Genomic DNA, 413,690 nt, shown 5'->3' with positions numbered 1-413,690 from the left:
TTAGAGACTTGGGCTGCTATCTAGGGAAGCTGAATGGTGGAAGGATGTTTCAGAAGTGAAAAGTCAAGAGTAAATAGTGACAAACTTGATTCTAGTTGTGATCTTTCTCATAACTAAAATATTATAAATAATTATTGATGTTTTTGTTTTTATTATTTATTTCTCTTAAAATAAATTAGCCAGTTAACACTGATATTTATTTAAGCCAAGAAGTTCAGGAGTTTTGATATAGACAAAGAGAGGTGTGCAACTGTTCATGAAAATAAAAATTTTTCCAGTTTATGAAACAAATAATATTTCATAAACTGTTATATAACTCAGAAATAACTGAATAATTCATGAGAAAGAAGTTGTGATTTTATAATTAATCAATAAAGAAATATCCAAATCTACTCTTAGATCATCTCAGGACCCCAGAATGATGAGAAAGAATACCCCATGAATGAAGGAAACATATGAGTATATGTTCAATCATGTTTGCCGCTTCATCATTCCATCTGAGGTTTTCTTGGCCAAGAGACTGGAGTGGTTTGCCATTTATTTCTCCAACTTATTTTGCAGATGAGGAAAATGAGACAAAGTTAAATAAGTTCCCAGAGGCGCATAGCTAGTAAGGATCTCAGGCCAGATTTGGACTCAGGTTTTCCAGATTTCAGACTCATGCTCCATCTCCTGTACCTTCTAACTACCCATATATGGCTGAGTCCAAATCTGTTACATTACTGAATGACCAAGAAGGTCCATTAGATTTAGGGATTGGACAAATCTCTTAAAGATGAGTTTCTGTAGAGTGATGGGGATGAAAAGAAAGATTTCAAGGATTGAAGGATCCTCGGTACTTTAGCTCAGTGCTTGACACATAGTAGACAATTAATGTTTGTTGATTGAGAGCTGGGATTGAAGATGCTAACAAATGTATCAATGACAGGAGAACAGAATGGTAGTATGAAGAAGATGTAAAAGGGTCAAGAGAAGGATTTTTTGTCATTTGGTCTTGAACATACTTCTAGACAGCTGAGAAAAATCAGTGGTAAGGGAGAAGTTCAGATGTATGAGTGGGAAGAAAGACTATTGGGAACATGTTCTAAAGAAGGCAAGAGGGAGAGAAGATCACATTGAGAGGATTAGCTTCAAACTGCAGCAAGGAAAGCTCTTCTGAGATTGGAAGGAAGATGGATATGGAAGATGATGATGTTTTACAAGATTTGTTTGAAGAGGGAAAGCTCTTCATCAGATGATCTCAATATTTTCAGTGAAATAGAAGGCTGAGCCCTTGTCTATACAAATAAGTGCTGAAGGTATAACAAGAGAAGAACATCAGATGACAGTCAGCAATCTAATTTTTAACTGTACTTGTATTTAGCTGGCATTGTGTACCCAATGCTGTACTAATTGCTAGGAATACAAAGAAAGGCAAAAGTTTGGTCCCTTCCCCAGAGAGCTCCAATTCCAGGTGGGGAAACAACCTGCAAACAGCTGTGGACAAACGAGATCAGCAGAGAGTAAACTGGAATCAATCTTGGAGGGGAGGCAGCTTTGGATGTGATAAAGGAGGCAATAAAGGAAATATGTAGAGTCAGCATCTTCACTTGGGCCAAGAACAAGAAGAAAAGAGTACAGATTTAGTGACTTGAGAAAGCTATGACTTATTGACGTCAGATAATGACCATTCCCACTGTGCCCCATCCCAAAACTGTGATCCATTTTAGTTCTACAGTTTAAAAATCTTTTTCTTTGTATTTTTCAACAAACCTGTAAAGCACAACTGGAAGTCTTCAACCTTTTTAATGTGTATCAGATACTTATGCCAGATGGGGGAAACACCAGGTCCTCAGGAAGGGGCCAAAAAAAAAAGGTAAAACAAAAACATCAATGTATGAATGGAGATATGAAGGCCCACACTCAGCAGTACAGCACTGACGATCTCTGGGGGATAAGGTGAGTCTCTAAGGTAATGTCTTGCCCACTATAGCAGAGACTAAAAAAATAAGATGAAAAAGGCAGTAAGACCCTACTATAGATGCTAAAGCAGCAAATAAAGTGGGACACAGGTGGAAAGGGCATCTGTTGTGAAGTTTGAAGATCTGACTTGAAGTTCTTGTCTCTGATGCCTGCAACCTATGTGTGATCTCAGGAAAGCCTCTTAAACTCACTGTGCCTCAGTTTCCTTATTTATAAAAAGAGGAAGTTAAACTAGATGGCTTGAGTTCACCTCTGGCTTTAAGATCTAGGAAGATGAATTGTAAAAAAGCTCTTGGATGAGGCTTTAGGTTAGATTCAGTTTAACAACTGTTTGTTAAGCATCAATTGCACACAACTTAATGTATTCAGCCACTTGGGCTACAAAAATAAGAAATGGCACAGATTTTGTCATCAAGGAACTTAAAAATCTGACAGTCTGTATACAATATTTACAACCTGATGGTCATGACAAAATGCAGAGAAAGATAATTTGACAAGAAGAGAAAGAGGGAATCTTTAGGAAAGAGGAGAGAGATATCATTTTCTCCTATGGAAAGCAGAGAAGATTTTATAGAGGAGGTAACCCTGAGTTGGATCTTGGAAGAAGGGACAGACAAACTAATAGAACTAGGGATTTATAGAGTTTATTCCAAGTGTAGGGCTTAGTTTCTTAAACTGTGGTTTATGAGCCCCCCAAAGATCTCATAATATTGTGGGAGGTCATGAAATTATAACTTAATACCAGTAAATGTTTGATTTATACACATATTTATATCACTATATACATGATATAGCAAAACTTTTTGAGGCAAAAAAGGAGTTGCAAGTGGAAAAAGTTTGAATAAATGGTTTAAGCAATGGCACAGAGATGGAATAGGGCAAGAAAAGAATGGGGAGTGATAAACAGTTTGGAGAAAGGGAAGCGTTTCCAATGGAAATTTGTATGAGAGAAAGTTAGAAAGGCAGTGAAGACAGCTTTAGGAAGGCCTTAAATGCCAGCATCAGGAGTGTATACTTTATTTGAAAGGAAATGAGGAGAAATATTGAGGTAGTTTATAATTCTCTGCAATTACCTGATGACAGTTAACTACACAGAAAAGATGGAATGTAATGGGAAAGAAATGGAGGAAGAAATTATTTTTATCCTTCTCAATATTCAATATCATAAAACAGTTTTTATAAGAAAAAAACCTAATTATTGGGTTTGGAAATTTTTTTAAAACTCTGTCTGGATTAGAAGTAGTATGCTATTATAGAAATATGCTAGATTTGGAACATCTTTGTTCCAAAATTAAATTTAAATTAAAATTTTGTTTTAAATATTCATAGCTACTAAATACAACAGACATATTTTCTATTCTGACTTTTCAAACCTCTCATTAATTTTATTCAATAAATATAAAACAAATAAATAGCTAAGATGGTAGAGTAATGAAGGAGCTGCCCTGGGTTCCCAAATCCCTTTTCAAACAACATTGAAAAATGCCTCTGTACCAATGTAAGAATGGGGAAGCAGTTTGGCAGTACAGCAGAAAAGGTCTATCTCACTGGAGTGTCAGGGGAGTTCACTTTGGTTAGCAGCAGTATGGGGTGGGGGGGGGTCTGCAGCTCAGCTCTGAGTCCCAGGGTAATCCACTAATGAGGGCCCACTACTGTGCCACGCAGCAGCCCCAGAGGCAAGCCGGTAAGTCTCAAACCAGAAACATAGTGAGACTCCTGTCCCAGTGCAGACCACCAGCAAGGCCTCACCCCTATTACTCACCAATGGCAAGGTTCTGCCCTTGAAGTTGGCCTTAGGGAGACCCCAAATCCAAAGATAAGCTAACAGGGAGGCCCTAAGGCCCAATGAAAGTTACCCGCCAGACTCCAAGTCCTGGTATAAGAAGCTCAAGATAGTGCAGGAGCAGAGCCCAACTCTTGTATGAAATGACAAAGTCACAAAATAGGCAAAAAAATAAATGAAAAAAAAAGGATTTGACTATAGAAAATTACTTTGGTGACAGGGAGGATCAAGGCACAAACTTAGAAGAGGGCAACAGTGTCAAAATGACAGAGTCAAGATGGCGCAGAAAAGACAGGACATAATCTTTGATCTCAGAATCCCTCAGAATCAATGCTACATCAAGCCCCTGAAGGGCTTTTGGAGTGACAGAACCCACAAATATTTGGAATGTGACAATTTTCCAGAGCAAGATATCTATAAGGACTTCAAAAAAGGTCTGTCTTTATTGGCGGAAGGGGAGGAGAAGGGAACGTGACAAGCTTGGTATGGGGAAACCAGCTCCTGAAATCTAGCAGGAAGCACTTAGCCAAGATACAGCCACTTTCTATTTTGTCCTGATTCAGACAGCCAAGAGATCAGTAAACCAGCTTGTGAACCTCCAAATCCTACCATAATAGGTGGGACTTTGCTAAGCCCACCCAGTGCAGTTGGAAAGCCTGCAATACCACCAGTCAGTGAAAGGCCTCTGTCCCTTTGCAAATGAAGCTTGGGACAATCTCCCTTGTACCCTAGGAGTAAAGTTCAACTTTTAAAAATGACCAAAAAAGCAAAAAGAGCTCTGACTATAGAAAGCTACTGTGGAGACTGGGAAGATCAGATCACAAACCCAGAAGAAGAAAGCAAAGGGAAAATGTCTTCAGGTGAAGCCTTAAAGGGGGATATGAAATGGTCTCCAGCTCAAAAAGCTCTCTTGGAAGAGTTCAAAAGAATCTTAAAAGAAAGAGAGAAGAAAAATGGATAAAATAAGTGAAAACTATGCAAGAGAATTATGAAAGTTTGAGGAAATAAGCCAATAGCTTGCAAAAGAAAGCACAGAAATTGATGGAAGAAAACAACTCTTTAAAAATAAATTTGGAGAAATTGAAAAAAAAATACTGAAGAAGCAACTGCTTAAAAATAAATTTGATGAAATGAAAAAATATATTGAAGAAAACATTTTCTTAACAAATAAATTTGGTGGAATGGAAAAAGAAAACAACTGCTTAAAAATAGAATTGGCAAAATGGAAAAAGAAAACAACTCCTTAAAAACAGAGTTGGCAAAAAAATGGGGAAAAAATCCACTGAATAAAACAACTCTTTTAAAAGTATATTTAGCCAAATCCAAAAGGAGGTTAAGAAAAAGATAACTGAAGAAAATAATTCACTAAAAATCAGAACTGGACAAATGGAAGTGAATGACTCAATTAAAATACCTCATTGGAAAAACAGCTGACCTGGAAAATAGATCCATGACAGATAATCTAAGAATTGTTGGACTACCTGAAAACCATGATGAAGAAAAGAGCCTGGACAACATCTTTCAAGAAATCAACAAGAAAAACTGCCCTAATATCCTAGAACCAGAGGATAAAATAGCGATTGAAAGAATTCACTGATCACCTTCTGAAAGAGACCCCAAAATGAAAACTCCAAAGATATTATAGCTAAATTCTAGAATTATCAGATCTAGGAGAAAATGCTGCAAGCAGCCAGAAAGAAGCAAATCAAATATTGAGAAACCACCATAAGGATTGAAGGGCTTAGAATATGATATTCTGGAGGGCAACCAAAAATCAACTGCCCAGCAAAACTAAGCATTATTTTTCAGGGGAAAAGATAGACATTCAATAAAATATGGGATTTTCAATTATTTTTGATGAAGAGACAAAAACTGTACAGAAAATTTAATCTTCAAACACAAAATTCAAGAGCAGCATAAGAAAGTAAAAAGAGAAGATAAAAAACATTTTTTAAGTTTAAGATGTTTACATCCCTGCATGGAAAGATAATATGTGTAACTCTTGAGAATTATATCTTTGTTAGCAATATATTTAAAGGATGTAGGTTTAAGTTGAATTTAATGTAATGATATAAAAAAGAAGCTACAGGTACAAGGGATTATACTGGAAGAAGAGAGGAAAGGGAAGGTAAAATGGGGTAACGTATCACATGAAGAGGCAAAAAAGACCCATGACAATTAAGACAAAGAAGGGAAGGAGATGAGCATTGTTTGAACCTTAATTTTGTTGGATTTGGCTCAAAGAGGAAATATCATACATATTTATTTTGGTATAGAAACTTGTCTCACCCTATAGGGATGTAGAAGGGGAAAGAGGAAAAGAAAGAGAGAAACTAATAGAAGGAAGGGCATAAATAGAAGGGAAAGGAATAATAATAAAGGGGAAAGGGACTGAAAAAAAGGGAGGACAAATTGAGGAAGGGCAAAACATTGGTGAGGAGGGAAAGAGGGAAAGGTAAGAGAAAAGGATAACCGGAAAAATTAGTATGGGGGAAATAGAGTTAGTAATACTAAATGTGAATGTGAATGGGTTGGACTCTCCCAAAAAATGGAAGGGAATAACAGACTGGATTAAAAGCTAGAATTCTACAATATGTTGTTTACAAGATATATAAATGTAAAATGCTGGAGCAAAATTTATTATGTTTCAGCTGAAAGTTTAAAAAAAGCAGAGATAGCGATCCTGATCTCAAACTGAGCAAAAGCAAAAATAGATCTAATTAAGAGAAATAAGGAAATACTATATCTTGCTAAAGGTTACCATAGATAATAAAGTAATATCAATACCAAACATATATGCGCCAACTGGTATAGTAACCAAATCCCTAGAGAAGTTAAGAGTTACAAGAAGAAACAGACAGCAACATTATACTACTGGGAGAATCTCAATCTCTCTCTATAAAAACTAGATCATCAAACCACAGAATAAAAAAGAAAGAAATCAAGGAGGTGAATAGGATTTTAGAAAAGTTAAGTATGATAAACCTTTGGAGAAAATTGAATGGGGACAGAAAGGAATTTACTTTTTTTCCAGCAGTATGTGGAAACTACACAAAGATGGTATAAAAACCTCACAATCAAATGTAAAAAGGCAGAAATAGTACATGCATTCTTTTCAGATCATGACACAATAAGAATACATGTAATAAAGGGTCATGGAAAAATAGACCAAAAGCAGCACATCATAGAAACAAACAATAATTTCATCTTAGAGAATGACAATAATGAGGCACTATACCAAGATTTATGAGATATAGCCAAAGCAGTTTTTAAGGGAAAATTTAAGTCTCTAAGTGTAGATATGAATAAAATAGAGAAAGAGAAGATCAATGACTGAGCATGCAACCAAAAAAGCTAGAAAAAGAACAAATTAACCCATCCCAATTAGATACCAAATTTGAAATTCTGAAAATAATGGGAGAGGTTAATAAATTTGAAAGTAAAAAAAAAAAAACTATTGAACTAACAAACAAAACTAAGAGTTGGTTTTGTGAAAAAAAAAACAACAAAATAGGTAAACCTTTAATTAATTTGATTAGAAAAAGTACTTCAAATCCACTTGAGGAGGAAAGTGCCATCTGTATCCTGGGATAGAACTATGGAGATTGAGTATGAATCAAAGCATAGTATTTTCACTTTTTTTGTTGTTGTTTTTGTGTAATTTTTTTTTGTTTTTCCTCTTTTGATCTGATTTTTTATGCAGCATGCAAATATAGAAATATGTTTGGAAAAATTTGTGACTTGGGGAGAAGGCTGGGGAAAGGAGAGAGAGAGAGAGAGAGAAAACTTTGACATTCAAGGTTTGCAAAGGTGAATGTTGAAAACTATCTTTGCATGTATTTGGGAAAATAAGTAAAATACTATTTTAAAAAATAGCTACATGTGAAGCCTCAAAGAAATATATAAATTGGTCTCAGGCCCAAAAAGAACTCATGGAAGGGCTTTAAAGGGGTTTTAAAAAGCAAATAAAAGAAGTATAAATAGAAGAAAAACTTGGAAAAGCAATAGGAGTGAACCAGGAGAATCATGGGGGAAATGGAGTTAATAGCTTGGTAAAAGAAACACAGAAAATAGAAAAAGATATGCTAAAATTTTTACCAAAGAAAATGGCACCTTAAAAAAAGAATTGGCTGAATGGAAGAGGAAGTTTAAAAAAGCTCAGTGAAGAAAATAATTCCTTAAAAATTAGAATTGGTATATGAAAGTTAATTATTTCACAAGATATCAAGAAATGAAAAAACAAAATCAAAAGAATAAAAAAAAGAAGAAAATGTGAAATTTCTCATTGGAAAAACAAATGTCCTACAAAATTGATTGAAGAGAAATAATTTAAGAATTGTTGGATTAATTGAAAGTCATGATAAATATAAAAAAGCTGGGACATCATATTTCAAAAATAATCAAGAAAAACTGCCTTACTATCCTAGAACCAGAGGGCAAAATAGAAATTGAGAGAATCCCCTGATTACCTTCTGAAAGAGATCCCCAAATGAAAACTCCTGGAATATTATATATGACTCTCGTGTCAAGGAGAAAATGCTACAAGCAGCCAGAAAGAAAGAATTCAAGAGAACTTGTAAACACTTCAATTAAATAATTAACAAGAGCTAAATTCAAAAATTATCTTATGTTATGATTTGGGAGCCACCTGCCAGTGGCTGTTGGAGATCTAACTTAGACTTGAAGAATGGATCTTTTCATGTGAGAGGATGATGATGATACCAGGAGACTGAGAGGCAGTTGTATTGTCTGACCTCTCTCCTCTTTCCTCTGCCTCCAATTTATTTCATTCCCAGTCCACAAGCAACAACTGTGTCAGTAAAGGTTGCTTTGCAACTCCTTCAGATATGATGATTCACAGCTGTGGAGGCTCTCAGAGAATTGAACTGTCCCTTCCTAGGCATAGTCCTTAACAATTTTTTAAAATGTATATTCCCCCCTTTTTTTGTTTTATGTATATCTCCCCCCCCCCAAACACACACAGCATGGTCAGTAAGTTTGTGTATTTGCTATTGTTTGAGTCCGCACACTGAGGAATGCAAGCAGCACTTTCTGGATGGTTGTAGGGTGAAATACTATAGCAGGTGTTGATCTTGTGAGATGTTATTTCAAATGGAGAAGAGGAATATAGTCAGACTTTCCTTCCCCACAGGTTACTGAAGGAACTATCTTCAAATATAAGACTTAAAAGAAACATTAAAAGAAAAAAAGAAGAAAAAACATACATTCTAATATATAATATTTTTTCTCAGTTACATTTAAAAACAATTTTTACACTTGTTTTTAAAACTTTGAGTTCCAGAAAATCTCCCTTCTTCTCCACCCTCAACTCACATTAAGAAAGCACATGTGAAATTATGCAAAACATTTTCTTAAAAGTCATATTGTGAAAAAATATATAGATCTCTTCTCCCCCCCCCCCCACCCCAAAGAACCCTTCAAGAAAAATGCAACAAAAAAGAGATAGTATGTTTGATCTGTATTCAGACACAATATATTTTTTCTCTGGATATGGATAGCATTTTTCATCATAATTCTTCATAGTAGTATAGGATCACTGTATTGCTCTTTGTACACAGTACATTTCATTTTGCTTGAGTTAATGGAGGACTTTTCAGGTTTTTCTGGAAGCATCCTGCTTATCAGATAAGAGATCCTATTAGGTGTTATATTTCTACATGGCAAGATGATATTTGTAAGTCTTAGGAACTTTATCATTATAAGCATAATTACAAAAATATACATAGACATAGGGTTTGAGCTTGAAATGACTATGATGGGATAATAACCAAAAAACAAAACAAATTAAGATATTAGAAAAAAACTGCAACAGAAGAAGAAAGAAGAGGTAGAAGACTAACAATTTCACACAAAGAGGCTGTTATTTTACAGCAGAAGAAATAAGTGAGCAACTGAAAACTCACAACAGAATTGGCTCAAAAAGGGAATGACATACACACTCAGTTGGATGTAGAAATCCAACTTACTTTACAGAAAAATAAAAAGGAATAGGGATAAAAGAAGGAAGGAATCTGATAGAAGGGAGGATGAAGAGGTATATACAGTTATCACAACCATTGGAATGAATGAACTCATTCATAAAACAAGAAGCAGATAGAATGGATTAAAAAACCAAAATCCTACAACATGCTGTTTACAAGAAACACATTTGAAGCATAGGGACAAACTCAATTGACAGTCAAAATTCTACATGATTTTCCCCTCAGTTACCTTTCTGGTATAGTCTTCCCTTCACAAGCAGCTTTTCAGCCAAACCATATTTCACTATTATCCCCTCCCTCAATTCATTCCTTCTTTCCTTCTCTTTGAGCCTTTTCTTCTCCTATTACATTTATTTAAGTTATTTCCATCCTTAAGTTCCAGGTCAAACACTAGTTCCTCTGTGATGTCTTTGCAAATTTTTTCTTCAAGGGCAGAGTAGAACAAGCCTGACATCACTGCTGAGTAAGTGTGTGTGTGTGTGTGTGAGAGAGAGAAAGAGACAGACAGAGAAAGAGACAGAGACAGAGACAGAGACAGGAGAGAGAGAGAAAGAGACAGAGAGAGTGAGCTTGAGTGAAGAAGCCCATGAAACAGATCATCCTATGATTATTTGCTAGTGTCCCATTCTTAAGAATGCTTCCCTGATCTATATACTGATTTTGGCTTTTGCTGTGAACTTTCCAATTTGTGACTAACTTTAGTGAATTCCTGTGAACTCACTGAATTTGGTTCCAGGCTTTTCTGTTTACTCTTCCTCCTTGAACTAAGTCCTCTCTCCAGGAAAGTACTTCCTTTTAGGCTCTATTAATTACCCTCAATCACACTATACTCCAGAATCACCTTTTGCCTTAGTCTCTTCATCTGCAAAATGGGGATAATAACTACATCTACCTTCTACGGTTGTTGTGAGGATAAAATAAAAAGAGAATTGTAAAGCACTTGGTGCCTGGCACATAGGAGGTGCATTATAAATGTTAGCTGCTGTTATTATTTTTTAATAGTAATAATAGTCACAGAATATCAAAGTTGGAAGGGGCCATAGTGAGCTAGGAGAGAGCAATTTTAGTAAATGCCCTGTCCTGGGAGTGGATCAGAGTGGTGGGGAAGGAGAAGACTTGGTTTCCTCCTACCCTTGACCAGAGAACAATCCTGTGAATTTTGAAGGGTTGGATGATAGATACTTCTCATTGACATCCTAGTAGTGTCCAGGGAATACCAGTGACAACCAGCAAGGTATACAGGAAAGACCAAGGGCCTGTTAGACATACTGAGGAAAGGGAGCTCCAAGACTCTACAAGGAATATAGTAGAGAGCTACATCATACCTAAGAGGAACACCTTGAGGACTTTGGTAAAAGGATTTTGAGGAGTTAGGAGTTACCTTCTTTCTATTCCATGTGCTGGAAACTTAAGCTCAGTTTTCCTTCTTAACTGTAGTAAGCTCAGTTTTCCTTCTTAACTGTATGTGCCTACCAGAAAGTATGTTCCATTTTAGGGGGATGTTTGTACTATCTGTTCTAACAATATACCTTAATTCATTTTTCTAGGATTAACTAAGTCTGGTACTAAGTCTGGTATCAGACAGAGACACAGAGATAGAGAATGACAGAGAGAAAGAGACAGATAAAGAAACAGACAGAAAGACAAGAGAAAGAGAAAGAAACAGAGACAGAGAGATAGAAACAGAGAGGCAGTGAGACAGATAGGGACAGAGACAGAGACAAAGAGATAGAAAGAGCGTGAGGGAAATACACTAGTTGGGGCTTGTAAGCTATAGTCTTAGAAAGACATTTCTAATCTCTCAGTATTTCCTAGAACCTTGAAGGAAGGAATAGCAGTCCCTCTTGGGGTACCCAGAGAGGTAGTACAAATGGAGGTTGGGAAAGTATCTCTAGATCAGGACTTCTTAAATTTTTTTCATTCACAACCCCTTCTTACCTGAGAAATTTTTATATGACCCTGAAAATATAGGTATATAAAATAAGTATACAAATTAAACACTGATAATAAATCATAATTTTTGACTCCCACAGTCAGTTATGAGGACCACCTGTGGAGTGTAGTTTAGGAAGTTTACAGTTCCTGTTTAGGAACTACAGTTTAGGAAGCTGGGCTCTAGACCATGTGCTTGGCAAAGTATAAAATTAAAATAGTTTCTGCCCTCAAGGATCTGATAAACACATACATTTCCAAAAATCTACAGCTAATGAGAACATCACTACTCAATTCCTAATTTATTGAAATGTCTATCCTTTTTTGTCTATAAAGTAAGAGTAAACTGACATTGGGTAATGTCTAAGTGGGTTCTCCTATGAATTAAGTGCATGAATATTGGGACAATTATTTTGTCAACTTAGAGACTTTTCTTTAAGCTTCCTGCAGTTTGCTACCAATTTTAGACAACTTTTGCCAAGAAGAACAAAGTTGGTCGCAGCACTGGGATCTTGGGAGCTGATGGGAATTTACAAAAAGCTGGTGGTGGGTCTGGACCTGCTGGCCAGCTGTGAAAACACAGAAATCTGATCATTACAACTTACCTTCATGCTACTACAGTCTGTCTTCCCTCTGATTGAGTTTAGATCCTGATCTCAGGTCCCATTTTCATACCAGGTGGCTTCTGGCCACAAGCTCCATAGTTTGTCCTCACCTTGCTTGTGAGCAGTTCTATCTTGTTTGCTGAATGAGCTTCCTTAGACCAGGGGGAGGACTTAAGGATTAGCTGCAGCCTTCCTTTGCACCCAAAATGAGAAGTTGGAACCCCAGGATTGGGCTAAGGGGAACAGCCCATTTTCCTTTTTTGAGCATTTTCTAGCTGGGGAAAGTTGTCTGGTGTGGGTGGAATTGTGGATGGAATGGAGGACTTGAGGGTCAAGGAATAAGGACTGACCCTTTGATTTTTAACCCTTTGAGACAGTCTGTGTTCCAAGGCACTGTCTTCATTACAATTTATACCTTAGAGATTTGCCTACATTGCCACAGAGAGGTTAAATAACTAACCAAACGTCACAGCCAGTATGCATCATGTCAACTTGAATTCAAGAGAGAACAGTCAATATGGCAAAATGGAGGTCTTTAGGGCAAGTAAGTTGCAGCTTGGGGTGCTGCGTAGCAAGTGCTGGGGTATCTTAAGTAGGGGACAGGTTTTATATAGGAAACTAAGGCCGAGGGATTGGCTGTAGGTGGGAGATTTACAAAATAATTGGAAGCTGGGAGAGAAAAAATTCTTCTCAGCCTCTTGCTGTAATGTTCTGGCTAGCTTTCTGGGGGACCTTGGGACCAGCCTTGATCTTAGTGCAGGAGGCAGGACAGCCTTCATGAGGATGGTCAAAGATAGAATGTCTCTCTTCCAGTCCTTCTTAGTCCTTAGATACCTTATTGTAATTACATCATTACAGCACTGATTATGTGTGAACTAGAGAACCATTACATCGCCATACTAAGTCCTAAGTACATATGTGAACTAGAGAACCATCATCTCATCAATTCCACTGAGTTAACACCTTGTTTCAAGTACACTTCTCCAGAGTTCTGCCCTCTACACTATGCAATTCATGAATCTGCTTTAGTCAATTCGTAATCAACTGTGTTAGTCTGAAGCAAGATGTAGATTCAAATACTGCTTAAAATACTAGCTAACCAATCATGGACAAATCACTTAACTTCTTTAGGACTTAATTAGAATGCCAGCTTCCCTAACTGAATGTAAACTCCTTGTGAACAGAGATATTTTTATTATTTGTATCCCTGGAACCTACTACATACTCTGATACATAGTATAGTTCCTATTTGATAAATTCTACTTAAATTGTTCAGCTACAAAATGGACACAAAATAGCTGCACACTTGAAAATATGTTATAAAACTGTTAAACATCATAGAAAAGTTAGAGTATTTGCTGAGCATTATTACATTCAGCATATTAGTTTACTATTTGGAATTTAACCTGGATTTTAAATATTTTTAAATGTGGCATACATGGAAATAGTGGGTTTTCTGCTCTTTATTGATTAGAATTTGGTAGTATTATCAAAGCCTCATCTACCATGAAACTTCTGATACCCTTTGTACGCCAGGTTTCCTTCATATGATGATTTCTTATAAGCCTACAGCAATTAAGGTTAAAATATATATTTTCACAATTGTTAGCTGTGTTTTTTAAGTCAAACTAATATGGGTTATTTTAGGAAAGGAAGACTTTTCCTGTGGTTATTCAGTTATTATTTTAACTGCTGATTTGAGCGAAGATGACTCACTTAAAATTAAAGCTCTCCAAAGAGTAATTCTATAAGTAACCTCAAGATGGCAGGCTTTAATAAAGAATCATGACATTTTTAAATCCTTGGATCTTCAAACATTCAAATTTCTTGGCTTGCAAATCACTTTACTTTTGAATTTTCAGTCTTTATTATTATTATTATTATTTTTAGAACCCTCTTCTATTTCCTAGAGATCTTGTCATATATTCTGTTCTGGCTTTCTTTTTAGGGTACCAGTGCTACAAGCCAGTGACCAAGGGCCTAGACATTGAAACAACAGGTTTCTCTACCTTTGGAAGCCTTTGAACAGAGGCTAGACAAACTGCTTGTTTTTTAGGGTTGAGACTAATAAGACTCCCCACTCTGAGCTTCTCTACTAAGAAGCACAATTCTTAGACAAATTAGCAAGGTTGACAAAAGGTATGCATAAATTGATAGGTTTTCCAGGACTAGAAACATTTCAGGTACAATTACAGCAATACAATATATGTTAGTATCTAAAGGCTATTGCTACAAAGGCTAGCCAATTAATGGTGAATTCTTTGGCATTGGAAATCCATAAAAGAGGAAAAAATACAAAAGGACTCTTTGTCCTTTTACTATTGAAGTTATTGAAGCAGAACAACAGAAAAGATGTCAGAAGGTACTATGGATTATATAAATATATTGTTGGTTCTTTTTAAATTTTTTTCAACTAGGTCTTCCTTTCTCACCTTGATTGGAAAGTGCTATATAGCCACTCATGGGATCTCTCCCACTATTAAGTGGTACAGGAACTTTGACTTGTACTGTTTCTAACCTGGGATGTATCATTCTCCTTAGGATTCCTGGTGCTCCATCCCACCTTGCTGGGAGTATTCTTCATATCCATGCTACACTTATTGTGGATACCTCATTGACTTTAACCCTACTGAAGTTTAAACTCCCGAACTCAACTGATCTACCAGCATCAGGCTCTTTGGCAGCAAGGATTGGGAGTATTTGCCACTGTGCTCAGCAAGAATCCTACAGATTTTGGATTTTCTATAAACATGAACTTAGTTGGTAGTACTTTAAATATAGGATCATTTTCAAGGAGAGAATACCCATATTTCTCTCCAAAAATGAAACTCCCCAATAAAACAAAACAAAATGTAAAAACTGCCACAAAATGGAAAAATGGCACTTAGGTTTTCCTTGAAGAGTCACATAAAGATGTCTTAAGAACTGGTTATGTTATGTTTCCAAAAGCAACAAAAAATATCATTTTATGGAACACTTTCTTCAAATACTCATGAGAAATATTTGGGAAAAAATCCACTATGAAACTAATTTCTGCTTATACATCAAAATTGTTTGCAAAGAATGAAGAAGCAGAAAAACTCTATGAATAATTTAATTAGACCCCTCCATTCCCAATTAAATCAACATGCCCTTTAATATTTATGGCTTCAATGCATAATTAGGCATGTGGGAGGATGATCAAAAATGCCTTGGAAAATGTGGTTTGTGAGTAAGAATTAGGAGAAATCAAAGGCTTGTGGACTACACTGAAGATTCATGCTTCTAGATCATGAATAATTTATTTGAGAAAAGTATTAGGAGTTGCTGGACATGATGAACACCAAATAACATTTTAAAGAATGTCTCAAAGAATGAAGATTGTATTTGGTTGCACATACAGGCAGACTTTGACTTTTTAGTTTAGCTATTATGTTTGTCAAGATTTAAATTCATGGCATGACTCAAACAATTATTTGGATAAAAGAAGCCACAAAGTTTCTGATCCACAGAGACCTTTGAAGCTTATTGGAATATATCCTTCCAAGATGGGTTGAACAGGAATTCAATATGACAATTTGTTGCACTTAAAGGGGACTTTTAAACTCTTAAATCAGAGACTTGAGACAGAGATCTTGATCCTGTTGGCAAGAGAAAGCAAATTAGAACAATAAATTTAGTTGGGAACACCTTGGCTTGCTACTATGCTACATTCCTTGACTGGATAGTGACTCACAGTCTCTGTTTTGCCTAAAGAGCTATCAGCCTGCCCTTTTCAGGGAGAAGTATCTTATTATGGAACCCTCTAAAGAGGAGGCACACTGGAAAAGATAATGCCCAGAAAAGCTTATAGCAGAAGTTCAGTATCTATGACCACAGAGGAAATACCAATGAGCAGTGGAAATGCCAAACCCAGCATAAAGTGACCATGATTTGCTACCAAGAGGAAGTAGCTTCTGGCCAATACAGGAGGAAGAAACAGCCACAATAGTGAAATGAGACACCAGACATCCTATGTTGTCAAGTCTCGATAACTTCTTGAAATTACTTCCCTGTGGGCCTCTCAGGTTTTGTGTACAGTCTTATGGCACATGCATTTATGGGAGGAGTGTTCCATTGCTACTTTTATTATTCTGATATTTCAAGAAATACCCTTGTTTTGTACAAATTGTTTACAAATTTTGGTTAATTAGTAAAAAAAAAAAATAACCACCTCAATATAGTCTTGGGTGCATGTGGATCTATAGTACACCCATATAGGGGCACCTATATGTGAATGTGATGCTCTCAGATGCTCTTGATTTTGCTGTTTCTTATATTTTAATAGAAAGGAAATGACATTACTTTTGTGGTGTTACTTCTGAATCAGTTGTTTATGTGGAGTCAGGCTGCTGATTTGTTAGAGCAAAGAGCAAAATTAATATAAATCTAGAAGAAAGAATAAGAATGAGAAAACATAGGCCACAGGCCAATTCCTATTATAAAGAAACCAAAAAATCCTAGCAACTATGTCCTCCAGAAAATACTTGATTCCAAGCAGAGAGTGGTAATTGAGGACAGCACTGGTTGGGAATATAAATTAATTTGTAAAATCTTACTGAGAAGTATAATAGAAAATCATGCCTCATAGAACAATGAGAAACAGTGGTAAAAAAAAACCAAAATTGTTTATATAAAATATTGTGAGGCAGCCAACTGAACAGAGATATCCCAAGGACATTTAAGAATAAAACTAGGACAACAAATAAAAAATGGAAAATATTTATAAATATTTTTATGACAAACTTTTATGCCCCAGGAAGAGCAATGGAATTCCAGTAGCTCAGTCCTGGATATGTGCTGGAGAAAGTCTTAATAGTTTTGTAGAAAATAAGCAGTTAGACTAGATCACATACATATAGAAGAGATCTATGGAAAACTAATATAACTGAGGAATTAATCTGTATACAGCTCTTAAAGGGGAGATTATCAAATGTATGGAAACAATATTGGACTTTTATGTTTTTTACCAGATAAACTAGGATTCAAGTCAAACCTGAAGCATCTTGCGTGTTTTGTATGTATGTGACACTCCTAATTGGTAGAGAGAAGGCTATTGTAGTCATAGCATTGTCAGAATGTCAGCATGAGCATGTCAGCATGAGTGGAAGAAATTAGTGTGAATTTTGGAGATGGGAGACATTCTTCATTCCTTCTTGAAGAAGGACAGATATGGTTCTGATTCTAACCACAAAGAGACAGAAATGGAGAGAAATACACAGGCAGACACAGAGAAATACACAGACAGACACAGAGAGTCAGTCACAAAAAGACATAATTTGAAAGTGGCAGCATATTACTCCCAGAAGGAGAGCTCAGTCTATATTTTATGATATATACTATTCTGTGCAACTTCTCTAATTTTTATTTGCTTTTCCTTGAATAAAGATTCACTTTTTATTCACTATGGTAGTCTTTTATGTACCTAGAGATTTGTGGGAAAGAGGCATATGAGCTAAAAGATCTCGCCTTTCTTTAAGAGGTAGTGACTTAAGTAGGTAGAGGCTGTGTTCTGAATCTATAAATCATGCTCCTGGACTTTTAGGGGAAAACAGATATAATTCTAGTCTAGTTCTCTTTTCTAAGAGGAAAACAGAGTGATCACTTCATGGTTTATTATCCCACTTTCATCAAATGCAACAATCTCAGTCTTCTTGGAGAAGGGCAAGATTCTACAGATTTTTACCACTGTTTTCCTTATCTTTATATTTAGACATCTTATGTTGGTATGTATATGTGTATAGACACATACACACATATATATACATATACACACATACTCTACACCAAAAAAAAGAAGGCAACATCAATAACAGATTTCTATATATTTTCTGCTCTGTACTACATCTTTAAAAATTAAATTTTCTTTATTATAAATTTAACAACTATCTTCAAACAAAAACATTTCATTATATAGAAATGCATACATAATATTAGTTCAACAAGTGGGAAAATTGATCCCAAATGTACAATTCTATGAGAATGGTGGTGGAGGGGTTAGTTACTTGAAGGGAAAAGGATATTAAACATTCCTCCTTCTCAAACATAGCCCAGTTTGCACTTGTTTAGGAAGAACAATTAGTTTAGAAAATGACGTCCTTTTTCTTTGATATTTCTTCCTTTTCACAGACAGGTTTTCATTAAAAGCTCATCTCTACTTCCTCTTTCCCCATTTACTTCTCAATCCATTACAATTTGGTGCTTGACCTCACCACTCAATTGAAACTGCCCTCTGCAAGATTACCATGAACCTTTCAATTGATAAATCTGATTGTTTTTCTCAGCCCTCATTCTTCTTCACCTCTTCGCAATAGTTGACAGCTGAGTTCTTTCAGGGTATACTCTTTTCCTTCAACTTTTGTAATACTGCTTTTGGGGAGGGATTTTTCCACTTATTTAACCACTTTTTTTCATTCCCCTATTCTGTCATACTCTTTCCTCAAAAGAAGTGAGTATCCCTTAAGGCTTTGTCCAGGGTTCTCTTCCTTTTTCTTTTCCACATCCTTTTCTCAACAAGTTTCTCCACTTCTGTGAGATTCAACTATTATTTCTTTGAAGATTACTCAGAGCTCTAATTTTTCTATTAAGCCTAAGTTTTATATCACTAACTTTCTCCTGAATATCTCCATCTAGAGATTTCAAAGGTAAATCAAACTCATCATCTTTTCCCTTAAAACCATCTCACTTCCAAATATTACTATAGGTCACCATAATCCTTCCAGGTATCCTCAGTCTCCATATTCTGCTTGATGTTAAGTCTTTTCCGTACTTTGTCTACAATATTTGTGTCAAAACTCAAATAGAAATGGAGAAATGTACTGGAACATACAGATAGCTGTGGGTCACATATTGACTTAGAAAACCACTTATTAACATGATGTTTTATTGCATTATTATTTACTTTGTTAAATATTTTCTAATTATATTTTAATCTGGTTCAGGCAATATTCAGAATATTGCAGCATTTTGGACTCCTCCTCTCTACATACAGGACTTACACTTTGTGTCTTTACTCCTAGGGCCATCATCTTTGTTAAGGTTCTCATAATTTCTTTTTTGGACAATTACAAAACTCTTTTACTTGAATTTTTTGGGTTCCAATATCTCTTCTCTCCAATATAATTTCCACATAATTATTAAAACAATCTTCCTAAAGAACATTTGATCATTTCCTGCCCCTACTCAAAACTTTCAATGGTTCTGAAGCATCCTACTTATATCTAGAAGTATCAGAAGTATCTTAGTTGCTACTAGGATAAAATACAAAACATCCTTAGCTTTCAAAGCTCTTCACAATTTAGCTACAACTTACCTTTCCAGGTTTATGTCACATTATTTCTCTACATGTATTTTTCATTCCAACTACACTGGTCTGATCACTATTACTAGAATCTGACATTTTATCTCCTCTATCACTTACTAGTTATGTGGCTCTGAGCAAGTCAAAAAATCACCAGCCATTTATTAAGTACCTATGATGAGGTTCTGGGTTGTGTCTCCAAATGATGAGGTTCGGCGCAGGGCAGGGAGTTGTGGGAACCCCTTTTTGGCAGTGCAGGTCCTTTGTAAATGAATTTATGAACCCGAAAAGTAACTGGCAGAAGAGGAATTGGCATTGGGAAGTCAGCCTTTGCTAGAAAGACTGAATTCCTTGGTGGCAAAGTCCTGACAGAGGGATATAAAGTTTTTAGCAGAAAAATCCTATCCTATTCTAGCAGAGAAATCCTAGCAGGAAGGTAAAGAGGGTTGGGGAAGTCAGCCAGAGAAATCCAGGCAGGAAGATAAAGAGGGCATAGTCCTGTTAGGGAACTAGGAGGGAGAGATAAAGAGGGAGTAATGCTGAAAGAGAGTATCATTTCAGTGGGCAGAGGGTTGCAGCTTTTGCCAAGGGGAGAGAGAGGATTTGGCATGGCATGTGAGGTCCTCTGCAAGGAATGAATCTCAAGTTGCCTCTTTTTATAATTGAAACCTTGGCTAGAAGCTGGGGGCAGCTCTTGATGGGGGCTAGGAGCAGTTTGAGCTGGAATCAGAATAGAACATCTTGGAATTGAATGAGTGTCTGGGCTAATATCCAACTCAACAGGATTAGATAGAAATCTTAGCTCCGGCTAAGTAGGAGTGGTCCTGGACTCATCCAGTCCCACCTAGATAACAGAATGAAACCACTTTATCTTGATTCCCTGGAGCGGGTCTCTCAGGGGAGAGCTTAGCATTCCCTTCAAAGTCAGAGAGAGAGAAAGAGAAAGTTTTGGGGCTCCTTCATCATCTACTGAATGGCTTGTTTTCTAGATTAGTTTGTTTGTGCTAATTTTGGCCTGACAATTAACACCAAGAAAACGCAGGTACTTCATTAGCTAGCTTCACAACATCCATATACGGAGCCAACAGTTACGGCAAATAGTGAAGTTTTGAATGCTGTGACAAGTTCAGTATATTTTTCATTGATAATGAGATTGACACACACATTTCCAAAGCTAGCTCAGTGTTTGGAATTATCTGAAGGAAAGTGTGGGAGAGGACAGATATTAGACTGACCCACAAACTGAAGGTCGATGTTCTGATCTCATTGTTGTATGTCTGTGACACCTGGACAGTACACTAGTGCCGGGCCAGGAAACTGAATTTCTTCCATTGAATTGTCTTGGGAAGATTCTGAAGATCACTGGCACTGAGATTCTTTCTCCAGCCAAACTAGCAAGCGTTGCAACTTCCCTGCAGAGAACACAGCTCCTTTGGGCTGGCCACATTGTTTCAATGCCAATTGGACTCTTGCCAAAAAAGACTATTTTATGGAGAACTCACATATGGCAAATGCTCACAAGGTGGTCTGAAGAAGCAATACAAGAATGATCTCAATGTTTAGAATTTATTATATGAAATTTAGAATTTATTATATGATGTAGGAGACACTGGCATAAGATCACCCACCATGGCATACCCTCATCAGGGAAGGTGCTGTGTTCTATTAGCAAAGCAGAATTGGATTAGCTTATAAGAAATGTAAGATGTACAAGTTAGAGAATCCACCCCAAATGGTCATAGGGATCATTTATCCTGATCTGTGGCACAGCATCCCTAGCTGTTCTGATCAGCCATGTCAGACACACTGTAACCGGACTCTAACATCATGATGTTATTTTTGTTCCCTTCCAAAAGGAAGGACAAGCTCTGTGTCAATTCTGGGGGAAAAAAAGAAGACAAAAAATAAACCCTCCCTTTAGGGAGCTTACCGTCTAATAAAGGAGATAATATATAAACAGCTCTGGGCTAATAATAGACAACTGATAAATTAGAGATAACTAGCTGAAGGAAGGCAATACCAGTGGAGGTGAGTAAACAAGAGGAGGAGAAATGGGAAAGACTTTTAGAAGAAGGTGGGATTTTAGCTTTGACTTGAAGGAAGCCAGGAGGGAGAAATAGATAGGGAGAATATTCCAGGGATGGAAAACAAGCAGAGGAAATGTCCTGAGTTGGGAGACAGGATGTCCATGCAAATCACTTCCTCCTTCTTGAACCTCAATTAGCTATGCTATAAAATGGATATGCTCATACTTGGACATAATATCTAACATGGCACAAATAAAACTACTACTTTATTATTATTTTTCTCCTTCATCCTTCTCCCCCTCCAAAAAAAAGGGCTGGTTAGTTTAAGAACTAATATTTCATCCATTACTATTACTTCTAGCCACAAAAGATGCCTAGGAGTATGGAAATGCCTTGAAGACATGCAGCCAGATGGGTGAGGAAGAGAAGCAATTACCCAGATAATTTACAAATGGGATTGCAGCAAGGCTGTCCCTCACATGTAGAATGGAATTGTCCTGTGTGTCTGGCAGGGAGGTAGACATTTCTCACCTTCTCCAAGAGAGACTTTAATTCTTGCTAGGAAAGGAAGCAAAAGAATGGAACCAGAAATTTAGCCTCTGCTCTCCTCAGAGAGAGAAGGTATCAGGTGAGAATTATATATATTTGCCTCTCCCTTAAATATTGTTGGGCTAAGACAGGACTTTTTAAACTTTTCCCACTTACAACCCCTTTTCAGCAGAAAATTTTTGTGTATTCTGGGCATATAGTTCTATAAAATAGGTATACAAAACAATTATTTACCAATAACAAATCCCATTCACACATTCAGTTATAAGACCCATTTGAGGTTGTGAACCACAATTTGAGAAGCTGGGGTCTACGGAGTATGGATTTTCAGGTTCTATCGCAATTGAAGTTGAAGTGTGTGTGTATGAAGTTCCTGGGATTCTGTCAGGTCTCAGTTAAATTCCCATTGTCCACAAAAAGCCCTCCCTTCCTTATTAGCCACGTTGCTCTAAGGCAGCTAGAAATGTAATGCAGAGCTGTCAAGTTCCCATAGAGTCCTTTGGGGACAACAATCCCCAACTTCAAATAACTGACTGGGAAAAGAGGACCCAAAATTTATATTGAAAGTTTGATCCCTTTTCCACAAAATAGCACTTCCACAGTGAGTACTCATATAGCATATAGCAAAGAAATCCATTTGTCTTAGCAAAACAGAATTCAGAGGAAATATACAATGGAGAATACATTAAAATAGGGAGTAAAGGAGCTTTCTCTCTTTGGAACTAGGCCTGGAAGGCCTTAAAAGGCAATGAGTCCAAACTCCTTATTTTATAAATTAGCAAATTGAAGAAAAAAAGGCTAACCAACTTTTTTTCTTTCTTTTTGATGAAGTAATTGGAGTTGACTTGCCCAGGATCACACAACTAGGAAGTGTCATGTGTCTGAGACCAGATTTGAACTCAGGTCCTCCTGATTTCAGGGCTGGTATTCTATCCACTGCACCACCTAGCTGCCCCAGACTACTTATCTTTTTATCAGAAAGTCTAGCACACTGGTCAGCTAAGCATTGCTGAACTGAGGCCACGAGAGCTGCTGTCTTGTACCTGTCATCATGGTTTGTCTTGGATTCACTGCTCGGGAATTGCTTGACTCCCCAGAAATTAGGAATTAGGAATTAGAAATGAGAAACCCAGGAATTAGGCTTCCCTAGTCTCATATTCATTGGTCTTTACCCACATTCCAAATACTCCAAATAATTATGGTACTTATAGAGCTTCTAATTACAGAAATAATTATGGGCTTGAAGTCTAAGAGTTTTCCCTAGCAAAGGGAAAAGTAGAAAAGGTACTAAATGTACAAATAAGAATCAGGTATAGAACAGGTAGTTTATTCCCACACCAAAAAGAAAATGGCAAGCAATAATCATAGAATCATCATAAAAGAACCCAATAATGTATTATTACTAGGAAAATAGTTGGGAGATTAATATTTAATATTGGGAATAAACAGTATTTTTCAAAACTCCTAGCAATTCCACATTTTATCTTCTCTGAGCATAGTAGGGCCAAACACCACGCTGAGCTCTTTGTTTCAATCTCCTTCCTTTCTGATGGGGATACTTTTCTTGTACCAAACCTGATTTTGTTGTAACTACATCAACAATTTTTGGGTGTTCTAGGGCCTTTCAGTTTTACAAGGTTGATACTAGGTAGGTAACCTTAGGTACAAATCTGGCAAGATGAGTTTGAAGTGAGGGTTATTGGGAGGGGCCAGTCATTGCTTTTTCCTCCTTTTAGAACCACTTTTCACTTCAGGTATTGTCGTCATATTTCTTCTCCTCATTAAATTACAAAAGCCTTCCTCAGGCATATCTTGTCCTAGGCTAGTGTCTTTTCCCAAGCAGGTATATTTGACATTCTCACACTGGAGGGCACCAAAATCCAGCTTATGGAGATGAATCTCTAATTTTTCAAGCAATTATAAGCCTGCAGTTTTCTCCCAGAGAAGGAACAAATTATAAAAGTGAATGAATAAAAAAAAACTATTTTTACATATAATTGAAAAAACACTATTAAATGGGGGAAAAAAGAAAATGAATATGCTGCGAAAGCAAAAAAGATATTAATAAAAATGAGATTTAAAAAATCACTAGTCTGTTGTTCAAAGGATGCTATAATGGAAGTTATGATCAGGATAAGTTGTTTCCTTGCACTTTGTGAGTTTTTTTCTGAATTATTCTATTTCTAAATTTCAACTTTATCTTGTAAATTAAGGTACATTTACTAGTAGAAAAGGTTACTTCTATATTTCTGTTTCAAGACATATAGATACAAACATACATATATAAACATAAACTGACATTTACAAACATTTACAGTTACAAACGTATAACTGACATTTCTACATTAAAATTCAAAACTTCTTCCAAGTTTTTCAAGAGGAAAGAAGAAGTAAAGGAGTAAGAAAAGAAAGGAAAGGAGAAAATGAAGGACGGCAAAGAGATAGAAAAGGAAGAATAAAGAAAGATAAATTAAATATTTATTAAATGCTAAATGATGGTGATATACATAGAAAAGCAAAAAAAAAAAAGTCCTTGCTTTCAAGGAGCTCATGTATTCTAATGAGAGTCAGCTATAGGGAGAGAGAAAAGACCAGGTGGTCCTTTGGGTGAACTAATAGGGCAGTTGGCAATACTCTGGGGTCTGGAGAACTCTGCAAGGTCTTGTGGCATAGGGCATAGTAGTAATTAGTATAATTGTCAGAAGCCATTGGGGCAAATAACAAGGATAATGATAATGTTTTTTCATTTAAAGGAATGATTATAGTTGGAAATCCTTGATTATTGAGTAGTATATGTAAAAGGCAAACCGCTCCAGTATCTTTGCCAAGAAAATCCTAAAGCAGGTCACAAAGACTTGGACATGGCTGAAGAAGAAGAATAACAGCAACCTACAATACACTAAGCATTGAAAAAGAATGGTTGATTCAATTAGGAATGGATTCTTTTGTAGGCACTGAATTGGTTTGTTTGACCAGTAGAATCTTAGCCAATAATGAAGAATTGAAAATAGTTTTCTTGGGGATTGTTGTCCCCAAAGGACTCTATGGGAACTTGACAGCTCTGCATTACGTTTCTAGCTGCCTTAGAGCAACGTGGCTAATAAGGAAGGGAGGGCTTTTTGTGGACAATGGGAATTTAACTGAGACCTGACAGAATCCCAGGAAGGAGAAGTTGATGAAGAGATACAGATAGTTCCAAGCTCTGGGTGCATTCATTGAAAATGCCCAATGTCAGGAGATGGCCATTGTCACTAGGTGGCAGAGTACACGAGGCTTACTTAGGAAAGTGTAAAAAAGGTAGGAAGGATTTAAAAAAAAAAAAAAGCTAAACAGAACATTCTATGTTTCATACTGGAAGTTATAGGGAACCACTGGAGTTAACCGAATGGTGTGTGTGTGTGTGTGTGAGTGTGTGTGAGTGTGTGTGTGTGTGTGTGTGTGTGTGTGTGTGTGAGAGAGAGAGAGAGAGAGAGAGAGAGAGAGAGAGAGAAAGAGAAAGAGAGAGAGAGAGAGAGAGAGAGTGAGAGAGAGAGAGAGAGAGAGAGAGAGAGAGAGAGAGAGAGAGAGATGTGGTCAGCACTGAGCTTTTAGGAAGATCAATTTGACAGCTGAGTTGCCACATTCTATTTCTTGGAAATATCTCTTTAATTTGTACTGTCCTTCTCACTTATGTGACACAGTTGGCGTCCTCACTGCCTCTCACTTGTACTACTGCAATGCCTTTCAATTGTTCTCCTAGCATATGATCTCTTCTCCTTCCCATTCCATTATTCACTGCTACCCATCTTGATATGATCTTGTCATTCTCTACTCCAAAACTTTCCAAGTCTCTTTATCCCCTATTGATTAAGATATAACCTTCAATTTCTAGCATGCAAGACCCCTGTCAATTTAACTCCAAGCTGCTTGCCCAGTCTTGTTTGATGTTTATTTTTCATTCTCATGTTCCATCTTGAAAACAGAAACTATTCTCCATCCTCTTTATGTCTTTGTACATGACAGCTTTGTTACCATGACCCACCCTCTTTCCCCATCTCTCAAGTAAAATCTTTTATGTCTCCTCAAGTATCTTTTGATAAAAGATAGTGCTTTTTGAATTTAACGAACTCGATTGCTTCCATATTCAAAGAATATAAAAACAGGACTGCATGTGAAACTATGTTTCTACTACATACAACTTAGGTGGTTTAAAAATATTTCAAATGTAATATGGTAGTTCCAACATTTCCCTCTTTGTGTTCCTTTATGAAGTTCCTTCTGCTTTCTATTTCTATTTGCAATTATTAATTTATATACATTTTTCTTTTTTTTTTGTCTTCACTATCATTACTCCTTAACTACACTTTTACCTTTCCTCTCACCACACTCCACAAATCAGAACTCTCCTTTATAACCAATGGACAGAGTCAAAAGAAAGTCATATGTTTCCCCCTGTCAGAAGATGTATGTACTCATTCTGTACCTTGAGTTTATCCACTTTCTACTGAGATGAGAAGGATGATTTGTAATCAGACTTTTAGAACTGTAATTGGTCATTTTGCTGACCATAGTTCTTAACTCTTTCACAGTTATTTTCTTTTGATAGATTGTAGCCACATTAATTAGCTTTTGCTCATTTCATTCTTCATCGGGTCACACAAATACTTTTAGACTTCTTTAAATTTGACCCTTTCTCTTTTTTTAATGACACAATAATATTTTGCATTGCATTTATATAGTTAAATTTTCCAGCTAATCCTTGAATGATGGGCACTCAAAGCTCTTTTCTAAACCAAAAATCCCTGCTATAAATACAAGTCCTTTCCTATATCCATTGATCTCTTAGGAGTAAATGCCTAGTACTGAGTATCACTGGGGAAAAGTAATGCACAATTTAATGATTTGGGTGTGGGGAGGATATGGTTCCAAACTACTTTTTACAATGGTTAGATCTATTCACAGTTCCACTAGTGCATTTGCGTGCCTTTTCTCTCCCAGCCTCTCAAACCATTCTTATTTTCCTTTTTTGGTTAACTTGCTCATCAGATTCCCTCCTCAAATTTCTTATATCAGTTTTCCTGAGCTTCTCCTTTGCCATTATCTCATCCTCTCATATTCCACTTATTTTTTTGCATTGCATATCTTTCTACCCTATTATACTGAAATCTCTTTGAGAACAGGACCCAAACTAAATCTATCTTTATAGCCTGAGCACCTAACACAAAGGATCAGAGACAGAACTGAAAGGGTTTTAGATGTTATCTAATCCTCTGATTTTATGGGTGAGGAAATTGAGTCTCATAGCATTGGATGGATTTAATACAGATTATCTGACTGAATTCGGTATTATTTATATTGCTTTATTCTTCTTCCTCAAAAAAAGGTTAATGAATGACAGCTATAGAAGGAAAGGTATATTTTCCCTTCTAAGAAAAGCCTACTAAGAAGCATTTCAGATTTCTGGGATTCTGGCCCTCTTATTCACAAAAATTAGCTTTCTCTATCTCTGTCTTTTTCTCTCTTCCTGTTTTAAGTGCTTTTTCTCTCTCCCTCCCTCCCTCTCTATCTGTCTGTCTCACCTGCCCTCCTCCTCCTCCTCCTCTTCTTTCTTCTTCCTTTCTCTCTCTCTCTCTCTCTCTCTCTCTCTCTCTCTCTCTCTCTCTCTCTCTCTCTCTCTCTCTCATTAACTAAATGTTTTGCACATGGCTTTGTGGTCTTGAAAAGAGCATTGGATTTAAAGACTGCAGACCTGAGTTCAAATTCTTACTTAGCTACTTATTACCTTTGTGATCCTGAATTATAAATCAAAAAACATTTAGTAAGGACCTTCTATATATCAGAAACTGTGCTGAGTGTTGGGGGTCCAAGGAAGAAAAGTAAAACAGATCTTGCCCTCAAGGAGCTGACATTCTATCCAGGGAGAAAATATGTACATAAAAAGATATAGTCAGTGTCATTTTGAGGGAAGGGTACTTGCAAATGTGGGGAGAACATAATCAGAAAAAGGCTTCACATAGAGGGTGACATTTAACAAGTAAATCATTTAACTTCTAGTTTCTTTATCACAAAAGGAAAGCATGACATTAAGGATCTCTGGTGTCTTTGAGCCCTTGATCTGATGAAAAGAACTTAATAAATGTTTGCTGAAGGAATGAATGATATATTGTCATCAAAAGTATTTATTTTGACTGACAATCATATTAGAAATGGAACATATAAAACTCCTCTTAGAAAAAGTAGTTATAATGATGTTTTGCAGGCTTTTTGCAAAAGTAGAAATGTAATAATGGTTTACAAGATCTTTTTGCCATTGACAAATGCTCCTTCAAAAGCATTGAAAAATGCTTTAGTGCATTTCAGAGAATAGGCAGAACTAATGAAGATGTTATAAATACCTCATTTAGAATGCTCAAGCTTGATATAACCCTCTGTGCCCATCTAGTTATCACTGATTAACAGTGAAGTCAAATGGCCAAACAAATGTCCCAGGGTATACTGCCCATCAACATCAGCCATTTCTGCTGATCCATTCATTGCTCCTCAAGCTCTTCTCTAGACTATGTGACCTCAAAATATGACTCTAAAAGCACTGGCTTTGGAGGTAAAAGACCTGGGTTGGAATCTTAACTCTGACACTTTCTTAACTATTCAAATAATGACACTTCTCATAGCCTCAGTGGATTAATCTGTAAAATGATATAGATAATTATTTTATTACCCACTTTAGGTAAGAAATTATATAGTTTTAGTAGAGAAACATAGTCTTAGAGTCAGGAAATCCTGGGGTTTGAACTTGCTGTGTGGCTATGTGCAAACAACTTAATTTTCCCTTTTTTTTATATGTTACTAAATTGATAGACGAGGAAAATAGCCATAGATATAGTTTACTTAAAATTTCACAAAACATTCAGTAAAATATCTCATACTATTCTTGTGGAAACAATGGAAAGATGATGATTAGAAAGTAATGGAGGTAGCTGGATTAGAATGGGTAGAAGGGTCTTCTTGGAAGAGTAATTGTTAATGGTTTAAATTAGGAGGAGGTATCCAGTGAAGTGTCCCAAAGATCTGTTTGGGGCTTCAGAATTTGTAGATGATAAAATACACGTAAAGATATCCAACAAAGCAAAAGACAGAATCAGAATCCAAAAAGGTCTTGATAGGCCCAAGCAGTAAGTTGAGTTTAATAAGTTAAAATCTAACATAGATAAATGTAAAAGTCTCACATTGAGGTTCAAAAAATTAATTTCACTAGTGTACAAAATGGAAGACAGGGTTAAATAACAGTTTGTCTGAAAATACTGAAGCATTAAGTGGTCAAGGTGGTATTGTAGATAGAATGTCAGGAAAACTCATCTTTACCAGTTAAAACAAAGGGAACAACAAAAAAGGTAAAAAAAAATTATTGTGATCCACATTCAGTCTCATAGTCCTCTCTTTGGATGCAGATGGTTCTCTTCATCACATCTATTGGAATTGGCTTGAATCATCTCATTGTTGAAAAGATCTATGTCCATCAGAATTGATCATTGCATAATCTTGTTGTTGCTAAGTACAGTGTTATCCTGATTCTACTCACTTCACTTAGTATCAGTTCACCTAAATCCCTCCACGCCTGAGAAAAGAAATATTAAAGAGAGAACATAGTTGCTGTGTTAAGGGATTTGAGAGGCTGTCACAAGGAAAAGGGAATTACCTTGCTCTGTTTGGGACCAGACCATAGAACCAGGACTAGGAATGAAAGTTGAAAAGAAGAAAATTTCGACCTAATGTCAAGAAAAACTTCCTAATAAATAATAGCTAATGCTTCTACATTGCTGCACAGTTTGAAAAGTGCTTTACAAATATTATCCAAATTTATCATCACAACAATCCCAGGAATTGGGTGTTATTATTTATATTTTACAGATATGGAAATTGAAGCAGGAAGAGATTAAGTGATCTGCCCAGATACAGATATTAGTAAGTATCTGTAGGCCAGATTTAAACTCAGATCTTCCTATCCAGTTGTGTGCCTCTTAACTATTCATACATGTAACAAAATGTCTCAGCAGGTAGGGGGTTATGGAAGTCTTCATGCAGAGGCAGATGGCCACTTGATAGGATGTTGTAGTGCAGTTCACCAAGGACCCTCCCAGCACTAATATTCTGTGCTTGTGGACATACACACAAATATTTAGTACTCTTTAGACATTATTTACAAATTCAAAATTCATGTGGTACAATTTTTCTATGGATTCACAATGAAATTCTTCATGTATTAGTGTGTCAATACTAGAGGTTAGTCTGGCAATCTCTGTCTTATTTGTGTTTTCTGTTATCTGTGAAACTGCTCTTCTGGCTTATTTCTCAGAGCACCTAAAAGTAATCTCAAAGACCATCTAGTCTAACTCCCTCATTTGACAAAGGAGGAAATGGAGATCCAAGGTCTAAGGCACTTCTCCATCAGTAGTACAGACTGGGATGTGAAGCCTGGTCCTCTGACTCCAGCCTTCCAGACGTGGGAGGAATCTTGGAGGCTTGGGGCTCCCTGTGCCCACCACCTATCTCTGGCCATGGGGAGGGCACCAACATTCCCTTTGAAGCTTTTCTGTCTTGCTCTGCACCTCCACTGGGATTGCTGGATCTAGATGGACAAGGTCTTTTGCCTGAGTACTCATAACCTAGGCTGGGGAGACATCCTGTGAACTGATGAAAACTGGTTTGACATCTTTTTAATATATATATTTTATATATATATATATATATAATTTTATTATAACTTTATATTGACAGAATCCATGCCAGGGTAATTTTTTTTACAGCATTATCCCTTGCACTCGTTTCTATTCCGATTTTTCCCCTCCTTCCCTCCACTCTCTCCCCTAGATGGCAAGCAGTCCTGTCTATATATGTTAGATACGTTGCAATATATCCTAGATACAATATATGTTTGCAGAACCAAACAGTTCTCTTGTTGCACAGGGAGAATTGCATTCAGAATGTAAAAATAACCCGGAAAGAAAAACAAAAATGCAAATAGTTCACATTCATTTCCCAGTGTTCTTTCTTTGGATGTAGCTTCTTCTGTCCATCATTTATCAATTGAAACTGAGTTAGGTCTCTTTGTCAAAGAAATCCACTTCCATCAGAATACATCCTTATACAATATCGTTGTCGAAGTGTATAATGATCTCCTGGTTCTGCTCATTTCACTTAGCATCAGTTCATGTAAGTCTCTCCAAGCCTCTCTATATTCATCCTGCTGGTCATTCCTTACAGAACAATAATATTCCATAACATTCATATACCACAATTTACCCAGCCATTCTCCAATTGATGGGCATCCATTCAATTTCCAGTTTCTAGCCACTACAAACAGGGCTGCCACAAACATTTTGGCACATACAGGTCCCTTTCCCTTCTTTAGTATCTCTTTGGGACATAAGCCCAGTAGAAACACTGCTGGATCAAAGGGTATGCACAGTTTGATAACTTTTTGGGCATAATTCCAGATTGCTCTCCAGAATGGTTGGATTTGTTCACAACTCCACCAACAATGCATCAGTGTCCCAGTTTTCCCGCATCCCCTCCAACATTCATCATTATTTTTTCTTGTCATCTTAGCCAATCTGACTGGTGTGTAGTGATATCTCAGACTTGTCTTAATTTGCATTTCTCTGATCAATAATGATTTGGAACACTCTTTCATATGAGTGGTAATAGTTTCGATTTCATCCTCTGAAAATTGTCTGTTCATATCCTTTGACCATTTATCAATTGGAGAATGGCTTGATTTCTTATACATTTGAGTCAGTTCTCTATATATTTTGGAAATGAGTTCTTTATCAGAACCTTTAACTGTGAAGATGTTTTCCCAGTTTGTTGCTTACTGGTTTGACATCTTAACAACAATCACAAGTACCTACTTTGAGCTTCAACTCCTACCCCTCACCTCCTTTAAGAAGCTCTGAGAAGAAGAGATATTGCTTGGCTGTGCAGTGAGCTTGATATATTAGGTGATAAGATTGGTATTGATCTATGGATATTCTGCATTTAGACGGAATATGAGTTACATTTATTAGTTTCATCTTTTTTTAAAAAAAAGTTTTCTTGATGCCTTTTGTGTTTATATCATAGTCATTTCTGGAACTACTCCATTCCCTCTCCTCCCCAATTTGAAAGGAAACATCTGACACTGTACACGACTTTGTGCCCATTTATAGCATCATAAAAATGTAGGCACCTTGAGGGAAAGGACCATCATATCATTATAGACAGCTGGGGCTTTTTGGGTCACCTAATCCAACCTCCTTATTTTGTATTTGAGGGAACTGATGCCCATAGAGATGAATGACTTGTGCCAGGTCACATAGGTAGTTAAATGGTAGAGTCAAGATTTGGAAACAAGTCATACAATTCCCAGTCCAAAACTCTTTGCATTGCACTGTAGTCTCAGGCTTGGCATTTGTATTCCCTGCATAGCACATGACACATGGCAGACATTTAATTAATGCTTGTTGATTGATTCCCCCACCTCTCTTATAAGAAGAGCGATTTAGGTTTCATTCTTTGTTCTCTAAGATCATTAAAGATTTCCTAGTGACTCAGAGTTTGGTTTCTTTGCAGTGATTTTTCATTTGCATTTCTGTAATAATTTGTGGATATTGTTCTTCTGGTTCTGCTTATTTCATTTACTTTTAGTTGATGCAAATATTCTCTGAATTCCTCAAATTAATTTTTCTTATGGCAAATAATATGTGATACATTCACTGATCATAGTTTATTCAGACATTATCCACTCAATGGATAAATACTTTGTGCTAAAAATAAAAAAAAATTAAAAAAAGGATTATTGGGGCTATTTTGGGTTTCTGATCTTCTTTGGTTTATATAGCAAGTCACTTAACCCTGTGTATTTGTTTCCTCATTTGTAAAATGATCTAGAAAAAGAAATGGTAAACCACTCCAGTATAATTCTCAACACAACCTCAAATGGGGTAATAAAGAGTTGGATGTGTTTGAAATGACTGAACAATGAGCCCCTGATTTTTGAATTGGAGAACATCTAGGCTAAAAGCATAGATTTACAACTGGAAAAACCTAAAGCCCAGAAAGGCTTTAGAGAAAATAGAAGAATCAGGATTCTTGACAAGCCACTTGCCAACTCATCTAGATAGACACAAAAACTTTCATCAGTTTTGTTGAGACTGAGTTTGAAATACAGCCCTGAGAGAATTCTACTGGCAAGTAAATTAGTACTAATCATATTATAGGCATAAGACTTGGCAGGCAAGAGCTTGCCATTTATTCCAAGCAGGCAAAGAAATCAAGCCATTTTGGAAATCGTTAGAAAACAAATTAGTTCCTTTCCAAGTAGGTAATATCAGGCCTGAGGAGTGAAGGAAATAATTAGAAATAAAGGATTGAACTTATAGGGGACTAGGATAAAGCCAATGAAGAAAAAGGACTGACTTCATGATTGCTTTATTACCTAAATGTAAAATGGGAGATCTCCTTTTTCAAATAATCTCCTTTATTTAGGTTTCATTGATTGTCTCCTTAGCTCAGCTCTTAGGGCATTTCATTCATACTGCTGACTGAGGCAAGAATATTGAATAAAATTTCAATAAACATTCACAAGGGTATTACATGATTTTTTCAAGAGTTTTATGAGAAGAACTAAATAAAATTAGCAGATATAATTATAAGTGCTTTTTATATGGAAGATGACATACTTACATTTTCAAATTCCTAAAGAGACATTTTTTGGAATGGTTGCCATTTTGCTTTGATTTTTCCTTTGAGATGAATTTTGATGAATGGTGAATTATGTCACTGGAGGACAGGTTTTTATTTTCAAAAATTAATAAGTACCTATTATTCATTATGCACTGGGCTAAATACTTACTAATATAATTTCATTTAATCCTCAAAACAATCCTGGGAAATGGGGCATATTATAATCACCATTGAATAATTGAGGAAACTGAGACAAAAGGGTCACATAGCTAACCAGTGTCTGAGGCCAGATTGGAACTTGTCTTCCAACCCTAAGAACTAGTGCTTAGGTGGAGCTATCAAAGATAGTAAGATGGAGGTTAAATCAAAACATCAAGTATTTATTAAGCACCTACTAGGTCAAGGAACTGACTAATTGCTGGGGTAAAGAAAAGTTTTTAAAAAATCCAAAAGGCTCCAGTTTTAAGGGATAACAACATGCAAAGAACTTTATACACACAAGATAAACACATTATAAATTGGAGATCATCTAAAGGGAAAGGCACTAAGATTTAGTTGAGACATGAAGGAAATCAGGGAAAGTGGGAGGCAGAGAGAAAGAGAGAAAAAAATTCCAGAAATGGGAGTGTCTGCCAGTGGAAATTCTGAAAGAATGAAATTGAGTGTTGTTTGTAAGGGTCGGCCAGGAGGTCCTAATTATTGCAAGGTATGGGGAAAGGAAATTCTGCATTTGTGTTTGTGTTTATTCCTTGATTTCAGACTTTTTAAGATTGTAAAATCCCTATCATTAGCTTTTTGCTCTCTCTCCCTTCATTCTTATAGCCACTGGTTCTGGGAATTTGGAGCAATGTGAATGCTTCAAAAATAAGCTGTTTCCATTAATTTCGAAAACTGAGCAAACATTTATTAAATGCCTAGCTTGTCATATTCTTGGCACTGTAGGTACTAAATAAAAATATAAGGACAACCCTCAAAAACTTCTCTTCTTTGGAAGCAAATGTTCATATATAAATAAACACAAAATATGTATATAAAGGAAATACAAATTTCTTTCACATGTGGTGTGAGAAGGAAGGACAATGAAGACCTGGGGAAAACTTGGGTGACTGATGGGCAGAAAGTGGAATAGCATATGGGTAACATCGTTTGGGAAATAGCAAATAGGTTGGTTTGTCAAGAAGGGAAATAATATGAAATCATCTTGGAGGATAGCTATGGAACAAGTCTCTATTTCATCTTTGAGATGGAAGTAGCTACTGGGCTTATACCCCAAAGAGATACTAAAGAAGGGAAAGGGACCTGTATATGCCAAAATGTTTGTGGCAGCCCTGTTTGTAGTGGCTAGAAGCTGGAAAATGAATGGATGCCCATCAATTGGAGAATGGTTGGGTAAATTGTGGTATATGAATGTTATGGAATATTATTGTTCTGTAAGAAATGACCAGCAGGATGAATACAGAGAGGCTTGGAGAGACTTACAGGAACTGATTCTAAGTAAAATGAGCAGAACCAGGAGATCATTATATACTTCAACAATGATACTGTATGAGGATGTATTCTGATGGAAGAGGATTTCTTTGACACAGAGAAGATCTACCTCAGTTTCAATTGATCAATGATGGACAGAAGCAGCTACACCCAAAGAAAGAACACTGGGAAATGAATGTAAACTGTTTGCATTTTTGTTTTTCTTCCCAGGGTATTTCTACCTTCTGAATCCAATTCTCCCTGTGCAACAAAAGAACTGTTTGGTTCTACATACATATATTTTATCTATACTGTGGAATATTTAACATGTATAAGACTGCTTGCCATCTGAGGAGGGGGTGGAGGAGGGAGGGGAAAAATCGGAACAGAATTGAGTGCGAGGGATAATGTTGTAAAAAATTACCCTGGCATGGGTTCTGTCAACAAAAAGTTATTAATAAATAAATAAATAAACAAACAAACAAATAAATAAAAAAGAAGGAGTGAGGGGAGTGAGAAAGACTTTGGAAGTAAAAATTTCTTTAAAAAAAGAACATTAAAATTTTCCACATAATTGAGAAAATTAAATAAAATAAGAGGAAAACCTCAAAGTAATCAGATTGAAAAAATCTTGAAATATTTATTTTTCAATGTGAACAAACTAATATTAAAAATAAACCTCAGTAATGGAAAAAAAAGAGAGAGAGAGAGAGAGGGAAGTAGCTGCCGAATCTTCTCAAGCAGGGGAAATAGCATGAGCTGTGTTTTAGAAGGATGGATTAGAGAAAGGAGAGACTGGATGCATTGAGATCAATGAAGTTTAAAAGAGAGGAGATCAGAAAATGATGAGAACCTGAATCAGGGAAATGGTCATGAGTAGAATAAATATTAGTGTGAATGTTGGTTTTGTCAATGGGCCTGATGAGAATGGACAATTAGAGATGAGAGGCTAGAAAGAGAGGACTTGAGTTTGATGTTGAGAATTTGGTTAATGAAGAAACAGTGATATCCTCAGTGGAAGGAAAGGAGTTCAGAAAAGGGAGAGGTGTGTGGAGAATATCTTTAGATATGATCAGTTTGATATGTGTATGGGATGTACAGGTGGAGATATCCATGGAGCCATTAGTGATGTGCAAATGCCACGATTCCATCAAACAACACGAGGTCCTTACTGGTGCCTCCATCTCCTCCTTACCAAAGCTCAAGATATGAGCAGTCTATTCATTTAAAAATTACTTTATATTAATTTGGATAACCTTCCCATTAATTTATGTGTAGATTAATAAAGTAAATCTTGTATACAGCTTTCCCTCTTTAACTAGATTAGTAACCAAACTATTTGGTGCAATCTATTCTTGATGAAGTGAAATAGTTCTTTGTGGTCATTATTACTTTACTGGATGTTCATTATCTCTTTATTAATAACTGCTAGGATTTTGTCAGTTATCGAAGCTTAAGCCTACTGGTCTACACCATTTTTTCCTGTTTTTTGGAAAAGCAGGACATTTATTCTTCCTCAATTTTGTGTTGTTTTTACTATTTCCCCTAACCTTCCAAACATTAAGCTGTTTTTGCCAGTTATTTCTCTGAGAATATAGAACATCTGGACCTGGTGACTTGAATTGTTGAGGGTAATTAGGTTCTTATTCCGTTTCCCAGACAATCTCCTCACAGGAATACACTGGAAAAATAAAGACAGGAATACACTGGAAAAACAAAGAATATGAAAAACAAAAGTCAGGAAGAATCAATGTTATAGGAATTGTAGGAAGAAAAGTAAACTAATATTCTGTTAATGGAGTTGTAAATTGATTCAACCAGTGGAAGACAATTTAAATTATGCAAAAAACTAATAATTAGCAAGAATTTATTAAAGTTTTCGTAGGCCCTTAAAAGTCATCAAACTCCATATTCTTGACCAAGAAATACTACTGATAAGTCTATACTCCAAAGAAATCAAAGTCTCTGTATTTACCTATATCTTGTTCTCTCCTTATTTATCTTTGGTATCAAATCCATATTATTTATTTCTATTCAGTTGAGAAAATGAATTTTTTTTGTGAATTTGGATTCATCCAGACTATAGGTAAACCAATCAAAGCTATCTCTAAGGAACTTTCCCATTTGGTATGTAGTCAACTTGGAAAAGACTAAAAACAAAGTGTTGAAGAATTAGAACACAAAAAAATGTTCTTTGCAAAGACAAAAAATTTTATGTTTAAATTTTTTTTGCAGGGAAAAAAGAGGAATACAAATATAAGAGTCTACCAAAAATAATATGTGAGGGTACTAAATAAAGAAAAGTCTTTTTCTTTATTGTAGCCACTTTTATACCATTTCTGAACTATTGTTATAATCATCCCTTTAAAAATTGGATTGGGAGGGTACTGTTTACTAAAATGAAGTTGAGGATTTTTTTTTAAATAAAGTTCAGTAGCTTTTTTTTTCTTTCACTTGAGAGTTTATTTAAATATATCTCCAATATAATTCAGTCCTTGAGTTAATAGGTTCAATTGGCAAGAGTCAAAGCTTTGGTTTCTGAAGTGGATCTAAGTGCTTATTTATAGAAAAAACACAGTACTTCTTTATGCAATGCTTAAAATACTCCTGGTATAAATTATGTGGTTTTAGAACAATTTAACAGCTTAATCACTTGTGCTTTGTTGTATAAAAGCTTTAGTTTCCCAATATGTGCAGTTCAGTGTATTTAATCCTTTACAAATTACCTCATAATTAAGCTAGTTTATAACTGTATTATTTTTATGCTAATATTTTCACTTTTTGGAAGTTTTTTTTTAATGTGTTCTTCCCTAAATGATACCATGGAAGTATATTTACTAAGCTACTTTTTTTAAAAGTTCAATTTTATTTTATTTTCAGTTCCAAATTCTCTCACTTAAACCTCCTCCCTTCTTCTGCATATTGAAAAGGTAAGAAAAACATAATTACAAATATGTATAGTCAAGCAAAACATATACAGAGGTATTACCCATGTCCTGGAAGGAAGGAAGATGTTTCAGTTTTAAGTCTGAATTCTGAGGGTGAGTAATTTTTTTTAATGGATTCTTTGGAATTGTGTTGATTATTACATTGATTAGCATTACTAAGTTTTCCTGAGATCTTTATCTTTAAAAGCTTTTTATCACATAAATTGTTCTTCTGGTTTTGCTTATTTCACTCTGCATTAGTTCATAAATCCATTCTAGATTTTTCTGAAACAATCTCATTATTTCTTATAGCAAAATAACATTACAATATCTTCATATACCACAACTTGTTCAACTATTCCATAATTGGTGATTACTCTATTTCTATTTCTTTTCTACCTTGAAAGGAATTCTTATAAATATTTTTGGACATATGGGTCATTACCTCTGTCTTTGACTACTTTAGACTTTAGACCTAGTAGCAGTATTTTTGGATTAAAAAGTAAACACAGTATGAAAGCTTTGGGGAACCAACAGCATTGCTTTAAATTGCTTTTTATAATGATGGGACCAGTTCACAATTTTTTTTCAATTAAAGTTTTTTATTTACAAAACATATGCATGAGTAATTTTTCAACATTGACCCTTGTAAAACCTTGTGTTCCAAATTATCCCCTCTTTCCCCCTACCCCCTTCCCTAGATGGTAGCTAGTCCAATGCATGTTAAATATGTTAAAATATATGTTAAATCCAATATATGTATACATATTTATACAGTTATCTTGATGCACAAGAAAAAATTGGATCAAGAAGGAAATAAAAAACTGAGAAAGAAAACAAAATGCAAACAACAACAGAAAGAGCGAGAATGTTATGTTGTGATCCACACTCTGGTCCCACAGTTCTCTCTCTGGGTATAGATGGCTCTCTTCACTGCTGAACAATTGGAACTGGTTTGAATCATCTCATTGTTGAAGAGAGCCACATCCCATCAGAATTAATCATCCTATAGACCTGTTATTTTTGTGTATAATGATCTCCTGGTTCTGCTCATTTCACTCAGCATCAGGTCATGTAAGTCTCTCCAGCACTCTCTGAAATCATCCTACATGATCATTTCTTACAACAGTTCATAATTTCACCAGCATTAAAGGACCCAATAAATGATGTCCCCCTAATGTTGATTGTTTTCCATTTTTGTCAATTTTGCCAATTTAATGCATCTGAGGTGATATTTTAGAGTTGTTTTAGTTTGACATTTTTAAATTATTACCTATTTAGAGCATTTTTAATATGGATATTGATAGCTTGGATTTCTTCCTCTGAAAATTGTTCATATTCTTTGGCCATTTATCAATTAGGAAATGGTGCTTATTCTTAAAAATCTGAATCAATTCCCTTATGAAATGAGATCTTTATTATTTTTATTTTTTAAAAACTTGTGTTCCATTTTTTTCTCCCTTCCTCCCCCTATCCCTCTTCTCTAGAGGCAAATAATCCAATATACATTAAACATGTGCAATTATTTTATATATACTTCCACAATTATCTTGCTGCAAAAGAAAAATCAGATCAAAAAGAGGAAAAATGGAAAAGAAAACAAAATGCAAGCAATGTACAAGAAAAGAAAGGGAAAATACTATGTTGTGATCCATATTCAGTTCCCACAGTTCTCTATTTGGGTGTAGATGGCTCTCTTTATCACAAGACAATTGGAACTGGCCTGAATCACCTAACTCTTGAAAAGAACTATATTCAGCAAAATTAATTAATCTTTGTATAATCTTGCTGTTGTTGTGTACAATGTTCTCTTGTTCTACTCACTTTACTTAGCATCAGTTCATGTAAGTCTCTCCAGGCATCTCTGAAATCATCCTGATGATCATTTCTTATACAATAATAATATTCCATAACATTCATATACCATAATTTATTCACCCATTTCCCAAATGATGGACATCCACTAAGTTTCCAGTTCCTTGCCACTTCAAAAAGGATTACTACAAACATTTTTGCACATGTGGGTTCTTTTTCCCTTTTTTATGAAATCATAAAAATATGATGTTTGGGATATAGACCCAGGGGAGACATTGCTGGATCAAAGATTATGCACAATTTGATAGCCCTTTGGGCATAGTACCAGATTGCTCTCCAGAGTGGTTGGATCAGTTCACAACTCCACCAACAATATATTTTTCCACATCCTCTCCAACATTCATCATTATCTTTTCCTGTCATTTTAGGCAATCTGAGAAGTATGTAGTGGGAACTCAATTTGCATTTCTCAGACCAAAAATGATTTAGAGCATTTTTTCATATGACTAGAAACAGTTTTAATTTCTTCATCTGAAAATTGTCTGTTCATATCCTTTGACCATTTATCAATTGGAAAATGGCTTGTATTCTTATAAATTTGAGTCAATTCTCTATATATTTTAGAAATGAGGCCTTTATCAGAACACTTGTTTGTAATTCCCCCCCCCCCGATTTACTGCTTCCCTTCTAATTTTATCTGCATTGATTTTGTTTGTGCAAAAACCTTTTAATTTAATATAATCAAAATTATCCATTTTTTATCACATAATGTACTCTAGTTCTGCTTTATTCACAAATTCTTCCTTCTCCACAGATATGAGAGTAGATTATCCTTTATTCTTCTAATTTGCATATATTTAGCACTCTTTATGTATAAATCATGAATCCAATTAGACTTTATCTTGGTATAGGGTATTAGGTGTGGCTCAATACCTAGTTTATGCCATACTAATTTCTCATTTTCCTAGCAGATTTTGACATATAATGAGTTCTTATCCTAAAAGCTGGGGTTTTTGGGTTTATCAAACACTAGATTGCTATAGTTATTGCTTAGTCAATGGTTTTGATTACTGTTGCTTTATAACATAGTTTTAGGTCTGATACAGGTAGGTCACCTTCATTTTCACTTTTCATTAATTCTCTGGAAATTCTTAACCTTTTTTTTTTTTTTACAGATGAACTTTGTTATTATTTTTTCTAGCTCTGTAAAATAATTTCTTTGGAGTTTGATTGGCATGGCATTGAATAAGTAGATTAGGTAGGATTGTCATTTTTATTATTTTAGCTCAGCCAAACCATGAGCACTTGATATTCTTCCAGTTGATTAGATCTGACTTCATTTGTGTGGAAAGTGTTTTGTAACTGTGTTCATATAGTTCTGACTTTGTTTTGGCAAAGTCCCAAATATTTTATATTATGTACAATAATTTTATAAGTAAATTTCTTGTTGTATCTCTTGCTGTTGGACTTTGTTGGTAACACAGAAATGCTGATGATTTCTGTGGATTTATTTTATATCATGCAAATCTGGTAAAGTTGTGAATTGTTTCTAGTACTTTTTTAATTGATTCTCTAGGATTCTCTAAGTATACCATCATATCATTAGCAAAGGGTGATAATTTGGTTTCTTCATTACCTATTCTAATTCCTTTTCTCTTATTGCTAAAACTAATATTTCTAATACAACATTGAATAATAATGGTGATAGTGGGCAACCTTGTTTCATCTCTGATCTTATTGGGAATGGTTCTAGTTTATGATGCTTGTTGATGATTTTAAATAGATGCTACTTACCATTTTAAGGAAAACTTCATTTATTCCTATATTTCCTAGTGCATTTAATAGGAATGGGTGTTGGATTTTGCCAAATGTTTTTTCTGCATCTATTGAAATAATCATATCATTTCTGTCAGTTTGTTTATTGATATAGTTAATTATGCTAATAGTTTTCCTAATATTGAACTGCCCTTGCATTCCTAGTATAAATCCTAGTTGGTCATGGTGTGTTAGCCGGGTGCTATAGTGGCTTTGCTAATATTTTACTTAAAATTTTTACATCAATATTCATTGGGGAAATTGGCCTGTAATTTTCTTTCTCTTCTTTGACCCTATCTGCTTAAGGTATCAGCTCTATATCTGTGTTATACAAGGAATTTGTTAGAACTCCTTTCCCTATTTTTCCAAATCGATTACACAGGAATTCATTTTGAGAATTCACATGTAAATGCACTTGGCCCTGGAGATTTTTTCTTAGGGAGTTGATTAATATTTTGTTCAATTTCTTTTTCTAAAATGGGACTATTTAAGTAAATTTATTTCCTCTTCTATTAATATGGGCAATCTATATTTTTGTAGGTATTCATCCATTTCACTTAGATTGTCAGATTTACTGGCAAAAGTTGGACAAAATAACTTCTAATTATTGGTCTAATTTTCTCTTCATTGGTGGAAATTTCACCCTTTTCATTTTTGATACTAACAATTTGATTTTCTTCTTTCCTTTTTCTAATCAAATTAGTTAGTTTTATCTATTTTGTTATTTTTTCCATAAAATTAACTCATTTTTTATTAGCTCAATAATTTCCTTACTTTCAGGTTTATTAATTTCCCCTTTTGTTTTCAGATTTTCAAATTTGGTATTTAATTGAGAGGTTTTAATTTTTTCTAGCTTTTTTTAGTTGCATGCCCAATTCAGTGATCTTTTCTTTCTCTATTTTATGCAAACAAGCATCTAGAAACATAAAACTTCCCCATAAGAACTGCTCTGGCTACATCCTATAAATTTTGGTATTATTGTCTCCTTATTGTCATTCTCTTGGATGAAATTATATCATTTGTGTCTATGATTTGTTGTTTCCCATACACATTCTTTAGGATAAGATCATTTAGTTTCCAGTTAATATTTAGTCTATTTTTTCTGGCTCCTTGTTACAGGCAATTTTATTGTAACATAATTTGAAAAAGCTGCATTTACTATTCCTGCCTTTCTGCATTTGATTTTGAGGTTTTTATGTCCTAATACATGGTTAATTTTTGTTAGATTTTATGTACCACCAAATATATATATATATATATATATATATATTATATATATATATATAATATATATATATATATATATATATATATATATATATTCTTTTCTGTCTCCATTCAATTTTCTCCAAAGGTCTATCATACCTAACTTTTCTAAAATTCTACTTACCTCCTTAAATTCTTTCTTATTTATTTTGTGATTCAATTTATCTAGTTCTGAGAGATCAAGGTTGAGATCCCCATTATTATAGATTTGCTGTCTATTTCTTCTTGCAGCTCTCTTAACTTCTCCTTTAGGACTTTGAATCCTATACCACTTGGTGCATATGTGTTTAGTGTTAATATTACTTCATTATTTATGGTGCTATTTAGTGAAATGCAGTTTCCTTCCTTATCTCTTTTAATTAGATCTATTTTGCTTTTACTTTACCTGAAATCAGCATCACTATTCTTGCTTTTTTTTTTTTTAACATCAGCTGAAGCATAATAGATTCTGCTTTAGTCTTTTACATTTACTCTGTATGTATCACTCTGGTTTAAATGTGTTTCTTGTAAACAACATATTGTAAGATTCTGGCTTTTAATTCAGTCTGCTATCCACTTCCATTTTATGGGAGAGTTCATCCATTCACCTTCACAGATAAAATTGCTCTCTTTATTTCCTGCCATCTTATTTCCCTCAAGTTATATTTTTCTCTTCCTCCTTTTCACTTCCCACTAATGTTTTGCTTCTAATCACCACCTCTCTCAATCTGCTCTCCCCTTTTACAGCTTCTCCTCTCTTCTTATCCCTTTCCCTTTTTACTTCTGTTCTCCCTTCTATTACCTCCCCCTTTCTTTTCCTTTCCCCTTTTTCCTACTTCCCTATAGAATGATACAAATTTGTCTGTTAACTTAAATGTTTCTGGTATTCTCTTTTTGAGCCAAATGCAATGAGGTTAATGTTAACATAATGCTCATCCCCCGCCCCCTTCTTTCTCTCAACTTCAATAGTTCTTTTTTTTTTTTTTTTGCCTCTTCATGCGATATAATTTACCCCATTTTACCTCCCCTTTCCTCTAGTATTATTCCTTTTTGACCCATAGTTTCTTTTTTATATCATCATAGTAAAGTCAAATTATACCTATATCCTCTAGGTATAACCCTAACAAATATCAGTTCTCAAGAGTTAAATATGACATATTCCCAAATAGGCATGTTAACATTTTAATCTTTAAAAAACATAGTTTTTTTCTTTTTTATCTTTTTATGCTTCTCTTGAGTTTTATATTTTATTATCAAATTTTCTGTTCAGCTTTGGTCTTTTCATCTAAAATAAATGAAAACTCCCTTTTTATTGAATATTTGGATAATGCTTAATTTTGCTGAATAGTTGATTCTTGACTGCAATCCAGATTCCTTTGCCTTCTGGTATATCATTTTCCAGGCCCTTCAATCCTTTAAGGTGGAAGTTGCTAGCTCCTGAGTAATCCTAATTGTGGCTCCTTGATATGTGATAATATTCTGGCTGTTTATATAGTATTTTCTCCTTGATCTGATAATTCTAGAATTTAGTTACAATATTTCTTGGAGTTTTCTTTTCTTTTCTTTTTTTAGGAGGTGATGGGTAGATTCTTTCAATGGCTGTTTTACTCTCTAGAATATCAGAGGCAGTTTTCCTTGATGATTTCTTGAAAGATGGTGTTCAGCACTTTTTTTCATCATGGGTTTTCACATAGTCCAATAATTCTTAGATGATCTCTTCTGAATCTATTTTTCCTGATCAGTTGTTTTTCTGATGAGGTATTTTACATTTTTTTTTTCAATTTTTTAAATTTTTTTGGATTTTGTTTGACTGATTCTTGATGTCTCATTTGCTTCCATTTGTTTAATTCTAATTTTTAGTGAATTATTTTCTTCAGTTAGCTTTTGTAAATCTTCTTCACTTGAACTTTTAAATTAGTTGTTTTGTTCATTGGTCTTTTTTTCCATTTCAGAAATTCATTTTCCATTTCACCAAAACATTTCTTTAAGGAATGATTTTCTTCAGATAATTTCTGTGTTTCCTTTTTTAGAGCTCTCATTTCATTTCCCCATTTTTCTTCTCTCTTTTAAGATTCTTTTAGAATTTTTCCAAGAGAACCTTGTGAGATGGAGAACAACACACATCATCCTTTGAGGCTTATCTGGAGATGTTTTGTCTTTAGTGTCCTCAGGTTTTGAGGTTTGTTTTTCTCTGTCTAATAAAAGCTATCTAAACTTAGAGCTCTTTTTTTTTTTTCGCTTTTTTTGCTCTTTGAATGCAAGATGAAGGCAACAATGGCTTCAGGCTGCCCTGGGGTTTGTGCTACTGGCTTTCTTCCTATGTTTGGTGGGCATGGCCAAGTCATACATTATTCTGGGGTTCAGGGGCTCACTATTTTCCTTTTGTAGTTGTGTTGGATATCTTACAGCTAGTCTGCTGATCTCACTGACTTTTGAAGTAGGACAGAGTATCTAATGCTGCTGTATTTTGGCTAGGAGCCTCCTGGTATCTTTCCATGCCATTATAGACACCACTCCACCTTGGGTCCCTGTACTATGCCCGTGCTTGGCTGCTTCCCCCTCCCCATGCCCAATTGAAACAAACCTTTTCTGAAGTTTTTCTAAAGTATCTTCTTCTGGAAATTTGTTACACTCCAATTATTTGAAGTTCTGTCACTTCAAAACCCATTCAGAGGCTTGATCTGGTGTTGATCTGAGGGAAGCCAGGAAGACCTCAGACAAAGACCTGTTTGTTCTCCATCATTTTGGCTCTGCCACAGAAATGATATCTTTAGCGGAAACCCCCTCCCCCCACTACTTAAGAAAAATAATAAGAGACTTTTAATCCCTAAAATGACATATGATTTAGATAGGTCACTGGGTAAAATATAGAATCTGAATTATTTACAGTTCAAATAATGTTTAGTAGACTGAATGGAAGCTTCCCTCCCCCATCATTTTTCTTTCTAGAGAAAAAATAAATAAGGATTATTAGCCTTGCCTTCTTCTCAATATTAGTTACCACTAAACCATCCCTTTTGATAAAAGGTACTTGTCTTATTTGATCTTCCACTGTCCCCTCAATATAGTCTTAAATGTCCTTTTTTTATCCTTAGTTTTTGTCACCAGCCTCAGCTCATTTTGGGTTTTAGTATTCTTGATGATATTCTCAACAAGCTTGAACCATCTTTTATATATAAAGAAATATATATATATATGCATATATATACACAATACACATATGTATATATAACACACATATGTATATATACACATATTCATATATGCACACATATCTGCCTATAGACATATATATAAAACCAATGCATACATATATTCATAAACACATATGTATATATACCCACATATGTATAATGCATGTATCTACACACACACACATATATATATATACACACACATATGTATATATGGCTATATCTACCTATGATACCTATCTTTACCTCTATCTCTTTACATAACATGATCTTTTTAGGATTTAAAACCAGAAGTAGCATTGATGCAAGGTCTAAACACAAATAGACATATGAACACATCCACTTTGAATCTTGATTAGTGACTTCTTTTTACATAAACATTTGTCTTGTCAGGCAACTCCCTCTTTCCTCCTCCTCAGAATTATTTCTTTTTGTGTCTTCAGAATTTATTCCTGAGAGGTTCCTGTCTGTCTGCATTGGACCATGACATCCTACCTATACTTTTTCTGAACCCTCAGAAATCTGTCTCTCCAAAATCTAATGTATATGTCAGACTATGCCCAGTTTTCTCTTCTACCAAAATTCTAAGATGGAGTTTTCCTCCCCCTTCTTTTACAAGGGAGACACTAACATTTCTCATTAACTTCTGAATAGCCATAAGAAATTTAATAACTTAGTATCTAAAAACACCCACTAACATCTGTCTCTTTAGAGATACTGAAATATAACACTGTTTCAGACACATCACACAAGACAACTTTTGCTTCATCTTCTTTCCTATGAATGATAAGTGGCACCTAACATTTCCTTCAAAGCATCTACACATTGCTCCAAATTTTTCCAGTATGTTCATCATAAATATGACTGGATAACCCTTTTCATTCCTCTCCAAGCTGCACTCAGGACTTTGTCTACTAAGTCCCTGTGCTAGATAACTTTTGTTTCTCCCCCTCCACAACCCTCCTTTTCAGCTTACTTTTATAGTTTACATATTATTTTTTCTCACTAGAATATAAACTACTTGAAGGCAGATACTGTCTGCTTTGTATTTATTTGTATTTAGGGCACTCAGCAAAGTGCTTTGCTCCTAATAAACATTTAATAAATGCTAGTTGATTGACTTAAACCAATAATCCCTGATGTAGAGTAAGATCAATCACTGAGTACTACTTTTCTAATACCTGCACCCCCATAGTGGTTATTCACATAGTAACTGTGCAAAAGCAGTCATTACTGACCACAATAACATCAAAACAAACTTCACTGACAATTACACATCACTGCACAAAACTTCAGACACTCTGTTGCACAACAGTATGGTTATGGTCAAGCAGAGTTTGAGAGGAGGGTAAAACACTTTAAATTTAGAGCTAGAAGGTAGCTGGCAGGTTCTATAATCCAAAGCCTTCATTTTACAAGAGAGAAATGAGGTAGAAGGCTGATAGTGATTTGTTAGTTCACAAAAGTTTTAAATGGAAGAGCTTAAGATTTGAACTTACTTCCTCTAACTTGAGAGCCATAGTCTTTATTCCTGCATCATGATGTCTGTTATTAGAAAGGTATTATTATGGTCCAGAAGAAAAGGATGGATGCAGGGCATAGTCCAGGGTGATAGCTAGATGAATGGAAAGGAGGGAATAAATATGAGAGATGCTATGGAGGCAGAAATGACAACATGGGGCAAATGAAGAAAGAGATGAAAGGATAGTGGGGGCCTTGATAGAAATAAGGAAATGTGGAGGAAGAGTGGATTTAGGAGGCTTGGAACCTGGCAAGCTAAGGCCAAAGCTGGTTTATCATTCGATAATCTTACCTTGGAGAAAAGGGGGAGATAGTGGCAGGAGTGAGGAATGTGAGTGGCTGTTCTTTTATTCTTCCTATGAAGAATATTCATGTTAGGATTTAGACTTGGAAGATCAGATTGTCCAAACCTCTCATTTTGCAAACAAGGGATCTGAGACCCAGAGGGTTTAAAGGACTCCTCCCAAAATATACTGCTTGTAAGGACCAATCCTGGCAGTTGGACCCAGGTCTTTTTATTTCAACTTTAAAGCTTTTAATTTTGATTACATAGAAAACAGAGTTAAAGAAATGTTTTCAGGGTTCCAAAGAGTTATTAGACTAAAACACATGTGATTTGAGACTCAGAGAGAAAAGGAATATAGTTTTTGGTCCTCTGAAAGAGAAGCTAACAGATAGAGACAATATGATTGGGGTTTAAACAGTCCTTTGCCAACTCTCCTCCCCCTTCTTACTCTCCAGTAATCTTTTTAGAACAGGAAAGAATTGAGTCTGCTGCCCAGTCCTGTATGAAAAGCTTATTCTGTGTAAACAGGAATGTGTTCATGAAAAGGACAAGAGCTCAGCACTCTGCTTGCTAAGCTGTTTGTTGATTATAGAAATAAGACCTTTAGTTTTCAGAATCCTTTATCTGTGCATCAGCAAAAATGAAACTAAAGCCACAAATGTGACAGCAGGGGCTTACAGCTGGAGCTCTGAAGGTCAGCTGTGTTCAGTTTCTTCCTGGCCAATATCTGATCTGGTCTTTTCCCCTTAGCTCCCTTTCCTGCTCTTGGAGTTGCCGAAAGCAGTTCCATTTCAGGACTAAAACAGTGAGAGGTAGAGATCAGATCCCCGTTTTTTTTTTTTTTTTTTTTGGAAAGCTGCTGTCTGTCAGATGATTTGTTGAATAGCTCTCACATTAACATCTGCCTGGACCAAAAAGGTGAGTTGCTTGGGAGAACCCATCTTTCTCTCTTGGGACAAACTATCCTTGGTTAAAGGATCATTAGCAGAGAGCATCTGGTGTGTAGGAAAAAAAAAAAAAAAAACATCAGTCCTGGCTAGACAAGGAATATGTGTTCAAGTCCTATACTTGATACTCACTAGCTGTGTGACCTTAGTCAAACTGCATCCCCTTACTGAATATCAGTTATAAAATGACAATAATAATATTAGTACTCACAAGGCTATTGAGAGGAAAATATTCTGAAAAACTTAAGGTAAAATAGAAATGAGACTTAGATGATCATTTTTTTTTTAAAGAATTGGTTATCCACACAATCCAGGCAAGAGTTCATGTGGAGAGAGTAACACTTTAAGCTTGAGTTCAGGGACTATTTAATTTTTGTCTTTGTTTCCTTGGAGACTGGAAGAGTACTTGGCACATACTAAATGTTTAATACATGTTTGTGATGTTGAATTGAGCTACCAAATTATTTCTACCATCTATCTTCCTCCTTCCTCTTACCCCAAGAAAAAGGCTATACTTCTGTTCTTCCCTTTGACAAAGGAGAGAATGGTTCAGCTAGAGCAAAATAGCTGATGCTTTCATAAGGCTTTAAGATCTACAAAGCACATTTTCCACAAAAGCCCTGGGAGGAGGCTGGTGCCAGAAGTATTAGTAATCCTATTTTATAGAGAGAAAAAGTCAAAAGAATGGAATTGAAGGATGTTGTTGGAAAGAAGTGGCTTAATTTGGTGACAGATTGAATGTGGGATGAGAAAAGGAGCGAGATGAGCTGAACTTCTGGATTTTGCACTTAGTCGTGTACCTCCCACAGCTAGACGGAAACTGGGCATCAGGAAATGTTTTGAGGAAAAGTTACTTTTTTTTTTTCATGCCACAAGGATAATATTTATTCCCGACTCTGTACAAACTCTCTCTCTCCGCCCCCCTATCCAAAGGGCAATCAGCCCCCCACCTCATGTCTCTCGCAACCCACCTATTACAGCCAGTCCATAATGGTGATCAGTGTGCCTGGGAATGAGCCCCATTTCCTACAGGCTCAAGCATGGAGAGGGGAGGAAGGGGATTACAAGGGAGCAGATGGAAAGGAAATCGAGGCGAAGTTAAGTCCATCCTTCATGGTGGCTATGGAAGCCCCCCTGCCAGGCTTTGGGAGAAGGGTGGCAGGCTATGAGGTGGAAAGACCTCCCCTAAATTCATGCCCGGAAATAGGAGGCGGTGGCAGGGCACTTCGAGCCTAACCTTCCCAGGACTCCTCAGCTCCGGCAGTCCCCCATCTGCAGCCAGGTGCCAGCAGAAATAGCCAGGGAAGTTGAAGACCTGGAGGTGGCAGTGACGCAGCTCAGGGCCCTCTGGGGCCGCAGGGGCTGAGGACAGCTGCGGGGGCTCCCACAGCTTGGAGCTACGTGCTCCGCACCGCAGGGCGGGGCCACAGCTTGCAGGCCGCAGGCTCTGTCAGACTTGGGGACTGGCCAAAGCGCTCGGTGCCCGCGGCACACCCGCAGGCGCGCTCGCCCTGTGCACCCCACGCTGTTGCCGCGGGTTCCGGGAGCACTGGAAGCGATGCCCTGAGACGCCACAGCAGGGCCGCAGCCGCTGGCCGCAGCCGGGGGGCACATCACAGCGCTGGCTTCCGACACTCGGGCAGCTTGCAACAGAGTTTCTGGCTGTTTCTGCTGTGAGGCAAGAGCAGGTCGAGGTACCACTATGGCCTGGGTCACCAGGACGTACTTGGAGCTCTGGCCTCCCGTGGCACCGGAGCTCCTGCCCCGATCCCCTGCCTGCCTCATCTCCCCACAGAGTTGTGGGCCCCAACTCTGCTCCTTCTGCCCCAGCTGCCGGGGTGGGCCAGCCGGGGTTAATGGCGGCAGGAAGCGCTCAGGGGTGTTCGGTGGACCAGCTTGTCCTCCACGAGGTTCTCTGTGAAGGCGAAAGCTTTGCCACCGACATTGCGGCGATGAAACTTCTCGGCCACATGCGCTCGCGCGTGGCTCGATGTCCCCACAGCGGGAGAAGGTGAGACGGGTCTGTACCGGGCCAGTAACTTGGGCGAGGCGGATTGACGCAGCCAGAGCACAGGGAGGCTGCAGCTGGAACCCCTGGCGCTGCTTGTGAGGCTCTGCGTGCAGCCTTGCCCAGAGCTCCCACTTGTAGGGCCGTCCTGCGTGTGCCAAGCGATGCTGGCTCAAGTGGAAGTGCTTCCCACCCAGAGGCACTGATGGGGCTCCTCTCCCGTGTGGATTAATGCTGGCACTTTAGCATCGATTCCCCAGAGGCGGGCTTTCCCAGAGCTGATTCCCCCCTGCATCAGCCTCCTGTAAAGCCTCCTGCTCTGGTCTCAGCAGTCCCGGGTGGGCGTGCAGCTGCCACTGCAGCCTTCCTTCCACTGGTGCCTGCCACCTCTCACCTCCCGCTTCCCACCTCTGGGGTGAGACCCGGTGGGAAAGGTGAGCTGTAGGGATGGTCCTGATCCATCCTTGGGATCCCTACCCCATATCTAAAATTTATACAGCATTTTAAGACATGTAAAACATTCTTACAATAACTTTATGTGATAGGTCCTCTCAGTTTTATTATTCCCCATTTTACAGTTGTAGAAACAGGTTCTGAGATGCTAAGTGATTTGCTGAGGATCATGTGTCTTATAATTGACACAATGAAGAATGGAACCCAGAACAATCACTAGATTGACTACAAGCCTAATTTTCTTTCCACATTTATATCTGCTTCAGTTGTTCGCTGAAATGGTGGCTAGCCAAGATTCCTTGGGATGAGAAATGATTTTCTTTGACCTATTTGCCACTCTTTTTATAAAGGGACAATCGTTAGTCCATGCTAGTGAGCTGAGCTTCTTCTCACAAAATAAACACAATGATGATGAAGATAGATTGATGTCCTATTTAGGTAACCTTGCACAAAGGCACTCTGCTAAGTACTTTTACAAATTATTATCTCATTGATATTCCCAACAACTCTGTGAGATGGGTCCTGTTATCATCCCCATTTTACAGATGAGGAAACTGAGACAAGCAGATTAAGTGATCATACATCTAGTCTGAGATCAGATTTGACCTTAGACCTCTCAATCTAGAGTTCTGTCCACCAAGAAAAAGCCCAACAAATGTTGATTAGTTCTGCAGGCATGTCAACTTGGGTAGTTTCATGAAAGGGATGTTATTTTCTCTAACTTGCAGGCAAGGAGAACTGCAGCAGCAAAGTACATTGCCAGCCATAGAAGCAGCAAACAGCAGCAGTACAAGAGTGGAGAAGCTACAGAAGTGATTGAACAACAGCAAGCCCAAGTGGCTTGGAGACAGAGCTATGGGAGATGTAAGCACAGTTCTTCCTCAACTCAGAGTGTAAGTCTTCTGGCAGTGTTTCCTTCTCCATCATCCTGGGAGATTGGATCCTTTTACATATCACAACTGGAGGAGGCTGAGGAAGGATGCTTTCTATTGCTTGATTTTCCCTATTATTTAATTTTTCATTCTGTCTCAGGTTAATATTTTGGTCTTTAATTTATGGTTTTTTGTTTGATCTCTTGGTAGAAAAGGCACTGAACTTGCGATTTAGGGATATGTACATCATTATGGACCCTTCCCCTCTCCCCCCCCCCAAATCCCGCACTAAACCTGGAATAGCAGTGGATTACAGATTTGTGTAGTCTATGCATGGGGATAATAAATTGCTGTACTACTTACTTCATGGAGTTGTTGTGGGAAACTGAATAATATTAATAGCTGGTATTTACACAGCACATCAAGAGTTTGAGAAATACTCTCCTTTAACAATTCACAATAATCCTGTGAAGTATATGGCACTAGCATCCCCATTTACAGATGAGCATACTGAGATCAAGAGAGGTTAAGTGATTACTGTTTATTGCTAGCTATTAGCAGAGCAAGGATTTGAACTCAGTTCTTTGAGTTATCAAGGCCAGTCCTCTCCCCACTATGCCATCTGCCTGACGCTGCCATGATGTAAAGCTATACAAATGTAACCCATTCTTTCAAAGTTATAGAAGTATTATGAATATATTATAGCATTAGAGATCGTGTGGCTCATCTCCCTCAACCCTATTGTACAGATAAGAAAAAGAGGCTCAGGGTTGTAACATAATTGGTACAAAACTAATCTTAGAATGAACCAGGCTTTGTTATTCCTGGCCCAGAAGTCTTCACCTCTGCCATCATGCTCCTGCATTGTTTTGCATCATTATTCCTTCCCCAATCAGATTGAATGGGATATGAGCATTTGACACCCTTTACTGAAGAAAAAGACAAGAGAAAAACAGGAGATATTTATCCGAAAAAGAATATCCTCATTCATGAGACTCCTTAAAATGGGATATCCTTATGGCCCAGACCTGGTCCTGTTCCAGCAAGTCTTTTGGGGTATGGTTTTGTCTTTAAGCCCTCCTGTTAGTTTTTGAGGAACTTTCCCCACTATATTGATCACTGCTTGAAATAAGCTATCTTTTTACACCTATGATATTAGACCTCTGCATAATAGCAATTTTTATATTGTGAAAATGTGTAGTAATATTCAAGATTCAGTAATTGCTCTCCCTTTCCCTAAGATTCTATTTATCCAATGTAGCTATTCCTCATGTTGTTCATAATGATGATTTAAAGCCTCATTTTCATACCCATGGCACAGTAAAGGATTCAGGGATATTTTTCCTGTGAATTTCTATTCTCTTCCCAGTCAATGAAGGATGAGCAGTAGTCATCATGAAGCATCTGCCAGGGAGTCTTTTGGAATAATTTATTTGAAATTTAGTTTAACCAGCTCTGCTACACAGTATGACAATCAGAGTCTTCATGTTTGACTGTGAGATGTATTCATATAAAAATGACACAATTTTTAAAAAATATGAAGTGATAAAAATGTTTTCAAGTTTTGTTCAAAGTGAATTTATACCAAAGTAAGTTTCAAACAGGAACCCACAAATACATGGTGCTTCTTTGTATTAAGCTATTAAGTATTTGAAACTCAGATTGAGATGGCAGAGAAATGTGGGATTTTTTTAAAAGTATATGAGAGATCTGGATGTCTGGGAACCGCAGGGCTGGGGATGTAGATAAATGGAGATTAAAGATGAGAAAGAAGGGGAATGATAAAAGGGGCAAGCTCCCTAGAGTAGACAGGAGAGAACCGGGATCAAGAGCACAGATAGAAAAACTGGCTGGTCAGAAATGTGCCTCTGCATCAAAAAGTCAGGCAAAGAAGAAGAGAATGGGCAATGTGATATGTGTAGATTTTAAGGTATGGAATAGTGGGAAGGAAAGAAATAATAGATGGCTTCTGTTTTCTCAGTAAAATGGGAGACAAAGTCTCCCTATAATTAAAGGCTTGCTTGGAAGAACTTCAAGACTGGCTAATAAGTAATTAGATGATTAGATAATATTTATGCAGCACTTTAAAATTTACATATAGGATTTCATTTGATCTTCAAGGCAACACTGTAAAGTAGGTGTCCCATTTTACAGCTGAGGAAGCTAAGGCTTAGAGGTTTTGCATCAAAGCCACGGGATTTCAGCCTGAGAACTTCTGGCTCCCAGCTGAGGTCTCCCTCTACTGTCACTCTTGTTCATGTCCAACTCTTTGTGACCTTATTCACACCACTGGAGTAGTTTGCCATTTCCATTATAGATGAGGAACCCGAAGTGAACAGTGTTAAGTGGCTGCCTAAGGTCACACAGCTACTGTGCCCGAGGCAGGATTTGAATTCACAAAGCTTGGAATTCCTCTCCAGGTTCTATCCACCTGGCTTTACTGATAGCTCTTTTAGATGATGTCTAAAATCTTTCAAATTCTAATTCTATGATTTTATGATCCTAGAACTGGGGGCAGAGTAAAATTATCCTGTCAGTAGCATTCTTTCACTTTCCTCCTATTGCTTCCCCACCCCAGTTAAGTGGAGATGGTGGGGATAAAATTCAGACTCCTCTAAAGAGGGCTGTATTTGAGTATCACTCAATCAGGCAACAAATATTTTTAAAAAGTAAGTTTTCTTTTTTAAATCAGCGATTCAATAAGCATTTATTAAATATTTGCTGTATTTCAGGCACCTTACTAAGTATAGAATATATAAAGAAAGGGAAAATCCCACATCTGCCCTCAAGGGGTTCATTTATTTGCAAAAAAGAAAGTATTCTTTTTTTTTTTTAAAGTTTTTTAAAAGTATTTTTTAATCATCGTAGTTTCTCCTAGCCCCCACCTCCTCCAAACTCTCCCACAGAGCTGAATAGTTTTAAAGACAAAGAGAGAAAAAAGTCAACACAACACATTAGTCCATCATAAAAGTCTGAAAATATATGTAATGTACAACACCTGCTCTGTGCTAGGTACTGGGCACAAAAGTATAAAAAACTAAATAATACTTGCAAGGAGGAAGAGGAGGTGAGTACATACAAAAATATATACTGCATAAATACAAATATTTAACAAGTAGTTAAATAGAAGATAGTTTGAGAGAAAGGGTGCAAGTGGTTGAATGAAGCATTTTATACAAATTATTTTCTTTGATCCTTACAACAACCTTTCTAAGTAGATCCTGTTAAAAACAATTTATAGATGCAAAAACCAAAGCCAACAGAAATCAAATGAATTGTCGTAAGCCATATAACTAGTACATTTCGAAGGCTAACTTTGAGCTCGGGGATCTTCCTGATTCTAGGCACAGCTCTCCATCCACCAGTCACCTAGCACCTCATACTCTTCAGTCAGTGATACTCTTGCTGAGCAAGACCCTTCACATTTAGCTCCTGACATTTTCTCTGACCCCACCCCTCCTTCTGGAATACTCTCCCTTATTATCTCTGCCTCCTTTCTTCAAGACCTAGTTAAGACTCTACCTTCTCTAGTAAGCCTTTCCTGGTCCTCATTAATGCTTCTGCCTTCCCTCTGTTGATTTTTTCCCTATTTTTTCTGCTAGTCCTTCCTTAATACCCCATACCATCCACCTTTGATATCTCCCTGTAATTTGTAACTTGTAACTTCCAAAAAGCTGTAGCAGACATAGGGCCCAACCCCTGATAGAATGGTCAGCAGATCCGCTAAAGCAGACAGAGAGTGACCAACAGGCCTCAGGCCCATCAGTGAATCTGTCTACCCTAAGTGTGGAAAGATTTCCCCCAGTGAAATGGGCAGAGAAGAATAACTTGCTCCAGAGGCCGTGAGGTCATGTAGGCCATCCTCACCATCACCAGTCATTTTGGCTTTTGTCCTGCCCCTGGCTTTTTGCTGTTCTTTGTGTCACCTGTGCTCTGCACAATGCCTGGCAGGTAGTAGGCACTAATGAATGCTTATTATCGGTCTAATTATTCAGAGATTGGAAAGGATAGAAAGCTGCCCTGAAGTCCTAATACTCTCATATCAAAAACCCAGGATGATATTCAGATTCAAGAAGGCCTCTGCATACCTTGTATAACCTGAAATATAGGTCTTCTTTGATCTAAAAAGTAAAAGTCTCTACTTTGTCACAAGTCTGAGATCGTTGATTAGATTTTGGTGAATAAATAGCCTCTTTTGAAATTCCTTTGGGAGGAATAGGGACTGTGCTTATTCATAGTTTGTATGAATTAATTAAATTAGATGGCTTTTTTCCTGAATATCTGCCTGATATCAGAGTAAAAAGCTCATGCTAAATGCACTTCATTCTGGACCAAAAAAAAAACTATCATTTCTTTATTTTGATCTGTGGACTAGAAATCCAAATTCCATTTCCTTAGCCAGCTCTGCACAAATCTGCCTTCTGTTTGGAATCCCTTCTCTTTATCTGAGAGTCATGATGAGAAAATTACTTTTGCTCCCAAGATTTCAAGATCCCTATGAATTAGGGTATACCTGGTAATATCATTTGAACCCTCATCTAGAATCACAAGTCTATAGATAAATGGATATTTGTGGTTGTGGCTTGTTCAGTTATGCCCAGCTCTTCATGACCCCTTTTGGCGTTTTGTTGGCAAAGATAATGGAGTCGTTTGCCATTTTCTTCTCCAGCTCACAGAGGAAAAAACTCCAGCAAACATGGTTAAGTGACTTGTCCAGGATGATATAGCCCTGTCTGAGGGCAGTTTTGCACCCTAATCTTCTTGACTGTAGACCCAACCTTGTATTCATTGTGCCTCTCTAGTTGCCCTGAAAGTGGATATTATGTATGACAATTTGGCTCTCTTTCATTTCCCAGATATCTGACCCAATAAGGCAGCCAACTGCTCTCCTTTTCAATACGTCAGAAAATAGTTGCTGGTGAAACATTGTAGTGGCAAGTCCCCAGGCACCCTTACTCATCTTTTTTTTTTCTCTTTTCTCTACAATCATTATTGTTTTTTTCAGTAGCCCTCAGTAAGGGCACATCCTCTAGAGATGATCCAGCTCCCTCTTCCATGGGAAGTGCCTCAGATCTTCTACAAAGCTCCACGTGTTTACTGGTTCTTCTTGCCATCCTTCCTTCTGCCACCTGTCTCTAGCCTCCAAAATCTGAGAGAGCTGTGAACTTTATTCTGCCTCTTTACATCCCCAACCTCCCTTCCTTTGTTTCTTCCTCGAGCAATTTCTTTCATTTTCTCAATTCTCTTTAATTACCAGAATAGAAATATGTTTTTTAGTTTGTCTATGTTTCTCCAGGGTTCTCTGATACCCTGAAGAAGGTTTGGGAGAGTCTAGATTTTCTGTAAATGGCTCCAGCCCCACCTATGCTATTCCCGTATCCCAGTTCAGTTCAACCACTAACAGATTAGCTTTTACAAAGAAATATTTATTTCAGAGGGTGTAATCATAGCTGTACAAGCTCCCAGCACAAGGATGGCATAATCTGCCCCTTCATTCCCTCTCGACTCTCTGTTAGGGAAAGGGATCAGGTTCCGAGCTTTGCTCAGCTCCTGTAGAGCAGTCCCAAGTTTTTGGTCAGAGCCCCGTTTGGGTTCAGTTCCAAGCACCCTGGCTTCTCTGGCCTGGGCAGACTAGCATCCTGCCTGCAGTCCTGGCTCCGGTGGTGCCATAGCTTGGATTCCTGGGACTGATGGGCATCATGGCTGGCACTGGAAAACTGAGAAGGACAAATACCGCAGAATAGGCCCGTTTCTCAGAGCTGAGCTTCATGGTGGGGGGAAGGAATCCCCCTCCCCTTTAATTCAACTCACTCCCAGAGCTTAGCTAGGAGAGATATGTGATCTTTAGCCTCTGAAAGCAACAGGTAAAAGAGTGCTCACTTCAGGCCGTCACTTTTAAAGAGGCAGCTTGTTTCAGCTACACAGGGAATCACAGGAAGCTGCACCCACTCACTCAGGAGGTAATAGAGAATGCTTCTATGTTCGGCAATCTGGATATTCTCAGTAGGCCCTTACAAAGGTTTTGTTTTTCCCTTTTTTTTTTCTTCTTTTCACCAACTGTTCATGTCTGTTGTCAACTTTTACAGGGTTAACATTCCTAGAAAATTTTGTAAAAGTAAAAAACACGAATGATGAAACACTGAACCTATGGGAAATAGGGGTTTAGGTTCCTGGGACCACTAAAAACTAATCTTTCATTAGAAATTACTGAAAATATATTTTTCTGCATACAATTCCTTATAACAAAACTTTATTTCCAATTTCATTTATGTTATCAGAATAACATGTACTTTTCATAACACAGTAACCATGAAATAATCCATAAAATGCAATTTTTATTCACTCATTTTTCAATTGTGTTTTCTTGGAGAAGATACTAGAATGGTTTGCCATTTCCTTCTCCAACTTAATTTACAGATAAGGGAACTGAGGCAAACAGTGTTAAGTGACTTACTTAGGGTCGCACAGCTAGTAAGTATCTAGGCTGAATTTGAACTCGGGAAGATACCTTCTGGACTCCAGGCCCGGCACTCTACCCACTGTAGAACGTCTAGTCCATTATGAATAACAACTCAGTTAAAAACAGGGTTGTTAGAGTTCAATGAGCTAATATTTTTGAAGTACTAGAACCGTGTCTAGAGCTCAGTTATTTATTATAACAATATATAATATATATATATTATAACTAATATATATATGTGTTAGTTATCAGTACTGCTCACAGAATTTTATCTTCCTAATCTCCAAATTTTTCCTTCTGTTCCTGTACTCTAGGCTCTCTGTTCCTACCTTAGAGAAGTAGGATTGTGGTCGAGTTTATTTAAGAGACAGAGGCAGAAAACACAAGCATACAGGGATAGAACTTGAAATTCAGCTAAGTGCTACCCAGTTCCACTTTTCCACTGCCTCCTTCCAGTGATTTGTCTTTATTTCCCTGGCCACTAGGCTTTTTGTCCATTGGTAGAGAATTAGATAATAGCAAATTTAGGATTTGTTGTTGTTCCCAACCTCCAATTTCTTTGGTATAGAAAATTCTTGATGATAAGTTAATTTGTGGGGGAAAAAAGACTTACAAGGGGTCTGCAAAATATGACTACATTGTCTAGGGTGGAGGAACCCTAATGGGCCTCGTCCCTTCCCTGCTTTCAATACAGATCAGTGGCTTTTCTATTACTTATATTCTTAAAGAGTTCTCTAAAGCATTGAGGGGTACATCAGGAGTATGGAAGAAACAGGATTTGGGGCTTGGTTTATCTTTACTCCAAGGCCAGTTTGCTCTTCATGCTTGATTGTCATATGTTATATGTGTGTATTTTTCCCCCAAGGACAAACATGTGTGTGTGTGTTTCCTCTATATATTTAGAATGTGCTCCCTTATTCATCTGAATACTCAGTACTTTCACTTTTCCTTCCATACATTACCCAGTGAATTAATGGAATCATCACAACATCCAGAATTATATTTAATTTTGATAGGGTTTAATTTTTCTTTTAAAATTGCTATTAGTGTTATAATTTATAAAAACCTCATAATAATTACAAACAGAACAGGATACAGAAGGTTTTTTTTAAAAGTTGTTTTCTTTTATATCACTAAATTTTCTGACCTTTAGATTCTTTGTGAACTTAGTTCTTATCACATTCATGTATAATTCATTGTAAAAAAAAAAATAAATAAGAGAGCAACTGCTTAAATGAATGTAGGGATTTCCTAGAGTCTGGGAAATCAAATCATATCTCTAACATACACCCTGATTATGCTACTGTGTTGCTGAATTGGTAGAAAAAGTTTCCACCCTAGGAAAGAATTCTCTGGCCCTCAGGCATGATGATAGAGCACTGGGTCTAGATTCAGGAAGATATGTGTTCAGATCCAACTTCCGACACACACTAGCTGTGTGACCCTGGACAAAACACTAAACCTCTTTTTGCCTCAGTTTCTTCAACTGTAAAATGAGGAGAGTAATATATTGGTAAATATATTGCTAAAATATTAGCAATACTAGTAAAGTGCTTAGTATGGTATCTGGCACACATAGTATATATGTGTATTTATTATATATGTGTATTATACCTATGTGTATATATACACATACATACACATATATGCATATATAATGCATATGTGTGCATGTTTTTATATATGTGTGTGTGTGTGTGTATACATATTTGTGTATATGTGTATGCATATTTTTATCTCTTCCCTAACTCTTAAGAAAGCATACATCTGGACCAAATTTTTTTTTAATGACTTATATGGAAAGATTAGCTTAAATTCCTCTTTTATACTTTGTATCAACAAAGATTGTTTGTTGACTTAAATAGCATTCAAATTTTTTTGAAAGTAACTGAAAAGAATTGTCATCTGTGAGAAGCTAAAAGGGAATTTGTGTAATTCAAGTTCTTTTTTTGTCTTATGTACCATATAAGTGAAGATCTGGGTGAATGAGAGCAAACCTTTTTGTATTTCGGTCACAAATGTGAAGACCATTCTTTGAATATGACAACCTTCTAAATGTCTAACAGATCTTGTGCAGTTACCATGCAAAGGGAAAAAACCAGTTAGTTTGGATTAAATTTTTTCTTTAAGCAATTTAAATTTCATCATTGCATCTTATGCAAATAATTAGTCTTTATAGGGACACTATAGGTCTTGCTGTTCCTAATTGTCTTTAAAGTAGTTTATGATAAAATCTAGTACTGAACAATTTTGATCCTATTCTTGGAACATCATGAACCAATCAAGATATACATGATGGAATTTTAAATCAACTTCATTTTATGACTATGCATTAATATTTGTAGAAGAAACTACACATAACAGAATTCTTCCCTAACCCAAGCTACCAGGTGGGCTTTTAAAAAATACATTTTTTTCAATTGTCAAGCATTTATTTTTCCCACTTTGCCTCACCTATTAGAAAAAAAATAACAAAATAAAAATATAGAGAGTATATAGATATAGATATAAAGATGATATGCATATATATATGTGGAGGGGGAGAGAGAGAGAGAGAGAGAGAAATTGCATAGTTATGAGTTGAACATGAAGAAATAATATCTAAAAAAAACAAATTAAAGGATGAGAGAGGAATGTGCTGGGAGAAAGGGAAAGGGGCAGGGGAATGACATAAAGTATCCATGATAAAAAAAAAAAAGACAAAAAAAAAGCTTTTACAGGAAAGGAGAACTTTCCTCAGAAATGGCTCAAAGAGAAAATAACATACACACTTACTATGTATATAGGAACCTATCTTACCCTGCAGGAAAGTAGAAGAGAAAGGGGATACCACAGAAGGAGAGAACAAAGAGATAGAAGTGAGGGCATATTGGAGAAGAGGGTGGTTAGAAGCAAAACACTTTTGAGTAAGGAAGAGCGTAAAATCACAGCTATAAAATCACGCATAATCTTTGACTTAACAATACCACTAGTAGGTATGTATCCCAAAAGTAATTTTTTTTCATGTCTTGCTTTTTTTTTTAATTATAGTTTTTTATTTACAAGTTATATGCATGGGTAATTTTACAGCATTCACATTTGCCAAACTTTTTGTTCCAATTTTTCCCCTCCTTCCCTCCACCCTCTCCCCCAGATGGCAGGTTGATCAATACATGTTAAATATCTTAAAGTATAAATTAAATACAATATAATATACATGTCCAAACAGTTATTTTGCTATACAAAAAGAATCAGACTTTGAAATAATGTACTATTACCCTGTGAAGGAAATCAAAAATGCAGGTGGACAAAAATAGAGAGATTGGGAATTCTATGTAGTGGTTCATAGTCATCTCCCAGAGTTCTTTCGCTGGGTGTAGCTGGTTCAGTTCATTACTGCTCTATTGGAACTGATTTGGTTCATCTCATTGGTGAAGAGGGCCCATCCATCAGAATTGATCATCATATAGTATTGTTGCTGAAGTATATAATGATCTCCTGGTCCTGCTCATTTCACTCAGCATCAGTTCATGTAAGTCTCTCCAGGACTTTCTGAAATCATCCTGCTGGTCATTTCTTACAGAACAATAATATTCCATAATATTTATATATCACAATTTATTCAACCATTGTCCAATTGATGGGCATCCACTCAGTTTCCAACTTCTGGCCACTACAAAGAGGACTGCCACAAGCATTCTTGCACATAATGGTCCCTTTCCCTTCTTTAAAATCTCTTGGGGATATAAGCCTAGTAGTAACACTGCTGGATCAAAGGGTATGCACAGTTTGATAACGCCAAAAGAAATTTTTTTAAAAAGGAAAAGGACCTATATAATTCAAAAAATGTTTATAGCAGCTCATATTTCAGGGCAAAGTGGAAAATGAAGGGATGTCCATCAACTGGGGAATGGCTGAATGAATTATAGTATGTGATTATGATGGAATAATATTATTCTATAAGAAATGATGAGCAGGATGCTCTCCAAAAAACCTCAGAAGTCCTTCATGAGCTATGCAAAGTGAAAAGTACTGTGTACAAATTAACAGCAACATTGTGGGACTATCAGCTATGAATGACTGTTCTGTTTCAGCCATAGTGATCCAATACTACTCTGAAGGATCATGATAAAAAAATGATATCCATACCCAGAGAAAGAATTGTCTTGAGGTTTGTTTAATTTTTTTGGAGACGAGAAATCTATGTTTTCTTTTGCACTATGACTTTTTTGGAAATGTTTTGCATAAATTCACATGGGCCTTCTCAATGGTGGGAGGAGATGGGGAGAGGAAGGGAGAAAATCTGGAACTCAAAGTTTTAAAAACTAACGTAAAAATGAGTTTTACGTGTAACTGTAAAAAATAAAATATGCCATTCCTGATTTCTTTTTTATATCATTCCATTAATATCCACTTACACCTATGCCTTTTAATAATCTCTTTTTTAACTGTCCTGACAAAAATACAGTTCTTAAGAGTTACAAGTATCATCTTCCCATGTAGGGATGTAAAAAAAAGTTTTTTCTTCCCTGTTTACCTTTTAATACTTCTCTTGAGTTTTGTATTTGAAGACCAGATGTTCTGTTTAGCTATTGTTTTTTTCATCAGAAATGACTGAAAATCCCCAATTTCATTGAATGCCCATCTTTTCCCCTTGAAAGATAGTGTTTAATTTTGCCAGTAGTTGATTCTTGCTTGGTTTGATTTCTAGAATATCATATTCTAGAACTACCTACTCTTTAATGTGGAAGCTGCTAGGTCGCAGGTAATCCTGACATGTCACCTTGATATTTGAATTGTTTCTTTTTGGCGGCTTGTGATATTTTCTCCTTGATCTTACAATTCTGGAATTTAGCTACACTATTCCTTGGAGTTTTCATTTTGGAGAGTGTAGTCTTTCAATGACTATTTTATTCTCTAGATCTATGAAATTAGAACTATAATATTAGGGCAGTTTTCCTTGATGATTTCTTGAAAGATTTTGCCAGCCTCTTTTTTTTTTTTCATCATGGCTTTCAAGTAGTCCAATGATTCTTAGATTGTCTCTTGTGGATTTATGGAAAAATGAAATATTTTTTAAAAGGGGTAAGAATAAAAAAACCAACCAAATGCTTTCTAATGTACTTTCCATTTCTAGATTTTAGGTCTGAGAGAATAATTGCAACTTGATATGGTAAATAGGTAGATAAGAGAAATTGTTATATATACATATACACACACATACACATTTGATTTTAGATATATATCTCTATCTGGAGTTCTAGAGAATTCCATTTTACTGAAAAGGATATGGAATGATAACAGATCAAAGGACATGCTCCAAAGTTACAGGGCAAATCAAAGCGTACAGTTCTCTAAATTTGAACTCTGTCTTTAATCTGGTTACAGCATAATATGATCATAATATGATCTTGTGTTGGAACTTCCACCCAATTAATTTAAGTTGAGGGAATTATTATTACTTTTATAAAGCTTTTCATTAAAAAAAAAACATGTATAGTTTTCAACATTCACCCTTGCAAAACATTGTATTCCAAATTTTTTTCCCCTTTCTTCCCCTTCCCCCTTCCCTAGACAGCAAGTAATCCAATATATGCTGAACATGTACAATTCTTCTATACATATTTCTACAACTACCATGCTACACAAGAAAAACCAAATCAAAAAGGAAAAGAAAATTCAAGCAAACAACAGGAATAAAAAATGAAAATACTATGTTGTGATCCATATTCATTCCTCACAGTCTTCTTACTGGTGCAGATGGCTCTCTCCATCACAAGACTATTGGAACTGGCCTGAATTACCTATCTATTGAAAACAGTCACATCAATCAGAATTGATCATCATATAATCTTGTTATTGCTGTGTACAATGTTCTCCTGGTTCTGCTCATTTCATTCAGCATCAGTTCATGTAAATCTCTCCAGGCCTTTCTGAAATCATCCTGATGATCATTTCTTATAGAACAATAATATTCCATGACATTCATATACCATAACTAATCAGCCATTCTTCAACTGATGGATATCCACTCAGTTTCCAGTTACTTGCCATGTAGGTCCTTTTCCATTTTTTATGATCTTTTTTGGGATATAGGCCCAGTAGAAACACTGCTCATCAAAGGGTATGGAAAGTTTGACAATCCTTTGGGCATAATTCCAAATTGCTCTCCAGAATAGTTGGATCAGTTCACAACTCCACCTACAATGTATTAGTATCCCAGTTCTCAGTTGGGGGAATTATTAATGGAGTCCCATATAAAAGATCATTACTTTTAAATGGACACGATAGTAAACCATTACATTAATATATGAATGGGATAGACCAGATGACTTCTATAGAATAGGCTTTTCAATTCTACAGTTCTATGAATTTTACCATTATTCTGTAGTTAGTTTTATGTTTTATACAGCTAATGTTACAAAACGCATTGTCATTGCCAGGAGGATAGTGGATAATTTGTTTTTTTCTCTTAAATTTAGAATAATAGAAGGGCAATTAGGTGGTGTAGTGCAGGGCCTTCAAAATACAGCCCGCAGCCCTGGCAGCTGAGGACAATTATCCCCCTCACCCAAGGCTATGAAGTTTCTTTATTTAAAGTTTGTTTTTACTATAGTCCGGCCCTCCAAAAGTCAGAGGGACAGTGAACTTGCCCCCTATTTAAAAAGTTTGAGGACTCCTGGTGTAGTAGATAGAGCACCATCCCTGGAGTCAGGAGAACCTGAATTCAAATATGACCAGACATTTAACAGTTAGTAGTTGTGTGACTGAACAAGTCACTTAGCCCTTATTGCCTCACCAAAAAAAAAAAATAATAATAATAATAATAAATTCAGAATAACATATAGATACAGATTTAAATCATAGGAAGAATAGATCATACTTAAAGGTACCACCTCTGCAGTAGGGATGTGGAATCAGAAAACCTAAATTCAAATCTTAGGTTTTCCGCCTACTCCAGCCATTTTCTACTCAGCTGTCAAAGTACTTTCCTGGTCCATGTCAGTGCCTTATTCAATAAACTCCATGGCTCCCTATCACCTCCAAGATCAAGTAAAATCTCTATTATATATATAAAATATAAGGTCATCTGAAACCTGACTCTATCTTTCCAGTCTTTTTATTCCTTATTTTCCCTTTCCCTTTAACAGTGGTCTCCTTCTGTTCCTTGTACAAGATGCTCTTCCCCATTCAAGGCATTTTCCCTGGCTGTTCTTTCTCCCCACTCATGTCTTCCTCCTACATTTCCTGACTTCCTGGGAGTCCTGGCAGAAGCCCTTTTTTATAGATGCCTTCTCCATCTCCTTGAATTCTTTTCCCTTCTACCTGCTGATTATTTCTAATTCACCCTGTATCTACCTTGATTGCTCATAATTGTTTGCATGGTTTCTCATTAGGAGGACTGTCTTTCTTTGTCTCTCCCTAGTGGATAGCACAATTCCTAGCATATAGTTAGTATCTTATGGTTATTGGCTGATTCATTTTAAGCAAATCACTTAACTTTTTCATAAATAAAACGAGGTTGGTCTAAATGACCTAAGTCCTTTCCAACTCTGTTTCCTATAATCCTAAAAGTGTTTGCAAGTTTAGTATTATGTATAGGTCAGAAGTAATCTGTTCTAACTCACAGAGGACTCCTCTTTATTATATATCGTAAAATGGTCACCTAGCTACCATTTGAAGACTTCTTATAGTTTTTTTGGGACATATCTAATCCTAAGAAGAGAATTATTTGTGATTGCCTATTCATTTTCGTTTGATAGCTTTTCAAGTAAGAAATATTTCATTACTTATGTTTATGTTCATGATTTTAATGAGTGAAATCTTCTGGATGAAACATTGCTTAAACATATTATATTTTCCTATCTCCATACCTTTGCTCACAGTATCTTCCACCTGGAATGTTCTCTTTCATTTTTGTCTGTTGAAATCTTACCCATCTTTTTGGAACCTGGTATGCTTTAAAATCATAGGATTTCAGAATTGGAAGGGACATACTGTACCCTCCAATTCTTCTTACAGGCGACTAACTTTTAGAAAGTTTTTCTTTATGAAAATGAATTTGATTTTCTATTACCTCTAGGAATTTCCCCTAGTTCTGCCTTCTGATAGCAAATAGAGCAAGTTTTATTGATAGAATTCTTTACCTTCCTAAACCTGAGAAAATCTAGTTTGCTGATCTGACAATCAAATAAATTTGTAACTGGAGGACCAGGTTTTTAATCCTGGCTTTGTGCTACTTCCTAGCTGTATAATCTTGGGTAAATGACTTCATTTCTTTGACCTTCAGTTTTATAAATTGCAAAATGAAGTGTTTGGCTGTAAATTAGATATGGCAATAAGAGATGGAAATAGTTGGTGTTTGTATAGCTCAGAAAAAATAGACATTCTGATAATAATGATGTCAGTGGAACTGTGAATTCAACCATTCTAAAAACAATTTGGAATTATGCTAAAATATTACTGAGATAATGATATTCTTTTTTTTTCAGAGATCTCATATTTGCCATTTACATCATTTGATCAAGGAGTCAAAGACAAAAAGACACATCCTATGTGCAATAAAACATTATAGTGGTACTTTTTGTAGTGGCAAAGAACTGGAAACAAAGTAGAAGCCCAGTTGAGGTATAAGAATGTAATAGAATGCTGCTGCTGAATAATAAATACAGACCTACATGAACTGATTCAAAGTAAAATAAGAATTAAAAGAACAAGATAATATGGTATCTTGTTCTCTTAGTTCCTTGTAGAAGGGATGGCTTGTTGGCTTGGGAAGGGAACCACATATATTTAGAAAGGAAAGAGATGTAAAAACTCAGTGTCCCTTCCAATTTGAAATCTAGGATTTGAGTGTCTTCCCTGGTTTCTTTTCCTCTTCCCTTCCAAATCCTGGGGAATGATTACCTTCTCCTTCAGACCTTACTTAACACTTTGCACCTCTCTAGGCCACTTATAATAAAGTATTGTGTTGATGTCCTCCTCCAGGCTCTAATTTTTTAGAGGGCAAGAAATGGCTTATGTATCTCCACAGTACTCAGGAACCTGTTCTGAACATAGTCAGTGCTTAATAAATAGTAGTTTTACTAGATATGTTTATTTTTGTAGAAATTCAAAGATAAACCTCAAAACAAATAAACTTCTCTTACCTATTAAAAACTTATAAATGGGGGGCAGCTAGGTGGTGTAGTGCATAGAATACCAGCCCTGAAATCAGGAGAACCTGAGTTCAAATATGGTTCCAGATGCCTAACACTTCCTATCTGTGTGACCCTGGGCAAGTCACTTAACCCCAATTGCTTCAGTTAAAAAAAAAAAACATAAATGAAAACTAATACTCGCTACAAATTTGTTGTTACATTTTCTGATTCTTTGACTTACTAGTAAAATGCTTTTGTTCATATTAAAATGTACTTTATAACTTTTCCTTTAATTGTAAAAATTGGTTGACTTAGTTTTTAAATTTAAATTTCTAATTCTTTTTGCCTTGAAAATTGTGTTGTTTTTTCCTTTACTACTAATTAGTTCCTTAAGGTATGTCCATCTGCCTGCTGCTCTTACTCATTCTTGGATACTTAGAATGAAAGACTGCATGAACTGTGTTTATCTTAGAGATTTCTTTTTCTTTGCGATACTGTCATAGGTAAAATTATTTGGAAAATCAGTGTTGACAGCTCTCCAACTCAAATAAAATGGGACTCTATGGAAACCCATATCCAAGGAATTTCTTGTTTTTCTAAAGCTGGCAGAATTCAATTTGCTAATATGATCTTCAGAGATATTTAGTTTCAACATCAAGATGATGTTTTAAAGCTGATTTTTCAATTGTTGGTATTATAGTCTCAGATTTGTTATAATCTTTGTTTTATTTTGTGGGTGATTTAACTTAATTTTAATAAAGGTTTATTTTGGTCATATTTGTGAAATTATAATGAAAATAGAAAAAATAATGATTTAGATTCATAACTTGTTTGCTCTTTGGGTGTTTTTTTTTTTTTTTTTTTGATTGTTTTGGCTTGGTCTTCTAAACATTAAATCTATTTGCTGTTTTTAGCCACTAAATGATGCTATTAGCTATCCAGTTCAATTCCACAATCATTTATGTATTAAATGCCTCATCTATCCAAAGAATAAGCTTTGTCCATAAGGGTGATGTATTTAAGTAGAGCTACACTAACCCCCTCAATTAATCTTTGATCTTGTACTTTTGAAATGGCCAAGGTTAAAAGGGCAATCTGCCTGAGGAACAGAGTGCTTGCTTTAGGCAAAACTAAATGGCTTTACCCACCACTGAATAAATGAGCCTGAGGCTATAAGGTAGAATTATTTTAATCAGCTCAGACCTAGATAAACCTTATATTCAGTAGATAATTGATTTCATTGAATTCACAATACTAATAAACTTTTGAGAAGACAATAAATTACTGAGAACTTGAACCCCCAAATCTGTCATTCAGTTAATATTATTCTTGACCCTAACTTTTTCAAGGTACAGTTTTTCAGCATTTTGGGTGCAAGAACTAATCACTAGGAAAATGTAAGTTGGCTTTTGCCTAGGGCACTGAAGTTTAGAGGATGCTGATAACACATTTCCTTCTTCAGGGGGTAGAATTACTATTTAACAAGAATTAATCAAAATAGGAAGTTAAAAGATAGTTATTCCTCCTCTTTGTTGTGGCTCTCCAGGTGAGCTCTTTCCAGATTTGGGTTCCTTCCCATAGCAGCAGTCTTTCCCCCAAGTCCTAATCAAATTGGATCTTTGAAAACTGATGGAGCTGGAAGCATCAGGATTGATGGTTATGGATCAGCTATTTTACTATCCCTCTACCTTCCAATCCCATCCTCGCTGTCAAGAATTGCTAGGTGGTGGAATGGATAGATGAATAGATTGTGAGCTCCTTGTAGGCAAGAAGCATATTTTGCCTCTTCATATATACCTCAAGTTTGCACAGTGCCAGACAACAACATGCATTAAATAAATGTTTATTGACTGAGTTATTGATAGAGAGACTATTGAGCCCAGGCTCAAGAAGACCCAAATTCAAAGCTGACTTCAAACACTTAGAAACCATATGTCCTTGGCACTTCATCTCTGTCTGCCTCATTGTCTATCTTTGTCTTACTATAATATACCCATAATAGATCTACCTCCCAAGGTGATTGTGAAGATAGGAGAAAATATCTGTGCTAAGTACAGTGTCTGGCACATAGGCACTGATAAATGCTTCCCCCTTTCCTTTCTTCTTCCCCATTTGTATCTATCTATCTATCTATCTATCTATCTATCTATCTATCTATCTATCTATATGTGCATTTTGATAGTTTATTTTCTATGATAATCTCATGTATGCTAACAAAATAAACATGATTTGGTTTATAAACTAGAATGTCAATTTCTTTTATAATGAAAATGAGAGTTATGCAGAAATTGGTATTCATCAATTGATCCATTTTTCAGGAAGAAGGAAATACATTTTAGTAAATATTTTTATCAGTGACAGGGCTACTAGGAAACCAAATTTCAGATTAGAATGTTGCTTTGGTGAGTTTAGAATTTGAGAAGTAGTCTTTGGAAAATAGCGTTCTCTAGGAAAGGTTCGCATTGATTAGTAATTTACTTCTCTGAAGAATCAATAAACAAATACATAGTTCTTAGTAACAAGAAAACAATACATAATAATTAAATGACTAGTGAGTGACTGTGAGCCTCCTGGGATCTGACAGCTCCCAGCTAGAGGATAGCTATGACCCAAGAGTTTGAAAGAATGAACAATTTGAGTTTACGTAGTTTCCCACAGTTGCATGCTTTCAAACATACCAAGGAGTATAAACAACAGTTTCCACGGGAGGTACAATTTGTAATGCCAGGAGGACCAGTAAGGTGGAGACAGAAGTTCAGAAATTGGATTACTCTTTAGCCCCAAGTGTAGAACTTGAAATCTGATGCCAACTGGAACACAAGAGGTTGTTTGGTGCTTTTCTTGAACTTGTCTGTCTGGTTGTCTCAGCTAGTTCATCATGTGGTAGGGGGATGACTGCCATCATCGTTGACCTGGCATTCTTGTCTCTCTCTGACCTTGAGCAAAGGACCTTTCTGCTGCAGTGGCTTGGTGGAATGTTTGTGACCTGCTTCCTCTACTGCTCTTTTCCCTCAAACCCTCATTGCTCTTGGCAGCAGAGGACCGCACAGCAGGTGAGAGAAGTGTTATGTATATTTATAGAATATCTGGTATTGAAAAATTGCAAAGTAAGTTCTAGAAAGCAAATATGTCCAAAAATACAGGAAACTAGATAAAGCTGGTAAGGTGAACTGTTAAAGATTGGCTTCAAAGGTATCTGTTTTCCTAATTCTGCCAGTGAATAATGTTATGAGAATATCCTAAGTCTGGAAATAGAAACTTGGTAGTAGGTCTGAGGTTGAAGGAGACAACTTTAAAGTAGAAAAGAAAGTCAGACCTTTTTAAGTACTGGAAGAGGAATGCCCAGTGGAAGCCCAAAGCCTTAAAAGTGGAGAGGATTTAGTGTAAGCCTAGATATAAGTAGAAGAAAGGAAGAATAGAGTTTCCTAATCCGTAAAATGAGGTGGTTAAATGAGATCAATCTACAAGGTACCTAAATTGATGATTCTATAACTTACAGTTAGGAAGTGATGCCTTTTAGAACATATCCCTTCCTCCCAAATATGCCTCACCTCTCATATTTTTCTATGGGATGTCAGGAGTATAGTTTGAATTGCCACTCACTCGTGAGTATAGTATGAATCATCCCCTTGCAACCTCATTCTTCCCCAGCCACAGAATGGCACTTATTTCAGGCCAGCCTTCTTGCAAATGTATTACATTGATCATAACCCTGGCTGGATTATAAGACTGTAAATAGACTTTTAAAAATTTCATCACCATTGCTATTTTGTTGTTGTTGTTGTTTAAAGAAAAACAAAAATCTCCAAGCTTGGAAAAAGGGATAAATCCTAAATTTCTTATGTCTATATTAGAAAGGAATTTGCACATACTTTCCTGCCCCATGATTATATAAAAATAGGATAGCAACAATCTCAGTTCAGATTTACTCTTCTGAAAAACGTTTCAGGTAAAAGGTAATGATAAAGTGTCAAGATTGGGGGAAAAAAAGGACTCAAATGTCCCTCATAGAAAAGCCTTGGGTTACTTTCCCGAACAGAGCAAGAATTGTCCTCTGGGTCAGGTGCTGAAGATGCAAGATATCGCTAAAGAATGATATAATGGAAAGATGGTATGAATCAAACTTGGATTTGAATTCAGATGGGCTTCTTAGCAGCTATATGGAATTAGCTTTGGGCAAATAATCTTTTTAAATTCATGCTGCCTGTTAATTTAGTTGTCTCTGTAGAAAGCATCATCATTCTTCCAACCATTCAGTTCAACACTTAGGAATCATTCTTAGTCTGTTCACTGGAACTCACCCTGTCCAGTTGCTAAATTTCGTTGATTCCACATCTCTTATTCCACATTCTTGATCTGGATCTCTTCATTTATTTAGTTGCTCGCCTGGTACAGGTTAAAATCACCTCTTACCTGGACTGTTGCAATTGGTATTTCTGGACCTGGAACTTTCCCCTCTTTAATTTATCTTTCACAATGCTGCTAAATTGTTATTGGAAGAGTGAAGTTATAGCCTCTTCACTTCCTTGCTCAAGCATCTCCAACAGTACTTCCAGTAGCCCTTCCCAATGCAATTCCTCTCTAGAGTTCCCTCTCCCGAAATATTCTGGATTTATTTAGTGTATTTTTTGTATTTAATTATCTGTAAAAGCATTATTCCCCTGAAGTGGAATGCAAAGGCAGAAACTGTTTTTTGTTTTTGTTTTCAAGTATCTAGCATAGCCTTAACACAAAGGAGCTGCTTATCGATGCTTATTTAATTGAATCAAAACATGCTTCTACCCTGTAGGCCTAATTTTCGTACCTGTAAAATGATAATTTCTGACATTTCTTTCTAAGAAACAAGCATTACAATGTGTGGTGGTATTCAAACTTCCTTTCCCAGGATTCAGATTCAGGTTAGAACCTGATAGGGATTTCAGGGATCCTTTATTTCTCTCTCCTTATCACCAATGAGGAAGCCTACCTACTGTATACAAGATAGTATACTATGTTCTAGGGATGTAAAGACAAAAGAAACAGCTCCTTCCCTCAAAAAACTTCTTTTTTTTCCTGCTTGGAGGGACACAATATGAACGCAGATAAGTAAATATGAAATAAAGTGAGGGAGAGAGCATTAGTAACCCGTGGGACAAAAGATGGCTTTCCCTTAGGAGGGAGGTATTTTAGCTCAGCTTCTTTAAATAAAAAAAAAAAAAAAAAAAAAAAAAAAAAAAAGAGCCTTCAGAGGGGGAAGTTGAGTGGATGAGCATTCTAAGCATGCGAATACACAGAGACTAGAACATTAAAAACACCTGAGCGGAGCCTTGTGAAAGCACGCAGCTAAAATAGATTGGAGCCGGATTATGGAAGAAGGATTGGAAGTAAAAGTGAAAGTGAAAATAAGGAACTCAGGGTAGCTAAAGCCTTCTAGATCCAGGAGCAGCTCTTCTGAGTGCAAGGTGTTTGGACTCCAAGAACTCCAGCCTCCCCTAACCTCTGGCGAATCCTCCTACCCCGAGCGTAAGGATTCAAAAAACCAGAGGAGCAAAAAAAACACTTTAAAAAAATCAGCTGAAAGTGAACTTTGCCTTCGAACCCTAAAGTGCAGCTCCAAAATCTCCGCAAGAATGCGTTTACGTGTAGCGTCCGCGGTAGTCTGTACGCCTCTGTTTGCGCCAGTGTGTGAACTTGTGTACCTGCATGTATGTGTGTGCACCTATGCGCACGTCCATCTCTCACAAAGTAGCCCGGGGGTCCCAGCCAGAGCCGGAGCCCGCCCGCAAGCAGCACACCTGATCCTTCCTTCATCGGGGCTGGGGGCGGACCCGGGGGCCGCGGCTGGGGCTGGGCTTCCCGCTTCCCCTTTAAGAGGCCGGATTACCCTTCTCTTGACGTCAGGGTGTCTGTCTCTGCACCGCCAAGCAGAGCCTCGGATAACCTGCTCACGCCGAGGGAGGGAGGGAGGCAGGCAGGCAGAGCCGCTGGCTGCAACTCGCGGGGTGCCCGCCGAGAATACCCTCCTCCCCCTCCCTTCTTCCTCCCCCGCTTCGCTTCTCCTTCTCTCCCAGCAGCAGCCCCCCTCCCTCCGGCCTCCCTATCCTTCCTAGGGATCAGGCAGCGGCTGCCACCGCATTCCTGCAGCCGCCCCGCTCCGCTCCCGGAGCCCCCGCCGCCGCAGCCTCAGGCTACAGCATTAGCAGCCGCCTCTGTCACCGCAGCAGCAGCCCCAGGCAGTAGCAGCAGCAGCAGCAGCGCGCATCCCGGGCTACCCCCCTCACCATGTCTGTGGCCGGGCTGAAGAAACAGTTCCACAAGGCTACTCAGGTAAAGGGCACTGGAGCACAGGAGGATGGCGAGGACGGGCTCGAGGGGGAGCAGGCTCACTGCTGCTCCGACGGTCTGCGGGACTGTCTATTCCCTCCGCTCTGTTTGTCTCCTGACCTGGAGCTCTCCAGGAAGCTTGGTGGCGCCCCGGGGCTCCTGGAGAAGAGAAGTGATGTAGGAGGGGAAGGGGACAGCTGGGGATGAGGATGCGTCAGCTACCTGTGGGAGCAAGCGGGGGAAGAGGGTCGAGGGCGACCCTGGCTCAGAACGCTCTAAGCATTGCAGGACTGGCTAAGCTAAGCTAGAAGGAGGAGAAGCGGTGATTCACAGCGGGGGATAAAGCCCTGTGCTCCCTCTGCTGTCATACTTATGGGGTGGTCCTTCACCCTGTGTTAGCTCCCCTCACAGCCTAGACGTTGACTCTGAAGTGTGAAAGGTACTTCTTAGTTGACTCGAGAGCTCTTGAATAAAAGCCTTAGGGAAATTGACCCAGCCCGAGGGAAAGGAGGGCAATGCTGGCCTCTGCTCCCCGGGGATTACTGGAAGGAACGGATATATTTTCCCTTACCCCTTACTCGAATACAATCTACCTTATTTGACCATACTCATCCCTCCTTCATCGGTCTATCTCTCCTTCTAGCTGAGGAGTAGGGCGGGAGGATACAGAGCATCCTCTTCTGGAGATTTCAGGTGGAGAGGGGGCGCTGAGAGGTAGGGAATGAGTTCTTGGCTTCCCTCTGCTGGCTGTATCAGCAGCATCCTTTGCATTATTGAGCAGGTGGAGGGGGGGAGGAGGGGTGATGGTAGCTAAGCTGGGCTCTGCACTGCAGCCTGCAGCTCTCCCACCTTCCCCATCCATCCTTCTTCCCTTTTCAGTTTGCTACTGCTGACACCACTGCTGTGGTTTAGGGAGTCGTGATTTTTGGTCCCCACGCTTCCCGCCTTTTCCTTTCTCGGTGCTCTACACCAGGACGCCTACACTCTGGCGCAGCTGGAAAGGGTTTAGGGAGGGAGGGCAAGGAAAAAACAGGGCCCAGGCTTGGACCTTGTGAACCAACGGGCATTAAGAGAACCTTTTTTCCATGTGCCTGAAAAGAGCTGAAGAGATGATGTAAAGTCTCTTCTTCTTCAGTGACCTTGCAGTGTGATACACCTAAGTGATACTTTGTGTCCCAAGAGTGGTCTCCAATGAGCAGATGCCCTGGCTGTTACTCTTCTGACATCCCCAATGCCAAACTCTTTATGGATCCAGCAAAGAAAAAGTTAAGAGTCTGAGTCAAAACTTGACTTTGCATATTTTGAAGGGCAAAGAGGATTCAGTTCCAAGGGTTTGTGTGGGACAAAGATGTTATCACGAAATATTTCATGCCTGTTTTATTGTTTATCCCAAGTAATCACCTGGATCCAATGAGATATATTAATTTAAAAAATAGGGAGATCACAACTCAGAATTATGTTTTTGAGATTTGATATTCTTCTTTTTATTGAGATAGTAAAGGAAATAGTAGTTAATACTCTTAAAAAGTAGAAGGGTCTCTCTGGGAAAGTTTCATTCCACTTTGTTTATCAAGATTAGATTTGCTCAGACTAATGAGGCTTAACAGATATTCGTGTGTGGATGTATGTAAAATTTATTTATATATATGCATGTAGACACATAGATTTTATGTAATAAAGCACCTCTCCTTTTTGTGGCACAGAAGTATTCAAGAGACTCCACTTCTTTGTTTCCACATAAACATTTTGCCTTACATTCATACACATTTCCTCCATCTTTTTACCATTTCATATTGGAAGCCAAATCAACACTTGGACAAAATGAAGCTATGATTCCAATAAGAGAGGCCTTTTATTCTGAGTGCATGTTGAACAATGGCAAGGGGCTCCCTTTGCCATTTTAGTAGCAAAGAAAATGCAGTCCTACTTCTTTGGAGTAGACCACATCCACTTTCCAACTGGAGCAAATGGCAAGTGAGTGTAAATGTTAAACTTATACATCCTTCAAATGACATTTCTCTTGTCTTAAGTTTCATTTTAGCAACAATTCTTTCATTTCTAAATAGTTTAGGTTGGTTGCAACCCAGGTAAAAAATAGCATATTGATGCCAACTTTCACAGCCTCTTATTAGAGACTAGAATTTAGGTTTTGCTGTATCATGCTGGAGATAGAGTGGATTTTTAATCAAATAACAGTTATTCCATTCAATTAACCTACTATAAGTAAATCAATATATGAACATTTGGATTTAGAAAGATTAAATTCTTATGTATGTGTCCTATTGCTTTAAAAGCAGCATTTTTAAAAATGCTGAGCCAGACTGGTATACTTAAAATGTGATTCAAGTATTAAAAATTGATTTTTGCAGCTTTCTAGTAATAAATTAATTTTTCCAGAAAATAAAGTATACACACATATCATTCTAGTAAGTTTTTTGTTGTAGGAAAAATTCATTTTTTTTCTGTTTGAAGGCTCATATTTGGGTAAGTTAATCATTAGTCTATAGCTTCATACATAATTAATGTGTCATCACATTCTCAACTTTAAGAAAATTATTATCACTTTTTGGATTCACAATACCCCTTTTAATCTAAGTTTTTGATGCTTTCATCAAATCTTGTGTTCTGTATTATATCTTGGTACATCTAAAAAAAGTAGCTTTTTTAGATGTACCTTATTATGTAAATCTTAATGAATCTGATGTTGATTTGAAAAATCTCAGGTATTTGATTAAAGAAATAATAAAAGCTTATTCAGATAAATCAGCTTTCCTAAACTCAACCAAGTTCAAGATCCCTTATGGAAAATTTTGCTTTGTATTGGGCTCTCTTAAATAAGTATATCTAGTTAAGTAGTTATCTGGCTTTAACTCGCCTACAGTCTTTTGAGGGGGAGGAGGGATTGGAGAAAAATCTCTGCCTCTAGAGTAGAATATATTCATTCTTTTTGGAATTGATCTTCCTATCATTTGATTTTTGAAAACTTCTTTCTTCTCTCTCAAAGAGATGTTTGTTACTTTTAAACTTATTTTAAAGTATTAATATTGTTTGAGGAATGAAAAAACACCCTTCAAGGTCAATGGAGATATTTTTGGGAAAATCTGGATTTAGGAATGTCTGTCTTGCTTAGTCAGCAAGGATTTGTTAAGCACTTACTATATTCTAGATACTGTATTTAGCCCATGGAACTATAAAGACAGACCAAATAGTCTTTGCTTTCAAGAAGCTCACATTATATGGAAGAAGACAATAGTCATGCAATTATGTATAAACAAAATACATAAAGTGAGAGGTAATCTAGATAAGGGGGAGGAGAAAAATGAGATCACCATAGACATCTTGCAGAAGATGGAATTAGTCTCCATCTCGAAGGAAGATGGTAGGTACAGATGAAGAGAGAGAGAGCATTTGAGGCATGAAGTCCATTGAAACTTTAGAGGTTGTTTAGCAAGATTTTCTGACTACCACTGAACAGACTGGTAGATTTCCAAACATGCTAACTGGCAAAAGTTTTCATGGGAGACAGATTATATCTTCTCTTTCAGTTAGTCTGGATCTTCAGTTAAATGTGAAAGGGTCTTTTGGGAGTGCTCAACCCTAGAGGGATATATGTCTGTCTCTGTAAAGTTTAGAAGGTTGAAGAAGAGCAATTTTAGGGGGTGAAATCTAAAAATAATTTTTTTAGAGAAAGTAAATTCATTGAAAATGATTTTTATTTTCTATCTATCTCTAGTAGCAAGCATAGTGCTTACTAAATATTTGTTGAAATGAATATCAGATTCAGTAAGATAGTTGACTGGGATTGATTTTATCCTTTTTATCCCTAGTACTTAACACAATGCCTGGAACATAGTGAGTACTTAATAAATCTTTGGTTGTACTTTAGAAATAGAAACACTCTATCTAAAGGGACTATTGAGATAGAAGATGACCCTGAGGAGTGTGACTTGTGGGAGTGGAGAAGAAAATCAGCTTTTAGCTGTGGTTCTGGAGAAGAATAGAGCAGGAAGCCCAGGTGAGTCATTTGCCTAGTAGAGAGTCCAAGGGAGAGCAGTCTGTGAAGGAAAAGAGCACCTTTATCTTGGCTACTTTTGTTTCCTATATGTGTTCTTCTCTACTAGTGCCTTCTTTTATATTCACCAATTTTTCCTATTGACTTGGTGTGTATTTGTGATATTGTGTGCAGCAGGTTTGTGTGTGTTCTCTTAAGATATCATCTCCATAAAATGCCTTTGCTTTGTGCTAAATGTATTCTCTGGCTAACAGAGATAAATGTTGTGGTAGGGAATCATAGCTCTAGTTTATGCCACATATACAAATATACCACTAAACTTGGAGTAGTTGACTTTAAGGGATGACAATCTATGTGTTCATGGAGCAGGGCAGTTAAGAAGGGTACCAGGTAATTATCCAAAATGGGATGAGGAAAGGCTTTGTTAAATACCTTGCTGAAATCCAAGTCTACTATGTCTGTGGTGGGCCAGTGTATTAACTCTTTCACAAAAGGAAATGGGGTTAGTCTTTCATGACTTGTTTTCATTGAACCCATCCTAGTTTAGAGTAATTACCATTTCCACTCTAAGTATACACAAACCAATCCTTGAAAAATTTATTCTAGTGGTTTTGTTCTTCTCTCTCCCCTTCAATTAATGCTAAACCTCCTGGCTTGTGCATAATTTGAAGAATCTACCCCTTTCTTTTTGAAAATCAGAATTGTGTTTACCCATATTTGGGTCTCTTTTATTTGCCTCAAAGATGACAGATTGTGGTTAATAATCAAACAAAATTTTCAATTCTCTGGAATGTATAGTTTTTCCAAGGCACGTGATTTAGTTTCAAGGTAAGCTGTTATGTCTGAGTTCTCAGTTGTGCCCTTAGAATGATGGGGCAGAGCTTTACACCAACAGTTTCAGAGTGGCAGTTTTAGGTGGATCTGATAGTCTTATCAAGAACTCCTGTCATTAGAGATGATAGCAGCCTTTGCCACATATTCACAAGATGCCTGAAGAAGGGGCACACATACATCCTGTTCTCCCTTGGTTTCCTCTGCTGCTAGGTATAGCAGGGAAGAGATGTAGATTCGTAACATTGACAATAAGTCAATGTTACGCTTTGGCTATGTTTAAATCATTCTGTGTTCGATCCAAACTGCCTAAAGGCACCATTGACAGCCAATAACTATTTCCTCCTTAAATACACTTATTAATGCCATCCCTGATTTAGGCCCTCTATAATAATCTCTCATGCTTTTCATAACCATATCACTGATTTAGAGATGCATTAAATTTCACCATATTCTGGAGCCATGATGAAGCTAGATTCTTTAATGATGGAGTTAAATACAGTGTTACCTTCCCAACTGCTTACTTATATTAGGTTTTGGATCATCATTAATTTTTTTGTTTTAGACTTCCTAGTTCTTTCTTGGTAGAGAAAGTAGTAAGGGGAAATCTTCATGAAAAAGGTTGAATTTAAACAAAATAATGAAGACTAGGGGAATAAACATTACCAGATGTTGACAGTGGAATGAGCAAGTCAGGAAGATGAGAATGTCTAGGACATGTGTGAAGAATAGGAGCAATGTAGTTTAGTGGAACTTATGTTAAGCACTTATGTATGAAGTGAGGCTAGCCACACAGATTTAATAATATCCTGGAGAGCCTTTAATATGAGCTAAAGGGTTGAGTTTTTGCATTTGATCAGTGCTGGGGAGTGATGGCAAGTCTTTGAACAGTGGAATGAAGGATCAAAGGTATGTATTAGGAAGATAAATTTGACCATCTTTCAAGAATGACTTATAAAGGTGATAGACATTAGAGGCAGAAACATTTGTTAAGGAAGAAGTTATAATAATTCAGGGAAGAGATTTATGAAAGTCTGCAGTAGGGTAAGGACAGTGGGGACAGACAGGAGGGAAGTAATGTGAAAGCTGAACTGATAGGGCTTAGTGATTTATTATATGGAGAAAAATAGAAGAACTGATGATGACTCTTTCCACTTTGAGTACCAGAAAAGTGATACCATTAACAGAAATGAGAAATTAGGAAGAAAATCATATTTAGGTGAAATATTATGGGCTTAGTCTTGGCCATGCTGGGATTTTGACTTGCTGGTGGGAAATTCAGGTAGAGATATTTATTAGGCAGTTAAAGTTGTGGGTCTGGAACTTTAAAGAGTTCTAATTACAAATTATTCTTATTTATCAATTAAATTTGATTATTTTAGGCAACATATTAGCTTGGTTTGAGCTACTAAATATAGCTGGAAGTATATACAACTGCAGCTCTTTACTGAAAATCAGTTCTTTCCCCCTATAACAAAGCTTTTTTGATGTTAAATAAAGATGTATATCTATTTACATCTTTGGTTAGATATGTATTAGACAAACACATGCTTTTCAGATTAAAAAAATTTTTTAGCACAAATTGAACTCTCATGACTTTGAAAAGAAGCGAAATTAGTCTGTTCTAAAATAATGTTTTTATATAATTTCTTATACTTGTCATGAATAATAGTAATGTGCTCTTACCTAACTAGTTAGATTATTTGTAGAACATAGGATAAAATGAACAACTATAAATGCATTAAAAATAAAATGTTATATAGGAAGAATTATATTAAGCATGTCAAAAGAAATGTTATAGGGGAAATATGAGATGCTCATATAACAAAAATGAGGTATAATTAATGGATGATAGGCCCCACTGATTTACACTCAGTGTCAAGGGAATGAGAAAAGCTCCCCTCACATTGGTTGAATTATTCTCTCATCCCTCTGACAGATTTTGCAGGAGGATAAAATGGATAAAAGTTGAGGATGCAAAGGATGGATAGCCATGGATTGCAATTTGCATCTCATACTGCTATAACATCAGAGACCCATAGCAATATTAAAGGAGGGAATGATATGAGCAAAGGCAAAATAGGTTAGATGGATTTGTCTTTTCCCTTTGGAGGCAATTAGCCTTCACTGATTAGTGCGAATAATGTTTATTTCACATAGTTTATATTATGGATAGAACACTATAAATGGATGTTAAGACATCTACCTAAATGTATTAGCAAAGCAATTCTAATATGATGTACTTATCTCTGTTAATATTACTTTATGCTTACTGTATTAAAATGCTTTCCCCCTCTGCAGCTTTGCAGGCAATATTAATCATTTCTTCCTCCATGATATTCTTTTCTCTTAAGCTTTTCAGGACACCTGTTTGCTGGTTTTTCTCCTATCTATTTGACTACTCCTTTTCTGTCTGCTTTGAGTGGATCCTCCAGATCACACTCTCCAACTACAGATGTCTCTCAGGGTTTGGTCCTATGTTCTCTTCTTTTCCCTTCTATACTACTTTACTTGGTGATCTCATTAGTTTCCGTAGATTTAAGAATCATCTCTATGCTGCTGACTTGCAAACCTCTCTTTCCTGACCCAATTCCTTTATTGACCTCCAATTTCATATCTCCAACTTCTCAGACATCTTAAATTGGATGTCCAGTAGACATCTTAAACTCAGTTAAGTCCAAACCAGAAATCATCTTTTTCCCTACCCTCCTTCCTACTTTCCCTTTTATTATGGAAGCCAATGGAAGTCTTCTCAGTTTCTCAAGCTTCTGACCTAGGAGTCATTCTGGATTCCTCTTTATTTCTCACTCCCCATGTCCAACTTGTTGCCTAGACTTGATGATTTCATCTGTGCAATATGTGCAAAATTTCAAATACACTCCATTTTCTCCTTTGACACTGCTTTTAAACTTAGTGCAATCCCCAATTCCTTCACATTTTGACTATTGCAATAGCTTGTTGGTGAGTCTGCCTGCTTCTAATTTTTCCTCATTCCAATCCATCCTCCATTCTATTACTAAAATGATTTTCCTAAAATTCAGTTCTGATTATAATCATGAAACTCCAATGATCTCCTTTTGCCTTCAGGAGCAAATACAAAATGCTCTGTTTTTATTCAGAGTCTTTTCATAACCTTAGCCCTCTTCTACTTTTCTAGTCTTATTTCTTAACAAATACTCTTGATTCCAGAGATACTGGCTTCTTAGCTGTTTCACCAATAACACATTTCATCTCTTAGCTAAAGGCACTTTCTCTAGCTGTCCCCCATGCTTGGAATGCTCTCCCTCTTCCACTCTAGCTATTAGTCTTCCTGTCTTCCTCTAAGGCCCAAATAAAATCCCATCTCCTTTGGGAAACCTCTTCTAGACTCTCTTAATCTCAGTGCTTTCCCACTTTCCTTCTTTAATTATTTTTAATTTATCCTTTATATAATTTTCTTTGTATATATTTGTTTGGAAGTAATCTCCCCCATTAGATTGTAAGCTCCTTGAGTACATGGACTATATTTTGTCTCATTTGTATTTCCAGTGCTTAGAATAGTGTCTGGCACATGATAGGTGCTTATTTGATACTGATTGACAGAATCAGCCAGATATACTATACTAGACCAACACTTTCTCTGCTGTACTATTCACTTGAAAAGAAGAGGTTGCCTGAATTGCCATTCCAGGTATCATTTTCAGGAGCTCTCATTTGGGAGTGATCTCTTGGGACCTGTTTATACACATGATTTTTTGATTTCTGTTATTTTTGGCAATCAATAGGATTACTTTTACTGTTGCTCTGATTGGGTACATAAATATCATTATTCATTTTTTTTTAGTTGTGTATGACTTTTGATGACCTCACTTGGATCATTCTTGGCAAAAATACTGGAATGATATCGTTTCTTCTCCAGATCATCTTATAGATAAAGAAACTGAGGCAAACAGGGTTAAGTGACTTGCCCAGGATTATATATGATCATGATATATGATCACACACACATATGTGTATGTGTGTGTGTGTGTGTGTGTGTGTATGTGTATATATATATATAATACAAGATTCTAAAGAATATTTTGTTTTTCCAAATACAAGTAAAGATAGTTTTCAACACTTACCTTTGCAAAACCTTGTGTTCCAAATTCTTTTTCCTCTTTCTCTGCTCCCTCTCTCCTCCCTCCCCTAGAGAGCAAGCAATCTGACACAGATGGAACATGTGCAATTTTTCTAAACATATTTCCATATTTGTCATGTTACACAAGAAAAATTAGAACAAAAGGGGAAAAGAAAAAAAAAACCAAGCAAACAAACAACAACAAAAAAGTGAAAATACTGTGTTTTGACCCACGCTCAGTCTCCGTAGTTCTTTCTCTGGATGCAGATGGTTCTTTCCATCACAAGTGTGTTGGAATTAGGGCTTATATTTTAATGAAGAGATGAAGCACTTAGGGGAGTGTGGCCATGGAGAATATGGTGGGTGGCACAGTAGGACAGCTGATTGTTTCTGCCTGGATTATGTAAATAAGATATACCTATTGCTGTTATAAAGAAGTCTGGAGAGTGAGGAGTGAAGTAAAAGCTTGGAATGGAGCATTCTTGAAATGTTCATCATGGAAGGGCAGTCCCTAATCAGGAGGGAGCAGAAATTGCTCTGTGGTGCCAAGTGGGTCTGTGAAAGCATAATGCCTGTGTGTTTCCTAGACTTTGTCATCTTCCCTTGATGTCAAACATAGCACTTTGCTCAGTGTGGGTGTTTAATAGCTGTTTGGATGGCCTAGTAAGACTAGGCTCATATTTATATAGTGGAGAAGCATGGTAGGTGGGACATTTATCTTGCTTTCCACAGAGCTCTAATTATATCGTGGGGCTTGGTTTAAAATGTGTTATAATAGAGTATGGGTTTTTTTTGAGTATGGGTTGGGCAAGGTAGACTAGAATAGGATATGTTCCAACTCTGAAATTCTGCGATTCTGGCTAAGGTGCTTTTTTTCTCCCCTCCTCTTAATGCATAACATTTCCATATTCTCCCCAAATTTGAAAGAGCATTATAAATAAATTCTTAGCTAACTATTTTTAAAGGAACATTTTAAATGAAACTGTGTTGCTGTGTCCAATAACTTTGCCTGAAGAAAAGCTGTTACAGTCTTGACTTCTGAGTTGGAGGTGGAAAGAGAAGTCATACACTTCCCAATATGGAGTCTCCTCTCCCACAGAGTCATGTTGCCATTGATGACTTAGCACCAGCTGTCTGCTATTCTTCCTTAATACAGTGATCAGATGCCCAATGGGGGCAGGACACCCAAAGAGAGTGATGTCACTTGAGCAAAAGATTACTTAGATTGTGCCCCATTAGGAGTATAGAGAGCACCTGCCTATATTATTCTTTTGAAATGCTTTTATTTTTTCCTCAGTAATTTCTAGGTATAACTCCCTCCATCTCTCCTCTATAACAAAGAAAAAGAATTGATCAAAAACACCCAAATCATGACCACAACTGAAGAAGTGAATGCAATAGCCTACTCTTAGTTTCTCACCTGTCAAGTCAGAGGAGAAGGTTATATTTCATTTTATGTTCTCTGGGATCAAAATTGGTCATTATGATTGTAAAGAGTTCAACTTCCCTCTGTTTTCTTATGTTTACATTCTTGTAGTCATTGTGGATATTGTTTTCCTGGTTCTTGGGCCTCCCTCTTTAAATTTAAAAACTGGTCAGGCCATCAATCTCCTTTGCTGGTCTCTGGCTTTAAAGACAAAAAGGAGAATTATAAGAAATATTTGCTGGCATCGCTATCTAGAAAAGGTTTGGGTATATAAATCTTTTAAAACTATTTTTAAATGCAGGGTACATAAACTAGAGTACAGAGAGCTTATAAAAGGAAAACAAAATCACATATTCAATTGTGGCTTCACAGATTGCTCTTTGACAACTTTGGTGGGAGGATGAAAAGGATAAATCTGGGAAGATTCAATTCAGCAAACACATAAAAACAATATCTCAGGTATATGTTGTTCTAAAGCAGAAATTTTTAAACATTTTATATCCTGGACCCTTTTGGCAGTCAAGTAAAGCCTATGAACCACTACTCTGATTACTGTTCTCAAATGCATAAAATAAAATACGTATTACAAAGGAAACCAATGATAATAAAATAAAATTGTCAAAATGTTAATTCATGAACTCCATGGAATTTATTCACAGACCCCAGGTTATAAATTCCTGCTCCAAATTTTGTGAAGCCCTTTACAAACATGATTTCATTTGATTCTCAAAACAATCTTGTGAGGTGTTATTTTTGTCCCTATTTTATCAGTTAGAATACTGTGCTAGACACTAGAGATTAAAAGAAGAAAAAAAATGAAGTTCCTCTTTTTAGGGAACTTAAAATATAATAGGGGGAAGTGACATATGCTGATATAAGTATGATCCAAGGTAAAATGAGCTAAAGACAAAAGAATTAATAGTGTGCTCTTGGAAAGCAGGGATAGTTTCCTTTTTGTGTTTGTATGCCGAATACTCAACAACATGTCTTGCACGCAGTAAGAGCCTAATGAATGTTTATTGAATTGCATAGAAAAAATCATAAATACTTGAAAACGAAAAGAAACAAATTCTGCCTGTAACAGGTAGGGAGAGACAGGACAGAGAGCACAAAAAGGCCTTCATGGACGGGGAAATATCTGAACTGAACCTTGAAGGAAAAGAAAGATTTCAACAGGTACAGATGAGAAAAGATGAACTAAAATCCTGAGGAAGTGGTCAGCCATGCATGAATGAGCCTTTCTGAGGAGGCTGAGATTTCCCTAGAGAAATCTCTCTTTATTAGCATTTGATGAAAAGTCTGAGGAATCCCATACAAACAGACTCTGCATATGTTGCTAGAATCAAGTCAGTTTTACAGGCCTAGACCTGGGCAAGTATAGAACCAAATTTCTACAAAATACACATTTTTTGAAGACAAAGGTATAAAATATTTTCATTTGCTGCCAGAATTTAGAGAAATTCAGAATCTTCTGTAGGGATTAGATGGAGACAGGAAGAATCTTCCACCAGTATTATACATTTGATCTGAATGTGCAAAAAGTGACATCTCAATGAAAATATTTTCAATGAAAATGGAAAAAAAATGTAATTTGTTTAATTGTAGCCATATCAAAGCAATTTTGAATTTTTTTTTTGGTTGGGTCTGGGAGGTGGGGTAATGTCTTATCCTTTAAAGTACCCCACTCAGATAATCTCCTTTACAAAGCCTTCTATAACTTTTTTCCAATTTCTAACAACCTTTTCTCTCTTCAGACCTCACATAGTATTTTGTTGGCTCATCTCTTGTGCACTTAGATGAAATTCCTTATGTGTCATATCTTCCTCTTAGACTATAAGAGACTTTAGAACAGGGATTGCATCTTACCTAAAACTTGTAGTTCTCTCTGTAAAATTTGTAGGGCTTTATACTGAATGGATTCTTAAGGAATGTTGGATTAATTGAATGATGACCTCATCAAAATAGGGAAATCAAATCTATTCAAAGGGTGTGAATATCTAATTTTTTATCTAGAAATACCATTCTTTTTTGTATTGCCACATCTCAGATTTAGAACTACAAGAAACCCCAGAGTTCCTCTGTGCTAATCTCATTTTATTGATGAGGAAACTGAGGGCCACATAGGAAACACTCTTGCCCAGGGCCACAAAAGACTTAGGATTTAAAACCTAGATTTCTCTGACTCCAAATTCAGTCTTTTTTTCTACTTCATAGCACTCCCTTAATTTTCTCTCATTACATATACAATGACTATAGTCATTAAAGTCATTTTATATAGGCATTAGTAATTCAAATACCTTTTGCTTCTCCTTTGCCTTGCCCTTCATCAGTAGACTAGTGTGCCTGATGAAGGTGGTTTGCTGAGTACTATAAAACCAGTATCTGTGGCCACTCTACTTTGACTTCCTATTAGTTCTTGAATACTCCTGGATGCAATCTTAATGATACTCTAATCGAGCCAAAGAGCTTTTTGGACGCTTTGCAGGTAAAGAAATTAGTTTAACATCATGGTGCTGTCTTAATTGGTCTCCATCAAAGAACTTAATGTCTTTATCATGACTATCAAAAAGCAGTGAGTGTTGGCTCTTAGAAGTTAGAATACTCTTCACAGCAATGGAATAGACACTTCCCCTGTGCCCAGATGCAATTTTTCACTTAGCTTATCACAAGCACAATTATTTTTTCTTGGGCATAATAACCTGATTAGAATCAGCAAATAGATTATTAGTGTTTATGTGTGCTTTTGTGATTTTTAGATGACAATTTTCTGTAATCTTTATGTTCTCCAATTAATAGCATTTTAGATAGCCATCTTGGGGGTGATACCATCAGACAAGCACTTATTAAGCACCTACTATGATGGGTAATTATATATATTTCATTGTATTAGAAATTAGGGATGGGTGAGCATAAAAATGAAAAAAAAAGTCTATTTTGATTTTTTCAATGACATGATTCCAACTGGATTTTTGGAAGGTATGTGATGGTAGAGTAGGAAAAGATTGGCTCTGTAGTTTGAGGACCTGGGTTCAAATATCACATCTAATAATAATCATATGGACTTAGAAAAGAATTTAATCTTTTAGACCTTAGTTCCCTCATTCATAAAATGTCAGGAATGTGCTGTAGGGCAGTTTGAAGTCAGTCCCTGTTCTGTTTGTATGGTCAAGAGAAGCAAAATGACTTGTTTGTGGTCACACAGACAGAAAAGTAGCCAGAGGAGCACAATGGAAGAAGCAGCTAGATTTGGAGTCAAAGCCTGGACTTATCCCAGTGTCACCATGGGAGAGTCACTTCATTTCTTTGAGACCTAGTTTCCTTATTTACAGAATGAAAGAGTTGCACTTAAAGATCCTTCCCACCCCAGTATTTTATGATCTTCCCATAGAATGCCGTGTGTGTGTGTGTGTGTGTGTGTGTGTATTTTTTAACAGTGGGTGGGGAGGAGAGGAGGACTTTGCAAACCCTTAAGGATGCTTGTAGTTCTTGTTTTTTCATTACAATTAGGATAATTGGCCATGAAGCCCATCTGTGACTGTGGCATTTCTTTAAGTAGGGGCCTTCCTTTACATCCTATGATAGTGTAGAGTTAAAATGTTCGAGCTGGGTGGAGTCTTAGAGTTGATCACTTTCCCATTTTTCATCAATAAAAGGCCCACAGAGTCACCCACCACACACTAAACTACAACTTGAGGTGGAGATGAACATACTTTAAATACATGGATCCATACAAACTTTCTCTTTAATGAGCTGACTTGTTCTTGTTGTTATTCAATTCTGTTTGATTTTCTGTGACCTCCATTTAGGGTTTTCTTGGCAAAGATGCTGGAATGGTTTGCCATGTTCTTCTCCAGCTCATTTTTCAGATGGAAACTGAGGCAAATAGGGATAAGTGATTTAAGGATCACACATCTAGTAAGTATCTCATGCTGGATTTGAACTTAGATCCAGCATTCTATTCATTGTGCCACCAATGCTGCCAGCCAGCTAAATAAATTATCCTAAAGGCCATGTTTTTTTTTAAACCAACCACATAGAATAGTTAATCCTTAACTTTATCAATTATTGCTTAACCTAATTTTAATTTTATTCTCAAACTTGATGAGCATCCTTTAAAAACCATTATTCTAAGCAAGTCTTCATTTTTCCAATACCACCAGGCCAAATTGATCTAATGGGAGTGGTCACCAAAACTGCCTTACAAAGGGCCTGTCACTACCAATGAGAGTTCTCAGTTACTTTATGTATTGCTTCTAGAATTTCCTGCTCACCTTGGGATTATTCTTGACCTATTTCTCAAGGAGTCCTTCCTTGGACCTGCTCTATAACTTGGTGAAATTCAGAACTTGACTTTGGGCCTTGACGTCCCTAGACCTTGTGAAAGGTCTGTCATTGATGAACACATGTGATGATTTGTTCAGTCCTGCTAAGTGGTCCTTCCTTCTGCACATTACTAGAAACTAGAAAGCACCTCCAAGACGCTGCCCACCATTGGAAATCTGCTTTCTTAGAGCTCTCTACTCTCTATTTAGTGGACCCAAAGGCTCTCATGTTCTTTCTACAGTAAAAACAAGTATTTACTACTAATAATAGATAACATCAATTTAACTTTACATGTATTATCTCATTTGATTTTTACAGCACTGTAAGGTGCTATTATTATAGGTTTAAGTCATTTCCTTATGGTTACAAGATTAGTAAATATCTGAGACAGGATTTTAACTCAGGTTTTTTTGACTCTAAGTCCAGCAGTCTCTATGCTATATCACGTAGTTGTCCCATACTCACTGAGCAGTCTATATGAAAGGGACAATGCTAGAACTGAGCATACAAAGGCAAAAAACCCCAAAACAAACTCAACCCCCCAAACCAAAATAAACAAATTCTCCCCTTAAGGAGCTTTTACTTTATTGGGACAGTATATTGGAGCCCCACTAAGCCCTTCACATCTCAGGTTCTCTTACGTAGTTCTTAGAGAATTTCTATGATTCATTTTGATTTGACTATTCCTCATTAAGAAAGAAAAGGCTGGGGCAGTGAAGTGGCTCAGTGGATAGCGCACCAGTCTGAAGTTAGGAGGACCTGAGTTCAAATTTGGCCTCGGAAACTTAACACTTCTTAGCTGTGTGATCTTGGGCAAGTCATTTGACCCCAGTTGCCTCAGCCAAAAAAAAAAAAAATAATAAAGAAAAAAGAAAGAAAGAAAGAAAGAAAAAGACTTTTTTCTTTTGTATTTCTATCTCCTTTGCCTTCCTCATATCTCCATCTCATGTATACACCAGATAACAAAAGGGGGAAATTGTTACATCTACCTGTCCCCATACTGGCTGCACGTATCTCTGTGATTAGCATGTTGTGAATAAAATGTAGTAACTTTGTTTTCCTATTAAGACAGAAAGACTGTATCCTTTTCTTGATAGTTATAATCAGCTTCCAAGTGTTGGAAACGTGTATATAATAGTATTATTTTGGAGCTAAGATTGGCCTACCAAATAATTATCCTGCCAGCCTGGATGGTGTGCATTGCTAAGGAAGGGTAACTTATTGAAGCAGGTGCTCCATAAGAAACAATCAGGTCCATGTCCAGTCAATGAAAACCACACCCACCACAAGGCTATGGTCAAAGCCAGCTGTCAAACTTGTTCTACCACTGTCTTGGGATGGAAAAGATAGGGAGAAGAGCAGCTAGTTAGGCAGTACAGCTGGTAAGCATCCCCAAAAGCTAACACTCTTTATGAAAAGTAAAGAACTTAGTCAGCTTGAGGGATGTTATTAATAATAGTGACTGATATTTATGTGTACTTTGAAAATTAGTACAAGTATTAATATTAACATTTATCAGACAAGGAAACTGAGGCATTGAAGGTTTACATGACTTGCTCAGAATCATAAAGTAAGAAAAAGAATAGAATATCCTGATTCAAATCTAGAAATTTACCCCATTATGGAGCACTATATTTCCATGGCTCTGAACTGGAGTGAGGATTGAGAGTAGGGGAATCTTTCTACATTTGTCTTGTTCCTGAATGATGATAAGGAATCGGGAATCTGCACTGAGTTGGTCATATTGCTTAGAGGTGATGACCATAGATTAGAAGCAGGCCCATATTAAATGATTTTGGCTCTTGTCTTAGAATGTGACTCATCAGGAAATTGGGAAAAAATTTAACATCCAAGGGTTCTGATGAAGACCTCATTTCTAAAATATATACAGAATTGACTCAAATTTATAAGAAGAAAAGCCATTCTGCAATTGATAAATGGTCAAAGGATATGAACAATTTTCAGATGAAGAAATTAAAACTATTTCTAGTCATATAAAAAATACCCTAAATCAGTATTGATCAGAGAAATGCAAATTAAGACAACTCTAAGGTGTATACCTTTCAGATTGGCTAATATGACAGGAAAAGATAATGACTCATGTTGGAGGGCATATGGGAAAACTGGGACACTAATATGTTGTTGGTGGAGTTGTGAACTGATCCAACAAAGGGCTATCAAACTGCACATATCCTTTGCTCTAGCAGTGTTTCTACTGGGCCTGTATCCCTAAGAGATCATAACAAAGAGAAAAGGACTCACATGTGCAAAAATATTTATGGCAGCCCTTTTTGTAGTGTCAAGAAACTGGAAACTGGGTATTTATCAGTTGGAGAATGGTTGAATAAATTATGGTATATGAATGTTATGGAATATTATTGTTGTGTAAGAAATGACCAGCAGGATGATTTTAGAGAGGCCTGGAGAGACTTACATGAACTGATGCTGAGTGAAATGAGCAGAACCTGGAGATCATTATATACTTCAACAAGAAGATTATGTAAAGATCAACTCTGATGGACGTGGCTCTCTTCAGCAATGTGATGATTCAAACCAGTTCCAATTGTTCAGTGATGAAGAGAGAGTAGAGAGAGGAATGTGGGGATTGAGTGTGGACATAACATAGTATTTTCACTTTGTTTTTTGCTTAATTTTTGTTTTCTTTCTCATTTTTTCCTTTTTGATCTGATTTTTCTTGTGCAGCATAATTAATGTGGAAATATGTATAGAAGAATTGCATATATGTAACATATATTGTATTACCTGTTGTCTAGGGAAGGGAATGGGAGGGGGAGAGAAAAATTTGGAACACAAGGTTTTGCAAGGATGAATGTTGAAAACTATGCATATGTTTTGAAAATAAAGAGATTTTTAAAAATAGAATGTGGCTCTTTGATTCCCCTACTTCACTTCTATCAGATTGGAAAAAAAATAATTAAAAGTAATAAAACTCTGTTTTAATGAGGTTGGGCAAGAGGAAGTACTTGCAATCATTCTTAGTTGAATTCCCTACTTGTAAACCCTTTAAAAAATCTTGATGGATACAATCAGAATTATAGGAGTTATCATACCCTTTTCACTCAGTAATTCCATTTTTGGAAATATACCCTGAAAATGTTTTCAATTTTTTTAAAAAAAAGCTGTTTGTTTAAAGATTTTGAGTATCCAATAATGAGGGAATGGTTTAGTAATGGTTAAGTAAGTATATTAATGTAATAAAATAATATAATGCAATCAAGACTAACAAGAAGGGCAGTTTTTAGGGAGTGGCAGTTTGTTTGCTGGGACAAAGGGTTCAGCCAGAGAGTTCAGTGTGGGGATACTAAATCTAGTGCCAGTTCCGATTAGCAACTCATGGGCTAAAGAAAGAAAAATTCCCTGGTTCTGAAACATAGGGTTGAGATCCACAGGCCTTGCATTCCTGTTCTGATTCGCAGTGCCGTGCTCACCAGGATAGTGGTGCTGGGAGTCTCAGCCCTAGTCCTGGACAACACGTCCATAGAATAGGAGAATTTCCCTAATTTACTAGAAGAATCGCATGGACTCCTAAGCCATTCAAGGGCAGATTTATTAGCACGTTGATACCTGCCAGTAAACAAATGATGCAGGTCAGGGAGAGGGAAAGGGTCTGAGTTGGGGAGCAATACTGGAGGTAATGCCTATAGGGAAGGGAAGAGTTTTATTGAGCATATACCAACAGTGGAAAACATACTTATGGCCCTCAAGTAAGAGATGGCCCTCAAATGGAGTGAAATCACAAAGGTTTTTTAGGGCTTTACTAAGGTAGAAGTCATGTCTCGTCAGGGGTAACTGGCTAGCTGGTGGGGTCCCAATGACTGATTTCTAGATTGGACCTGGCTTTTCCCAAGAAGATGTGAGAGCATGGTGCTTTTTGTGCCCCTCTTCTTGGCCATTTTTATATTAATTGGGTGTCTTTGTCTTGCTGACCACCATAAAAGCTTATCACAGCTTATCACAGCCTACAAGAGATCATAGTAGAGAGCAGGGCATGTCTCACTACAGGAACGTTAGGCCAGAATGAATAAAAAGAGAATACAAGCAGGCCTGGGGGCTGGTACACACAATTCACAGCACACTAATATCAAAGGAACACACAAGTATTATGTGCTGTACAAAATTAATTGGTTTTGGGAGTCAGGAAATCTTGGATTCAAAGCCCACCTGTGACAAGTGGGCAAATCCCTTCACTTCTCTGCCTCCAAGCAATTGTTCAGGATTAGCTATGATATAACAGCTGCTGATTTTTGTTGGTGGAAGGACAGGACTGAACAAAAAAAGCATAAGGAACACTAAGAAATCTGGAAAGACCTTTATGAAATAAATCTTAGTGAACAAGGCTGAACCAGGAGAATGGAGAATGTTCTATGATCCTAAGGGAAAAGTAAATGAGAATGAATGGACAGAGACTTATGATGTAGATTTATAAGAAGCTACTAGAATTGTTTGATATTCTACATTTAAATTTATTAATTTAAATGTAAATAATTGTTTTTGAAATTTGAATATTTATGCTGAGGTTCAATGGTAATTTTTAACAAAATATTTAAAACTCATAGACAAAGCCATTTCATTTGATGCATCCTTGAGACTGCTTGTCTCCTTACCAGAATAAAGCAAAGATTCGGCAGAAAGCTCCAAATGTTTATAAATAATGATTTCGTATTTTTTAAAATAATAAATAATAATCATGAATGTATTTGGTTAACTTAAACTCATTAGCATTCAGGAATTATTTAAACTGGAAAAAAAAACACTTAGCATAGTGCTACCATGGAATAAGAAAATCTACATTTCTAAAATTTGTTTAAGTCGTTCTCTGTTGACCTCAATTTCCTCATCTATTCTAAATCTATGAGTCAGAGCTCTCCTTGAAGGAAACGATTTGTCTTCAAGTTTGTTTGAAGAAGGATCTCCGAATAGAAGACAGTCCAGTATCATATTCATTCTCTCCCCCTCTCCCCTTCTCCCTCTCCCTTTTTCCTCCCTCCTCCTTTCCCTCCTCCTCCCTCCCCCTCTTCCTCTCCTTTTCTTCTTCTCTCCCTCCCTCTTTCCTTTCCCTCCTTTTCCCCTCTCTTCCTCCCTTCCTCTCTTCTTATCTGCCTCCCTCTCTGAAATACCTGTACTATTGCCTATACAAAGTGTAGTGTGGTTGATAGTCAAGAAGACCTGGGTTCAGTCTGCTTTTTGACACATAAGGGCAAAGTCATAATTTCTTAGTGCTCTAGGCAATTTTCTGTGATTATAAGTGATGATTTTCATTGCTTAAAGAAATTTTCTCCTTGATAATTCCCTCTTCCAATGAACACATAGACAACAAAAAGCTCCCAGGCCCCTATTTGTGTTACCAATTTAAAGGAATAATTATGAGGGAAAATTCTTTGTAGATCTATAGACTTTTTAACACTATAGATATGTGAGGTCATTTCTGAGAATGTGTGATTTTGCAAATTCATTTCTGTTTATACTTAAAACAATCATATAAAGACTAGGCATTAATTTTACATTATTAGTGACCACTAATAAAGGCTATTGCTTTGACTTCACAGGTGTGCTTAAAATATGGTAAATTTTACATGAGATCCAAAATCAGTACATTGCTCTGATAAAAGCATAATATGGCATTTCAACACTTAGGGTTTAGAATTATCATATAAACGTGACAATAAAAAAGTAGTTACAATTATTATTTACGTTATATAATGTATAATAATTATTTATAATAGAAATAAGAATAGGAGATTAATTTACAGGATAAAAATATTATAAGAGTAGAGATAGAATGGATCTTAAAGATTATCTAGTCTAAACATCTCATGTTACCCATAAGGAAAATTAGTCTGGAGAGTCTGGAGTCTTATCCAGACTTATTATGTAGTCAGATTTATAAGCATTTACGTGTTTACAAAGTATTGCGCCTGGGTTTAGGCCTTAGTAAAAGCAAATAGAAATCTCTACTTTCGGGGAGCTTGCATTCTAATGGTGCTTTCACCATAGCACAAAATAAGCAGCTGAAAAGTGGGCCTGGTGAAAATACCTATGTAGGCCATTGTATCAGAGGTCTGAAGATTCAGGATCAGAATCCAAAAAGAAATAAGAGTAAGTTTAGTTAACTTGGGCTCTTGCTCAAAATGGAGGTTTCAGGAGGACCTCACTACTCATGATGAAGAGGTCCTGGCGGTAGAGGCATTTTCTAGGGAGAAAAGTCTAGAAGACAAGTTTGGAGAATCACAAGTGGAGATAGTAGGTAGCTAAACTGTGATTTGAGCCTAAAAATTTGATTCCTAATCCTGGATTTTTTCCTCCCTGTAACTGATTACAAATGTACTTCTTGGAGACTGCTGCTTATTCAAGGGCAAAATTTGGATACCTTTACTCCTGTCAGAATAATTGGGAGCTATTTATGCTTCTTCCTAAAGTAAAAATGCTAGAGTAGGCATTTCTTCTGCCCTATTTTAAGATGATGAATACAAAGCTGTACTATATTCTTTTTTCCCCTAAAATTGATCTTTCCTACTGCTCTCCAACCCAGATTGTTTTTTGTCTAACCTCCATTTTTATGAAAACCAATTAAAATGAAGGCATCATAACAGATATGTTTGGAGGTATAGAGCAGACTAATTTGTTGTTGAATATTTTAGGCAAGATAAAAGATTATAGTACTGGACATAGCTGTTTCAGTAGGGGACAAAGTTAGGAAGGGTAAGACCTATAATTTAGGGATGATCAAGGAAGAAAAATTAGCATTATTCTTCCAGTGATGTTATATGACTAGGAATCTTGGAAGAATCAAAATTGTCGATGACTCCACAGGTATTGAAGAGATGCTTGATGGGGTAAGTAGACTGAAGCTTATTAGCATACAAATGATTAATATAAGAAGTAGTTTAGAAGACTTCATGATGAACACATATGACCAAAATAGGAGATGGGATATTGGTCATGGTACTTCATATTTAGAAAGCTTTGTAAAACACTTTCCTCACAACAACCTCTTGGAGTAGGTAATATTTATTATCCCCATTTTCTCCCAGAGAAATAAATGGAAGTTCTGAGAGACTGACTTTCTAGTGATGTAGCTAGTAAGAATCTGAAGATAAATTTTGTACCCAGATGCTTTTTTTCCATATCTAAGAGCACAGTTACCCACTCTATCATATGGATGATGAACCAATTTACAAGAATTTATTAAGCACTTACTATGAGCCAGTCCTGTGCTAAGTGCTGGAAAGATAAAGAAAAAGTAAAAACTGATCCTGTCTTTGAAGAATTTACATTCTAATGGGGAGACAATATGTACAGACATCACAATACATGTATATACATGTATCTATAAATGTAATATACATATATGTACAGTGTACATAACATAATACACATGTACATTACACAGTATGAAAATATAATCATAAATACAAAGGAATATAAATAGAATGAATACCATCAAGAATGTATATTCAGTATTGTGGGCTTGATATTTAATGAATGTAAATGAAAATATAATTAGAAGATATAATTCACATATATGCATGCAAGTATATATGTACATGTTATATATGTATATATGTGTGTATGAAAGTATATATCAAAATATACATACAATACACGTAGAATAAATGGAAGGTAACCTCAGGGAAAAGGGCACTCAGATAATCAGCTGGGGCAGTTCAGAAAAGCTTTGTGCAGAAGTTGGTCTTTGAGCTGAATCTTGAAGGAAATCCCTTTTCCTTATGAGAAGCAACAGATGGATAGACCAAGAGTTAAGGGATTTTTTTTCTTTCAATGCAAACCAGTGATGAAATCACTGTATCTCCTATTATGAAAATTCTCTCCATTGATTCAGATCAACAACTTGCTATGTAGTCTTAGAAGGCTGTCTTGAGGTATGAGTGCTTTTGTCCATAGACACATAACTAATGTGAATCAGAGAAAAGGTTTAAACCTCTAGGTCTTCTTGACTCCAAGGCCCACCTTCTATAAACTGTATAAACTCTACTGACAAAAAGGTATATCAAGTAGATGATCATTAGCACATTTACAGAGCAATTAAAAATCATTTAAGTACCTGCTGTGTACTATGTGTCATGGGATAGGTGTTGGAATTACAGATACAAAGAATCAAACAATTGTCAAACCCAAGAAGCTTGCCAAGGTAAGAAAACATAGCAAGAAGAATTGTTGAAGGGGGCTGCAATTTGAATAGGTGGAAGAAATTGTTACACCAATAACATAATGGATCCATTGAAAATATTGCATTTCTTGTACTTTTAAATTCATACAAGGAAATATCATCGCAGGGCAAGCGTTATGGGAATAATGAAAAGGTTTTTTTTTTCACATTTGGAAAAAGAAATACTATCAAGTATTGTGTTTCTCTAGCCAACACATATGACTTTAAGTTTATTTTGTTTTTAGTAATTTTGTCCTACATAATTGCTAAGATAGTCAGTGTGTTTTATAATTTTTGAGCACCATGGTGATATCAGTCAACAAGCATTTATTAAGCCTACTATGTGCTAGACACTGTGCTAAGATCAGAATAGTAGATTAAAATATGACTTCCATGAATTCAGAGGCTTTTTATTATTTAAGCTTTGTATCTTCCTCTGTATCTGACAAAGAGCTCTGTATATAGTAGATGCTTAATAAATGTTTGTTGAATTAAGTTGAATTAAGCAATGCTGGAATGATCACAAATGTAGGATAGATTAAACAATGTGCTTTAATATCTGTTTTTGATCCTTCTGTTATTTTATTTACATTTTTAATGAGGTCATAGATTTAGACCTTGAAGGAATTTGGGGGAGCATCAAGCCAACCTCCTAATTTTACATTTGCTAAAACTGAGGACCAATAAGGTCACATGAGTGACTCTTAAATACACATTGGAGTTTCTTCACGACACCAGTAGTTATGTGATTTATTGTTTTTAAAGCTTGTGTCATCATAAGGTTCTTTTTTTTAAGTTGGAGTAATTAAACAGATTATAGATTGTTTAACAGTTCTTAAATGTTAAAATTACAAATCAACTTTTAAAATGGTCTCCATAAGTTATTTTAAGCAAATTGTCAACTTTTATGCCAGTATGACTTGCATTTAAGGAGATAAATTGCTAAATATTTACATTCATCTTAAATAGATAATCTTTACTATCAGCTTAATAGAGTAGACCAGATCAATAGATTCAGTTCAAGTGCTGCCTTGAACATTTACTATAGAGATAATACTTTGTGAACCTTGAATTAGATGATATGTAAAAAAGTGCTTTTTAATCCTTAAATCATGATAGAAATGTGAGCAATCATAGTAGTATTTGAATGATAGGTTTTCATGAAGTTTTTACTAGAAGAGCTTTGTTCCATCTCAGTCTTAATAGCTTGAGTGATCTGATAGTCATTTGTTCTTTAGTACATTAAGAATTCTTCTTTTAATTTACTTATATTTCATCTTGTTGGTACTGGGTTTACTTGATAAGATGGTGGTATATTATTTTCTACTTGGGTATCTGTGTTACTTGTCCAAGTACAGAACATGGAGATAGAGGTGAGGACTCAGATCTCCAAGCGGTAATGCACTTTTCCCTGTAATTCAGCCACCTCTAGGTACAAGGCACTGTGTTAAGCATTTTAAAATTATTATCATTTGATTTTCAGGCCTAGAGAATTATGTGCTATTATTGTCATTTTACATATGAGGAAACTGAGTTAAACGGAAGTTAAGTAATTTGCCCAGGGTAACTAACACAACTAGCAACCTTTATTGATTTCTGTTTGAATTTTTCAATAGATGACCATAATAATTTCTATACATACCTTATAACATTTAATTATAATTATAATGATAATTGTTACAGACAACATTATTGCAACTTAAAGAGGGATCTCTTAGACTAAAACTATAAGTTTTTAATTTATCACTGACCTTCACTGTAATAGAAAGTTTTCTCATTGAGAGCTCCCTATATCAATGAAATCCCAGGACTGGGTAAAACTGACAGGTATACAATGCACTACAAAAGCTGACTCATTGTATTGTCAGAATAGCTCTGTGAAGTAGCTCAGATAGATGCTATTATTACAATTTTTACAGATGAGGAAACTAGGGTTCCATACAGTGAGGTGACATCCCTGTGGTTTATACAATTAGGAAATATCAAAGGCAATATTCGAAGCCAATTTTTCCATGAGTCAAATTCCATCATTATTTACTATCTCATGTTGATGCTCATTTGACATTGATTCAGATAATTGCCACAGCTATACTTTTGCTTTGTGACCACTTTTTATAAGCATAGTGTCCAGCCATTGTATATTCTAGCAAGGTGTAAGTGCTTTGTGCTGTCTATGAGAGAATGTGAAATTTCACCCTCACTGCCAATACTGGTATATAACTCTTGCCATAGCAGTGAATCCAAAGAGCTAGACTTATATGTACATTTATAGGGTATTAGAGAGCTATTGAACTTGGAGGTTATCTAGTCTCATCAACTCATTTTATAAAAGAAAAAGGAAGAAAAAAAAAACTTTAGGCATGAGATTAAATGATTTGTCTGAGGTCTTAGAGATAGTTCAGTTGGTATGGTCCTTAGCTCTTTCATTTAAAATATTTAATAACAAGAAAGGATTAAATCATTTATATCTATTATTTCACAATGGTTCTTTGATATCTAGATGACATTAAAAATCAAAACATGTGTGCATTTGCTTGCTATGTTATAAATATTTATACATTTATAAATTCTATACATATTTTATACACATTTTCAGAACTTGTTATTTCAAATTGGTTTACATTTGCCTTTGTGTTTGAGAATTCATACTTTTTCTTTGTAAAATTCCAAATTCTTGTAATCTGCCTTAGTAGCTCCTGTCAATGTTCTTCCATTCATTGAGTTACAGTTCTCTGAAATATTCAGGGAACAGAATAACAGCTAGAGCAAATTAACTAGGGAATAGTGTTCTGACGCATATACATTAAAATTGCATGAACTCTGGCATGAGATCTGAGAGCAGAAAGCTCTGATAGATGGAAATAGATCGAATTTTCACAGAAACATGTTGTTTTAGGAATCATTGTAATTAAGGTCCATGCTATTTAGAATGAGCTAGGATATGTACTTGGAAGGTATACTTCCACTTTCCAACTATGTAGCTTTTATCATATGAGAAAGCCTTAGCAGTGGTTCTCAAAGTAGGGTCTAGAGAATCCTGGGGATCTCTGAAACCCTTTTAGAAAGTCTACAAATTCAAAAATAATTTTTATTTCCAATATGGTAAATGTCTATAAATATAATCCAGGTAAACAAAACCGCTTTGGAGAGATCCTCAATAATTTTTAATAGGATAAAGATACTGAAAACAAAAGTTTGAGAACCTTAGAGGTTAATTGACTTGTTCAAGGTTGAACAGGTAGGAAGTAGGATAGATAGGATAAGTTCCTCTGATAAGGAAACTATTTTTTTTTTTTTTTACTGTTACATTCTATCTCAGTCTCTTCTTTTATAAAATGGTGATAATAGTTCCACCATCTCTTTTTCTAACATGAAAATGAAATCATGTGTATGTAGATCTTTGTAACTATAAATATTATCTGAATTTAGGACATTGTTTCAAGTAAATGGTATAGTTTAAATATCTTATCAGAAAAGATAACAAATGAAAATGCTTAAGGGAAAAAATTTAAGCTACATCAAAAATTGGAGCCCAATACTGAAGATAACATTTCAGACAATCCACCCGTGGACAAATAACTCAAGAACATATGAAAACAGTGCAGCTGCAGCTGAATCTTTAGAGATCCATTTTATCAAGAATTAATCACCTTGCATTCCTGTTCACTGTCAGCAGAGAAAACATAGCTGTGTAATCAATCTAATGAGGTATATACAGAGGGAGGATAGGGAGCATATACATACTGCTGCAGTTCAGAGTGTGTACACTGAAATCATTAGTCTCAGTTCTCCAAGCTAGTGTCAAAGACAAAATTTGAATCCACATCTTTCTTAATTCAAAATCCTTTACCCTCATCATTGTATCATGCTGCTGCTGCTGCTGCTGCTGATGATGATTTGACATCGAGCCCAGCTTTCTGTTAGGGTCAAAGAATGTTGGGAGGCTTTTCTCTCTGTTTCTCAGGGAATGACTTGCTGTGCCTCTGATAATTGATAGCCAGGTGGGCTTTAGGGTATTCTGTTTCCATATTTGTGCAGGAAGGAAGTAGTCCTTCTCTCGATAGATGGTGCAACATGAAAAAGTCAAATATGAAACATACACTTTCCCTTTCTTTGTTTTTGTCTCAGGTCAAGTACAGAGATAAAAGTGTGTGTGTGTGTGTGTGTGTGTGTGTGTGTGTGTGTGTGTGTGTGTGTGTGTGTGTGTGGGACAGGGAATGAAGCAAAATCTTAAAAATAGGCCCCATGATGAAAGTAGTACTGAAGGCTTAGGCTCAGGTTCTAACTTATTGTATGACCATGGGCCAGTCAGTTCCCCCTTAGTCTCACTTTATTTATTTGTGTTTTGGGCCTATTTTAAGTTCTAATAGCTTAAAATTGCAGTTAGACTTTTGGCATACCATTTTTAACGAAAGGATTGAATTAGATGAACTCTAATCTAAGATTCTTTTCAGCTTTTAATCATCTACAAGTCTATGATTATCTTCACTTATTTAGGCAAAACTTGTCAACGGAATCTATAATTTTGAGTAACTGAGGATATAATGAGTGTCAAGGGATAGAGTAGGTGGTATCTATTTTATACATGAAATCTACTTTTAAAGTTTGTTTTTCTTTTCACTAGATTTATAAGTAATGACCTAGAACTCTGATCCATGTCTTGCTATGAAGTTAATTGGGTAGTACATTCTTAAACTGTGTGTGTGTGTGTGTGTGTGTGTGTGTGTGTGTGTGTGTGTGTGTAGGGGGAGTGGAGAGAAAGGAGGAGGAATGAAAGGGAGGAGAGAGAGAGGGTAGAAGGGGAAAGTAGAGAGAGGAAAAGGAGAGAGGGAGAGAAAGAGGAAGAGAGAGAAAGGGGAAGGAATGAAAGGGGAAGGAAGAGAGAGGGGGAGGGGGAAAGCAGAGAGGGAGAGAAGGAGAGAGAAGAAGAGAGAGAAAGGGGAAGGAATGAAAGAGAAGGAAGAGAGGGGGAGGGGGAAAGCAGAGAGGGAGAGAAGGAGAGAGAAGAAGAAAGAGAAAGGGGAAGGAATAAAAGAGAAGGAAGAGAGGGAGGGGGAAGCAGAGAAGGAGAGAGAGGAAGAGAGAGAAAGGGGAAGGAATGAAAGGGAAGGAAGAGAGAGGGGGAGGGGGAAAGCAGAGAGAGGCAGAGAGAACAGTGGAGAGGGGGAAGATTTTTAAAAAGCATATATTTCTGAAAATCAAAAACCTTAATTTGGTTTTTCTCATATGCCTAAATGATATTTGTTTTTTTGTTTAAAATCAGAGAGCAATGGACATATAAGCATATGGGTAAAACAGGGTGAGGGAGAATCAGTGTGAGGCTTAACAATTGATGTTCAGAGGATATTTTTAGACTGAGAAGCAGCTTTCTGCCTTCCATGGAGTCATCATGTGTAATTAACAGCCCACATTTCCTTCTCTGACCGGTCTTACTCTGGAAGTTGAGTTGCCATTTTGCTGGTTTGAAATATAGCTCTATTTTCCATACTGATTTTAGTATTTGTATATTTATGTGTGTGGATATATTTATGCATGTGCATATATAATATCTGTTAAGTATTATTTTTCTCATACCTTTCAAATAGCTATCTAGTGCTATCATGATTGATTTCCTCCTCTTTTCTGGAAATGTGATAAGCATGGGTATTGAACTTTTCATTCACATCACTGATTAAAACTGTGGAACAGGAGAAGAGTGAGAAAGGACAGACCTGTTTTACCCCATTAGACACATTTCAGATCATAGGATAATAGGATTTTAGAGTTGGAAGCTATTTGGAGATCTTCTGATCCAACTCCCTCATTTTACAGATTTAGAAACAGCAGTGGAAAGAGGCCAACCTTATAAACAGGTTTTGCTCTTTTATATTTTTATCTGCAGCCTGATAATGGGAGAGAATACAGTGACTTCTCTAATGGCTTGCCTAAAGATGCTACTTCTCCCGCTCCCCATTTTCATCTACTTAGCCACCTTTTTATTTACTATCCCCTTGAAAAATTGGCACACAAAACTTACTGACGAGTTATATAACCTTATTCACAACTTATTTACTTGATTTCCTTTTCTATAAAAGCATTATGATAATTGCACTTCTCTGTTGCTTCCCCAGAAGCATTTAGATAGCTCAGTGGATCAAGGGCAGGAGTCTAGCTGAATAAAGCCATTCTTTTATCCTTAGTTTCTTTATCTGCAAAGTGAGCATAATAATAGCACTTACATTGCAGGGTTAGTCTGAGGATCAAATGAAATATGTGCAAAATGCTTTGCAAACCTTTAAAGGTCATATATATGATCTGCAACTAGATTTCATCAAGGTTTTTGCCAGAATCTCTTGTAATATCCTTGGGGATAAGATGGAGGAATGTAGCATGGATGGATGATGTTATAATTGGGGGTGTTACAAGCATTGTCCAAGAGTGTTGCTTAATGGATTAATATCAAGTGCGGGTATCCACTCAGAGAGGAATCTTTCATTTGGGCTATTTAGTGGAAGTGTTTTCCTCTGTATAAATGATGACTTATTCAACTCCAGTGGTTAAAGTAGGGAAATAACATTAAAGTTGTCCTTTTATATAATATAAAAACTGAAGCAATGGAAAGACTATGATAAGGGAGGAAACATTGTAAAAATGGAAAAAAACCCACCAGATTTGGAGTCAGAGGAGTGGAGACTTTAATTGAAGATTTCTCTCTTTTTCAAGACTAATTTGGTGACGTTGCATTTTGGGGCCTCTTTTTAGTGAATAAAGGGGTTGATATTTGTAGAAGGCCGGAACTCTGAAGAGGTATACTTGAATCAAGGACAGCATGGTGCTTGCGGTGGAGCACCTACCCAGTGTGAGATAATGGTTCTCTATGGTGATGTAATGGATGCCCATGCTCAGTATGTTGTAGTGATGTAATTGTACTGAGGTATTTAAGGGAGTCTCAGACACAAAAGGTGACTTCAGGCTCCAGACTCCAGAGTCCAGACTCCATCTTTGACCAGCCACTTGGTAGCTCTCCTGCCTCCTTCACTTCTCCACCTAAAGACCAAGGACTTGGGCTGATCCCGTGCTCCTCCAGAGAGCTAGCAGGGACATTACAGATATTAGGCCTAGGAAAGTCATCCATAGGATCATAGATTTATAATTGAAAGAGACATTAGGGAATATAGATGAGAGAAATGAGTTTTAGGGAAATAAAATCACTAGCCTAAAATCTAGGAGAGCAGTGCTGTTTTGGCCCAAATCAATGTACAATATGCTCTTTTTCATGGGGAGGTTCATGAACTATAGCAGTTGCTGAAAGTGAGTTCCATTGATACTTTGCACCATGGTAGCTTCAGCATCACATAAATGCTCTCAAGGTGACTCCTTAAGAAGCAACATAATCCAGAGGAAAGGGGCCTGGATTTAGAGTCAGATAGATTGAGGTCAAATCTGACTCCATTTTTACCTGCATCAATCAATCAATGATTTACTAAGTGTTACTGAGAGCCTAGTGCTGTGCTCACCTGTGTAATATTGGTCTCAATAATTATTTGGATGACTAAGGACAAGTCCCTTATCTTCTTCTGGCCTCAGTTTCCCCATTTGTAAAATAAGTGTGGACTAGATGCTCTCTAAGACTCCTTTCAGAGTTAAATCTATGATCCTAAGAGGAAAGCATTGATTTTAATGCCCACAATATTGTTCTCACCACCAAAGGAATACTATTGTTGTTTTACCATCACCTATATTGAGATAAATCGGTGGGTTTTGACGATTTGTATAGTCAACCCCATCCAGCTGTTGCTACTGTTCCTCCCTATACAAAACTTTTGGGGAGGGGAGAATGTCTGGTTAGCAAAGCATAGAGAATGTCTTAATTAATGGTTAAGGGTCAATTGTACAAAGAGGCAGTGCTTTCTGTTATATTCCAGTGGCACAATGGAAAGAAACTTGCTCTGGAGACAGGGGACATAGATTAGCTACCTCCTATCTGTAACTCTTCAAATTTCTTTGTTTCCCTAGGCTTCTCCTTCCTCAGAATTAAGAGCCCTAGGAAATCAGTTTGGCAGAACAAAAAGGAAGAGATACACAACATCAAAGAATCATCTATAGTGGCACTTCTGCCAGTCTTAGAACTGAGGTTATTTGCCCTCTCTTTGCTCGTAATATTTGGGACAGATCCAAAGGCTCTGGCCCATAAGTGTTAATTGTATCTAGGTTGTTGAAACCCTGAAGATAAGTCTGACTGTGGAGAGAGGGACTAGCATTTTGTGTCACATTGCCATCTGACCAATTCAATTGGAAAGTTATTAAGATCCTCCTGTGTTGAGAAGAGTGCATAACAAATCTCTGGCCTAATAGGACATTGAGTTTAAGAGGAAGAAAAGATTCTATGTGGTAAATGTATTAGAGATAGAGATGATTGCTGATGACAGAATGTTGTGCAGTTGTGTTTGACACTTCATCATTTCCTTTTGGGGTTTTCTTAGCAAAGATGCTGGATGTTTTGTCTTTTCCTTCTCTAAATTATTTGGCAATTGAAATAACTGAGACAAACAATTGCCTAGGGTCACACAATTACTAAGTACCCAATTGAATTGAATTTGTATCTTCCTGTCTCCAGGTCTAATACTCTATCCACTGCACCACCTAGAAAAGCACATAAGGAGAGATTGGAGGAGACTTCAAGGAGGAGGCAATATTTACATTGGGTTTTAAAGGATGGAGAGTTATTCAGTAGGTAAAGAGAGCTCATGTTTATACAGCATTTTAAAGTTTGCCAAATGCTTTATATACATTGCCTCATCTGATGACTAAAAGTGCCTTGAATCACTACTCCATGACCTTCCTCTGTCAAGTTCAACATCCTCATCCTAGTCCATATACCAAGGGTTCCCACACTTCCAGAGTGCCTTAAGTTTAAAAAATGCTTCCATTATATGTCTCTCTGAGGTATGTAGAACACAGATGATCATCCTTATTTTATAGGAGGGAAGACTCAGGCTGAGAAAGTGAATTAAAGGACCTACCAGAGGTCATTTAACTAGTACATGTTGGAGCAGAGTACTGAATCCAGATCTTCTAACTACTAGAGTTTTCTGTACCAGGAAGGTCACATCTGCACTTTGTTTTTCTGCTTCTTCCATTAAGGCATTATCTCCCATTCAATGGCACAGTAAATAAGTCCTCCTATGGTTTTGCATGAACCTTCTAGTATTCTTGGCTTTGGAGAAAACAAAAGCCCCAGATTCCTTTGGTAGTCATCAGTTCCTTGAGATAACAAATAACAGTATGGCACCCTTTCCTATGGTACTTTATGGCTTATAAACACTTTTCTTAGGATGTCCTGTAATGTAGATGGTATAAGTCTTATGATTTCCATTTTATAGGTCCTACTGTGTGTTGTGGGGTAACTAAGTGGATAGAGCACTAGACCTTGAGTCAGGAAAACCAGACTTCAGTTTGGCCCCAGACACTGTGTGACCTTGAGTACCTTAATTAATCCACTGGAGAAGGAAATGGCAAACCACGCCGGTATCTTTTCCAAGAAAACCCCATGGACAGTATTGGTTAGCTATGGTCAGTGATGATGATATCACCAGGAACAACAACCAGTGTTGTGAACACAGCAAGTACCTAATAAAACTATTGGTGTTGCTCATTTGTTGAAGAGATGTGGAGATAACTTCTGAGTAGTGAAGATATGTGCAATTACAAAACCATTAAGAGTCTGAGCTGGGACTTGAACCCAGGTGTTACTATTTAAGGCCAGTTTTTTTAAAACTATAATACTGTGCATCTAATTAATGCATAAGTCATCCAGAAAAGATCACTGGTAGCTCTTTATAACACTGGACTATCAGGGATCAGCAAATTAGTGAATTATACCTGTGCCCATACCGCTCTGATCACTGCTTAATTTTTATTTAAATGATTTCATTAATGGGCTCTTAGCAGGTGAAATGATCTGGTTTTTGATTTTTGATTTTGTGTGTGTGTGTGTGTGTGTGTGTGTGTGTGTGTGTTTCTAAACACTTAATCTTGGAGAAAAAAGAATAAAACGGGCAGATTTTGTTAACCTGCCTGGCTTAAAAGTCCAACCTCACTTTGCTTACATTTTATTTAATGAGAGTAACAGTCATCAGATAAATCATAGAATTATGGGAGTTTAGGTGAGAGCTAAAAAGGAACTTGGACATCATTTGGTCCTCTCTCTTTATTTTGGCAGAGCAGAAAACTTCGGTTTGAAGGACAAAAGTCTCAAAGCTAATTATTGGTGGAGCTTGGGAATCCAGAATTTAACTTTAGTGCTCAAGCTAATATTTTGTTTCTATTTTAGTATCATTTGGGCTTAGGGAAACAGTATCACTTCTTTTCTCTTTTCCATAGTGGTGCTTATAGGGAAGATCTAATGTGCCACTGATTTCTAGTATCAGAGTATCACTGAAGGTAGTAGAGAAAAAAAGGGAGAAGTCATGATTGTCAACAGAATCCAGTATAGTCACTCTTGGGAAGAAAAAAATTCTAGTTGGATCACTCTGGAGGACTGTAGAAAAATACTGACCCTCAAGGGTTGTTCCCTAGGGGATCCAGTTATAGATAAGTGTCAGTCATCTCTCTCTCTGAGACATCCAATCCATTTACAAAGAAGACAGTTGTCACAAATGATTTATGAAACTTCAAGTAGACATTTGTTCATAATTTTCTCTTTTCTCCCCTATCCCTTTTAAAAACTTATTTTTTCCCTTTTTTTAACTCCTATTTCTCTTTTCTCTCTACCTCCTCTTTCTTCCCTTTCTCCTACTTTTATATATTTTTAATATTTCTGGCAGACTAGTCTATGAGGACTCTTGAAGAGAGTCAAAAAATGAGAGATTTTAGCAAATACACATAGATTCAAAGCAGAAATATTGCATCAGTAGTGTCAAAAAGTAATTTTAAGTGTACATTTCTCTTTTTTGATTGCTTCTTCACTCTTCTGGTGACTTCCTTATATATTTTTAAAAAATTATCCTGAACTAAAATATCAACTTTTTTTCTTTTATAAAAAAAATTTATATATACATAGCATAACACAAAACAAAACAGCATTATATATGAAAACCTGAGTTTCCATTTTGTACTATTTACTTAAAAAAAAAAAAGATAAAATGAATTCTATATTGTAATGTTCAAGCTAGCTTTCTGGAGCACTGTGGGACCAGCCTTGATCTTAGTTTAGGAGTGTAGGAGACAGGAGAATCACCAGGAGGATGGTCAAAAATGGAATGTCTCATTTCCAGTCCTTTCAGCCCTTAAATACCTTGGTATAATAACATGATTACAGCACACTATGCATATGTGAACTAGAGAACCATTACATCACCATGCTAAATACTAAGTATATGTATACTAAAGAACCATCATCTCATCAATTCCACTGAGTTAACACCTTGTTGTAGCTTTGTTTCAAGTATACTTTTCCAGAGTTCCGGCCCTCTAAGCTACATAATATTTTCACAATTATGCTGCTTCTCTGTGCTTCCTTCTGTGATCTCCTGTGCCTTTGCCTGATTTTCTGTATTTTAATGGTTCCTTTTCTTTGGGTAGGAGGGCATCATTTTTACTAACTTTTATCTTGTCCTGGGTCCCCTGGATTCTGCACTGATCTCCTTTTTTTGGGGTTAAGGTCCTTTGTAACTTCACATCTTTATGTTTTTTAGGACATTGTGGTAGGAAATTTAGAGCTTTGGGATATACCAGGGTCCACACTGATTTCTGCCACTATTTGGCAGCTTCCAAGGTCCAAGTTGTGAGGTTTTGAGTGCTATTGTCCATGATTCTCTCATAGGAACCCTTTGCTCTTGCTATTTCTGGACACAAAGCCTTGCAAGCTATTAGTGTGTTGGGATGCATAGGGAAGGCTTCCAGATTGCCTACACTAGTGCTGCTGATTTTTCTGGCAATTCTCTTTTATTTCCCATAGACTTGTGGCTGACTTTTTATGCCATTCTGGCTTGGAAGAAGTAGTCAATTACTATAGTTCTCATTTAATTTCATGATCATTACTTTATCACATTTAAAAAAAATCTTTTAAGTTTTTGTTGGAGTAGGCTCAAGTAGTCATCTTGACTACCTGTTTTAGGTGGTTTCCTTTAAATACTGCCCTTCTTCCTAGCAAGTTGCCAAAAAAGGCCAGGTGAAGCTTAAACTAGTTGAATTCACTGCAATTCAATATTCTTTGTATTGGAAGATGAGGCTTTTGGTAATGATTACTTTGTGTAAGTGTGCCCATCTATTCTTTGACTGCATGTACATACATATATTAAGGCAACTAGTTGGCACAATAGGTAGAGCATTAGGAAAACTTATCTTCATGAGTTCAAATATGACCTCAGACACTTACTGTGTAACCCTAGAAAAGTCACTTAACCCTGTTTGCCCTCAGTTTTTCATTTATAAAATGATCTAGAGAAGGAAATGGCAAACCACGGCAGTTATCTTTACAAGAAAACCCCAAAATGGGGTCATGAAGAATCAGACACAACTGAAAAAGTCATATATTCACTTACCACCTCCCTGTTTTCTGATTGTACTAATATTTGTAGACTCTGCTGCTTATGACTATTTATAATATTCATAGTCTAGTAAATTTGTTGGAAAAGAATCTTTTCCTTTCTGTTTTCTGTGAAGCCAGACTAATCTCTGTCATTGCTGTCTCCTCAGAGTTCACAAATCTGCTAGTCAGTTGATAACTTGTTAGTATTTCTGATGTGTATTTAAAAAGATAAAATGTTTGGGTAAGAAAGTAATTTTTAGAAGGCCATTAGGAATTCATTAAAAACAAATCATACCAACCTAACTTCAATTTATTTTTTGATAGAATTAATACATTAGTAGTTAATAAGAATGCAGTATGAAAAATAGACTTCTCTTTCAGTCAGACATTACATAAAGTTTTTTATGTAATCCTTGTTGACAAAATGGAGCGATAAGAGGCTGGGTAAAAATAAAGTTAGGTAGATATACAGATGTTCTGTTAACTAAAGAACAAATCTATGAACAGCCAAAATTTAAAAATTATATATAATATACAGAAGGATAATAAAGACTTTTTGTATCTTCTGAACTTTAATTTGAACAAGTCTCTATACAATGTTGTCTAATGTATTATTCAGTGTCAACCTAGACTAGGACTCTAGTGCTATTATTCAAAGATTTATCTTTTATCTTTTGTTCTGTTTTTTAAAAAATATTTTTGTCAAAAATGTGGTGATATTAAAGGCAAGTGCCAAGAAGCTGGATAGATTATATATTGGATAATAAAATTAACATTAAAAGATCTTGCATGTCAAAACTAAGAGAATATTAAGAAGAGATAAATTATCAGCAATGTGGCCATGGTCAAGTCTAGGCTTATTTTCTTATCTGTAAAATGGGATTAATAATACTATTAAAACCTTCTTCACATGGTTGTTGTGACTTCCAGGTCTAGATGATTCTATTCCTGTTTTTGGTGATTATTACTGAATAGACATTTTAGCACTAAACAGTTAAAAACCTTGGAAGCACAAAATAAAGCTTCACTGTGACTTTCTAAATAAAACAGTATATAGCTGTAAATCTCATAAACAAAAAGTAAAGTAGAGCAGTGGAGTAATTGGTTTAACCTCTGTTTCCAAGAAGGAATGATGCTAGGGAAAGGAGGAAGCACATGTAAAGAACCAGAAAAGGTGCTTCCATTTGGAGGTTTGACATGAGCCTTTTTAAAAAATTAAAGTTATTACCTATTCATTTCTTATATTTAAGCTGTGAGAGGTGACACAGTATAGGAGAAATGTCCTAGCCTTGGAATGAGATAGACTTGATATTATTGATGTATTGTGGTCCATGGGGTAATGAAGATTCAGATATGACTGAAAAACAATCGAACAACTACAGCTTTGTTCTAATTATCTCATTGCCAAATGGGTATTTGTTTGGTGAAGCTCCACTGTATAAGCTTAGTTTCTAAGCATTTGAACATCTTAGGAACAGCAGGATTTTTCGGTTTGGCTACTTTCTTCTCCATTTCAGTGACAGTTTGTTGAAAGATGAATAGGAACAAAGAGATATTTTAACCGGCTCTGATTTAAGCTGCTGGTTTTGTCAATCATTGAACTATGAAGTTTGACAGACTCCTAATATTTCCATGACTTTCCCCTTTATATGCACACACACACACACACACTCATTCTTCCCGAGTATCTCTAAGTAGAACAGGTCTAAGATAAATTTGAGACTGAAGTTACCTAATAGTGACAGCAGCAATATAGCAGAGTAGAGTTCAAAAGACCTTGATTCAAGTGTGACCTCTGACACATGCTGACCTTGTTATTATCAGAAAATCACTTAACTTGTCAGTCTAACAGAAAGATCACTAAGAGTTGCCAAACTATTGATTAGGGGAGTTTTGTGATGAATGGCATTTCCTTTACTGATGAAATCATCTGTCTATAACAAAAAAATAAAAATACCAATATTTGGAATATAAGATCACCCTTTGACTCTGGAAGCAATGGAGAAGACGACTCAGAATCTGAGAATTATTTTTAGCTGTATTTGTTATGCAGGTATACATGCTCAGCAAGCACAACTTTGTATTCCCCATTATACTTTGCAAACACTAGGTTTCAATTAATGATTGCTGGATGAATAGATGGAAGAATGAAATGTATGATCAACTATTTAAATCCCTCTGTATTGTAATCTATGTTTACCTCCCAAATCCTTATTTTTTTTCCCTGGTTGCTTCTGCACTAGACTTAATTTTGGTTGCTTTGGGTAATTCCATGAATGTCTAAGTTGCCCATCTGAAGTGGTTGAGACAGGTTGCTTATGTTTCCTGAAAAATTACAAGATTTCAGTGGTTTTCAGGTTCTTAATGTTTAATTATTTTTCAGTTGTGTTCCAACTCTTCATGCCCCTTTTGCAGTTTTGTTGGCAAAGATACTGGAGTGGTTTGCAATTTTCTTCTCCAGTTCATTGTATAATAAGGAAACTGAGACAAATGAGATAAAGTGACTTGTTTGACTTGTTCAGAATTACAAAGTGAGTTTCTGAAGCCCGATTTCAACCCAGATCTTCTTGATCACCCACCATCTAGTTTCCAGCACAGCCTACAGTTGAGGCCGACCAACACTTTACTTTTTGTTTGTGGGATTTACAGAGCCCAGTTCAACTGTAGGCATAAAGTGTACTTGATGGGAAGATATTTATTTCATAGAAAAGGTAGCTGAAGTACAGACAAGTTAAAATGTGAAGCTTTTTAATGCATAAATAGATAAAAGATAGTTGGTAGAAGAGAGAGTTTTTGCATGTTTCTCTTCCATTAGTCAGTAAGTTCCCTCAGAGAAGAGTCTTTCTTTCTTACTTTTCTTCACTCCCCCCATTTAATAGTATTTTTTCCAATTACATGTAAAGATGGTTTTCAACATTCATCTTTGTAAGATTTTTGAGTTTCAAATTTTTCTTCTTCCCTTCCCTTTTCTCTCTCTCTTTCCCAAGAAGCAAACAATCTGATATAGGTTACACTTGAACAATTGTATTAATTATATTACCACATTAGTCATGTGGTGAAAGAAGAATTAGAACAAAAGAGAAAAACCACCCCATTGAAAATAGTATGTTTTGATTTGCATTTAGACTCCAAAGTTCTGTCTCTCAATGTGGATAGCATTTTCCATTGTAAGTCTTTTGGAATTTTTTTGGATCATTGTATTGCTGAGAAGAGCTAAATCTATCGTTGTTGATCCTTGCAAAAATATTGCTGTTACTGTGTATAATGTATTAGAGCTGGCATTTGAACTTAGTTCTGAGTTTAGTTGATCTCATATTCTTTCTAATATATTAATTATATTCTAATATACCTCCTTAATGATGTGCATCCTGCCTAGTGTCAGTTATTTGACAAATACTATCTCCTTTATGGTACCAGTCTGCAATTGGGTGAAAAGGGCAGAACATAGTAAACCTCCTTTCTGTCTACATTGACATTCTTGCAGGTGGTTGGACCTGCTAGTCATACCCAGCAATAATCATGTTCTCCAAAGTCATGGCTGCAAAGAGCAGCCAAGAGAGAACAGTAGCAGTAGAATATATTAAAACTGAAAGAGGACTAGAAAACCTGGGACAGGTTGATTGGGAGATGAGTGAAAATAACACCCATTTCTAGAATAATTTGGTTTGCAAAGCACTTTCCTTGTGACTTCCCTGTGAGGTAGTTGGAGGATCCCACTTAAAATGGTGTTTAGACTGGTTCCTTGATTTACCCAGGATCACTCAATTGGAAAGTTTCCGAATTAGGGTTTGAGGATAGATTCAGATTCCAGAGATAGCCCTCGTTTCACTCTGAGCTTATTATTATTAGAATAAGAACATGGATAAGCATATGAATATGGAAAATGAGACAGTGTGTACCCAGAAATCTAATATGTCCCGAGTTCTAGCCTCTCATTAGGAAAATGGACTTCTGAGAGCCCATTTTCAGAAGGATATACTGAATGAGTTAATGATTAAGTGCTTTTTTTCTACCAGTATGTGCATTTCTCACCAACTTTCATCTGAGGATAAGTTCCTATATATAGTTTTTGCTTAACAGCAAACAGCAGGATTCTCACTCTGGCTGACACCCCATTAAAATGTTTGATGAAAGAGTGTGAGAGGAGAGATGTTTTTTACTTGTGACAAATTTTGTTTTGAATGCTAGGAGATGTAACTTTTTTTTCAAACTCAATAAGGGTAAAACAGTTTTTTGTTTTCTCATGATGACCAATTTTATCTGTAGAGTAAATACAAATAAATCTATCTTTTGCATCAAATAATGCAAATGTATATTTTAGGTGGTTACAATGGTGCTAATTTTAAAAATTTCCCTATTAAAATGTTCTTTCCTTTTATTTTTTTTTCATTATTTTTAAGTTGTTTCTCCCTTTTAAAATCATGGCCATTTTCTACCCCTCAACTTATCTACTTTCCACTGTAAAAAGTAGCTCTCAAGAAAAGCCAATGGACACAGTAACTATATTTGTCAGTGTTTGCAATACTTTTGGCATCCATTCTTCTTTCCCCTTCTACCAAAAAGACAGAGATGTATATCAGCATTGGTTCTCAGGGCTCAAGATTAGTCATTCCTTTTAATCTCAGTTCAGGTTGTTTTTCAAAATTATCATTTACACTGTCTATACTTTACTTGTGGTTATTTTTTTTAACTGCAGCAATTGAGATTTTTCTAAATTTCTTATATTTATTGTTTTTATGGCACTACTTGATTAACCCCTCCTTTTTCTTCCCAGTTTTAAATATCATTAAGACACTAATAAAAGCAAAAATTATGCTTTGAATATTTTTATATGAAATTTTTTTGTCTGACCTTTCCTTTTACTTTCCATGGTAGGATTAACTGCTTCATTTTCAACTATTCTGTCTTGAAAAGAAAACTGTGTCTCCCAGTAGCATTTACTCTACCTTGTCCAGAATGGGAAAATTATGCCTGCTTTCATAAAATATCTAGCTTGATGTTGCTGAAAATTAAAATGACAAAATATTTTGTTTCAGTAAACAAAAACAATAGCTTTATTTTTGGCAAGAAAACATACAGTTTCCCTCTTCCTCCCCCTCCCTGCAGCAGTCTGTTCTCTGAAGGTTTGATTATTCAATAATTTTAGATCCTAGATATGTTTTTCATTCCTTCCATATATTTTCCAAATCTATATATTTTTATCAGCAAAAAGTATTAGCCTCTAGATCATTTATGAAAATTCAAAATGGAAATAGTTCCCTGGTAGATCAGTGACTTAGAAAGGATCTTCATTTGATTCTGTGACTTTTGAAAGGAAAAACAATCAGTAGTAAAGTATGACCCCATAGATATGATGACTTTAATATTTCTAGGCATTTTTATAATGATACTAGAATTTCTTATTAATAGGGAATTTAATTTAATAGGGAAATTCCTAGGAGCTAGGAAAAAGCCCTACAATTTTTTTCCATTTCTGGTAAAATTAATACCAAATTCTTCATAGGATATAAAATAAACCCACACAAATCATTAGCCTTTCTATATATTACTGATAAAGCCCATCAGCAAGAGAGAAATTCCATTTAAAATAACTGCAGACAAAATAAAATACTTGGGAGTCTATCTGCAAAGACAAACCTAAGAACTGTATGAACACAATTACAAAATACTTCTCACACAAATAGAGATCTAAACAACTGGAAAAATGTCAATTGCTCATGGGTAGGTTGAACTAAGATAACAAAAAATAACAACTCTGACTAAATTGGTCTATTCATTTAGTGATATACCAATCAAACTGCTAAAAATTATTTTATAGAGCTAGAAAAAAATAACAGAATCCATCTGGAAGAACAAAAGCTCAAGAATATCAAGGGAATTAATGGGGAAAAAAAGGTAGCTTAGCAGTACCAAACTTAAAACTATATTATAAAGCAGCAGCCATCAAAACCATTTGGTACTGGCTAAGAGATAGTGTGGTAGATCAGTGGAAGAGATTAGATATATACAATACAATAATCATGGCTTATAGTAATCTAATATTTGATAAATCTCCAAACCCAGCTTCTGGAATAAGAACTCACTACTTAACAAAAAATTGCTGGGAAAACTGGAAAATAATATGTCAGAAACTTGGCATAGCCTTTTATCTCACACCCCATACTAAAATAAGGTCAAAATTGGTTCATGATTTGAGCTTGAAGAATGATAGCATAAACAAATTAGGAGAACAAGGGATAATTTACTTATCAGATCTGTGGAGAAGGGAGGAATTTATGCAAAAAACTAGAGAACATTATGAAAGTCAAAATGGACAACTTTGACTATATTAAGTAAAAAGTTTTTAACAAACAAAACCAACAGAAACAAGATTAAAAGGGAAATATAAAGTTGGGGAAAAATCATTATAGCCATTGTTTCTAATAAAAGTCTCATTTCTAAACTATATAAAGAACTGTGTCCAATTTATGAGATTGCAAATCATTTCCCAATTGATAAATAGTCAAAGGATAGGAAGACAATTTTCAGATTACTAAGATAAAGCTTTACATAGTTATTTGAAAAAATGTTCGTATTCACTATCGATTAGAGAAATGCAAATTAAGACAACTCTGAGGTACCACCTCGTACCTCTCATATTGGCTAAGATGACAGGAAAAGATAATGATTGTTGGAGGGGATATGGGAAAACTGGAACAATAATACATTGTTGGTGGAGTTGTGAAATGATCCATCCATTCTAGAGAGCAATATGGAACTATACCCAAAGAACTATAAAACTGTGCATACTTTTTGACCCAGCAGTGCCATTACTGGATCTGTATCCCAAGGAAATCATAAAGGAGATAATAGGACCCATATGTGCAAAAATGTTTGTAGTAGCTCTTTTTGTGGTAGCAAAGAATTGGAAAATGAGTAGATGTCCATCAATTGGATGTTGGCTGAATAGGTTGTGGTATATGAAGATCATGGAATGTTATTGTTCCAGAAAAAATGATGAATAAGCTGATTTCAGAAAGTCCTGGAAAGATTTACACTAACTGATGCTGAATGAAACCAGAGAACCAGAAATAAATTTTACACAATGACAGAAAGAATATTGATGATCAACTATGAAAGACTTGTTTTTTCTTAGTGATTCAGTGATCCAAAGCAATCCCAATAGACTTTGAAGAGAAAATGCTGTCTGTATTCAGAAAAAGAACTAAGGAAACTGAATGTGAATCAATACATGTTATGTTCACTTTCTTCTTTCTGTTTTTTTTCCCTTTCTTCCATGTTTTTTTCCCTTTTGCTCTGATTTTTCCCAACATGATTCATAAGCAATGTATATTAAAAATAAATATATTTACTAGAAAAAATACTAAATTTCTGCATTTAGTGAATAGTATTGTTACATTAAATGAATGATAACAAAATTGGAGACTGAGTCATAAAATTGCATAAAATTGGCAGAGCTTTGAAGATTATCCAGTTCAGCTATAGGTTAAGTAAGAATCTCAGTTTTAGTATCCCTGAGAAATGGTCTTTCAGTGTCTGCTTGATAACCTCTGGTGAAGGGGAGGGAATCCATGACCTCCAGAGTAGCCCTTTCCATTCTTGGACAGCTTAAATTGTTAAGTTTTTTTTTTTTCTCTATAGTTTTTAGTTCTTGCTTCTACTCTTGCTTTCTGGGGCCAAGAAGGACAAATCTAATCCCTTTTCCCCATCAATATATACTTCAAGATAGATACCATGTACTCTTCTGAAACTTAGGATCATAGATCTAGAACTAAAAGTGACCTCAGTGAGCATCTAATCCAATTTTCTTATTTATAGGAGGCAAGATGGTGACCCAGTAGATTGAGTGTTAGCATTGGAATCATGAAGACCTGAGTTCAAATTCAGTACTGTACATTTACTAGCTGTTTAACCCTAAAATAACCTCCATTTGCCTCAACTTTCTCAATTATAAAATGTGGATAATAATAGCACCTACTTCTTAGGTTCTTTTGAGTTTAAAATGAGATACTATTTGTATAGCATTTAGCATAAGAAAAGGTACATAGTAGCTTTTGAATGATTATTTCCTTTTTATTTCCCAACATCCTACTTCCCCTCTACCTTTGGAGTTTGGAGATAGAGGTTCAAGGCTTTATCTTTGCCATTGACTAGACATAGGCCCACAGGCAAAGTATTTCCTTTTTGAATCTCACTTTCCATTTTTATTCAGAAGTAAATTTGATGATCTTTAAGGATTCTTTTAGTATGTACATGTTAGATTTAGAAGCTTCTCTTCAGAGTAAACAGTTTTGCTTCATCTAATCCTTATATAACCTGGTCTCCCTTCTCTTTGCCATTTTGGATATATTATTTTAGATATGTGTGTCCCAAGTCCATGTCTTTCATCAAACATAGCCCTCAAACATATCCCAATAACTGGGTTTTTTCAGGGCAGAGCAGAGTGGGACTGTATCACCATTTATTCTGGACTTGTTGACCATTTTATGGCAGTCTTCCTAAATTATTTTATGTTGAAATTTTGCTATTTTAACTCTCACTTTGATGGGGGAAACTAACTTCAATTACCCTGCTTGAGGGAAATCCCTGGTAAAATGACATTTATTTTCATTTTCTACTTTAGGGATCTGGTTTCTCAATATATTTTTCTAGGACTAAGTGTTTCTTTTTCTTCTTTGGATGTTGTTCATCTAGTTGTAATAAAAATTTCTTGTAGGATGCTAGATGTAAATCTGAAAGGAAACATGGAGACAATTGGGTTCAATCTTTATTTTACAGATAAAGAAATTAAGACAGAGAGGTTAAACATTTTTCTCGGGGCACAAATGTAGAGAATGTTCGAGCTAAGATTTGAACTGTAATCTTCCTGATTCCATTGTACTGTACCATCTCTTGATAAATCAGAAATATTCTCCCTTCCCTAGCCATCCCTATTGCAAATTTTAAGTGTCATACTACAAATACATTAACTATTCTGTTCTCAAAAAAAAAAAAAAAAAAAGGCAGCAAAATCTGAGCTTCGGGAGCAGCAGGGATGTAATGAAAGTGTGTTAGGCAGCCTCTTCCCCCTCCCTCTCAAATCTCCCCTACCCACCTTAGAGGAAATACAAAATCAGATAAAGCCCTTATGTCAGGAAATTGTCTGGGTTGTTTCATGTTGTGCTGGTTTAAACTGGCTGAGTGGAAAGTGGAAATCTGTGTCAAAGCCTTCCGGTTTTGGGCAAAATTGGAACACAATGAAAACATTATTATTTGTGTGAGGAAAATGATTTTCTACGAAGAGTGCCCTGACCTTCTACAGAATTGTGACACTTGTCTGGTAATTTCTAACAACATCATTTTTTTTTTTTTTGGCCAGCCTTTTCTGTCCTTTATCTCCCTTTTGAAAAGTGTTCATATGCTGACCTCTAGGTTTTAGACCTTTTGCCCCTTCATCCTATCCAGCTTTATCCTGGTGACATTTTAATTCAGGACAATGGTGACTCACAGAATTTTAGAGTTGGGAAAGGTCTCATGGCCTTGTAGTACAAAATAAAACCTAAGAAAAGAATCTCCATGGTTGTTTTAAGTTATAAAGGGTTATCTCTTCTTTGCTTAAAAATCTGTAGTGATTTGGGGATCCCACTAGTTCCTGAACCAATGGCATATTCCACTTTTGCATAATTGATCATTGTGAAACTTTCCCTGACATCTAGTTTACTAGGACAGTGCTAGAGATGGAGTTCACCTTAATTTTCCTGAATGCCAGTTAAAGTAATCAACCTATTATCTGGCTTATTGTAAAATCACAAGGCTGCTACATGAGAGCAATGTGGATCAGAAGAAATGGGAAGAGGACCAAACCCATCTTTGCTACTTACTACTTCTGTGGGACCATGAGCAAATGATTTCTTCTCTTTTTATCTCAGTTTCCCCATGTATAAAAAGATGTTGTTATATAATTTCCAAGGTCCTTCCTGGAATCCTATGAAAACAGCAAATTTTTTATTATTTTGTTTGTCCATCAAACACAATGAAAACTCTCATTTTGGCTGTCTCTGTAAAAAAAAAAAAAAGGATGAAAATATTTAAAAGCTTAGTCATTGAATGCAACTTAGAAAAACATAATGATTTCATGATGTGAGAAATATACTATGTATGAGTGACCCATTTTTCCTGAAAGATGACAGCTGCCCTTCACTCCAGTAGGAAGGGAGAATTCAAGCCATTGGTGCTACTTCTGCTAATTGTTTGTTGTAGATATTTTTTAAACCTTGGCCAGAGAAAGATCCTGCCCAACTTAATTTCCATCTGTCCCATACCAAAGTCAGAATTTGTTTGTGATAGGTTTGTATTTTGAGGAATGCTGAGTTGCCAAAGGATACTGTTTCTCTGCGACATAATATGAAACTATTATTTCTTAACAGAAAAAAGAACAGTGCTTTTTTTTTTTTTTTTTTTGATGAAGCAATGGCAGGCAGCATGCTAGTTATATAGTCAATATCGCACTGAATTTAGAGTCAGAAATCCAAGTTCTCATCCTGTCCAGGAAATTGGAATTGCATGGTCCCTAAGATTCCTTTTGTTTCTGAGTCCCACAAATTTCTTAATTATTATTTTTCAGGTTTATTATGAATCATCCACACAAATAACCTCTTTCTTTCTTATGATTGTGGCACAGTGTTTTTTAAAATTTAAAAATTGTTAAAAAGTTAAATTAAATTATTTATTAATTTAATTAAAGTCTTTTATTTTCAAAACATATGCATGGATAATTTTTCCAATATTAACCCTTGTAAAATCTTGTGTTCCAATTTTTCCCCCTTGCCTCCACTCCCTCCCCTAGATATATGCATATATATTTACACAAATGTCTTGCTGTATAAGAAAAATCAAATAAAAAGGAAAAAAATGAGAAAGAAAATTAAATGCAAGCAAACAATAACAAAAAGAGTGAAAATATTGTAGTAATCCACACTCAGTTCCCAATAGTCCTCTTTCTTTGGGTGCAGATGGCACTCTTCATCACAAGATCATTGAAACTGGTCTGAATCATCTCATTGTTGAAAAGAGCCACATCCATCAGAATTGATCATCATATAGTCTTGTTGTTGCCGTGTATAATGATATGCTGATTATGCTCATTTCACTTAGCAACAGTTCATGAAAGTCTCTCCAGGCCTCTCTGAAATCATGCTGCTGATCATTTCTTACAGAACAATAATATTCCATAACATTCATATGCCATGATTTATTCAGCCATTCTCCAACTGATGGGCATCCACTCAATGTCCAGTTCCTTGCCACCACAAAAAGGGCTTCCACATGAGTCCTTTTCTCTTTGTTTGATTTCTTAGGAATACCTCCAGTGGAGACACTGCTGGATCAAAGGGTATACACAGTTTGATAGCCTTTTGGGCATAGTTCCAAATTGCTTTCCAGAATATTGGATCAGTTCACAATTTGTAGCACAGTCTTTAGACATTTACCAGTTCATTAAAAAGTGAAAGGAAAAATGATTTATTATTCAAATTTTGTCTGTCTTTTATTTGTATCTTTGTTATAGTATCTTTGATATAAGAAGTGGTGGTGGCAGGAAGGGAGTAGAAGGGAAGAGCTTAAAAACACTCAATATTTTGGGATTGGGTTTGTTTTCTTTATTCTTCTTTCCTATTCTCTATTAGCATAGACAATAGATAACTACCTAAGCTCATTACAATTAGTTTAAAAATCTTAGGCGTCAATGAAAGTAATTTTTTGATTTCTTTTAAAATTTTATTATAATAATTCTTATTTATATAGTGTTTTAAGGGTTACAAAGCTTTTTCTTTCTAACTTGGGCAAAAGAAGTCAGTTTTATCCCCTTCTATGAAGGGAACATATAATACATTAACTTGTATAAAAGAGCTCTGTAATGTCTAAACCACATCTTATATGGACATATTGGGCTATTAACTCAAACTTCAGTCCAGGAACAGCTTGTCAAGTAGGATCCATAGGTAATTAGAGGAAAAGGGGGCATAGAATATGCGTCTTTCCAATATGCTTTTTAAGCTTTCCATCACCAGACCCTTAGTTCAGGTCATGTGTTGTATCAGTTGCCATTAGGACCTCTTGAGTTTAGGAATTTAAAAATCAAGTGGAAATTTCCTCATTTTCTTCTATTTCATTTTTACCTTCATTTGATGAAAAATGCTTTCTAAATGAAGGATTATGTGGTAAACCAAGTATTCATTCAGGAAGGGTAAAGGAAATCCATGGAAAAGGCTTTCACATCCAAAAGAGACTGATGAAAGAGAAATTTTTTGTCTCCCCCCACAATCTGGTTGAAACCAGCAATGGGCCTCTGTCCAAATTTGTATTCAGATTGAATGATGATGTAACAGTTCTGGAAATAGTTTTCCTACTTTTATTTTTTCTTCTTTTTTGTATAGCTAAATTTCTACCTCTAATATGTGTTAGAAATGGTCCCTCCTTTTTAGGGATTCACTTGCAGTTACAAATTATAAGAAGCAAAAAAATATTCTTTTAAAATTTTTTATTAAAGGTTTTTATTTTCCAAATACATGCATAAATAATTTTCAACATTCACCATTGTAATGGTTCCAAAGTTTTTTCCTCCCTTTTCCCCACCCCCTCTTTTAGATAACAAATAATCCAATACATATTATACATGTGCATTTCTTCTATATATATTCCCACAATTATCCTGCACAAGAAAAATCAGATCAAAAAGGGAAAAAAATGAGAAAAAACAAAATGCAAGGAAACAACAACAAAAAATGAAAATATCACATTGTGATCCACAATCAGTCTCCCCAGTCCTCTCTCTAAGTGCAGATGCCTTTCTCCACCACAAGACCATTGGAACTGATTTGAATCTTCTCAGTATTGGAAAGAATTGATCATCTCATAATCTTGCTGTTGATATGTATAATGATCTCCTGGTTCTGCTCATTTCATTTAACATCAGTTCATGCAAGTCTTCCCAGGCCTTTCTGAAATCTTCCTGCAGGTCGTTTCTTATAGAATGATAATATTCCATAACAATTATATACCTCAATTTATTTAGCCATTCTCCAACTGATGGGCATTCAGTCAGTTTCCGGTTCCTTGATACTGCAAAAAGGGGTGCTACAAACAGCAACGATATACTTATAGACATAAGACAAGATTCAGAGAATTATAGAGATCAGACATTATACAAAGCATTGTAGCAATTCAAGTTTTACAGATTTCCCCATAGGCATTCTATGTTTAGTTTCCTAAACTAGTGAGAATAGAGTATTAATCACAAAGTGATTAGATATGGAACTAAGGAAAAGGAAACGAGAAACTAAAAAGAGAAGATGAGGTACTTTTTGGGATAATTTAGAGTACTGCTTCTTCAACTATGGGTCACAACCCTATATGGGGCTGTATAACTGAATAATGGGGTCTCAAAAAATTTGGCACCAGTTTAAGATATCAAGTATTCTGCTAAGATTTAATTCTTTATGTAAAAATAAACAAGTCTCATTAATATGCAAATTTGCTTTCATCTTTAATAAATGGTAAAATTATATGTATATCAAAAATGTTTTAAAATAAACTTCTCTATGATTTAATATTAGTAAATGTTTGATTTATGTACCTATTTTATATATATAACTATCTAAAGTCAGATGATAAATTCTCAGGCAAAAAGGAGTCGTGAGAGAAAAAAAAATTAAAGTCCTGGTGTAGGGACTGAGATTACTCAAGGTTAGGTATTGCATACACATTCTTTAAAAATTAAAGAACTCAAACTATTTTATGGGCAAACAGTTCAATCAGCAATAATTTATTAAATGTCTTTTACGTGCCAGATATTATGTTAAGTGCTAATGATATAAAGGCAAATGAAATGGTCTTCCCCTTCAAGAAGCTTGCATTGTATCAGGGAAGAAAAAAAATGTACATAAGTGAGGATATACAAATTAACATGATGAAGTTATCAGGAAAGACTTCATATGAAAAGTAGCATTTGAGCTAAATGAACTCTTAAAGAAACTGGGTATTCTAGGAGTCCTAGGTGAAAAGGGAGTACATGCACAATTCCAGCAAAGAAGACTATATGGGAGTCTGAGAGTATTTATACCATTGCCTCTAGTAGGGATGGTAATAGTACCAGTGACATTTATAAGGCATTCACTTTTACCAGATTCATTTCACATTTTGCTTCCATTGAAAGTCAAGTCAGACAAACAATACTATGGGAATTCCTGCAGGTATTAGTTCTTCCATTTTTACTGAGATGGATTTCAGGGAGCTGTAATGAATGGCTTGTCAAGGATGTTGTCATTCAACTAGGAAGAACTGTTAAAGATGATTTTTGAAGCCAGAACTTTTTGGCCTCCAAGACCAGCATTTTTTCCATTATACTACATTATCTTTGGGTCTTAGACTTAGAGCTGGGAAGAGACCCTCGGGATGAAACCTAGAGAAGATAAATGATTTGTACAAGTCCACAGTTGTAAAATGGGGACTTAAACTCAGCTCTTCTGGCCCCCAACTCAGATTCTTTGCACTGAAACATCTTGTCTCAAGGAGTATGGCACCGAACCTGGACTCAAGAAATCTTGAACCCACCTTCAAACACTTATTAGTTGTGTGACCCTGAGCATGTTACTTAATCCTTTTTGCCTCAGTTTTTCTCATTTGTAAAATGATTTGGAAAAGGAGATGGCAAATCACTCCAATATCTTTGCCAAGAAAATCTCAAATGGAATCACAGAGTCAGACACAATTGAAAATGACTGAACTACAATATACTGTTGCAGACTAAGCAGGACCAATATGTGTAGATCATACTTTTACCTTTCTGAGATTGTTAGTTTGTAATAGCTATATTATTTTTTGGCCCAGCATACTTTTTTAAAAAAACTATGTGGTTCATCTATTTCTGTGCCATATTTTAAATTCTAAGGCAATCCAGAAACACAGGTGGCTGACTTTGGCATTTGGTTTGGGTAGGGGACAATTTCAATGAGCCCACCTTTTTCTCAGAAAATTCTCAGCACACTAGCTCCAGAACCTCTCTGATGTCCAGACAAAACTGGAGTCTTTTGGGTACTGTGTTACTGCATAGGGTGCACTAGAGCCCTTTTCCCATTAGTTTTTTAAGACTTTCAGATCAGAAGCACTCCAGAGTCTGAAAGAGAACCTTTATTGTCTAAAGCATCTGAAGGTTTTCCAAGTTTGCCTTTGTGATTCCAGAACTTGGGATCTTGTGGTATTTGGATCCCAAAGTGCAGAACACCAAGGACACTGAATTACTCTTTTACAGGGGTAATGGAAAGGGAAGTTTGAGCAGGATCTCAGTCCAAGTTCATGTGAGTGCTTTTCAAAATAACCTGGAATTTGGAACATCAATGTGGAATTCTCTTTTTTTTGTATGTCATTCTATGTGGCTAGTGGAGCAGATATAGGCTTGTTCCACCAACTACTGACTCAATGCGTCATGGCTGCTTTTTCCTCAATCCTCATTGTGCACAGGGGGAATGGACAAGTTTGTTTGATTCACAAGGCTCCCTTGCTGATAGTATTTGATTATCTTTACATCAGGTATAAGAATCATCAGTTTTCTCACTGGTAAATAAAAAAGGAACTTGTTATCTGTGTGATCTTAGTCAAATAATTTTTTGTTGTTAAAGTTTTTTATTTTCAAAACATATACATAGATAATTTTCAACATTCATTCTTGCAAAACCTTGAATTCCAAATTTTTCCCTCCCTTCCTTCCCCCTCCCCTAGATGGCAAGTAATCTAATATATGTTAAACATATTCAATTCTTCTGTACATATTTCCACAATTGATCAAATCATTAAGACCCTCTGCCTTGCTTTCTGCAACTGTAAAATGGGGGTAAAAATGTCTGCACTAACTATTTCATAGTTGGCAAACACATCATAAATAGTAAATGATTTATAAATGTCAGCTATAATTTTCCTCATTATTATTATCATAATTATCCTATTAATTGCTTTAATTTCTGCTTTCTGTCCTTTAAATGGCTAAGAAGTAGGTTTACATTCTGATGTAATATTTTGGTTATCTTGGCTGAGGCAACTAGGGCAGATGGCTAGGCATTCAACATGATTTTATAAGCTTGGCTAGAAACCAGAATTAAAAAAACAACACAAAAACTTAAAAAAAATCACCCAAACTCTGTGGTTTCATCACTTGCCTTTTAAATCCTAAATAAAAAAGATTATCTGAAGGAATTAGAACAGTATGTTTCATAAGCTAACTTGGCCCTGCATGATGAATAATCTGCTTCTGAGTGACCCCTAAAGTCCATTCATTCGCTCAAATCATTGTACTAAAACAACCTAATTACTGATACTGCATTAAAAATACAAATAATAAAACACATTGAAAATTCCTTCTAACTGCACAGAACCCTAGTCTACCAAGCATTTACAGGGTGCAATCTTTTTTTTAAAAATAACATGGCACCAAAGAAATATCAGTGTGCTTAAGCGAGTTTTTGATTTTACTGAGCTGGAAGAGCTTTCAGTATAATCCTGAGAAGCAGATGGTGAGTCTGCTGCTGTAGGACCCAGCTAGATAAATTTGCAGAGGCTCACCACTAGTGGGTTGGTCCCAAGGTGATGGATTTTCTGGCCTTGGCAAGAATTGAAGTAGATGAGACATGAATTAAAAGAGGGAGTACTACATTAATGATATCATGGACACAGTATCAATAAATTGTGTGAGGTTCAAAGTGATTATGTATAAAGTAACTCATGATATATACGATGTCTAGCCCAAAATACTGTTGGTACTTAATCAAGTAAAGTCCTGTGTCATATATCATATGTCCTTTCAGAACCTCCATGACATAAGGGTTGGTAAACTGACTCCCATAAATAAGAGACGTCTTCCAGTATGTGTGACTTGGATGTCCCCAACAAATTGCAACTCTTTGAAGGGGAAACTAGAGTGGATTTCAATTCTTTGTAAAAATTCCTTTGCTTGGCATTCAAGATCTTCTATGATCTAATACCAATTAAAATCTTCCAGTTAGTTCCATGTCACTCCTTTCCACATACTCTACATTCTAGTCCAACGGACCACTCTTTGCCCTGGTATACACACTACCTTCTGTAGTCTGTGTCTTGGTACATGCTATTTTTAAACCTGAAATACCTTCTCTCATCTGTTGAATTTCTTCTGGTCTTTTAAAATATAATTCACATGATACTTTTTCCATGAAGTACTCTTACCTGATTCATTCTTGTTGATGGTGCCTTTTCCCCTCAGGTGTCATAACATTTTTTATTTTGTGTCACTTTTTATACCAGTGGTTCTCAAAGTCTGGTCCAGAGCATCCTTGGAATCTCTGAAATCCTTTCAGACAGTCTTCAAATCCATAATTGGTTTTTATTTTTTAATGTGATCAATATCTATAACTATAACCCACATAAACAAAAACTCTTTGAACAGATTCTCAATCATTTTTAATAGGATATATTGAGAACAAAAGTTTGAGGACCACTGTTTTATACAGTAATGTGTGTCATCCACATTTGAAATGTATTTGAGAAACTGGATGTCACTTTCAGTGATCTCAAATGACTTTCTGACACAAATCCTATGTTTTAAATTGTAATATTCCTCTATTGATGTAATATGAATGAAGTCATGAAACATCCTCATATCTGAATAATAAAAATTATAGGTGACCCAAAAGACAACGAGGAGATGATCTAAGCATGACCCATTCATGAAGTGGGGTAAAACATTCATTCAGCAAATGTGTGATTAGAAGTAAATGTTGCCATTTGAGTACCAATAAGTGATAACAGCTGAGCAGCCTGGGGACAGTGCTGAGACCCATGGAAAGACCTTCTGTACATTGGATAGATTATCCATGGAAGATTCATGGAAGGATTTGGCCAAGAATCTCATAGGATGAGAAGTTGTGACTGAGTTTACAGCCTACACTAAGAAGGTTATATTCACATAATGCATCTATATATTGAGGTATTAGTATATGTATGTATCTTAGCTATTTGTAGATTATAAACTCTGTTAAGATATGACATACTTTATTCAGGTTTTGGAGTTTCCCCATTCTTCACCTGTAGTGCCCTGCACACAGTAAGTGCATTATGAATCTTGGTTATATGGATAAGGAAATTATGGTACTGAAAAGAGTTAAGTTAAAGAATTAGAGTAACTAAAAAAAGATGCATTTTATTTCAGTTTCTCCTTTCTCCCTTAAATGTGGATATTTACCAAGGAACAAATTCTTAGACTGAGTTACTCAGTCTATTACGCTCTTTTCATTGGAGATAATGATTTTATGACACAAAGGGACTTGTATCATCTAGTCCAATTTATTTTATGGATGAGGAAATTGAATCTTAATGAGATTCAATGACAGCTGAAGTCACAGTAACATTAGTAAATAAGATACAAGGGACATGAACCCAGCTCCTGTGAGTCAAATCCAGCAATCTTTCCCTTGTACCACAATGTTCACGGCTTCAGTTATTACTCTTTGTAGAAGGTAGATGTCCAAATCTACCTTTCAAGTCCAAATCTCTCTCCTTAACTTCAGGCTCACTTTTTCAATGGATTGATAAACTTTTCCATTTGAACAGCTCGCTTCCATTTAAACTTAATTTATCTAAAACAAGACTCCGTCTTCGTGTCACTGTCACCCAGTTCCAAATAACAAGACTGAACCAGGAAAGCAAAGAGGAATACTGCTAAAACACTGCCTGAAAAATAAACCTGCTGCTTCATTTCTATGGACATTTTCCTTGTTCTGCCAGCAGCTCCATTGTATGCTCACTCAAGGACCCTGACTTGATTTGATATAGTTACTCAATCATGACTTGAACAGTCATATTCTGTACAAGATTCGTCCTTTTTGGATGAATCCAATGTACCTTGATAGTAACATTTACTAGTTATTGGCAATATTAAATTCACTTAAGACAGCCAAGACTGAGTAATAATGGGAAAAACATCTGGAGGTCACATGCTTAAAAATTGCAAGCTATACAACACATATTTTGGCTGTGTCTTCACATTTTAAGTGAAATAGAATATTGAAATCATTATTTGGAAAACTCAGGGCAAAAATATTTTGGACTTGAATTATTAAGTTGCTTGAATGCTTTCAGGATATGTGACTTCATAGATGTAGGATCTCTCTCTATTTACGCAGATCAGTCCCTTTTCTACTTAAATGGTCTTAAAGTATTACTTTGGCCAAAAAAAGTGCTCACCCTGAAGCCAATTCAATTCAATTGAATTGAGCCCCTACTGTTAAGACCAACCTGGTGATGAGCAAAGCTTTCCAAGTTAAACTAGGTTGGTTCTTGGATGACAGGTATGCAGTCTGTTACTCAGAAAGCAGAGGCAAAGAAACAATGGACATTAAGGGCTAAACTGTACATGGAAGGCACTGTGCTAGTTGTTATGAATACAAAAACAGCCTAGCCTCTTCCTTCAATGAGCTTACTGTGTACTGGGGATACTTTGCAAGTAAATGGAAAGTAATTTTATGAGATTGGCAGTCCTAATTGAGGATATCAAGAAGGCCTCATTTTAGGAAGTGACACTGAATGTTTTGAAAGACGTTGGGGATTATCAGAAAAAGTAGTGAGTATATTTGGGATATGAATAACCATTTGTGCAAATGCACAAAAGCAAGAGATATAATGCTGTGCATGGGAAGCAGCTTACAGGCTGATTTCATTGTAAGAAAGAATGCATGAAGGGAATTAAAATGAAAAAAGAATGCAATAAATTGGCAAAAGAGTGACACTAAAGCACTGTCTGTGGTCATATAAATTGTTCCAACTATTCTCAAAAGTAAGTTAAGAAAGTTACTACATGGCAAGAAACTGGACATTGAGTGTATGCCCATCAGTTGGATAATGGCCGAGTAAGTTATGGTATATGAATGTTATGGAATATTATTGTTCTATAAGAAATGACCAGCAGGATGAATACAGAGAGGACTGGCGAGACTTACATGAACTGATGCTGAATGAAATGAGCAGAACCAGGAGATCATTGTACATGGCAACAGCAAGATTATATGATGATCAATTCTGATGGATGTGGCTCTTTTCAACAATGAATTGATTCGGACTGGTTCCAATGAACTTGTTATGAAGAGAGCCATCTACACCCAGAGAGAGGACAATGGGAACTAAGTATGGAACACAACATAGCATTTTCATTCTTTTTGTTGTGGTTTGCTTGCATTTTATTTCCTTTCTCACTTATTACCTTCTTGATCTGATTTTTCTTGTGCAGCAAGATAATTGTATAAATATGTATACATATATTGGATTTAACATAAACATTTTACCATATTTAACATAATATACTTGCCATCTAGGACAGGGGGTTGAGGAAAGCGGGGATAATTGGAACATAAGGTTTTGCAAGGGTTACTGTTAAAAAATTATTTGTATATGTTTGAAAATAAAAAGCTTTAATAAAAAAGGAAATAAAAGTTTAAAGACAATAAAACAAAAAAATAATAAAAATAAATTTAAAAAAAATAAGAAAAAAGAAAGTTACTACAATATCCATATCATTTGAACCCACTGATCCTGTAGCTTAGTATATACTCCAAAAAGTATATTGTCCAAAAAGAACAAAGAATCTCAAATAACACCAAAAAAAATTCATTAAAAAGTTGTTATCATAGCAAAGAGAAACAAAGTAGATGCTCTTTATTGGGGAGTCATTAAACAAAAACTTTTGGTTTATGAATATAATAGAATCTGATTATAACTTAAGAAATCATGAATATAGAGAATTAAGCATTTGCTATATGGCAATGGCAGCTAGCTGGTAAAATGGATAGAGTGATTAACCTGAAATCAGGAAGACTCATCATCAGTTCAAGTCTTACCTCAGACTCTTATTACCTATGTAACTTTGGAAAGTCACTTAACCCTGTTTGCCTTGGTATTTCATCTGTAAAATGAGCTAGAGTGGGAAATGGCAAGCCACTCCAGGATCTTTGCCAAGAAAACCCCAAAAGGGGTCAAAGAGTCTGACATGACTGAAATGAGCGATCAATAATATATGCCAAATATAAAGACTAGAAAGATAATAGGTGGTATTGGCAAAATTTGGAAACTGTGTGTGTGTATGAGTGACTCCAAGACTGGAAGATAGTGGAAGAGAGGAGAATAATGGATGGAAGGTGCCACCATCAATAGAAATGGGAAGTTTGAAGAAGGAATAGATTTGGGGAAAATGTGAATTTCCTTTATTAACTTATAAATTAAAAAAAAATTGATAGTGGGGAGAAAATTTGGGCATGGTTGAAGGTAATAGAGAATGAGGACATAGATAAGGAGAAAATACATATATATATATATTTTCAGATATTTAAGGCAAATTATCCAAATGGTTGTTTCAGTTTTCTATTTTACTTGGTGGATGTGTTCTCTTCAACCTCTGATTTTTATAAATCTCCTGTTTTATTTATTTTGTCTCATTGAACTTGTGATATTTGGATCACAAAAATAGCACAAAAGTGCTATAGATTATTTCTTATTCATGGATCATTTTGTTAGCTTGGTTGACTGCCAGAGTGAAATATTAAAAATAACAATAAGAGGTCTGTATATTCATCTGTTTCTGCCTGTTTTTAAAAAATTAATAGAATTGAAAAATGTAAATAAACTCTAATATAAAAAAGTAAGCCAGATAGTTGCCAGTTGTGACTAGGGACTATAGCAAAGGCAGAGTAATTGTATGATTACAAGAATTATAAGAAAGTAATTGAAGGTCCAATAATATTAACCTAAAACTGATGTAAAACAATGCTCATAATAATAGATGTACCTACAGTTGAGAGAAGCTTGTAGTAAATGAGTAAAAATCCCTTATTTGCTGCCCACAAACTGTCTTCTTTGCTCTACCCTAAATCTATTTTATTGAATTTACTCTGATTTGACAATGCACCTACTTTTGCCCCTCCTTCCAGTAAAAGGAAAGGATTGGCTAATTTACTAATAAAACAATAATATACAAATTACTAGCAAGAATGTTTATAGCTGATAGTACTTTGTGACACTTATATCATACCTGTTTTATTTATTAGCCACATCAGATGGTGAAAGATAAGGGTGAATTTGGTAAAGTTGAACAATTTTGAGCTTTGTTAAGAAGAAGATGAGAGGGAACTCCAGACTAAAGAATTTGAATTTCACCCCATGAGCAATGAAGAGCCACTGAAAATTTTTGATGACATGAGTGCTTGTGTTTCCTCATGTATAATGAGCTGGAGAAGGAATTGGCAAACTTCAATATCTTTGCCAAGAAAACTCCAAATCATGTCATAAAGAGTCAGACACAATTGGAAATAACATCAATAATTGCTATGACAACAATAAGAAATGAGGTGATCAGACTTGGGCATTGGAAAATAACTCAGCAACTGTATGAAGAACTGATTAGAGAAAGTATAGCTAGATATAGAAACCACGTAGAAAGTTATTATAGTAGTTTAAGGAGAGATCATAATTTGTAATAGAGTAGGCAATTAAGTGAAAAGGAGGGACTGGAAATAAATATTGTGGAGGTAGAATTGACAGGATTTGGTAAATGTTTGGTGTGAGAGGAATGGAAGTTGTCAAGATGATCCAAAATAAATCCTAATGCCTGGGAAGATAGTGAACAAAAATGAGGAGATTTGGAGGAGAAGGCAAGTTTTGAGGGGAAGATTCACCTTGAGCATTTGAATTTGAAGTGAGACAATAGACAAATGTGGGCTTCTTGTCTTCAGAGTTGTAATTTGTCTTTGATTCTTAGTACTAACTGCTCCGGAGCTCTAAGAAGCTTCTAAGTGGTTAAATGAATAGAGAGCTGATCTGGAATTCAGATTCTTCCTTAGATACTTGATTGCTGTGTGGCCCTAAGTAAACCATTTTTCTTTCTAATTTCAGCTTCTCATTTTTGAAGGAAGGAGAGGTGGAAGGGAATAAGCATTTATATAGTACCTCATGTGTTAGACACAATGCTAAGAGCTTGACAACTATTTTGTCACTTTTTCCCTCACAACAACCCTGAAAGGTATGTATTATTATTAATCCCATTTTACAATTGAGGAAATTGAGGCAAACAAGTGGCTTTCCTATGTTCACATGGCTAGTGAGTGTCTGAGGCTGGATTTGAACTTGAGTATCTAGGCTTAGTACTCTATCCATTGCTCTGTTTAGCTACCTCCATCTGTATGTGGAGGCAAATAATAGCAACTACATTACTGATGGTTGTGAGGCTCCAATGAGAAAAAATGCTTTGTAAATCTTAAAGCACTATAAAAATACTAGCTGCTGTTGTGATTATTATAATCTAGAAGCCAAAAGGCGAATTAAAAAGGTTCTTCACATCTATTATTATTTTCTTTCTCTTTGTCAATGTTCGTTTAATCTTCCTGTAAGACTTGTTGCCACCCCTTTCCCTTCTGGCCATACTTCCCTTTCAGGAAACTCATCTTGCATAAATATTGCCAGATTTGTATCCTTCCTTCTACTTTTCTACTTATATTTTTTGGCTGGATTGTTGTTGTCTCATACCCTCAATATATAATAGGTACTCAAGAAATCATTCCTTGATGTCAAAGCATGAATTATATGTCTGTTAATCTAATCTCTAATCACCTTTTGACTTTGGGAAAGGCACTTTCCTCATTTTGGAACTCTGGTTTCTCATCGGCAAAATGGTGGAAGGGTTAGATTAGATACATGATCTTGAGGTTCTTGTCTACCTTTATTGCTTTATAATCCTAAAGATATAGTTCTTATTTATATTGTCCTCTCCATATAATTTTTTTTTTACAAAGTGCTTTCCTCACAACTAGTGAAATGGGTAGGAATATTAAGGCATATTTCTCATGAGATAATCCTCATTAATATCATATTGCAGCAATGTCTTCTTAGTCCAGGGGTCCTCAAACTTTTTAAATGGAGGGCCAGTTCACTGTCCCTCACATTGTTGGAGGGCCGGACTATAGTAAAAATAAAAACTTTGTTTTGTGGGGTTTTTAAATAAAAAAACTTCATAGTCTTGGGTGAGGAGGATAATGGTCCTCAGCTGCCACATCTGGCCTGCAGGCTGTAGTTTGAGGACCCCTGCAAACTGTGAAATGACAGTGCCACATTGTCTTTCACTCATTTATAGTATCATTCCATGGAAATACCTGTCTTTTGTAAAGTTATGCTTTAAATAGATGGTAGATACAACCCTCCCCATTTGTTGATTAGGAAAGTAACCACATAGCTAACAAATGATAGCAGAGATTGAAACCAGTTGTCATTCATCTTTCAATTTTAAATCAATCTATATTTAATTTTTTTTTATTTTGTTCTACTATTTCTTGCTATCTTATGAAGTTTATTTCTATTTAGTATTTTGGTTTTAAGGAATTCTGTTTCTCTTTATTTTCTATTCTGCTTTTTGATCATGACTTCTGGAGCTTATAGAACTCCCTCTGGCCCTCTGGAGCTCTGGGTTGTGACTCATGGCAGCAATCTGCTTTGGGAGCAAGAATTCAAGTCCTGGGAACAGACCACGGAGGCCTTGAGGGCCAGTGTGTATGTGTGTGCCTCCAAGGACAAGAGTGCTCTGAGCTCTTTCTTTCACCTTTGCAACCTGTCAAAGGAACTGGGAATGCATAATATGTGATTAGATCTGGAAGGGAATGACATGAAATACAGAGGAGAAACAAAAGAAGCATGTGTGTGTGTGTGTGTGTGTGTGTGTGTGTGTGTGTGTGTGTGTGTGTGAATGATTGGGAAAGGAGGGTGAAGAGAGTAACTTAGGCTTATGGGGCTTACGAGAGTTTTCAACTTTCTCTTTTAGGCTACTTATTCTTCTAATTCTTTCCTTAAAAGCGTTTGTTTCATTATTATTTTTTTTATCTTTTGCTTCATTTCTTCCAGGATTTATGTATTTCTTGTGGAAAATTCATATTTTCCTTTGAGCCTATAGTTGTTATGGAGTTAGATTTATAATAATTTTAATATTAGATCATATTTTCTTTGGTTTATTCATCTTTCCAGATTTATTTCCTGAATTGTGGCTTTGTTCCAATAACTAAACCTCTCTGTCTCCCTGCTGAGCTTTTGGGTAAGCTGGTTAATCAGGGATAGACTTTTCTTAGCTCTCCTCAGTTTCTATGGTAATCTCTACCTTCTAGGATTTATATCTCCCCTCCATATCCTGGATCTTTGAGATTCAAAACTCTGGATCTTCAGAGCATTCTCTGATATCTTAGGATATGGTGTTAGGGGCCTCATAATTCCTTGATTTAAGCTAGAAAACATTCTAAGCACTGATGTACTGTGTCAATCGCTACCCACTGCAGCTTTCTGACTTACTGTCAGGATTCTTAGGAGAGTCCTCTCTCTTGCTGCCTCTTCTCACAAAGCCTTGCCAGTTACCCTTGTTCTTGGCCATCTCTGGTGCTAATGGGAATCTGTCTTGCATTGGCTTTGGCTTTGTTGGCATTTCCCACCCCCTGCCAGCTGACTTCTTGGAATGGAAGAACTCATTTGCTAAATTTTCTCAATGAATTTCTTGGTTATTTTTTAATCTGATGTGAACTTCGGGGTTTTTCTGGAGTAGGTAAATATAGAGCTGCGAAGTCTGCTTCCCCTTCAGGAGACCATGTTTGCAGGAAATCTCCCATGATCTTTCACAGATTATTGACTGTGGCTCAGCAGTTATATCTGCTAGATTTTAGTACTCCAGATGTAAATAATCTGAAAGAGGAACCTTGAGCTCATCAAAGATAGCTGGAGAGTCTTAATTTTTCCTTATCTTTGATATCAATTCTCTGTTAGTCATTTTTGTTTTCTCTTTCCCAAGTCCAAAGGCCATTTTCCTTGGAAAATAAAACCAAAACAAAATAAAGAATTTAACAATACTGTTCTTTTTTTCATCATTTATTATCATTGTTCATTTTTTGCTGAATAGTATTCCTATCCTTTCTTGGATCCTTTTCTTTTCCCCAATTTACCAAAACTTATCACCTATTCCACCCTCATCCCCCAAATCCAACTCAAATACACTTTTTAAAAATAATTTTTGGCTTTCTTTTCTAGCCTTAGCTCATTCTAATTTTATGTCTATCCTCCATTACCTTTATTTTCATCTTCTGTACTTATTTCAATTAACTGTCAATCTCTTTTGACAGTACTCTCATTTCTTCTTATAAGAATTAATTTTTTTGGTATCCAGACTTCATTGCTGAGAGTGTCCCATCTCCCAGACTGACTTCTCATGTAGAAAGTTAGTCCACTGATCCTATTCCTTCTTCCCCTGAATTTTTTGAAGTTAATTCTCCCTAATTTTAATACATTTTTCTGGAGGTTCTGAGCTTTCTAATTTTTTTTCATAACATCTAAGATAGAGTCAATAAATGATTAACTGCTTCTGTCTTGGAAGAGAGTCATCAGTTGTCTAGCAGGTGTCTGGAGAATAGAATCCTCTAGAGGTATTGCCCTAAAGTAATCACTTAAGTTACTTTTATGTTTGGTTCAGCTCTAACCAAGTCTAGAATTATTGTAAGCCTGTATATAAGGAACAGACTTACTGTACAAAATCCCACTTTTACTCATTATTGTAGACCTAGATGTTTTCCATTCTTATCATCCTGTGCAATGGGAAGAATAATGGCATTGAAATGTTTACTTTAAGATCACAATAGAAAAAATAAAGAGTTCTAGACTGTTAGTTCAAGCCTTAGTCCTCTCACTTTTCTTTGAATATCCATGCTCTTATTTGTTTAAAAACTGGAGTTGGAATCTATTAATACTTAGATCTCTTTTGGTCCTAAATATTCCAATCTGACCTTTGGCTTTCACAGATTGAAGGGAAAGCAAGGACCTCATATATAACAAAACTTTGTAATTATACAGATTTAGACAGAACATGACTTAAATTGTGTTCATACACCATGTTTTTGGTTTGTCTCTCTATATTTCTGTGTCTGTCTTCCTTTCATTTATATAGGAAGAGATGAAGGAAACAAATATTTATGAAGTGCCTACTCTATGCCAATAACTGTGCTAAGTGCTTTCTGAGTATTATCTTATTTGATTTTCAGAGCAACCTTGTGTGATAGGTGTTATTATCACCCCCATTTTGCAGTTGAGGAAATTGAGACAAAAAGAGATTGTGATTTGCTCAGGTTCACATAGTTAGTGTCTGTGGCCAAATTTGGATTCAAGATTCAGCATTCTATCCTCTGTAGTTCTTACTTTGGCTTTTAAAAACCACACAGCACACACACTTTTTAAAATTAATACTATGTAGACAAAAATGAAGAAAAATAATATGAAGAGAAATATGTCAAAAGCTTTTGATAGTTTATCTTTGAAACTTTAGAAGGGAAAAAGTCCTGGATTCTAAAAGGAGAAGAGCTATGTTCTGATTTGTATTCCGTTATGTCAAATGAGGGGGTAGGATTAGGTTTTCTTAAAGATTTTACCTTGGAGAAGCCCCTTACCTCTTTCTCTTTCTCAGTAACTAATTTGTAAAATGAAGGGATTGGCATCTATGACCTCAGGTATCTTTTCCAGCCCCAAAACTGTGATCCTATAATCTTTCTTGTGCCCACCAAGATTTGCTATAATTTATGGTGTTCTATTGGAGTCCTTCCAATTGCTTTCAAGTATTTTTAAGTCTCTCACTCTTCATTAGCCCAGGGTGTGTCTTACTTAAGCTATAGCTTAACATTTTATTTTGGGCAAAGTTTAAGTTTGGGTATGTGACTATAAAAGGAAATCGCTACACAGATTTTTTTATTACTTCTAGAAGGACTTTAGAGATCACCTATTTCATTTAATTGATATTTTTACATTTTAATATACAATAAAGTGATATATTCTTGGCTACTTCATGGTCAAGGCAGAAGTAGAACTCAGCTTTCCTCATTCCCAAAAAGAGGTCTTTCAAAAATAGATTTTTTCCCCCCTCAACAACCATTTTTCTGTGTGTGATGAAGCCTGAAAATGTGTGGGTGAATATAATTCAGCAAGGGGAAGCTGGAGATCAGTATGCAACTTTATGGGGAACCAGGCCCAGAAATTACTGTCCCCTGTATCCTCAGGCTCCTTTAGGACAAGGTATAAAATCTGCATCAAAGGCTGTCCATTCTAATGACTTTATGCCTGATCAAGCTGAGCAGTGAAGCTCTTCTGCTTCCCTATATGCTTTATTTTCTATTCTGCTTTTTGATCATGACTTCTGGAGCTATTAGAATTCCCTCTGGCCCTCTGGAGCTCTGGGTTGTGACTCATGGCAGCAGTCTGTTTTAGGAGCAAGAATTTAAGTTCTGGGAACAGACCACGGAGGCCTTGAGGGCCAGTGTATATGTGTGTGTGGATAAACTTTCCACCAATAAAAAGGAAATTAGAGCAGTAAGTAGGAGCTATTTTGCTCAACTGTATGCCAGTAGATATGATAGTCTGAGTGAAATGGATGTATACTTACAAAAATATAGATTGTCCAGATTAACAGAGAAGGAAATACATTATTTAATAGGGCTATTTTAGAAAAAGAAAATGAACAAGCTATTAATTCACTCCCTCAAAAAAAAAATCTCCAGGGCCAGATGGAATTACAAATGAATTCTACCAAATATTCAAAGAAAAATTAATTCCAGTACTATACAAACTATTTGGAAAAATAGGAGAAGAAGGTGTCCTACCAAATTCCTTTTATAATATGATGCTGATACCTAAACCAGGTAGGGTCAAAACACAGTAAATTATAAGCCAATTTCCCTAATGAATATTGATGCAAAAATCTTAAATAAAATATTAGCAAAAAGATTATAGCAATTTATTACCAGAATAATACACTATGACTAAGTAGGATTTATACCAGGAATGCAGGGAGAGCTGGTTCATTATCAGGAAAACTATTAGCATAATTGACTAAATCTATAATCTAGATAACTATATAACTAAATCTATAACTAACAGAAATCAATTGATTATCTTAATAGATGCAGAAAAAACATTTGACAAAATACAACACCGATTCCTATTATAAGAGAGCATAGGAATAAATGGAGTTTTCCTTAAAACAATAAGTAGCATTTATTTAAAAACAAATATCATATGTAATGGGGACAAACTAGAAGAATACCCAGTAAGATCAAAGTTGTCCACTGTCACCATTGCTATTCATTATTGTATTAAGTCCGTAGTCCTTCAATAATCTAGAAGTTACTTTTACATACTTTATTTTTAATTGATTCTTATAATAATCTTGTGAGATAGGTTTGGCAAGTATTAGTCAACTCCCTTTGAAAGATAAGGACATTGAAACTCAGAGAGATTGACTTCCTTGAAATCACATTAGGGACCCTGAATCCACTCAGTTTTTCTGACACAAATAAGTTAGTTCTTTCTAAACACCAGGTTTATTTTTTTATTAAAAGGAAATTGTATCTCATATTTGTTAGAACACTTTAGGATTTACAAAGTACTTTTCTCATAAAACTAATAGGTAAATAGTTTTGGTATTATTCCAATTTTGTAGATGAGCAAGCTGAGGCTCTGGGAGAAAAAGTACAATTTGGTCACCTCAGTAATAAAGTCAGAGCCAAACCTCAAACCTACCTCTTTTAAATAAGCTTAGTGACATCTGTTAGTTGACAGTCAGTGATAACAATTACAACATTAATGGTGATAAAAATAGCTATTTCTGGTATAGTCACATTTGAAAAATTAAGCCTCAACTTTCACATTTTTCACAAAAATATATTTTTAATTTTTTGAATAGTCACAAATTTTAAAACAATTTAACTGAGTTTGCTAACATTAATTGGCTAAATTTTGTTTGCTAAGCTTAACTAATTTTATGGGTGTTCATTGTCCTTTCACCTATTTCCGCCCTTCTTTCCAGCAATTGCCATATCAATGAACTAGGTGTCCAGATAAGTAGAATTTCCTCTTCAGGGGAGCAAAACTCTAGCATAAGGCCAGCAGATGGTGTTTGCTGAGATGACACCTGGCACCTAAACATGCCCTTATGGCTGTTTCTTTTTTTTCCTGCTCTGGTTTGAATAGAATTGAAGAGTCAAAGGACTTGGGTTCTAGATCTTCTCTGCTCTTAAAGAAGATTCTTATATCCCCATGGACCTTGAATTACACCTATCTTCCAAATGAGTTCTCCTTAGTCAGTCAACAAACATTTATTAAGCCAAACTAGGTACTACCCCAATGAGTAATGGGGTAATTAAAAAACAACAATTACTACTACCAAAGAAAAGAAGAACAGCTGACATTTACATGAAATTAGAGCACTTTAATCTTCACACCAACCATTTGTTAGATAGTATAGTTTATTATTACCTTTATATCTCAAATGTGTATACTGAGGACTAGACAGAAGTTACATAGTATGCAGTTTCATATATCTAACAAATAAGTCAGCTGAGATTGAAAGTTGGATTTTTTTTTTTGACTCAATCTGAAGCTCTTTCAACCATACCACAGTACATATGAAAGGTCTTTATATTTTTTCTTAGGATAAAGGAGCTATAATTCTTAAGAATCCTGTTAGTGTGGTGGAAACAATCACTGAAGTACTAGAGGTGCTGAAGAAGCAAAGATGAAAAATGACATTTCTTGCCCTTAAAAACCTGTGAATGGAAGATTTACTAAGAATTAACCAAAGTACAAGTTGTTGAATGATTTAATCCACAGAAGAGGTCAAATTACATGATCCTGAAGACCTAAATAAGAAGGAATTACATTTAATGGGGGAAGTCATGGAAAACTTCAAGGTAGAGGTATCACCTGAGCTAGGTCTTCAAAGAGAAGAATATAAATAGGCAGAGATCTTTGATGAGGAGGAAAATCTGTGCCAAGCATGGGGGATGCTATAAGGAAAGAGACAAGCTATACCAGTAAGGTTGAGGATCAGCTGGTAATGAAATTGGGCTGGAATATTATGTAGATAGGTCTTCATGAATGTAAAATAAATGTAGATTTGAATGTAAAATAAAACTTGAGCATGTCCAATAGAATTTTGTTTTAAAGATATTTTTATTGTATTCTTAACTCTAAAAAAACAAGGTAATCGGTGCATGATAAATTTGTTGATAGTTACGTTTAATTCACTAAAATACTGCATTCTTCAATCATGCTTTATTTGAATTCTCCAGTTAGTTATATACATTTATTAAGTATTTACTATGTGTCAGGCACTGTGCTAATTGCTGGGGAAATAAAAAGAGGCAAAAAGCAGTATCTGTCCTCAAGGAGTTTACAATCTAATAATCTTTACTACCTGAGGCTGCCTTCTATACAAAAACTCAGGGGATCTGGTTTTAAGCTTTCCACTTATTCCTGTGAGAACATGGGCAGTGACTTGCTTTGAGTCCTACTTTTTGTTGTTATTGTTCAGCCATATATGACTTTTCATGACCCCATTTGTTTTGGGTGGGAGTATTTCTTGGCAAAGATACTTGGAATGATTTGCTATTTCTAGCTCATTTTATAGATGAAGAAATTAAGGCAAGTAGGATTAAGTAACTTGCCCATAGTCACACAGCTCTTAGGTGTTTGAGGACAGATTTCAACTCATGAAAGATGAGTCTTCCTGGCTCCAGGTCTGGCATTCTACCCACTGAGCCACTTAATTGCGGATGAGTCCTGGTTTACCCATTTATAAGATGGGGAGGAGGGTAATAAAACTTGAACTATTTATCACTAGGATTGCTGTTAAGAAAATTCCTTTGAACATGTAAAGCACTATATAAAGATGAGCTCACTATTATTTTTAAGCTTATGGATTTTTAAGTGGTTACAATAGCCATTTGTACTTCTGGTAAAAGATGAGTAATGTGACCTTTGAGCTCCCTTACAAATCTAAAGAACTATAATTTTGTGAGAAACCAGGTTTCTGGAATTGTTTTCTCCTTTTTTTTAAAAACTAACTTCATTAAAAAAATTAAAGCTGTCATTCTTTATGGCTATTGCTTTCTTTGTCTTCATCTTAATGAAATCAGGCTGGGTATAAGGGATGTTTAAAGGAAGACAAGTACCTCTGGAGTGAGAGCCACAAAGTCCTTATCAGTGCTGCTTTCTATCTTTGGTGTCTTCTTGATCTACCTAATTCTCACCTGTGACTCCATGTGTCACAGCCACGTCCTAGTAGATCATTTTGGCAGACAGGCTAAACCAGGTTGGGGATGACCAAGAGCTCTCAAATCTGTCAGTGAGTTAGTGAGGTGGCCACCCCAAGCTTGTGAAGACTCCCTGGTGAAATGGGCTGATGAGAATACTTGTTGCAGTAGACCTGAAGGCAGCTGAAATAGGTGCTTTGAAGTGTTTAGAAGATAATTGACAAGGTCATCCTGTGACATCTTGAATCATCACTAGTCACCTTGACTCTTTCCTGCCACTGGATTGTGGTGATGCTGGAGGAGAGAGTGAGGTCTATGACTTTATGCAACTCTGCCTTACTTCAGTCATGTACCGAGATATCATCTTTACCACTTTACCATTTTGTTGATCTCAAAGTTCTATGGCAAGTAATAAAGCAGCAGATTCAGATACATTGTGAGTTATAGTCACAATCTTGTACACAAGGCAGCCTGCTTACTCACGGGAAGCATCGGTGGGATTAGCAGCGCCCTAGGTATGTGAGCAGCTTTTAAGGACCATGCTCACTTCCTGGTATGAGGAAGAGGGGAGAAAAGATCCCTTAAAAATTGTCTGCTCATACAACCCTTCCTGGATTAACACTGGAGAAGGGGATCCACCCTGCAGTCCAAACAAAATTGTACAGAAACTTCTGCAAAGATGATTCTGCTCACTATCAGTTCATGGAATATGCACATACCTATAGACGACACAAAATCCAGTAGACCTGAAATACAAACAGCTCTTCTTTGTGAGAGAACTCAGTAGATATTACATCCAAATAGCAACCCTGAGTGAAACAAGGATGGCAAATGAAGGCCAGCTTCTTGGACCATGATACATATTTTTCTGAACTGACTGCAATAAAGGGGGACACTGTGAAGCTGTGGTAGATTTTGTGAACAAAACTAATCTAGCCAATAAGCTTATATGCCTATCAAAAGGAGTTAATGAGTAGTCTGTGGCAACTCCACACAACTATCATATGCCTATGTTCCCATGATGAATCCTGATGACATCAAAGAAACATTTTATGTAGAACTGGAGACCCTTATCAAAGTGCTAAAATAAGGCAAGCTTATAATTCTGCGTGACTGATGTAAGAGTAGGCTCAGTTTATCAGATATGGCAGGGAGGTCTTGAGAGAAATGAAGCAATAACAGTGGTCATTTTCTATTGAAGACATTTCATGACCTCATCACGAACATTATTTTCCATTTATCTAAATGCAGTAAAACTTTGCAGATGTACCCTTGCATTCTAAAAACTTATTATCAACAAATAAGAGCTTCTTTGAGAAGGAATAATTTGTTGCTAACTTGGAAGGAGAGTTGAACCAACACAAGATTGTCAACAAAGGAGCAGAACAAGGAATGGGCAGCTTTCAGAGATTTGGTGTACAGCATTATATTTGTTGATCTGGGTCAGATCACTTGCAAACATCAAGACTGATTTGACAAAAACTATGGGGAAATTCAGAAGCTGCTAAATGAAAAAATAAGAATTCTAACAAATTTACCAGCAGAATAGTTCATCCATCTCTAAGGAGGATTTAATTCCATCAGATGTAAAATGCAAATGAAGCTTAGAGAAATGTAGGATTCTTGACTCAGTAAGAAGATAAAATCCAGTTTTGTGCTGATAGCAATAATCCAAAGTACTTTTATGATGCCTTGAAGGGTATTTATAGATCAAAGATATATGCTACATCTTAACATTGAGTGCTGATGATTAATGAGAAGGACATGATCCTGGAGAGACGGGATGAATGATTCTATAGTGTTCTCAAAAGATCAATGTCAGTCAATGCTGAAGCCACTGATAATTTACTTCAGGTTGAAATCAATTCCCCTCTATACAAGTTTCCAACTAAAGAAGAGATTTTTGTATTAGGCTGCTTTCCTATGGCAAAGCCCCTCGTGATGATTCCATTCAAATTTTATAAAGTAGGGATACATTGCTCATAAAAAAACTGACTGAAATTTTCCAGGTTATATGGCAAAAGGGGGTTATTTATTTTTCAGTAGTTCAAGGGCATGCCCATCACCTAATTCTTTAAAGATACAGGAATTATATTGTCCTATAGTAATCAGAGGAGTTTTCTTTCTTAATTACAATGGAAAGATTCTTGCCAGAGTCATCCTTAATAAGCTTATCCTTCCACTGGAAGATGGTCATGTGCCTGAGAATCAGTGTGACTTCAGAAAGGGCCAAAGAGCAGTTGATATTCTATTTCCTGCCTGACAACTCCAGGAGAAATGCCAAGAGCAGAACAAAGGTCTGTATGCAATGTTTGATTGATGCCTTTAATATTGTCAGCTGTGAGGGCTTATGGACAATTTTGTCAAAATTTGGTTGCCTGGAGAAGTTCATCAGTTTTGTACATCAATTTCATGATAGGTTCCAGATAATGGACAATACTCTTGCTTTACCAATCACCAATGGAGTGACACGATGCTGTATGCTTACCTCCATGCTTTTTAGCATGATGTTTTTAACCATGTTGTCAAGTGCCTTCAATGAGGATGAACACGGCATCAAGGTAACTACCACACAGATGGTAAATTCTTCAACTTGAAAAGGCTACAAGCCAAAACACATTTGGAAGGAGTGTTAGTGCGTAATTTTTTGTTTCAAGATAATTGTGCATTCAATGCAGCTTTTGTTGCTAAGATGCAGCAAAGTGTGGAGTGATTCTCTGCTGCTTGTGCTAATTTTGACTTAACAATTAACACAAAGAAAACAAAGGTGCTCCATGAATCAACACCTCACCATCCATACATGGAATCCTCAGTTACAGCAAATGGAGAAGTTTTGAATGCTGTGGAGAGTTTATTTACCTTGGCAATATACTATTCAGGGATGGACACATTGATAATTAGATTGACACATGCATTGCCAGAGTTAGCTCAATGTTTGGGAGACCTCAGAGGAAAGTGTGGGAGAGAAGAGATATTAGACAGACTAACATTGAAGGTCTATCGAGCTGTTATGCTGACTTCATTGTTGCATCCCTATGAAACTTGGACCATATACCGGTAGCATGGCAAGAAACTGAATTGCTTTCATTTGAATTGTCTTAGGAAGATTCTGAAGATCACGTAGACAGATAAAATATTAGAAATTGAGATTCTTTTTGATGGGTTTGCCACATTGTTTGAATGCTAAATGTATGTTTGTCTAAAAGACTGTTTTATGGAGAACTCTCACAGGGCAAGCACGTCATATAGTGATCAGAAAAAAATATTGATACTCTCAAGGTCTCCCTCCCTTTTTTTCTCCCAAGGGCTCCCAAGGTTGATTAAGGCATGCAGATCCTTGTTGTCCTCTGTCTCTGTCCAGCTGGGTGCCTGGTTGTGGAGCTTTAATAAGCAGGCTTTGTGCCCCAAGCGGCCTTTGAGTTCCTGAGCAAAATTTCTTTTCTTTTCTTTTTTTTTTGGTTGAAGCTTTTTATTTTCAAAATATATGCATGGATAATTTTTCAGCATTGACCCTTGCAAAACTCTTCTCAAGGTTTCTCTTAAGAATTTTGGAATTAATTTTATGACATGGGACTACCCATAATGGGAATATCCTTATCAGAGGGTTCAAATATGCAATCTCAGTATTGGCAAGAATAATTTTTATTTTGCATATGATTCTACACCCCATCCTTCTGTGGGATGGTGGTGAAATGAGATATGGGTAGGGTTGGAGGGAGTTTGTACTGTGGCTTTCAGGCCCTAGACTTTGTTCCTTCCTATGAATCTTACAATAGAGGGTAACAAAATTATAACATAGCTATATAGAAGTTATCTGACATAGCTGACTTTGAAGCTTTTTAATTTAATGGGAATCTTCGATTTTCTTTTTAGCAGAAATCTGAGCATAGAGTCTGAAACTAAATAATGATTAGGGAGAGCTGTTTCTTAGATAGAATGGTACCTGTTATTGGCTGAACATACCATCAGCTGTCCTTTCTGTAGCCCTTCATTATTACAACTTAGCTTAGGTATGGATTAACATAATTGTGATTAGCTTGCTACCTAAGAAGAGGAAGTTGAAATCCAATGCCATTTCGTAGCTTCAGTGTTTATGGAAGGAGAGCTCCCGCTAGCTCAGCATGCAAGGATATACTCTTTGTCAAGCCATGGTCTCATCAATTTTTAGAGGTCAAGCTGACTCCTTTCCTTCTTGCTATCCTGCTGTCTCTATTTTTATATCTATCAACCTATACAAAGCACATGACAATAGAAAATTATCATTTATTAGGCCTACTCAAAATAAAGAAAGTGATATTTTAAATGGAAGCACATGACTGGAGGTTTTGTGTCTATTTTTGTATTTGCCATTAAGGAAATGTGTGACATTGGGTAGGTAATTTCCTCTCATAAAAAACACAGATCTTTAGAAGTGAAAGGGTCCTTAGAGGTCACATATTCTAGTCATATAATGGGGAAACTAGGACTGAGAGAAATGAAGTAATTTGTTTAGTTTTACATGGTAAATAAGTGAGGGAGCAATGTTGAATTCAGAATCCCTATTTGTAAAAGAAAGGTGATTATCAAATGGCTAGTTTTAAATCATAAATAAGAATACTTTCATTGTATTTAATGTGGCTTTTTAGTAGGAATATCAGACTATTAGATGAAAGAGCAAAGGCATATGTTTACAGGAGGCTTTCATTTTGATCACCATTTGCTGTTGTATCTTTTATAATCAATCAGCCTTTTAGAAATACTAGGGTCCCCAAACTGCTTACATCTAAGGTCCCAAGACATTTTAAATAACTATTCCCAGAAGAATGGAGAGCGGTTCAGAAGATGTTGTCAAGGATACAGCTATTACTATCCTTGTAAGAAAAAGACATTACTAACTGTCCCTTTGATGTACTCTTGTTCTTAGACCTTAGACAACTAAAATGCACAAATCTTTCCCAGGGGGACACACAGCAAGGGAAATCCAAGGCACAAATACAAAGTGAAAGACACCTAGGTAACCAGACTCCATAGAGAGAAAGACTTCTTTTTCTGGTTTGAAGAAATCTCACCTGGATTTCTTGACTTCTTTACTTTCTTTCTTTTAAAAAAATAATCAGCTTGCCCCCAATTACTATAAAAACAATTTTTAACATTTGTTTTTCTTAAATTGGGTTCTAAATTCTCTCCCTCCATCACCTCTCTCTGCCCTATGATGGTAAGAAAGTTGTTATAGATTGCATATGTGCCATCATTAAAAAAAAATCCACATTAGTCATGTTGTAAAAAAAAAAAAAAAACAGACCAAAAAAAAAAAACCCTGCTGATAAAAAATAAAGTAAAACATAGTATGGTTCAATCAGCACTCAGTTCCATTGGTCCTTTTTCTGTAGGTAGAAAATATTTTTCAACATGAGTCCTTTGGGTTTGTCTTGGATCATTGTATTACAGAGAATAAGTCATTCACAGTTGATTATTGTACAATACTACTATTACTGTGTACACTGTTCTCCTGGTTCTACTCAATTTATTCTGCATCATTCATATACATCTTTCGAGATTTTTCTAAAATCAGCCTACTAATCATTTCTTATAGCACAGTAGTATTCCATTACAGTCATGTACTACAGCTTATTCAACCATTCCCAAATTGATGAACTTCCCCTCAATTTCCACTTTTTTTTTTTTACTTTCAAAGCACTGACAATACGAAGGCCAACATAAGAAATTCTAGCTTAAGTTCAGAATGATAGTCTAGGCTCCTTTTACTTTTATGCTATTTATATGAAGCTTCCAAATGAGAGAGGTAGGTGTCTTCATTGATAGTGATGACAGTGTGTTCTAACAGCTTAATTTTTCCAATTTTTTGATAGATTGAGAGATTAGTTTGGCAAGCTAAGATAGAAAAAACAACAATAAACTGGTTCAGTTAATGAAACATCAATTTGGAATGATATTCTGTTTTATTGTCACTATCTATTTTTTGTGGTGTTGGTTTTTCTATCTCTTAAAGGGGGTTAAACTCAACCTCTTAGTGTTCTACACAGCTCTCCAAAATTATAAGTTGTGGGAAACAATCCAAACTGCATTGGCCAAAGGAGTCTTCTTATTTGGTAGTTCCCAATCTTGATGAAACCACAGGTACCATTTTTATCTCCATCCCCATATACAAAGAATGTTGTGTAATATAACCTCTCCCCTCTTTTTTAATTCTGTAAATCTAATTCTTTGAAATTTTACTTGTCTTCCATGTTTTGATGCCCCTCTGACCTCTATGGATCTCCTGTAGTATGTATATGAAGTTATACATCTGTTCATTTCCTTTTGTGAGTGTCCTATTTAATCAAGCTGAAAACTCCTAAGAGGGAAGAACTTTTTGCAGACTTCTTAAAATTAATTTTAACTTAACAAGTTGGTCACAGTTTGTTCTATTAGGAAAAGGGGGGTACAACCTGTACATAGATAAGTAGACATCATATTCTACAAAGAAATTTCTAGAGGATAAGAATACTAATAACTATGATTATCAGGAAATCCCTGTATTATAGGAAGTATCACTTCAGTTGCACCTTGAAGACAGGTAGGGGTTCTGAGAGGTGGGGAAGTTGAGAGCATGTTCCATGGCTCCATACATTTGCTTCCTTACAAGAGGTCAACTCAACAAATATTTATTAAGTGTTTGTTATGTTCAAAACATTGTTCTCTGAGAATGATTTGTTCCCGATTCACATAAACAGTTTCTTTCTGATGATTTTTGAATGAATGACTTGTTAATAAATCAGGTTTCTACCACCACTGAAAACAGCTACTTGGGATGCAAGCAATAACTAGCAAGGGATGCAGCAGGTATTGTATTTGTGTTGTGAGAAGATGGTATAAACATTTTATAGAGTAGTTATTAGTGTTAGAAGTATCACTGCTGAGGATAAAGAAAGCAGCTTGCTAGGGAGAGATAGGAACAGAAACTGGATTTGGAATTTCATCTGAAACTTCCTCGGACAATTCAAAGTTGGTACCTCCTCTTTCACATTTAAGGGCAGGCAAATGGTGTAGATCTTAGAGTGCCTGGAGTCAGGGAGACTCATATTCATGAGTTCAAATATTACTTGAGATGCTTATTAGCTATATGATCCTGGGCAAGTTACTTAATGCTCTTTGCCTCAGTTTCCGTATCTATAATATGAGCTAGAGAAGGAAATGGAAAACCACTCTAGTGTCTTTACCAAGAAAACCCAAAAGAGGATCATGTAGAATTGGGAAGAACTGAAAAATAAATGAACAGTGCTTCAACTTTTAATACGAGTGTATTAGAATACTGAGAAGTTAAGTGACTTGACTAGGATCATATAGTCAGTATATGTTAGGGACAGACTTGTATTCAAGTCTTCCTGGTTTCAAAGAAAGTTCTATATTCACTGTCATCCCTCTCATGGTAAATAGAAAGAAGGGGGATATGGCCCATTTTGCCTTCTCTTGCTCTTTTAAAAATATAAACTTGATTGCATAACTGTCTCCTAGGAGACACAAGAAATTTGAAGATTTACTCATTTAAAAAAATTGCTGCTTCTTAGTGACAAGTCTGGAACAGTTTATACTCCTCTGATTTTGTTGTTTATGGGTGACATTACATTGTGCACTGAATTCCACTGTGTATCTTATATGGAGTCTGATAAATAGTTCTTGGCTCAAGAAACATTGGCCAAGTATCCATTTCTTCTCCCAGTTAGTGCTTGCGCTTATTATCCTGTCACAGACTTAGAGTGACTCATGAGTCCCTAATTACTTAGAAACTTGAGGACTGAAGGTTCATTTCAGTAAAGAAGGGGAAAGAGTGAAGACTGACTTGATGGGGATAACCTTAGATAACAGTGAAAGAACCCAGTGACTTAAACATTGTCAGTATGGAATATGGTGCAAGTACTTGACATTTTTAGCATGAGTTACAGCCTTGGGCCTACCATGTCAAGAGGAGAGGAAAATGGAGGCTAATAAAGGATGAGGGTACTTGAAGAATGAAGGGGTGTGAAGAGTCTTCTACTCATTCTGTTCCCTTAATTCTTAGAAATTTTTATTAATATAAATTATAAAAATTATTATGAGACCTGACATTTTAATGGGAAATGATGTATATATAGCACAATCTTGAGTGTTCTCGGTTTCCTTCAGGCAGTTTTATTTTTCTGGCAGAACATTTTGTGTTTGGGGAAAAAAATTAATAGGCAATTTCAAGAACTTTATTATTAAAAAAAAAGAAAGAGACACTCACCAATTACTTTTCCCTAGGGTTCACAGTGGTCCCTTCCATTCTTTATTATATCTAATTTCTATGCATTTACATAAGCTGTATACCAAGCAAAGAATACTCTCAGGTCAACACTGTGTCTGTAGGTTCTAAGATTTCCCTAAGGATTAGTTTAAATGACACTTCTTATGTGATGTTTTCTATGATCAGCTCTGACACCAAGTACCTCTCCAAACCCCATTCAATTTGCCATATATATATATATATATATACATATATATAGTGTATATTTATATCTCTATATATGGTCTCCCTCAATAAAATGGTAGCACCTTGAAGGCAACAATTGCTTAATTTTTATTTGTTTCCCTAACAGAGTACTTGGCACATCATAGGCACTTAATAAATGCTGGTTGGTACATTGATTTTTTTGGGATAATCTTATTTTTCTTTTTTTTTAAATAACTTTTTATTGACAGAACCCATGCCAGGGTAATTTTTTACAGCATTATCCCTTGCACTCATTTCTGTTCCAATTTTTCCCCTCTCTCCCTCCACCCCTTCCCCAAGATGGCAAGCAGTCCTTTACATGTTAAATAGGTTACAGTATATCCTAGATACAATATATGTGTGCAGAACCAAACAGTTTTCTTGTTGCACAGGGAGAATTGGATTCAGAAGGTATAAATAACCCGGGAAGAAAAACAAAAATGCAAGCAGTTTATATTCATTTCCCATTGTTCTTTCTTTGGGTGTAGCTGCTTCTGTCCATCTTTGATCAATTGAAACTGAATTAGCTCTCTTTATCGAAGAGATCCACTTCCATCAGAATACATCCTCAAAACAGTATCGTTGTTGAGGTATATAATGATCTCCTGGTTCTGCTCATTTCACTTAGCATCAGTTCATCTAAGTCTCGCCAATCCTCTCTGTTTTTATCCTGCTGGTCATTTCTTACAGAACAATAATATTCCATAATGTTCATATACCACAATTTACTCAACAATTCTACAATTGATGAGCATCCATTCATTTTCCAGCTTCTAGTCACTACAAACAGGGCTGCCACAAACATTTTGGCACATACAGGTCCCTTTCCCTTCTTTAGTATCTTTTTGAGGTATAAGCCCAGTAGAAAAATTGCTGGATCAAAGGGTATGCACGTTTAATAACTTTTTGAGTATAGTTCCAAATCGCTCTCCAGCATGGCTGGATGTGGTCACAATTCCACCAACAATGAATCAGTGTCCCTGTTTTTCCACATCCCCTCCAACATTCCGTATTATCTTTCCCTGTCATTCTAGCCAATCTGACAGGTGTGTAGTGGTATCTCAGAGTTGTCTTAATTTGCATTTCTCTGATTAATAATGATTTGGAGCATATTTTCATATGTCTATAAATAGTTTCAATTTCTTCATCTGAGAATTGTCTGTTCATATCCTTTGACCATTTATCAATTGGAGAATGGCTTGGTTTCTTATAAATTAGAGTCAATTCCCTATATATTTTGGAAATGAGGCCTTTATCGGACCCTTTGACTGTAAAAATGTTTTCCCAGTTTATTGTTTCCCTTCTAATCTTGTCTGCATTAGTTTTGTTTGTATAAAAACTTTTCTATTTGATATAATCAAAATTTTCTATTTTGTAGTCAATAGTGATCTCTAGTTCTTCTTTGGTCATAAATTCCTTCCTCTTCCACAGGTCTAAGAGGTAAGCTATCCTATGTTCTTCCAATTTATTTATAATCTCATTCTTTATGCCTAAGTCATGAACCCGTTTTGACCTTATCTTGCTGTACGGTGTTAAGTGTAGGTCAATGCCTAGTTTCTGCCATACTAGTTTTCAATTTTCCCAGCAATTTTTGTCAAACAGTGAGTTCTTATCCCAAAAGCTGGGTCTTTGGTTTGTCAAACACTAGAGTATTAAAGTTATTGACTGTTTTGTCCTTTGAACCTAACCTATTTCACTGATCAACTAATCTCTTTCTTAGCCAATACCAAATGGTTTTGGTAACTGCTGCTTTATAATATAATTTTAGATCTGGGACAGCTAGGCCACCTTCATTTGATTTTTTTCATTAATTCACTTGAAATTCTTGACCTTTTGTTTTTCCATATAAACTTTGTTGTTATTTTTTCTAAGTCATTAAAATAGTTTTTTGGAAGTCTGATTGGTATAGCGCTAAAAAAATAGATTAGTTTAGATAGTATAGTCATCATTGTTATTTTTACTTGCCCTATCCAAGAGCATTTAATATTTTTCCAGTTGGTTAGATGAGACTTAATTTGTGTGGAAAGTGTTTTGTAGTTTTTCAAGTTTCTGATTTTCCCTTGGCAGAGAGATTCAATTATTGATCTACAATCATTGATATACAATCAGTAGTTACTTAAATGGAATTTCTCTTTAAATGGAATTTCTCTTTGTAACTCTGACTGTTGGATTTTGTTAGTGATATATAAGAATGCTGATGACTTATGTGGGTTTATTTTGTATCCTGCAACTTTGCTAAAGGTGTGGATTATTTCTACTAACTTTTTAGTAGAATCTCTGGGATTCTCTAAGTATACCATCATATCATCAGCAAAGAGTGATAATTTGGTTTCCTCATTGCCTACTCTACTTTCTGTAATCTCTTTCTCAACTCTTATTGCCAAAGCTAGCATTTCTAATACAATATTGAATAGTAACGGTGATAGTGGGCAACCTTGCTTCACTCCAGATCTTACTGGGAAAGGTTCCAGTTTTTCCCCATTGCATATAATGCTTACTGACGGTTTTAAATAGATGCTACTGATTATTTTAAGGAAAAGTCCATTTATTCCTATACTCTCCAGTGTTTTTAATAGGAATGGATGTTGGATTTTATCAAATGCTTTTTCTGCATCTATTGAGATGATCATATGGTTTTTGTTAATTTAGTTATTAATATGGCCAATTATACTGCTAGTTTTCCTAATATTGAACCAGCCCTGCATTCCTGATATAAATCCTACTTGATCGTGGTGTATTATCCTGGGGATGATTTTCTGTAGTCTTTTTGCTAATATCTTATTTAAGATTTTAGCATCAATATTCATTAGGGAGATTGGTCTGTAGTTTTCTTTCTTTGTTTTCAATCTACCTGGTTTAGGTATCAGTACCATGTCTGTGATAAAAGGAATTTGGTAGGACTCCTTCATTCCCTATTTTTTCAAATAGTTTATAAAGCATTGGGGCTAATTGTTCTTTGACTGTTTGGTAGAATTCACATGTAAATACATCTGGTCCTGGGGATTTTTTTTAGGGAGTTGGATAATCTTATTTTCTAATGATTTTTCTTTATCCTGGTATTAAACCTATTATTTTTTTACCTCTGAATATTCAGCATGATCAGTAGACTGTGGATAAGAAGACTGTAATTCTTTATCATTCTCCCAGGAGTTAATAATAAGTTATGTGACCTTAGAAAATTAATTTAATCTCTCTACACTTGTTTTTTATTTGTAAAATGAGAGGGTTGATTACACTGGATGCTTTCTAAGGTCTGTTCCACTTCTGCTGTGTGATTCTTTGTAATTAGTTATGTTTTTAAGTGTGATAAAATAAAGGATATCTCTTTCCATTATGAACAATTCTTATTGATTTTGTTCTTCTTTTAGGTTAGTGTAGCAAGAGCTGTGAAATGTAAGTGAACCTAGGTAGTGGGTCAAAATTATAGTATTTCAGGATTGGTTCAATAACAGGTTTCTGCAAGCTACGTGAAAAAGATTGTAATAAAAGCTAATGCATTTGACATTCTATCAGTACAACTTCCTATTCACTGATTTTCTTAAAACCTTTGATAAAACAGTAAGACTGATTCTGTAATGAGGAAATATTTAATGGAAATAGCACTGAGCCTAGAAGGCAGTCAGAAGATTGATATTATATTTCAATATTGCTATTTGACTATTTGTGAGCTCTTGTGCCAATCATTTAAATTATCTGGACCTCATTTCCCCACATTGTTATGAGGTTGGACTGGCTGGTCCCCAATACCTCTTCCATCTTTAATCTTATGACTATGAGTGAAAGGTGCACTGACTGGGAGAAGACAGAATGGTGCTTCATGCATAATAAATATTAATATCTATTAGAAACTAACCCTTCAATGGCCAAAAAGAAATTGAGAGGGTGACTATGTTTACCTTCACTTATTCAAAGATCATCACCATCATCATGATGGTATTTTATTATTTTATGTTATCCTCTTAACAATCCTGTGAGTAGGGTACTATATCCCCACTTTACAGAGTATGAAACTTTGGATTCAGAGATTTTGCATTACCTGCCCAGGGTTACACAGTATATTTTAGAAATGGAATTTGAATCCAGATCTCTTCTGATTCCTAGTCTAGTACTTTTTCCCTTAGACTGTGAAACCTTCCCTAAGTTGTCAGCTTCTAACTTCAGCTTCAGCAATCTTTCCCTCATGTATTTACTGGAAGATTTTGATTAGTTCTTAATAGATAAAAGTTATATAAATAACTGATATGTAGATTATCAACATAACCTTATATCCATTCATATCTTGATATTTATATAATCTTACTATCTTGATATTTTGATAATGTTAAGATATCATGATATCTTGATAATTCTGGGTTGTAATCTATGATTCTTAAAGTTAGTCCATTAACTGAAAGATTGCTGGCACTGCAAGAAGTCTATAAAACAGAATCTTATGTCTTGGGCTTTTCATATAATTACTGTCTCAAGACTTATCTAGTATAAGATTCAGAAAAGACTTCCTAAGAATCCAACCTGAACCAAGGTAGAATGGGCTGCTGTGCTATAGATTTCTAAGGAGCAACTACATGACCTCTTGAGGAAATATTATAGACAAAATTTTTGTTCTGATATTGTTTGGACTAGATGATTACTAAACTCTCTTCCAACTCATAGATTCTATGATTTGGTGTCTGGAAATGGCTCTAGATGCTTACTATTCGAGGTTGGTGAGCTTGATTTTGATTTCTAGAAAGATCCAAGACATTTTGTTAAAGGGATGGTTAATGTTTTGTGTTAATGTTTAGAATATAAGAAGTGATCATTAAACCAACATCTAGTCACAAGGTAACTCATTTCATTTTGTTATTATAGATTAATCAGTGTGCTTGAATTTCTAGAACATATGTGGCAAAAATCTGTAACAATATCTTTATTTGCAATTGGACTTAGAGCTGGTTGTATGTAGAGTTCAAATGCAGGATCTTGAAATTAGAAGAGAGTTGTTGGCCAAGCACACACACTGAAAACAATTGAGAAACAGATGGGAAATAGCATTCTTTTGTTAGCATGTTTTTGTTTGTTGTTGCATTTTAGAAAGCTGTGGAAATCAATAATGATAATAATAATACTATACACATATAATGTGTTTTGTAAAGCACTTTACTAATATTATTTCATTTAGTTTTATCCTCATAAAATTTTTTTTTCAGATGGGGAAATTGAGCTTGGGAGAAAAGTAGTTTGTCCAAGGTTACACAGTAAGTTAGATAGGACTCATAATCAAATATTCCTGACTCCACATATGGTGCTTTATCTGTTGCATTACCCAGTCATTCTAAAAGATACAGCTTCCCAATAAAATACTGTCTTATCTCTCCTGTTTTCAGTTTCTTTTCCTTATTCTTCTCCTCATATGCTGTGGTCTCTTCTGCCTTTGTACTTTTGTTCACATTGTTCATCCTTTCTGAAATGCCATCTTTCCTTCTATTTATTTATGTTCTGCTCATCATTCTGGGCCCAGCTGAAGTCTTACTCATTTCATGATGAGAATTCCATCCCATGTTAATGCTATTTTGGACAATAGTTATGCAGCCCTATAACTGCAAAATACCTTGGAGCTCACCTACTCCAAATTTCTCATTTTGCAAATGAGGAAACCTATATTGTACATGTAATAAATGGCTAAAATATATCTTAAGATTCCTCTTTTCATTGTGCAGTGTCACAATTTTTTTTAGCACTTTTTTGTTATCTGGCCCGAGCAGTTACTCTATTGTACTAGATTGTCATCAAGGATCTGTGATTCAACACGTAATTTATTTGATTATTTATTTATTGATTATTTGAAGCTGTGGGAATTTGTGATTTACTCATTGTGACACAGGGATGTTGCAATGTATATCTGTTCTTAAGGACCAGCCCAGGGACTTAGCATAATGATGTCCTAAAGTAATATTTTTTCCACTCATAGCAATACTCAAAGATATCTGCTAAGTTGTGGAGAAGTTTTGAATATACACTCTTGAAAAAACCATTCATATTGACAGAATCATGTGATCTTTAAAGAAAATATATCTTGGGGTAGTTAGTTGGTGTAATGGATGGAGTACCAGCCCTGAAGTCAGGAGAACCCAAATTCAAATCTGGTCTCAGACCTTAACACTTTCTAGCTGTGTGACTCTGGGCAGGTCACTTAATTCCAATTGTCTCAGCAAATATATATATTTCCTAGTTGGTTATAAAGCCATTATCTTCAGAACCCCAAGCCTGCTCTTTCTGTCCCTTTTTCTTTTCTACATGATATTTCCTTGCCCTACAGACTACACAGGGACATCTTGTTTCACTTGTTTTCATTGAATGCCTTAGGAAGTCAATTATACATGAGGATGAGTTTACATCAAATTAGGCTTTTGCCCAATGGAATTTGCATTTTAATTCATCTGCTTTTGTAAGGAAAAATTTTGTCCTCCATAAAGTCATTAGAGACATCTACCAAAAGGTGAGAGACAATTTAACCAGTTCCCCTGAAATCATGCCTTGTAGTCAGGTCACCTATTCTCTCAATGGATAAGGTCAACCCTGTTATGTCTTCTCTTTATAGAGGCATTTGAATGGAGATGGAGATGTGGGTTCAAATTCTGCCATGGATACTTAGCAGTTTTGTGACTCTGGGCAGAACACTTACACTCTGTTAGGCCAATTTCCTTTCATGTAAAATGAGTGAGATGGCCTCTTAGAGTTTTTTCACTTCTATATCTCTGATCCAATGATTTCTTTCTTATTGCCTAACAAAGCTCTGGGCATATCATTGATGCTTGCTAAATAATTTTGATTGGTAGATTTTGATTGTCTTTATTTCTTGCCTTGTAAAGTATTTAGTGCATCATGCCCGATGCATCCTAGGTGCTTAATAAATGCTTTTCTCCTTCTCAAGTCACACAGGTAGTAAATAGCAGAGATGGGATTTGAACTTAAGGCTTCTGAGTACAAATTTTTCTTTCTCCTGTACCAGTATGTCCTTGATTGGTTATATGGTGTTCAATTCATTTCTAAAAGCTTATGATCATCCTTGGTGCTACTTTTATGAGATGGTCCTGCCTTAGAGGTCATTACTTTCATAAAGACATTCACTTTCCATATTGACCATATAGCCAACTATTTGTCAGGGCAATGAGGATGGAGATGGGGGGAAGGTGGGATGTATCAGAAGGCTTTATGTATATCTGCAGATGCTGGATAAAGTTGCCCAAGTATAGCTTTAAGTAATCAAGTAACTTCTGTAATCCAGTTTAATTGCTTGAATGAGGTTTCTACATGCTTTGATTTTTATAGAACCTTTCATGCAATTGGAACTTACTTATGATATGTGATTTTTATAAATGGCCTTTGAATGGATGTAACAGGTACAAGATCGCACCTGACTTTTAAGATTTTATTGTCTTATATCTATTTTCTTCTCTGAACAATCTGCATAGCTCAGCTTGTACATCTCCAGATATTTCTGATGTTCCCCCCTTTCTCTTTCTCTCTTTCTCACACACACATATGTAGCATGTCTCCATCTTTTGACCATACAAGTATGCTCATAAAATAGAAGTATTAGGCCTTCATATCCTGAATTTATAATTTTTCAGTCCCTGTATTATGTGTTTATCACCCCTTTGACAGAGATTATTTATTTAAAATTTGAGTCAAACATACATAAACACAAATATTATTTATTTACACATATATGCACTCACATATACATGTATTTGTATGTTTATATAGATACATACTCATACCTATATATTCACATGTACACAATATTTATAGCTGGCCCTAAAATTGTATGGTTTTTACCATCTTCCATCAACCTATCACCTTCAGTGTGGAAAACAGAAGAGACAGGTAGTATTGTGGGCTGTTTTATTGTCATGTCTTCCAAGATTTGTTATGGTCAAATTATAATTACGATAACCATGATTATTATTATTTTAATAGCATTTATATTATGCTTTCTTTGTGCCAGGCATTGTACGAAGTGCTTCACAAATATTATTTCATTTGATCTTCATAATAACTCTGGGAGGTAGGCTCTATTATTATACTCATTTTACAGGGAAGGAAACTGAGATGAACAGATGTGAAATGACATGCATAGGTTCACTTAGCTCTTTAATATCCATGGCTGAATTTGAACTCATGCTTGCCTCCATGCTCAGCACTTTATCCATTGTGTAATCGAACTGCCCCAAATATATTTACCCACATGATCCATCACTAATGATGATGCTCTTAGTTTTATAAGGCTCTTTGCTTTACAGCAGGCATAGTCAAGTCCACACTCACAGCCTTGCCTACTTGGAAAGATGTGCCAGAATCGTGCTTTTCAGGATAGCCTCCAAGAATCCAGTCACCTCCACATCACAATGAGGCATAAAAGGAAGACTTTTATGGAGGCATGTTGATTATAGACTCACAAAATTATGCGCTTAAAGAAACCACTTTCTTCTCTGTGGGAATCATGCCAAAATCCCAACTCATGGAGATGCTTTTCAAATTTGGGAGAGAGGAGGAAATTGGATTTTTCTGTTGGTCCAGGAAATGGTAATTTCACCATATAGGCAAGTCTAGTAAATTTACACTAAGTTAATAACCCTTGCATTGAGTCAAATATTTAACACATACCAGAAAACAATTTAAAGTGGTCATTTAGTTCAAATAATGTTTCTCTTGTGTCCACTGAACTGGCACTAGTTACCTTTTTCTTGGCATGGTCCTTAAAGCCAAAACCAAAATTAAAGCCAGCTGTCTCTGTTTATTGTTGAAACAACTGCCAGTATTGCTATTTCTGGTCCTGGTGGGTTCTTGGTCTTCTATGTGTTTCTTTCTACATTAAGGTGTAATAGTTACTCATGTAGGTTGAACATTAGGACACAAAGGTGTTCAGTCATTCTGTATGTATGATTCAATGTGTTAAATTTTAATGGACATTATTTCTGCATAGTTAAATAGAGTCCCTAAACCATTAATCATGTACCTATTGATTCCTTGATAAATCAGTAAACATTTATAAAGCACCTCCTATGTGCTAGACACTGCTAGTTGATGAGAAGAAGAAAAAAATGAAACAGTACCTGTTGGAATCCTTACTAACTGCTAACTAATTAGAGTTGATCTAATCTTACAAGAAGATGTTTTGGGCAGAATCTGAAACAAGGTACTAAGTAGAACTAATTAATACAAGGCTTGTGTTCATACCTTTACTCATTGGAGTTCAATGAGTTCATACCTCCCTTGAAGCTCTTTGGGCCAGAGAGCACTATGGGAGAAAACCCACAATCCCTCTCTTGAAGGAGCATAAATAGAGCTTCAATGGGCCAGTCAAAGAAGTTCTTCAGAGTGAAGAAGCTACAAGTCGAGATTTCTCCGGAATGACATGAAGAGTGGAGCTGGCTGGAGGCTGAAGAAAGCAGAGGCAGAGGCTGAAGGACCAGACCTTTGGATTTGGAGATATTCGGAGGGCTCTAAGCCTCTAAGCCCTGTGTTTTGAGAACAAGAACTCCAACATTTGAACTCATAACATTTGGCCCCCGAACAGGGACAAGTACCTGGTCTTAAGGTGCTTACCTTCTCTCAGAGAAGTCAATCTTTATAGATATGGACAAAATAAATAGCTAAAGAAAATAGTAACACTTAACTTTGCTAAAGTCCCTCAGTTGTAAAATGAATTGGAGAAGGAAATGGCAAATCACTCGAGTATCTTGGTCAAGAAAAATCCAAATGAGGTCATGAAGAGTTGGACATGACTAAATGAATGAATAAAACAACTTAAAAGGCAAGGGCCACTAGCAACTAGGCATGTGTGACAGGAGTGGAAAGGAATGAAAAAGACTGGCATAATATGAGTGTTTTTGATGAGATGGTTCATTTTTTTTGTGGTAGAGGTATATCTACTGATGATGGCTGACGTTTTCTAATGGGGCTGCTAGGATACTTGGACTGAGTTTTATGCAGATGTCTTTCACTTCTTTATATACTGCTTACTATGTGAAAAGGACTATATTAGAAACTGATAGATACACAAAAATAAATATGACTTTCAAGATGTTTGTCCTCAAAGATCTTAAAATCTGTTAGAAATCAATTTAGCTTTTGTTGTACTTTGTTACTATTAGGCTGGAAGCTGATACTTTATAGGAATTATCATCATTTTAGCTTCACAATTATGAGACTATTCCAACTTGGATATATTCACTTTAATAATGATACAATAGAGATAACATGAGTCATGAATATGTGGCTAGGAATTTGAAATTAGACTTCTGGACCACTAAATCTTTGCCTCAGATTATACTGAAACTCTTTGTCCTTGAGAACCTTGGAAAAATTTACTAGTGTTCATTCTGAGATCCTTTCTAATTCTCAGTCTATGGTTCTATAATTCCATTCTTTATTTATCTATCTGTAATTCCATTCTTTATCTATTGAAAGCATGTTTCATTTCTTTCCCCCCATATTTTATTTTGTTTTTCAATTAATTTTTTTCAATAAACAAAAAGTCACTTGTTCACCATTGCCCTCACTGTGGAAAAAAAAAAGAAAGAATGCTTATGATAAATTAGTATAGTTAATTTAACCAGACTCCTTAATTGGCCATGTTTAAAAAATGTCTCACCCTGTGTCAAGAAATGGATGATTTGTCATTGTGGGTCTTTTGGAATTATAATTGGTACTAACCTGAGTTAACAACTCCTTCTGCTCACTTTAGTGTGTATCATTTCTTAAAAGTCTCAGGTTTCTCTGAAACTCTCCCTTTCATTTTTTTTAAAACAACAGACTAATATTCCATTGTATGCATATAATTTGTTCAGCCATTCCCCACTTGAAGGGCACCCCTATGGTTTCTAGTTCTTTGTTACCACAAAAAGAGCTGCCACAAATATTTTTGTATAGGTCCTTTTCTTCTTTCTTTCATTTTTTTGGGGGGAATATATACTCTAATAAAGTCTGAGAGCAAACATCCAGCCAGATACTTTGGTTTGATCAGAAGCCCCTAGTTGCTTTAGGTGTGGGATTTCTTAGGCTTTACATGTAGGTATTCTAAAATAAAGTTTCATTGTTGTAGTGATAGCAAGCAATTTTTACATGTTTAAAGTCTGTTAACTGCTCTCATCTTTCCAAACTGCTTTTTGCCTTGAATTCCATGTATGTAGAGATTACATTGATGTTATTTCTTTGTAACTTCCCCATAGCTGTCATTAATTGATTTGTTATGAGCTATGAGAAGTCCCTCTAGCCAGTTGCTTCAGAATAATATTTTGATGGTTCAAGAATTTGTAGTTTTCTTAGCCTAGAGATATGAAGATTTCAGCTTGGATAAACTTTAGTAGATACAATTCACCAAACATTTGTTATATACCCAGTTTGTACATGGTACTGTGCTTGTGCTAGGTGGTGAGACTACAAAGACAAAGGTGCAATATAGCAGCTCCTGATCTTAATATAGTAATGTTCTACTGAAGGGGTCCTCAAAATATTCGTTGCTATTTTCACCCTCTTTGATCTTTTTATTAGCCTTTTTCCTTTTGACTTCTGGGTGTGATCTTTATATGGCTTTTTATTAGTCACCTGCATGAAGATACAAAAATGTTGTCTGGATTTAACACCAAAATTCATCTTGTTTTTGCAGGTAAAATTGTGACATAATTGTCCTGGACCAGAAACTTCATGATTGATGTTGGTAACAGGATAATTAAGAGATAATGTGTTGGTCCTTCAGCAAGCTTTGGTTACAGTGGATGGAATAAATGGTAAAGGGAAAGGGGAAGAATGATCATTTCAATTTTGCTGAAAACAAAGCCATGCTATTGGATTCAGGCTTATTTTTCATACATTAAATGAATTTACTAGAAAATTTGAGCAGAGACTTCCTGTCTGCCTAACACAATTCTGCTGTCATTTATGCATTTATGCCCCCCCTCCTTAAATTTTCCCTTTTCCATGAAATTGTTTCTAACCACCACACCTGCAAGTAATTTCCCCCCTCTTTTTGACTCTTACAGCATTTACGATCTGGTTCATTCATATAGTTGCTGCTGCTGCTGCTGTTTATATATAAATGGATTATCTATAAATGGAACTTCTTATGTATCTATAGAAGCAGAATGGTATAGTAGAAAGAACATTGGACAAGGAACCTAAATATCTTTTCCTCCTCTTTGGAATCTTTGTTGCATGTCATTAGATTGTAAGCTTCTTGAGGACAGGAAGTTTCTTTTGCCTCTTTGTATCCCCAGAGTTTTAGCATAATGCCTGGCATATTATAGGTGCTTAATAAATGTTTATTTATTGATTGGTTGACTATGCCATTCTAAGGTGGAATGGTGATAATCCCCTTCCTCACCCCGTGTTACTATTGCATCCATCTTTGCATCGTTTCTGAATATTAAGTTCAGAATAGTCCCCACCCTATTCCCCAAATATTCCTCTACATACCCATTACTCCTCTCCATATCCTCTACTGTTCTTATCCATTTTGCTGTTTCTCACACATGATTACCTGTCATCTTTTTATTTTTATAAAAAGCCTGATTTTTTAAAACACTCAGCTTAAATCTCACCTTCTGAGAGATATCTTCAAGCGGTCCCTAACTGTTAGTGCCTTCCTTTCTATGTATATGTTATGTTTCTTTATTACAACATGTTGCTTGAATGTAAGGGCCTATTTTGTTTCTGCCTTTGTATCTCTGTTTCTTAGTATAATGTTGGACACATAAACAATAGTTACTAAATAAATGTTTTAGTTAAGGTAAAGCAAAGAATTATCAATTGATTCTTTTTTGATAGAATGAAAATGGAATTACTATTCTATTATGCCTACATATCAGTGTTTTGATTTTTTTGCTGTAATCTGGTTTTTCCATACACTCCAATGGAGTTATCACTTCTCTAAGTGCATCTGTTGATCTTCACTAAAATGTTCTTTTTCCCTTCTAGTTTCTGGATTTCCTCACATGATGAAAGACTTGTGATTTCTTCATTATAGGGAACTTCATAGGAGCCCTCTTCATTAACACAGATATAAATCTATCTGTGTGCATGGCTCCTAAGAAACTATGGCACTTAAGGGTTATATGGTTTTCTAATGCTTGCACAGCTAATAAATATTTGAGGCAAAATTTGAATCCAGGTTTTTCTGCTTCAAGAATTAAAAATTATTTTCTATAACAGGGTGTCATGCATGTCCATAGATAGAGTTCTTTTCATATATCTTCTTAATATATATTATTATGTTATTCACTTTATTTTTTAAAAAAGAAACAAAATATCTCTTCCCTCTCTCTCCCCCCCCCCCCACTAATGGCATAAAACTAGGAAATATAGATAAAATATTGGATGATAATCAGGGTAACCAGAGATTTTGACATGCTAGAATAAGGTCCCTTCACTAGAAGGGACTTCAAAGGTCATTTAGTCCACATCCCCCTCCCCCACTTTATTGTACATTTGAGGAAATTGAGGCCCAGAAAGCTTAAGTCACTTGTTCATCATGATATATATGTCAGAGATTGGATTGGAAGCTAAGTCCTATGATCCATTGCCTTAAATATCCTTTAGCTCTGGACTTCTTAAACTTTCACTTAGGACTCCATTTTATATGAGAAACTTTCACATGACCCTGGATATATAAATTTATAAAATAGGTATACAAATAAAACATTGACTAATAATTAATCACAAAGAAAGTTGTAGAGTGCTGAAACTCTGAATCAGACAAGAAAGCACTTAAGGCTACCTATTTGATATGAGACAATGCCTCTATTAGCATATATTTAGATGATTGGCTCTCCTCACAATTGGTGCATGCTGAATGTTTGATAGTAAGGTAATCATAGGCAAGGATTGGAGGGTGGAGGGAGAGAAGTGGAAGGCACTTAGTTGGCAGTATGAGGAAGAGAGAGGCTGGAGACTCTGGACTCCGGAATCCAGGATACATCTTTGGCAAGCCATGTGGCAGCTTTCCTGCCTCCTTCACTTCTCCCCCTAAAGACCAAGAACTTTAATTTATCCTGACTCTGGCTGACCCTGAAGTCCTCCAGGGAGCTAGCCCATACTATACAAAATTTATTTTAAGACAGTTCTTTGGCATCCCATATACTTTTACCATTTATTAAAGATGAAAGTAAATTTACATATTAATGGGATGGATATGTTTATTTTACATAAAGAATCTTGGTGGAATATTTATATTGTTTACTGTTGTCAAATTTTTCATGACCTCTCCCCCACATTCAGGTTCATGACCCACAGTTTATGACTTTGCTTTAGTCAACAGCTTTCTGGGGAGTCTCTAATCTATTCATTATCACATCTAATGTCCTCATCCAGTCATCATCTTTCTTCTCTTTTAAGGCAGTATTTGATAAGGTTGGGCAAATTCTTTCTTGGCACTTCCTTTCATTTTGTGACTTTTATGACTCTTGAGTATACTTTCTCTTTTCTTTTGACTAGGTTTTCTTATTTTTGTTTCTATCCCATAAATATAAATTTTACCTTTTTTTCTGTATACTCCATATCTTAGTGATCTTATCCATTTTTGTCTTTAACCATCAATTTTTTTTTCATGCAGATGAATCCCAAATGGATAGATTTAGCTCCTGCATTTTTCTTGGGCTCCACTCTCACATTTTAACTTGCCTGACTATATAATTTTATACAGATGAACCTCAAACTTAACATGCCCAACAGAAATGGGAGAGTAAAAGGGAAATTTGCAATGAACTGTGTTATTATTTTTTCAAATACCCAGAGGTGACTTGTTTTTTATTCATGCTTTTCCCACATTACCTCACATCCACTTGGTCAGAAAGTCTTGCCTGTGGTATGTACATCTCTTTTGTATTATCCTTTTTTTCCCATTCCTGAGTCTTTTATTCTAGGCCTTATAAATTTCTGTCTTGACTATTTGTTCTAGTCTTCTAACATTCCTTGCTTCCTCCAGATTCTTCCTATGCCAAGCTATTTTGTAAATCACTGCCAGGCTAATCTTTCTAGCTTAATAACAAGATGTAAGTTCCTCAAAGCTGGAACTTTCTTGCGATTTTGTTTTGTTAATTTTTTTTTTTATTCCCAGTGCATAGCACAGTGCCTGAAACATAACAGTCAATGCTGATTGAGTGTGTTGCTTCCATTCTCAAAAGATTCAATGGTTCCTTACTGTTAATCAATCCAGAGAGGCATCCATGGACCTTAATAATCTTACCTTAACTCATCTTTGCAACTTTATCTTACACTACTAACCTTGAAATCTGCTCTGCAAATTTAATAAATGTCCTTGCTATTTTCTGATATGTATATATGTATGGGTATATGTGTGTGTGTGTGTGTGTATGTATGTATGTATATATATATCTATATATCTATGTATATCTTGTTACCTCTGCAATTTTCTTCATATTCTGTCCTTATTTCCTGGAATACCTCTACCTCACTTTTCCACTTGAGAAAATCCTGCCCGTCCCTTAAGACTCTTTGCAGATGAAGCTTTCACTGATTCCCTTCAGGTAGATGTGGTCTCCTCATTTCTCCTTTTCTTCTTGCCTCATATAATTTTGTTTTGAATATTTGTGTAGTTTTATACAACTTACACAACCTTATAATGTCGTAGGTGAAGATATCTTCTTTTGTTCAAAAGATAAACTACTTCAATCTGGGCTACATTTGTATATTATTCACAGGGCTTTGAACATAAATACAAATTTGGTTAATATTTATAAAATGGCTCTTGTGTATACAGTGCTGTAACGGAGTCTTTGGGGAGAATTCTTGTAAAGTATAAGGTTTTTGAAAGCAGGGAACATTTCAATTTTTGTATTCTTAGTTCCTAGCTTATTGAATTTATGATAATAAAACCACATTTCCTGACTCTCATGAAATTCTGCCTTTTGTACTTGCTTATCTAGTGGTAGGATTCCTGTTGTCATAATGAAGGGACTGAGCTTTTGAAGTGAAAATGAAATTGATGCCAAATTTGATTATTTTTCTCTATTGCAACTAAAGCTTTCCATGGAGCGGCTCAATTAAAAGTGGTAATAAATGATGATTTCTCTAAGGATTTTGGTAATCTGCCTTTTGTATTTTAGCACTTTCTTATTTGTAGGTAGAAAATTTGGAAAAAGGGATTTGCATTTGAAAATAAAAACCTCAAATCTAATTTTCATACATTTGGATTTCCCTATCCCCAAACAACTTCACTACTAATTGTTGAATAATATGGTAGCCATGCTTCATGTATAATAACATTTCCTTTGCTGAAACATGGTATAATGTTTTGATTAAAAAAAAAATCAGTCTCTTATAGTTTTTTTTTTTTAAACAATACAAATAGGTTCTGATCTAGCCTATAATAAACCCTGTTGTACTTTTCTTAAGCCAAATACACTGGAACATGTCTTTGTATCTTGCAAGTCAGGAATTTTGTTTTATATTGAAATTAGTCTCAAAATCTCACTTGGGCTTTACTGAGTTGCTGCCATATCCAAGTAGTAACATTACATTTAATATTCTATGATTTTGCTTCACTTAGCAAAAAAGGGAGAATGATCATAGTTATAGCTATTTGTTATTTAAAGTTGATGATATATAAGTAATTTCATAAACATGATTTAAATTTAAAATTCACATAATTTTGGTCATGATAACATCTTTTTCTTGAATCATTTCCTTTTGGTCATTATAAAATTATTTTGACTCAGTAGCATTTTATCACTAGCAATTCTTAAAAATATTTCTAAAATCATAGATCAATTGTGATTGGGTAATAAATTTCACCTTCCTATCTTTGTATATAGTGTTTCTAGGCAGATGTCTTTTGCATTTTGCATTTACTTTGATATTAAACATTTCAACTATCAGTTAGCTTTCTAAAGGAGTCATATGTTCATGATAAGAAGGGAGATATAGTTACTAGCTAAATGAGTCAGTAAAACTTTTCTAACCTGATTTTTCTGGTGGATTATCCAGAGATGATTTCTAAACACTCAAGAGAAGAGAATATGACAGAAATACTGCTTAATAAGTCAAATGGCTCCAAGCCATCTTACTAAATTGATTTTTAAGATGATTGCTTTAAAAAAAAACAATAGTTGTTTAGACATTATATTCATTCTATAAATATTGATGATACTAAACAGAGGACTGGAAATGATTCCTTGGAGGATACAAAGAAATTAAAATCTAACAGAGGATATAAGGCTTATATTATTAGATAGTATATGATAAATAACCCAAGAAAGATCTAGCCAAAGGCTATGGTTTTGGAGATTAAGAAGGTTTTGTGGAGGAGGTACCAGTGGAGCTTAAATTTTAAAGGTGAGTAGAATTTCAAAAAAGGGATGGCAAAGAGAAGCAGGCAGTAGAGAAACAAATACACTTAATTTGGGTGGAGATAAATGAGCAGAAGGCAAACAGGATGGGAACATAACATAAAAAATTTTTTTTAAGCTGAAAGGAACCTTAGAAGTCATTTAGTTTAATCCCTTTATTTTATTTTTTACCACTTAATGGTATTTTATATTTTCCAGTTAAATGTAAAGATGGTTTTTAACATTTACTTTGATAAGATTTTGAGTTCTGATTTTTTTCTCCCTTCTTTCCAAGAGAGGAAGCAATCTAATATACAACTCCTTTGTTTTAGAGAGAAGGAAACAGAAGTGCAGAGAAAGAAAATAATTTGCTTTTGGATAAAAATTCAATTGCCCTGTCTTTGAGTCTACTTCTGAATGTTATTGTTCATGGGAACATGAATAATAATAGTTTTTTTTTAAATTTAATTTTATTTAATAATAACTTTGTATTGACAGACTCCATGCCAGGATAATTTTTACACAACATTATCCCTTGCAATCACTTATGTTTCGTTTTTTCCCCTCCCTCCCTCCCCCCCCCAAGATGGCAAGGAGTCCTATATATGTTATATATGTTGCAGTATATCCTAGATACAATACATATTTGCAGAACCGAACAGTTCTCCCGCTGCACAGGGAGAATTGGATTCAGAAGGTAAAAATAACTCGGGAAGAAAATCAAAAATCAAATAGTTCACATTCATTTCCCAGTATTCCTTCTTTGGGTGTAGCTGTTTCTGTCCATCATTTATCCAATGAAACTCAATTAAGTCTCTTTGTCAGAGAAATCCACTTCCATCAGAATACATCCTCATACAATATCGTTGTCGAAGTGTATAATGATCTCCTGGTTCTGCTCATCTCACTTAGCATCAGTCCATGTATGTCTCTCCAAGCCTCTCTGTATTCATCCTGCTGGTCATTTCTTACAGAGCAATAATATTCCATAACATTCATATACCACAATTTACCCAGCCATTCTCCAATTGATGGGCATCTAATGAATAATAATAGTTTACATTTATTTAGTGCTTTAAGATTTGTAAAATATTTCTACTTCTCTATCTGCTCTCAACTGATTAGTATTTGTTCTCAACTGCTCTGTGAAGTAGATGCTATTATTATTCCCATTTTACTGAAGAGAAAACTGACACTAAGAAAAATTAAGTGAACTAATTTTCCAAGGTCACAAAGCTGTTAAATATTGAAGGTAGTAGTTAATCTTAGGCCTTAACTTAATACAAGTATTATGGTTTATTTTTATATTTTTGTTTTTTTCCAAAATGTTTCTCTTTGAATAGAGTAAAACATAGGGTGAAATAAGAGAAAATAAGACATATGCCACAAAGAAAAGCTAGAGCTAGATGGCAGAAAACTTTAAATTCTAGGTAACATAATTTGGACTTTTTTCTCATTTTTTTAAACTATGTTTTGAAAGGTCTTATTTAAAAGTAGATGGTAACTTCATTTTCTAGGTTTTCTTTTTAATTTTTTTATTCCATGAGCATATTCCCTATCTAACTATGTAGACTTATACATTGAATCTATAAATTATAACTAATGTATCTAAGTATATATTCCAGTTATTCTGTAGTCATATCCAATTCTTCATGATTCCATTTTAAGTGTTCTTGGCAGAGACACTGTAGTGATTTGCCATTTCTTTCTCCATCTAATTTTGCACATGACAAAATTTAGGTGAACAGAGTGAAATGATTTGTTTCTGGGATTACACAGCTAGTTAGTGTCTGAGGCTATATTTGAACTCAGGAAGATGAATCTTACTGACTCCAGGCCCAGTCTGCTCTACCCATTGCACCACCTAGTTGCATGATTAAATATCTATCTCAATAAATGTTATAGTGATTCAATAAATATATCATGTAACATTCAACAAGTGTTACAATAGCATCTTAAAACATTTAAATTCCTCTAGGAAATGAAACAGTGACTCCTTTCTTGTGGTTACAGAAAAGAAGATGTCATCTATCTGTTTAAAACTATCAGGACAATCTATTATAATGTTGTTTTATTTCAATATACATTTTACCTATGCTGTGGAATGAAATTCTCTACCCCATAATATGATCACTTTGGGAAAACAAAAAGAAATGAATCATGTAGATTCCTCGGTTGATTCTCATGATAAAATACATCATTTTTATATGGCTGTTAATGTTTTTCTCCCATTTCATACCTCTCAAAAGATGGTCAGTCTCATAATTATAATGAACTGAATTCTAGTTCTGGAAATATGATCCTGGGCAAATCATTGGGGCTTTGAGGGGTAGTACGCATTCTGGTTCAATGACGAAGTCACAGATCTTACTTCTTCTCCCCTTTCTGTGGGGAGCATCCTTAGAGATGATTTTTTTAATTGATGAAAAAATAGCAAGTTCTATAGGTATAAAATGACCTGCCTATGATGTCAGAGATAATATTTAGGAGAGATGGGATATGAACAACCTATTCAATTTCTATCAAGGAATTGACTAATTATATTTTGGATGAAATCATGTTTCTTTGGATGATGTCCTTGTATATGGTACACATTTTTTACCAAAAGCCCATGATATGCCAATACTCAAGTTGTAGGCTTTGTGATGATGTCTATTTTGGGGTATAATACATTCTATCACTCTATTAGACAAATCTCAGAAAAGGCAAATAGCTATTGGATAATAAAGATGATTTTGTTTTTCTATTCTGAAGTAAAAGTATACAATGGGGAAGGGCACCAGTTATAAAACGAGAGAAAAAAAACTGATGTGACATTTGAACTTTTGGGGGAAAATGACTTTCGGTTATGTGTAGATGAAAAAAATTTAAGTCTTATTTTTTTTTCTTAAATGAATTTAAGAGCCTTCTGTGCTATACTTAAATTTAGTGTAAATAAGCTATTCAAATCAATTTTTGAAACATCTTTTATAGCTGTATCAGAGAGAAATCACTTGTTATAGATTTGATAGATTTATACCAGAGTCACATTTATTATATCCAGATGTTGTTAAGTAGAAAAATGCTGATGGACTTATCCAAAAGTAAAAGCTTCAAGTTATGTGCCCAACCTACCAGTTTTCATATAGTCTTCAATTTTTTGGTGATTATTTTATTCTTTGGATGATTTTGGCTGCATGTTATTCTCCAGCTAGATAGAATCCCACCTCACCATGACATTTGGAATCAACATCTTTGCAACTAGAGAAACTTTCAATCCATCTTTGGCATAGAATATTGCTTATAGTATATATTACAAAAATATGAGGATGATTGTTTCTAAGGAATTTGCTTTAGAGAGCTGTGATTAAAGTCAATTTTAAGTGTCTCTGTCTTGTCAGTGACAACACAACTTGACAACAAAAATACAAAATGCTAAATTCAATAGAATGAAATCTCCAACAATAAATGATCCTTTAAAAAATATTTGGCATTTGTTTTGGTGGGGAAGAAAAGGCCTAATCTCAATTATTCTTGCTGATGACTTAAAATCTCTCAATTTCTCCTACATTATTATGCACCACTCCATGAACTGAAGGATGTTGAGTATTAGTTGTAGATGGAAGAATTTGATTTTTATAGTATTCTGCTTCATTTGGCACCTGCTATGTCATAGGCATGGCCTAATTCTTTTCAGACATATGGACCCTTTGGGCTTATGAAATTTGGAGAGCTGTACCAGCTTAACAGGATGTGCCACCAGCTAAATACCTGGAATTCACTCAAAAAAATCAGATCCCTGTAAAAACTTAACTAAGTGCTATTAAAAAGAGTGAGCCAAGCCTAACTGAATTTTTCATAGACCTCTTTGCCCAATTTCTTCACAGTTTCTGATCATATTGTCAGATATTAATTCACATAGTTGTTCACCTGACTTTTCTTGAAAAAAATCATGTCATTAGCCTTCAGTGGGCTTGCACATTTTTGCACCAACTTTCCCACTGTTTTTTTGTCCTTTTGTTTTGAAGAGGACCATTGATACTATGGGGTGATGTCTTGACTTGTGTGTAAATTGTGTGAGAGAGAGTTGCACAAAGGCATCAATCTTGCTTTTGAAGAAAGATTCAAAAGTCATTGAGGTCCAGGGGCAACAGTAAAATCATGATAATCAGTGATGGCTAAGCACTCCACAGCACTTCTTTCAAGTCCCTTCATGGCCACTGGAACAAATTATTTTCATCTACCCATTCCATGGGAAGACGTCTTCACATGCTTGGAATAAACATGTCCCTAAGTGACCTAGGTTTCAGGCTTATCAATTAACCTTAACCTGCTTTAGCTTGTCTGTCAAGATAGTTTTTCCAGGCTGTTGTTACAGTTGCACGTGCTACAGCTTTTTGGAAGCATAAGTCTCTTTCCTTGACTATAACTAATAATTATATTATCTACTCATAAAGTTGCTTTGAATAAAGCACCTTTAAAACTTGTAGGTGCTATTGAAATGAGTTATTATTAATATGAGAATTCCTATAGAAAGAATACTTATTAAGCTTATATACTATGTGCTAAACATTGTATTCAATTAGAGGAGGTACCAAGCAAGACAGATTTTGCCCTGAAGGATTTTGCCTTTTAACAGGATAAGGGGAACTGTAACAAGGGAAGGGTACATGGCCAATGGTTTGCAAATGGCACTAGACTGGAAAGCCTAGTTCTAGACAAAATAAGGCACAAACTTAAGAGTTCCAAAGGCAAAAATCTGGATAATGGTGAAAGGGAGGAGATGAGGATGGCAACTAGGATTCAGGCGTTGAGGTATGAAGGTGAATGGCAAACAATATGGAGCAGAGGTATCAAACAAAGCTCTCTTGAATGTAGTCATTAAAGAAGGTATACCATGCTTGGGTGGTCCTCTCTTAGTATTTCTCACAATTGATTCTGAAAATTTTCAGAGACCTTGAGAATGTCCTTATATCACTTCTTCTGACTTCCATGTGAGTGCTTGCCTTGTTTGAATTTTTTATGAAGTAGGCTTAGACAAATATGTATTTGGCATTCTAATAACATGGCCACCCATCAGAGTTGCACTTTCTATAGGAGAGTTTGAAAGCTTGGAAGATCAGCTTGACCTTCTTGCCAGGTGTTATTCAGATCTTCAGAAACTTTCTAAGATAATTCAAATGTAAGTGAGCTAATGGATAGCTTAGAGGGTCAATATGGAAATATCTAGTTCAATGTAATTCTCTCTCTGTGCTCACGCTTCTTAACTTCCACAGCCTGATTCACTGGTTCAGCTTATGCACAATGCTGAAAGTTAAAAGACCTTTGATAAGGCTGTTCAGTTCTAAAAGTTTATAAGTGCAAGAAGAAAGTTGATGAGAATTAGGGAAAGAGCAACCCACATGTCATTCCAGAGGCAGCATGGAAGAACAACCACAAGGGCTACAGGAACTGGGAAACTGCTTACTCGCCTTACCATGGACCCTGTGTTCTAGACCTAGGCATGTGATCAGAATAAATTAATTCCTGGAAAATCTGGCTGCTAAAGATAGTGGGGATCACTTTTCATATACTCTTTGACTTATTTTATATTCTCCCAGAAACCCAAAGGGAAAAATTGGTTCATCATTTTGATTATAGTTAATTTCTAGGTTTTCCCAAAAAGTAGAAACATATTTAATGTATAATATGTTAGAGATAGACAGTAGTGTCTGACTCAGTATGATTCCATGGCCCATGGCACGCCAAGGTCTTCTCTCCTCCATTGTGTCTCGAAGTCCTTGGCTTATAGACAGAGTAAAGCTAAAATAATTCTCTCTCTTTCCTTCTCTTACTTTCCCCTGCCACACGTGACAGACGGTATTAATGGAAAAAGCATTTATAGGACTGCTGATTAGGTTTAAATATTTTTTCCTTGATTCTTCATTGTTCTGACAAGTCCCAGTCAGAATCTTACAACAAAGTTGGGTTTGACTTAGAATGATTGTCTTCTCCAAGTTTGCTTGAGTAGTTGTCATGTACTTTCCCCCTTGCTGACATTTAGCTCCAACTGATGAAATCCATGTCCTTCTGACCTCTGAAAGTCACAATATCTACTTGGATCCTGGACACATCTCTGTTATGATAACTATTTATTTGCTAATATTAGGAAAGATAAATAAAAAAAGAGGCAGCCTAAAGCCAGTCTCAGGCTTGCTTCACCAGGATATATGCTTTAGATGCCAGGTTTCTATGTCCATAAGTTACCCCTTTCCCTTCAAATTAGTTCTGATGTGACTCATAGCTGAAAAGGAAGAGCTGAGGGTGGGGGGTCGCCACTGTGATGTCAGATCTGCTATCTCTGTAGTCAGTAAGGGAACATATATTATCTCAATGTACATTCCCCTTAGCATTTCAGTCTTATGTGGCTGGGAGCAAGGCTCAAAAATTCTCATATAGTTGAGTGGAACTAGGAAGAATAACTCTGAACGTGCCCCCTCAGATGGCTCCGGTCATATAGAGATACTTTGTTGACCTCTGTGCTTTGGTGGTAAGAGTATGTTGTGAGATTTAATTTCAGTTGTTTCCTGTTACCTCATCTGAACAAAGTCTATTCTGGTGGTAAATCTTATAATTTCAAGAAAGGAAACACAGTAATCAGTCAACTAGTTTTTATTAAATGCCTACTATGTGCTAGAGACTGTGCACATTAAATTATTATTTTTACCAGGCTGATTTGAGAAGTTGTAGTACTTTGAGTTATTATTGAGCTATTTACTCTGAGAAAAAGGACTTAACCTGTGATGTTTTCTTTTTGTAGTCTCTTTCCAAGATCTTGGTTGCTAAGCAACCATGATGGTGCTTCTGTCCTGTGTATTAAATATCAACTGCTACATTATTTTCAATTTTTAATTAATTAGGAGTTTTTCCTTATATATATTTTTTGTCTCTAATCTTATTCAGATCAATGATCAGGTGTGATTTTTAATATGCACACGATGAAAGCAAGATAATTTATCATTTATATAAAATGTCCTAATATAGATCATATATACAATTTCTTCAATACTTTAATGGCTAATGAATAATTGTTATTAATTAATAATAATTATTAACATCATTGATAAAAACTAATGATATTAAATATAATAACTGACAACTATTAACATTATTACTTAATTGTCATGGGGTGATGACTTTTGGGTCAATTGGATTTAAGTGAAGAAGAGTTGCACAAAGTCATAAGCCTCACTCTCTCTCTTCCATGTCATCTAAGTCCAGTGGCAAGATAAAAGTCACGATAACTAATGATGCCTTGGGATGCAGTGGATGATCTTGGAGTCTTTGATGTCAGATCAAGTTCTAAGCACTGCACAACGCCTGCTTCAGCTTCCTTTGTGGCCATTGGAACAAACTGTTCTCATCTACCCATTCAGTATTGGGGGTAGGAGAGGGAGAGAGAGTCTTCATGTTTGAGATAGACATTGTTCTAAGTTACTTAGGGATTTGAGGTCATTCTTCTCATTACGATTTAATTGGTTTAGCCCATCTGCCAAGGCATTTTTCAGGAGGTGGATGCTGCGTATGCTATACAACTACTTGGAGCCATAGATGAGAGTTGAGTGAAGATGGACATCAAAGGTGGATGAGCAGTTCTGAAAAAAGCTTGGAAAGTCCTTGTACCAGAAGTTCTAGTCCTTTCCTATATATTTTGTATACCCCAGATACAAATTTCATATTAATAACCATATGAAAATTGCCCTGACTTGCTCTTTATATGAAATATAAATCAAAACAACTTGAAGGTTTTACCTGACAAAGATGGAAAAATATGGAAATGGTTATTTAAAGAAAACCAATCATACTAATATTGTGCTGGTAGAAACATAATTGTGACAACCATTTTGAAATCATGGTTAAAAAAGTGACTAAAATATTCCTACCCTATGACATAGAGATTGACTGTGCTGACTGCTATGCATATATTTCATGGAGGTCAAAAACAGGAAAAAGAAAGGTCCTTCCATTTGCCTGAATTTCCTTGACTGCAAAATGGGAATAATAATAGCACTTACTTGCCAGGATCAAATGAAATGATATTTGTAAAGGACTTGGCACAGTGTCTAGAACCTATAAGTGTTTCATAAATTTTAGCTATTTAACAACAACAGCAATGACAATATTATTAATATTTTTACTAAAATATAGTGACAATGTTTGTGGTAGACTAGAACAGAAAAAAGTGGATGTCTATTAAATGGAGATGATTTAAACACTGTGCTATGTGAATGTCATGGAATATTACTTTGCCTTAGGAAATGAACAATGTGAAAAATTCAGAGAATTGATTCAGAGTAAAGTAAAGAAAAACTGGGAAAATGAAATATACAATAACTACTACAGTGTTAATGAAAACAATAACAACCTTTTGCTCCTCAAAAAGCAAATTGACTAGTGGGTAATTATAATGACTAAGATTGTTCCCAAAGAAGAAATGAAAATATACATTTCTCTCCCTTCTTTGTTTAGTTGGGGAATTATGGGTGTGGTTGATGTGTTGATTATTATCTTTTAACTGCTTTTTTTTTCTTTTTCTTTTCTATTACAAGAAATGGCTCTGATTAGCAGATTGGGGAAGAAATTCACTTAGAAATAGTGATGCAAAAAAAAAAGATAGCAATACAAATTCGTTTTTATAAAATTAAGATTGTATGAATAACATATTTATATTTTTAGCATCTGTGCTTTATCTGTCTCTTCAAACTTATTTCTAGCAATGTAGACTGTTGTAGTGAAAATAATTTTAATTTTTCTTTTTTAGAGAGCTTTAAGATTTATACAATTATAAAATCATATTAATCTGTGAGGAATGTGATATGGAATCTGAGCTTGAGGCAGTTGAACAGACTTAGATTCTTAAATAGTTTGAATCGGAATATATCTTTGAGATAATCTAATTCAAGGTTCTCATTTTACTCATAATGAAACGAAGGTCCAAAAAGCTGAAGTTCATTGCCCAGGCTCCCATAAAAGAAGAATCAAGATTTAGACCAAAGCTTTCTGGCTCCAAGTGCAGCCTTCTTTTTATGACACCTTGTGACTGAGGCTAAAAAATACACTAGAAATTTTGACGTTGTACTAAGTTAAGTAATTTTTCCCAATTGATTTACCCATTTTAATCTCTATCCCATTTTATTCTTTGATATCTCCTTAATAACACTGAATGAGTTATTCTGGGTTGAGAATTGGAAATAACTTTAGAGATAATTATGACCATTTTTTTTCTTTTTCTTTTTAAGGTAACTGAGGCCCAGAAAGAAGTAGCTTGCATATATTTATATAGGTATTGAGTTATCAGAGCAAGGATTGTACCTCATGTCACTTGACTCAATCTAATATTCTTTCTGCTACCTCAGTCTTTGGCCCTCTTTTCATATCAGCATGCATTTTCTTTCTCTTTTCTTCTCTGACACATGTGAAGTCTTCCATCTACTATTCTTTGGGTACATTCATTCTTAATAGCAAAATCTTAGAATAGCTTAATTTTCCATTGAAATAAGAAGGAACTTTGCATTAAGTGACAGAGAATAGCTCTAGGCACTACCATGCTTCCTGCCATAACAAAGCAAATGATATAAATAGTTGGAAAACATTACACTTCTGTCAACATTCTACTTTTGCAAAGTAGAGAACAGATTTTTCTTTCCTTATACACAGTGCTCAAGTTTTGGAGCAGCTTGACTTTTAGAACTACATGAAGTGCAGTACCAAATTGCTGACCTCTGAAAGGCTCATATTTACTGTCATTCTAGCATACCAGCAATGGAGATGGCACCCTAAGGATGATTAGTTAAGTGGCATTTTTGAGAATCTGGATAAAATATGGCAAGATGTTACGGAAGACTCATTCTAGAAAGATGATAAAATCTCCACTTTCAATCTGTATTATTAGCTTTTGTTAGGACTACATTTGAATACTGGCTGTTTGAAGCCTTCAGCATTTATTAAGTGCCTTCTAGATACAAAGCATTGGAAATAACAAAGAAAAAAATTAAAAAGCTTTCCAGGAGCTTAATTCATTTTAGGGGGCTGTATAGAAAACAAAATGGCCATAGGGGAAATCCACAGAGTAAAAACAAAATTTTTAAGGGTAACTTGTGCATTAATATTTTGGGGAATTAGGAAAGGTCTTGTGGGGATCACACAAGCTAAACCTTTAAATAACTAGAGGGCATTCCAAGATACATCTAAGGGAAAATACAGGAAGATGAGATAGATGTTTTTCATTCATAGAGAAACTAATATCTTTGATCCTCAGTTTCTTAAATTTGTAAAATGATAAGGATGGACTAGATGATTTCTAATATTCCAACCCCTCTCAAATTTGTCCTAGTAACTTGCCTATTTCTTACAATGCTATTACCACCCTCCTGGTTACCCAGATGTAGTTTTAGGAATCATGGTTGAATCTCCTTCTTCTTGGCTCTCCCACTTGTTATGGCAGAAGGACTTTATATAGCTCAGTGAAACTATGTGAGCAATGCCATGCAGGTTTACCCCAGGTGGACAGGTCATAGTTCTGACAAAAAAGTGATCCACTGATGAAGGGAATGGAAAACCATTCAAGTATCTTTGCCAGGAAAACCCCATGGACAGTATTAAAGTACATGCCATCTGAAGAGGGTCAAAGGGTCTGGAGTTCCATGAGGTTATACAGTAATTTTCCCAATTGATTTACCCATTTTAATCTCTATCCCATTTTATTCTTTGATATCCCCTTAATAACATTGAATGAGTTGTTCTGGCTTGAGAATTATAAGATATAGAGATGGAAATAACTTAGAGATAATTATGACCATGTTTTTTTCTTTTTCTTTTTAAGATAACTGAACATGTGAACAAGCAACATGGCTACAGCCTAACTTTTAAGCCTTACTTCATATTTGTTCCTTCATTTTCTCTATGTTGCAGACAAGCCTGACAACTAGTGATTGAATACTATTTCCTACCTTCTTGATTTGTATAAATTGTGTCAGTGAACTAGAATACATTCTCTACTGATCTTTTTCAGACTCCTTTTTCTTTTGAATTTTGCACAAGTGTTATCTCTTCTGTGAAAACTTCCTTGATTTCCTCCATTTTGTCAGTATTTTTTTCTTTTTCTCACATTAAGCTTTAGCTGTTATAGTGTCAGTGTTTTGCTCAGTGCTTGAAAACAGTTCTTTAGTCATATCTGACTCCTCATGACCCCATTTGGCAAAGATATTGGACTGGTTTGCCATTTCCTTCTCCAGCTAATTTTACAGATGAGGAAACTGAGGCAAATAGGATTAAGTGACTTGCCCAGTCACATAGCTAGTAAGTATCTAGGCTAGATTTAAATTCAAGTCTTTCTACTTCAGCATTTTGAATTCGCTGCCTTACCTGGCACCTAATGAGTGCTTAATCAATATTTATTGACTGATTGCCTTGCCCATAGGAGATGCTTAATAAATGCTTGTTGAATAGAAGTTAATTGTTCTGTGATGCTTCTTTATTATATGTTCCTTTAATCTCATCCATTAAAAATATATAGGTACATAATGAAACATCATTTTCAGATACAACCAATATTATACTTACTTTTTACAAGAAATAGCTTCTTTTCTTTCTTATGCAGATGGATTGGAAATGAGTGTTGTGATAGGATGCTATAAAAAAGAAGAAAATAAAGAAAAGAGGCACCAGTGAATATTTAAACAAAAAAGCAGAAGGAAATTCAGAAAAGGATGCAGATGAGTAGAACAGAATTAGAAGTACTATGTTAAATTTGAATTGTGCAAAAAAAAAGTATCTAAGTTGGGTATAGTAGAAGAAAAAGATTAATAGTATATAATAAATGTATATAAAATCATCTTTTTTGTTTTTAATGCATATTAAAGCATTCATTTTAAGGTTTATTAAAAAAGAAAAATCATTAAAGAAAAAATATGACCAGAAATACTGTGAACTATGAATTATGTTTAAATAGGATCTCTGACTCTCTCATGACTTCCTGGTTGCTAGTTAATTTTATTTTTATTACTGGCTTTGGGGTATTTTGCACTATAGCTAGATGTCAACACTGGCATAAATCTGCCATTTAAATGATTCAATCCATACTCAAACAAGGCAAAGTCATTGCTAAAGGCTTGTAATTAAAGGGAGGGTGCTACCATTGACTTGTGGTGGAAAGGGGAATAAAGATAAAAGACTTTCTCTTGGAATTAAAGGAGAAATCCTACTGTTGTGACATGTGACTATGAGTTGCAAGTCTGTCACTTTCCATCAGCACAGAGAGTGCAGAGCATTTATTTTATCATGCTTCCAGCGAATGATTCTGTGCTTTCTGTCTAGAGGCCACTGGGAGCCTGTCTGACTGTGGAAATGTTTTTTGCCGGTTTTGCGGGGGTTGCCCTCTTCTGCTTTTCTAAATTACTTCGCATTGCCTTTATGTAGAATTCATATTGACTTATATGTCCCTCAAATAGGAAATTGAAAAGAAAAATTTAACAATATTTTGGAGTGAATGCCTATTTGAAGTGACCTTTATCTTGGTTTTTTTACTATGTTTATATCTAATTCTTATATAGTAAAGGAGAATTGTTTAAGAAACTGTTAGGCAGTTAGATTGTTAGACATACAGCTGGTAGGGATGGCATCAGGCTTCTGTTTCTGATTTAAATCTTGAATTATTCCTTTATCCTCTTAGGGATTTCCTATTGCCTAGCAGATCAAAGCAGCTGTGTTTTGAAAACAATAGGAAGTTTTCAGAATTCTAAATCCTTTTCTTAGGCTTTTGGATCTCTGTATAACATTATACTATCTTTATCTCAGACTTTGCTCCCCTGTCACTGGAAATAAAGAGCTAAGTGCTTACCTTGCATGGATATTAAAGATGATTTTATTTTTTTTTTACATCTATCCAGTTCCTACTCATTTCACATTCATTTTATGTTGATTTTCTGTTCTATGAAATATTTATATTATGTCATGTGATAGAAATGCACATATAGAAGAAGTCAAGTCAAGGTTTTTTAAATGTTTATTTTTTCAGGAGGCAGAAAATATTCTTTCCACAACTAGCCCTTTATCCCTACTCCTTCTCTGCTTCACAATTGCCTTGGTGAGTGGTGACCTTTCAACTGTTTCCTTAAAATGTAGCAAAAACTTTAGAATATGGAAGAAAATCTCAAAGGATTTTGTAAGCATAACCATGTTCAGATTAGAAGTAAATTACTTGCTTGCCCTCTGGGGGAGGGGGTGGAGGGAGGGAGGGAAAAAGTCGGAACAGAAGTGAGTGCAAGGGATAATATTGTAAAGAATTTTTTTTCAAAATGAAAAAAATGCAAATCAAAAAAAAAAAAAAAAAGAAGTAAATTACTACATTTGTAGGTTCCCAGGTTTCCATTTGGAAGGGATCTTAGAGGTGATTTAATCCAACTCATTTGTGATGACTTTGTGTGAAGTGAGATAATGACAAAGGCAGTTTCCAAACAGTCTTCTATTTTATTATTCTTTACACAACCTACTAATATATGCCCGTTGCTATATCTCACCTCCATACCTTTGTCTTAGCTGCTCCCTGTTGTTGGAATGCTCTTCCTCCCCAACTAAACCTCCTGGTTTCTTTGGGTTCCTTTAAAACTCAAATTTTATCTTTTGCAGCAGAATTTTCCTTCTAAGACCATCTTCCATCTAGTTTGCATTTATCTTATACATAACATTTATGTTTATATTGTCTCATTAGAATGTAAGGTTCTTAAGGTTGGGACTCTTTTTTGTCCTTTTTTGGGGAATTGATTTCTTCTGCCTTTCTAAATTATTTTGCATTGCCTTTATTTGGAATTCATATTGACTTATATATTAAATACTTGACCAGCAGTAAGTGTCTAATAGGTGCTAATTGATTGATTGCCTTTCTATTTAGTGACTTGTTCATATACAGCCAGTAGGGGCTGCACTTGAACCTAGGTCTTCATGATTTTAATTCCAATTCTTTTCTTCTCAAGAGATTGACATCAATCATTAAATTACCCAGATTATTTAGTGCCTTTGTGTTTATTTTGTTTTATTTGCATGTGTAAAATGTGACATTTTAACATAATTCACTTGTGTAGAATATTGGGAAATATGACTATAAGTTTCAAAAATATATTTATAGCCTTTCTCACTAACAATAATATTTCCGTTATTATGTGATGGAAGAGACTTTTAGTATAATAATTTTTCTTATGGTAGTTGACTTGTTCCCAGAAAATTCAGATAGCAAGTTTTTACCAGCAGATTTGAGCGGATGATGGTTATAAGCAGATGCTGGAGCGGAAAAATGTAATGTTTTATATACATTATGTATAAGCACAAATGTATTTTTGGCCCTCTTTCCTTAATCTAGGATTCTGGGACTAAAGCAAACTTTCCTGCACCAGTTCTGTGAGAGAAATCCCCACTGGTTAGAATTTTTCACATTGAATCTAGGTGAATGTGTAGTTTGACAGTTATCTCAGTAGCTGCCATAACTTGAGCTACTGAATACACTAATAAGAAAGATCCTCTCACCAAGATTTTCTCATGCAAATCTCTGTCACTGTCAGATGGTTACACATTATAAATGATATGATTTTATTCATGGAAATGACATTATAGAAGATTAAAATATGCTTTACTAGAGATACCTTAAGGACAGTAGGTATATTGAATGAAATGTAATATTTTTTCCTCAATTAGACTGTGAGCTCCTTGAACTATGCACAAAGAATTATCAAAGTGTATATACCCTTTGATCCAGCAGTGTCTCTACTGGTCTGTAAACCAAAGAGATCATTAAAAAGGTTAAAGGACCTATGTGTGCAAAACTGTTTGTAGCAGCTCTTTTTGTAGTGGCAAGTTGTAAATGGCTGAGTAAGTTATGATATATAAATCTTATGGAATACCATTGAGCTATAAAAAATGGTCAGCAAGATGATTTAAGAAAGGCCTGGAGGGACTTAGATGAACTGATGCTAAGTGACGTGAGTAGAACCCAGAGAACATTGTACACAGCAACAAGATTATGTGATGATCAATTCTGATGGATATGGCTCTTTTCAACAATAAGGTGATTCAGTTCAATTCCAATAGACTTGTGGAGGGAGCCATCTCCATTCAAAAAGAATACTGTAGGGACTGAATGTAGATCACAACGTACTATTTCACCTTTGTTGTTGTTTGCTTGCTTTTTGTTTTCTTTCCCATTTTTTTTCCTTTTTGATCTGATTTTTCTTCTGCAGCATGATAAAAGTGGAAATATGTAGAGAACAATTGCACATGTTTAATATATATTGGATTGCTTGCTTTCTAGGGAAGGAGGTGGAGGGAAGGAAGGGAGAAAAATTTGGAACACAAGGTTTTGTACGGGTGAATGGTGAAAACTATCTTTGCATGTATTTTAAAAATAAAGAGCTATTATTAAAAAAAATAATGTGAGCTCCTTGAGAACAGGAGTTGACTTACTTTTCTATTTGTATCACCAGAATATTGCACGTTGTTGCTGCTTTTTTTCAGTTATGTCTGACTCTGTGACTACATTTGGGTTTTGTTTTGTTTTTTGGCAAGAATACTAAATTGATTTGCCATTTTCTTCTCCAGTTCATTTTACAGATGAGTAAACTGAGGCAAACATGATTAAGTGCCTTGTTCACTGTAATAAATGCTTTATTCATTGATTAAGATGTAGCATTTTATACTACACTTTCCAAGTAATCTAAGCTGTCAACTCTTTATCCCTATTCCTCTCTCTTTTGTCTTCCTTATCTTTGTCTTGGGTCTCTGGGAGATTCATGCTAGTCTACTAGTAGGTTAAATGGGATGGTTTTTGACTCTTCTAGCTCTATAATACAATGAATCAAAAGCTTTCCTGACAGAAATGGCACTATATAGATAGAGTACTCCCACTGAAGTTGTGATGGGACTGACGAGATTTTTCTGTTGGTAAATTTCAGAGTATAAATATGTCAATGAGAAACCTAATTGAGGAATGGCCCACAACATCCATGTTTTATTTCAAGCTAAATGTACTCTGATATATGAGTTATTTAAAAGACACAATTCTAGTGCTAAATTTGCTCATTTTGTAGCTAAAGTAATATTTACTCATGAATATTCAGATTAGTAGTTAGATGATGAGTAGACCTAGGTGTAGGAGAGCAAAATCTTGAGAAATTTTGGTTTCTAAGCAACTAAGTATAAATAAATTTAAATCTTAATCTTAAATTTAATGTTAGATTTAATACCAATAGATTTTTATTGGAAGTAACCTTAAAAATCAAGCCCAAACCATTTATTTTATGATTGAGGAAACTGACGACCAAAAAAAGAAAGTACTTAGCCATAGTGACATTAATAATAAAAATCTTAATAGCAAAAGATGGCATTTATATAGTATTTTAACATTTGCAAAGCATTTTAATAATTTTTTTACATATTGCTTATTGTATTCTCTTTAAGCAATTAAAAATTATTGACATCTTTTGTTTTATATCAATTTTAATGCTAAATATAGCCCCATTCCCTTTCCTGCCCAGTAAATCATTCCTTGTAACAAAAATAAAGAAAGAAAAGCAATTAAATAAAAAGCAAAAAAATAGTTAATAAACTCCCTGTCTTTCTGGTAGTATAAATAATATTTCTCCTCCAAACCTCCCTGTTTCTGACAGAAAGTAGGGAAATTCATTTTCTCAATTCTTCTTAATGACTTAATTTGGTTGTGATTGTAAAATTCCATTCTTTTTGTCCTTTCTTTTAATTTATATCATTGTTATCATGTATTTTGTTTTCCTAGATCTGCTTACTTCATTTTACATTGGTTTATACTTCTTCAGAATTCTTCTTATCCATAATGATAACAACTAACATTTACATAGTACTTACTATGTAGCAGGCACTGTACAAAGTATTTTACAGTTATTATCTCATTTCATCCTTACAGTTAGAATTAGGTACTATTATTACCCCCATTTTACAAATAAAGAATTCAAACAGAATTCAAATGACTTGTCCTGGATCACACAGCTAGTCAGCATGTGAGGGCAGATTTGAATTCAGTTCTTCCTGAGTCTTGGCTTAGTGCTCTATCCTGCACCAGCTTGCTGCTTATTCACTATTTTATAGGGCACAATAAATATTCAATTCTCATCTTCTTGATTTTGTAACATTCACTTAAAATGATTTGTTTAACTGTTCTTTAACCAACAAGCATCTATTTCTATTTATACTTTTTAATTTGGTTCTGACAACAACTCTGTGAAATATATGGAGGTAGGATGAGTAGAACATTCTGATTTCCATTTTTAAAATGAGTAAAACTTGGAATATTATTTAGTAAACCAGTTTGATTCTCATTCTTTCCCTTCTATCTAATCAGTTGCTAGCTCTATCATATCTTGTACTAACATTTTCTTTATACTTACATCACTTAAACTCTTATTACTTCTTGTGGACTATTATGTACCCTCTTTTTGAAGAATAAATTCATATAGCTATCTTTTGTTTCAATATCAATTGCATTTCTAATTATCTCTCCTCCTACTATAATATTTTTATAATCTTTTACAACAAATAAGAAAATAAAAGAAGAAAAAAAAGATCAGCAAAATTGAACAACATATCAGAAAATTCTGACATCTGAAATATTCCACACCTTAAGTCTAGTTGTACTTACTTTATTTGCTATGTTTGTAAAATGTCTTTTTATTCTTTTCTTCAGGGTTCATGTTCATTGTTCCTTAAAATCTAGTAATATTCCATTGTATTCACCTACTACCATTTTTGAGCTGTTACCTAATTAATGGTTAGCTTCTTTGTTCCTAGTTCCTTGGTACCACTAAGACTGTTGCTATGAATATGTGTGTGTGTTCATGAAACTGTTTTTTTTTTTTTTGTCATTGACTTTGTTGTGGTATATTCCCAACCTTAATGTAGGAAATCTGGGCTGAAGTACATGAGTATTTTAGTCACTTTGCCTAATTCCAGATTGTATTACAGAATGGTTGGATCAATTCACAGCCAGATGAGCAATGCATTAGGGTATTCATCTTTCTACAAATTCTCCAACATTGATCATTGTCATTTTTTTGTCATATTTCAATTGCCTTGTAATTGGTCTCCTTGCTTCCAATTTCTTCCTTCTCTAGGCTATTGTTCACATAGTTGCTAAAGTGATATTCCTAGAAAACAGATCTAATAATGTCACTTTTCAACATATTCTAGTTATTCCCTGTTTTAGCTTTAGAATTGAATACAAACTATTATCTTTGGTATTTAAATCCTTTTGCTTTCTGACTTCAGTGTGTCTTTCCAGCCTTATTATATATTATTCACATTCACAACTTCTACAGTATAGAAAAGCCAGTCACTTTGTTGTCTTATGGCCAATGTTCTATCTCTTCCTTTTGTGTTTTTGTACACTTTATCCTCCATGACTAGAATATGATCTCTCTTTCTTACCATCTCGTTTCTTACCAGAATCTCTAATTTCCTTTGAAGTTCAGTTCACTTGAGCTGGCTCTTCAACTCTAATCTGCCTGGCCTGAACTGGCCCTACCTACCATTGTAGGAGCCTCAGGTACATTTTAGCTTCTGAGCTTCCCTCAGACAGAGTCTGTCCTACATTGAGAACTATCAGGTTTCAAGTTGAAGCTGAGTGTTTCTGAAAGGGGCGAGGCTGCTGTGGACATCAGAAATGCAAAATATGTCCAATTATTTTGGGCACATGGATGATCTCCTGGGGCAGGGGCTACTGCCATCATGTACAGTGTGAAACAAGAAATCTGGAGAATTTGTTACTGTGAAAGCCTTCAAAAATGTCAGCTACCTATATCTGGTGAGAACTAGGAAGCTGAGGAGAGAAGGTTAAGGCATATCCTTCTTATCCCCTTCAAATTCAGACGTTTTCCCTAACACAGCAGAGAAAAGAGATCTCCAGAAGTTTTCTGTGGTTGTTGAGCTAAACTGTTGTCCTCCTTTCCTCCCCCTCCCCACAAAGTATCTGTTGATAGGTAAGATATCATTCTGCTCTGTCTTATTTCTCCTCGAGTCCATTGTGTTTTGTTGGCAAGCCACCCTGGGTATTTTTTTGGCCTAATTCCAGATTGGTAGAGTCAGGTTGTAGGAAGAGACATTGTTATCCCTATAGAGTGAGGACTGAATCCTTGACTGTCCCACACAGTTCTCTGGGAAGCTTTAGAAAGAAATGTAGACAGCTAATACATACTATAAGGATAGCCTGAGTCTAAAGGCAATGGAAAAGTGGAGTTGAAAGATCTCAGGGAGAGGATCTCAATCCCACTGAACAAATATGACTTCACTTTTCCAAAAAAGGGGGTGGGACAGGTAGGTGGTACAGTGGATAGAGCATTGACCCTGGAGTTAAGAGAACCTGAGTTTAAATCTGGCCTTAAACATTTGACACTTACTAGCTGTGTGACCTTGGCCAGGTCACTTTAATCCCCAAAGCCTTACAAAGATAGTTAAAAAAAATAAAATTAAGTTAAAATAAAGAATAAAATTATGATTGAGGTTCTGATATCTCCCATATGCCACTAAAACCAAGAGCTTTTGTCTCCTGATAGCTCCTTGCGATTATTTTAAGTTTATTTTTATAAACCTATTTTCTAGCAAAATGCCTGTCATATAATAAGTACTTTATAAATGCTAACCGATTTAAGTGCTTTACACGTAGTAACCACTCAGATTCCATATAACACCTTCTTTACACTTTTCTTACTAGACTTGATGGCATTTTGCATTAAAATTATTTGAATATAGATACTCAATTTTAAATTCTATGATGTCAGGGATTGTGTCTTATTCATGCTTAGCAAATATTTTAGGAACTAGCTAGCACAGTGCTTCTAAATACTTAAGTGCTATCTAGGAAGTAGAATTAAATGAAGTTTTTCCTCTCTTTCACCTCCAGAAATGTGACAGATTTTGTGATACTATTATATGGTATGCAACTCACCCAGTAAATCTCAGAGATCTCTCAAAGTGCAAGGAGAAAGTTTATTCATTTCTCATGAGAAATGGGCAGTCACGTGTGTGTGTGTGTGTGTGTGTGTGTGTGTGTGTGTATGTGTGTGTGTATGTGTAAAAGTGAGGGCCCCACGTGCAGACAGAAGGGGAAATATATAGGTTCCCTGACAACATTACCCCCCCCCCCCACTTCCTACTGGCTCATCCTCATTGACTGAGAATGTGACCTTATATTCTAAGCATGAAAACTACAGAGAATGGGGAAGCAATACATAGATTCAGATTTAAACACAGACATTCCTTTTACTGACCCTGGGACATGTGCTTTCACCATATGAGCTGGATAGATTAAGGCTGAGTCAGTCTGCTCTATACTCTCCCAGAATTGTTTGCCCTCCCCATATCCTGAGAACTATTTGCCAATGAGTTAAGGCACAGGAAAATAGGAACCTGATCCCATAGCTTGGTTAATTTATAATTTTCCTTTTGAAGAAATATCAAAATTTTTATTCACTATGAAGGATAATGTATAGTACACATATGCTAGGTTTTTGGAAGATGAAATTGTTGCTGAATTCCAAAATCAGTTACCCAAATCTTAGTAAGTTATTTGACAGAGCCTTTTACAAAATCCTTGTAGACAACAGGAAAAGCTGTGATTCAGATAATGATGATGTTAGGTGAATTTGTAACTTGTTGAATGAATTGAGATAGATAATGTTCAAGAGTATAGAAGTGGGTCTCTCTTTTTCCTAGTTAAACCTTATATTGATTATAGTGTTGGTTCTGGATATATTTAGAAGGGGGAAAGCGGGATGGAAATATTTAGCCCCCAAAAGAGAAGACTGAGGGATATAGAGCATAAAAGCTTTTGTTTGTTTTTTAACAAATGATGGACTAGTTTAAGGAAAAGAAACATACATTTTTCTGCTTGGCAACTTAGAGCCAGGGGTAGATATTGCAAAGAAGAAGCCTTCGGTTTGAAGTAATGAAAGAATTTATAACCATTAGAGCTTTTATTAGTATTATTAATTATTATCATTATTATTAGATAACTAGGACTCTTCAAGAAAAGGCAAGGAATGCACTCTTTTATAAAAAAAAAGTATTCTTGCTGTAGTATGGATTAGGGTAGATGGTTTCTGGGATTTCTTTCAACTTTTACATCCTATGATTTTTTTTTCCCTCTCAAATACTAGTGACTAATAGCACCATGTCAAATTGGAGAGAGATAAAATTTTGTAAATATGTAAACTGTCCCAAAATGGAATGGCTGCCCTTGTGGAGAGTAGAAAAGAATTTCTTCACTAATAGTGTTTTAGGCAGAATGTATAAGTTGTTGTAGAGAGTATTCCTATTCTAATATGAGAGGAATTAGATTATGTCTGATTTCCCTTTTGATGCTGATATTTGGGATTCTGGGACTTCAAAATCCCATGTTTTTGGCCAGGTGTTTTCAAATTGGTAGTATGGATTATATTTATTATTGAAGAAAACTATGACCGTCCATGAAGAATTGTATGGAATAAATAGCATGCTATATGTTAATAGTTTCACTTTGAGCATCTTTAGAGCAATGACTTTAGGGCACATGAAATAACTTGGGAAGTCAAGAAACTGAAAATCTGGAATGAATGAAATATTTTTTGTCTGGTGACTGAAAATCTTCATAAACTATCTGGTTTATATTTAAGCCATGATTGTGTGGCTTATGCTTTCCTTGGGTTCATCTCCCATGCCCAGAACTACTTAATTACATTTCCAGAGTCATCTTTCCTGTCTATTTTTCTTTTACACATTTCTGCCTTCATTGAATGTCATCTGCTTAATTAAGTAGGTGTAAATGCATTTGAAACCCATTCCCACAGAATCAGAGACTAACAGCGTCTGTAAATGAACAAATAACATCATTTTGACAAATTTGAGAATTTGAAAAATAGAAAAAGTTTTGCAGGAGAATATCATGCCTCAGTTCTATAATCTGGACACTGATGCTTTGACTGTCATATAAATTGCCATTCAAAGTGCCATCATGCAAAGGTCGTCTAATTTTTTTTTTAAACAAATGTCAAAAGTGAAGTCCAGAATGTTGAGTGGAAGCAACATTGGATATATACCTAAATATTCACAACAATGCTTTTTTGTGGTAACAAAGGAATGGGAATAAAACTGGCATCCATTTATTGAGGAATGACTGAATAAAGTGGTATGTGATTATACTGAAATATTATTGTACCGTATAAAAAGTGACAAATATGAGAAATTCAAGAAACAAAGCAATTTTTTCCTCTAAACTTAGGCATTGTGAAATATAGGCATGGCTTAGACAAATTCTGGATTTGATTATAGATCACCATTAAAGGAAATATCGAAATAAGGGGCAACACAGGAATGTTTTGCTTTCCCAGTTCATAAAACAGTTTTATTTACACTCTGCTATAGTCTATTATGTATAGTAGTATCGTGTAATCCCCCACAGTGTATATTCCTTAATTAAAAAGACTTTATTCCTCAATAAATGCAGACTATAATCTGAGACTGAGACTTTAGCGAATCATAATTTTTTTTGCTGGTGGAAGGTCTTGCCCTAATATTGATGACTTCTTACTGATCAGGGCAGTATTGCTGAAGGTTGAGGATGGCTGCTGGTAATTTCTTAAAAAGAGGTAACAATGAAGTTTGGCATTTTATTCACCCTTCCTTTTACTTAACATTTAAGAAGCCGTTATAGGTTTATTAATTGACCTACTTTCAATATTGTTGTACCTCAGGTAATAGGGAGGCCTGAGGAAAAGGGGAGAGATATTAATTGGGAATTGAGTCAGTGGAGCAGTTTCAATAATATAACATATATTGATTAAGTTTGGCCTCTTGTACGGATGCAGTTCATGGTACTCCCAGATAATTACAATACTAATAATTATAATCATAAAGATCACTGATTACAGATAAACATCATCAGATATAATAACAATGAAAAGTTTAAAATATTGTGAGAAATAAAAATAATATTATGCAGAGACATAATGTGAGCACATGCTGGTGGAAAGATGGTGCTATAGACTTTCCTCATCTCAGGGTTGCCACAAACCTTCACTTGATAAAAAATGCAGTATCTGCAAAACACAGTAAAATGAAGTGCTATTCAATAAGGTATGCCTTTAAACAGAATCAGAAACAATAACAGCTAACATTTATATATATTTACATATATATACTTTAAGATTTACAAACTGATTTATATATCTTATCTCATCTTCAGAATAGCTCTATGAGGTAGGTTTGTACTGTGCTGTTGTTTGTACTCTCTGCCTCAAAATTGTTCCCACAATATGTCCACCACTAAGTTGTCAAAGTGATCTTTGTAAAGTTCAGTCTAATCATTTTATTCCTTTTTCCCTTATTCAATAAACTCCAGTGGCTCCCTATTGTCTCCAGAATTAGGTACAGCAATGGCAATTTTAATATTCATATTTCTTCAAATCCCTGCCTTATCTTTCATGACTATTGTCTCCATTCTCTAATGAATGTTCCACAGAGGTCCAGTCAGCATAGCAGGGGAATACTTTTAGATTTTGTGAGATTTTATAGCTATCAGTAGAACATACTGCTTATCCAATGGTTCTCCATTATTTTCACCATATAACTAGCAATTTTCTTCAGTCATATATATCTTTGATAGTATTATAAATGCCATTTTTCCTACAGTTTTTTAGTAGTAGCAAGCTGTAACCCAAAATATATTTCCCATGTTTTGGAGGGAAGTAACAGTAAAGGGAAGAAAACGAGCATTTATGTGTTGCCTACTGGCTGCCAACAACTGTGCTAACTAAGCATTTTACAAATAATAATCTCATTTGTTTCTTGGTTATCAGCAATCTTGCTTTAGAAACTTAATTTCTGTGTGACCCCAGATAAGTTACTTAATTTCTCTTAGTATCATTTTCATCTTCTATAAGATAGAGATCACAATAGCACTTCTCTCACAAGGTTATCATAAGGCTCAAATTAAGTAATTTTCTTAAAGTTGTTTTACCAGTCTTAAAGCACTATATAAATGTTAGTTAACTCCTACAAATGGGTACTCCTGCTCCTTCTCCTCCTCCTTCTACTACTACTACTACTTGTGATGTGCATCTTTGAGTTTTAAGAAGTTGTTTATGTTGAGCCTTTGAAGTAACTTCCAATTCTATATCTCTAGCGCGTTGATTCTTTAGAATAGGTTTGGAGGAGGCATGGAGGAAAGATTGAAAGCATTAGGTGAAAGATCACTAACCTTATATGTTCTCAGTTTTCTCATATGTAAAATGGGAATGGAGGTGGGGCAGAAAACTAGATATCATCTAAGGTCCCTTCTAATTCTAAATCTATAACTCTTGATCTCCTGAAGACATCCTTGATGAGAATGTTAGAAGAAAGCACTTAGGTTTTAGTAAAGGACATTACAAAATGTATAATTTACTAAAATTGCAGAGAATATAATACTACTGTGTTTAATTTTGGTTGGCTTTAAATTGATTCAGTAGAGCAAAAACACTTCATTAAAGGTTTTCAAAAAGTTGACTCCAATGTATATAGCAAACGTATGTAGGATTCCTTGGGGAAAAAAAAAATCTTATTTGACTCTGTAATTATTTTTATTATTAAAAAATATCCTTTTGCAAGACACTAAAGTGAGTGCTAGGGATAGAAACAAAAAGAAAGACAGTCCCTGATCTCAAGAAGGTGAATTCTGAGGGGAAGAAAAAAACATGTACAGGAGTCTTTAGGTTTAGGGTGGATGGAATGGTCTAGTAGTCTTTCCATAACAGCAGAAAGACAGATGATAAGATCTGTTATAGTGTCCATATTTATAAATACTATAATAATATTATAATAAACATTATAATATATCATATATAACATCTATTACATATATAATTGTATTACATGTTATATTATTATCATATAATATTATATTTATATATAATATATATGTATAGAAGTATAATATATACCCATATACAACATGGTATATATAATACCTTGAATAATTTTGAAATACGTAAAGAAGACAATGTTGGAGATCTTTTAAGGCAATGTTTTTTCTACTCAATCAAATGCTTAAAAAATACACAAACACACATATGTACACATACAAACAAAACAATAACAAGTCAACTGGGAAACCTATATTTACTAAAAATATTTGCTAAGATTATGTAGGAGCTCCATTGTAGATTCTAAGTTGAAGGCCTATAAATGGTGAAGTTTTCTAAATTCTCCTGATTTCACTGTAATCCTTAATAAATTCTTAATGACTCATTGTATTGATTCCATCAAGCTCTGAGTAATTTGAATAGTCTCCTAAATGTGATTCATAATCATTCACAAAGTTGGTGAAACTAATCCAGATGTGAAAGCTATGTGAAGAAAGAATGTTTGATCAGATTATGATGCATTTTAGATAGAAAACCTATGGAATTCATCTTTATGCATCTGTGTGTGTATATAACATATCTTGGACAGAGATTGCAGATGGATAATGAGCTGGGCCTGTAATAGAAAAATTACAGGGGAAAGGTTTCAGTTTTCTTTAGGAAGTTGCACTATGTGTTTGTATATGTGAGATAGAAAGATAGCTCTTAGGATTGTTGAACTTAGAGTGCTTCATGATATTGAGGCAAAAGTGGGTAGATTCTTGAAAAAGAGAAAATTTCCAGAATTTTATTTCTACAGGAGAAGAGAGAAGCTACAAGAGAAAATGAATTTCTTAATAAGATGTAGATAATCAGCACCATCTATGGAGTAGAAAAAAGTTAATTAGGTGAAAAATCCACAAACCTATTCATAGGGAGGAGTGATGTTGGTATGACCTAAGAGGTGTTGAGGGCTAGAGATGAGGCAAAACAGAACATGATCTTTATTTATAGAAACAAAACATGGATAAAAACTAAAGTGGGAAAAATTTGCTAACAAGCAGTTGTCTTTAAAATAAATTTTAATCTTATATATAGACCACTGACTTTTTACTAAAATTAGAAAATCTTCAAATCAAAGAAGATCATTAAGACTGTGCCTTTAATTTTATGTGATTGTAATGAACAATGAAAAGAATTCCCTTAAATGATGAATAATTTTATTTAAGTTTGAGTCGTCACCATGCAGTCTTTGGCCTTACAGATGATGTCAAGGGGTAACAGGGAAGCAAAAAATTGAGGAATCCCGGTTGCGTTATTTCCTGTAGGTCAGAAAAGGGAAATATTGAAAACTGGCATTGTCATGGTGTTTTACATGTTAAATTTCTTTAATAGAACTAATCTCAAATAAGTTTGTCAATTCCCAGAGAAGTATAAATCATTTTTTAATGTGCATGGATAAAGATACAGAGAAAAATGATAAGTGTCTCACCCAAAGTTTACTGCTTGTAAATTAAAGAATTTTGACTTAAATGCAATTCTTCTCACTCAGAGTTTAATTTTTCCATTATATTCCACATTGTCTGTGTGGAATTTCAAATTCCTATACAAGACTAGAAACAAGTAATGGAGAGCTTATTTTAAGGCAGTACAAATAAAACCTTTCTAATGATTAGAGCTGATTAAGAGTAGGATTGGCTATCTCAAAAGGTTATCAGTAGATTCTTTCTAGAACTATTCATACCTAGACTATATAATCATTTTTTGTGTTTCACATTCTTGTTTAGATAGAGATTTGAAGTTATCTTCTGACTTAGAGAGTCTATCCTCAAAGTTTTAATGTAGAAAACTTAAAACTGCTTATAAGACTTTGGGTATATCCTTTATATATCACTAAATTATTCAAAAGTTATTTTACTTTGGGCTTTGAAATGCATTTTTGGGCATACATTCACCCTGAATTTATCTCCTTATCCTAATTCTCTGCCTTATATATCATCACTTAGATCCAGATTTAATTCACTCACACTGTATGGGCAGTGCGCAGTAAATGGCCCCTTACAAAATAGAGTTGGTTAGCTTCCATGCTACAAACACAAGAGTCAGGCTTTTGATCCTAGTTTTCAATAATGGATAGGTATTTCTTGAGCACTTTCAGTGTCCAGCATTGTGACAGATAATCTGTGTTTGAAGTGTCTGATTCAGTGATAGTTTTGCTCAGAAGCAGCCCATTTGAAAGTGCTTTTAAGTTGTCCCCATAAGACAAGTCCTTTACTGTTTCTGAATTTAATACATTGATGTAGCTCAAGTGTTATCACACAACATAGTAGTTTGCTTGTTAAGATAATTATATTGTCAAGTTGTCATTTATGAGAAGACAGGAGATATAATAGCCATTTTGTCGAGAACTAGATTGTGATTCCTAGAAAAGCCATGAAAATGATTGACAGAAGCAGGAATTATTACCTAGACCTCTTGACTCCACTAGTTGGTTGCCTTCTATGTCACAGTAATAATGAAGTATAGAGTTATCAAGCTGCCCAGTAGGGGTGATAGGTTTTAATGTCAGAATTCTAGGATCCCATGTAAAAGTTGACGGGGTAACAGATTTAAACTAATCGCCAATGTTATCTATGAAACTGACCTAGCACCATTGCTTATGACTTGGACCTTGTTCTTTTTCTTGATTAAACATGCCCTTTTCCTGAGGCACTTTAATTTTTTATGTACATTTTTTTTGATGGCACTTATTTTTCAGATAGATTTCCTAATAAGTCATTGTCATGGTGGGTCTTGACATAGTAACCTTTGACTTTACTATTTTCCAACAAAGTTTGCAAATCAAACTAAAAAGTTGGTTGACTGGAGATATGGAACACCATTTGGTACATCAGTGATTGGGTCTCTATTTATTTTTTTATCTTTACTTTTATCAATTGATAGTACCTATGTTTAGAAGGAATTTTAATGAAACCAACACACCTTTATTTGTAATGGGCTGAAGCTCGAGTTGATGCACTGAGGTCCCAAGCAAATGAGGCTAAATAGTAATTGGACCATACTCTATTAATATATATATGCTTGGAGAAAAAATAGCCCCGCCCACTCTTTGTGCAAGTCCTGATGTGTTATATAGGAAATGACGATTTTGGTGGGTGGAGGCTGAGGGGCAGGAAGAGAGGCAGGGAGGGATTGCTGGCTGGCTTCTTGTCGCAGCTGCTCACATTGTTATCGCGATCCCCCTTCATCTCTGCTCATTGGGTCCTGTTGCAGCTGCTCACATTGCTAATGCCCCTTCACCTCAAAAAGAATAAAGATTGAAGGTTTTCCCTTAACCTGAATTCCTGACTCCAGCTGATTTTAAAATACGCGGTCATCACATTATTAATGCCTTTTCTCCCTCATTTCACAAATGAATGTGGTGAAATATAATACCAAGCTAATCACTGGATATGACATTGACATGTAATTTATTTGTTCTTGATTTTTATTCAGTTTTCCTTTTCCTTGTTTGATACATTTTATTTCTTGCAAACATTTGTGATTCTTCTTTTAAAGTCAATATTGCCTTATTTTTAAAAGTTTTAAATTGTAAAATATGACATGAATTAATTGGCTAAAAGCTGTAGATTATTTGAGAGCTTTTCTTTGTTTTTGTGCAAGTTAAGATGCTATTGTTATTTTATTCACATCTTTTTTTTGATCATTTTATTTATTATCTATTGTGGCTTCCCCTGTTCCTATTTCCCTAAAAAATCCCACTAGTTATAAATCCAACCTTGAGGGAATCAATAGCAAATTAGGAAATATCATCCAGAATAATGTAAAGCACAAATGTCATGTGCTTAGAGATAATTATTTATGAGTGAAAGTTTCATGAAAGTTTCCTGAAGACTGTCAATACCTCTGAGAGATTAATACCCTAGTAAGGGTGAAGCATCTAATATACCTGGGTGTCAAAGAAATATATGGGATGGAATAAGGTTATTTTCATTATTATTATTGATTATTATTATCACCTACCTGTTAGGTAGGTGCAAAATTTTTATTGAAACATTGTCATATTAGTTTATGGGAAAAAATTTAAGTACTGACATTATTTTATACAATTAACACTCATTAAGATTTATCTAAACTTAATGAATAAAGTGTGATTCTTTAAATTCACCTCAATAGTTATTCACTTAATCTCTAATATATGCAAGTTTCTAGGTGTTGGAGATATAAAAATGAAAAACAACTAATTTTGACCTCAGAGGGTTTCATTTTAAAAGAGATACTTATTATTTGCTTATATTGTTATTAATTTCTGAAAATTCACTTTTTATGTATGAGTGAAGAAGCCATACTAAGAATTGAATTCATCTTAGTTCTATGTTCTCTCTTAGAGATGTTTAACTTGGTAAAATTTAGCAGTCATTATTTAGGTTAGTGATTGTTGTTGTTGAGTCATTTCAGACTCTTCATGATGCAATTTGGGTTTTCTTGGCAAAGATATTGAGTGGTTTTACATTTTCTTCTCCAGCTCGTTTTATAGATGAGAAAATTGAATCAAACATTACACGGCCTGTCACATAATCTGAGCCTAGATTTGAACTCAGGTCTTCCTGATTCCAGCATGGGTGCTGTATCTAATTATCATCTAGTTGGAATTTTCCCACTAATTATACTTCTTCCATAAAAGCCTCTGACCATCAATCTGCCAGGAAAAGAACTAATTGTCATTCTGTTAAGTATTTGACAAGAGATAGATGGAAATTTATTGTGTCTGAGATGTGCCTGTTCTGTCAACCTTAAAAACAATGGATAACTGGCTATACAAAATTGTTGAAAGTCCATTGTCCTCCAAATATGAATGTGAAATACAAAGTATTGATGCACAACGATACTGTTTGAGGATGTATTCGGATACATGTGGATCTCTTTGATAAAGAGAGCTTTAATTGATCCAAGATGGACAGAAGCAGCTACACCCAAAGAAAGAACACTGGGAAATGAATATAAACTGCTTGCATTTTTGTTTTTCTTCCTGGGTTATTTATACCTTCTGAATTCAATTCTCCCTGTGCAACAAGAAAACTGTTTGGTTCTGCACACATATATTGTATCTAGGATATACTGTAACCTATTCAACATGTAAAGGACTGCTTGCCATCTAGGGGAGGGAGTGGAGAGAGGGAAGGGAAAAGTCGGAACAGAAGTGAATGCAAAGGATAATGCTGTAAAAAATTACCCTGGCATGGGTTCTATCAATAAAAAAGTTATTTTTTAAAAAAAAGAAAGTATTGATGCAAAAAAGAAGAAATTTAAAAAATTCTTATATAGAAGAGACTTACCTTATGAACTTATAAAAGTGATAATATTTCACATTGTGAAATGTGTCCCATACTCCAGAGAACTTTATGTATGGAACTACTAAGAAGTAAGTAGATGGCCTAAGTGAATTTCACTGAAGGAGAAGTATGCAGCAAGATTTTTCATGGTAGCTTTTAAATGAGCATTATTATAGTCTCACACATAATAGTCATAGAGACAAATGTCATTAACATTTAGAATGATTATGAGCTGGTATACTATATATAATTCAATTGACAGAAAATATGTCCTGCTAGTAAATTAGCATTTCAAAAGCCGGGCAGTAAATTTAATACTTTTATTAACATTATCCTCACCCTTAACTGTATGATTCCAAGATAAATTCTTTCTCTTCAGAATATTAGTCTTTTCTTCTGTAAAATGGGAATAAAAATAACTTCTAGAACTGTTGTGAAGAAAGAGATATAGGGTTATATATGTGATATAGATTTATATATCATATTAAAACACAATGGAAATATGAGCTTTTGTTGCTATTGTTATCATATGACTTTACCCCAAGGCAAATAGTATTTTTTCTTCATTCAATCTTTCAATATTAAAAATGTATTTTAAATGCCTGCAATAGTAATTGTAAGTACTTGAAGGTTCACATTTGTTTAAAATACATTCTTAGTTGATATTCATTACAAATCCTTGGAGAAAAAAAAATAAAGGTAAACCACTCTTGCATCTTTGCCAAGAAAACCCTGAATGGGGTCACAGGAGAGTAAGACATGATTAAAAAAAAAAAAGAACTGAACAATCTCATGAGGCAAATGTGATCTCAGAGCTTATAGATTCATGTAACTTAGAAGTGAGACAAGATTCAAATACAGTATTCCTGATTCTGAGTCCAGAAATTGTGCCACTATCCTTTGGTGATTAAATATTATGTATACTAAGGTTTTATTTTATTTTTTCATATACAAGGAACAATTCCTTTTTAAATATGAATGGTTTGGTTGCTAAAAGGAGCAGAGAATAAATTTTTGCACAAAGAACAAGGAGGAAATCAACTTGTGAAGGATATAAAATAGTTCCCCCTTTGCATGAGAAGTTTAGTTGCTAAAAGGAATGGGAAAGGTATTTTTTTTTGCATATGAAAAGCTGATAAAATGACATATGTGAAGAAATACATTTTTCTACTAAAAAATATGAGGAAAAAAACCCCAAAGGATTGGATGGAGGGTAGAGGTTTTTTTTTTTTTTTTTTTTTGGTTGTTGTTGTTGTTTGTTTGTTTATTTTATTTTTTATGAGGGCAGAGTTTGTTGGAAATTGTGGTTCCCCAGCTCATCTACATATTACTATGTTTTAGTGTTTGAGAGATTAGAACTCATAAATCTGGTATGTTTGGAAATTATGTGGAAATTAAATAAGGATGTTTGGTTTCATTAAGTGACAGATTTCATTAGTTTTAACCTTAAGGGGGAAATGAGTCATCCCAAATCACCGAGTGGGAGATTGTTGAGTCATTAGGGGCAATGAAGAAGCAAGAGAGGAGTTAATAAGATTGCAGAAACAGTTAAAATATCTATAGTAAGTGAGAAGATATAAACAAGAAGGCTTCAGATGCTATTCCTCAAAGACTGCAGATGACTGGAAGAAAAACAGAACTTTTTGAATTAGTTTAAGAAAGTCTTGGGGGAACGTTCATTGAAGGAGAGCTGAACCTTGCTGCAATTTTAGCATCATCTATAGTTGAAGAGAGGTGAAGTTTCTCAGAGGTGTTGGATTGCCTTTATACCCTTCACTCCCATATTTTGAGACTAAAAAGTAATAGGGAAAGATAGATTTTGCATGTGTTGTGCTATAAACATATTCTGAGAGCTGAGTGCATAATTCAGCATTCTGTTGAGGGGAGAAGAGGTTGGGCTTTTCATTGCTTGGTGAACCAAACAGTAGTTTTGCTATAAGCTCCTTTTATTTTTTTTTTGTCATAAGATGTTGAAAGCTAAGTGACTAAAAAAGAATTCTACTGAGTGAGTAAAGAATTATCTGGTCTCATTGCTCAGAGAACCACATTGATTAGTTTTACAATTCTAAGTCTTAAGGGACTTATTTTACATCATGTTAGGGCAGTTAGGTAGGGCAGTGAATAGAGCATAGGGCTTAGAGTCAGAAAAACCTGAGTACAAAATTGTTTTTAGACTCTAGTTGCGTGAAGCCTAAGTAAGTCACTTTAACCCTTGTATGCTCAATTTCCTAAACTATTAGGGAAAAAAATGAGCTGGAGAAGGAAATGGTGATTCATTTCAGCATCTCTGCCAAGAAAACGCCAAATGGGATTAAAAAGAATTGGACACAATTGAAAATGACTGAGCAACAAAAACCACAACAATATAATATTCCATTGTTTCAGAATTCTCTTATGGGTGATTTATAAGTTAAAAGCATGATACTGTTTCTTCAATGTGAAGGAAGAGATGAAAATATCTGAGAAACAAAAGTGAACACTTAGAGCAATGACTTTTTTTGGTACAGATTGTTACCAAAAAGAACCAGGAGGACATTGAAGTCTCTCTAATAATAACAGATATCTCACTATCTACCAAAGTAAACCATTTGATCAATTAGGTAGCTCAAATCATTAGAATTATATGTATATACATCTATCTATCTATCTATCTATGCATATATATATATATACATATATATATATATTTTCCATTTATCACTTTGACATCTACCTCTCTATAACTTCTACCATGTCAATCCTACTTTATTCTCTGGGATAAAACAGAATAAATGTAGTTTATCCTCTAAATCACAGCTTTTAAAACATCTAAAATAGTTACGGTATTCTGTATCTCCCTCTCATGGTCCAAATATTGATAACTGTAATATCCTGAGTCTTCCTAATAATCACAAGTCTGAACCAAAAAACAACCAGGTATCATCACTCCAGTTCTTTTGCTATTCTAATTGTCCTTTTATAGATATGCTCTTGTTTTTATTGGCTTTCTAAAATGTGACAAAGAATTAAGCATATAATTCTAGGTTTGGTCCAACAAAGATAGTTTAGACTATAACTTGTTTTTCAACATAATGTTTCTATAATATTATGTGATTTCTAATGCTTCCATGTTATACTGCAGACTGTTTTTGAGGTTGATATTTTACCCCCCAGATTTTTAATATGAATTTTTCATTATTGTCTAATCCTTTCCCTTTTCATATACTTGATTATTTTAACCCATGGGTATGATCTTACATATATTACTATTAAATTTCATCTTAATTGATTGGTCCTGTTGAGATATTTTGGGATTGAAATTCTGTGCTATTTTTCCTAACTGTGATATCAATAAATTTGATAGACATGTAACTTCTGCCTTCCTGTGTCACAGTTAAAAATTCTGAAGACTACAAGGCCAAAGGTAACATAGTGCTTTACTATAAAATTCATTCCAAGGATTAATTATTATTATTACTAGATATTAATATATGCTCTGAAGTTTACAAAGCATTCTATATTCTTTATTTCACTAATCTCAATGAGTTTTTTATTTGTTTCAGATAATCATAATCTCTTCTCAGCAAACTAATTTTAAGCATTTTGCCTTTGCCATAACATCTTTTTTATTTTTAAGGCTTTTTATTTTCAAAACATATGGATAGTTTTCAGCATTCACTCCTGCAAAACCTAGTGTTCCAAATTTTTTTCCTTCTTTTCCCCCCACCCCCTCTTCTAGCGGCAAGTAATCCAATATATGTTAAACATGTTCAATTCTTCCATACATATTTCCACAATTATCATGGTGCATAAGAAAAATCAGATCAAAAAGGAAAAAAAAAGAGAAAACAAAATGTAAGCAAACAACAACAAAAAGAACAAAGATGCTATGTTATGATCCATACTCAGTTCCCACAGTCCTTTTTCTGGACACAGATAGCTCTCTTCTTCACAAAACCATTGGAATTGCCCTGAAAAGAGTCATGTCCTTCAGAACTGATCATCATATAATCTTGCTATTGCCATGTACAATGATCTGCTGATTCTACTCACTTCATTTAGCATCAGTTCATGTAAGTCTTTCCAAGATCCTCTGAAATCATCCTGCGGGGCATTTCTTATACAACAAAAATATCACATAAGATTCAACTGATGGGCATCCACTCAGTTTCCAGTTTCTTGCCACTACTAAAAAGGCTGCTCAAACAGTTTTGCACACATAAGTCTTTTTCCCTTTTTTGTAATCTGTTTGGGATATAAGCCTAATACAAATACTGCTGGATCAAAGGGTATGCATAATTTGATAGCACTTTGGGCATAGTTCCACATTGCTCCCCAGAATGGTTGGATCAGTTCACAACTCCACCAAGAATGAATTAGTGTCCCAGTTTTCCCACATCCCCCCAACATTCATCATTATCTTTTCCTGTCATCCTAGCCAATATGAGAGGTGTGTAGTGGTACCTAAGAGTTGTCTTAATTTGCATTTTTCCAGTCAATAATAATTTAGAGCATTTTGTATGACTATAAATGGCTTTAATTTTTTCATTTGAAAGTTGTCTTTCTTTGTCAAAGAAATCCACTTCCATCAGAATGTATCCTCATACAGTATCGTTGTTGAAGTGTATAATGATCTCTTGGTTCTGCTCATTTCACTTACCATCAGTTCATGTAAGTCTCTCCAAGCCTCTCTGTATTCATCCTGCTGGTCATTTCTTACAGAACAATAATATTCCATAACATTCATATACCACAATTTACCCAACCATTCTCCAATTGATGGAGAATCCATTCATTTTCCAGTTTTTAGCCACTACAAAGAGGGCTGCCACAAACATTTTGACACATGTGTGTCCCTTTCTCTTCTTTAGTATCTCTTTGGGGTATAAGCCCAGTAGTAACACTGCTGGATCAAAGGATATGCACAGTTTGATAACTTTTTGGGCATAATTCCAGATTGCTCTCCAGAATGGTTGGATTTGTTCACATCTCCATCAACAATGCATGAGTGTCCCAGTTTTCCTACATCCCCTGCAACATTCATCATTATTTTTTCCTGTCATCTTAGCCAATCTGACAGGTGTGACAAAGAAAAGATCGAACTCAATTTCAATTGATCAATGATGGACAGAAGCAGCTAAACCCAAAGAAAGAACACTGGGAAATGAATGTGAACTGTTTGCATTTTTGTTTTTCTTCCCGGGTTACTTTTACCTTCTAAATCCAATTCTTCCTGTGCAACAAGAGAACTGTTCAGTTCTGCAAACATATATTGTATCTAGGATAAACTGTGACATATTTAACATGTATAGGACTGCTTGCCATCTGGGGGAGGGGGTGGAAGGAGGGAGGGGAAAAATAGGAACAGAAGTGAGTGCAAGGGATAATGTTGTAAAAAATTACCCTGGCATGGGTTCTGTCAATAAAAAGTTATAATTATTAAAAAAAAATAAAATAAAAAAAAGAAAGGGCCAAAAAAAAAAGAAAGAAAATTGTCTTTCATATCTTTTTGCCATAAAATCTTCCTCCTTCTTTTACTACTCCCAACTACACCATTACCAAGACCCCAAATACTTAAAACCATGTAAGAGTACCACCAATAATAAATACATTTCTCTGGTGCCTCATTATAGTGAGAGTGTTCAGTGGATGGAGTGTTGAACCTGCAGACAAGAGCAGTTCAAATCTGGTATTAGATATTTTCTATATCTGTAATTCTTGACAAGTCACTTAATCTCTGCCTCAATTTCTTCTAATTTTTTGCTTCAATTTGCTTCAATAGCAACTATTTCAACAAAGTTGTACTAAGGATCAAATGAAATCATATACATAAAGTTTTTAAGGTAGTGCTTGGTACATATATGGTATTTATAAGTGCTTATTCCTTTCCTTACATTACAGGGCTATGGCACTATTAAGCAGGAAAGTCTTCATGTATGACTTTTGCAATAGAGTTAGGCATCTTGGCTAAGTTTGGCAGGGCTTAGTGACAGAAAGTCAGCAGTCAAATAACAACGATGATAACAATAAAATTTACCTCTTCTGTAGTGCTTATGGTTTACTTTATCTTATTTTAATTGATTATATCTAAAATACATTATTGTTTGTTTTTTGGCTATATCAACATATTGTTGTCTCTCCCATATAAAAAGGTACATTCTTTGAGAACAGAGATTGTTGTTTTTTTGGTGTTTGTATCCCTAGAGTTTGTCACAGTGCCTGATATATAATAGGCTTAAACACATGATGAATAACTGATAACAAAGAAAATTTTGGGGACCAATACTTACAAAGAAGATATTATAGATTTAACAGCACTGAAGTATAAAATTTGTTGCTATAAATATACTTACCTTTTAGAATTCTGAAGCCCAGGACATAATTGGCACTTTGTAAGTGTTTATCTCTTTCCTCTTCCACTGTATTATATAAGCATTGAAGCACTTTGTTAATATAATAGGTATAGTAGAAGGATTGAACCTTTGATTTTAGTATAGAGAACTCCTGTGTGATAAAAAAATCTCTTCATCAATGCAGTTTGGCATTTTTCTCCAACTTTATAGTTTTGGGAATTGCCTATAGCACTAAAATTTTTTTATAATATAATTTTTATTATATTTATTGCATGTATAATCTTTCTTCATTTTTATTAAAGCTTTTCATCTTCAAAACATGCATAGATAATTTTCAACACTGACTTTGCAAAACTTTGGCTCTCAAAATTTTTCCCTCCCTTTCCACCACCCACTCCCCTAGAGGCAAATAATCCATTATATGTTAAGCATGTGCAATTCTTCTATTTCTACAATTATCATGCTACACAAGAAAAATCAGATTAAAAAGGAAAAAAAGGAGAAAGAAAACAAAATGCAAGCAAACAACAAGGAAAAAAAAAGTGAAAATGCTATGCTGTGATCCACATTCAATCCCTGCAGTCTTTCTGGGCCCAGATGGCTCTCTCCATCACAAAACCATTGGAACTGTCCTGAATCACCTTGCTATTGAATAGACCTGTTCATCAGAATTGGTTATTGTATATAATCTTGCTGTTGCTGGCACTCTAAAAATTTAAGTGATTTGCTGCATATTAGGACATATAGCAAAGATTGGACATGAATGGAGTCTTCTAGGTGTCAAATCCAAATTACTATTCATTATACTAAGCCACATTATATGCTATATTAAATGTATAATGACTATATCTTATGGATAGTATCCTCATAGGAAACTCCTAGGTAAGTACAATTTTGGGAGTGGTCACATCAATATTTCTAGCATGTAAGTTCATGCAACAAAAGTCTGATGTAGTTTATAACTTATCACGTGGGCAGCTCTTCTTTGCTCTGATGTGTAGTAATGTAGGATTTTAGGCCACACATTGGCATTGTTAAGTATATACATGTGAAATAAGGCATGAAAGTTTCAAGTAGTTGCTGAGTGACAGATTTGGCACTAAAATTCAGAAAACTGAGGCTTTTCCCTGTGCTGCACAGTTTATGCTAATTTCCATCCCCCTAAGTGACATTGATATGGAATCACCCAGTCTAAGAACAAAGCTCCTCCAAAGGTATAATTGGGTGCCTCTGGAAGCTGGATTAATTTTCTTGGCAAATTAGAATATTTCTTAAGTGGATTAAAAGAGTATCTGGCTAAAAGAGAACCAGTGAATACTTCAATGGTAGGAAACTTTGTCCAGAATCTACTAACACATTTTCTTTTTTAAAGATTTAGAAGTTATCACAGTTTTTCTTCATGTCATTATTTTATGGCTGACAATAGTGACATGGCATGAGACCCCCATGCAGGACCAGTGAGTGATAGAATGTCATCAGTGTCTATATTCTGATTTTGTTTCAAGGTTCAGAGCACAATAGAATATAATGTGTCATAGAAATAACACATGGGTAATTTATCCTTCTAAGTGCCACATAAAATAGCTCTAAATGGTCTATACATAACTTTATCAATGACTCACAAATGGGAATTTTACCAACCACGACTCATGACATAACATGGAAAACTAAACATTTATAATATTGCTTAGAAATTTAGATTTGATATTTTGCCTAAATCTATAAAATTGACTTGAACAAATATGTATTTGAAGGGAAAAGATATAGGATAAATTGGAATCTTATTTACTTTTATTAAACATTAAAATAGCATATTTTATGACAATTATAGTTTTTTGAAGGAGACAAAAAATGAATGAGATCTCTACATAAAACTTAGTACCTTTAGTTTTCTGAGGGCTGTTACCCAGTTAATATTGTCTAGGACATTGCTGTCAGTTGATGCTGTCATTTGGATAGTCAGTTTGCTAATCTGGGATTTTATTTTGACTTGAAAGAAATGAACACTTTCTTTTCTTTGCCTAGTCTCTTAATGAAAAACACAGGCAGAAATCTCAAAATAAATCATATGAAAATGCATTTCAACTTTAAAAGATCCAGTAGTATTTCATTGTTACAGTCCAAAGATATGTTCCTTTTATACCCAAACCATAATCAATAAGGAAATGTTTTAGTTGTATGAAAGGTTTATAAAGAAACAGAGAATAGTTGAAAATACTCCCTTTACCCCCCTCCCCAATAAACAATTTAAACTAAGTTATTGCATATCAGTTTCCTACTTTTGATGCTTTCTTGCTGTGTCACCCTGAGAAAATGATTTCATTTCCTTGGGCCTTGGTTTCTCTATCTACAAAATAACTGAATTAGATGACCTCCAAGATCCTGTTCAGCTATCAGTCTATGATCTCATAATACATGTTGATATTTGACCTCATACCCTAAATTGTAAAGGATAGAATAAGTGTTTCTTGTGAGACCAACTAATTATGCATGATTAATCAAGGCTTAATTTTGTGATAATCATTAATCCAACTTTTTAATCAATTTCTAAGGATTCAGTTTTAGAGCAAATTTTTCTTTTAAATGAAATATGGCAGATTGATCCAGTGAGTATGGTAATTATGAATTAATTAATAACACTATAATTTTATTAGTTAATACAATGAGCTGACTTTAAAATATTACTATCCTTAGTTTAAGCTTACAATGAGATTGTTAGAATAAAAAAGAACCTTAGAGATATAGATATAGAGAAAACAGGAATTGAAAAATTATCTCCTTCAGCTTTTCTCTTAGCATAGAAAAGAGGCAATGTGAGAAATCTCAAAATATCAAAGAAAAAAGGAAAGAAGGAAGGAAATTAGAAAGCCAACCATGTTGCCCTGTCTACACACAGCTCCTACTCATAGAAGTTGTTTGTCTTTCATTCTTGAAACTGACCATGACAACAGGGAGGTGATGTCATGACATTCAAGTGAATTGAGTTTGAGTGAGGGAAGACTGTGCAAGGTCACCTGCCTCACTTTTTCCTCGGGAACCATCTGGGTCCAGGGGCCATCAGGGTGACTGGAGGTGGCCCCGGTTGCAGTGGGAGACCTTGGCCTTTTTAAGTGAAGGTCTTTAATAGGTCTTAGTTTGACTGAGACAACTTCCCATTTAGTGACTGATCGTGTGATAGTGAATAGATTGTCTAAATAACTCTCTAAAACTAAAAGTTCTCAAGAAGGTACAAAGGTCAATTGGTCCTTTTCTCACTTGAGAGTCTGTAAAAATGAAATAATAGTTCCAGTTGTACTTTATCACTTTTAGATGAAGAGGCTGAGACTTAAAACAGTGACTGGACTGCCTTGACTTACTTAATGTCACATAAATATGTGATCACAGAGACAAGATTAGACTCTAGATCCCTTAATTCTGAGTCTAATTTTCCTTCTACTATAGAATATTACTTGTTATAAATTCAAATACATTCCCCGTGCTTTTAGAATTTGGATCGACATCTGCTATGAATTGTACTGTGTGTGAGAGTATACTTGTGTTTACTATTTTGAACACCTGATTCTTTTTATCTTCCCCTCCTTCCAGTCCTCCCATCCCCATCCCCAGCCAAGTGCATCAATCTTTTAATTCTGTTAGATGTAACAGTTGCTCTTATTTCTAAAAGATGCCTGTTCCATTTCTGGTTTTCTTTCACCCTCCTCTTCCATAAAATCTTAGGGTTCATCTTTGTTATGTTCAGTCATTTATGCCATTATTTTTTTCTTAAATTACTGTGATTTTTAAAAGAACTTAAGGACTCTTCAGATGTCCATATTTTGCTCCCATTCTACTGGATTTATTCAGCTGGATAACTCATGTTCTTCATTCTCCTTGTATTGGCCCTTTCTTCTGCTATTTAAGCCTATTTAATTGAAGAAGAGAGAAGGAAAACAATGAAATAAAGACCAGAAGCAGAATGAACATGCTTGGATAGCAGTTCTTTCCAAGTGATAAAACATTTGTAGAATACTGAGGAGCTTGAGCTCTTAGCTGATGCAACAAGAGATATGGTATTGAAAACAAATTTACAGAATTCAGAAGAAACGGTATATTTTAATTGCCTTTTTTTAAACTGAAATTTCTGCTTTGCATCCTGTTTGGAACTTTTCCAGCTATACTTTTGCATTTTTATTTTATTTTTTTACCTCCAGAAAAAAAAATGTATGAGAGTTTTAGGCTTGCATCCTCTTTTTGTAGGGCTGTGTTCTGCCTTTGGGTATTTATATGTTCTGTAGTAAACGAATAAAGAAAGACAGAACAATAGTAAGCAGGATAAAGTATGACTTTTGCCACTTTGTCTGACATTATGTCATTCTATTTTGCTGACTTCTTCAGATTTATACTTCAAAACAATGAAAGTTTGGAAAATTTAGAAATTTGAGTATTTGAATTTGGAAGTTTAAGGTAAAATGCTATTTCCCCTTCTGTGATACACATTTGTTTCCAGTAATGAGTTTAGTGATGTCCACATAAGTATATGGTGGATTAGTAAAAAAAAAAAAAAAGTCAATGTAGAAGGGGAAGACTCTCTGGATTTTTGATCAAAATTTTTTTTGATCAAAATAGTAACAATTGCTATTTATATTTACTCCGAACCGATCAGGACCAAATGTCAGTTCACCTAGGGGGCAAAGGTAGGGACATTGAGTAGTAGCTTTGTTCTGCTACTTTGGGACATAAGTCATCTGGACTTGTCTTACCCTTGTGGGCTTGGCTTGAGTTTTTTGTTGACCAATCAATGAGAGCCAGAGTAATTTATGCTTAAATTATGATCCATAAGAAAGAAATCTAGCCCATAAATCCCAAGATAATGGGGAAAGGAAGGGAAGGAAGGAAATAAAAAGCAACCAAGCTAGCCATATTACTTAATCCTCAGTGGGGCATTTCCTACTCCCAGAGGTTATTGTTTGTTCATCATTCTCCAAGATGACCATGACATCAGTTTTGACTAGGTAAAAAAAAAATCATTATTTGTCTCATTTCTTTCTTATCTAATTTTAATCATTAAAATTTGTTCTCCCTAATATGCTCATGAAAAGAAAGGAAAAAGCAACATTTGAAAAAATCAGAAAATCACAGTATTCAAAACTGAAGGGAATCTTAGAGATTTGTCAATAGATAGATAAGGCAGCAAAGGGCAAGAATATTGTTTTTGGAGTTGCAGGATCTGCAATTATGTACCACCTTTGCTATTTGTATTTCTCTTGACCTTTGGCAAGTCATATAATCTCTTTGTACCTCATTTTTCTCACCTTTAAAATCAGGGTAATAGACTAGGTGATCTCTAAAACCCCTTCTCTCTCTGTCTACTATCTTATGAACCTCAAATTTGACCGATGAGAAATTGGAGTCCAAGAGAGTAGAAAATACTTGCCCAAAGTATGTCTACATATGTACACACACACACACACACACACACACACACACACACACTGCTTCTTCCACCACCACCAATCCTAGTGAATAGAAACTATGCTAATTTATGCAGGACACAGCCTGTAATACTCATAAAGTCTTTTTTTGGCAAACCAGTCTTTCTCCATTACAAAGATTGACCAGAACTGGCAATTATGATGCAGAGGCAGAAGTTGTCATTTCCTCTTTTCTGAAAACTTGCATCAGGAAAGCTATCACATTGTTGTTCATTAGTGGCAACTAACTACTGAGTTACTGTTGCAATGTTTTTTTATTATACTGTCCAATGCAAACTATTCTCAATTTTCATGTTTACATGTGAAATGTAAGGTTGTTAAAATTTTTAACTAATGAGTTAAATTAAATTCCTGAGTCCAGGTGTACAGTTTCATTTCCTGGCAGGTGTGTCCACTCCATGGAATGTCAGTTCACCTAGGGGGCAAAGGTAGGGACATTGAGTAGTAGCTTTGTTCTGCTACTTTGGGACATAAGTCATCTGGACTTGTCTTACTCATTTTCAGAATCAAGTCTTGGTTGATTACCTTTGAATGGTTCTTTTCCCTTGCTTAACAGAGTTTTAGAAAATGCTAGGAGGGGGCTCATGATTAGAAACAGAATGGGGGAGACAAGAGACAGAGATAGAAAGAGGGAGAGACAGATAAACACAGAGAGACAGAGACAGAGAGAGACATACGCAGACAGACAGATGAAGAGAAATAAGAGACAGACAAACAGATGGAAAAAGACAGACAGACAGGTGGAGAAAGACAGAGACAGACAGACATAGACTCAGAGACAGAAACAGAGACACAGAAATAGACAAAGACAGAGAAAGAAATCGACAATTGCACACACTATTTCCAAAAGCCAAATGTATTTTTAATTGTTTTAATACCTTTTCTGACCTATGCATAACTTTCCCACTGAAGAATATTTTTATTCTTGGTGTGGCTATAAAACATAATACCAATTCAGTAGATAGAGACAGTACAATAGATAGAGCTTTCAAAATCAGAGATTTCAGAATCCAGAAGCACCAAGTTCAAGATACTGATTGTGATGCATATAGACTGTGTGATGCTGGGCAAGTCACTTAATCATCCAATACCCCAGCAACTGTCCTAAAAACCATAAATTGCAGAGCAGGTGCTGATTTGCATTGGAAGAAGAATTTTCCTTACTGTTTCTTTAGGGGGAAAGATGATGTAAATAACAAGCATGTGAAGCTATATTAAATTTTATGGAAATGGGTTAATAGAAGTCTTGCTCAAACTCCAATGTTTGTTCTGTGTCAGCATTATTAGGAAGAGCTGTCTTATTAGCTAGGAATAATTAATTGCTTAACTGATATTGTGTCTATTCTGCAAGAATATTTTGAAGACTATTTCACTTGGTAGTTGTGTTTAGTTTTGCTGCCATAGCTCATTATATTTTGAGCTGTATTGCTGGCTTTTCATCTTGGGTCAGTAAAAATGTGACAGAAATTCTCTATATTGAATGACCACTAGATTCTCTGCTTTGAATTTAAATTCAGAAGGGATATATATTTGCTTATAATTGCATTTCACATCCCAAAGTCCCTTAAGCATTGGGAGACATTAATTAGAATAGAAATAGATGGTACAGAGTTCTATTCTGTCATTAGGTAGAAAGTCATTAGGTGGTGGTGGTGGTGTGTACGTGCATTGTGTTTGCAAAATTTCTTGCCAGTAATTCAGCTACAGAATTCAGCAGTTACATAAGAGAAGATAGATTCAGAGAATCAGCCTCAAATAGCCAGGCTTCTCACCATTGCCCAAGAGTTATCCTTTTATGATATAGATTATGAGTGTGTTTTTGGAGGAAAGGAAAATAGCTGTCTACTTCAAAGTAGAGTCAAGATAATAAAATGAATTAAAGGTGTCCAGGTGGGTATGTGTATGTGTTGAAATGGTAAGGGGAAGATATTTACAAGGAGATATTTAAACAAATATGATCTTTATGCCTAGAATGGAAAGAACTTTTTTCCAGTCTCTCTCCATTGAAATCTTTAATTTCATTCAAGAACCAAAAAATGTTCAATTTGTCTTTATAAATTATTTTCTATTATCACCTTCTTCTTGCTACTTTGCTCCTCTATCCTAAACTTAAAATAAAATCTTCTTCCTCAAACTGCTTACAGTGTTTTCCCCTGGATCTCTCCTTTGTAATTATCCCATTCTGCTTTATGTTATATTAGAGATAGAAAAACCATTTAGTACAATTCCCTATTTTATAGCTGAAGTAGCTAAGAACTAGAGAGTTTTAGTGAAAGATAGAAAGCAGCAAAGCCTGGAATTGGATCCAAGGACCTAAAGTATAAATCTATCATTCTTTCCATTACACCATGTTGTACATAAAGCACAAACATGTCTTCTCCCATTCCTACACCTCAGTCGTTATTAGATGGTAAACTCTCAGAGTATACTCTGATCTCCTACCTTCTTTTCATTGTGTTTTGACTTGTTATTTCAATTGGAAGTAATCTCTATAAGGACTTCACCAAATTTCAAGAAGCTAAGCATTAGTGAGATTTGATTCAATTAAGGTATTCTCCCTCCTTCTTCATATATTTAAGGTTCTTAAAGGAACCTTCTTCCTTCTAAACAGATGGGAGCTGACAATGCTGAGGAGATCTTTCCAGGACTGGGAAGGAAAGCTTAGGATTAAATAAGAAATACCACAGGGAGCCAGCCTTGACATTCTCTTTGCTTGGTTGCTGTGCCAAGCAAGAAAGAACGCTGTGCTTTCTGCAGCACTCCTCAGTTCCTGTGTTGACCTGCTGAGACTGTCTGTTTGCACGGTCTCCAGGGGTCATGCAATGACCTCTGAGGAATCCTACATAATTCTTGTGACATGATGGTGTTCCAGAATTCATAACCATATGGCACTACTTGGAGAATATTGCTAGAGAGATGGGCCCTTTCAGCAATGAACTACTTAAGGAGCATTAAAGTACCATATAATTTCCCAAATACCCTTTACTGAGTTTCTCCTTGGAATTTCTGTTGAATTTCAGGCTGAGATTATTATCTGACTGGAATACCTGTCTGGTTATGCTGAGATGTAAGAGAATACTTCATAGATTGATGATTTCATCTATGTGCACAATTTTACCCTGGACACTGTTGTGATTCCTATGTGATTATGTAGATTCCATTGAGAGTTACTGTGCTGAAATATTCATCATCCTATAGCTGATCTAGTGATGAGTCTTTCTGAATTTATCTAGGTTGGTCCTTGAGTGACATACTTAAAATCTGTTGCCAGATCCACACTTGAAATCTTCTGCTGGCACTTTCAGCAATCCAAAATGGAAGTCTGTCTGTCTGTCTGTCTGTCTCTCTCATTCTCTCTGTCTCTCACATATAATAAATGAAGAAACATTAAATGCTTATTATTCTGTAGCTGCCTTCAAAGAGTTTTTAAGGGAATATTGTTTGGGGTAAAGAAGTCACAGGCATAGTGGATGGAAATAATAGAACAATTGACTGATTTACTTGTTGGAATGGAAGTGTTGATTTGACTGTTGTTCCCAGAGCTAGAAGCTGAATTATATTTTATACATATACAAAACTACACATATTTACTTCCTTGTCCTTCAGGAATGACTAATGGATAGTAGCAACTTTTATTTATATAGTAATTCAAGGTTTAAAAAATAATTTTCTTATAAAAAGTCCTGTGAGCAAGATAATAGAAATATCATTTTCTCTGTATTATAGATATGGAAATGGAGAAAGAGAAGTAATGTTATTTGTTCAATATCAGAAAGCTAGTAAGTATCAGAGCCAAACCAAGCTCAGGTCCTTGGACTCTCAGACCTGTGTAGAGGGGGGCAACCTGGCATAGGTGAGGGCTGATGGTCCTCCACAGTATAGGATGAGCACTAATTGGATGATGGATGAGGAGGAGGACCAGAAACAACACACTGTTCCTTATCAGAGGTTTAGTTAGTTGTTGAGAATATGCGTATAAAAGAGAGGGAAGAGATATGAAAGATTATTATCAGAATCAAGTATAGTTTGATAAGTGAACAAAGAGATGAGTTTTAGATGTCAGACTAAATGATCCATTATGGAATTTACAGAGAAGGTCAGAGTTTATAATATTTACAACCTTTAGATTTCTTTGTCAGGGTAGATTATTTTTATGCCCATCTTTGAAACCCCATGTCTCACCTTGCAACTTCTAACTTTGTTGAAAATTATCACTCATTGGTGTTTTCTCATCCTTTGTGATTCTTTAATCAAAAAACCTTTATTGAGCAGTCCAGGTGCTATGGAGAAAGAAAGAGAGAGAAAGACACAGAGAATCAGAGACAGAAAGAGACAGAGACAGAGAGATAGAAAGACACAGAGAGAGAAACAGACAGAAAGAAACAGGAAAAGAGGGGGAGGAGAAGAGAGAGAGAGAGAGAGAGAGAGACAGAGAGAGAGAGACAGAGAGAGAGAGACAGAGAGAGAGAGACAGAGAGAGAGAGACAGAGAGAGAGAGACAGAGAGAGAGAGAGACAGAGAGAGAGAGAGACAGAGAGAGAGAGAGACAGAGAGACAGAGAGACAGAGAGAGAGAGAGAGACAGAGAGAGAGAGAGAGACAGAGAGACACAGAGACAGAGAGACACAGAGACAGAGAGACACAGAGACAGAGAGACAGAGAGACACAGAGACAGAGAGACACAGAGACACAGAGACAGAGAGAGAGAGAGACAGAGAGAGAGAGAGACAGAGACAGACAGACACTGACTGACTTCAAAAAAGTTCTGGAAATCTTGGCTTTAGGCCTCAAGCTGTTATCTCTGTAAGCTAAGTAAACTCTCTTTTCTGATTCTGTATTTTATGATTGCCATGAGAATAGGGATGCTGGTGATAGAAGGCTGCTGATCTAATTCAAAATTCCTCCAGCATTCCTCTCTTCCATCTTTCAGGCCACAAGCCTGATGCAGTTGGATTAGATTGATGAGACACAGGTATCTTGAAAGGGGAAGATGGGGTGGAAGCAACACTGGGAATAAGTGGGATCAAGTGCCAAGGAACAGACAAGAGAGGATCTTAGCAGGGTCATGTTAACTGCTATGACCTTGAGAAGAGGTATTAGCCTAGGAACCTTGAGAGGTATAAGCTAAGAAAACAAGACAAAGATTGCTATTAAGATGTACACAAGCCACAATGACAAATATTGAGTTGCTGGAACCAATTATTCCACTGAGGATAGAAGTAGTGATTGTTTACTTCCCCTTAGCCTTTTTTCCCCTCCATTCTCCCTCTCAAGATAGAGTTGTACCTGTTTCCCAGTCACTTGTTTTCTTAAGAGCTTGTTTGCTTTGATTTTGAAGGCAGTTTCTCTGAGCAAAATGTGATTAACTGTTGTATTGCTGATCTGTGTGAGCTGTGCTGTATGAACAAATTAAATTCTGTTCATACTCTTAGGTTAACATTCCCTTTATATTCATTGTCTCTCATAAAGTGTATTATGTAAAACAGCTGAAATAAGATGAACTGAGGCACAAAGTTTTAAGCACAATCAATTTATTGGTAAAGTATGAATTTACCAATGAATAGGATCCAGCTTCATTAGAGCCCAAATAAGGGGGGGCAAATTTTGGGGAATATGGGACAAAGAACAGAACAGGGTAGGTGACATCATGGCATAACTAAAGCATGAGGAACAATGTGATTAGTTTTAAGTTTGGCAATGAGGAGCTAGCAATGATCCCCTCTTCCCCTCTTGTGACTAAGAAGTGCTCATTGTTTGAATCCAGGTGCAAGATAGTGACCCAGACTTTTGGCTAGCAACCCAGACATCTTTTAAGAATAGCTTGAGGGTGATATGATATTAAACCTGATTCCCTTGTGTTCATATGTAACCCCCAAGGTCAGCTAATTCCTTGAGGCAAGAATAGATCAGTAATTATCAGGAGAGTTGAATTTTTTTTGAATTATTGTTTGTTATACTTTAGGTTCCAAACTGTCTCCCTTCTTCTCTATTCACCCTGACGTAGAAGTCACCATTTGCTACATATATGTGTATACGTGTGTGTATGTATATGCAAATACATGCTAAACCATATTATGGATATTTTTCTTTGGACGTAGATAGTATTTTAAAACAACCCATTATAGACAAGCTGAATTCTGAACCAAGTTCAGAGATAGAAAACTAATATTTAAGTAGTTACATGACAAAATCAATTAAGTATAAATAGGATGGTAAGAAAACAATATAGTATTAATCTTGATCAATGTGTGTGTTTGTGTGTGTGTGTGCGTGTGCGTGTGCACAAGCACACCTAAGATTTCTGTGATGGTTTTCTGTTGAAGGAATCATCTTTAAATGTCACAAATTAAACCTCCTCTATTTCTCATTGACTTTGAGATGACCTTTGAATTTGTAGCAGCCTTTAGCTGAAATGATCTGTAAAGAGAATCTGCTTGATATGGTGGAAACGGCCCTGAACCAGGATACAGAAGACCTGTTCACTTTCTGCTGTTTGACTTAGGGCAAGTTACTTAACCTTTGTGGGCCTTAGCTTCCTTCCCCACCTGAAGAATACCTGACCTGTCTTTCAAATGTCACAGGGTCTTTCTGAGGTGCAGGTGGGATGATCAAAAGCCACAAAGCACTGCAAAGGTGGGTACAATGTCTATCGATTATCATAGACTAGATCAAATTGTAGCTTCTGACAACATATTTTGTTTTCTGTTCTTCTTGTTAGAAGACTAACTGTAGCTGTTATAATTTTCTTTTTGTATACTGGGGCTTGCCAAGTAATTGATGAACTTTGATTTGGAATGATACATTTGGAGGAACTCTTTGATATGCTGAGTACATGTCCAAAATCATATTTTGTTTTGTAATCTTTTGAGAATTATTTGGGTCAGGCTATTGTAATAATAATAATGATGATAATGAAGATGACAACTAATATTTATATAGCACTTACTATATGCCAGGAATTGTAATAAGAGATTTACAGTTATTATCTCATTTGATCCTCACAACAACCCTTTAGATAAATCTATCATCCCATTTATATATGGGAAAATTGAGATTATCAAAACAAACACAACAAAAACAAAAACTTGTCCAATGAATTTAGAGAAAATATCGAGGAGAGGCAGTCTGATTTATTATTTTGAGAGCTGGTTCTGGAGTCAAAAAGATAGATTTCAGTAGGGGATGGTATAATGTCTATTTGATTCAGAGCAGTCAACTGCTTACTATGGTAAACAATTTTGAAAAACTAAATACAAAAGAGCTGCTGGACTACATTGATATTGGGGATTTTCTCATCAAAAACACTAAAAAGCCCCACAAAAACCAAAAACTAAAAAACCTACACCCAAAACAAACAAACAAAAATAATAGTAGCTTTTTATTTGCAAAAATAGACACAAAACCAGTTTTCAATTATTGGATATAGCTATCCTTACCCCCAATTCCCCTTGACAACAAATAAGTTTGCTATAAAAGTTTGCTATAAACATTTTTGCACATGTGGGTCCCTTTCTCTCCTTTAAGATCTCTTTGGGATATAGACCCAGTAGAGACACTGCTGGATCAAATAGTGTGCACAGTTTGATAACCCTTTGGGCATAGTTCCAAATTGCTCTCCAGAATGATTGGATCAGTTCACAACTCCACCACAATGTATTAGTGTCCCAGTTTTCCCACATCCCCTTTAACATTTATCATTATCTTTTTCCTGTCATCTTAACCAATCTGACGGGTGTATAGTGATACCTCAGAGTTGTCTCAATTTGCATTTCTCTAGTCAATAGTTATTTAGAGCATTTTTTGTATTACTATAAATGGCTTTAATTTCTTCATCTGAAAATTGTCTTTTCATATCCTTTTACCATTTACCTATTGGAAAATTCCTTATATCCTTAAATAATTGAGTAAATCCTCTATATATTTTAGAAATGAGGCCTTTATCAGAACTCTTAGATGTAAAATTTTTCCTGTTTTCTGCTTCCCTTCTAATCTTAACTGCATTGATTTTGTTTGTACAAAAACTTTTTAATTTAATATAATCCAAATTATCTGTTTTTCATTTCATAATGTTTTCTGGTTCTTCTTTGGCCATAAATTCCTTCCTTCCCATATCTGAGAGATATGCTATCCTTTGTTCTCCCAATTTGCTTTTGGTATCACTCTTGATGTCTAAATCATGAACTCATTTCAACCTTATTTTGATACAGGGTGTTAGGTATTTGTCAATGCCTAGTTTTTTCCATACTATTTTCCAATTTTCTCTCCAATTTTTGAAAAATAATGAGTTCTTATTCCAGAAGCTGGGGTCTTTGGGTTTATAAAATAGATTATTATAATCATTGACTGTTGTTCAATGGTTTGTTCAGTTCATAATGCCCAGGATGAGGTAGCAGCAAATTGAGAGTCACCAGAAATTATTTGTTATCTTTTTTTGGGCCACCTGAATGTATATCATGATGTTAAAAATCCTTAACTCAGAATAACTAAGAATATAAAACTTGAACTCCAAGGAAGGAATTCTACATTAATGAAACAGATCTTTATTGATCATTTATCTATAGACAGGGAAAAACGTGTTGCCAAGTTTATCCTAGGAACCTCTTCTTGCATGAAGTTTTTCCATATCTTCTTTCAACACAAGTAATTCTGTCTCCTTCAAATTTCTCCTGGTTCTCTTCTCTTGTATTTTTCTCATTATTGTTTTTAAAAATGTCTTGTCTCCCCTATTCATAAGCTTCATGAAGGGTAAACCTCCTTCTTATTCATTGATGCTTACTAAAAGCTTCTTGAACTGGACCACATTTCAACGAATTTTGTTCAAGATCCTTTTCTTCATGGTTTTTGTAGATATATGAGGGAGGTTACCTTGCCTGGGAGAGAAAGTTAGAGACAAGGAAATCAGGTACACCATAGTTATATTTGGTTACACTAAAATTCAGTTAAAGAAAGATGCATGAAGCCTTTATTATGTGCCATTGCCCATGTGTCTTCATGTATTGGGGCTAATGTTTATTTGTTTTATTAGCCATTCATCCTATTAATAAGTTCTCTTACAATGAATGTTTCTGCCTCTTGGTCACTAGATCAACAAAATTATTTACTTTTTGTTAGAACTTTCTAAGATATAATAATATCATCTGCTTTTCAGTGATTACTAAAAATGAGTTAGATACTTTCCTATTTATCAGATGTTATAATTTTTCTATTCATCTTTTATTGTGGTTCCTTATATTATAAACTTCTTTGTTTCAGTGCCTTGGTTGCCACCACCTTGGTTACAGTAGGAAGAATATAAATTTTCAAGTTTAGAACCCATCTTTAACACTTGTCTATATGACATCTAGCAAGTGGCTTAATCTTTCTGGATATTCAGTTCCTTAATTGTAATACTTCTTAGATTAAATGGTGTTGGAATCCTTACAAACTGCTAACTCATTAGAGTTGATCTAATCTTACAAGAAGATGTTTTGGGCAGAACCTGAAACAAGGTACTAAGTAGAACTAATTAGTACAATGCTTGTGTTTGCACCTTTACTCATTGGAGTTCACAAGTATGCCAGCTTCACAAAGTAAACTTTGTACCTTTGTGAGTTCACATCTCCCATAGTGCTCTCTGGCCCAAAGAGCTTTAAGGGAGGTGTGAACACAAAGGTGTAAACACAAGCATTGTACTAATTAGTTCTACTTAGTACCTTGTTTCAGGTTCTGGCCAAAATCTTCTTGTAAGATTAGATCAACTCTAATTAGTTAGCAGTTTGTAAGGATTCCAACATCTCCCCCTTTCTTTTGTTTTGGAACATAAACTCTCTTGATTTTAAATCTATAATCCTATGATCTGATAAATTGAAAAACCATACTCTTAATGCTTCAACTAGCCAGGGAATATCCTTCCACAGGAATTCTAATCTCTGAACTTGATTTGTAAAATGAAACATAAATACAAAGGCCTCAAGTAACTTGCTGTGGGGAACATGTAGTTTGCCAATATGCTCTATCTCTTAGTTCCAGTTGACTGCTCTGGTGTCGAGGAAGGATTCTTTCAAACTTGCCTTGTTACAGTTTAAGTCTAAAAAGACAGAGATTGAAAAAAGATTAGCTTATATATAGACCATGGATAAATATGGATCATCTGACCAAAGACTATCCTCCTCACTCTTGTTTGGTAATCCACTCTGAGGTATCCTTAGAATTGGATACCTCATTGGAACCAAATAATGGAGTTTCCTATGTCCTTTCTGCCAGATGCCAAGCCATGTGTACCTTCATAGGATTTTTACTGTAGACAAAGATCTGTGCTACATAGCCTCACTACATTGATGGTGAATTCATTAGATTTATCAACTACCCCTCTCCCTTACAGGAACACTTTTACATCCATTATAAAATGAATAGGAAGAAAATTTGCCACTAATATTAATGCAGCCAGAAATTTGTGATTTATCCCAACATGAAGAAATTTTTAAAAATCTGTTTATCTTGTGATCTAATTTAGTTGTGCATCTTCCTATAATTTTCTATAGAGGTAAATAAACATTAAATGTCAGAGATAAAAGGAAGATACAACATTAACCTGAAAGTGAATTAAATGTCACAGCAGTAACTTCTCAACTTTTCAGTTTTCATGGCAGATTTTCTGCTTTGGACCTTGTTTTTGCTATGCTATCTCAGTTTTTTTTTTTTTTTACCTATGAACCAAAAGGAATAAGAAAGCTAAGTAAGAAAATATTGATAAGTTATTAAACTACAATCACTAAGCACTTATTAAATACTTTCTTAAATGCAAAGGGGACATATATAATAGAGATACAAAAACAACAACAACAAATAATGATTACTATAAAAAAATTTAAATTTGGGGCAACTAGGTGACCAGTGGATAGAGCACCAGCCCTTAAGTCAGGAGGACCTGAATTCAAATATGGTCTCAAACACATCACACTTCCTAGCTGTGTGACCCTGAGCAAGTCACTTAACCCCAATTGCCTCAAGAAAAAAAAAGGAAAGAAAAAGAAATGTAAATTCTGAGATAATACAAGATCCTACAGAAAAATTAATAAAAAAGTAACTAGAGGAAGAGAGGAGGAAAGCAGTGAGGAAGAAATGGCTTGAATGGAGAGCTAGGATCCTAGCCAAATCTTGAAAGAAGTTAGAGATCCTTAAAAGTAGATGTGAGAAAGGGATATATTTAGTTGTAGAGTTAACAGTATAGACAAAAGTGATGGAATATCACTTTCAGGGACTAGTGGTAGGATGGTATGACTGGGATAGAGAATGCTTGAGGAGTATGATATCAAATAAGTCTGAAAAGTGAGACTGAAGTACTCTGCAGCAGAATTTAAATGCTAAACTGAGGATTTTTGTTTTATTCAGAGGCAGACAATAGAGAACTGCTGAACATTTTTGTGGAAGAGTTATAGTAAGACCTGTGTTTCAGGAATACTAAATTAGCAATAGTTGAAGGATAGATGAGATACTAGGAGGGAGACTAATTAGGAAACTATTGGGCAAAAGAGGTGATATGGTAGTTAGTGGGGAGAAGGGAACACCTTCAAAGGGAATACAAAAAAGGATGAGACAATAATTGGTTAGAGGGATTAAACAAAAGGGAAGAATAAAGGATAATTTAGAAATTATGAATATGAGTTATAGGAAGAAGTAAAGGATGATAACATCCTTAATAACAATAGGATAGTCGGAGGGAATAAATTCCCTTTTGGACATATGGAGTCCTACAGAACATGTTGACAACTATGAAATATTCATGTGAAGATAACTAGATTGACTCTCTTCTTTTGGACCAGATTAATCTATTTCTGTCCCAACCCTGAACCTCAGCACTGAATTTTTATACTTAAATTCAGTTGTGGAGAATAGTAGTGCAAAGAACACTTTTTGTTCTCAAAAGCTTGAGATAGAAAATTATCACCCAATACAGTCAGATAGAAGTTCCCACAACAATTGGGGAGGGAGGTAGGTCCCTGAAGAGACAGCAAAAGAACCATATGGAGTCACAACATGGGATAATAGAGAGGTCAGCAGAGAATTGCAGGAGAGAGTGTTATTTCAGGGGAAAAACCATCTCAGTGTTGGTGCTTGAGGGCAAGTTTCTAATTCCTGTTAGTTGCATCAAACATACTTTTGCTCTCTTTTTTTATTCATTTTTTCTTTCTTTTCTTTTCTAACTTAATATAGTTTGAAAACATGTCTTCTTTGAAAATGAAGAATAGGAAATAAGGCTGTATCTGAGTAGCATGTATATGTTGACCTGAGGAGATCAGACATAAGCTCAAAAAAAAACCAAAGCATTTTCTTCAAAAAATTAAAGTTTCCCTGTATTTGTTATGTATATATATATGTGTGTGTGTGTAGGTATATGTATATGTATTAGAGTGTTTTAAACTGTATTTAGTTTAATAATCTTTCCAGTCCCCCATGCCATACCAAGACAATGACTTCTTTCTCTGATTCTGAATAATTCATTTTCTACTTTAGGTCTTGAATTGATTAGGAAGAGACCAAAAATTCCATCTTATAAAACTCCTGGAGAGGAGATAAGTTAAAGAAGGTGAAAGAAGTAGAAAATGTTCTCAGAATTGAAAAATAAAAAGGGAACTTCAGATCAAGGTTCCTTAGATAAATTTAAGATGAGAGAAGAAATAAAAGATAAGGTTGCCCCTATAATCTTTGCCAGTCAAGTCAATCCATGAGTTTAATTCAATATGGATCTGAAGAAGTTGAATATGAAGTCATTGGTTTCTTTTCTTTTGAGATTTTTGTTGTTATCTTTGTTTTTAATAAGTTTTTTTAATTAAATCTTCACATCCAGCATCATATCTTATAAAAGTAGAAAGATGCAAAGAGTAATAGCTTGGTCCAAGGCAAGTTTAACAAAAATATCCCAAAAAATTTTTTCGAGAGTGGAAGGGAAAACAATCCAGAAAAGCTAGAAATATTAATATAACATAACATAATATGTTTATAATATATACATACATAATGGATATATGTATGTAATATATATATATGATATATAGTGGTTCACCATAGAATCATAGATTGAGAATTATGAGAAATCATCTATTCCAATATCCTCATTTTATAAATGGGAAGACTGAGGCTAAGACACATATACTTACTTATCAAAGGTCACACAATTAGTAATAAGTAGCTGAGTTTAAATTTGAACCGTAAATCCAGCATTTCCCCCCTTATATAATGTTTACCTACAAAAAATAAAATTTGAGGAAAGGATTCATTTGGGAAAACTGGATTTCATCATAGTAAAATAAATCTAGATTTACAAAGTTAAACAAAAAATATTAAAAATGTTAGAAAATAAATGAAAATTTTATCTGACTTAAGGCATAAATTTATTTTTCAATGAATTTTTAAAGAAATTATACAGGGATAAGATGATTAAGTTGCATATTTTAAAATTTTTATGGCCTATCACTGCTACAAAAATAACAAATTATTTTTAAAATCTGCAGCAAATTCTAGGGATATAGATGTAAAGATTAAATAATCAACAGTCCTTACATTCAAGAAATGTATAGGCTACTTGGGGAAACTTATATTTTACATTATACAGATGAGAAAATTGCATCCCAGAAAGATTTAGTGAAATTGTTCAATATTCAATAGTAAGGTTCCAGGTTCCATCCATTCCAAATCCATGTTCATTCTTCCTACTGTCCCATTCTGCTAAAAAGTTGGTATCTATAATGTACCATAAATTGATATAGCTATCTAAAGGCAACCTTCAATCTCAATATTAAACAATAGAATAACAAATTAGACAAGGAAATATGTAAATTACAAATAATTGCCTGAATAATATGAATTAAATGCAAATTAGAACTACCCTAAAGTGTGTCACCCATGCCCATTAATTGGGCAAAACTTTAACTTCAATCCCATAAACAATTTATTAGGTGCCTATTATGTAGCAGCTATTGGATTGAGTGCTAGGGATAGTTATAAAAAGAAAGTTTCTATCCTCCAGCAGTTTACAATCTGAAGGGAGAGAAAACACTCAAAAGGAGACAGGAAAGCAGATGAAGAGGGAGCATACTGGGAGATACCCAAGGTTGAGGGTGGGGAGATATCTTGTTCCATAGAGTTGAAAGTAGGGCAGAACAGAAGCTGCAAAGTGGAGTATTGTGGTAAGGAAGGAATCTTTCAGAGTATATTATTCTCTTTGTGGCTATAGTTCAGAAAAGGGAGTGGAACTCGGTCATGGTCCAACCTATATGCCTATGAACTTTTGGGGAATATAACCCCTGGGATAAAAATTTAAAGTCATAGGATCTTAAAGGTGATAACATGTCCATGAAGATTGGGATGGTGGAAGATGACAGGGAAAGGAGAAAGAAGCAATTTGCCAACCTCACCTGTTCCTGGAGGAAATATATATTTCCCTACCATGTTGTTGGGCTGTGCCCATGCTAGTTAGAACTATAAAAAGTAACAAAAATAAATACAATTTATTTTGTATAAGGCAATCTCAATAAACTTTTTTTTTAATTTGTAAAGCTTTTTATTTTGAAAATATATACATGGATAATTTGTCAACATCGACCCCTGCTTTTCCCCTCCTTCCCTCCCCCCCAAGATGGCAAACAATCCAATATATGTTAAATGTATTAAAATATATGTTAAATTCAATATGTGTACATATTTATATAATTCTCTTACTGCAAAAGAAAAATCAGATCAAAAAGGAAAGTAAATGAGTAAGAAAACAAAATGCAAGCAAACAACAACAAAAAGAGTTGAGAAGGTTATGTTGAGTTCCACATTCAGTTCCCACAGTCCTGTCTCTGGGTATAGATGGCTCTCTTCATCACAAGATCATTGGAACTGACATCAATTATCTCATTGTTGGAAAGAGTCACGTTCATCAGAATTGATCATCGTATAATGTTGTCATGTACAGTGATCTCCTGGTTCTGCTACATCTCTCTAGGCCTTTCTGAAATCACCCTGCTGGTCACTTCTTACAGAACAATAATATTCCACAATATTCATATACCACAATTTATTCAGCCATTCTTCAACTGAAGGGCATCCTCTCACTTTCCAGTTTCTTGCCACTACAAAGAGGGCTGCCACAAACATATTTGTACATACAGGTCCCTTTCCCTCCTTTAATATTTCTTTGGGATATAAGCCCAGTAATAACACTGCTGGATCAAACGATATGCACAGTTTGATACCCTTTGAGCATAGTTCCAAATTGCCCTCTAGAATGGCTGGATCTGTTACAGTTCCACTAAGAATGCATTAGTATCCCAACTTTCCCATATTCCCCTCCAACATTCATCATTATCTTTTCCTGTCATCTTAGTCAATCTGAGAGGTATGTAATGGTACCTCAAACTTGTCATAATTTGCATTTCTCTGATCAATAGTGATTTAGAGCACCTTTTCATATGATTAGAAATGGTTTTACTTTCTTTATTTGAAAATTGTCTGTTCATATGCTTTGAGGTTATCAATTGGAGAATGGCTTGAATTCTTATAAATTTGAGTCAATTCTCTATATATTTTAGACATGAGGCCTTTATCAGAAAGCTTAAATGTAAAAATGATTTCCCAATTTATTGCTTTCCTTCTGATCTTGTTTGCATTCGTTTTGTTTGTACAAAAACTTTTTAACTTAATATACTCAAAATTACCTATTTGGTGTTCAATTATGAGTTCCAGTTCTTCTTTGGACACAAATCCATCCTTTTCCACATATCTGAGAGGTAAACTATTCTATGTTTTTCTAATTCGCTTATAATATCACTATTTATGTCTAAATTATGAGCCCATTTTGATCTTATTTTGGTATGTGGTATTAGGTATGGGTCAAGCTCTAATTTCTTCCATACTAGTTTCCAATTTTCTCACTAATAAACTTTCCATAGAAAATGCCTTCTGTATTCAGAAAAGGAACTATGCAGATTTAATGTAAATCCACACGTTATATTCATTTGTTCTATTTTTTTTCTCCTGTGGTTTTCCCCTTTTGTTCTCATATTTCTCTCCCAACATGATTTATAAAGAAATATGTATTTAAAAAAATAAAATTAAAAACAATAAGTATAATTGGCAAAATTCAATATCAAGTATGTGAGGAAATATGTGTGGCTCAAATTGATATGATCTTTTTAGTGGGCAATCTGGCATAATATACTAAACATTTTTACAAATAATCATATTATTTGATTCAACAATCCCCATGTTATGAGAATATGCTTTTATTAGTTATATGAGAAAGAAAAAGAAAGTTCTTCATGAAACTATTTCTAGCTATTTTATATGTAATAAATATATGAAATAAATCTATAGCTATATTACATATAGCTAATCATAAATATCTACTATTGAGAAGCACACTACACATTATTCCCTTTCAAATACACCACAGTGTACCGCATGGAATATTCCATCTTATTTATTCCTCTCCTATACCACTTAGAATTCTTTTTTTCCCTTCAAAACTCAGCTTGAGTCACTTTCCTTATATTTACTACCTATATGTATGCAGAGGCATAAGTGACTTGAGGCCAGGAACTGCTCAATATTGGTCTTTGTAACCTTAACACCTAGAATAGGTACTAGTTACACAGTGCATTTAATAAATGCTGGTTAGTTGATTTGCCATGGTAATATTAGTCCTTGTTACTAGCTTTTCCATATATCTTATCACAACTGAATAAAGACTTTAGGATAACAGTATGGTACCCTAAGTACTACCCTAATCTAGAGTATCTTAGTAATATATTATTCTATCGGGGCTTTCATTATATCACTTTTGACTCAAAATTTTTACAATGTGATTCTACGTTTTCACTTTTTTTGTCTTGCACAAATCTCTTTGCAGTCCTGCTATAATTTAACTACTAGTTTTGTCTTACAAAATTTCTTCAGTCTAATAATGATACCTGTTTTTAAAACCTAACCCAGGAATCCTTAGCCTTCAGAGTTTCTTTCATATAACGTATTTGCATTTTGACAATGCTTGATCCCAAAAGAATAATACTAATAGTAAGAATTTCCAGCACCATTTTAGACTAATAGGGGAAATATTTGAGGCCCAGTCTGTCTTTCAAATAACTCTTCAAAAAAGGCACCTCTGAATACTTTGTCTTTTTTCAAGGACAACCCTGTTCAATGTTTTCTGATTTTGATAAAGTTCAGTTCTAGTCATGTCTTGGGTGGCGAACACAAAAAGTACCAGATTTCTCCTTTCTCTCTTGACAGCCAAGAAAAAGATTTGTCAGACCTGGGGAGAAAAATTGCCAGATCTGACACTATGTGATCTTATCTGAATGAAGCTGTTTTTCCTTTGTGTTCAATTGATCATATCTTTAAATTCACTTAAGAAAGAAATTAAGACTCTCATGTCTATCTGGGATAAAGGTCTATACCTCCATCAGGGATTTAAGGAGATGTTCGTCATTCTCCATCTCCCCCTTTTCTGGTTCTCTGCAACTTTACATTCTCTTTCAACTTCAGTGAGATATTTAATTCTTCGTGTTGATAAGTTTAGTCTCCCGAGTCTTAAATGACTAGCTTGAAATGACACATTACATGTGCTTGGAGTTGGGAAATATTATGTGTTAGTGGATTGTAATTCACCCAGGAGAAATATAATTTGCAGGAAGTTGTAAAGGACTTTATGAAGGACTATTTCTCTTAGACTCCAAGAAATTGTGAGTCCCACTGTGGATTTTTATGTGCCTGAAAATGACTTAGGGAAAAAAAAAGTCTCTGATGACTCAGTGATGAAGAAGGCTTACTTAGAAAGTCCAAATTTGGGATTTGATACTTTCCAAAGAAAAACCATATATGTTCTTTAGAGTAGTGGGGAGATCTCATGGGCAATGACAATTCTGTGGTTTCTCCACTGGGAAAAAAAAAAGTGCTCTATTCCCCAAGACAGTGAATTGTTGGACACATAGAAAAGGTAGTCTAGCTCTACCTCAAAAAACAAAATGAGATGACCTCCCCTTTTGTAGAACAGCCATATTTTGTAACAAAATGTAGTCAGCTCTTAATTAGCAAAATGACTTTGAGTCATTTGGCACTATCTTATTCAAAAGGAGATCGTGTGAGACAGTTAAAAGAATCTGAATTTTGGAACTTGAGAATCTAGAAACACTTTTCAAGACCTTTGAGCTTCAATTTCCTCATCTATAATATCAGAAGGAATTGGTTCTAGATGAATTGCTAATGTATCACCCAGGAAATATAGAAAGAGGGATAGAGGGAGAAAATTATTATCCTAGGGGATCATCCATAATGCCTGAAGATTGATATGAAAAGAGAAACTGGAAAACAAAAAAACTCATATCAGTGGAGAGTTTTGTTGGTGCTATTCTTCAAAATTCAATAAACCTTCAAAAAGGACTTCCCTAGTTCAGAATAGTTTTTTTTTAAATTAATTAATTAATGTTTAACACACCTTGCTTTATGAATCATGTTGGGAGAGAAAAGAGATGGAAGAGATAAAACACACACACACACAGAAAAAACCACAGTGACCATAGCATGTGTTGATTTAGGATCCTTAGTTCTTTTTCTGAATACAGATAGCATTTTCTGTCCAAAATCTGTTGGGATTGCTTTGCATCACTGAACCACTGAGAAGAAAGAAGTCTTTCATAGATAATCATTGCACATTTTTGCTATTATTGTGTACAATGTGTTCCTGGTTCAGCTTGTTTCACTCAGCATCAGTTCATGTAAATCTTTCCAGGCCTTTCTAAAGTCAGCTTGTTTGTCATTTTTACAGAATAATAATATTCCATTGCCTTCATATATCACAATTGTTCAGCTATTCCACAGTTGATGGGCATCTACTCATTTTCCAATTCTTTGCTACCATAAAAAGAGCTGCAACAAACATTTTGGCACACATGGTCTGTTAACTTTCTTTATGATTTCCTTGGGATACAGACCCAGTAATGATACTGCTGGGTCAAAGGGTATGCACAGTTTTATAGTCCTTTGGGCATAGTTCCAGATTGTTCTCCAGAATTGTTTGATCAGTTCACAATTCCAACAACAATAAATTAGTGTCCCAGTTTTCCCACATCCCCTCCAACATTTACCACCATATTTTCCTGTCATCTTAGCCAATTTGAGAGGTATGAGAGGTACCTCAGAGTTGTTTTAATTTGCATTTCTTTAATCAACAGTGATTTGGAGCATTTTTTTCACATAGCTATAGATGGCTTTAATTTCGTCATCTGAAAATTATCTGTCCCTAGCCTTTGACCATTTATCAATGGGGGAATGATTTGTGTTCTTATAAATTTGACACAATTTTAATATATTTTAGAAATGAGACCTATATCAGAAATAGTGGCTTTAAAAAATATTCCCCAGATTTGTACTTCCATTTTAATCTTGTTTCTGTTGGTTTTGTTTGTGCAAAGACTTTTTAATTTGATGTAATCCAAGTTATCCATTTTATGTTTCATAATGTTCTCTAGTTGTTCTTTGGTCATAAATTCCTCCCTTCTCCAAAGATCTGATAGGTAAATTATCCCTTGTTCTCCTAATTTGTTTATGGTATTATCCTTTATGCCCAAATCATTTATCCATTTTGACCTTATTTTGTTATGGAGTGTGAGATACAGACCTATGCTGAGTTTCTGACATATTATTTTCCAACTTTCCCAGCACTTTTTGTCAAATAGTGAATTTTTATTCCAAAAGTTGGAGTTGGAATATTTATTAAATGCTAGATTGCTATAAGCCTTGATTATTTTATTGTGTAGTATTAAATATAGTCTACTGATCCACTACTCTATTTCTTAGCCTGTAGCAAATGATTCTGATAATTGCTACCTTGTAATATAGTTTTTAGGCTTGGTACTGCTAAGCCACCATCCTTTGTATTTTTTTTTCCACTAATTCCCTTGATATTCTTTATCTTTTGATTTTCCTGATGAATTTTGTTTTTTTTTTTCTTTCTAGTTTTGTAAAATAATGTTTTGGTAATTTGATCTGTATGGAACTGAACAAGGATACCAATTTAGTCAGAATTGCCATTTTTATTATATTAGTTCGGCCCAGCCATGAACAATTGATATTTTTCCAGTTGTTTAGATCTGAGTTTATTTGTATGAGAAGTGTTTTGTAATTGTGTTCATATAGTTCTTGTGTTTTTCTTGGTGGCTTCAGTTTTTATTTTGTTTAAAGTAATTTCAAATGAAATTTCTCTTTCTATCTCTTGTTGATGGGCTTTGTTAGTAATATATAGAAATTCTGATGATTTGTGTGGGTTTATTTCATATCCTTCAACTTTGCTAAGGCTGTGCATTGTTTCTAGTAGCCTAATTTAGAATTGTTGATAATTGGGCAGTCTGTCTTTACATTGCTTGTAAAAGTAAGGATTTGAGAGGCAGAAATCAAGGTTTTCTCACCTTTATGGTTCTTAGGCTACTGGCATAGAGTCTTGCATGATGAGCACTCAAAAAATATTGTTAGCATTTAATTACAGCATGGTGTATTCATACTATGGGAGATAATGAACCATGTTTAAGGACTTTAACCCTTCAGTAATATGGGAGTAAGAACTGATAAGAGGCTAGAGAAAGAGGGAATAGTTACAATTAGCAAATTTGATATTTCCAGCTCTTAAAGCTGTTGGATTAATATTCTCTCTCTCTCTCTCTCTCTCTCTCTCTCTCTCTGTGTGTGTGTGTGTGTGTATTGCAAGCACATGATCACATTCTAAAGCTTAATATAAATGAGTGTTAGATTTTTCAATTAATTTTGTTTTATTTTAATTGCCTTTTTCCTTCTCTATCACCAATATAAGGAATTGAGTTGACTATTAGTGTATAGTGAACAAGCATATCATTTGGCTTTATAGACTATCTGGAAGATGAACATGGAACATTTATAAACATTATTTATAAATTTTACTTTTGCAAATACAATATCTTGTTTTTGTATTGTATTCTGACCACAAAAAGGGAAAATAATTCCCTTAAATGTGTTCATTGGGATATAATCAGGAGATCATTAGCTTTCTTTGGAATAAATCACAACTTCAAAGAGGAACACCTAGCCAGATAACTTCTATACCTAGTGTTTATACTACTAACAGTTTTATAAGTAAAATTGTATATTCTTTGTATACACTCACATACAAACTTCTTCCCCTCTTTCTTCCCCAACACACTTATACTAATTAGTCTCCGTTTCTCTAGATTAAATAGTCCCAATTGCTTTAGCTAATCTACTAATGATTTTAAATTCCTTCAAAAGTCTGATTCTATATAGCTTTCGGATATCCTTCCTAAAATCTGTCACCCTTATCTCTGGTACTTCATAATAATAGCTGGCATTTAAATAGCACTTTAAAGATTTGCAAAGTGCAGAAATATTGTAAAATAGTTTGGAAAAAAAAACATTTTCAAAGTGCTTTACAATTATTGTTTCATTTGATATTTATAACAACCTTAAGAGGTAGATGCTAATACTATCCCTAATTTAGAGAGGACATTGAGTCAGGCAGAGGATAAGTGATTTGCCCAGACTCAAATACCTAATTAGTGAATGAGTTCAGATTTGAACTCAGGTCTTCCTTTTCTCCTTTATAGAGTACAGAGAGAATATCATACATACTTCTGTTAATACACCCTAAAATCAAATGGGCTGTTATTGCTAAATCACACTATTGATTCATTGAGTTTAAGGTTCACTTTAATTCTTGTGTCCACCCCCGCCTCATTTCTGTCACATTTATTTGGTGTTTTTCCTCAGATGATTTGGGGGACTTGGGAGAGAGTTATTACAGTTTAAGTTTCATAAGGAAAGCTTGAACTGGATAATTTAGTGTAATCAGAGAAAAATCTACTCACCCTAGTGAGCTTAATAGACATTCATATCCAATTTTTTTCAGTCTTGTTCCATGCTCAAAATGTCACTTGGAGTATCCCTTACTCCTTATTCATTTACAGAATTTGTACATTCTAAGGAAACTCTGAACTTCCAAGCAAACTGACTAGCCAGCTTCCAATTTAATTTATTCTTTTTAATTCTGCAAACGTTAATTAAGCGCCTAATATGTGTGTGGAGGGTATGATGAAAAAAAAAAGTTGAAGAATTGACAACACAATATTTTTCTTATCTGAAATGTAGAATACATTTGAGGATTTTAGACTATAAAGGTAAACTTCCACATTGTGGAAGACCTCTATTGTCAGGCTTAATGTCTAAGGCTGTAACCTAGAAACTGGAGAACAAAGACAATTTGGTAGCAAATTTAAAGGAGGTCTTGGTTAGAGATTTTTGCTTTACATCACATGTTGAAAAATTCAGAATAAATTACTAAATTATTTTTCCATTCTGAGGTCATAACATTTGTAATATTTAAAAGAGGAAGCTAAGTAGCCTAGTAGATAGAATGTTGGACCAGGAGTCAGGATAGCCTCAGAAACTTACTAGTTATGATAGGCCTGAGCAAGTTACTTTTGTCTGTCTCAGTTTCCTCAAGTATCAAGTAGGGATAATAAGAGCACCTCCCTCCCAGAGTTGTTTGAAGATTAAATGAGATAGTATTTGCAAAGTATTTAGCAGGGTGTCTGGCACATAACAGGTATTTAATGAATATTTGTTTCCTCCTTTCTTCCCCTCCTTCCTTTGTTCCCAACTAACCATGCATGTTGGGTTCCCACTAGCATCAGAATATTTTTTAAAAGATAGTCTAACAGTAACATTGTACGATGATTAACTATGATAGACTTAGCTCTTTTCAGCAATGCAAGGACCCAAGACAGTTCTCAGGGGCTTTTGATAGAAAATGCTGACTGCAGCCAGAGAAAGAATTGTAGAGTCTGAATGCATATTGAAGCTTACTATTTTCATATTTTTGTGCCATTTTGTGCTATCTCTATTCTTCAACCTAAAATAAGGCAAAAAAAAAAAAAAGCAAAGAGCAGAGTTGATTAAGAGTGAACATTATGTCAGAATGAAGTCAAAGGATCTGGATTCAAAGTCATTTTGGGGAAAATTACTTCATCCATCTAGGCCTCTATTTCCTTATTTTGAAGATAAAAGAAGCATAAAGAAGAACTATTTATGTCTTTTTCAGCTTTAGAAATGTGGTTGTATGACCTATCTCTTTCTTGAAACTTTGTATCCATCATTTGGATGTGTGTTTACTCTTTGGAGACTATAATAAACGTATATTTTTTTCCTTCTACCATTTTGTGCCCATTTTTTGTTAGCACCTATAGCAAGAGAGGAAGGGAAGGAGGGAGAGAGGAGGAGAGTAGGGAGGGAGAGAGAGAAAGAGAGAGCACGCAAGAACACATTTTAAGAATGAACACAGGGAAAGAACTTATTTCTGCTATCTCTTATTGCAATATACATTTAGTTTATCTAAGCTTTGGTTTGGAAGTAATACTGAAGTTTTGGAAAATTAAAACATTATGTTTCAGTCAAGGTATTGATCCTCAGACATACTGAAAAACACTAATTGTGTAATTACATTCTGGCAATAGTCTCTATATTGTGACATTTATTAAACTTTTGCTCACATTTTCCATATAAGTGAACCCCAGGGAAACTATTTGCTTTCCAGTCTCATGCCCACCCACTAATTCATAGATCTTTAAATCATGCTCTGACCTTGGACTTAATAAGAGATAAAAACAAAACTTTGAGTCTTATTTGTGTCATATTCTGCTGCTCATTATCTTGGGCTCTTCCCAGGAACAAAGGAAATTATTAGGTAATAGCAAGTGAATGAGCTTTTCTAACTGTCTAAAAATCTTCAAACTAAAATTAAAACAACAACAACAATAACAACAACTTGGCACAAATACAATTTCTTATGAGCCTTACAGTTCTGAGGCAATTAGGTGACACAGTAGATAAAAATACATACCTGGAGTCAAGAGGGCCTGAATCCAAATCCAGCTTAAACACTTATTAGCTACATGACCCTGGAAAAATCACATGTCTTCTATTTCCCTCAGTTTCCTCATCTGTATAATGGGAATAATAATACCACCTGTTCCATAGGGTTTTTGTGAGGATCAAATAAGATAATATTTGTAAAGCATTTGTATACTGCAGGCACATGGTAGGCTCCATATAAATGCTTATTCCCTCTCTCACTCTGGCTTGCAGTTGCGGAAGGGTTAGAAGGAAAAAATGTAAAGGTAATAAGAGCTTATGTTTACAAATATAAATCTATACACTCTTAAATGATAAAAGTGTATAGACAACCTCTCCTAGTAATCACTGACCTCGTATTTCATTAATTTTTTTTTCTGGGTCCATTATTCCCTGGAACCTTGCCTCCTTCTAATTTAGGTCAGGCTGAAGTCACATTAGGGGCTAACTCTGTTAATTTGCTCAGCACATCTACAATAAAATAAATTTTAAAGTCCAGCTCTCTTGTCCCAAATTCCTATGATGATGATGGAATAATTCAGATCATGAACTCTGTGCAATTGTGAATTATTGCCAAAATAATACAGAAACATCTACCAATAGACTTTTGTGAATTTGAGATGCTAATTTATCTTATTAGAATTTGTTCAATAGTGGGGTTTAATGTCATCCTTTAATGCAAGATTTGTTTTTGGAGGATGTCTTTGTCTGAAAAAGAATGACTATGATTTTTTTTTCTGTCCCAGAACTTTCTCTGAATTATTCTTTCCTTCTCTGTCTAATCCCATGACCAGAAAAAAAAAAGAGAGAGCAACTTTCTGGCCCATTCTAGATGAAAATGTTGAAGAGTATCTCCTCTGAATCATCAGTTATCAGATCTTAAGTTATCATTCATTAACCTTGAGAGTAAACTGATCATCACTAACTGACAAGGCTTTTCTTTTTTTCTTTTTTTTTCCTTCCTCTTAATGAACTCTATTTGTTCACAAGAGAATTTAGTACTTGATTTCAAATGTATGAATAAGCTCATGTGGCATAAGTTTTAGTCTCAAATGTAAATGTCTATTTTTAGTGTGAAAAATGCACAGAAACACCAAGTCCCTTCTGTAGGGACAAAGTTGTCTCAAAATCTTTCTATTCTTGTTTCTTAGACAGAAGAATTATGTTAGGATATTGAAATGGATTTTGGTTGGGAATAGAATAAAGAGAAAAAGATATAAGCAGAGAAAAGAAAGATAGGAAAATGAATTTTTTATGTTATTTTGTGTCATGATTCATTTAAAAAATTTTTTCTTGCATGACTTTAGAAAACGTAAATCTGGTAAGTTATAATAGCTACTGGTTGTTCTTAGAGGAAAAAATATCTCACTTCCAAAGAATTCAGAGCTTTGCAATAGTTTATTATTAATCCTTTCCACATCCCTAGGAGTTAGGCTAAAGTAGGGGTCCTCAAACTATGCCCGCGGTCCAGATGCTACAGCTGAGGACGATTGTCCCCCTCACCCAGGGCTATGAAGTTTCTTTATTTAAAAGCCCACAAAACAAAGTTTTTGTTTTTACTATAGTCTGGTCCTCCAACAGTCTGAGGGACAGGGAACTGGTCCCCTATTTAAAAAATTTGAGAACTCCTGGATTAGAAGAGTATATTTTCTAGAAATTTCTCAAAATTAGGGAAATGGGACTTCAGGAAAGTTATTACTTTTAGCCCCAGAGAACCATGAAGCAAGATGTGCAGTCTAATATAGCTAATATCTAATAGAAAGGAAAAGCTGGGAGATGGAAAAGGAAACCAAGTTGTTAGTCACAAATAGTGTCTTTCACTTTCTCCAGTAATAGTACAAGTGGTAATGAGAAGAGCTGACATTTTTGTAGTATTGCCAAGCTCTTTATTACATAGATTGTCAACCAGTAAACATTGTCATTTGATTTTTTTCCAGAACCCTGTGACATAACACTATAGATATAATGATAACTAATGAAAAGGATAATAAGAATAACTTATCTGTATTGCCCCAATTTCCATTGATGATGAAAGGATAAATCTAGAGAATATCAGAAACTCTCAGGAATAGTGATATATTGCATTTACATAAGAATTTAAGTTTGCAAAACAAAACATAATCACACTTGATCCTTACAACAACCTTTTGAGGGAAGTGCTTTGAGTATTCCTATTTTATAGATGAGGTAACTGTTTTTTAGTAAATATCTGAGACACGGTTCTAATGGTCTTCTGATGGAGAGAACCACCTGCACCCAGAGAAAGGACTTTGGTGACTAAGTGTGAATCACAACATCGTATTTTCACTTATTTTTTGTTAGTTTTTGCTTGCATTTTGTTTTCTTTCTCATTTTTTTCCCCGATTTGATTTGATTTTTCTTGTGCAGCATGATAATGGTGGAAAAATGTATAGAAGAATTGCACATGTTTGATTATTTGCCTTCTAGTGGAGATGGTGAGGGGAAAGAAGGGAGAAAAAAATTGGAACACAAGGTTTTGCAAAGGAGAATGTTAAAAACTATGCATGTGTTTTGAAAATAAAAAAGCTTTTGAATTAAGGTCTTCCTGATCCCCAAGTCTAGCCCTCCATATATTATACCATTTAGCTACCTAAGTTTTTTAAATAAATAAAAATTTAGAAAATCTTTTAGGAATCATTTAGTGCTTTACTTTCCTCCCCCTTCTAGTTTTATAGATCAGCATAGCCCAGAAAAGATAATTGATTTCTCTGGCCATATGCTTATTTAGCTTCAGGGTCTTTAGGGAAAAGCAAATTTCATCCTACCTAGTACAAGGAGAGAGTTTTATCAGTTTTGCGGTATAAGTTAAAATATTTAAATTGTTTTGAACATTTGAAAACAAGATACAATTTAATAAAAATTTATTATGCATCATCTTACATGTCAGGCACAAATATGAAATAAAGCTTAGTTTTTTCCTCAAGACATTTACAGTAGAATGGGGGAGGGGGAATAAAAAGCCGTGTGTGTGTGTGTGTGTGTGTGTGTGTGTGTGTGTGTGTGTATACATAAGTAAATCTTTATTTGAAGGCAAAATGTCAAATTGAAAAAAGAAATCAGGCAACATTCGGTAATAAATATGAAGAGAAAAAGGTCACCTCCAGGAAAGTAGGAAGCAAAGAAGATGAACAAGGAAGGGAATGTGCATTTATATAGCACCTGTATATTGTACACAGTAACAAAAATATTATGTGATGATCAACTATGATAGGCTTGGCTCTTCTCAACAATGTGGTGATTCAAGACAAATTCCAATAGTCTTGGTATGAAAAATGCTACATTCAGAGAGAACTATGGAAATTGAATGTGGATCAAAGTATAGCATTTTCACCTTTTATTGTTGTTGTTTGTTTTTTTCCTAATGATTTGTCCCCCTTTTGTTCTGATTTTTCTTGCACAACATGACAAATATGGAAATATATTTAAAATAATTGTACATATTTAACCTGCTTGCTGTCTTGGGGAGGGAGAGAGGTAAGTAAAGGAAGGAGGGAGAAAATTTTGGAAAATAAAGTTTTACAAAAATGAATGTTGAAAACTATCTTTACATTACTTGGAAAAATAAAATACTGTTAAAAAAAAAAGAAAGGTTGCTTAAGAAGAAAAGGTTTTCTATAGAAGGTGGCCTTTGAGCTGTCTTAAAGGAAACCAGAGTTTTTAAGAGGTAGAAATGAAGATAGAGTATTCAAGTATTAGGAGAGTAAGTGAAACACAGAAGATAAAGACAGACTAAAATGACAGCTGAATAAGCTTGACATGAAATGAATATAATACACCTTTTATGTATGTATTACCACTGGATAGCCAAATGCCATTTAGTCAGACAGAAAGGATTGCTGTAAATAATTTTCACTTGTATTCTTTGTATTTGATAGATCATCAAAACGCAACTTTTTTCATACTTTGGAGCTGTACCTATTATTAGCTAATGAGATTTCATGGCAAATAAATCCATTGTAAAGATAAAGTTCATATTAAATACATAAATATCATATAAAGCATGATCACTATATAAGTGGATAGAAGGGGATATGCACAAGATATTTTGTGGAGGAAGAAATAACTTATAGGAATGATTTCTGGAACTTTTATCACCCAAGAATGTGTCAGAGTTCAAGATAGAGGAGATTTGAGAAAAGGCTATTAAACTGGGGGATTAAGAAATTACTGGTAACTTTGCAGAGAATAGATACAATTGAATGATGAAGAGGAAAGCCAGATTTCAGACAGCTAAAAATTTAATTATACATGGTTTCTTAAGGAATTTAATCATTAAAGGGAGAATAACAATAGTGTGTTAGCTGGGGAGAGAATGATTAGATGAAGTCACAGTTTTTTAAATGATGTATATGTTAGTTGGAATCAATGAATAGCCAAGAGATGGAGAGTGATTGAAGATTAGCCAAAGAGTAGGAAGGAATAGGAATACTAATTGAGGAAGAATTTGCTCGACAATATAAGATGGGTGAAGCATATATAATCTTACCTGGTCAAGGAGAGAGGGGCTGCCTTCTAATGTGAGAAAGGAAAAAGAGAGGAGTTAGTGGTGGAAAATAACTGAATGATATGAGAAGAGAAAGAGGAAGAAAAGAAAAGGGAAAAAAAAAGCTCCTGTCTAATGCCATTTTTTTTTGTCAGTGAAGCATTATTTGAGGTCCTTAGCTGAGTGTGGGGAGGGGTAATTTGAAGACTTGGAGAAGGATGGAATAGCCAAAGGAGTGCCTTGCTGTAGTGAGTGTCCAATTGAGATTTTGAAATTTAAAATTTATATGAACTCATTTATCAGCTTATGATTAGGAAATGTGGTTGATAGTGAAAGTAATCCAATTTTGGAGATTGGGAAGGCATGATTAATTGTCAAAAAAGAAGGGGTTCTAGTGTAGAAGATAATAACAGCTGAACTGGTTCATCCAGGATTCAAAATGGAGTGGGAGAACAATATAACCAGTGCAGGATGATGACTTGGGAAAGAGTTGAAGAGTGGCAGAACTAGAAGAAATGAATGGAGTTCTAGAGCAGAGAAAATGATAAAATGATTAATGTTATGATTGGATAAAAAAATTCAGACTATGGTAATCATTTTGAAAGAGTTCCACGGGGGAAAAAAACATCATAATGCACATTGTTTTTCAGTTTTTTTTCAGTCATGTCCAACTCTTTTTGATCCTATTTGAGGTTTTCTTTGCAGAAATACTGGAGTGATTTGCCATTTTTTTCCAGCTTGTTTTATAAGTGAGGATACTGAGACAAACAGGGTTAAATGACTTGCCCAGGGTCATACATCTAGCAAGTATCTGAGGACAGTTTTGAACTCATGAAAATGAGTCTTCCTGACTCCAGGCCTAGAGTCTGGCTTTCCACTCATAAAGCATAATTCTTTTCTTATTCTGACATCTTTGCCAGCTTTGCAGAAGAAAATACATTCCCAATACAGCCGTAATGGTTCTGACCATAATATTTAAGCTGACCATGGAGCATTTAAGTTTCATTTACCTAAGAGGTTTTCTTTGACTTTTGAATCTAAGTGAAAGATCATGTTATATCACAGTTTGTTGGTGGGGAATTTCCAGATTTTCCTGTGGAATTAATTGAGATTTGGAGAGAAAAAAGATACTGTATTTTAAAGCCATGATAAAATTCTTTTAAGTATTGAAAAGGAGAGTGACCCAATGTTATTATCACTGCCTTCAGTACTGCTTCAAGAAACCTTGGTTCCTTTTCTCTGCCTTTTGGTTGCTCTTTGGATCATTCAATACATAGCCCATTAATTCAACTACATAGCAGACATCCAACCAGTGTGACGTTAGCTGTGTGCTATTATCTAGCTGTGGTATTTTTATTTTGTAGAGGGCTTATATAAGGCACAAACACTTTCCTCCAGGAGTTTACTTCTTGTTTTCCTTTATAATTCTGTTTTCCCCTTCCGAACCAAATACTTACATATGTCTGACCCGAGTAGACTCATTTTTGAGTCTGTTCAGCCCCTAAATCTCTTTTGGTTTCTCATTGTTTACCAAGTAGATTTCAGATTCCTTTGCTTAGCAGGCAAGGTCCTCATTAACTGGGATTAGTTCAAGATTTTTAGCTTTATTTCAAAATACTTTTGTGTCTTTTTATGGGCAGATTGTATATCACCCTCATTACTGATGTGTATGTATATGTGCATAAAATATGTGTGTATTAATTTTTGTTATAACTGCATAGATATGTAGATCTTTCATGTGTATATATGTATATGTGCGTATATATCACATATACATATATAGAACTTTTGCTGAATGAATAATTCATCTTCATATATACAATTAAGTGCAAAATAAATAGTACAGACATGGAGGAATAGACTCCAAAGCTTGTATAGGACTCCAAATATCTTCTAATTTATCTCTTCAAAACATAAATACCTTCAGTAATAAGTGCATATCAGTAAGATTGAAAAGATAAAGTAATAACTTTTAACTAGGAGTTATCTAGTTACTAGAAGCAACACATATGTATGTATGTATTTGCCCATGAACATACTTTATATTTTCCCAGCTCTCTTTCTCTTTCCTGTATTTGAAATGTCTTTCTTCTCTACCTTTACCTGCTCATTTTCTTCCTTACTCAAATGCTACCTCTTTCTCTGATCTCCAATCTATTCAATGATAATTTCCCCCTCACATTTCACACAATATTATTTTGTTGCATTTATTATATAAGAGTATGTATATTAGATATCTGACAATACACATTTGAGCTGTAATATGATATAGTGAACAGAGAATGAATTTGAAATAAGGAAGATATGTGTTCAAATTCCTCCTTTTACATAGACTGTGAAATCTTGGGAAAATTACTTAACTTCTAAGTGACCCAGCAACTCGATTGTAAGGAAAGTGTAGATCTGTATTAGTAAAGGTATCTTACTCACAGAGAATTGCCTATGCTAATGAAATCAATATAGCCTTCTTTCCCTTTTCTAGACTATAAAAAGTCTGAGTGACCATATCCTATCTAATCATTATCTCCTTCCCTGAGACTAGCACAGTGTTCTATGCACAGAAGATGCCTAATGCATGTTTGTTGAATGAATGTGTGCCTATATACAGTTCATCTTCACACACATAAATAAGTGCAAAATGAATGACACAGCTATTAAGGAATATAATCTGACAGTTGGATAGCATTTCAGATGTCTTCTAATCTAATCTCTCTCTAAAACATAAATGCTTTCTGCAATAAGTACAGAAATTGAAAAAAAAATCAATAACTTTTAGCTAGGGTAGTCAGCAAAGTCAAGGAGGATGAGCCTTAGACTGGGTTTTGAAGAAATGGTAAGATTTGGATAGGTAGAGAGATCAAAGCATTGCTGGAGGATGGAGGTAGGAAGGATCTTGGAGTACGAGAAATGTGAAAAGCTCTGGATGAAGGAAAACTGTTTCTGTTGAGGAATTATGGGAAATAAGATTGGAATAAATATATGGAGGTTGGAGAGGTGAGTTTGAGGAAAATTGGCAAATGATTTTAATCATGTTGGGTTTGACGTGAGTGATATATATAGGGGACCAGCAGGCAGTTTGGAATATAGAGACAAAGATCTTAAAGAGAGCTTCTTACAAATCCTAGAGGTCCATAAATTATTTCAGAACCATTTTGGAACTGGAGTAAGGAAGTCATGATTTCAAATCCAGCCTCTGACACTTATAATCTATAAGACCCTAGGGAAATAATTTAACCTCTGTTTCACACAGTTGTTCATCTGTAAAATAAAGATAAAAATAGCACCTACTTTCCAGGATTGTTGTGAAGATTAAATGAGATAATTATTGTAAAGCATTTAGCACAGTGCCTAATACAAAATAAGTGCATGTGTTAGCTATCAGTATCCTTACTTATTATTATTTAATAATATAGGAGTTTAGAAAAGAAGTTATTTTAGGCCTCTTGCTTCCTGTTTTTCTTTGATAAGTTTCTTATTTAATACTTCAATTTCTTTTTCTTCATGTGGATAACAGGGATAAATATCATCTCAGTAATATAAGATATGTAAGTTTGCTTGGTCTTTTGCTTACATTGTCTTACTTGAAACTCAACAATTCCACAAAGTAAGTACTGCAAATATTGGCCCATATTTTACAGATACAGAAAGTTAAATTTATATAGATTAAATGATTTGCCCATGATCATAAAAACTGGCATGTATATTTGGTGAAATTTCAACTTGACTATAAATCTTAAAATGTTGCTTCATCCGGTTTCTTATAGAATAATTATCTATCTACTGAAAATTATGAATAATGTTTTTTCTAAATTGTTGATGCTATTGGGTTTGAAAATTTTTCCTTACCTTGAAAAAATTGCCCTTCTTGTTAATAAACTTCAAGTATTATATTTTGACTTAGCATTCCTTTATTTTTCCCATGGTCAGCCATCTATGTTTAATATTAAATATAAACAAAAAGGTGCAGTTAGGTGATACCATGAATAGAGTGCCAGAGTTGAAGTCAGGAAAACTCATCTTCCTGAATTCAAATCTGGCCTCAGACACTAAGAGTGTGTAGAGTGTGTCCCTGAGCAATTCTCTTACCCTGGTTTGCCTCAGCAGCTACACTTTTTAAATGAGCTGGGGGAGGAAATGAATGACAAAATACTCTAGTGTCTGCCAATTAAATCTCAGATGGGGTCATGAAGAGCTGGACATGATAGAAAATAACTGAGAAAAATAAACAAAAAACAGAATTTAAATTTTGTCAGATATAGTACATAATTTTGAACCAAATCATGATCTTCTTTGCTCATAGAATATAGTACAGGAGAATTTGCTTAAAGAACAATAGAGCCACACAGGGACAGCAGTTTAAAAAGACAAAAACAAAATGGTACTACTATTCACAAGGGGAGGAGAACAAATACAATAAGGAGCAGTCTCAGTGTTGCCTCAGCTAAGGGTAGCACTCAGTGGGTTAGCATCTGGATGTGGAACTTTGTAATAGCTTTTATAATCTAGACAAAGACGTAGGATCCTTTTGGGAATCAAATTTATATAGAGTTTAAAACAAAGAGCCAGCTGGCACCAACAGAAGATTGCTCTCTCACCCTTAGGGAAATATAATAGAATGTCAGGTTCAATAAAATTAGGGTTTTTCCTAATTGTCTAATAAGGAAGAATTAGGAATAGGGATGTAAGGACTTTACTGGCAAAGGGCTAGGGTGGGAGGAGAATAATTCTAGTCTCTGAGTTTATTAACCTTAACACACTTGCATCCTGTGGGGCTGAGGCCATACCAGTCAAACAGGTTTCAGTTCACAGAGAATATTTCTTTATCTTTAGTAAGAAGATATTCCAGATCTCAGATATAATTTTAATATTAATACTAAAATTAAACATGTAAGAAGCTATGTAAAACAATGGTAAAGGTAGTTCTGGAGATGGAGCCAAGATGGCCAAATGAAGTCAGGAAGCTATTCCAGATCTCCCAATTTCCCTCAAAATCCACATAAAACTAAGCTCTGAACAGAGTCTGATGGAATGAAATGGCTCCAGCTTTAGATAGACTGAAAAACTTCAAGAATGGTTATTCTCACTGGGGAAAAAATGGTGTTCAGCACAGGTCAGAAAGACTCTGAAAAAGCCAGTGAAAAGGTCTTAATCACAGCAAATTAGCAACTGAAATATATGGTCCTGGCTCAGTAGAGGAGCAGATCAGTGGGGCAGCCTCCAGTCTCAGATCAGAAGGCAAACTCTGGGAAAGCAGGCTGTTTCCTGAATAGAGCAGGGAAAGTTACTCCTGTACTCAAAGCCAAGACTCAGAGCTGTACTGGAAGCTTGGGACAGTACCCCTTTACTGCAGGAGCAGAGCTCAAACATAAAAGTTTAAAAAAAAAGAACTACCAAAAGAAAAAAGAAAGAAAATGAGCAAGAAAAAGAAAAGAGCTTGATCATAGAAAGCTGTTATGGTGACAGTGAAGATTAAAACACCAACTCAGAGGAGGATAAAATGTCCACAGAAGAAATTTTAAAGAGTGATATGAATATGTCGTAAGCCCTAAGAGGTTTCTTGGAAGTTTTCATAAAAGACTTTACAAGGCAAATAAGAGAGGTACAAGAGAAAAAGAAAAAAGAAATGAGAGATATGCAAGTGAGAATCAATACTTGGGAAAAGAAGGCAATTCTTTAAAAAATACAATTGGCCAAATGCAAAAAAAAAAAAAAAATCAATGGAAACAACACCACCTTTAAAAGTAGAAACAAACAAACAAAAAAAAGAGATACAAAAGCTAACTAAAAAGAGATACAAAAGCTAAAAAAGATACAAAAGAAAATCACATGTTAAAAACTCTTAGAAGGCAAATGAAAGCTAATAGCTCTGTTTTAAAAACAGCTACAAAAACTAACTGAAGAAACTTAAAAACTAGATTAAAAACTAGAACAGTAAAATGAAAGCTAATGACTCTATGAGACATGAATAATCAAACAAATTAAGAAGAATGAAAAAATGGAAGAAAATGTGAAATACCATATTAGAGAAACATCTGACATAGAAAATAGATCCAGAAAAGACGATTTAAAAATTAATGGTCTATCTAAAGGCCATGACCAAAACAAAAACAAACAAACAAACAAACAAACAAACAAAAAAAAAAAAAAACCTGAATAGCATTCTTAAAAAGATCATTAAGGAAAACTGCCCCTATATTCTAGAAACAGAGGGGGAAATAATAATCTATCACTCATCTTTGGAAAGAGATGCCACATAGAAAACTCCAAGGAACAGAGTTGTGAAACTCCAAAACTTAAATCTCAAGGGAAAAAATACTGCAAGCTGCCCCACAGCTTGCAGTATTCATATATCAAGTAGCAATAGTCAGGATTACTCATGATCTGACAGCTTCTACAATAATGGATCAGAGGGCTTGGGATACCATATTCTGGAAGGCAAAGAACCTGGGGTTACAACCAAGAATTACTACCCAGCAAAATTCAGCATCATCTTTCAGGGGCAGCTATAAAGTTTCAATGAAGTAAGAGACTTTCAATCATTTCTTTTGAAAAAAAAATGGAACTAAGCAGAAAATTTAATCTATAAACACAGAATTCAAGAGAAGCATAGAAAGATAAACAGGGGGAAAATATATATATATATATATATAATTTAAAAGATTAAACTTTTTACATCCCTAGATGTGAAATAATATCTGTAACTCTTGAGACTATATTTATTACTGGGACAAACAGAGGGGGACATCACATGGAGAGAGGGTGTGGCTGTGAATGGACTCTTTCTTGTGATGGTATCAAAGAAAACTACATTTAAGTGGTGGGAAAAGATCTGTACTGGAAGAAGAGAAAAAGGGAGGTATAATGGGACAAATTAGATCACATGAAGAGGCACAAGGGAATTACACTTTAAGGAAGGAGGAAGGAGATGAGCATTGTTTGAAGCTTGATCTCATCAGTTTTGGCTCTAAGAGAATAACTTAGTTATTCATTTGGGTATAGAAATTTATCTGACCCTGTAAAGAAATAGGAGGAGAAAGAGGAAAGAAAAGGAGGGGCTGAATAGAAGAGAGGGCAGAAACACTAGAAAAAAAAAAGGTAAGAGAATTGGGGAAGGTAATAGAAGATAAAGTAGTGAGCAGGGTAGGTTAAAAAAAACTACTAAGAGAAGGGGGAGGGGTGTTAGGAGATAAGTAGTGGATAGGGTAGGTCAAACACACACACACACACACACACACACACACACACACACACACTACTAAGGATAAGATAGAAAGAGAGAACAAAAGTATATACAGGGGAGAAAATAGGATGGAGAGAAATTACAGAAATGATAATCATAACTGTGAATGTGAATGGAATAAATTTTCCCATAAAACAGCAAATAGAGTGGATTAAAAAACAGAATCCTACAATATGTCCTATACAAGAAACATATTTGGCACAGAGAGGCACATATAGGGTAAAGGTAAAATGCTGGAATGGATTTATTATGCTTCAGCTGAAGTAAAAAAAAAGCAGGGGTAGCAATTCTGATCTCAGATGAAGCAAAAGTAAAAATAGACCTAAGAGAAAGAGATAAAGAAGGGAAGTATATTTTGATAAAGGGTACTGTAAACAATGAAGTAGTAGTGATATTAAATTATGCACCACGGGGCAGAGCATACAAATTCCAAAGAATATATTAAGACAGTTACAGGAAGAAACTGACAGAAAAATTATATTAATGGGGAACCTCAATCTTCTTCTCTCAGAATCAGACAAATCTAATCATAAAATAAGCAAGAAACTAGGAAGGTTAGTAGAATGCTAGAAAAACTAGATATAAATAACCTCTGGAGAAAATTGAATAGGGACAGAAAAATATACTTTTTTCTTGGCAGTACATGGCACTTACACAAAATTGACCATGTATATATAAAACCTCATAATCAAATGCAGAAAGGCAGAAATAGTAAATGCTCATTTTTAAATGTTTGGTAGAATTTACTTGTGAATCCATTTAACCTCATATATCTATATGTAAAACCTCATAATCAAATGCAGAAAGGCAGAAATAGTAAATGCTCATTTTTAAATGTTTGGTAGAATTTACTTGTGAATCCATTTAACCTCATATATCTATATATAAAAAACCTCATAATCAAATGCAGAAAGGCAGAAATAGTAAATATTCATTTTTTAGATGACAATGCAATAAAAATCATATTTAATAAAGGGCTAGGAAAAGATTAACTAAAAGCCAATTGGAAATTAAATAATCTAATTCGAATAAATGAGTGGGTCAAATAACAAATCATAGAAACAAACCGTAATTTCATCCAAGAGAATCACAATAATGAGATAATATACCAAAACCTACTGGAACACAGCAAAAGCAATTCTTAGGGGAAATTTTATATCTCTAAATAGCTGCATGAATAAAATAGAGAAAGAGGAGATCAATGAATTGGGCATGTAACTAAAAAAGCTAGATTTGTCCTAAAAAAGAATAAATTAAAACTCCCATTTAAATACCAACTTAGAAATTCTGAAACTCAAAGAAGAAATAAAATTAAAACTAAAACTTTTGAACTAATTAATATAATTGAGTTGGTTTTATGAAAAAAAATCAACAAAATAGACAAACTTTTGGTTAATTTGATTAGAAAAAGGAAAGAAAAAGAATCACTAGCATCAAAAGTGAAAAGGATAAACTTACCGCCAATGAAAAAGAAATTATAGCAATAATTAGGAGCTACTTTGCTGCCCAATAGCAGCAAGTCTGACACTCTACTCAAAATGAACAAATACTTACAAAAATATAAATTGCTCCAATTGAGAAGAGAATATAAATTACTTAAATAGTACTATTTTAGAAAAAAAAGTTGAACAAGCCACTAATAAACTCACTAATAATAAAAAAAAATCCTCTGAGGTTAAATGGATTCACAAGTGAATTCTACCAAACATTTAAAGAACAATTAATTCCAATAATATGTAAACTATGGAAAAATAGGTAAAAAAAAAAAAAAAAAAAGGAGTCCTGACAAATACTTTCTATGACACAAATACGATACTGATACCCTAAACCAGGGAGAGTCAAAACAGAAAGAAAATTACAGACCAATCTCTCTAATGAATATTGATGCAAAATTTTAAAAAAATTAGCAAAGTGATTACAACTTAGCAGCAGCATAATATACTATGACCAAGTGTGATTTATACCAAGAATGCAGGGCTGGTTAAATATCAAGAAAACTATAGCCATCATCAACCATTATCATATGATTTCTATTGTTTTTGTTGTTAATCTCAATACATGCAGGAAAAAGCTTGTGATAAAATAGAGCCCCCATTGCTATTAAAAACCCTACAGAGAAATAGGGATAAAGAGAGCTTTCCTTAAAATAATAAGCAATATCTATTTAAAACTGACAGCAAGCATTATTTGTAATAGAAGCTGAATGCATTTTCAGTAAAATCAGGGGTGAAACAAGGATGCCCATGATCACCACTGTTATTCAACATTGTACTAGGAATGTTGGCTTTAGCAGTAAGAAAAAATGAAATTAAAGGAATTAGAATAAGCGATGAGGAAATAAAACTATAATTCTTTGCAGATGATATGCTGATATACTTAGAGAATCCTAGAAAATCATCCAAAAACCTATTGGAAAGAATTATCAGCTTTAATAAAGTTGCAGGATATAAAATAAACCCACAGAAATCATCAGCATTTCTTATTATTATTGACAAAGTCAATTAGCAAAAGAAAGAGAAATTCCATTTAAAATATCTATAAACAAAATAAAATACTTGGGTGTCTACCTGCCAAGACAAACCCAAGAACTATATGAACACAATTACAAAACACTTTTCACATAAATAAAATCAGTTCTAAACGATTGGAAAAATATCATTTGCTCATGGGTTGGCCAAAATGATAATTCTGTCTAAATTGGTGTACTTGTTCAGTGCCATACCATTCAATGCCAAAAAATAATTTTGCAGAACTAGAAAAAACAATAACAGAATTTATCTGGAAGAACAAAAGTTCAGGAATATCAGGGAATTAATGAAAAAAAAAATACAAAGGGTCATGGCTTAGCAGTATCGAACCTAAAACTATATTATAAAGCAGCAGTCATCAGAAGCATTTGTTACAGGCTAAGAAATAGAGTAGTGGATCAGTGGAATAGATTTGTTACACACAATAAAATCAAGGCCTATAGCAATCTAGCATTTGATAAACATCCAAACTCACTATTTCACAAAAATTACTAGGAAAACTGGAAAATAATATATCAGAAACTCAGACCCCATCCCAAAATAAAATCAAAATGAATACATGATTTGGGCATAAGGGATGATACCATAACCAAATTAGGAGATCAAGGGATAGATCTTTGAAGAAGGAGGAATTTATAACCAAAGGAAAACTAGAGAACTTTATGAAAGGCAAAATGGGCACCTTTGATTACATTAAATTAAAAAAGGTTTTGTATAAACAAAATCAACAAAAACAAGATTAAAAGAAAAGTACAAAGAAGGAAAAATCTTTACAGCTAATGTTTATGATACAGATTTCATTTCTAAAATACATAAAGAACTATGTCAAATTTATAAGAACACACATCATTCCTCAATTGATAATTACAAAAATATAAACAGACAATTTTCAGTTGAAAAAAATAAAACCATTTCTGGTCATAGGAAAAAATGCTCTAAATAACTATTAATTAGAGACATGCAAATTAAAAAAAACTCTTAGGGTACCACCTCATGTTTCTCAGATTGACTAAGATGACAGGAAAAAGATAATGATAAATGTTGGAGGGGATGTGGGAAAACTGGGACACTGATACATTGTTGGTGGAGTTGTGAATACATCCAGCCATTCTGGAAAGCAATTTGGAACTATGCCCAAAGGACTATCTAATTATTCTTTGATCCAGCAGTGTCTCTACTCGGTCTGTATCCCAAAGAGACCATTAAAAAGGGAAAAAGGACCCCCATGTGCAAAAATGTTTGTAGCAGCCCTTTTTGTGGTTACAAAGAATTAGAAAATGAGTAGGTACTCATCAATTGGGGAACGACTAAGTGAAATATGGTATATGGAGATAATAAAATATTATTTTTCTATAAAATGTTGAACAAATTGATTTTATAAAGGCCTGGAAGGATTTACTCAAACTGATGTTGAGTGAAGCCAAACCAGGAACACATTGTACACAATAACTGCAAGATTGAGCGATGATCATCTATTAAAGACTTGGTTCTTCTCAGTGATTCAGTGACCCAAAGCAATCACAATAAACTTTGGATAGAAAATGCCATCTGTATCCAGAAAAAAGTACTATGGAGATTAAATGTAAAACAACACATGCTATGTTCAAAAACACCTACCTTCCCCATCCCCCCCCCAAAAAAAAGTGATAAAAAGGTTAAATGATATGAACATATTGTCCTTGATATAATGTCTATGTGAGCATAATGTTGGCTAAGTGGGGGAAATATTTTTGCCATCACTTCATATCTGATCATAAAAAAGAGAATCTCTTCAATTGGTAGCTGGAATATTGAACTCTTGGTTCCTATCTCTACCTCCAACCACCTTAAGTCTTAGGAGTGTTAATATATTCTTTGTAATTTATATGTAACAAATACATTTTTAGTAGCATAACATAGAGGAAAATCTAAAAGGGGCAAAACCTATATTATTGTTGAAACATAAAGTGGCAGTAATGGAGACCAGGTCCAAGACAAGTGGATTCAAATTGAGGCTCCAACACTGGTTTTCTGATCATGAGTGAGTCACTTAATATCTCTGAGTTTTTCCTTATCTATTAAATAATATTCATGTTACCTGTATCAAGGGTTGAGCAGTGAGCTTTGTGAATTTAAGGCCTCATGGAAATATGAGTGCTATTATTTTTATGTCAGACTGTTGGCTTCACAATAGAAGGAACTCTGTCTTAACTTTCTATCCTTCTTCCCAGAATACTGAATTCTTCATGTAATAGGCACCATACATAGACAGACAGACAGACAGACACACACACACACACACGTATATATACACATTATATATAACTAAACTAAATTATTCAAAATATATACACTTATATCAATTATAAAATCATCTGTTTGACTTTAAAAGTCCTTCAAAATATGTCTGTGTTTCTGTGATAACCGCGTTAGCACCCTGGATATCTTAGAATCAGCCAGAGTCAGGATAAGCAAAAGTCCTTAGTTTTTATTCTTGGTCTTTAGAGGTAGGATTGAATTGGATGGAAGCAGAATCTCCACAACCTTCTTTCTTCATCTCCTGCCCAGAAGTGACCCTGGCTAGTCTTATTCCACCCCTTAATCCCTCCTACAATTCTCTGTATACACCAGTTATTGAGCCAGGACAGGATAGTGGGAAGGGCCATTTTCCAAGCATATGCTTATAGAATATTGTCTAATCAGTAATTAGCCTTAAGTGCTCGAACTGACCTCAGTGCATCCACTCAAGAGTTTCAGCCCTTTACATATTTCTTTGTCTCTTTCTCTTTCACTGCATTTATATAGTTGTTTTGCAAGTTGCAAGGAGTTCTCAGTCTAACTCCTTGGGTACAGGGAATATTTAGGTATTTTTACTTTTCCTTGTATCTCCAGAACTTAGTCCATAGCCTACTATGGACTACTTAATAAATGATAAATGAGTGATTTTTTATTTTTATTTTGAAGCAGGCTCTTCATCTCTTAACTGCTTTTTAGAAAGGTATGGTGATATAAAATAATGTGACAGAGGAGAAATGCAAGATACATTTCCTCGTGAATTTCATTTTTTATGTATTTTGATCTCTATCTCATGAGTTCTGTATGAGAACTAGCTAAGTACGTTATTAATGATAACACCCTTCCCCCTCCAGACTGTTTCTCCCTTGTCCTCTCAGTTACACATTTTAGCTTCCTTATATATGCTATCTTCCCGCCTTAGACTGTAAGCTCCTTGAGAGCAGGAACTGTTTGCTATCTTTGTTAATACTTAGTATGGTGCCTGGCTCACAAATAAGAATTAATAAATTCTCTGTCTATCCATCTATTTATCTTTCTATCGATTGGATACCAGCTGGGAAGAATCAGTGAAATAAGATAATGATGATAAATCATACTGTTGTAAAATTATATAAAAAGAAGCATATTGTATACATATTCTCAAATTCCAAAATTTCTCATGCAAGTGAAAACTATGATCATGCTGTTCTCCTCAACTGTACAGAGACAATTAAGTTGGGAAGCAAAGGGTCCTAGCAAGTCTTTGAAAATACCTCATTTACAACTAATCTATATTTTTCCTTTTGCAGAAAGTGAGTGAGAAGGTTGGAGGAGCAGAAGGAACCAAGTTAGATGATGACTTCAAAGAAATGGAAAGGGTAAGTTTTTTTTTTTCATGAATAATTTTTGTTTTTCTTTGAGTAATGTCAGAGAGAAGAGAGGAATGGAATAGTAGATGTTATTCTTCTCATAGGTATGAAGAGCAACAGATATTTTTAAATTATATACAAAATAACATTTAAATTATTTAAGCCACAAATTATTTTTCTTATGGACTGAGGACTGGCTGGCATTTTCACTCTGTGTTTCACTCTGTGTGGGCTTAACAGGTTCAGCATCAATAAATTAAGCCTAAAAGGGGGGGGGTTTGTTACTTTGGATTTTGGCTTTTTTCAGTTTTCTTTACACGGCTGGAATAATGAAGGAAAAGACAGAGTTAACAATTCCTTGTGGTTTAATAACAGCATATATCAATGGAGGAACTTTAAAAACAGGAAGTTGCTTAATTAAAGTTGTTGTAAAGGATAAGGGAGAGAAAACAGTTCTCTCTCCAAGGTAAATTGATTCTGGAAAGTACTTTTTGAAGTTTTTAAAATTAGTGATGTTTGGAAAATTATTTCTATTCAAAAGACTATTAGCATATGATGATGATAAATTGATTCAAATTTAAACAACATATATAATTGAGGACGCCATGCCAAATACTTAAAACATCCATAAATCTTTGAAAGTGTATGTTCCTGACATAGAATATCAAAGTCCTGCAGGAACAGGATGAGGTATTTGTTATTCTTGTTGTTCTCTCTGCTATTGGTTATATAAAGTTATGTTATACTAAGGATACTTTCAATGATCCTGCAGAAGATAAGCTTGTATCATAATCCTTTTGTTCAGTTACAAAAAGTGTTATTTTTTCTACCTGTCAATAATTCACAGAATGTTAAAGATAAAAGATGAAAAGCAGTAGAAAGACTTGTCCCTGTACCATTTCTATCCTTGAAAAAGTGAGATGATAATGATGGTAGTTACACAGTATTTTAAGGTTTGTAAATTATTTTATATTCAATATCTCACCTGATTTTCACAACAACCCTTTAAGGTAAGTGATTCAGTTACTATTCTCTCTGTTTCATGGATGAGGACAGTAAAATAACTTGTCCGGAATTACAAGTTTGAGTCTAGAATGGTACTAAAGTCCATCTCTACTTGATAGGAAAATGTGGGGACTAAGAGACAAAACATACTAAAAAAAACCTAATTAAAAGGAAAGATCATATTATGAAGATATATTGATGGAAATATTGGGCCTTGTAGAGAGGTTCCAAGATTCTTAAACCATCTAACAGTTAGATATTAGCTAATTTGGTATTATTTTGATTTACAATAAATTGATCAACAAGTAATTATTAAGTAGAAACTATATTCTAGAAACCCTACCAGGCAATAGGGATACAGACACAAAAATTTGGACAGTCCTTTTCCTCAAAGAGCTTCCATTTTATCAATCAAAGAAGTGTGTCCATAAATCACAATAGGAAAGTATCCGTTTGTTCTTTGTCTCTTTTAGATGTAAGAAGTTGGATTAATGATGATAACATCACTTAAAAGTAAGTAGGACAGAATATTCAAGGAATAAAAGTCTTATGGGTTAGAACTAAAGGGTATGTACAATGATTTAAATTTGTAGTAGGTATGGATCAAGAAAATAGGGATGGAAAATAGGCTATTACCAGTAGGGCAAAGAATTAGCAATCAGAATCTTGAATTACATTTTAAAAATTCATTTTTATTGATAATATTCCTATATCAGAACTCTATTTCTCAATGAATTCCTCCCACCATCTTCTCTTCCTTCTCTAGAGAGTCATCCTTTATAATGAAGAATGAAAAAAAGAAGGATAAAAAGTCCAGTAGAACTGAGAAACCTTTTGAAAAAACCATTTGAACCAATATGTACAATATTTCATTCCTCAAAACTTCCACTTATGCAAAGAAGTGGTGAAAAGTGGTTTCTGTTTATTTCAGGTCCAAATGTGGTCATTAAAATTTCCTTGTATTCAGTTTCCATTGTTTTGTTGTTTTTTCCTCATTTTGGTTGTTGTATTCATTTTTTTCCCCTTTCATGGTTGTTTTAAGTTCACTTTGATATCAATTCATATCAGTTCCAAATTCCCCTTTCTGTTGAGAATATACCCGTTCATTGACTAGGGTTCAGAACCTCAATATTATACCTCTTCACTGTCCCTCACTACCCATTGCCAGATCTTGTCAATTCCACCTCTAAAACAATTCTAATTTGTACTTTCTCTGTACTGACTCAAACTACCATCTTACTCAAGACCTTCATCACTTCTCATCGTAACTCTTGCTATTTCATCTTAATTGATCTTTCTTGACTCCAGTGCATCTTATTCTAGTTGCCAAAGTTATATTTCTCATTCATAAATCTAACCATGTTACTACCTGGCTCAAAAATCTCCTTTTTTTAAACCTCTAGGATAAAATATGAACTTCTTTGTTAAACATTAAAACCTTTCACAAATTAATTCATAATAAGATTTTCCATGTTTTTCTATATTTATAATAGTATCATTTCTTATAGCACAGTTGTGTTCTATTTCATTCATGTATTACAACTTGCTTAGCCATTTTTTTGATGATAAGCATCTACTTTGAAGGCAACTACATGATATAGGATATAAAGTGTTGTACCTGGATTTCAGAAGACCTGAGTTCAGATTTAGACTTTAGATGTTTAGCATCTGTGTGACCCTATTTGTTAACCTCTATTTGTTTCAGTTTCCTCAACTGTAAAATGGAGATAATAACAGCATCTACTTCTAAGAGTTATTGTAAACATCAAATGGAATAATAATTATAAAATGGTTTGCATAGCAAACACATAGCAGATGCTATATAAATGTTAGCTATTTCTAGTTATGTGCCATAGACCCCTGCTTCTTAGACCCCATATAGGGTCTCATAACTGAATGTGGGGGGTTGCAAAATGATGATTTATTATCAGTAAATGTTTAATTTGTTTATCTATTTTAGATACTTATATGCCAGTGTCACATAAAATTTCTTGGGTAAAAAGAGATTATAAGTAGAAAAAGTTTAAAAAGCCCTGGTCTAGAGGATAGAATGCTGTCTCAGACATGTAACTAGGCAGGCATTTGATGTTTCTGAGGTTAAGTTTCTTCATCTATAAAGTAGAAATAATAACTACCTCACAGAGTTGTTGAGAGGATCAAATAACATATTTAAAGTGCTTTGCAAATGTAAAAGTACAATATAAATAGTAATTAAATTAGAGATTTGATATCTTATTTTTTGTAACATAATAGATAAGGCTAGGGGAACTAGATAATTCATTTCTTAGAAAGAATGATCCAGGCCTTCAGTTTCTGGGTGAGTTTAAAAAGCATACATTTAGAAGATAAGATAGTTTCCTTTTCCTTTTCCAAAAACATTTAGAAAAATGATGATAAAAAATCTGGGCATTATATTGATACAAGATGCAAATAAACTGAGAGAATAAGTCAATAAAAAGTAAAATAAAAAAATGGTCATAAATATATATGTATATATGCATATATATGTATACACACACACATATATATATATATACACATACATATTTCCATATCTATATCTATATCTGTTTTAACATAGGTAAACCTGAACATGCTTTCAGCTCTGCTTCTCATGAATGGTAACGCCAAAGATGTGCATTCTTACAGTCAAGCACACATGTTGAGGCAACCATCTAGCAAAAAAAAAAAAAAAAAAAAAAGCTTCAGGAGAAACAAAAACCTTACTCAAAACCATAGGCTTCTCTCCAAACCCAGTCAGCACTTCTCCCTGTGAACTAAGAGAGAAAATGATCTTTGAAAGACAAGATGTATTCAAAACACTTATGCCTATTTAATTCTCCTTTATTTCTCTTATCTCCTGTTGCCTACAAACAAGCCTAGATTTTATTCCCTTTTTCACAACAATCTCATCAGCTCCCATTAATTCAATTATATATGTTCAATTATATTCAGTCCTTTTCTTCTGAACTTCAATTCTGCTTCCAATATCTATTGGAAATTTCAACTGGTCATTCCCTCAGACAACTTTAATTCATATGTCCAAAACTGAACTCATCATCTTTTTCCCCTTGGCACCTAACTTCATTACTTATGTATCACCACTCTGGTTCTTAACCTCAATATCACCTTCAGAAACACAATAAAGCATTTTGGTGGTGAGCCTGAAATCAGGCTCCTGAAATCAGGAGACCTCAGTTCAAAGTCAAACTTCCTAGTTAATCTCTGTTTGCCTCAGTTCTCCCAATTGTAAAATGGAGAATAAGAAATCTATCTCTCAGTGTGGTTGCCCTAGAAAAAAATGAGATGTTCTTTGTAAAATGTAATGTTCTTCTTGGTTCGGTTTCCCTGGGGTCTCTGGGAGCAGCCTTCATTTCAGTTCAGTAATCACCACAAGTGCAGCCAGATGTTTAAGTCCAAATGTTTTATTATTTCTTTTAAAGTCTTGTCTCTTTTCCTGGGACTCGATTAGCTTTCTTAGAGGCCTATCTCTCTCCTTGGTTCTGAGAACTTGAGCTCCTGCTGCCAGTTCTTTATTTTCTCTGTTTCTGCCTCTAGCTTCCTGAATCTCTCCTAATCCAAAAGTTTGTGCTTCAGCCTCCAGCCATAACAAAGGAGGAAGATGGAATGACTCTGCCTCAGCCTCCGAAAGCTTCTAGTGCTTTTGTGTTTTCTGGCCCTGACAGCTTCTAGCTTATATGTTCCATACTGAGTAAATACCAATCATTATATCACTAGGAAACCATTATTTGTTGTAGGATTAAATCAGTGTTAAACTAGATTTAACCATTGTCTCCTCAATTCCACTTAGTACCTTGTTTCAAGTTCTGGCCCATAACAGTAAAAGTGCTTAGGACAGTGCTTGGCACAAAGCAGAAACTTGTACAAATGCTTCTTCTATTCCTTCTTCCTTTCTCTCTCCCCTTATGTTCCCAAATCTCCACCATCCTGCTTCCAAAACTACCTTCTCATTTGCTCTCTTCTCTCTACTCATACATTTTATACCCTCGTTGCTTCTTATTTAGATTTCTGTAACAGTCTTGCCTGTCTTCTCTCTAATTCATAATTTGTGTAACTATTAGAGTGATATTAAAGCACAGAAATGACCCAGTTATTTACCTGCCTCCAGATTTCCATTGGTCCCCATGACTCATAGGATAAGATTTAAAAATCTCTGACATTTAAGCTCATCACAAACTTTTTTTCAGCCTGCTTTTCTGGGTTTATTTCATATTAATCTCATTCACATGCTTTTTTCTTTTCAGACAAACTGGACTATTTTCTATTACTTATTCACAACATTCTAGTTCATGTCTCCATGTTTTTCACAGGCTATTTTTCATGCCTAGAATGCATACCATCTTTGCATCTGCCTTTTAACATCCCTGATTTATTTCAATGATTGGGTTAAGAGTTACCCTCTACATAAACTTCTCTGATTCCTTCCAGCTCTTATGAACTCCCCTCCTTCTAAATGATTTTATAACTACATATATGTCTGTATATATACATAAATACACATATTATATTGAAAAGAATTATATGTTATATAGTATATATAATATATATTTTCTTGTAACATATATGTAACATTCTCTTGTAATACATAGTATATATAATACATAATGTATACAGGCCAATGCTTCTCAATATTATATATATATATATATATATATATATATATATATATATATATATATATATATATATATTTATATATAATACAATTTAATTTTAAATTTTTTGTGATTGTGTCTGTCCTTCATTGGGTTAAGAATTCATCCCCTACCCCAGGGATTCCTAAACTTTGTCCATCTCCATATTTTTAGGTTTTCATTAAACTTTTCCATGTCCCCTATTAAATATGAGAGGAAAGTGAGAGTTTACTATATATGTGCATATAAGAAATAAAATAGATTAATTTTAATAGAATATATTGTTATATATTAAATATTGCCCTTACCTGCTTGTACTTACCACAAGCATATTATCTCAGATTGTTTTAACCATCCTTATAAAAGGTACCTAATTTGGTTCTATTTTTTTTTGTAATGATATGACCATTAATATTTAGGTCATATATATAATTTGAGTTTATTGTGGTTTACTGTGTAAGATGATGGTCCAAATTAAATTTTAGTAAACGTTTATTAAACACCAACTGTGGACTAAGCTTTCAAAGATGCAAACATGTAAAACAATATATTTCCCCAGAGTTACAATTTAATGTTTATTGTGCATATAAATAATGTTTATAAGAAAAAAATGAGTAAGCACATTATGTCAAGAAAAAAACCCAAGAGATTCAAGTAGAGAGTGATAACATTTTATCTGGCTCTATCAGGAAAACTGTGGTAGAAGGTATAAGTTCCAGAGTGAGGGAATCTTGGAACAAGAGGAACTGAGAACCACTAACACTATAGGAGCAAACAGGAGAGTGAATTAAAGTGGCACTTTCTAAGGAATCGTGTAAAGTCCTGAGAAATCTAGATTAAGCCAAACTGATTGGAGATAAAAGGATGGAAAATCAAAATAAAAAATGAGGAGAACTTCCAAAGTTCATTTGGTAATGGAGAAGAAAGCTTGTCATACCTCAAGAGTCTCTTATCTCCCACTCTTCTCTTAATAGGGGAAGATGGAACATCCTAACTGCATCTCTTTTTTTGTTTATTGTTTGTATTCTGAATTTAACACTAAAAACAAAAAAAAGAACAGTTTTGTGTGCAGAGTAGAAAATAAAAAGATAATTTTTATGAAACTCCAAATCCCCATTGTGTACTTTTTCTTCTTAAATATAAAATAAATTCAAATTCTAACTTTTAAAACTGTGTTTTCTTTTACATTTTAAATAAAATGTCTCCTTGGGACCCAGTAAGCAGACTTTTGTCTCACCCTGCAGACCTTGTGCCTTGTGGGTAGGATTCTGCTGCAAACTTTGTATTCTACACTCTTCCTTATTTCTGCTAAAGGGGCAATTGAAATTTGTTAGCCATGAAGATCAAGAGACCTGGAATCTCAACCCTTTCTCCTTTTCTTTTGCTTATTAGTCACATAAAATGCATTGCAGTTCAACTTTCAAACACTCCCAAAAGAACCTTCTTTATAGGATCAGCAGTTTTGGAGAGAAAGAGAGCTCAGTTTAGCTTTATTCCTGAAGGAGCAATTATACAACTGAATGAAATAAATTAAAGGTTGACATCGAGTATTGCCACTGGATAAAGCAAGTGGGGATTCCTAAAGCTCATTTCTCTAATATCAACCACCAAAGACACTCTCCAGCTGAGATGCACTGAAAACACAGGTGTGTGCCTCTTAACCCTGCCAGCCTCCTCAGTGAGACTATTGAACATAATAATGGGAATGTGTTGCTTCTACAGGCTCCCTGCACAGTAAGTGTTTCTCCCTAGTAATTTAAGTGCCAGTATATGAAACCGTTTTTGTTGCTTAAACACACACATACACACACACACACACACACACACACACACACACACACACACACACACACACACACACAGTATAGGTTCCTTAAAAGCTTAGTTAAACACTACCTGAGTGGATTTTTGAATGAAAAGTTAGCGCTTCTCAAATAAGAGTCTGTATTAGATACAGTTAAATATTTCAATGATAAATTTTAATTTAAGAAAGTAAAACTAGAAGGAACTTCAGTGATATCCAGTTTAATTTTCTTGTTTTAGAGATGAGGAAACCAAGGCACAGAAAAATGAAGTAATTTTCATTTATTCAAGGTTACACATAGACCATAAGTAGGATTCAAATCTAGGTTCTCTGACAATGGATAGCAAAGTAGCTCATTTGATAAAGTGCTTGATCTGAAGTGAAAAAGACTCATCTTTCTGAGTTTGAATCTGGCCTTAGACACTTAACAGATGTGTGACCCTAGGTAAATCATTTTACCCCATTTCTCACTTTACTCATCTGTAAAATGGGCTGGATAAGGAGATGGCAAACTATTTTTCTATCTTTGCCAATAAAACTCTAAATATGGTCATGAAAAGTCAGGCATGACTGAAAATGACTGAATAATAGCATTCTTTGACTCTAAAACTAGTGTCCGTTTTTCTGTATCATGACTGGTCTGAGCTACATTGCTGAGCTCAGGAGGAACACAATAAATGTGTTTCCTTTGTCATTTTTTTCCTTGAGAAATAATGCCAGTTTCCAAAGTAGAATTAAAATTGTCGTGGTCTCCTGCATTCTGGATTTAGCCTTTAGTGTAGCCTTTCTGTAGGAGCAATAGGAGCTGAATTTAATTTCAGATAATAGCCAGTGCAACAAACAAGCCACCCGGCAGGGGAAAAGGGGTGCATTTATTTTTATCATGTCCTGAAATAGGTTTAGTAGCAGGGACTACTAACTCTAGATCCCCTAACTCAAAATCCAATTCTAGGAAGAAAAGTTCCCCACTCTGGAGAGCTGCTGCTCTTTCATATGAACTCGTCAATAATAATGTCTATGGAGATTAGCAAATTAGTAGATCTAAGCAAGGTCAGTTTTTCTATTCTAAATCTAATCACCCTCTCTTTAAGATTCTGTCTGCCAAGGGATAATAATCTTTGCTTGTTTGAAATCTTGGGTAAAATATAAGTAAATATTTGATACAAAAATAAATATGCTTTACATATTTTACATAATTTACATATTTTACATATTTACATTTTTGAATGAACAATTATTGGAAGTATTATACATAGAACCTTAATCTATTTTATTGATAAACCAGCATAATTATCTTATCTTTAATCTCATGAAGAAAGGTCACTTTTAGAAGTCTGATTAACAATAATAACAACGTACACCCACACATAAAAAAGCTCTTCCCTTCCCATCTCTAATTCTAAATTCTAAGCTTCTCAGTTTAAGTCTCTTAATCTTTACTTTAAATTCTGAGGCTTGATGGGGAAATGTTTTTCACTATCACAAACTCCAAGTGGTTTCCATAACAGAAACTAGCAGCTTACCAAGTAAGAGAGAAATGTCACAATATGTAAGAAGGATAGAGACCAGCTGTTTTTCCTCTTCACAGACAGTAGAAACCTGACATTGTGCTAAAGCTGGAGGAGTATTTTACAAGGGAAGCACTAGCTGATTCTGGAGTGTCGTGAGACATTGAAACCTGCCTTAAGAAGTGAGATGCAGGGAGTTGGAGCCTCTCTTTTCCCTGCAGTCCCTGTGAAGGCACTGGGTGATAGTTTGTGAATGGTTTAGGTCAGTCTTTTCTGCAAAAGCAGGGATACCATATGTTTTAGTATCTATCATTGATGAGGTCTAGATATGGGGTACAGGGAGTCAAACAGAGCTCCCCTGCAACCCCCCCTGGATCTGGCGCAAGGATACTGAGTTAAATGAAGTCTAGAAGCAGCGTGATCCCCCAATAAAAGCATTTATTAGCCTAAAAAGCTAGATTGATAAAAGAGGTTTATTATGGAGTTTGGAAGTAAGGTTAAAGTATAGTTAAGGAAATAGGTGAAGGCAGAGATAAGAAGGGCACCAAACAGAGGGTTCCAGTGGACAGAGAGTCCTGACATGGCAGGCATAAGGCTGGCATGTCTGGGACCTCTGTAAAGAGGGGGTCCCAGCTTTGCCCTTTATAATGGGAGATTTAGCTAGAGGGGCCTGTAGGTATAGTCCCAAGTTGGCTCAGATCCGGATGGGGATGGGACAGGCCTGGATCTTCTATTGGAATTCAAAGGGACCAGGATTTGTAAATCAAAAGGTCCTTGATTGATAATTACATTAACTAGGAGGAGTGGGAATCAGAAAGAAAGGAATATGTCAATTCTTAAAGGGACCACACCTGCATCATCATGAAGTAGCATATTGATGAGTATATCCATGGCTATTAATATACTTAGGAGGCAGCTAGGTGATTCAGTGAATAGAACTGCTGGACCTGGAATCAGGAACACGTGAGTTCAAATATCACTCAGATACTAGCTGTGTGACTTGGGGCAAGCCACTTAATCTCTATTTGTCTTAATCCACTAGAGAAGAAAATGGCAACCACTCTTCCGACAAGAATACCACATGGATGGTATGGTCCATGGGTCACAGAGTTGAACATGACTGAACAATTGATATTATAGTGATGTCATTTGGGTTCTCTCTGAAAACAAAGGATGACAACAACCAATCAATTATGTTGGAGATATTTTGAGATTCTTATAGTAAAATCAATATTTATAGATGGTATTAGTACTAAAAATCCCCTAACTTTTATATATCCTTGTTGGATTTAAAATTGCATAGATAATAGACTCCATTCACAAAACATCGGTTCTTAGGGCATGCTTTGGATATGAACCTATAATATGCTTATGAACTTTATTTTTTTCTATACATTAAAAAATTATTAATTTTTTTTCTTTGCACATTACTTTGCAATATCTCTTCCCACTTCGTTATGTATCCTCAAACCCATTGTAGCAGCCTTTTATAACAATTATGTAGTCAAACCAAGTGAATACATTGGCCATGTCTGAGAATGCATGGTCTTATTTATCTCTGGGCAGGTAGTTGGTACAGAGGATAGAGAGCCAGACTTGGAATGAGGACGATTCATCTTCCTGATTTCAACTCCAGTCTTAGATATTTACTATCTGACCCTGGTCAAGTCACTTCATCCTTTTGGCCTCAGGTTCCTCAACCATAAAATGAGCTGGAGAAGGAATTGGCAAAACAATGTAATATCCTTGCTAGGAAAATCCCAAATGGGGTCATGAAAAGTCAGACATGTCTGACAAACTAGTGAAAACACATACATACATGCATTCACACATGTGCACATTCTGTACATTTGGTCCATCACTTCTCTGTATGAGGGTGAATCTATGCTTCAGCATACGTCTTTTGACTCCATGATTAGTTGGTAATTTTGTCAAAGTTCTGAGGTCTTTCAAAGTGTTATCATCTCTTTTATTTTTTTTTCCATCAATGCTTTTTGTCTCTTTTCAGAAAGTGGATGTCACCAGCAGGGCTGTGATGGAAATAATGACCAAAACAATTGAATATCTTCAACCCAATCCAGGTAAGGGAAGATATTATTAATCATAGATTAATTACAAAGGTAATGACACTATGTCATTGGTATAAGTACTTGATATATTTTATATCTATTCCATTTTCATCTTGGGAGACCTCAGCTTTCATTCTAATTCCACTAGCTATGTAACCATTGATTGGTAATGTTAGTCTGTATGGCCTCTGAATCCAGATAGTTTCAAAGGAATAACTGAGGCAGGTGACCTTGCCTCCCTCCAATCCAGTTCACATGCATCTCATAGCATTCCCCCCAGTGTCATTGTTAGGAGTCTATTGAGCTTCTGTTTCTTCCTCTAGGAAGTAGAGATAATGAACTTTAGGATTGTTGGAAGGGAAACACTTAGTAAACTTCCAAGAACTTAATGAACTTCCATGAGCTAGTCTGGTGGTCTCTAGTTATCTGGCCTGATTATGTAAGTAGCAATCACTGGAGGACAAGGGGATCTTTTAAATACAAAGGAGAAAGTATTGGGTGTAGTGGGGCAAATGTCATAATTCATTATATCTAAAGGAGGGTACAGAAGTCACAGAAGGTCAGAAGGATACAGATGCTGAGTCTTACACAGTTCCTTGCCAATTATATTATCTCCAACTTAATGGTGAGATATAGACTAATGATGATTTTTCTTAAATGAGTTGTTAAAGGCAACAGTTAAAAGCAGGTCCTGGAATGTCTGGCAGAGTGGTAGGAAGCCATTCTGCTAATCTGGCAGGGCAGGGATTGTGTAGTTTAGCTAATTTGAAAGATATTCATAATCTTGGTATGGAGAGTGGGTAGTGGTTCATATGCAGTGGTTAGGAGAATGCAAATTCTACCCCGTTTTAATCACAGACCAGTTTCCTCAAATTAGGCTCACCAGTTGGCTCCTATATACCTCCAAAGATGATAGTGTCATCTTACTTAGATGATACTAACATCATTACTTTTAAGGCAGGCTGGTGAAAGGGAACAAACCAAAAAAGGAAAGAATTTTCCGACATCTTTTTTTGAAAATGCTGGTTCTATTGAACCATCATGGTGAAAAGCTCTAGTGGACTTGATTTTTAATTTTTGTTTCTGCAGGAGACAATAATGTACTCTTCTTGGAAAGATCCCAGAGGAAAATGATTGTTGCAGTAACCAACTTCATTATTCTTTCCCTTTGGGGTTCTTCTACTGAGGACACATTATTGGCTCCTGAAGTTTCTTAATTTCCTGTGACCTCTTCAGTCACATTGGCAGCATTGTAAATAAGAATGGGTTCCTGAAGTGCCATTTTCAAAATGAAAAGAGTGAATAATGAAAAAAGGAGAAGAGCTCTCAGGAATGACCTCGAGTCTCAGTTTTAGAAGCAGAGGACACAGGTACAAACCTCTGGTCTCAGTTCTGTTTACTTTCAGAGGTTGTTGTTTATTATTGTTTGTCCTTCATTCTCAAAGAGAACCATGATATCAGAGAGGTGATGCCATGATATGCTGGTTAAACTGATTGAAGTGAGGGAGGGTTGGTCAAGGTCACCTGCCTCCCTTTCTCTTCTGGAACCATCTGGGTCCAGTGTTCTAATATCTTTAATAGGTCTTGTTTTGACTGAGGCAACTACACATTTAGTGATTAAAGCAAGGTAAAGCCTTTTTAACCTAGTCAAAATAAATAAATAGATAATTAAATGAATAAATGAATCAGAATAATAGGTATAAAAAGGAGAGGAAGACACTCAAGTCTGCCACATTCAATCTATATGCCTTTGGTCCAGAGATCTGACTTTGTCTTAGTTTCCTTCTTTTTAAAATGTGGGAGTTATATTTGATGATCTCTAAGGGCACCTCTGACTCTATTGTCCTATGATGGAACAATCAAAAGGTCTAGAGTTTGGGGGTATTTGGAAATGGGGTATATGTGACTTAACCTAGGCATATGGTTTAGCTTAATTACCAAATATAAACCTTTAACAATACTAGCAAGGTTAAGCAGTGGGATTAATCATGTTGCAAGAGTTTACCAAGAGGATAAAGCTGCTTTTGACCTTGAAGGGCTTCTGTCATATTCCTTAAAGTACAATCAAGGTGAATGGAAAGAGATTAGATGATTTGTGTGATAGGTATATGGTTACCAGAATAAGAAAGTCAAGGCAGTCCAAATAGAAGCAGCAATTAATGTCAATTGCCATAATAAGAGTGGTAATGGTCTTGCATGCTAAGGAAGTCAGAGCTAGCATTTAAGCTCAGAAAAAGCCTTCTTAGCTGTTGCCTAGACTATGATACCCTTGTTCTAGTGCTGGTTTTCCTTCAAAGAGGGAGGAAAAGGCAAACAGATAAGATTCCTTCAAAACAGGGTGGTGATTCTGCTGAAATCTGCTTCTCTGGTGACTTTTCTGGTGTCTGGATTTGTATTCCCTTGTGTTATATGTCTCTGGAGAAGTATTATGTGCCAGGCTGTGCTACAAATTGCAGAAAAAGAGGAAAACAGATGGTTTCATTCTTTTAAGATATTTAATGATTTTTTAACATCCAGAGTTGCTATAGTTAAAATATAGAAAAGATATTTTAATTGAGCCCTAAATGAACTGAATCAAGACTTGTTTTTAACCTCATCAAAAATATTGCAAGAGGAAGTGGTTTGGAACCTTTTAAAAATAAATTATTCTTGGAAATGATACATTTTTATAGCATGTTGAGTCTACTAATGAGCTGCCAGCAGAAAAAAAGGTTTATGGGTCTTTGAGAAGCATGTGGACATCTGCCACAAAGGAAAATGATGGCTATTCCTGGGGCAAATATAATGTCAGTTTTAGCTTAGCAATTAAATGGAAAGGAATTAAGCTTTTAGATCGGGAGTCAAGTCACTAATGAAAACTAATTTCTTTACCAACAATAACAAGATTATCATTTAGTAGTTCTGCAAAATTTAAGCAACTTTTATCCAATTGGCTTATTTGAAATTTGATTATTTTTCTACTTGTTACCTTACTAAGAACAAAACCCTAAATCATAATAAAGCCTGCTGGGATGGGACAAGAAAAAGAATTCTTATCTTTAATAGTTATGGTATGGCATGATGACAAAAGACTAACATGTTGTACAGAATCAGGGAGGATATATATAACCAGTAAATGTTGAAGGTGGGATGCAAATCCAGACTTTTTTGACTGTAAGTTTAACATACTAACCATACTTTGGTTTTCCTACTCTTACCTTGTTAAGTGTGATCTTGGTCAACTATGGTATAGGGAAAATAAAAGACTTGAGTTCAAATTCTGACTCTTGCTACCTGTCATCTTGTTGACCTTGAACAAATGTTTTGTTTCAGTTTTCTATCTATAAATGAGAGATTAGACGACTTGACTTCCAAGTTCCTTTCTATTAAACCTGCAAAACTAGGATACCTTACCTCTCTGGGCTAGTGTTTCCTTACATACAAATGAAAGGATTTTTCTATCTCTAAGGCCCTTCTATCTCACATGTTTTTAAGAATAATGAAGTTGTCTAATTGATTAGACTAAATTTCCCTTGAGGGCAGGGTTTTATTCTCTTTTGTATTTTTATATTGTCAAGTATATATCCTTGTGTGTAGTGGCCCCTCCGTGTAAGTATTTGCTGATTGAATGAAATATTGGTGACTTTTTTCCCTCTGCCTTCAGTAAAACTGTGTATATGAGCTTTAGAATGATAATTTTTAAAAATTTCATAAAAATATAGATTTAGATTAGATATGATCTCAGAAACAATCCTTCTTGTTTGATGTTTGAAGAAAATGAGGTCCAGAAAGATGAAGTGACTTGTTCACTATCAATCACATAGGTAATAAGTAGCAAAGTTGAGATCTGAACTTAGTTTCTCTGACTCCAAATATAGTGATTTTACCACTACACTATACTACACTGTTTCTCAAGTTCTTATTAGCCCATCAGCATAAACTAAAAATAACTCTATACTGAGTAGATGGTGAATCATTTGAATAGGAAAATCCATTGCATGGAGAAGACCCATGATCTTCTAAAGAAATACTTTTCATTTTGTCTTATTTGAACTTTGTCTAATTCTCATACATGACTGAAGTTGCTTATTAAATAAGGATCTTAGTGTGACCAGAATTGTTTTAGATATTTTTTTAAAAATCATTTCAGAAATAATGTGTAAAATTTTATTGCTAGTTTAAGACAATTGCCTGGAGTGTTTTAAAATATCCTGGCAGTATCTAGTAACAGACAGGAAATAAAAAACTTATAAATTGCTTTGCCCCAGGCAACATTTTGTACTCAGTGTCCTCTTAATTATCTCCCTATATAGATGGATTAATGGAGAAAATAGTGAATGTAGAGTAATTGGTGATAATGAAACTGAAAAGTTTCAATGGGAAGATTGCATTATGATTATGACTTCTTAAATGATTTGGTCTGCATTTGCTCTTAAGATATGTAATACAAACACATTCATAGATAGGGTAGCTATGATCTCAAAATATCTGATTCTCCTAACTGTCATTTTCATCTTGTTAATTCTAAGATCATAGAATTTAGAACAAGAAGGGGAGGGGAAGGGTGCAGAATTCAGAATCATATGCTTTCATTTTACTGATACTTAGGGAGGTATAATGATATGTACAATGCCACACAGGTGATCTTGTAGTAGAGATTAGAGTTGAATCCATTGTATTTATTCCAAATCCATTATTATTTCTATTATACTATAGGTTGGTTTACTTTGTCATCCAATTTGTCCATTCTTCACTATTAAAACAAGGCACTGAAAAAAATCCATAAAATCAAGCTGAATTCATGTATGGTATATATTTTGTATTTTGATTATTATGATATCTTGACTCAAGAATGTATAGGTAATGGAAAGTAGGGGTCAAGATTCTCTAAATCTCTACTCTAAGTCTTTTAAGTTCAGAGTCAGTATACATTATACAAAGTTGCCTCCGATTGCCTAAACAATGACCTTTTTCAGTTCATTTTTTCAGTTCACCTACTGGTCAGTTTATTTGGTGCTATTAATTTATGATAATTGATTTTCTTTAAGTTTCCTTAAGAACTTTTGTGATTTAGTAGCTGTTGATGAGATGTGTAAGGCTTATGAGGAAACCATTCTTTCCATGCATATCCCTTCCTCACAAATGGGGCCTTATTTCAGACTTATAGATGTCTATATATGTCATAGTGCCTGTGGTTGCTCTATACCAATGCCCATATTGATGGTATAGGATTTTCTATAAGGTCATTGACCCCAGAGATTTATTGCCTTCTCTTAATCAAAGTTCAGAATGACTAAGCCGAGGCATATAAAACATGTGATATCAAGGATGCATGAATTGCTGGTAAGCAAGACTGAGTCATTTATTGGTGAAATGAATTGCTATTACCTCTTATTTTGAATTTCTAGACTTTTAGAACCTCTTAATGGTCAATGAATAGATAATTCTTTGACCTTGACCTTAGTATATATACATATGTGTGCACATCTTATCTCCTTAATAGAATATAAACTCCCTGTGGATTTTCATTTTTATTTTTCTATCTTCAGCATTTAACACAGAGGCTTTTATTAGTCACAATAAATTTGGATGATGTAGGATTTTCAAAAACACTATATATATATATATCATCTGATTTGATCTTCACAACAATCCTGTGACTAGGCTTGAAAGGCATTGTTATTTTCACATTTTTTTAGTTAAGGAAGCTAAAATTTATTGTTAAAGAAATAATTCTTAACTCTTAAGATTTAGAGAGTTGTAGGTCAGTGGCAGGGATTCTGACTCTGAATATAGGAAACAGCTTCCTCTACTCCAAAGTTCCTTTCCTGGTGACTTCCATATTTCTTTGCTAACATCACCATGGATTAATGAGAGTCTTACTCTGATTATTTTATTTTCAGGTCATCATTTTTCCTTGGCCACAACTCACACTTATCATTTAGGTTATGATTTATATTCTACTGGGGGAAGAAGTACTTTTTTTTTCTCTCCTAAGAGATTACATGAACAATTCTGCCTCATTCTCTCGCAAAGCAGGATTTTAGCTTAAGCTAATTTTGTAATTTCGAGGTGAAGTGCTATCAAAAAATTGTTGTTCAAAACTATTGACTAAGTGATCCAAATTATGGACTAAGTGACTAAGAATCCAAATTATGGCCCTTTGGTCTAGGGCATAAAAACAGTAGAACAATCTGCCTCTCATGCTTTAAGAAATGCTGTCAGGAGAGCAAAAAGGCCAGAGCAATGGTCAATGGTCATGTCTAAGAAACAGCAAAGTTTTAAAGGAAAATATATATTTTCTGTGCTATCCTTTGGCCATAATTTGAGTTTCATTTTATTTTATATATCGTATATATTATATGTGAAAAATTACCTGTATTTATGTGTGTGTATGACTGTGTACACACAATATGCATATATTGAATTTAGTGCTAAAGAGATTTTATAAGTTTTATGAAGTAAAAGGTCATGCTTTAAATTCTCAATCAAATCATATAATCTCAGAGTTGAAAGATATCTGAGTGTTTAAACAATAGGAATTCTCTCTCACAAAGGATTACCCTATTTCTCCTACATTTCCTGTTGTAAGAAACTGAATACCTTTCACATTTTTGCCTCTGGAATTGAGCAGAAAGATTTAATCCCTCTTTCACCTGAGAGCCTTTAAAATACTTGAAGAGGGCTTTTAGGTGCTCCATACCTCTAGTCTTTGGGTTGGATATTCCAGTTCCATAATCTCTTCAGTCCCTTATAGCCAGGTTTCAAGTCCCCTCATCATTCTAGTCTCCTTCATAGGATTGTAGATTGAGACCTGGAAGGAATCTTGAAGCTCATATATAGGAACCCCCATTTTAACAGAAAAGGAAACAGACTCAAGATCAAAGAGGTAATGAATTCAAAGTCAAGGTCAAAATCAAGATTCAGTTCTAAGTCCTTTAAGTTCAACATCAGCATTATATCTTTTACCTAATGTTGCCTCCAATTACTTATTCTTTCCAATCTTCCAGAGGAAAAACTGAGCCTCCTCTAGAACAAACTTAAGTACTAAGAAGAATATTTCTGGCTCAGATCTTCTGAGTTTAAATCCAAGTTAGAATCTCTTTGCTCAGAATGGAAACATTTCTAATCTCTTCAACATGTGTAGAATTGTGTGGGGGCAGTGGGACAAAGACAAAAGAGGAATTTGAAAAGTAACTTTGTATAAATCCTGCCCTAGAGAAAAATTTTTAAAAGTTAAGATTATTTTTAAAAGTTTAGGTCTGTCTTTTTTGTTGAATTGAAAAAAATTACTAAAAGGAATTTCTTAAACTTGGGGAGTAATGCTAAACCCAGGATTATTAAAATAACCTCCTGACTCATACATGCCTATTGTGGCTGGAATGCATTTAGATGTCATCCAATTCAACTTTGTGATCATAGTCTTGGATGATAGCACACTTGTTATCTTGAGATCAACTGGTCCAACATCTTTCTTTAAATCAGTATGGTTTTGCTATCCTCAGTTGAGAAACTCAACCTGTCATTCAAAGCCATATAAAATCTGACCCCAACCTATTGAAGTTTTACAATATGAGTTCCTCATGACCACTTTATGAGGTAGATAGTCTAAATCAGTCAATCAGAAACATTTATTAAGCACTACTAGGTGTCTCGCACTATGCTAACAATGGAGGATACAAAAAGATGCAAAAATCAGTATCTACCCTCAAGTAAACTTATAATCTAATGGGGAAAACAACAGCAAGCATATGTAAACAAAGCAAACTATACACAAGTTAAGTAGGAAATAATTAAAAGAAGAAAGGCATTGGAATTACCGGGAGGAAGGGGGGAGGTGTTAAAGAAAGCTTTTTGTAGGAGGTGGGATGGTAATTGAGAATTAAATGAAGCCAGGGAAGTCAACAGCCACAGTGGAAAATAGAGAGCATTCAAGGCATAAGGGACAGCCAGAGAAAATGCCAACAGTCAAGAGATGATGTGTCTTGTCTGTGAACAGTCAGGAGGCCAGTGTCACTGGATCAAAAATTGGGGAATAAGGAGAGGATTGGAGAGGTGAGAGAATACTAGGCTCTGAAGGATATGAATGCCAAGCAGAGCATTTTGTGCCTTTTTCATGGGGGAATCAGTCAGAGTGTGTGACTTGTCCATAGTCACAAGACTAGTGTCAAGTCAACAAGCATTTATTAAATAGTCACTATGTTCTAGGAAAGTGCTAAGCTTTGGGCACACAAAAATAGGCAAAAAAAAAAAAAAAAAAGTCTCTCCTCTCTAGGAGCTCACACACTGATGAGGGAAGCAACATGTAGACAACTATGTACAAACAAGGTAATTTGCACAGGATCTTAGAGGGAAGACCCTAGCATGAAAAAGATCTGGGCAAGGCTTCTTTGCAGAAAGTGTAGTTTTAGCTTAAACAGCTAAGAAAGCCTGGAAATGGAGCCAAAGAAGGAAAGCATTTTTCAGACATGGGATATAGACAGTGAAAATGGACAAAGTAGGGAGATGTAGGAACCTGTGAGAAGAACAACATAAGGGCCATTATTATTGGAGTACAGAATAGGTTGAGGGAAATGTGGTGTAAAAAAAAGACCAGAAAGACAAGAGGGGCCAAGTTATTAAGGGCTCTAAAGCTAAACAAATGTTTCTACGTTTAATCATGGAGACATTAAAGAGCCACTGAAATTAACTGAATGAAAAGAATGTGTGTGTGTGTGTGTGTGTGTGTTGTGTGTGTGTGTGTGTGTGTGTGTGTCTCTAGAGCAGAGTCACATGGACAAATCTGCTTTTTAGGAAGGTCCCTCAAGTGGAGAATGGACCAGAGGGGAGAGAGATTTGGGACAAGGTTTTGCAATAATTTGGACAGGAGGTGATGAAAACCTTGCTACAGTGGTCAGTTATTAGAAGAAAAATGAGTTATGTATGAGAGGGAGAGGCAGGAAGGACAGTTCTTAATTATTGATGGAAAGAAGGAAGATTAGAATCAGTTCCCTTGTCTCCAAATCCCAGGGTTCTGTCTACTATGCCAAGAAACTTCTCCAACCCAGCTGCTCTATCTGCTCAGTGAGCTTTCCTTTCGTCATTCCCTGTATTCCTCAGTGCTTGCTGCTTATTATAGTCTTTTGGCATTTAACGTACACTCTCTATATAGTTATTTCATTTTTACTATGTATGCCTTATGTCTCCAAGTTAATCACACAGTTCTTGGGTTATCTTAGTCCCAGTGCCTTGCAGTTTCAATAGAAATCACATTTAATTTGGAGGCAGAAGACCTGTTCTTTATTTTAGAAAAATAGTCATTCTAAAATAAATGTGACAGGATGGTATAATGGATAGAGAGCTAGCCTCAAAGATAGGAAGAACTGGGTTCTTGTTCTGCTGCTAATGCATGGTGACTATGTAGCAAAGAGCAAATAATTTAACTTCACTTAATTTAAAAGCAATTGCCTTAGTTCTTCTCCATCAGATTATATGCTCCTTAAAGTCAATTACTGTCTTTTGCCCTTTATTATATCCCGGCACTTACTAGGTACATAGTAATTAGTTAATAAATGTTATTGATTGGTTGGTCTAGATAACTCTATAACACTATAAGTACCAGACCAACCTTCTTTGCTAGAGAGAAGTCCATATCTGAGAGCCTTTTATGCCAAAGAAGTTGCTTATTTTATTTCATAATTTAAAAATAATAAAAAAAGAAGTCATAGGTCCAACTCCATCCTTTCCTAAAATGTAATGTCCCAAAGTAAACAAAGTATAATAAGTATAGTTCAAAGTAAAATATAGTTGTTTATCTTTTTTTTTGTTCCTTTCAAATTGCCTTGAACCCAGTAGGGATTTAATTATTTATTGAGTTATGTTTTAAATTTATAAAAGAGAATATAATTTGATAGACCAAAAGATAAACTTGTTCCTAGAAGTCCCTTGTTATAATGTAGCTTTTAGTGAGTAGGAATTTACTTTATTTTTTGTATGTTTTGTACAATATGCTGTGCATATTGTAAGTGCTTGATAAATGGTTATTGATAACAACTGATTGATCAGTGCAGATGTAGAATAAGTGCTGAAGGAGTCAGTGGTCATAGAAGTATTCTCTCATTAATTTATGAAAGAAATGATTTTATGACATTAGCTCATTTTCACTTTGCAAAGTCAGAAAACTAAGCCCTAAGGAGATAACATGGATTTTAAGGATTCGTATGCATCTAGACAGTTTCAGAGACTTGGATTCCAGCCTATATCATTAATCATCAGATACACAGTTTAAAACCTACTTGGGAAAAAAGTAGCAAGAATGATACTACTTAGAATTCATTTATAAAGCCCTTTAATGTTTTCTTACCCCACAACTCTGGGATAAAGAATAGTGCCAGAGAGATTGAATAGCAATAAGTGTTCTCATCCTCATTTTGTAGATCAAGAAATAAGCTCAGAAAATTAATGACTTGCCTAGGATTACATAGCAGGTAAGTGAATAGCAGGCTATAAAATGGATGATTTTATTTCCTTTCTATTCATATGGATTCACATCTATTTTAAATAGGAAAGATCAATGGAAGTCCTAAAATTATTAAATTTTCAGCTTTCTTCCAAAGTTGTAAAGTAGACTGAAATGACTCCAACTGAAAGTACTTTCAATTTTAGAAGAAAACCGCTCAGTCAGCCCCAGTTAGAGGGTTTCTTTCCATTCTTTCTTCTCACAACAAGGGCATTGACTTCCGTTTAGCTGTGACCAGAATCAGAATGGTCCTCAGTGAAAGCGGCACATTTTTCACTTTTGAGTGGGGAATTTGATTGGAAGGAGCTGTGGATGTCCCGAATGACTTCCTTAAAAGATGGCACAGCTCTAATTGAGGATAAAAACGAAAACTTTGGCTTCATCAGGCAGCTACACAATAGGAGATATTGGGGGAGGAGGATGGGAAAAAATTATCCTAATGGATGGGAATTTATCTCGATTTCCCCTTCCTGGTTTTTTTTTTTCCCTTTCAGTATCCACTGTTCCACTTTCCTTCATAAACAAACATTATTTTAAATTCTTCACTTCCTCTAGAAATATAAATTGCCATTCATGATAATCAATTCCATTCCTTAATCAATGTGAAACTTTTTTCCCTTTCCTTGTATGTTGTCTTTGGTTTTATATGGAACTACTTTTTTATGAAAAGATTTCATATAGTTTAAAGCAAAGCTTCTTAAATTGTGGGTTGCAATCTCAGATTGGGTTGTGTAACTGCAAGTGGGGATCGTGAAAAATTTCACAACAGTAAAATCTACTAATCTACTAAGATTGAATTCTTTATATAAAAATCAACAAACATATCCATCTCATTAGTATGCAAATTTATCTTTAATAAATAATAAAATTATAGGTATACCAAAGAATTATTTGAAGATAAATTTCTTTATGATAATTTATTATCAATAATGTTTCCTTTGTGTACCTATTGGGTATGCCTATGTATCTGGGATTGCCTATAAATTTCTTGCATGAAAAGTGGTTGTCAGTGGAAAAAAGTCTAAGAACTACTGGTTTAAAGAACTTATCTTTTTTTTTTTTCTTATAAAAGCTGAATGGTTTGTCTGACTATGGACCTGAAATGAGGATTGTTGATTTGGCTTGACCACTGATTTATTTTAGATCTTGCAAATCATTTTTCTTCCTACTAATGTAATATGGGTAAAAATAAGTATCAAGCCCTAAAAGCCATATCTGATCATGTCATACTTCTATTCAGTGTCCTCCATTGGTTCCCTTTTCAGTCTAAAATCAAATATAAAATCATCTGTTTGCCTTTTACTGTACTTCATAACCTTTTCCTCCACCACAGTCACCTATGTATAGTCTTTTTACACCTTACTTTCATCCACCTACTCTATGATTGGGCCATTTAGCCCTTCTTGCTGTCTCTCCAACAAGATACTCCATCTCCTAACTATTTTCACTCAAATTCTCTCCTTCCTCACTGCTACCTTCTAGAATCTTTTGTTTCCTTCAAGTTTCAGCTCAAGCCCTATTTTCTCTCCAAGAAACTTTTCTCAGTTCTTTTTAATGTTTCCTCTGAGATGATCTCAAGTTTTCTTCTATATTTATAAATTGTACACATGTATATTTACAACATTTACTTGTTTGCATCATATCTTCCTTTATTGTCAGATTTTTGAAAGGGACTATTTTTGCCTGCCTCTGTATTCCAGCACAGTGCCTAGCACAAATTAGCCATTTAATAAATAAATGTTTCCTTAACTAAAAACTTGATATCCTAGAATAAAATAATGAAGAAAGTCAAGATGATGAAGTTTTTAAAAAATCAATTTTATTTTCATTATGAAGAAATCCTATTGCACAGTGCCTTATTTTTCATGTTCTATAGCTGTTTGTGTTTGAGTCTTATCTCCCACTAGATTAGAAGCCATATTGAAAATAAGGGCTACTTTTTGTTCCCCACTGCAGAATAATAATAATAACAGCTAACATTTATAAAGCACCTTTTTATTTTATTTTATCTGGTCCCCACAACAGCCCTGGGATATAGGTTTTATAACTCTCCTCATTTTGTAAGTATATGAGGCAGGATTTGAATTATGGCTTTCACGCTTTAAATCCAGCACTCTGAACTATGTGACTAAGAATAAGAAATTTATGTTTATCAATAAAGATATTTTAATACATTTCTTTATCAGCAAGGAAAATTACCTAAATTCACTTTCAATCATTTTTTCCAAAAAAATGGAAGGATCTTAATTTGCTTAACTAATTATCACTATTTTTGAATATTGATGAAACATTTCATATTTCAGGTTTTAGAACTGGAAAGAATTAGAGAGATCACTTAGTCTGGCCCACATTTTCTGGCTTTACTTTTTGTGGTTGTTTACTTAAGATGAGCATGTCAGGTAGTTAGCCAGTCTGCAAAATCAAACTTACTAATGACAGATCTAGTGTCAACTGGCAATTTTCCTGTTTTAGCTACTATCTTCTCCTCCTGCCTTCTGTTCTTTGATCTGTGAATCATTATATTCCCTTTTTTACTCTTTGAAATTTCATTTTATCCATCCTGCTTATGTAACCAAAACCTAAATAGTGGAGCTGGAAATTGATGTTTGTGGCTTACTAACGTCAATTCAGTGAAATCTGTACTCTGAACATGATAAGCTGTGTTATCATAGTATTCTGTATAGTTGAGTGTATGATTGACAGCATTTACTAATCAGTGGATGCTTTGATAATTAATAAATTGCCCAAAGTATGCAGTTAAATGCAGAAACTCAGACCCATATTATTTGACTACAAATCCAGGCCTTTTTTCTGCTATAGTGCAGCATTTTCAACATTTTATCTTCATTTCATCTTTATAACTGAATGCAGGGCCAGAAACCCATGACTTAAATTAGATCATTCTTTGAGAATATTTAGGGACAAAACAAAATAAAATAACCTATAAGTTTGACATTGCTGACTATTATTTTTATCTCAGTTGCGTCACTGCTAAATACAGAGTATGAAAAAATTGTGAAAATGTCATGGTTTTGTCACTAAGATTGTTCTTCATAATCACTTTAGCACTGACCTCCCTAGCCAAGAATATCTGCAAATGTATCTTTGTGATTTATTGAGCTGAAGCTAATTTGGATAAAAAGTATAAGGCAGTGTGGAGGTGGGGAATTAAATTCCTTATCATCTTTTCTTAGAATAGTTGCCTCTGAATAAATAGGGATATATTTTTTGGATATCACAGTTCCTGGCTTAAATTAGGTCTTAAAGTACAAAATGAAGTACAAATGAATATTAGATTTTCCTAGTTCTGGGTCTTTTACGAAATGACTATATAAGTTAGGGCACATTACTTAAATTTTTTGGGCCTTACTTTTCACATGTGTAAAATAAAGAATTTGGCCTATATGGGCACTAAAGTTTCTCTCCTAACCTAAAATTATGTGAACAATATAAGTAATGCTTTCAGGTTTACAGGGAAATTTTCCTTAGAACATACTTCTGTGGTAGAGACTGCCAGGATTAATTTGTCTATTATATTACCTCTAGTTAGGGGAACTGAAGGAGGAAAGAAGAAATGACTTGCCCAGAATCATATAGTTAATCAGTGGTAGAACAGGAATTTGATCATCTTGTGATTCCGAATCCAATGTCCAAAGATGTTTGTAAATGGATGGATGGATAGTTAGGTAGCTAGATTAGAAGAATATTTGTTACTATGTGCTCACCATTTGCCAGGAATTAAGCTAAATTGACAAGTGATCTCTGAGGTTTTTTCCTAGTTTTTAAAGTCTGTGATTCTGATATATGTGATATGTTAATTTAAGAGTATTCATTTTTACATGTACCACTCTCAGTAAAGTCACTTCTGCTGCCACTTTTTTGGAAGCAAGGCCTATGTCTTGTCTTTTTATTCCCCCAAATATCAGTCTACTTAGGATATAATAGACACTTTATAAACATTTTAAGAATTCTACCAATAGTATCTACCCTCAAGTAACTTAAATTCAAATAGGAGAAAAGAAATTATGTATGGTTTGTTTGTGCACTTCCTCCAATGGAATTGCACAATGGAGGTTTTAGATAAGAATTTCTAGGGAGAAGATGGCTATTTATAGGGGCAAGGGCTAAAGTATTTCCATAATACTTTTGGTGAATCTATTGGTAGAATTTTGTAAATATTTATGAAGTGTTCATTATATGCACAGTACTGTGATTGGTCTTGGGAGACTTAAAACAACAAAAAGACACAGTCCTTGTTTCTAAAAAAGTAATATTGTAACCTAGAACAGGAACAAGTCTATACATCTTTGAGAATAGAAGTGACTTTATTCAGAATAGTACATGTAAAAATGTGTGTGTGCTCCTAAATTATATCCAAATATCACATACATCAGAATCACAGACTTTGAGAACAAGGAAAAACCTCGGAGATCACTTCATGTTAGGGGTCCTCAGCCTTTTTTTTGTCATAATGCTAGGGCAGTATCTAATGTAGTCTCTGGACTCATTCTTAAAATAATGCTTCTGGAGTGCATAAAATAAAATATATAGAATTACAAAAGAAATTATATTAAAATAGCTTGAGCACTCTGGATTTAGTCAAGCTTCCTCATTTTATATGTGAAGAAGGTAAAAGATGGAGGTGGAGGCTATTTTCCTCCTGGACAGGGAAACATTTATTAACTAGCTAGGCTGAATATCTCTTCTTCGACCATCACTCATTGCTCCTTCATACCCATTCATGACAGCACCATGCATCAGATGACCTAATTTCATTTCCCCTAACTTTTTCATCATACTCACAGGAATCTTTGTCTTATTATTTAATATCTGTTCTTCATATTAGACCTGCACTCTGGAATTATACACATATTTGCACTCATGTAAATGTACACATAATGTCCCAGAAGTCCCAGTGAAGTTTTAAACTATTTTTCAGTTCAGTCATGTCATACTTTTTGTGACTCCATTTGAGATTTTCTTGGCAAAGGTATTGTAGTAGTTTACCATTTCCTTCTCCAGCTCATCTCATAGATGAGGAAGTGAAGCAAACAGGTTAAATAGTTTGCCTAGTGTCACACAGCTAGTAAGTATCTGTGGCCAGATTTGAACTTATAAAAGTGTTGAGTTATTTTGACTTTATCCCCACCATATCCTTTAGACTATTGATAGCTTAATAAGAGCTTAATAGCTGTCATTTTAAAATGCACTAAGATTTTTGGAAGATGGTATATTTTGTGTTGGCATATATGTTTATGCATTTTTCTCTTTCTTTTCTACTTCTCCAACTCCCCACTGAAAACTCATTGAGATAGAGATTGTTTTATTTTTGTCTTCATGTGAACCTCACTAAGTGGCTGCCACTCAAGAAATAATTGTTGAATTAAAACAGGATTAGAATCCAGGACTTTTTTCTGCTAATATTTCTATACTCCATAATTTGGTAATTTTATCGGGTAGTTATATTCTCTATGTAAAATACCAATGAGACCTCTAGATATATTCGTAGATTATTTCAGAATTATTGAAGTCTCAAAAATTCATCATTCTTTGGTCAATCTGGTGATGAGTCTCGGGTAGTCTTAAGTGTCTGGTTTCTAGACCCAAAGAACCATTGCTTTGCAGGACTGTGCTCAAAAACTTTTTAGCTTTGTACAATTTGGGAGATCTCGCACTCCACTAAATTCTTGGGGAATGAAGGATAACTGCCACTGGATAATCTTACCAGAAATTTAAATTTTACTAATAAACATCTTAATACTCCAGGAACATTTGTGATTTTATTTCATTTACTTTTATACAACTCTTGTTTCTTACTTATCTTTTACTCACAGGCTGTCCCAAGCCTTTTTACAGAATTAACCCTAGACTACAGGCTATTTTAATTTGTTCTTTCATTGATTTTTTAAAAATCATATCTCTTATATTCTTGTATTACTCTCCTTCATCTGCTTTGCCTCCTGTCATAAAAGTGATCTGTTGTAGAAGGATGGAGTATCTTTTTGTTTTCTGCAAGCCCAGCCTAGCTCTTCCTCTTTGGTTTTGTTTATCTCAAATCTATTTCATTCCCATTTTACAAAATATCCTCCTATCAGCTTAGACAATTTCCCCCAACATTTTAAAACCATCCATCTAAACATAATAGACTTTAGATAAACATGAATAACAGTTTCTTCACCAATCATAGATCATTCAAGGACTAGAAAGATTTATAAACCAGAAGTTCTAAGACTCCTCATTTAGAATAGATTAAAATGGGTTCATGAATTTTAATGCCAGTCACATCAAAGATGTTAGTTGAAAAATGCTTTGAAACTATAAAAGGAAGTGGATGTAACAACAGTAGCGTAGACTTCCTTCTTCCCTTTATAGATGGTTTCATTAAAAAAATTACATTCTTCTTATAGCAGGGGCAGAATAATTAACTGTTTTCTAACTGCATAGCATTCAACATTATGGTTTTGTAAAGTTATGAAATTGGAGCACCAATTTCTAGAAGATTACAGTAATACTATTATTGTCTAGTTGGGGTATGGTGAGGCAGAAGTATTTATTTAACAGTTGGGCTCAGAGTGAGAAAAGAAGCAAACTGAAGCTTTTCAGTGTATATAAACCCCGGGTTCAGGCTCAACTGCATTTTCATTTCAAGAGTTAATCAGTTTGTCTGTGGCACCTTAGCTACTTAGACTATCACTTCCTCTTTTTTCCCACCAGTAATCTGGATCCTTGGATTCCTTGACTCTGAGAGGCAAACTTTTGCTTCAACTTGTCAGGATCTCCAAGACACTTCCCCTCCTACTGGAACATAATCAGTCTCTCCTTTGACCTTCTCCCATACAAGATCTTTATGTGATATTTTTCCTCATTAAAATGTAAGATTTCCCACTCCTATGCTTAGTCAAGGTGAGAAGTCTATGAATGTAATACATTGCATATATTTTCAGGGGGTGTTGTTGTTATTTTAATGTGCTGAGCATTTAGATTGGTTTTCCCATTTTCCCCTCCTCTATTTGTCTTGAGATCTAAAGGGAAATTATAGTGATGTAAAAAAATTGATAATTTTTTAAAATTTACATTACAAAATAGGAAAAAATAATTAAGAGCCCTTCATGAAAGGACTCTTGTTTGCTTGTCTTTATATTCTTAACTCTTAGCACAGTGCCTAGGCTTTAATCCATGTTTTTTGACTGATTGTTAGCAGACAACCATCTAGTAAAACATGTAAAACCATGTTTTACAGTGTGATTCAACTTTTAGCTTTTTCACGAAAAATTACAGAGAAAAGATTAAGGGACTTTTTTTTTCATTCTCCAATCCATATATAATACAATGATTCCAAGTTTTTCCTGGACTATTTATGTCTGTTCTTGCTGCTATCTCTTGTTTTCTCATCATAAGACTATCCATTCCATTTTTGTTTTTGTTCATCTTTTTTTTTGCATTCACTTCAATTTCCTCCTACTCTTTTTATACTTCCCCTCACTTCACCCTCCATTTTTATGTCATTACTGGCTAAGAAGTTGGAGTTCAGATTTTATTTTGTACATAGAAAAGATTCTGAAAGTAGACTTATATGATCTTCTTTTCACAGACTGTATATAAAATGTGCTATCTTCAAGCTTCAGAAGCCTACCTTTAAATAGGCACATGCATGAACTCATGTTATGTACTAGAATTTTATTGGCAGCAGTATCCAGTGTGATTTAATGGCTTTTTCAAGATTATTCTTGTTTGATGATCTTGGATATTATGTCCTATTGCTGGGTTACTTTTTTTCCCCCCTAAATCCCCCAAAGTCAAAATCATTAAAAGTAGGGAAAATAGATTAAGGGTACTTGGATGGACTGAATGGATTTTCACAAAAACGTCTTAATTTTAAAAAAATTTATATGAATTTATAGATTTATAGAAAATAATGATAATAGCATTCTATACAGTGCTTTATAGTTTGCAAAGCATTGGACATATACTCAAAACAACTTTGTAGATAGGTATTGTTATTATCCCCCCTCTTACAGATGAGGAAACTGAGTCAAAGAGAGGTTATTACTTTCCCAGGGTCAATAATAAATGTTTGAAGATTCAAACTCAGGTTTTCCTGACTCTAAGTCATTAGAACTGTAGGAGACTTTAAAGCATAATCTAGTCAAATCCTCTCATTTTACAATTGCAGAAAATGATAAAAGAGTAAATTGAAAAAGATAGCAAATGGTGGTAAAATATTGAGTGGTAGAGTTTGTCCTTACACACAAACTCTTCAGTCTGTTTCTTTCTTGGTAATGTAAATAAAATATGGGTGCTATATCTTGCTTTGGCAACTTTAATATAAATAGTTGGACTTCCCATAGATATGGATAACAAATCTCAGATCAAAGATTATAATACATAGATACATACACACATATATGCACATATATACATGTATAATGAAATTCTTAATTATTTTTTCTTAAAGAATAACTTTTAATATTTTTGCTAGTCTTTTTTTTTTTTTTTTTTTTTTTTACCAATCATTAAATTTTAAGTTGGGCATATAAAATGTAAAGATTATCAAGACTTAAATGAAAAATGTGTAGGTACAATTTAATAGCTTTCTTGCTAAATTTAAGATGGTAACATTTGCTACTTGATCTAGCTCCAAGCTCTAAGTTCTTAATTAAAAGCTTTTAACAGCAAATATATAGTTTTAGGTCTCTGGATTTGTTCAAATTAAAGATTGTTCTTTTTTTTTTTTTAAAGCAAGCAAGCAAAATAAAAGCTATGTTTGCTTCTTCTTGTCTATCATCCACTATGGGCAGTCATTTTATTTTATTTTTTTAAAATTTAATGTCATTCACCTCTTTATCTTTTGCATTAATTGCCAATCTTAGCTCATTTTGAGTTTTAAAATTTCTCACATCTTTATTTACAGTACATACTAAGCTTTTGCATCCATACTTAGTCACTTGCCCATGGTTCCCTCGCCAAAAACATAAATTTATTAATGAGTTCTCTGTATAGCCACCTCTATCTCCCTATTCTTTTCCCTCTTTTCTTTTTCATCAGAATTTTAAAAATTTCATTTAAAAATTCATTCTGACATGTGTGTGATTACCCATTAAAACTTTAGACTATGGATTCAAATTTATCTTCTTTCTGAATTCTTTGAAATATGCTTTCCCTAAATCTGGAATATGCAGCAGAATATAATTACTTTTGCCACTCCTTAAATTTCAAAATCCCTAAGGATTTGTTTCTCCTAATAGCCTTGGAAGGCAGTTGCCATTATCTTTCCCATTGTACAAGTGAATAACCTGGAACTGAGAGAGATTAAGTCACTTACCTAAATCTACACATATAGTGTTTGTAGGGTAAGATTTGAATTCAGTCCTTCCTAATTTGAAGTCCAATATTCTATCTGTCATGCTACTTAGATGCTTATTATGACACCAGCCTGCCTCGGAAGTATAGCTAGGACATGAAAATGGGAGAGCTTTCAAAGTATGTGGGACGGCCAATTAAAAAAAACATGAAGGCTGGAGATAAAAGTATCAAAAGTAGTTAGTAGTCCAGTATAGCTGGATCATAGAATAAGAAAAGAATAAGACTGAAAAGTTTGAAAGAGGCCAATTTATAAAGATCTTTAAATGCCAGAAAAAGGACTTTACATTGCTTCTGTTGTATTGAATAAATAATATCATACAAACACACTCATACATCATATATATGTATCTCTGTGTGTGAGCAAGGGTACAAGTACACAGTTTTTATAATGTATATATTTATGCTGTTATGATTAATAAAATAATTCATGCAAAAATATAGCTGAATTTATAGCTATTCTTTGTCATTTTTGTTTTCAACTAGTAACTATGAAAATACAATTCTTATAAAGTATTCAACTGTACTTTTAGGAAAGAATTATTTAAAAGGTTGGAGAAATGGGCTATTGAAGAATATCCATCAATTGGGAAATGGATCAACAAGTTGTTTTATATAATTGTGATAGAATACTATTGTCTATAAGAAATGATGGGCAGGAAGTTTTCAGAAAAACCTGAACATCTATGAATTTGATTTGGTGCTAGTGGTAGAGAATTGAGGGGTGAGAATCCTCTCTGGTCAGTACAGGTCCAACATGAAAGAATTTGTGAACCTGAGAAGTCTCAAAGGCAAAAGGGATTTTTATTGGCACTGAGCCAGCTTTGCTAGAAAGACGGACTCCTCATGGCAAGAGGTCCCGTCAGAGAAATAACAAAGGTTATTACTAAGAAGAGAATGTCTTCACAGTGGGCAAAAGTCCTGGTAGTCAGCTGTGCCAAGAGAGGTCCCTTGGCAAAGAATAATCCTATTTTGGACTTCTGCAAAGATTTGGAGTTCAAAATTGTCTTTTTATTGGCTGTCTGGGGATAGAGGTTCCATTGAATGAGATTCCTTCAATGTTGTCACTGCCCCCAGGCCTAGATTTCCAGTAGTAAAGAAAATACTTATCTTGGGAGTTTCAAGCCACTCAATAACTGGGAGCTTGAGCTACTGGTTATGGTCCTGGGCTAATCGTAATTAGCCATTTAACTGCTCTGAAGGGTGAAGGGTCAGAGGAAATTTTCACAGTTCACTTGCTTCCCCACCAAAGTCAAGGGGGACACAGTTTGCCTCATTTTGATGCAAAGTGAGGTGAGCAGAATCAGGAGAATGCTGTACATAATAAAGCCACATTGTATGATAATCGGTTATGAATGACTTAACTATTCTCTGCAATACAATGATCTAAGATAGTTCTAAAGAACTTATGATGAAAAATGCTGTCCATACTGAATGGATAACTTGTTTAACATAGAAACATATTGTTCATGACTGCACATTAACAGACTATATCAAACTGCTTCCCATCTCAAAGAGTGGGATAGGGAAGAAAGGGAAGTAAATGATTTGGAAGTCAAAATTTTAAAACAAATATTAAAATTATTTTTGCATGTAATTAGGGGAAAATAAAATATTAAATTAAAAAGGACTCTTTTATATACTGTTGGTAGAACTGTGAATAAGTTCAAACATTTTGAGAAGTAATTTGCAATTATGTCCCAAAAATTCATAAACAGTACATGGCATAGCAATACTACTTTTAAATTTAATGTCAATTTCAATTCAATTGCCCTGTGTCAAGAAAGAAAGGAAGAAAGGAAGGAAGGAAAGAAGGAAGGGAAAAAAGAAGAAAAGAAGAAAGAAAGAAAAGAAAAAAAAAAGAAAGTATATATGAATGTATCAACAAAAACATCATAGCAGATCCTTTTTTAGTAGCAAAGACTTGGAAACCAGGAATGTGCCCATCAGTTGTAGAATGAATGAACAAATTATGGTATATCTGTAACGCCGGAAAAACTGAGGCAAAATAGAGATGAGAGTATTTAATAATTTTTTTTGAAAGGGAGAGATTTACTGGGACCAAATGGATCCATAGTTTGGTCCCAGGGCTGAATGAGACTATCATCTCCAAGAATCCAGCAAACAATGTGAGTTCTCAATGACATATTATATACATGGCTCAGATGCAGGGGGTAGATTGAGGCAGGGGTGGAGTCCAGGTGCCCCTCAGAACTCTGACAGGATGGGGTGACCCACTGGAGATGGGGATGACATAATGGGGGGGCACTCCGGAAATGGGGAGAGACATTTTGATAAGATGGTATCTGATATTTTGAAAGCTTGGGATGGGGAGAGGCATTCTGAGATTCTAAAATATAAGATCTTTTATCCTTATCAAATATTCTGATAAAGAGGGAGGGGAAGTTTTTCAGGATTCAGCAGAACAATTATAAATTGAGGCAGAACAATTAGGGAAACTGAAGCAGGACAATTTAGGGAGACTGAGTCAGGATAATTAGGGAAACTGAGTCAGGATAATAAAAGACAACTGTCGTACAACCTATCAATATGATGAAATATTACTGTGATATAAGAAATTACTAAAGACATGATTTCAGAAAAATTTGGGAAGACTTGTATTAACTGGTACAAATTAAAATAAGCAGAACCAAGAGAAAAATTTATATTGTAACATCAATGTTGTAAAAATGAAAGACCTTCCTGAAAAGCTTAACTATTCTGATCAACAAAATGATCAACCAAGATTCCAGATGATTGATGAAAGTGAATGCTGCTTACCTCAAGAAAGAGAGGATATATTAATATGCAGAACATGAAAAATCACTTTTTAACATGACTGATAAGTTAATTTGTTTTGCTTAACTATGCTTATTTGACACAAGAATCTTTATTTCCCTCTCCTCTTCCCTTCTCCATCCTTTTCTTCTCTTCCCCTCCTTTCCCTTTCCTTTCCCCCCCTTTCTATCTTTCCTCTTCATTTCTCTTCCCTTTTTAATAGTGTAAAAAGATAATAACTAATATTATATTTGGATTTCTCCTCTATTGATTTTTACAATGTAACTGATTTTATGGTGTATTGATTTTTATAATTTTTATAATTTTATAACCTGCCTGAAATCACCTCTCTCAGAAGTGCTGTCTTTTCTGATTCAAATTAGTTTAAAGGTATGGTTGACAGGGACTGTTGTTATCACTTATGTAATCTGCCCCTGGGACATCTGTTTGTTTGTCTATAAATGCAGATCAGATTAATCTGGTGTTCACCTTCAAAAGACATTGTCATCTATCTCTGACTGTTCTTGTACAATTAGAGAAGGCTTCATCTTCCCCAAGGAAACATCAAACCTGGTGCTTCTAGACCCCTAAAAAATTAAGAGGCAGATGAGTCCCATAAAACAATTTATATTCCTTAATTGTCAGAATGGGGTGCAATTAGCCATACCTGAGTGCTAACCCATTTTCTCAGTATGATCTCTAACTATCTAGACTTCCCTATTTCTGCATGATAATACAGTCCCCCCTTCTCATTGGGGTCACTGCCTTTATTGAGGCGAGAGTCTGACTCACTTTGTTAGCAATTCTATGCATTATTGTAAAGAAACTGAGGTTTCTTGGAGTCTGTACTTCAGTTTATCTTCATTGTATTTACTTGTCACAGTTTAGGGAGGAAAAAATAAGTGCTTAATAATGGGGAAAAAAATTAAAAAGAAGGGATCTTGATACTTACAAGGGTCCTCAAACTACGGTGGTGGGCCAGATGCGGCAGCTGAGGACGATTATCCCCCTCACCCAGGGCTATGAAGTTTCTTTATTTAAAGGCCCATAAAACGAAGTTTTTATTTTTACTATAGTCCAGCCCTCCAACAGTCTGAGGGACAGGGATTTAAAAAGTTGGAGGACCCCTCCAAGGCTGCAAATCACTTACCTAATACAAATGTGGTCATTGACAGTCCAAATTAACTGCTGTTTACACGATATTGTACTCCTATGTTCCTTTTCTCAGCTCCTTATTGCCCCCGTGCCTTTCCTCTCATTTCTTTCTTCCCTTTCTCTTCTGTGTCCCCTCTTTTCTCTCTTCCCTTCTTACTTTCATATTTTAGTTTATATTTACATTCAGTCACCGATTGACAGCAGATTGGGTGGGTCTGCCACCTGCCATTTACTATCTTTCTCCCAACAGCTTCTAGAGCTAAACTTAGCATGATCAACACCATGTCCAAGATCCGGGGTCAGGAGAAAGGACCGGGCTACCCTCAGGCCGAGGCCCTGCTGGCAGAAGCCATGCTGAAGTTTGGGAGAGAGCTTGGGGATGAATGCAACTTCGGTAACTGTTGGTCTTTTGCTTCTGGATTATGTGGGGGACGGGCTAGACCCCTCCCCAAATTAACTAATCAGAGACATCCATCCTGCAGGGAGAGGCCCGGACACACGTGGGCGCCGTCCCAGCTCCCGCCATGTGCTCTCGGTTTAACAGGGCGGAAGCTTGTCAGGGGTTAAATCGCAAAAAAAAAAAAACCTAAGCCTTTTCATTGGATAGACTAAAAGGAAGTAACCGTCATTGACCAATGGTCGCCAGTGTTGTCTACTTCCTGTGGGTCACGTCACTTCCTGTAGCTGACCTTTAGAGACCTCTAAGCCCAAAGATAATGCGACTTCCTGTTACTTGAGGCCCAAGGCCTGATCTTCAGGCTCTAAAGACCTCTCGGAGTAGGTATCACATAATTTAACCTGACCTACTCTGTCTCATAAACTTGATGAGAAATCTCCACCCAGTCCCATTCAATGATCTTGCTTATATGGAGCTTTTAGTACACGTGGTATAAGAAAGTTGATTTTAAAAATCAATATCAGGAATATAAGCCTTGTTACTAGGAATTTATTTTCATTTGGATAAAATTGTTTTCAGAATGTTCGCCTTGTTTTTTATTTGTTTGTATTTGTAAGGTAGCTATACTACCAACGCTTTTTATTTTTGTTTTTATTTTTTGTTTATTTTTGTCTCTTTCCCTGAGCAGGATTTAACCATGAAAGTTAATATTAAAAAAAGTTTCAAACACATTAAGATTTCATCTTAAGAATTCAAAAGTTAATGTAATTTGAAAAAATGATAATTAAAAAAATCATTTTAGGGGAATAACATACCAGAAAATTCAGTTTCTTTAAATATGGGTTATAGGTCATTTCTCTTAGCTGATAATTTCTTAGAGTCTAAGGGATATTCTTTTCTCAAGTTTCCTTTTGAACAAGGGTTAAAGAACCTGAATTTTCACTGGAACAGGAGTTGAGGTTATGATAGTCCTAGGTACAGGGCTGTCTATATTTGAACTTTGCATTTTAAGGTAAAATAAAAATATTTTCCTGTTCTAGGCCCAGCCCTTGGTGATGTTGGGGAGGCCATGAGGGAACTGTCGGAGGTGAAAGATTCTTTGGACATGGAAGTGAAACAAAATTTCATCGATCCTCTCCAGAACCTCCATGATAAGGACCTGAGGGAAATACAGGTATCTGACCTGTATTTTTCCATTATACATGGAAAAATAAAGCACTTGAGCCATCACAATAACGATCATTATGATTTATGATAACTACAAAAATAATAACAATGACATTTATATAATAGTATAAAATGTACAAAGAAACCATATATACATGCATACACACATATATGGACATATAGATATATGTATGTATATAGAGACATGTGTATATAGATAAAAAGATAGATATGTATATAGATATAGGTAGATAGATAGCTTGGAAATCAGCAGGATTCCTCTTTGTGAATACAATCTGGCCTCAGATACTCATTGTGCTTGTCTCAGTATCTTCATCTGTAAAATGATCTGGAGAAGGAAATAGCAAATCACTACAGTATTTTTGTCAAGAAAATCCCGAATGGGATCACAGAGAGTTGAATATGACCAAACAACAAAATTACACGTATCATCCGAATCATTTTATACATGAGAAAACTGGAAAGAAAGTCAAGCATCTTGTTCCTGATCACATAGCTATTAAGTCTTAGAGATGATATTTGAAGCTAGGTTTTTCTTAACTTCAAGACTAGCCTCTATCCATTTTACCATTATTTTCATTTATAAATAGCAATAATAATAGGCACTTAAGTAAACCAGCACTTATTAAGTGACTGATATATACTGGGTATAGTGCTAAGCGCTGTAGATACTTAGAAAACCGAAAAAGATAGCCCCTAGTCTTTTTTTTTTTTTAATAACTTTTTATTGACAGAACCCATGCCAGCGTAATTTTTTACAGCATTATCCCTTGCATTCACTTCTGTTCCGATTTTTCCCCTTCCTCCCTCCACCCCCTCCCCCAGATGGCAAGCAGTCCATTACATGTTAAATAGGTTACAGTATATCCTAGATACAATATATGTGTGCAGAACCGAACAGTTCTCTTGTTGCACGGGAAGAATTGGATTCAGAAAGTAAAAATAACTCGGGAAGAAAAACAAAAATGCAAGCAGTTTATATTCATTTCCCAGTGTTCTTTCTTTGGGTGTAGCTGCTTCTGTCCATCCTTGATCAATTGAAACTGAGTTAGGGCTTCTCTTTGTCGAAGAGATCCACTTCCATCAGAATACATCCTCATACAGTATCATTGTTGAAGTGTGTAATGATCTCCTGGTTCTGCTCATTTCATTCAGCATGTAAGTCTCTCCAGTCCTCTCTGTATTCATCCTGCTGGTCATTTCTTACAAAACAATAATATTCCATAACGTGCATATACCACAATTTACTCAACCATTCTCCAGTTGATGGGCATCCATTCATTTTCCAGCTTCTAGCCACTACAAACAGGATAGCCCCTAGTCTTAAAGAGCTTAATTGGGGAGGGGTGTGGGGACTAGGAGACAATATGCAAACAACCGTGTACCACCAAAATATTACAGTAAAACATAAATTCAAGATAATCAACAGAGTGAAGGTCCTACCATTAAGGGAGCTTTTTGTAGATGGTAGGATTTCAGCTAAGATATGAAGGAAGCCTGGGAAGCTAAGAAGCAGAAATGAGGAGAAAATAAGCTCCTAGGTATGGAGAAGAGCAAGTGAAAATAGCCAATGTTGTGGAGTGTCCTGTTTGAAGAACAACAAAGAAGAGGAGTAAGGTATATTTTATGTTTTTTTCCGCCTTCTCATTCAGAAAACAAACCTTCATAACAAAGAATGAAAAAGAAAGAGAGGGAAAAACCTAGTTCAGCAAAATTAACCAACACATCAGTTACTTTAAGGTCAACCCTACATGTACTCATGACCCTTCACCTCTGCAGAGAAAGGAAGGAGATGCTTCTCACTTTTTTTTTTTTTTTTTTTTTTTTGTAGGGATAGACTTAGAAATCATCATTACTCTATGTTCAATTTCTGTTTTTGCTGTTGTTTTTGTTGTTCTTGTGGGGAACATTTTCTTTTCCAGAAGGATTATTATTCTTTTTCAGAGAAGTACAAATATATTAATTAACCTATAATTCTCTGTGTTGATTTCACCCTATGAAATGCCAGCTGTACCACTGATGACAATTTTGTAGTTTGCTTAAATGAGCAGTTATATTAACACTGAATGCTCGTGTGTTTTCACATTTTCATAACAGCTGTTGGGACTGAGGAAAAAAATACTCAAGTGTCATCTTTTGAAAGCCACACAGAACAATTAAGCTTTTCCTTTGATATCTATAGCTATATCTGTATTAGCCCTCCCTTGCAAAGGGACAAGGTGCATCATTTAGAAAGGCAATTTTCACTTCTCCTATTCAGGATCTTGTTTTCTATGAAAACAAAGTAGCTCTTGAAACCCTGCAGATCACGTGATAGGAACTCATTAAACTGAGTTAATGAATGAATCACAATTCCTAGACATGCCCTATCAAAAAGATACCAAAAAAACTCTTTAATATGCTAAAATGAGGGCCTATGTCTATAAACTTATTTGAAGAAGATGTGTTACAGAGTAGAGAGCCCAGAATATGAAATTAAAGAGTTTCAGTCCAACTGAAAAAAAAAAAAAAGTAAAGTAGGAAGGCATTTTAGAGATTATGAATCCAGACTTCTCATTTGAAAGATGAAAAACCTGGTGAACAGAGTAGGGAAGTATTTCACCTGAGGTCACATAAGTAGCAGGTAGCAGGACTAGAATTCAAATCTGCATCCTCTGATTGCAAATCAAATGCAAATACCACTGTATCATACTGCTCATCTTATTTCTCTCCTTTATGAATTGCAGTTTCTTGGCAATTAATTGCAATTAATGTATCTTAGCCTCTTATTCTTCTCAATACTTGGATTAGATTCTCATCAAAATTCCTTTTAACTCTAAAATTCAGAGATGCCATTATATTTCTGTGCCATAGCAGGAATGGCATTTTGCTTAGAATTTTACAGTTAACTCACAGAGAGAATTTGAGACATGAGAAAATCAAGTTTTTATGGCAAGCAAATATTCTTACTGAGAACATTTTGTTTGGGGTGGATTTCATACTCTCTTTTCCTTTTCATCGTCTCTCCATGTTCTTTTGCTTTTCTACCCCTTTCTGCTTTCTATTCATGAATGGGAACAAAAGGAAAATGAGAAGGGACACCACTACCTTTTACCAGCTCAGAAGGGAGCAGAAGGCTGTCATTAAACCAGTAGCACTAGTCTGCCTCTGACTCCTACTAGCTTTGTAATTTGTTCTGAGGTTAAAGAAAAAGAAAAGTGACTTATTTAATATTATACTTTATAAATAGAAAAGTCTGGATTTGAACCCAGGTCCTCTGATTCAACTTTCATTCATTCTTTCTGTACCACCACCCTCCTTCTATTTTGTGTTTAATGATGCTTACATTTGAGAGTAAACAAAAATGCAAATCTTCCATTGTAGTTTACTTTAATTTCAAACTGTCATCAGTAGATTTTCCCCAAATAACTTTAGAGCACACACTTCTTAATTAATTAAGCGTCTTGTTGGAGGTATGCTCTCTAGTGATACATATCACAGTCATTTCATAGCATATCTCCTTGAGTTGCTAAGACCCAAACTATTTCTATTTGGTGGCTGACCTTCTGGAGAAGATAATTTACTGGGAAATTACAAATCAAGTCGACTCTACTACCAGCATAAGAATGTTCTCCTCTGTGAATGATTTATGGATTCTTTTAGTCTTAGGCTAATTTCTTCTTGAATCATAACTTGTGTATGTCTAGGATCAAAGAAAAATAAAATTACTTTAGGCAAAGCAAGATTAGGAGCACAAATTTGTGGCAATAAATAGTTAAATAAAATTTTCACTCTGGCATCATGTAGAGTATGGGTAACCCTGAGTTCTCAAAAGGAAGGTCAATGGAGCAGAAGTTAGAGAAGATCCTGTCAAGATGAAAAAGTTCAAATTATTTTCCTGGTAACAGACTTTCATACTGCTTCAGTCTAGCTGAGAGCAAACGGTCTCATTGCTAGAGTATTACCTACGCAGTAATGAATTATTTGAGCAGAAGAAGTTTAAAGGAAGAGGCATTGTGTTACAGTGGGTAGAGAATGAGCTAAGAAGAGCTGAATTCAAATCCCACCTGTGTCATATTCTGGTTGGGTAGGTCATTTAATCTTAGTATGCTGAACAATTCTCTAAGATTATAAATTATAAGGAAAGTGCCCATGTAGACAAGTAATAAGACTTCTTAACTGGAAGCTTACTGATCACCTCACAACTCAGATTTAGAGGAAGGGGAAAGATTGTCCTAAGGCAAAATCTTTTGAAATATTAAGGTTTTCATTTCAAAGAGTTCATTCAATAGTCCATTTTTTTTTTCTTTTTGGTTTAACTCTTAGTTCTACCAGGAAGCTGACATTTTTCACTTGAACAAGAACTGGAAAAATGAGACTGAATTAGGGAATGGGGGGGGGGTTCTCACTTGTATTCTCTCATTCTTAAATCTCATTCCTTGATGCGGTTTTCATTTACTTAACCTTTGAAAATTATTGCTTCTCCAGTGATATCCTAATATTTAAGCTTCTGCCTTCTTCTGAAAATGAATGGAAGGCAGGGAATATGCATTTATTAAGTACCAACAGTATTTTAGACACTTTAAGTCTTTTACAAACATCTCATTTGAGCCACACAACAACATTGTGAGATAGATACTGTTATTATCCCAGTGAGGTAGAGGTGAAGTGACTTGCCCAGGTTCAAAATAGTCCAAGGTCAGATTTAAACTCAGGTATTCCTGACTCCAGGTCCAGTACTCACTTTACTATGTCATATAGCTGTTTAAAGCATGGACATAAAGCAAAGTGAACTGCAAAAATAGTTTTACCCTGTGTCTTTACTTAATTGTTTTTATTTATTTGAAAGTAAATACAAAATAGAAAAAAATAGAAAAAGAAAGACGAGAAAAATAAAACAAAACAAAATATTATCATAGGCCTAGCAGACCTATGTTCAGCAGAACAGCAGGAAGAATTCAAAATATGAACAATACATTTCCATTTCAAGAAAGCATATATAATAATAGAAGATATTATATATTCACAACTGTCCATTTTTTCTGTATGCTTTTGTGGCTTACTCTTTTGTTCTCTGCTATGGACTTTTTACTTTATTTTTTCCCCTTTCATTTTTTTTCACTTTTCATCCCTCTATTCATTCACCCCTTGCCTCCCTGAAGCAGGATACAGTTAAATATGATCCCTATATCTAACAATAATAATGAGAGTTCACATTTACATTGCTTATTCAGGTTTATATTTCATTAAGATTTTCTTTTAATGCCTCACTGTAGAATGTAGTTGACCTTGGGTTCTTATGGCGTGCTCACAGATTGATGTGAGACTTTTTCAGTTCTGCCATGTTGGAATGGGATTGAGTACAGGATTAATAAAGTATAAAACCAATTTATCTCTTGTCTAGGGACCCATCCAAATAAGTAAGTATATAGGGCCTCATCACCAGAGGATTGAATAGCAAGTGATGTGTTATGATTGTTTTTAAGTACTGAAACTCATTAACTAGAGCATTGGAGAGGTTATAGTTTGGATTAAAATCCAATATGTATTGGAAATCACAAATACAGTATTGCATATTTGAAATTTTCAAAGTGTTTTCCTCAAAACACTTTATCGAGGTAAGAAGTAATAGTGGCTAAAGATCTAGCTTTGGAATCAGAAGGATACAGTTCTTCCATTATCTATTCCTTTCAAAAGCTTTTCTTCAATCTCTTTTGCCCTTCAATTTTTCAGCATCATTTAAAGAAGTTGGAGGGTCGACGCCTGGACTTTGATTACAAGAAGAAAAGGCAAGGCAAGATTCCAGATGAGGAGCTTCGCCAAGCTCTAGAAAAATTTGATGAATCTAAAGAAATTGCTGAATCAAGCATGTTCAACCTCCTCGAAATGGATGTGAGCAGATTCCTAACTATTTTGTTTGGGCTTGAGTTTTGAATCTTGTTATTATATGCTTATTTAAACACATTTATACCTTAATTAATACTTTCAACATCCAAATTACCCTAGCTTGAACATGGACTTAGGTAGGTGGTTGCTGTCATTCAAAAGGATGTGGCTAGTTAAGCTGGAAAGGGATATATTTTAAAAGGTTAACAACTGCAAAGAAAAGCAAGGAGAAAACATTATGGTATTTTCACTGAAGTACATTCAAAGGACTGCCACTCATATTTATCTAACGTTAAAATGTACAAAATGGTTTTCCTGCAACAATTCCCATAAGATATTATTAGAGAAACTATATTCATGCTTAAATGAAGATATGCAACTCAAAAATATGTGACTTTTTAAGATCACGTAGGTAGCAAATATCAGAGCCAAGACTTGAGCTCAATTCTCCCCTTTCTCTCTTCTCTACAAGTAAAATACTCTTGCCATCACAGCATCACACACTGGTATATTAGTAGTCAAGAATAATAAACAATATGAAAGACAGCATCCAGGATATATACAATGAGAAAAGGAGGAATCATTTAGTAAATTAGTCATTTAGTCAAGAGCAAGGGAAAACTAGTGGACAGATACAAGATATGGAGGATAGCTTCTAACCTGTTGGTTAAATCTCTAGATATAATTTCTCAGAGAGCTTGGACAAAAATCACACAACTTGGAAAGGTATAAATGAGTTTCAAAGTGTACTGTTGGAGAAAGAGTGCACATTAGTGAGAGATCAATTATTTACCATTTAGTAAGTCTTCATAATATCACTACGCAATCAGTGGTATAAGAATTATTAAATAGTAAGAGTGAAATAGCCATCATTGGAAGCTATTTTAATTTTTCCACAATGCTATGGGATCTTTTGGTTTAATTTCAGAGATAAGAAACTGCAAAAAATTGTGTCATATAAGCACTTAAGGCATTACTATAAATACTCTTTTTAACTTTCCAGTGTCCCCACTTCTTAATTAGGTATCAGTAACTCCAGGTTTGGAGAGATGATAGCAGGGATAGATTTTTTAGTATAGTAGTGAATTAAACAACTGCCTTCAAAACTATGAATAAAATGTGTATGTCTGTATGTGTGCATAAAACATGTGTGATCACCAATTTTGATATTTTTTTCTAATTATAATTTTGGTTATATGGGATATGTATGGGGACAGAGACATATGGGAGAGAATTCTATAGCTGACATTTTGTCCTTTCCAAACATACAAAATGGACTGTGACTACTCTGAGGATTCAGCAGGCCTGAGATAACTTAGCCCATGAAATCCTTTTCAGCTTAGTTAACTTAAACTACCACAAGGGACCCAGAATTAAGAGTGGCAGCATCTCAGGAAAGGAGATTATTATTTACTTCTTAATACCATATCAGTTTGGTGTGGGCATATGAAAATTTTATTTTCTAACAGAAATCCAAAATATTTAACATAATTATGTACAAATATTTCTAGTAAGTCATACCTCAAGAAACTACATCATTGTTATTCTCACTGACATGCTGTATGTTCACAGATCAAAATGATATTCTTTGTTCAACTCATGCCTTTACCTTTCAAATGAGTAAAACTAACTTGAGTGGTGGCCCTAATTTTAAATTTTCATTACTACTCATAGAATCTGCATTTATTGCTATCTTAATCAGATATTAATAAAGTTGATTAACTTGTGACTATGTGACATCTTTAGCTTAAATACTATGAGTTAATTGTTTCATAGATTTAAGCACCTTCTCTTCCACCAGTGGCTTCTCTTGACCTTCCAGGGACTAACAACTTTACAAATCATTTTGTATTTACTTTGTATATATTTTGTGTTTATTTATCTGTGTGTGTGTGTGTGAGTGTATGCATATTTTATTTCCAAAAAAAGTCTTTTGAGGGAATAAAAGTCCTTTGAGATTATAGATTGTTTTATTTTGTTTTTAAACTGAATGTGCAGCACCTGGCATGGTGTCCATTGCATAGTACTAAATACTTTCTGGATGTTTGAAGAAGTGATCTGTAAAAAGTAACTTAAAAGCATTGCTCTAAGATTCACTTTTTTTTTCTGTTGATGTGCAGATTGAACAGGTGAGCCAGCTCTCTGCTCTGGTACAAGCCCAGCTGGAGTACCACAAGCAGGCTTCCCAGATTCTGCAGCAAGTTACTGTCAGGCTTGAAGAAAGGTACTACACCCTTTTGATCAAAATGTTAAGAATAAATTGCCCACCCTTTCTGATGGTAAACTTAAATTCTTCACTGAAATAACTTATAATGCTCTTTCAATCCTTTAACATTACCATGAATTAACTTTTTCAACTTTTCTATTAGAGAATCCCAGAACATTCACTAAGGAGTATTCCCTCCCCCATTTTGCTTATACTTCAAGAATAAATATAATATACATGCCTAATTCATCATAAGGATACTTAATACAGATTTTTGCTTCTGTTTCAATAATGTTGATGATATCACTTTTTTTTTTTTTACTCTGTCACTTTTACCTTTTTTATTGATTGGTTGATTGATCCCTTATACAGGATAAGAGAAGCTTCATCTCAGCCTAGAAGAGAATATCAACCTAAACCCCGCATGAGCCTAGAGTTTGCATCTGGAGACAATACTCAACATAATGGAGGCCTGTCCCATACAAGCACTCCTAAACCAACAGGTTAGGTGCAACGGGATATAGATTTTGTTAAAACACATGTGGAAATTTTTCTAGTAATATCTTTTGACATAATCCTGAAATTCTCTTGGTTTTCATTCAAGTCACAGTAATTTATTTTTCCTCTTCCTAATTTATTCTTTGTGTAGTTATAATTATTTGAAAAAGGATCCTTTTCTCTCTTCCTTTCTCTCACATATTTTTTTCTCTCCCTCCCTCCATTTTTTTCTCTTACCCTGCATCTTCTCTTTCTTGTTTCATCTTTTTTTTATCTACTTTACACTTTATATTTCTAGTTGTCCCATTTTCTTTTCCTCCCTTTTTCTATTATTCCCTTTGCCTCTCACTCTCTTTTCTTTCTCCTTCCTCCTTCCCCCTTTTCCATCTCTTCTCTTCGTTCTTCTTCTTTCTAGGTTTTCCCCTTTGTAAGTTTTTTATTCTTCACATTTTTTCTTTCTGTTCTCTTTCATCAGGACCTACATACATACTAATCTTGTAATCTACTCTCCCAGCACGCCTGGATTTTGAGCATCCTTTTTTTTTCCTTGGGTAGTAAATCACTTCCCTTGACATATTGTATCAGCACTGTGAGATTGAGTTTCAGTCTTTGATTCCATTTTCCCCTTCCTTTGTCACATGCTCCGACCCCCTGCTGCCTACCACATAGTCCAGCCCACCCTCAGGAACTTGTTGAGTCAGATTCCTTGAACAACACTAGCGTGGCTGTCTTGCATACTAATACAGTTTGAGTCATGACACCTGCCAGGTTTTCAACAGTTCATTGTGTTGTGGGACTGAGGTTGGTACAATAAAAATAAACTTTCCTTTCTGCTGGGGAAATGAATATATTCTCATTAATGCAGTCTTAAGTTTTTTTCTCTTTTCCCCCAGATGGTTTAAAAAAAAAAAAAAAAAAAAAAAAAAAACTATGGGCAACATGTTTGGCGAACAGCCTTCAGCCTTCATTTTCAGTGGTTTTGCATTTGGTTTTTAAAGCATGTGTTGGAATCTCACCACCTTTTCCTGAATCTCCAGTGTTTGTTGTCCTTCTGCAAAAGAAAAATAGACTAAAGATGTACTTAGGAGGCTAGAGTGAAGGAACAAGGAGGTATTAGAAAGCAACTGGAGCTCTGTGTACTGTGTGTATTCTGACTAACAAAGATGATGTGACAGAAAATCTTTTGGGTAGTCCCCAGGATCAGTCAGCGTAGAGGTAGTTTCTACATCTATACTTTTCGCTTTCCAGAAATAGAGCTGGGCTATTATTAATTGGGTAACTTCCAAATGTGCATGTAGTTCTAGCCTTAAGGGAACTGTGGGAGTGTGAGCTTATTTATTCCCCAGAGGAGAGAGTGAGATGGGAAAGGGAGAAATGAATTGTTGATTGCAAAAATTCATCTGGACCATTAGATCTTCTTCATCATGTCACACTATTTTAACTGTACAAAAAGCTTAAAAGGTTTTTATGTTAAAAAAAAATTCTCCCAGATCGATCATGCTGTATATCTATATTGATCATCACATTATCTAAGACTTCATGTCCCTTTCTTTAAAAAAAAAAAAGCCAGTAGAAAGCCAAACATTGCTAGTTGCTACATTAAACTCAGTAGTGACCACCCTTAATAATAATTAGAGCTGATATTTACATAATGTCTTACAGTTTATGGCTTATGTGCGCTCTCTCTCTCTCTCTTTCTCTCTCTTTCTCTTTCTCTCTCTCTCTCTCTCTTTCTTTCCACACACATGCACATATATGTGTATACACACACATCTTTGATCCTTATACATTTATAAAACATGTAGCACAGTTTGTGGCACATAATAGGTACTTAATAAATACTTATTTTTTTCCTCTCCCTAATATTTACCTGGTGAACAAGCTTGTTTGCGTATTACTTCCCACCTTCCTCTATTTTTCATAAGAAGAAATTTTACCACAGAAAGATGAAGCGATCAGCCCCAAATCATCCAGGATTTAAATCCATGTCTTCCAGCATCAGATTCAACATTCCTTTCATCATACCACAGTGTCTTTATTGCAAACAGAATTTGACCAACAACTCTTCAGATGCTTGAGTCCCAGGATTGGCTAAGTATTCCAACCTGGGAGAAGGCATGAAGATTGATAGGTCCTGTGGATGTGATCTAAATCATTTCCCCTTTGTGAGATAGGAAATAGAATAGGAGTTAATACAGCAAGTACAAAAATCTCTAATTTGATAAGAGTAGTAGATACCAGGTGTCACAATGCTAAATGTTTCTTTCTTTTGCTTTTCTCCATTTTCTGTCTTTTAGGTGTCCCAATGGATCAGCCTTGCTGCCGAGCTCTGTATGACTTTGAACCTGAAAATGAAGGCGAGCTGGGTTTTAAGGAGGGGGATGTCATTACCCTCACCAACCAGATTGATGAGAACTGGTATGAGGGGATGCTTCATGGTCAGTCAGGTTTCTTCCCTATCAATTATGTGGAGATTCTGGTTGCTCTGCCTCATTAGAATGTCTTGCTGGCTGGCTCACAACTCTTGGCCCAGGTAGTTCAGTTTGTTGCCACTGCTTTGGAAATGCTGCTTTAAGCACCTCCCAAGTACCAGCTGCAGTGGTCCACGTCACCCAGTCCCACTGAGCATTTTTGGTTCCCACTGGCTGCCCTGCTCTGGCCGTGGTGATGGACGATATCTTCCTGCACGTTGAATGGCACGCACCTCCTGCTTGCCAGACAAGGCCAGCCCATGGTCACAGCCAGTCGCGGTTTGCACACTTTAGGTAGACATGTCTCCCCGAGGCGTGACCGGGTGGCTCAATGCAGTCAGTCCATCCTGTCGAAGATAACGTCTATCACCTCGAGGTCATTTTCAAGCCTCTGCTCTCCATTCCGAGAGAGAAATGTTCTTGCCACTCTGTGTCCCCCTCCCCAGGATCCCCAGCTCACTAAGCTGTCTGATATTGCCTCACCAGCACATTGTCTTTTGATCTGAATGAATAGTCTTGAGATGTGGTCAGTGAACAAGGTACAATGGAAATTCAAAGGCTTCTCTGAAAACCAACTGTCCTTTGTAGCCCTTTATACCCTCGCTGACATACCACCGGTTTTCCTCTCTTCTATCAGAGAAAAGCCCCATTTGATTTCCAGGGAAGAGAGGTCCAGAGACTAGGGGAAGAAACATTCTGTGAGGAAACAAAAAGGGGCTTAGGCTGCCAGATCCAGTGTGCTTGCTCTGCAGAAATAGTGCATGAGACCATGTTTCTCCAGGATAGCTGGGCACAGAGCTGGCGCAGAAGGGAAGAGGAAGGAGGGCAGGGAGGGGAAATGCAGTTTTACTCATGTGTTCCCTGAGATGCTTTGGCACAGAGACAAATAAAGCACCAGGAAATATCTATCTCCTACTCACAGACCAAGAAATCAGCCTCCTCCGTTTTTCTCTTTCCACTGTCCCCTCGTATTCTTTGAACACCATTTGTGCATATTCTGCCCTCAATGAGGACTAAATAACGATTTGTGTGTGTGTGTGCTGAGCAGTTCAAGGTGTGTGGCTCCAGTCAGCTCTCACTCCCCCCCTCCTGGCCTCATTGTGTGTGTACAGTGCTGTGCGTAGCTCTATCAGCAGTCTTTTTGTAATGGTTGTAAGAGTCCCCTTAGTTGAGCCCCTCAGAGTTCTATTTATCTAAACTGTACAGCCCCTTTCAGAGATTTAATGTGCCGCTTCGGATGTGCCATGTCCATCCTGAACCATGTGAAATGAAAGACCAGCTCCTCTTGCTTCATGTATAAACTATCAAAGAAAGCTTTGCTGTCTCCAATAAACACTGCAGACAGACAAATCACAAGGCTGGGTGTTTTCTTTCTGTTTTGCTGTGTGGGTTGTGGGATACCTGAGGTGGGCTTGGGGAAGGAAGGGGAGTACCTACTGTGTACTGGTCCTCACAACATCTGTAGATGGACAGGAAGATGGTGTCATTGTCCCCATCCTGCCCTCCCACTAAGTGATTTTGCAAAAGATACACAGCTAGGAGGTATCTGAGACCAGATTAGAACTTGGGTCTTTGATTTTTCTCTCTCAACATGATTCATAGAAAAATGTGTTTTAAAAATAAAGAAAGAAAAAAAAATAACTTGGATTTCCTTGATTCAGGACCCAATAGTCTATCCATTGCATTCAATAGTTGCCCCAATATCTCAGGTGAGGATGGTTTGGGTCATCTTGCTTATAATGTCACAATTACTGCACAATTGAACTCTCCTCACACATGAATGATAAATTTTAAAAATCAAGAATTTAAATGCAACACTCTGGGAATGTCATGTTCTGGGAAGCACTGGTGATAAGACTGAATTGTGATATGTCCTGTATCTATATATATGTAATACACATATATCCATATATTTATATACTTCTATACATACACATATACACTTATATGTATGTGTGTGGGTGTCTGTGTTTTTTCTGTGACATGGACAGAGCTGTATGTATGTGACTTACAAATACATAAACGTATCCCCTACTCACCTAGGCCTTCAAGCTAATTCCTGTGTCTCCAACTGCCTGCTGGACTCCATCTGGATGGCCAGTTTGTACTCAACATATCTAAAAATGAACTCAGAGTTTATTCCCTTAAAACTTCCTCTCTTCTCATTTATTTGCTATATTTATATGTATATAACTGTTTCTCCAAGTTCAACATATCATGGATAATTTTTGATTAGTGCAAGTAATGAATGCTGTGAAAGTAGTCAGATACAGTGATCCCTTCTACATTGAGGTTAGGGATGTGGTACCCTTGTAATCTAGAAAATCTGCATAAATTCTACTTCTCCATTCCTAACAGAGAAGTTTGAATTATTATGGAATTAAAAGCTAAAATAAAATTCAGGTATTTTATGCATTTCAGAGTTACTAAATTTGTGTGTGTGTTGTATGTTGGCCTTTGCATGTCATCTACAGCTTCTGCAAAACTTTCCCTAAATTCCCATTTAATTTATCATGCCAATCCACAATATGTGGAAACTGATGGGGAAAGTTGCTGTGTGAAAGGGATAACTGCATATTCAAGCTTGTATTACTGAAAATCATAATTAGGTAAGATATGGCAGTTGGTTATAGCCCCATGGAAATATGCAGTGACAATTACAATAACGTAACCATTTCAAAGGATTCTACATTCACATGAATTAAATTTCTTAGACTTTTCGGACTCTCACTCAGACTATGAGTCCAATCAAGTGTCAACATCTGTCCGTAATATTATTTTACAGCCTCATATTCCTAATGTTTGCCCAACCACTGTTTTTCCCTTTCCTTAGGGTCATTAAAAAAAGACTCTCAACTGGTCCCACAGCCTCAGGATTCCTCTCTCTCTCCCTTCCTTTCTCCTTCCCTCCTTCCCTTTCTCCCTCCCTCCTTCCCTTTCTCTCTCCCTGCCCGCCCCCCACCCCCCCATCCTTCCTTTTGGCCTTTACTCAGTGTCAAAACAATCTTAAGACACAGATCTGAATATGTGATTGCTTCCCTGCTGGAAAAAACTTCCAGTGGCTTTCTAGGGAATTCCTAAGAAATTCCCTAGAAACACATCTCTTGGACTGGTATTTATGATCCTTGCCTACATGAATTTCTCTTTTTACTTGTTATTTCACATTTCTCTAGTTTACATGCTTTGTGTTAGAGTCAAATTGAATCAAACTGCTGTTCTCCATTCTGGACATGCAGCCATCTGCCATCATTTCCTGCCTAGGATGTGTTCCTTATTCTAGAACTTCTGAAATTATTTCTTCTGTGCCAAGTTATCTCAGATGCAATCTCCTTCATGACTCCTTCTCTGACAATTACACTTGGAAGTATTTTCTTTCTCTCTCTTCAAATTTGAATTTATTTCCACAAAAATCATATTCCACACCCCTTTTCCAAACCATATACTATCAGCTCTTTGAGTGTAGGGATCATTTTATTTTCAGTTTTATATGCCCAGCCACCCATAAGAATGTCCATAAAACATAGATGGAACTTAAAATGTTTGTTGAATTTGTACTTTTACAAAAATTGTTTGATTTTTCAATTACAGCTAGCTAACACACTCTTAGTTGGAGGCAGGATCACTTCCTCAAGAACTTTGAAGACTTTGTTTTAGTTTTAATTCAGTTTTATTAGATTTTATTTTCAATTCCAAATTCTCTTCCTCTTTTCTTTTCCCTCTCCCAGTCTTTGAGAAAGCAAGAAAAATAGGAATCATTATAAAGATGTATAGACATGGAAAAACAAATGTCCATATTAGTCATCATCTAAGAAAAAAAAGCAAAAAGTAGAAGAAAATAAGTTCCAATCTGCACAATGAATCATCAGTTTTCCCTCTTTATGTGGAAAGCCAAGTTTCATCACGAGTCCTTTGGAATTGTGGTTGGTCTTTGAATCAAAGAAATTATATTTTTCTATCCCTTTTATTGAAGAAATTGTTCTGATCACTTTCCATTAGTTCATATAAGTCTTCCCAAAATTTTCTGAAACCATTTTTTTCATCATTTCTTATAGCACAACAGTGCTATACCATATTCATATGTGATAATTTGTTTAGCCATTTACCAATTGATGGTAATTTCTAATCTAATCTAATCAATTTCTAATTCTTTACTACCACAAAAAAGAGCTACAATAAATATTTATGTATTTATGAATCCTTTAACAAGAACCTAATTAGCACAGTGGATGGAGTGAGATGGAGTGTTGGACCTGCAGACAGGTCTTGACTCCAAATCCAACCTCAGACACTTACTAGCTGTATGACCCTGGGCAAGTCACTTAATACTGTTTTCCTCAATTTCCTTATCTGCAAAATGAGATAAGAGATGGAAATGACAAACTATTCCACAATCTTATCTGAGAAAACCCCCCTCAAAAGAGTCAGACATGATTGAAAACTAAACAGCAAAAAACAGACTATGTCCTTTTAATTTCTTTGGAGTATAGACCTAGACATGGTATCTTTGGTTCAAAGAGTATGTGTTTTTCGAGCATAGTTCCCAAATATATTTGCAGAATGCTACATTGGTATACCTATATAGTATAGTGCATTAGTATACCCAAATCTTGTCCAATAAGAGCAGGAACATGAAAATGAACATAAGTATGTGATGCCTCTTATGAGAATAATAATTGAGGTTTGTGACAAATGAATGCTAAAATTAACAGCAAGGTTTTAAAAATGAATGCTTGGGGGAAGACCAAGAAGAGATAAGATCAATAATGATGGATGACACTGAGAAGGAGGAACTATTAAGCAGTTATTTTGTCTGGTTTTTTTTTTTTCCTACCAAGAAGAATGATGATCAGAATGAAAAATATAGAATAAAAACAGGTGACAGGGAGTTGAAACCCAAGATAAATGGAAAGGTAGTTGTTTACTCAGCCACATTCTGTAATTCCAAATCACCTAATATAGATGAACTACATCCCAGGGTTCTGAAAAATGTGGAGGATGTAATTGCATAACCTCTTTCAATGATTCAAATATTTTCAATATATCATGGAAAACGGGAGAGATTGAACAAGAATTAGAAATAAGCAAATGTTTGTATTTTTAGAAACACAGAGATTTGATTCCATAAATAATATGCCAGTCAGTTTGTTTGATTCCTGGAAAAATTATTATTAAAGGATAATTTGAACTACAAAGTCCAAGATAAATGTGAGCTGCTTATTAATGATGATGATAAATAATATGAATTCACAGCACATTACAAAAAAGATAATCTGAGAACCTAGAAAAAATATTATTTTTTATTAAATTTATTTATATTATTAAGAGCAATGTTCATAAAGAACAAGTCAGAGTATTAAAAAATATTCTTTTTTCTTTTTTTTGTCAGATTTAGGAGATAGGTAAGAGAATTGTGGGAGGGATAAATAACTTGTTTGAAAATAAGATGAGGACTCATAAGGCCTTTAAGTTAGAAAATGAGCTAGATTTAATGAATTAAATTTATTATGATAAACTTAAAAGCCTATAATTGGATTTTTTAAAAATCAACTTAGAATATTATAAGAGAAAAGTATAACTTTTATAACCATTCCTATGAAAAGGTGAATTTTAGTGGACTGGAAGATCAAGATGAATCAACATGGCAGCCAAAAAACTAATTTGATCTTAGGCTGCACTAATGTAAGCCTAATGGCCAGAAATAGGCAGGTGATTATTCTACCACATCTTGCCTTTTTCAGAATATACCCAGAAAATTTTATTCCATTCTAGAAACACTTTTTAGAAAGGAGTTTGATAAACTGTTAACTAACAGAGGAAGAAGAAAGATCGCTGGAGGATACTTGAAAGTAGGTCATACAAAAACTGACTGAAAGAGCTGAATATGTTTAGATGGGGGAAAAGATTTAAGAAGCATAGAAGAATTATATTCAAGTATTTGAAGGACTATTTGGACTATCTTGTACCAGAAAATTTTGAGCCCCTGTCTGAAGATTATTCTCCCACAAAGGAAAAAAAAAATAGACAAAATCATTGTTAATAATTCCTTCCTCGGACTGTCATCAATTCCTAATAGCTAGCGCTGTCCCAAGAAGGACTAATTTAAGGACAGGGAGAAGCCTCTAAATCTAAGGTTTTTGGTGCTAAGCTATTTTCCTTTTTTTGTTGTTGTTTAAATATAAATAATATAGGTTACTGAGCCCTGGGTTGCCCTCTAGTGGCAAAAATTTGTCTATTTTTAAAAATTAGTCTAAACAAACAGTTCTGTTTAAAATAGTTCATGATATAGTAAATACAGCATCTGTAGTATAAAACTGAGACTCCTTACAATGAACAATGCAATGTTTTTGTATGTCATAGAGAAGCTTTTTTCCTTGCCTAAGTGAAGGTACTATTCTGATTTATCCACGATGGCTATTGCAGGGTAATGCAAATGACAGGCAATTTATAATGCCAGCCATGTTTACAGTATTCCTGGTAGCCTTTCAGTGTTCCCAGGCAGCAGTTAGGAGCAGAGCTTTACCCAAGGACTTACTGGCTCCCCAAAAATGCAATTCCATATAATGATGATGCTTTCTAGCACTCCCAAATCAGACTATGCCAAATGATTATGCGGTATACAACATGGATCTTATTTACCCTTGGAGTGCTTGTAATCTGAGGGGATCTTGGGTGGGATGCCATGCATCCAAATAACTAGGTTCAAAGGTATAAATAGTAAGTAAAGTTTAAAGGAAAGGTCCAGACAAAATACTGTGAGGAAAAATCATTTTTGAGAGATCGGTAGTAGGACTGGGGATAGGGTCAAAGGAGACTCTGAAGGAACAAATAGTATAAAACAAAGATTGTGAGCCAAAAGTCATGGGACATGATTGGAATAAAGGGCCAGAGAGGACGGGCAAGGAACAAAAGAAGGCTGATGGTTCAATTTCATTAAAATTAGAATGGGAAGGAGAATACTGTGAGCGATGTAGGGAAAGTGAGTTGGATCCAGGTTGAAAAAGTCATGAATATCCTCAAGTGTTTGAGAAAGACTCTTTTGTCCAAGCAAAAGTGTCTTTGAAGGCAATACATCTAGAACTCTTCCAAGGATATCACAAAACTTTGGTTTTGGGGGAAATAGTCTATTCTTAATAGAAATTGGGTCTATATTATTTCCAAAGGCTAAATCTTATACCAATTCTCTGTATTTCTAAATCGTCATAAGTCACAACAGAATAAAAATAGGGGCAGAGTCAGAAGTGTTATTGTCATGTGTGAATGCTATAGTCCATCTGAACAGAAGCAGGGATTAGATAAAGAACTCAGCAAAATGACCACATACCTGACAATGAAGTATGTTCTAGTTGTAATGGGGAAATTCTTGACTTGTCTTTGTAATATTTTTATTCTTCTCAAATGGAACAAAAACTGATGAGGGAATTGCTGTTCTGGATTTGATTTTAACAAGAGATTAACTGTTCGGAAGAAATTATAAATGTCTTGGAGATGAGTAATCTCCAAAATAGAGTTTGAGATAAAGAAAGAGTAAATCTGTGGAGAGTCAGGAATAATATACCTTAGAAGAATAAGTTTCAAAAGGTAAAGAGAAAGGATGAGAGGTTTTCATCTTTCTTTAGTGCTCATTGCAAGTACCAACTTCTCCATGAAGCTTTCAGTGATCTCACTAGTATTTAAAGTTCTTTCTTCACATTGTTTTGCATTTCTCTGGCTGTGTATAGATGGTCTAATCAAAGTAGAATGTATGTTTCTTGAAAGCAAGGACTGTTGTGTTGCTTTGTCTTTTTATCACTAGTGCTTTGCATAATAACTTGTACATAGGAGGCATTTGATCAACTTGGTAAACTGGGAGATGTAACTGCAGGATTTTTGTCAGTGATCTTTGAAGGTAATTAAAAATGGGAGAGAATCCATGGAAATGGATGAGAATAAATGCCCTTTTTTTAAACAAAAAAAGGATAAATGCTACAGCTTCTAGGTTAATAAATTTGACTTCTCTTACTGAATCTACTGAATGTTTAGCAGAACTCTAGAACATGTCATTAAGGAGGAAAAGCATCATGGCATAATGCATGAATATCCAGTTTTAAAATCAGAAAAACCTGGGTTCAATAGAAGGCTTCTAACACATATTATCTGTATGATGCTAGACAGTTTAATTCTCTAAATTTTCTAGGTATCTTTCTCAGATGACCCGTTTTAGAGAAGGAGCTGGCCTGCATTGGCAAAGGGAGTTTTCTCACCACCAAGTTTCTCAAATCAAATGAAAGCCTAGGCTAATTCCCTTTCATATACCATTAAGGTGATAGTTTGGAAAAAGAAGTTGTAAACTTCTGATACTACAGAATAGAAATCATTAAAAGCCAATAAATGGCTTCATCAGGAAGAGGTCATGACTTCTGGGAACTAAGATGGCAGAGTAAGGAGCAAATTGCCATAACTCTCTTTTATTCACCCCCAGAAAGCCATAAAATAGCACACCAAAACAAATTCTGGAACTGCAGAACCAGCAAAAAAAGATGGGGTGAAACAATTCAAGGCTAAGAAACTTGGAAAATCTTCAAGAAAGGTCTGTCTCACTTGGTTTGAGGGAATGGGCAGTTCAGGACAGGGAGTATCCCAGCAAGCCAGTAGCAAGTCTCATCTCAGAAAACCAGCGGTGGATCCTGAGCCCTAGTACAGTGGAACATGCAAATACCAATACCAGGACCTTCACATACCCCAGCATAGTCCTGGGCAGAGGCAACCTCCAGGTAGAGCAATAGGCACGAATAGCCATTGTGTGCTACACTGAAGCATTCAGTGTAGCATTGGACAAAGATGTAAATTCCAACCTCAAGGTGTCTAAGCAAACAGGTAGCTGGACCCTGGTATTGCTTCAAAATAACCTAGGCAGGGAGTCTCCAGTGTTCAGGCTACCACATACTTCAATGTAACCTTAGGGAAATGCAGAAACACCCCCCACACCAGACACAACCACTAGGATCCTGGCTCAGCACTAGGTAAGCTTCTAGATCTCTAGGGCATTGAGTGATTCTAGCCACCCCGAATAAACCCCTTCAGGGCAGTACCAGGTATAAGAGTCCTCTGTGAGTCTCAGGGCAACATCAGTGTAGTACCAGTTAAACATCTAGTACCTGCAGCCCCTGAGACAGTCTCCCTTTCATCCTAGCAACAGGGCTCAATTTTTTTTTAAAGGGGAAAAGATCAAAAATAATGAGCAAAAAAACAACTATAAAAAATCATTAAGTTGAGAGGAAAGAACAAGACACAAATTCAGAAGAGGATGATAATTTCAAAACCACTATAAGCAAAATCCCAAGAAAAACAATGGGAAGTGGTATCAATCAGAAAGAACTCATGGAAGAGCTCAAATGAGAACTTAAAAATCATGTAAGAGAAGAAAAATTTGGAAAACAAATGAAAGTCATGAAAAAAATTATGAAAAATAGAGTCAACATTTTGAAAGAAGAAAACAATTGCTTAAAAAGCAGATTTGGTCAAATGGAGAGGAGGTACAAAAATTCACTGAAAAAACACTTTACAAAACACAATTGGCCAATAGTATGAAAAAGAGGACAAAAGAGTGCAATTGGTTAAGAAAGTATAAAAATCAGTGAAGGAAAACAACTCTTTAAAAGTTAGAACTGGGCAAGTGGAAATCAATGACTCTATGAGACATCAAGAGTCAATTAAATAAATTCAAAAGAATGGAAAAAATAGGTTAAAATGTAAAAATAATTCATGGGGAAAACAACTGACTTGGAAAATAGATCCAGGAGAGACAATATCAGAATCATTGAACTACTTGAAAGCCATAATCAAAAGGTGTATTTGGACAGCATCTTTCAAGAAATTATCAAGGAAAACTGCCTTCATGTTTTAGAATCAAAGAGCCAAATAGGCATTGAAAGAATCTACCAATCAAAACAGGAAAGAGATCCCAAAATAAAAACCCCAAGGAACCTTATAGCCAAGTTTCAGAACTATCAGGTCAAGGAAAAATATTATAAGTGGCTAGAAAGAATTCAAATATCATAGAGTCACAATCAGGATTACAAAGGCCATAGCAACTGCAACTTTAAAAGATCAGTTGACATGAAGCATAGTATTCTGGAAGGCAAAGCAGGTAGCTCTAAAACTATTCACTTACCCAGTGAAATTAATCAAATACACCAAGGGAAAAAGTGGACATTAAATGAAATAGCAGGATTTCAACCAGAATTAAACCAACAGTTGGATCTCTTATATCAAAACCTAAGAAAAGTCGAAAAAGGGAAAAAGAGAAAAGAAAACAAGAGTTTCAATAGAGCTAAACTCTTTGCATCCCCACATGGGAAGATGGTACTTGTAATTCTTAAAAATCATGTCACCAATACTATAAATAATAGGAATATGCATAGATAAAAGTTATGGATACAAGGTGAATTTGAGGGAATGATATGAAAATAAGGGATGATAAAGAGGAAAATAGTGGGTGCAGAAGGAAGGGAGATGCAGAGTGGAGTTAATTACTTCACATAAAGACACATGAGAGACCTAATAACATGAAGAGAAAGAAGGGAAGATGAGGAGTATTATTTGAACTTTACTCTCATCAGTACTGGATTAAAGAGGAAATAATATACACAATCAGTTGAATATAGAAATTGATCTTACCCAAGAGGGAAGTAGGAGGCATGGGGATTAAGTAAAAAGGGGGAGGAGGGTATGGTGGAGACTGACAGAAGGGAGGTCATATCAGGAGAGGTGGTAGACAGAAGTAAAATACTGGTGAAATAGGACAAAGAATATGATGGAGGGAAATACACAGGGAATAATCATAACTATGAATGTGGATGGAATGAACTATCCCCTTAAAAAATGTAGATAGCAGAGGGGAACAAAAATCAGCATCCTTTAATATATTTACAAAAAACACACTTTGGTTTGAAGCCCAGTTATACTTGAAACACTCTTGATGCACAGACATGCACACGCACACATACACAGAGGGCTGGAGCAGAACCTATTATGGTTCACCTGAAGTTTTAAAAAAAAAGTAGAGCTAGTAATCCAGATCTCAAAGTAAAAGCAAAAAAAAAATCTAATTAAAAGAGATAAGAAAGGAAACTATATTAAACATAGGTGCATCAAATGATATAATATCCAAAGTCTTAAAAGAAAAGTTAAGTGAATTATAGGAAGAAATAGGTAGCAAAACTATACTGGGGGAGGGGGACCTCTATTGTTTCCATTCACAAAAAAATGTATGAATCTTCTGACAAAGAAACTAGGGATATAAATGGAATATTAGAAAAGTTTGAGATGACAGACTTTTAGAGACAAATGAATGGGATTTTCTCTGTAGCACATGGCACCTACACAAAAATTGATCATGTAATAAAAAGCATAAAAACCTCCAAGTCAAATGTAAGAAAGAAAAAAATGTATTCTTTTTGGATCATGATGCAGTAAAATTGCATTCAACAAAGTGCAGTAGAATAATAGGTTAAAATTAATTAGAAACTAAATAATTTAAAGAATAAGTGAGTCAAAGAACAAATAGTAGAAGCAATCAAGAAGTCATTAAATAGAATGGCAACAATGAAACAATGTACCAAAATTTATGGGATACAGCCAAATAAATATTTAGGGGAAATTTTATTTCTCTAAATTCTTGCATCAATAAAATGGGAAAAGAATAGATCAATGAATCCAACTAGAAAAAGTAGGGAGAAAAAAATGAAAAATCTCTAGTTGAGCATTGAATTGGAAATCCTGAAAATCAAAGGTGAAGTTAATATGCTTGAAAACAAAAACCAAAGCAAACCAAGTAAAACTGCACAAACAACAAATTTAAAAACCTTTTGAGCTGAAAAATCTAGAAGCTGGTTTTATGTAAAACAAAACAAAACAAAACAATAAAATATATAAGCCATCGGTTAATTTGATTGAAAAAAGAAAGAAGAAAACCAGACATCCAGTATCAAAACTGAAAAGGGTAAAAGAAGAAATTAAAACAATCATTAGAAGATATTTTACTCAGTTATGTGCCAAAGAATCTGAATAGTTGAGCAAAATTGATGAATATTTTCTGGATTAATAGATCAGGAAATAGAATACTTAAATAACCCCATCTTAGAAAAAATAATTGAACAAGTCATTAATGAACTCCCTAGGAAAAAAATCCCTAGAGCCAGATGGATTCATGAGCAGATTCTAACAAACATTTAAAGAACATTTAGTTCCCATACTACATAAACCATTTGGGAAAATAGTCAGAGAAAGATTCCTACACAGCTTCTTTAATGAAATCTAAACCATAAAGAATTAAAAGAGAGAAAGAAAATTATAGACTAACGTCCCTAATGAAAATCGATACAAAAACTTTGAACAAAATATTAGTAAGGTGATTATGGCAATTTTTCACAAAGATTATATACTATGATCAGATGGGGTTTATACCAGGAGTATAGGGCAGTTTCAATGTCAAGAAAACTCTCAGCATAATTGACAATATCCATAACAAAACTTACAGAAATCATATGATAATCTTAGTAGTTGTAGAAAAAACTTTTGACAAAATACCACATCCATTTCTATTTAAAACACTCAAATATAGGATAAACTTTTTTGTGGCAACAAAGTAAAGGGAGGGGATACTTCTTGGAATTGATGGTTTTAAGTCTTAGATAAGCATATTTAGAATGGTGTGTGTGTGTGTGTGTGTGTGTGTGTGTGTGTGTGTGTGTGTGTGTAGTAACTAGTGACTGAAACCAAGAATGAAAGACTGCTAACAGAGCCCTCTGCTGATATAAATGAAAATAATCTGGAGACTGTCTAAGCAGTCTTAAGACATTTGTCACCCTGCAAGAGTATATTTTAAGTATGTTATAGTAGAAAGTAAAACTTCTTTCACCTCATTGATTTATTCATTAGGATAATTGCATAATCTGTTTCATTAAGATGAAATGTAATGCTCAGGAATAGCAACTTTGTGCAATGATCAACTTTGTTAGACTTAGCTTTTCTTAGAAATATAACAATCCAAGACAATTTCAAAAGATTCATGATGGAAAATGTCTTCTGTATCCAGAGAAAAAAGTATGGAGTCTGAATGCTGGTACAAGTGTACTATTTTCATTTTTTTCCTCATGTTTTTATCTTTTATTCTGATTCTTCTTTCATGACATAACTAATGTAGAACTATATTTAATGTGGGAATGCAGGTAAATAAAAAAAATAATCTTTTCATTCTTTACTTGGATTTCTTTCCTTCCTTCCTTCCTTCCTCCCTCCCTCATTCTGCCTTCCCTCTCTCCCTTCCTTTCTTCCTTCCTTCCTCTCTTCTTCTTCTTTTTTTTTTCTAATTATTGCTCTACTAACATGACTTCCTGGAAAGAGTTCTGGATTTGAAGTCAAGAACTCAAGGTTCAAAAACCTAGGTCTTATGGTCATTTATCAAGACAAGCCACCAAATATTTTTTAAGTCCCTAATATGTTCCTGGCACTATATTAAGTATTAAGGTAACAAAGATAAGCCAAAAACTCAATCCTTGGCTTCAAAGATATTTTCTTTCAAGATATAAACTGCAAAAAACTAGGTACGTGGAAAGTATATATAACATAGTGGGTAGAGTATGGGACTTAAAGTTAGGAGGCCTTGAGTTCAGATTTAGTCTTAGACATTTCCTGGCTCTGTAACTAAACAAATCATTTGACTTCTGTCTCAGATTTCTAATTTTTTAAATAGGATATTAATAGCAAATATCTCTCAGGGTTTTTTTAAGGATAAAATGAGATGGTATTTATAAAATTCTTTGCAACTGTAAAATGCTATATGAATGCTAGCTTTTATTATCATTATCTTTACAGAGTTAATGGAAATGTGTGAATCTTTAAAAGTCGCATTGCTTCCCTGAAGTTCAATTTCTTCATCTGTATAGCAGAGATAGTAATAATCTTTACATGGTTTTCTTATTCCATCATTTTGAAAAAAAAAACTTGGTAAATCTTAAAATCTATGGGAATGAACATTTAAACATAGGCCTCTCTACTACTGCATTATTTTTTAATATGGTCACTCAAGAATGGGAGCTGTCATTTGCAAATAGTGCCTCATTCCTCAGAGAAATGGGACCATGTGGAGAAATTTGCAAAAAAAAAAATAACCTATATAAACATTCTCTGATTATGTACTTTATGCTTTGGAAGAAAGAAGGAAAAAATGAGCCTTAAGAACAAGATCTTGTCATACTTTTTTTTCCCTTTAGTTGTTAAGTTTGAGGTTAATGGCAGAGAAATATGGATTTTCCACCCCTTGCTTTTCTTTTCCCAATCTCCACCATAATTTTCTGCAAATAGAAGTGGTCTTTCAAAGAAAAATTCATGTCTATGATTTCCCTAATTGATTTAACTAATTATAGCTCAAAAGGATATTGCTCAATTTTGGACCCACAACTCTAACAAATGTATATATTAGATTAGAAACTTTTCTCTCTAGAACTTGATTTTGAAGTAAAGAGTAGCATTCTGAATTCTGAGCACAAGGGTCAGTCTCTGTTTTCTTTATATCCAGAAAAGCTGAGATGGGAGGGACTTTACAGTCAAGTCCAACTCAGACTTGAATCTCCTAAAGGAAACCCACTACTTCCAGAGGCAACACATATTATCTACACACACACACACACACACACACACACACACACACTGTATAATAATAATCAATTATTATTGAATAATCAATATTCATTAGGGAAGTTGGATAACATTTCAACTCTTCCCTACACATATCTGGTCTATTGTATGTTTTATCCCCTATTCCTCCACATTATCTGATCTGTCCCCTTCACTTAAGTCACATACCAATATTCTATTTTATTCTTTCATCAATTCCCACCCAATTTGTAGTAGACTCCACATTCATCTGCTTGCTTTGAGTCTCTTCTTTCCAATCCATTTTCTGAACAAATTAACAAATTAAAAACCAAATTAACATTCTGAAAGTTTAGATTGTGATAATTTGCTGCAAAAGTTCACAACTTGGCTCCAACCTACTTACCCAGCTTGATTATACTTTTTGCTATTTCCCACAACATTCTATCACCTATCTTTGTCTAAGATGTTCCTTATGCATTTTTCCTTATTTGAAACCCTTATATAATTTGAAACAAATAAAATTCCAAATTCTATGCTATATCTTCCCTGATATACCAGCTGATATGTCTCTTCATTACTTTATATTTATTTTTGAATATACTTTGTGTAGACTTTGCACCTTCAGAGATAATCCTAAATGTCCTTTCTTCTTTACCCCTAATTTTAATTTAATTATTTAATTGAGTTATTAATTGAAAGATTTCATATTCCATCACCTATCCAATGAAAGGAAGGGGTGTATATGTTGCATTTTCTTATCTCTTCCCCAAATCACAAATGGTCATTATACTTATATAACACTCTTTTTCATTTATGGTTTGGTGGCATCATATAGATATTATTTTCTTGGTTATACTTCATTCTGAATCTGTTGATCTATTTTAAAATAGTATTTTATTTTTTCCCCAATTACATGTTAAGACAATTTTTGGCATTAATATTTACACGATTTTGAGTTCCAAATTTCTCTCCCTTTCTCTTCTCCCCTCTTCCTAAAATGGTAGGCAATTTGGTGTAATTTATGCATGTGCTATCATGTAGAACATATTTTCATATTAGTCATAGTTGTTAAAGAAGAAACAGATCAAAGGAAAAAAAAACATGAAAAAGTACAGTAAATGAAAAAGTATGCTTCCATCTGTCTTCAGAGTCTATCAATTTTTTCTCTGGATGAAGATAGCATTTTCTTTTGTGAGACCTTGTCTTGGATTAATGTATTGCCAACAAGAACTGAGTCATTCATAGTTGATCATTACATATGTTTCTGATATTGTGTACAAGATTTTCTTGGTTTTGCTCATTTCATTCTGCATCTATTTGTATAAGTCTTTCCAGGTTTTTCTAAAATCTTCCTGTTTGTTGTTTCTTATTGCATAATCATATTTCATCTAAATCATATATCACAGTTTGTTTATTAGCCATTCCCTATTTAATGGTCATCCCATTAGTTTCCAATATTTTGCCATCATGAAAAGGTTGCTCTAAATATTTTTGTACATATAGGTCCTTTCCACTTTTCTTAAATCTATTTTGATACAGACCTAGTAGTGTTATTGCTGGATCAGGGTATGCAAAGTTTGGTTGGCCTTTGGGCACAGCTCCAAATTACTGTCCAGAATGGTTGAACTAGTTCACAGCTCCATTAAACAATATATTATTGTTCCAGTTTTCTCATATCCTCTCCAACATTTATCATCTTCTTTTTTTTTTGTCAAATTAGCCATTATGATAAATGTGAGGGGATATCTCAGAGTTGTTTTAATTTGTGTTTCTCTAGTCAAAAGCGATTTAGAACACTTTTTCATATTCCTATAGATATCTTTGATTTCTTCATTTGAAAACTGCCTGATCATATCCTTTGACCATTTATCAATCAGAGAATGACTTTAATTCTTATACATTTAGTTTTTTATATATTTAAGAAATAATGCCTCTATCAGAGACACTTGCTGTAAGGATTGTTTCCCAGAATTGATTGTTTATATGGGACATCACATTTTTGGTTCAATTCTGGTCTTTTTGTAAAAGACTAACATCTTTCTATTTCATTGAATAACCTTTTTCCCTCTTGAGTATTATGCTTAATTTTGCTGAGGAGGTGATCTTGGCTGTAGTACTATGCCCTTTGCTTTCCAGAATATCATGTTCCATGACCTCCAATCTTTTAGTATTGCAACTTCTAAGTTCTTTGTAATCCTAATCATGACCCTCTGATATTTGAATTGTTTTTTTCTAGTCACTTGCAATATTTTTTCCTTTACCTGAGAGTTCTGAAATTTAGTTTATAATGTTTCTTGGAACTGGCTAGAATGACAGGGAAAAATAATGCGGAATGTTGGAGGGGATGTGGGAAAATAGGGACACTAATACATTGTTGGTGGAATTGTGAATACATCCAGCCATTCTGGAGAGCAATTTGGAACTATGCTTAAAAAGTTATCAAACTGTGCATACCCTTTGACCCAGCAGTGCTACTACTGGGCTTATATCCCAAAGAGATCATAAAGAAGGGAAAGGGAACTGTATGTGCAAGAATGTTTGTGGCAGCCCTCTTTGTAGTGGCCAGAAAGTGGAAACTAAGTAGATGCCCATCAATTGGAGAATGGCTGAATAAATTGTGGTATATGAATATTATGGAATATTATTGTTAGATAAGAAACGATCAACAGGATGGTTTCATAAAGGCCTGGAGAGACTTACACAAACTGATGCTGAGTGAAACGAGCAGGACCAGGAGATCATTATATACTCAACAAAATACTATATGATAATCAGTTCTGATGGACCTGGCCATCTTCAGCAATGAGATGAACCAAATCAGTTCTAATGGAGCAGTAATGAACTGAACCAGCTATGCCCAGTGAAAAAACTCTAGGAGATGACTAAGAACCATTACATTGAATTCCCAATCCCTATATTTTTGCCTGCCTGCATTTTTGATTTCCTTCATAAGCTAACTGTACAATATTTCGGAGTCCGATTCTTTTTATAAAGCAAAATAACTGTTTGGACATGTATACTTATTTTGTATTTAATTTATACTCTAATATATTTAACATGTCTTGGTCATCCAGCCATTTAGGGGAGGGGGTGGGGGGAAGGAGGGGAAAAATTGGAACAAAAGGTTTGGCAGTTGTCAATGCTGTAAAATTCTCCATGCATGTAACTTGTAAATAAAAAGCTATTAAAAAAAATAATGTTTCTTGGACTTCTTATTTTGGGATCTTTTTTCCTGAAATGATTATAGATTCTTTCAATGCTTATTTCCCCCCATGTTTTCAGGATCTCAGGGCAGTTTTCCATGATAATTTCTTAAAAGATGCTTTTGACTTTCATGATAGTCCAATGATTCTGACATTGTCTTTCCTGTATTTTCCAAGCCAGATGTTTCATGAGATTAATTTTTTTCATTCTTTTGAATTTGTTTGATTCTTGATGTCTCATAGAGTCATTAGCTTCTACTTGTCCAGTTCTAACTTTAATTGTTTCCCCCAGTTAGACTTTTACTTCCTTTTCCACTGACCAATTGTACTTTTTTTTTTTTTACATTTTTAAAAATTTTTTATATAATAATTACTTTATATTGACAGAATCCATGCCAGGGTAATTTTTTTTACAACATTATCCCTTGCACTCGTTTCTGTTCCGATTTTTTTCTCCTCCCTCCCTCCACCCCCTCCCCTAGATGGCAAGCAGTTCTTTATATGTTGGATAAGTTGCAGTTTATCCTAGATACAATATATGTTTTGCAGAACCGAACAGTTCTCTTGTTGCATAGGGAGAATTGGATTCAGAAGGTATAAATAACCCGGGAAGAAAAACAAAAATGCAGATAGTTCACATTCGTTTCCCAGTGTTCTTTCTTTGGGTGTAGCTGCTTTTGTCCGTCATTTATCAATTGAAACTCAGGTCTCTTTGTCAAAGAAATCCACTTCCATCAAAATATGTCCTCATACAATATCGTTGTTGAAGTATATAATGATCTCCTGGTTCTGCTCATTTCACTTAGCATCAGTTCATGTAAGTCTCGCCAGTCCTCTCTGTATTCATCCTGCTGGTCATTTCTTACAGAACAATAATATTCCATAACATTCATATACCACAATTTACCCAGCCATTCTCCAATTGATGGGCATCCATTCATTTTCCAGTTTCTAGCCACTACAAATAGGGCTGCTACAAACATTTTGGCACATACAGGTCCCTTTCCCTTCTTTAGTATTTCTTTGGGATATAAGCCCAATAGAAACACTGCTGGATCAAAGGGTATGCACAATTTGATAATTTTTGGGGCATAATTCCAGATTGCTCTCCAGAATGGTTGGATTCGTTCACAACTCCACCAACAATGCATTAGTGTCCCAGTTTTCCCACATCCCCTCCAACATTCATCATTATTTTTTCCTGTCATCTTAGCCAATCTGACAGGTGTGTAGTGGTATCTCAGAGTTGTCTTAATTTGCATTTCTCTGATCAATAATGATTTGGAACACTCTTTCATATGAGTGGTAATAGTTTCAATTTCATCCTCTGAAAATTGTCTGTTCATATCCTTTGACCATTTATCAATTGGAGAATGGCTTGATTTCTTATAAATTTGAGTCAGTTCTCTATATATTTTGGAAATGAGGCCTTTATCAGAACCTTTAACTGTGAAGATGTTTTCCCAGTTTGTTGCTTCCCTTCTAATCTTGTTTGCATTAGTTTTGTTTGCACAAAGGCTTTTTAATTTGATGTAATCAAAATTTTCTATTTTGTGATCAGTAATGGTCTCTAGTTCATCTTTGGTCACAAATTTCTTTCTTCTCCACAAGTCTGAGAGATAAACTATTCTATGTTCCTCTAATTTATTTATAATCTCGTTCTTTATGCCTAGGTCATGGACCCATTTTGATCTTATCTTGGTATATGGTGTTAAGTGTGGGTCCATGCCTAATTTCTGCCATACTAATTTCCAATTATCCCAGCAATTTTTATCAAATAATGAATTCTTTTCCCAGAAGTTAGGGGCTTTGGGTTTGTCAAACACTAGATTGCTATAGTTGACTATTCTGTCTTGTGAACCTAACCTTTTCCACTGATCCACTAATCTATTTCTTAGCCAATACCAAATGGTTTTGGTGACTGCTGCTTTATAATATAATTTTAGATCAGGTACAGCTAGGCCACCTTCATTTGATTTTTTTTTCATTAATTCCCTTGAGATTCTCGACTTTTTATTGTTCCATATGAATTTTGTTGTTATTTTTTCTAGATCATTAAAATATTTTCTTGGAAGTCTGATTGGTATAGCACTAAATAAATAGATTAGTTTAGGGAGTATTGTCATCTTTATTATGTTCGCTTGGCCGATCCAAGAGCACTTAATATTTTTCCAATTATTTAAGTCTGACTTTATTTGTGTGGAGACTTTTTTTAATAATTTTGCTCATATAATTCCCAAATATTTTATGGTATCAACAGTTATTCTGAATGGAATTTCTCTTTGTATCTCTTGCTGTTGGGTTTTGTTGGTGATGTATAAAAATGCTGAGGATTTATGGGGATTTATTTTGTAGCCAGCTACTTTGCTAAAATTATGAATTATTTCTAATAGCTTTTTAGTAGAATCTCTGGGGTTCTCTAGGTATACCATCATATCATCTGCAAAGAGTGATAGTTTGATTTCCTCATTGCCTACTCTAATTCCTTTAATATCTTTCTCGACTCTTATTGCCGAGGCTAGTGTTTCTAATACGATATTAAATAATAATGGTGATAGTGGGCAACTTTGCTTCACTCCAGATCTTACTGGGAAAGGTTCCAGTTTTTCCCCATTGCATATGATGCTTACTGATGGTTTTAAATATATGCTCCTGACTATTTTAAGGAAAAGTCCATTTATTCCTATGCTCTCAAGTGTTTTTATTAGGAATGGATGTTGGATTTTATCAAATGCTTTTTCTGCATCTATTGAGATGATCATATGGTTTTTGTTTGTTTGGTTATTGATATAGTCAATTATGCTAATAGTTTTCCTAATATTGAACCAGCCCTGCATTCCTGGTATAAATCCTACTTGGTCATAGTGTATTATCCTGGTGAAGATTTTCTGTAATCTTTTTGCTAATATTTTATTTAAGATTTTAGCATCAATATTCATTAGGGAGATTGGTCTATAATTTTCTTTCTCTGTTTTCAGCCTACCTGGTTTAGGTATCAGTACCATGTCTGTGTCATAAAAGGAGTTTGGTAGGACTCCTTCAATCCCTATTTTTTCAAATAGTTTATATAACATTGGAGTTAATTGTTCTTTAAATGTTTGGTAGAATTCACATGTAAATCCATCTGGTCCTGGGGATTTTTTCTTAGGGAGTTGATTGATAGTTTGTTCTATTTCTTTTTCTGAGATGGAACTGTTTAGGATATTTACTTTTTCCTCTGTTAGTTTGGGCAAGCTATATTTTTGGAGGTATTTTTCTATTTCATTTAAGTTGTCGAATTTATTGGCATAAAGTTGGGCAAAGTAACTCCTAATTATTGCTCTAATTTCCTCTTCGTTAGTGGCGAGTTCTCCCTTTTCATTTTTAAGACTAACAATTTGATTTTCCTCTTTCCTTTTTTTAATCAGATTTACTAAGGGTTTGTCTATTTTGTTGGTTTTTTCATAGAACCAACTCTTAGTTTTATTAATTAATTCAATAGTTTTTTTACTTTCAATTTTATTGATCTCTCCTTTTATTTTTAGAATTTCAAGTTTAGTGTTTGACTGGGGGTTTTTAATTTGTTCCCTTTCTAGCATTTTTAGTTGCAAACCCAATTCATTGACCTTCTCTTTCTCTATTTTATACAAATAGGCCTCTAGAGATATGAAATTTCCCCTTATTACCGCTTTGGCTGCATCCCATAAATTTTGGTATGATGTCTCATTATTATCGTTTTCTTGGGTGAAGTTATTAATTATGTCTATGATTTGCTGTTTCACCCAATCATTCTTTAGTATGAGATTATTTAGTTTCCAATTTTTTTTGGTCTACTTCCCCCTGGTTTTTTGTTGAATGTAATTTTCATTGCATTGTGGTCTGAAAAGGATGTATTTACTATTTCTGCCTTACTGCATTTGAGTTTGAGGTTTTTATGTCCTAATATATGGTCAATTTTTGTATAGGTTCCATGAACTGCTGAAAAGAACGTGTATTCCTTTCTGTCTCCATTACATTTTCTCCAGAGATCTATCATATCTAACTTTTCTAGTATTCTATTTACCTCTTTGACTTCTTTCTTATTTATTTTGTGGTTTGATTTATCTAATTCTGAGAGTGCGAGGTTAAGATCCCCCACTATTATAGTTTTACTCTCTATTTCTTCTTGCAGCTCTCTTAATTTCTCTTTTAAGAATTTAGATGCTACCCCACTTGGTGCATATATGTTTAATATAGATAGTGCTTCATTATCCATGCTATCCTTTAGCAAGATATAGTGCCCTTCCTTATCTCTTTTAATTAGATCAATTTTTGCTTTAGCTTGATCTGAGATCAGGATGGCTACCCCTGCTTTTTTGACTTCACCTGAAGCATAGTAGATTTTGCTCCAACCTTTTACCTTTAACCTGCATGTATCTCCCCGCTTCAGGTGTGTTTCCTGTAAACAACATATTGTAGGATTCTGGCTTTTAATCCATTCTGCTAACCGCTTCCTCTTTATGGGGGAGTTTACCCCGTTCACATTTATGGTTAGAATGACCAATTCTGTATTACTTGCCATCTTGTTAACCCCGGTTTATGCTTTTCTCCCTTCTTTCCCCTTTCCCCCCTTTCCAGTATTAAGCTTGTGAGCACCACTTGCTTCTCACAGCCTTCCCTTTTTAGTATCCCTCCCCCCGCCTTAGAGTTCCTCCTCCTATCTTACCCCTTTCCCTCCCAGTTTCCGTATTTCCTTCCTCTTAACTTATTCCTTCCATTTTCACTTTTCCCTTCTCACTTTTCAATGAGGTGGGAGAAGTTTCACCATAGATTGAATATGTCTTAAGATTTTTCACTTAAAGCCAATTCTGAAGGCAGTAAGATACCCACTATATTCATCCCCCTCCATTCTTTCTCTCAGATATAATAGGTTTCCTATGCCTCTTCATGAGATGTACTACCCCCACTTTCCCCTTTTTCTAGTACAATGTCCTTTCCACATCAATTTCTAGAACAAGGTATACACGTATTCTTTATACATCTATATAGTCGAAATATAGTTCCCAAGATTAATCTTTACCTTTTTAGATTTCTCTTGAGTTCTATATTTGTAGATCAAACTTTTTGTTAAGTTCTGTCTTTTTCATCAGAAATAGATGAAATTCGCTTACTTCGTTGAATGTCCATCTTCTTCCCTGGAAAAAGATGCTCATTCTTGCTGGGTAAGTTATTTTTGGTTGCATACCAAGTTCCTTAGCCTTTCGGAATATCATATTCCAGGCCCTTTGATCTTTTAATGTGGATGCTGCCAGATCCTGGGTGATCCTTATTGTGGCTCCTTGATACTTGAATCGGGTTTTTCTAGCCGCTTGCAATATTTTTTCCTTCGTCTGAGGGTTCTGGCATTTGGCCACTGTATTCCTTGGTGTTTTGATTTTAGGATCCCTTTCAGTGGGTGATCGATGAATCCTTTCAATGTTTATTTTTTCCTCTGTTCCTATGATTTCTGGGCAGTTCTCTTTGATAATTTCCTGGAAAAGTGTCCAGGCTCTTTTTTTCATCATGCTTTTCTGGAAGTCCAATGATTCTCAGATTGTCTCTCCTGGATCTGTTTTCCAGGTCTGTTGTCTTCCCCAGAAGGTATTTCACATTCTTTTCCATTGTTTGATTTTTTTGGATTTGCTTGACTGATTCTTCTTGTCTCCTCGAGTCATTCAATTCCAATTGTTCAATTCTGATTTTCAGTGAAGTATTTTCTTCACTCACTTTTTAAAAATCTTTTTCTAATTGTCCCATTGAGTTCTTTTGTTCTGTGGAATTTTTTTCCATTTCGCCAATTTTGTTTTCCAGTTCACCAATCCTATTTTTCAAGGATTTTACTTCTTTATCCACTCTCTCTTTAACTGACTTCTCCAGGCTCTTTTGCCAGGCCTCCCTCTCCTTTTCCCAAGCTTCCCTCTCCTTTTGCCAAGCCTCACTCTGCTTTTCCCATTTTTCTTCTAGCTCCCTTGTGAGAGCCTTTTTAATTACTTCTATGAGGTTCATCTGTGCTGAGGAACAGATGATCTCCTCCTTTGGGGATTCACCTGGAGACAGTCTGTTTTTAGTCTCCTCAGGATTTAGAGTCTGCTCTCTATCTGTATAGAAGCTGTCAAGGGTCAAAGTCCTCTTCAGTTTCTTGCTCATTCTGTCTAATAATCAAAGACAAACTAGCAAAGAAAAACAGAAAAAACTGGAGTCTTTCTTTGGGGGAGGGGCTGGGTGGTGTTACCGAGCTTCCTCTCCAGACTGTGGGGGGGGGGGGGGCAGCAGTGAGGCACTAGCAGGACTGTGTGCACCTGCGCTCTGAGATCCCAGAGCGTGCTGAGTCACTGTGGGGGGGGGGGGAGGGGGGGGGCGGCCAAGTCCCGAGAGATTCCAGCTGTTTGGGGTTGTATTCTTTAGCCCCGGTGTTTTTAGCTTCTCTGCTGGGCTGCTGACTTGTTGCCGGAGCAAAGTATCCAGTCCTGTAGCGAAGCTCTCTTCGCAGAGACGGCTGCGATCACTCCCCACCCCCTCTCCAGTCTGCTCCCGTGCTCTCACTGCCGCTGCCTGCCGCCTGCGCCCCGATCTAAAACCGTCCCAGCCCTCCAGTAAAGACAGACCTTTCTTGGAGAATCTCAAGGATGGCTTCTCTTGGTAACTATTTGTGGGTTTTTTTTCAGTCAAGCATTAATTCAGAGGCTTGTAATGAAATGGATAGTGAGAGAAAGCATGGAGCTACACAGCTGTGTGCCTCCTCTCCGCCATCTTCCCAATTGTACTTTTAAAGGAGTTGTTTTCTCCAGTAGATTTTTGTATCTCTTTTTTTCCATTTGGCTTAATCTGCTTTTTAAGCAGTTCTTTTCTTTTTCCAAGCTATTGGCTTTTTTCTTCATCATTCCCTTACATCACTCTTGTTTCTTTCCCCAATTTTATTTTACCTCTCTTATATTACTTTTAAACTTCTTTTGAACACTTCTATGACATTTTTCTGAACTTAACACTACTTCCCATTTTTCTTTGAGTCTTTGCCTATAGCTGTTTTGACATTATTATTCCTTTCTGAGTTTGTATTTTGGTCTTCCTTATCACTATAATAACTTTTTATGACTAGATTCTTTTTTGTTGTTGTTTTTTGCTCATCTTTTTTTTTTTTTTTTTGGTCTTCTTTCTTTTTTCTTTTCTTCTTCTTTTTTTTTTTTTTAAAATTTGAACTTGTTCCCATGATAAAAGGGACACTGGAGCACTGCTGGAGTCCCTAAGTATCTGGAAGTTCATCGGATGCTAAGTGGGGTCCTAGTGGTTGTATTTGGCATCAGAGGTATGTTTCTGAATTTCTCTGGGAATATACTGAAGCATGTCTCAGTCTCACCACTGGAGGTTACCTGTTTGTCCAAAGTCCACCAAATTTACTGCCCATTTCCATCTCTAAATCTTTTAAATTCATGTGGGGTATAGTACTGAAGTTGTCCATCCTTTATATCCCAGTCTGTTTACATGACAGATCTGCCTCATTTTCTAATGATATTCTTTATACTACCTCTTTTGTTTTAAATCATTATTACATTTTATATTAATGCAACAGATATTTCCCCAGTATACACTCCCTGCAAAAGTATACCATCATCCAAAGTTAGCTTATTACTCATTAATGTAAAAGAGAGTTAAGTCCTTTAACTTTGATTTTATGGTTACAGCATCCATCATTGTATTTGACCAGAATTTTATTGTCTCTCCATGTTGAAGTCAACAAGTCTATTGTTTTTTGAGTATTATTTTCTTCATTCTGTAAAACTTTATAAAATCTTCCCATGTTTCTCTAAAATGTTTATGTTTTCATTCCTTATGGTGCAATAATAGTCAATTACATTCATAAATCTTGATTTATTCAGCAGCTTCCTAATTATATAGTTTGCTTCTATAATTTGTTTCTAGTTATTTATCACAAATAATGGTGCTATGATCATTTTTACATTTTATTGTTGTTAATAATCTCCTTAGGGTAAAGTTACAGGACAATAGTCCCAATAGTGAAATCTCTAGATTAAAGAATAAGACAATTTAATAAATTCCCTTGAATAATTCTAAATTTTTTTCCAGGAAAGTTAAACAAATTTGCAGCTCCAACAGTAACAAGTAAACATTCTTAGCTTCCTCATAAGGTCTTCCATTGATGAGTTTTTCCTTATCTTAGCATGCTTACTTGTCAGGTAATAAAACATGGTTGTTTTAATGTTCATCTCTTTGATTTCTAGTGACTTTGAACTTTAGAGGGCCACTAATAATATATTGCTTCTTTGAAAGCCATTAGTTCATGGTCTTTGTTTACTTGTTTGTTGAGAGGAGGAGATAAGCATTTATTAATTATTGCATTACACATACTCTGCTAAGTGCTTTACAAATACAATCCCATTCAATTCTCATAAGAAACTTGAGGCGTGAATGATATTATTGTCCTTATTTCAAAGTTAAAGAAATTGAGTCAGAAATTATGGGATTTGCTTATATTCACACAGTTAATAAGTCTCAGAAATTGGATTTAAACTCTGGTATTCATGACCTAGGGCAACTAGGTGGTTCAGTGAATAAAGCAGAAGTCTTAGAGTCAGGAAAAATTACCTTCCAGAGTTCAAATCTGGTCGCAGGCATTTCCTAGCAGTGTAACCCTGTACAAGTCACTTAACCCTGTTAACCTCAGTTTTCTCATCTGTCAAATGAGCTGGAGAAGAAATGGCAAATCACTCCAATGTCTTTGCCAAGGTAACCTAAAATGGAGTCTCAAAGAGTCAGACACGACTGGAAAATGAGCAAACAACAATATTTCTGACTTTAGGCTCAAAGCTCCATCTTCTGTGCTACTAGGTGCCTCTGTTAGGAAATGATTTAGTCTTTTGTGTTTGTTACTTCTCTATAGATTTTGGATGCTGAATTTTTACTGGATATTTTCAATGCAAAGATTTTTACAACTCTCTCTTCTTTTACCTAGCTGTATTAGGATAGAAGGATCCATGCTATGGTCCATGAGATCATGAAAAGTCAGACATGACTGAGTAAGAACACCAAAAAAATTTACATAAAATCCTTTTTATTTTATGTAAATGAAGTGGCCTATTTGCTTTCTTATCTCTTCTATCCATGATTCCTAATGAATTCTTATGCTATTCACTATTGAAAAATGATACTTGATTCTCTAATTTGAATGTGTCATTTTATAGTTAGATTATTTATGTGGAACTTATTATGATCTAAACTCCCTTTTCCTCTCTTGATTGCCCTTCCATTTTCCCAGCAGTTTTTCAATCATTTATTTATCAGTCTTTGTGCCTGTATTACTACCTGTATTGATAAACAGCAGCTTCCTTATGCTAACCATTGAGTCATTAATTTCCCTTCAGTTTTGGAGCATACAATATTCCCTGATTCACAGTCAAAGGGACTATTATATTTTCTTTCTTATATTTTTCATTAGTATAATATTTGTACTCAAATAATGGTCTATTTAGGTTTTTGGAATCAGAGAACATTGCCATCAATCCTTTTCTACCATGACTTAATTAATTTGCTTTATTCATATCCAGTAGAGGGCACTCTGGCTTTTGACTAGAGTTTCAGAGACCAGAACCTTTCTTTCTCTGGCTTTAAGTATGCAATTCTCCCCCTCCTCCTCCTCCTAAGAAAAAGACAGTGTTTTGGTTTTTTGATTAAAAAAAAAAATAGTGAATTTGAAACCTAAAATTGAGTTTGTTTGTATGTTGTCTTTATGGACTAAATCCATGCATGACATCTGGGGGACCTGTTATCATTCCGTTTAACCTTATTAATTGTACGAAAGAAATAAAGGAAAGTTACAGACATGTGTACTTCTTGGGGAAGATTTGGCTCTTGATTTCCTGATTAGTGAAAAAATTAATACGAGCAGAAAAGATTATCTAAAATAAAATAGTAATTATCATTTTAGATATTTCTTCTCTTCTAATCTGTGGGGATTAAGATAAGAATTTTTAAATTCTTGAATATTTCTAGTAGGAATGATGCCATTAGTGGGACTGAATTTATATATATATATATTATATACATATATATGCTTATATATGTATATAATATATATATATAATATAGGTAGGTAGATGCATAGATAGACAGATAGATAATAACAATCCCTCTTGGCTATAGTAGATGATTTATGTGGGTTACTGAGGCTGAAAAACAAAACAGATCACCCCATCATCTTTTGGCCAAACTGGTACTGAGCAGCCTTATACTTAGCTAAATTGGTTCCTTGTATCAGGAAGCTACACAATTTGTTACTTAGGTACTGACTTTGGAGTCAGAAAAAGCTGGGTTCAAATATTTTCTTAGCAACTTACTAATGATAAGGAAGAATCATTTAATTTCTTTATGATTCAATTTCTGTCTCTTAAGAGACGAGAGGGTTGAAATTTGCTGGTTTTCTAGTGCCCCTTTAAGCTTTCTAGCTGTGATGCTATGATCCAGCTTGACAGAAACTTTGCAGGCATAAGCTTCAAGCCTTGGGTATATCACATGATGATAAGATATTGAAATGAGATTTGAATCCAGATTGGCTGGATGCCCTACTTTGGGGAGGAGGGTGTTTTGCAAATACTAATTGAATTGAAAGATTTCCGAAAAAAGTCTTAAGTATGATTTGAGAGGTTTCACTGGGAGGGAAATATGGTTTGAGATGAATGGATTTGGTCTAAGAACTGCTTCATTTTTTTTTCCTTCTTTCTCTTCTATCAGAAAAAGTTGAACCAACATGTATTGGAAATCAGAATTTGTGCCATTTATGTTGTCATATCCCTAGTACCTTGACAATACAATGCCTTGTAGTTAGATGCTTAGCAACTGTTTGGTGATGATAATACCAATATGAATTTCTTCCTTCCAGAACATGAACCTAAAGTGAGAAAACCTATAGAGTGGATATGGACTGGAAGCTAAGAAGCTCAGACTCTGAGTTCAAATCCTGGGAACTTGATCTCAGTTTTCTCATTTGTAAATCTGGGCTCAGTAGCCTCCAATATTCCTCCCAGCTCTAAATGAATGATATTATTAATGACAAGTTCTGTCTTTTTTCATGGCAGTGGAAGCTTCAGTCTAGAATGGAGCCTCATGGAATGATAAAGAGGGAACCAAGAGTTACCATATCCAAGGGTAACTCATCTGCCCTATTGGGGTCTGGATCTCAAACTAGGTTGAGAGTGGGATGTTATAATTATTGGATTACTTTCCCTCTTTGGTTCGACTTTATGATTTCATCACTTCAGTGAAGTTCCTACTACGCAATTCAACTCTAACCTAAAAGTCTGAGGGAGTTGGGGGGTATGTACCATATTTGAATCTAGATTTTCTAGACTTGACGGCTATTCCTTAGTCCACTGGACCTTGATAAATTTATGTTTAATCCAAGTTGTTTGGAACCCCAAATCGTTTGTCTTCTACCCAGTTGAACATAGTATCTAGGAACATATTTGCAGTTTAATGTGCGATGGGGAATGGGGGTGGGGAAGGGAAGTGGAAAGCTTATTTTTACAATGAGAGAATAAAAAACTTGCCTCTGACTCAGTTCCTTAGAGCAACATTTCTGGCTTTCTGGCACTGATTGTAGACCCAGTTTTGTTTTGGTAAATAAGATTAGCTATAATTAAATTACCCATTATGTGGGCAGTTTTATTTACGTGGGTGCTAAACAAGTAACTTAAAATGTTTCCAGAAATGTCATATGAAAATAGAGAGCTGTGAGTGTCTTCATGGTGTGATTAATGCATCAACCATATTTATCTGTTTGTCACTCTGGTGTGGAAAGGACTGCCAGAGAGTTTGGGACAGACTGGGATTTCATATTTGCGTTGATTTGGAGAGTGAGGGAGGAAGCTCCCTTTTCACCCCTTCTTAAATAGTCTTAGTGGATTTTGTGTGGATTTCCTTTTTGCCTCAGTCACACTGTCCCTTCTATTATACTTATTTTTCTACTTCTCTTAATCCTTTCTCTGTGAATAGACTATAAGTTCCCAAAAGGCAAGGACTGTGTAATTTTTCATCTTTTTTCCTCTCCCCTGACATTCACTTTTGATACCTCATCATTCAAAGGAGATGGCTCTGAATTCTCAAAAGTTATCTTATTGGAATGCCAATTCTGGCAAGTTATGTTAAACATGAAACCTGTGACCTATTTGAGACAAACAAGAAGAATGTATATGTCATTTCACCTACTTGTTTTCCTGGCTTCCTTCAGGAATCAGTTCAAATCCTACTTTTTTCAGGAAGCCTTTTCCTGGTTTTACCAATCCACAAACTACACTTCCCATTTGTACTCTCCCCCTTTTGTGGGATTATTTATATTTTATCTTTCAAATCAGAATATAATCTCCTTGATGTCAGGGAGCACTTTTGCATTTCTTTGTGTCAACAGCACTTAGCACCTATAAATGCTTGCTGATAGTATGTGTATGTGTTTGTGTGGATTTGATGTCTGTAGCCTTTAAATTTAGCTTTTTAATTTAGAAATTAAGTCTATATAGCAAGAGAATTAATCATGATGGATGGCAGGATGCCACGGTTCAGTCCTGTTTCTGCTAAATAATAACTGTTTGAACAAGCAATATTCTTCTGCACCACTTAGTCTTTTCCCTCATCTTTAGGAGAGATGGCATCTAAAATTACTTTGTGCCTATTTACTCCATAAGTTGTTTTAAAATCACAGAATTTCTTGACTGGGGTGGCGGAATCTCACAGGTGATCTTGGCCAAACTGACTGACTGAGAATTCTTTCTGTGACAACCCTAACAAATATTCATTGAATCTCTACTTAAAATTTCTAGTAAAGGGAAACCTATTACTTCAAGAGGTACCTCACTAAATGTACATAGCCTTATTTATTTAGGGATCTTTTTTTTTTTTTTGCATCAAACAAAACTCTATTCTTCTTTAATTAATATTGTTCATTCTTAGTTCTGCCATATAGACCCAACTTGAATAAGTTGAATGAGAGCTATTTGCTCTTCTGCCTTTAGGACACAAAGTCAGTCACTATACCCCCTTCCCTTCTCCAGGTTATATATCCCCAGATCCTTGAATAGAATCATGTTAAAATTCTTCCCTTTCTGGTTTTGTTCTCCTAGATGTATCTCAGCTAATTAATGTTCTTGCAAAATGTATTGCCTAGAATTAAAGAGAAATTCTGGATGTAGACTGACCAAGTCAGAATACTGTGAGACTATCATCCTTTAGTCTTGGAAACTTTGCCACCCAAAACAATTCACTATAGCATTTGCTTTATTAGCTTCTATCTCACATAATTAAAATATGTGATAATTAAATATAATTAAAATATAAAATTTATAATCTAAAGTCTTATCTCTTTTTTTTTTACACAAACTACTCTTTAGTCAAGCTTCCTTTAAGTTTTACTTTTGAAGTTGATTTTTTGCACACAAATATAAGACAATATTTATTCCTGCTAAGATTATCCTTGAATAGTTAACTGACAGTATGGTGTAGTAGATAGAAAGTGGACAAGAAGATCTGGCTTCATGTCCAATTTCTGACAAATTCTGTATAAAATTGGGCAAGTCACTTAATCTCTTAGTTTTCTCAGGCAACTATGATTCTAAGTTGCAAAGCATATTTTCAGGTCCTCATTGGTCAAGGGAATGTTTTTATTGGGAGATTCTTATACTAATAAAACCAGAGGTCTGCTCCTCTCCTAAAATGTCATCTTATTGGAGTTATCCCAGTGTTCTAGCCTCTTGAGATCTCTTTAAATATTGATTCTCATCCAACATGTTAAAAATACAAAATAGCCTAAGTCCAAAGACAAATCCCTGGGACAATTGACTAGAAACTTTAATTCCAAGTTGACATCAAACGATTAATGACTAATCTTTTGGTTCTGCCTTTCAGTCAGTTCTGAATACTATTTTCTCAGTCACCTTTCTTCATGTCCATGAGAAGAAACTTTGTTAAATGCTTTTCAACGATCCAGGACAACTCTAAATACATCTGCCCTTCCTTGATCTTCCCTGATTTACTAATCAAGTAGCTATTTCATGAAAGAAAATTGTTAGTGTGACATGAACTCTCTTTGAAAAAATCATGTACTTTCTTTTCTAAATGTTCATTAACACATTTTTCATAACATACAATAGAATTGTTTGGAATTGAAATTAGGATCATTGACCTATAGTGTGGAAAATCTATTCCCTTCTTTTTTATGAAAATAAGGGCATTTGACATTCTTAAATCCCATGTGGTATTCCTTCCATTCCTTGGAAGTTTTTACAACTTTATTGCTATGTTTTGTTTTTGCATGATAAATATGTATAGATTATTCCCACTGTATGAGAAGTCTCGTGTAACAAAAGAGTTAAATAAAACTAATAATAAACTGATCTCTTGAGAGAGTGTATTAGTTTGTACTTTCATTTCATGTCAGTAGCATCTCCCCACATGACAATTAAAAAAAAACACTGAATTTTTTTCTTATTTCCTTAGTCCCATTCCATTGGGGAGGGAATAAAAATTAAGATTTCATAAAAATATTCATTGTTAATTAAAACAAATCCCCTAATTGCTTACACACACAAACACATATATATATAGCATTTTGTTCCTTAAATTCATCATCTCTCTGTCATAGATAATGTGTCATCCTTGATCTTTCTCATTTCCTTCTTAATCACTTCAACAAAAAAGGAAATAATAAATATTAGAGATGCTATGAGAAAACAAACACATAAATGCACAGGTAGACCTGTGAATGGGTGTAATCATTGTGGAAAGTAATTTGGAACTATACACAAAAAATAGCTAGGTAGTGCCATGGATAGAGTAAGAGGCTTGGAATCAGAAGGACTCATCTTCCTGAGTTCAAATTTGGTCTCAGACACTCATTCGTATGTCTCTGGGCAAGTTACTTAACCCATTTATCTCAGTTTCCTAATATATGAAATGGAAAGAAAATGTCAACTCATTCCATTTTTTTTTTTACCAAGAAAACCCCAAATGGGATGCCAAAGAATCTGTCACTGAACAACAACTGATTAAATAAACAATTTATAAACTATCTACTAGGCTTATACCTAAATTAAAATTAAAAAAAAAAGAAAGAAGAAAAAATCACTTATGTGCAAAAGTATTTTTAGCAGTTCATGATTTTTCTTAAAAAAATCACTGATAGTAACTCAGTAGTCACATTCATGAGTTCTTTAAGCAAACTGAAATATCAGTGACATGAATTAATCAAGGATAAATAGGTTCTCTCTTATCAGCTCCCTACTTATTTTAGGATTAAGCTTCCTATTAAACATTTTTTTCTTTCAAGTTCAAAGGTTTTTCTCCTTGTTGAAGGAAACAAAAGCCAGATAAAGAATTGCGTAGCTCTGCTTTGTCTTCATTGTGCTATCTCATGCCACCTCCAAAAAACCATAGTCCTATATCTTATTTTCTTTTTCCTTTTTCAATATAACTAAAAACCTCCCACTTTTTATTGTCCTTAGTTTTCTTTAATCATCTTTATCATCTTTTGGGCTTTTGTTTTCTAGACATGACTCTTAAAGGATTTTGTCCTAGTTTTTATTTTTTTTTAAGTTTGTCCTCTTATTGTTGACTGCTCTTATTTTGTCTTTTGTGTATCTTTTACACAAAGCCCCTCAATTTCACACTCAGTAAAAGTGTTTTTCTTCAGGTTTTTAGAATTTCATTCATTAATTAGCCTATGCCTCTTGGTTTGAATTCCCTTGAAAGGTTTTAGGTCATACAATCCGACCTGTCCTTTCTTGGAAACTTTGATATCTATTCTTCTATACTCTTAGAGTTTATGTCAATTGAGGCATCCATTAGTTCTACATTAGCAAAGAGTTCTCCTTCTTGGGAAAGCTTGGGATCTCCATATTACTTGCTCCATTTTCTTTGAAAGATGAAATGACCATTAAGGCATTTCATAAATTTATTAACTCCTCTGCTCTTGGCAAAAAAAAAAATAGCTCTAGCAGATGTCCAGTTAATGGAAGTCTTTTTATCAGTACTTTATCATGCCTCAGTGTCAGATTTATAATTAGGTTGTTGAATTCTTCACCTATGTACTCTTTCCCTTCAGGTGTTCCATAATTTACTTCTGTGCAAAAACATTTCTGTTTCTTCCTCTGTCAATCTTCATCCAAAGCTTGTCTATTATGCTTTCTCACCTCTGTTTCTTGGGTTACTAAATATGAATATATTGACTTTATGTTCAATGTGATTTCTGCTCTGTCCCTGTTCCACTATTAAATCTATTTGTTTTGCCCTTGTAGAGTACACTGCACTTAAGGTTCCTGCCATAGCAGGACTCAGTGAGATGAATAAGGTGAAATTTGCCTCCAAGTATTAAGTTATCTAGTTTACCTTGCTTATTGTTCATGCTTTGTGATTTATTCATAGACATATGTGGTCATTAAGTGTTTTTTTCGGGGATGGATAATAATTTTCCTATTTACTATGGCTTTAAACATCAACAAGCCTAAAATTTTCATATATAAAAAACAAAAATAGATGATAGCCTAAAATATATATTTTATTGGACACATTGTTTTCTTAAATATATAATAAATTTAATAAGACAATGCCACAATTTGATTGTATCTCTTTCTGAATTTCCAACTCTAGATTTAATAATCTATATATTTGGTTTGGGGTTGTATATATAAAGCAAGGCCTTCATGAACCATTCATCTAGGCCTTGAAGAAATATTTCTCTCTTTCTTTTTTTAAATAACTTTTTATTGACAGAATCCATGCCACAATAATTTTTTACAACATTATCCCTTGCACTCTCTACTATTCCAATTTTTTCCCTCCCTCCCTCCACCCCCACCTCCAGATGGCAAGCAGTCCTATACATGTTAAATAGGTTACAGTATAGCCTAGATAGAATATATGTGTGTAGAACTGAATACTTTTCTTGTTGCACAGGGAGAATTGGATTCAGAAGGTATAAATAACCCGGGAAGAAAAACAGAAATGCAAGCAGTTTATATTCATTTCCCAGTGTTCTTTCTTTGGGCGTAGCTGCTTCTGTCCATCATTGATCAATTGAAACTGAGTTAGATCTCTTTGTCGAAGGAAATATTTCTCAACATTGCTAGGATAGGCTGATGATTATTGCCTGCTTCTGGTCATTCATATGAGCACAAATTAGATTGCCAGAAAATATCTAGAAAGAGAGAGAGAGAGAGAGAGAGAGGGAGAGAGAGAGAGAGAGAGGGAGAGAGAGAGAGAGAGAGAGAGAGAGAGAAAGAGAGAGAGAGAGAGAGAGAGAGAGAGAGAGAGACAAAGAGAAAGAAAGAAAGAGAGAGTGTGTGTGTTTGTGTGCACACGCTAACAGGATCATATTTGAAAATTTGAAACCCTGGATTCTTATTAGAGACCCTATGTTCAGATTAAGCTAAGAAAATTCCTCCATTTAAAAATTATATGTTCAAGTTGTAAAAAAATTTCAATTTAATATGCTTTTTCTGGGAAAAGGTCTCCACAGCATGTTTCCCAGAATGACTAAGAGGTGGGTATAATAAATGCTATAATTCCTCTTTACAGATGAGCAGCAAAATTCACAGAGATGAAATGCTCTGTCTATGGTCACACAAATGGTAAGTGTTGGAGCTGGAATACAAACCAGCTGACTACAAGTTCAGTGCTCTTTCCATTACACAAAACTGCCTTTAGACAAAAGGCACCTGCAAAGCAAAAAGCCTGTGTGTGTGAGCTGGCTTTCAGATAAGTAAATGCCAAACGTTAGTCAAGGGGAGAGAAATGTATTCAAAGTTGAGGAGTGGAGGGGGACAGGAAAGAGGTCAACACTCACATTCTGGGTCCTGAGCAAACATATCTGAGGGGACTTCATTCCCTTTCCTATCTGGGAAGGGATGGGAGGAGTCCCCCCTTCTAATGGACTCCTGTCATACAGGGACAAAGTGGGCCATGTTTCTGTTTGTGCATGGGGTGCTAAGAGCCTCTGATCTGTGTTCTTGTTGGCAAGGCAGTCATGCTTAATTTTAGGGAAATCTTAATTAGCTGACAAGTTTCTGTGGTTCCCAAATAATGAGGAAATGTTATCATGCTATAGTTATTTCAGCATGCATTAAATGGGAATTGTTTTAGTCCACAGCTGCTTGGTGCTTTGTGGCTGCCCTACTAGATTAGTTTTTTTTTTTTAATTTGTTTGCTTTGATTTTTTTTTTTTTTTTTTTTTTTTTGGTATGGTACAATTGAACTTAAACTGTTGGATTTGCAAAACTAAATAGACTTGATGATTTTTGAAAGTTATAATGGTAGTTTTTTTTAAAATAAATTTTAAAATGTCCTAACATCTCAGCTTCTAACTTTCTCTATGGAAGAACTTCTGCTTTTCTTTCTTTGATTCTGGTCAAAAAACTTGAGGATATGTGTGAACATGAACAAAAATTTTTACATTTGATTTTTTTTTGTTACTCTGATCCAAAAAACATGAATGTATATATAATATACATATATGTATGAAATATTACAGGTAATGCTAGTTCCTGATTTTAGATGGAAGCTATTTATCATATTAAGGAAGATCCATTTCTTCCTATGCTTTTTAATTTAAAAAAAGAGAAATGGTGTTTTTATCAAATACCTTTTAAACATCTATGTAATCATGTTTTAAACAGAATGCAGTATTATATCTTGTCCAAGATTTATTGGTTGATAGAAAGATTGATCAAAGAGCTATTTTATCAATTGATTTTTATCCTACTACTCAAAGCAATATGATTTTGTTTTTCTTTTTATTACTATAATCTATTATGTTTACAGTATTTCTAATATCATATCAATTCTGTCTTCTTAATATAACTCCAAACTAATTAAAACATGCAATGTCCTTGTTACTATAGTTCCTGTTTTAGGAGTTTTAAGTGTTTCTTTTCTGGTGTACAGTGAGTAGGATACAGGAGAGTTGTTGATGGGGAATTATACCTGAGTTTTCTACAATGCCTGTGCATTTGAGAGTAGGATTTTGTTTTCTTCCATGTGGCAAGAATCTCTTCTTCCTCCTTTCTCTTTCATTCTTATCCCTTAATTTTGAGGAGAAATTTAATAATAGCTTTTCCTTTGCTATATTTGTAAATAGTTTATATAATGTTGGAATTAATTTTTCTTTAGATTTTTGAATTGTTATTTGGATGATAAAATTTACTTATGAAGTTTTCTGGTTTTAGTTTTTTCATCTCCTGTGGGAATTCATTTATATATTTATAATTTTTAAAAATGAGGTTAGAATATTTATATTCTTTATTGTTCTTTTCATCTGAGTATTTTATATTTTTGTAAATATTTATCTATTTCATTTAAATTATCTATTTGTTGGCATATATCTAGGCAAAAAGTTTCTAATAATTGCCTGTTTCTTTATTATGAATTCTTTTTTTTTTTCATTTTTTTGTTTTGTTTTTTTCCCCCTTTAAAAATCAGATTAGGTAATGGTTTTTTTTTAAACCAGCTCTTTCACTACTTTTTTGTACATTCCAAAAGTTTTGGTAGGAAGTCTCATTATTATTTTATTTTTTGACATTAGCTTTTGCTGCTTTGATTTGTTCCTGGACTCACCAACTATTTAGAGTTAAGCAATTTATTATTATTATTATTATTATTATTATTATTACTAGCTGTTATTGATTACAGTCTTTATTGTTTTGTCCTTTGGTAAAGGATGCATTTACTACTTATACTGAATATACTATTTATAATAAAAATACTTGAGTTTTTTGTGCCTAGAATAGGGTCAGTTTTGTAAGGGTGACTTGAATAGTTGAGAAATATAGATATTCCTATAGATTTCCATTTGGCAACCACCAGAAATCTATCCCAGCTAACTTCTCTGAAGTTCTACAAGTTATCTTAAAGTACATTGAGATTTCAACTATTATAGATTCGGTGTCTATTTTACTTATGCCATTTCTTTTAAATATTTAAATGCTATTCTACTAAGTCCACCTAAGATAAGTATTGACATTATTTCATTTTCTATTGTACATTAGAGAATACTATTTTTTCATTTTATGTTTTTTAACTATGCCTATTTTGTTACTTCCTTGTTTGAGAATATGATTACTACTCTTGCTTTTTTGAATTTTCCTAAAGTACAATAAATTCTTCTCTAGCCCCTTATTTTAACTCTTTGTAAATCTTTATATTTTAAAGATCCTGCCATTCTTTTTTATTTTATAGGTAACTTCCTTCTGCTCATCATCTCATTTATAATTGTTAATTGTATATTTCCATCTCTCACATCCTCCTTTAATTTTTCTTTTCTTGACTTACATTCACTTTTAATGCATCATCAAAGAGAAGGAATGTGATCAAAGTCAAAGATATAATGTTTATTAAATTTGTAGATTAGGCAAAGCTACAATCTTAGGAGGCTAGAAGTTGGGTTAAAACAAATAAGAAAAATTAGTTGGGATGATTTGGTTTTCAGGTTTAAAAAATAAACTTCATCATATTAATTTACTGAGAAGTAAGTTACAGAAAACATGGTTAGATAGCAATTCATTAGAAAAAAGAAATCTCAGGATTTGAGTAAACTGCATGCTCAATATGAGTCAGCAATTTGATGTGGTAACAAAAAAACATAGTAAAAACAAACCAAAACAAAACAAATAAAAGCAATGAGATATTGGACTAGGTAGAGGTAAAGCAGAGATTCCAAGTCCAGGGAATGAGAATATCATTACATTCTGCCCTAACTAAATAATATATGGAAGAGTGTATCAAATTTCAGGAAGAATAAGTAGGAAAGAATCCACAGAAAAGTAATTGGGATGATGAAGGGCTTCAAGATTAGGATATGTGATAGTTGAAGAAATTCATAACACTTAGACTAGAAAAAAGAGAATTTGGAGGGAGGAGGATATAGTTTTCTTTAGTTATTTGAAGGGTTGCCATGTGGAAAGTAGATTAGACTTATTCTGTTTTGCTTCAGAGGAAAGAAGTGGTGTCAATGAGTAGAAGTTGAAGATAACTAAAATGTCCTAAAAATGTCTTCTGTTCAACAGTTGAATGAGCTCTCTCCCAGCAAGGGGTAGATCCCTCATTCCTAGGGGTTAAGTGGAGGCTGGAAGACCACCTGTCAGAGTTGTTGCCAAGGGGATTCCTGTCCATATATAATTATAACAATTAAGCCACTTCTAACTCTTGGGATCCTATGAAGAAAAATATGCAAGCAAGGAAAAATAGGCTGCATTGATGGGACTGTGGGTATTCTAGTATGGTTTCAGTTAAAGGAAGTCGAAAGGAATAAATTGAGATAAGCCTGGGAAGTCAGGGTAGTACCTGATTGGGATGGGGCTTGACTGTCAGACTGAGGTGTTTATATTCTATTTATTTGTCAAAAAGGAACTACTGAACATTTCTGAGCAGGTGAGTGTCATGGTCATATCAACATATAATACAAATTAGTTTGATAGCAATATGAATAATGGATTAGAAGAGAGATCAGAGCCAAGAACTTTAAAAAATATATAGTTAGACAATTTATAGCATTCATTTTTATAAGATTTTGAGTTCCAATTTTTTTCTTTCCCTCCCTCCTCTCCCCTCTTCTGAACATTTTAGGCAATTTGATATAGGTTATACATGTGCTATCATGTAAAGCACATTTCCATTTTAGTCACAGTTTTGAGAAAAGAAGCAAATCAAGAGGATAAAAACCCATGAAAAGGAATAAAATAACTAAAAAGTATGCTTCGATCCACATTCATAATGCATAAATTCTTTCTGTGCTTATGGGTAGCATTTTGTTTACTTGTCTTGGACATTGTGTTGCTGAGCAGAGCTATGTCATTCACAGCTGGTCATGACATAGTATTGCTGATACTGTGAATAATGTTTTTTCTGGTTCTCTTCCTTCCACTTTGCATCAGTTTATATGAATCTTTTTAGTTTTTTTCTGAAATCTGCTTGTTCATCATTTCTTAATACAAGATACTATTCTATCACAGTTTGTTCAACCATTCCCAATTATTGGGCATTTCCTTAATTTCCAATTCTTTGCCATCACAAAGAAATCTGCTATAAATATTTTTGTGCATGTATATTCCTTTCCATTTTTTGCTCTCTTTTGGATACAGATCTAGTAGTATTGTTGCTGGATCAAAGAATATGTGCAGTTATAGGTAACACGCAGATAAGTAAGAAAAAGATGGAAGCATGATTTGAGGAAAGAGAAGATCCTAAAAATTGGAGGGAAGGGATGAGGATTAGAGAAGTCTTTGTAAAAGAAATGATCTCTGAGTTAATTTTGAAGATTTTAACAGGTAGGAAAAACTTATTCCCAATATGAGTAATGGCTTATTCAAAACTGTGGAGGAAGATGGATCTCTGAACTCCAGAAGTGGTCAGTAGCACAATTTGATTTTGCAAAGGGGAATTTAAGCTAGAGCCAGGCAGTGAAGGCCTTTGAAAGCCATGCTGGAAAGGTAAGAATACTTTGCTTGCAGAATGAGATTATTATTGCATCTCTTTATTGAGAATAGCTGGCATTTATATAACTTTTTTCAAGTAGTACATTATTTGAGCTTCTCTATAATCCTGTGAGTTAGATAGTAAAGACTTATTTTTCTTATTGTACACATGGGAGACTTGGAGCTCAAGAGGGATTAGGTAAGTGAATCTGGAAAGGGATCTTCTAGGTCAAGAAGTCCAATTTCTTTATTTTTTAGATGAGAAAACGAGGTCAGGAAAATTAAATAACTTAGAAAAATCACAAAATTAATTAAAGGCAGAGTTAGGATTCAAACTCAAGATTTCTGAGAGTCTCAAGAATCTATTACTCTTTCCATTATATCTTATATAATATATCTAATATATTCTTTCCATAATATCTTATATAAAATATCCAATATATTCTTTCCATTATATCTTATATAATATATCCAAGATATTCTTTCCATTATATCTTATATAATATATCCAATATATTCTTTCCATTATATCTTATATAATATATCCAATATATTCTTTCCATAATATCTTATATAAAATATTCAATATATTCTTTCCATTATATCTTATGTAAAATATTCAATATATTCTTTCCATTACATCTTATATAATATATCCAATATATTCTTTCTATTATATCTTATATAATATATCCAATATATTCTTTCCATAATATCTTATATAAAATATTCAATATATTCTTTCCATTATATCTTATATAATATATCCAATATATTCTTTCCATTATATCTTATATAATATATCCAATATAATTTTATCCATATATCCAATTTTTCCAATATAATATTCCAATACATCTTATATAAATTTAGGGAGTTTATAAAAGGGAGTTTATAGTCCTATGTAAAAAAAAGAGACAAGATTAGAAAATCACCAGAATATAAGGAAGATATAGCCTTGATTTGAGGTGTGTGTGTGTGTGTGTGTGTGTGTGTGTGTGTGTGTGTGTGTGTAGTCTCCTTAAGGAGCTTACATTTTGTTGGGACAATAAAGCGTTTAAACAGATAAGAATATTCATTATTATTTGAGGAGTCAATTCACAACTAAAAGAATGAAGAAAATTACTACAGAAAGTTGTAGGTCAATTGTGCCTTGAAAGAAATAAGGCAAAGATGAGAAAGGAGAACATTCCACACAGGAGGGATAGACTGCAAAATCAAACACACCAAAGGATTGATATCAGGGAGAGACCTTGGTTACTCTTTAAATTACAGAATCTTCACCTTTTTTGTGTCATGAGCTCTTTTTGCAGTCTGGTGAATTCTAGAACATTCTAGAATAATGTTCCTAGAAATGTATATAAAATTGAGAATCTCAAAGGAAAGTAATTATATTCAAATATAATTAATCAAAACTATTTCTTAAAAGCTTACAGACACTCCTCTGAGGAAGCACTCCTGGTCTAGTTTAAACTTCCCATTTTATAATGAAGGAAAAAGGGGAAAAATAGAGCTGAAGTGAGTTCTGGGTATACAGGTTGTCAGCAGCATACCTCACATTCAGACCCAAATCTTATGATCCCCAATTCATTTCTTTATTGATTCCTGCATACTGCCCATTATTTTGTTCATATAAAAATCAATTTTTTTCTGAAAAATATTTTAGTCACCATGTTAGAAAGAGTTAAAATACTTTTGCTTTTCCTGGTATCTCATGACCTTAATTCTACCTGGGTCATGGAATAAGCTTATCGTGCTTGGGATCTTTGGCTGTCCCAAGTGTACTCATTTGAGTCTCCCCCTCGCTCCCCCTCTATCTTCTTTGCTCTGTAGTTTTCTTTTATAAAAGGCATTCCTATCTCAAACTACATTAGCACATCTTCTGAATTCTTTGCATATTTCTACCATATTAAAAAAAAAAAAACTCCCATTGGCTCTACTTTGGGGGGAGGCATTGGGGAAATTGAGCAGAACTTTCCTTTGCCTGGTTGGTATAATTAAAATGGAGAAGCTTTTTTGAAAAATATAATACAAAAAAGTGGGATGGAAGAAAAGAACACATTATGGGGCTTTTGAGTACCCAAGGATACTTGGGGTGGGGGGTTCAAGATTGATGTCAGGGAAGGAAAGCTAGTAGGAGAAGGAGATGCTGAACTAGATGCAAGGAGAAAGAGTTTTGGAAGGAGTGTGCTCATAGTTCTGCTTTCATGCAGAATCAGGCAAAACCCTTGTCTCCTTGCTAGCTCCTTGACAACTCTCAGTCACTGGATTATCGCCAGGCATGAAACGAAATAGATACCTGTGCATACCAGACCTGTAGTGGGGTGGGAAAGGTTCGCATGCCACGGAGTCATAGCTATCTCAGAAAAATCTCAGAGATGAAGGGGTGGGGGTGGGGTGGGGAGGGAGGGTCAGGGGAGAAGAATTAGATGCATTTAGAAGTGATTAGGAAGTTGTTTTGGATTTTTTTATCCTTTCATTTTTTTTTCTGAGATTATTAACTATTAAGCACCCAGAGAATAGTTGAAGCTAAAGCTAGTATTGCTGTAGTAAGTGTGGTAGAGGAGGACCTTTGTCTGGGCAACCTGTCTTTTACCTTTAATCCTTTTCCAGAATGGTCATGTCAGCAATCTTAATAGTTTAAATAGTAGAGCTTATTAATTAAATTAATTAAATAATAGAGCTTCATAATTGAGCTTATTATTTTCTCCCTTCTTGCAAGGGAAAAGCAAGAACTCAAGGAGCTTTTATATAATAGGATTAAATGATAAAAAAGTACATTTGAAAACATGTAATCCAGGTCTTGATTTTACAGATGAATAAATGGAGGCCCAGAGAGGACAGGTGATGTCCAAGGTCATACAGCTGATAATTAGCAGAGTTGAAACTAAAACTCATATAACACTCTTCTGATAACATATGATTTAGAGCTGGAAGGGACATCGGAGATGACCTCATTGAACCTTTTCATCTCCTGAGGTTTCGGAGAGGTAATGTCCTGCCCAAAGACATTGTTAGTGTGCATTTGGGACCAACCTTGAGGTTCCTCTCTGCCCAAGTCAGTTCACTTTCCTCTGCTTGGGGTCCTCAAACTTTTTAAATAGGGGGCCAATTCACTGCCCTTCATTCTGTTGGACGGCCAGACTATAGTAAAAACAAAAACTATGTTTTGGGGACCTTTAAATAAAGAAACTTCATAGCCCTGGGTGAGGGGGATAATCATCCTCAGCTGCCGCATCTGGCCTGCGGCCGTAGTTTGAGGACCCCTGCATGCCTTTCTGCTTCTCTCAATAGCTAAATGTATTTCTCATAGGAAAACTATAAGAGCCCAGAAAAGATGAAATTTTGCATTGGTCCAGATTTGCATTGGTACTAGGTAGTACAATAGACACAGACCTTCTAATTTTTTAATAAAGGTCAGAAAGAATCTGACTAGCCTGGAAGGAATCTTAGAAAGCATCTAGTCCAAAAAACTTAATTTAGAAATAAAAAAGCTGAAATTGAAATTAAAAAAGTCATTTGTGTTAGTATCATATAGAATTCCAGCAGAAATTACTAGATCTGGAAGCAATGTGGAACTAAGAAGGTCTGTATTCAAATCCAGCCATAGACATTTTCAAGCTGTGAGACCCTGGGAAGTCATTTCTTTCTCAATTACAAAATGGAGATAATACTTTACTCTCAGGCATGTTATGAGAATCACATGGAAAAAAATTATATATTCTTTTGCAAATCCTAAATAAATGCTATATTAATACTAGTTATTATTTTTATTCTTTCATTTTGGGTAAATGTTTTTAGTTTGTGGTGAAAATGGGTTTTCTTTTTGAGCAACTGGAGAGAGTAAAAATTATAAGAGTGAGGAAGGATTTATGCTATTAATGGAATATGAATTGAAGGATAGAAGATTTTCTAACAAGCAAAATTTCTTCTCCTTTTCTTTAGGAAAGGACTAGTTTCTTTGAGGGATTATTCATAGCCATCAATTTCCATTTGGGTTCTCAGAAAAGGACCTGGGCATGTATGTGTTTGTGAATAGCTTAAGGTTCCTTAATTATACTGTTTCCTGACTGCATTGTATAAATGCTAGTGTCAGAACAGATGAGGGTTCTTTGGGGTCATTTGGAAGGTTTTTCCTCCTGAGATCATAGTTCCGCATTCTACCTTCAAATGTGAGTTTAAAGGGTATCACCTCACTAGAATGCATGCCATTCCCTTCTCTTCTGTCTTGTATATTGCTACTTATGAGTTTCTGCTGGAATTCTATTATGATCTTGGTACAAGTCACTTCTCTAATTTGAGTTTCACTTTTTTAATTTCTAAATTAAGTCATTTGAAATAAATGATCTCTAAGATTCCTTCCAGGCCAGTTAGAGTCTCTCTGATCTCTATTAGAAACCCATGATCTGATAAATTATATTAAAGAAAAAGGAAAGGTTCTAAAGGTACCATTACTGATCTTGTGACACACTCAGCACCCCCCCCCCACAACTCTGAGTTATTTTGTTCCTCAGAAGCTCAGGCATTTTAAAACACTTTCACATGATGTGATATGAGACTTTTCTCTCAGGACCTATAACACAGGAAAACAGAAATACAATTCAATCAAAGAAAAATTTATTAAGCGCTTATTATGTGCAAGGCATTGCAATATGTGTGGAAGAAAGGGGAAAAAGGAAAGAAAGAAGCAAGAAGGAAGAGAAGGAAAGAACTATCCTTATGTAGGCTCTTGCATGCAATAAGCGCTTAATATATGTTTGTTGAATTGAATTTGAAATCCAGATCGGGAGGAGACTGGCAGCAAGTTTGACCTGGTATTAAGCCTCCCAAGTCATAAATCATTAAGTTTATTATTATTATTATTATTATTTTCCCCTACCAAAGAACTTTGAGTGATCACAGGACCTAGGTTTGGGCTAAACTTCAAGGGTGGAAAAGGTAAGAGGCCACTGAAAGGCAATACAGCCTGAAAACAAGATTATTTCAATGTTTTAAGAGCCTCTGGAACACTATCCTTTCCCCCCAAATTGCTAATTTGTACAGCTGAAGAATTTACATTGCCTGAGTATCTGCTGCCTTTTAGTTGGCTGTATGTAGTTTAACTCTATGTAGTTTAACTCTACTGCCTTCTGTGACCTATTTCATTTCAATATTTTAAGAATCTTTGATTTGGTCGGTGTTATTATTTCCTCTACTAATGCAGCTATAACCCTATGCTGTTGGTTTTTTGGTTGTGAATTGTCACAAGGGAAAGATTAATCACCTTCTATACAAATCATATGACCTCTTAGGATTTAGCTAGACAGGTCATCTGACAATGACACATAATCCATCACTGAGTATTTGGTGACGTCAGTAAAAATAATAATAATAGCTATCATATTTATAGCACTTTAAACTTTACACAACACTTTAAGATAATATCTCATTAAATAAGCATTTATTAAATGCTTTCTATTAGGCAGTCACTGTGCTAAATACTATGTACCAAGACACAGATGAAATGGTCCCTTGCCTTGAAGGAAACTTAGACTGGAATTTACTCAATGTTCTAAAACCTTATTCTTTCATAAGACCAAACATAATGCATGATACAGATATTAACTAATGCAATGTTTCATATCTTCTCTGTAGCGACAAATTTCTTTTCTAAATTGAGGATGATTATTAGTAAGAATAATGAACTTAGAATAAGGATCCATATAAAATTTTTTTTTCCTGAGGCAATTGAAGGTAAGTAACTTGCTCAGGATCACATAGCTAGGAAGTGTTAAATGTCTGAGACCACATTTGAACTCAAGTCTTCCTAACTTCAGGGCTGGTGCTTTATCCACTGTGTCACCTAGCTACCTAGAAGAAACTTTTGTTTCTTCATCTATAAAATGTGAATAATAATTCTTGAGCTACCTATCTTATAGGGTTGCTGCAGAAATACTTTGTATTTCTTGTATTGCAAGATACTTTGTATCTTGAAGTTCTGTAAATGTGAATTGTTATTTTTATTATTATAGATGTTCCTTATATTACATTTTTATTTAATGGAATATTAATTTATATCATTTAGACAGGGTTTAATGTCTTCCTGGTAATAATAGTTTTCATTTACTTTGCTCTGCACATGATAACCAATAATAAATATTGAATTGGATTGGATTCTGGTATCTTGCTGAGATGGGGAGAATGGGCAGATGCCAGGACTCCTGGATTTGACTTCCAATTCAGCTGCTTATTTCACCGTGCAACCCCAGGACATCATAGCATCTTGTTGAGTATCCCTCCCTAAAAAATGGGAACAATCATATTCACTAATCTTAAGCCTGGATGAAAGGAAGATTAATGTTTCCAAGATGTCCTTCCCTTGAATAAAAGCCTATATAAAATTTGCCTTCAGTGACCCCATGCTTTAGCTTCACCATTCATTCACAGCCATAGTGTTCATTTCTGAAAATGCTCGCCCTGACAAAAATAATTATTTTCATGTCACCCTCATATAATGTACGATTTCTAACATTCCAGATAAAATCAACACCCTCCAAGTCTTGAGCTTTATGCTTCATTTGGTGTGTGCTGAGCAGAGCAGGAGAGGATTTAGATGGCACAGAAGGGAGCCATCATGAAGAGAATAAAATTCCCTCTCAGCATCTACTGGGAAAATGACCAGTGGGCCCTAGGCTACCCCACACCAAAGTTCTGTCCTCCCCCTAACCTTCCAGCTGTTAGCCGTGCCTTTCATGCCCTCCTCAGGAACAACTCATTAACAAGCACATGGACATCTCTCACACTCCATAACAGAGATGCCCAGAGGAATACAGCTCTAGGCCGGGTTTTCATATTTCAGTGCTTCCCCTCGTGGCGATGTAATGCAATATTTCTGGTTTTTGAATTGTAAACAGCTATGTGAGACACACCCAGGTTGCCCTATAATAGCAGAAAGTGATATTATGGGAGAAACAGGACTTTCAATGAGGAAAAAATGGTTTCTCCCATCACCAGCCCTAGCCAAGTCCCTTTGACTCCTACCTTATCCATGATTGTCCCCTGCTTTGAGGTGGAGGTAGTGAGAGTGAAGTAATCAGCTTACAATTTTCTTATTCACTTACTATTTTGTATTATAGCTGTTACCCATGGCCCAGAACCAAAGCTCTAAGTTTACAATGACTGGGTTCAATCTTGGGGGCCTTTTAATAATTACATTCTTTGGATTGTACCCCATTCCCACCCAAGTTTTCCCTAGGAAAATCAGAATTTGGCCTGTCTTTATGCCCTGACAACAAAAGTGTAAACGCCTTTAGCCCCAAAGAAAGCAGTCAAACTATGTTCAGTTCAGTCATTTAAGTGTTTCTGACTCTTTGTGGTCCAATTTTGGGATTTTCTTGGCAAAGATACTGGGGTGGCTTGCCATTTCCTTCTCCAGTTCCTTTAACAGATGAGGAAACTGAGGCATGCAGGCTTAAGTGAGTTGCTCAATATTGTACAGCCAATAAGTGTCAGAGACTGGATTTTAATTCAGGAACAGAATCTTCCTTATTCCAGGTCAGGGACTCTATGTCCTGTAATATCTAGCTGCCCTAAGACAGGCTAATAAAACATCAAATACAGGCAGAAGTTTTATTTAATTTGACAAAAATAGAAAGACTAGAATCTAAACTGATAAAATAGCTATAACAACTCTCCTTTCCACTTTAGTGAATTTTTACCTCCCCAAGATCTGGAGAGTTAAGTTCTTAAGTTCTTGTCACTTAAAAATATGATCCTGATTCCCCTTCCTGCCCAAACAAAAGGAAAGAACTTGGGATTGACAGAGAGTCAAATAGTCCTTCTCTCGGTGAGACTCACCTTCCCCCATTCATTGTCACCCAAACTTAAAATACCCCTCTAGAGGTGAGATGGCCTAGTCTGGGAAATCTTGCTAAAATCATTAGAATGTTGGGCTTTTTCCATAAGTTTCAGGTCTTCATTAACATGTAATTGTAAAGGACAAAGTCCAGGTTTCCTTCTCCAAATCGTGACTTTAAACTTTTTGTTCCATAGTCCGAAATTTTGCTTAGTCTGGGAACTCTTTTATGGGATCCAAGAACTAATCTATTGGGTTTTGGCCTGTCCTGACCCAGAAAGCCCATTTCCATCTCCAATGGATCCAGTAGGTGTGGCCCGGGAAATCCTTCCCTGTAAATAGTTTCCTAAGGCATATAAACCAGCTACTTGGAGAAAAACATAAAATACCATGTTTGTCAAATTTCTAAATGACATGAAGCTGGGAGAGATAGCTGACTTACTGGCTGATGGAGTCAATATATATCAAAATCTAATGGTCTTTGGAGATACTTCAAACATAGTTAAGTTGCACAATAGAGAAAAAAAAAAGAAAGTCCCACCCTTGAATTTATAAAATCAAATGCATGAATGCAAGATAAAGGAGATGAGGCCAGACAACAGTTCATGTCATTCAACAAGCATTTTAATAGAATTGGGAATTTCAGTGGACTACAAGCTCAGTACGCATCTCCAATGTGACATGGCATCCCAGAACGCAAATGTTATCTTAGGCTATGCTAATTGAATCATCGTATTCAGAAAGAAGTTGTTCATATTTCCAGTGGAGTCTTCCCCAGGGCAGACCACAATTGGAGTATTATTTTCAATTCTTGGAAGCATGTTTTTGGAAGGTAATTGAAAGACTGGGACATGTCCAAAGTAGAGCAGCCAAAATAGTGAGGGGACATAAAACCATGTCATATGACATCTGGTGAAAAGAAATGGGAATATTTAGTCTTGAGAGGTGAAGATTAGTGAGATTATGGTCATTGTCTGCAAGTATTTGGAGGGTCAGAGAGCAGAGCTAAGAACCGTGGATTGAAATTACAAAAATACAAAGTTTGGCTCAATGTAAGAAAAGAATTCTTAAATTTGAAAAGAATGTCTTATTTGGAATTGTTCTAATGTGGAATGAATTGTGTTAGGAATTAATGGATCTCATGCATTGGAGGTCTGGATTAGCATTTGTTAGTTAATGTAGAAGAGATTCTTGATCAGGTATAGATTGGATTACATGATATCCAAAGTTCCTTTCAATTATAAAATTGTGTGACAAATCAGACATTCAAAAGAGAGGTATCAATGAATGAATGAATGAATAAGGAAAAACATAACAGTTTGAATTGTCCGATAATGGAATGGATTTATAAGGATAGACAACAATGATAACTAAAAAGTTGCAAAATGCCTTCTATACATTATGTCAGCCACAGGAGGAAATTAATAAATACACATCCATACAGTGCTTCAAGTTTTGTGAAAAACTTTATAAACATTTTTTTTATCCTCACAAACAGGAGAAGTAGTTTTACAGATGAGAAACTGAGACAGACAGATGTTGTGACCTACATAGGTGCTGCTTTCATCCTCATATTTCATATGTGGTACACAGTGGTTGAATGACTTGCCCAGATACAGAAACTCTATTTGAGGTGAAATTTAAACTTAGTTTTTCTTGATTCCAGATCTATACCACTATACCACCCAGTTGAATCTATTTATTGGTATTAGGAATATTATTTTAATTTTATAGATAAGTAAACTGAGGCTTAAATAAAAAGACCATAGGATTTAGAGCTAGAAGTGAACATTATAGATATAATCTAAGTTCTTTATTTTACAGGTCAGGAAGTTGAAATCCAGAAAGGGAAAGTAATTCATTCCAAGTCACAAAGGGCCTTGGAATCTCTGCTGGATTATTTCCAAATGATGGAAATGCATGACTTTGCAAGGTTCCCATTGTGATGAGATTGACACTTGGTTTTCTGATTCTAAGTCCAAAGAACAATACATTAGCAAATATTTGTCATCCTCCCATCCTGAAATGCTTTAGAATAATGAAAGAATAAAAAATAACTAATGGGTGGAGTTTGTTTCCTTTCAATTTAGCAAAAATTTATTACATTCCTACTAGGTACAAGCAGGTATGTGCAGGTCAATGTTTAACAAATTGACTAAAAAACAAAAACCATACAAACAGAATACTTTAAAATTTAATAAGCATTATTAGCATTTCTCCATCACTTTCTTAAGTCTTTTGTTCTTGTTGTTTAGCTATTTTAGTCTTGTCTGATTCCCTGACCTCATTTGCAGTTTTCTTGGCAAATACTGGAGTAGTTTGCTATTTCCTTCTCCAGCTCATTTTACAAACTAGGAAAGCAAGGCAAACAGGGTTTAATGACTTGCCCAGGATCACACACCTGCTAACTATCTGAGGTCATATTTGAACTCAGAAACTTGAATCTTTTTAACTCAAGACCCAACACTCTATTCACTGTGCTACTTAGCTGCTATTCTTAAATCTAGACAATAATCAAAATGAAAAATCAAACCCCAGTTTATAGCTAATCTGATTTTTGAGGTATAAATGTTCAAACATTTGGAAAACTGAATAGTTGAATCTATAGCCCTAGAAGGTATTAGGACAAGTTATTGGGCTACAAAGACAAAATAATCACTCTCATTAACTATCTTTGTTCCACTAAAAACATAAATAAGTACACAAATGAGTAAATACAAAATATAAGGTGAATTTTAAAGAAGCAATTTCAAGATGGAAAATTGAAAATCGAAAAATTAGGAGAAGCCTTATAAAGGACATGGCACCTGAACTGAGCTATGGTTTTTGATGGCCATGAGGGATTGCATTTTCCATACACAGAGCACTTAATATGCAGACATAAGGAATCACTGTTTTATATGGAGAATGGATAGCAGGATAGTTAGATTGAAATGAATTCTATATGAAGTGTAATAATATGAAATAATACACAGGAAGGGAAGTAGGAAAGGGGCAGATTATAGAAAGCCTTAAAAGTCAAGCTGAGCTTTTTGCAACTGGTATTAGAAGCAATAAGGTATCTCTGAAGATTTTTGAATAGAGGATGAGGTGTCATGGCACATATTTTAAGAAAATCAATTTGGCAATTATATAAAGGATAGATTGGAGAGGGAGAATACTGGAAACAAGAATAAGTCAATTGAATCAAGTCAACAAGTATTTTTTTCTCCAATAATTTTTGATTTAGTATTTTTATTTTTCCCTAGTTATATTTAAAACTATTTTTCACATTTTTTAAAAATACTTTGAGTTCTAGATTCTCTTCCCTTAACCTCACCTCCAACTCCCATTAAGAAAGCACGTGTGAAGTTAGGCAAAACATTTCCATAAAAAGTCATGTTGTGAAAGAAAACATAGATCTTCTCCTCTAAAAAATAAAGTTGAAAGTCAGAGAGAGAAAAAAAGAGGAAGAGAAAGAGGGAGAAAGAAGGAGAAAGACAGAGAGACAAAGGGAAAGAGACAGAGAGAGACAGAAACAGAGATAGAGAGACAGAGAGACAGAGACTCATTCCTCTTCCCGTCTATAAAAGCTTTTTCTTGCCTCTTTTTATGGCAGATAATTTATACAATTCCATTTTTCCCTTTCCTTTTATCCCAATACATTCCTCTCTCAACCCTTAATTTCATTAAAAAAAATATTATCCCTTCATATTCAACTCCAAGCTGTATTCTATTGTATAGAAAGTTCTTCTAAATGCCACAATAATGAGAAGTTCTATTCAATTACAAGTATTCTCCTTATGTAGGAATGTAAACAGATAAACTTTATTAAATTCATTATGATATCACTTTCCTGATTACCTCCTTATGCGTCTCCTGAATTCTGTACTTGAAAATCAAATTTTCTATTCAGCTCTGGGATTTTCATCACAGATACTTGAAAATCCTCCATTTCATTGAATGTCCACTTTTTACTCTGAAGGATTATACTCAGTTTTGCTGGGTAGGTGATTTCTTGGTTGTAATCCTAGCTCCATTGTTCTCTGAAATATCATATTGCAAGCCCTCTGTCCTTTTATGTAGAAGCTGCTAAATCTTGTGTTATCCTGACGGTGGTTCCACTATACTTGAATTTCTTCTTTCTGGATGCTTGTATTATTTTCTCCTTGATGTGAGAGTTTTGTAAATTGGTTATAATATTCTTGGGAGTTTTCATTTTGGGATCTCTTTCAGGAGGTTCTTGTGGATTCTTTCAATTTCTATTTTATCCTCTGGTTCTAGAATATCAGTACAGTTTTCCTTAATAATTTCTTGAAAGATTAAGACCAGGATATTTTTTTTGATAATAATTGTCAGGTAGACCAACAATTTTTAAATTCTCTCTTCTGGATTTATTTTCTGAGTCAATTGTTTTTTCAGGGAGATATTTTGCTTCCATCAGATTTTCATTTTTGGGAGGTTTGCTTTATTGTATCTTGATTTCTCACAAAGTCATTAGCTTCCATTTGCTCAATCCTAATTTTTAAGTAATTATTTTCCTCACTGAGCTTTTGGTCAATTTTTGCTTTTGAAGACATTCTTCGACTCATTAGCTTTTTGCATTTCCTTTTGCATCACTCTAAATTCGCTTTTTAAATTTTTCCTCTCTCTCTCTCTTATTTGATTTTCAAAATCCCTTTGAGCTCTTCCATGGCCTGAGCCCAATTATTATTTTTCTTGGAGGCTTTAGATGTAGAAGCTTTGACTTTATTTTTTTCTGCATGTGTACTTTGATTTTCCTTGTCACCATAGTAACTTTCTATAGTCAGAATCTTTTTCTGTTTTCTGCGCATTTTCCTCAGCTTTTAACTCTTTGTTAAAATAAGGCTTTGTTTCTAGGATGGAGGATGCACTATTCCAAACTTTTCAAAGATTCTTCTAGGAATCTGATTCCAAGCCCTCTTTTCTGCCCAGGTCTGGGCTGGCGTGGCTTACACTGGGACTGTGTGCTAGCCTCCCACCCTGGCTCCACAGACCTTTTATGTTGACCTTCTAAGTCTTCTTAGGTACCTCTGGCCTGAGAAGTCTGGAAGCCACCAATAATGCTGCTGATTCAGAGGTTCTTAGCCAGTTCCTGCTTTGGTGGGGTAGGGGCTAAGGGGTGAAATTATACTCTCACCCTGAAGCCACAGATTTTTCCTGCTGACCTTCTAATTTGTCTTTGGCTGAAAATGTTCTACTTCTTTTTTGTATGCCTTAAAATTTGTTTTGAGTCATTTTTTAAAGGGATTAGAGCAGTTTGGGGGGAATATCAGAGAGTTTCTGCCTTTACCCGCCCATCTTGGCTCTCAATAAGCGCTTATTAAGCATGTACCATGTACAGGCAGTTCACTTATGGGGCACAGAGCACAGAGCACTAGTCTTCTGGGAAGATTCATCTTCTTGACTCTAAATCAGTCCCTGAAAACTTACTGTGTGATGCTAGGCAAGACACTTCACTAGTCTGTGACCTTGAACAATTCACTTAGTCTTGTCTGCCTCAGTTTCCTCACCTGTAAAAGGAACTGGAGAAGGAAATAGCAAACCACTCTAGTTTCTTTGCCAAGAAAATCCCAAATGGGTTCAGAAAGAGTTGGATAAGAGTGGGAACAGCAACAAGAAACAAAGAAAAAAAAGTTCCCAGCACCATGCTAAGTACTGGGGATACAAAGAAAGAAAAAAAAAAAATATATATATATATAGTTCGAGTCTCCAAAGAGTTCACAGATTAGTCCAAATGAGAAGTGAAGAGGGTCTGAACTAAGGTAGTGGATGTGTGAATAGAGAGAGGGGGGAATAAGAATGAAAGATGATGTCATTGATAAGATTTTGGCAATTGATTAGATTGGAGAATTTATGAGGGAATGGAAAAACGAGAGAATAAATTTAAAGTTGTGAGCTTGGGTGACTAGAAAGATGGTGGTACTCTCAAAAGAGTAGGGAAGTTTAGAGGAGGTGTGATGGGTTTGGAGGAAATATGATAGCTTTTATTTTGGACTCACTTGATCTGAGATGCTTAAGGGCAATCCAGGTTAAGCAGGAATTTAATGTTTGGGGGCTATAGTTCAGAAGAGACAGAAGGACTGGACATATAGATTTGGGAGCTATGAATGAATGATTGGAAATTATATATTAAGATTTTAGTGTATGTCAAGCACTTTACTTAGCACTGGGAATGCTCATGGTCACACAACAAGGATCAAAAGATCACATTTAAATACATATTTTCCTGACTCTAAATTCTGTTCTTTGTTCCATGCCATGCTGCATCTCTCAATTTCCTATATATGTTGAATATCTTATGTTTATTAGAGAAATTTGCTATGAAGATTTCCATCCAGTTAACTTTTCTGCCCTTCTCTTTAATAGGTGCCATGAATAAAATTGATACTAGTAATAGTTTACATTTATATAGCATTCTATGATTCATAATGTGGTTTTATATATATGTGGTCATCTTTACTTCATAGAAATTGTTAGGAGGGGGTAGTTAGGTGGTGCAGTGGATAAAGCACCAACCCTGAAGTCAGGAGGACCTGAGTTCAAATCTGATCTCAGACACTTAGCAATTCCTAGTTGTGTGACCCTTGGCAACTCACTTAACTCCTTGAGAAAGAAAGAAAGAAAGAAAGAAAGAAAGAAAGAAAGAAAGAAAGAAAGAAAGAAAGAAAGAAAGAAAGAAAGAAAGAAAGAAAGAAAGAAAGAAAGAGTTAGGTGTTATCATTATCATTATTCATTTGAATCTTAACCTTGTTGTTTCGAAGTTTATATTTAATTATCTCCATTAGAGATGAACCAATTAAGGTTCAGAGAGATTAAGTGATTTGCCCATAAATTTAAATTAGGAAATCAAACCAAAAGTGCTTAATAAATACTTGATTAACTCATTTTTCTTCTCTATTTTTCCATTTCTACAAGTGTTTCAAGTTTTCCTTTCTTCTCGAAATTGTAAATCAAGTTTGGATGCTGATTTTTGCCTGTTCTTGAAAAAAGAAATTTCTCTTTCCTGGAGGGAGAAGAGACTTGTCAGAGACTCAGGGTGGATTGGGAGGAACCTCTTTGTTTCAAAGAACTTGTGTTAGAAAAATTAGGAGGGTTTCATCCATTGTTTTGTAATTATTTTTTAAAATTGATGTCCAAACTGCATATCTGACATCAAAAGAGGCTGAGGACATATCCTCACTCCAAGTTTAGGCTTGAATGGTAAAAACGTCAACAGCTAAAATTATCTAGTTAAGTTTTTTTGTTCTAGTCTGCATGTTGCATAATCTGTTTATTTGTGGAAGGCAGAGATCATCTTCCCAAGTGGGATAGAGGAAGATGGATTCCACTCTTCCCCCCATTAAGGCACAATGGTTTTCTAAATTTGCCTTGGAACTCAATTTAGTCTTGGCTATTTTCTTGTCACTTGGATGGAAAGATGGTATCAGATATTAATATTGATGGAGATATAAATCATCATCTCTAGTCCTATTTTGAACTAGTGTTCTAAATTGGTTTCCAGTGCCCTTTGAAGGTTAAAAGCCCAAAATTTACTAACACATAATTGTAGTATTTGTGGGGGGATTATTTTAAGAGTAAATTTTATTTATACCTTTTGTTTTTAATAACAAAATCATTTCTGGAAATATCCTTTCCCCTGCTGTTCCCTTGTAACAAAGAAAAACATCTAATATAGTGAAATCATCTGACAATGTAAACTACATTCTAACATAAGAATGACATCCTTGCTATTAAGAAGAGGGTACTATATTTCATCATCTCTTCCTAAGGAAAGCTGCTAGATAGATAGTACAGTGAGATAGAACACTGGGCCTGAAATCAGAGTCCAAATCCAGTATCAGATATATACTAGCTGTGTTACCCTGGACAAATCACTTCATCTCTGTCTATCTCAGTTTCTTCCACTGTAAAATGGGATTAACAACAATATGTAATGGTGTTGTGAAGATTAACATTGCAAAGTGCTTCGTGCTTAGTATACTTAGTATAAAGTGCTTAGTTACTATGTGCCTGACACATAGTAAGAACTCATTTTATTTTTTCTTTCAAGGACCTTTTTTAGTTTTTTTCATTTATTCACATTTCAGTTTTCTTTGATAGGTCTTCCCAATTGTATCCTCGTAGGGAGTGTGTTTATTAGGCTTTTTCTGCTTATTTCACTCATCAATTCATATAACATTTCCCTTGTTTGTCATTTCTTATTGCATAATAATATGCTATTTTGTTTATATAACCACACTTTGTTTAGCCTTTCCCCAATTGCTATGTACCCACTTCATTTCTAGTTCCTTGCTTCCCTGATATTTAATTTTTTGAAGTAGTATTTCTGGCCAGTCCAGGGCTAGCACTTTGTCACCTCAAATCCCTAAAATCCTTCTTCTCTCTCCCTTCCCCCTCCTCCAGCCCCTGTCCTTTTATTTTACCTTAAAGCAACTTAATATGTATTTGAGGCTTGTGGCTCCACATTTTGGGACTGACTCATGAAGTGATTCAGTGTGATGAAATCTGAGCTGGGCATGGTATGCTTGATTTTTAACACATGTATAATGCGTGTATTTAGCTGTCACTGAAAGCACTGACAGTTTATGGGAGAGGTACCATGTACAAAGAGCCAGTAGTGGGCATTCCCAGCACACACCCACCTTCAAACATGCTGTGATATGAGCTTTTTTTCCTTTCTGAAAAGTTGAATACTCATAATATAGGCAAGCCTCTGCCCACTGCATCCAAAAACAACTTCATTTGCTTGTCCTCTTAAAAAAAAGTCATGTTTTCTTTGGGGGCCACCTAACGAGAACACTACTGCAGGTATAAACAAGATCCAGGTTCAGTATTGGAATAAAACAGTTGAATTCAACCCCTAAGGAAGGAATGGCATTATGACCAGTGGAAAGCTACTACTGGCTCAAAGCTTCTTTAAGGATCATCATTACAAGCATATTCTAGTTCATGTGGTTGAATTTCACCTCTCCCTACCCTTAAAATATTTTCCAACTTTTGCTTCCTAGGATTTTGATTTCTCTCCATAGTGAGATTATTCTGCTCCATTGTGAGGAATATTCTAAACACACCGATGTTAACACTTTATCTTCTTAAATTACTATTACTTTGGTACTAGTTTCTTGGTACCTTAAAAAGTCTGCTAATCAAGCATAGTTTGTAGGAGTCTGAATTGAAAAGGATCTTAGAAATTATTGTCTAATCTACTTATCATGCACTGTTTCAAAGCCATCCATATTTTTTCATTGTAAAAATACAGCCAATAGGGTATGTAGAGATTATTAAACATTGAGCTCTGAGGGAGTTTCCGAGGTAATCTAGTCTAAGAGTTTTATTTTTGCGAATAGGAAATTGAGCCCAAAATCATTAAGCCACTTGCCCAAGGTTAGATAGGTAATGGGATCAATATTCCACATATTTAATTTTCCTTCCAGACAAAACCAGCAAGCACCGATTAAGTGCCTTTATTATGATATTTATTATGAAATACAATCATTATGTACAAGTCACTGTACTGTTTTCCGGGATAGAAAGACAAAAAAGCTTACAATATATTGAAGGAAATAACAAGTAACAAGAGAAATATATTTAGATAATTTGAAATGGAAGAAAATGAAACAGGAATTAACAAGTAAAAGAATCAGGAAAATCAGCTTTAAATAGAAAAGTGGACCTTGAAAGAACCTGGGGCTTGTAATGGGGAAGGAGTGAATTGCAGACTTGGAGATGTGTAGAGAATGGATTGGGAAAAGTGAAGTCTTATTAGGAGATTGTTGTAATAGTTCACAGAAAAAGTGACATGATACTAAACTAAATTAGTGGCCTAATGAGTAGAAAGAAGGAGACATATTTGAGAGATGTTATGAAGGCAATTGATTATGTGAGATAGAAAAAAAGAGTTGAAAATGACTTTGATATTGTGAACCTAAATGACTGAATGACGGGGCCCTAAACAGAAATAAAGAAGTTTAGATAAAATGAGGGATTGAGTGGGAGAAATGGAGAAATGATATTATACTAATTTATTCCCTTTCCTTCCACTCTCAACACATGTTTCTTACCACATTATTCCCAACAGAATATAAACCCTCCAAGGGAAGAGAGGACTGGGCAAAGGTTGTCTGTCATTTATTTATCTAAGTAGACAAAAAATAGAAACAGTCTAACCCTACTGAGTGCCATTGGCCACCCACTTAAAGGAAATGACATCACTGGCTTTAGCTAGGATGATCCATAGATTTTTTTTGTTGTTGTTGTTGATGTTGAGTTAACTGTTTATTCTTAATACAGGGAACTTGTCAAGGGATTATATTCTGGGGCAAAAACACAAAATCATCTGTCTATGTCTTTTGTAGTGCTCTCAGATAGAAATACTGCAGCTCCGTTTATCACTTTTATGGTGATCACAAATGGAGGGGTTTTCCGGATCAATTCTGATTTCAAGAAAAGGAACTGTACTTTTAACTGGGACTAAAAAGTAATATCCTTTGCTTCTAATCAGGCACTCTCTCAGCTCTGTCAGCTGGCAGGGTTATTTCCTTGGGACAGAGGAGGAGGGCCCAACTCCTTGGGGCCTTGGAGCACTGTTGGACCATGTGCCCTGATTTTTGGTTTGGAAAATATGGTCACTGTAAATACATCTGTATGTCTGACATGTCCAATATGCTCTTGGCTTAAAATTTCTCAATGATATAATTTACAAAAACTTCTAATTAAGATCACTTAAGGCCAGATGTGAACTGTCCCAGGAACCCAGTGGATATTGGTGGGGGGAGGTGATGATGAAGTTTTAAAACAGGCACACATAGGTGGCCAGCATAATTTTTTTTGTGGACAATAAAGTAATATGATAATAGAAACTAAAGGAGGAATGTTTCGCTAACTTCATTCTATTCTAACATCAAGGTGAAATACCCATTTCCCATTGGTAGAATACTGACCTATTCTGGTCTCTATGTGGGAAAGAAATTGAGCCAGGTTATCTGGGTCTAGGAAGGAGTTATAAAGGTGAGAGGTTGTAGAAAATTGAGATTACTAATTCCAAAAAAATTGGATAAAGAATGCCAAAAGGAAGCAATGGATTGTTTCTTTTTCAATTATGGTAATTAGGGGATGAACTGAAGGGAAAACTAAAAAACATAACTTTGGATGGCATAGCATTGGGCATAATTTTTCTCTCTAGAAACCATCATTTATTTATACTAATGAGGAATGTGACAGGAAGAAGAGATAAGAATGAGTAGATATCTAAATTTCCATTTTTCCATTTCAAATATCTTATTCACAAATCCCTTTCACCAATATTCTTCACCAAATTAATAATGATGATTTGCTTTAGTGAACAAAACATGGCACTAGTAATCAGGAATCCTGGGACTTAATACCTTTTGTGGGTATTAAAAAATTGTTTGAATTTAGACAAATCACTTTCCTTCTGAGTTTCAAGTTTCTTCTGTTTTGGAGTATGTCAAAGTTCAGCAAACTACAACCTATAAGGTTAAATCTGGCCTTCTTCCTATTTTTTATGATCTGTGAGCCAAGAGTAGTTTTTACATTTTAAAATAAAGATTGGATTTAAAAATGTAAAAACCATTTTTAGCTCACTAGTCAGACAAAAACGGGTAGGTAGGATTGGTTCTTGGACAGTGGTGTGCCAACATCTTGACTAGATGACCTCTAAAAATTCTAGAACTTAAAATGTTCTAGCTTCTAGCTATAGCATGCATGCTAATACTGCTCCTGGATTTGACCTTGCTTGTTTCTCCCTTTCCACTATGATATCACCTATGATTGGATTTAATCCCCTCAGCTTTTTTGGGAAGTAGTATAGCTATGTTAACTTTTCTGAACATCACAAGGAAAGCTCTGGGAATTTCTGACACCTTCTTCCAGCTCTCCTCTCCTTTAGCATTTGGGGTGGTCTTTATCCCTTGGGAGGGAAATTCACATATTTGTGACCCTGCCCAGTGATGCATTCTAAATTGGAATGGATGAAGGGCCAAGTATCCACCACTGAATCTTAGTATTATGGGGCCTACCTAGCAACAACAAACATTTATTAAATACTTACTTTGTGTGGAGTATTTTACTAAATACTGGGGGAAAATACATATGATTTTTATGATACATTTATACATATACACACATGTATATATATGTATACACAACCACACCCATATGATATAATTAAATAAATAAATAAAATGTTCTCACTTTCTTGGGATTTAGTCTGGTGGGGGAATGACATATGTATAAATAACTGTGGCATTCACTATTGCCTGATAAATGCAGTAGAGAAGTACATTATAACACAGTCAGAAGTGAGATCTAGCATAGAACTGTTCAGAGAAAACTTCCAAAGGAAGATACTTGAATTGAACTCTAAGAATGAGAAGTTATCCAACAAGGGAGGAATGGGAGGATATACACTCTGGATATTGGGAGCAATAGAAATCAAAGAATAATTCAATTTAATTGAAGCATAAGCTATGTGGTGGGAAGTGATATGTGCTAGGGCAGTAGAGGCAGTACCATTTTATGGAGACCTTTGAAGGTCAAGCAAAGGATTGTGAACTTAACTTAGAAGACCCTGAATTATGTCTGTTTCAAGGGTTCATATTGATATCAGTCAGCTAAAACGCATTATAATAATATAGAATTTTCCAATAGCTATTCTAACTAGTTTGATGATTCAGGACTCCTCAAACTCCTTGAGGTTTCACATATTTATTTAATTTAATTTAGGTCCTGTTGAAGTATATTGCATCATTGACCTACCATTAGGTTATGAGCCCCTTAATGGTAAGAATTGTGTTTTATCTTAATTTTCTATTTCCTTCAGTACCTAGTCCAGTGTTTTAAACATAGTAGGCACTTAATTAATGTTGGTTCTATGATATTATAAAAATATAGTGGATTAAACAAAGTGGGAATGTAATCAATGTTGATTCTATGATATTATAGAAATCATGACAACATTATTTATATATGCCATGATAAATCACTAGAAGAGACCAAAAATTTAGGACATTAGCCAGGAGAATATCTTCCCTGCTGTGATGCAATGATAAGAGTATGGAAGTAATTGCTCTGGAATCCACAACTATTTTCTTATTGTGATTTCTTCTCCAAGAGGACTTGCTAATCTCCTTTGGTTGTGAATCAGGTTCAGTAAACAATTGTGTACTGGGAGCTATACCAGGCACTGGAAGAGATAAGAAGTTGAGAAAAGATATGAGACCTGCCCTCTGGGAGCTTATGCTCTAAAAAGGAGATAAAATGCAAACAGATTTAACAGTAATTCATAATAGTGATAAGGATGTAAACAAGCCATTATGTAAGGTGTAAGTAGGGATTTTAACCAATTGCCTAGCGGGGGTCCTCAAACTTTTTAAATAGGGGGTCAGTTCACTATCCCTCAGATTATTGGAGGGCCGGACTATAGTAAAAACAAAAACTTTGTTTTGTGGGCCTTTAAATAAAGAAACTTCATAGCCCTGGGTGAGGGGGATAAACGTCCTCAGCAGCCGCATCTGGCCCACTGCCAAAGTTAGAGCCTAGGTGGCGTTCAGGGTGCCCCTTATTTCCTCAAAACTATAGTACTAAAGAGTCTCTGAGTGCAGTGTTGCCTTGGGCTTACCTGCTTTCATCCTGATCTTTCAGAATCTTCTCCTTAGAGTTGTCTTTGTGTCAGGATGGCTGTGGTCAGAATTCCTGACCAGTCATTGGAGGGACACAGTAATACTGAGCTGAGATTGACTTTAAGGCCTATAGACTATAGCTCATTACTCTGACCTTCTCTCTGAGACCTGAGCATAGTTCTGACTAACCCAGAATACCCACTCCAGATTATCCCCATACTCTGCCTCTTCCACTCCTACCTTAGAAAGAGCATAAAGCATGGAATCAAAATTTGTCACCTGGTTGTGTGTGATACTATCAAATGTGTGTGTGCTATCAAATCTCAACAGGGCCCTCACTATGTCAAAGCAACTCTTCTTTTTCCCTGATTAACTTTCTATCATGATCCCCCAAAATATTCTTTTTTTGTTCTAAAGCCTCACTCACCATTTCTACCTCTTATCTCTCAGGAAAGGACCTATGGGTATGCTCCAAGGGGCATCCACAAATATAGCATACTCATCATAAGTTCCCTCTTCTCACCTACTCTACATCTCTAAATCCTTGTCATTCTCTCTTTATATATTCCAATCTGGATTTAAGAGGTTCTCTCTTTCTCTCTCTCTCTCTCTCTTTCTCTCTCTCTCTCTCTCTCTCTCTCTCTCTCTCTCTCTCTCTCTCTCTCTCTCTCTCTCTCTCTCTTTCTCTCTCTCCTGCTCTTTCCACTTAAAGCCTTGGCTATATCTGCTCCTATTGTTTCCAAAAGAATGTATCTCTCAGCTTACATCTGTCTCTCCTGAGTACAACATGCCCAGATTTCCCCTGTTCTTAAAAAATGACCCTACCGTATTCTCAAGATTTCATTCCATACTTCTCATCCATTCATAGCCTAACTCTTAGAGGGAATTATCTTCTCTATAGTAATTGCCTTCTTGTGTTCAGCTGAAGTGGAATAAAGGCACAGGTTATGGGAGCAGAGGTGGTAGATGAAATGGGAAGCAATCAAATAGACAGCAACATACATATTCAAGTCATCTGGTATAAGAATAGAGTCCTAGGTAAAGAATGGATGGAAAAAGAGCTTATTTTTGGCAGATAACTGGCTCTGTATAGTGGGATAAATCTGTATAGAAATCTCACAAGAACAAAAATTGTTGAGTGATGGTGGCAGAGGAAGGGTCTGTAACTATCAGTGGGAAACAAGGTATATACCTGATCTTCAAGTTGGTCAGTGTTTCTGGGGAGATTAAGGTATATGTAGTACTGAAGGTGATACCCAAAGTCAGTACTTTTTGAGGGATGTGGTGATAGGTTTCCACGAGCTTGGAATGATTCAAGGAACTTGATAGCAAACTGAATATGAAAAGGGGATACAATAGATGAGATAAGAAGAACTGGTTTAGATGTTTTGGAAAAAGATTAAGGCAGATGGGAATGAGAAGATGGGCAGAGGTTGCAGGAGGCAGAAGTAATCTTCAATTAGGCTACTAGGGACTTCTGTATTCCTACCAGGAAAAGGACAGAAAGAGATAAAAGTTTGCTAACTAGAGATTAGAGATGTAGGACATTTTGAATGGGGCTCTCACCCTCAAGAATCCTTTGAAAATCAAGGGTGGAATCACATTAAAAAATCTTTAGAGAAAAAGGGAGATGGCACCTGGTATCTTCAATTCTATGCTGAAAAGGAACCAATACTAAAAAGATGGTAAAGCAAAAGTTATTGATTAACAGACTAGGATAAGAACTAGAGAAATTGAGAGGTAGACTGACAAGGGCTAGACTAAGGTTAGAATAATAGTGGGGGATATTTTATCTAGAGGCTTATAGTTAAGGGCTGTATTTTCACTTCAGCAAAACAAGTATTTTAGCCCTGTCTTAAAGTTGGATTATGGTGTTGACTCCAATAGTCCAGAACATAGTTGAAACTAATGATGTTTGCTCTTGAAGTAAGTAGTGCGAAACATACCTAAGGCAAACATACCCTTTCACAGCTCCTACTGAATAAAACAACAATACACAACCCACAATTAATAATTTTTTATCAATTGAACGTTAAATGCTGTTGTTTCTAAGTTTTGGGAAATTACAAATACCCTCTACGTTTTGGCATTCTGTAGTAATAACCTGATCATCGCACCCTAGTTATAACTTGAGGGCAATGTCGGCATCTTTTTTTGGCCTAAGAATTTTCTAAATCTGTTGCCAGAGATAGTCCAAGAGGGACATTAATGGACACATCTTCTGTCCATGTTGTCTGGTTCATGAGGTATGGGCTGGTTACCTCACTTGTCCACAAACTACATTCTTAAAGAAAATAATAAAGCATCTCAAAGAATCTACCCTTGGCAGTCATTAGAATCCCCCATCTGGGGCAAGTGAGAAGCTCTCCAGGACATCAAGTTCTTATCCAGGCTCTATGAATTCCCTAGTCTCAATGCCTCTGGCAGACTTTCACTGCTTCTGGCTTTCCCTGGTTCCATCATCCCTCAAGGGGAATGATATAAGCTATACTCTCCACCATTTAGGAGCTTGGGGGAAAGGCAGAATCAGGTCTGTGGTGGGAGGGGACATGGAACAAAAGGAGTATCATCACAGGGGCAAAGGCCATCCATCCGTAGACTTTCACTCCGGACACCAAAGTAACAGAGAGAAGTGGCAAGAAAGGGTTACTTTTCTGTCTTTTCTCTTCCTCGGTTGGGGCGGGGCTGCTGTCCCTCTGCCTGCATCTCCCTGGGAGTGCCTGGTGGCTGATCCAATTGGCTTGCTGTGTGGGAGAGACACCAGGCCAGACACCAGCTGTCCTGACTATCGAGTGGAAAGTATTTTGTAAACCCTGAATGTGCAGCAGACTTGGGAACTATTATTATTTACTGCTCTAGCTCCTTCAGGTATGACTTGATGTTCTAGGCTCCCATCACTGCCCCTGGTATAAATAAGTCTTACCCACTCCCAGCTGCTATGGCAAGGTGGGGATGGACTAACTTCCCCTTCCTCTGGGCTACATCATCCTGGAGGCATCGGCTGTATCAGCTAGGAGCTATGGCTTTGACATGACAGACATGGGATAGTTTTTCCCTCGTGTCTCTTTCCTCAGTCTTTCTAAGGGAACTATTGGTATTGCACCAGTGGAGATTTGGGTTAGACACAGGGGAGAAGTTCATTATCATGATAATAATTCATTTTGGGAATGAGTGGCTGAGGGAAGCTCGGCATTTCTCCTAGAAAACCTTCAAGAAGAAAACAGATAGCCAGCCTTCCTGCCTGATGTAGATATTCAACCGCTGGAATTAAAGGCAGGAAGCTGGAAACAGGTATTCTCTTGAGATCCCTTCTGGCGCCATGATTATTTTATTTTACCTTTTTGCTTGTGAAACTTCAAGTTAATTTTGTTGTGAGCAGACAAGAGTCAACATTTCCTTGGGAGTCCAAGTTTCAATATTCTAATTGTGTCAGATATTTTCCTCTGGGTAAAGAGCTGGCCTGTCTTGAGCAATGAAAAAGTTTCTCACTAAGATATGTTTTGCCTGGGGAAATCTGTCTCTGGTTTATTGTATTAATACGGAAGCTCCAGAAATGAGCACTCCATTTGTTTTCCTCATTTTTCTTGCCACATTTGTTGAGTAATAAAATATTTTAAAGACTTTCTCTACTCTCCTCTGTGTCATACTTAAACCACTATGCCAGGTCTGAAAAGTGCTGAATTTGGGACATGAGATTATTTCCTAGGAAGCTAAAATTTAAAAAAAAATTGAGAAAAATAAACAACTATAGATACAATATAATTTTGTATACAAATATAATATAATTTTGAATACAATATAATATAATAAAATGTGTTACTTTCTTTTTAAGGACATTTCAGCTTCGAACTGGGGTTTTTAAATAAATACTGTATTTCATTCAACTAACAAATGTTTCACCAAATGTTTATTATGTACAAGGCATCATTCTGGACATTAGAGATGCAATGATAGATAGGATATCATAGGTCTTATTAATCTAATGGAGGAAGAGCTACACACATACACATACAAGGCACATGAACAAATGAAAAGTGTAGATGAAACATCTTAGTAAATTGCACTGAAAATTTTTGAGAAGTAAAAAGTCACTCTTATTGAAAAAATACATATAACACAAATGCAAAGATATGCTGCTATATACATTTCTAAATATGTATTTCTATACAATGTGTGCCTATATATGTACATATGTATTTCAATATGTATACACACACATATATGATAAGTATGGGAGGCACATAGAGTGGAACACAGCGATCAGGAAAGGCTTACTGAAGAAGGCAACATTTGTTCTGAGCCATCAAGAAAAGGAAGGATTCAACAAAGAGTTAATAATAAAAATCCATCCCAGTTATTGGGGTAAGCAGAATAAAAACACAGGGAAAATACAGGTTGAAAATAGAGAACAGTGAATATTACAGCTGACTGAGAGGTAGAATTCAGTAGAGAGAGAGAGAGTTACTAGGTCTAGGATTTACATGCTCAAATTCTACCCTGAACTCTTAGTAGATATGTGCCCATAAATTAGTCACTTAAAGGAGAGGAGATAAAGCTGGGCCAGGTAGTTGAAGCTAGGTTGCAAAAGGCCTTAAATGACAAAATAGGGAATCTATGTTTTATTTAGGGGGCAATGAAGAGTGTTAAGGTTTGTGAGCAAGAATTGGGGGGGGGGTGACATGATAATAATATATGTTTTTTAAAGATAGTGACTTTTTCAGATGAACCATCTTTGATAGTTTATATTTTGGGTTTAAAAGCATAAATTCTGACTGGATAATAATTAGAATTCAATCTAAAAACAAACACACATATAAAAACAAAAACAACCCCCCCCCCAAGAACATTGACCTGAGAGTCAGAGGCAAACAAATCACAGCCTGCAACCTGCAACATCCCATTAGCCTTGGTACTTTACCTCTTCACCATCCTCTGTCCTTCTGTTTGTACAGTGGAGTCATAGATTCCGAAACCTTCATTTAAGGAGGGAATCTCTTATTTCTTATCTGGCTGCACCATTTTAGGATTCTTTGACTTTTCCACTATGTTCCCATCTGTCTGGTACTTTCTCCACTCCCACTCCCACCCCCTCGCCCCAGGCCTTTTTAACTTTCTTTTATCTGTTGTCTTCCCCTCACTAGAATGTAAGGTTTTTGAGGGGCAGAGACCGTCTTTTTTCCATATTTGTATCCATAGTTTTTAGTATAGTGACTGGCACACAGTAGGAGCTCTTAATAAATATTTATTGACTGACTGATCTTTGGCTAGCCAGTATTTCAGATTCTGCTCCCTTAGTGTAAAACAAGAAGAAACAATAATTCTATATACTTTCAAGAATTGCTAGAAGCAATGCATTTTTTCCCCATGGGAGAAAAAAAAGAGCATAGAACTCTTTGTTAGAGTCTTTTATTCCTTCATTATGTAGGAATCAGTAGAGAAGATGATATTAAATTAGAGAGCAAGGCATTTATAAATAGGACCAATGTAGAATTTTTGGCCAAATAGAATTTTGGTGGGTATTCTTTTTACCCTAGACTGGACAGCAGGGAGAGGCAGTAGGGAAGATAATCTAGAAGTCGGGTAGTGTCACGCTAAGAGTATTGGTGTTGGTATCAGGAGACCTGGACAGAGACCTGTGTCACCTGGTACAAATCTCTTATTGGGTCTCACCAAGTAAAAGCATACAGAGAATGAAGAGTAGAGGACCTAGAACAGTTTCAGTTAAGTTTTTGAACCTCTCAATGCCTCAATATACTCATCTATAAATGAGGGATTTTGAAGATAAGTAAATCTCTTGATACTTGGTATTAACAATCCATGGGAACATGGGAGTAGGATATGATCTTGGAACCATGGACAGAAGGAAATCTGGATACTATAATCTTAACATCCCAGACCTTTCCAAGATTCTTCAGCTGACAACCTCCCTGCTTTAGGAGCTTTCTGTTCTTCCTCCTTATTCATCACTTCATGTCCTCCCTATACGGCGTTATCCCATGGAAGAATAAATGGAGGGACTAGTAGAGACTTAAAAGTCTTGGCCATGTGGTTGTCTCCTCTAGATTGAAAAAGGGAAACTAAAACTAAGAAGAGAGAGGATTCAGCTTTCTCACGGAGGCAGAGGGATGATAGTGGTATGTTAGTAAGTTTGCCAGTAGTTTTGGAATATGTGAGTTTGAGGCTTTATCAGAGTTGTATGAAAAGGGAAATAAAAGCAGAAATATTGCAAAAAGAGGAAAATGTGTTACAGGATTTAGCTGGCCTCTCCTTTTCTGGGTTCCTAGTTTATTCTCCTTTTCTCTGTTTCCATTTATCAGGAGCCATTTTCTCCCTATATGGTTGTCATCCATCTTTTGGGGAAGGGAAGAGTAAAACAGGAAAAAGCTGAATGGCTGCTTGTGTTCTGTGTGCCTGGAATTGGTGGTTTAAAATCAGCTGTTGGCTATATTTGCTTCATGTCCAGAGCAATGTATTTGAATATGTTCACAGTAAGCTTCATTGGTCTTAGGTTTTGTGTATGTCCAATTGAGAAGCATCTAAGGCATATAGGATAGAGATTAGCTTTGGACTCAGGATCCTGCCTTTCACATATGTTGTCTATGTGGCAAATTGTTTGACCTCTCAATTCCCTCCAGCAACTCTCTAAGATGATGAAGTTCCAAAACAGGCAGTAATCTGCATTAGGGTGGGTGGCAGGGCTGGTGGAGTGTTTCCTCACCAGGAGCTATGAATCATGTAAAATTACAGAACTGGCCAAAAGATAAAAATAAATCATTAGCAAAGATGCATGATACATAAAGTCGCTACTCCATTGCTATATTTTCTAAGGAATTATTATTAATCATTAATTAAATTTAATTATAATTTTTAATGGAGCAAGAAAGTTGTCTAATGGGTAGAGTGTGGGGGCCTAGAGTCAGAAAGATTCAGACACTACCTAGACAAGTCATTTAACCTTTTTTACCTCAGTTTTTCCATCTGTCAAATGACTTGGAGAAAGAAATGATGGACTCCAGGATCCTTGTTAAGAAAACCCCAAAGGAATCTGAAGAGTCAGATACCATTGAAACCACTGAACAACCACAAATTATTTTAAACATTTTAAAATTATTATTCAAGGTATTGGAAACTATTATCAACAATTCCTTTCTAATTTAACCCAAGGAAGAAAATAATTTAATTCTACAAAAATCATAAATATATCACATAGATAATGAGTATATATGTGTGTATATATACATATATATTTGTGTGTATATCTATATGTACATGTAGATAATCTTATATCTATATATTTATCTATCTATTTATATCTTATGTCATTTTGTATCACCTTTGGTAAACTTCAAAGTGATTTCAGTCACCCCAAACTGCTGGCTGTAGAAGCCTTTCCTGATCTTCTTTCATTCCAGTAGTTTTCCCTCTGTTGATAATTCCCAATTTATCCTATATATATTTAATTTATTTATAGTTGTTTGAATGCTGTAAGCTTCTTCAGAAGAGATTATCTTGTAACTTTCTTTGTATTCCCAGAGGTTAGCACAGTGTTTGGCCCATAATTTGAGCACTTTATAAATTTTTATTGACTGACTGCCAGATAAGACCATCTCTCTAACACTAATTCTCTCTTGGTAATGCTGTGTGCTTATGAATCCTAGAATACTATGTTCTCAGAAGAATTTAAATCACAAATAGTTATTGACATTTATGTGGTACATTATGATTTATGAAGCACTTGCTTCAAAACAATTTTGTGAGGTAGGTTAGTATAAGCATCATTATCCCCATTTTATAGATAAAGAAATTGGCTCTTGGAGTAATTCAGTGACTTAGCTGTTCTAAATCTGCTTTATAAATGTCAAGGTCTCATTTGCAACGAAATCTCCTGACTAAGTTCACTACATCACCTTTTCTTTTTATAAACTAAGAAATAATAGAAAGATGCATGATTAGAGTAAATGGGCTGTAGTTAGTGCTGAAAATATCTTGGTTTTAAGAATGACTGCCATAAAGGACATTATCACAAAGGCACAGGTATGTTCTGGAAAATGAGGTGGGCTTGTCAGAAAGTGAGAAAGAGATGCAATATATGGACAGCCCTAATGGCATTTTGGTATTCTTGAGATATTAAAATAACCAGAAACACATGGGGGAAACACGGACATGAACGAGAAGGCCTGGAGGAGATGTCATCTTCATTGGTGGAGGAAGTACTCACATTGACCAAAAAACCCCCAAACCCTCAAACCTAAACAACAACAATAAAACCAATCTTCACCAAATTACTAGTTCTACAAGTACACTTTAGGAAATACCAAGTATTTTAAAAATGAAAATATATTCATTGCCCAATATTCAAAAATTAGGTCAATTCCACCTTTTTAATTATCATTACACAGTGAATGCATATATAAGGTTGTATTTTGTGCTTTTGGAAATTCAAATTTCTTTATGACTTGGAGTCTATCAGTGGAGCAGGTGCAGGGCCTGCAGGGCCCACACAAACTTTCCCTGTGCCCCCTCCTCTCTACCCCTCATTTCTGCCCTCAGGTTGACTGTACTTAAGAATGGAAGTGGTTGTTCAGTCTCTGAGGTCTATTTAATCTTCGGACTGTTTACTGAATTTGCCAACAAGAGGGCCAATTAGTTCCAGGTGTGAGGCTGGGTCTCTGATGTGGAACCTCTCTATTAAGGAGCTGGCTAACACCTGTCCACAGAAAGGCTCCATCTGCCTTTCCCTAATCCCTGTGGCCGTGGGCCGCCGCCGTCTCCTGAATTGAACGTAATTCACTGGCTTCCTGTTGGAGAAAGTGCCCTGAGTCCATTTCAGGAGCAAGCACTTTGCTTTTCCCCTTCCTTCCCTTTTAAAACGCCAAGAGCTCAGTCCTGTTCCCCTCCACAAGCTCTGAGTCAGAAGTTGCCCTCTGAGATTTCGTGTTGAGGTGTGCTTTTATGGGCAAGGCATTTCCCTCTACATGCTCAAGACGGACATCTGTGTTCTTAGAGCCCCTCCAGCCCCCTCATTCCTTTGGTGGTTCCTTTTAACCAACAGGAATCTAATGGGCGAGTTGCCTCCAGGGAGAATGCTGTAACTGTCTCTTCCACCAGGAAGGAGCATAAAGAAAAACTGTACAGTGGTAATTCACGTACTGTAAAACTCACTTCTTAATGCTTTCCAGCCCAGAATGCTCCTTGCGCACGCCCATGCAATGTTCCCAATTACAATGTTCCTTTTTTTCAGCCCCTGGGAAAAACCTGTTTCACTATGAGTAGCACACGTTTGTAGCTAGATGTTTTCATGTTCAACTATCAGGCGAATTCTCACCACTCGATGCTTAGAAGAATATACATCATAGTGTCTGCATCTAAGAAAACATACCAAGACTTGTAGGATAATAATAATAACAAAATTAATATTTAAATACTGCTTTATTGTTTGCAAAGCACTTTATATACACTATACATTTGATCCTCAAATTATGTTTTGAGGTATGTACTATTATCATTTTCATTTTATTTTATTTTATTTTTTTTTTTACAGAAGAGGAAGTTGAAGTTCAGAGATGTTGACTGATTTGCTTAAGGTCACACATCTCATAAATGTCAGAAGTTGCCTTTGAACTGAGGTCTCTTTGTTATAGATGCACTGCTGATTTGTATTGGTGGTGGGTTTTTTCCACACTAGGAATTATAATGAAATAAAATATATCGATTTCTATATGGTGTTTGTATGTATGTGTACAACATGTACACATGTATTTGTATTTGTATATGTATGTATATTTGTATATGTATATATGTGTATGTCATCATCACTTCACATAGTGTACATACATATACACACATGTGTGTATGATTTTTTCTGTTTGGAGAATTCCTGGTATAGGAAGTTCATCCATCGATACAAATAAGCAATTGTTCTGTGGCTGTTACAAAGTTGCCCAGTTAGGGGAAATAAGTGACTTACCCCAGATCACACAATTAGTATGTATAGGAAATAGAGGTCTTCCTGACTCTTCTATCCATAGATTCATGGAAAAAACAACCTGGTTCTTTAAATTTTTAGCCTTCTAGTCTGGTCTCCACCAGTTCCAGAATCATATATTTAGAGTGAAAGGGATTTTAGAGACCATCCAACCCAATTTTTTTGCTGTTCAGAGGTTGAGGGTTGAGGTTTCATGCCCACTATTGCACAGCTGGTGTATGGTAAAGCTAGGATTTGAACTATATTACTCTGACTGCATCCACAACCAGCCCCTTTCCTGCTATCCCGTTCTGCTGGATTGAAAAAAAGGGGCTGCTACCTCATACTTGGACTTAGGGGAGATGACCCACACCCAGTTAGAAAAAAATCTATGGGCAGATCATAAGGAATTGATTAGGAAATGTTTTCATAAAGTTTGGGAGCTATATACTGAGAAATACATTTTCATTCTAGTATATAGTGCCAAAGAGTCAAATAAATAACTTACTGGGAAACATTGGCATGCTATCAGACAGTGTGAACTAGGAAATCACTTAGGACTTAATTCATCATCCACTCAGTGAGGTCCATTAGAAAATAGAGCTACAGTGTCCAAATATAGAAGGAAATGTGGAAGCTTATCTGCAATCTTTTGCTCTAATTTAAAAATTGAGCTCATTAAAATGTCATCCTCTGCTTATAGTGGATATTTATTTTTCTGTTCCATGAGAAAACAGACCACCTTTATTATGAATAATAATACGTTTCTGTAGCACTTTTTAACGTTCTCCAAAATATTTCCTCCACAACAATTCCGGTGAGTCCAAATATTATGGTTCCCCAATTTATAGGTGCAGAAACTGAGGCTCAGAGAAGAATGTCCTGCTTATAGCCCAGATAATTAGTAAGAATCTGACCTTGAACTCAAGCCTGAATTTCCTAACTCCATGTATGATTAGTACTTACTTCACAACACCAGCAGATCTTACATCCTTAATTCTCCAAACCTTAGAAACTGCACCCAGTCCCCTTTTCTGACATAATCTAACCTCTGATGATTTAATGCTGTTTATTAGGGAAAACCTCCACTCATTTTTCTTTATTGGAGTCTCATCCTGGTGTAGTTAGTCTGACTTGGCTCTGGCCAAGTCAAACTTCAAACTTCAAACTGGAAGGCTCTATGGACTGACAGTGGCCTTAAGGCCAGCCTAGCTTTTGCCCAAAGAAGCGTTATGACTAGAAGAAAATGACTTTTTTTTTCCAGATATGATAATTTATTTTGTCCAATGGAAGGACGTGTCTTGTCTTATAGAGTAATTAATAATAATGATGATGATGATGATGATGTAGCATTTATGTAACACTTTAAAGCTTACAAAATTATACAGGCTGGCTCCCAGATCTTAGTGAAACCTTAAGCTATAAAAGCTATTAAGCTTCAATTAATAATGTTTCAATCTTTGCTAAGACTTTTGGGACACTCTGTATTATACACTTTGTAAGCTTTAAAGCATCATGCAAACATTATTATTATTATTATTACATTTAAGCCATCAAAGTAGTGTTTAGAGATGAACTAAGATTTTTGGGACACTCTGTACAAATATTTAATTTGAGCCTTGCCCATTTTACAAATGAGGAAAATGACGTTTAAAGAGGTTGAATGATTTACTTATGCACGTATATCTAGTTGACAAATTACAAAGAAGTAATTCAAACCTTGCTCTACCTTGCTCTAAACTGATCAATTCACCTTAGGCAGTAGAGAGAGAGAGAGTCATTACTGTGTCTGAGTGGATATGCTGGTTGCTTTTATTTTCATTGACTTCAAGATTGATCTTCCAATGACAATAGAAATAATTAAATTTTGCATCCTGTTATTGTCATCTCAGATACTAAATATATGTCCCTTTAAATTTCACATTGTCTTTAATACTATTTCATTTATATCTAGATCCTTTGTGAGTTAGTCGACAAGCATTTATTATCTACTAAGTGCCAGGAACTAGATATATAACAGGAATACAGTTACAAGCATTTAAGATAGTCTCTGTCCTCAAAGAGCTTATACTTTATAATCATGAGACAACATATAAATAAATAGATATAAATACAATACATATGAAGCAGATGGTAGGTAATTTTGTACTGAGTCAAAAATTTAAAATAGAAAGACAACTTGGAGTTCATCAAGCACAGAGGTTCTTAATCTTTTTTGCATTACAGATTTCTTTGGCAATCTGGTAAAGACTATAAGCTTTTCTTAGAATAATATTTTAAAATTCATAAAATAAAATACATTTATACATAAGATATATAAAATGCAAAGTAAACCAATTATATTGAAGTGTACTTATTAAAGAATGTGTTTTTTAAACTTTTATAGTCCCTAGGTTAAGGATCCTTGATCTTACCTAGCACACTATTTTTAAAAATTAATTCCTGTGGACTTTATTTATATGGTGAACTCTTCCTACCAATGACACTGATCTATGATTTGTAGACTTCTCATCTTCCACTGATCCAAATCTCTTCTTTAAGATAAATAATCTTATTTCCTCCAAAGAATCCTTACATTGAATCTAGGCTCTTCACCATCCTGGCTGACTTCTACTTGATGTTTTTCATTTTATCAATATCCTTCCAAAAATGTGGATTCCAGAATTCAATATAAACACTATAGATATGTTTTGACTAGGTGCAACAATCACATCCCAAATGCTGGATATTGTGCTTCTCTTTTGTGTAGCCTATGAGATAGTTTTTCTGGCTACCATACCACTTGTTCAGTCATCTCATAGTTTTGCTTAAATTGTCTTGACCTTTTTTGGGATTTTCTTGGCAAAGATATTACAATAGTTTGCCATTTCCTTCTCCAACTCATTTTACAGATGAGGAAATTGAGGCAAGCAGAGTTAAGTGACTTGCCTAGGATCATACAGCTAATTAAATGTCTGAAATTAAATTTGAACTCAAGTCTTCCTGAGTCTAGATCTGGCACTCTATCCATCTAGTTGTCCCTACCATACCACTGTTTATTTATACCATTGCATCCCATCCCATCCCACCCCTACTATTGATTAATAGTAAATTTATGATCCACCAAAACCTGCAGATGTATTTCAGAGGAGTTCCTCTCCTGTTACATGCCCTATCTTATATTTGTTAAGTATGTTTTTGAGGCCAAGTGTAAGACTTTATATCAATTAACTTACATTTTATTAGATTTGGCCTAATGTTCTAATTTGTAAAGATCTTTTTTGGATCTTGACTTTATAGGTTGGCTATCCACCCCAGCTTTATGACATCTGAAAATCCGATAAATATGCCATAACTTCCTTTATCTAAATCATTGGCTGAAAAAAATGTTAAACAAAACAGGACAAAAAATAGACTCTTGGGGTACTAAACAATAAAATTCCATACAAGTGGACATTAGGTTTGATCATTCAATCAGTTCCAAATCCACTTTATATCCTATCATTACATCCATTTAGATAGAGCAGTAAATAGAGCACTGGGCTTGGAGTCAGGAAGACTTGAATTCAAATCCTAAGTCAGGTACTTATTGGCTGTGTGATTCTGGGAAAATCAATTTTCCTCAATTTCCTCAATTGTAGATAATAATAGCACCTACTCTGCAGAGTTTTTAAGTACAAAATGAGGAAAATTTTGGAAAGTACTTAGGACAGTACTTGGCACATAATAGTTGATATAAAAATGCTTATTTCCCTTTCTTACTCTTCCCCATATCTCTCCATCTTTTATACAAGCAAAGCTTGAGTGAGCTAACTCGTCAAATATATTGCTAAATTCTAAGTAGATTATACCTATAGCATACTCCTTAATTCTCAATCTAGCTTTTTTTTTTAAACTAAGAATATTTTGGAGGGGTAGGAGGCAGGGACTGTGATTTCATGAGTGTGAGGAACTCCTGGTATGGAAACCCCATTTACTGAGGAAGATTGACAACTCATCTGTAATTTAAAGGTTCATTATATTTTTGGGGGTATAGAGAAGTTAAATGACTTATCTATGATTCCATATCTATTTTGTTTTGGTCATAATTTCCTTAATCCAGTCTTCTATACACTAAGCCAATCTGCTTCAAGCCATTTAAGTAAACCTAAGAAAAAAAAAGAATATGATGTTTGTTTGGCATTGCATGTTTTTAATGAAACCATGCCAGCATTTGCAAACATGGCCTCATATTCTAAATGTTTAAAAAAAACTGTTCCCTTGATAAAAACTCTAGAATTTTATATGAATAGAAATCAAGCTTCTTGGCTTATTAACTATAGTATCTATCCTATTCCACTTAAAAAAATTAAGATACCTGACTTTTGCCAATCTTTTGCTTTAGTTGAATATAAATTCCATTTGCCATTTTTATATTCTGCCTCTTCTAATCCAAAGACCATTTTCATTGGCTGGGAAAGAAGCAATGTAAAAATGAAATAATTCTTCCTTATCTTTGGCAATGATTTTAGTGGCTGGTAGAGTAAAACCCCTGTTAGAGGTTTTCTTTCAACTAGGTATTTCCTATGCATATGTCAAAATCACATAAGATTTCTCCAGAGATCTAATCAAAGTGGTAAAAAAGCTTACTTAGTAAGATGACCCTGAGGTTATTAATATCAATTGAGGCATAAAGCATGTTTGCTAAGGGCCTTTGCCAATGTTGTAGATGCTGTCAGTGCAGAGTCCAGATTAAAGAAGAATTCCATATTAATAAAAAAGTTCTCCAGATGCTCCTAATTGTTATTATGATAATTGCATCAAGCTTCAGAACACTGTAGGGTCTCTTAAATAATTTCTATAACCACTGAAAAGCATATCTACATAAGAAAAATCAAATGGATGAGGATATCCAAATAATGTTATATAGTTAAATGTATAACCTGTCCTGATGTTTTATTACTTTGTCTATCTTGGATAGGTACTCAAAATGGAGAATGAATAGGGTTGAGAATTAAAAGGGAGGATATTTGTCTGAATTCCCTTTGAGTAACTGTATAATGCTTTTAATGATTCCTAATTTTTCTTTGAAACAAAGGAACCATGGTTTTAGCATAAATTCTTCTTCCATTGTTGCTTTGTGATTGTAACTTAAGGAATACTACACTCTCTGAAGAATTCAAGTTTAATTCTAAAGAATTTAAAAAAAAGTTCAATTATAAAGTTTAGTCACAAAGGTTAATGGCACTGAGAAGATACATAGTGGGTGTGAGTAAGCCTCAACAAAGCAAGTAATCTCTTAGAAGTAACAGATGTCATCAGACAGAGAGATATGGGATTAGAAAATGAAGGTCCATCAGTCATATTGTGAGAGTAAGGATCAATTTATAGATATCCTGAATGTGCCATGAATATCCATATCAATTTCAAGGGATCTAGAGAAAGGCATCCACCATGTAGGATGGTCCTCTTAGTGGGGGCTTATAGAAGGATATAGATTAGAGTCACAAAGAATGAAAAGGCAGAATGTCACACTGGAAAGACTGCTGAATTTGGGATTCAGATCCTCTATTTGCCTTTTTACCTATGTGATTTTGGGCAAATCATTGAACTATCTGGGCTTCATTACCACAACTGTGAAATGAGGGGGCTGGATCAAATGACCTATAAAGTCCCTTCCAGTTCCAACTCTATGAGTCAAGAAGCATATGTCTTTTTTTAAATTAAAGCTTTTTATTTAAAAAAATATGCATGGATTTTTTAAAACATTATCCCTTGCAAAACCTTGTGTTCTAGTTTTCCCTCTATTTCCCTCATACCCTTCCCTAGCAAGTAATCCAATATATATTAAACATGGTAGAAGTATATGCTAAATCCAATATATGTATACATATTTATACAATTATTTCATTTTTACATTGCTTTTTTCCCAGCCAATGACCACCCCCTCATCTACCTCACACTCAAAAGTGTATCTAGTTAATGTTGTATATTCCAGTTATGAATGTTTGTATCATCTAGCTATTGGGCTATAAGTCCTATGAAGGCAGAGACCATGTCTTCTATAATCTTTATTAAAAAAAATGAAAAAGAAAATAAAATACAAGCAAACAACAACAAAATGAGTGAAAATACTATGTTGTGGTCCACACTCAGTTCCTACACTCTCCTCTCTGGGTGTAGATGACTCTCTTCATCACAAGATCATTGTAACTGGTCTAAATTATCTCATTGTTGAATAGAGCCATGTCCATCAGAAATGACCATTGTATAATCAAGAAGCATATATCAATGAACACTTTTGGGACGGGATCTATATCATTAGAGAGAGATTCTAGGTGGCACAGCAGATAGAGCATGGAGATAGAATCACAAAGGCATATTTTCCTGAGGTCAATCTGGTCTCAGTTTCTAGCAATGCGACTCTGGACAAGCAAATTAATCTTATTTGCCTCAGTTTCCTCATTTGTAAAATGGACTGGAGAAGAAAATGGCAAAGCACTCGTTTCTTTGTTAAGAAAACCCCAAATGGAGTCATGAGGATAACTCAACAACAAGGATCCTATCAATGAGATCGCAGATTCATGAAAGCTCTGAAAGATTATCCTGTTTGCCACAAAGCTTCCTGGCAGTTTTACTCTCATTCTACCAGTTTTTCCATCCAGCATTCCAAGGATTCGACTTTTTGGTTTTGACCAAAAAATATGGATATGGGAGAAAAACAAACATGCTTGCATTCTGTTTTTCTTCTTGATAGAACAAGAAGAGATAATCTCTCTTCCAGAAAGCCTTTCACATTCTCTATCCAATCCTTTTCTGATACTGATGAATATATTCTTTCTAGAAGTAATACTTATTTTATCCATTTTCTCTACTGTTAAATATTGCCTGTATGCTTATGGGCAAATCACTACTTTTCTTTACTACAACTTTTAAAGACTATGAATTACAAAAGTTTCTTGGATTTGTGTTGTTTCCACACTGGAGTTCTGCAAACTAATAAAACCACAGATCTGACCACCCCCTCATCTACCTCACACTCAAAAGTGTATCTAGTTAATGTTGTATATTCCAGTTATGAATGTTTATATCATCCAGCTATTGGGCTATAAGTTCTATGAAGGCAGAGACCATGTCTTCTATAATCTTTATGTCCACTCTCAGTACCCCAGATATTTCTGATTACCAAAGGCTTTAAATAAATGTTTGTTGTAAGAATAAATTTGAGGCAGGCTTAAGATTTTGTGCAAATAGGGAATTTTAGTTAGGTGCAAAATATATGCTAGGTTTTGAGGACCATTAATATATGATTCATTCTCCATGCCTAAATCTAGATTACTTGAAATGTATGCATTGTATTAATTTTAAAATTTATATTATTTTTTACTTTTTTTTAGTGGTGGTGGTAGGATAAAGCTCAAGTTTTCTTCTGAGACCTTACCCCTCTCCCTTTGGACTGTTCTGGGCCAGTTCTTTTTTTTTTTTTTTTTTTTTTTTTTTGTGTTTGTTTTGTTTTTAAACTTTGGTTTTGTTCTTATGTTTCCTGTTCCCATAAGGGTGCTTAGGGAACTTTATTCCAGGAGATTTCTTTTCCCTGAGTAGGCTTTGATTTAAAAAGAAATTAAGTGAATCTTGAAAGGGTTTTTTTCTCATCACTGCCTGGATCTCTATAAACGCACTGAGAGTCAGTAAGATAGTAAGAAGAATGTTGGACATCAAAGGAGACCTAGAATTAAAATCCTAATTATAAAACTGTCCAACTTTAGAACTTTGGAAATTTGGAGATAGTTTCATTATGTATAAAAGTCGGTATAAATATTCCTATAAAGAATTGTTCTATCTCTGACATATACTAGTTTTGTGATCTGGGGCGAGTCTTTAAATTTTTCGGTGTTTTAGGCAATCAAGACTTTAAGTTACCCATGGGCATTGGGATGTGAAATTTCGTAAGCTAATTAAATTGTAACTAGATCCAATACAAGGAAATTAAAAAGTTACCTTACTGAGAGTAGCTTTGGTCAAATACAAAATTTAGAGTTAGGAAGACCGGGTTTTCTACTCCGTCTCTGATGCTGACTAGCTATGTGATGTTAGATGAAGCACTTAAATTCTCAGCCTGGAGGAAATCTCTAAAATTTTAAATTAGAAACAAACTACAATCTGCTCTGTGTCAATTTGTCTTATTGATATGCACTCATGTCCAATTCTTTATGACCCCATAGATCATTGCAGGCCAGATAACTTTTATCTTCCACTATCAGCAGAGGATAGTAAATATCAAATAAGACTGGTATTTAAGATGCTTTGCAAATCTCAAAGCATTATATTCATGTCAACTGTTAGCATTCTGTAAATTGTTGGGGATTTCTTTAGTAATATGAGTTAGGTTTTGGTCAAAGGTGTTTTACCCAAGAGATTGACTTTAGCTTTTTCATTTTGTTGTTTTTTAGTTGTATTCCATCATGTCTGACTCTTCCTGACCCCATTTGGGGTTTTCTTGGCAAAGATACTGGAGTATTTCGCCATTTCATTCTCTTGTTCATTTTAAAGATGAGAAACTAAGTCAAACAAGGTTTAAAGTCACACAACTAGTAAATATCTGAGATCAGATTTGAACTCAGAAAAATGAATCTTCCCTACTCCATGACCTGTATATAATTTCCTATGCCATCTAGCTATTTGCAATTTTGATGTCACATAGTCTTATACAAAAACAAAATAAAACAAAACAAAAACAGCACCATCACCAGGTCTAGAGAAGGAAATGGTGAAATAATTACAGTATTTTTGCCAAGAAAATCCCATGAAGATTCAGGCATGACTAAAAATGATTCAATAACTTTTTCCATCTCTGATCTTTAAAAAGGCATCAGTATGTGTATAACCTGCTTTAGTCCTGAGGTATCATAATATTATACAAAGAGGACCAGATAGAAAATCAAAAGGGCTGAGTTTGATTCTCATTATACTAGATAGCTGTTGTTAGGCAAATGTCTTTGCCTCTCTGAGCCTCAGTTTCCTTATCTATAAAATGATAAGGACTAAGTGTCTTGTATTGACATTTCAATGATCTAGCCTGTCATCCATCTGGGCATTCCATTCAAGGATGCCTTTCCATCATCTTCACATTGTATAGACCTAACTAGAGCACAGGGACAGTTTGTTGTCTTCATTTTGGGCACAGGAGTAGTGCACTTTCTCTTTAAATCCTTTCTGATAACATTTTTTAATCCTCCTTCTCCCAAGCTATTCTCATCAGTAATATGGTGAATGCTACTCACATCCATTTTGTACCTCTCCATTTGTCCTTTGGATGACTCTGAATGTTCATTCTTCAGGGACCATGGTGTTCTATGAGTCACAACCATATAGTATCAGAGAATGAATATGTTGTTAAAAACATGGAGACTTAGTCTCATAGAAAGGCTTGAGATCATCAAAAGGTTTGTGGATTGTCCCAGAGGTAATCCAGTAAACTTTTCCCTTCCTGTGTACTTCTGGACCTCGATCATTCTTGTATAGTACATATCCAAGATGAGTTTACTGATAGACCAATCATATGGATTTTTCATTTGATTATATATCATTATTTGGACCAAAGGTGAATTCTTCAAGCCCTTGGCTTTTGTTGTTTGGATAATTAAGTCACATTCTTTTAAGTGATAAGTATTTCTTTTAGGAGATTCTACTGTCAACTGGGCCTGGATGCAATCACAACAATATCATCCACAAATAGGAGCATATGAGGGATATTATAATTTCTAGTAGGATTTCTTAACCCCAAGGGATCCATGAATAAATTGAGGGGATTTGTGTACTTTAATGGGAAAAATAAGTTTTTTTTATATGATTGGTTTGTGTTGTAATTTGATATGTTTTATTTTGTGCATTTTAAAATATTTTTCTGAGATGGGGTCCAAAGGCTTCACCAGACTGCCAAAGAAGCTGATGACACAAAAAAGGTTAACAGTCCCTGATTTATAGGGAATCTCTCTTTGCTTTGGACTCCGTGCTGGACATTTTCCATCATAGTGGCAAATATCTATCAGGAGTCTACATCTTTCTGGTTTATGCCTCACTTGATGTTAATAATAATGAAATTATGAGATAGGTTTTTTGCTGTTATGACTTTCAACTAATCATGTATAATTTTGACAAATATATTTGTTGGAGGAGAGCCTTTTAGGCATTTTGCTCTCTGAGCCAAAACCTTTTTATAGCCAACAGACGGTAAATACAGTGGGAACTTATATTTTTCTCTGCCTTTCAGTCAATTATGTAATAGTAATGTTATTTGCCATAGAATATCATTTGGATAAACCTGCCTGTTTCTTTATTAGATATTTGTCAAGATTCTTTCTGTGTTCCTATAGATTATTCTCATTTGTTGACAAGGGAAAGTGAGCATAATTCGAGTAATATTCTTTCTGATGTACTTATCTTTTTTTTTTTTTTAGTTTTTGTAAGTATAGTATGTAGAATTTTCTCTGAAGAGACTGTAGTGTTTTTTCTTCTTCCATATATTATAGGAATCTATCCCTCGATGCTTTCAAAATTGTGTTAGCTCCAATACAGATCTCAGTTTAGTTCAGGTAATTTTCCCATCTTCATTTTCTTTGGAACTATTTCTATGTCCTTGTGTGATAAGCATATGATATCAGAGTCCAAACTTGGTGGCCCCAATGTCACTGACTGGGAAAAGCATTTATAGATCTTTTATATTGTTCATCTATTTGTCTTTCTCCTTCTAAAAACAGTTAATTAACAGATATTTATTACTGTGCTTTAGGTATTATTTCCTATGCACTAGAGATAGAATGACCAAAGTATAATAGTCTTTCTTCTCAAATAGCTTACATTCTAATGGGAGAGGGAAAAGAAACCACATGAACATAGATCAGCTTATATATACTATATACAATATGAATACAAGCTAGTTTTGGGAGTGAATGCACTAGCAGTAGAGGCATGGGGGTGGGAAATCAGTTGATGCTGAAGGTGTATCCCAAAGGCAACCAGGAATTAAGAGAGATGGATGTGAGAGGGAAACACATTGCAATCATGAGATACACAGTGCGAAGTCAAGGAGATGGAGCAGATGGGAGATAGAACATCATATGTGAAAAGTAACAAGCAGGTCAATAGTGCATAGAAGAGGATAATGTGCCTTTTGGATGATTTTATTTAATTAAATCTCTTGCCAATATTTTTCCCTTCACTGCTTTCAATGTTTTATGAGGTGGTACTGTTCATAATCTTCCACTATCATCTTTTGTAAACTCTTACTAACAAGTTTATATTGTATTCCAAAACTTTAAATCTAGTAGCTTGAAGGTGCACTAAGACTTTTGGGCACTCAGTTCTAATTCCTAAATGCTCCAGTCTTTCTTCCTCTTTCTTCTTCTCCTTCCTCCATCCTTTCCCCTGCTTCCTCTCGCTGTCTCTCTGTCTGTTTCTCTGTTTCTCTCTGTCTATGTCTGTGTCTGCTGTGTCTCTGTGTCTGTCAGTCTGTCTGTCTCTCTCTCTCTCTCAATCCCTCCCCTACAATGAAGGACAAATGGGAAGGAAAAAGGAAGGAGATAAGCATTTATTAAGCATTTACTATGTGCCAGGCACTGTGCTAAATGCTGAAGATATAAAATTAGTCTCTGTCCCCAAAGAGTTTACATTGTAAGGGGGAAAGACAATACATAAAGGGAGCTGCAAGATGGAAGTCAGGGATAAGGAAGAAGATACTTGATACAGAGACATAGTTTTGAAGTCCCAGAAGCATGGAACAGAACCAAGAGGGGAATGAAGACCCATACTTCTCCCCTGGAAGGAGGAGATAGCCCCCAGAGGAAATCACTAGTGGGAGGAAATGGATCTTACAAAGGGATATTTCAGGTTAGAAGGCTACCAAGCAGTTGGATATTGCACAGTAAGTAAAGAGGCTTCAAATATTAGAGAAGTTTCAAGATGAAAGAACATGGTAGAGGAACCACAAGGAAGGAGAAAGTAAGTTAACAGAGACATTTTATGTAAGAAGATAATATTTTTAGATTTAAAAATATCAGTGGCTTAATATTTAGATAATTTTTATCATATAAAGTATAGAGGAGTATAGAAATTACCAGTATCCACTCAGGTCCTTTGTCCCTTACCATTCTCCTATACTAAACGGTGCATATTTTCTTGAAAACTTTGGCTCTCTGTTTCTTTAGTAATCAATTTTCTTCTTCCCTACCTCCAGCCCTTGGCCCAACTCTTTTTTGTTCACTCTCCACCAATGAAAAAAGGAGGGTAATTTAAAATTGTCTTATGCATGTGTAGAATCACAATCTTTTTTTTTTTTTAAATAGCTACACTATGTTTTTAAAAGAGAACTTGTATTTATTTTAACCACTGGAACAAGAATTGTTTTAATCTCTTAGGAGATTCAAGAAAATTGAATCTGTATGACAGTAAATAAGGAAATAAGAAAATGTACTTTACTCACATTTCTGTTCAAACAGACGAGTTCATTAACTTACAGTTCAAAGTATTTTGGTGAATACCAAAGATCGCCAAGATTTTCACACTGACCTAGGAAAAAAATGTTAAGAATTTTTCCTGGTATGTGGGTAAACCACACTATAAATAGATGATTGATTCACAAAGTGCTTTTAATGTTATGTCCACTGTATCTGGTTAGTTCATTCCCTCTGGGGCTATAAATAATTAAATTCTAAGCATGCCAGAAAAAGGCACAAGTTCTCAATTACCCATATAAAGCCATGGAGAATGGTGTTCTATTCCCCCACCCAATGATCCATTCCATCTAGCCTGGCTTGAGCCCATGATATTGATGTATAACTTAGATCTGAAATGGATTAGTTAAAAGGAGTAGGAAGAGGAAGGGGTAGCAAACCATTCAAAACCCTCTTTACTCTCATGACCTTGGATACCTAGCTTAGGTGGAACAAGGACCCTGGATTCAACTTTTCTCTTTCTCTTTCCTCTCTCTTATCAAGTCTTTTTTTTTTTTTTCAGATAAGAGGTTTTAGTTTAGAATCATGGAATCATGTATAATTTGGTCCCTATTGAAAACACAGTTTAACTTAGATTGGTTCAGGTAGAGGATTGTTGACCAATATTTGTCATGGATAGTCCCAATTGGTCTGCTAATTTCCAATTAATACCTAGTGGCAAAAATTTGTAGGATAATGCATCACCCCTGGTAATTTGGTAATCTCTGTTTGAGTTGATTCATTCTCTGGGGAGAGGACATTCAATTCCTCTGTGCAGAGAAAGAAAGTAATAATTTTTTGAAAAGAAGTATGTGGCAAATGGAAATGAAGCCAATCTACAAACAATGGAGATCAGAGTGTGACACAGTCATGAAAAAAAAAAAGAGTGTCAGGAATATTAAGATTCAAAGTGAGCTGGAAATTTAGGATAATAAAAATATTCTTAGTTACATTGAGAGGAGGAATGAAAAATGAAATAAATCTTAGCTTAGGATGGATAGATCCATGATAACTGACAAGAGAGAAAAGATTCAGTTCTTAGTTTGTTTCTGTTTTTCTTTGCAAAGGAAAATGAAATGGAAATTTTAAAAATGACTTACAGGAAATTGATCTCCAAGATAAGTCAGGAAATAAAAGAATACTCAGAAATGCTTGATGAGGTCATGCCATTGACTTCAGTGAAACACAAACTTAGGCCCTGAACAAACTGTCAGAGGTTATTCCTGAATTGCTATCAGTGATAGCTAGAGAATTTTGGAAAATAGGAGAGGTTCTATTGCAAAAAATTGAATTTTTTCTTGATTTAAAAAAGAGAAGAGTCTGGACTTATGCACTAGTGAATTTGACTTAATCTCTAGAAAGATTCTACATTGTTTTATTAAAGAGATGATTCATGAATCTTTGGAAAAGGAAGCTGTGATTAATTATACAGAGCCAACATGGCTTCACCAAGAATGGTCATAACAGATAAGTTTCATTTCCTTTTTTGATAGTATTACTAGACTAGTAGATAAGGAGAATACTCTGGATATAGTTTACCAAGATTTTAGCAAAACTTCTGATAAGATTTGTTATACTGTTCTTGTAGAGAGATGGAGAGATGAAGATTAGACATAAAGACAACCATATGGATTCAGAACTGGTTAGTCATACATAGTTGCTTTTAATGGTTCCATGTCACAATGTAGGGATTTGTGGCAGAACTTTTTTTGTTTAATTTAACATTGTGAATTGGATTAAGGTAAGGATTAAGGTAGATTATATGCTCACCAAATTTGTAGATGATACCAAGATGGGAGGTAAAGGTCACACTGAATAACTGAATGAGGATCCCAAAGGATATTGACAGGCTGATGGAAGGAAAAGGAAGGAAATGAGATTTTACATATCACTGTAGTTTGACATGCACTGTGTGAAGAGCTTTACAAATATTATTTCATTTCATCCTCACAATAACCCTGTGAGGTAATTGCTATTATTAGCTCCATTTTGTAGGTGAGGAAACTAAGGCAGGCAGTGGATAAGTGATTTTTCCAAAGACATATATACAACTAATATATGTCTGATTTGAACTGAAGTCTCCCTGACTCTTGGCCCAGTGCTCTATCCACTGTGACAATATGCTACCCCAGAGGATTGGGTTGAAACTAAAAATATGAAATTAAATAGAGAAAAACCTATCATTCTAAACTTAGTTATAAAAAATAACTTCATGAGCATAAAATCAGTGTGGGAGAGCCATACTTGGGCAACAGTAGTTCTGAAAAGGAGTTGGAAGGCTTTAACAAAATGGTATTGAACTCAAATAGAAATAGATCTCTTCAAAAATTAAAAATTATCATTATCCATCTTGTGTTGCTTTTGTTAAACATTTCTCAATTAAATTTTAATCTGGTTCACTTGGTAGTAAACTGCAGATTGTAAATTTGACACCTTTGCTTATACTCAGTGAGTCAGTAGTGTGATGTGTCAGTTGCAAAATAAAACTTGATTTTGGGCTTTTCTAGGAATATGAAGGTTGTGGTCCCATGGTAGTCTACCTTATCAGACCCTTATCTGAAGGAAGTTCTAAACACCACAATTTAGAACATTGATAATCTGGAGAGTGATGAAGAAATAGGATGGCGAAAGGTCTGAAGATTCTTGAAGTTCTAGGAAGTAGGGACAATTAGCTTGTAAAAGGAGAAGACCCAGGACATAGCAGTTGTGTTCAAATAATTAGAGGATTTTCATGGAGAGGAGTTATCTTTGGCACTGGCGTACAGAGCGAGAAACAATGATGGACATTGCAAAGACTCCAATTTGGTCTTGATGTCAGGGGAAAATAAAACAACAGATTCCTAACGATTAGAGTTATCCAAAAGTGGAATTGACTGTCAAAGGATGGTGAACTCCAAATCCTTGGAAGTCTTTATAAAGAAGCAGAATTATCCTTGTGTATGATATAATGGAAATTCTTCCTTTTTTATATGTACTAAATTTGATAACCTTAAAAATCCTTTCCAGCTTTCAGATTCTGATATTTTGTGAGCAGGTTTGAACTAATTGTGATCATTCTATCTGAAAAAATAGAACATGTAACTCATTTAATAAGTATGCCTTGAGCAGAGAGCTTATCTACTGGCCCTATCCATAAAGCATCAGAGCAGAGGCAATGACAGAAAAATTTGAATTTTAATGTACGAACTGAGGTCCAGGTGAGAGGAGAAACTGAGCAGTAGTCCTTCTAGGTTCTTCTCTGGCATTTGGGATAGAACTGATTTTGTTTTCGTTTTGCTTTATGGAAACTTGAACCCCTCTACTTGATGATGTGAAAGAGGGCAGAAAGACAGCATAATAAATACAGACAAGTGTATGTATGTATTATGCCAAGAGCAAAGATGGAGAGAGGAGGTTTTCTGGATGAAATACTATTGCCATTCTAGGAATCTTGATACTGCCATAATTATTCAAGCTATGTCACCACTATTACCATTGAGAAAACAATTCAGGAAAGGGGACCTTTGTTAAATTGTTAAAAGATCTCTACCATCTGGACACTAATCCTTCAGAACATTTTGCCAGGAATAAGAAAGGACCAAGGTTGAGGCCAATGATGTGAATGACTAGAAGTAGGGACCAAAGTTCTTGGGGGTTTTGGCTTTCTGGTTTGGGATTCATGGGGTTCTAGCTCATCTTATTGCTTTCAAGTATTTAGTTTAACACTTTTCAAATATGATTAAAGACTTATAGGAAACATAGCTGGGCTTAGATGAGGAGTGAAGGGTTTTTTTCTACCCACAGTGGGAGAGTTAGTGCAGTGAACCAAGAGGTTGATAGGGTAAATTCAAAATAAACTTTTAAGGTGACAGTAAAAACATTGTAGGCGTCCAAGAGCTAGGGAAGAAAGATGGTCAGCTTTTTGAGAACCACTATGACCAGAGGGTCCTCTAGTGTTAGATGAAACATACAACTTAATCAATAAATCAATAAACATTTATTAAGTACCTAGTATGTGCCAAGCACTATGCCAAATACTAGGGACACACGCAAAAAAGACAAAAGACAGTCCTGTTCTCAAAACATTTCTCTCACAATAATCCTTTGAGATAAGAATGCAAGTATTATTTAGAGAGAAAAGTAAATTTTTCTTGCTGGTATAGTTATATAAATGGTAGGATGTGGGTTCTTCCTGGATAACTCAACTTTATTTTCATGCCAATATAAGAGAATCAAAAGACTGAAGTGGAATTCATTGCCTAGCTTCCATACAATTCCTAGAAATTATTTATTTAGAGAAGAGTCCCCAAACTAGGCTTTGAGGATCCCAATGAGGGATGTAGCAAGTTGAAATGAATTTCTTAATCCTATATTAGATAGCTATCTGGAGCCATAAATTTTGCATTAGTACCAGATAGAATAAGATAAAAGAGTAGACTTTATTAAATTGAGTCATCATGTTTGCTTTTGTTGGCTCCCACTGGATTAGGTATGCTATCTCAGACTCCTTAGCTGTACATTAAAATAACTGTAGCTCTCCTTGTCAAGTACAGGCTTTCTGGTCAGTGCAGTCTAGCAGAGGGTAGTAGAAAGACTGACCACTTGCCTTGGAGTGACTAAGTAACTACACCCTGGAAGATAGTAGCAATTAAGTACAACAGAGAAAAGTTGACAGGAAATAGAGTTGTGGAGTCCAATAGGAACAAAGAGGATTAGAAATAAGACACCCAAAAGATACTGGCACAGAAAAGTACATGATAGCCCCAGAGGACATTGTTAGTGCTTTAACATCCAAGGTAGATTGGACATGATGTGCTCTGGTCACACAGATTCTTAACATGCATTCCTGTACCCTGCCCACACAAGTTCTTGATACTATCCCTTTCATTCAGGTGCCCTGGGTAATCTTTGTTTCCTCAATCATTTCTTCTTTCACCTACCACATATATCCTCCCCATATTTATACTTTAGCTATACACATTTCTATGTTTGTGCCCTGGCTACAATGCCTCTATTCTTCTATTAGTATAATGTCATACATTAGTATTTACCATATATATTATAAGAACCTTACATTGTAAGTTAATTCTATGAATGCACAGAGTTTATTTTTTATATATTGGCCATGCTATTTGACTAAATACTTTTTTATATTTAACTAAGTGCCCTCTCTCTGGTTGGTGAGCATAAGTCCTTTTCTTGTTCATTAGGTTTGGTTCTGAGTGAATACTGACCTATTAAATGCATCAAATCTGTGAGGTGTTTTTTTTTTTTTTCTTCCTGCAGCTCCAGAGGTAAGGAGAATCCTAGGGTGCTATCAGAATGAATCCCATTTAATAGATAAGGAAATCTGAAATTTAAATCATAGTTTTACTATTTACTACTTGTATGACTTCAGGCAAATCAGACACACAAAAGTGTGTGACTCCTCTTGGCCTTAGACTTTATGACTAACAGTTTGGTGTTTTCATTTTCAAATAACCAAGGATGGCATTGGGAGGGAAAAGAACAAGCATTTTTAAATCACCTATTGTATATAAGATGCTGTACTAAGTACTTTACAAATATTGCTAATTGATTTTCACAACAACCCTACAATTGTAGGTGTTATCTCCATTTCACAGTTGAGTAAACCAAAGCATATAGAGTTTAAGTAACATGGCTAAAGTTGTACAACTAGTGTCTGAAGCCAGATTTGAACTCACATCTTCCTTGACTACACAATCTGCCATGGTACTTAGATGATTAAACTATGATCTTGTCTTGACACCCCATCATTCTGTGACTTAGGACAAATAACTTCTCCTATCAAAGTCTAGGTCTCTTTTTCTGCAAAATAAGGGAGCCAAACTAGGTGATCTCTAGGGTCACATCAACTTCCATATTTTAGATATGGTCTTGGAAGTTTGATTCTACTACAAATATGATTTTTTGTGCTATATCTTTCTCTCCTTGGAGCTTCCTGGATGAGACTCAAAGCAAGGAATAAGAAGTGGGGGCTGGGAAGGAGTTTAGTCCTCAAATAACTTGATTTGCTCCAAGGCTTTGAGGCCCCTATTTAATCAGCAGCAAACCTAAACACTCAGCTACTCAATTACAGCCCTCTGAGACTGCTCAAGTTTTTAAACAGACAGACTTGGCAGCTCTGACATATTTACTTGGACAGTGCAATATCATATTGGACTTGACTCATTTCTCTAAAAGTAGTTTTTGTTTTTTAGTGTGTGTGTGTGTGTGTGTGTTTGTGTGTTTGTGTGTGTGTGTGTTTGTGTGTGTGTGTGTGTGTGTGTGTTGAGATGAAATGAGCTTTATTGGTATGAAAGGGCAATGTCACCAGATTAAGAAGGAGTCAACAATCTTATCAAAGGACTGTATGACTCTTAGGAACTAGAAACAGATGAGTAGGCTCTACCCTATCATAAGCATTCTCCAAGAAGCCTTGTTGTTTGGGGGAGTGTGATGGCCCCTACCCAATCCTAATATTCTCTTTCTAATATTGTCTGAAGAATCAGTACTCCTGATCTTCTCAGAAAGCTCAGAATAGATTATTTAAAGGCACCAAGACACCATTCCTATTCAGGGGAGATCCATTTACCTGTCCTCTTATGAAAGATATGAATTACCCCAAAGATCTAGCTGGCAATTCGTTGTTTACTTAAAAGTAGTGGGGTCTAGTAGAGTGAGCAGTTAGGAGACCCCAAAGATCTAGCTGGCAATTCGTTGTTTACTTAAAAGTAGTGGGGTCTAGTAGAGTGAGCACTGGAGTAGATAGGTTATCAGGAGCCCAGAGCTGTGTCACTAGCTATGCAACTTAAATATAATAATAATAATAATTGATGTAAGCAACAAGATTTGAGAATTAGATGTTCTTTCTATTTCTAATGACCTCTATTCCTGGCTCCGCTAAACCTGAAGGAAAGAGCACAGCTTCCATCAGGGCCAATTCTGTCACCCAAAAGTCACTTGAGACTGAAAAATGACAAACTATGAATTGCCCAGCTTATAAGGAGGCTGAATCACTTTGAGATCCAGAAAACCAGAAAGCAAATAGGGGGGAAAAAACCCTGAAACTACCAATGATCTCAAAAAGAAGAAAGCTCAAAGAATTGAAACATAAGTAGAAAACAAGAAAAAGAAAATTGGCCTTCAGATCTAATAAATAAATCCACACATCTATGAATAGATACCATAAAACAAAGGAAAACAATCCCTTGATGAAATAGGAAATCCTGTGGAATGAGGAGGCTATGGAACCGTAATACGTAAAAATGAGACATTAAAATAAAATATAATCACCATACAAGCAAAACATACTGATTTTGAGGACAGGATGTTTAGAGACAGCCAAAGTATTACAGAGCTCTCAGATGATCAACCCCCCCCCCTATTTTACCTCCCCCAAACCAAACAAAAACTAAACCCTTATCACTACAGAACAGAAAAGTAGTAGAAAAGGACTTTGCAGAACTTCTAAAGAAAGAAAATGAAATGTTAACTGAAAGAATTCAAAGATTTTCTCAAGGGGGAAAAACATATACATAAGGCAAATAATGGTTAAATTGAACAATTCCATTCAGAACAATAAGTTCTGCACACATAGAGAAAGATCTTCAAATACAAAAGAAAGGAACTTTGAAAAATGAAAGTCTGTTCTTCACCCACTAGAAAATGTAGGTGGGAATAGAATAATATGCTTCAATGAGCAATGGAACTAAGGATGTAGCCTAGGGTCACTTACCCTGGGAGGAAAAAGAGCAAAAGGAAAAAGGCCTTGCTTTAGTGGTGGAAAGGAGTTCTATTCATAAATGTTGTTATGGATGAAGATATATGGTTTGTGAAAGGAGATTGTGTTTTGGGTGGCTTGGGAGTTTTGGGCACTTGAAGTCTACTGAGCAAGAGATAGAAACAGTTACAAAGAGAAACAATAGATAACTTTGATTACTTAAAACTGAAAAACTTCTGCACAGACAAAATTAATGTACAAAAGATAATAAGAGAATTGGTCAAAAGGAAAAGATAATATTTGTATCCAATTTTTCTAATAAGGGTTTAAGATATACATATATATATATAATGCATGTGAATATATATATATGTATTTAGATATATATGTATATTATATAGATATAGATATTTCCCCAATAGATAAGTAATCAAAAGATATCAATAGTTCTCAAAAGTATTTATAACTTCATAAAAAAGCTCCAAATGATAAATATTAAGAAAAATACAAATCAAAATAACCTTGCACCCTGAAAATTGTCAAAAATGACCAAAATGGCAATAGTCAATGTTTATAGGATTGTGTCATGATTGGCTCACTAAAGCATGATTAACGAAGTGATGATATGATATAACCGTTTAAAAATTATTTGGAATTCTGCAAATAAAGTAAATAAAATATCCATACTCTCAGAAACAGAGACTCAATTACGAGGCTTATACCTTAAGGAAGCCATCAATAAAAATAAATTCTCCCTGTACTCCAAAATATACTAGCACTTTTTGTGATATTTAAGAATTGATGACAAAGGGAAAGCTAGATGCACAAATGCACCAAGTACTGCCCCGCAGTCAGGAGGATCTGAGTTCAAATAAAACCTCAAGTGTTTAACACTTACCAGTGATCTTGGACAAGTTACTTAACTCCAATTGCCTTGGGGAAAAATGATTGGTAACAAAATAGATGCCCATCAACTGGGGAATATTTAACAAATTGTGATACATGTACATGGATGTAATGGGATATTATTCTGCTGTGAGAAATACATATGATTTAAGAAGTGCATGGTGACTGTGTACGGTAACTACAGAGAACCCTATGAACTGATAGAGAGTGAATGAAGTAAGCAGAGCCAAGAAAATAATATACATAGTAACTACAAGAATGTAAATGAAAAGAATAAATACATACCCTTCCTAATCCAAAGTAAATGCAAAAAACAATTATAAAGATCTTACAGGGCTCAAATGAAGAAATATTGAAGTAGTCTCCCCAGCTATCCCCTCATCATAGGTCCACAGGTGTTCCACATTGTAGATGTTTTCAGACATTTTTGTATTGATAATCAGTTGTACTGATTTTTTTCCCTTAAAAATATTATTTCTTACATTTGATGGTTCTGTGGGATGGGAAGAGAGAAGGATGCTTGGAAATCATAAGATAATGTTAGAAATAGAATGTATCAACAAAATTTATTTTAAAATAAGAATTTCCATTTAAATAGCACTTTAAAGTTGCAAAGCCCTTTTCAATACATTCACATATGAATCTCACAAAAACCCTCTTGGGGCAAGGCACTGCAGATGTTGTTTAGTCATTTTCCAGGAGTGTCTGATTCTCCATGACTCCATTTGGGAATTACTTGGCAAAGATATTAGAATAGCTTGCTGTTTCCTTCTCTAGCTCATTTTACAGACAAGGAAACTGAGGCAAATAGGGTTAAATGATCTTCCCAGAGTCACACAGCTAGGAAGTATCTGAGGCTGGATTTGACCTCATGAAGATAAGTCTTATGAACCCCAGGTCTAGCATACTATCCACTCTCCACTTACCTATCTACTACTGATATTACTTTCCTCATTTTTTACAAAAGGAAACTGATATCCAAAAAGATTGTGACTTTTCAGGGTTATACAGTAAGCAAATACCAGAGGCAGAATTTGAATTGGGGTTCAGCATAGCATGCTATCTTCCTTTCCCTCTTTAGTACCTAGTTTCCTCCCCCATAAAACGAGGGATTTTTATTGGATGGTTCCTCCTATTCCAGCTTTAACAATCTAGGAATCTAAAGGACAAAGTGCCAACCATTGCGAATCCATGGCAAGGTTTCCTAAGTAATGTGGGGGCTCTCTAGAGGTCTTCCAATGAAATGTTGATCCAGTCCAGCCTATTTAGCTTATGAGGCCTGACAGACCCCCAGCTAGAGGCACATCCAGCTTGCCAGAGCTCTGATTTATGGTATTTGTTAAGGTCTTAACTCTTGGTATTTTTTTAGCACTTCATTTATTTCCTTTTTTTTTTTTACAGAGCTGTTTGGATGGATTTTTCTCTTTTGTCTTTTGGTTAAAGAGAGAGGCAAATAGACAGTCAAAGAGTGAGAGGAAAATAGAGAGGCAAAGAGAGACACACAGAGAGAGAGACAGACACAGAAAGAGAGAGAGAGAGAAAGAGAGAGAGAGAGAGAGAGAGAGAGAGAGAGAGAGAGAGAGAGAGAGAGACAGGGAGAGATAGAAACAGAAACACACACGCAGAGACAGAGATAAAGATAAACACACACAGACACACACACACAGACGCAGAGAGACAGACAGAGACAGAGGCAGAGAATGAGAACTCTCTTAGAAATATTTCAGGCTCAAATTTGTATATATAGGATTGATACATAGATATCTATATTGAAATTTCTATATCTCAATCCTATAGTTATTTGATTTGTAGAAAGCACCAAGATAAGACTCAGTATTGATGAGTACATCTGTCTATCCAGAAGCAAGACTTTCTTTTGGAATCTGTATTGACTACTTAGGTTATCCGTTGATATCCTCCAAACTTCTTTATAACTTATCATAATCAACAAGTATTTATTGGTACCTAATATGTGCAAGGCAATGTGCCAGCCACTAGAGTCAAAGACAAAAATGAAACTATATACCCCCTTAGGGAAATATACCTTTTGGGGGAAGGTTAGTGACAGAAAAAGTAGTTTGAAAAACCATGGATACAGTAATTTATAAATATATACAAAAAATTGACAGCATAGGAGGTTGCATTTGAAATAAGTTTTGAGGGAACTCTAGGAATCTTAGAGATGGAATGAAAAAGGAGAAATTTCAGTTATGAGTGGGCAGCTTTTGCAAAGGCACAGAGATGAAAGACACAAATGGTATATGGGGAACACAAATAGAAAATTAATTAGTACATAGAGAACAACAGATTGGCCCATTTGGTTGTAATGTTTCATATGCAAAGGGAAATACTATATAATAAATCCAGGTAGTTTGAAAGCCAGCTGAATAAAGTTGATGCTAAACAAAGGGGTTTATATATTATCCTAGGGGCAAGAGGAAGCTACTCGAACTTCCTCAACATGGGAGTGACATGGTCATACTTGAGCTTTAGAAATATCAATTTAGCACAGTGTGGATAAAAATTTCTGCTGCCTTCCTGTTGAAAAGTTAAGTTAAAAGAAATAAAAGTATTGAACAAGTGTGGAACAATGCTTTCATCTAGGCATCTGAAGACCTGGTTTCAAGTTTCAATTCTGCCACTTGTTAGCTATATAAGTGGGTGAGTCACTTAATTTCTCAGACGCAGTTTCCTTATTGATAAAACAGGAATGATGAATGGACTACCTATTTCACAGGGTCATTGTGAGGACACATAACTGGAAGTTGTTATCTGAAGGTATGCTATTATTATTAATGTCTTCTTTGGATTCCTCAGGGAAGATTTCTTATGGTAACAGAGTAGTAGCATATTTCCAAGACACACATTACTACAAATAACAAGAACTGAAAGAAAATAAACACCTTTCTAGTTTTGGATTCATAAAATAGACTCTAAGTCCAAGGAAAATACTTAACAGAATGCATCCCTTTGGGTAAAGAATTGCTCTGTCATTCTTCTACTCAGAGCTTTTGGTACAAGATTTCACTAATTAAAAGGAAAAATAATCTGTTAATTGAGACTGTTACTTTATTTTGCTGAATATCTTAACCAGCTGATAATGAAAAAAAAAAGGATGCTAGCTCTATCTACATGGATGGCAAAAACACTGGATTTGATTTCAATGTAGAGTGGAATCCTGGCTCTTCAAGTCACTACCTAAATAGTGTTTATTTCAATTCTCTGGGCCTCAATTTCCCCCTTTTAAAAGTGAATTGGTTAATAGAATGATCTCTGAGTTTTCTTTTAGAGAGATATCTCTATCTATCATGCTATATATCTCATCTCATTTTCACCAAACTCTTGAAGAAGGCTATCTTTACTAGTGCCTTCACTTCTTATTCTCTTCATCTCCTCTTAACCTGCAGTTTGGCTTCTGACCTCTTCTTTCAATGGAAACAGTTTTCTTCCAAAGTTACCAAGTAGCTTTTAATGAATTAATTTAACAGTCTCTTTTCAGATCACAATCTTTTTTGATTACTTTGCAGCATTTGACACCATAAATGACTTTCCTCCTGGATATTCTTTCTTCTTTAGGCTTTCATGACACTGCTCTCCTGGTTCTTCTCTGACCTGTTTCTTTATTCCTCCTCAGTATTCTTTGCTTCTTTATTCATTTCATGCCCATTAACCATGGGTTAGTGACTAAGTCAACAGATGGGCCCTCTTCTCTTTCTCTTCTTTACTATTTCATTTGGTGATCTCAAGGGTTTAATTATCATCTCTTAGCAAATGATTGCCTAATCGATATATTCAGCCCTATATTCTCTCCTTAGCTATGCTGTATCAGTGCCTGCCTTTTTGTACACCTCATACTGGATATCCCCAAAGTTTCTCAAATTCAATATATCTAAAACAAAACTTATTTTCTTTCCTTCAATCTCCTACCTATCCCTTTTATTTACTAGGTTAAAAAAGGCCATTCTTTGTCTCATTTCTTTCTTCTCTAGCTTTTCTCACTGTTTGGGCATTGCTTGAGTCAAATTGAGAACTGTTAAAGACATTAGCTAAGAAAAGGCTAAGGTCTCCCACTGAATCCAGGGCCATATCCAGTCATCCTGATTTATATCTTGCCAATGTACCCCAATGACGTTGGAGAAGAAGTGAGGCTGGTGACTTGGAGGCCCTGCCTCACTTAAATTCAATTCATTGCATGCCATGACATCACCTAACTGGTCTTGGTCATCTTCAAGAACACAGGAAAAACAACAACTTCCTAGTTACCATTAAGCCCATGACTCAATCACTCAGACTTGCAATCTCAATGTCATATTCAACTCCTCACTTTCACTTGTCCCATTGCCAAATCTTGTTATTCCTGTTGTCACATCGTATGTACATCTTATAGTTGTATTTCTCTCTACTTGCATAGTCACAATCCAAGTTCAGACTCTTACATTCTCTTTTCTGATTATTTATAAACTAAATAGACTACCTGCCTTATTTCTTCCTTTCTCCTAATTCATCTTTCACTCAGCTACCAAGTGATTTCCCCAAAGTTCAGATCTATAGATGCTTTCTTCACCAATCTAATAAACTCCATTGTTCTACTCTCTCCTCCACAGTCAAAAATAATGCCTGACTTGATATTTAATGTTCTCCCTATCTTCCTAATCTTCTTATGCTTCCCCTTTCATACTCTATCTCATACTTTCCTTCCTCCATTCTCTATGATCTTGATATCATAACTTCCTAGTCTTCTGATACTTACCCCAATATTCTATCTTCTACTTTTTCTCTTTCCTTCCCTATGATCTTGATATTATAACTTCCATTCTGATCTGCATTTACACATTGTCTCTAGCTTTCACAAATGTCTGAAATGTACTCCTTTTTTTTTTCTCATAGCATCCATTTCTTTAAGATGAAGCTCAAACATCGTTTTCTGCATTAGTCTTTCCTCTTTAAATATCTTGTGTTTAACTGTTTTCTATGCATTTCTATGTATTTACTTTATAGCTATTATGTATGTATTTTAAAATGTACTTGTATCCTCTATTAGAAGTTCTTTATGTATAGAAATGGTTTCATTTCTTTTTATACTTGTATCACTTACAGTCAGCAAAGTATCTGATACATAGTAAGTATGTTTTGCTGATTGATTTGCATAATTTTAATATGCTCCTTAGAATAGTTATAACAATTCACAACATTACTTTTTCAATTATTTTGTCACCTTCTTTGTTTCCATTCCCCTTTATTCTGTCCATTCTGTTTTCCCATTATGTATGTATTTCATAAGAGGGTAGAGCTTTTGGCAAAATGCCTGGGACCCCTGTTCCATTTCTGTGAAATCTTTACCATCCTCTTCACTCTTAAATTCATGTTCCCTTTTGTTTGTTTATTCATTAGGAGTTTGGGGAGTCTTTTTCTACCATTTCTTGTTCTGTGAAAAATTGATTGATAAAGAAAGCCATTTCATATGGTAGAAGTCCCTCTGTAACCTCCATCATGACAGTTAATGAGCCTAATTCCCCTATTTACTCTGATTTATCACTGCTACTAAATCCCAGTCATCTTTTGCTCTGGTTCTATGTCCATACTTCTTCTCACTTCCAGTGTATATGTGACCCCTTGGAAGTCAAGGTTTCTTAATCTGGAATCTGTATATTTTTTTAAAAGAAGTTTTAGTATTTGAATTTAAATATAGATGTTTCTTCTGAAATCATGTGTTCTTTATTTTATTTATTAAAAATATTCTTCTGAAAAGGGATTCATAGGCTTCAACAGATTGTCAAAACAGTCCATAAGACCAAAAGGTTCTGAAAGTCTGGTTTTGGGATTCACATATCCCTCCTCCTAGGATGGGATTACTTATAAGAAGCAATTTAAAGTCACTGAAGATTTTGAAGGAGATGAGCTATGCGGTGTCTTGGGAAGATTCTCTTGACAGTTATATTAAGGCTTAAGGGCCAAAAAGGAGAGATAATGATGACAGCTAAAACAGTTAGGAGGGTAGCCAATAAGCAGTCCAAGTAAGAAACAGTGACAACCTAAAAGAGAGTGGTAGTTAGTGGATAGAGAGATGAGGGCAGATATAATACTCCTCACAGGAGTCTATAAGACCCAAGGAAAGGAAGGATATAACTTTGCAAATTCCAAAGTAACATATAAAAACTGTCTATTAACATCTCTAGGCATCAGTTTTTTTAATCTGTAAAATTAAATAATTAACCTAGATTAAATTTAAGGAATTTGAAGACTTAGGAATGTTTATAATATACTGATAGTCTGTAGTGATTATGAATGTGGTTTGGTACTTATAGTGCATTCTTTATTGCTTCATGTCTCTTTCTCATAGTTGAGCTCCTCAACTAGACAAGTTTTGTAGTTATTTATCTCACTAGACTCCTAATATAGGGTTGGACACATAGTGGTTGCTTAATAAATATTGTTGCTTTAGTGTTAGAGTTTCCAGGAACTCCCTGCTGCCTTTATCTCCAGATCCTTGATATTTGGAAACCAAATATTCATTGAATGTTGATAAACTGCTGTCATCCTGATTTAGCCTTCTGGCATCATAAGATCTTGGATGGCAGGATTCATCATTTGACATGTCTCCCATCCTATGCCTGTCATCTTTTGTTCTCTAATTCCCATGATCCAAAGTTATTTTTTTAATGGAATGAAAAACTTCTCCTGATACTTTTCCCTGAAATTTTATTAGTATCTAATTGATCACCATTGCTGTCTAGTGCCTATTTTCCTGTGTGTTTTTTTTTCCAACTGTATCTTTTATATCCTCTTCTGTTAATGTACAGAGATGGTTATGTTTTAATTTTTTTTAATTTGGGGCAGAATGCTGCTTTGAATAAACAAACATAACAGGTTGCTGGCAGATATGTATAATAAAAACAAGAATGTGAAAGAGGAGAAGGTATGACGTCAACAAACCTACCTATTTCATCCATTCTTTTGTTCTTGCCACTAGGTTTTGTTGTAGGCTAATTCAGGGAGTATCATGGAATCAAGTAGATCCTTGTTGCTTTAATCTCCCAGATTTTCTAGAGTTTTGTTAAGGGGAGTTACTGGAACAAATTTTGGGAAAACAGAATGGCAAACACATATTTATCAGGACAGAAAAGGAATCTTAATCCTCAAGTCAGCAATAGTTGTCTTTAGTCACTGCTGTCAAGTAGGGACCAGGAAAACAGTAGTCAAGAGTTAACTTAATTTTAGTCTGGAGCGTTCAGGCACCTCTTGTTGACTTCCTAGCTTGGTTTTGCTGTTATTCCTCAGTTGTGTGTGTTTGACTTCTTGTGACCCAATTATTTCTCTACTTTTACAGATGAGGGAAACTGAGGCAAACAGAGCTAAGTGTCACAAAGCTAATTAAGTGTCTGAGACACACTTTGTGCACTATGGGCCCACCTAATTGCTCTCCTGGCTTGGTATGCTGGCTAATACTACTAAAGTTTTCTCTAAAAAAGTTTTCATTCTTTTTGACAGAAAGAGGCTTCTTAGCTACTGTAATCTGAAGATGCTAGCAAATTCAGAAGATGCCCCTGAAGAGGTTGAAAACCACCAAATAATAGTCAAGATTAGCTCAGAGTTTACTCATGTTTTTATTGTTGAAAATGTATTGGCCTGAGAAGCAGGGTAGTTCACAAGCAACTGATAATGTTACCAAATAACCAAAAGACTCACTAGTTCATATCAAATTTAATCAAACCATTATGGCAAATTAAGTGAGAAGGGAAAAACAATTTGCTAAGTACTTATAGGATGTACTCTTCCATAGCTTATCCCTGTAGTAATATGAGAAGATACCAGGGGAAGTGTTTATATGTATGGCCAGAGCAAATACCTTGAGGGTATATGTGTAGGGGAATGTGAGGTCATGGTAAATGAATGACTAGGCAACACATGTCTAACTAATGCTTGAGAACCAATGGGTTTCTCCTTATAGCAGCTTTCTTCTAGTCTTTATTAGTTATTAACTTGGTTAAATTCCCATTCTCAGTTGCATGTCATTCTTTACTAGACTCAAATAGTCTCTCTGGACTTTAGTTATTGTCTACCCTGATTAGAATGTTGTCTACCCTGTCAATGGGCTAATCCCTGCTAACACCTGATGGCTGTCAGACTCTTCAGGATCATTTGTCCTCTCTGCTATCATTTGCTAGACTGTATAAGCTAATATTTCTTTGGTCTTTGTGTCACTGAGAGTTATTATTTCCCATCTTAGGCAAGAGAGCCAACAAAAGCCAGTAGAATGATTTAGTCTAAGATGAAATCTATTCTTATGACTATTCATAAACTACCATCAACTTGAAGCTCTTGGTCCAAGACAACTATGTGACTTTGGTTAGAGAATTTCTTTTCATTCACATTTAAGTTATTGAAGATTATTTCTGCACTCCTCAAAGACCTTTCTGTTCTCTTCAACCAAATGCCATAGTTGCTACATGAGGTCTAGATTCAATACTTCTACTGAAAAATCAGTTTTTTATGAAAGTTTCTCCCTCATTATCTGAGAAATTCAGGTATATTCTCTTTGCTCATACTTTCCAAGAAAATATTTCTAAAGCACATTCTGTTACTACTTTTCCCAATCACCTCTGATACAAAATACAAATCCCTCTGTTTATTATTTATAGTCCTCTGCAGTTTGTCTCCAGCCTGACTGACTAGGTTTGATACACTTTACTCCTCTTCACACACTATACATTTTCCTAGCAAATTAGCCTTCTTTCTTTCTATATATAATGCCAACACTGTGATAGCATTAATTAATGCTTGTTGACTAATTTATTAATTGATCAGTATACATAAAGACACAGACTAAATCATCAGTGTAGTATTTATTCTGGGGTCCATGAACTTTAAAAACTATATTTTGTCAATTGAATTTCAATATAATTATTTCCTTTGTAATCTAATACATCAAAAAACATCATTCTTAGAAAGGGTCCATAAGCTTTACCAGATTGTCAAAGAGGTCCATGACTTAAAAATTAAGAACTCCAAGTGTACTTATATAGCATGTTGTACTTGAAATCAAATTCTGCTTCTGACACTACTAGCTATGATTCTGAGCAAGTCAGCCATTTTCTCTAAGCCTCAGTTTCCCCATCTTTAAAACAAAGGCTTTAGACTGGATATTCTCTAAGATCTCTCCTACCTGTACACTAACAATCCTGTGCTCTGATTCAATCTTTTCATGCCTTGCTAAGAGATGCTTTTTGGTTGTGCTCATCATTGCAGCAGCATCTAGAAACACTTGAAAATGTATAAGCTTTTGAAACTTGCATTGCTTTCCCTGCTAAGGGGCCCATTAGTGTATAGTGTTGATTGCTTTCTCTGCCTCTCTTATGCGTCTGCTCCACTGTTCACTGGGAGCATGGATATTCAGTCCAGCATGACTTCATTAGCAGGGGACACTTCCCACATATGGGATGGGAGGAGGAGTGCCTTCCTCTGGTCATTGGGATGTTGACAGAGCAGAGCCTGGACTGCATGGGAACAGTGTGTGGACAAATGTTTGGCACTGGAACTGTATTTGGGTTCCAGCAGCCGAGTTGCTGAAGTCCAGTGAGGCAGTGCAGCCAAAACCAGAGAGAGTCCTAACCTCTTGTTTGACAAAGTCTATATTGAACAACCATTAGTTTGGCCTCTGTTTGATGGACTGCTCTGCATGAGACTGCCTTCACATAGCACCTTCTAAGAGTTCTATCTGGAAAAAAAGAAAGGAGTGTGTTTGTTTGTTGTTGCTATTTGGAGATTTGTCTTTCACCAGGATTCATTAAACTCAAAACCCAATAATATGAGAATCATTGATTTACATGAGGAAAGGGACTAAAAGGATCATCTAATCCAGCTGAGGAGCCTGGATTGAGACCCAAATTCATTCCTCTTTCTTCCATATCATGTAGTCAGCAATCTTTATTATATGTAATAAAACATATAAAAGTTTTATTTCTCGCTTCTTCATTAATCAAAAATGATGGAGCAGTTTCATGGAAACAATAGAATGTGGACATCTATAGAGGGAGGTGTGTATGTGTGTGTGTATATATATATATACACACATACAGAGAGAGAGAGAGAGAGAGAGAGAGAGAGAGAGAGAGAGAGAGAGAGAGAGCGCTATTGATTAATTACAGAGGTGAGAGTTCCTAGAGTTGGAATGAGGGAAAATGAATTTAGATTCTATTTTTGATGATTTATCAATTAAACAACAATACTTACTATGTGCCAAGTGCTATACTAGGGATATAAATATTAGAAAAAAATGCAACTACACCTATTTTCAAATGGTGAATAAAAAAGTAGATATGCAAGTATATACAGAATAAATATAGAGAGAATAAACATAAATAAAGATAAAATTGCTACGTACAAAGTAGTTTAAGAGGTAAGACACTAGCAGTTGTGGGACAAGATAAGAATAGGCTTTATGTATAAGTTGGCGCTTAAGTTGCAACTTGAGGGAAGAGAATAATTCTTTCTAGAGGGCAGGGTAGGGGTGGCTGGCACTGCTGGAGCTGTAGGGGTCTGGCAGCATATTCAGTGCTGAGCTGTGGTCCCAGTGGTGGTAACTGGTGTGTGCTGAGGGGGGTGCTATTGTGTTTCTTGGGGCTATAATGAAGCATGTGGTGGTTTGGCAACTGGAGGATGCCTGCCTGCCCTGAATTGTGCCAAGGCACGTGGTAGTCAGTTCCCTGGAGGGCCCTGCCGAAGATGTGGTAGCTGCAGAAGCTAGAAGATGCTTGCCTATCAGGCTGTGCCTTAACCCTTCGTGGTCTGGTTTCTGAGGGGGTGAAGCATTCCAGGGATGGAAGATGGCCACTGCAAAAGCATAGACTAGTGTCTGTGTCAGGAAGAGTGAGAAGGTCAGTTTGTTAGATTACAGAGTGCAAGAATGGAGAAATTTCCAATGGAGGCAAGTTGTGAAGGGCTTTACCAATTTAACAGAGGTGTGTGTATGTGTGGGTGTATATATATGTATGTATATATTTCCACATCTCTGATTTCAATTTCCTTATCTATAATATGAAAATTATAATATCAACCAATATATGTTAGAAATGGTTCTTTTGAATTCAAGGCTAGGTCTCTATCTAGTGTGAAACACTTCCTCTTGTATTTTATAAATACAGCCAAATATCAGTCATTCAGGTTCTAACTCTCCAGGATATGGATTATCCAGATTCTTTTAGTTTTCCTTCATGTTGTCTTTTCCCATTTTTCTAGAGCCTGGACAAAGCATTTATGTTCTCTAGACAAGATTTAAAAATTCTCTTCTTTAGACTTTAATCCTCCATTTTAATTTATGAAATTTGATTTCTCACAAAATAAATGCCTAGTGCTATAGGTTTTTGTAAATATCAATGAGATCATGTGTAGAATATTCACAAACCTTAAAGTACTACATAAATGTCAGTTATTATTATCATGATAAACCAACATTCATGCAGATCCTTCATTAGAAAATTATATATGTAAGAATTCTATATATGTATCCTCTCAGAATTATGTTGAATTTTTGTGTTAACACTCCACTGAAATATACAATTTATTGTGGGTATGAACAAATTAAATTTAAAAACATGTATGTTTATGAATATAAGGAATGAATACGCTTATTTTGGAGGACTTTTGGAAGGGAACTATTTTTGAGCAGATGAGATAAACTTGAATCAGCATTTCTCTACTATGTTCCTTCAGTAGCTCTTTCTAACCTCTCTCACACATTGGGTGGAGTGAGAAGAGATGTCTAAGTTTTCAAGTAATCATGTGGAGCACTCACTCAGTATGCAATCAGGAAGCCTGAGGTTGTAGGCTGAGCCAATGAGTTCCATCTGGAGATCCCAGCCTGGTTAACCCTAAAACATTTGGGAGTAGAGGTGCTCAGAGAATAGAAAACACCATTCATCTGTAGGGGATCCAGATCCAGTGGTGCACAGTGATGTCATTACCTAATCAGTAATGCATCATTGCTCCATAGTATCTTGCCTGGTCCTAGAACCCCCTGGCTCTGAGGACCTTGAGAAACCAGTTTATTTTATACCTCTCATGATGTTTTTGCATCAATTAATCAGACTAAAAGCTCCTGGGTGGCAGCCTAGGTCAAGTATCCGATGTTCCAAAGTACCCTCATTTTCATTTAGTATTCTCATTACATAGGTGATGTAATCAATCATAATATATATCATATACATCAAATATGGACTTTATGAATGTAGTTTTTCTTGGGGATGATAGAAAAGTGAATCACCATTGTAAAAATTATATTTACATATGAAGATGAAGGGTAATATATGACATGATAATAGAAGACCTATTTATTGTCTTCCTTTAGCCTCTTCACTTCCATATATCTTTTCAGGTTTAGATTGCTTTCTACTGTCCTGAAGGGGCTGTCCATGACTATTCTAATCTTCATTGATATCTCTTTTCTTTGAACTTAGAGAGCCCTTAACTTAACTTAATTTCATAATTTAATACTTGTGTAAGCTCCTTGAAGGCAAGGATTGTCTTATTTTTGCCTATCCATCTCCAATCCATAGCACAATGACTGTTGACAGCAGTTGCTTAATAAATGCTATTGGACTATTTGATAAGACCTTATGTTATTTGTTGTCACTTAATCTATGTTTATCTGTCCCTTTGACTAGATTTGTTAAATAGAACAGGAAACAGACATCTTTTCTTATGATTCCACTTCCTACTGTCCATACCTGGGATGTACTTAATCAATATCAACTTTCTCCAAATTGGCCCAGTTGAAGTTCCTCTCTTCCTTCAAGGACCAATATAGAATGAACTTCCTCAATGAAGACTTCCCTGACTTTCTGTCAACACACTATCACCTCCTACCCATGGAGAGGTACTCTCTCTCTTTCCTTCAATTTCTTATTTCATCCTTTGTAATCATCTCCTCCTAGTGTAGGTTTGATGTTCTTATCATTCTCCCTGTATTGTAAGCTTGACAGGTTTTCTTTTTTCTTTGTATCTCTTTCACTGACTGACATAGTGCCTTCTTACACACAGTAGGTATTCCATTAAGATTAATCAAATTGAGAGGGCAGCTAGAAAATGCAGTGGATAGAGCACCAGCCCTGAAATCATTAGAATCTCAGTTCAAATCCAGCCTCAGACACTTAATACTTATTGGCTGTGTGATTTGGGGCAAGTGGTGTAGTCCCGATTGCCTTGCCAAAAAAAGGTGAATTAAATTCCTATTTTTTCCATAGTAGAAGAAAATGCCCAATATTTATTCCCAGAATGATTAATGATATAAGAGCTTTAAAAATAAGCAAAGAAAAAACAAAAAACTTCCCTGGAGCAAATGTTTTTAGGTCAAGGATTTTAAAAGCATTTTAGAGATGGAAATGAAAAAAAAATGCTAACAATCCCTAGTGAAAACAACAATAAAAATTCCGAATTGAAGGTATGAACAATCACCCTGTGAGATGGGGTACTCCAAATTTCTTGGCTGATTTACTCTGGCAGTTCTGCTGTACCCCTGATGAGCTTGTCACTTAAAAGTCACTATACTACATTGATTGGGGCTGAAGCATTCCTCAATCTGGAATTCTTCCCTTCTTGAAAGCTGTGTGCAATAGCTTAGAAATGACTAGATTGTACATAGGTTAAAGCAAGGAGAAGGAGGTTGGCTTCAAGATGACATTTTGACAGTGAGTTGAAATGTAGCTCAGTCATGTCAGAGAAATCTCTGCAGCAGAGACCTTCCCTAATCCAGAGTTTGACATGTGTGTCCAGAAATATTTGAAGCACTCCTAGGAGCAAAGACAGATTGAGCCAATTTTTTTTCTTCTTCCCCTGGAAATATAAAAGCACCAAGTCAGGTTGGAACTGCTGATCAGAATCACAAACCCCACCCAAAGATATGTTTCAATGAATGGATTTGCTTTCTGGACATTTATCGCCTCTTTGGAGGTATTAGGAAGAAAAAAAAAGAATGACAGATTTAGAGTTGGAAAGACCCTTGGAGGTCACTTCTTCCCACAAAACCTAGAGAGATTAGGACTTGCCCAAAGTAGTACAGGTTGTATTTGGCAGAGTTGGGATTTGATCTCAAGACCTTTGACACTCAATTCTATTCTTTCCACTGAGCTCTATGTATGTAGTTATAAAAAGAGGGACCCTGGCTTGTTTTATGCCTCTTTTCTGATGTTTGTGATTGTCAAAGTTTATATATATTTAAGGGCTCGTCACTGTTTGTATACTGATGCTGGAGAATATTTGCCAGCTTTAGGCACTGAATGCAGGATGCTCAAAGCACATTTTTATATCTATACAAGCTTATGCACGTACCCATTCACAAGTAGGCTCTCTAATCTTACGCTTTCAGACCGCCAGATTCTATGTGCCTAGCAACAATTCTATTTTTTTGTGTGTTTTATCCTTCTTCCCAGCTTCCTTGCTAGGCTTTGGGGAATTAGCAGGGCTTACCACCAATTGGATTGCAGAATTTTTTGGCCCAGAGTGAGGCTTGCTATCATCAGGTATGTAAAATCCTGCCCAGTGTAGTCAGAAGTTAAAACCAAACCATCATAAACCTGCAGGACTTATGACCCTGAGAAGCCCAGGGGAGTTTCCTGGACCAGACCTCAATGGAACTTTGCCCAAAACCCCAAATGGGAAATATATATGAACTGAGTCAGTGCAGTGTGAAGGCTGAGGCGGCAGCAGAATGCTTTTATAGACTGATACAATGATAGATTAGCACGCATTTAATCCTAGGTTAGGGGTTTAGAGGAGTCTGCATTCTCCACCCTACCTCCCTCTCTGTGCATGTTAATGGCCCACAGTGCCTGGTTTAATGGCATTGGGCATTTTTCTTTTGTGACACAATTATTCCATTTTCAAGCCAATTAGAAAGTCATTATGTAAAGAAAGGAAATGCCAATGGGTCAAGCCTATTGGTGAAACATGATGCAGGATTGTAGAACACAGGACATAACGAGCATTTTGTTTTGTTCCTTAGAAAAAGTTCTATTTTCTGTGTGAGAATTATTTTGTGACAGATAAAAAGCTTATTAGATTGTGCATTGTGTGTGTCTTTTATATCATTTCTCACATGATAATAATTGTTGCTATCATGCAATAGTGGGCTTTTTCTCACTATGGATTTTTCCATTATTCTTTGGGTGATCTGTAATTTTGATTCTTCTATGATCAGATTGTTTTGTCATTTGTAATCATGCAGGTGATCAAGAATGAAGGTTAAATGTATTGGTCAACCTGCCATGGCTGGAAGGGGATGGGGGGAAAGAGGGAAAAAATTGGAACAAAAGGTTTGGCAATTGTCAATGCTGTAAAATTACCCATGCATATAACTTGTAAATAAAAAGCTATAATAAAAAAATTTTAAAAAAAAAGAATGAAGGTTAATATATAGACACCTTAAGTGCTGCTCTGGTATCCATTAAATCTTAAAAGGATCAAAGAAAGGTCTCTAATGAGTTGGGTTAATCTAGACAGGGCTTAGAGAGACAGTACAGAAGTGTGTATATTTGTTATAATTTGTACTGGTGGATTGAGTACCCTTGCCAATGAACTCATGAATCCACTGGGAGCATGCACAATACATGCCATAACATATTAGTTTTCTTGATTTCAAGGAAATAAAATGTGTTAACATCTAGTATGTTCATAGAATAGACAAGATGAGGTGATTGTTCAAGTACAAAAAAGTCAACAAATCATTTATTAAATGCCTATTATATGCTAGGCATTGGTCTAGAAAGCTGTTTTTTGGGGAAAGTATATTTTGTTTTTACCAGACTTATAATTTCATTGATGGAGGGAGCTCCTAATGAGGACCTCTCCATCACCAGTTCAGATTTGCATTCTTTCGGTAACTTATAGTTTCAAATGATTTCCCAGGGACACTAAGAAGTAACTTCCCTCAGGATCATACAGCCAGGAGGTGTCAGAATAAGAATGTGAACTCTGGTCATCCTGAACACAGACCAACTCTATCCATTATGCTTGTGCTTGCATTGTTCAATCTTTCAGTTGTGTCAACTCTTTGTAATATCATTTGGGGTTTTGTTGGCAATGATACTAGAGGGCTTTACCATTTCCTTTTTCCTATTCATTTTACAGATGAGGAAGCCGAGTCAAACAGTGTTAAGTGACTTGGCTACGTTCTTGTAAGTATCTAAGGCAGGCTATGAATTTAGGTTTTCCTGATTTCAGACCCAGTGCTATAATCACTGCACTAGATGTAATCACTGCACTATGCTGTTGGTACAAAGACAAAAATAAGATATTTCCTGCCTTTAAGAAATTTTTAATTTCTTGGATAATTCTGTCTTTTCTATAAAATTCCTTTAAAGAGAAATAACCATGATTACAAGTTAAAAAATGAAAACCTGGGTAAATATTAGATTTTTTTTTCAAATTCATAGTCAAAAACTTGCTATACCTGTTTCACATATTGTAAACATAATTAATAATATTTTTATTTATTATTATTAGTTTTAAATAATTATTTACATTTTAAAATTTAATTTAAATTAAATTAATAGATTGACTAAAATTTAAAAATAAAATTCAATAATTTAAATTATTAAATATTTTAATTATGTACTATTCTAAGTGGGAAGGATACTCAAGAATCAACTAATCTAACCTCCTTACTTTAGAGATGATGAAATTGAAATCCAGAGAGGGAATGCTACCTTTCCAAGATCTTGAATTTAATTAGTTGCAGATCTTGGAAGGGAAATAATAAAAGATATTAGTATGACATTTTTGTGTGAGAGGCAGAGAAATGGGTGATTCTATCATTGGCAACTTGACGCCTGGTGATCTGTACAGAAAGGAGCACCTCAATTGGGATAGTCAGAGAACAGGACATTTTTAACAGAAAATCCAGATGACATTGAAACTGTAGGTTTTTACCTCCTCTTGTTATGTTCCATATCCAATTCCACATTTCATCAAAGTTGTAAAAAAGACAGAGAGGAGAGAGATAAAAATTATAGGTCCCTAAAGGGAGTGAGTGTCAGATATCTTCTTTAAGCTTACAATCAGCCTGTAATAGTGAAATGTTCTTTAGATTCTGAAGATTCCCTTAAATACCCTTCATCAGTTTAACACTTATTTAAATTGTCCAACTAGTTGTTTGGGATGGTGTGTGTGTGTGTGTGTGTGTGTGTGTGTGTGTGTGTGTGTTTTGCTGAGCCTTGGATTTAATCAGTGTAGCTCAATTCCTTGTAAGGAAATTTTTATGTGAATGCAGATTGATACCTTTTCTATTTTCTAGAATTTCCTAGAGGATTTGAGAAGTTTAATTATTGCTCTTGTTCATAATAACAATATGAATCAGAAATAGAATTTTAATCTAAATCTTCCCAACTTCAAGACAAAATCTCCATCTATTATGACACATTGTCTCTTGTGACTGGGTTTAGAAACTTAAAAATGTAATTCACTGAGGATTTTTCCATCCTATGTTCATGCTTTCTTCACTAACTGTTGTGATATTTCACTTTTTCACTGAGGCCATAGGCTCTCACAGATTATTTCAGCAGATGCCAGTCAGAGAGAGCTTGCCAAGCTAAAAAAATGGAGGACCTTGGACAAGACCCATCCTAAATTTGAGAGGGCTTAGTTCTATGGCCTCCAAGATCCCATTAGCCATATTACCAAGTTGACCATAGGATGATGCCTTTTTGGATAATGTTATTTTATAAACATTGTCTTCTAAAATTTTTATCTGCATCGATGATATTAGCTAAAACATGGATCTTTGAAATATTGAAACTTGACTGTTCTGATGGAAAATGAGAAGATAATCTGCTTATATGTATATTAAATAAAGATGCTAGAAGAACAGGAAATAATAAATCTAGTTCTCCCTTGAACACTGAAATGGGACTTAGGAAACTCCAAAAAACAATTTACATTGGTCTCTAGAAGAAAAACTGATGTTTTCAAGCCCCAATCTTGGTGCTGGTAATTTTCTGAACATCTTTGAGAGATACTTAGAAAAGCAGTGAATGAAAAGGGAAAATGGAAGAAGTCTCAGAGTTACACATTTAGTAGAGGGAAAGCGAAGGATAGATTTAGCTTTGTCATTTAGTGAGCAAATACAGTGGATGAGTTTGTACTTCTCTGCCTCCATATTTATTTTTGGCTTAAATTAATCAATAAGCATATTTGAATATGTTCTCTGTCAACCACATACCTATTATAAAGTGTTTTAAATTTGGAAAATTTTACCATAAAAATAAATTATCTTACTTTTAAATTACATGCATACACACACAGGTCTCTCTCTCTCTCTATATATATATGTATATGTATGTATGGATGTGTGTATATATGCATATATACACATATATGGGTATGTAATGTGTGTTTATCAGAACAAAAACCTACCTCTTCTATCACAATTTCTTTCCATTGGGAATTAAAAAACATCGCCTATTACAAACACATATTCAAGCAAAAAAGTTCATCATTAACTATGTTCCAAAAATATGTCACATTTTGCATTCTGATTCCTTCATTTCTTTATCAGTAGGGGGTTAGAATGTTTCAACATTTTCCCTTGGAATCATGATTCATCATCATGCTAATAGGAGTATCTGATTCTTTCAAAGTTTTCTGACTCTATCATTTGTTGTCATTGATAAATTGCTTTTCTGGTTTTTGTTCATCAGTTCAGATTCAGAGAACCTGAGATTCAGATATGGAGAAGGTTCATCAGAAATCATCCCTTTGATCATTTCTTATAGCACAGTGGTGGTTCCATAACTTTTATGGCACAATTAGGTCATGACTTTCTTCAGATACCTATTCTTTACAAATTCAAAAAGATATTTTTGGGGTGTATCTTGAGTCCCATTTTATTAATGCCAGTATTCTGTTGGTGATGTTCTATAAATATTTTTAATGTGGAAAAATGTCAATCAACCAAAATTTATTAAATGCCTTCAATGTATGAGGTACTATAGGTGCTGGGGATAAGATCATTTTTATAAAGCTCTTTATTTTCAAAACATATGCATAGATAAATTTTAACATTCATCCTTGAAAAATCTTGTGTTTCAATTTTTTTTCTCTTCCTTCTCCCAACCTTTCCCCTAGAAGGCAAGTAATCCAATATATGTTTAAACATGTATAATTAAATCTTCTATACATATTTTTAGAATTATCATGCCACAGAAGAAAAATCACTTCAAAAAGGAAAAAAAAAGACAAAGAAAACAAAATGCAAGCAAACAACAATAACAAAAAAGTGAAAATTCAATGTTATGATCCAGACTCAATCCCTGATCCAGACTCAGTCCCTGCAATCCTCTCTGTGATGAAGTTAAGATGGCTCTATTCATCATAAGATCACTGAAGCTGTCCTGAATCACCTCATTGTTGAAATATCCATGTTCATCAAAATGGATCATCATATAATCTTGATGTTTCTCTATACAACAATCTCTTGGTTCTACTCATTTCACTTAGCATCATTCATGTAAGTCTCTCCAGGCCTTTCTGAAATTATCCTACTGATCATTTCTTACAGAACAATAATATTACATAACATTCATATACCATAACTTATTCAGACATTCTCCAACTGACGGGCATCCACTCAGTTTCCAGTTTCTTGCCACTACAAAAAGGGCTGCCACAAACATTTTTGCACATGTTGAACATTTTCCCTATTATACAATCTCTTTGGGATACAAATCCAATAGAGACACTGCTGGATCAAAGGGCATGCACCTTTTGTTAGCCCTTTGAGCATAATTCCAAATTGTTCTCCAGAATTGTTGGATCTATTCACGACTCCACCAATAATATATTAATGTCTCAGTTATCCCAAATATCCTCCAACATTCATCATTTTTTCCCCTGTCATCTCAGCCAGTCTGAGAGGTGTGTAGTAGTATCTTAGAGTTGTCTTAATTTGTATTTCTCTGATCAATAGTGTACAATCATTTTTTAAAAATGTCTTTTGAAGAATTAACATTTCATGTTTCCCAAAGAACAAGAAGAAACAAAAAAGGTTTCAGAAGTATCATGCATTGCACTAAAGAACTATCATAAAGTACATTTAGAGAAACTGTAGTAGAAGGTAGCCTGATTGCATAGTAAGTGAAGAATGATAGCTGGACAGCCATAGTGTGTGTCATGGGTGTCAATGAAGGAAAATAGAAGTATCTACTATGTGCCAAGAACTATGCTAAATGCTTTACAAATATCTCATTTCTTCCTTACACAAAATCAATAGGAGGTTAATATAATAGGAGGAGAATAATAATATTATTATTTGCCATTTTTTTATATTGAGGAAATTTCAGCAGACAAATGTTAAGAGATTTATTTGCCTCGGGTCATATAACTCAAAAATATTTGACATTGGGTTTGTATTTAAGTTTGTCTGACTTCAGGCCCACAGTTATACCCACTGTATCACTTAGCATCCAAGAGATAAGAAAAGAAAAATCAAGCCTATGACTATGTTCTCCAATGAGGATTCATAAACGACCTGGTCAAGAATTGTATAAGATGAGAATGTATGAATGATTATAGATCCATTGAAAATACTGATATGTCAACTAGGTCCCATGGACTGCAATCTCTTACAAACTTTGTGATATTCCAGATAACTAAATATAACGAGTGCTTTATTTAAGTGTTCGGTACTCTTCATATGTAATACTACTTTGTGTTTCAAGGATCCCTGTTTTCATGTGGACACTTTGTCCACCAGTGCAGAATAAAACTTATCCATGCTTTAATAGATGGTCTTCATGAGTTGATGTGGCCAGAAGGTATTATCTTGTAGAATATAACCTTTTGGGAAGACCTTTTGAAATTTAGTTAGGCTGATCTTTAAATGATAGGCACATAAATCCATCTTTCATTAAATTTCTACTAGTAGTTTTTCCAGCTTAGTTGAAATGGCTAATCCATATACTTCCTGACAGCCTTCAAGAACTGAGGATTACCACCATGTCATGACTGAAAAAACTTCATGGAGACAATAGTAGTTTAAAAAATTACATAATAATTGATGTTAATTCATATCAAGTTCGGTTATTGGAAAACTATAGTGTATGCTCCACATTTTTCTTTAAGCCTGTCTTTCCCAGTTTAGTAATTTATTAGTTATTTATTAAATATGTATAATGATCAAAGAATTGAGGAAATGTAAACAAGATAAAGACAAAACCCCTAGCCTCCTGGAGTTTACAATCTAATATTAATGGGGAAAGATGAGTAGTTCAGACCTCCAAACTGCTACCAGTACTACAAAAAGATGTTTATTGGGAGCTTATGAAAGACAAATGATATTTGAAGATGAAACATCATTGATATCAGAGGGCATGAGATAGGATAATACTGCGGAAAGATCAATGAATTTGGAATCAGAAGACATGAATTCAAATCCTACTTTTTTTGCTTCTACTTGTGCAATCTTGAATGAGTCACAAATTCTCTGGGTCTTAGTTTCGTCATCCGTAAAATGAGGGGACTGGACTGGATGGCCTCAAAGATCCTTTTCATCTTTAAATTTATGACCTGCTTATGAGAAAGGCTTCTTGGATGAAATCCACTCAGTTTCAATACATTCAAAAGTTCCAAATATATTCTTATCATTGCAGAGGAATAGGTCAGAAACCAAGGAATCTAAGACCCTGAATGTGGTGTAGGAGTTAGGGAAATAAAACTGCATTATTTTGATTACAAAAGCCACTGAATGCTTCAAAACAATCCTGCTCCACTTGTTTCAGGAGAGTTTACTCTAAGTCACCTTGCTAAGAGCTTAACCCAAAAGATGCCAAAACACAGTAATAAATGGTTACCCTGGAAACTCAGGGAAACCCAGGATAAACCCAGGGTATGATATCATTATTTAGAATGTCCCAGACCTGCTGTTTCTAATTCTCAGTTAACACTTTTTGGACAGTCTCTCTGTTGCTGAGGAGGAGGCCCTGAACTATGCATGGTT

General features: G+C 35.2%; 1 protein-coding gene across 1 annotated transcript; it reads left to right on the top strand.

The window, feature by feature from the left end:
* The first annotated feature begins 73,914 nt into the window (after nucleotides 1-73,914).
* SH3GL2 (SH3 domain containing GRB2 like 2, endophilin A1) lies at nucleotides 73,915-300,272 on the top strand. The gene is made up of 9 exons (XM_051987069.1): nucleotides 73,915-74,313; nucleotides 251,421-251,489; nucleotides 262,461-262,533; nucleotides 286,542-286,685; nucleotides 287,729-287,862; nucleotides 293,589-293,747; nucleotides 295,862-295,965; nucleotides 296,320-296,450; nucleotides 298,743-300,272. Exons 1-9 carry the CDS (start codon nucleotides 74,269-74,271, stop codon nucleotides 298,940-298,942), a joined length of 1,059 nt encoding a protein of 352 aa, XP_051843029.1. The 5' UTR covers nucleotides 73,915-74,268; the 3' UTR covers nucleotides 298,943-300,272.
* Nucleotides 300,273-413,690: the final 113,418 nt, after the last annotated feature.

The sequence above is a fragment of the Antechinus flavipes genome, chromosome 1, assembly GCF_016432865.1.
Source record: "Antechinus flavipes isolate AdamAnt ecotype Samford, QLD, Australia chromosome 1, AdamAnt_v2, whole genome shotgun sequence".
NCBI classification, from domain to species: Eukaryota; Metazoa; Chordata; class Mammalia; order Dasyuromorphia; family Dasyuridae; genus Antechinus; species Antechinus flavipes.
The sequence above is the reverse complement of the archived record's forward strand: the minus strand, read 5'-3'. Positions and strand labels throughout refer to the sequence as shown.

Excerpts from the sequence above, each read along its gene's own strand:
- SH3GL2 (XM_051987069.1), top strand. The coding sequence starts at position 74,269 with ATGTCTGTGGCCGGGCTGAAGAAACAGTTCCACAAGGCTACTCAG. Across the intron at positions 74,314-251,420 it reads AGTTCCACAAGGCTACTCAG|AAAGTGAGTGAGAAGGTTGG; the intron begins GTAAAGGGCACT and ends TTCCTTTTGCAG. Across the intron at positions 287,863-293,588 it reads AGGACCTGAGGGAAATACAG|CATCATTTAAAGAAGTTGGA; the intron begins GTATCTGACCTG and ends TCAATTTTTCAG.